General features: G+C 44.0%; 1 protein-coding gene and 1 non-coding gene across 2 annotated transcripts; both read right to left on the minus strand.

Moving 5' to 3' along the window:
- Positions 1 to 16,557: 16,557 nt before the first annotated feature.
- On the minus strand, positions 16,558 to 467,524 carry LOC126088242 (esterase E4-like). The gene is made up of 10 exons (XM_049906372.1): positions 467,339 to 467,524; positions 370,096 to 370,233; positions 342,610 to 342,769; positions 255,531 to 255,716; positions 192,098 to 192,297; positions 164,075 to 164,243; positions 102,275 to 102,447; positions 53,901 to 54,054; positions 49,768 to 49,903; positions 16,558 to 19,099 (listed from the first exon to the last, which is right to left on the minus strand). The coding sequence occupies exons 1-10, from the start codon at positions 467,522 to 467,524 to the stop codon at positions 18,853 to 18,855; spliced, it is 1,749 nt and encodes a 582-aa protein (XP_049762329.1). The 3' UTR covers positions 16,558 to 18,852.
- Positions 217,593 to 217,667, minus strand: Trnas-cga (transfer RNA serine (anticodon CGA)). Its single transcript has one exon. It is a non-coding gene; the product is annotated as a tRNA-Ser (tRNA).
- Positions 467,525 to 531,070: the final 63,546 nt, after the last annotated feature.

A 531,070-nucleotide genomic window follows, 5' to 3' on the forward strand; every position in this document is an offset into this window, starting at 1 on the left:
TTAGGTAGGTGTACCAGTTTCTTTGGTGTTCGGTATATGTACGTTATGTTTAGCAGTCAGTTGTAATGCTGTGGATACCTTGGTAGTTGTATTACTAATATTGAAACATCCCCTTAGAAAAATTTGTAAATGTCAGTGCTGGAAAACCTCTACGTTATTTGATATATATACACTCCTGGAAATTGAAATAAGAACACCGTGAATTCATTGTCCCAGGAAGGGGAAACTTTATTGACACATTCCTGGGGTCAGATACATCACATGATCACACTGACAGAACCACAGGCACATAGACACAGGCAACAGAGCATGCACAATGTCGGCACTAGTACAGTGTATATCCACCTTTCGCAGCAATGCAGGCTGCTATTCTCCCATGGAGACGATCGTAGAGATGCTGTGGAACGGCTTGCCATGCCATTTCCACCTGGCGCCTCAGTTGGACCAGCGTTCGTGCTGGACGTGCAGACCGCGTGAGACGACGCTTCATCCAGTCCCAAACATGCTCAATGGGGGACAGATCCGGAGATCTTGCTGGCCAGCGTAGTTGACTTACACCTTCTAGAGCACGTTGGGTGGCATGGGATACATGCGGACGTGCATTGTCCTGTTGGAACAGCAAGTTCCCTTGCCGGTCTAGGAATGGTAGAACGATGGGTTCGATGACGGTTTGGATGTACCGTGCACTATTCAGTGTCCCCTCGACGATCACCAGTGGTGTACGGTCAGTGTAGGAGATCGCTCCCCACACCATGATGCCGGGTGTTGGCCCTGTGTGCCTCAGTCGTATGCAGTCCTGATTGTGGCGCTCACCTGCACGGCGCCAAACACGCATACGACCATCATTGGCACCAAGGCAGAAGCGACTCTCATCGCTGAAGACGACACGTCTCCATTCGTCCCTCCATTCACGCCTGTCGCGACACCACTGGAAGCGGGCTGCACGATGTTGGGGCGTGAGCGGAAGACGGCCTAACGGTGTGCGGGACCGTAGCCCAGCTTCATGGAGACGGTTGCGAATGGTCCTCGCCGATACCCCAGGAGCAACAGTGTCCCTAATTTGCTGGGAAGTGGCGGTGCGGTCCCCTACGGCACTGCGTAGGATCCTACGGTCTTGGCGTGCATCCGTGCGTCGCTGCGGTCCGGTCCCAGGTCGACGGGTACGTGCACCTCCCGCCGACCACTGGCGACAACATCGATGTACTGTGGAGACCTCACGCCCCACGTGTTGAGCAATTCGGCGGTACGTCCACCCGGCCTCCCGCATGCCCACTATACGCCCTCGCTCAAAGTCCGTCAACTGCACATACGGTTCACGTCCACGCTGTCGCGGCATGCTACCAGTGTTAAAGACTGCGATGGAGCTCCGTATGCCACGGCAAACTGGCTGACACTGACGGCGGCGGTGCACAAATGCTGCGCAGCTAGCGCCATTCGACGGCCAACACCGCGGTTCCTGGTGTGTCCGCTGTGCCGTGCGTGTGATCATTGCTTGTACAGCCCTCTCGCAGTGTCCGGAGCAAGTATGGTGGGTCTGACACACCGGTGTCAATGTGTTCTTTTTTCCATTTCCAGGAGTGTATATATATATCAGTTCATGATATCCAGTTTTACAAATTTACTCTTTCTGATGGACACACGTCCAGATCGTCCGCTCTCAAAATTCTGCCATCTCTCTCCCCACATCCACCACTGCTGGCGGCTCACCTCCAACTGCGCAACGCTACGCGCTGATCACATCCAACTGCCTAACACTACAATAGCGAATATTGCAACAATGTCAACCAGCCACAGACTGCACACAGCACAGCCAGTGATTTTCATACAGAGCTCTACGTGGCGTTACCAACATAAAAACCTAAACAGCCTACTTACAATATATGTGGATTACAGTCTGATGATTTTATCTCTATTTTTTCATCCGATTGTTGTATTCTGTGGCATAACAACCGATGTTTACGATCCAGGATGCCATATGTACGTCGTCATATCAGCTAAGACGTGAGCATAAGGTGCTTTATACATTTAGTCTTTGTTAAACTTTCTCTTGAAACACGTTTTGCTTTTAGCATCAGATCCTTTGTTAGCAACTCTCGGGTCTTAATTTTACTTTTCAGCATTCCTTTCTTCCTCAGCGTCTGTCTTCTTGAATGTCGCTGTCCGTTTTTTGCCTCCATTAGGCTAATGCCACACTAGGCGATTTTCTCCGCTGAAGGTCACCGATTTTTGTCGCGCCAGAAATGGAACTCTATCTTGCAAACGGAAGGTGCCACACTGGGCTGTAATTGTCGCTCCGTTAAGTTACCGCGCGCCACTGTCGCTGTCGAATGGATCCGGCCCTATTTTTGGCGCGGCAGTTATCTTCGGCACCCCTGCCACACTGGACTGTTATCGCCAGTCGCGCAGCAGCCACAAGCCACAAGGATACTGCACTCAGTTCTGTTTCGTCTGTGTGTGGCAACGTCTGAAAACTCTGTAAATGTCGTTCCAAAGGATAATTTGGACAGTGAACTTATAATAATTGAGGTGGAGAAATATTCCTGTCTCTACAACATAAAATCTCAAGACTATGAAGATCGTCTGCTGAAGACAGAAGCATGGAAGAAGGTGTGTGCAGACGTTGGGGGTTGAGAAGTGGAACTCGTTATCATTGGATGCACAAAATGCAATAGGTAAGATGATATACGTACATACTTGTATATAGGTGAATGCAAAGTTTCATGACAATCGGCACAATGTCCGCCTAGACAACTACTAAAAAAGTAATTTAATTTTTATTTTTCCTTCTCCCTCTAATACTTTGACATGCTTACAAACCTGTTGCGCCAAAACAGTTTAATTAATTGTGTTGAAACTGTGCATGATTTAATATAATGTTTTTAGAGGTATTTTCAGACTATTTTCAATATTTTAAAAGAGTCAGAAAAATAAATACTCTGAATTTGTACAAATTTTTCTTACTAATATCTTAATGTAATATTTATTACCTAAGGTTAAAAAAATAACAGTTACGAGGATACAGTTGAAAAACATCGAAAACTTAAGGTTTTATGGAGTAAGTTATTTCAAAACTTAAAAGGGAAACTACAAAGAGTTATTTGAAAGAACGGTATTCTTGTGACCGTATTCGTAGTATTATGTATTTAAGTCATGAATCAAATAGTGTAACACGACAATGTGAACATGAAATGTATCAGCTATTAAGTACAGCTTACGACAACGATGACACCCTCATCTGCAGTCGTCTAGTTATCTTTGCCGACAATGTATGCATTTTGACAAGGAACTGATCTTTCCACAGAGCAGAAGTAGTTGCAAAACGTATCTCTAATCTCACAACCACGGTTGTCACCTCTTAGTCCCACGTATTCTATAGATTCCAGAGAACAACTTAGATCTTCAAACCGATAGCTATCATGCTTCTGCACAAAGTTATCCAGCACGCAATTAGTTTTATAATACTTTCTGCCAAGTTAATATTAATATCTATGGCCCAATGGAAAATTCGCCCCTTGTTAGCAAGGATGCCAAACGAACATTCTACTACTTGCCTTGCCCTATTCAGCCTATAATTAAACACTCTCCTCAAGAATGTGATTTCCTCGCAAAAGGCCACATCAAGTGTTCATCAAGAGCAAGACCTTCATCACCTATAACTACGAGAGGCACATTTTCATTGTTTGGTTCATTAGTCAAATGTTTGATGTCTGGAAAAGGTAACCTTCCATGATAAATTGCTCTTCCGAAGTTAGTTCCTTTTAAAATATTTGAATCACCATTGTGTCAATATCCTCCTATATCAATGTATCGAAAGCAATAGTTACAATTCGCAGCTGCCATAAGCACTACGGACTGAAATTGTTTATGACAAAAAAATTCACTTCCACTATTCCAGGGCTTCACCAACCGCAAGTTCTTGCCGTCAGTGGCACCTATGCAGTGAGGAAAATTTGTAGTTTTCCCAAAATTCAGAGCTATTTCTTGTAAGTCCTTTTTCGTTGGCATTGCCATGTACTTTGCTTGTAAGCAGTTCCAAATTTCTCTACATGTATCTTCAATTATAGATGCAATAGTTGAGCGTCATAGTAAAACCTCATGGTGCAGAGACTTCATCCAGCATCCCGTTCTAAGATACCTGTTATAAATAAGAATAGTATAAAACACAATATCAGGTTGATGGAAATTAATGAATTTCAACGAGCAGGTGTAAGAATAATTATTTTTAACGTTCCTACAGGAAACGAAGTACAAAAACGGAAAAATATGGGAGATGCATACAATGGCAGCCTGAAAGAGTTACAAAAAAATAGAAAGAGTGGCAGCGCATCGAGTAAAAAAAAAAACATGTGACTACTATAGACAGAAGTCTTTCCTGCAAGAATCCATGGAGGAATTGAAGCAGTAAGTAAAAACTTTCTTCTGCAGATTTGTAACATTTAACTGTATTTCCAATGGATAAGGTTGTTAATTACCTATTCAATACGAACTCACTATATCCGTATCACATCACATATATTTGCACAGTACAAAGCGGCATGTGGGTCTTTCCAAAAATGTTTCTTTTAATTTCAGAACCTCAGGAAATATGAATGATGCCTCTATTGTTGAGGATGATGAAGCGGAAAGGATCATGAAGACAATGCACCGCCACGTAACACTGCTGCTAAGCCTTCCACTGCTAAAGCAAATAAAAGGAAACTTCAGGACCCGTTTGAAAGAGAGTTCAACTTGTGCTGTACCACAAAAGGATCCTGATGACTTGTTTTTGACCTCTCTTTTACCTTACTTAAAAAAAATGACTACCGACGATAAACTAGACTTTCAAATAAAAACATTACAATTAATAAAATCTTGCAGCCGAAAGACTGCAGAGTGCAGCACTACTTCTGACTCCTTCATAAATACTGCGCCGTCAGGTACGTCGACGTCGACATCGACAAGCACACAAAGCCCTACACCTTAGAGTCCAATCACTTACTTTTCAACAGTTACAGGACTGCCGAATGAAGACTCGATCTTGTCATTTGAAAAATGTTAAAAGTGATTAGGCAGCAGGCATGAACGTTTATGTAAACTGTTTCATTCTAACCTAGTTTATATTAACGTCAGTTAAGTATATGTTCATGCCATAAATTACTTTCCCTATTTAATTAAAAACGTACCTCAATGTTACTGCAAATTTTTCTTCCGCACCAACACAGTCATGGAACTTGGTATCCTTCTTTTGTAAGTTAGTTCTTATAATCGAGAGCAGTAAGTCGAAAGTTGCTACGGACATGCGGTAATAACCAATGAATTTCTCCGGATAACTCCTAAGTTTCTTGTTTAACAACACAAACTTTCCTTCATTTGGACGATTCATAATAATTGGATGAATCTACCATTTTCGTTGCGGCTACGCGTTCTGCGATGTCGAACGACATATAATGCTACTGCAGCTAAATATTTCAGTTTTGAATGGCAGGTCATCATGGATGGTGTTTCTCGTGGCTGGCTGCAACACAACTGCAGAAGCCACAGATTTCTGTCGCTATTGCGGTATCCAGTTACGTCGGCGCGACTTCATCCTCCGCGATTCTAATCGCGTGAAGTGTGGCACCCTAGGCAACTATTTCAGCCGCGATTATTATCGACGGGAGAAAATCGCCTAGTGTGGCATTAACCATACGTCTTTAATGTTTGTTGCTTCCGTTTCTTCTGCGCCTCGTTGGTTCATATTACTCCCAGATGTCCTCCCTGCTTCGACTTTGTCCCCTGCCAACCTCCATACGATATTCTGTACTCTATGTGTTTGTGTCTGCTAACAAAACGATGAATAAGACACTGTATGCTGTACCTGTGTTTATTTTTTTCTAGGTTGTTCATTAACTAATAAAAATAGCGAAAAACTTGATTCCTGCCCACAGATAAACACTTCTTGAACTTTTGATCTATTTAAGATATTAATATTTATAGTGTATGTACATCTGGAATTAGTGAAAGAGATCTGAGTATGACTTCGTCAAGTAAATATGATCATTTTCTTGCCTCAGTCAAGGGAGTAGTATAACTTTTTTTGTTTTGTTTTAGGGCGAAAAACCAACTGCGGTCATAAGCGCCCATGTGAAAACCTTAGAACACTAATAACTTGTTGTGACTTGGCAAGACAGCCAAGCCACTATGATTGGTAGCCTAAAGACACGCGTTAAGCTCACGCCGGCTGGCGTGAGGTCTGGAACAGTTAAGGGAATTTATAGTATCAAGAAAAGTACGTAGCTTCTGGAATACTTAACTTTAATCCATAATTGGTGAACATCGGTCTGACGGTACATGCATCACAAGATAAATAGCAAATGATAATGGCGCCTTGCTAGCTCGTAGCAAATGACATAGCTGAAGACTATGCTAACTATCGTCTCGGCAAATGAGAGCGTAATTTGTCAGTGAACCATCGCTAGCAAAGTCGGCTGTACAACTGGGGCGAGTGCTAGGAAGTGTCTCTAGACCTGCCGTGTGGCGGCGCTCGGTCTGCAATCACTGACAGTGGCGACACGCGGGTCCGAGGTATACTAACGGACCGCGGCCGATTTAAAGGCTACCACCTAGTAAGTGTGGTGTCTGGCGGTGACACCACATAACTAAAAGGAGTTAAATACGCCTACACGATAAGACCAATGAACGACAGGGAAGGGAGCTAAAAACAAGGACCTCGCCTTGGAGAAAGGTCCAAAAAAAGGCCGTAGAGACGGCAAAGGTTCCGAACCAAAGATTAGGTGTCCATCGCCATATTGGTACAACAGTTAAAGAGTAAAACGCGGTCGACAGCCCGCGCATCGTTCGCTGAAACGGCCGATAAATCAGACGGCAAACTTACACTGGAACGTAAGCCTTAAAAAAAACGAGCATTCGGTCAGGAAATGGCGAACCGTCAGAGTTTGATGACAATGAGCATAAAGTGGTGGAGCAGCACCACACAACAAACGGCGATAGCTGAAAAGACAGTGGACAATACGCAAACTAGCTGAAATCATCTCGCAACGTGAGGGCCGAGAGGAGGTCGGCCAAGCCGCTGACAGGGGTTTAATTCACCGTAGCGTGTTCCAGTGGTGATGCCAAAGTGACACCACCTGGTGACAGACGGCAACACGAAGATCATTGGAAGGAATGGCTGTGGTAGGAGGACTGCAGTCTTGGCACCAGCCTTATTTCCCGTCATACCTACGTGACCAAGAACCCACATGAGCATCGCAGCGGCTCCCTCAACATGCGAGGAAGTGGAAGCTTTCTTAGACCCATTGAATTATGGGATGGTCTCTGTACAGCATACAGAGGCTCTGAAGGGCACTGAAAGAATCGGAGCATATGACACAGTTCAAAAGCCTGTATCGCCGGATATACTGAGTGGCCTGAGAGAGTGTGGGGCGGCGGGTGGAATTTATTTGTTAATATAAATAGAATGTTATGTAGAAAAGATGCATTTCCCGGCCGATTAACCATATGTGGGGCGGCTGGTGGAAATATTTGTTATAAAAATGTTCCTATTATTTATGCAGTCTTTTGCCGTTCTCAACACTGGCTCTCTAACTACAATATTGGCAACCAGAAAGTGATTAGCAAAACGTGAAGCCTGTAATTAGAATTCCTAGTGCCCACTTCATCTGAGAAATACACTTATAGCTACAGCTTATAGCTCTGAGGAATTAGGAGACTGTTTGGGATTCATAATCAAAAACGATTCTCTATAAAAGGTTCACTATATTCTGAAAGTCACAGACCAAAAAGAATCCACACAATCCAACTACCAGAGCAGTTCAGAGTCTAATGCGCTGATGCAACTATAACTGTTCAAACTAAATGTTTAAGTGAATGCTCGCCATAATCTGATGATAACGTTCATCAAACGCCACGCTAAATAATGGTAGAATGTCTGTCCCGCGACGGCACGTGAAAATACGACATACGCAAACTGAAGATAGATCATTAAAGTCATCCCCGAATTAACACTTCACTCGAAAACGATTTCATGGTTACACGTATCCCGAGTAACTTATTACGGCATCCGAGGCTGTTTATAGCAATGATACCGATGCGACGCGACTCCCGGCACAGGTGGTGTGCTATTCAGCGTCTGGAGAGAACTGGGGCCTTTTTCTGTCACGCAGCGTTCTTATATACAAAGCCGCGGTGCGGACGGCTAAGGGAACGCCTGATCAAATCGGCTCTCCCGACTAGCCGCTGGGCTAGTAATACACCACTTTAAGTTATCGAATAAATCATCGCTTCCTTAGCTGATGACCGATTAAGCTCTCAATTTAAATGTGCATTCAGCACACAGGTAAGTAATCATAATAAAAGTCTGACGTGGCTAAGTCAAATATTTTGGGCGAGAGAATTAATTTAATTACACTACACGCAGTAGACGAACTCTGAACTTGCCCTTTGGAGATACGCTATCGCTATAGTTTTATAGTTATTCAATTGAAACTTCTCACATCTTTATGATTATAGCGGATCTCCCTTCTACTTAAATTTAAACATCCTGGCCTTATTTATTCGCCTACTTAATCAACCTTGCTTCCTTAATTTCTAAGACAAAAACCAGAAAATAATGAATTTCAACTAAAGTTTTAATTTGTGAGATTCAGAATACTGTTTCTACTAAATTATTACGTAAAAGGACTCTAAATATAAATTTTTAAGTTTCTAGCTCTTTTCTGTTGCGCCAATGGTTTTTACAGAAAAACATCCAAATTTCGAAAATGGTTAAAGTTATTGAACTGATATTCAACACATATTGATTTAGTATTACTCCTGACATGCTAGAAACGTTTCAGGTTATTTACTTGATTTTTAAAGTATTGCGCAACATTTATGACGTCAGAGCTAGTTACAGCGGACTGGCTGGCTCACAATGGAAAGACTGATGTGAATTATATACGGCGTGAGTAGGCTGCTTCCCTACAAGAGGGCGACGATCTCTGCTATAAAAATCCAGCAATGTTCTGGAAACCGATACTGAAATTTGTTGGTGCCAATGGATAGGCACATTCCTAGCCATGGTCAGTCTTAGAGCTATCAGTGTACACGCAAGGTGTTATCGCCAAGTTGCGTGCAAAGGTCGAGATAGATCGAATCCAGAATAGTGTCCTTCGAGAAGCGAATGAAGTCCAAGATGAACTTGGCCCGCCGCACGTAGCCATGGCGGTGAAGGGTTCACACCCATCAGGAACGTGGTAGGTAGCGTGAAGTTAAGCTGCCGGATGAGTAGCCGAAAGCGAAGTCCAAGAGGTAATAGAGAAGAAGGGCGCGCTCCACACTGACAGTTAAGAAAGGCATCGTAAAAGAGGGCATAGGATGAGTGGCTGGGTAAGGCAGACAAATAACTTGCGTATCGGCTGAGGAAGACATCACGCCGGTATGACAGTGGTAGTTCAGCAGCTTCTGCATGGAGACTCTCGACCGAGCTAGCGTAAAAGGCGCCCGTGGCCAAACTTATTCCACGATGATGGATTGCGTTATGACAGTGTAAGATGGACAGACGTGCAGATGAATAAACGAAACACTCATAGCCTATTTTCGATGGACAAAGGATAGGTACAAATGGAGGAGGACCGTCCAATGCGCTACCCAGGAAGCACTGCTTAGGACACGTACCACACGGGGTAGCCGCGTGGTCTTAGGCGCCTTGTCACGGTTTGCGTGGCTGCCTCCGTCGGAGGTTCGAGTTCTCCCTCGAGCATAGGTGTGTGTGTGTGTGTGTGTGTGTGTGTGTGTGTGTGTGTGTGTGTGTGTGTGTGTGTGTTGCCCTTAGCGTGAGTTAGTTTAAGTTAGATTCAGCAGCGTGTAAGCCTAGGGACCGATGACCTCAGCAGTTTGCTCCCATAGGCGTTTACCACAAATTTACAAATTTAGAACACGTAGAACATTGATGGAGCAGGTAAAATGTGCGGCCATGTAAGATACGTGGGAGGACCAACAAAGTTTCCTATTAAGCATCAGCCCTAGGAACTTCGTAGTTTCAGCGGATGAAGAGCAACGGACCCAGATTGTAAAGGCGGTGGAAGAAACCCATTGCACCGCCAGAAATGCATACAAACGGTTCTGTCAGTGGAAAAGCGAAAGCTACAGTCGATGGTAAAGACCATCGAGACAGCGGCGAAGACGCCGCTCAAAGAGGCAAGTCCGTGGATAACTGCAATAGATCGCAAAGCCGTTGACGAAAAGACAGCCAGAGATGCCTGGTGGCATACAGTCCATAATAGGGTTAATGGCTATAGCAAAGTGGACGACGCTCAGGACAGAGCCTTCAGGCACCCCATTCCCCTGGTTAAAGGTGTCTGACAAGGCCGAACCCATATGTCTCTTGAAACTGTCTTTTAAAAATTTCTGAAGAAATGGGGCAGGCAGCCTCAGAGACCCTACATGTGTAGAGTACAGAGCATACTTGTCCTCCAACAGCTGTCATAGGCTTCCTCCAAATCAAAAACTACGGCGGCACTCTGGTATCTCCGCAGAAAACCGTTCATGAGATGGGTTGACAGAGTGACGAGATGGTCAACTGCGGAACGACCTGCTCTAAATCAACATTGTTCATTGGTTAGCAGATTGCGAGACTCTAGCCACCATACCAGCCGGCCATGAACCACACGTGAGAGAAATGGGGCAATAGCTAGAAGGAAAATGTCTGCCCTTACTGGGCTTAGATATGGGTATGACAGTAGCTACATGGGAGCATCAAGGAAACGTGTCATCTGCCCAAATGCGAATGTACTTACAAAGGAGAAAGTGCTTGCTCACAGGAGAAAAGTGCTGCAACATCTGAATGTGAACATCGTCTGACCCTGAGGCGGAAGATTGGTATTAAGTAAGACCGTGCTCTAGCTCCCTCATAGTAAAGGTGGCATTGTAGCAGTCACCATTCTGGAAGAGAAGGATATCACCCGAGCCTCCTTCCACTCTTCGCCAAGGGAGCAAGGTGGGGAGATAATGGGTGGAGCACGAAATCTTCGCAAAATCACGGCCTGAGCTGTTGGAGATAGCAATTGGGTCCGCAATGACATCATCTGTTACAGTCAGGCCGGAAATCGGAGACTGGAGCTTGGCCTCAGAATGCTGACGGAAGTTGCCCCATATGACGGGAGAGGGAGTGGAACTGTTAAAAGAACTGGGAAATGTTCGTCGAAGGTAGTCAGGGAGGAGTGAAGCCTTCAGTCAGCCTTAGAAAGCTACTAGTTGAGTTTAGACGTAGGTGGCGTAAGAGTCAGCAAAATGATAGTGTACAGGAAATGGTCGCTCGAGTACATGTCAGAGAGAACGGGCCACTCGAGACGACGGGCAAGTTGGGCAGAGCAGAACGAGTGGCCCAAATGGCAATAGGTGTGTGGAGTCGGAAACGAACATGGGTACTTCAGTAATAAGATAGGTGAGGTTGAGTTGATTGAAAATGTTAGCCAAGAGGGAACTTCTCGGACAGGTTCTCGAAGAACCCCAAAGGGGATGGTGGACGTTAAAGCAGCCGAGCAGCAAAAGGGGTGAGGGAGCTGACCAGAAAGCTGGAGTAAGTGTGCCCTGGTGACAACGAATGACGGAAGGCTGTAGACGTTACAAAGAGAAAAGGTGAAATGAGGAAGTAAAATGCAGACGGCTCTGGCTCTGAGCACTATGGGACTTAACTTCTGAGGTCATCAGTCCCCTAGAACTTAGAACTACTTAAACCTAACTAACCTAAGGACATCACACACATCCATGCCCGAGGCAGGATTCGAACCTGCTACCGTAGCGGTCACGCGGCAACACACATCCATGCCCGAGGCAGGACTCGAACCTGCGACCGTAGCGGTCACGCGGTTCCAGACTGTAGCGCCTAGAACCGCACGGCTACACCGGCCGGCCTAAAATGCAGACGGCAACAGCTTGCAGCAGTTTGTTTAGTGAGATGTTTTGGCTACGGGCAGAATTCCGGATGAACAGCAAGACTCCCCCAAGAGATGGAATGTCGTCCTTGGGGGGAGGGGGGGGGGGAGGTCAAAGCAGACCGAAAGGAAACGAGAGAGGTCACTGACTTAATTACAAAATTATAGTAATTACTGAGAACCTGCTTGTCATGTAATTCGAAAAGTCTGATTACCCAGTGTGAATAAAATTGGCGTTCTCGAGATATTCAAAGCTTTCACGGTCACGAAAATAAGAAACTAAGTCAGCCATCCCTAAACAGTAAAATTTTGTGTCTGACGAGAATTCAATCTGTAGACTTTTCGTCAGCTCGACTCACCCTCTGTGGGAGTTAAAATACCCAGCGGTTCCAGCAGACAGTCTCACGTTGACACCACAATCAAGGTCAAAACCGAAGGCACGGTCGTCAGTAAAGCACAAGTCTTAGAAGTGAAAGTACCTACAGCCAGAAAAGAACTGACGTCTTGGGCAGAGAGTGCATTTATTTATACAAGCATTGGATGTTCCAGAAGACTAGTATTAATACAACCATAGGATAAACCTGATACATAAAAATTACAAACGTAAGATATTTCAACAATCTTCCACAAATACAAAATAAAAAATAATTGCTGATTGTCAGGATTGAACCAGCGACCACATCATGACAGGCAGCAACGATCATTACTGCGCCATGCTGATGGCATCAGAGGTAGTTGCAACATTCGTTTTCCAGTTTGTCTGTAAATCTTTAATGCAGAATACACTTTAATTAGGCCATTCTGGCTATTAAAATTGTGATATACTCCCTCCTGTTCACCTACATTCTCTTCATAAGCTATAATTAATCAATGTTCAAAGTTACTACTTGATTCTCACCTGTAAGTAGTAACGAGTCAGATGTTTATAACAGTAGGCCTTCTTTAGATTTCACTTGTGTTGTGTACATAGTTCCGCATAGTCAGCGCGTACACAACTTTCCCACTACAGCTGGCCCCGCTAAGCACAACAGCGCAGGCGCAGCGCTCCTCCGTCTTAGCACTACGAGATGGCGCTGCCATAGAGACGGACCAAATTCTGCTTCCGCCGATCCGCGTATTAATATGTAACGCAGCCAATGAGATTGCTGCTAATGTAGAACCTTCTCTCCTCGCGGATGACACTCGCGCAGTGATACATGAATGCGCGAGGTATTATAATGAGTGTACAGACCTCCGATTAGTCAGTCTGCATTTATCTGCACCAGTCTGTACAAGTCTGCATTAGTCTGTACCAGTCCGTACGAGTTCTACATTTGTCTGTACCAGTCTATAGTCAAGTTTCAGTTTGCGCCTAATAAGATTACCATATTCCTGCACATAGCCATGAAGATAAATGTATAGACACTTTTGGCAAGTATCAGAGATACATGTGAGAATAAGAGTAACGTATCAATACCAAAGGAACTTCAGATTGTCAATTGTAAATAGCATCCAGAACCAAGTTACATAATATCTATGCTTTTTATTATTTTAATAAATGTGTGTGAAAATTAATCAAGTTCTGTTTAAAGTTGGTCACCGTCAATCTGCTACTCTAAGCGTGCAAGTGGCATTTCTATCGTCTGACCTAACGGCAGAAGATAAACACGCCACGATAAGACCACGAGACATATTGCTGACACTCACCTACTTCTCTAGAGCGACAAGTCAAATAATCTGATGGTGTGTGTACTGAAGGTCGTACAGTACGCACACCACAACTTGTTCGAGAAAACGATGGGCAGGCGAGGTGAAACGCATCAGTCTGCAGTGCCAATGAAGCAAAAGGAGAGAAACAAATGCGACAGCGCCACGCATTGTTCTCCCCTCATGTGAGAGACACTGGCTGCTGCACAGGCATTTCAAGGTTTGCAATTTGGCAAAAATACAAATTGAAAATACCCTTTTATCAGTAAATGTTACGCTCGCGGTGAACAATAGGTTGTAAATATTTTTTAAAAAGTTATATTCATCAAAATAAACTGCCAGTTCGGTAACAAAACATTTATTAACAGTTTTGACCATAAAGATCTTCCTCAATTTTCATAAACTGTCAAAGCAACATACTTAACATATACAATACTATGACATCAATAATAAAGTATAACCTGTAGGTTTCTATTATAGGTATAATCAAATTCAAAAATATCATACACTTCTTCAGCTACGATAAACATGTAGCATCAGTCACATTATTGCTTCGTTAAGTTCAAAATTTACATTCCTACCCTGTGGCACATCATACCTTATCTGCTCCATTAACTGAACCAGATTGTCGAATAGAATTCCGTTCGGTCAAACACATCGGCTCCAGCAGCGGCGACGACTCTGACCTGATGGAATATCATCCAAGATACAGAAACAGATCTAAAAATATGTCTCTTCTACACGAGCCAGAGAGCAGCAACAAGAAATGGTGGACCATATCTTCGGCGGCAAAAATTTAAGTAGGTCTTACAAAAATGCTGAATACTGTAAATCCAATCAAAATATGTAGTATGTTATTCAATAATGGGGGATACAGTCTAATTATTAAAACAAAGTAAAGTTTGCGTTATCGCCTGTTAGCGATGTTGAAAATATATGTAGTTTGTACCTGAGAGAAAATGAGTACTGTACAAGACTAACTTACGTTTTGTATGTTGCAAATGCACATCGTTATTTCAAGTGATGTTACGTGAACACGTACGAAGGTGACAATACTGAGAGTACTAGAAATCAAAATGACAAAGACTGCAAGTTTAACATGAATGATAGTTCCAGTTCCTCCCCTGCAATAAATTAACGGTCACCCATGTTTGAATATATGATCATATATTTCAACAGAAAGACCAGCTTCATTTTTTAAACTACAGTCAATTCTTCATGTGAAATATGTATGCAGCATCAACTTTGCATTAGTAAATGACACAACGTTTGTGCTACCTAATATCTCTCTCTGCCCTATAATACTTTTTCTGTTTTGTAAAAAAAAAAATCACCCAACGCCGGTTGGTACATGTACAAAAATATTGCACAACGTTAAAATAGGGCGTTTTTTTTCAGTTAGAGGTGACCGTGCCAGCTGTGCGCTGAAGCGGAAATGTACCAGAGCCAGCAAGAAAGTATTGCGAGTAATTTTTTTCTCCTTTATTATGTTGGTAATGTAGCAGCCATGAATTTGAGATTGGCCGACTCTGACGTGCTTGTAGCACGGCATTACGTGATTGAATTTCTTACTGCAGAAAGAGCAACGTGGAGGCGGTGTGTGGCAATGCTACAGTACATGTCAGCACCGTCAGACGATTGGTTCATCGCCGTTGGGAAGGTGGAGGGCGAACACAGATGGCTAATGACGCGCTCGTCCAGGGACTTGCAGTGATTTCCAATGTATCGACCAAACGATTTGCAATGACCGCTGGGTAACAACACTGAATTGTGTCGCCAGTTATCCACCTGGGAGGGCAATGTGATGGCCAGTTTGAAAAACTGGGTTACTCCTCGATTTATGCACGTTACGTACCGAAAATGTTGACAGACCAGAATATAGAAGCAAGAAAAACGGTTCAACCCAATCTGTAGCAGCTCTTCAGAGTGAAGGCAGAGGAGATTTTGTCAAAAACTGTGACTGGAGACGAGACTTGGGTTCATTTTCTTGAACCAGAGTTCAAGAGGCAGTCGATGAAATGACATCACACGACATCGCCGATAAGGAAAAAATTGAAACCACTACCTTCTGCTGTGAAGGTTATGGCGTCAATGTTTTGGGATTTAGAGGGTGTGAGCCAGTTGATTTTTTGCAGACAAGATGCATAATAAAACTTCCTGACGGATTAAAACTGTGTGCCGAACCGAGACTCGAACTCGGGACATTTGCCTTTCGCGGGCAAGTGCTCTACCAAATGAGCTGCTCGAGCACGACTCACGCCCCGTCCTCGCAGCTTTAGTTCTGCCAGTACCTCGTCTCCTACACTCCAAACTTTCTTTCAGGAGTGCTAGTTCTGCAAGGTTCACAGGAGAGCTTCTGTTAAGTTTGGAAGGTAGGAGACGAGGTACTGGCAGAAGTAAAGCTGTGAGGACGGGGCGTGAGTCGTGCTTGGGTAGCTCATTTCGTAGAGCACTTGCCCGCGAAAGGCAAAGGTCCCGAGTTCGAGTCTCGGTCCGGCAGACAGTTTTAATCTGTCAGGAAGTTTCATATCAGCGCACACTCCGCTGCAGAGTGAAAATCTCATTCAAGATGCATAATAAGTTCTAACCAATACGTGATAACCCTACCGAAGCTGAAAGGACGACTTCGTCCATCAAAAGTGAAGTCAGTTCTTATTTCACATGACAATGCAAGGTCACACACCAGTCACTTCACGACTGGCGAAATTTAAAATTTGTCTGAGACGTCTTGCCCTATGGACCATGTAGCCCTGAACTTGCACCATCTGACTTCCATCTGTTAGACCATTCAGAGGAGGTTATCGGACCCGTTTGGAGACTCTGAAAAATTCATTGCGCCAGTGTCTCAGGAAGCGAGACCACGATCTTTACTGCACAAGTATACATTCTCTTATTTGAAGATGAAAAACAAACTGTGAACAAATATGGTGATTATATTGAAAAGTAACGAATTAATAGTGAATGTTGTTGTTGTTATCCTATTTGCTTTCCTTGTAAGATAATAATAAAGAAAGGAGGTATCAGTTTCTGACTGACCTTCGTTTTTGAGTTGGTAGCATCACGGATACTGATGTGGAGCACTGAGCCGGCTCATAAGCGCACATCCTTTCCTTGTTTTCTTTGATTAGGGCAAGTCGCTAGTGCAGTGACCTTTTAATTTTTTGTCGTAGTTACGGTTAGTGCACATGTCACCTCGTAACGAAATGTGCCAATATTTCCAAAGGGGAAATTAGCCATTGCAGAACATTGTTTTCATCTTTTAAATGTACTGTTCAGCGTCCTCTTTTGTTCCTGATTGTCAGTCCTGGACTGGCAGTGCTCCAAAATGCCGCTTAACAAGGAGAACAAGTTTAAGTGGGAGGGTTTATATCAGGGTACATGACAGTTGGGGAAGTGATGTAAGGAAGGAGTTTGTCCATCGTTATGCAGGGGAAAGCAAAGAAAACAAATGAGGGGAGGTGGACCCTGTTTAAGGAAAGAACGAGAAGGCGTGAGTTGGATCTGGCAGGAGGGTTCAGTGTCCGGGCATATTTGATGGTCCAAGACTTGGGGTCCACAGAAATTGTTTTGCTTTGGAATGTATGTAGATGTAGGTTTGCTCAGGTGCTCTGGTATAGGCGCAGCGGTGTGCGCCGGTTGGAAACGTTATGGCTGTTGCTGTTGAGTTTATAGGATGTATGGACTACATGAGTGTGACGTCTCCCAAACAATACTAACTTTCGTTTGGTTCAGGTTCGGCCACTGCTTGCCGTATTATGTAAAGGAAAAAGGCAGTAGAACTGTAAAAGAAATGCTGAGAGTGCTTCGAGAGTACGTGTTAATATTAAGGACTGGGAGTCCTCACGTAAAAGGAGAAGTAGATAAAGGGATCCAGAAATTTATAATTGCCACATTAGACGACAGTATTTTCACGGATGAGACAACTGTCGCACGACATGGTGTAGTGGGACGCGAAATTGAAGCGTCACCCATCCACCAGTGTCAGCCCAGTTTGCAGGTGTATATAAGTTTAATTTAGTGTTTTGTTTATGTATTTTGTAATATTTGTAATGTTTGTAAATTATCTAAAGTTTTGTATTTATTTTTACGTTTCATGTACGGAGAAGGCGGCGCAACGAACGGAGACAGCATCTTCGCTGCCGCGACCAGAGAGAAAATTGCTGGCCACTATACGTCGCGGGTCGACAGCCAGAGAGCAACAGAAGATCCTGAAACCGAGTTGTTGCGTCGTGCTTCTAAAAACTGAAAAAATAAGAATTTGTAATGTTTCTACAACAATGACGTCATAGAAAGTTTAATCGTGTTGTAAATGTTCAGTCCTATCTTGTCAAGGCTCATGTTCACGTCTATATGTAGTATCTATGAAGATAATAAACTAGTGTATACTACAAAAGTTTAAATACGTGTTCCGAGAATTTATTTATGAAGAATTATATTAAGGAAGAAGTATTACTGATTTATTTGACAAGATTATTAATTTTTGACAACGTTCATCGCGATTTTGAGTCTTAAAAGTTTATTCAGTGTGGTTTTAATATTTATTAAAGCAGATAACTTGCATTAATATAATTTCTGAGAAGAAACAAACGACATCTAAATTGAAAATGGTTTGCGCAAACCAAATGGACTGAGTGACGTAATTCTGCGCATACGACACAAATGATGATGTTTTAATTACAGTTTCGTTCAAGAACCATTCAGAGACAACTTTAAAAAGAATTTAAATAATTTTTAAGTGTTTTGTAACTGACGTAGGTGACGAAGTCTGCACATGGTCATATGTCAAAATCATTTATACAAAACTTACGTCGTTACACTACAAGGGGGTACAAAGTTTTCACATCTATAGTATGGCAGCGTAGTTACATACCGATAAAGCATTCCAGACATCACACCAGCAGAGATTGTAAGTGAAATACGAGTTGGCAACATTTGTGACCACTTATTGAAACAACATCATACTTTTGTCTGTTGTCGGTTTATGCAACTCTTGCCTGTGACAGAAGCACGTCTTCTTTTGTGAGTTGTGTAAGTTACGTGACGCAGAACACACTCGTTACCACTGTACAAAAGATGAACTGTTTGTGAGAGAGGCGATAAATTCGAAAAATACAGTAAGAGACAGGTGTAACAGGGAGCTCTTTCAATGTCCATTCCATGCAGGAGAGTGTTATAAGCTGGAAAGAAGAGATTTCTGGGAGCACGTTGGCAGGAGCTTTGCCCTAGTTAACTCGCGTCATTCCCGACGCACTTTTCAGCTGGCAGGTGTGAGTTGTCAGTTGCCGCGCAGGAGTCGCGCCAGCGCGGCGCGGCAGCAGACGACGAACTCGACGACCTTGAGCACGGCGGGGCTGGCGGCCAGGCCGTCCCAGAAGGCGACGCGCCGCTGGTAGGCGGGGGGCAGCTCGGACAGCACGCGCAGCCCGCCCCCGCCGATGTCCAGGTAGCGCAGCCGGCCGCCGCCGCTGGACGGCCACGCCACGCCCCCCAGCACGGGGTCGCCGGCGTCCGGCGTCGGGTTCCTGCACACACCCACACCTGGCGTCAGCGAAAGTGGTGGAGGGTGAAGTCACTTTACACGGGGCACTGAAAGAACACATCAAAAGGCGTTGAACACTGTTCTGTGAGCGCTGCCACTGCATCTACTCTCTTGAGGGTGCGCCCCAAAGGAAAGAGGGTTACTCGCGTAGCGGAAGCGAGCGCGGGACAGCTGTGGTATTTTTGTTTTTGTTTTTTGTTTGTTTGTATGTTTATTTGGCCTTTGAGTGTGCACTCAATTTAGCCATCGGCAACACACAGTGGCAATGTACACACAATTGAATAAACAAATACAGAAATGCATATTTACAAGAATAAAAAGCTTAACTGTGACAGTTTTGTACATAATGTTTTAAAAATTGAATTGAATCGAATTGGAAAATAGTTAAAAGTGTCTTGGCTTACAATTCACACCAATTCTGAAATATCTTCATCAGCAAGACATATTTATAATTTACGTACACCATTAAAACCTACAGATTGTAACCAGTACTCTCGATGAAGTCAACTATCACTTTATATAAACGAACGTCTTTAGTATACAAAAGAGAAGAAGCTGATTGAGGAAGATGGTAGCCCATACTCAGCAATGTCTTCAGAAAAACCAACCGTTCACGGTCAAATTTGGGGCACATAAAGAAGACGTGGTTGACATCAGCTTCCGACTCAGGATCACACTCGCATGCTGGTGAACTGTAAACGTTGATCCGATGTAGATGTTGTGGGAAAGAGGCATGATTCAAGCGGAGTCTTATGATGGTAGAAATCGTGGATCGGTCCAGATGTGTCCTCATGAACCACGGCTGTTGAAGGAATCCGAGGTTGTAGCACTGCGTAATAACCGCCTTTTTCTGTTGAGAAACGTTCCACATTTCCTGCCATTGTTGTCTTGCGTGATCCTTGACTTCACGAAAGTACTCTGTATAAGGAAGATGCAGATCCAGGACGGTGCCTAGGATTGCCGCTTGTTTGGCTAATGCATCAACTTCATCATTATACAGGATACCAGAGTGGGAAGGTACCCACAACAAATGGATATCGAGAGGTTGTAACAATGGAAAATTGTACTGAAATGCAGGAGGATCTGCAACGAATTGACGCCTCCGCCACACACCGTCAGGTGGCTTGCGGAGTATGGATGTAGATGTAGATGTAGACGCATGGTGCAGGGAATGGCAATTGAATCTCAATGTACACATCTACATACATACTCCGCAATCCACCATACGGTGCATGGCGGAGGGTACCTCGTACCACAACTAGCATCTTCTCTCCCTGTTCCACTCCCAAACAGAACGAGAGAAAAATGACTGCCTATATGCCTCTGTACGAGCCCTAATCTCTCTTATCTTATCTTTGTGGTCTTTCCGCGAAATATAAGTTGGCAGCAATAAAATTGTACTGCAGTCAGCCTCAAATGCTGGTTCTCTAAATTTCCTCAGTAGCGATTCACGAACAGAACGCCTCCTTTCCTCCAGAGACTCCCACCCGAGTTCCTGAAGCATTTCCGTAACACTCGCGTGGTGATCAAACCTACCAGTAACAAATCTAGCAGCCCGCCTCTGAATTGCTTCTATGTCCTCCCTCAATCAGACCTGATAGGGATCCCAAACGCTCGAGCAGTACTCAAGAAAAGGTCGTATTAGTGTTTTATAAGCGGTCTCCTTTACAGAAGAACTACATCTTCCCAAAATTCTACCAATGAACCGAAGACGACTATCCGCCTTCCCCACAACTGCCATTACATGCTTGTCCCACTTCATATCGCTCTGCAATGTTACGCCCAAATATTTAATCGAGGTGACTGTGTCAAACGCTACACTACTAGTGGAATATTCAAACACTACAGGATTCTTTTTCCTATTCATCTGCATTAATTTACATTTATCTATATTTAGAGTTAGCATTCTTTACACCCATCACAAATCTTGTCCAAGTCATCTTGTATCCTCCTACAGTCACTCAACGACGAGACCTTACCGTACACCACAGCATCATTAGCAAACAGCCGCACATTGCTATCCACCCTATCCAAAAGATCATTTATGTAGACAGAAAACAAGAGCGGACCTACCACACTCCCCTGGGGCACTACAGATGATACCCTCACCTCCTATGAACACTCACCATCGAGGACAACGTACTTTCTATTACTTAAAAAGTCAAGTGTAATGTGCTGCGAATACAATTTATCAATTAGCTACAATATACCAAGTCAGCAACTGGAAGCAGTTAATTTCGTGAATTATCTGGTAGTAGGCATTAGGAGTGATTTAAAATGGAATGATCATATAAAGTTGATCGTCGGTAAAGCGGATGCCAGACTGACATTCATTGGAAGAATCCTAAGGAAATGCAATCCGAAAACAAAGGAAGTAGGTTACAGTACACTTGTTCGCCAACTGCTTGAATATTGCTCACCAGTGTGGGATCCGTACCAGATAGGGTTGATAGAAGAGAGAGAGAAGATTCAACGGAGAGCAGCGCGCTTCGTTACAGGATCATTTAGTAATCGCGAAAGCGTTACGGAGATGACAGATAAACTCCAGTGGAAGACTCTGCACGAGAGACGCTCAGTAGCTCTGTACGGGCTTTTGTTGAAGTTTCGGGAACATACCTTCACCGAGGAGTCAAGCAGTATATTGCTCCATCGTACGTATATCTCGCGAAGAGACCATGAGGCTAAAATGAAAGAGATAAGAGCCCACACAGAGGCATACCGACAATCTTTGTTTCCACGAACAATACGATACTGGAATAGAAGGGAGAAACAATAGAGGTACTCAAAGTACCCTCCGCCACACACCGTGAGGTGGCTCGCGGAGTATGGATGTAGATGTAGATGAAGCAGCTCGAAGAATATCCCCGTCTCATCTAACGCTGCAGCACACGATGGCCGCCACCTGTGAGCCGGTTTGTACGAGACACTGTTCGCCAGTGCAACCGGCACTCGTACGTGACGCAAAGCGCTCACAAATCAAGGCGAAGGCATCACAATCTTTCTCAAACGATTTTACAGAAACCATTGTTTAATTTTTTCTGATTTTTGCGTTACTTATAGTTTCATGGCTTGATGGTGAAGGGCACATTATTTCGTTAGTGATATACAGGGTGGTCCATCTGAAGTTCCGGATGAGATTATCTCGAAAACTATACATCGGGTAAAAATCGTTGGTGAGACAAGTACGTAAGCTCAAAGGGGGACATGAAGGGCTTATTTCAATAGTGGTACAAGTCCATTTTTGTTCATTTTGAGATACAGAGTCCTAAAGTTAAATGAGCGCTAAAAAATCTGCAGTTGAGATACCAGAAATATTCCATCATATGGCTTCTTGCTAGAGATGAACCTTTCTTTCTGTTTGTTTCGATCATTAATTTTAGAACCATTATAATCAGAAAAGTGGAGGTAATGGACTTGTACCACTACTGAAAGAAGCTCTTGAAATGATACTACGCGTGACCTCCAGCCCCCGCCACCTTTGGCGAGGCGGGGGGCAACTTTTAAATCTTAAATGGAAACCCCTATTTTTTATTGCAGATTCGGATTTTCCAAAAAAAAGTAATCAAGTTTTGTCTGAAAAAATTTTTAAACCATTGACAGATGGAGCTGAAATCGAGAAACATTAAAATTGGGGAAGAACTCCGATTTATTTAGAATGGTCCGAGAAGGACGCATCAAATCGATACAAAATGTGCACCAATCCTTTCATTACGCCAAATTAAGCTATTTTTGTACATAACTATTTTTGTACAAAATGTACAGTATCCTACTTTTAGCGTTACCCAGGAACAACGACATGGACGTAGTAGAATGATATACAGGGCTATTACAAGTGATTGAAGCGATTTCATAAATTCACTGTAGCTCCATTCATTGACATATGGTCACGACACACTACAGACACGTAGAAAAACTCATAAAGTTTTGTTCGGCTGAAGCCGCACTTCAGGTTTCTTCCGTCAGAGCGCTCGAGAGCGCAGTGAGACAAAATGGCGACAGGAGCCGAGAAAGCGTATGTCGTGCTTGAAATGCACTCACATCAGTCAGTCATAACAGTGCAACGACACTTCAGGACGAAGTTCAACAAAGATCCACCAACTGCTAACTCCATTCGGCGATGGTATGCGCAGTTTAAAGCTTCTGGATGCCTCTGTAAGGGGAAATCAACGGGTCGGCCTGCAGTGAGCGAAGAAACGGTTGAACGCGTGCGGGCAAGTTTCACGCGTAGCCCGCGGAAAATTGGCTCATGCCACAACTGGAGACCGACAGCGCCGACTTCATCTTTCAACAGGATGGTGCTCCACCGCACTTCCATCATGATGTTCGGCATTTCTTAAACAGGAGATTGGAAAACCGATGGATCGGTCGTGGTGGAGATCATGATCAGCAATTCATGTCATAGTCTCCACGCTCTCCCGACTTAACCCCATGCGATTTCTTTCTGTGGGGTTATGTGAAAGATTCAGTGTTTAAACCTCCTCTGCCAAGAAACGTGCCAGAACTGCGAGCTCGCATCAACGATGCTTTCGAATTCATTGATAGGGACATGCTGCGCCGAGTGTGCGAGGAACTTGATTATCGGCTTGATGTCTGCCGAATCACTAAAGGGGCGCATATCGAACATTTGTGAATGCCTAAAAAAACTTTTTGAGTTTCTGTATGTGTGTGCAAAGAATTGTGAAAATATCTCAAATAATAAAGTTATTGTAGAGCTGCGAAATCGCTTCAATCATTTGTAATAACCCTGTACTTATATGGATATGTTGTCTGTTTTTTCAGACATGTCCGAAAGAACAGACACCATATCCACATAAGAATATAGTTCTGGCAACACCGGCCATGACCTCCTTCTTCTGTGCAGATGCACACATATTCCCCGAACTCTTACGGGACTTGGCAAGAATGTCTTCCACGAGTAATGAGTGTGTTGGGGTGGGACACTACGAATGTAGTGTGTAGACATACAAGGTGAGAATGTGGGTCTCGCGGGAGGCTATACTCTGTGCCCTCGGAGGCTCAGATGGGTAGAGTGTCTGCCGTGTAAGCAGGAGATCCCGGGTTCGAGTCTCGGGCGGGGCTCACATTTTCACCTGTCCCCATTGATATATACCAACGCCAGTTAACAGCGGAAGGTATTAATCTAATTTTAATTTCGTAGTAGAATCACGTTCCCATGGGGTGCTTCATTAGTGTGAGTACCCTTGCCTCTCACAATTTGAGGTGCTTAATTAATGAAATTAGCCACGAAGAAATTGTTCAAAATTATCCCCATTTGGTCAATGGATAAAGTCAATCGTTTGCGAATGTTGTCCACAGTTTTGAGCAGCACATCCCGTGGTATGACTGCACACGCTCTTCGAATGCGTTGCTCCATATCGTTTCGGGTTATGGGCTGTCTTTCATAAACAGTATTTAAAAAAAAAAACCACAAGAAAAAATCAGAAGCTAGGTCTGGTGAACGTGGAGGCCACTGTATTGGCCCGCCGCGTCCTATCCACCGACCAGGGTACCGTAAATTTAAAACGTTCCGCACATTTTTAGCATAATGGGGAGCTGTTCCGTCCAGTTGGAACCACATTCGTTGCCTAGTTTCTAAATCAACATCTTATATTAGCTCCACAAAATCATCGCGGAGAAGTTGTAAATAAGATTCCCCAGTAACATTTCGGTCAAAAAAATACGGTCCTATCAAGTAATCCCTTAAAATTCCACACCAGACTATTAACGACCATTTGTGTTGATTGTCAACGGGTCTGTGCCAGTGTGGATTGACAGGGGACCAATAACGACAATCATGACGATTTAATTCACCATTGTTTTTGAATGTGGCTTCATCGGTGAACATAACGTATCTAAACATCTCATTGTCACCTCTTATCATTCTCAAGCCGCACTGGCAGAAATGCATGCGTATTTGCATATCTTTCGGCCTTAATGACTGTGTCAGTATGATATGATACGCATGATATTTATGTGCCTTCAAAATCCTCAAAACAGTTGATTACGGTGTTCCAGTTTGTCTCAATCGCACGACTACTAATTTTGGGATCCAGTTGAACACAAGCGAGCACGGTAAGGGTACGAGCCTCATTTTCATTGTGTTCTCGATGACGAGGTGGACGGTGCATGAATCCATTTCGAGCTCGTTGAGTGCAATTTCGAATAATGTTTTCGCTTGGATGTCGTCTGTTTGGGAAAAGATCCGCGTACAACAGCGCAGCTGCAGCGTAATTGTTATGGCATTCACCTAAAATTAACAGCGTATGAACAATCTCTGTCGGAGCATAGTGAGCCATGTTTCACTAAAGAATAATTTACTTTCGTCAGTTGATGTTTACAGTTCACAATCTTAAAGTGAAGTGACGTCTGATCCCATTGCACCAACCTTTATATTGAGCTATAGTTCGCCGTTTAGCCACGGTAGCGCCACAGTCGGGTGCGTAATGCTATTGTGAAGAGTTCCCTAACGAGATTAATACCATTCTACCTCCCTCCATCAAAAACTGTGGCGGGTAGGATACATTTTGTAAAACAATAGCTTAATTTGGCCTAATGAAAGAATTGATGCAGATTTTATGTCGATTTGATGCGTCCTTCTCGGATCATTCTAAATAAATCGGAGTTCTTCCCCAATTTTAATGTTTTTCGATTTCAGCGCCATCTGTCAATGGTTTAAAAAATTTTTCAGACAAAACTTGATTACTTTTTTTATGGAAAATCCGAATCTGCAATAGAAAATGGGGGTTTCCATTCAAGATTTTAAAGTTGTCCCCCACCCCACCCAAGGTGGGGGTCACGTGTAGTGTCATTTGATGTCCCCCTTTGTGCTTACGAACTTGTCTTACCCACTATTTTTAAACGATGTATAGTTTTCGACATAATCTCATCCGAAACTTCAGATGGACCATCCTGTAGGTGGTGAATTTAATTCCTTTGTGTATAGATTCATAGTGGCTGCAGGATCGGAATGGTGCCTGAAAGAGCAGACACCACGTATGTAATTAAGGTGATGACGGATAATGATTCCTTTGGTCCAGATGCACACCAAGCTCGAACCCTTACGGGAGTCGGCGAGATACCAGGAGTAACAAGGCTAACGAGCACGGGCACTACATCAGTACTGTATGGTATAGGTTGAGAATTTGAATCTGATAGGAAGCGTGGTTGATAATTTGAATCTGATAGGAAGCGTGCTAGCGTATTTCATGCAGGTACGGTGTGTCCGGATGGCATAGTGATCAGCACATCAGCCTAGCAAGCGGATGACCTGGGTCCAAATCTTGATATGGCACAAATTTTCAGCTTGCCGCATTGATATACACTACTGGCCATTAAAATTGCTACACCACTAAGATGACCTGCTACAGACGCGAAAAATTACCGACAGGAAGAAGATGCTGTCATATGCAAATGATTAGCTTTTCAGAGCATTCACACAAGGTTGGCGCCGGTGACGACACCTACAACGTGCTGACATGAGGAAAGTTCCCAACCGATTTCTCATTCACAAACAGCAGTTGACCGGCGTTGCCTGGTGAAACGTTGTTGTGATGCCTCGTGTAAGGACGAGAAATGCGTAACATCACGTTTCCGACTTTGATAAAGGTCGGATTGTAGCCTATCGCGATTGCGGTTTATCGTATCGCGACGTTGCTGCTCGCGTTGGTCGAGATCCAATGACTGTTAGCAGAATATGGAATCCGTGGGTTCTGGAGGGTAATACGGAACGCCGTGCTGGATCCCAACGGCCTCGTATCACTAACAGTCGAGATGACAGGCAACTTATCCGCATGGCTGTAACGGATCATGCAGCCACGTCGCGATCCCTGAGTCAACAGATGGGGACGTTTGCAAGACAACAACAATCTGCACGAACAGTTCGACGACGTTTGCAGCAGCATGGACTATCAGCTCGGAGACCGTGGCTACGGTTACCCTTGACGCTGCATCACAGCGTTACGACCCGTGGCTCTACTCTTCGTTCTATCCCTGCGAAACGCTACATTTCAGCAGGATAATGCTCGACCGCATGTTGCAGGTCCTGTACGGGTCTTTCTGGATACAGAAAATGTTCGACTGCTGCCCTGGCCAGCACATTCTCCAGATCTCTCACCAATTGAAAACGTCTGGTCAATGGTGGCCGAGCAACTGGCTCGTCACAACACGCCAGTCACTACTCATGATGAACTGTGGTATCTTGCTGAAGCTGCATGGGAACTGTACCTGTATACGCCATCGAAGTTCTGTTTCACTCAATGTCCAGGGGTATCAAGGCCGTTATTACGGCCAGAGGTGGTTGTTCTGGGTACTGATTTCTCAGGATATATGCACCCAAATTGCGTGAAAATGTAATCACATGTCAGTTCTAGTATAATATATTTGTCCAATGAATATCCGTTTATCATATGCATTTCCTCTTTGTGTAGCAATTTTAATGGCCAGTAGTGTATCTTCAAAAGAGAAGTTTGCAAACCATTCTCTTATTAATGCGGCGTGCTTCGAATAATTACTGCTGTCAATGTTAATAATTATTACTGTTAATGTCAATAATCATTGGTGTTAATGAAAAAGCGTCATCACCAACTGAAACCGCATTTTAGAGCATGCCGGGTGCTCTCGATTGTAATGCATGCAATGTGATATGTTATTTCAATTCTGGCGACAGTGCTTCATGCATTACAATATCTTTATTCCTTATCGTATAATTAACTGTATATAGAAGAAACGTTAACAGTTCTGGTGACATTGTAAGATAATTAAAAGAACTTCTTGGGTCCTCCATTACAAATTATTTCAGCAAGAATGCTGAACAATTGAGATGACGTCTTTTCTTCATCGAGTCACGAAACGAACACGTTTCTTTTTTTTTTTCCATATGCAGCGATTCCGCGCAACAAGCTTTAACTCCATCACAACTCGTGCGACGTGCAGCTGCCGAAACTTTCATTTCAGGCACGATTCAGGAACCCACGAAACGACGAAACTGAAGTGTACACTGGCGTCGCCGTGTCTACAGTCAAACATGAAAGCACTTGCGTGCAACTCATTCCACACAACGAGTGGCGCAACCCAGTGTCGTCGTGTATACTAGGCTGAATGCTAATGAAGCGCGTGCGACGTTCTGCTCGTAATGACACCGCTGCAGCTGCAGGGCAACCAACGTGCTCTGTGTGCACCCTTAAACGCTTATAACTGCACTGGACAGCGAGGCGAGTCGGCACGTAGACTTTTGGTTATCTTTATGTTCCTACACTTAGTGAATACTGTAAAAGTGTCAAAGCTGCATCAGAAATCACAACTCACACAACTAAATGGATGTGAACATCATCGTACCGTGGATAAAGAGGGTGCCGGTCGGTTCTTTTAAAGATGAGTCTATCGCGTCGGATGTGAGGTGTCGGTTTATTAACGCTGTTGGTGTCCGAAAGCTGGCCTTTGGCTGCACGGATGGCGCTGTGTAGGAGGGCACAACAGCAGTGGTGGGGGATCCGTTCTGAACGGCCACTCAAGAATATCCGCAAACGGACAACTCGCATAAATTGTAAACTGCGTGTAGCGTCCATGCAATTCATCGCATTAACATGCTATGTCACTACAACCAATAATTCGACATACCGGTATGAAGATTTTCAAAGTCAGAGATGCACGAACAACGACCAACCAGCAGCCGCGTTACTCGTCTTTAGATGCACGGGCACGAAAATGTACCATGGAATCTCAAGCTGAACATGTTCCAGGTTGTCTCTTATATATGACGATTGCCCTGTATCCGTAGGTGGTCAGGTACCATGCCATTTTGACTTGCCGAATAGCAGATCTGGGAACTTGTGAGACAGTGACCATTTTTTGGCAATCGTGCCTGTAATTTCAGCTTATAATTTAATTCGAGGCGTTACTTTGCTACAGATATTTTGAAATTTCCATCGGTTCTAGTGCCTAGCCCAGCATGAGCGAACAATACCTCACAAATATTATCGTCTCTGAGTCTAAATCTTAATTTTCTGTTATGTGATTTATCATTTTTTTTCACGCTCCCGCATTTTTCAACTTGATACAGACGGTATAACTAACGATCTACTGGTAGATTCCAATGGTTTCGTTATGTGTTAACCTGAGACTTCATCTACAGAGTGTCCCATGAGGAATGGTCAGTATTCAGGGATGTTACAGTAACGATCATTAGAAGCAAAAAAGTTTGTTAAGCATGGGCTCTACAATTCATACCTTAAGAACAGTGAGCAATTTTTCAGTATGACGTATGTGTTTCACAGTATAAGAGAGGTGTTTCATAGAGGTGAAGATGAACAAGTTCAAATGGTTCAAATGGTTCTGAGCACTATGGGACTTAACATCTGAGGTCATCAGTCCCCTAGAACGTAGAACTAGTTAAAACTAACTAACCTAAGGGCACCACACACATCCATGCCCGAGGCAGAATTCGAACCTGCGACCGTAGCGGCCACGCGGTTCCAGACTGAAGCGCCTAGAACCGCTCAGCCACACCGGTCGGCTGATGAACAAGTGCTCATAGCTCTTAAGGTATACATTTTAGAGCTCTTGTTTACGAGGCCTTTTGCTTCGGATTATCGTTCCTGTCGGGCCAACGGCCTTGCCGCAGTGGTAACAGCGGCTCCCGCCAGATCACCGAAGTTAAGCGCTGTCGGGCTGGGCTAGCACTTGGATGGGCGACCATCCGGTCTGCCGAGCGTCGTTTGCAAGCGGTGTGCACTCAGCCCTTGTGAGGCAAACTGTAGAACTACTTGACTGAGAGGTAGCGGCTCCGGTCTCGGAAAGTGACATACGACCGGGAGAGCGGTGTTGTGACCACATGCCCCTCCACACCAGCATCCAGTGACGCCTGTTGTCTGAGGATGACACGGCGGACTGTCGGTACCATTGGGCCTTCATGGCCTGTGCGGGAGGAGTTTAGTTTTTGATCGTTCCTGTAATATCCCTCAGTACAGTGTGTTTCTTTTGGGACGCACTGTGTAAGTAGTTCTAGGTCTGGGATGTACAGACTGCTGCCTTTGGGCCATTTGTGATGGCCACTGCTCTCATGTTGGCCTGCCCCTCACCGTACATTTCTGCAATTTCACTTTTAACCTCATGTTTCATTCCCTCTCGAAAAGGAGAGAGTGTTCCCTTGTAGTACTTTGTTCTTTCGAGCCCAGTCTCTCTGGCATTGGGGTAGTGGGATCCCATGTCAGAATAATAACTTGTCTAGCAACACGTTATTTTTGAACTTGCAGTGCTTCGCAGCTCGCCGTACTAGCCAGTCTGCAAACCTCTGCTGTAGGTCATGAGACGTTACTATCTAATGTGAATTTCGAAATATTTCTCGCTGGCTGAGCCCTATTAAAATCTAATCATCAGCAGGTATAGCGAGTTGTTATGCATGCAGCAACGGTGTATGACTGACCACAAGCTGCACCACTGGCCATAGCTGGCTGGGCACGTATGCACATTACGGGCATGTCCGCCCGCCATGAAAGCCACGTCGCAACTTCCACTATAGCGTGACCAGATACAGCACCACAACAGCTCGAGCAGAAGACAGCGCTCCCCCACTCCCCCTATAAACTTCCGAATCCTACAGTGTTGCCAGATCGTGCAGATGGTCGGACGTAGAATTCTGAGCGGTAGTCAGATTCATTGGTGTCTAAAGTGAACGAATCGAACTTAGTCTCTGCAGTGGCTGCCAAGCGGCCAAGTTTTACGTCAAAGGCTGTACACATTGGCTGTCCAATGCAGCTGCCAAACGGCGATGTGGACAAACAAGGAAATGAAAGCATTAAACAGGCCGTAATCCACCCGCAGAGAACATATTTCTCATCTACTGTGACACATCATACATGACGACAAAGTCATACATCTGTCATCTGTGGAGTTCGGTGGGGTGTTAGAATGAATACGTACGTGTAACGGCTCTGCTAGTTGCCACTCCAGGCGGTCATTTTTAACTGGCTCGAACAGAGCCTCTTCACTTCTGTTAGTGTAAAGTGTAGCATGTAGGGTTGCATTGTGGTTTTAAGCCCACATTAAACATGACGTCCTTTCGCAACTGACTGGCGGAGAGTCAGTTTATGTTGTGTCATGAGAGAGGCGGAAGTCGAGACAATTTGACGTTTGCCACCAGTAAGCTTCCTTACACTAGAAATTTTATTTTATTTAGTGATCTAACCATCAGATCAGGACGCGGGACACTTATTTCTTATTTTATTTGAAACTGAGATATTGAAAATTTTGGTACTGGACTGGGATCCGAACTCAAATCTCCGCTTTCGCGGGATTTGACCCATTCAAGACATTAAGGTCCTTCCATTTCATTGTTTCCCCAAAAGTCCAAACTCCATAACGTTTCCACAAAAGTGTATGACTGGATTGGGATACTGGTCCGGTGCAAAAATTTTCGTCGTATCATTTCAACCTTTAGCACACTCACATTATTTTAGGTTGAAATATGCCACTCCTAGATACTTGTGAAAAAAAAATACTTAACGTCTCTTTGCCTGTGATCATTAACGACGGTACGAGTGGGTTCCACTCACAGCCAGCGTAGAAATTTTCGTCACGTTCTTTCTAGTTGAAACACACGTACATCTCTTTACTGGTGAAAGAAGCCGATATTTAAGTTCTATTTGTGGCTAGAAAACAATGTCGATATGTGTCGGGTTCAAATGGCTCTGAGCACTATGGGACTTAACATCTGAGGTCATCAATCGCCTAGAACTTAGAACTAATTAAACCTAACTAACCTAAGGACATCACACACATCCATGCCCGAGGCAGGATTCGAATCTGCGACCGTAGCGGTCACGCGGTTCCAGACTGAAGTGCCTAGAACCGCACGGCCTCACCGGCCGGCCTGTCGGGTTCGAATCCCAGTAAGGCAAAAGGTTTTCGTATCGTCATTTCTTTTAAACATATTGCTAGAAGTGAAGGAACTCGATATCTAACTTAGTTAACGATCAGATTAGGTTCTGCTTCGAATCCCCGTCCAACGCAAAATTTTACGTCACAACATTTCAAGTTCAAACATGCACACAAATTATTTCTGAATGAAACCACGTTTAAGATGTTCCGTAGTTCGTTGTCAGAGACAGCTGCAGCTGGATAATAGCGCTGTTGAGTATAGAAATTTACTGCATGTTATTTCAAATAGAGACGTGCTAATTGACACTGGCCAAAAATAAGATATTTCACGTCACTTTATGCCAAGTCAGCAATGACGATAGGGGCTGTCAGGCACGAAATCTTTGGTTATAGTTGCTAGGGTGGAACAGTATCCAGTTCGGAATGTCAATTAAAGTCCAAATATATACATAGCTAGCTGCTTACCAACACCTTAGATACTTAATGTCACTTTGAGCGCCGCGCGGGATTAGCCGAGCGGTCTCAGGCGCTGCAGTCATGGACTATGCTGTGTGTTTGTTCTTAGGATAATTTAGGTTAAGTAGTGTGTAAGCTTAGGGACTGATGACCTTAGCAGTTAAGTCCCACAAGATTTCACACACATTTTCACTTTGTGCTAGATAACAAGAGCGATAGGTGACTTTCGAAGTGCACATAGATCCACGTGTCCTCATAATTATAGTGAAATTGCTAATGATACGTTGTTGATATTGGGGTTTCCATAGAGCACTTGACGCTGTTAATCATGCTTTTCTAACTAGTTAGTTTATTAATTAGTTTACGGAAACCACCCGCGAAGTGATCGATTGGTTGGAAAATCTTTTAGACAGTAAGAATGTTTCGAATTATCAGAGAACTTTGGGAGTCCAGATATTGTTGAAAGATGAAATATTCACAAAAAATCTGGATTTGACTAAGGTTTACAAAATGATTTTTGTGGTACAGTTACGAGTTATATTTGTATCAAGTGTTAATGCGAACTGTAATATTTTGAAATGTCAGTTATTGTAATATATTTAAACTTACAAGCGTTAAGGACTGTCTCATTCCTACTAATGTACTTCCTGATATTTGCAATATCGTGGTAGTCATTAACATCTAGACTGATTGACATACATAGAAGTGTTCTGTAGTAGTCACTTCCAGTTACAGTTTTGTGCAAACGACTGTACAGAAAATATATTAGAGGACCTGCAAGATAGGTACATTACGTGAGCTGCATGCAAATCAGGTAGGACACAGTTCCAGTCGTTCGGATACTTTTGAGCATGATAGTACCGTTAAACGTTTGTTGGCTGTAAGCACTATGGGACTTAACATTTGAGGTCATCAGTCCCCAAGACTTAGACCTACTTAAACCTAACTAACCTAAGGACATCACACACATCCATGCCCAAGGCAGGATTCGAACCTGTGACCGTAGCAGCAGCGCGGTTCCGGGCTGATGCACCTAGAACCGCTCGGCCACAGCGGCCGGCAAACGCTTGTTACTGCAGACAGGTTACCAACTCTTTTATCTGCTGAACTCGCACCCTAAGTCATGTTTCTCTAGTATTGGCTCAAGCATTTAATTAGGCTGCCACCTGACCCCCTCCACATTTGAGTCCATCCACGGCAATCTCAAGTAAAGGGTGGCCAAAATAAAACTGCTATGGAAAATATTTCATGCACCTCAAGATAGGCAACCCAACTTACTGCCTCAGTGTGGATGATGTAAGTTGGGTTACCTATCTTAAGGTGCATGAAATATTTTCCGTACAAGTTTTATTTTGCCTTCCTTATATAAGCCGGGCCTGCAGGAAGGCAAATAGTGCTGTCACTTACGCCATCTCCACCATTGACACTTTCTCCAGGTGTAATCTTGAGGCTTACGCAGACCATTTGTGAAACGCCAATTGATGGTAATGTACCTTCTGCCTGCCACTTCCCCCCATCCGGTGGACTAGGTTCAGAATGGACGGGCAGGGCGAGGGAATTTCTAACACTGGTGCTCTTGCGTTGGCAGGCATTTCGGACGATCCAAGTTAGCTCACACCGCACGATATGATAGCGGCCCTCCTGGAGTTATGCAGCCCCTGGCGAGAACGCTGCCATTACTGAGGACATGAACACCACCAAGAGCGCATCCTCCATCAAGGACGCAGCGACCACTGGTGCAGGCATTCCAACATCCACTCTCCATCCACATCACAAGAGATACCAGGATAGTACCAGTTTTCATTCCCATTTTGGGGAAGGAGGGGGGGGGAGGAGGAATAAAGTGTCTGGGAGAGATGAAGCAACGAGCAGTCTGAGGCAGAGGGTAGCATGGAGAGGGGAGCGTCCTGGCTCCCTGTCTCGTGGAACCGTTACCGTGGTCACACTGGAATGTCTATTGGAGCAAAATAATGTGAATAAATTATTGACCGCAGAGCTGGAGCGTCAGTTCTTTCGATTTCATCTCTGAAATACTGCTCTCCGCTGAATCCTGGGAATTGTTGGTGGGACAACTTCGTGATTCAGCAGTAATATTGCTTTCCAGGATTCATTGTATTTTTCCAGGATTGATTATATCTTCCTAACAGCAAAACATCTTGCCAGACGAGGTATACCTGCATATCTCAACGAAACTCGTCTATTATCAACATCCTACTCTCCCTCCAAGAGCTGTAATCCTTCTCCATCAGTACCGTAAATGGTATCGTTGCTTTCTGCAAACTGGTGGCCGAGACACAATCACACGCCGTGTTCAAAAACAGAAAACCTCAGAAACCTACTAAATGCAAAGAGAGGCCGGTACTGGCGGCAAACACACACTAACCTCATCGCTACAACTTAACCACAATCTTCTCTACGTACTAGACAGCGTCCCATTACGTCAGAATCCGACTCCCTAATACGCACCTTATAACCACTCTACGTACTACCTGTAAGTAGGCTGTTTAGGTTTTTATATTGGTAACGCCACGTAGCGCTCTGTATGAAAATCACTGGCTGTGCTGTGTGCAGCCTGTGGCTGGTTTGCATTGTTGTTCGCTATTGTAGTGTTGGGCAGTTGGCTGTCAACGACGAATAGCGTTGCGCAGTTGGAGGTGAGCTGCCAGCAGTGGTGGATGTGGGGAGAGAAATGGCGGAGTTTTTAGAGCGGATGATCTGGACGTGTGTCCATCAGAGACAGTACATTTCTAAGACTGGATGTCATGAACTGCTATATATACGTTATAACTTTTGTACACTTTTAAGGTAAATACATTGTTTGTTCTCTATCAAAATCTTTCATTTGCTAACTATGCCTATCAGTAGTTAGTGCCTTCAGTAGTTTGAATCTTTTATTCAGGTGGCAGTAGTGGCGCTCGCTGTATTGCAGTAGTTCGAGTAACGAAGATTTTTGTGAGGATTCTCCGCAAGACTCTTCGATGGTGATTGTGCACCTGCACAGGCGTAACGGATGGCTGCTAGCCATCTCTACAAGGACTACAGTGGGTTTACACCTTTGATGACTCACCAATACCATTATTTCTACAAGCACTGCAGTGGGTCTGCACCTCTGGTGGCCCACCAACACCATAATATCTACCAGGAATACAGTGGGTCTGCTCTGTGATGACCTACCGACCAATATTCTTCAAATCTTCGACTAACTCTGCTGTGGGTTTGCTCTGTTGTGGCCCATTACCTGTCTGCATGTCAAGAGTTAGCACTGTCTTTCCGTTGGAAGGACAACACTACTTCTTCAAGACTGCACGGAAATCCACTACTTCTGTGAGCATTCTCTTTTACTGCTCAGACTTTGAGAAAAAAAACTGAAATTTTACTGTGATGAATGATCAGGACTGTCTTTATGGACTGTGAGAAAATTTTACCTTTGACCAACATTGTATCAATAAGTGTGAGCATTTGATTTTGTTTGTTATTGTAATTATGAAAAATTTCTTCAAATCTGTATTGGCCACAGCCCAAAAAAATTTGTAATATCTTTTGTGGGGAGCATGGGGGCTATGTAAGTACGCTGTTTAGGTTTTTATATTGGTAACGCCACGTAGCGCTCTGTATGAAAATCACTGGCTGTGCTGTGTGCAGTCTGTGACTGGTTTGCATTGTTGTTCGCTATTGTAGTGTTGGGCAGTTGGCTGTTAACAGAGAGTAGCGTTGGGCAGTTGGAGGTGAGCTGCCAGCAGTGGTGGATGTGGGAAGAGAAATGACGGAGTTTTGAGAGCGGATGATCTGGATGTGTGTCCATCAGAGACAGAACATTTGTAAGACTGGACGTCACGAACTGCTATATATATATAATGACTTTTGAACACTTTTAAGGTAAATACATTGTTTGTTCTCTATCAAAATCTTTCATTTGCTAACTATATCTATCAGCAGTTAGTGCCTTCAGCAGTATGAATCTTTTATTTAGCTTGCAGTAGTGGCGCTCGCTGTATTGCAGTAGTTCGAGATTTTTGTGAGGTAAGTGATTTGTGAAAGGTATTGGTTAATGTTAGCCAGGGCCATTCTTTTGTAGGGATTATCGAAAGTCAGATTGCGTTGCGCTAAAAATATTGTGTGTCACTTTAGTGAATGCCTGAGTACGTTCAGTTTTGCTCAGCTGTTTGAAAAGCAAATAATGTAAGAGGTTTATCAGCACAGTAATTCATTAATTTTTCTAAGGGGACGTTTCATACCTCCAGATATTTTTACCGTGCCTCATAATGACACTCAATTAGATTATTCCTTATTCCTCATAATCAACAAACGAACTGACTATCTCACCTCTTGGCTCCAGTTTCCGGATATGGACCACATACCAACAAATCTTAATACGCCAACCATAGCAGAAGGCACAAAAACGAAACACAACTCCTGTTTGCTGGCCCGTGTGGCCGTGCGGTTCTAGGCGCTTCAGTCTGGAACCGCGTGACCGCTACGGTCGCAGGTTCGAATCCTGCCTCGGGCATGGCTGTGTGTGATGTCCTTAGGTTAGTTAGGTTTAAGTAGTTCTAAGTTCTAGGGGACTGATGACCACAGATGTTAAGTCCCTTAGTGCTCAGAGCCATTTTTGAACAACTCCTGTTTACCACTATATTATCATTTGATACTTGAAACAATGCATTCACTCATTTCTAGGAATTCTTGGCAACCTCTACAACGTGGTCATTCACAGAGGCTAAAATCCCGAACCGCAGAAATCTTCCCATATCCTACATTTCGTAATCCCAAGAAACCTGCCCATGACACCCGCTCCTGTTACCCATAAGCCTCACCGAGCGGGGTGGCGCAGTGGTTAGACACTGGACTGGCATTCGGGAGGACGACGGTTCAATCCCGCGTCCGGCCATCCTGATTTAGGTTTTCCGTGATTTCCCTAAATCACTCCAGGCAAATGCCGGGATGGTTCCTCTGAAAGGGCACGGCCGACTTCCTTCCCAATCCTTCCCTAATCCGATGAGACCGATGACCACTTTGTCAAACCAACCAACCAACCAACCATAAGCCTCACTTCAGTAATCGACACAGGCTTTGGATCAGTTCTCTCCAACACGTATATAAACACTTAAACCAGCATCTGCTCCTCCTCATAAGCAATCTCGATTCCGCCCCAGAGATTCCTCGGCGATCTCCTCCTATACCTCACCCAATTCGTTTAGCATCACTCAAGAGCTGTAATCTACCATGTCAGTGTTCTCCGACACAGACGAAGCTTGTGATCGTGAGTGGCATCTCATTCTCAAAATCCAGACATATGCAGTGTCAGTAAAGTGCATGAAGCTTGTTTCATCCTTTGTATCCAACCACTTATCCGATCTAATCAAAAGCAGCACTAATTTCCAGCATCTTACATCCCACAGCAGGTTTGCCTCGAGGCTGTGTCGTTTCTCAGTGTCTGCATATCCTCTGTACTACTGATTCCTCTAAACGACATACTCCTGTCTACTTTCTACATCTACATCTACACAGATACTCCGCAAGCCACCATACGGCGTGTGGCGGAGCGTTCTCTGTACCATTACTAATCTCCAGTATGTCGACGACACCGCCTTCTTAGCCCTGCACTACTCCCCAGAAATAACTACATCTCAGTTAGTTTACCTTCTGCTATAACCGGTGACGAAATAAACCACATCAAGACTCAGACAATAATTATAGGACAAAAAATTTGCAGCTTCCGTCTCAGTGATTCCTCTCTCACCATTTACAATCGTCCTACCCAATTAACTGACACTCTAAAATACACTCTAAGATGAAAAATACGACGCGTCACGAAGGAATTATTCGTGCTGGGACGGAAATCAGTAGATGTGATGTACATGGACAGACAAACTAATGTTTACAATTTCAGGAAAATTGGATGATTTACTCAAGAGAAACTGCTTCACAAACTGAGCAAGTCAGTATCCATTTGTCCAACTCTGGCTCCTACGCAAGCAGTTATTCGGTTTGGATATCCTCCTGTGGGATATCGTCCGAAACTCTGCCCAACTGCCGCGTTAGATCGACAAAATGCCGAACTTGTTGTAGGGTCCTGCTCGTAGTGCTGCAGACTTTCTCAGGAGAGAGACCCAGCGACATTGCTCGCCAAAGTAGGGTTTGGCAAGCACGAAGGCAAGCAGTAGAAACTCTCGCCGTGTGCGAGCGGACATTGTCTTGCGGAAATGTAAGCCCGGGTTGGCCTGACATGATCGGCAGCAAAATGGGGTGTATAAATATCGTGGAAGCTTTGTTATGCTGTAAGGGTACTGCGGATGACATCCAAAGTGCCCTGCAATGAAGAACTTGCCGTGGCGCGAACAGCCACGCAAATACAACGGGCGGCTACCGCTGCAGAATAAGCCGCACCTGCAACGTAGTTCCGGCGCGTTCCGCCAGCCGGCACTACAGGCGTTTCCCGCCAAACACGAAAGCAGCCGCGGAATACGCACGCTCCCGACCCCTTTTTCCGACGCGGATGGTACTACGATGACATCACCATCCGCCAACGGCCGCCAATCCTGACGACAGAATCAGCGGAGGGAGACTAGAGCCGCCGGGTTAAATAGCCGGCAGGAAAGCAAACAGGCGATCTCATCCCCTTCCCCCATCTCCTCCTTTTCCTTGAAAGGATACGGATCCTGTACACCTCCCGCAAACTCGATCCTCCTCATCCGCTTGTCTCACCCGTCGTCTCCCACCCCCGCCCGCTGCCGCGCCTGTATTCCCACGTCCCACCCGGTCTCCATCTCTCCACCCTCCTTACCCTCTCCCAAGGTGGCTTCCGCCAGCTCCCCCTCCCTGATGATGTCCTCCTCCCCTCCATCTACCCCTCCTACCAACTTTGATCCTCCCTCCCTCTTCCTGTATCTGTTCCTTTGGGCACTCTCCGTCCCTCCTCCCCTTCTCCCCACTCCTCCCCCGGGCCTCCCCTCCCCTGTCCTTCTACTCCTCCTCCCATCTCCTCAGCCATTGGCATCTTTGTTCTCCCATCTCCACCCCGCCTCCCCCTTCTTCTCCTCATGGCAGGTCCCCGGACTCGCACACGCTACGTGGACTTTCGCGCGCCGGAGATCATCGCCATCAGTGTCTCGTGTGTGTGACGTCGTTTTGTGTTTTTAGTGTCCGCCGTCACGCTTCTACGTTCACTTGTGCCATCAGATTCATCAGTGTTATGTGCGCCGTGTCAACGTGTTTTCAGTGTCGTTATCGTCGAGTGTGAACGGCTCCGTGTTTTTTGTGTATCTGTGACCACAATTTTTTGCCCGTCACTATGTTCATTTTAATTCTCCGTTATTGTACTGTTATTGTCAACACTATGGCTGAAGAACGGCGTAGCATGCCACTCCCAGCCTACCTGATTGTTCAAGTGTTAAAATAACAATAAAGAAGAAGAAAAAAAAAGCGAACAGGCGTCTTTCGACCCGCCGCGGACCGCCGCCAGGAGGAAACACCGTCGCAGCCTGATCGACCAGGTCTTCAATACGCCAGTCTTCGACCCGGAAGCGGCGCCCGTCTAACTCCTCGGCATCCGTTGGAGAGCGTCGAGGGAGCACTACCAAGGAACGTAAAATCAGTTCAGATATAAAAGTGAATTATTAAGGTTGTATATTCGTGTTTTGATACTAAATTTTTGGGCAGGAGACAAGCCTTTTTATTTTCCAAAGAAGGTTATCTGTTGTAAAATTAAGTGGTGTCCTGGCTACACCTAATAAAGCAAATTTCATTATCACGTGGGTGTTGATCAGTGTATATACCAGAACTAATGACACCCCAGATCATCAAACTTGGTTTGGCGGACGACAGGTAGGTTGGTATCCAAACGCTGTCTGGGACGTCTCCAGACATGTCTTCGATCTGGTATCTCATTGACTAGAGTAGAACTGATCCCTGACGACCAGCGAAGACGGCCAGTTTGTGAAGCTCTATCACTTGAATGAATCATCCAATTGTTTGTCTGTACATGTAAATCACATCTAATGATTTTCGTCCCATTCGGGCAAGTCCTTGATGGTGCGTCGTTTTTATTTTCCCCTTTGTCTTACAGTGCACCTTGGACTAAACCCCAACCGGTAAATCAGCATACAAATTACCCACTCTCCTTTCCCATACTGAACACTCGGGGATTTCCTTTACTTCCCATATACTTGAAGCCAAGCATCCTATCGTTTCAACCATGATTATTAACGTTTGTAACCCTGTCGCCTTTAGACCAACACGTGCCCTCTTTAACAGCTACACAGTCTGTACATGTGCATCCGAATGAAACTTGAACCACTTTTTCTGTGACCACGAAATTCACCCACAACCTACCCACCTTTCTAGCTCTAACAAAATACTCATCTTCCTCTCTTCCTTCCGCCCCCACACTCCTCTCCCCCCCCCCTACACACACATGTTCCCAGCCCTTTCCAAATGCATAGTTCATGGTCTTAGTTTTTCTGTTCTTCCACCCAACATTTTTTCCACAGCTTCCCTCCAGCAGCTCTCCTCTCCTATTGCTCTCTTTCAGTAACTCCAGTAAAATCAAGTACTCTAATTTTATGAAAACTATCATCAATCGACTATTTTAAAAAGACTGCATTATTATACTGAAAACTGTGACTGCACGACTAATAGTTTTAATAACTGAAAAAAAATCAGCTACGAGTTTATTTGTAACTTTTTAAAACTATGCTTGTATATTTCATAAATTCTTTCGACAGAAGAAAGAAATGAGTCATATTTTAAAAACTGCTTAAAGGAAGAAGGTGTTGACCGCCCTTTGTTAGGGTGGCGTTGTTCCGAAGAACTGGGGACCTGGATCTCTTGCTGTATGTGGGCAACCATCTGCTAGTCTGCCCTTCTGTTGTATACAACACTAAATATATGCATTTACGTAGTTATACGCTTGGTTATTTACCAGACGAGACCTACTGAACTTGAGCCCCCAACCAGATGGCCTGAACTGTTGACAATCCTGCAGCAGCTGCTGCCACCACCGTAAGAAACGTTGATGTCGCAAATGCAGCCCAGGATGTGCTGATGCAAAAAAAGACCATGCAGCCCATGGGGTCTACATCTACATCTACATCTACATTTATACTCCGCAAGCCACCCAACGGTGTGTGGCGGAGGGCACTTTACGTGCCACTGTCATTATCTCCCTTTCCTGTTCCAGTCGCGTATGGTTCGCGGGAAGAACGACTGTCTGAAAGCCTCTGTGCGCGCTCTAATCTCTCTAATTTTACATTCGTGATCTCCTCGGGAGGTATAAGTAGGGGGAAGCAATATATTCGATACCTCATCCAGAAACGCACCCTCTCGAAACCTGGCGAGCAAGCTACACCGCGATGCAGAGCGCCTCTCTTGCAGAGTCTGCCACTTGAGTTTGTTAAACATCTCCGTAACGCTATCACGGTTACCAAATAACCCTGTGACGAAACGCGCCGCTCTTCTTTGGATCTTCTCTATCTCCTCCGTCAACCCGATCTGGTACGGATCCCACACTGATGAGCAATACTCAAGTATAGGTCGAACGAGTGTTTTGTAAGCCACCTCCTTTGTTGATGGACTACATTTTCTAAGGACTCTCCCAATGAATCTCAACCTGGTACCCGCCTTACCAACAATTAATTTTATATGATCATTCCACTTCAAATCGTTCCGCACGCATACTCCCAGATATTTTACAGAAGTAACTGCTACCAGTGTTTGTTCCGCTATCATATAATCATACAATAAAGGATCCTTCTTTCTATGTATTCGCAATACATTACATTTGTCTATGTTAAGGGTCAGTTGCCACTCCCTGCACCAAGTGCCTATCCGCTGCAGATCTTCCTGCATTTCGCTACAATTTTCTAATGCTGCAACTTCTCTGTATACTACAGCATCATCCGCGAAAAGCCGCATGGAACTTCCGACACTATCTACTAGGTCATTTATATATATTGTGAAAAGCAATGGTCCCATAACACTCCCCTGTGGCACGCCAGAGGTTACTTTAACGTCTGTAGATGTCTCTCCATTGAGAACAACATGCTGTGTTCTGTTTGCTAAAAACTCTTCAATCCAGCCACACAGCTGGTCTGATATTCCGTAGGCTCTTACTTTGTTTATCAGGCGACAGTGCGGAACTGTATCGAACGCCTTCCGGAAGTCAAGGAAAATGGCATCTACCTGGGAGCCTGTATCTAATATTTTCTGGGTCTCATGAACAAATAAAGCGAGTTGGGTTTCACACGATCGCTGTTTCCGGAATCCATGTTGATTCCTACATAGTAGATTCTGAGTTTCCAAAAACGACATGATACTCGAGCAAAAGACATGTTCTAAAATTCTACAACAGATCGACGTCAGAGAGATAGGTCTATAGTTTTGCGCATCTGCTCGACGACCCTTCTTGAAGACTGGGACTACCTGTGCTCTTTTCCAATCATTTGGAACCTTCTGTTCCTCTAGAGACTTGCGGTACACGGCTGTTAGAAGGGGGGCAAGTTCTTTCGCGTACTCTGTGTAGAATCGAATTGGTATCCCGTCAGGTCCAGTGGACTTTCCTCTGTTGAGTGATTCCAGTTGCTTTTCTATTCCTTGGACACTTATTTCGATGTCAGCCATTTTTTCGTTGGTGCGAGGATTTAGAGAAGGAACTGCAGTGCGGTCTTCCTCTGTGAAACAGCTTTGGAAAAAGGTGTTTAGTATTTCAGCTTTACGCTTGTCATCCTCTGTTTCAATGCCATCATCATCCCGGAGTGTCTGGACATGATGTTTCGAGCCACTTACTGATTTAACGTAAGACCAGAACTTCCTAGGATTTTCTGTCAAGTCGGTACCTAGTATTTTACTTTCGAATTCACTGAACGCTTCACGCATAGCCCTCCTTACGCTAACTTTGACATCGTTTAGCTTCTGTTTGTCTGAGAGGTTTTGGCTGCGTTTAAACTTGGAGTGAAGCTCTCTTTGCTTTCGCAGTAGTTTCCTAACTTTGTTGTTGTACCACGGTGGGTTTTTCCCGTCCCTCACAGTTTTGCTCGGCACGTACCTGTCTAAAACGCATTTTACGATTGCCTTGAACTTTTTCCATAAACACTCAACATTGTCAGTGTCGGAACAGAAATTTTCGTTTTGATCTGTTAGGTAGTCTGAAATCTGCCTTCTATTACTCTTGCTAAACAGATAAACCTTCCTCCCTTTTTTTATATTCCTATTAACTTCCATATTCAGGGATGCTGCAACGGCCTTATGATCACTGATTCCCTGTTCTGTACTTACAGAGTCGAAAAGTTCGGGTCTGTTTGTTATCAGTAGGTCCAAGATGTTATCTCCACGAGTCGGTTCTCTGTTTAATTGCTCGAGGTAATTTTCGGATAGTGCACTCAGTATAATGTCACTCGATGCTCTGTCCCTACCACCCGTCCTAAACATCTGAGTGTCCCAGTCTATATCTGGTAAATTGAAATCTCCACCTAAGACCATAACATGCTGAGAAAATTTATGTGAAATGTATTCCAAATTTTCTCTCAGTTGTTCTGCCACTAATGCTGCTGAGTCGGGGGGTCGGTAAAAGGAGCCAATTATTAACCTAGCTCGGTTGTTGAGTGTAACCTCCACCCATAATAATTCACAGGAACTATCCACTTCTACTTCACTACAGGATAAACTACTACTAACAGCGACGAACACTCCACCACCGGTTGCATGCAATCTATCCTTTCTAAACACCGTCTGTGCCTTTGTAAAAATTTCGGCAGAATTTATCTCTGGCTTCAGCCAGCTTTCTGTACCTATAACGATTTCAGCTTCGGTGCTTTCTATCAGCGCTTGAAGTTCCGGTACTTTACCAACGCAGCTTCGACAGTTTACAGTTACAATACCGATTGCTGCTTGGTCCCCGCATGTCCTGACTTTGCCCCGCACCCGTTGAGGCTGTTGCCCTTTCTGCACTTGCCCGAGGCCATCTAACCTAAAAAACCGCCCAGCCCACGCCACACAACCCCTGCTACCCGTGTAGCCGCTTGTTGCGTGTAGTGGACTCCTGACCTATCCAGCGGAACCCGAAACCCCACCACCCTATGGCGCAAGTCGAGGAATCTGCAGCCCACATGGTCGCAGAACCGTCTCAACCTCTGATTCAGACCCTCCACTCGGCTCTGTACCAAAGGTCCGCAGTCAGTCCTGTCGACGATGCTGCAGATGGTGAGCTCTGCTTTCATCCCGCTAGCGAGACTGGCAGTCTTCACCAAATCAGATAGCCGCCGGAAGCCAGAGAGGATTTCCTCCGATCCATAGCGACACACATCATTGGTGCCGACATGAGCGACCACCTGCAGATGGGTGCACCCTGTACCCTTCATGGCATCCGGAAGGACCCTTTCCACATCTGGAATGACTCCCCCCGGTATGCACACGGAGTGCACTTTGGTTTTCTTCCCCTCACTTGCTGCCATATCCCTAAGGGGCCCCATTACGCGCCTGACGTTGGAGCTCCCAACTACCAGTAAGCCCACCCTCTGCGACTGCCCGGATCTTGCAGACTGAGGGGAAACCTCTGGAACAGGACAAGCAGCCATGTCAGGCTGAAGATCAGTATCAGCCTGAGACAGAGCCTGAAACCGGTTCGTCAGACAAACTGGAGAGGCCTTCCGTTCAGCCCTCCGGAATGTCTTTCGCCCCCTGCCACACCTTGAGACGACCTCCCACTCTACCACAGGTGAGGGATCAGCCTCAATGCGGGCAGTATCCCGGGCAACCACAGTCGTAGTCCGATCGGGGGATGCGTGGGACGAGCTGGCCGTCCCCGACAAACCCCCATCCGGACCCCCACAGTGATGCCCATTGGCAACAGCCTCAAGCTGTGTGACCGAAGCCAACACTGCCTGAAGCTGGGAGCGAAGGGATGCCAACTCAGCCTGCATCCGAACACAGCAGTTGCAGTCCCTATCCATGCTAAAAACTTGTGCAAAGAACGTCTGAACTAATCTACAGAGAGCGCAAACAAAACGACACAAAATTGAAGCGGTTATTAAAATACAAGATTGCCTAGTAAATGCAGTAATGCTGCCACTTGTGCACTGCTGACACACTGCTCGGCGGCGGAAGGAGACTACGCGATTTAACACTATTCGAGTACTAAAACGTGATGCTACAACTCTCAAATACTATAATACGCCCGAAATTTATGAATTAAACAATGCAAGTACCAAAAACACGCAAAGAAATTAAGAATTAAACTATGTAACAAATGAGTGAGCTAGGAGTATACGACTTGCTGCTGCAGCTGCTTATCCAACGGCGGCAGGGAGCACTAGTCTTGGCTGGCCATCCTGACATACATGTGCTATTCAGATTGCTTGCTAAAATGTATGGTGTGCTCAAATTGAAACTCTTCTGGTAATATTTCAGGCACCTTAAGATAGGCAACCCAACTGACACCATTGCACCTGGGGCAGAGGATGTAAGTTTGGCTGCCTGCCTTATGGTCCATGAAATATTTCCGGACTAGTTTCATTTTTTCCATCCAATATTATTCTTGATGTGCTGTTTGTGACTATTCTTATGTAATAACTTCTTCATGGGTTCAAGGGCGACGCATCCGATAATGTTCTGGAAGCCGTGCAATAATTCAACGAGAAAGCTGCTCCTCACGACGAGAAGCCGTCTCGTTGAAATATTGTGCAGTTTCCACAACATTACATGGCGCGACGCCCGTGAACCCATGAAGCAGTATTATTCTTGTTGTACGTCTTGTTGTTACTTGTTGATCTAAGAGAAGCTACATTGTTGGAAGAATAAGTATATTTAATCTTTAACAGGGAGATTCAATCAAATATCAGATTTGGATTTTTGAAGACTTGTGTCTGTTTTGTCAAGTCTGCAGATGAAGTAAACTGTCCAACTGCCTATTAAATCTCTTAAAGGATTAATTATGTCTTTGTATGGTTGAGCAATGACACCAATTAGTGCCAGAAGAAAATTTATTACTGCCAGATTGACGCCGAAATTTGGAAATATAAGCGTATATGGGGTTTGTATATTAGCAGATTATTCAGCCAATAAGGATTTTATTTAAAGCAGGATAAAATGACCACGTATTATTCTACAAGTTACAAGTACCGATCCCAGGTTCCATTTCTGGGAGTGGGGACTGGACGGCCTAATCTGTTACAGTCTCTCGTTACCCTCCCAATTCTAACTTGCCATCACCACAGCTTTGAACACACCACAGATTACTACTATTATAGTAATAATGACAATAAAATATTTCAGTATAATAATGTTTCGTTTTCACCAGTGAGTACATCGATTTAGAGCAACTTCCAAGGAATTGCATTTAAGAGAACTACAGCACTTGAAAAGCATCCATTCAAATATTTGTGAAGTGTAATTGTCACATAACTGACTTACTCAACCGTGGATTTGTCAGCAGCAGGTATAGTCAGGATTTGAGTGGTAGTATTTACCCGGACAGAGTGTTGTCCACTGATGGTCTGGACTCACACCCATTTACGTTGGCAAGAGGTAGCTTGTAATTTCATGCTGTTCCTCGCCCTTTTCGGGATTCTGAGTTTTTGTGCTGCTTTATCTCTGAAAGTTAGTTGGGTAGATTATATGTAAATATAAGCGATTGTATTAAAAAGTCTTTTGGCGGTTTTATGCAACACGCCTGCCCCCCCCCCCCCCAATTGGAGCTGCTCCTATTGTTGTATTTGTAATATGTGTCTGGCTACAACTTTTAAATGTTGTCATAAATAGTTGTAGTCTCAAGAAGCCCAGAGTATTCCTACATAATATGCAAGTCCAGCAAGGAGAATTCTAAAAGCAATGTGCCTAAAAAGCACACAGTAATGCCCGTATGTAGAAGGAGAAAAGCAAGTTTTGATCTCTCATTACAGGTGCTCAAATGGCAGCTGTTTGTGATGAGGCAAACTTCAATACGTGTGTGCAGTTCATTGAAGTCGCTAACACGAATTGCCGAGGAAGGTACGACAGCAGCCGGCTTTGGAATTCTGTTCACTGGGTTGCCTATCTGCAGGCGCGAGCTAATTTGGTACGATGCTATGGAGTAGATGATTTGTCTACATGCTCTGACACGCCTGCCCCTCAAGTGCATGTATGCCGTGACGTGTATTAAAAATTACTGATATGTGTTATTTTTCTGTATGTCATTTATTTCTTTCCCAGTCGTTTTCTGAAACTCCAGAGGTAGAGGGTGTCCTGGTAATAGGGACGAACATTAAAGTGCTAAAGAACATACAAAATATATTAAAAATGTAATGCTTTTTACGGCCACATTAACTTCTCCCATTTATGTATGAAAAATTATATCCTCCATATGAGCACCCAAGGCCGCGCGGCAACGAGCAATGCGTTCACTGAAGTTCTCGATGACGCGTTCACAAACATCTGGTGGGATGCCGTTAATAACCCTTTCAATTTGATCCTTCAACTGGTGTATTGTTTGTGGTTTGTTCACGTACTCTTTTGGTTTCACAAATCACCACAAAAATAGGTAACAAGGCGTACGATCGTATGATATGGCAGGCCATTCCCGGTTGCCACGCAAAGAGGTAATTTTTTGAGGAAACTTTCCATTCAACAGAGCAATTGTTTCACGGGATGTGTGACATGTTGCACCATCTTGTTGAAACCAAAAAGTTTTCATCAATAAGAGGGAAAAACTAATTAGAAGGCATATTTCCGTAGCGATCGCCGTTCACAGTGACGGCACTCGTCAACATTTTCAAAAAAATAAGGGCCGATCACTGCTCCTCCCCAACACCCACACTACACAGTCGTGCGTTGAGGATGCATCTCGTCTTCCACAGTCACGCGCGGATTTTCGTTACCCCAGATTTTGCAGTTCTGCTTATTGACGTTCCCACTGAGGTGGAAGTGCGCCTCATCTGAGAAAATTATTCTTCCTGTGAAGTTCTCGTTCTCCGCTTGTCGAGCCAAGACCCATTGAGAAAATCGATGTCTCTTTCCATGGTCTGAAGTCTTAAACTCTTGTGAAAGTTGTATCTTGTACCCATTCATTTCTAGATCTTTCGAAAGGAATTTATGCAATGAACTTGGTGATACATTCAATTGCTAAGCTCGTCGGCGAACCTATTTTCTGGGGCTTATAGTCACATTATCACGCACGACAGCAATGTTTTCTTGTGTTCAAACTGAACGCGGCCGTCATGTTTTCTTAACGTTTGAAACAGAACCGCTACGGTCGCAGGTTCGAATCCTGCCTCGGGCATGGATGTGTGTGATGTCCTTGGGTTAGTCAGGTTTAAGTAGTTCTAAGTTCTAGGGGACTGATGACCTCAGATGTTAAGTCCCATAGTGCTCACAGGCATTTGAACCATTTGAAACAGAACACGTGGTTTCAACTTCCGGATCAGTTTCCGAACTGATGTTTCAGTTGGAGCAGCATTGCGTCTGAGTGTCACACGCAATTCACGAACGGCTGCCGTGCGACTTTCACTGTTCTTGTAATAACTTTTTATAACTTGGATGTAAGTAGGCTGTTTATGTTTTCTTATTGGCAACGTTACGTAGCGCTCTGTATGAAAATCACTGGCTGTGCTGTGTGCAGTCTGTGGCTAGTTTGCATTGTTGTCTGCCATTGTAGTGTTGGGCAGCGGCAGCTGGATGTGAACAGCGCGTAGCGTTGCGCAGTTGGAGGTGAGCCGCCAGCAGTGGTGGATGTGGGGAGAGAGATGGCGGAGTTTTGAAATTTGTAAAACTGGATGTCATGAACTACTATATATATTATGATGTTAAGGTAAATACATTGTTTGTTCTCTATTAACATCTTTCATTTGCTAACTATGCCTATCAGTAGTTAGTGCCTTCTGTAGTTTGAATCTTTTATGTAGCTGGCAGTAGTGGCGCTCGCTGCATTGCAGTAGCTTGAGTAACGAAGATTTTTGTGAGGTAAGTGATTTGTGAAAGGTACAGGTTAATGTTAGTCAGGGCCATTCCTTTCTAGGGATATCTGAAAGTGAGATTGCGTTGCGCTAAAAAAATATTGTGTGTCAGTTTAAGCACAGTCATGAATAATTGTTCAAAGGGGACGTTTCATGGATACGTTGCTCAGTTGTCATTTGCTCCATGACGAAAATAAACATCAAACGACAATGTTCACCACACAAAGGCTATCAGGTTACTAATGGGAAGGGTCGCAGATAACAAACACGAAAAAACCACGGCTGCCAATCGTCATATGGCAAAATGGGGCACAATTCAAATTCGTTCTTACCTGCAGGACTCCCTTTACTTAGGAACAACACTGTACAGAAAGGTAGGGGGCCCCCGGCGGGCAGCACTTACCCCGTCTTGGCGAAGTTGGTCCACATGCGCGTCATGCGGGCGACGGTTCTGGCCTCCAGGCAGTCTGGCTCCAGCTGGACTTCGCGGCAGCAGTCGGCCGTGAACAGGTGCAGCACGTCGTCCCCGTGGCTCGCACCTGCCGACACGACACACCGCCGGCCCTGTACACTCTTTCTGCCACTAGTCTGTTCGTCAGAGCATCCAGCTCTGTGTCGCGTTTATGGAATACTGCAATGGTACTTGGAGAGACAGAGTCTTAATATTGCGAAATCATAATGATTTTATACAATGATGCGTCAAAGAAACTGGTATAGCCATGCCTATTCAAATACAGACAGGCAGAATACGGCATTGCGGTCAGCAACGCCTATACAGGGTGTTGCAAAAAGGTACGGACAAACTTTCAGGAAACATTCCTCACACACAACGAAAGAACATATGTTATGTGGACATGTGTCCGGAAACGCTTACTTCCCATGTTAGAGCTCATTTTATTACTTCTCTTCAAATCACATTAATTAAGGAATGGAAATACACAGCAACAGAACGTACCAGCGTGACTTCAAACACTTTGTTACAGGAAATGTTCAAAATGTCCTCCGTTAGGCGAGGATACATGCATCCACCCTCCGTCGCATGGAATCCCTGATGCGCTGATGCAGCCCTGGAGAATGGCGTATTGTATCACAGCCGTCCACAATACGAGCACGAAGAGTTTCTACATTTGGTGCCGGGGTTGCGTAGACAAGAGCTTTCAAATGCCCCCATAAATGAGTCAAGAGGGTTGAGGCAGGAGAGCGTGGAGGCCATGGAATTGGTCCGCCTTTACCAATCCATCGGTCACCGAATCTGTTGCTGAGAAGCGTACGAACACTTCGACTGAAATGTGCAGGAGCTCCATCGTCCATGAACCACACGTTGTGTCGTACTTGTAAAGGCACATGTTCTAGCAGCACAGGTAGAGTATCCCGTATGAAATCATGATAACGTGCTCCATTGAGCGTAGGTGGAAGAACATGGGGCCCAATCAAGACACCACCAACAATGCCTGCCCAAACGTTCACAGAAAATCTGTGTTGATGACGTGATTGCACAATTGCGTGCGGATTCTCGTCAGCCCACACATGTTTATTGTGAAAATTTACAATTTGATCACGTTGGAATGAAGCCCCATCCGTAAAGGGAACATTTGCACTGAAATGAGGATTGACATATTGTTGGATGAACTATTCGCAGAAGTGTACCCGTGGAGGCCAATCAGCTGCTGATAGTGCCTGCACACGCTGTACATGGTACGGAAACAAATGGTTCTCCCGTAGCACTCTCCATACAGTGACGTGGTCAACGTTACCTTGTACAGCAGCAACTTCTCTGACGCTGACATTAGGGTTATCGTCAACTGCACGAAGAATTGCTTCGTCCATTGCAGGTGTCCTCGTCGTTCTAGGTCTTCCCCAGTCGCGAGTCATAGGCTGGAATGTTCCGTGCTCCCTAAGCCGCCGATCAATTGCTTCGAACGTCTTCCTGTCGGGACACCTTCGTTCTGGAAATCTGTCTCGATACAAACGTACCGCGCCACGGCTATTGCCCCGTGCTAATCCATACATCAAATGGGCATCTGCCAACTCCGCATTTGTAAACATTGCACTGACTGCAAAACCACGTTCTTGATGAACACTAACCTGTTGATGCTACGTACTGATGTGCTTGATGCTAGTACTGTAGAGCAATGAGTCGTATGTCAACACAAGCACCGAAGTCAACGTTACCTTCCTTCAACTGGGCCAACTGGCGGTGAATCGAGGAAGTACAGTACATACTGACGAAACTAAAATGAGCTCTAACATGGAAATTCAGCGTTTCCGGACACATGTCCACATAACATCTTTTCTTTATTTGTGTGTGAAGAATGTTTTCTGAAAGTTTGGCCGTACCGTTTTGTAACACCCTGTATAAGGCAACAAGTGTGTGGAGTAGTTGTTAGATGGGTTACTGATACTACAATGGCAGATTATCAAGATTTAAGTGAGTTTCAACGTGGTGTTACGGTCGGTGCAGGAGCGATGGGACACAGCATCTCCAAGGTAGCGATGAAGTGGGGATTTTCCCGTACGACCATTTCATGGGTGTACCGTGAATATCAGGAATCCGTTAAAACATCAAATCTCCGACATCGCTGCGGCCTGCTAGAACGGGACGAATGACGACTGAAGAGAAGTGTTCAACGTGACAGAAGTGCAACCCTTCCCCAGATTTCAATGCTGGGCCATCAACAAGCCTCAGAGTGTGAACTATTCAACGAATCATCATCGATACGGGCTTTCGGAGCCGAAGGCTCACTCGTGTACTCTTTATAACCGCACGACTCAAGGTTTTACGCCTCGCCTGGGCCCGTGAACACCGACAATGGATTGCTGATGACGGGAAACATGTTGCCTGGTCGGACGAGTCTCGTTTCAAATTGTATCGAGCGGATGGACGTGTACGGGTTTGCGGACGACCTCATGAATCCATGCACCCTGCATGTCAGCAGGGGACTATTCAAGCTGGTAGAGGCTCTGTGCCGGCCGTTGTGGCCGAGCGGTTCTAGGCGCTTCAGTCCGGAACTGCGCTGCTGCTACGGTCGCAGGTTCGAATCCTGCCTCGGGTATGGCTGTATGTGATGTCCTTAGGTTAGTTCTGGGCGCTACAGTCTGGAACCGAGCGACCGCTACGGTCGCAGGTTCGAATCCTGCCTCGGGCATGGATGTGTGTGATGTCCTTAGGTTAGTTAGGTTTAATTAGTTCTGAGTTCTAGGCGACTAATGACCTCAGAAGTTGAGTCGCATAGTGCTCAGAGCCATTTGAACCTTAGGTTTAGTTAGTTCTAAGTCTAGGGGACTGATGACCTCAAATGTTAAGTCCCATAGTGCTTGGAGCCATTTTTTAGAGGCTCTGTAATGGTGTGGGGCATGTGCAGGTGGAGTGATATGGGACCCCTGATACGTCTAGACAGGACTCTGAACACGTACTTCCTGCGTGGTCACCTGCATCCATTCGTGTCCATTGTGCATTCCGACGGACTTGGGCAATTCTAACAGGGCAATGCGACACCCCAAACCTCCAGAATTGCGACAGAGTGGTTCCAGGACCTCTCTTCTGACTAAAAACACTTCCGCTGGCTACCAAACGTACCATACACGAAGACTATTGAGCATATCTGGAATACCTTGCAACGTGCTGTTCAGAAGAGATCTCCACCCCCTCTTACTCTCAAGGATTCATGGACAGCCATGCAGGATTCGTGGAGTCAATTCCCTCCAACACTACTTCAGACACTAGGGTACATGAGTGAGCCTTCGGCTCCAAAAGCCCGTATCGATGATGTTTCATTGAAGTCATGATGTGGCACTTCCGCGTGCTCGCGGTGGCCCTACACGATATTAGATAGATGTACTAGTTTCTTTGGCTCTTCAGTGTGATTCTCAAAGTCAACTAGATTATTCTTATAATTTTATAGACATATTCTACAGTGTAAGAGGTGGTAGCACTGACCAAGGAACAAGTTTAAAAAGCCTGATTCTTCTTTCCTTTCAGAAAATTTACTACCAGTGCTCAAATGACATATATATATATACTAAGATGGTATCTGTTCTTTCGGACATGTCCAAAAGAACAGATACCATCTTAGTATATATATAGTTACGGCTCAACGGCCACTTGACCATCTACTTCTTCTGTGCGGATGCACAAACAGTGCCGGAACTCTTACGGGAATCGGCAACGCGCCGCGAGTAATGAGTATAATGGGCGGGGACACTACGAATGTAGTGCGGGACAATACGTTGAGAATGTGGGTTTCGCGGGAGGCGTGCCAGAGATAAATCCCTGCAGTCGCACTAACCTCTGTGTCCTCGGTGGCTCAGATGGATAGAGCGTCTGCCATGCAAGCAGGAGATCCCGGGTTCGAGTCCCGGTCGGCGCACACATTTTCATCTCTCCCCGTTGCCGTATGTCAACGCCTGTAAGCAGCTGAGGGTGTTCATTTCATTGTAATTTCAAATGACATATGCCTGTAGCCTCAAGTGTACTTTTCAGGGTAACAACAGGTGACTGAATGCCTGTGAGTGTACCTACACGTCGGGTTGTCTCACCTGTGTAGGCGTCAGCGCCGAAGCGTTTCTTGAACATGTTGAGGCGGCCGTCGACGGCGAAGTGGTACAGGTAGAGTGGGGCGGCGTCACGGAGGCGGGCGTGGAGGCGGCCCGCCAGCACCGACGGGTAGAAGAACAGCATGTCGCCCCGCACCTGCAGCCCCACACGCAGTGAATTTATTTATTTATTTTTTTATCTTACACATGAACACTGAGGTGACAAAAGTCATGGGATAGCGATATGCACATATACAGATGGCGGCAGTATCACGTAAACAAGGAATAGAAAGACAGTTCTTTGGCGGAGCTGTCTTTTGTACTCAGGTGATTCATGTCAAAAGATATCCGAAATGATTATGGCCGCACCTCAGCAAGTAAGTGACTTTGAACACCGAATGGTCGTTGGAGCTGGACGCATGGGACGATACCAAATTTCAGGCATTACCTGTCACCATGTGCAACGCAGTGGCCGATGGCCTTCACTTGACGACCGAGAACGGCGGCGTTTGCACAGAGTTGTCAGTGCTAACAGACAAGCAACACTGTGTAAAATAACTGCAGAAATCAATCTGGAGAGTACGACGTATCTGTTAGGACAGTGTGTTAATGGGCTGTGGCAACAGACGACCGACGCGAGTGAGTTTGCTAACAACATGACATGGTATGCAGCGCCTCTCCTGGGCTCGTAACCGTATGTGTTGGATCCTAGACGACTGGAAAACGGTGGCCTGGTCAGGTGAGTCCCGATTTGAGATGTGAATAGCTGATAGTAGGGTTCGAGTGTGGCGCCGACCCTAGAAGGCCATGGACCCGTTAACAACACACTGTGCAACCTGGTGGTGGCTCCATAACAGTGTGGGCTGTCTCTGCATCGAATGGATTGCGTCCTCTGATCAAACTGAACTGATAATTGATTGGACAATGATTATGTTCAGCTGTTTGGAGACCATTTGCAGCCATTCATGGACTTCATGTAACTCCTCCTGAACAGGCCATGGAGGCCCAAAAGGTACCGACCGGCCGCCGTGTCATCCTCAGACCATAAGAGCCACTGGATGCGGATATGGAGGGACACGTGATCAGCACACCGCTCTCCCGGCCGTATGTCAGTTTCCGAGACCGGAGCCGATACTTCTCAGACAAGTAGCTCCTCAGTTTGCCTCGCACGGGCTGAGTGCCCCCCTTTTGTCAACAGCGCTCGTCAGACCGGATGGTCACGCGTCCAAGTGCTAGCCTAGCCCGACAGCGCTTTACTTCGGTGATCTGACGGGAACCGGTGTTACCACTGCGGCAAGGCCGTTGGTATGGACTTCATGTACCATGGACAATACTCCATGTCACCGGGCGACAATTGTTTCCGATTTGATTGAAGAATATTCTCGACAATTCGAACGAATGATTTGGCCACTCATATTACCCAAATGAAATGACATCCAGCATTTATGAGACGTAAGCGACAGGTTAGCTAGTGCACAAAATCCTACACCGGCAACAATTTGGTAGTTATGGCGAGCTCGACCCAAAATTTCTGCAGGGGACTTCCAACGACTTGAGTCCAAACCACGTTGAACTGCTGCACTAGACCGGGCGAAAGGGAGTCCGTTATTAGGAAGTATACCCTGACTTCTGTCAGCTCAGTGTTGTTCCGTGGGACCCAATTGAAGATGATGATGATGTTTGGTTTGTGGGGCGCTCAACTACCCGGTTACCAGCGCCCGTACAAATTCCCAATCATTGCTGAGTCCAATCTCGCCACTTTCATGAATGATGACAACACAAACACCCAGTCATCTCGAGGCAGGCGAAAATCCCTGACCCCGCCGGGAATCGAACCTGGGACCCCGTGCTCGCGAAGCGGGAACGCGACCGCGAGACCACGAGCTGGGGGCCCCAATTGAGGAGCAAATCTCCATAGTCCTGTTTCGAGTCAGTGCATGAAATTAACATCATAGACGCTAATAATAGATAAAATAAAATTTGTACGAATCCTATACAGATGATAAGTTGCGGAGTACATAGTACCAGCATTACCAGCAAAATAACAATGAAAGTAGCTTAATTTTTTCCGAGGAACTCCCCGAGATAGCGGGAGTGAGCCAAAGGAAAATTCATCTGTTTACTCTGAAATGTGCGATGATTACTGCTAATTTAAAAAAAAAAAATCTTGCTTATTGAAAATTGATGCTTGCGAATACTGCACATCTTTCTGCACAAGATTCTGCCTATTATTAACCGAGTGAAAGCTGTTAATTCTTGGGACTACGCACATATTGTTAAATATACGTTCAGAGGCAGATGTCAGAATTCCCAAACTCTTAACCAGGAGTCGAGAGGAGGTTCGCGAACTTACACCACATATTGCTCGAACTGCCCATTTCTGGGCCAGAAATACCCTTTGTGAATGGGAAGTTACTGCAGAATATAGCGCCGTACGTCGTGAGCAAATTAAAATAAGCAAAGCAGATTAATTTTCGTGTTCGACTGTCACTTATTGCAGCTTCTGTTCTAATGGCAAATATAGCAGCATTCCGTTTTTCAATAATATTCGGAACATAGGTTTTCCATGACAGAGCTTTCTATCTATCTGAACGCCAAGGAAGTCTGGTACTTCAGACTAACTAATCATATGCCTATTCTGCGTAATTAATATGTTAGTTTTAGTTGAACTGTGTGTTACAAACAGTAAAAACTGAGTCTTACTGCGTTTACTGCTATTTAGCATCAGTTTATTTTCTGCAAGTCCTCAACTTATGCCTTGAAACAGATCATTTGACCCACTGCATATGTTGCACTCAACATCCTTCAGTACTAAGCTACTGTCATCAGAAAACAGTTACCAGTTTTTACACCATATTTAGCGCTCCAAAGAAACCAGTGTTCTCTTTTAAGGCAGTGAATAATATTTTTCTCCGATGAGCTCAATTTTTCTTCATTTTTCTTTCTAGATACGTGAATGATTCACATCCGTATAACATTACTAATACGAAAGTTAACTGATTTCGGTGAATTTGTAAGTTACTGCTAGCGATCTTTTTTCAGAACTTGAGGCAACTGTAAACCATTTTGTTAGTTTCTGCTAGACGGGTATCCTTACATCTTTTGTGTTCTCTTTACTGAATAGACCCACTAGTTGCGTCAAGCACCCAACTGCTTTGAAAGTGAATCGAACGTGCATCACTTCGGATTTTCGTACTTGCTATCAGATATTCGGTCGTCTCATATTAACAGGTAAACCTATTTTTGCAGCCATTTTGTAATAGTCTTTTACATCATTATCATGAATTTTCTTCTGGAATTAGTTATTGATACTACATCATCCGCTTAGGAAAGTCTAGTATTGTTCATGCTTTGCAGTTGGATCCCTTGAATCTATCCACCTCCTCTAAGATGCAGGTATCTCAGTCCATTGTACACCTTAAAATTTTCTGTTTCTTCTGCCATTACCTTTATAAGACACAACTTTTCATCTATACATTTTAACAACCTAATTATGTTCGACAGTATTTCAGATTCCTTCATTGTGGTTAGAAGAGTCTAGAAGTATGCCCATAAAACTTCAAGCATCTCTTGCACACGGTCTTAGTGAACTTCCGTATTAGCGTGTCGTCGTCAATTGTTCTCCCCTTCCACAAAAGAAAAACATTTTACTGTGTGAGGTCATATATAATATTTCCTCAGAATTTTCCCCTTCTGTTTTTCAGTTTGTGCATGTCTACAGCAATCTCCAACAACCATGGTCTCTGATGCATATAGTGCTTCCAGTATAAATGAACAAATAAATAAAAAAATTAAAAAATGCCTTTTAATGTCCTAGTTAACCATTGTGTAGCATTACTTTTTTTATATTGGTTTCACTTGATTCTGAACGTCTTTGGAAGTTTAAATGGGCTCTTCTAAGTTTGCATTACTGACCAACACCGACTGCAGCGCGATCTCTGCAAAGTATTTGAACAGGGATACCTGTAAAACAGTAGACGAGAGTGTTGTACCTTGGTATACATTTCAAACTGTCTAGCTAGACCCGTAGCAGAAATTTAACGCATTCATCGCATTCACTTTGTATGGACTGCAGTCTTTACTGAAATTATAAAAATTACTCCGGAAATGTAAGGTTTCTCGAAATGTGAAAAACTGTTCCAAGGTACAACACGTATCTAGGAACAAATATTCCAATGAAATTTAAAAGCGTTTGAGTGGAGAAAATATTATCGATACTGTATTTAGTCGTCTGCCTGTTACATTATTATTCTACACACCAATAACCAGTAAGTGAAATCAACTTACACAGGAGCATTATAAAACCAGTTATAAGTTAAATATATTTTTATATAGAAGGTATTCGAAACCACAACAAAGACAAGTAAAGTTATTAAGCCGTTAAAGAAATGTTGTACAGTTGCAAGCGTGTTCCGCGGTGAAAGACCCCCTTCTGTTTCAAGGTACAAGATGGTGCACGACCGACGGACCATGGCTTAACTGTTAAAGTGTTATATAAATAGTTCTCGAAGTATATAACATTTTACTCACCATAACATTATGTACGTAAAGAATTAACAACATACAGGGTGAAAAGTATTTAAACTCTGGGAGGTTGTAGGGGACATCAAAACAAATATTTTTCCCTAATGTCATATTTTCCTATGAGGAGTATTTAAACCGGTAGAGGAAGATTTCTCTGGCGGCAAATTAATTACACCAACAAACACTTTTCCATTTTTTATGACCAAGAGACAACACATTAACACAACTCTATTTCAATTACAGTAGATTTTCAAAAATTCCTCCATTGACACATAAACAAAGGTTACACCGTCGGATCATGTTCTGTCTGACACGGGCAAAAACCCCAGGAGTATCCTGAATTCTTCCTGCTGGTGCTACTATCCGGGCAACAAGATCCTCTTCTGATGCAACAGGAGTTGTGTAAACAAGGTAGCGCATCTCTCCCCACACAAAAAAGTCCAGACGGGACATATCTGGGGATCGAGCAGGCCATGGTACAGGACCACCTCTGCCAATCCACGATTCTGGGAACCGTCGGTCCAGGAATCGACGCACACGACGACTGAAATGTGCCGGCGCCCCGTCATGCTGGAGCCACATGATTTGTCTTGTAGGGAGCGGGACGTCTTCCAGCAATTCTGGCAATGCTCTGGCGAGAAAATTGTAATAGTGTCCGCCATTTAATGGCCTAGGTAGGAGATACGGCCCAATTAAACAGTCCCAAACAACACCGACCCACACATTAACGAAGGACCGCATTTGATGAGCGCTAGTAACTGTGGCATGTGGGTTATCCTCACTCCAAACATGTAAATTGTGCATGTTGAAGACTCCATCTCGCCTGAACGTTGCTTCATCGGTAAAAACACAGAGGATGGAAATGTAGGATGCATTTCACACTGTTCCAGGTACCACCACGAAAACTGTGCTCTGGGTGGATAATCAATTGGTTCCAGGTTGTGGACACGCTGTAAGTGAAATGGACGTAACAAGTGCTCTCGATGGATTGTTCTTACATTCGTCTGATTCGTCCCCATGTTACGTGCAATTGCACGAGTGCTGATTGAAGGGTCCCGCTCCACATGCTGCAAGACAGCTTCCTCAAATCGCAGCGTTCTTACCGTGCGACGGCGTCCCTGTCCAAGTAATCTGCTAAATGACCCGTTCTCATGCAGTCGTTGGTACACAGCAGCAAAGGTGCGGGTACGGCGATTAGGATATTGTTGTTGATAAACCCGCAGTGCAGCTCGTCCGTTGTGGTGCGCTACGTAGTACGCACCAACCATATCAGTGTACTCACTCCAGGTGAATCGCTCCATTAGTAAACAGAGACAATGCCTACTACACTGGTGGACAGCAGTTGCCTACAGCCCTCTAACAACTGAAGACCGTAACACGACCTCTAACAACTGAAGAGCGTAATACGGCCTCCACCAGTTTAAATAATCCTCATAGGAAAAAATGACATTAGGGAAAAATACTTGTTTTGATGTCCCCTACAACCTCCCAGAGTTTGTCGGTTTAAATACTTTTCACCCTGTATTGGAAATAACTTTACTACAGGGATTGGACAAAAATATGGAAGCACTGCCAGAAATACATTCTTGAAGATAAATGCTGCTGCTAACCAAGTTCTGCAGGCTGAGCCGTTGTATTTGACACCAGCGGCAGCTGTGCAATGTCCTTAGAAATGTTGTAAGTGTCAGCTGTGGTCACAACAGTGTTCTGTGTAGCTGTGAGTGCATTATGTCTGAGGGAGGTCAATTCGAACTTGAGCAAATTGTTGGCGCCCGTGTGGTGGATGCTTTCTTAACGAAGGTAACCGAAATATTTGGTGTTTCAAGAGGCAACGTGTCGAAGATTTATACCGCATACAGGGAAAGCGGAATAATATAGTTCGCTGAGTCACAACGTGAACGAAAGTGTGTGTTGAGTAAACGTGACAGACGGACATCGAAGACGACTGTGACGAAAAATAAGACGACGGCAGCTGCACAAGTCACTACAGAACTAAACGTCGCACTCGCTAAACCTATCAGCACCAAAAGGACACGGAGTGAACTCCGGAAGCTGGGAAGTGCAGGGCTGGATGGAATTCCAAAACGACTCATCAATGATTGAAATGGCCGTATGAGGGGAAAATGACGCCGAAGCCACAAGACCTAGACTATGGAGCAAATGGAGAAAATCATTTGGTCGGAAGAGTCTAACTGCACATTAAATTACCAAATATGTACAAACCAGTCGCAAAATCATGTTTTATTTATTCACTTTTGCAAATCGATTTCAACTGATTAACCCCCATCATCGGTGCTTTCACCCAATATGTGTCCTGAATAGTAATACTGTCTTAAGCAGAGATCAAACATAACTTTATGTTTGACCTGTGCTTAGTATTACTACTCAGGGCACATATTGGTTGAAAGCACCGATGACGGCTGTTAATAAGTTGAAATCAATTTGCAAAAGTGAATAAATAAAACATGATTTTGCGACTGGTTGCTGCATATTTGATAATTTTATGGTTTACGGTCGTTGCACGACTTGGGAACCACATGGAGCCCACCATTCATTATTGCACATTGTTTCGAACTTCTGGCCAAGTTTACGTTCCAAGAGTAGAACATGACGGGAGTCGGTGACGATTTAGGGAACCGTGTCGTGTTATTCCAGCTGCCCCATTGTTACTGTGAAAGACTGCATTACTACCAAGCATTATGTGTCTGATGTGGCTGATCAGACCGATCCCACGGCTCAGAGTTTGTTCCCCAGTGGTGATGTCTTGTTGCAAGACGACAGGAGCACTGTCGGTGCAGTTCGCATAGTTCAGAACCGGTTTTGTTAGCACGGAGTTGAAACGTGTCGTGTCTACTCTGGCCACCGGAGTCAGCAGATCTCAATATTATTGGGCTTTCGTGGTCTACTTACGAGAGAAGGGCGTGTCATCGCCATCGAACTACATCGTCCTTACATGAACTTAACACTATTTTTCAGGAAGAATAGTATGATTTGCTTGAAAACCGTACTGGTCCTTTATTATCCATTCCGAAAAGACTGGAAGATGTTTTGAATGCCAATAGTTTCCACAGACCGTATTAGCCATGGTAATGTTGAAAGTTGGACGTCTACGATTCTGCTGTGTGCACACACAAAATCTGAATCTGAGATACGAGGCGTTTTTTTAAAGTAAGTACCGTTTTGAAATTTAAAAAAAAGATGCTATGATATCTCAATAATTTTATTTTTACATGGAAGCCTCTACCTTAATCTACGCACTGACGCCATTACAGTCTGATTCTTCCTTGTTTACGTTGTGTACTGAGTGTTTAAGATGCCTCCGATAACCGTGAGTCCCGCTGACTGTGAAGTATGGGCTGTTATAAGATTTCTTAGTGCTAAAGGCTTAAAAGCGATCGATATTGATCGTGAGGTCTGTGCAGTTTACGGAGAAAACATTATGAGTGATGGGATGGTAAGAAAGTGGGTGAGAGCATTTAAAGATGGCCGCACAAATGTGCATGATGAACAACGGAGTGGGCGTCCTTCGGTCGTTAATGAAAGTCTGGTGCAGGAAGTGGACAATAATGTGAGAGAAAACAGACGCTTTGCGATTTCCTCCTTGCGGGATGACTTTCCTAATGTTTCTCGTAGTGTTCTGAATGACATTGTGACCGAGCACTTGAGTTACCAAAAATTGTGCGCACGTTGGGTAACGAAAATGTTGATGGATGGGCACAAAACCAAACGTTTAGACAGTGCATTGACTTTCCTTGAGCGGTACCATACCGACGGTGATGATTTCTTAAGCCAGATCGTTACGGGCGATGAAACATGGGTGGCCTACGACACACCAGAATCAAAGCAACAGTCCGTGGAAGTTGAGCAAGACAATGCCCGTCAGTATGTGGCGAATCAGACCAAAGATCTCATCACATCTTTTCGATGGGAAACTCTAGATCATCCTCCGTACAGCCCCGATCTTGCTCCCAGTGACTACCATCTGCTCCTGCACTTGAAGAAACACCTGAGCGATCAGCGTCTTCAAGACGATGACGAAGTCAAAACAGTGGTGATGCAGTGGTAAACAAGTCGGGCGGTAGACTTCTATGAGGAGGGTATTCAGAAACTGGTACAACGTTATGACAAGTGCCTTAATATTGAAGGAAATTATGTACAAAAGTAGATTAAGATACAGGCTTTCATGTCAAAATAAAATTATTGAGATATCTTAGCACGTCTTTTTTTATTTCAAAACGGTACTTACTTAAAAAACAGGCCTCGTATTATTGTCACGACTAGTAGCGAGCGAGCAGTTGTCGATGGGAGTCGGAAATGGACGGACGCAGGGTGTGGTGCAGAGAAACCGCGCGACATGAGAGGTCGCAGTCTGCCGTGATCGTACTATTGGCGCCGGGGGAGACTGGTATTAATTGAGGATATTTTGGTAATTTGCCTTTTCGCCGCACGTAGTTGTTGGTTGTTTGCGCACTGAAAGGATTTTGTTAGATTTCTATATGAACACACTCAGAGTAATATTCGTATCTTTGTTGTGGCCAGAAATGTGTTTATTGAGTGGAATAATTACAAGTTCGTCAGCATTTAAATCATCAATTTTTCTGAATGTAGTAATTGAATAGTTTTTATTGGTTTCTTTCATTTTTTCTTTACATAATTTAATGTTAGTCGACGAAACCCCTCCTGATCATTTAGTTTCTATGTATAAAAATATGGTAGTAATGTCCGCCCGGTTATCCGAGCGGTCTAACGCACGGCTTTCCGGAGTGGGAAGGAGCGCCTGGTCCCGGGCACGAATCCGCCCGGAGGACTTGTGTCGAGGTCCGGTGAGCCGGCCAGTCTGTGGATGGTTTTTAGGCGGTTTTCCATCTGCCTCGGCGAATGCTGGCTGGTTCCCGTTATTCTGCCTCAGCTGCACTATGTCGGCGATTGGTGCGCAAACAAGTTCTCCACGTACGCGTACACCACCATTACTCTGCCACGCAAACATAGGGGTTACAGTCGTCTGGTATGAGACGTTCCCTGGGGGTTTCCACCGGGGGCCGAACCGCACAATAACCCTGGGTTCGGTGTGGGGCGGCGGAGGGGTGAAGTGGACTGCGGTAGTCGTCGTAGGGTTGTGGACCACTGCGGCTGCGGCGGGGACGGAACCTCTCCGTCGTTTTTAGGACTCCGGTTAACATACGATACAAATGGTAGCAATAGTTGGAACAAATATATGCATTGCACTCTGTATGGATCGCAGAATTGGTTTTTGAAATATTTTAGCATGTTGCTGATCACGCAGTCGCAGTGGCAAGACGAGGTAAGTTGTCTGTTGCGTACAGGCGCATTGCAGAGATTTTGTTAGGAGACGTTAGAGGATATTTTAAAAGTCGCAGTCAGATTGTTGAGAATTTCTGCTCAAATTTCTGTTTTATTTGTTCTCAATCTGAGTACTATCACTGACAAAGATGGAACGATACACACAAATTTCCGCATATGTTTTTTAAAATAATTTCGAACGCGTTTGAGTGTCTCATGTTTTTGGTGTTTCCATATTTTAGCCCAACCTCTGTATATTACAGAGCATTTAAATGTGTAGAAAGCGAAATATTTACAAATGCTATGCAAAACACAACCTCATGCCTAAAACAACAACAAAAACTGTAAAAAACTGCAGTCTCTAGTGCGCATTCTTTCGTGTGATTCCAAAATCATTCCGTAGACTGAACTCTCTTAAAAAGTCAATTAAAGATCTTACGTGACAGACGTCATAATCTCTGTGTCTCCTCCATGTATTTAAAAATACGTTGACGGAAAAGAAATCGCAACACGAATAAGGAGTTGTGCGACATAAAAGAAAGTTAGTAGGCGTGTTTCTGTATCCGAAAGATGATGTCTATTCAAATTTCGCACCAGTTGCCTAAAGCCTACTTTACACGAAGACACTAGCTTGCAGGCAACTCCGGTACCGGCCACTGCGCATGCGCGCCGCGCGTTTGCGCAACTCGTCGGTGAAACTAAACAGTTTCGGCGTGTTCCAGCTTTGGCGACACTAGTTACATGAGTTTTGAGATTATCTGTGTTCGCAGAGTGTAGACAAACTGAAATATGAAGTGAGGAACAGAGAATAATGTTCACTTTTTGGATATGTATGCTTTGCATAGGTGTCTGTGGGATTTCAGTGATGCTGATTACAAAAATGAGCAACATATTGCTGCTCCTGAGAGAGCCACGTGCGATTAGAACATAGATAGTTTGACAATATCAGCTGCAGCCATTCTTGGCGGCTGCAGTGTAACACGTGTTAAGTTCGGCTCGCGAAATTTAGTTGACTTCGAAGGTGTTCTCGCAGGTGGTGTTGTCTAGTACAAGTGGAAATCGTGTAAACAACAGTGTTCTGTGCAGTAGTGCTATTTTTTTCTGTGCTCCGCCAATATCTTCGAGAAAATGGTAAACAGAAGAGTCAACAGCAGCGCGTCCAGCAGCGGGGAAGCAGCAGGTGCGGCGTGCCTGCTCTTGGCGGAAGGTGCGGCCGCGGCTCCCGGTATAGCGGAGCTGGTCCGCTCTGAGGTAAACGCTGCGCTTCGCGATGAAAACAATCTCGATCTGATAGCAGGCACTATATCAGATACTGTAACGGCAGCAGTATTGGCCAAAATGCGTGAAACTGTTGAGGCCAATACTGCCGAAATTACAGCACTAAAAAAGTCTGTGTCTGAATACGAGAAAAAGGCACGAGAGTTGGAAGTGAAACTATCTGCCGCCACAGACGAGCTAGAACAGTACCAAAGGCGAAATAGTCTACGACTGTTTGGAGTAGAAGAAATTAAGGAAGAAGACACAGACAACCTGCTTATAGAGGTTGCGCGTGAAAAACTAGGTGTTGAAGTGACCAAGTCAGACATTGACAGGAGCCATCGGGTGCTACCAAACCTCGTCCAATAATAATTAAATTTCTCTCGTACCGAAAAAGGGCAGAGATCTTTACCCAGAAGAAGAAGTTAGCAAGGACAGGGCTTACAATAAGGGAAGATCTGACACACGAACGGCTAAAGATTTTAAACAGTGCCATATCCCATTTCGGTCTTCAGAATGTGTGGACTCAGGATGGCAGAGTAATCATTAAGACAGCAGCTGGAAAGAAGACAGTCACAAACATGACAGAACTGAATAGTATTAAGTGAAGCTACTCAAGCCAAAACTGCAAACTTAACACCATTTGCAAATTGTAACAGCCCTATACTCAGATATAGTCTTGTAATTGTATTAACTTTTCAATTATACCCATATTTGTACCTTCAACTTATTGTTTTTGTAACTGTATTAACTTTTCACTATTTTTTGAGTCTGTAGCTCTAACCATTACTTAATTTTAGTTACTGCTAATACTTTTTTTTCATTTTCTTAGTTTATTCTCTTCCATTCTGTAATAGTTCTATTGCAATTATTACTCTCTCCTTTAGTTCAGTAATCACTCATCTCTTCGGTTTTAATTGTTCATAACAAAAATCACCATCAGTATCACTTTTAATTGTAGCTTCCTACGATAATCACTACCAGTATCACTTTAGTAAATTTCAATTTAATTCTAGCTTCCTACGATAATCTATTAATTATTAAGCTTACTTTTCTCTGCTGGCAGCATCGGCCTCTTAAATCACTCCCCTTTCCCTTATTTCCACCCTAACCTGTTTCAAATACGCTAATTATATTTCTCCTCTTACGACATAGGATACACAGTGACACACAGCCGTCACTATTTTGGTCATATTCTCCTTGCACCGAATACCACTAATCCATTTTCTATACTTCCGCAACTCCAGGAAATCTCTTGCAGTCGCCTTTCTTTCGGCACTCGCGGAGCCACAAACAGGGCGCGCAAAATCTTGGACACCCCTGTGTTATGTCACTTGGCTGAAGCACCGGCCAGTGCCCCTCGCGGCAGGTAGTGCCCAACAAAAGGGCAAACCAGTCTGCCACCCTACTCAAGCGGCCGAAGTGGCCGTGCGGTTAAAGGCGCTGCAGTCTGGAACCGCAAGACCGCTACGGTCGCAGGTTCGAATCCTGCCTCGGGCATGGATGTTTGTGATGTCCTTAGGTTAGTTAGGTTTAACTAGTTCTAAGTTCTAGGGGACTAATGACCTCAGCAGTTGAGTCCCATAGTGCTCAGAGCCATTTGAACCCTACTCCAGCGGAACGCGTCAGAGCTTTTAGCAGCTCACTGCAACATCCAGTCTTTACCTGCACATTACGAAGAACTTAGCCTCCTCTTCAACCAACTAAACTACCACGTAATCCTCTTATCCGAAACGTGGTTGAAACCACACATATCCTCTGCATCTATTCATCTCCCAGGGTACACATTTCTTAGGGCAGACAGATCAAAAAAGCGAGGTGGCGGGGTCGGCGCGTATATACGAACAGATCTCAAAGCGAAAGTCTTATGTACGTCAAATCCTGCTGAAGAAAAAAGAGGCTGAATTCATGTTCATTGAAATAAATATACAAAGTCGGAAATTCTTGACTGGCGTCGTGTACAAGCCGCCAAAAATAAACTCAATGAGTTCCTTCCAGTCGGAATTACATTCACTTCGTGTCAATACGAACATGTCATCGTAATGGGTGACTTGAACATAGACCTGCTAAGAGACACTCCCTCCCCAATAAACCTAAGAAGACTGTTTAGTTGCAATAGCATGAACATTCTTTCATTACAACCTACACACCATACGGCGCACAGTCATACTCTTATAGACGTAATCGCAACGAAACAGACTGACAAAGTAAGAGATGTTGGTCAAACATCGGCCCCTGGCCTCTCAGCACATGATGTAATATTCCTGGCCTACTCTGTGCAGCCCCCAAGGATCAAATCGCGTTACATAACTTGTAGGAACATGAAACGTATTGACCTTGACGCTCTAACAGCCGACTGCTCAGAAATCTCATGGCATCAAATAATCAGAGAACCTACAATCGACGGCAAAATTAATGAACTTGGTGATAAACTCACTGCCCTCTATGACAAACATGCACCTGTGCGCACAATTCGTGTAAGAAAATCTCCTGCTCCATGGCTGACAGCTGAATTACGTCAAATGATGACTAATAGGGATGCTGCCCATAGGCGTTTCAAGGCAGATCCGAAACCCGAGCGTTTCGAAGAATACAGAAAGCTACGGAACAGAGTGGAACAATGCATTCGCAATGCTAAAATCAGGCACGCTCGCTCCCTTGTCTGCAGCGATCTGACGCCCACGACTCTATGGAAGAATCTCCGTAGCTTGGGGGTCGGAAAGGCAAAATCGGAAACTACTTTTCATGTGTCAGCTAACGAATTAAATGAATTCTTCTCTGCACCTCTGAATACCAGCACGGCTGATAATTACCGTCCACAAGAATCCCCAAACAGGATAACTAACAACGATACCTTCCATCTAAAACATGTAACAACAAATACGGCAAGAAAAGCAATAATGAGAATCTCTTCTGATGCAATAGGCAACGACAGTATCGGTATAACCATGATTAAGAATGTTGCCGATATCTTAGTACCTGTCTTAACTGACATATTTAATCTTTCCCTCGTGAACGGAATATACCCCACTGCATGGAAAAGAAGCATAATTCGACCCATCCCTAAGATCGCAAACCCGCAACTGCCTAGTGATTACCGACCAATTAGCACACTGCCTGCTGTTTCCAAAGCACTTGAATATATTGTTCATGACCAAATCACTGAACACTTGCATGAATTCAGCCTATATGACAAATTTCAATCCGGTTTCCGTAAACATCACAGCACAAACACTGCTCTAATTAAAGTAACTGATGACCTGAAATGTGCCATCGACAATCGAAAGGCAACAGTATTGACGCTACTGGACTTCAGCAAAGCTTTTGACACTGTTAACTTTGACATATTGCTCAGAAAAATGCAACAGCTTAATTTCTCTGATAGTGCAATGAGATGGTTTGAAAGCTACTTAAAAGACAGACAGCAATGTGTTGTCTGCGTAAATGAAAAATCTTCCTGGAAACATGTTTCCTCGGGAGTGCCACAAAGATCAGTCTTAGGACCACTTTTGTTTTCTTTATATGTCAACGATATTTCGTCGGTTCTGTCCTCCTGTAAATATCATTTCTATGCCGACGACCTCCAACTCTACCTAAGCGTCAGACCTGAAGACGTAAACACTGCAATCGCTCAGATGAATGATGATCTGTCTTCAGTAGTGACATGGGCGAAAAACCTGGGGCTTAAACTAAATGCAAAAAAGACGCAAGTAATCTTAATAGCCCATCAGAAATTAATAAGTTCAGATTTCCGCGAACGGCTACCTCCTATTCTGCTTGACGGTACTCCAATACCATATCAGAAAACAGTGAAGAACTTGGGTGTAACTTTGGATGAGCATCTCAACTGGGCGGAGAATACAGTCGCAGTGTGCCGAAAGACGTCTGCTTGTCTCTATGCACTCAAAAAGTTTCGGAACGTATTTCCACAGGACTTGAAACGCCAGCTCGTGCAAGCACTCGTTCTACCGAACCTCCACTATTGTGATGTAATTCAGCAAGGCACGAGTAGTGAAAACAAAAGACGGCTAGAGCTAACCATGAATGCCTGTGTGCGTTACACCTGCAACATTCGCCGATATGATCATGTTAGTGCTTCATACTCCGAGCTAGGGTGGCTGCGGCCGGACAAATTGCGTGACTACCACACTCTATGTCTACTTCACAGACTCCTCGTCGCGCAAGCACCCCAGTACCTTGCTTCAGAGATTAAAAACCTGTCATGCCATCAAAATCGAAACACGAGGTCACTCTTATTTGGTATCCTAACTGTGCCCACTCACAAAACAAAAACTTTTTCAAACTCCTTCTCAGTTGCCGATGTCCGCCTCTGGAACGAACTGCCCCTTACCTTGCGCAAAATTCAATCCCCTGCTGCTTTTAAGAAGAAGTTGAAGCATTTCCTACTATCATCCTCATAAAGTTCTCCACAAAATTAATGTACCAGGCCAATCCTCTCATCTGTCAAATAGGAAATCTAGCGTCTCCTATCTTGCTCCTGAGATGCCTTCCTCTTCGTCTATCTCTATTAGCCACGCAATCTTCTTTTCCTTTATACTTCCTTAATTATGTTTCATCATGTCTCTCTATTCTTCTCCTCCCTTCACCATAAGTCTCCCTCATACTCCCTGCTGCCAAAACTCCTATCTAAAATTTGTCTCTTCAATAATGTCTAATTATAACAGTACTTATGATCTACGAATATAAACTCTATATGTATGTATTTTTCCAGGTGTACCTTTCTAATTGTTTATTTCACTTTTTGTACTAGATGTAGTTTAACATGCCTACTAAAACGTATGAATGTAAAATAAGTAGAATGCCTGGTTAAATGTAAGAGAGGGCCTGATGGACCTAATCTTGCCAGGTTAAATCAATAAATAAATAAATAAATAAATAAATAAATACATAAATAAAATTTATTGAATTAGGAGTACATATACAACTGAATTAAGAAAAATACAACCAAATGTAATTGTAGCTGTACAAATGCTCTTGTCTACAAGACTAAAATCCCATCGTTCGAGTTGGTGGACTCTTTCTCTTTTTAAAGGAATTTTGTTGACAGGAGGGAAGGCTACACAAAATAAGGAAGCTGCATTCTTTATTCAGTATTCATCTATTTAAAACGTCGCAGCAGTGCTCCCCATTCATATATGTTTGGATTTTGAAATATTGCCACTGTACAGATCTACCTTCAAGAGAGTAGTTTGCAAACCGTTCTCTTCTTAATGCGGCCTGCTTCGAATAATCACTTCTGTTAATGTTAATAATTATTACTCTTAATAATTATTCATGTTAATGAAAAAGCGTCACCACCAACTAAAACCGCATCTTATAGCATGCTGAGTATTCTCGATTGTAATGCATACAATATGACATGTAATTTCAGTTCTGGCGACAGTGCTTCATGCATTACAATAACATTATTCCTCATCGCATAATTAACTCTATTTAGAAGAAACTTTAATAGTTCTGGTGGCATTCTAAGATAATTAAAAGAACATCTTGGGTCTTCCATTACAAATTATTTCAGCAAGGATGCTGAGCAACCCAGCTGACGTCTTTTCTTCATCCAGTCACGAATCGAAACACGTCTCTTATTTTATTCTAATGCAGTGATTCCACGCGACAAGCTGTAACTGCATTACAACTCGTGCGACGTGCAGCTGCCAAAACTTTCATTTCAGACACGACTAGGGGAACCCACAAAACGACGAACCTGAAGTATACAGAGTGTTACAAAAAGGTACGGCCAAACTTTCAGGAAACATTCCTCACACACAAATAAAGAAAATTTGTTATGTGGATATGAGTCCGGAAACGCTTAATTTCCATGTTAGAGCTCATTTTAGTTTCGTCAGTATGTACTGTACTTCCTCGATTCACCGCCAGTTGGCCCAATTGAAGGAAGGTACGAAGGAAGGTAATGTTGACTTCGGTGCTTGTGTTGACATGCGTCTCATTGCTCTACAGTACTAGCATCAAGCACATCAGTACGTAGCATCATCAGATTAGTGTTCATCAAGAACGTGGTTTTACGGTCAGTGCAATGTTTATAAATGCGGAGTTGGCAGATGCCCATTTGATGTATGGATTACCACGGGGCAATAGCCGTGGCGCGGTACGTTTGTATCGAGACAGATTTCCAGAACGAAGGTGTCCCGACAGGAAGACATTCGAAGCAATTGATCGGCGTCTTAGGGAGCACGGAACATTCCAGCCTATGACTCGCGACTGGGGAAGACGTAGAACGAGGACACCTGCAATGGACGAGGCAATTCTTCGTGGAGTTGACGATAACCCTAATGTCAGCGTCAGAGAAGTTGCTGCTGTACAAGGTAACGTTGACCACGTCACCGTATGGAGACTGTTACGGGAGAACCAGTTGTTTCCGTACCATGTACAGCGTGTGCAGGCACTATCAGCAGCAGATTGGAATCCACGGGTACACTTCTGCGAACGGTTCATCGAACAATATGTCAATCCTCATTTCAGTGCAAATGTTCCCTTTACGGATGAGGCTTCATTCCAACGTGATCAAATTGTAAATTTTCACAATAAACATGTGTGGGCTGACGAGAATCCGCACGCAATTGTGCCATCACGTCATCAACACAGATTTTCTGTGAACGTTTGGGCAGGCATTGTTGGTGGTGTCTTGATTGGGCCCCATGTTCTTCCACCTACGCTCAATGGAGCACGTTATCATGATTTCATACGGGATACTCTACCTGTGCTGCTAGAACATGTGCCTTTACAAGTACGACACAACGTGTGGTTCGTGCACGACAGAGCTCCTGCACATTTCAGTCGAAGTGTTCGTACGCTTCTCAACTACAGATTCGGTGACCAATTTATTGGTAAAGGCGGACCAATTCCATGGCCTCCACGCTCTCCTGACCTCAACCCTCTTGACTTTCATTTATGGGGGCATTTGAAAGCTCTTGTCTACGCAACTCCGGTACCAAATGTAGAGACTCTTCGTGCTCGTATTGTGGACGGCTGTGATACAATACGCCATTCTCCAGGGCTGCATCAGCGCATCAAGGATTCCATGCGACGGAGGGTGGAGGCATGTATCTTCGCTAACGGAGGACATTTTGAGCATTACCTGTAACAAAGTGTTTGAAGTCACGCTGGTACGTTCTGTTGCTGTGTGTTTCCATTCCATGATTAATGTGATTTGAAGAGAAGTAATAAAATGAGCTCTAACATGCGAAGTAAGCGTTTCCGGACACATGTCAACATAACATATTTTCTTTCTTTGTGTGTGAGGAATGTTTCCTGAAAGATTGGCCGTACCTTTTTGTAAGACCCTGTATACTGGTTTCGCCGTGTCTTCAAACATGAAAGCATTTGCGTGCAACTCATTCCACGCAACGAGTGGCGCAACCCAATGTCGTCGTGTAATTTAGGCTTAAGACTGGCGCTAGTAGCGCCACTATGATGATACAAATCAGGTTTGGTTTAAATAAACACAGAAACGGTCGTGAGCATTAGTTACCTTTGAGAATGGACATGGTGGCTTGATGTCAATCAAGAATGCCTTTAAGACGCGGTTATCAACGCCTCACTGGATACGAACGAGGTCGTGTACTAGGGCTATGAGAAGCTGGATGTTTTTTCTGTAGTACAGCAGAAGGACTTGGCAGGAATGTAGCGACTGTACATGAAAGCTGGCAGCGGTGGTCACGGGAATGTGTGGTCGGACGAAGTCCGGGCCCTGGACGGCCACGTGGTACTACTGACAAGGGAACCTCCCCATCGCACCACCCTCAGATTTAGTTATAAGTTGCACAGTGGATAGGCCTTGAAAAACTGAACACAGATCAATCAAGAAAACAGGAAGAAGTTGTGTGGAACTATGAAAAAATAAGCAAAATATACAAACTGAGTAGTCCATGCAGAAGATGGGCAACATCAGGGAAGGTGTGAGCGCAAGATAGGCAACATCAGGGAAGGTGTGAGCGTAGTAGATCCGTGGCCCCGTGGTTAGCATGAGCAGCTGAGGAACCAGAGGTCCTTGGTTCAAGTCTGTGCTATAGTGAAATATTTTAATTTTTTATTTTCAGACAATTATTATCTGTCCGTCCATTATGTTTACATCACTTTTTTGGGAGTGATTATCACATCCGCAAGAAATCCTAAATCGGGCACGGTAGAAGAATCTTTTTACCCATTCGACAACATATTCCTGTCATGTGACGCACATGTCGTATAGAATATTTCAGACGTGTTTTCCTGTGGAGGAATCGGTTGACCTACGACCTCGCGATCAAATGTTTTCGGTTCCCATTGGAGAGGCACGTCCTTTCGTCTACTGATCGCACGGTTTTGCGGTGCGGTCGCAAAACACAGACACTAAACTTATTACAGTGAACAGAGACGCCAATGAACGAACGGACAGATCATAACTTTGCGAAAATAAAGAATGTAAAATTTTCATTCCAGGGAAGACTTGAACCAAGGACCTCTCTTACCGCAGCTTCTCACGCTAACCACGGTACCACGCCGCGCATTCGCTGAGACTACCTTTCATGTTGCCTATCTTGCGCATGGGCTACTCAGTTTGTATATTTTGCTTATTTTTTTCATAGTTTCTACACAACTTCTTCCTGTTTTCTCGATTGATCTGCGTTCCGTTTTTCAAGGCCTATCCACTGTGCCAACTTATACCTAAATCTGAGGGGGGTGCGATGGGGAGCTTCCCTTGTGAGAGGGAAGACCATCGTGATCGGTGTATGGCTCTGCCGCGTCGCACTGCGTCTGCAGCAGCAATCTGAGCAGCAGTTGGCACCACAGTGGCACAACGAACTGTTACAAATTGGTAACTTTGAGGTCAACTCCGAGCCAGACGCTCTGTACCGTGCATTCCACTGTTTCCAAACAACCACCATTTGCGATCTCAGTGTTGTCAAGCGAGAGCTCGTTAGAGGGCAGGGGGGGAGGTCTGTTGTGTTTTCTGGTGAAGGCTGGTTCTGCCTCGGTGCCAGTGATGGCCGTGTGGTGGCTAGAAGGTGGGAAGTTGAGGACCTGTGACCAACACCTGCTGCGTGCTAGACACACCGGGCCTACACCTGGAGTTATTGTCTGGGCGGCGATTTTCACAGCAGGACCACTCTCGTGGTTATCCTACTCATCCTGACTGCAAATTTGTTCTTCAATCTGGCGATTGGATCCGTTGGTCTGCTGTTCATGAACAGCGTTTCAGAAGCGTTTTCGAAGAAGGGAATGTTCGCCCACTTATCGCTGTTGTATCTCAACATGCTCTACAGAGTGTCGACACGTTGCCTTGGAGCGCTCCATCACCAGATGTGTCTCCAATCGAATAAATATGGGGAATCATCGGACAACTCCAGCCCCCTCTACTGACCGACCAAGTGCTACCGGCATGCAACTTCATCGCACAAACTGAAATACGGCACTTGTAAAACACAATACATGCGCGTTTGCATCCTTGCATTCAACACTCTGGCGGTTACGCCGATGATTAATGTACTTCCATTCCACGTTTGCAGTGGCTTATCTCGCGCATATGTACAACCTGTGATTTTACAGTGTTAATCACTTAAGGGGGGACGTTGATGAATTTGACCAAAAATGTCAATTTTCATTTTTTATTTGTTAGTACAATTCATGGACAATAAGTTCCCAAAGCTTCAATGTTGAAATGGCATCCGAAGTGCCTGAAAATTAACTAAAAGTGTGACGCGGCCTCCCTGCCACGCCCACGTTATGAAACAGCACTTCAGTACCAGCTCAGTGAACAACAATTCTGTGTATTACTTCCAACCAAACGTGTGCGGGATGCATCTAGAAGGCCGTGATATATACTCTTTCGTTTTATAGATCATCTTTGGCCGATCCTGCACTTCTCAAAAAGTGTGTTCATGGCAAAACCCAAAATCCAAATGAGTCTCTAAATTCACTCATATGGAAACGATGCCATAAAAACACGTTTGCATCTGCTACAGTTGTCAGAATTGCAACTTACGATGCAGTTATTGTATTTAATGATGAGAACGTCGGGAGGATGAAGGTATTAGAAAGAATGGGCTTCAAGATAGGAAATTTTACTCAAGACATCCTGAGAAAAATAGATTTACAGCGCGTCTCTCCAGCTGAAAAGTCAGTTGAAGACCTGGTAAAGGAAAGAAGACAGACAACAAGAAACCAGAAGAGAAGCCTTGAAAGGAAAGAGGACCCAGAGTACAAATGTGGTGTCTTTTGAAGACGTGACATAAGGAAAAAAGTTAGGTTGAACTTTAAATTGCGTTTCTTGAAAAGTTTTTTAAAGTTTATGTATCTTTTCCTCAGCTTCTATGAATGCTACAACTATGAAATTTTGTACACACATTTCTGTAAACCTAATAAACGTTGTCTCAAGAGCAAATTTTGAAATTCTGATTACAAACTGAGATATGAAGCAAAGTGCTTGGAATTTTGCATGAATTGAAAATTTTACTGGTGGAATTATAATTAAAAAATTATGAAAATTCTCTTATTTGATCTATTCCAGAAACCTTATGAGAGAAGCTTACAACACATAAAGAGATAAAACAGAGAAATTTTTGTAGAAATCTCTTTAATACTTTCTGAGAAAAAGGAACGTACATTATTTTTTGAAAATAAAACTTCAGATTTCATTAAAAAAAGTTGATTATAAAGTTGATTATATATAATCGAGGGATTTTATATATAAATGTCTTACTTTCATGTAAACGTGATACATAATTTAATTGCCATATCTCCAAAACTGTGGATTTGGTGCATTTTTGAAATAGTGTGTGTTTTTCATCAACGTCCCCCTTAAATATGTTATATAGACAAATGTATTCCCAAAATTTCAATACTCTACAGTAATTATTTTTTGGTGTTTCGATTTTTTCCGTCAGTGTATGTTCTTATCTTTAATTACTTATATTTTAGGTACTTTTTATGGTAATAAATACCTTAACAAGAACGGAATACTGGGACAACTAGAATGTGAAGAACTGCGCACACTGGGCGACAAAAGAGCCTTCAAAGTAGGCATTCCATTTGAAAAGCTACAAGTCACACAAGAACCAGAATTCTGGCCAGAAAACATAAAAGTACGTCGATTTCGTTTCCCAAGACGATCAATGGAAGAGGGAGCAGAGCTCAACTAAACTAAGAAGAAAACCAGAAGAGCAAGAAATAAATGCAGTCTTGTGGAATACAGAGGGAGTAAAAAGTGCTCTTAACCTAACACCAACAGACATTCTGCAAAACTCGGACCTTGCAATTCTAACAGAAACCTTCCTGATAGACAGCTGGCAACATAAAGATTTCTATAATTATCACCTAATGGCAAAGAAGGGAGAAAGAGGACGACCCATGGGAGGAATATCTATCCTACTGAAACCCTGGATGACGCCCACCAAAAAAATCATAAAACAAGAAAATAGTATGCTAATAGAAGCGGCAAACATAAATATAATTGCAGCCTATTTTAAACCGCTCACAAATGCTGTAGAAATAATTGATGAAATAGTCACACTCATCAAACAATGCAACAGCAAACCCACCATTATTGCAGGCGATCTTAACTGCAGAATAGACACAGAAAACTATAAAACAAAACTAGTCGTGAAACCCTAGAAGAAGATGGTTTCACCCTACTTAACGATAGACAGATACCTACATACATATGCCACAATGGGAAGAGCACCATTGATATCGCATTAACAAGAGGAGACATAGAAGGAAGTATTCAACCAATATGGCATGACTCCATTACTCATATACGAAAGCACATTCCAATGAAGATAAAAATAAATATCGTCACGTCACCGCCAGCAAGAAAGACCCACCAAATCACACAAAAAAAAATTGATATAGAAAAATTAACAAACCAGCAAGAACAATTAACACAAATAGAAACTTTCATAGAGGAAGGAGACCTTGAAAAAGCAACAGACCAAATAGAAGACCTCCTAAAAAATTCAGTGATACAAACAATCCCCAAAACAAGGACGGCCAAAAGATGGTTCGATGCTGAATGCTACAGCAAAAGGAACACTGTTCTAAGAACCCTCCACAGACTAAGAAACCAGCATGATGAGGAAGCACAGAAACTGTACACAGAAGAGAGAAGAATCTACAAAAAACTAATAGAAGAGAAGAAAAAAGAATACATAGAAAGAGAGGCAAAAAGAGAAGCGGATGAAGCAGAGAAAGACCCATACATAGCAGTAAGACCAAGAAAAATGGCTCATACACCAAATATAGACCTGAAGGAATGGGAAGACCACTTCAGTAAGATACTGAACAAACGAGGACTCAAAACACCCCCAAAGGAAGAGAAACAACATCAAACTAAGGAAAAAGACAATACATGGGAACCCCTCAATGAAGATGACGTGAAAGAAGTAATAAAAGCACTGAAGAACAAGAAAGCAGCAGGACCTGATAATATATATAATGAACATATAAAAGATGCAAAAGAGGCCCTCCAACACATATGGACCAAACTGTTTAACAAATGCCTGGAACTTGGAAGAATTCCGACACAATGGAGACACTCGACAATAAAAGTTCTCTACAAAGGTAGAGGAGACCCAATAGACCCAAACAAGTACAGAGGTATAGCCCTGGAAAATACTCAATTCAAGACGTTTTCAAAGATAATAACACAAAAAATCCAAGCCTCTGTGGACAGTCATCTCCCAGAACGACAAATGGGTTTCAGATCTGGAAGATCAACACTTACGGCAGTCAGGCTTCTTCTAAACAACATCCATGATACGCTACAAAGGAAACAAATGTTCAACACGGTGTTCATAGACTTTACCAAAGCCTTTGACCTATTGGAAAGAGAGCTCATAGTCCGAAAACTGGAAAACACAATGGGAGAAGATAGCGTATGGGCAAGAATAGTCAAGTCAATCCTCGAATAAAACTTAATTACAATATCAGACAACCTCTCTTTTTCGAACCCCATTCTGCAATCGAATGGAGTCTTACAGGGTGACCCAATGAGCCCTTTGCTGTACATTCTTGCCACTGAAGAAGTACTCCGAATTGGAGAAAATGAAGAAGATGTGTATGTATATGCATACGCTGACGACATAGCCGTAGGATCAACAGATATACAGAAGCTGCAGAGAATCGTTGAGAAAATAGACAGATGGTGCAGTGAACACAAACTACACATAAACATAACAAAGACAGAAATGGTCATTTTCAGAAAAGGAGGCAAAACACCCAAGAATGCGGAAATCAGTATCAGAGGACAAAAAATAAAAATCTCATCAGACTTTAAATACCTAGGAGTGACATTGCAACCAACAGCCAAATGCTTCACAAAACATACAACAGAACGCGCAGCCCAAGCAATAATAGCAATACAGGACATCAAAAACATCCGCCTACTCAGTCTTGAAACAGCCATGAAATTATTCAACACAAAAATCTTACCAATCCTGGCCTATGGGATGGAGGTTATATGGGACCATCTGACAGAAAAAAATCTAGAAACACTAGAAAAGGTAAAATCGACCTATCTAAAAAGAGCACTAGGTCTCTCAAAGACAACAAGATCTAGACTAGTGTACCTGCTAGAGAGAGAGACATTCCTAATTGAAGACATCAGACTTCAATATATGATGCCACACACCAGGGCTTCCAGAAAGCAACTGAAGATCATGAAGGACAAACGAGAAAAAATATGGCCGGAGTTTTATGGCACCGAAGCAATGACGAACCGCTCATGGACAGCACCAAACTTCGAACAGCGACATGTCGTAACTAGACTTTCTATTCACGGCTTTCATCATCTAATCTGCAAAAACAAAACTTATCACGACCCAACCGCAACATGTGTATGTGAACTGTGTAACGAACCCTGTGAACGATATCACATAGAACTGTGCAGTAAAAGAGTGAAATCGATAAATGAATATGCAAAAATGTAAAATGTAAATGTAAAATGTTAAGCAAAGTAACTGTATATGGCTATTTGGCTGCAATTTTATTAAATAAAAAAAAATTTTGTGTCCAGGAAAATGTCTCATTTTGAGAACTGGATTGCACGCAGTGTCCTGCACTACGGAAACACCAGCAGAGTGGGTGCCGACAATGCCAGTAGTCTGAAGGTACTCCGACCCACTGATTGACAAAAGCCAGCCCATTTAAATCGGACTACAAACATCGCTGCAGAGCCGTGTTACGTGGTGGCGGCAATATTCCTAACATGACGCCACACTGGTTATAAGCTGAGGAATTCTCTCAGAGAGACCCTGCAGGAAGCCAACTCCGCTGGTAGAAATGTTTTTCTGTAGTGAAAATGTCAGCGGAGCACTAAAAACGGTCACCGCTCTGCTAGGCCTACGACATCCGATTGGGAGCCCGTGAAAAAAAAAAAAAAGAGGAAAATCGTACAAACCAGTTGCTGTATCACCTGGTCGGTGGCAGCAACTTGTTGGACGGGGTCTGGGAAAGTCTGTATTTACTATAATTTTTAAGCTAGACAGCTCCTTCTACTACCAGGGAAGTTACTGCCTGATGTCAACACATATTCTATCATCTTGTCCTTTCTCCTCGTCAATGTTTTTCATATATAATTCTTTGCCAATTCTGTAGAGGACGTTCTTATTCCTTATCCTATCATCTAGTTTTCAGCATTCTTCTAAAGCACCACATCTCAAACGCTTGACTCCTTTCCTGTTCTTCCTTCAGTCCATGATTCACTATCACACCATGCTGTGCACTGAACGTAAATTCTCAGAAATTCCTTCCTCAACTTATGGCCTATTCTCGATACTAGCAGACGTCTTGTGGCCAGGAATGCCATCTTTGCATGTGCCAATCTGCTTTTTACCTTCTCCTTCCCTCGTCCGTCATGGGTAGGTTTCCTTCCAAGGTGGCAGAACTCTTTTACTGCATCCACTTCGTCGTTTATTGCTAATCTAATTTCTGCTACTCTTCATTACTTTTGCTTTTTTCGGTTTATTTATTCATTTATTGCTTATTTAGCCTAACCAGATTAGGACCATACCGCTTCGTCTTACATCTGGTCAGTAACAACATATACAAAAAATACTTCATGAAAATTATAATAATAATAATTCACAATATTAATAAAAATAATAATTAGCAATAATAATAAGAATAGAAATAGTAACACTAGTATTGATGATAAAATAATGGAGGAACTAAGAAAGATAATTAGTTATTTCATAACAAACTCAATAATATAATCTGCATTATTAAGAACAAATAATTTTGCATTCATCCCCATTACGGTCGGAGGAAGGCAATGGCAAACCACATCCGCTAGGACCTTGCCTAGTACGCCGGTGCGGGTCTCTGGCATCGTCCCCTACGCACCTCGGAGTGTGGGACCTCATCATCATCAGTTTTGTAATATTAATAATAATAATAACCGTGGAGGCCCGGGAAAAGAATAGGCCTCCGGTATGTTCTGCCAGTCGTTAAAGGCGACGAAAAGAACAAACCACTAATAGGGCTAACCCCCCTTTTAGTGTGATTACTTGGTTCAGGACAGAACTAATGAAGCCTCGGACAAGCGCTGTCATGGTCGGGGACGACGCTTGAAACCTATGCCCGTCCACAATGGTAACGACACTGCTAGCCACACGGAAAATGAATTAAATCCAAATAGAAGTGTTTTGCAAGATACGCTTCCTGCAACCATTCTAGAAGGAAAACAAAGACAGAGGATGAGATGGTCAGATGAAGTTAACAGACACCTCATGTTCTGTTATTACCAAGCAACAAACTTAGGAACCAACACATCTGGATACAGATCACAAGTATACACAACATTTATTACCAGATACCCAGAATTAAAAATTTTAACAGATCAACGACTAGCTGATCACACCCGTGTAATAATCAAAAATAACAGGATACCCCAGTCAGAATTAGAAAACATCAAACAACAAGTACAACAAATACTGGAACAAAATAATGTGCAATCAGAGGAAGAAGAAAATACAGTAATGGACATCCCAGAGCAAACAAACAAAGAACAACACGCATCAATTAAACAATTAGAGGGAACCGAAATCTTAAGACAGCCACCAGAACAAGCACAAATAGAACTTGAAGTGACAAACATGTTAGATATAGAAGAAAAATTTCACCTCACATATATAGAATACAAAGACACAGACATTAGACCATTCTTGCATAGACCACCAAGTAACCCACAAGTCAAAACAACAATAACAACTATCAAGACAATCATAAACAACAAAATAAATGAAAATACAACTATGTAAGAGTTACAACTACTGGTTTATATAGGAGCACTCACTACACTAAATATACACACAGAAGAAACCCACAAAACCAGCATGGCAACACAGGCTACAGATAAGAATAGAAAAACTGAGAAAAGGCATCAGACAGCTAACACAATTTATAAGAAATGAAATATCAGACAAAAAACGAAAAAGGTTAGGTAAAATCTCACAACAAGAAGCGATAGAGCAATTAGATGAAAAGAAGCAGAAATTACAACCATTGGCCAAATGACTTAGCAGATACAAAAAAAAAGTGAAAATAGAAGGAAACAAAACCAAACATTCAACACAAACCAAAAGAAATTTTACCAGACAATAGATAACACACACATTAAAATCGACAATCCATCAAACATAACAGACATGGAACACTTCAGGAGCAACATATGGTCAAACCCGGTACAGCATAACAGGCATGCATGGTGGATACAAGCAGAAACAGACGCATACAAGATGATACCACAAATTCCTGAAGTGATAATTTTGCAACATGAAGTCACCCGAGCAATTAATTCTACTCACAATTGGAAAGCCTCTGGAAAAGATAAAATAGCAAATTTCTGGCTGAAGAAGTTCACCTCAACACATTCACATCTAACTAAATTATTTAACAGTTACATTGCAGACCCATACACATTCCCTGATACACTTACACATGGAATAACCTATCTGAAACCTAAAGATCAAGGAGACACAGCAAACCCAGCTAAATATCGCCCCATAACATGCCTACCAACAATATTCAAAATATTAACTTCAGTCATTACACAGAAATTAATGATTCATACAACACAGAACAAAATTATAAATGAAGAACAAAAAGGCTGCTGCAAAGGAGCACGAGGATGTAAAGAGCAACTGATAATAGATGCAGAGATGATATATAAAGCTAAAACTAAACAAAGGTCGCTACACTACGCATACATTGATTACCAAAAAGCTTTTGATAGTGTACCCCACTCATGGTTACTACAGATATAGGAAATATACAAAGTAGATCCTAAATTGATACAGTTTCTAAACATAGTAATGAAAAACTGGAAAACCACACTTAATATCCAAACAAATTCAGATAATATCACATCACAGCCAATACAGATTAAGCATGGAATATACCAAGGAGACTCATTAAGTCCTTTCTGGTTCTGTCTTGCTCTGAACCCACTATCCAACATGCTAAATAATACAAATTATGGATATAATATTACTGGAACATACCCACACAAAATCACACATTTGCTATACATGGATGATCTAAAACTACTGGCAGCAACCAATCAACAACTCAACCAATTACTAAAGATAACAGAAGTATTCAGCAATGATATAAATATGGCTTTTGGAACAGACAAATGTAAGAAAAATAGCATAGTCAAGGGAAAACACACTAAACAAGAAGATTACATATCGGATAACCACAGCGACTGCATAGAATCGATGGAAAAAACAGATGCCTATAAATATCTAGGATACAGACAAAAAATAGGAGTAGATAATACAAATATTAAAGAAGAACTAAAAGAAAAATATAGACAAAGACTAACAAAAATACTGAAAACAGAATTGACAGCAAGAAACAAGACAAAAGCTATAAATACTTATGCTATACCAATATTGACCTACTCATTTGGAGTAGTGAAATGGAGTAACATAGACCTAGAAGCACTCAATACACTTACATGATCACAATGCCACAAATATAGAATACATCACATACATTCAGCAACAGAAAGATTCACATTAAGCAGAAAGGAAGGAGGAAGGAGATTTATCGACATAAAAAACCTACATTATGGACAGCTAGACAATTTAAGAAAATTCTTTCTAGAAAGAGCAGAAACTAGCAAAATACACAAGGCAATCACTCATATAAATACATCGGCTACACCACTGCAATTTCAGAACCACTTCTACAACTCTTTAGATCACATAACATCAACAGATACGAAGAAAGTAAATTGGAAGGGGAAGGCACTACATGGCAAGCACCTGTATCATCTAACACAGCCACACATCGATCAAGACGCATCCAACACATGGCTAAGAAAAGTCAATATATACAGTGAGACGGAAGGATTCATGATTGCAATACAGGATGAAACAATAAACACCAGATATTACAGCAAGCATATTATTAAAGATCCCAATACCACAACAGATAAATGCAGACTTTGCAAATAACAAATAGAAACAGTAGATCACATCACAAGCGGATCTACAATACTAGCAAATACAGAATACCCCAGAAGACATGACGATGTAGCAAAAATAATACATCAACAATTTGCCATAAAACATAAACTAATAAAACAACACGTTCCCATATACAAGTATCCACCACAAAATGTACTGGAGAATGATGAATACAAATTATACTGGAACAGAACCATTATAACAGATAAAACAACACCACATAACAAACCTGACATCATACTCACCAATAAAAAGAAGAAATTAACACAACTAATCGAAATATCCATACCCAATACAACAAATATACAGAAGAAAACAGGAGAAAAAATTGAAAATACATCCAACTGGCTGAGGAAGTCAAGGACACGTGGCATCAGGATAAAGTTGACATTATACTGATTATACTGTCAACTGCAGGAGTCATACCACACAATATCCACCAGTACATCAACGCAATACAGCTACATCCAAACGTATATATACAACTACAGAAATCCGTAATTATTGATACGTGTTCAATAACCCGAATGTTCCTAAATGCAATGTAACATATACCGTACAGTTAAAAGGAAGTCACGCTTGATGAAGGTCCGCGTCACTTTCCATTTTTAACCAGGCCTAAGGTCTGAAAAAAATAGAAATAATAATAATAGCATAATGAAGACTTGAAGAATGATATTGATTAGATGAGCACTTTGGAAGCCTTGTTTGGTATCAGAAGAAGTGAGAGGGATGATGAAAGTAGATTGGATTGAATTGAAAATTACAATGGCTGCTGGGAAAGAAGAGAATTTCAATGGAGATCTCTGTAGACAAGGGAGGGGAAAAGTTGTGGGGGAGGAAGGGTTGAGAAGAGTGAGTTGCAAGAAGAGACAAAAAAATGGCTCTGAGCACTATGGGACTTAACATCTGAGGTCATCATTCCGCTAGAACTTAGAACTACTTAAACCTAACTAACCTAAGGACATCACACACATCCATGCTCGAGGCAGGATTGGAACCTGCGCCCGTAGCGGTCGCGCGGTTCCAGACTGTAGCGTCTAGAACCGCTCGGCCACCACAGCCGGCCAAGAAGAGACAGCTATTGTGATAGATCGTGGGCCATCAGCTGTCTTTCGAAGTTTGAAATGATTGTAATCTCTCTAATCTTTAGAGGAAATTGCTCTAACGTCGAGTTCCTGATACAGAAAATTATTTAGCGAACCTGGTAGTGTTTTGTAATGGTACAGAGTGCTTTTTACTTCGTTGAGATCGAGTATTTTTGCTGTGTTGTTGAGATAGTAGTGCAATGACGACGCAGCAAATACAGTGTATGACAAGCTTTACGCTTATCGGCACATAGCCGTGATAATTGTTCATAGGCAGGAGCGATATAGTCGAAATAGCGTACATTACAAATGTATCGCACACAAGCATTCATCGCCTGTTCCAGCAGACGTGAGCTCCCATACGAAACTCCTTGGAGAATAGAATCGCCATAATGAAGGATGAGGAGTATTAGTAGCTTTACGAGTAGTTTTTTAAGTTCGACAGGATTTTTTTTTATATTTCTGTACTGACTGAAGTGATACTGACACCTTCTACAGACTGCAGTTGTGGTCCAGAATTATCTCCGAATTATTTGTAGAAGAAGAAAAGATATAATTTCTGTACTGTTTAAGGGTGGAAGAGAGTCTCTGAACTGAGGAATAATGTCCTCTGGGATCGACTAAGACTGCCTCCGTTTTAGATGGCTTTTCTGATAAAGCAATTAAGTCAGCATTGAAGTTGTGGGTGGCTGTGCGCAATTTTGTTGGGCTTGCACTTAGGCATAACTGAAGGTCATCAGCATAAAAAATGGCTCTGAGCACTATGGGGTCATTAGCATATAAATGACAGTTGGAATACGAGATAATATGAGCAACATCATTAACATATAATAAGAAAATGTGGGCCGAGTACTGATCCTTGGGGGACTCATGATACTATAGTCTTCCATTGTGACCCTTTTGTCCCGATCATTACACACTACTGCCGCTAAGTGAGATATGGGAGGAGCCATTGTAAATCACCTGAAGAAAAGTTTTGACTACTGAATTTAGCAAGTAGAATATCAAAGTCGACAGTGTCGAAAACTTTGCTGAAATCCAACACACTGAATAGTCGTCTCTTGTTTGTTTATAGCTTGTTTCAGTTCGTCAGTCACTTTTACAAGAGTTGTCGTCGTGCTGCGATTTTTACCGGATTGGTATTCACCCAGAAGGTTATTTGACGTTATGTAACTGGTAACCTGATGGTGAACGCCTTAGATAATACTGCTCGGTAAGTCATGGAGCAGATTTTCTCCTCACTCTTGTTTTTATCGGAGAGTGATTATCATATAAATTATCGAGTCTTTCAAACAAATCAGATACTACATAATTTATGTCAAAGTTATTTCCTTTCATTCCCTGCCAAGAAACATCTTAGGAGTCAGCTACAAGTTCACACAAATTCAATTCATATTCTGTAGCTACTCATCCGACTGTCCATTTCATTAAAATGGTCCTGTAAGTGTTCCTCACTTTCATTGAGCGTAGCTATGTCATCACTCTTGCTGTTGATATCGTTTCACTCTGAATTTCAATTCCACTCTCGAATCATTCTTTTATTTCCGTAATTGCTTCTTCGATGTACAGACTGAAGAGCAAGGGTAAATGAGTGCGTCTCTGTCTTAGACCCTACCTAATCCGAGCACTTCCTTCTTGTGCTCCAAGTCTTGTTCCATTTTCGATCTTGTACATATTGTATATTTCTCACTATTTCCTATAGCTTGGCCGGCCGCTGTGGCCGAGCGGTTCTAGGCGCTACAGTCTGCAACCGCGCGACCGCTACGGTCGCAGGTTCGAATCCTGCCTCGGGCATGAATGTGTGTGATGTCCTTAGGTTGGTTCGGTTTAAGTAGTTCTAAGTTCTAGAGGACTGATGACCTCAGATGTTAAGTCCCATAGTGCTCAGAGCCATTTGTGCCTATAGCTTACTCCTATTTTTCAAACATTTTGCGCCATTTTAGATTGTCGAACGATTTTTTTAGGTGGGCAAATACTATGGAAGTGTCTGGATTTTTCTTAAGTATGGCATGCATTATGAAGAGTAATGTGAGAACTCCTCTCTGGTTCCTTTAGCTTTCCGAAGACGAAATTCATCGTTGTATAAAGCATCTTCAGTTTTTTTTTCATTCTTCTGTATATGTTGTTGTCAACTAGTTTGATGCATGAGCTGTTAAGCTACCCTAACTGTCTACTGGATTTTGTAAACGACATTTTTTCGAAAGTCTGATTGTATATCTCCAGTCTCATAGATTCTGCACGTCAAATATAACGAAGTTTGGTTGTAACATCTCCCCAAAGACTTTAGAAATTCCGAAGGAATCTTATTTACGCCTTCTGCCTCACAAGCGACTTAAATCAAGCTGCGGGCCTATGGGGTATCGTCTCAGTTGTGCGACTGGATTCGTGATTTCCTGTCACGAAGGTCGCAGTTCGTAGTAATAGACGGCAAATCATCGAGTAAAACTGAAGTGATATCAGGTATTCCCCAGGGAAGCGTCCTGGGACCTCTGCTGTTCCTGATCAATATAAATGACCTGGATGACAATCTGAGCAGTTTTTTTAGGTTGTTCGCAGATGATGCTGTAATTTACCGTCTAGTAAGGTCATCTGAAGACCAGTATCAGTTGCAAAGCGATTTACAAAACATTGCTGTATGGTGTGGCAGGTGGCAGTTGACGCTACATAACAAAAAGTGTGAGGTGATCCTCATGAGTTCCAAAAGAAATACGTTGGAATTCGATTACTCGATAAATAGTACAATTCTCAAGGCTGTCAATTCAACTAAGTACCTGGGTGTTAAAATTACGAACAACTTCAGTTGGAAAGACCACATAGATAATATTGTGGGGAAGGCGAGCCAAAGGTGTGTTTCATTGGCAGGACACTTAGAAGATGCAACAAGTTTACTAAAGAGACAGCTTACACTACACTCGTTCGTCCTCTGTTAGAATATTGCTGCGCGGTGTGGGATCCTTACCAGGTGGGATTGACGGAGGACATCGGAAGGGTGCAAAAAAGGGCAGCTCGTTTTGTATTATCACGTAATAGGGGAGAGAGTGTGGCAGATATGATACGCGAGTTGGGATGGAAGTCATTAAAGCAAAGACGTTTTTCGTCGCGGCGAGATCTATTTACGAAATTTCAGTCACCAACTTTCTCTTCCGAATGCGAAAATATTTTGTTGAGCCCAACCTACATGGGTAGGAATGATCATGAAAATAAAATAAATCAGAGCTCGAACAGAAAGGTTTAGGTGTTCGTTTTTCCCGCGCGCTGTTCGGGAGTGGAATTGTAGGGAGATAGTATGATTGTGGTTCGATGAACCCTCTGCCAAGCACTTGAGTGTGAATTGCAGAGTAATCATGTAGATGTAGATGTAAATGTAGAAGTAGATTTAAACGCAAATCTTCCAAATTCTGTTAACTTGGACTCTAAAACTGGATCTGCTATTTCTTCCATATCGACTCCCTTTCTTCTCCTGTTACGTCATCAGATGGTTCCTCCCCTTCGTAAAGGCCTTCGATGTATTCTTTCCACCTGCTCGCTTTCTCCACTGAGTGTAACAGTGAAGTTTCCATTGTACTCCTGATGGTGACGCCCTTGCTGTTAGTTTGACCGGAGGCTGATTGAACTTAGACCTTATGAATATGTAACAGAAATGCTCAAGGAACATAAATTTCAGTCTTTGGAAGGAAGAAGGTTCAAATGGTTCTGAGCACTATGGGACTTAACATCTGAGGTCATCAGTCCCCTATAACGTAGAACTACTTAAACCTAACTAACCTAAGGACATCACACACATCCATGCCCGAGGCAGGATTCGAACCTGCGACCGTAGCAGTCGCGCGGTTCGAGACTGAAGCGCCTAGAACCGCTCGGCTACATCGGCCGCCAAGGAAGAAGGCAATCATTGTGCCGACGCCACGGTATATCTCGCTTAAGAATCAGCAGTACAATTTCATTTCTCCTTAGCTCATTATGCGAATGAAATAGGAGAGAAACGTGCTGCTATTGGTACGTGGTGGCGTCTGCCGTCCACTGAAAAGCAGATGCAGCGCGGCCAGCGTCTGGTAGCAGGGAGCCGGCGCATGCCGCCACGGCCAGTTGACTTGTGACCCTGGCCCGCCCCCTGCCCCCAGCAGCCCAGCCCGGAATAGACGACGCCGGCCCCCCGCCTCCCGCAACACGCCTCACGGCTGTGGCAGCTCCAGTCAAACTGCTCAGTAACGCACGCTTTCTGACACGTACTTCAAGTGCACGCTGGACCTGATTTTCTCGTTCCCCTTGGAGTCACCGTCATCACCATCATCTTGTACAGTTTGCCATCACTGGCAGAGTCTCCTCTCTACCTTGTAGCGTCTACCCATCATCTGTTTCTCGCTACTCTCGCCCATTATTCTCTTCTCTTCTGCGTGCTTTCTTCCGACTGCTTTTTTTTATCCACTTGTGCTTTCATCTGTCCCTTGTTCTCTTCTCTTTCACGTTTATCTCTTGCATCAACCTGAGGGACATTCTCTTCTTATCCATTCTCTTCCCGTGCCCACACATTTTAATCTGTTTTCCTTAGTCTTTTCTTACAGGGATTCCTCGTCTGTTGTTTCTTATCTCTTGAAACGTTACAAGTATTTTCTCCTTCTTCGACTTCTTTTGTATCAATGACACAGATTTCAGAGATGCTAGATTTATACCGACAACCATGGTGGCCATTTTGTAGACACTGACAAACGATCCAAACAGCGAGGTAAAGCTGTAAGTAAATAGTCTTCTTTGAAATGGCCCAAAAATTTAAAAATTCCGGTGGCTTTATGCCACTCCCATCTGACCACAGAAGACGCGCGAGTCACAAGACTCAGTTCGTGATTTTATCTATCATCGCAAGAGCACAACTAGACAAAAAATTCTAAAAGAAACAAAATGGTAGACTTTTCATGGAAAAGTTTTAGTTGGTTTTCGTGTCTGCTATGCAATGGTAATACAATTCTCGACATTTTATTGGCGTTTGCCTTCCCGTCTTCGGTGCAGATAGTACATCTCGTTTCCTGACACCGCTTAAGTCCGCCTAAAATATCTCATTTCTACTTTCTAGTTTCCTTCATCTTCCCATGAATTATCTGTTTTGTTATTTATTTTTGAATCCTCTATTTAATCTCCAGCTGCTCCTTACGTCACATCAGAGTTTTACACATACAGTTTCTTTTTTACACCATTGTTATATAAGATAAGAACGATAATATTAATGCGATAAATAGTAAAAAATGGTGTTTACTGAATTAAAAATGATTTGAAAGTATCTAACGATAGTATCAGTAACAGTACTGACTAAGAACAAATAACGTTAATACGATAAACATACTATATAATAATAATAATGGTGGTGACAGCAGAAATACTGATAATAGTAGATACCAAATGTATTTTTAGGTGTAAAAATTAATAGTTCTGAGGTAGAGATAGATAGGTAGATTGAACCAGCTAAATTATTTCCAAAATCAGGGTGAAATGGTTGGAAAGAAGGATACTTCATTGCAAAGGGTTAACAAGTGTGTAAAGGAACAACGGAAGATTCACTGTTACTTTAGTAGATACGTCACTATTGGTCTTTTGAAGCTGGAAGTGTTATTGACTTCTCTTGTATAATCAGGAAGGTCAGTCCAGAGCCGTGTTCCTGCCACTGATGGCTTCGAGAAAGTGGCTGAGTGGTGGAGTGGGACAGACGGGATTTGACGAGTGTTTCTGCTGTGTTGTTCAGACAAGAGTGTTAGCGTCGACGAGAGATGTGAGTACAAGGCTCATCACGTGGAGGTAAGAGGCCCGCTCGCTCTGTAAAACAGGATAGGCGGCGATCCGTAGTAGATCTGAAGACAAAGAACACTGCTGGTGCGTTGCCAAGCACACCGTTGAACACTGGGTTCCGCAGCAGCTGACTTCCACGTGAGCCCATGTTGACCGGATGACACTGCAGTGGGGACACGATCATCGAGATTAGACTGTAGACCGATAGAAGCAGGTCGCCTGGACAGGTGAATCACACGTTTTTTGTTACAGATGGTCGATGGTCGTGTCTGAATACGCCGCTATCCCAGCGAACGGCTGCTAGAAACATGCACCGCGTCACCGACGCTGGCTGGGGGAGGTACAGGGTGTTTCAAAAATGACCGATATATTTGAAACGGCAATAAAAACTAAACGAGCAGCGATAGAAATACATCGTTTGTTGCAATATGCTTGGGACAACAGTACATTTTCAGGCAGACAAACTTTCGAAATTACCGTAGTTACAATTTTCAACAACAGATGGCGCTGCGGTCTGGGAAACTCTATAGTACGATATTTTCCACATATCCACCATGCGTAGCAATAATATGGCGTAGTCTCTGAATGAAATTACCCGAAACCTTTGACAACGTTTCTGGCGGAATGGCTTCACATGCAGATGAGATGTACTGCTTCAGGTGTTCAATTGTTTCTGGATTCTGGCGATACACCTGGTCTTTCACGTGTCACCACAGAAAGAAGTCACAGGGGTTCATGTCTGGCGAATAGGGAGGCCAATCCACGCCGCCTCCTGTATGTTTCGGATAGCCCAAAGCAATCACACGATCATCGAAATATTCATTCAGGAAATTAAAGACGTCGGCCGTGCAATGTGGCCGGGCACCATCTTGCATGAACCACGAGGTGTTCGCAGTGTCGTCTAAGGCAGTTTGTACCGCCACAAATTCACGAAGAATGTCCAGATAGCGTGATGCAGTAATCGTTTCGGATCTGAAAAATGGGCCAATGATTCCTTTGGAAGAAATGGCGGCCCAGACCAGTACTTTTTGAGGATGCAGGGACGATGGGACTGCAACATGGGGCTTTTCGGTTCCCCATATGCGCCAGTTCTGTTTATTGACGAAGCCATCCAGGTAAAAATAAGATTCGTCAGTAAACCAAATGCTGCCCACATGCATGTCGCCGTCATCAATCCTGTGCACTATATCGTTAGCGAATGTCTCTCGTGCAGCAATGGTAGCGGCGCTGAGGGGTTGCCGCGTTTGAATTTTGTACGGATAGAGGTGTAAACTCTGGCGCATGAGACGATACGTGGACGTTGGCGTCATTTGGACCGCAGCTGCAACACGGCGAACGGAAACCCGAGGCCGCTGTTGGATCACCTGCTGCACTAGCTGCGCGTTGCCCTCTGTGGTTGCCGTACGCGGTCGCCCTACCTTTCCAGCACGTTCATCCGTCACGTTCCCAGTCCGTTGAAATTTTTCAAACAGATCCTTTATTGTATCGCTTTTCGGTCCATTGGTTACATTAAACCGCCGTTGAAAACTTCGTCTTGTTGCAACAACACTGTGTTCTAGGCGGTGGAATTCCAACACCAGAAAAATCCTCTGTTCTAAGGAATAAACCATGTTGTCTACAGCACGTGCACGTTGTGAACAGCACACGCTTACAGCAGAAAGGCGACGTACAGAATGGCGCACCCACAGACTGCGTTGTCTTCTATATCTTTCACATCACTTGCAGCGCCATCTGTTGTTGAAAATTGTAACTACTGTAATTTCGAAAGTTTGTCCGCCTGAAAATGTACTGTTGTCCCAAGCATATTGCATATTGCAACAAACGGTGTATTTCTATCGCTGCTCGTTTAGTTGTTATTGCCGTTTCAAATATACCTGTCATTTTTGAAACACCCTGTAGTACCGTATTGCGCTAGGAGGGTCATTGGCCTGGGCTTACATGGGACCTGTGGCAGTAGCCAAAGGCACACAGAGCTGTGGACTGCATACAACTGAGCCGTGCGCGGCTCGTGTTCATGCCGTTTATTGCTTGGCATCTTGTCATTGCGGTTGTGGCATGTCGTCACTAAGTTGCTGGCTTGTCTACCCGTGAGTGGCAGCAGCAGCGCTTATCGATACTAGTACTGTGGTACTATCTTTCGAGCAACCGCTAGTATTTCCGGGTCGCGTTGTGTGGAGGGCAAGTTGCGAACGGACATCAGGTGGGTTGGGGACGCAGCAGCGAGCAGGTCCGTGCAGCGAGAGGGCAAATCGAGGCCACTGGCGGCTTGTTGCTACTATCGGATCGAGGAAGGTAGCTGTGAGAGCGACGACTTCGTTGCACACCGAACTCTGGTCGTCTAAGTTGAGTGAAGAGTTAACTGCTGACGCAACCTCGATTATTGTGAGATCTCGCCTTTGGTTGGCGGGTTGTTGCTTCCAGGGCCGCTGAGCCTGGCGGCAACGAGTGAAGTGTTTCGAGGCGGTGAAATATTGCAGCCGTCTTTCTCTATTTGTTATTTAGCACTGAATTTAGTATCATTCTTATTAGTGAATTGCAACCAGCGGTATTTTTCTGTCTTGTGGCCCCTAACGCCCCAGTTGCCTGCCCTGGAGGTTAGCATACTTTTCCGGCAGTGTACCTTTTCTCGTCGTGTTGATGCTGTCCGACACGGCGTGTACTTCGGCAGCCTCTTGTATTGTACTGTGCATATTTCTTTTTGGTAGGTCTACCTTGGTTCTAGTGTTCCCTTCGGCCTTGGGTGTTTTCTGAAGACGTAGTGTTGTCTGTCTCTTCGCCCTTGCCTAAAAGTATTCCATCGTTGTACTGGTGATCGGACGTTAGGCGGATTTGTTAGTCGGTCGGTCGGAGCTTAAGCTGCTCCTAGTTTGAGTTGCCATCCTGTTACGTGAGTACAACTCTTGGCTACCTGTCTCACCTTCCCTTATGTTTGAATTACCTTCCCAGGCCGACCCTTCGAGCACTTTCTCAGAACCGCTTGTCCTGATTCCTTAGATTGTGATGTTTGTTTTAAGTTTATTTGTATTTTCTATTATTGTTGGTGAGGCCTTCAGCCGTTTGTGAATTGAAGTTGTGTGTTGCCTTCAATCGAGCAATAATTTCACCTCTTTCATAATAAGGCCTTCAGCCGTGTTACAATAAGTTTTTTTAAAGCAAACTTGTTTTAAATACAAAGTATAGGTTGAAATGTGTGCTATTTGGAATTGTTTTCCTGACTTCTAATTCGGGCCTTCAGCCATTTGTTGTTTGAGGTTATTGTTGGTGGCCTTCGGCCCTAAAATTGTGGAATTTTGTTTTCTGTGATAAGGCCTTCAGCCGTCATAGAGTCAACTGCGTTTTTTTACGAGATTGTTTTAAAATTTTAATTTCTTTAAATAAAGTTTACGTATTTGTTGTGCAACCGAGAGTAACTGATTACGGCCCCATCCACAACCGTAACCTTGTCGTGCCTCATCCTGAGAATCCAGCTCTCAATAACCCTTCATGATACATGTATTCCCCGACGGCGACTGCTTCTTACAGACAGATAGATCTCCGTGCCACAAGTCCAGACTCGTGCTACAGTGCTTTCAGGAGCCTAATAATGAAGTCACATTGATGTCTCTGTCGCGCCGGCCGCTGTGGCCGAGCGGTTATAGGCGCTTCAGTCTGGAACCGTGCGACCGCTACGGTCGCATGTTCGAATCCTGCCTCGGGCATGGATGTGTGTGATGTCCTTAGGTTAGTTGGGTTTAAGTAGTTCTACGTTCTAGGGGACTGAGGTCCTCAGATGTTAAGTCCCATAGTGCTCAGAGCCATTTGAACCATTTTTTGATGTCTCCGTCACCAAGTCCGCCTGATGTAAACCCGATGGAACTCATCTGGGACGCTATCCGGCGCCAGCTCTACCCTAACAAACCACCGACCTGTAGTTTAGCGGAGTTGTGTGACGTTTGCATGAACATCTACATCTACATTTATACTCCGCAAGCCACCCAACGGTGTGTGGCGGAGGGCACTTTACGTGCCACTGTCATTACCTCCCTTTCCTGTTCCAGTCGCGTATGGTTCGCGGGAAGAACGACTGTCTGAAAGCCTCCGTGCGCGCTCTAATCTCTCTAATTTTACATTCGTGATCTCCTCGGGAGGTATAAGTAGTGGGAAGCAATATATTCGATACCTCATCCAGAAACGCACCCTCTCGAAACCTGGACAGCAAGCTACACCGCGATGCAGAGCGCCTCTCTTGCAGAGTCTGCCACCTGAGTTTGTTAAACATCTCCGTAACGCTATCACGGTTACCAAATAACCCTGTGACGAAACGCGCCGCTCTTCTTTGGATCTTCTCTATCTCCTCCGTCAACCCGATTTGGTACGGATCCCACACTGATGAGCAATACTCAAGTATAGGTCGAACGAGTGTTTTGTAAGCCACCTCCTTTGTTGATGGACTACATTTTCTAACGACTCTCCCAATGAATCTCAACCTGGTACCCGCCTTACCAACAATTAATTTTATATGATCCTTCCACTTCAAATCGTTCCGCACGCATACTCCCAGATATTTTACAGAAGTAACTGCTACCAGTGTTTGTTCCGCTATCATATAATCATACAATAAAGGATCCTTCTTTCTATGTATTCGCAATACATTACATTTGTCTATGTTAAGGGTCAGTTGCCACTCCCTGCACCAAGTGCCTATCCGCTGCAGATCTTCCTGCATTTCACTACAATTTTCTAATGCTGCAACTTCTCTGTATATTACAGCATCATCCGCGAAAAGCCGCATGGAACTTCCGACACTATCTACTAGGTCATTTATATATATTGTGAAAAGCAATGGTCCCATAACACTCCCCTGTGGCACGCCAGAGGTTACTTTAACGCCTGTAGACGTCTCTCCATTGAGAACAACATGCTGTGTTCTGTTTGCTAAAAATTCTTCAATCCAGCCACACAGCTGGTCTGATATTCCGTAGGCTCTTACTTTATTTATCAGGCGACAGTGCGGAACTATATCGAACGCCTTCCGGAAGTCAAGAAAAATAGCGTCTACCTGGGAGCCTGTATCTAATATTTTCTGGGTCTCATGAACAAATAAAGCGAGTTGGGTCTCACACAATCGCTGTTTCCGGAATCCATGTTGATTCCTACATAGTAGATTCTGGGTTTCCAAAAACGACATGATACTCGAGCATCTGGTGTCACATACTTCCGTAAGCTCTGCGACATAGAATCGCTGCTATATTTCACATCAAGCACGTGGTCGTAATATTCTGAGTCATCGGTGTGTATGGGAACTGTATTACCATTGCACAGCAGACACGAAAACCAACTAAAGCTTTTCCATGAAAAATCTCTGATTTTGTTTCTTTTCGAATTTTTGGTCTACTTGTGCTGCTGCGATGACAGTTAAAATCACGAACTGAGTCTGTGACATCTACATCTACATGGATACTCTGCAAATCACATTTAAGTGTCTGGCAGAGGATTCATCGAACCACCTTCACAGTTCTCTATTATTCTAATCTCGGTTAGCGCGCGGAAAGAATGAACAACTATATCTTTCCATACGAGCTCTGATTTCCCTTATTTTATAGTGGCGATCATTCCTCCCTATGTAGGTCGGTGTCAACAAAATATTTTCGCATTCGGAGGAGAAAGTTGGTGATTGGAATTTCGTGAGAAGATTCCGTCGCAAAAAAACGCCTCTCTTTTAATGATTTCCAGCTCAAATTCTGTATCATTTCTGTGACACTCTCTCCCATGTTTCGCGATAATACAAAACGTGCTGCCTTTCTTTGAACTTTTTCGATGTATTCCGTCAGTCATATCTGGTAAGGATCCCACACCGCGCAGTACTACTCTAAAAGAGGACGGACAAGCGTATTGTTGGCAGTCTCCTTAGTAGGTCTGTTACATTTTCTAAATGTCCTGGAAATAAAACGCAGTCTTTGGTTAGCCTTCCCCACAACATTTTCTATGTGTTCCTTCCAATTTCAGTTGTTCGTAATTGTAATACCTAGGTATCTACCTGAATTTACGGCTTTTAGATTGGACTGATTTATCGTGTAGCTGAAGTTTGAGTTCCTTTTAGCACTCATGGGGATGACCTGACACTTTTCGTTATTTAGGGTCAACTGCCACTTTTTGCACCATTCCGATATTTTTTAAAAATCGTTTTGCAGTTTGCTTTGATCTTCTGATGACTTTATTAGTCGATAAACGACAGCGTCATCTGCAAACAACCGAAAACGGCAGATCAGATTGTCTCCCAAATCGTTTATATACATATGGAACAGCAAAGGCCATATAACAGTACCTTGGGGAACGCCAGAAATCACTTCTATTTTACTCGATGACTTTCCGTCAATTACTACGAACTGAGACCTCTCTGACAGGAAATCACAAATCCAGTCACATAACTGAGACGATATTCCATAAGCACGCAATTTCGCTAGCAGCCGCTTGTGTGGTACAGTGTCAAAAGCCTTCCGGAAATCCAGAAATACGGAATCGGTCTGAAATCCCTTGTCAATAGCACTCAACACTTCATGTGAATAAAGAGCTAGTTGTGAATCACAGGAACGATGTTTTCTAAAACCATGTTGACTGTGTGTCAATAGACCGTTTTCTTCGAGGTAATTCATAATGTTTGAACACAATATATGTTCCAAAATCCTGCTGCATATCGACGTTAACGATATGGACCTGTAATTTAGTGGATTACTCCTACTAACTTTCTTGAATATTGGTGTGAGCTGTGCAACTTTCCAGTCTTTGGGTACGGATCTTTCGTCGAGCGAACGGTTGTATATGATTGTTAAGTGTGGAGCTAATGTACCAGCATACTCCGAAAGGAACCTAATTGGTATACAGTCTGGAGCAGAAGACTTGCTTTTATTAAGTGATTTAAGTTGCTTCACTACTCCGAGGATATTTACTTCTACGTTAGTCATGTTGGCAGCTGTTCTCGATTCGAATTCTGGAATATTTACTTCGTCTTCTTTTGTGAAGGCATTTCGGAAGGCTGTGTTTAGTAACTGCTTTGGCAGCACTGTCTTCGATAGTATCTCCATTGCTATCGCTCAGAGAAGGCATTGTTTCGTTCTTGCCGCTAACATATTTCACATACGACCAGAACCTCTTTGGATTTTCTGCCAGGTTTCGAGACAAAGTTTCGTTGTGCAAACTGTTATAGACATCTCGCATCGAAGTCCGCGCTAAATTTCGAGCTTCTGTAAAAGATCACCAATCTTGGGGATTTTGCGTCTGTTTGAATTTGGCATGTATGTTTCGTTGTTTCTGCGACAGTTTTGTAACCCGTTTTGTGTACCAAGGAGGATCAGCTTTACATCGCTGTTTGGATCGTTTGTCAGTGTCTACAAGATGGCCACCATGGTTGTCGGTAGATATCTAGTATCTCTGAAATCTGTGTCATTACACTGCTGCTTCGTAGGAAGCTTCGGATGGCTTGATCGCACCTAATGGGCAATGTGTGATAGCGGTATCTAGGTGCGCGTGTGCGTGGAGAAACGTGCCGAGAATCGTCATGTGGGATCAAATGTACTTTGCTGGAGCACGGTTGTCTACTTTGTAAAACCAAGTTGTGGTGGGTGTGACCACGCGTCTCGGAGCAGTGCTCGAACATCGCGTTCTGTTGCTTAAGAAGCATTCCAGCAAGCATCCACTACACCTTTAAAATGCAACATTCACTACCTCATCAGGAGCATCCGGACGCCAATTTGTGGACGTCAGTGGCGAGTGTCTCCACCTTCGCTTATATGACAGCCGTTCAGGCTGTTGCGAGCAAAGTGTCTCACTGCCTGTGGAGGAACGGGAGTCTATTCCTCCTCGAGAGCCCAGACCAGACGAGGTAGAGATGTTGGATGTCGGGGTCTGCAGCGAAGTCGACAATCTAACTCGTCCCAGAGGTGTTCCATTGGGTTCAGGTCGGGACCGTGGGCAGGCCAGTCAATTACACGTATGTTGTTGTCCACGAACCATTACCTGAGAGGTACTGAATTATGACATGGAGTACTGTCATGTTACCACAAACAGTCATCTACTCTCTACCTATGAGAATAGTCCATGCTTCTTCATATACACACAACCACACACACACACACACACACACACACACACACACACACACATACACACTCACACACATTTCGGAGCGCAATTTCTGCTCGTAAGGGGCAGATACGCTGTTTGTCTGGTCAGGGATGGCAAGGAAATCATAGACTCGCTTTTTTTAAATAAAAATAAAAAAGGAATACTATGCCGCCTTTATGGAAACCACGAAAGAGCCGAATCAGAATGAGTGGACGGCTTTTGGACCCTTTTGCTCCTGAGTATGGGTCCAGTGCCTCAACCACTTCGCCTTCGCCCACTTTAGCTCCCTAAATTTACTTCCATAGTCTCATGTTCTCCGAAAACTTGCCTTGAACCAATATCTACAGCATCCCTTCGACCAGCATGTCATGCGAAACCCAACCCGTACCGCCGGCCGGAGTGGCCGAGCGGTTCTAGGCGCTTCAGTCTGGAACCGCGAGACCACTACGTTCGCAGGTTCGAATCCTGCCTCGGGCATGGATGTGTGTGATGTCCTTAGGTTAGTTAGGTTTAAGTAGTTCTAAGTTCTAGGGGACTGATGACCTCGGCTGTTAAGTCCCACAGTGTTCAGAGCCATTTGAACCATTTGAACCCAACCCGTACTTTCCTCATACGTCTTCGGAAAGCCACGGGTCAAAGCAGACCGATAGTTGTAGTATTTTGTAACCTCAGACAAGATATGACTGATTACCGCACCAAATATTGTTTACGATTCTACGATAATATGGAATACCACATGAATTCTATCACTGGATTAAGGATTCCTTCGTAGGAAGGTCGCGACAGCTACATTGGAGGGAGAGTCATCGGCAGGTGTCAAAGTAAACTCAGGATTGCCCCAAGGAAACGTGTTGTGACCCCTGCTGTTCATGCTGTCTTTTACTGATCTCGCAGAAAATGTTACTATCAACCCCAAACTTTCCACACATGGCGCAGTTATCTTCAATGAAGTAGTTTGTGATAAAAGCTGCACAAATATCAGTTCAGATCTTGATAAAACTTCAAAGTGGTGCAAATATTGACAACTTGCTTAAAAAAACCTCTGCCAGGCACTTAAGTGTGACTTCCAGAATATCCATGTGGAAAAGTGAGATATCCTGTCGCATTTAGCTTTCCCTTAAGCGCAATACGGGGACGACACCCTGTTGTTGATGTTGTGGTCTTCAGTCCAGAGATTGGTTTGATGCAGATACTCTATCCTGCACAAGCTTCTTCATCTCGCAGTACCTACTGAACCCTACAACCTTCTGAATCTGTTTAGTGTATTCATCTCTTGGTCTCTCTCTTTGATTTTTTCCATCAACGCTGGCCTCGACTAAATTGGTGATCCTTTGATGTCTCAGAACATGTCCTACCAACCGATCCCTTCTTATAGTCAGGTTGTGCCACAAGTTTCTCTTCTCCCTAATTCTATTCAATACCTCCTCATTAGTTATGTGATCTACCCATCTAATCTTCAGCATTCTTCTGTAGCACCACATTTCGAAAGCTTCTATTCTCTTCTTTTCCAAACTATTTATCGTCTACGTTTCACTTCCATACGTGGCAACACTCAAACAAAAACATTCAGAAACGACTTTCTGACGCTTAAATCTATACTCGATGTTAACAAATTTCTCTTCTTCAGAAACGCTTTCCTTGCCATTGCCAGTCTACATTTTATATCTTCTCTACTTCGACCATCATCAGTTATTTTCCTCCCCAAATAGCAAAACTCGTTTACTACTTTAAGTGTCTCATTTCCTAATCTAATTCCCTCAGCATCAGCCGACTTTATTCGACTATATTCCATTATCCTCGTTTTGCTTTTGTTGATGTTCATCTTATATCCTCCTTTCAAGACACTGTCCATTCCGTTCAACTGCTCTTCCAGGTCCTTTGCTGTCTCTGATAGAATTACAATGTCATGGGCGAACCTCAAAGCTTTAATTTCTTCTCCATGGATTTTAAATCCTACTCCGAATTTTTTTCTTTTGTTTCCTTTACTGCTTGCCAAATAGCCCGCATCTCGTGGTCGTGCGGTAGCGTTCTCGCTTCCCACGCCAGGGTTCCCGGGTTCGATTCCCGGCGGGGTCAGAGATTTTCTCTGCCTCGTGATGGCTGGGTGTTGTGTGCTGTCCTTAGGTTAGTTAGGTTTAAGTAGTTCTAAGTTCTAGGGGACTGATGACCATAGATGTTAAGTCCCATAGTGCTCAGAGCCATTTGCTTGCCAAATATACAGATTGAATAACATCGGGGAGAGGCCACAACCCTGTCTCACTCCCTTCCCAACCACTGCTTCCATAACCACGCAAAAAAACGCCCATACCGTGAAATCTCCTCCACCGTACGTCAGTCTTGGCGCTGCACACGCTGGCAGGTGACGTTCTGCAGAGTCTCGTCAAACCCAAAGCTTTCCCTCAGATTGTCACAGGGTGTAACACGGTTAACCACTACAAACCACTCGTTTCGAGCCATCCACCGTCCAGCGGCAACACCCTTTACAACACCTCATGCATCGCTTAGCATTGAAAATGGTTCAAATGGCTCTGAGCACTATGGGACTTGTGATCATCAGTCCCCAAGAACTTAGAACTACTTAAACCTAACTAACCTAAGGACATCACACACAGCCATGCCCGAGACAGGATTCGAACCTGCACGGCACGCCTCGGCATTGGAGAACCGGTCCGGCACTCACGCCATCACCCCTATTTATACCGATTTGAGTAAACCTGACTGGCTGAACCGTTGTTTGGGCGATTTTACTCAAAATGTGAACGACAGTGTCAATAGCCTCATTTGGAGATAAGCTCCAAAAATAACATCCAACTGAAGCGAAATTGTCAACACTGCTTCAAACTTGGCTGTATGTCTACTCAGTGTAAGCCATACTGGACTAATGGAAGTGCAAATGCTCTTCAAATCAAAATCAGCGATGAAATGAGCCGATTCTGTGAAGTACGACGAAAAGGCCTTTCAGGATGAAAATTAGGGCCTATCAGGTCAAAGTAGCAGAAAGCGGCCATCCACTAGTCGGGGCGACAGTTATGGAGCAGGCATCGATGTTATCCCGTAGGTTTAGAGCTTTGTCCCCTTTTTTTATATGATAACTACTTGTCGAACTTTAAACGCGTTTTCTGAAGACCATGTTTTTCGGCATGTTTATCGCTGCGCACGCTACAGTTTGCATCCGATTTTAATGATTTTTGGTCTCCCTTGATGCAAACTGAATTTTCTTCAGTTCATCGGAGCCGATATTGTTTTTGTTCGTATTTAGAATCTTTTAGGCCAAAAATGAGGGACCCAAAATGAACATTTTTTCAAATACCTGTAATTTCGCCAAAAAATGTCTTTTTGCTAGTCCTTACGACGAACTAAAATTACATCCATAAGGATCAGGGTGATACGTTAATTTCATGTTTCAGATATACACAGCCGGAGTTACAGTGACAACCGTCAAAGCTGCCTCGGAAAAATCCCAATTTGACAGTGAAGATAGTAATATTTTTCAAAAAAATACCAATAAATATTTCAATGTATGCTTTATTCATTGCAGCAAACGCCATTTGCCTACTACATTCCAATACGGAGAAAACAAATTCTGAATTTGAGCATTGTTTTCGTCCGTCACCCTGTCATTTCCCCTTAAGCAGGGAGCGGCAACTCGGGTTGCAGAAGGGCGGTGCAGCCGAATCTTCTTCAAAGAAATTGTCCCACCCTCAGATGACCGAGGAAAACTACGGAAAACCTAAATCTGGAGGTGCGATCCTGTAAGACCACTGCGAGAAACATTGCGCTACCTCACGCGATGTATGGCGTGTGCAGCAATCTCTAAAGACGCTGACGGAACAGCTGTACTTACGTCACAGTACGTTCCGATGCTGGACTCGTCAAACGGCTGGCTGCCGAAGTAGAACTTCTTTATCTTCTTCCCCACGAAGACACGGAGAGGGTCCTTCATGGGCACGTTGGATGGGATGATCTTGTGGAAGTTTTTGTCCAGATCTGGTATCGCTGACTTGTTTTGGAGAATGTCTGTAAACATAAGAGAAAGAGTGCATATAGCAGCACGTCTGCTACTACCCTGACTGCTACTTTGATGGCGGCACCCAACAGAAGCCCGCAGCAGGTTGATGGAACGTGGGGTAGCTTGGTGGACGTATCCTGACCGATGACTAGCACCTGATATGGCAGCTGAGGGTAATTAATGCTTAGGAGCGATACATGGGACTACCTTATTGCCTCAGAGTCTTTCATTGTGGTGCATTTGGGAAGATTGCGGGAATATAGAGATGCAAATTGCAGCACTTTGTACAGAGTTATTTAAATCAAGTGTGCAAAAAGAAACTGCTTAAGCGTTTGTCGATATTACTTACCTGGACGGGCCAAACCATTATGACCTCTGCCACCGCGGAACTGAATTCCGTCTGGTAGGGTTGTGGATACGTGTAAGGAATGTATTTAAGTGGAACAGCAACGATAGCGGCTGCAAATGGAAAATTCCATTGAGCTGTATGGCTGGAACGGCAAAGGTGCCTGCTGCAATCTAGGGAGGCCAAACTTAGGTTCCAAAAGGAACTAAGAGCCGTAAGGACAAGAAGCTAGGAGAGCTTTGTTAGAATCAATTAGCATTAGACCCCTGGGGCACACCATATAAATTAGTCAGAGAAAAGATCGGCTCTCCTACGAAATTGTCAACAGTCAGGCATGGGGACAGGATAACGGAATCCTGGCAGGAGACTGTTGAGGCCCTCCGCCAGTCCCTGCTGCCTGACGATAGCGCGGATGGGGAATCTGAAGGACAGCGGCAGCTACGACATGATGACCTCGAAGAATACAACAATAACACGGCAGTCTCCCCTTTCTCAGAAGAGGAGGTGGCTGCCCACATAAGATCACTAAAGAAGGGTAAAACTCCCGGGCCAGACGGCATTGTGGCGGAGGTGGTGCAATTCCTAGCTCCCCAGCTAACTGCACCACTCACTCACCTGTATAACGAATGCCTCAGACAACGGAAGTTCCCGAAGATCTGGAAGACAGCGAATGTTGTGATCATCAGAAAAGGACCCGATAAAGACCCAACAGAAACAAAACCATATAGACCCATATGTTTGCTGGACATACTGGCTATCAGACTGGCTATCAGACTGGCTGCACACCGAGTGCTGTGTGGGATGAGCAGCAGGCAGAAACACATTGATACCGTAACCCAGAAAGCCTTTCAAACACTAAACAATCTCATCTCCATCGGACACAAAAGATTTCATCTTCCCCTTCATCTCATAAAACTATATCACAACAGTATTCTAACATCAATAGTGGGTTACGGCTCAGGAGTCTGGACACGCAGTCTTACGAGGGTTGTGCCCGCGATGACAGTGAGAAGGGTTCAGAGAAATATGATACTGAGATCTGTGGGGGCCTACAGAACATCACCGGGGAGGAGCCCTATTAGTCATAAAGGAACTCTGCCCCCTGGACATCAAAATTCGAGAACAGCCTGCCTGGTTTTGGGCTAAAAAGAGGAATACCGCGGAGATACAAGAAATATTAGGCATTGGGGTTGAGGATAAGGGTGAGATAAGGCGAAGAGGCGAGCAATTGTGGCAAGAATTATGGGAAGCAGAAGAAACAGGTCGCAGAACATTTGAACTTCTTCTTAACGTCAGGGAACGACTGGGCATAAGACACTTTGAACCTACTCGAGGACTGATCCATTTTCTCACTGGTCATGGGCCATACCCGACATATTTATGTCGGTACGGGAAAAGGGCCACACCCGCGTGTGAATGTGGTGTATCAGAGGGTACTCCCGGTCATGTGGTCCGCGAGTGCCCCCTTTTCAATGATGCAGCATCCACATTACGTGACCAATTACCTCACCATGACACATACCACTTACTAAGACAAGAAGACACTTTTCAAACTCTTAACCAATTGGCGGATGAGGTATCACGAAATGTGTTAAAAGAATACCCGAGGGAGATAAACTAACTTAACAATTTGTGACACACCAAATACTAATCTAACGACCTATTCCCAAACCGCCTGTGCGTGGACACGCCGACTTTCCTCATAGTCTGGAATCCGCCAGGTACAGGACTAAGGGGAGTGGGGTACGTTATCACCGATACAGGACAAAGCACCGGACATGACTTACATTAAAACTAGTTAGTAGGACTTAAATTAGGAAATTAGCTATTTAGGAACCTGCAGAGAATAACATCCTTGGCCTGCCAGTGTCAGGGGCACGCTCATCGGGATTAGGTCGATGGGGAAGGCTCCATAAGTAAGTTTGTATATTGCTGACACAACTGTGACGTTGCAGGCAGTAGAGTTCAGTTAAGCGTAGGTCATGTAAAGTTAACAGTAACAATAATAGATAAATTAGTTGCCCATTGTTATCTAGTTATAGCTGTAGCTCACTAATTAATCAAATTTGTATCTAGCTGCAATTAATGTTGGATAAAATTAGGACCCACTAATCATTTAAGGAAGTGGGTTAAGATTGTATAATTATTATAAATTTCCAATAAAGAATTTTAAAAAAGATTCTACTGAGATAAGTGACTTTAATAAAGGGGAGTTTGCTATGGCCCAGCATCTGGGAAAGAGCACCTCGGAACGAGGAAGCTGGTCGGCTATTAGCGTGCTACCGTTGTGAGCATCTGCAGAAAGCTGTTGAAAGACGGTGAAACCAAGAGTAGCAGACACGTCGTTGGACATACGCGACTCATCACAGGAGTTGGAGGTCGGAGTCCTGTCCGATCTGTGAAGTAAGACAGACAGCGGCCTGTGACACACCTGACAACAAAGCACAGTGCTGGAGCAGGCACAAGCGTTTCGGAGTACACTGGTCAGCGCACATAACTCAACATGGGGCTCTGCAGCACACGACCCCTACATGTTCCCATGTTGTCCCAACGACCTCCTCACTTACGATCGCCGTTGACAAGGCATCATCGAGACTGGACAGAGGATCAATGGAAACGTGTCGCTTGGTCGGGTGAACCACGTTCCTCGTTACGCGCACGGTCGGGTGCGAATGTGCCGGCATCCAGAGGAACTGCAGTTCGAAGCGTGGACCGCGCCACGGGACCGGCAGGTGGGGGCTTTGTTATGCTGTGGGGAACGTTCACCTGAGTTTTCATGGGACCTGTCCAGTAATCTATGGCCCCGTGACAGTTGTGGACCACGTGAACATAATTTCAGACCACAGTACAAACACACACAAGGAAGGAACAGTTCAATGGAAACGAGTCAGATGGGAAAAAAGTAGGTAAACTGTTTATTAACTCAAATGGAATCGTCATAACGGTTAACACATTTACCCCGCTGTGAGACAAGACAGTCAATGCCTGCATGGAAAGATTTTTCCAGTTGCCTACTGCATACACGTTGTAAAGGTTGTTTTGACTACACTGCACAAGTTTCGCTGGGAAACCCTTACACATCCTGCATACGGTCCCGATCACTCCGCAAGCGATCTCCATTTTTTTGTGCCCTGAAGAAAGATGTTCGTGTCCGTCGATTTGTTTCGGACGAAGAAATGCGCGCCGTAGGGAGCCGCAAACATATTTCCATGAAGGCACCGACTGTCTTATCTCTCAGTGGGACAAATGTATTAACAGTTACGGAGATTACTTTTGAAATAATAAACAGTTTACCTACTTTTTTTCATCAATCTCGTTTTCATTTGACTGCGTGTTACATACATGCTCTCACGTGGATTTACACTACTCGAAATTAAAATTGCTACACCACGAAGATGACGTGCTACAGACGCGAAATTTAAGTGACAGGAAGAAGATACTGTGATATGCAAAAGATTAGGTTTTCATAGTATTCACACAAGGTTGGCGCCGGTGGCGACACCTACAACGTGCTGACATGAGGAAAGTTTCCAATCGATTTCTCATACACAAACAGCAGTTGACCGGCGTTGCCTCGTGAAACTTTATTGTCATGCCTCGTGTAAGGAGGAGAAATGCGTACCATCGCGTTTCCGACTTTGATAAAGGTCGGATTATAGCGTATCGCGATTGCGGTTTATCGTATCGCGACATTGCTGCTCGTGTTGGTCGAGATCCAATGACTGTTAGCAGAATATGGAATCGGTGGGTTCAGCAGGATAATACGAAACGCCGTGCTCGATCCCAACGGCCTCGTATCACTAGCAGTCGAGATGACAGGCATCTTATCCGCATGGCTGTAACGGATCGTGCAGCCACGTCTCGATCCCCGAGTCAACAGATGGGGACGTTTGTAAGACAACAACCATCTGCACGAACAAATCCATGCCCGAGGCAGGATTCGAACCTGCGACCGTAGCGGTCGCTCGGCTCCAGACTGTAGCGCCTAGAACCCCACGGCCACACCGGCCGGCCGGCACGAACAGTTCGACGACGTTTGTAGCAGCATGGACTATCAGCTCGGAGACCATGGCTGCGGTTACCCTTGACGCTGCATCACAAACAGAAGCGTCTGCGATGCTGTACTCGACGACGAACCTGGGTGCACGAATGGCACAACGTCATTTTTTCGGATGAATCCAGGTTCTGTTTACAGCATCATGATGGTCGCATCCGTATTTGTCGACATCGTGGTGAGACCACATTGGAAGCGTGTATTCGTCAATGCCATACTGGCGTATCAGCCGGCGTGATGGTATGGTTTGACATTGGTTACACGTCTCGGTCACCTCTTGTTCGCACTGACGGCACTTTGAAGAGTGGACGTTACATTTCAGAAGTGTTACGACCCGTGGCTCTACCTTTCATTCGATCCCTGCGAAACCCTACACTTCAGCAGGATAATGCACGACCGCATGTTGCAGGTCCTGTAAGAGCCTTTCTGTATACAGAAAATGTTCGACTGTTGCCCTGGCCAGCACATTCTCCAGATCTCTCACCAATTGAAAACGTCTGGTCAATGCTGGCCGAGCAACTGGCTCGTCACTACTCTTGATGAACTGTGGTATCGTGTTGAAGCTGCATGGGTAGCTGTACCTATACACGTCATCCAAGCTCTGTTTGACTCAATGCCCAGGCGTATCAAGGCCGTTATTACGGCCAGAGGTGGTTGTTCTGGGTACGGATTTCTCAGGATCTATGCACCCAAATTGCGTGAAAATGTAATCACATGTCACTTCTAGTATAATATATTTGTGCAATGAATACCCGTTTATCATCTGCATTTCTTCTTGGTGTAGCAATTTTAATGTCCAGTAGTGTAATTTATTTATGCGTACCAAGCAAATAACTAACATGGAAAAATAAGCTTTGGGTGTGTACGAACATTATGCCACAAACCGCACCATTCTAACTATTCCCATTTCTGAAATATACTTGACAAACGCTGTAAAGGTCGTTTTGGAACATGCTGTATGTGTATAGCAGAACGTTTAAGCGTGCTTGGCGCTGGCTTCTTAATAGACTAAAACGAGAAACTACCTAAGGGCCCGTCCTCATTTAATGAATTTTAACTGAGATTTATCAATCGAATTTCCCTGGACATTTGTATAAAAATCTCTCTAGAGCGCTTCTGGACGCCTTTAAATCTATGTCTAACAGGGGGGAACCCGAACGTAATGCAACCCCAGTCAGGGCTGCAAAGGTGAGCGCAAAGGTTTCCTTAAGGATACAGGAAGAAGAAAGGAACGCTGCATCGTTTTAGCGACAGTTTGTATTCCGTTTTATAGAAAATGTGTGATGATGTCCTAAGATTAAAAATCATTTCAATCTAGCCCGGGGTAAACACTTATACAGCAATTAATTTGAGTGGAAAGTAAATATTTTGTACAGAAAATTACGTCACAGGCTACACACATACAAATTACACCCAGCACGCAATGCTGTTTACATTTGACAATCTGTGGAAAATAGCACGTGTAATATTTCATGGGTATGAAAGTACTGCTCACCTTTCATACGTTGGTACTTCAGTTTCACAGTTAGGCCTATCTGAAGGCACCATTGTAAACAGTCTGTAAAGCCTAGGTTGCACGACGACACTAGGTTGCAGGCAAATGCGCTACTGGCCACTGCGCATGCGCGCCGCGCGTTTGCGTAACACGGCGGTGAAATTAAACAGTTTCGGCGTGTTCCAACTTTGGCGACACTAGTTGCATGAGTTTTGAGGTTATCTGCGTTCGTAGAGTATAGACAAACTGAAATATTAAGTTGGAAACGGAGAATAGTGTTCGCCTTTTGGATATCTATGCTTTGCAGAGGTGTCTGTGGGATTTCAGTGAGGCTGATTACAAAAATAAACAACGTATTGCTGCTCCTGAGACTGTCATGTGCGATAAGAACATAGATAGTTTGACAATATTTGAGCTGCAGGGCTTATTGAATTAGGAGCACATATACAACTGAATTAAGAAAAATACAAGCAAATGTGATTCTAGCTGAAGAAATGCTCTCGTCTACAAGACTAAAATCCCATCGTTCGAGTTGGCTCACACTTTTTTTTAAAGGAATATTGTTGACAGGAGGGAAGGCTACACATATCAAGAAGCTGCATTCTTTATTCAGTATTCATCAATTTAAAACGTCGCAGCAGTGCTCTCCATTCACATATGTTTGAATTTTGGAATATTGCCACTGTACAGATGTATCTTCAAGAGAGTAGTTTGCAAACCATTCTCCTCTTAATGCGGCCTGCTTCGAATAATTACTGCTGTTAATGTTAATAATTATTACTCTTAATAATTATTCATGTTAATGAAAAAGCGTCACCACCAACTAAAACCGCATCTTATAGCATGCTGAGTATTCTCGATTGTAATGCATACAATATGACATGTAATTTCAGCTCTGGCGACAGTGCTTGATGCATTACAATAACTTTATTCCTCATCGCATAATTAACTCTATTTAGAAGAAACTTTAATAGTTCTGGTGGCATTCTAAGATAATTAAAAGAACTTCTTGGGTCTTCCACCACAAATTATTTCAGCAAGGATGCTGAGCAACCCGTCTGACGTCTTTTCTTCGTCCAGTCACGAATCTAAACACGTTTCTTATTTTTTTCTTATGCAGTGATTCCACGCAACAAGCTTTAACTCCATCACAACTCGTGCGACACGCAGCTGCCCAAACTTTCATTTCAGTCACGACTCAGGAACGCACAAAACGACGAAACTGCAGTATATACTAGTTTCGCCATGTCTACAGTCAAATATGAAACCATTTGCGTGCAACTCATTCCACGCAACGAGTGGCGCAACCCAATGTCGTCGTGTAAATTAGGCTTAACAGAGTAACCAAGTTTGCAACCTAGCAACCATGGGAGCGACAACTAGACTCGCCTGGCCACTAGTGTATTCAATTCCTAGCGGAAACAATAAACCGTTTTGGTGCTGTTAAATCATTATTCTTGACTGCACTCTCATCGCCTATCGTCAGTAACACAGTCGTTCCGGTATTTGTAATGGCGCAATTTCACTTTTCCTCCGTGTTTATTAATAGCGTGTTTACGTTACAGGAAGCGAGCTTTGTGTGTGTTGTGTGGGTCAAAATTCCGAAAACCTCAGCTGTGTGGGAAATTTACACAAAAACTGAAAGAGGTGTTACGTTCTGTACGACCTATGAGAAGGAAATACGTTTTCAAGTTTCAACCAGTAATTTAATGGACCACTTGAAAAGGAAGCACCATCAGTTGTTGAACATTGCGTCTATTGATAATGTCAGAAGATTCAATAGGCAGTCAACTCGCCCCATCCGCAGCTGGGACCGTGTCTACCGCCTCTTCCGTCTCTGACTGCACGATGTGCGCCGCCTCCTCCTCTGTTGACGGATGTAGCAGCCGTGTCAAGTATGCACCTGATTTAACAAGAACTATTATGATTGAAACAACAGTAGCAAACCAAACCTAATCATACAAGTACTGCAGTCCCACAAAAGTCGAGAAAAATACAAAACAAGTGACGATTTTCGGTACTATGAAGGTAAAAGAGCTACCTGGTAGCAAAAGGAAGACCCTGACAAACAAACTGTTAAATGATCGTTGTATCGAAATTAGTGATTGGCAATACACTGGCTAAAACCAAATATAGGCTGACAATTATTGAACTATATGAAATAAACGACTAACAAGAATTCTTTACAGAAGAAAGGAAAAATTGGTAGAAGCCGAACTCGGGGAAGGTCAGTTTGGATTCTGTAGAAATGTTGGAACACGTGAGGCAATACTGATCTTACGACTTCTCTTAGAAGAAAGATTAAGGAAAGGCAAACCTACGTTTCTAGCATTTGTAGACTTACAGAAAGCTTTTGACAATGTTGACTGGAATACCCTCTTTCAAATTCTAAAGGTGGCAGGAGTAAAATACAGGGAGCGAAAGGCTATTTACAAAATGGTTCAAATGGCTCTGAGCACTATCGGACTTAACATCTGAGGTCATCAGTCCCCTAGAATTTAGAACTACTTAAACCTAACTAACCTAAGGACATCACACACATCCATGCCCGAGGCACGATTCGAACCTGCGACCGTAGCGGTCGCGCGGTTCCAGACTGTAGCGCCTAGAACCGCCTAGAAGAATATGTACAGAAACGAGATGGCAGTTATAAGGGTCAAGGGGCATGAAAGGGAAGCAGTGGTTGGGAAGGGAGTGAGACAGGGTTCTAGCCTATCCCCGATGTTATTCAATCTGTATATTGAGCAAGCAGTAAAGGAAACAAAAGAAAAATTCGGAGTAGATATCAAAATCCATGGAGAAGAAATAAAAACTTTGTGGTTCGCCGATGACATTGTAAGTCTGTCAGAAACAGCAAAGGACTTGGAAGAGCAGTTGAACGGAATGGACAGTGTCTTGAAACGAGAATATAAGATGAACATCGACAAAAGCAAAACGAGGATAATGGAATGTAGTCAAATTAAATCTGGTGATGCTGAGGGAATTAGATTAGGAAATGAGACACTTAAAGTAGTAAACGAGTTTTGCTATTTGGGGAGGAAAATAACTGATGATGGTCGAAGTAGAGAAGATATAAAATGTAGACTGGCTATGAGAAGGAAAGCGTTTCTGAAGAAGAGAAATTTGTTAACATCGAGTATAGATTTAAGTGTCAGGAAGTCATTTCTGAAAGTATTTGTATGGAGTGTAGCCATGTATGGAAGTGAAACGTGGACGATAAATAGTTTAGACAAGAAGAGAATTGAAGCTTTCGAAATATGGTGCTACAGAAGAATGCTTAAAATTAGATGGGTAGATCACATAACTAATGAGGAGGCATTGAACAGAATTGGAGAGAAGAGAAATTTGTGGCACAACTTGACTAGACGAAGGAATCGGTTGGTAGGGCATATTCTGAGGCATCAAGGGATTACCAATTTAGTATTGGAGGGCAGCATGGAGGGTAAAAATCGTAGAGGGAGGCCAAGAGGTGAATACACTAAGCAGATTCAGAAGGATGTAGGTTTCAGTAGCTACTGGGAGATGAAGAAGCTTGCACAGGATAGAGTAGCATGGAGAGCTGCATCAAACCAGTCTCTGGACTGAAGACCACAACAACAACAACAACAACAATGAATTAAAACCGTCATACCTTCTGAACGGTTTGCGTTAGGACGTTCAAACTGCACGGTTGGCCGCGGGGCAGGACGGGAATTGTATGGGTCGGTTTAGCCGACTTTCATTTGGATGAGTTCGTCAATAAGTAAAATTGGCGCTTTTGAGGGACTGAGAATCCGCACTTAGCGATCGAGAAGTCTCTTCGTCGTCAACGGGTGACTATGTGGTGTGCAGTGTCCAGTCTGGAAGAACCGGTGCGATATTCCTTGATGGCACGGTAACTACCGCAAGGTATGCGGAGGTTTTGGAAGATGATTTCATGCCAAAGTGAGCCTGATGTCGACAGGATGTGATTCGTTCATGACGGAGTTCGACCTCATCGAAGCAGGGGAGTGTTTCATTTCCCGGAGGCGTACTTTGGGAACCGCATTGTGGCTCTGGGGTAGCCAGTGGCCACTGACATGGGCCTCGATTAGCCGCCATATTCTCCGGATGTGAACACATGTGATCCCTTTTTGTGGGGCTATATTAAAGAGAACGTGTACAGCAATAACTTCAAAACCATTGCTCAGCTCAAAATATCCACTCAGGAGGTCATCGACAGCATCGATGTTCAAACACTTCAGCAGGTCATTCAGAATTTCGCTATTCGTCTGCGCCACATGGTGGCCAATGATGGCAGGCATATCGAACATGTCATAACCTAAATCTGAACATCCGTAGTGACGTTTACATTTTGAATAAAGCGTGTGCACGCCGTAGTTTGTAGGTAATTTACGTTTTCTTTTCATATAGTTCACCAACATAAATACGCAAGGGTCTTTAACAGTGACAGCGTACTTTATTGAGCAGTACAAGCTGTAGTCTGCTGTTCTGGCCACTGTGCACATCGCTTATCGGCACACTTCCGAAAACATTACGAAGAACATTAAAGCGGTTGTTTCTGAGTGGGGAATAGAGATAAAGTGCTATTTTTTTGCCACTGACAACACAAGCACGTTATGGTGGATGTAGCGAGGAAAATGTGGGATGGCCTACTCGCGCAATGTAGTAGTGTTAGATGTTTTTAACCATTCTGAATCAGCAGTACTAAGCTTCTTGAGTCAGAAATTGCGCAAGGCCATCGGGTTTTTCAAAAGCAGACTGGTAGACTGCCAAGTTAAGCTGAACAATAAACAGTTAAAGCTGAAACACGAGACGAAAAATGGTTCAAATGGTTCTGAGCACTAAGGGACTTAACTTCTGAGGTCATCAGTCCCCTAGAACTTAGAACTACTTAAACCTAACGAACCTAAGGACATCACACACATCCATGCCCAAGGCAGGATTCGAACCTGCGACCGTAGCGGGCGCTCGGTTCCAGACTGTAGCGCCTAGAACCGCACGGCCACTCCGGCCGGCCACAGGAGACACCCAGCAGGTGTAACTCTACGTTCCTTATGATTGTCATATGTTAAATGCGAAGTTTTGAAGATAGATGGGTGGGGCATTTTGGGAGACTCTACGTTCCTTATGATTGTCATATGTTAATTTTGAAGTTGTGACGGTAGATGGGTGGGGCATTTTGGAAGACTGCCTTCCTCTACTGGAACCTCTGTTCGAGTTAACAGTAGAACTGTCTGGGGAAGTATTGACAACAACCTGCACTGAGTTCCATTAGCTCAAGGACGTCAAAGAGCAGTAACAGAGACAACTCCAGCGAGTGAGGGAGGCACCGGTTTGAGAAAACATCTACTGGAGACCCTGCCAAAAAGGATGACACCTTATGAAGGAGAGAGCTCCGGTGTCTATGCCAAAGCGACTATTTTGGGCCCTCGGTTCAAAAAGTGTGGTTTACGAGTAGCTGAAAATGCTGAAAACATCGTGAGTGAGCTCATAGCGGAGATTAGCCAAACTTCGAACAAAGGCAATGTTATAACTGATAATTTTGTGACTCAAGTACAAGATGGAGAAACACGAGTTAAGAAGAAGAAGATATAGACATTCTTCGAGGAACACGAAAACAAAAATGAATCAGTATCAACGGAACTTGCAAACGCGCAAGAGGACATGAGGCTCTGCTTTTTCTAAAAAAACTTCTAGACACAGTGGAGAAACCTAACCCAGTGATTTATTTTTATCTGGCGCTGCCTTAAACTATTTGTGTGGATCGCCTACTTCGACGAAACATCATCTATATGGGCTTCCGGAGCCGAAAGCCCACTCGTGTATCCTTATGACTGCACGACACAAAGCTTTACGCGTCACCTGGGACCGTCAACACCGGCATTGGACTGGAAACACGTTGCCTGGTCGGAGGAGTCTCGTTTCAAGTTATATCGCGCGTATGGACGTGAACGGGTGTGGAGACAACCTCATAAATCCTTGGACCCTGCTTGTCAGCAGGAACTGTTCAAGCTTGTGGAGGCTCTGTAATGGTATAGGGCGTGTGCAATTCAAGTGATACGGGACCCCTGATAGATCTATAAATGACTCTAACAGGTAGCACGTACGTAAGCATCCTGTCCGATCACCTTCATTCTTTCATGTCCATTGTGCATTCCGACGGACTTGGGAAATTCCAGCAGAACAATGCGATACCCCCACATATCTACACTTGCTACAGAGTGGCTCCAGGAACACTCTTCTGAGTTTAAACACTTCCGCTGGCCACCAAACTCCCCAGACATGAACATTATTGAGCATATCTGGGATGCCTTGCAACGTGCTGTTCGGAAGAGATCTCCACCCCCTCCTACTCTTATGGATTTACGGACAGCCCTGCAGGATTCATGGTGTCAGTTCCCTCCAGCACTACTTCAGACATTAGTCGAGTCCATGCGACGTCGTATGCAGCACTCCTGCGTGTTTGCATGGGCGCTTCACGACATCAGGTCGGTGTACCAGTTTCTTTGGCGCTTCAGTGTATATTGCAGAGTCGTCCTGTTGTGAGCTAAATTGGAAGTTTAAAGTCTTTAGGTTACCGGGAAGCTAGTTTAAAATCAATTGCAAAATCTGTATCGTAAAAACAGACAAGAAACGGAGCTAATAAAAACACTCTAGAAAGTTATTGTTCATTCTTAGATACATAAATTTATAATGCTGCACTGCAACATATGTTGTTGTTGTTGTGGTCTTCAGTCCTGAGACTGGTTTGATGCAGCTCTCCATGCTACTCTATCCTGTGCAAGCTTTTTCATCTCCCAGTACCTACTGCAACCTACATCCTTCTGAATCTGCTTAGTGTATTCATCTCTTGGTCTCCCCCTACGATTTTTACCCTCCACGCTGCCCTCCAATACTAAATTGGTGATCCCTTGATGCCTCAGAACATGTCCTACCAACCGATCCCTTCTTCTCGTCAAGTTGTGCCACAAACTTCTCTTCTCCCCAATCCTATTCAATACTTCCTCATTAGTTATGTGATCTACCCATCTAATCTTCAGCATTCTTCTGTAGCACCACATTTTGAAAGCTTCTATTCTCTTCTTGTCCAAACTATTTACCGTCCATGTTTCGCTTCCATACATGGCTACACTCCATACAAATACTTTCAGAAATGACTTCCTGACACTTAAATCTATACTCGATGTTAACAAATTTCTCTTCTTCAGAAACGCTTTCCTTGCCATTGCCAGTCTACATTTTATATCCTCTCTACTTCGACCATCATCAGTTATTTTGCCCCCCAAATAGCAAAACTCCTTTACTACTTTAAGTGTCTCATTTCCTAATCTAATACCCTCAACATCACCCGACTTAATTCGACTACATTCCATTATCCTCGTTTTGCTTTTGTTGATGTTCATCTTATATCCTCCCTTCAAGACACTATCCATTCCGTTCAACTGCTCTTCCAAGTCCTTTGCTGTCTCTGACAAAATTACAATGTCATCGGCGAACCTCAAAGTTTTTATTTCTTCTCCATGGGTTTTAATACCTACTCCGAATTTTTCTTTTGTTTCCTTTACTGCTTGCTCAATATACAGATTGAATAGCATCGGGGAGAGGCTACAACCCTGTCTTACTCCCTTCCCAACCACTGCTTCCCTTTCATGCCCCTCGACTCTTATAACTGCCATCTGGTTTCTATACAAATTGTAAATAGCCTTTCGCTCCCTGTATTTTATCCCTGCCACCTTTAGAATTTGAAAGAGAGTATTCCAGTCAACAATGCAACTGCAACATATATTAAACTTTTAAAACTAACCAAAATTTTATATTTAACACCGTAAGGACAAAACCCGTATTTAAGTTAGTATATATATTAAGTAAGTAAATATAATCTGAAAATATTGTATTTTTAGGAATATACCTTTTATTAACATGTCCTTCAAATAAGATACTTTGTCTCTAAATAATTGTGAACCCTAGTAATGGCTCATGTATAAGCGAAAAGGCTGAAAAAGTATTTAAATAAAACCACTCATAAACCGGATACTGAGTGAAAATATTCATATAATGGACGCAACCTAGAGAGACGTCAGTCAGTAGGTTGTCTGGCATTGAAAAAAAACCACTCAAACTCGGTGAGTGAGTGAAAACATACATATAGTTGACATGGCCGCAGAGACTAGTTACATTCGCTTGTTTCATTCGACTGAAAAAAACCGACTGAACGAAAAAACAATCGACTGACCAGACGATTTTTAAAAACATTCGGTTGTCTCATCACTATCACTAGTCATGGGAGATGCGGTAAGTCATCGTCGTGCTTAGAAGACCACTCCTGTGTGAACAAGAATCCTGTCATCTTGGAACGCCGCATCACCACTGGGGAACAAATAGTGTACCATAGGATGGACCTGATCGGCGAAAACTGTCACATAATCTTTGGCACTAATACGACATTGCAGAGTAACCGTGCGGCCCATTGAATACTAGGATATGGCTGTCCAAATCATTACGGAACCCCGAACATGTTTCACTCTTTGGGTGCAGACTCGGTGAGAAACTGGAAACTGTGTGAAAAAGGATCCACCCGATCGCATGACATTCTTCCATTGCTACACAGTCCAGGTTTTATGGCTTGGGCGGAATTTTTCTTGATTCAGGCATTTGCATCACTAATGAATGGTGTTGTGACTGAAATTCGCAATTTTTCACAAACACTACTTTTATTTATGTAAGTCACAAGGTTGATGACTGAACAACAAAAGAAAGGTAACAATAGTGATGTCAGTAAAATTATCCTAGTTGGGGCAAACAAAAGTTCACTTCTAATTTTCCACAAAGGTTCGTGGTACTACACAGACACACACTAGTAAAAGTCCAATTCAGAGACGAATACGTAATCTTCAGTGGTCAAAGTCCACGAGGTCGGCATCCGGAGTGAACTGAACTTCGGGGCTGGTTCTAGCCCCTAAACAGCTGTCTTCAGCCAGTCAGGTTTTGGCGTAGTGATACTTACTGCAGGGCGTGGCTCGAGTTCCCCCTGCAGGAAGTAGTGCTCGGATGGCCGTTTCCATTATCTTGTGTGTAAATAGCTGGTGTTTACCATGGTGCTTTTGGTACGCCTTGGACACAGACAACCCGGTCCTCTGTCGTGTAATATGGGTTGCCGACCCTCAGGCGCTACCTTGGCGTAACAAATGGTTTTTGAAATTCCAGCTCGTCCTGCAGTTCCCATCTTCGTGTTGTTTTGGTGCTGACAGGGTTCGCCAGTGTGACATTCAGTTATGCAGTCACTTTTGCACCTGTCGTCCTCTTATTTTTCGTCGCAATCCTCTTCAATGACCGTCTGTCACAAACACATAACACACACTTCCATCCGCGTGGTGACTTAGCGGAAGAAGTTTTTCCGCTTTCCTTGAATGCGATATAAATTTCCGATACGGTGCCTCTTGAAACACTAAACACTTCGGATACCTCTGGAGACGGAAGCACCCGTCGTAGGAGTACGACAATTTGCACACGTTCGAATTCACTTGCGCTTACAACTACACAGAAAGCTCTTCTGACAATTCAATCTTGCAACGACATTTCACAGGAGCTGTTAGTGGTCAAACATAATGGCGCCATCTGAAGGTTTAGCTAGCATCTACATTGATGTTCAAAAATGGTTCAAATGGCTCTGAGCACTATGGGACTTGACATCTGAGGTCGTCAGTCCCCTAAGAACTAATTAAACCTAACTAACCTAAGGACATCACACACATCCATGCCCGAGGCAGGATTCGAACTAGCGACCGTAGCGGTCACGCGGTTCCAAACTGAAGCGCCTAGAACCGCACGGCCACACCGGCCGACAACATTGATGTTCAACGACTCATTTAGTTAGTTTAGCATCTCACTTAGAAGGGAATGGCCATCACTCAGTTGCGGTAATATGGACGTTGAGGAATTATGGACGAAGTTTAAGCGGATTGTAAATCGTGGTCTGGAGAGTTATGTCCCTAGTAAGTGGATAAAGGACGGAAAAGACCAGCCGGCTAGTGTGGCCGAGCGTTTCTAGGCGCTTCAGTCTGGAACCGCGCGACCGCTACGGTCGCAGATTCGAATCCTGCCTCGGGCATGGATGTGTGTGATGTCCTTAAGTTAGTTAGGGGACTGATGACCTCAGATGTTAAGTCCCATAATGCTCAGAGCCATCTGAACCATTTAAACGGAAAAGACCCATCATGGTTTAATAACGAAATTTGGAGAACGCTGAGGAACCAGAGGCTGTTACACTCTCGGTTCAAAAGGGAACGCACAAATGAGAAGCGAAGGTTAGTAGAGATTCGTGCGTCTGTGAAAAGATCTCTGCGCGAAGCATGCAACTACCACCCTCACAACAGAAGATTTGGCAGAGAACCCGAGGAAATTCTGGTCGTATGTACAATCGCTAAGACTTCCATTCGGTCCGTTGTTGACCAGTCTGGTGTGGCAGTTGAAGATAGCAAAATGAAAGCCGAAGTTTTAAATTTCGCGCTCAAGAAATCGTTCACACAGGAGAATCGCACAGACATACCGTCATTTGACCTCCGGATAAACTCGCGTATGGACGACATAGTAATAAGCATCCCTGGTGTAGAAGAACAACAATGATTTCAAAGCAATGAGTCACCAGGTCTAGTTTATAAAGAATACTCAACGGAACTGACTCCTTACCTAGATTGCATTTATCGTGAGTCTCTCGCCAGCACAAAGTCCCAAGCGACTGGAAAAACTGACTCCAGTATATAAGAAGGGTAGAAGAACGGACGCGCAAAATTACAGACCAATATCACTGTCTCCTATTTACTGCAGAATCCTTGAACATATCTCTCTTGAGATTGAGATGCTTATGTCCACGAATCAGTGTGGTTTTAGAAAGCATCGCTCGTGCGAAACTCAGCTTGCCCTTTTCTCATACGATATACTGCGAATTATGGATGAAAGGCAGCAGGCAAATTCCATATTTCTAGATTTCCGGAAAGCATTTGACACGGTGCCCCATTGCAGGCTGTTAACGAAGGTATGACTATATGGAATAAGTTCACTATATGGAATAAGTTCACTAGTACGAGGGCAGTTCAATAAGTAATGCAACACATTTTTTTTCTCGGCCAATTTTGGTTGAAAAAACCGGAAATTTCTTGTGGAATATTTTCAAACATTCCCGCTTCGTCTCGTATAGTTTCATTGACTTCCGACAGGTGGCAGCGCTGTACGGAGCTGTTAAAATGGCGTCTGTAACGGATGTGCGTTGCAAACAACGGGCAGTGATCGAGTTTCTATTGGCGGAAAACCAGGGCATCTCAGATATTCATAGGCGCTTGCAGAATGTCTACGGTGATCTGGCAGTGGACAAAAGCACGGTGAGTCGTTGGGCAAAGCGTGTGTCATCATCGCCGCAAGGTCAAGCAAGACTGTCTGATCTCCCACGTGCGGGCCGGCCGTGCACAGCTGTGACTCCTGCAATAGCGGAGCGTGCGAACACACTCGTTCGAGATGATCGACGGATCACCATCAAACAACTCAGTGCTCAACTTGACATCTCTGTTGGTAGTGCTGTCACAATTGTTCACCAGTTGGGATATTCAAAGGTTTGTTCCCGTTGTCTAACCGAACACCATAAAGAGCAAAGGAGAACCATCTGTGCGGAATTGCTTGCTCGTCATGTGGCTGAGGGTGACAATTTCTTGTCCAAGATTGTTACAGGCGATGAAACATGGGTTCATCACTTCGAACCTGAAACAAAACGGCAATCAATGGAGTGGCGCCACACCCACTCCCCTACCAAGAAAAAGTTTAAAGCCATACCCTCAGCCGGTAAAGTCATGGTTACAGTCTTCTGGGACGCTGAAGGGTTTATTCTGTTCGATGTCCTTCCCCATGGTCAAACGATCAACTCTGAAGTGTATTGTGCTACTCTTCAGAAATTGAAGAAACGACCTCAGCGTGTTCGTAGGCACAAAAATCTGAACGAACTTCTCCTTCTTCATGACAACGCAAGACCACACACAAGTCTTCGCACCCGAGAGGAGCTCACAAAACTTCAGTGGACTGTTCTTCCTCATGCACCCTACAGCCCCGATCTCGCACCGTCGGATTTCCATATGTTTGGCCAAATGAAGGACGCAATCCGTGGGAGGCACTACGCGGATGATGAAGAAGTTATTGATGCAGTACGACGTTGGCTCCGACATCGACCAGTGGAATGGTACCGTGCAGGCATACAGGCCCTCATTTCAAGGTGGCGTAAGGCCGTAGCATTGAATGGAGATTACGTTGAAAAATAGTGTTGTGTAGCTAAAAGATTGGGGAATAACTTGGTGTATTTCAATGCTATATATAACAACCCCTGTTTCAGAAAAAAAATGTGTTGCATTACTTATTGAACTGCCCTCGTATGTGAGTGGCTCGAAGGCTTCTTAAGTGATAGAACCCAGTATGTTTCCTAGACGGCGAGTATTCATTGGAGACAAGAGTATCGTCAGGAGTGCCCCAGGAAAGTGTGACAGGATCGCTGTTGTTCTCTATACACGTAAATGATTTGGCGGATAGGGTGAGCAGCAATCTGCTGATGATGCCGTGGTGTATGGTGAAATATCGAAGCTGAGCTACTGTAGGAAGACTAAAGGCGACTTAGATAACATTTGCAGTTGGTTTGATGAATGACAGATAGTCCTAAATGCGGGGAAATGTAAGTTACTGTGGATGAGTAGGAATAACAAAGCTGATATGTTCGGATACGGTATTACTTAGAGTCCCGTTTGACACAGTCAAGTCGTTTAAATATCTGGGCATAACGATGCAAAGCGAAATGACGTCGAACGAGCGTGTGAGAACTGTGGTAGGGAAGGCGAATGGTCGACTTAGGTTTATTGGGAGAATTTTAGGAAAGAGTGGTTCACATGTAAAGGAGACCCATATAGGACACTGGCGCGAACTATTCTTAAGTACTGCTCGAGTGTTTGGGAGCCTTGTGTTACGGGGATGCTTCATGAACTCAAATGGGAATCCCTGGAGGAAAGGCGACGTTGTTTTCGAGCAACGCTGTTGAGAAAATTTAGAGAACCGGCATTTGAAGATGACTGCCGCGCAATTATACCGCCACCAACATACATTACGCGAAGGACCACGAATATAAGAGAAATTAGGGTTCATATGGAGGCATATAGACAGTCGTTTTTTCCTCGCTCTATTTGCGAGTGGAACATGGAAGGAAATAACTAGTAGTGGTACTCCGTGGGCGTATAGTGGCTTGCGAAGTATCAAAGTAGATGTAGATGTAGATTTCTCGCGGTGTTTCCGTATTTCCATCCAACCCCTGTAACTACACTCCTGGAAATTGAAATAAGAACACCGTGAATTCATTGTCCCAGGAAGGGGAAACTTTATTGACACATTCCTGGGGTCAGATACATCACATGATCACACTGACAGAACCACAGGCACATAGACACAGGCAACAGAGCATGCACAATGTCGGCACTAGTACAGTGTATATCCACCTTTCGCAGCAATGCAGGCTGCTATTCTCCCATGGAGACCATCGTAGAGATGCTGGATGTAGTCCCGTGGAACGGCTTGCCATGCCATTTCCACCTGGCGCCTCAGTTGGACCAGCGTTCGTGCTGGACGTGCAGACCGCGTGAGACGACGCTTCATCCAGTCCCAATCATGCTCAATGGGGGACAGATCCGGAGATCTTGCTGGCCAGGGTAGTTGACTTACACCTTCTAGAGCACGTTGGGTGGCACGTGATGCATGCGGACGTGCATTGTCCTGTTGGAACAGCAAGTTCCCTTGCCGGTCTAGGAATGGTAGAACGATGGGTTCGATGACGGTTTGGATGTACCGTGCACTATTCAGTGTCCCCTAGACGATCACCAGTGGTGTACGGCCAGTGTAGGAGATCGCTCCCCACACCATGATGCCGGGTGTTGGCCCTGTGTGCCTCGGTCGTATGCAGTCCTGATTGTGGCGCTCACCTGCACGGCGCCAAACACGCATACGACCATCATTGGCACCAAGGCAGAAGCGACTCTCATCGCTGAAGACGACACGTCTCCATTCGTCCCTCCATTCACGCCTGTCGCGACGCCACTGGAGGCGGGCTGCACGATGTTGGGGCGTGAGCGGAAGACGGCCTAACGGTGTGCGGGACCGTAGCCCAGCTTCATGGAGACGGTTGCGAATGGTCCTCGCCGATACCCCAGGAGCAACAGTGTCCCTAATTTGCTGGGAAGTGGCGGTGCGGTCCCCTACGGCACTGCGTAGGATCCTACGGTCTTGGCGTGCATCCGTGCGTCGCTGCGGTCAGGTCCCAGGTCGACGGGCACGTGCACCTTCCGCCGACCACTGGCGACAACATCGATGTACTGTGGAGACCTCACGCCCCACGTGTTGAGCAATTCGGCGGTACGTCCACCCGGCCTCCCGCATGCCCACTATACGCCCTCGCTCAAAGTCCGTCAACTGCACATACGGTTCACGTCCACGCTGTCGCGGCATGCTACCAGTGTTAAAGACTGCGATGGAGCTCCGTATGCTACGGCAAACTGGCTGACACTGACGGCGGCGGTGCACAAATGCTGCGCGGCTAGCGCCATTCGACGGCCAACACCGCGGTTCCTGGTGTGTCCGCTGTGCCGTGCGTGTGATCATTGCTTGTACAGCCCTCTCGCAGTGTCCGGAGCAAGTATGGTGGGTCTGACACACCGGTGTCAATGTGTTCTTTTTTCCATTTCCAGGAGTGTATTAGGCCCACCACCAATAGAAAAAAAACGCGGTACGAGTACGACTTATTTAGCTACGACACTCATCTTTCTAATCGTGGCACTCGTAGCGAAACAGAAGGTACCACTTTCCTGTGATGAGGAATTTCTGCAGGAGGTAAAAGATGCTACCTTTATAGTGAAAAATGTTATCTTTAATCAGTACTAGCAATTAGCTGCAATTGGTTTACTTTGCATACGAACTTTCGTGCGGTATAACATTTTGGGCAGTTCAGTTCGAACGTAAGGCTTATTCCCAGTCAATACGTAACCGCCAGGTCAGTAGGACACACACAGTGATCATTCACGCAGGTCTGTATTTCAGTGATGGGCGCTCTTGCAAGAACATAACAGATGAAGCTGGTGCTTGGTTGTCGAGGCCTTGTCTTGACTGTAGCTGTTTTAATACGTTGTTCTCTTGCACTGTGGCGTCATCGTGTGTGTGTGTACGTGATGTAAATCGCACGTAGTGTTGCCGGAGTATGCTAGCGCTTGTTTTGTTTTATTTTAATAACATCGCGACGAAGTTTCAGTTCAGTTATTATGCTCTGGTCACTTATAAGAACACAAGATTAAGAACTAACACTTCGTTTAAATTTAAGTAGTTTATAGCCACTGCGTGTGATACTAATGAACGACAGAAGAGGGTGCGATCTGGCCTGCACTATTGATTCTGATTTCTGATTATAGGCTTGCAAAGTTTATTGTCTTCCCTAGTTTTCTTTTGTTCTTTCCATAGACCAATAAATATTCATTAACAAGCTATAAAAATGTTCCAGCTAGGTCAAAGTTTACGTCCGACCAGAAATTCTAATACGAGTAGTCTGCAATACTGAAATTTTCAATGTCGATGTCGATACTGTTAGCTTTTGCAAATATTTATACTAGAAGTGCAGTTAATTCCAGCTTTTACTTTTCTTTGATAACTCCATTTAACGTCAAATATCACAAATCTTCCGTTCTAATAAGTAAATAATTTATTTTTATTTCTCTTTAAATAAATGCAAGTCTCTGAAATATATCTTTGGATGATGTAAATTACGCCGACTTGGCGAAGGTAATACTTTTGTAAAATGATCGGTGCACTTTTTAAAACAGCTTGGTATATTTTCAGTACTTCACTCTACACAACACCCAGTAGTAGCAGTCGCAGCAACAGCAATAACAGCAGTCACAGGACTGGACTCGTAATAGGAAGCGGAACAGGAATCGAAACAGAAATGAGCTAACAATGATGGTCATGTGCATGTATAGGGTGTCCCATTTATCTTGACCACCCTAAATAACTGTTTGTCCAGATGCAAATTACAAAATGTTTCAAGCAAATGTTCTTTAGCAGTCAGGGGGACATCAATCAACACGATTGCCTTCGTTGTAGCTTTGTTTTTTTACAGAGATTTGAGCAGCGGTATGACTTTTTTAAATGACACACTGTCTTTTTTATTCGGTAATTCATTTCCTCTCCTAAAGACCTATTCAAAAGTGTATCACAGTGTACCATTCACTGACACACAACGTTATTAATTACATAACACAAATTGTCGTTGACGCTCCCAGCGCTTAGTGCAGCTACTCGGGGTAATAGAGTACATCCACGTGCTAACGTTGACAGGGGACAAGTGTAAACATAAGTAGAATGCACACCTGTCATTCCGTCAACCATCGCCAGTTGAAGAGTTGTGTGAGTAGAATGTACACGAAAGAATAGAAGGTAGAAATGCTACTCATCTATGGGAAATGTAAGTTAGCAGAACAGTAATTGCAATACTGTTTTCTTATGTATGGGTACATTTAGTACAGTAGGTTAGTCCTTTTAACTACTGTTGCGTAGAATAGACATACAGTAAAGGCTGTTCTTTCTACAAACTGCATCGACATAACGTTTCTTTTATTGTTGTTGTTGAAGGTAGGCGAAATGCTACGCAGGCAGCGTAACTGTACACAGAGCGATATCCTGACAGGAACCCACCTTCCCGACGGATGTTTTCTCGTCTTGTTGCGAAGCTTCTGGAAACGGGAAGTTTTAACCCACAACAACGCAAGCTTGAACACGAGATTGGCATTCCTAAAACCAGTGTACACCGTATTCTGACACGTCACCGGTTTCATAGTTAGCATGTACACCTACATCAAAAATTGCAAGTGAATGATTTCCAGAATCGTGTACAGTTCTGTCAGTGGGCACAGCAGCAAATCCTCGCCAACCCGAACTTCTTGTCCAATGTTCTATTTACCGATGAATGTTCCTTCTCAAACAAAGGACAGATAAATACATGGAACGTGCTATTAGGGCTATTGCAAATTTTGATAATAAACATATCAGTAAATTAGCCTAGTATGCCTATTTTCATTCACTACTTTCATATGGCATCATATTTTGTGGCAATTCGTCATTAAGAGAGAAAGTATTCATTGCACAAAAGCGTGTAATCAGAATAATTGCTGTAGCCCACCCAAGATCACCTTGCAGACATTTATTTAAGGAACTCAGGATAGTCACAGTACCTTCGCAATACATATATTCACTTATGAAATTTGTCATTAATAACCCTTCCCAATTCAAAAATAACAGCGAAGTACATAGCTACAACACTAGAAGAAAGGATGATATTCACTACTCTGGATTAAATCTCACTTTGGTAGAGAAAGGTGTGAATTCTGCTGCCACAAAAATCTTTGGTCATTTGCCAAATAGCATTAAAAATCTGACAGACAGCCAACCAACATTTAAAAGCAAATTAAAAGACTTTACTAATGACAACTCCTTCTACTCAACAGATGAATTCTTAGATATGAAGTTGTTGTTGTTGTGGTCTTCAGTCCTGAGACTGGTTTGATGCAGCTCTCCATGCTACTCTATCCTGTGCAAGCTTCTTCATCTCCCAGTACTTACTGCAACCTACATCCTTCTGAATTTGCTTACTGTATTCATCTCTTGGTCTCCCTCTACGATTTTTACCCTCCACACTGCCCTCCAATGCTAAATTTGTGATCCGCTGATGCCTCAGAACATGTCCTACAAACCGGTCCCTTCTTCTTGTCAACTTGTGCCACTAACTCCTCTTCTCCCCAATTCTATTCAATACCTCCTCATTAGTTATGTGATCTACCCATCTAATCTTCAGCATTCTTCTGTAGCACCACATTTCGAAAGCTTCTATTCTCTTCTTGTCCAAACTATTTATCGTCCATGTTTCACTTCCATACATGGCTACACTCCATACAAATACTTTAAGAAACGACTTCCTGACACTTAAATCTATACTCGATGTTAACAAATTTCTCTTCTTCAGAAACGCTTTCCTTGCCACTGTCAGTCTACATTTTATATCCTCTCTACTTCGACCATCATCAGTTATTTTGCTCCCCAAATAGCAAAACTCCTTTACTACTTTAAGTGTCTCATTTCCTAATCTAATTCCCTCAGCATCACTCGACTTAATTCGACTACATTCCATTATCCTCGTTTTGCTTTTGTTGATGTTCATCTGATATCCTCCTTTCAAGACACTGTCCATTCCGTTCAACTGCTCTTCCAAGTCCTTTGCTCTCTCTGACAGAATTACAATGTCATCGGCAAACCTCAAAGTTTTTATTTCTTATCCATGGGTTTTAATACCTACACCAAATTTTTCTTTTGTTTCCTTTACTGCTCGCTCAATATACAGATTGAATAACATTGGGGAGAGGCTACAACCCTGTCTCACTCCCTTCCCAACCACTGCTTCCTTTTCATGTCCCTCGACTCTTATAACTGCCACCTGGTTTCTGTACAAATTGTAAATAGCCTTTCGCTCCCTGTATTTTACCCCTGCCACCTTTAGAATGTGAAAGAGATATGAAGTAGTAACTGTAAAAAAATTAATTAATTAATTAGTTTGTGTAAAGAAAACTTGCGTTAAAGTGACACGTTCCACATCATTACGAAATGTCATATTCATGATCTATGGAACAAGGATTAATGAATGAATGAATGCGACAACCCACGATGGCTTAGACAGGTGGAACATCAGCGTCAATGGAGAGTGAACGTCTGGTGTGGGATGTTTGGTACTACAATTATTGGCTTGGCTCTGAGCACTATGGGACTGAACTGCTGAGGTCATTAGTCCCCTAGAACTTAGAACTAGTTAAACCTAACTAACCTAAGGACATCACACACATCCATGCCCGAGGCAGGATTCGAACCTGCGACCGTAGCGGTCTCGCGGTTCCAGACTGCAGCGCCAGAACCGCGCGGCCGCTTCGGCCGGCACTACAGTTATTGGCCCTTATTTCACCAATGGGTAGTTTAAACGGCACAGCGTATGTCAACTTCCTCAGACGAATTCTTCCTCCTCTTCTGGATGTAGAGCCGGTAAGAACCAGAATGTTTATGTGGTATCAACACGATGGATGTAGAGCACATATTGCCTTGTGTGCACGTCGTGTTCTGAACCGAAGGTATCCTGCCGGGGATGCATTAAAGACGTTGTCTATCGCGATATTCCAACAACTCCAGAGGACATGCAGGAACGTATCGTGCTTGCTTGTAATTATCTTCAGCAGGCAACGCTGGAAGCAGTAAATAATTCTTTCATTCAACGATTGCACCAGTGTATCGGTGTCCAGGGTCACCACTTTGAGCGCCTGGGCAATAGTACAGGAGAGTCAAACACAATTTTGTGTTTTGTTTTAACTTGGTTTTCATTTGTTTTCTGACAACTCCAGCAAGTGACGAGTTTGTGATCCCGAGCTCAAAGCCAATGTTGTGCTATGTAATTAACAACGTTGTGTTTCAGTGAATGGTACACTGTGATATACAGTATATTTGAATAGGTCTTTAGGAGAGGAAATGAATTACCGAATACACAATACAGGGTGTCATTTAAAAAAAGTCATACCACTTTACATATCTTTGTAAAAAAGAAAGCTGCAGCGAAGGCAATCGTGCTGATTGATCTCCTCGTGACGGTTAAAGAACATTTGCTTGAAACAATTTGTAACTTGCATCTGGACAAACAGTTATTTAGTGTGGTCAAGATAAATGGGACACCCTGTACAGGCAAAAACAATGTATGTATTACAGCTTTGTTTCCTTGTAGCTTTATGTTCTTAGTCATTTTACTTTTTTTAATAAATTTTTTTTATTTGAATATTTCAAATAATAACGAGCGAAGCAGAAGAAATTATTTAAAATTTGTGCTGCGGCCGAATTCATTCATTTCTTCTGCTTCGATCATTATCGTAGGTAAAGAAGAGGCATCAGTGTCTCGGGGGAAAAGTTAATTATAAGGTCTATGTCAAATAATGCTAAATAAAAATTATTATGAAAGAAAAAACTCTTGAAATGTTTACGTAACACTGACGGAAATGCGAGAGTGATTACACAGCACATCTTCCCGCATGTAATAGGCCTATATGTACTTAACAATGTTAACGTGTTTATTAGGAAAGCAAGCATCCTGTCAGTGAATATAAGAAAAGGGAACAATCTCTTGGCAGCAGACTTATATAGTGTTCAAAACTTACGCACCATTTTAACAAGTTTTTCAAGTTTTAGTGTAAATAGCAGAAACGCTATATTAATTGTTCTCTAAAAGGCACGTTGATTACTTATGTCGGAGAAAATAAGTTGTCTAAATTCCACGTTATTCTAAAGCTCCAGACCAGCATATAACGTAAATTTTGTAAATATTGTGTAGATTTCTATAAAAAAACCGATGGCGGAAACAGCCGACCAGAAGGTTGCAAAGATGGAGTAACAGTGAAGTGGACTAGAGGGGTCCAGCTACGCTGTTAGCCGAAGACTATGAAGAGCTGCCCCAAGTCCGTGAGGTGAGGTACTCGCCGCGTGCCAGCAACGGCCACTCGCATACTAGGAGTTACGTGGAGAACGCACGTCGGCTTTCCTTAGCTAAGGTGAAAGTACGTGCCATGAGATGGAGACGCGCCGTAGGAGAAAACACGTATCACGCCACAACGGACCAGCAACTGTGGAGCGCGGCGGCAGGGTTATCATATACACTCCTGGAAATTGAAATAAGAACACCGTGAATTCATTGTCCCAGGAAGGGGAAACTTTATTGACACATTCCTGGGGTCAGATACATCACATGATCACACTGACAGAACCACAGGCACATAGACACAGGCAACAGAGCATGCACAATGTCGGCACTAGTACAGTGTATATCCACCTTTCGCAGCAATGCAGGCTGCTATTCTCCCATGGAGACGATCGTAGAGATGCTGGATGTAGTCCTGTGGAACGGCTTGCCATGCCATTTCCACCTGGCGCCTCAGTTGGACCAGCGTTCGTGCTGGACGTGCAGACCGCGTGAGACGACGCTTCATCCAGTCCCAAACATGCTCAATGGGGGACAGATCCGGAGATCTTGCTGGCCAGGGTAGTTGACTTACACCTTCTAGAGCACGTTGGGTGGCACGGGATACATGCGGACGTGCATTGTCCTGTTGGAACAGCAAGTTCCCTTGCCGGTCTAGGAATGGTAGAACGATGGGTTCGATGACGGTTTGGATGTACCGTGCACTATTCAGTGTCCCCTCAACGATCACCAGTGGTGTACGGCCAGTGTAGGAGATCGCTCCCCACACCATGATGCCGGGTGTTGGCCCTGTGTGCCTCGGTCGTATGCAGTCCTGATTGTGGCGCTCACCTGCACGGCGCCAAACACGCATACGACCATCATTGGCACCAAGGCAGAAGCGACTCTCATCGCTGAAGACGACACGTCTCCATTCGTCCCTCCATTCACGCCTGTCGCGACGGTTGTGAATGGTCCTCGCCGATACCCCAGGAGCAACAGTGTCCCTAATTTGCTGGGAAGTGGCGGTGCGGTCCCCTACGGCACTGCGTAGGATCCTACGGTCTTGGCGTGCATCCGTGCGTCGCTGCGGTCCGGTCCCAGGTCGACGGCCACGTGCACCTTCCGCCGACCACTGGCGACAACATCGATGTACTGTTGAGACCTCACGCCCCACGTGTTGAGCAATTCGGCGGTACGTCCACCCGGCCTCCCGCATGCCCACTATACGCCCTCGCTCAAAGTCCGTCAACTGCACATACGGTTCACGTCCACGCTGTCGCGGCATGCTACCAGTGTTAAAGACTGCGATGGAGCTCCGTATGCCACGGCAAACTGGCTGACACTGACGGCGGCGGTGCGCAAATGCTGCGCAGCTAGCACCATTCGACGGCCAACACCGCGGTTCCTGTTGTGTCCGCTGTGCCGTGCGTGTGATCATTGCTTGTACAGCCCTCTCGCAGTGTCCGGAGCAAGTATGGTGGGTCTGACACACCGGTGTCAATGTGTTCTTTTTTCCATTTCCAGGAGTGTATCTAATAACTAGAAATGGTAAAGTTCAATGCATTAAAGTACAATTTCATTTTTCTCTATTTTGATATTCATTTTTTAAATTTTTCTTCAGGCCGATTAAGCACCAGGTCAATATAACCATGCATTTCTCTTTATGATTTTGTTCACAGCTGCAGTTCAGCAGCTGCAGAATATTTCAACAAGATAAGTCAGTCGTCAGCCGCACAAGAAAACCTTTATTTGCTTCTCTTTACCGGTTTCTACAGTTTAAACTGTCATCTTTAGAAATGTAATTGGCTCAGATCATTGGTAAGCCAGCCTCAAAACAACAATCGAACGGCAGTGCCCTTCGCCACAGAATCAAGAAAACAGAACGGTATCGCTAAAAATGTATGATATATGCGACGAGTAGCAGTAATTGTTTGTTACTCACCGCACATATCATATTTTTAGCGATGCCACTCTATTTTATTGATTCCGTGGCGAAGGACACAGCCATCCTATTCTTGTTTTGAGGTTGGCTCACCAACTGTAACGTAGCAAATTATTACGAGATGTCGTCTTGTGTTGAGAACTTAGCTTGCGGTGAAGCCGGGAGGAGAGCAGATGTTTGGTTCTCACGCTGCCACGGCTGACGTTGGCTACTGGGCCGAGCGAGCGATGTACAGTGCTGCGTGCAATACATTACACATACTCTCTATGAATCTGAAGTTGTTGTTGTTGTGGTCTTCAGTCCTGAGAATGGTTTGATGCAGCTCTCCATGCTATCTTCATCTCCCTGTACCTACTGCACCCTACATCCTTCTGAATCTGTTTAGTGTATTCATCTCTTTGTCTCCCTCTATGATTTTTACCCTCCACGCTGCCCTCCAATGCTAAATTGGTATTCCCTTGATGCCTCAGAACATATCCTACAAACCGGTCCCTTCTTCTTGTCACCTTGTGCTACTAACTCCTCTTCTCCCCAATTCTATTCAGTACCTCCTCATTAGTTGTGTGATCTACCCATCTAATCTTCAGCATTCTTCTGTAGCACCACATTTCGATAGCTTCTATTCTCTTCTTGTCCTAACTATTTATCGTCCATGTTTCACTTCCATACATGGCTACACTCCATACAAGAAACGACTTCCTGACACTTAAATCTATACTCGATGTTAACAAATTTCTCTTCTTCGGAAACGCTTTCCTTGCCATTGCCAGTCTACATTTTATATCCTCTCTACTTCGACCATAATCAGTTATTTTGCTCCCCAAATAGCAAAACTCCTTTACAACTTTAAGTGTCTCATTTCCTAATCTAATTCCCTCAGCATCACTCGACTTAATTCGACTACATTCCATTATCCTCGTTTTGCTTTTGTTGATGTTCATCTTATATCCTCCTTTCAAGACACTGTCCATTCCGTTCAGCCGCTCTTCCAAGTCCTTTGCTGTCTCTGACAGAATTACAATGTCATCGGAGAACCTCAAAGTTTTTATTTCTTCTCCATGGATTTTAATACCTACTCCGAATTTTTCTTTTGTTTCCTTTACTGCTTGCTCACTCAATATACAGATTGAATAATATCGGGGAGAGTCTACAACCCTGTCTCACTCCCTTCCCAGCCACTGCTTCCCTTTCATGCCCCTCGACTCTTATAACTGCCATCTGGTATCTGTACAAATTGTAAATAGCCTTTCGCTCCCTGTATTTTACCCCTGCCACCTTTAGAATTTGAAAGAGAGTATTCCAGTCAACATTGTTAAAAGTTCTCTCTAAGTCTACAAATGCTAGAAACGTAGGTTTGCCTTTCCTTAATCTTTCTTCTAAGATAAGTCGTAAGGTCAGTATTGCCTCACGTGTTCCAGTATTTCTACGGAATCCAAACTGATCTTCCCCGAAGTCGGCTTCTACCAGTTTTTCCATTCGTCTGTAAAGAATTCGCGTTAGTATTTTGCAGCTGTGACTTATTAAACTGATAGTTCGGTAATTTTCACATCTGTCAACACCTGCTTTCTTTGGGATTGGAATTATTATATTCTTTTTGAAGTCTGAGGGTATTTCGCGTATCTCGTACATCTTGCTCGCCAGATGGTAGAGTTTTGTCAGGACTGGCTCTCCCAAGGCCGTCAGTAGTTCTAATGGAATGTTGTCTACTCTCGGGGCCTTGTTTCGACTCAGGTCTTTCAGTGCTCTGTCAAACTCTTCAGTAGTACTATTAAATACTAATAAATCTTGTTCATATTTAGTACACCAAATTCTATTGATAACAAAACTGTAATGTTAAAATTTCTAAACAATAACTTCAATAATTTCGAAGATACAAATTTTTACCTTAAACACACAATAACCGTGCTAGCATAGTGAAACCGAGTTAGGGCCTGTAATGTATTCATGTGTACCATCAATTAAAACTGCAGCCAAGAGGATAGGTTCATATAATCTAATTTTCTGGAATTTTCTTCAATTTCATTACCACAGAATTCTCATGTAATTCAAAAAACTTTGAAAAAATTATTATTTCGTTGTGTTTTGGTTGTATAAGTACTTTGGAGAAACAGAGAGTGAATGGAGGATATATGTAAAGTGAGAATGCGATATTTTATTAAAACTATCTAAATGTATGCGTGAGAACGTTGTTGTGCAATAGGGGAATTTGTGACGTATGTCCGAGTGAGCTTGATTTTGTAAAAGGCAGCCAGAACGGGCGTTGAATATTAAATTTATTAGTAATTTATTTTGTGGAAAGGGACCGTATTTTGTTTTGATTAAATTTTATTTAGTTTCGGAATTAAGAAATTTCTAGTCTAAATTGCTTGTGGTAATCTGGTTGCCTGACATTAGAAATGCCGCAGGTATAAAAGTGCTCGGGATGATCTGATTGGCTGCTTAACGTACTAGCCAATAGGAATTCAGCATTTCCCGCGGCGTTTGGGTAGAGCTTTGTGCCTCAGATCTAGCAGTCGAGGTAGTCGCTCGGGAGCCATCTTCTGGTAAACACTTAGGCTAGGCCCAAATTGAGGCGCGTATAGCACGTGTGACGTGACACGACACTACAGCGCGACACGCACGTGTCGCACGGGTCGCGCGGGTGCAGCGCATATTGCGACGCGTACACCAAACTTCGCACGCGCCGACTGGCGACGCTCTGCGCTGACTGAACCGAAGCGCGCGACCTCTTATCTTTCTCAAACGATTTTACAGAAACTATTCTCTGAAAACATATGATTTTTGGCTTACTTGTAGCGTTATATGTCAGCTTCGTGACGAAGTGCCGATCACCTCGATAATGACCATTCTTACTGTGATGTACACATTTTAGTAAGACACCACGCAAAACTCAAGAAGTTTGCAACGAAAATTAGGGGTCGCTATGATTTTGCGTTGGTTGCGTATCACACCATATGTTGCTGCGTATGAAATTTAGCTAACATGCTGAATTTTTGTTTAGCCTTGGGAGGAGATCTCTATCTGCCACCGATCTCGAGAAAATGGATCCCACGTAGCGCGCCCACTTCCGATCTCACGCCCTCGAGAATGAAATACTGGCAACACATCTCGTATCTCCTAAACCGCTAAAGACATGGAAACGAAAGTTTGGCGAATGATAGCACACAAGGAGGAGAGTGTTTTTCCAATTATTAAACACACGGAACTTTCTTATCTATGGCGATATATCACTACTTGTACTTCTTTTTTTATTTATTTCACTCCAGTGACTGTAATTTTTTAAGAGTTATCGACAGCTAGCGAAACAAGAGCTTCCTAGTATGAAAATAAAACCGATACTATGAGGTTTTTCGTAAGCTACTGAGCTCTGTGATTGCCAATTACTTGTTTAATGAGGCCCTTCGTTTCGGAATTCTGTCTCAATAGCTGCTGTGAGATGAGTTTGGCAAATTACACTGTGACAAAGGATGTACAATTAAACCAGTCACCAAGAGAGATGTGGCCGTTACTCATAAATGGTGATGCTTCTTCGAATGAGAAAAGGTTAACAACTCACACAAAAACAGATTGGCAATTCTGTTGGAATTTTGGTGGAATCCCCGTAACCCATCGCATTTTTAACACTGAGCGACTGGAATGGAAATTTACCAAAGGATTTTATTCCTTCTCTTGATCCGAGCAGTATTAAAATAATGACGAGCGTTCCTTCAGGCGGAATGATAGGCACATGCCAGATACTGTTTACTCACCTAGGGCTTGCCAAACTGACAATGCGTGATCGTGAATAAAATAGCTGTTACTGAGGAAAATAAACAATCGATCTGTCGCACAACACAATGGTAAGTGTATTGTCAGCAGCGAAGGATAATGCGCGCGACAGGATTCCACACGCTAGCCATGTGTGCCTTGTGAGATGGAGTTCGAAAAACATTGTCATGAAAGTAGATCTGCCTTTGTCAGCAGCACATTTCAACAAATTAAATATATCTAATCATAACACTCTTTTAGGATATTCCTACTTTCGTAATAATACCGACTATTTTCTTCATTTGTGTAGCCTGTTGTTGTATAATTAGTTTATTAATGCTGATAATGTCCATGCAACAATTGAAATGCTTTTTCTCATCAAGGCGAACCAATTAAAACATTGTTATTTGTGACTGCTTTTAGACTGTTTCTAGCTTGCAATGGAAATATGTTGTTCACATGCATGTAATACAGTGTGTCGTATTACATTATTACATCCATATCAGAGTAATCACAGTGAAACTTCTATACTTTAGATCTTGGACGCTTTTTACGACAAGCACAAAGGGATCACACCTGTGGAGATTATCCCTTTCTAAATTCTTGTAACAGATCGTACAGATACGCTAGCTTACTAGGCAGCGAGAATATAACCTTGCTTTGCTTTCCTGCCTTGATTCTTAACCACATGATTTTATAATACAGGGTGATTCAAAAAGAATACCACAACTTTAGGAATTTAAAACTCTGCAACGACAAAAGGCAGAGCTAAGCACTATCTGTCGGCGAATTAAGGGAGCTATAAAGTTTCATTTTAGTTGTACATTTGTTCGCTTGAGGCGCTGTTGACTAGGCGTCAGCGTCAGTTGATGCTAAGATGGCGACCGCTCAACAGAAAGCTTTTTGTGTTATTGAGTACGGCAGAAGTGAATCGACGACAGTTGTTCAGCGTGCATTTCGAACGAAGTATGGTGTTAAACCTGCTGATAGGTGGTGTATTAAACGTTGGTATAAACAGTTTACAGAGAATGGGTGTTTGTGCAAAGGGAAAAGTTCTGGACGGCCGAGAACGAGTGGTGAAAATGTAGCACGCATCCAGCAAGCATTTGTTCGCAGCCCAGGAAAATCGACTCGCAGAGCTAGCAGAGAGCTGCAAATTCCACAATCATGGATGGAGCGCCACCACATTGGCACTTATCTGTCCGTAACTACCTGAACGTCGACAACCCGAGGCGATGGATCGGCCGCCAGGCAGCCCGTGACAGAGCACTTCATCACTGGCCTCCAAGAAGCCCTGATCTTACCCCCTGCGATTTTTACTTATGGGGGTATGTTAAGGATATGGTGTTTCGGCCACCTCTCCCAGCCACCATTGATGATTTGAAACGAGAAATAACAGCAGCTATCCAAACTGTTACGCCTGATATGCTACAGAGAGTGTGGAACGAGTTGGAGTATCGGGTTGATATTGCTCGAGTGTCTGGAGGGGACCATATTGATCATCTCTGAACTGGTATTTGAGTGAAAAAAAACTTTTTTCAATACTCTTTGTAATGATGTATAACAGAAGGTTATATTATGTTTCTTTCATTAAATACACATTTTTAAAGTTGTGGTATTCTTTTTGAATCACCCTGTATTTCTTGCTTCCTTATTCACTACCCTCTGTCCCTTCTTGCGATCTGAAAACATCGCGGAGGCATATGGTGCAATTCCAGCGGCCAATGGCTCATCAGTTACTGAAGTATACATTTTTCTTGACAGAAGAAAAACAAAACAAAACTATGCAGATATAAATAACAGAAAAGTATAACGTGCTAACGAAGAAAGCTGGAGCGTTTAAATGGCGAAAAACGAAACACTACCCAAAGGCAATAAAATTCAGTACACAGTAAGGCAAAATTTATCGTATGGGTAATGCTACCACTGCTGATATGCGCCGTTCCGAAGTGAGCACATGGCCGGGCTACTTTTCCGCTCCCCGCCTCAAATTTCCCACGGTGCTAGCGAGGCACGCGCGACGCGCGGCGCGAGAAACTGTGCCTCAACCACTACGCCGCGCGACCTGGCGCAGGCGCGTGTCGCGTCCCAGTTGCGTCGCAATTTGTGCGGTCCCATTTGAACTTGCGATGTTACAAAAACGCGCGCTGCGCTACGTCGCGCCACACGCGCTATACGCGTCTCAATTTGCGCCTAGCCTAATGTTAAATCGCGCTGACCACATTTGTACCAAAATGAGGAAATTCGCGCGTTTCATCGGTTCTCGTATCGCTGACGAAAAGCGACTGCAGTGTTGAGTATTTTGTGAAAGTTTGAACTTTGCGAGTGGTTTATTTTAGGAGATATTCGCGTGTGAACATTTCAAGTCGTACATAAGCACCGCGTGGCGTGTTTCGAGCAGATTACGACACATTATCGCTAGAACTTCCTTGTAAGAAGCCGACTGAACGATTGAATGTGTTAATCGCAAGTGGTCGTGGGTCAGTGACTGTTTAGAACATTCAAAGTATCGGGTCGGACTAAATATCTGCTAGCTGCTTTTTGGTGTGAACTTGTTAAAGAGCCTTTCAGTGACATAGCATAATTGATGTCGGTACATTAAATACGGACTTGATAGCGATTTTACTTGTTTTAAGACAATAAACCAAGTAAAAGGAAATTTGTAATTTTTTCAAACGACTCATGCAATCCCGAACGTTCGATTGTTTAACTTACTTTCAGGTACTGCCCATGGACTGGAGTTACGTGGCCTTTGCGTGGTAGGTATTTAGTCGAATTTTCGTTAACGCTGTTTTTCTCAGCTAAACCAGTATCCACCATCGCAGAATGAAGGGGCAGACAACCTGACTCCTATCCAGGTAGGTGGACTGGTGGTTGTTGTTTTATGGACGGTGAGCGACCAAGACGCCCCGTTTCACAATGATCGGAGCCAATTTCATTTCTGAAGATTACAGTTTAAAGTGTCGAAACCGATAAAGAGAACCAAATAAAGGTGTTGTTGTGCAGCTGTTGACTCATTTTTTATCTTGGTTGAGGTATTTCTCTTTTCCTTCATCGTTTTCCAAACTCTTTAGTTTTCTTAGAATAAGCTCGTTTCCTCTCATCTGACCATTTGACTCCAGTTGTTTTTCTGTCCGTCTCACCTTCCTGAAACCCTATGAATTTCTTGACCTCCAGTCTGAATTTGTCTCTGTCGAGTAAGTCTTCTGTTCAATCTGCATTTCTTCTAAGTCCTTTTTTGTCTGGCCTTCACGCCCATTTTCTTCGTCTGTTTTCCTATTTAGAAGCAATATGTGGATTCTCTTTGGTAATACGTCGTTCTTCATTTTCTCTAGATGTCCGTACAGTGTAACACGTCTTTTTCAGATATTTGCTATTTTAGGGCAAAAAGAGTATTCTTCCTTATGTGGTCTCAAAATCTAACTTCCACCTATGTTCCTGATTGGACCTAATATTTTTCGCAGATTCTTTTGTCTGTCTTTTTTAAATCTTGTAAATCCATCTTGCATCCAGATAAAAGTAGTGTTTCTGACCATTGAGGACTTCTGGTTTCACAACTTAACCCCTTAATTCAAAATATTTAGAAAAAACATTTTTGTTGTGCAGATTTCTCACTTTCATCTATGCTCTTTTTTCATTTTTTTAGTTCTGATTTTATTTTTCACTTTTTATGTTTATATTTTCACCCAGATATTGAAAGTTGTCGGTTTTATTGATGTTTCCTATATTTTTGGGTCTTAAATTTCTTTGTGTGTATTCTGTCTTTTCAAATCATGTTTTTAGACTTGCCTTTTCAGCTGTCTCCTTTAGTGGTTCTAGTCTTTTATTTGCATTCTCTAAGGTTCCATCTATTATTACGATAGCGATTGCAAAGGCCAAACAATTTATTGTTCCTTCCATCGACCCAGGTTTGTGTAGTTGTTAACTTTTCGTTTTTCTTCCTTTATTTTCCATCTCTTACAACTTTTGCCAGCAGATTATTGAATAGTAGTGGTGACAGATTCTCTCCTTGTTTGACTCGTGATGCAGTTTGGAAGGGGCAAGAAGTTGTCCCAAGAAATTTAACTTTACATACTATGTCAAGCTGTTCCAAGAAACCTGACATTAGATAGTGTGTTTGTAAGAGCTCGTTCAGTCATTTCAAGAGTTTTCCTGTTTATTGCAAAGTCCTTCAAAGTTTTGAGGAGGGAGTCTGTCTATCGGACCATAAGCACTTTTAAAATCAACGAATATTATCACTATTTTTATCTGATATTTTCACACACCTAATTATTTGTTTGAGGTCTGGAGAGGACCTGTTTCTTCTACATCCAGTAATCGGTAAGATTTTGTATTCTAAGTATAGTAATGAAATTCCTCTTAATTTTTATCTGTTTTGTCCCCTTTTTTATGAATTGAGTGAATAAACGCAACCGTCCAGTTTTCTATATCTGTGTCCCTGTCGTTATCTAGTTTTCCTTGTACAATTGTGATACATAGATCTCCAATAGTTTTTAAACTTCTGCTTTGAGGCTATATTCGCGTGGGGCTTCCTTGTGTTTCAATTGTTTGATGTAACTTTTAATGACTACGATACTTGGTCGTTTTGAATTTTCATTTGGAATATTATCATGGAATTCTGTCGGTTTCTCACAGTTCAGTAGCGTTGCTAGATATACTGCCACTAGCTTACAGGTTTAATTGCTAAGTGTGAGTATCCTATTTTCTTCCCTGTAGCACAGCGATTGCAGAATGTACCCAGAAATATAGTTTTTTAATGTTTGTAATTGGATCTTATATTGTATTATATTACTTTCAGTTAAGTAATTTACTTTGAATTAATTCAGTATATGCACCAATATTGGTGAAAGTAGCTATCAGCGCCATCTGTTAGTGTCAGGTGGAAAAACTATTTCAAATTTTGTGTTGTCTGTGCAAAGTTATAGTTTTTTATTACGCTTCAACGATAAAATTTCAGTTACTGTATTAAATAATGTGAAAAGAGTAGAATGTGTAGCGTGACGCGAGTAGATTGCCGAGCGCGTTAAGGCGCCGCTTCCGGGATTCAGGGAATCGTGCCGACTCTACATCTAATCCATTCGCCGGTGTAACGACGAGGTTCGATGAAGCGGCCAGCGGGTACGCGGTTTTGAGGCGGTTTCTCCCACACCCAGCTAAGTAAGTATGGAGTTGGTGTACACGTAGCGCCTCAATACTCGATGGGCAAACAGAGTACGATCTTACGCTCGACCATGAGATCTACTCTAGGTGAAGGCAGGTAGGCTACACACATCCCGTCCCAGGAGGTCATCCGGCCACTGACTCACTAACACTGCCACAACCCCATATAACAATACCGACCCCACGGCTGAACTGGAGAAGACAATGACGAAGAAGAAAAGTACACTTCAGAGAGAGAGAGAGAGAGAGAGAGAGAGAGCTACACTACGTGGATCAAATATGTATATTTAACACGGAGACGAACAGTAAGAAGTTGTCATTCAGTAACCGGTAGCATGCGTGAGTCAGAATTCGTGAATGTCGGTGGACGGTTGAAAATAGTGATTTTATTAAGGTAGCCAATACGGTACACAGATTGCAGATACCCACGAAATGTTGCGAGAGAATTATCAGTAAATGTGACAGCAGCATAAACTTCCTTGTGGACCTCGACAATGCACTGAACTGCTCAACAGCGAAGTAACGTTCTGTAAAGTCAGCTCGATCTCAGGATTTCGGTTTGTCCACACATGAATAAATTACTAGCCTGCTGTACTGGCATCAATGACTGTTGTCTATCTAGCGTTTGACTCCTCTTGTTTCCATCTGTAATTTCACGGAAAATCCATACCAAAGGTACGAAATATACTGTCACAGAGTGAATTATACTGAACGACCTCATTACAGCTGGCTAACAATTTTATTAAAAGAATTTGAAGAATATCATAAGTGGTTATTGAAAATAAATTTACGAAAGACTGAATGCTTAAGCAGTGTAGGAAAATAATGGTATAGGGCCAGCACATCAAGGCAAAATAAATGTTAAATATTTGGGTAATAGCTTAACGGAAGACGAAACAATTAAGTGGGAAATACAGCAAAGAGTTGTCCATGAGAAGACAGCAATCAGGAAGCTGAACCTCCTGTTATGGTCTTCTTAAATCAGTTGGAAAGTATAGAAGACGCTCTATGCAAGTAGTGTAGAGCCTATAACGACCTATGGTTGCGAGTGCTAAGTGCTTATGGGAAAAAAATAAAAACAGAGTTGTAGAAATTGAGTATCATAGAAGATCGTGTAGAATACTTCGGCGAGGCAACATAACAAATACAAAGATTAAGAACATGATCCAGACTCAAGAAAGCAACACAGATAAAACAGAAAAACGGCAGTTCGCCTCCTATGGACATGCAATGCGAATGATACATGGCATATGGCCATAGAAGACCTTGGTGTGCCTTCCCCAGGGAAGAAGGAGAAGAGTAAGAACGATGGTTGCCTGGTTAGATGGGGCAAAGGACGCCATGAAAGAAAGAGAAATAGAAGAAGACAAGGGAGCATGGGTGGCGACCGAAATGTGGGATGTGGTGATAACTGTAGAGAACCTTCTTCCAGCAAAAGTGGCTAATACAGACTAATTTTGAGTGATTTCAGTGGAATTAATTACCAGATCAGCTGTTAACTGTGAAACTCAAACTGTTAGAAATTGTGAACAGATTTAGTACTAATTATGCAAGACAGTAAATACGAATTTTGAGTACACAGTTTTGTGTTCGTTACTAATTACTACTATTGACACTAAATTGATTTTAAAAATTTACTGATTTCGCATTATGTGATACATATGATACTAATCTGAAGACCAAAAATGGTTCAAATGGCTCTGAGCACTATGGGACTTAACTTCTGAGGTCACCAGTCCACTAGAACTTAGAACTACTTAAACCTAACTAACCTAAGGACATCACACACATCCATGCCCGAGGCAGGATTCGAACCTGCGACCATAGCAGTCCCGCGGTTCCGGACTGCAGCGCCAGAACCGCTAGACCACCGCGGCCGGCGAAGTACGATTAAGGACATGTAGGACATTGGGGGACCGTGTACAGTGGGCTGCCAGGTAAGGGACATCCTATTGAGCATGAGCCCCAGGAATTTCGTAATTTCAACGAACTGAAGGGCAACAGGCCCAAGACGTAAAGATGGTGGAAAAAACCACTTGCGTCGCCAAAAATTCATACAGGCCGTTTTGTCAGTGGAAAAGCGAAAGCCATTGTCGATGTCCAGAAGTGAAGACGATCAAGATACCGATGAAGACGCCGCTCAGTGAGACAGGTCTGTGGAGATCTGCAATAGATGGCAAATTTGCCAACAAAAAGGGAGCCGGAGATGCCCAGTGGGAGACAGGCCATTATAGGGTTAATGGCGATAGCAAAGAGGACGACGCTCGGGAAGGAATCCTGAGGCACACAGTGTTCCTGGATAAAGGTGTCCTACAAGGCAAAATCCACATGCACCCTGAAAATTCATTATTTTAAAAATTCCTGAAGGAAACAGGGATGTGGCCACAGAAGCCCCATTTGTAAAGAGGTGTAAAGAGTACGGAGAATGCCAGTTCTCCAGCAGGTGTTATAGGCCTTCTCCAAATCGATAGAAGCGGCCACAGTCTGGGATTTCTGCAGAAAACCATTGATGACATGGTGGACAAAGTAACGAGATGGTCAACTGCAGAACGCCGCACTCGAAATCCACACTGTGCATTTGTCAGTAAACTGCGTGACTCGAGCCACCATACCACCCGGGCATGAATCATGCATTCCATCACCTTGCAAACTCAGCTGGTAAGAGATCTGGGGTAGTAGCTAAAACGAAGGTTTTTGTCCTTATCGCAATTAGGTATGGGTATGACGGTGGCTTCACGCCAGCGTCCAGGAAATCGGCCCTCTGCCCAGATGCGGTTGTACGTGTTAAGCAGAAAGTGCTTTCCCGCAAGAGAAAGGTGCTGCAACACCTGAATGTGGATGGCGCCTGGTCCTGGGGCGGAGGATCTGGATGAACTGAGAGCATGATCGAGCTACCTCATAGGAAAGGCAGCATTGTAGCACCAAGCACGAACCCGCCAAAGGCAGGCGAGCCCGCTGGGGGGTTGCAAGTTTATTGTTGTCAGGCTTCACTGAAATTGTTGATTTCTCCTCAGTCAGCTCTGAGTAAATCATATTTCCTAATTTGAAACATTTCTTTGATAACACAAGTTAAAGCTGGGTACTCCTGCTACGTGTGATTGTTTTCGTGTTAGTTGTAAGAGGACGTTAAGGGTCTGATCGGCCTCCAATCCACATTCTGTAGCAAGAAATGCGATTCACATTACAAAACGCTACTGCCGCTTTACGAACTGTCGAAGCATTTAGAGCAAAGTCATAAACCTCACGGAGTGGCCGAGCCGTTCTAGGCTGGAACCGCGCGACCGCTACGGTCGCAGGTTCGAATCCTGCCTCGGGCATGGATATGTGTGATGTCCTTCGGTTATTTAGGTTTAAGTAGTTCTAAGTTCTAGGGGACTGATGACCTCAGAAGTTAAGTCCTATAGTGCTCAGAGCCATTTTCATAAACCTCACGTCACTCCCAGAATAAAGTACTTCGCCTGTCATAACAGGAACTGATGGAGGGTTCCAAACCTGGAGTGACAAGGAGGGTAATTTTCGAAAAACTAGGTGGCAATTGTATCAGAAAATTATATTTGGTTCTGCAGAGATGGTGCGCTAATAGAAACAAGACGTAAGATTAGATCCAGCGAGCTATAAAATGAATCTGACAGGAAACTCGTATGGAATGTTTCTATCGGCCATCAGGTCCAGAACCATAAGTTTTACAGTCATTCAAAGACACCCTCAACACGAAATGTTAGTCGTTACTTCATAAAATATCTACTGTTCACTTCTACATCTACATCTACGTGATTACTCTGCTATTCACAATAAACTGCTTGGCAGAGGGTTCGATGAACCACCTTCAAGCTGTCTCTCTCTACCATTTCACTCTCGAACGGGGTACGGGAAAACGAGCACTTAAATTTTTCTGTGCGAGTCCTGATTTATTTTATTATATCGTGATGATCATTTCTCCCTATGTAGGTGGGTGCCAACAGAATGTTTTCACATTCGGAGGAGAAAACTGGTGATTGAAATTTCATGAGAAGATCCCGTCGCAACAAAAAACGCCTTTGTTTTAATGATTGCCGCTCCTATTCACGTATCATGTCTGTGGTACACTCTCCCCTATTTCGCGATGATACAAAACGAGCTGTCCTTCTTTGAACTTTTCCGATGTCATCCGTCAGTCCCACCTGATGCAGATCCCACACCGCACAGAAATACTACTGAATAGGGCGGACAAGCGTGGTGTAAGCAGTCTCTTTAGTAGACCTGTTGTACCTTCTAAGTGTTCTGCCAATGAATCGCAGTCTTTGATTTGCTCTACCCACAATATTATCTATGTGATCGTTCTAATTTAGGTAATTTGTAGTTGTAATTCCTAAGTATTTAGTTGAATTTACGGCCCTCAGATTTGTGTGACTTATCGCGTAATCGAAATATAGGAGATTTCCTTTAGTACTCATGTGAACAACTTCACACTTTTCTTTATTCAGGGTCAATTGCCACTTTTCGCACCAGACAGATGTCTTACCTAAATCATTTTGCAATTCGTTTTGGTCATCTAATGACTTTAAGAGACGGTAAATGACAGCATGATCTACAAACAATCTAAGAGAGCTATTCAGATTGTCTCCTGTGTCGTTAATGTAGATCAGGAACAATAGAGGGCCTATAACACTTCCTTGGGGAACGCCGAATATTACTTCTGTGTTACTATATGACTTTCCGTCTATTACTACTAACTGTGACCGTTCTGACAGGAAATCACGAATTCAGTCGCACAACTGAGGCGATATACCATAGGCATGCAGTTTGGTTAGAAGATGCTTGTGAGGAACGGTGTCGAAAGCCTTCTGGAAATCTGCAATTATAGAATAAATCTGACATCTCATGTCGATAGCACTCATTACTTCATGAGTACGAGGTGCATTCAAGTTCTAAGGCCTCCGATTTTTTTTCTCTGGACTGGAAAGAGATAGAAACATGTGCATTGTTTTAAAATGAGGCCGCGTTCATTGTCAATACGTCCCAGAGATGGCAGCACCGTACGGCAGATGGAATTTTACCGCCAGCAGCGAGAATGAGAACTGTTTTAAATACTTAAAATGGCGACGTTTTCCTTACTTGAACAGCGTGCAATCATTCGTTTTCTGAATTTGCGTAGTGTGAAACCAATTGAAATTCATCGACAGTTGAAGGAGACATGTGGTGATGGAGTTATGGATGTGTCGAAAGTGCGTTCATGGGTGCAACAGTTTAATGAATGCAGAACATCGTGTGACAACAAACCGAAACAACCTCGAGCTCGCACAAGTCAGTCTGACGACATGATCGAGAAAGTGGAGACAATTGTTTTGGGGGATCGCCGAATGACTGTTGAACATATCGCCTCCAGAGTTGGCATTTCTGTGGGTTCTGTGCACACAATCCTGCATGACGACCTGAAAATGCGAAAAGTGTCATCCATGTGGGTGCCACGAATGCTGACGGACGACCACATGGCTGCCCGTGTGGCATGTTGCCAAGCAATGTTGACGCGCAACGACAGCACGAATGGGACTTTCTTTTCGTCGGTTGTGACAATGGATGAGACGTGGATGCCATTTTTCAATCCAGAAACAAAGCGCCAGTCAGCTCAATGGAAGCACACAGATTCACCGCCACCAAAAAAATTTCGGGTAACCGCCAGTGCTGAAAAAATGATGGTGTCCATGTTCTGGGACAGCGAGGGCGTAATCCTTACCCATTGCGTTCCAAAGGGCACTACGGTAACAGGTGCATTCTACGAAAATGTTTTGAAGAACAAATTCCTTCCTGCACTGCAACGAAAACGTCCGGGAAGGGCTGCGCGTGTGCTGTTTCACCGAGACAACGCACCCGCACATCGACCTAACGTTACGCAACAGTTTCTTCGTGATAACAACTTTGAAGTGATTCCTCATGCTCCCTACTCACCTGACCTGGCTCCTAGTGACTTTTGGCTTTTTCCAACAATAAAAGACACTCTCCGTGGCCGCACATTCACCAGCCGTGCTGCTATTGCCTCAGCGATTTTTCAGTGGTCAAAACAGACTCCTAAAGAAGCCTTCGCTGCTGCCATGGAATCATAGCGTCAGCGTTGTGAAAAATTTGTACGTCTGCAGGGCGATTACGTCGAGAAGTAACGCCAGTTTCATCGACTTCGGATGCGTAGTTAAATAGAAAAAAAATCGGAGCTCTTAGAACTTGAATGCACCTCATATAAAGAGCAAGTTGTGTTTCACAAGAACGATATCTTCTTAATCCGTGCTATGTGTCAATAAATCGTTTTCTTCGATGTAATTCTTAATGTTCGGTTAAAACAATGCTAGGAAAGTGATCTGTACGGGTAAGCTGCTGAAAGGGTCATCCGAGCCCAGTTGCAGTTTACTTGCAGGTACGACATAAATTTGGTTTACAATTTTTCATATAATTATTGATCGACTTTAAAAATTTAAATTCCTGCTTGTATCATTATGAGAAAGAATTGTATCTGGTAAAACAGGCTCTGCTTGAAACCAAATGAAATGAAATAAAAAGAAACCTCGGCCGTGAACTACTTCTGCGCCCGTCGAGAAGGGAGGGCGGGTAGGGGTGGGAAGGGGTGGGGGGAAGGGGCGGAAGCACTGAGGTATCTGAGCTCGCACCCAATATTCGGCGATCGCGTTCGCTCTGAACGCTCTTTTTGCAGGAACCAGATGAATATAATAGCAAGGTACACTGTCGATATGTTGTGTTTCGTGGACGACTGCATATGGCTGGACACTCGAGAGCGATACATACAGCTGATTCGCCGGGAACGCTTAAGATCACACAATGTACGACCCATTATGTGGAAGATGGGTATGCCATTTTGATTTTCGTAAGTTATCGATGTGCACGTCAGAGAGAGCGAGCAAGTTACGTTACTGGTAAACAATCTTTGGTCTTGTCGTGGCGCAGGCTTTGCCTCTGCGCAGCCTGATACATTCTTACTTGAAGTGTGGTATGTTCAAAATGTTCAAATGGGTGTGGAATCTTACTGGACTTAACTGCTAAAGTCATCAGCCCTAAGCTTACACACTACTTAACCAAAATTATTCTAAGGACACACACACACACACCCATCCCCGAGGGGGGACTCGAACCTCTGCCGGCACCAACTGCACAGCCCGTGACTGCAACACCCAAGACCGGTCGGTTAATCCCGCGCGGCGAAGTGTGGTAGGTGATGGACGTATTCAACATGCTGTATCTGTTAGATGAAGAAAGACTGATTCTGAAGCACAGCAAGGATGAATGTGATGTGTATATTGGAAGACGAAAAGTTTTGAATAATGTTATTATTTTTGAAGAGAAGAAGTTTAAGGTAAGACTGCGGCACTGCGCAGCTAGTTCGTCGGAATAATTAGTCTGCTAGTTAACTTACTCAGAGCTGAGAGAAAGACCACCCCACTTCCCTGACACATGCGTTAAGATATCAGCTGATCAAGCTGTTTGGTTTTTATAGAAATTCTCTGTTAACATTGTACTCTTTTCAAAACATTGTTCACTTTGTTAAGCATAGTATTGTTCAGACCAACTTTGTGTGTGAAGATCACGCGACAGTTTAGTCTGTATTTTTGAATACATACTTCATTCTAAAATCGTTGTCTTGGAATATCATTTCATAGGAATAGTTACTCCCCCGAGCCCACTGTTTGCAGGTGGTTTATCATTACGCATTGACACATTGCACCATATGATATGCAACAGTTTAAATATTGCTTGAAAGTTTTATTAAAAAATAGAAATCCACCTTAGTCGCTGCCTGCTTCCTGTTTCCTGTCGTGCTTTAGAGAAATCTGCAACAATGTTGTAAAGAAGTGAGGTAAGTGGAAATTTTTATTAGGGCCAGATAATTGTTTTACTTCAGTTGACTTATTGCACATTTAATATAAAGATAAGTTGTATTTAGACGAGTTATATTTCAATTTAAATTAGGATCTGTGTAGTCAAAGTTCAGCATACGAGTTTAAGTTTAATAACAGTTTGTGTGTACACAGATTTGGTAGTGGGTACATTTTTTGTAGAGTGGGAGGTAATTTTGGGTTTAATTTCGTACAGAAACATACAGTTGGAAGCTCACACATGCACCAAACAAACTCGTAGTGAGTTCTACACTACTGGCCATTAAAATTGCTACACCAAGAAGAAATTCAGATGATCAACGGGTATTCATTGGACAAATATATTATACTAGAACTGACATGTGATCACATTTTCACGCAATTTGGGTGCATAGATCCTAAGAAATCAGTACCCAGAACAACCTGCCCTGGACGTAATAACGGCCTTGATACGCCTGGGCATTGAGTCAAACAGAGCTTAGATGGCGTGTACAGGTACAGTTGCACATGCAGCTTCAACACGATACCACAGTTCATCGAGAGTAGTGACTGGCGTATTGTGACGAGTCAGTTGCTTGGCCACCATTGACCAGACGTTTTCAATTGGTGGGAGATATGGAAAATGTGCTGGCCAGGGCAGCAGTCGAACATTTTCTGTATCCAGAAACGCCCGTACCGTACCTGCAACATGCGGTCGTGCATTATCCTGCTGAAATGTAGGGTTTCGCAGGGATCGAAAAAGGGTAGAGCCACGGGTCGTTACACATCTGAAATATAACGTCCACTGTTGAAAGTGCCGTCAATCCGAACAAGAGGTGACCGAGACGTGTAACCAACGGTACCTCATACCATCACGCCGGGTGATACGCCAGTACGGCGAGGACGAATACACGCTTCCAATGTGCGTTCACCGCGATGTCGCCAAACACGGATGCGACTATCAAGATGCTGTAAACAGAACCTGGATTCATCCGAAAAAACCACGTTTCGCCATTCGTGCACACAGGTTCGTCGTTTAGTACACCATCGCAGGCGCTTCTGTCTGTGATGCAGCGTCAAGGGTAACCGCAGCCATGGTCTCCGAGCTGATAGTCCATGCTGCTGCAAACGTTGTCGAACAGTTCGTGCAGATGGTTGTTGTCTTGCAAACGTCCCCATCTGTTCACTCAGGGATCGAGACGTGGCTGCACGATCCGTTACAGCCGTGCGGATAAGATGCTTGTCATCTCGACTGCTAGTGATACGAGGCCGTTGGGATCCAGCACGGCGTTTCGTATTATCCTCCTGAACCCACCGATTCCATATTCTGCTAACAGTCATTGGATCTCGACCAACGCGAGCAGCAATGTCGCGATACGATAAACCGCAATCGCGATAGGCTACAATCCGACCTTTACCAAAGTCGGAAATGTGATGGTACGCATTTCTCGTCCTTACACGAGGCATCACAACAACGTTTCACCAGGCAACGCCGGTCAACTGCTGTTTGTGTATGAGAAATCGGTTGGAAACTTTCCTAATGTCCGCACGTTGTAGGTGTCGCCAACGGCGCCCACCTTGGGTGAATGCTCTGAAAAGCTAATCATTTGCATATCACAGCATCTTTTCCTATCGGTTAAACTTCGCGTCTGTAGCACGTCATCTTCGTGGTGTAGCAATTTTAATGGCCAGTAGTGTATTTTTCACTGCAACCTATCTTAACTTCGATATCTCACTATGACTGTGACCATTAACGAAAAGATCAGCAGTTAACCATTAAGGTGACGAATAATATTGTAAAGACTCAAAAAATTTTTTCCGCATAGTTTCTTCAAAATCGTTTGAGAAATATTGTCGGTACACAGTGTCGAAGCAGTCCACCATTTGCTCTAAGCTGGAATTCCCGACGCCACTTTTTTCATCGGAAAAGCCAAGCTGCGGTCACAGGGTCCCGTTATGCCTTCCGACCTCTGCTTCATGGCGTCGCTGCACGCCGTCGCGAGTGTAAAAAAGTAAGTCAGAAACGTAACATCTGGTTGCTTCAACTGAAATAAGCATAGATCTGGCAGATCATGCGGAACAAGTTCGCGTTTCGCTTCATGGTGAGTTAGGAGAGCCCTCGAGTAGTACTACTACCCTTACGGTACAAGGGGAGCCTAGGTTTGTTTGTGAGTAATTTAGAAACTAAGGAAGAAGTAACACATGCTTGGGAATATGATGACTCGGCTATAAGCAAGGGCAGAAATACCAGAATACTTGAAGATAAAACTTTAGAAAGTCTTCCCTCTCAGGTGTTTTCGAAGACAAAAACAATCGGATCCTATATTATCAGAGCGCATCGGATACCCAAATCGCTGCAGGAAATGATCAAGTCGAGTCGCATGTGGAATCTCTACGTTCTCAAATTGTTGCTGCTGCTTCAGAAATTGCTTGAATAAATTACTCATATAGAGTGACATACAATGCGGAATCTGAATGTACCCGAACTGTTACAGTATTTTCTAATATGAAATCAGTAAAGGGTGACGTAAAGGGTGAAGTGCCTCGGGAAATCAATACCTTGAATGACGATTTGACAAAACTCCAACATGGGATTTCTAGTGAGGCGGTTGATCTGAGAGCCGATGTACGACTTATTCTTCTGTTTAACAAATTCAACAGGGAGTTAAAGGCAACAATTTCGTTAATGAATGACAAAATCATTGCTGAAGAAAGGACTACTAGTGAACGCGAAGAAATGATTACTGATTCTAAGCCAGAAACATGAGGAAACGAGAAACAAAGATTTGATCGCTACGGCTTCTGGAAAATTAAATAAACGACAAGATAGTGTAGAAGGAGAAGTGGCTCCAACGAATGTCGCGATTGCCGTGTAACGCTTAGGTTCGTACAAGTGGCTGTAGTTGAAAAACTACCTCTTTAACGGTGAAACGAGTAAGTTGTCTCGTAAAATTGTCCACAATCTACTTTTTCTTTCAGCAGATAGTCCACTAATACGTTGCAGGAAATTCAAGTATTAAATCACGGGTAATACTATTATATACGTAGTAGTAGCAGCGACACTAAAATTGTCGTGAAATGTAGGAAGACCTGCACATGATCGACGCTTGGTGCAGCAATTGCGACACGTGTTGTGCATAAGTAGGTGGAAAGACTGTGTAATTGATCACACGACTGTGGGATAATCATTGGAGCATTCACATCCATTAAATATCTGGGACGATGGATAAGGAGCGATTTAAAGTGAACTCCGGCATAAAACTAATCTCAGGTAAGGCAGGTAGCTTGCAAAACCAATACCTAAATACTCCTCGTCAGCCTGCGATCTGCTGCAGATTGGAGTGGTAGAGGAAACAGAGAATATCCAAAGAGGAATTCTGGTGTTTTGATGGAAAACCTTATTTATTTTGATGGTTAATAAAATTTTTAAGAAACGAGGAAAATGAGGAAAAATGATTTAACCAGTCTTTACTTAAATTTTATCCATAACTAATAAGATAGAAATCACAATAGCATTAAAAAAGTTAGTACCGTCAAAATCTTGAAAACAGCCGTCATATTAGTAACAACTTTTCGCAGAGCACTTATCAACTTTTCATACAACACCACCAAATGGTGGAACCTTGGTCTGGTTCAAATGGCTCAGAGCACTATGGGACTTAACATCTGAGGCTATCAGTCCCCTAGAACTTAGAACTACTTAAAACTAACTAAACTAAGGACATCACACACATCCATGCCCGAGGCAGAATTCGAACCTGCGGTCGTAGCGGTCGCGCGGTTCCAGAATGTAGCGCCTAGAACCGCTCGGCCACAACGGCCGGCCGCTGGTCTGGAGTAGTACTAGTTGATACAGGTACGGATGTTAAGAATTTACTTTTATACTGTAGTGGGTTACGGTTTATGCGATGCTAGAAGCAGTGCTGCCAGCGGTGTGTGCCATATATGCAAACTACTTCTCTTACTAGAGTAAAGAAATTGCAGTGGCAGACAAGCAACGTCCAATGTCGGCAGTTGCCGTAAGAGCACTAGCGACAGGTGAATACTGTTTACTCGCTGTCTAACTGTTCAAATACGAGTCGCGACCTTCGTTGGCAACAGGCCGCGTGTAACTACATATAAGATGATTCTACACACAACCAAGCGGTCCCACGAATTCAGAGTCCGCGGCACGGGCTGAGATATTGCTTGGCTTAGAGGCCGCAACCGAATCACTTGGTGTGAACATCACGTCCGATTAGCAATTTGTATCTGGCAAGGATATTACGTCACAAAAGAGAGCTTATTTAAGAGGTGGATAGAACTGCGGCAAAGTTCATAAAATCTCAGAATTATTCATGGAACGACAGTTTGAAGAACAGATTAACACAGCTTCAGAAGAATACACAAGGTATACATAATGTCAGCCATGAGACGTGGAGCAATTGGGCTCCTAAAATCATTGCTTGTAAGAGAAAAATAAGATAAGTGCTGGTGGCAGCGTTGTAATTGGATGTACTAATAACGTTCCAGTAAGGAATTAGGAAGGAGTTTGCGAGTTTGTATCTAATAAAGAACTTTACACATCCAAAGGATTAATGATTCGAGAGGAGCTTCGACGATTAGATGCACAGAAAGCGTGGCGTCAGGTACGAAGCATGCACACTTCGCTTAACTATAGGTTCACGTAAATCTGGGTGGAAGGCGATTGCGGGAACTGGCCGCAAAGCACTAAGTAAGGGGTACAGTGTGGTGTCCATTGTTGAAAACACATCAGAGCCGGCATGGGATGCCTCGTCTGTTATGCCAGCGGCCGATTTTGCTGTCAAGTGTGGACAATCGCAGTAAAAGTAATTCATAACTTCGTTTCCTATAGTTGCAGCGTCAGTTGCTAACGGTAAGTCTGAATTGAAATATATGGAGATACAAAGGTTTACAATCCAGTCTTCCATACAACGACTATCCCGTAGCTGACGAGCCCTGACCGCTATGAAAGTCTGTAAATGTTACGAAATGGCAAACACACAAACTGGGCTCTGTGCATCCATGTTTGAACTTAAGTAGACCCGCCGCTGGATCTCCAGAGTTGGGATGCTTGCATATCATTCGCAGCGGCGTAAGGGTTCATGGTGGCTGTAGGGAACGAGACGGCGTGATTGGTGGAGCGCGTCCGTGAAAGTGCGACCGATACCGCAGGGGCAAGCATAGGTTACTATTTGCAACAGCGAGCTCAGACAAAAGCGTGATCCTCCGGTTCGGAGCCAAGTGACAGGTCTAAACAAGAGGCTTGGACGATTTCGGATGCGAATTTCTTGGCTTCCCATATCAGTTGGAGCGTTGAAAGTCCCTCCTCACAATGCACGCGAACACGACAAAAACGAAGCGGCTACTCGAGTAGAGTACCGGGATTTTTGAGTTTAGAGAGTCCATCCTTGGCGCCAATGACGAACTGCCTGCCGAAACCTAAGACAGACCAACTACATTACACTGACATCGATTTGTTGTAGAATCATGGAACATATTTTGTGTTCAGACATAATGACCTTTCTAGACTCTGAGAAGCTCATCTGCAGAAACCAGCACGGTTTTAGGAAACAGCGGTCATGCGAGACACAGCTGGCCCTCTTTGTGCATGATATACAACAGGCTCTAGATACCTGCTCCCAGGCTGACGCCATATTTCTCGACTTTCGAAAGGCGTTCGACTCAGTTCCGCACTGTCGCTTGCTACAAAAAGTGCGCGCTACGGTCTATCCAATGACGTGTGCTGTTGGATAGAAAGTTTTCTAACAGACAGGGAGCAGTATGTCGTCCTGAACGGGGTAACTTCAACAGAAACAAGAGTAACTTCAGGTGTGCCCCAGGGCAGCGTAGTAGGTCCGCTCCTTTTTACGATTTACATAAACGATCTGGTTGATGGTATTGATAGCGGCCTTGGACTGTTTGCCGATGATGCTGTAGTCTACAGGAAAATAGTATCACAGGAAAGTTGTGAACAAATCGATGAGGATTTGCAAAAAATAAATGCGTGGTGTAATGACTGGCAGTTATCTCTCAATATTAGTAAGTGTAACCTAATGCGTATAACAAGGCGAAAAGCCCCATTAATGTATGAGTACAAAATAAACGTCCAGTCTTTGGAAACGGTAACATCAGTCAAGTATCTGGGTGTGACTATTCGAAATGATCTCAAATGGAATGATCAGATTACACAAGTAAAGGGTAAGGCGAGCTCTAGACTGCGGTTTATTGGTAGAATCCTGAAGCGATGCAGTCCTTCAACAAAGGAAATAGCTTACAATACGTTAGTTCGTCCAATCTTAGAGTATTGTTCGTCTGTATGGGACCCTTACCAGTTGGGTCTCATTCAAGAGATTGAGAAAGTCCAAAGAAGAGCGGCAAGATTCGTGATTGGTACATTTAGTCATCGCGAGAGCGTTACAAATCTCATAGAAAGTTTGAAGTGGGACACACTTGCAGATAGACGACGCGCTAAACGGAAGGGGCTGCTCACAAAATTCCGAAATCCAGTCTTCACCAAGGATGTAGAGCATATATTATTACCACCAAATTTCAAATCGCGTAATGATCATCATTCAAAGATAAGGGAAATTAGAGCTCGTACTGAGGCGTTCAGACAGTCGTTTTTCCCTCGCGCGATAAGCGAGTGGAACAGAGGGGAGGGGAGGGGGGGATATGAATTTGGCGCGGATTGTGCCCTCCGCCACACACCGCTTGGTGGCTAACGGAGTATATATGTAGATGTAGATGTAGAAGACAACTTTTGTTCCTGTAGATCGGAAAGCTAAGACGTTAAATGTGATACTGGTAAACTGGAGGAGCATACATGGTTACAACCCAGAATTAGTATCGCCAATTTAAGGTAATGTGGTATAGAGATACCGTCTTTTACTACTAATCAAAACGCCTTGTGTACCAAGTTAGATTCCAGCCACTGCTTAAATTTTGAATAACAATCATAAGAACTGACGGCCGATGACTTCCGGTATAAGGAGTCACCTTCATTCTGCTAACGGCCTTATCAAAGAGGACGAAGGAGCGGACAAAATTTCAGGGCGATCTTTTGTGCCTGGACTGGGAATTTGCCCTAGAAGGCAACAATGATCAATGTCATGAGGGTACAGAAGACAATAAAAGCCGCTGCATTAAAGGTACTTCATGTCTGTCTGCAGGATATGTGGCTTGCTACAAGTAAATTTATTCTGATGATATGTGATCAAAAGGTTTCGGATTAGGTCCTCATTCAGATTTCCGATAGGGGACTGATAAGTGAGAGGTAAACATGAGAAAAAGATTGAATTACCAACGGGAGTACATTCTACTACTCGGAGCGTGTAACATCAGCAGTCTGAATGTGATAGGGAAGCTAGAAAATCTGAAAAAGGAAATGTAAAAACTTAATCGAGATGAGGGTCAGTGAGGTGAAATGGAAAAGAAGATACGAATTTCTGGTGAGACAGATATAGGACACTAACAGCAGCAGAAAATGATATAATGGGAACAGGATCCGATAGGAATAAGAAGTTAACGCAGATAGTTGCTGCAAACAGTTCAGTGACAGATTCGAAAGTAGAGCAACACTAACAATAATAGTTCAAGTACGCGTCCTAACGTCACAACCGCTCTGCAGAGACAGAGAAAACATATGAGAACGTTGAGCAGTAACTCAGTTTGTAAAGAGAGGCGATAATCCAAAAGTCATGAGGGACTGGAATGCTGTAGCAGGGGAACGAACAGAAAACAGAGAAACGGGAGGAGAAGGTACAGCTGGAAAAGGCCTAAAATTTCGGTAAGTATGCGTAACATACCCTGAGAAATCCTCATTAGCTGCAGATGACAAACTGGAGCAAAATATCAGCTATACTGGAAACGGCAGATAGCTACATAAACGTCAATAGATGATATTAGGATATATATTGTTTAATAATGTTACGAACTGCGAAGAACCAAAATAACTCTTACAAACCAACATAAATATTCCAATAAAAAGGAGACTTAATAAATTAGATTCTTCAAGATTTAAAAAAGTAGAAAAACCCAGAAAGCACAAAATAAATAAATGGCATGTAGAGGAGTTAGTTTTTTGTCTAAATGTGGAAATGCTCAAGAGATTCAGGCAAGACTTCATTACACATGACTAAAAAAAGATTTGGATAAAGGAACAATTGGCCGAACTTTGGACCACGGCTGTCATCCACCCACTACACAAGGAGGTGGATAAGAGAATTCCAGACAATATACAGGAATCTCTCCCATAGACTGCACATACAAGATTTTATCCAAGATGCTGTATGGAAGAATCAAGGAACAACTAAAACAGTCATGGGCGTACCCGGGAGATTGCAGACCACGGAGAAGATGTGCAGAGTAGATTATTAGTTTAAAATTGACTATGACTTATCACAGGAAACTGAACAAACCTCTGGCTATAACATTTTTAGACTTCGAGGAGGTATATGACTGTCTCCACAGACCTTCAGTATTAGGTGTGAGGAATCTCGGATTGCATTAAACTAATCTAACATACTCTGACCATCAACAATTCAAAAGTAATGTTTAGAGGAGAAATTTCTGAACTAATTCTCACATAAATAGGTTTAAGAGAAAGTGACTGCCTATCACCATTACTGTTCAACTGTGCACTGGAATGTATACAGTAATGAGAGAATGGTGCAAGGATAATCCAAAGAACAAAGGAATTAGAAGTGTGAAAAGTGAAATAAAATTAAACTGCTTGGGATTTGCTGATGATGTTGCACTTCTTGTCACCACTGTTTAAGAAACCAGACAAGAACTTAAATCACTACAAGACACAACACAGAAAATCGGCCTTAGAATAAAATGTGAAAAAAACAGTGATAGTGCTAACTGATCTACCACTTGCAAACAAAATTAGAGTAGAAGAACAGGAAATAAAAATTGTTGACACATTTAAAATTTAAATGTTGTTGTTGTTGTGGTCTTCAGTCCTGAGACTGGTTTGATGCAGCTCTCCATGCTACCCTATCCTGTGCAAGCTTCTTCATCTCCCAGTATCTACTGCAACCTACATCCTTCTGAATCTGCTTAGTGTATTCATCTCTTGGTCTCCCTCTACGATTTTTACCCTCCACACTGCCCTCCAATGCTAAATTTGTGATCCCTTGATGCCTCAAAACATGTCCTACCAACCGATCCCTTCTTCTAGTCAAGTTGTGCCACAAACTTCTCTTCTCCCCAATCCTATTCAATACCTCCTCATTAGTTACGTGATCTACCCACCTTATCTTCAGCATTCTTCTGTAGCACCACATTTCAAAAGCTTCTATTCTCTTCTTGTCCAAACTAGTTATCGTCCATGTTTCACTTCCATACATGGCTACACTCCATACAAATACTTTCAGAAACGACTTCCTGACACTTAAATCTATACTCGATGTTAACAAATTCCTCTTCTTGAGAAACGCTTTCCTTGCCATTGCCAGTCTACATTTTATATCCTCTCTACTTCGACCATCATCGGTTATTTTACTCCCTAAATAGCAAAACTTCTTTACTACTTTAAGTTTTTCATTTCCTAATCTAATTCCCTCAGCATCACCCGACTTAATTTGACTACATTCCATTATCCTCGTTTTACTTTTGTTTATGTTCATCTTATATCCTCCTTTCAAGACACTGTCCATTCCATTCAACTGCTCTTCCAAGTCCTTTGCTGTCTCTGACAGAATTACAATGTCATCGGCGAACCTCAAAGTTTTTACTTCTTCTCCATGAATTTTAATACCTACTCCGAATTTTTCTTTTGTTTCCTTTACTGCTTGCTCAATATACAGATTGAATAACATCGGGGAGAGGCTACAACCCTGTCTTACTCCTTTCCCAACCACTGCTTCCCTTTCATGCCCCTCGACTCTTATAACTGCCATCTGGTTTCTGTACAAACTGTAAATAGCCTTTCGCTCCCTGTATTTTACCCCTGCCACCTTCAGAATTTGAAAGAGAGTATTCCAGTTAACATTGTCAAAAGCTTTCTCTAAGTCTACAAATGCTAGAAACGTAGGTTTGCCTTTTCTTAATCTTTCTTCTAAGATAAGTCGTAAGGTCAGTATTGCCTCCCGTGTTCCAACATTTCTACGGAATCCAAACTGATCTTCCCCGAGGTCGGCTTCTACCAGTTTTTCCATTCGTCTGTAAAGAATTCGCGTTAGTATTTTGCAGCTGTGACTTATTAAACTAATAATTTAATATTTAACTGATAATTTAAATAGTTAGTTGAAATCATAACATTCAATCTAAATGAGAAACCAACATGGCAAAATAGAATACAAAAACGAACTAACCAAATTACATTACGGATACCACATACAACAAAAAAAAACTATCTGTAGCTGGAAAATGAAAACATTATAAAACAGTTACCCAAGCAGAAATATGATATGCAGCTGAAACCATTTTAAACAAAACTAGTAAGGCAGAAATTGACAAAATACTCAAGATAGAAAGAAGAATAATTGGGACATGCATAAATAAATAATATCAAGTAAATGGACATTAGAGAACAGCTTCAAATGAAACAAAATACAAGAAAACAGAACAAGTAATGAGCACTATCAAGAAGAATCGCATCTTCTTCTATGGACATCTGATAGAACACCAGAAAACAGAATTAGTACAAGAATAATAGAAAAATTGTGGAGTGGAAAGAGAAACATCAAATGGCTCACAAAATATAAGGAACATACCAGAGAATCCAAATCACAGTACATGATCTAAAAATAAAATAAAATAAAATTATGACAACAACTCCTTGTATAAACGTTTGTATAATTTTCTAGAGTAGTCCAATGAAGGCCACAAAATTATTATTTTAATAATAATAATAATAATAATAATAATAATAATAATAATAATGTTCCGAACATAAATACCATAATCCCAAAATTGTATATATTACCATGTAAAAATTTTATGTATTATTTGACAGAAAATAAAAAGAACCCACTGCAATTGTGAGACTTCACCGAAACATGCATGAGTGTTAGAAAAGTCTGTTGCAGACTTTATTTCCATAATTATGTACAGGATGACAAATATTGAACTATATGAAATAAAATGGTCAAAACTTCTGAACGGTTTGCGTTAGGACGTTCGAATTGCACCCTTGGTCGCAGGGAATTATGGAAACTAGTATGCGCACTTGGATGTGAATATGGTTTGGTTTAGCGACGATGCCCATTTTCTTATGGATAGGTTCGTCAATAAGCAAAACTGGCGCATTTGGGGTACTGAGAATCCGCTTTTCGCGACAGAAAAGTCTCTTCACCCTCAACGGGTGACTGTGTGGTGTGCAGTGTCCAGTCGCGGAATAATCGGTGCGATATTCCTTGCTGGCACGGTGTCTACCGAACGGTAGGTGAAGGTTTCGTAAGATGATTTCATCCCCATTACCCAAAGTGACCCTGATTTCGACAAAATGTGGTTGATGCAAGACGGAGCTCGGCCCCATCGAAGCAGGAGAGTGATGTCCTGAAGGAGCACTTTGGGGACCGCATTCTAGCTCTGGAGTACCCAGAGGTCACTGGCATGAGCCTCGATCGGCCGCCATATCTGAACACATGCGACTACTTTTTGTGGGGGCTATATTAAAGAGAAGGTGCGCAGCAGTAACCCCAAAACCATTGCTGAGCATTCAGGAGGTGATAGACAGCATCGATGTTCCGAGCTTCAGCGGTCATGTAGTCTCATGCAGAATGTCGCTATTCGTCTGCGCCACATCGTCGCCATTGATGGCAGCCATATGGAACATAACATACACTCCTGGAAATTGAAATAAGAACACCGTGAATTCATTGTCCCAGGAAGGGGAAACTTTATTGACACATTCCTGGGGTCAGATACATCACATGATCACACTGACAGAACCACAGGCACATAGACACAGGCAACAGAGCATGCACAATGTCGGCACTAGTACAGTGTATATCCACCTTTCGCAGCAATGCAGGCTGCTATTCTCCCATGGAGACGATCGTAGAGATGCTGGATGTAGTCCTGTGGAACGGCTTGCCATGCCATTTCCACCTGGCGCCTCAGTTGGACCAGCGTTCGTGCTGGACGTGCAGACCGCGTGAGACGACGCTTCATCCAGTCCCAAACATGCTCAATGGGGGACAGATCCGGAGATCTTGCTGGCCAGGGTAGTTGACTTACACCTTCTAGAGCACGTTGGGTGGCACGGGATACATGCGGACGTGCATTGTCCTGTTGGAACAGCAAGTTCCCTTGCCGGTCTAGGAATGGTAGAACGATGGGTTCGATGACGGTTTGGATGTGCCGTGCACTATTCAGTGTCCCCTCGACGATCACCAGTGGTGTACGGCCAGTGTAGGAGATCTCTCCCCACACCATGATGCCGGGTGTTGGCCCTGTGTGCCTCGGTCGTATGCAGTCCTGATTGTGGCGCTCACCTGCACGGCGCCAAACACGCATACGACCATCATTGGCACCAAGACAGAAGCGACTCTCATCGCTGAAGACGACACGTCTCCATTCGTCCCTCCATTCACGCCTGTCGCGACACCACTGGAGGCGGGCTGCACGATGTTGGGGCGTGAGCGGAAGACGGCCTAACGGTGTGCGGGACCGTAGCCCAGCTTCATGGAGACGGTTGCGAATGGTCCTCGCCGATACCCCAGGAGCAACAGTGTCCCTAATTTGCTGGGAAGTGGCGGTGCGGTCCCCTACGGCACTGCGTAGGATCCTACGGTCTTGGCGTGCATCCGTGCGTCGCTGCGGTCCGGTCCCAGATCGACGGGCACGTGCACCTTCCGCCGACCACTGGCGACAACATCGATGTACTGTGGAGACCTCACGCCCCACGTGTTGAGCAAATCGGCGGTACGTCCACCCGGCCTCCCGCATGCCCACTATACGCCCTCGCTCAAAGTCCGTCAACTGCACATACGGTTCACGTCCACGCTGTCGCGGCATGCTACCAGTGTTAAAGACTGCGATGGAGCTCCGTATGCCACGGCAAACTGGCTGACACTGACGGCGGCGGTGCACAAATGCTGCGCAGCTAGCGCCATTCGACGGCCAACACCGCGGTTCCTGGTGTGTCCGCTGTGCCGTGCGTGTGATCATTGCTTGTACAGCCCTCTCGCAGTGTCCGGAGCAAGTATGGTGGGTCTGACACACCGGTGTCAATGTGTTCTTTTTTCCATTTCCAGGAGTGTAGATCCGAATATCTGTGGTCACGTTTACATGTTGAATGAATAGTGCGCGAGCCGAAGTTTGTAACTAATTTACGTTATTTTTTTCCACGTACGAGGGTCGCTCAATAAGTAATGCCCCACATTTTCTTTTTCTGAACACATTTATTGTTAAGGGTCAGAATTTGGCGACAATATACATCATCTCTTGTCCATGTGCTATTTTTCTACGTAATCTCCATCGCGTTGCCGAGCGGTTCTAGGCGCTTCAGTCTGGAACCGCGCGACCGCTACGGTCGCATGTTCGAATCCTGCCTCGGGCATGGATGTGTGTGACGTTCTTAGGTTAGTTAGGTTTAAGCAGTTCTAAGTTCTAGAGGGCTGATGACCTCAGATGTTAAGTCCCATAGTGCTCAGAGCCATTTGAACCATTTACCATTGCGTTCTGTGGCGATACGCCAACGTTGTGGAAGAGCTTGTATTCCCCGCTGTTAAAAACTCTTGTCCTGTAGGCGTAGCCATGTTTTCATTGCATGACTGACACTCCCATCACCCTCAAAGTGTGTTCCCCGTAGAGAATCTTTAAGCGGCCCAAAGATATGGAAGTCCGAGGGTGTCAGATCTGGACTGTAGGGTGAATGAGGCAATGATGTCCAACCCAATTTGGCTATGTCTTCTCGGGTTCTCACACTTGTGTTTGGGAGCAAGATTTCTACTGGATTCTTGTCCGATCGAACATGTCGGAAACGATTCTTGAGTTTATTCAGAGTCTTCACGTATGCCTCTGAATTGATGGTTGACCCTCTTGACATCACATCCAAGCGAATGACGCCATCACAATCCCAGAAGACTGTCACCATGACTTTTCCGGCAGAGGAAGTTGTCTTGAATTTCTTTTTTGAGGTGAATGAGAATGATGCGACTCCGTGGACTGCATTTTTGTTTCCAGCTCAAAGTGGTGCAGCCAGCTTTCGTCCACCGTAACGATCCGTGATGGAAAGGCCTCTCCGTCGGTCTCAAAACGCTCCAACAATTTTTATGAAATGGCATTTCTCTGAATCTTGTGGTCCGCTCTGAGCATTCGTGGAACCCATCGTGAGCACCTCTTATCCGAGAGTCTCGATCATTGCAGACGCACTTCTAATGCTGACCGACAACTGTAGAGCCAATTTTCGAGTTGTGATGCGCCGGTCGGCACGAATAAGGGCATTTGCACGATTCAGCAGGTCTGGAGCAGTGGCTGTGACAGGACGTCCCGACCCGTGGCTGATCATGGAGCTCTGTTCCTGCATTTACAGAGGCTGCAACTTTTCTATACCCATCGCCCAACTGTACTCATATCAAGTGCAGCATCGCCATGCACTTCCCACACACGATTAAGGGTGTTCATCACGCTTTATTTTTCTGTACACAATAATTCAATAACAGCACGCTGTAATGTGAGTCGTATGTAGACGCTATTTTGACGCTGTACTACGGCTCTGCCATCTGTCAGAACGGTTCGAAACTTCACCGGTACACGGAACAGTACACAACTGGCCATTAAATTGCTACACATAGAAGAAATGCAGATGATAAACGGGTATTCATTGGACAAATATACTAGAACTGACACGTGATTACATTTTCACGCAATTTGGGTGCATAGATCCTGAGAAATCAGTACCCAGAACAACCACCTCTGGCCGTAATAACGTCCTTGATACACCTGGGCATTGAGTTAAACAGAGCTTGGATGGCGTGTACAGGTACAGCTACCCATGCAGCTTCAACACGATACCACAGTAGAGTAGTGACTGGCGTACTATGACGAGTCAGTTGCTCGGCCACCATTGACAAGACGTTTTCAATTGGTGAGAGATCTGGAGAATGTGCTCGCCAGGGCAGCAGTCGAAGATTTTCTGGCCAGTACTGGACCTGCAACATGCGGTCGTACATTATCCTGCTGAAATGTAGGGTTTCGCAGGGATCAAATGAAGGGTAGAGCCACGGGTCGTAACACATCTGAAATGCGAACAAGAGGTGACCGAGACGTGTAACCAATGGCACCCCATACCATGAGGCCGGATGATAAGCCAGTATGGCGATGACGAATACACGCTTCCAATGTGCGTTCACCGCGATGTCGCCAAACACGGATGCGACCATCATGATGATGTAAACAGAACCTGGATTCATCCGAAAAAATGACGTTTTGCCATTCGTGCACCCAGGTTCGTCGTAGAGTACACCATCGCAGGCGCTCCTGTCTGTGATGCAGCGTGAAGGGTAACCGCAACCACGGTCTCCGAGCTGATAGTCCATGCTGCTGCAAACATCGTCGAACTGTTCGTGCAGATGGTTGTTGTCTTGCAAACGTCCCCATCTGTTAACTCAGGGATCGAGACATGGCTGCACGATCCGTTACAGCCATGCGGATAAGATGCCTGTCATCTCGACTGCTAGTGATACGAGACCGTTGGGCCTCAGCACGGCGTTCCGTATTACCCACCTGAACCCATCGATTCCATATTCTGCTAACAGTCACTGGATCTCGACCAACGCGAGCAACAATGTCGCGATACGATAAACCGCAATCGCGATAGACTACAATCCGACCTTTATCAAAGTCGGAAACGTGATGGTACGCATTTCTCGTCCTTACACGAGGCATCACAACAACGTTTCACCAGGCAACGCCGGTCAACTGGTGATTGTGTATGAGACATCGGTTGGATGCTTTCCTCATGTTATGAAAAAATGGCTCTGAGCACTATGGGACTTAACTGCTGTGATCATCAGTCCCCTAGAACTTAGAACTACTTAAACCTAACTAACTTAAGGACATCACACACATCCATGCCCGAGGCAGGATTCGAACCTGCGACCGTAGCGGTCGCGCGGTTCCAGACTGTAGCGCCTAGAACCGCTCAGCTACTCCGGCCGGCTCATGTTAGCACGTTGTAGGTGTCGCCAACCTTGTGTGAATCTTCTGAAAAGGTAATGATTTGCATATCACAGCATCTTCTTCCTGTCGGTTAAATTTTGCGTCTGCAGCACGTCATCTTCGTGGTGTAGCGATTGTAATGGCCAGTAGTGCATATTAATGGTTTTTTTTTAATGTGGGGCATTACTTACTAAACGACCCTCTTAGTTGAGTAATTGTCACCCTGCATTTGCAAGCAAGCACGGAGAAAAGTGAACTTTATCCGCAACATGAGTTCCCCGTGTTTGTTGATCATCCTACATCAGTAACAACGTGTGTCGGTGGGCAGGTTAGGCAACGCCGGCCGGCAGAAGGAGAATACGCACCCTTGAAGAAGAGCAGGCCCTCCCTGGAGGTGAAGCCGATGATGAGCGGCCGCTGGCGGAAGGCGCCGCTGCGCAGCAGGTCCGCCGGCTCCCGGGTGATGAGCGCGCCCGGGCTGCCAGCCGCCTCCAGCACCGGCACGAACGGGAACTGCTCCAGCATGTCCACGTCCTGCACACAGGGCCCTGTGGCACACTCCCTCCACGTCTCTCTACAAAGCCAATACTGGTGACACGCTAAAACTGGCTCAGACTGGCAGCCGAGGCATCATACACTCCTGGAAATTGAAATAAGAACACCGTGAATTCATTGTCCCAGGAAGGGGAAACTTTATTGACACATTCCTGGGGTCAGATACATCACATGATCACACTGACAGAACCACAGGCACATAGACACAGGCAACAGAGCATGCACAATGTCGGCACTAGTACAGTGTATATCCACCTTTCGCAGCAATGCAGGCTGCTATTCTCCCATGGAGACGATCGTAGAGATGCTGGATGTAGTCCTGTGGAACGGCTTGCCATGCCATTTCCACCTGGCGCCTCAGTTGGACCAGCGTTCGTGCTGGACGTGCAGACCGCGTGAGACGACGCTTCATCCAGTCCCAAACATGCTCAATGGGGGACAGATCCGGAGATCTTGCTGGCCAGGGTAGTTGACTTACACCTTCTAGAGCACGTTGGGTGGCACGGGATACATGCGGACGTGCATTGTCCTGTTGGAACAGCAAGTTCCCTTGCCGGTCTAGGAATGGTAGAACGATGGGTTCGATGACGGTTTGGATGTACCGTGCACTATTCAGTGTCCCCTCGACGATCACCAGTGGTGTACGGCCAGTGTAGGAGATCGCTCCCCACACCATGATGCCGGGTGTTGGCTCCGTGTGCCTCGGTCGTATGCAGTCCTGATTGTGGCGCTTACCTGCACGGCGCCAAACACGCATACGACCATCATTGGCACCAAGACAGAAGCGACTCTCATCGCTGAAGACGACACGTCTCCATTCGTCCCTCCATTCACGCCTGTCGCGACACCACTGGAGGCGGGCTGCACGATGTTGGGGCATGAGCGGAAGACGGCCTAACGGTGTGCGGGACCGTAGCCCAGCTTCATGGAGACGGTTGCGAATGGTCTTCGCCGATACCCCAGGAGCAACAGTGTCCCTAATTTGCTGGGAAGTGGCGGTGCGGTCCCCTACGGCACTGCGTAGGATCCTACGGTCTTGGCGTGCATCCGTGCGTCGCTGCGGTCCGGTCCCAGGTCGACGGGCACGTGCACCTTCCACCGACCACTGGCGACAACATCGATGTACTGTGGAGACCTCACGCCCCACGTGTTGAGCAATTCGGCGGTACGTCCACCCGGCCTCCCGCATGCCCACTATATGCCCTCGCTCAAAGTCCGTCAACTGCACATACGGTTCACGTCTACGCTGTCGCGGCATGCTACCAGTGTTAAAGACTGCGATGGAGCTCCGTATGCCTCGGCAAACTGGCTGACACTGACGGCGGCGGTGCACAAATGCTGCGCAGCTAGCGCCATTCGACGGCCAACACCGCGGTTCCTGGTGTGTCCGCTGTCCCGTGCGTGTGATCATCGCTTGTACAGCCCTCTCGCAGTGTCCGGAGCAAGTATGGTGGGTCTGACACTCCGGTGTCAATGTGTTCTTTTTTCCATTTCCAGGAGTGTATATCGAGGATGGGAATATTTATCAGCCTGGTAAAGAAATGATACGTGATGCGGCCCCTGAAGCTCTGGGGGAGAACACAAGATTGGGAAAAGACAGGCGATAACCGTGAAGGATTGAGGAAGCAGAGAAATTGGTGAAGATGAAAAACGAGGCCTGTAAAATGGCTGAACACTCGGCTTGATGATGACCGTTTAATATACAGGGCCATCATTAAAGTTAAAATTGAGGCAAGGCAGAAAGTGACAGACGATATACACTAACGGAAAAAAATCAGAGTACCAAGAACGAGTTGTGCAACATAAACGAAAGTTTGTAGACGTGTTTCTACATCTGAAAGTATGATGACTATTCATATTTAGCGCCAGTCGCGTAAGAAATGTGTTAGTAGTGCCAATATGAGGATGTAAATCAGGATTTCTATAAATACGTAACAGCCGTCAGCATAAGTTACCTTTGAGATTGGACGTGGTGAGCTGATGTTGGTCTACATCTACATCTACATCCATACTCCGCAATCCACAATAGGGTGCGTGGCGGAGAGTACCTCGTACCACAACTAGCATCTTCTCTCCCTGTTCCACTCCCAAACAGAACAAGGGAAAAATGACTGCCTATATGCCTCTGTACGAGCCCTAATCTCTCTTATCTTATCTTATATTTGTGGTCTTTCCGCGAAATGTAAGTTGGCGGCAGTAAAATTGTAATGCAGTCAGCCTCAAATGCTGGTTCTCTAAATTTCCTCAGTAGCGATTCACGAAAAGAACGCCTCCTTTCCTCCAGAGACTCCCACCCGAGTTCCTGAAGCATTTCCGTAACACTCGCGTGATGATCAAACCTACCAGTAACAAATCTAGCTGCCCGCCTCTGAAATTCTTCTATGTCCTCCCTCAATCCGACCTGATAGGGATCCCAAACGCTCGAGCAGTACTCAAGAATAGGTCGTATTAGTGTTTTATAAGCGGTCTCCTTTACAAATGAACCACATCTTCCCAAAATTCTACCAATGAACCGAAGACGACTATCCGCCTTCCCCACAACTGCCATTACATGCTTGTCCCACTTCATATCGCTCTGCAATGTTACGCTCAAATATTTAATCGACGTGACTGTGTCAAGCGCTACACAACTAATGGAGTATTCAAACATTACGGGATTCTTTTTCCAATTCATCTGCATTAATTTACGTTTATCTATATTTAGAGTTAGCTGCCATTCTTTACACCAATCACAAATCCTGTCCAAGTCATCTTGTATCCTGCTATAGTCACTCAACGACGACACCTTCCCGTACACCACTGCATCATCAGCAAACAGCCACACATTGCTATCCACCCTATCCAAAAGATCATTTATGTAGACAGAAAACAACAGCGGACCTGCCACACTTCCCTGGGGCACTCCAGATGATACCCTCACCTTCGATAAACACTCACCATCGAGGACAACGTACTGGGTTCTATTACTTAAGAAGTCTTCAAGCCACTCACATACTTGGGAACCAATCCCATATGCTCGTACCTTAGTTAGGAGTCTGCAGTGGGGCACCGAGTCAAACGCTTTCCGGAAGTCAAGGAATATGGCATCCGTCTGATACCCTTCATCCATGGTTCGCAAGATATCATGTGAAAAAAGGGCGAGTTGCGTTTCGCAGAAGCGATGCTTTCTAAAGCCGTGCTGATGCGTGGACAGCAACTTCTCTGCCTCAAGGAAATTCATTATATTCGAACTGAGAATATGTTCGAGAATCCTGCAACAAACCGATGTTAAGGATATTGGTCTGCAATTTTGAGGATCCGTCCTTCTATCCTTCTTACACACAGGCGTCACCTGCGCTTCTTTCCAGTCACTCGGGAGTTTAAGTTGGGCAAGAGATACCCGATAAATGCAAGCTAAGTAAGGAGCCAATGCAGTTCAAATGGCTCTGAGCACTATGGGACTCAACTGCTGAGGTCATTAGTCCCCTAGAACTTAGAACTAGTTAAACCTAACTAACCTAAGGACATCACAAACATCCATGTCCGAGGCAGGATTCGAACCTGCGACCGTAGCGGTCTTGCGGTTCCAGACTGCAGCGCCTTTAACCGCACGGCCACTTCGGCCGGCAGCCAATGCAGTAGAGTACTCTCTGTAAAGCCGAATTGGAATCCCATCAGGACCTGGAGATCTGTTTATTTTCAACCCATTCAGCTGCTTCACAACCCCAGGGATATCTATCACTATGTCCTCCATACGGGAATCTGTACGAGACTCAAACGGTGGTATGTTTGTACGATCCTCCTGCGTGAAAGATTTCTCAAATGCTAAATTTAAAATTTCAGCTTTCGTTTTGCTGTCTTCCGTTGCCAGGCCACACTGATCAGTGGGTGACTGGATGGAAGCCTTCGACCCGCTTACCGATTTTACGTAAGACCAGAATTTCCTTGGGTTTTCAGCAAGATCTTTTGCTAAGGTATGACAGTGGTAGTGGTTGAATGCTTCGCGCATCGCTCTTTTTACAGCAGCACGGATCTCTACTAACTTTTGCCTGTCCTCATTCTCCCGATCTTTCTTGTACTGCGAATGCAACTGTCTTTGCTTCCTGAGCATTCTCCGAATTGCGCCGTTAAGCCACGGTGGGTCTTTTCCGTCCGTAACCCACTTTTTCGGCGCATACTTCTCCAATGCGTGATTTACAATGTGTTTAAAATTTGCCCATAATTCTTCCACATCCATCGTACCGGAAGTAAATGAAGTCGATTCATTTACTAAGTGGGATGCTAACAGCTGCTTATCTGCTCTTTCTAGTAAGAATACTCTCCTAGCCTTCTTGACCGGCTTTTTAACTTTCGTACTGATAGTCGTAATGACATCATGATCACTAATCCCTGTCTCAACACTGACACTGTCATTGAGGTCTGGTCTGTTCGTGGCTACCAGATCTAAAATACTTCCATTACGCGTTGGCTGTCGATTTAGCTGCTCAAGACAGTTTTCGGATAATGTGGTCAAGAATGCCTTTAATGCGACACAAGAGGCCGTTATCTGCACCTCACATGGCTCCAAGAAGGTGGTGTAATACGGTTACGAGAAGCTGGATGCTCCTTCTGCGATGCTGCAGAAATACTTGTCACGAATGTAGCCACTGTACATGACTGTTGGCAGCGGTGGTCACGAGCATGTACGATCTCGAGAAGACCGGGCAAGTGGCACTACCAAGGGGAAAGACTCTCATGTTCGGGGTATGCCTCTGGCGCATCAGCAATTTGAGCAACAGTCTGTACCACAGTGACGCTAACAATTATTACAAATCCGTTACTTCAGGGACAGCTCCGAGCCACCATTCCACTGTCTCCAAACTATCACCATATGCAACATCAGTGGCGTCAAGCGACAGCTCATTGGAGGGCAGAATTGAGGTCTGTTTTTTTCTGATGAAAGCTGGTTGTGCCTCGGTACCAGATGAGGGCCTGCCACCAACCTGTTTGTGTGTTAGACATTTTGCACCTACACCTGGAGCTATGGTCTGGGGTGAAATGACGTATGACAGTAGGAGCATTCTCGTCGTTAACTCACACATCCCGACTGCAGATTTCTACGTCAGTCTGGTGATTCGACCTGTTGAGCTGCCATTCGTGAACAGCATTCCAAGGGGTGTTTTCCAGCAGGATAACTTTCGCCCACACACCGCTGTTGTGACCCAACATGCCCTACAGGGTGTCGACATATTGTCTCGGCCTGCTCCATCAGCAGATATGTCTCCAATCGAGCACATATGGAACATCATCGGACGAAAAGTCCAACGTCAACTGTACTGACCGACCAAGCCCAACAGGCATTTAATTCCACCGCACAAACTCACATGCGGCACCTGTACAGAAAAGTACATGTGCGTTGCATGCTTGCATTCAACTTTCTGACGGTTACGCTGGTTACTGTACGAAGGTAATCCCAAAAGTAAAGTCTCCTATTTTTTTTTATAAGTACAGAACTCTGTTTGTGTGGCAGTTGGTCACACTGTTATGAAGAGTGCTTCACGCGCTATGTGTAAACATGCACACGCCGCGCTGAGGCGCTCAGTCTTGGCTTGACAGCCGTTGAGAATGGAGCTCCCGTTGGATGTTACCGCCAAGTGCGAATTGCGCGCAGTTATTCCGTTTTTGAACGCAAAGGGCACTGCGATGATTGAAATCAAATGGCTCAAATGGGTCTGAGCACTATGGGACTCAACTTCTGAGGTCATTAGTCCCCTAGAACTTAGAACTACTTAAACCTAACTAACCTAAGGACATCACACACATCCATGCCCGAAGCAGGATTCGAAGCTGCGACCGTAGCGGTCTCGCGGTTCCAGACTGCAGCGTCTAGAACCGCACGGCCACTTCGGCCGGCCTGATTGAAATCCATCGCCAATTGACGGAAGTGTATGGTGAATCGTGCATGGCTGTCAAAAATGTTCCTGAGTTGTGTAGAGAGTTTGCAGCTGGTCGGACCGAAATTCACGACGAACAAAGGAGCGAGAGACCGTCAATTTCTGAGGAGACAGTGTTGAAGGTTGAGCAAAGCATGCGGTGGGTCACCCTGGATGATCTCTGCACGATGGTTCCTGAGATTTCCCGAAGCACCGCTCACAAAATTTTAACGGAAACATTGAATTACCGAAAGGCGTGCGCAAGATGGCTGCCACGCATGCTGACTGAGGACTACACGAGGCAACGAGTTGGTGCTTCCCACGCGTTTCTTCACCGCCTTGCAGCCGGACAACTTTCTGGACTCAACTGTCACGGGTGACGAAACCTGGCCATACCACTTTACACCTGAGACCGAGCAACAATCACGCCAGTGGCGGCATCCTTCATCGCCAAAGCCGCGGAAATTCAAACAAACACAGTCTGCCGGTAAAGTCATGTTACCGTTTATTGGGGTCGGAAAGGGGTATTGTTGGTCGACTTTATGCCCACTGGGACCACAATTAATGCTGACAGGTAGTGTGAGACTCTGAAAAAACTCAAACGGGCAATTCAGAATCGGAGAAGAGGAATGTTGAGCAAGGGCGTACACATTCTCCATGACAACGCTCGTCCACACATCGCTCGGCAAACCGTTGCTCTCCTGCAACAGTTTCAGTGGAACATAATCACCCAACCACCCTATAGTCCTGACTTGGCGCCCGGTGACTATCACCTGTTCCCTAAGTTAAAAGAACATTTGGCCGGAAAGCGATTCAGCTCCGACGACGAGGCGAAAGAAGAGATTCATAACTTTCTGAACAGCATGGCGGCGAGCTGGTATGACATGGGCATCCAAAAACTGCCACAGCGTCTACAAAAATGCATCGATAGAAATGGTGATTATGTCGAAAAATAGCTAAATGTTCAAGCTGTAAACTGATGTAAACCATTGTAGAAATAAACAGGTATATGTACTTATAAAAAATAGGAGACCTTACTTTTGGGATTACCCTCGTACCAGCGTTCCACATTTTCAATGGCTTATTTCGCGCTTCCATTAACTTATGATCTTGTTGCAATGTTAATCACTTAAATATGTTTCCTAACAAAAATGTCTCCCCAGAAATTCATTACTGTACATTAATTATTTTGGAGTGTCGCGATTTTTTCTGTCATTATACAAGAAAACTTTGGTAGTGCTAGAGCAGACTGTGGAAAACAATCAAGACGAAAACAAAGATAGTGGTGGGATTACTCTAATTAACATCGAGGGGTGAGTAAAGTAGTACCAAGCCCCGCTCACGGAGATGAGAAAGGTATTTATACAAGGAATGTTAAATGTGGCAGAAGTAACCGAAAATCCGAGTGCACGATGTACAAAATAATTTATCTGCCCCTACCAATGTCGGTCGATTTATGCAACACGCAATGTATTACTGGTCTTCAAAAACCACGCGCAAGATTTTCATATTATTTCACCCTCGCTACGCGAAAACTATTAGTCTTACAGAAAAAAATGAACATGACATTTTTCTACGGAATTAAATTTTGTACTGCGGCACGTTTTCGCTAAAGGCCGTAGTTTTCGAGATATTCAAGAAAAACGTGCAAAAGTGACCTTTAGACGCACCTCTGCTCCCACACTCAGCCACGACCGGTCAGGATTTCTAGTATATTTGCGACAGCACGAAATATTTCCCATATTCGACATTTTTGATCTTCACTGACTGGCCATATTACCCCGCCGGCTTAGTCAACCAATTACACGTTGTAAAACTTTCGTTTGTGTAAATATTAGCTAGCAATTTAGTGAATTTTAACATCATAAAATAAACAATTACATCACTATATTCGTCAGTCCTTCTGACTACGAAGCTACTGTCCTCGTAAGGGTTAAGTTTGGATCGAATTGTCAACGTAATTAGTTCTGCGTGACTTTTAAGAAAGTCGTTTTCGTTTCATTAGCTTCACGGGCACGCTGACTATGCTGGTGGCGCAATAGTCCAATCAATCGAGACCACAGGTCGAATGTTGCGAATAGTTTGTGTAGATGGAAAGTTTTGTACGTTGGTAGGAGGGAGTGCCACGAACAACATACTAGAAATCTTGATTGGTGAGGGATGAGTGTGGGAGTGGAGATGCGTTTGAAGGAAACTTTTGTATGTTTTTCTTGAATAACTCGCAAACCGTGGCCTCCAGTGGAAACGTATGCCAGTACAAAATTTAACTACATTAAATTTCCTACAAAAAGATTCTGTTCATTTAGCGAGCGAGAGAATATGAAACTCTCATGCATTGTTTTTGAAGGCCTGGTATAACATTATGGATTGCATAAAACGACATCGGTAGGGGCAGCTAAATCACCGTGCGTAACGTCGCAAGTAATTTGTAAAACTTTGAGGCATATGACAATTAGGAAAAAACCGGTTTCAGGTGGAATAAACTTAGAATTAATAAAGCCAGGTCCTATAGTTTTGTGTGACATCTCGGTACAATTGTGTAACAAGTGTCTGTAAGGGGACCAGGAACCTAAGGAATGGAAGAGGTCCGTTACTGCTTCGTTCTGCAAAAACAGGAATAGGCAGGACTGTGGAAATTACCGGGGCCTACGTGTGATACCATCACTATCACTATTATACGAGACAACCTTAAAAGAAAGAAAACAGATGGAGACTACAATACGTGAAGAACAGAATGGTTTTAGATGAGGATGCTTACGTACTGATGGAATATTCACATTACGGAACCTAACAGAGGAGAGAACTGTCAGAGGGACAGAGGCCTATTTAATCTTCGTGGATTTGCAGAGGGCCTGTGATATGGTGCCATAAAACAGTCTGTGGACAATTAGTATGAAGAATAGTGGCGTGTCAACTATTCTCAACAGAGCAGTTAATAGTTCTATACGGACTGCGTGAGTGATAAAGTAGGAAAGTCAGTGTCACCGGAGTTCACTATTATAAAAGGGATACGCCAAGGGTGTTTTACAGCACAGGCGCTATTTAAAACCCATGGGAGGCCCTCTGTGGGGGCCGGCCGATGAGGCCGAGCGGTTCTAGGCGCTTTAGTCCGGAACCGCGCGATGCTACGGTCGCAGGTTCGAATCCTGCCTAGGGCATGGATGTGTGTGCTGTCCTTAGGTTAGTTAGGTTTAAGTAGTTCTAAGTTCTAGGGGACTGATGACCTCAGATGCTAAGTCCCATAGTGGTCAGAGCCATTTGAACCAACCCTCTGTGGGACGAAATCTTGTACACATTTCTCTACGCTGATGACCACGTCGTCCTAGCAGGACACCAGGATGATGCTGAGTACATGCTTCGACAATTAAAAGATGAGTTTGAAAGATGGAGCCTCACAATTAGCTTAACAAGAACCGAATATCTGAAGGTTGGCGATGATGCCTTAGAGGATTTGGAGATGGAGCCAGTAAGATCAGTGGATTTAAGTCTTAAGTTTCTCAGGGTCATGATATCATGAAAAGCAAAAAATGAAGATGACGTAAGTAACAAAACAGAGCAGGACAAGAGGCCCTTACGACAAGGTGGTCCTTTGGAATAACAAAATAACACAAAAGGACTAAACAGGTGATAACACCTCTACGTACGGAGAAGAAACGCGGGCAATAAACAAGTGTCAGAAGGAAGTTGCCTTCGCTAGAGATGGACTTTGGGAGCAAAGTTGCGGTATCTCTAAGCTGGACTGTGTACCAAACATCAACATAAGACAGTATATGTGAAGAACAGAATAGTTTTAGATCAGGGCTCTTATGTATTGATGGAATATTCACATTACGGAATCCAACAGAAAAGAGAACTGTCAGTGGGGCAGAGACCTATTTAGTCTTTTAGGATTTGCAGAAGGCCTATGATATGGTGCCACAAAACAGTCTGTGGTATTCCGATAAATCAAAAAACCAACTTCATAGAGCTGAAACGTCTGAAATGGTATGGGTATCCAGAAACGAAGGACGACTGCCGACGGCCAAAGAGAGAGTGGAAGTAAACCCAGCGCAAAGAAGAAACATGGACGACACTGGAGGATCCGTAGACGAGAGGTCCGGGACACGACGGATGCGAGAGGACTGCAAGAAGGAGACTGGCAGGATCGGAGGAAGTGGAGTTCGGGGAACGAGAAGAGGAGTCAGTCACAGAATATTCGCAAGATGATGATGATAAAAGTATGTGCCTTATTACAGTATCTGAATAATCTAAATCTACCCTAACTGACATCGTGTAAGACGCTGCTGTAGTAAAAGTCCCCCCCCCCCCGGTTGAATAAAAATATCTTTGGTACCCAGTCATACTTGCTTTCACTTATTCTCCCCTATGCCAGGCAATTCCAGCTTCCTCATCATCTGCCAGTTCTTCCAGTTCTTACTACTGCTAGCGACAGAGTTGATCCTCGAATCGCAGCAGAGAATATTAAGCGCGTATCTTGATTTTCGTCTCTCCTAAGCCTCCGATGTACGACAGCAAAAAATTTTCAAATGTGTGTGAAATTTTATGGGACTTAACTGCTAAGGTCATCAGTCCCTAAGCTTACACACTATCCTAAGGACAAACACAGACCCATGCCCGAGGGAGGACTCGAACCTCCGCCGGGACCAGCCACGTAGTCCATGACTGCTGCGCCTGAGACCGCTCGGCTAATCCCGCGCGGCTGGACGACAACTAAAGCACAATTCATTATCCGTATCTCTACATACTGGTGGGCAAAACTTACGGAAATAAGTAACTTTCGCATGACGTGCAACTGCCAAGTAAAACATCTCGATGATACTTGAACCATACATAGAAAGAACTACTTCAGTATAACACAGAAGATAATAGGCGGTAATACGTAAAAATACGAACAGAAATGACACTTTTATGCAGAAACAATGATTACACTGAAGTCAGTATAATTTATGAAGGTCTCCTGGACATTACAAAAAGTGTTCACCACTTAGGCAGTACATTCTCTGCAACAAGCTCCCACGCTGGCTGTAAAGTCAGTAAGGAGTTCTCGTGATAGGGCGTTCTATTTCTACACGAACGCGGTTGACTGTTACTGGATGATGATGACGATTACGTGTTTAAAGGGACTAAACTACTGGGTCAGCAGTCCCTCTATTTCAGAAGAGGAACAACGTAAAAAGGTAAAAACCGAAAAAAATAGGGGCTTAACCGCTCTAACTATATAAGCATGTTTGAAAAAGAGCGAAACAGTAGTTGTAACATGATAGGTAAAAGAAAGTAGAAATAACTCACGCATCATCTTACAGGAGAGTCTACAGGCACAACAAGCTGAGAGGGAAAGAAAGTAACCTGCAGTCGCATGGGGCTACCCGCCACAGGGGGAGGCAACCATCGCCCCCCCCCCCCTACAACCACCCATAGTGGAGGAGTATTATAGTTAAGTGCAAAATCCGCTCTCCCTCAGGAAATGCAACGCTTTGGTGGTGGCCCGAGTACGCAGCAAATTGGCCAGCAGGGCGCACTCGATAAGAACATGCGCTGTCGTCAGTAGCCTACGGCAGCTGCAGTGAGGAGAATCCTCCCAAGGCAGAACGAACTCGTGGCTGAGTCGTGTGTAGTTGATGTGTAGCCGGCACAACACAATGGAACGATTCCGAGAGTCCTGGTACGATATATGCCACACCTTAGTGGACCATTCAACCGCTCTCAACTTGTTTTGAGACGTTGTAGCCTGCCATTCCGGTTCCCAGAGCCTCAAAATGTTGCGTCGAAGTTATAATCGTAAGTCGATACCTGGCATTCCAACGTCAGTTCACTTTCTGTAACCGAGTCTTTAGCTAGAGGGTCGGAGAGTTTATTTCCTGGAGTGCCTATAAGTCTCGGTGTCCAGATGAGGTCACTGTCTTTCCATAGCTGCAGAGGTCAACCTGTTGGTCCTGGATGTTGGGGCGACAAAAAGATTTTTGGGATAGCACAGAGATATCCCTTTTAAACAAGTCATGGTGTCGCTACAGAAGGGAAAGTTCGTCATGGCCAAGGATTTGATGTAAAGCAAAGCCTGAGATATGGCAACCAACACCGCAGCGTATGCAAAAGCGGATTTTGCGTGTGGGAAAGCGTAACCAACCCTGTTGTTGACTTTCAATCCGGCCGTGTAGATGCATACCGAATTAGAATAATCGTGGAGGACTGAACGAAACAGGTGTCCGAGAAGGGTAGGATCAGTATCCTTCTTGGGGCCACAAAAGAGGTCCATCCATATCACAGGAAAGGGGAAAGATCAAGGGGGGTGAATTGTTGAGAGGAAGCTCTACGAACACTAATGGAGACTTTTGGAGGTCCTTTAGCAAAGTATCGAGTTGAATCATGTGGTCTACCCAGTTTTGGGCGATGCGCAAACAGCCTGAACTTCTGGTTGTGGAACAGAGTTGAGTGACGTGGGTGAGTAGGCATCTGACACATTGTGACTGTGTCATTTTCCAGAAACTGCTGCCCTGCACCGGTGGGACACTGCCTTCCACCAGCAGGCTTTCAACAGGGCTTGTACAGAAGGCCCCGATTACCAACTGAACGCCAGTGTGCTGAACAGATCCAGTAAGCTGGATCTTAGGCAACACATTCGTAATCCAAACGGGATGAAATCAGCACTTTGTAAAATCCCAGAAGAACTATGTGGTCCGCAACCCACAAGGAGTGACTAAGAAAACGGAGAGCATTCAGCTTCTTCATACAAGTTGCCTTGAGCTGGCAGACATGCAGCAGCCAAGTTACCTTCTGGTCAAATAAAATACCTGCGAATTGAAAAGTTTCAACAACTTCCAGTAACTGGTCACCTAGATAAATTTCTGCGTGCTGGTGCACAGTTCAGAGACGGCAAAAACGCACAAATCGGGATTTTGTAGGAGAAAATTGATGGCCGTTATTCGGGGCCTAGTACTCCCCAGCCAGCACCCTGAAGTTGGCCCTCAACGGTGAACAGCGATGCAGAGGCACATATCGGACAAAGATCATCCACATACAGAGATGGTGGGGTCCACCGCAATTTATTATACCATTGATGGCGATAGCGAACTGCGTCACACTCAGAAACAATCCTTGAGGGATCCAGTTCCCTGCATATATTGGTTGCTGACAGTCGAACCTATTTGGACCCGCAGAAATTGGAGGGATGGAAAAATGGATAAACTACCCCAGAGACACCACTCATGCAATATAGATAGGATGTGATGTCGCCAGATGGTATTGCATGCCTTTTGTAGGTCAAAGAATTCTGCAATCGAATGTTGGCGTCGGGCAAAAGCATTGTGCACTGCAGATTGCAGGCGAAACAGGTGATCCGTGGTGAACCAGAAAGTCCAAAACCTACTTTGGAATCGCGATGTATCCCCTCCAGCTTCAAGGCGCCAACAAATATGGCGGTTGACCATTCATTCGAATAGCTCATACAGCCCATTCGTCAGAGAGATTGTCCAGTAGTTGGTTAAAATATGTGGGTCCTTTCCCAGTTTCAGGACTTGAATAATAATACACTCCCGCCACTGGGAAGAAAATTCTGCTTCCCACCAAATACGATTAAAAAGCCCGACGATGTGTTTCATGCTGTCGACACGAAGATGTTTTTAGCATTTGGTTGTGGATTTTGTCAGCTCCAGGGGCCATATCTCGACACTCTGCGAAAGTACTGCAAAGCTCCCATTCCCCAAAAGGGACTTTGTATGGTAGAAAGGCATGTGCATGGAAGGAGAGTGGGAGGCGCTCAGTAAGGTATTTCCGGGTCAGGATATGAGGATGGTAATTACTGCAAGTGGACACTTCAGCGAAGAGTGCCGCAAAACATTCGGCAAGTACTGCAGGATCAGTGCAGAGATGCCAGGATGCCAGGAATCACCGTAGATGGTGGATGGCTGCAAATGCGATTTGTGCATTTTTGCCGGCTCTGGACTGTGCACCAGCACCCATAAATTTATCTAGGTGACCAGTTACTTGAAGATGTTGAAACTTTTCAGTTCGCAGGTATTTTATGTGACCAGAAGGTAACTTGGCTGCTGCATGTCTGCCAGCTCAAGGCAACTTGTATGAAGAAGCTGAATGCCCTCCGTTTTCTTAGTCACTCCTCGTGGGTCGCGGACCACACAGCTCTTCTGAGATGTTACAAAGCGCTGGTTTTATCCCGTTTGGACTATGGATGTGTTGCTTATGGGTCTGCACCACCGCCAATACTGAGCTTTCTGGATCCTGTTCACCACACTGGCGTTCAGTTGGCAATGGGGGCCTTCTGTACCAGCCCTGTCGAAAGCCTGCTGGTGAAAGCCAGTGTCCCGCTGGTGCAGGATAGACGACAGCAATTTCTGGCAAATTACACAGTCACAATGTGTCAGATGTCTACTCACGCATGTCACTATACTCTGTTCCACAACCAGCAGTTCAGGCTGTTTGCGCATCGACCAAAACTTGGTAGACCACCTGCTATCCAACGCCATACTCTACTGAAGGACCTCTAAAAGTCTCCATTTGTGTTCCTAGAGCTTCCTCTCAACAATTCATTCCCCTTGATCTTTCCCCTTTCCTGTGATATGGATGGACCTCTTTTGTGGCCCCAAGAAGGGTACTGATCCAACTCTTTTCCGACTCCTGTTTCGTTCAGTCCTCCACACTTGGGACGATAGGGTGTGGGGTCACATAGAGAATGCGTATTGCTCCCAACACTCCTGCTCCTTTTCTTTATTAAAAACCGCGTTTTCGCCCGGATCTCTTAAATGCTATCAAATTATCCATAGAGGGGTGGCACTTGCGCCGTTGAAGCGCCCTGTGACGCTCCCTGATAGCTGTGGCTACATCTTCAGACTACCATGGCACCGGTGGGAATCGAGATGAGCCAGAGGAGTGGAGTAACATTGCTGCTGCAGCTTGAATAATAGTATAAATAGTACCCTGTACCACTTTGTTGATATCTGTCGCATGACTGGCTGCAAAAAGTGGCTGTAAACGAGAAAGCCTGCCAGTCAGCTTTCTGAAGCGACCAGCGTGGAGCATATTCCAGTTGTCCGTGACTGGGGAGGGAGAGAACGATAGGAAAATGGTCGCTGTCACAAAGATTGCCATGGACGTGCCACTGAATCAGGGGTAAGATACTCAGGTTGCGAACTGTGAGATCAATAGCCGAGTATGTTCGTGGGTGCACTGAAATGTGTTGTAGTTCCAGTGATGAGCAGGCAGATGTCCAATTCCGAAAGGAGGCGTTCTATTACCCAGAGTCTATGAGACACAGTGTCGCCACCCCCCCCCCCCCCCCAGAGGATTAAGGGCATTAAAGTCCCCGATTATGACGAAGGGGGGAGATAGCTGTACCACTAACTCTAACAGCTCGTGATAATGGAAAGGTCCGTCTGGGGTAGATAAACATGAATTGTCGTATCTCCCCTCATCACCAGGTGTCACCAGATCTTAATATTAATGATCCTTTGTGGTCTACTTTGGAGAGACGGTTGCGTAATCGATCCATCTCCATCATCGTTACCAGAACGTACCACTGTACCCGTGGTCTACGGGTAGCGTCTTTGATTCATAATCAAAAACGGGTTCGATCCCCGCCACTGCCTAAATTTTGATAAATAATCAGCATTGGCGGCCGAAGACTTCCGACATAAGAAGTCAGCCTCATTCTGTCAACGGTCTTGTCAAAGAGGGCGGAGGAGCGGACAGAGGTTCAGGGCACTCTCTTGTCCTAGGGGTGGGAAATTGCCCCTAAAGGCGGAAGAATCAGCAATGATCAACATGAGGATGCAGAAGGCAATGGAAACCACTGCATTAAAGACCCGTAACGTGTATCCACGGGACATGTGGCCTGTATTTGAAGAAGTGTCATGATGATCTCTCCATTGGCAAAAGATTCCGGAATAGTCCCCCATTCGGATCTCCGCGAGGGGACTGCCAAGGGGGAGGTTACCATGAGAAAAAGATTGAATAATCAACGAAAGGATAACGTTCTACGAGTCGGGGCGTGGAATGTCAGAAGCTTGAACGTGGTAGGGAAACTAGAAAATCTGAAAAGGGAAATGCAAAGGCTCAATCTAGATATAGTAGGGGTCAGTGAAGTGAAGTGGAAGGAAGACAAGGATTTCTGGTCAGATGAGTATCGGGTAATATCAACAGCAGCAGAAAATGGTATAACAGGTGTAGGATTCGTTATGAATAGGAAGGTAGGGCAGAGGGTGTGTTACTGTGAACAGTTCAGTGACCGGGTTGTTCTAATCAGAATCGACAGCAGACCAACACCGACAACGATAGTTCAGGTATACATGCCGGCGTCGCAAGCTGAAGATGAACAGATAGAGAAAGTGTATGAGGATATTGAAAGCGTAATGCAGTATGTAAAGGGGGACGAAAATCTAATAGTCATGGGCGACTGGAATGCAGTTGTAGGGGAAGGAGTAGAAGAAAAGGTTACAGGAGAATATGGGCTTGGGACAAGGAATGAAAGAGGAGAAAGACTAATTGAGTTCTGTAACAAGTTTCAGCTAGTAATAGCGAATACCCTGTTCAAGAATCACAAGAGGAGGAGGTATACTTGGAAAAGGCCGGGAGATACGGGAAGATTTCAATTAGATTATATCATGGTCAGACAGAGATTCCGAAATCAGATACTGGATTGGAAGGCGTACCCAGGAGCAGATATAGACTCAGATCACAATATAGTAGTGATGAAGAGTAGGCTGTTGTTCAAGACATTAGTCAGGAAGAATCAATACGCAAAGAAGTGGGATACGGAAGTACTAAGGAATGACGAGTTACGTTTGAAGTTCTCTAACGCTATAGATACAGCAATAAGGAATAGCGCAGTAGGCAGTACAGTTGAAGAGGAATGGACATCTCTAAAAAGGGCCATCACAGAAGTTGGGAAGGAAAACATAGGTACAAAGAAGGTAGCTGCGAAGAAACCAAGGGTAACGAAAGAAATACTTCAGTTGATTGATGAAAGGAGGAAGTACAAACATGTTCCGGGAAAATCAGGAATACAGAAATACAAGTCGCTTAGGAATGAAATAAATAGGAAGTGCAGGGAAGCTAAGACGAAATGGCTGCAGGAAAAATGTGAAGACATCGAAAAAGATATGATTGTCGGAAGGACAGACTCAGCATACAGGAAAGTCAAAACAACCTTTGGTGACATTAAAAGCAACGGTGGTAACATAAAGAGTACAACGAGAATTCCACTGTTTAATGCAGAGGAGAGAGCAGATAGGTGGAAAGAATACATTGAAAGCCTCTATGAGGGTGAAGATTTGTTTGATGTGATAGAAGAAGAAACAGGAGTCGATTTAGAAGAGATAGGGGATCCAGTATTAGAATCGGAATTTAAAAGAGCTTTGGATGACTTACGGTCAAATAAGACAGAAGGGATAGATAACATTCCATCAGAATTTCTAAAATCATTGGGGGAAGTGGCTACAAAACGACTATTCACGTTGGTGTGTAGAATATATGAGTCTGGCGATATACCATCTGACTTTCGGAAAAGCATCATCCACACAATTCCGAAGACGGCAAGAGCTGACAAGTGCGAGAATTATCGCACAATCATCTTAACAGATCATGCATCGAAGCTGCTTACAAGAATAATATACAGAAGAATGGAAAAGAAAATTGAGAATGCGCTTGGTGACGATCAGTTTGGCTTTAGGAAAAGTAAAGAACGAAGTGCTAAGGGTGTAAGACAAGGCTGTAGCCTTTCGCCTCTACTATTCAATCTGTACATCGAGGAAGCAATGCTGGAAATAAAAGATAGGTTCAGGAGTGGAATTAAAATACAAGGTGAAAAGATATCAATGATACGTTTCGCTGATGACATTGCTATCCTGAGTGAAAGTGAAGAAGAATTAAATGATCTGCTGAACGGAATGAACAGTCTAATGAGTACACAGTATGGTTTGAGAGTAAATCGGAGAAAAACGAAGGTAATGAGAAGTAGTAGAAATGAGAACAACGAGAAAGTTAACATCAGGATTGATCGTCACGAAGTCAATGAAGTTAAAGAATTCTGCTACCTAGGCAGTAAAATAACCAATGACGGACGGAGCAAGGAGGACATCAAAAGCAGACTCGCTATGACAAAAAAGGCATTTCTGGGCAAGAGAAGTCTACTAATATCAAATACCGGCCTTAATTTGAGGAAAAAATTTCTGAGGATGTACGTCTGGAGTACAGCATTGTATGGTAGTGAAACATGACTGTGGGAAAATCGGAACAGAAGAGAATCGAAGCATTTGAGATGTGTTGCTACAGACGAATGTTGAAAATTAGGTGGACTGATAAGGTAAGGAATGAGGAGGTTCTACGCAGAATCAGAGAGGAAGAGAATGTGTGGAAAACACTGATAAGGAGAAGGGACAGGATGATAGGACATCTGCTAAGACATGAGGGAATGACTTCCATGGTACTAGAGGGAGCTGTAGAGGGCAAAAACTGTAGAGGAAGACAGAGATTGGAATACGTCAAGCTAATAATTGTGGACGTAGGTTGCAAGTGCTACTCTGAGATGAAGAGGTTAGCACAGGAAAGGAATTCGTGGCGGGTCGCATCAAACCAGTCAGTAGACAAAAAACCACTGTTTAGCAAGAAGAATGGTATTATATTCCTTTGAAAACCTTACGGAACCTGTATTAATCCATTCTGAGACAGCTGGAAGCTATTTTGAATGCCAGATGGTTTCCTACGCCGTATTGGGCATGGTAATACGTTTTTGGTTTTTTCACATTTCCGTTGAACGCCTGTATAATCCTCACTGCTGTCACGGCCCCAGACTATTTAACTATCACAAAGATATAATAAAACATATTGTATAGGTTCATCCAGTAATTCTCAGGCAGACCCAAACGGCCCAGCGACCTATATCTCTAACGTCGATCAGTTGTAGAATTTTGGAACACGTATTATGTTCGAGAACAATGACTTTTCTGGAGACTAGAAATCTACTCTGTAGGAATCAGCATGTGTTTCGAAAAAGACGATCGTGTGAAACTAAGCTCGCACTATTCGTCCACGAGACTCAGAGGGCCATAGACACGGGTTCACAGGTAGATGCCGTGTTTCTAGACTTCCGCAAGGCGTTCGATACAGTTCTCCACAGTTGTTTAATGAACAAAGTAAGAGCATACAGACTATCAGACCAATTGTGTGATTGGATTGAAGAGTTCCTAGATAAAAGATCGCAGCATGTCATTCTCAATGGAGAGAAGTCTTCCGAAGTAACAGTGATTTCAGGTGTGCCGCAGGGGAGTGTCGTAGGACCGTTGCTATTCACAATAAACATAAATAACCTTGTGGATGACATCGGAAGTTCACTGAGGCTTTTTGCGGATGATGCTGTGGTATATCGAGAGGTTGTAACAATGGAAAATTGTACTGAAATGCAGGAGGATCTGCAGCGAATTGACGCATGGTGCAGAGAATAGCAATTGAATCTCAATGTAGACAAGTGTAATGTGCTGCGAATACATAGAAAGAAAGACCCCTTATCATTTAGCTACAATATAGGTCAGCAACTGGAAGCAGTTAATGCCATAAATTATCTGGGAGTACGCATTAGGAGTGATTAAAAATTGAATGATCATATAAAGTTGATCGTCGGTAAAGCAGATGCCAGACTGAGATTCATTGGAAGAATCCTATGGAAATGCAATTCGAAAACAAAGGAAGTAGGTTACAGTACGCTTGTTCGCCCACTGCTTGAATACTGCTCAGCACTGTGGGATGCGTACCAGATAGGGTTGATAGAAGAGATAGAGAAGATCCAACGGAGAGCAGCGCTCTTCCTTACAGGATCATTTAGTAATCGCGAAAGCGTTACGGAGATGATAGATATACTCCAGTGGAAGACTCTGCAGGAGAGACGCTCAGTAGCTCGGTACGGGCTTTTGTTGAAGTTTCGAGAACATACCTTCACCGAGGAGTCAAGCAGTATATTGCTCCCTCCTACGTATATCTCGCGAAGAGACCACGAGGATAAAATCAGAGGGATTAGAGCCCACACAGAGGCATACCGACAATCCTTCTTTCCACGAGCAATACGAGACTGGAACAGAAGGGAGAACCGATAGAGGTACTCAAGGTACCCTCCGCCACACACCGTCAGGTGGCTTGCGGAGTATGGATGTAGATGTAGAGTGCACGGCAAGGGAAGGTGCAGCCAGCGATAAACAGCACGAACGGGTAAACACTAGCAGTGAAGCCCCAGGCCTTGTAGGGCGAGTAGGAATATTCCACTCCGGATCCTTACACGGGAGAGGAAACCGATGTAAGCCCAGACCGACAGAATGTTCTTGAAGACGGGAAAAGAAGCTAGGGGAAAGCGCGTGCAAGGTACTGTGTCCGAGCTGGACAGGCCTTCAGGAGCAGCGAAAGGCAGAGTCGGCACAGAAGTTGAAGAAAGCACAAGTGGGCGCAACACCGAGCTGCTTCGACAGGGTAGCAGCCGCTACGGATGGGACGACAAAGACTCCGGCCACGAGAAGACGGTGGTACTCGGGTGGATGCAATTGCAACTGTTAGATAATTAGCAACTTTACCTTTTCATCTGAATACAGGGTTATTACAAATGATTGAAGCGATTTCACAGCTCTACAATAACTTTATTATTTGAGATATTTTCACAATGCTTTGCACACACATACAAAAACTGAAAAAGTTTTTTTAGGCATTCACAAATGTTCGATATGTTTCCCTTTAGTGATTCGGCAGACATCAAGCCGATAATCAAGTTCCTCCCACACTCGGCGCAACATGTCCCCATCAATGAGTTCGAAAGCATCGTTGATGCGAGCTCGCAGTTCTGGCACGTTTCTAGGTAGAGGAGGTCTAAACACTGAATCTTTCACATAACCCCACAGAAAGGAATCGCATGGGGTTAAGTCGGGAGAGCGTGGAGGCCATGACATGAATTGCTGATCACCACCACGACCGATCCATCGGTTTTCCAATCTTCTGTTTAAGAAATGCCGAACATCATGATGGAAGTGCGGTGGAGCACCATCCTGTTGAAAGATGAAGTCGGCGCTGTCGGTCTCCAGTTGTGGCATGAGCCAATTTTCCGCGGGCTACGCGTGAAACTTGACCGCACGCGTTCAACCGTTTCTTCGCTCACTGCAGGCCGACCCGTTGGTTTCCCCTTACAGAGGCATCCAGAAGCTTTAAACTGCGCATACCATCGCCGAATGGAGTTAGCAGTTGGTGGATCTTTGTTGAACTTCGTCCTGAAGTGTCGTTGCACTGTTATGACTGACTGATGTGAGTGCATTTCAAGCACGACATACGCTTTCTCGGCTCCTGTCGCCATTTTGTCTCACTGCGCTCTCGAGCGCTCTGACGGCAGAAACCTGAAGTGCGGCTTCAGCCGAACAAAACTTTATGAGTTTTTCTACGTATCTGTAGTGTGTCGTGACCATATGTCAATGAATGGAGCTACAGTGAATTTATGAAATCGATTCAATCATTTGTAATAGCCCTGTAGTATTGAACAGAGACAGCCTGTCTCTGTCTAATGTAGTTGTCGTATAGAGTTTCACTTGTCAGTAGGAACAAGTCACTGTTCAGTACTTGTCTCCTAGTTAGTGCGAATTACGCTAAGGTGCCAGTGATTGAATAGTCAGGCCGAGGACCAGTGGTTCAGCAGTTAGCAGAACAAGTTGTAGCAAAGACACTTGTCCCTGTCGGCAGTGATAAAGTACGAGAAGAATCCTGGTTGAGCCTGTAGGAACTTGTAAGAAACTCTTTACAGAAGAAAGGGTAAAGGGCCTGACGTCCCAGATCTCTTTTACGTTAACAGTCAAATTAATTGGTTTAAGGGAGACCAGTGCTGCTTGCATCCCATCTTAATCCCTTTGTGATAAGAACTTGTCAGTTGGACCTAATTGCCTACACTGCCTTAAGGAGCCAAGGAGATTCTTCCTCTCTCATCTCCGTTATAAAGGTTCGCAGTGTCGTTAACGTCCTCACTGGGCCACACAGGCCACACCAACACTACATTGGAAACCTGGACCTCCTAACAACCCTACCACAACAAAGGTCAAAAACTAATTATGATTGTAGTGTTGCTCACGCTGCTAAATATTGCATTTTCGGTCAACAACAAAAATATTATGTGGCAGGTGTCATTAGAGCACAGTTAATAAAGTCATTTCATGAAATAATGAATAAACTAGGCACTCATCTTTCCGTGTTTCCCACGCTGGTCTCGTTGTGAACTCATGGCTCAATCGTGAAAAATCTAGGTAGTGATGATTCCAAGCTCGGATGCAAGGAGGCCTAAGTGTTATTCTGTGATATTTAAAAGTTTTATAGATGTGTTTCATAAACCATTCTTGAAGATTAAACTTTTGCAAGTTAGCACAATGGTGATGTAAAAAAGTAATCAGCACTCCGAATTTTTAAGTTACACTTCTTTTTTATTACTTTTGTTGCAATATCACGTAACTCACAAAACATCACTTCACAATATAAAACATACTTGAAAATATCTTCCTCACTGTTAAAGTTCACATTTTTTAAACTAACTACAATTTGCGTCTTTCCAACATGACGTCCAAGACTTGACTCTTCAATAACCGCTTACGCGCCCAAAAATCAGAGTTACAAGTACGTCAAAGATAATAGTGACAAAAGAAAGAATTCACATAAGAATGATATCATTGCAATATAAACATATCGATGTATCAAAGTACCCCTACATTAATGAAATAAAATCTGAATGTTGTCTCAGAAATATGTTAACTACTTTACAGAAATACAGTAGAATATTGCTGGTATCGAGAGGTTCAGGTGAGCTGCATCAAAGTACCTCTACATTAATGAAATCAAATCTGAATGTTGTCTCAGAAATATGTTAACTACACTCCTGGAAATGGAAAAAAGAACACATTGACACCGGTGTGTCAGACCCACCATACTTGCTCCGGACACTGCGAGAGGGCTGTACAAGCAATGATCACACGCACGGCACAGCGGACACACCAGGAACCGCGGTGTTGGCCGTCGAATGGCGCTAGCTGCGCAGCATTTGTGCACCGCCGCCGTCAGTGTCAGCCAGTTTGCCGTGGCATACGGAGCTCCATCGCAGTCTTTAACACTGGTAGCATGCCGCGACAGCGTGGACGTGAACCGTATGTGCAGTTGACGGACTTTGAGCGAGGGCGTATAGCGGGCATGCGGGAGGCCGGATGGACGTACCGCCGAATTGCTCAACACGTGGGGCGTGAGGTCTCCACAGTACATCGATGTTGTCGCCAGTGGCCGGCGGAAGGTGCACGTGCCCGTCGACCTGGGACCGGACCGCAGCGACGCACGGATGCACGCCAAGACCGTAGGATCCTACGCAGTGCCGTAGGGGACCTCACCGCCACTTCCCAGCAAATTAGGGACACTGTTGCTCCTGGGGTATCGGCGAGGACCCTGTCCCCCATTGAGCATGTTTGGGACTGGATGAAGCGTCGTCTCACGCGGTCTGCACGTCCAGCACGAACGCTGGTCCAACTGAGGCGCCAGGTGGAAATGGCATGGCAAGCCGTTCCACAGGACTACATCCAGCATCTCTACGATCGTCTCCATGGGAGAATAGCAGCCTGCATTGCTGCGAAAGGTGGATATACACTGTACTAGTGCCGACATTGTGCATGCTCTGTTGCCTGTGTCTATGTGCCTGTGGTTCTGTCAGTGTGATCCTGTGATGTATCTGACCCCAGGAATGTGTCAATAAAGTTTCCCCTTCCTGGGACAATGAATTCACGGTGTTCTTATTTCAATTTCCAGGAGTGTACTTTACAGAAATACAGCAGAATATTGCTGGTATCGAAAGGTTGAGGTGAGCTGCCGTAATGGTTACGTAATTCAAGTACCATTACAACCTGTGCCGGGACACGACACTGTGCAGTCTATCTCCTCACTTGAATATGCTACTATGGCTAATTTCGAGATCGTCGCAATTTCTTTTATTCTTCAGAATTTACTGATGAAGAGAAGGAACGAAGATCTGATAAGAGGGGATGCACACTTTAACAGATTGGCGTCTATTTAGTTACTTCCTCTTTTTCATTTTTCGCAGCGCATCCTCTAATTCCGTCATCTTTATTCTGTCTACAGATCTCCCTTCCCAAGTACTCAATATTCCGTTACAAAAGACAATTAGTTGGATTCAGATCCCGGCCAACATAATGTTTCGAACTGTCAAGAAGTATCGCAATTGGGCACAATTTGCTTATTCAGTATTGTACACTAATGGCCATAAATAATCGGTTGGCAGATAAGATACGCACCTGCGCAGAATCTCCTTCGCAGTTTGCACACACATACGGGGTTTGTCCATAAAATACGTATAAAAGTTGAATAATAACTTTATTTTACAATTATTCAGGTATCACAATATGGTCTCCTTCAAAGTACTCGCCCTGAGACGCGATACACTTCTGCCAACGCTGTTTCCACTGTTGATAACATTGCTGAAAGTCTTCAGTTGTGATGTTGTTCAGTTGCCATGTCGTTTACGCATTGATGGCTTCCAATACTCCCAAGTGCCGCCCCCGAAGCATCATTTTGCATTTAGGGAACATGAAGAAGTCACACGGGGCTAAATCTGGTGAATAAGGCGGGTGGTCTGTCACGGTGATTGAGCTTCGGGCCAAAAACTCGCGCACAACGAGCGACGTGTGAGCGGGCGCATTGTCGTGATGAAGGATCCACCTGCCCTCTTTTGCCAACTCCGGTCGAACTCGGGCCACACGAGCTCTGAGACGTGTCAGAACTTCAACGTTCACCCTGTGGCCGGGAGGGACAAATTCCTTGTGAACACTGCCCCTAGAATCAAAGAAAACAATCAACATTGTCTTCACATTGAACCTTGATTTTCGCGACTTTTTTGTTCTCGGTTCTCCTGCTAGTTTCCATTCCTTGAGATTTGAGCTCCACATCGTATTCGTAAAACCAGGACTCGTCTCCAGTGATGACTCGGTTGAGAAAGTCCCCTCGTTCCTCTGCTTCCAACCAATCCTCACAGCACTCAACCCTCTTTGCTTTCTGTTCTGGCGTCAAGAGCTTCGGTACGATTTTCGCACACAATTTCTTCATTTCAAATTTTGGTGTCAGGATTTCGTGAACGTATGTTTTGGGGATTGACAGCTCGTCAGCAATCATTCTGACTGTCAATCTACGGTCTTTAAGAAGACAAGGCCGAATTCGTTCAACATTTGCATCAGAACTCGATGTCGACGGGCGTCCTGGGCGAGGGTCATCGTTGACTTCTTCTCGGCCATCCCGGAACCTTTTTAACCACTTGTTCACGGTTCGTTCCTTCAGAGAATTGTCTCCGTAAACCTGTTTTAAATGGCTCTGAGCACTATGGGACTTAACATCTATGGTCATCAGTCCCCTAGAACTTAGAACTACTTAAACCTAACTAACCTAAGGACATCACACAACACCCAGTCATCACGAGGCAGAGAAAATCCCTGACCCCGCCGGGAATCGAACCCGGGAACCCGGGCGCGGGAAGCGAGAACGCTACCGCACGACCACGAGCTGCGGACTAAACCTGTTTCAAGCACTCAAAAATCTCACGGCCATTCTTGCCTAGCTTTGCAAGAAACTTGATGTTGACGCGCTGTTCCTCAATCAGAGAGAGCTCCATGCCGACTGCAGGTGAAAACGGGTAACTGTCAACAAGCTGCTGCACACTCCCACCTTCACGTAGAGTGCTCTGACTCGAACTGAGCGTTGATGGGATTGATTACAGCAGTAGTCCCACCTGGCGGTGACTGCAACTTGTAACATAAAGGCTTGAAATGTCCCCTTAGAAAAATTAATGAATTACTGTGCTTATAAACCCCTTACGTTATTTGATTTTCAAACAGCTGAGCAGAACTGAACGTATACAGACATTTCGCTCTTTACCTATTCTGATCAACACTAAACTGACACACAATATTTTTAGCGCAACGCAATCTGACTTTGAAAAATCCCTACAAAAGAATGGCCCTGACTAACAATAACCTATACCTTTCATGAATCACTTACCTCACAAAAATCTTCGTTACTCGAACTACTGCAATACAGCGAGCGTCACTAATGCCAGCTAAATAAAAGATTCTAACTACTGAAGGGACTAACTACTGATAGGCGTAGTTAACAAAATGAAAGATTTTGATAAAGAACAAATAATGTATTTACCTTAATACTGTTCAAAAGTCATAATATATATAGCAGTTCATGACATCCAGTCTTACAAGTTTACTGTCTCTGATGGACACACGTCCAGATCATCTGCTCTCAAAACTCCGGCATTTCTCTCCCCACATCCACCACTGCTGGCGGCTCACCTCCAACTGCGCAACGCTACGCGCTGTTAACAGCTAACAGCCCAACACTACAATAGCGAATATTACAACAATGCCACCCAGCCACAGACTGCACACAGTACAGCCAGTAGAGATGGGCAAACTAAAACACGCAACTGTTTCGAAACAAATGAAACAGTACAATGTAATGTTTCGATACGCTGTTTCGAAACAGTGAAACCTACACATTTTATCATCTTGAATGTCTACTGTATAAGTATGTCCATATAAATACAAATGAGATGCGAGAGTGCTAATCATATCGCAGAAAGTATGAATCTATCACTTAGGCGTCTTGGCAGTTTCGTATTTCATGCAGCTAATGCGCTGCTTTCGTCTCGTGTGACTTTCATAGTTTTCAATTGGCTGAGGACAGCCATAGCTGACGACAGAAGAACCACCACGAACGGAACTGGAGGTGGGAGGAAACTGCAGAAACAACGGATATGCTACTGGGATTCCCACATTCCGTTAGTATAGGTAATATACCCATCCTGATAATTTACATGCACACAAAGGGAATCGTTGTGGATAATAGGCACAGTGACTATAGACTCACAAATAATTCGAATAAATAACATAATATAACAGAAAAATTTTTGTGTTTCAAGGTGTTTGAACCGTTACTATAAATTCATCATGCTTCCCAGCCCTTCTCGTTCACCATTACACTATCAGTGATACGTCAAACAGATTGCTTGCAATTATACCTACATCAAATTTATGTATATGTTTAATAACTGTCACTCTACGCCTTTTTTTATTAAAAATGTTGTAGGCTTACTTGCGTTTCTTAATATGGTTACTGTACATGAACAGAAAAGCGTATGTTATAAAAAATTTTCACATATTTATTATTTTGAATGTGAATAGTATGCGTTGTTTTATTGTTTGGTTAGAGTTTATGAAGCAGATGTTACGCCATTTCGGAATAGGACAGTCAGCTAGAAACGAAGCTTTATTTTAGGATATCTTAAGTTTCATGCTATTGCTTCTCAAAAAGATTTCGACACTCTTGAAAGTGTTTCAGAAAGTGGTATGTTGTGTTTCAGTCCGACACAGAGCGGAATGAAACATCACTGTTTCGATACAATTAGTCCGTTCCAAGCACAGGTGGACTGAAACAACCTTATTTTGAAACAAAGATACAGTTTCTGTGTCTGGCTCGAGATCGAATCTGGTCCGGTTATACGAGACACCACTGTTTCGAAACAGTGAACCACAGCCGTTCCGAAACACTGAAACAGTTCCAGATATCAATACACTGTATCGAAACATAGAAACAGTGGCCAAGTCTAACAGCCAGTGATTTTCGTACAGAGCGCTACGTGGCGATGGCGTTACCAATATAAGAACCTATTAAACAGCTTACTTACAAGACATTATTCAACTTTTATACGTATTTTCCGGACAAACTTCGTATATTAGTGATCTTCCTCTTTGTTCGCAGTCGCCACCTCAGACCCTGGCCGCAGGGGGAGCGGTGTGACGACTTCGTCTCCACTATGCAGCACCCTTTCGTCAGCAGGACGAGGGAAGCAAGCGGCGGCGGCAGTAGCAGCTCGCTCACCTGCTGGGAGCGCGCGGCCATCTGGTTCTCGACCAGTGCCCTGGCGGGCTGGCCTCGCAGGAAGTCCAGCATCTCGCGGGAGGACGCCCCCGCCGGCAGGCCCATGTGGCGCGCCAGCCGCCACGAGCGGTCCGCCACCGGGCTGTTGAGCGCTGCCGCGAACGTCACGCCGCTCTGGCAGATCACCTTGTGGAACAGGCCTGCGCACACGCGCCAGATTTCAGCTCAGTGTGTCGGCGAAAAATTTTTTCTTTATTGTGATTTTAAACACCTTATACAAAGTCGGGCTGTCAGCAGCACAATACGCCGCTCTTCAGCCTTGAGTTTGACAACAAGTAGTACATAAAGGTGGCACAGAGAAGACAGTAAAAACGGTGGGCAAAAAATGTAGACACTAAAAATCGAAAAAACATGGAGCCGTTCACGCTGGACGAGAAACATCACTAACACTAGGCGACACGGTGCACAGAACATGGATGATGGCGACGGCATGTGAACGGTGGTGGCGTGACGGCGAACAACACTACACACAAACGAAGGCACACACACGAAACACTGACGGCGATGATCTCCGGTGCGCGAATGTTCACTGACCGTGTACGAGTCCGGGGACCTGCCAAGAGAGGAGGAGGAGGAGGAGGAGGAGGAGGAAGGGTAAGGGGAATGGGAGAGGGGAGAGCAGAGATGCCATGGGCAGAGGAGAGTGGGTGAGGGAGGAAGGGGGAGGGGAATCCCGGGGGAAGAGGGGAGGAGGGAGGGGGGAAAGGAAAGAGAAGGGAAGGGAAGGGAGGGAGGGAGGGTGCCTAAAGGAAAGGACACAGGAAGTGGGGGGGAGGATCAAAGTTGCTAGGAGGGGTAGATGGAGGGGAGGAGGACATCATCAGGGAGGGGGAGCTGGCGGAAGCCACCTTGGGAAAGGGTAAGGAGGGTGGAGAGATGGAGACCGGGTGGGACGTGGGAATACAGGCGCGGCAGCGGGCGGGGGTGGGAGAGGATCGGAGAGACTAGCGGGTGAGGAGGATCAAGTTTACAGGAGGTTCAACGATAATAGAGGAAAGGTGCCTAATATGAGACACACTTTTGTAAACCCATTTGAAAGACCTAAAAGTAAATGCAATTGTATTTTTTATGGTGGTAATAAGATCTTGCATTATTTAATTTTATCATACAATTATCGTATTTGCAATAATAAACAACCTTTCAGAGTAGTTATTAAATCTTCTCAAACAAGGCATTTCGTAGAAATGAGATCAAGGTTTCCAAATACGAGGGCTATCCACAAAGTACATTACGTTTTCGTTTGCGTCCGTTAGGGGCGGAGCTAGCGCGGCCATCATGGTGTCATGGCATTCCTCCGCTCAGTCGGCATCCTGCCGTGCTAGTGAGAGGTTCGTGCTGTACTCCGTTGAGTTACTGTGACAGTTTGAAATGTCAGCCTTAATTGAAAACGCTGCGAAGTGTGAAGTGCGTGCTGCAATAAGGTTTCTGACTGCAAAAAAGTGTACACCGATAGAAATCTATCGGCAGCTTTGTGAAGTGTATGGGGACAACATAATCACTGAAGGTGGAGTGCGTCAATGGGTCATAGAATTTAAAAATGGCCGAACTAACGTTCACGACGAAGAGCGAAGTGGAAGACCCGGCATAGTGACTGCCGAATTTGTCGAAAAAGTCGATGCCGCGGGCCGTGAAAACCGTAATTTCACAATAACGGAACTCTCTATGAGTTTTCCACAAATTTCACGAAGTTTGTTGCACGAAATGATTACCGAAAAGCTTGGTTACCACAAGTTTTGTGCAAGATGGATACCAAAAATCTTGACAGAGATTCACAAAAATCAGCGAATGGCTGCAGCGTTAACGTTTTTGGACGCTTACGAGAAAGATGGCGACTCATTACTCGATCGCATCGTTACTGGTGACGAAACATGGGTTAAGCATGTGAACTGCGAGACAAAAGTGCAGTCAATGCAGTGGGGGCACACAAATTCCCCCCAAAAACCCAAGAAATGCACGCAGACAATGTCAGCAAGGAAGGTGATGGCGACAGATGGGACAGAAAAGGTGTGATTTTTGTGGATTTTCTGGAAAGAGGCACTACAATAAACTCTCAAAGGTATTGCCAAACTCTGCACAACCTCAGAAGAGCAATACAAAACAAGCGCAGGGGAAAGTTGGGCTCAAAGATCTTACTGATTCACGACAATGCCCGGGCCCACACGGCAAAAGCCACTCGCGAAGTTCTCGAATCTTTTAAGTGGGAGTTGTTTCCTCATCCGCCGTACAGTCCCGACCTGGCACCGAGCGACTTCCACTTATTCCCAGCAATGAATGGCTATGCAGCGTTTTGATGACGACGCACAGCTTCAAGAAGAGGTAACCACGTGGTTGAAGGCGCAGGCGGCCGAATTTTACGACGAAGGAATTTCCAAGCTCGTCCATCGCTACGATAAGTGCCTTAATTTACATGGCAACTACGTTGAAAAGTAGTATTTAAGTGTGGCTTTCATCTGTATATAATAAAAAAAATTTCCAATACTTTATTTATTTTTAATTCAAAAGCGTAATGTACTTTGTGGATAGCCTTCGTATGAGACAGTAATAATATTTTGCTGTAATTATTTTATTACATAATAATGACACATGAAAATAAAATTTTTACATGTTCATTCATTTCTGTTATCCTTCACTCATTTCACACTACTTAGGTTTATATTTACGGCATCCGGGGCAAACAAAATTGTCTTCTGTGACACCGCAATCTTCGTGAGCCAAGCGATAACATTTCGTGCACTGGCCCATTTCTCCCCGTGTTTGCCTTCAGAAAAGCGCCCAGTACAGAACAGACACTCTGCATTATCGTCATCACTGCTGTCTGAATCCCCACTGCCATCAAGATGGACATCGGATGCCGAGTCACTAGGTGATTCTTCTGCTTTAGGTCTACGATTGGAAGATTTTTCACTCTTCCCCCCAAATAACTTTCTCGCTGCTTTCTCAGCCTCAGCCTCTGATTTCTTCTGTTTAGATTCTTGCAATTGCTTCACATAAGGAGTTGAAGTTAGTAACGCAGCAGACCACGAACGCGATGTTTGACCTATTTGACTAACTCCAGGTGGTTTTGGGATGTGTGGGAGAGGTCTCATGTCTGCCGGGCTGACAGCTTGACCATCACCATTAGTAGTTTCATTTTCGTTTTTGGCACCTCTTTCTTGAAGAGCGTTAGCATGGCGATGAATTGAAAATTCATGTTCCCTAAAGATGTTTCTGTTGCATGGGATGAGACCTGTTTTTCTGAAGGCACTCACAGATGCTTCCATTGTTGCTGCTCTGTTGTAAGCTGCCCAAATAACTTGGATATTAATAATGGGGTGATAACACAACCTGGGTTACTTGCCAACCACGTTTCTATCTCTTGGGAGTAGTAGGTTTTCAAAGGCCCCATAAATCCGACGTCAAGTGGCTGCATTTTATGCGTTGAGTGACAACATGAACATTGTTTTCACGTGCTTTATCTAACATATCGAGATTCTTTGTGTGGGAATAATGCCCATCAAGAATCAAAATGACAGGGTCATTAGAAGATGGCTTTACACTCACCAAATGATCAAACCACTGAGTAAAAATGTGAGTTTGTGTCCAGCCACTTGGATGACAAGCTGATATTGATCCTGCAGGTGCACCATCCATCAAGTTCCAGAAAACATTTCAATTGCTGATCATAAGACTAGTCAAAGTAATCCCTGTTTATCATAATTTAATCGAATTAAAATAAACGCAGTTGCCAAAATTTTACTACAATAAATGATAAAATATTGTTATCTCATGATAGCATTGCGTAAATTACATATAAAAAGTCGTGAGAGAACGAGTTCCCCCAATATGCGATAGGCATCGTAATATTCGACACTGTCGCGTATTTGGATCCCCATACTATCGCATATCAGGAATTTCGCCATATTACACAAAGAATCACGTACTTGCTAACAACGTTCGTTGGAAAATGAACCTAATTGTCAGTAATTATAGGTAATACCGTTACAAATAACAACAATAAAAGAGTGCAGTAATATCCACTCACCTCTAAGTTGAAACATTGTCTCAACACCGATGTCGCAAAAACTTCAAACACAAGAAATTTTGTATCAACCTCTACGTACTGTGTCCGGCTCAACTATGGCTTCCTACACTCTGTGTCGTCGTCTGGCACACAATAGACGTGTTTAAGGAACTCTCCACCAGAGTGCAACCCCTAACATGAGCACAGTTGTGGTGTCTCATATTAGGGAACTGTCGCATAATAGGCACCTTTCCTCAACTCTTTAGCAAGAAGGTCGCAGAAAAATAAATATTAAGAGAAGACAAAACATATCTATGTTCTTAAAATTAGCAACAAATGATTTAATATCTGTAAAATTATAATAAGAACTGTACAGAGTTATTCATACACTAAAGCGCCAAAGAAACTGGTATAGGTATGCTCATTCAAATTCAGAGATACGTAAACAGGCAAAATACGGCGCTGCGGTCGGAAATGTCTATATAAGACGACAAGTGTCTGGCGCAGTTGTTAGATCGGTTACTGCTGCTACAATAGCAGGTTATCAAGATTTACCTGAGTTTGAACGTGTTATGGTCGGCGCACGAGTGATGGGACACAGCATCTCCCAGCCAGCGATGAAGTGGGGATTTCCCCGGACGACCATTTCAAGAGTGTACCGTTAATATCAGGAATCCAGTGAAACATCAAATCACCGACATCGCTGCGGCCGGAAAAAAATCATGCAAGAATGGGACCAGCGACGACTGAAGAGAACCGTTCAACGTGACAAAAGTGCAATCCTTTCGCAAATTGCTGCAGATTTCAATGCTATGCCAGCAAAAAGTGTCAGCGTCCGAACCATTCATTGAAACATCATCGATATGGGATTTCGGAGTCGAAGGCCCTTGATGACTGCACGACACAAAGCTTTACGCCTCGCCTGGGCACGTCAATACCAACACTGGTTTGTCGATGCCTGGAAACATTTTCCTGGTCAGCGAATGTCGCTTCACATTGCATCGAGCTGATGGACGTGTACGTGTATGGAAATAGCTTCATGAATCCAGGGCCCCTGCATGTCAGCAGTGGACTGTTCAAGCTGGTGGAAGCTATGCACTGGTGTGGGGCGTGTGAAGTCGGAGTGATATAAGACCCGTCGTACGTCTAGGTACGACTCTGACAGGTGACATGTATGTAAGCATCCCATCTCACCATCTGCATCCATTCATGTTCATTGTGCATTCCGACGGACTTGGACAATTCCAGCAGGACAACGCGACACCCCACACAGAGTGGCTCCAGGAACACTCGTCTGGGTTTAAACACTTCCGCTGGCCGCCAAACTTCGCAGACATGAACATTATTGAGCATATCTGGGATACCTTGCAACATGCTGTACTCGTACTCTTGCGGATTTATGGACAGCCCTGCAGGATTCATGGTGTCAGTTCCCTCCAGCACTACTTCAGGCATTTGTCGAATTCATGCCACGTCATGTTGCGGCACGTCTGGTGCTCACGGGGGCCCTACATGATATTAGGCAGGAGTACCAGTTTCTTTGGCTCTTCAATGTAAGAATATTAATAATAATTTCTTCTGGGTCAATGGCCTGGTGCAAGTCTTCCTAGTGGACATCACTTAGGCGACTTGCTCATCCCTAACCTATCACATTTATCCAACTCGGGAAAGGGGACCTACAGTATACTGTGGGATCTTAACCACGACGTTTCTAGCGACTCCTCACATCGTTGACCAGAGAAGGCTAGGTTATAACGAAGGCTGAAGAACCTGTCGTCCAACCAAGATTCGATCCAACGTCTACAGGCATCCACTTTAAAGCTTTTTTTTATGCAGCTTGTAATGTTGTTGCTTAATTTGAGGTGTAAGCGGTGCTGATATTCAAGACAAGCGGATTAAAAGCTGTGAGCTATCTGGAGAAGTTAACCTTGCATTACTGAGCAACTGTTTCACCAGGTATCCAGTCTAGCTTACTAAATTCCCAACCAGACTAACATGAATAGGTTTGTCGATGCCTTTTAATCGTCATACGACAACCGGTGATATATATATAAAAGGCAATTTAAATAAAAAGAAATAAATCAGTTTATATTTGGAAATTTATTTTAACATTGATCATTGAAATTTCAGCATATTAAACTTGATTCATAACTAAACTGGTGCCTTATTTAGGATTGTGAAAATGTGAGTTTGTAATCTTACAGAACACATCAAATATGGAGCCAAGATTGGGAGACTGCATACAACACTGCATTCATAAAATAACACACGAAGAACGTTGAAACATATGCAAGGGGAAATTAACCACAACCAACCGATTCAATTTTCACCCAAAGAAGTTACGTTCGTAGCGCAATCCTATCTGTCATGTAATTACCACACACTGGTATACTAAATTCATACTATCTCCCTGTGAAATCTTCCCGAAAAGAATAGCTGAGGGCTACTTTGATGATTACGCCACATGCTTCACGTGGTCAACTTGGTTTACACAAAGAGTGTACTCCACAATAATTTTGATAATTAAAATAAATTAGATCGAAAAGCAATTTACAAAAGAAAAACCTCGAACTGGTTACTATCGTCTTACTATTAACCTGATGGGTAAAACAACTGTACAAGCACGTGGTACTGGTCTCACAAAGTACACCCCACGTGGGTTGAACATAAAGAAAAGTTGCTATATTGAAAAATATTGTCAAGGCGAGACATTATAATCTCACGCACATTCGCATTTAAGATTGATGATCTTAGTTAGAGTTACTGATCAACATGTGGTCCCACTTTACTCACAAAGTAGTGACAAAGCAACTACTGGAAGATATTCTGAACTTCTCACTCGAAATACACTGCGTTGCAATTTAAGATAACATTAGATATTTTAGAGCTAAACCTGAAATAAAGGTGATTAAATTTTCAGTTAGGCTGAACTTAAGAAATCCATTGTCCTACGGACTTAGCAGACACGCGCTTAGCCGGAGATCTTACCACTTCAGACGCTCGCCATGGACAGACTGACCTGGTCTCCTACCGAGCGTGCTAACAGACACAAACGGAAGTGAGAGGCAGCTTCCTATACCAACATGACAAGGGGCGGACAGGACCATACTAAGAATAGAAACCTCTCTGCTTTTAGAAAGCGTAGCTACCTGTTCCGACGTTGGTCCTACTGTTCTCTAGCAGACAGGCTTGTCTGCTACTCTCAAGCATGCAACTAGAAATACATTTGCTCATTCATCCTCTCACACAGACGGGAAGGGGGATGACAGTATCTTATCATATACAGTATATAAAAGGAAGCGGATGTAGGTTCCGTATGAGACTGTGTGACATGAATTACATATAAACTGTGTTTTAAAGTGTAGTAGTGTGACATAATCGTTCTTGTTTATGTGTAAAAGTAACACGTTCCATTGCTCAGTCTCCTCCCAGATAGTCAGAAACACGACAGTAAATTTAGAAGAGGAATTTATGCCGTAAATGACAACATATTTAAGAAATTAACATGAAAGGAATCCAACAGAGACCTTTCAAGCTTTCCATGAATCAGCCAATCTCTTATCTTCCTCACTGCTTACATTTCAGGACTTCGTCTTCAATGTGACGCTGCGTGAAAGGTCATGATGAGCGTGGGGAGGGGGAGAAGTTAACGAACACACTGCGTAAATACTTCGTGAAGAGCATATGGTACTTGGATGTCTGTTTGAGGGCGTTGTGAGCATTTTGTGGGTACCACCAGAAATCGAGCTCCTCTTTCTCCTCTTTATCGGAGACGTAGTCGATTGTCATTCCCTTGAGCCATGTCAGTACATGACGTTTTGCAGGGAGAAAGCAAGAGTCATTCGGACAGAGGAGAGTCCGAGGTTCAGTCACATCAGCTGTGAAGCAGAAGCAACAAGATAAAATCTTCTGTGACAGTCGCCAAACGCCAGACAACGACACACATTGAAACAAAGTTCATGAGTACCCAGAGGGCGATAGTCAGAGCGGAGGGGAAGTCCGTTAATCCAATAGTATGGAGCCGGCGTCTCATCACATATTTTTTCTTGGTCTCTTGATACCACATCGCGCGCCCGTTAGTGGGTAAAAAGTGGTGGTGTATCGTTCCCCACATGCGGCCAATGGGCTGTTGGGTACTTCGTTTCTACCACGTTATGCGAAGTCGCCCACAGAATGATGGTGTAAAAATCTGTTGTCTTTAGTGGGCGTGTTGCAGGGAGATCTGAGATCACATAACTGTGCTCAAGAATCAATGTCGATACATGGGAGTGCTCTGTTGCGATATGCATGACCGATTGCAGGGGGTTATCAGGGACCATCATCAGAAACTCCAATAGCCAACCTCTTAGAGAGGCATGTTGACTGTTCCATCGTTTCCACATATTGCTCCCATAGAGGGCAACTACCTACACCAAAACGTTAACCAGTCCCAGCCCTCGATCATGAAGGGGCAGGGTGAGAGTGTCATAATGTACTTTAAATAAGTGTCTTGTGGATAAGAAATAACGGAAGGTCACCTGATTCAGTTTTGGTGGCATGTACAGGTTCAGGTTGGTTGATTGTTGGAGTTAAAGGGAACAAACTGTGAAGTCACCAGCCCCTTCATCTTAAACATATCAAACCAGGAACAATCCTTAGAAGAGCGATACAAATGGCAAATCCTGGAATGCTCTATTGTAAGCAAACTACAATAAGACAGAGATAAAATCAAGGCAAAGTAGGAGGGCAATGAAAGAGTATAAGATGGGCAAGCTGCTCTGCCCAGAATGCACTTGGAGAACCCCACAGCATGGGATGCGATGGGATATGCACCTTATTCACTCAGCAGCACCACCTCATCGTCCGTTACCTAAGGAAATGAGAAGCACAGACAAGATGATAAAATTTTAGGAAAGATAAAACATTAAAAACGGCAGATACAAAAAATCAGAAGAAAAAGATGGGAAGGATGGGACCCAGGCCAGACTGCTGACAAGGGGCTGTCGTGGGTCCCCTGGGCCAGACCAGGCGAGGGGTGCCCTTCCAACCCCTCAGGCGGTCAATGAGGCCAAACTGCCCCACATCACAGAGACAAGTAGAAATCATCTTCATAGGTGAAATGGGTTTTGTACCCGTGGTCTAGGGGTAGCGTCTTTGATTCATAATCAAAAACGTCTTCGGTCCCGGGTTCGATCCCCGCCACTGCCTAAATTTTGATAAATAATCAGCATTGGCGGCCGAAGACTTCCGACATAAGAAGTCAGCCTCATTCTGCCAACGGCCTTATCAAAGAGGGCGGAGGAGCGGATAGAGGTTCAGGGAACTCTCTTGTCCTAGGGGTGAGAAATTGCCCCTAAAGGCGGAAGAATCACCAATGATCAACGACATGAGGATGCAGAAGGCAATGGAAACCACTGCATTAAAGACACGTAGCGTGTATCCACAGGACATGTGGCCTGTATTAGAAGAAGTGTCATGATCATCTATGCATTGGCAAAAGATTCCGGAATAGTCCCCCATTCGGATCTCCGGGAGGGGACTGCCAAGGGGGAGGTTACCATGAGAAAAAGATTGAATAATCAACGAAAGGATAACGTTCTACGAGTCGGGGCGTGGAATGTCAGAAGCTTGAACGTGGTAGGGAAACTAGAAAATCTGAAAAGGGAAATGCAAAGGCTCAATCTAGATATAGTAGGGGTCAGTGAAGTGAAGTGGAAGGAAGACAAGGATTTCTGGTCAGATGAGTATCGGGTAATATCAACAGCAGCAGAAAATGGTATAACAGGTGTAGGATTCGTTATGAATAGGAAGGTAGGGCAGAGGGTGTGTTACTGTGAACAGTTCAGTGACCGGGTTGTTCTAATCAGAATCGACAGCAGACCAACACCGACAACGATAGTTCAGGTATACATGCCGACGACGCAAGCTGAAGATTAACAGATAGAGAAAGTGTATGAGGATATTGAAAGGGTAATGCAGTATGTAAAGTGGGACGAAAATCTAATAGTCATGGGCGACTGGAATGCAGTTGTAGGGGAAGGAGTAGAAGAAAAGGTTACAGGAGAATATGGGCTTGGGACAAGGAATGAAAGAGGAGAAAGACTAATTGAGTTCTGTAATAAGTTTCAGCTACTAATAGCGAATACCCTGTTCAAGAATCACAAGAGGAGGAGGTATACTTGGAAAAGGCCGGGAGATACGGGAAGATTTCAATTAGATTACATCATGGTCAGACAGAGATTCCGAAATCAGATACTGGATTGGAAGGCGTACCTAGGAGCAGATATAGACTCAGATCACAATATAGTAGTGATGAAGAGTAGGCTGAAGTTCAAGACATTAGTCAGGAAGAATCAATACGCAAAGAAGTGGGATACGGAAGTACTAAGGAATGACGAGTTTCTTTTGAAGTTCTCTAACGCTATAGATACAGCAATAAGGAATAGCGCAGTAGGCAGTACAGTTGAAGAGGAATGGACATCTCTAAAAAGGGCCATCACTGAAGTTGGGAGGGAAAACATAGGTACAAAGAAGGTAGCTGCGAAGAAACCATGGGTAACAGAAGAAATACTTCAGTTGATTGATGAAAGGAGGAAGTGCAAACATGTTACGGGAAAATCAGGAATACAGAAATACAAGTCGCTGAGGAATGAAATAAATAGGAAGCGCAGGGAAGCTAAGACGAAATGGCTGCAGGAAAAATGTGAAGACATCGAAAAAGATATGATTGTCGGAAGGACAGACTCAGCATACAGGAAAGTCAAAACAACCTTTGGTGACATTAAAAGCAACGGTGGTAACATTAAGAGTGCAACGGGAATTCCACTGTTAATTGCAGAGGAGAGAGCAGATAGGTGGAAAGAATACATTGAAAGCCTCTATGAGGGTGAAGATTTGTCTGATGTGATAGAAGAAGAAACAGGAGTCGATTTAGAAAAGATAGGGAATCCAGTACTAGAATCGGAATTTAGAAGAGCTTTGGAGGACTTACGGTCAAATAAGGCAGAAGGGATAGATAACATTCCATCAGAATTTCTAAAATCATTGGGGGAAGTGGCAACAAAACGACTATTCACGTTGGTGCGTAGAATATATGAGTCTGGCGATATACCACCTGACTTTCGGAAAAGCATCATCCACACAATTCTGAAGACGGCAAGAGCTGACAAGTGCGAGAATTATCACACAATCAGCTTAACAGCTCATGCATCGAAGCTGCTTACAAGAATAATATACAGAAGAATGGGAAAAAAAATTGAGAATGCGCTAGGTGACGATCAGTTTGGCTTTAGGAAAAGTAAAGGGACGAGAGAGGCAATTCTGGCGTTACGGCTAATAATGGAAGCAAGGCTAAAGAAAAATCAAGACACTTTCATAGGATTTGTCGACCTGGAAAAAGCGTTCGACAATATAAAATGGTGCAAGCTGTTCGAGATTCTGAAAAAAGTAGGGGTAAGCTATAGGGAGAGACGGGTCATATACAATATGTACATCAACCAAGAGGGAATAATAAGAGTGGACGATCAAGAACGAAGTGCTCGTATTAAGAAGGGTGTAAGACAAGGCTGTAGCCTTTCGCCCCTACTATTCAATCTGTACATCGAGGAAGCAATGCTGGAAATAAAAGAAAGGTTCAGGAGTGGAATTAAAATACAAGGTGAAAGGATATCAATGATACGATTCGCTGATGACATTGCTATCCTGAGTGAAAGTGAAGAAGAATTAAATGATCTGCTGAACGGAATGAACGGTCTAATGAGTACACAGTATGGTTTGAGAGTAATTTGAGGAAGAAATTTCTGAGGATGTACGTCTGGAGTACAGCATTATATGGTAGTGGAACATGGACTGTGGGAAAACCGGAACAGAAGAGAATCGAAGCATTTGAGATGTGGTGCTACAGACGAATGTTGAAAATTAGGTGGACTGATAAGGTAAGGAATGAGGAGGTTCTACGCAGAATCAGAGAGGAAAAGAATATGTGGAAAACACTTATAAGGAGAAGGGACAGGATGATAGGACATCTGCTAAGACATGAGGGAATGACTTCCATGGTACTAGAGGGGGCTGTAGAGGGCAAAAACTGTAGAGGAAGACAGAGATTGGAATACGTCAAGCAAATAATTGAGGACGTAGGTTGCAAGTGCTACTCTGAGATGAAGAGGTTAGCACAGGAAAGGAATTCGTGGCGGGCCGCATCAAACCAGTCAGTAGACTGATCACAAAAAAAACTACTGTTTAGCAAGAAGAATGGTATTATATTCCTTTGAAAACCTTACGGAACCTGCATTTATCCATTCTGAGACAGCTGGAAGCTATTTTGAATGCCAGAGGGTTTCCTACGCCGTATTGGGCATGGTAATACGTTTTTGGTTTTTTCACATTTCCGTTGAACGCCTGTATAATCCTCACTGCTGTCACGGCCCCAGACTATTTAACTATGACAAAGATATAATAAAACATATTGTATAGGTTCATCCATTAATGCTCAGGCAGACCCAAACGGCCCAGCGACCTATATCTCTAACGTCGATCAGTTGTAGAATTTTGGAACACGTATTATGTTCGAGAACAATGACTTTTCTGGAGACTAGAAATCTACTCTGTAGGAATCAGCATGGGTTTCGAAAAAGACGATCGTGTGAAACTAAGCTCGCGCTATTCGTCCACGAGACTCAGAGGGCCATAGACACGGGTTCACAGGTAGATGCCGTGTTTCTAGACTTCCGCAAGGCGTTCGATACAGTTCCCCACAGTCGTTTAATGAACAAAGTAAGAGCATACAGACTATCAGACCAATTATGTGATTGGATTGAAGAGTTCCTAGATAACAGATCGCAGCATGTCATTCTCAATGGAGAGAAGTCTTCCGAAGTAAGAGTGATTTCAGGTGTGCCGCAGGGGAGTGTCGTAGGACCGTTGCTATTCACAATAAACATAAATAACCTTGTGGATGACATCGGAAGTTCACTGAGGCTTTTTGCGGATGATGCTGTGGTATATCGAGAGGTTGTAACAATGGAAAATTGTACTGAAATGCAGGAGGATCTGCAGCGAATTGACGCATGGTGCAGGGAATAGCAATTGAATCTCAATGTAGACAAGTGTAATGTGCTGCGAATACATAGAAAGAAAGATCCCTTATCATTTAGCTACAATATAGCAGGTCAGCAACTGGAAGCAGTTAATTCCATAAATTATCTGGGAGTACGCATTAGGAGTGATTTAAAATTGAAAGATCATATAAAGTTGATCGTCGGTAAAGCAGATGCCAGACTGAGATTCATTGGAAGAATCCTATGGAAATGCAATCCGAAATCAAAGGAAGTAGGTTACAGTACGCTTGTTTGCCCACTGCTTGGAATACGTCAAGCAAATAATTGAGGACGTAGGTTGCAAGTGCTACTCTGAGATAAAGAGATTAGCACAGGAAAGGAATTCGTGGTGGGCCGCATCAAACCAGTCAGTAGACTGATGACCAAAAAAAAAAAAAAAAGGTGAAATGTAAAACCATGTCAGCCGCTTTGGCGTTGTCCAATAGCACCAGAGGTAGGTACTTACGGATATGGCAGCAAGAGAGGGGAAGAAAACCAATGTGCACTCCGTGTGCATACCGGGGGGAGTCATTCCAGATGTGGAAAGGGTCCTTCCGGATGCCATGAATGGTACAGGGTGCACCCATCTGCAGGTGGTCGCTCATGTCGGCACCAATGATGTGTGTCGCTATGGATCGGAGGAAATCCTCTCTGGCTTCCGGCGGCTATCTGATTTGGTGAAGACTGCCAGTCTCGCTAGCGGGATGAAAGCAGAGCTCACCATTTGCAGCATCGTTGACAGGACTGACTGATGGCCTTGGCAAGTACAGAAAGGGCAACAGCCTCAAAGGGTGCGGGGCAAAGTCAGGACATGCGGGGACCAAGCAGCAATCGGTATTGTAATTGTAAACTGTCGAAGCGGCATTGGTAAAGTACCGGAACTTCAAGCGCTGATAGAAAGCACCGAAGCTGAAATCGTTATAGGTACGGAAAGCTGGCTGAAGCCAGAGATAAATTCTGCCGAAATTTTTACAAAGGCATAGACGGTGTTTAGAAAGGATAGATTGCATGCAACCGGTGGTGGCGTGTTTGTCGCTGTTAGTAGTAGTTTATCTTGTAGTGAAGTAGAAGTGGATAGTTTCTGTTAATTATTATGGGTGGAGGTTACACTCAACAACCGAGCTAGGTTAATAGTTGGCTCCTTTTACCGACCTCCCGACTCAGCAGCATTAGTGGCAGAACAACTGAGAGAAAATTTGGAATACATTTCACATAAATTTTCTCAGCATGTTATAGTCTTAGGTGGAGATTTCAATTTACCAGATATAGACTGGGACACTCAGATGTTTAGGACGGGTGGTAGGGACAGAGCATCGAGTGACATTATACTGAGTGCACTATCCGAAAATTACCTCGAGCAATTAAACAGAGAACCGACTCTTGGGGATAACATCTTGGAGCTACTGATTACAAACAGACCCGAACTTTTCGACTCTGTAAGTGCAGAACAGGGAATCAGTGATCATAAGGCCGTTTAGCATCCCTGAATATGGAAGTTAATAGGAATATAAAAAAAGGGAGGAAGGTAGAAGGCAGATTTCATACTACCTAACAGATCAAAACGCAAATTTCTGTTTCGACACTGACAATGTTGAGTGTTTATGGAAAAAGTTCAAGGCAATCGTAAAATGCGTTTTAGACAAATACGTGCCGAGTTAAACTGTGAGGGACGGGAAAAACCCACCGTGGTTCAACAACAAAGTTAGGAAACTACTGCGAAAGCAAAGAGAGCTTCACTCCAAGTGTAAACGCAGCAAAAACCTCTCAGACAAACAGAAGCTAAACGATGTCAAAATTAGCGTAAGGAGGGCTATGCGTGAAGCGTTCAGTGAATTCGAAAGTAAAATTCTATGTACCGACTGGGCAGAAAATCCTAGGAAATCCTGGTCTTACGTTAAATCAGTAAGTAGCTCGAAACAGCATATCCAGACACTCCGGGATGATGATGGCATTGAAACAGAGGATGACACGCATAAAGCTGAAATACTAAACACCTTTTTCCAAAGCTGTTTCACAGAGGAAGACCGCACTGCAGTTCCTTCTCTAAATCCTCGCACAAACGAAAAAATGGCTGACATCGAAATAAGTGTCCAAGGAATAGAAAAGCAACTGGAATCACTCTACAGAGGAAAGTCCACTGGACCTGACGGGATACCAATTCGATTCTGCACAGAGCACGCGAAAGAACTTGCCTCTCTTCTAACAGCCGTGTACCGCAAGTCTCTAGAGGAACGGAAGGTTCTAAATGATTGGAAAAGAGTCCCAGTCTCCAAGAAGGGTCGTCGAGCAGATGCGCAAAACTATAGACCTATATCTCTGACGTCGATCTGTTGTAGAATTTTAGAACATGGTTTTTGCTCGCGCATCATGTCTTTTTTGGAAACCCAGAATCTACTCTGCAGGAATCAACATGGATTCCGGAAACAGCGATCGTGTGAGACGCAACTCGCTTTATTTGTTCATGAGACCCAGAAAATATTAGATACAGGCTCCCAGGTAGATGCTATTTTCCTTGACTTCCGGAAGGAGTTCGATACAGTTCCGCACACTGTCGCCTGATAAACAAAGTAAGAGCCTACGGAATATCAGGGCAGCTGTGTGGCTGGATAGAAGAGTTTTTAGCAACCAGAACACAGCATGTTGTTATCAATGGAGAGACGTCTACAGACGTTAAAGTAACCTCTGGCGCGCCACAGGGGAGTGTTATGGGACCATTGCTTTCCACAATATATATAAATGACCTAGTAGACAATGTCGGAAGTTCCATGTGGCTTTTCGCGGATGGTGCTGTAGTATACAGGGAAGTTGCAGCATTAGAAAATTGTAGGGAAATGCAGGAAGATCTGCAGCGGATAGGCACTTGGTGCAGGGAGTGGCAACTGACCCTTAACATAGACAAATGTAATGTATTGCGAATACATAGAAAGAAGGATCCGTTATTGTATGATTATATGATAGCGGACAAACACTGGTAGCAGTTACTTCTGTAATATATCTGGCAGTATGCGTGCGGAACGATTTGAAGTGGAATGATCTTATAAAATTAATTGTTGGTAAGGCGGGTACCAGGTTGAGATTCATTGGGAGAGTCCTTAGAGAGCGTAGTCCATCAACAAAGGAGGTGGCTTACAAAACACTCGTTCGACCTATACTTGAGTATTGCTCATCAGTGAGGGATCCGTACCAGATCGGGTTGACGGATGAGATTGAGAAGATCCAAAGAAGAGCGGCGCATTTCGTCACAGGGTTATTTGGTAACCGTGATAGCATTACGGAGATGTTTAGCAAACTCAAGTGGCAGACTCTGCAAGAGAGGCGCTCTGCATCGCGGTGTAGCTTGCTGTCCAGGTTTCGAGAGGGTGCGTTTCTGGATGAGGTATCGAATATATTGCTTCCCCCTACTTATACCTCCCGAGGAGTTCACGAATGTAAAATTAGAGAGATTCGAGCGCGCACGGAGGCATTCAGACAGTCGTTCTTCCCGCGAACCATACGCGACTGGAACAGAAAAGGGAGATAATGACAGTGGCTTGCGGAGTATAAATGTAGATGTAGATGTAGATGTGAGGAAGCTTAAGAGATCGCCGCAAAATAGCCAATTTGAGCAATGTAGTAGTATGTGGGCCACTGTCAGGTGGGGTCCACATTTGTGGTAAGGTGGTTCCTCACATTAGAGAATGTGGCCATGGGTTTGCCAGGTGAGGCCAATGTATAGCCAACAATGAAGAGTGAATTCCCTGTGGGAGGCGCAAGGGGAAGACCGCCACGTGGTCAAAGTCTCTTTTATCGCCTTCAGTTTATGTGGGGAGTCCAGGGTGGGTCATACCGAGTTCCAGACCTCCAGCAACCGACGGCATAGAGTCGATCAAAGGTCCAGTTCTGGAACTCCCATTTCCAAAATCGGTAGCCAAATCTGACAAGCGATCAGCTTGTTCCTTTCTTGAAATCACAACATGTCCAGGAGTCCAAACAAAGATGTCTAGCTGTCTAACTTGATTGAGATCCTGGATATCCACTGCTGATCGGTGATGAAGGTAGCACTGGTCTATAACCAGAAGGCTCCTCAGGGAGTCGCTGCAGCTTAGAAGCAAAAACAAGCATGGCTAAGGGCTCGTTTAATGGCCACCAATTCAGCAGTGAAGACACTGCATCCATTCAGAAAGCAGCATAGTTTACTGCGCCTTGCTTGTGCATATGCAAAATGGGTTCACCCGTCAACCATTTGGCCATCAGTTTATACTACTTCTCAATGTGGAAGTGCATCCAGGACAGCCAGAAATACATGGCGAAACACCATGGGGTCAGCCAAACCTTTTGATCCAAAGGATAAATCGAGACACATCAGATGTCGGGGTACGTGCCATAGGGGTTGTCCCCAGACAAGAGGTGACAGTGGGAGAAGTTGGAATTCAGAACAGACACACTGTTGACTAACTGCAGTTGCGACCATAGTTCTGGATCTCTGTTGTGGGAGATGGATTTCACTATTAGGAAAAAGCACACAGTACTTTGGATGTGTAGGGGAGCTGTGATTGTGCATACCATAACTGTGTAGCTGTGTGCCTGATCCGTAGTGGACCGACTCCACCTCTGCGAGTAGGCCATTCTCAGGGCTAGTTTAAAAGGCTCCTGTTGCAAGTCGGACCCCACAGTGGTTTACTGCATCCAGCGATTACAATGCTGAGGGTGATGCCAAACAATATGCCAGGCTCCCATAATCAAGATGGGATGGTATCATCGCTTTGTTTGGTTGCAGAGGAGTAGAGCAGCCTGCACTTCAGCTCGTGGTACTGAGGCATCAAAGTGTATTAAGATGTAGCCAGCACCTTTGCTTAAGCGAAGATCGGGAACCCATGCCGCCAGGAATCAGAAACCAGTTCCAAAAAGAGATAAGTTTATACCACGTTGAGTGATTGGACGTCGACGTAAAGTTGTGGTTGTTGAAGAACAATATGATGGCAACAGAAGTGTATGACGCGAGTCTTGGCGGCAGAAAACTGCAAGCCAAGGACTAGGGCCCATGACTGCGCCTTTCAAATGGGTCCCCGCAGTTGATGTTCTACACTCACAGTAGAGGAGCAATAGTGCAAGCAATAGTCGTTAGCATACAAAGGGGGTGATACTGAAGACCCCACAGCTTCTGCTAGACTGTTGATTGACACTGGAAGGAGAGGGACACACAATACAGAGCCCTGGTCATTCTCTTGGGTATGGGGGTACTGTGGAAAGCAGCAACTCGAACTCGGAAAGTACAGTGTGACAAGACGTTCTGCATGAAGTTCTGGACAAAAATCGGAAGCTGGCCCTGGAATCACCACTCACGTAAGGTAGCGAAAATGTGGTGTCGCCATGTGCTGTCATAAACCTTCAGGATGTCGAAGAAGACAGCGATAAGGTGTTGACGTCGGTCAAAAACTGTTCTGATGGCAGACTCCAGCCAAACGTAATTATCGACAGTGGAACAGCCTTGGAGAAAACTGCCCTGGGACGGAGCCAGAAGGCCCCAAGGGTTAAGGAACCAACACAGCTGATGGCTCACCATGCATTTGAGCAACTTACACAAAACATTGGTCGGATTAATCGGACGATAGGCGTCCGTCTCTAGGGAATGCTTACCTAGTTTCAGTACCAGGGTGATGATAGTTTCCCACCATTGAAAAGGGAACTCACCTTCACTCCAGATACAGCTGAAGATGGTAAAGAGATAACGCTGACAACCCACTGATAGGCGTTTGAGCATTTTGTTGTGGATGTGGTCTGGCCATGGTGCTGTATCAGGGCAAAGGTATAGGGCACTGAAGAATTCCATTCACTTAATGGAGCATTATAGGACTCCAGGCAGTGTGTAATGAAAGATAAAGTACAATCACTCCATCCGCTATTTAAGGACATGAGAGGCAAGCTGATAACTCTCCAATGCAGAGACTCAAGCATAAAACAGAGCAAGCCGTTTGGCGACAGCATCTGGGACTGTGGAAACAGCACCGTTCAAGGAAAGGCCAACTTCACCTGTTGAAAACTCGTACCCATAGAGGCGTCGATCTTCATCCAGACCTGTGAAGGACGGTTATATTGTCCATTGGGTGAAAATACCATTCCCAGCATTCTTGCTTACGTCATTTTATTAATTGGTGGACTCAGGCATGAAGGTCAGCATTGTGATTTCTAAGGTCCACCAAGGGGATTCCAAAGAATAGTGGATTGCTAAGAAGGCTGCTGGAATAATGGCTGCTGTTGCAATTTAACGGCCTTCTCAATGTCTCCATTTAATGGGGAGCTCAGAACGACAATGGAGGTGAAAACATTACAACTGGCATTGTGGAGAACCCATCTACGCCGGCATTCATTCATGGGAGTGACACTGAGGGAGGTTACAGGAAGACTGGGAAGTGGTCGCTGCAGACAGGTCACAGGGGGCCCTCCAGGGGATGGACGGAAGAAGAAAAGGGCAGCAAATAGAAAGATCGATGGCTGAGTAAGTTTCATGTGCCACACTGAAGTGTGTGGAGGCACCAGTATTCAAGAGACAGAGGTCGAGATCTTGCAAGTATATTTTCGATGTTTTTACCATGGCCAGTGATCATGGTTCCGCCCTACAATGAGATATGGGCGCTGAAGTCGTACAAAATTAGCAAAGCTGAGGGGAGCTGAGAAACCAATGCAGACAATGTGTTATGAGTCACTCCACCATCAGGAGGGAGATAACACTACAGATGATAAAATCCTGAAATGTCCTTATCCAAACACCCACAGCCTCCAAAGTTTTATCTACAGGCACAAGTTCACTACATACAGAGTTCAGAACACACGTGCAACTGATACCCTATCATAATCGGTATGATTCTTACAGTAGTGATGAGGTGCAGAAATCCTTGTTGCTGGAAACTAGGTTTCCAGAAGAGCAATGCAGAAAGCAATCACTTGTAGCCAGTGGGTGAGAGGGTGTGGTATCAAGACACATAAGTTCTGAGACACGTTGCGTGGTACAGTCTGGAGCTTCAGGATTGCCACAGGAGCAAACATGTCCGATCTGGTGGCATGGGGGCCACCGGAATTGCCTTCGTCTTGGAAGACTTTTTTTGTCTTCTTTTTCATTAGGGGTTTTGGATGACTGACGGCTTCCCTGAATTAGTTTCAGGGAGTGAAGCCCTAGACCAGCAGTCTGTGGCTCCTTTCTGGTTGCAGACCAGCAGAAACCTTGGAGGGGAGTGTCCTGAGGGATCCTTTCCTGGCATGAGAAGCTGGGCAAGGATGAAAGGTCTGCACATGGGGGGTGGGAATCAGCATCCCTTGTGGGTGGGGAGCCACTGCTCCCAAACTAGGTGTGGGGGAGCAGCAGATGGAAAGTCCTCAATCATCAAGGGGCAGGCATGGTCGAAGTAGGATGCATAATGGAGGAGAGTGCCATCAGTAGCGAGGGCGACGTCGTCATAACCGTAGAATTTGTCATACATATAAGATTTAGATGCTCACACGTTTTCTTGTCCTCTTTGTATATCAGTCCATTCAGAATCTTATATTCCTGTATTTTTTCTCTGTCCAGAAGAAAGTGCACTCTAGTGACCAGGGAGAATGGTGCTCCCCACAGTTGATGCAGATGGGGGTAGGGGAGGAACACAAGGATCATTCGCATTCAATGGTCGTCCACAATCCCAACAGGCTGGGCTGGCTGGCATTGCAATGTGAAGACCTGTGCCTGAATTTCATACATTTGAAGCATCACATGCGTGGGGGGAATATACAGTTTCACATCACATCGGTATACCATCACCTTGACCTTTTCAGGCAACGAATCGCCATCAAAAACCAAGATGAAGGCCCTGGTAGCAACCTTGTTGTCCTTTGGTCTCCCATGAACATGACAGACAAAGTGTACACACCGTCACTCCAAGTTGGCGTGTAGCTCATTATCAGACTGCAAGGGGACGACTGTGAAAAATGATGCCTTGAACCATGTTCAGACTATTATGGCGAGTGTTAAGTCACTTGTCATAAACAACCAACGCCTGTGACTGGGCAGGAGAAGCTGTTTTCGTAAAAATTTGCCCACTCTTCATTTTGGAGACGGCTCCAACTTCCCCAAATTTGTCCTCTATAGTCTCTACAGAGAATAAAGGCTTTGTGGGCAAAAAAGAATCCCCATCTGTCCTTGTATGAACCAGGTATTAAGGGGAGTATTTTTCTGCTTGCCACTTAGCCCTATGTTCCTCGCACGTCATTGCCAGGAAGCAAACACTTTGAGGTTGTATCTGTCTGTGTTGAACAAGTTCTTTCCTTCTGTAGAGACTGCTGGTCCTTATGAACATCAGCAGGAGAAAGTTTCTAGCGTCTTCTACCCTTTTGGAAAGGAAAGGTGCTAAGATGGAAAAGCACAAAGATAGAACAGACACCACATTGGGTGACCTTCCCTGTGCGATCCACACTTCTGAAAAATTTGGGAAGCTGGAGGCAGGTCAAACCAACAATGAAACGATGTAGAGACTGTGGGAAATGAAATGGAAAATTAGGGTCTTAAATCATGTACCAGGTCCAAGCAGGGTCTGTATCACAAAGACCATCCAATGGAAAGGCAGAGGGGGGGAAGGGATTGTGCCAGTATAGGCCTGAACCACAGAAAGGGAAGTAGTGCTGCAAAGGCTGGGGTCCTATAGTGGCCAAGCACGTACCCACATAAGCCATCTGTGGGAAGAGGTTCAGGTATTCCTCAATTGCAGCTGGTTGAAGTTATAGAGCAGGTCTGACACACCATCACACGTACCATCTGTAATAACCATTGACAGTTTTCCGCAGCAGTTCCATGCACACTCTTCATGAACATGACTCCCAAATATCTCAGTTTAGTAAGTAGCAGGATGGTGTCGACAATGCCAGGCCTGAGACTGTGCCTGATATACAATGCTGCCAACTTCTTGATGTTCAAAAGATTATCCACAGCCTGTCCATATCACTTGATCCACTTTAGGATGTGGACTTCATCAGGGGAATGAACCAGCGGTAGTAGAAGGTGATGTCCTGCAGGGTGAAGCAGATACCCTGCATTCAGACCCCCTGATGAGAGACTCGAGTCTGATTGCATAAAGCTAGGCAAAAGTTGTTGTAGGGACCTCTTAATGGGTATTGGACCCACGCTCCATACATTGACATGAACCTTCTGCGAAAAGGAACTTCAGAATATCAATGAGGCTCGGGGGGGGGGGGGGGGGGAGGAATCCAATATGGTCCATCACCTGCAGGTGGAAGTTATGGTGTGGAGTGGAAGTGAAAGACACAATTGCCACTCTCAGGCAGCATGCTGAGGTGAGCACAATTTAGTCTCTGCAGTTGAAAGTGGCCATTTTTAGTCTGGCATCTCCCCCTCTGACGTCTGTTCCAGGTGATATCATCGTTGATGTCTTAATGTGTCTTGCCAACAGTCTGGTGAAGGTCTTGTAGCCGACGTTAAACAATGTAAATGGCCAATAATTGGCCTTCGTCTGGTTTGTACATGGGTATAAGAAGTTCTTCGACCAAAGTAGGTGGTACTGTGCAGTCTGGAAACTCAAATGGTAATCCATCTGACCCTGGAGACGAATTGTCCAAGGTGTCCTCCAGTTCTTTAGGCGAGACTTCCTCCATTCATATCATCACTGTTGCCATACTGACAGTGCACATCACCCGCTGTAACGTTTCTGCGGTGGTCTTGTCATCTGTGGTTATTTCCCGGTAAAAATGATGAAAATGATCCTCCATGGCTTGCACTATGCTTGCTTGGTCATGCAGGAGCGACCGTCTTGTGTCGTAAGGAGTGTGATTAACCGTCAGGAATGTTGGCACATGTCAGTTACAATGTTGTGCATGGTTAGGATCTCTGCGGCATTCGGTCGTGTAATCGTAAGCGATCTACAGCGCCTTCTAATCGGCACTTCGTCGATAATAGTATGTGAGCCTTGATTCAGTGTCTTACTCGTTGTCTGTCCGGCGATGGTGGTAGAGCACCGAGGTCCCTGAGCACTGCATAGTCTAGGAATCTGCTGGCGCCATGCAGCCATCTCCTTGTCAAACTTTGTGTATTGTTGGTTGGGCACAGAGGAGCCACCATGCCAAAGTCGAGGGGTATAGGGAGTGATGTGGTGCACAGTTGGTCCATGTTATGGCTAATTGGTGATGGCACACTTGTTCCTGGAAGGGAGGTACGTTCATATTCCAAACGCTGTTACTACGCCAGACTTATTGGGGTTGGAGATCCGTCATGCAGATGCAATGTGATCAGAGAAGGCCAGAGGATATTTTGGTGGCCACCACTCCCTGTTTATGACCTTGTGACACATATTTGTGAATCAGATGGTTTGCTGGGTAACTATTAAGATGTGTGTGTCCAGAGCTGTCACCATGTACCTTTTCACACAGGTCACGCGAGTGAAGATCATGAATCATCATACCCAGTTCCACACAAGGTGTTTGTTGTATGATTTAATCCTTGGGATGAAGGATGCAATTAAAATAGCTAGTGAAGATGCCATATTCGTACTATCCTAGGAAAAGTGAGCAATGTCCACGGAATAGAACCTGGCCCAGTCATGATATTTGGTGGTACCCAGTGGTGCACAAACATTAATGAATTGGATGTCAAGTGCCGTGAGTGCTAATCCTCGAATGGAGCTGGGATACATGATGTTGGTGGCTTCAATGGCCACTGTCACACCCTAAAATCGCCACGCTGGTGTGTGCGAGGCCACCGGGCATTATGTACGTTGCATAATATTTCAGAAGAGCATTGATTCGCACTTCTTGCAGGAATGCAAAGTCAACTCTTATGTCTCATATTGTTTCTCTCTGGAGTTGAATCTTGGCATCAGAGCTAACTGTGATGATGTTTACTGTGGTCAAGCAGTAAGTCAGGCAGTGCAATCATTGGGCACGTTATCCAGGGTGAAGAAAAGAGGATATCGCAAGGGATGTCACACCCTGTTGACTGCAGCACTCCCAGTGTTGTTCACACTAGATGCTCCAACAGCACCTCAGTGAGCCCCAGATCAGGGTCCTGCCTGGTCTTGATACCCTTAGCGTACAACGTGGTCGCAGAAATCTGTTCATGTTCTATAAGGTCATAGTTGTTGATAGGAAGGGAACGAGCAATTTCACAGCCTGCACTGGAACCTTCCTGCTGATCACTGTTCACCACAGAGGACTGCCAGATGGACGCTGCCCTCCCCACAGTCCATTCCACAGGGGTGGAGTCGGTGGCACTGGTGCTATCCTTGTGGTCGGCTTCCTGTGGGATCAGTTCTTTTTCATCGGTAGCTGCCGTGTTCAAACGTAGCATTGCTATTGGCTTTTTAGTTTACACTGTTTTCGTGCATAGCCTTCCGTGTCAGACAGTGGCATTGACTCGCACCTCGTCAGCACAAAGACATCGGTTGGTATGATAAATGAAGCGATTGTCATCCTGCAGTGCTCAGTGGTGCCGATGGCATTGTACAGAGTTCTGCCACTGGCTTGGCTGATTAATCTGCCAGGTGTCGGTCTACAGAGGGTTGTTCTGGTACATCAACATCCGTATGTTTTGTCTTAACAGGAGGAGACATCACGAGCGCTGCTGCCTATGTCACTTGGAGGCTGCTTAGATCACCTGGAGAATCGTCAGCGTCGGTGGAGACGCAACACCCTGCAGTGGAAGATGTGCGATCTGATTTTGGAGGCATTTGGAAAGTAGGTGACCTTCTTTGCCGCATCCATAACACGTTTTAGCCTGGCCGTCATAAATTCCTATGGCCCAGTAGTATATGTCGAGGTATGATAGGATGTGCTGGGTTTCAATGTGCGATTGGCGTAGCCTGTTGAGGACAGTATACATCTTACATTGGGTCCACTTTTCTGCCAAGTGTTCATCACCATGCCGTAGAGACGGAGCTACGCCACCAAGACCGACATGCATACAGGTAGTTTATCTATAGGTTTTGAAGAGTGTGTTCAAATCAAATGGCTCTGAGCACTATGGGACGTAATTTCTGAGGTCATCAGTCCCCTAGAACTTAGAACTACTTAAACGTAACTAACCTAAGGACATCACACACAGCCATGCCCGAGGCAGGATTCGAACCTGCGACCGTAGCGGTCGCGCGGCTCCAGACTGTAGCGCCTAGAACCGCTCGGCCACCCCGGCCGGCACTATGGTTCAGTTATGGACAGGAAACGAATAGAAGGAAGCTGTAATGTGGGAAGGGATGGAATGGGTGAGCTAAACCTGACAGCGAGATCTCATGGTCTGAGAATGGGAATCTGAAAAAACTGCAGTGAGAAAGGACACCGATTCTAGAATGAAATATTTCACTCTACAGCGGAGTGTGCGCTGATATGAAACTTCCTGGCAGATTAAAACTGTTTGCCGGACCGAGATTCGAACTCGGGACCTTTGCCTTTCGCGGGCAAGTGCTCTACCAACTGAGCTACCCAAGCACGACTCACGCCTCGTCCTCACAGCTTTAATTCCGCCAGGCAAAAGTCCCGAGTTCGAGTCTCGGTCTGGCACACAGTTTTAATCTGCCAGGAAGTTTCATATCAGCACACACTCCTCTGTAGAGTGAAATATTTCATTCTAGAAACATCTCCCAGGCTGTGGCTAAGCCATGTCTCCGCAATATCCTTTCTTCCAGGAGTGCTAGTTCTGCAAGGTTCGCAGGAGAGCTTCTGTGAAGTTTGGAAGGTAGGAGACGAGGTACTGGCGGAATTAAAGCTGTGAGGACTGGGCGTAAGTCGTGCTTGGGTAGCTCAGTTGGTAGAGCACTTGCCCGCGAAAGGCAAAGGTCCCGAGTTCGAGTCTCGGTCCACCACACAGTTTTAATCTGCCAGGAAGTTTCAGGACACAGATTGTTTATAAGTGTAGTATCTAATGCATGTTCTGGTACAGGCGAAGCTTTATACCCAGATTCAATCTGGAAAGTGTTGAGGTGTTTAGGCTTGTGTTTGCTGTGTGTGAGCAATTAGAGAAGGAATTTGATGAGCTTGTAAAGGATTTGTGTACTGTGGGAGCGCAATCAGATCCAGAAATCAATCGAAATGCATGGTGTACGAAGGTGAAGAGGTAGTTTTGGGAGAGTGGGAAACAAGAAGATGTAAGAATTTGTCAGTATGCAGCGTTGTAGAGACGTGTTAACTCTATGTTCGGCAACACAGTAATTATAATTTAATGGGCGCTTTCCATTACATTGTTATTAGGGAGCGTATTCATATTAGTTTAAGGGTTTTGGGTTGAGAGTTAACCAATCATATGTAGTGTCTTAGTTAATTGGTTGGACCTGTTTTGAATGGCTAAGTTGAAAGCATGGGCGTAGAAGCTGTGGGTGATTTATTTTAATTATTGCAGGGATTTCTGAAGCTTATTTATCGGACGAATCGATCACAGTGCTCACTGTTGCGCAATGCCAGTCCCGTCCACTGGCCGCTGACTAGAGTGACTATGCCATATACACTCCTGGAAATTGAAATAAGAACACCGTGAATTCATTGTCCAGGAAGGGGAAACTTTATTGACACATTCCTGGGGTCAGATACATCACATGATCACACTGACAGAACCACAGGCACATAGACACAGGCAACAGAGCATGCACAATGTCGGCACTAGTACAGTGTATATCCACCTTTCGCAGCAATGCAGGCTGCTATTCTCCCATGGAGACGATCGTAGAGATGCTGGATGTAGTCCTGTGGAACGGCTTGCCAAGCCATTTCCACTTGGCGCCTCAGTTGGACCAGCGTTCGTGCTGGACGTGCAGACCGCGTAAGACGACGCTTCATCCAGTCCCAAACATGCTCAATGGGGGACAGATCCGGAGATCTTGCTGGCCAGGGTAGTTGACTTACACCTTCTACAGCACGTTGGGTGGCACGGGATACATGCGGACGTGCATTGTCCTGTTGGAACAGCAAGTTCCCTTGCCGGTCTAGGAATGGTAGAACGATGGGTTCGATGACGGTTTGGATGTACCGTGCACTATTCAGTGTCCCCTCGACGATTACCAGTGGTGTACGGCCAGTGTAGGAGATCGCTCCCCACACCATGATGCCGGGTGTTGGCCCTGTGTGCTTCGGTCGTATGCAGTCCTGATTGTGGCGCTCACCTGCACGGCGCCAAACACGCATACGACCATCATTGGCACCAAGGCAGAAGCGACTCTCATCGCTGAAGACAACACGTCTCCATTCGTCCCTCCATTCACGCCTGTCGCGACACCACTGGAGGCGGGCTGCACGATGTTGGGGCGTGAGCGGAAGACGGCCTAACGGTGTGCGGGACCGTAGCCCAGCTTCATGGAGACGGTTGCGAATGGTCCTCGCCGATACCCCAGGAGCAACAGTGTCCCTAATTTGCTGGGAAGTGGCGGTGCGGTCCCCTACGGCACTGCGTAGGATCCTACGGTCTTGGCGTGCATCCGTGCGTCGCTGCGGTCCGGTCCCAGGTCGACGGGCACGTGCACCTTCCGCCGACCACTGGCGACAACATCGATGTACTGTGGAGACCTCACGCCCCACGTGTTGAGCAATTCGGCGGTACGTCCACCCGGCCTCCCGCATGCCCACTATACGCCCTCGCTCAAAGTCCGTCAACTGCACATACGGTTCACGTCCACGCTGTCGCGGCATGCTACCAGTGTTAAAGACTGCGATGGAGCTCCGTATGCCACGGCAAACTGGCTGACACTGACGGCGGCGTGCACAAATGCTGCGCAGCTAGCGCCATTCGACGGCCAACACCGCGGTTCCTGGTGTGTCCGCTGTGCCGTGCGTGTGACCATTGCTTGTACAGCCCTCTCGCAGTGTCCGGAGCAAGTATGGTGGGTCTGACACACCGGTGTCAATGTGTTCTTTTTTCCATTTCCAGGAGTGTATTAATACCACTCTCTTGCAGTGGCTAACATTACGGACACAGACCAATGCCGCATTATTTTCTTGCCTCATGTGATCTACGTATCTTTTGATTGCTATGACAGAACTTTCCTCACTGGAAACTATCCTAAACTGTAATAGGTTTGTTTACAAATAACTCATCTGCTACCAGTCACGATTTTCTTTATTTTATTTTTCGCACGACCCGTTTCGGGAAACGATTCCTATTTTCATGTGTGTTTTTTGTGTTTGTTATGCCATTTCTATGTGATGTTGTCGATGTGTGAGAGTCTGCTTCATTTCGTTGACTTTCTGCAATACATAAGAAAACACGCGATTTTTATTTGGTTGTCGATATTTTTGCGAAGTTAGTGGCGAAATTTAGAAGAATTTGTACTTAGAGTTTCCTTATGGCCCATTTGTGCAGTGTCACACACACTAAACATCACACACATCTTGTTGTACACATAAACAAAACAGTTACAAAGATGTTCCTACAAGCAGTCAACAGAGATGAGATTATAGGTCTTCCACCTTTCGTACAGAGGTTATTTACCTTGACTATTTGGATCATAATTTACTTATATCTATTTTACAATTGTGCTTACTTCTATGTGTTACTATTTTTATTTAAGTATGCTATCGAAACATCTGGAGAGATTCACTGATTCACTTTCAAGTTTTTCGTTTTTATATTTTATCTACATATTTTCTGTAATGTGAATATATCTCCAGTTCTTCTAGCAAATCCATTTTATGTCCTTTATTTAGACGGTGGAGTACTTAGACATTGTGCTCTATTTTTTTCAAATGGGTGTCCTGTATTATGTATATGTGTTGCTATGGCTGATGTAGTGTGCCTGTTGCGTGTGTAGGCTTTTATGTGCTCTGTGTACCTGGTGTTAAAATTTTGGCCTGTTTGTCCTAGGTACAACATGAAGCATTCCTGGCATGTTACCTTGTATATTCCAGAATCTGAGTATGGATCAAGCTTACACTTTAATTATGTATTCGTTTTTGTTGTAGTTTATTAGATGTAGAAAACCCAATTTTTACTTTGTGATTTTTGAAAATATTTGCAATCTTCTGTGATACATTGCCAATGTACGGGATACTAGATATACATGTTTTTTTCTTGATTTTTGAAAATATTTGCAATCTTCTGTGATACATTGCCAATGTACGGGATACTAGATATACATGTTTTTTCTTGATTTTTGAAAATATTTGCAATCTTCTGTGATACATTGCCAATGTATGGGATACTACATATACATTGTTTTTTCTTTTTCTTCTGTGGAGCAGTTTGTACCTGGGTCTTTCTTCACTTTGTCGAGGATTGTGTCAACCATTGAAGCATTGTAATCTTTGGCAACTGCAATCTTTTTCAATGTTTTTTTCTTGTTTCATGTGTTCTTGGTTCAATGGTATTTTAGTTGCCCTATGTAGCATTAACCTGTACGCTGCCTGTTTATGGATATTTGGGTGACATGAGGCTGCAGGGATTGTGGTGTCAGTAATTGTGTTTTTCCTATGAATTTTGAATGTGCATGTGTTGTTGTGTCTTGTAATATTTAGGTCTAGAAAGTTGATGCTCTTATTTTGCTCATGTTTCACTGTAGATTTGATTTACTCATGTAGATTATTGAAGTAACTTAGAATGTCTGTGATGTCTTCGGTATCCCCTTTCACTAAGAGTAGTGTGTCATCTACATATCAACTATAAAATTCAAATTTTCTTTAGGCAAGGTTCTTGCTGTTAAAATTTTTTTGTTCTTAGTAATTTATGTATATGTCAGCTATGGTACCAGCTATACATGATCCCATTGCTAGGCGATCTGGTTGTTTATAAATGTTGTCATTAAAAGTGAATTAGTTGTAACTTATGGTTAGCTGAAGGAGTTCCATAAATTCAACAATTTCTGTGTATGAAACTTTCTTGTGTTTCGTAAGGTTCTTTTGTATTTCTGTTACAGCTTCTTGCATGGGTATGTTCGAGTAAAGATTGGTGATGTCATGTGATATAAACTGGGCATCTTGGGGGGAGCTTTCTGGGTTTTAGTTCTTTAGCAAGTATCATGCTGTTTCTATGGAATAGGTTGCTTCATATGTATAATTTTTCATCAGTATGTTATTCAGTTTTTGTGACAGTTTGTAGACTGGGCTATTTATAGAGTTGACCACAGGACATATCGGATTTCCATCCTTGTGTATTTTTGGCTGTGCTCTTAGGCATGGTGCTTTGGATTCATGCATTTAAGGTATTTCTTTTCAGTTTCTGTCAGTAGGAAATGTGTATTCTTTAGTTGTTCCTTAATTTTATTTTGAAATTGTTTGGTTGGATCTTCTTCAATGTGCGTCAATTCAATTAGCGTCAAAAAATTCAGTGTTTTGTGTATGTATTCCTTTTCTTTCATCACAAATAATGTAGTACTTTTGTCTGACTTTACAACTATGGATTGGCTGCTTTGTTTATCCATTTATTATTTACGGATTTTACAGTTTTTTCATCATTTATTCTATATTTAGATCTAAATTTATCTTTATTCATTTCTTTCTCAAGAAGCTTGCTTACTTTGTGACCTATTGCTGCTTTTGTATTTTAATTTAATTTTGCAAGATCTGCTGCATTTTTAGTTGCAGCTAGAGGTTACGTTTTACATTGTATTTTAGTCCTTTTTGGAGCAGATCATTTTCTCTTTGGTCGAATTTTATGTCTGTGTTGTTCACCACTCTATTGTAAAATGTGTGTGTGTTTTTGTCAGTTATCTCAAGGTTTGATTTCTCATTTTGTTTGGATGTAAAGGTCTGTGGTTTCTTGTTATGTGTATTGCAAATGGTCAAGTACTCCTTGTCGACTATGTCTTGGATGTGCTTACATGTGCTGTTATAAACTGTGGGTTCCATGTTGTTTGCTGCTTCTATCTGCATGTTGAGTAGCTTTCTGTTTAGTAAGTCCTTCTTCTTGTGTAATTGCCTTATTTCGGTTTTCAGCTATAGTTTTTCTGCTTTGTGCTTTATAACTTTTGCTATGCTGCTTCTAGAACATATTTTCACTTTTACGTAATTCGGAATTATACCTAGTTGTTGGTAGTGCTTGTTGAATCTTATGTGTGCAACTGTTTTTAGTACTTTAATTTTGGGGTTTTTGTATTTATATGTAGCTTTCATTGCCTGTCTTGGCACTAATAACATATTCTCAACCGTCATGAATTAGTGGAATTATTAGCCTAGTACTTGGATCTGCTAGTATATGTGGTTTTTAGTTTTAAGGAAGAACCAAGCCACCAATTAGTACAATGGGCCACCAAATTGCAAGACACGGATCCACATTGCCATTTCATCTGGTCCAGCTCAGCTTCTCATCACTTGTATGCAGAGAGCCTCATCCTGGATCGCTTTATAGAACTTCTGCCAGACTCCCAGTTAGGTGCCGAAGCCCTCAATGTGGTCAATTGGCTACTTGAAATACTCCTGAAAACTTCTCAATCATTACAAATGTCACAGATTACTGAAAATCCCATATCCACAGGGCATCGCACTCGCTACGTCATCTGTCTGCTGAACTAGTCAATCGCTGTATTGTAAAACCTGTTGTGACAGTTTTAAGTGACATGAAGGAGCATAGCACTCCTCATGTAATACTTTTGCTCACACTGGTCACGTAAAATCAGTGTTTCACATTAGCAAATGGGAAGGATGTGGAGAAACTGTTACAGGTGCAAGACGGTGCAATACGTGCAGGCAGCGAGTGTGCTCAGAGAGCGACAGCTGTGATTCGTCCTCAACAACTCCTTTTTCAGTTGGAAATCGAAGCAACAGCAACACTAATTCCAGCAAAAACCAATCTACAGCTTGTGTCCTCGCAAAGGGTACAGTTCGCCACCAATCAATAAGCCACAAAGTGTCCAGTAAACTGCAGCCAGTGAAATTTGCACCCAGAAAAGGTCGACGAAGGGTCTGCTGATCCACCTGTTCCAACTTCACAACGTTACCAGCAGTTAGAAGAGTGGGGGCCCACCCCGTCCTGTCCTTAAAGCCCCTATACACAAGCTGTCCACCTAGCAGGTCTGCCCCGACAGGTTCACTGGGTGGGGAGATGGATCTGCTGTCGGAGTTGTGGTATGGGTCAGCCAGTTCGACTGGCTCACCTCTGCCTGCTAACTCCGACAGCTAACTGCCAGTCCACAATCCGTCAGTGCAGACAGGTAGGGTCTAGGGTCCGTCAAGCAGTCGTTGGTTTCCACACACAGTCGAACGGATCAGTGAGTGGGTCGGCGCATCATGTAGGCTGTGGGCGCCTTTATGTGGGGGAAGAAGCTCTAACAAGAAGTGTAATGCCCAATTTTGTACAATCGGAAGACATTATATATATATATATATATATATATATATATATATATATATATATATATTTAATTTCTGTCAGACCCAACATACTTTTGTTTTTTTGCTGAGGACCAGATCTTCAGAAAATACAACGGAAAACATTAAAAGCGAATTAAAAGCACAGATTTTAAAAAATTTTCTCTCTTCTACTCGACAAAGCATACCTTAAGAAATATGGTCTGTACCCATGGATCAGCATATGGTTCATGTAATTTGCATAAGATGTTTTGTCATTCTGACGAAAAGGCTATTTTGCTTGTATGCAGAATGAACCAGGACTCGGACAAAATTTTTAAGGTTGTCCAGGGATATTTTCCGAGTACTTTGGTGTAAGGGACCCGTGCCTCTGGTGGATTGTTAAAGAGTAATTGCATTTCGATTGATTTCTTACTCCAGAAAATATCTGCACATCAGTGAAAATATCGGCGGTAAGAGCTATGTGTTTTCCTTGGAAACTAACTTGTTACATACATTCACGGCATTTGCTGTTGTCAACAGTAAGGCCTGATTTACGCTCGGTTCTCAAGCTTTCATTCAGTATTGCGCGGTTCAGTCTCGGTGTAGTTACACGTTAACATTGATATACAACAGTGAAAAATCAGCCGATATGCATCTCGTCTGTGGGTTCACTGAATGCAATGAAAAAACGACACAAAGACGACATGCAGCGACGGGAACGCCATAACAGCAGTTTTGCGTCTGTACATAGGCGAGCACGAATAACCTGATCCTTTAGTGTTATTACGTCGTGGTACATCCTTTTTCAATATATTGTAACTATTTTCACAGAAACAAAAGATAATTCTCGTAAAAAACCCTACTAAGTCATAATTACGTTATTATTTTGTAACGAGCCACCAGAGACCACGGGTACGTCCATCAAAATACTCTGAAAATATCCCTCCCCCTGAACAAACTCTGAAATTTGGTCGTGCAATTATCGCTCATCCTGTATAGGGGACATGGGTTTTACGTAGCTTCTTCTCCCACACTTGTGCGCATACTCTGCTTGTGACAAAACATGAAAACAATTCCTTTATAACAATAATTACACATCTAACTGTAAAACGTTAACTTTCACATTCGGAAATGTCGCAAGTAATAAAATGTTCCGGGATATTAGGCCGTGGTCGGATGGATTTCACATTAAAACCCGACGTTTCGTCGCCTTCTGCGCAGCTACTTTGAGTGTCTGATTCGTAACCTGGCTCGCTACTCAGTAGCAGAAGGGGACGAAACGTTGAATTTTAATGTGAAATCCATCTGTACACGACATAATAACCCGGGATACTTTATTATACACTTGAGAGCCAAAGAAACTGGCACACCTGCCTAATATTGCGTAGGGCCCCCGCAAACACGCAGAAGTGCCGCAACACGACGTGACATGGACTCAACTAGTGTTTGAAGTAGAGCTGGAGGGAATTGCCACCTTGAGTCCAGCATGGCTGTCCATAAATACGTAAGATTACGTGGGGTAGAGATCTCTTCTGAACAGTAGGTTGCAAGGCATCCCAGATATGCTCAATAATATTCATGTCTGGGGAGTATGGTGGCCAGCGGGAGTGTTTAAACTCTGAAGAATGTTCCTGGAGCCACTCTGTAGAAATTTTGGGCGTGTGGGCTGTCTCATTGTCCTGCTGGAATTGCCAAAGTCCGTCGGAATGCACAATAGACATGAATGGATGCAGGTGATCAGACAGGATATGTACGTACATGTCACCTGTCAGAGTCGTATCTAGACTTATCTGGGGTCCCAAATCACTCCAACTGCACACGCCCCACATATTTCAGAACCTCCACCAGCTTCAACAGTTCCCTGGCGACTAACAAGGTCCATGGATTCATGAGCTTGTCTCCATACCAGTACACGTCCATCCGGTCGATGCAATTTGAAACGAGATTCGTCCGACCAGGCAACATGTTTCCAATCATCGACAGTTCAAAGTAGGTGTTGACGGGCCCAGGCGAGGCGTATAGCTTTATGTCGTGCAGTCATCACATGAGTGGGCCTTCGGCTCCGAAAGCCCATATCGATGACGTTTCGTTGAAAGGTTCGCACGCCGACACTTGTGATGGCCCAGCACTGAAATCTGCACCAATTTGCGGAAGTGGAGGTTTGATGTTTTACCGGATTCCCATGTTCACGGTACATTCGTGAAATGATCGTACGGGAAAGTTCCCGTTTCATGGTTACCTCGGAGATGCTGTGTGCCATCGCTTGTGCGTCGACTATGACACCACGTTCAAACTCACTTAAGTCTTGGTAACCTATCATTGTAGCAACAGTAACCGATCTAATTGCCGACCGCAGAGCCGTACTCTGCTTGTCTACATATCTCTGTATTTGAATACGCATGCCTATAGCAGTTTCTTTGGCGCTTCACTGTACATCTTCATCTACACTGTGAAACCACAGCAAAGTACGTGGGAGAGGCTACTTCCCATTGTACCAGTTGTTGGGGTTCTCATCGTTACATTCGCGTACGGAGCGCGAAAATTATGACTGCTTAAACGCCTCATCTGGCGCTGTGATCAGCTAAAGCGCTCTCGCTATCCCTACGGGACCAACAAGTGGGGAGTTATAGTCTATTCCCAGAGTAATCATTTATAACTGCTTCTTGAAATTTACGATCCAGGCTTCCTAAGGGTAGGAGTTTGCCTCAATCTTCAAGGATCTGGCACTTCAGTTTCATCAGCATCTCTGTGACACTCACTGGTCAAACAAAGCTGCGACCGTTAGTGCTTCATTTACCATTTTCGTTGAATATCTCCTGTTACACTTATTTGGTAAGGGTCCCATACATTTGAGCAATAGCCGGCCGGGGTGGCCGAGCGGTTCTAGGCTACAGTTTGGAACCGCGCGACCGCTACGGTCGCACGTTCGAATCCTGCCTCTGGCATTGATGTTTGTGATGTCCTTAGGTTAGTTAGGTTTAAGTAGTTCTACGTTATAGGGGACTGATGACCTCGGAAGTTAGGTCCCATAGTGCTCAGAGCCATTTGAACTTGATCAATATTCTAAGATGGGTCGCACGAGTGTTTTGTATGCAGTCTCCTTTGTATGCTGACTGCATTTGCCTAGTTTGCCTCAATCTTCAAGGATCTGGCACTTCAGTTTCATCAGCATCTCTGTGACACTCACTGGTCAAACAAAGTTGCGACCGTTAGTGCTTCATACACCATTTTCGTTGAATATCTCCTGTTACACTTATTTGGTAAGGGTCCCATACATTTGAGCAATAGCCGGCCGGGGTGGCCGAGCGGTTCTAGGCTACAGTTTGGAACCGCGCGACCGCTACGGTCGCACGTTCGAATCCTGCCTCTGGCATTGATGTTTGTGATGTCCTTAGGTTAGTTAGGTTTAAGTAGTTCTACGTTATAGGGGACTGATGACCTCGGAAGTTAGGTCCCATAGTGCTCAGAGCCATTTGAACTTGATCAATATTCTAAGATGGGTCGCACGAGTGTTTTGTATGCAGTCTCCTTTGTATGCTGACTGCATTTGCCTAGTTTGCCTCAATCTTCAAGGATCTGGCACTTCAGTTTCATCAGCATCTCTGTGACACTCACTGGTCAAACAAAGTTGCGACCGTTAGTGCTTCATTTACCATTTTCGTTGAATATCTCCTGTTACACTTATTTGGTAAGGGTCCCATACATTTGAGCAATAGCCGGCCGGGGTGGCCGAGCGGTTCTAGGCTACAGTTTGGAACCGCGCGACCGCTACGGTCGCACGTTCGAATCCTGCCTCTGGCATTGATGTTTGTGATGTCCTTAGGTTAGTTAGGTTTAAGTAGTTCTACGTTATAGGGGACTGATGACCTCGGAAGTTAGGTCCCATAGTGCTCAGAGCCATTTGAACTTGATCAATATTCTAAGATGGGTCGCACGAGTGTTTTGTATGCAGTCTCCTTTGTATGCTGACTGCATTTGCCTAGTTTGCCTCAATCTTCAAGGATCTGGCACTTCAGTTTCATCAGCATCTCTGTGACACTCACTGGTCAAACAAAGTTGCGACCGTTAGTGCTTCATTTACCATTTTCGTTGAATATCTCCTGTTACACTTATTTGGTAAGGGTCCCATACATTTGAGCAATAGCCGGCCGGGGTGGCCGAGCGGTTCTAGGCTACAGTTTGGAACCGCGCGACCGCTACGGTCGCACGTTCGAATCCTGCCTCTGGCATTGATGTTTGTGATGTCCTTAGGTTAGTTAGGTTTAAGTAGTTCTAAGTTACAGGGGACTGATGACCTCGGAAGTTAGGTCCCATAGTGCTCAGAGCCATTTGAACTTGATCAGTATTCTAAGATGGGTCGCACGAGTGTTTTGTATGCAGTCTCCTTTGTATGCTGACTGCATTTGCCAAGGATCCTGTCAATGAACCGAAGTATGGCGCCTGCTTTACCCACCACTGAGCCAACGTGATGGTTCCATTTCATGTCCCTACGAAGTGTTACACCCACGTATTCGTATGAGTTGATCGATTCCAACTGTGGCTCGTTGATATTGTTGTCATAGAATAACACGTTGTTTTCGTTGTGTGAAGAGCACAGTTTTACATTTCTGAACATTTAAAGCAAAGCTGTCAATCTCTTCACACTTTGAAATATTATGAAGATCTAACTGAATATGTGTGCAATTTTCCTCAGATAATACCTCATTATAGATAACTACATCATCTGCGAAAAGTCTGAGGTCTCTAAAATATTGTTTGCAGGATCATTACTTTACAATATTAACAACAAGGGTTCCAACACATTTCCCTGGGACACGTTCGAAATTACTTCTACATCTGTTGGTGACACTCATCCAAGGTAACTTGCTGGGTCCTCCGTAAAATAAATAAATAAATAAATAAAATCATTCCAGTAAAAAATTTAGCTTGATACCCCGTGCGATCGTACTTTCGATAGTAAGTGTAGATATGATACGGAGACAAACTCTTTTCGGAAATCAAGAAATACTGCATCTGACTGCCTCCATCCATGGATTTCAGGAAGTCAGGTGAAAAAACTGCGAGTTGCGTTTCACACGGTCGATGTTTTCGGATCCATGCTGTTCGGCATGGAGGAGATACAGAACCACGTTTGAGCTCAGAATACATTCTAAGTATAACAAATGATTTCAAGGATATTGGACGTTAGATTTATGATTCACATCTAATACGCTTTTAATATGTTGGGCACCGTTATTTGTTCGAGAGATTTATGATAGATTATGGTTAAAAAGCGGCTAACTCAGACAGAGGTCTGGTAGCGAATCTGACAGGAATTCCATCTGATGAAAAAGCTTTTTTAAGTTTTAGCGCTTTCAGCTGTTTCTGATGACACTAATATCTAATGGTGCGAGAATTATGTAGGAGCAATACCGCTGGATAACTCTGCTTATAAATGTCGTTATTGCCAAGTAACGTACACTTTAAAAGAACAAAATGTTCATCACAGCTTACGTAACATCACGACTTACGTAACAAAAGAACAAAATTTTTTAAGGTGACAAAGCACAACGATTTCTCATATTAGGATAGAGTATGCGTAGTAATGTTACCGATACAGTGCCACTAAAGGGGAGTTACTGAATCCCGTATCCGGAAATTATTTCACCAAAGATGAGGCAGTAAATAGTCCAGAATTTGAATCAAGAACTGCTGTCAACATGAATAACTTACAAGTAGATGACCACGATGTAGCAAAACAACTGCAATCACTTAATAAAGGCCAGTCTTTCGGTCCAGAATGTATACCATTTAGGTTCCTTTAAGAGTATGATAATGTAATAACTCGTATTTACCAATCATACTCGTATAGGCTACAACCTCTCGCTCCACGATACACCCGTACCAAAAAATAGAACGGTTGTACATGTCATACCAACTCTCAAGAAAGGAAGTAGCAGTAATCCGCTTTATTAAAGACCCATGCCATGGGCGTCCATTTGCAGTAGAATTTTGGAACATAATTATACTGTTTTCGATCATTATGTATTACCTCCAACAAAACGATCCATTGACGTATAATGAGCAAGGGTTCAGTATAATCGTTCTTGTAAAACAACTAGCTCTTTATTTTCACTAAGTAATGAGTGCTGCCGGCTGGTGTGGCCGAGCGGTTCTAGGCGCTTCAGTCTGGAACCGCGCGACCGCTACGGTCGCAGGTTCGAATCCTGCCTTGGGCATGGATGTGTGTGATGCCCTTAGGTTAGTTAGGTTTAAGTAGTTCTAAGTTATAGGGGACTGATGACCTCAGATGTTAAGTCCCATAGTCCTCAGAGCCATTTAATGAGTGCTATCAACAGGGGATCTCAAACTGATTCCATATTTCTAGATTTCCAGAAGTCTTTCTCTCACAAGCGAGTTCTAATCACATTGCGTGCCTGTGGAGTATCGTCTTTGATCTGCAACTGAGTTCACGATATCCTGTCAGAAAGGTCACAGTTCCTAGTAACTGACGGAGAATCCTCGAGTACAGCAGAAGTGATATCTGGTGTTCCCAAAGGAGGTATTGGAGACCCTCTGCTGTTCCTAGTCTATAGAAACGCTTTAGGACACAATCTGAGCTGGCCACGTAGATTATTTGCAGATGATGCTGTCATTTATCGTCTAATAGCAGTATCAGAATGTCAAAACCAATTTCAAAATTATGTAGACGAAACATCGGTGTGGTGCGACAAGTGGGAATTGTTACGATAAATAATGAAAAATGTCAGGTCGTTCACATAAGTACTAAAAGAAATCCGTTAAACAGGTTACAGGATAAACCATACAAATCGAAAGGCTGTCAATTCAACGATGTACCGGGAGGTTATAATTAAACTTTCCCTGTTTAACACGTTATAATAAGGAAACTACACTCCTGGAAATTGAAATAAGAACACCGTGAATTCATTGTCCCAGGAAGGGGAAACTTTATTGACACATTCCTGGGGTCAGATACATCACATGATCACACTGACAGAACCACAGGCACATAGACACAGGCAACAGAGCATGCACAATGTCGGCACTAGTACAGTGTATATCCACCTTTCGCAGCAATGCAGGCTGCTATTCTCCCATGGAGACGATCGTAGAGATGCTGGATGTAGTCCTGTGGAACGGCTTGCCATGCCATTTCCACCTGGCGCCTCAGTTGGACCAGCGTTCGTGCTGGACGTGCAGACCGCGTGAGACGACGCTTCATCCAGTCCCAAACATGCTCAATGGGGGACAGATCCGGAGATCTTGCTGGCCAGGGTAGTTGACTTACACCTTCTAGAGCACGTTGGGTGGCACGGGATACATGCGGACGTGCATTGTCCTGTTGGAACAGCAAGTTCCCTTGCCGGTCTAGGAACGGTAGAACGATGGGTTCGATGACGGTTTGGATGTACCGTGCACTATTCAGTGTCCCCTCGACGATCACCAGTGGTGTACGGCCAGTGTAGGAGATCGCTCCCCACACCATGAAGCCGGGTGTTGGCCCTGTGTGCCTCGGTCGTATGCAGTCCTGATTGTGGCGCTCACCTGCACGGCGCCAAACACGCATACGACCATCATTGGCACCAAGGCAGAAGCGACTCTCATCGCTGAAGACGACACGTCTCCATTCGTCCCTCCATTCACGCCTGTCGCGACACCACTGGAGGCGGGCTGCACGATGTTGGGGCGTGAGCGGAAGACGGCCTAACGGTGTGCGGGACCGTAGCCCAGCTTCATGGAGACGGTTGCGAATGGTCCTCGCCGATACCCCAGGAGCAACAGTGTCCCTGATTTGCTGGGAAGTGGCGGTGCGGTCTCCTACGGCACTGCGTAGGATCCTACGGCCTTGGCGTGCATCCGTGCGTCGCTGCGGTCCGGTCCCAGGTCGACGGGCACGTGCACCTTCCGCCGACCACTGGCGACAACATCGATGTACTGTGGAGACCTCACGCCCCACGTGTTGAGCAATTCGGCGGTACGTCCACCCGGCCTCCCGCATGCCCACTATACGCCCTCGCTCAAAGTCCGTCAACTGCACATACGGTTCACGTCCACGCTGTCGCGGCATGCTACCAGCGTTAAAGACTGCGATGGAGCTCCGTATGCCACGGCAAACTGGCTGACACTGACGGCGGCGGTGCACAAATGCTGCGCAGCTAGCGCCATTCGACGGCCAACACCGCGGTTCCTGGTGTGTCCGCTGTGCCGTGCGTGTGATCATTGCTTGTACAGCCCTCTCGCAGTGTCCGGAGCAAGTATGGTGGGTCTGACACACCGATGTCAATGTGTTCTTTTTTCCATTTCCAGGAGTGTAATTGCTGTTCGAGTACCAAACTTAGCAGCATTAATGTCCAGAGTATGAGGTGCATGATATCCATGCGTCACGGCGCCACCGTCCAGTTCCAACCATGGCCACCAGGTGCCGTGATCAGTCGTCGTGATTCACAGTCTCACACACCTGACCAGTCGCAGTGCACTTGTTGACTTGTCAACATGAGCTTGGACAAAAGGAGCAGGGCACTATTGGCGAAGCTCTGTTATCAAAACAACAGTAATGCTGCAACTGCACTTCGAGATTATCGCAGGCTGAAAGGAATACGGAACCGTCCTCTTTGTCCACCTGCTGTGCAGAGCAGCTTCAGGAAGAGGTCGACGACCGGTTGCACGACAGGTGGTTGATGAAATCGCTGTTGCTACGGCAGACAACGCTGCGCGCAATTACGGATCGTCAGGCAGTGCGCGTGCTCTCTCGCGACAGTCGAACGTCCCGTGGTCCACTGTACGGAAGGTGCTTCAAACCATTCTCAAATGGTATCCCTGCAAGATCCATATCGTACAGCAGCTTGCACCACAGGACGCATAACGACGTGTTGACTTCGCTCTCCACTTTCTCACAAGGATCGATGTTAACGAGGGCTGGCCCTGGACCATCTATGGACAGGCGGAGCTCATTTTTCTTTGACGGGCAAGATGAACACGCAGAAATGCCGAGTGTGGGGATCTCACCTCCAGTCACTGTGCATGAAGTTCCACTGTATGGTGAACGTATCACCGTATGCTGAGGCTTCGCGGCTACGTCCATCATTAGCCCATTCTTTTCCGAACGGGTTGGCGCTCAAGGACCAAAGACGTGCATCTACATCTACATCTACATTTATACTCCAAAAACCACCCAACGGTGTGTGGCGGAGGGCACTTTACGTGCCACTATCATTACCTCCCTTTCCTGTTCCAGTCGCGTATGGTTCGCGGGAAGAACGACTGTCTGAAAGCCTCCGTGCGCGCTCGAATCTCTCTGATTTTACATTCGTGATCTCCTCGGGAGGTATAAGTAGGGGGAAGCAATATATTCGACACCTCATCCAGAAACGCACCCTCTCGAAACCTGGACAGCAAGCTACACCGCGATGCAGACCGCCTCTCTTGCAGAGTCTGCCACTTGAGTTTGCTAAACATCTCCGTAACGCTATCACGGTTACCAAATAACCCTGTGATGAAACGCGCCGCTCTTCTTTGGATCTTCTCTATCTCCTCTGTTAACCCGACCTGGTACGGATCCCACACTAATGAGCAATACTCAAGTATAGGTCGAACGAGTGTTTTGTAAGCCACCTTCTTTGTTGATGGACTACATTTTCTAAGGACTCTACCAACGAATCTCAACCTGGTACCCGCCTTACCAACAATTAATTTTATATAATCATTCCACTTCAAATCTTTCCGCACGCACAATCCCAGATATTTTACAGAAGTAACTGCTACCAGTGTTTGTTCCGCTATCATATAATCATACAATTTATTTTATTTTATTTATTTATTTATTGTTCCGTGGGACCAAATTAAGGAGAAGTCTCCATGGTCATGGAAGGAGTCAATACATGAAATTATAACACGATATTAGAAACAGATAAAATGAAATATAAAAAAACATATTCAGGTGACAAGTCGTAAGTTTAAATAAAGAAAATCAACAATGTAACACTGGAATTCGCTTAATGTTTTAGCTCTTCCAGGAGCTCCTCGACGGAAAAGAAGGAGTGAGCCATGAGGAAACTCTTCAGTTTAGACTTAAAAGAGTTTGGGCTACTGCTAAAATTTTTGAGTTCTTGTGGTAGCTTATTGAAAATGGATGCAGCAGAATACTGCACTCCTTTCTGCACAAGAGCCAAGGAAGTGCATTCCACATGCCTAGTAGTAACTGAGTGAAAGTGGCTAACTCTTGGGAATAGGCTAATATTGCTAACAACAAACGACATTAAAGAAAATATATACTGTGAGGGCAATGTCAGAATTCCCAGACTATTGAATAGGGGTCGAGAAGAGGTTCTCGAACTTGCACCACATATAGCTCGAACAGCCCGTTTTTGAGCCAAAAATACCCTTTTTGAATCAGAAGAATTACCCCAAAAAATAATACCATACGACATAAGCGTATGAAAATATGCGAAGTAGACTACTTTTCGTGTTGAAGTGTCACTTATTTCAGATACTGTTCTAATGGCAAATAAAGCAGCATTTAGTTTCTGAACAAGATCCTGGACATGGGCTTTCCACAACAGCTTACTATCTATCCGAACGCCTAGGAACTTGAACTGTTCCGACTCGTTTATAATATGCCCATTCTGTCTGATCAAAATATCTGTTCTTGTTGAATTGTGAGTTAGAAAATGTAAAAACTGAGTCTTACTGTGATTTAGCATCAAATTCTTTTCCACAAGCCACGAACTTATTTCATGAACTACATTATTTGATACTGTTTCAATATTACACACAAGATCCGTCACTATCAAGCTGGTGTCATCAGCAAACAATAAAGGATCCTTCTTTCCTTTGCAGTGTGACTCACCAGCGTTACTCCGCTACCCTTCGCCAGCATGTCATATCCGCCCTACAGGAGAGAGACGCAATGAACTCAACAGTTTTCATGCAAGATGGGGCCCCACCGCACATCGCTCGTGAAGATCACCTGCTTCTGCGAAACACGTTTGGAAACGATCGAACTATCAGCCGATCGTTTCCAAATGCTTGGCCAGCGCGATCACCTGAACTCACTCCCTGTGATTTCTGGTTGTGGAGCTACCTGAAGGGCAGGGTTTACCAGGGGAACATTCACTCATGTATTGATCTGAAGCGCAGCATATCAAGAGTGGTAGCCAGCATACCTACTTCGTTCTGATAATGCAATCCTGCGCTTTCGGACTCTTCTGGACACTCATGGGCGCCATATTGAGCCCCTTTTATAGCAGTAATGGTACCGGTATGTAATGGTATGATGTACCATAGGAGCACATTCGAAGTACTCCAATTGAATTGATTCCGCATTATTTCTCTTCCTCGTGTCCTTGACATTAATGCTACCAAGTTTGGTAGTTATACGGTAATTAATTTCCATGTTGTAACGTGTTAAATAGGGAAAGTTTAATTATAACTGTCCAGTATATAAGGATAAGGGTTATAAACAACTTAAATTGTGAAACTTCCTGGCAGATTAAAACTGTGTGCCCGACCGAGACTCGAACTCGGGACCTTTGCCTTTCGCGGGCAAGTGCTCTACCATCTGAGCTACCGAAGCACGACTCACGCCCGGTACTCACAGCTTTACTCCTGCCAGTACCTCGTCTCCTACCTTCCAAACTCTCCTCGCAGGAGAGCTTCTGTAAAGTTTGGAAGGTAGGAGACGAGGTACTGGCAGGAGTAAAGCTGTGAGTACCGGGCGTGAGTCGTGCTTCGGTAGCTCAGATGGTAGAGCACTTGCCCGCGAAAGGCAAAGGTCCCGAGTTCGAGTCTCGGTCGGGCACACAGTTTTAATCTGCCAGGAAGTTTCATATCAGCGCACACTCCGCTGCAGAGTGAAAATCTCATTCTGGAAACTTAAATTGTAATTATCACGTAGATAATGTTGTGTACGAAGGCAAACTGCGTTTTATTGGCGGAACACTTAGAGGATGCAACAGAGACTGCTAAACGCAGAGTTTACAGTACGCTTTTCCGTCCTCTGCTAGAGTATGGGTGTGCATTATGGGATTCTTACCAGATAGTATTGACGGAGGACATCGAAAAAGTCCTAAGAAGGACAGCTCGTTTCGTATTATCGCGAAATAGGGGAGAGAGTGTCACGGTTATGAGCTGGGGTGACAGCCATTAAATCAAAGGCGTTCTTCGTCGCGGCAAGTTCTCTTCACGTAATTTTAATCTCAAAATTTCTACCCCAAATTAGAAAATGTTTTTGAGCTATGCACAGCTCGCGTTTATCCCATTTATTGTTTGTCATCTTCTGTTACGGTACTGCCGCCTAGTTTTCTTATTCCACTTACAGGCGTCACTAACTTCCTGCCTTAATTGCCCGTGAACCGGTCAGCTCGGGACGGACCAGCAGTGCAGTCAGGGATGGAGTGCTGATGAGGCGCGAACAGCCAGTGCTCGCCGACCGCTGGCGACACGCGTGAACTGTCCGACGGAGGGAGACTGGAGCGGGACGACAGTTGCTCGGTCGTTCGGTTGCTCGTCTTATCGCTGATGTATATTTGGTCCTTTCACCATTTCCGGGCCTGGGCGTGGAGCAGCGAGGAAATCTCCGCGGCGCGTGGTTTGGCCGGGCCTGCTGTCGGCCTCTATGCTGTGTCGGACTGTGGGGTGCTGTTCCCATTGCTATGAGGTCCGTGGCTCACCAACCCTGGACATGAAAGTTGAGTTTTGACTTAATCTACCAGCAATTCACGGCTGTGCACTCTGTGTCGTTTGGATTTCATTGTCGGCTGTTGGGATATTCCTGTGAGGCACAACGTGTGTTTTCAAGTTTGCAAATTTTAACCACCCTCTGGTGGAGTTTAACTGTGCTTGGTTATTTGAACTGAAGTGCACCAGAATGTTCTGCCTTGTTGCTGTTAACAAGCTGGCCATTGACGTAAATTCAGACAGTGTATTTTCCTCATCGTGTTGTCGCTGTCCGGCATGGTGCGTAGTTTGACAGCTCAATGTATATTAGGTTGTGGGCGCCAATACCTTCTACATTGTTCCATTGAACTCCCTGTTCTGTGCTGGTCGGGTGAAGCAGAGGTTATCTTGTCGGTGGGTCCGTTGATTATCTGTCGGTTGGGTTGTCGTCGGATCGACAATGGTTGGGCCGACTGCCTGTCTCACCTAAGCGAGCATTAATGTTTGAATTCCAGGCCGACCCTCAGAACTTCTGAGCGCCCTTGGGTGTACTGCCTTTTCTTGTTTGTTCTTGCTGTCTGCACTTGTACGGCTTCTAGCCGATTTTTAGATTAAGGTTGTTTTGCCCTTAAGGCGTCAGATGGTTTGGGCTTTCAGCCTAATGTAAGAACTGTTTTACATAAAGCCTTTGGAAATTTTAAAATTAATGTTTTTGAGTCTTAAGTGTTGGGCCTTCAGCCGATTTAGAATTTAAATTGTTTTGCTCTTAAAGTGTCAAATTCATGGGGTCTTCAGCCGATTTTGAATTAAAGTTGTTATGCTCTTAAGGTGTGAGATGGTTTGGGCCTTCAGCCTAATTTAAGAACTGTTTTGGGTTAAGCCTTTGGCATTTTTAAAATTAATGTTATTGAGTCTTAAGTGTTGAGCCTTCAGCCGATTTTTAATTTGTTTGCTCTTACAGCGTCAGATTCTTTGGGCCTTCAGCCTAATTAAGGAATTGTTTTAAGATAAGGCTTTGCCTTTTAAATTTCTGATTTTGGTTGAGCTTTAAGTTATTGGCGTTTAGCCGTTTTTAAATTAAAGTGGTCTTGCCCTTAAGGGGGTTAGAACGTGAAACGGGCCGACTTGGAGCAGGAGAGGCACCACATGACATTTTAATTTCCACTGTCTATACTTTAACAAATAAATTCATAAAACTTTGTCAACACGACCAGGAAGGATTCAGGATTCAAACTCATAGCAATTTAAGTTCAAAAGTATGACAATATAAATTTTTGTACGTGTGAAATTTCATCATTTTTTCACTTACTATTGGCTGCATTTGTTGCTATAGGTGCACTTTTCTTCACAAGTAAGAGAGATTCTTCAATGAATTTTGCACAGCATACAAACCATACTTACAGGTGTATGAAACTCTAGAATTTATTTAATTAATGAAAAATGAACGAGCTGTTACATTTTAAACTTCATGTTTAGAAAAGTCTCAAATTTTATGGTTTTTTATCTCAATTTTTAGCAGAGTTTTTAATAGATTTCGAAAATTCTAGAGTTTCATACACCTGTAAGTATGGTTTGTATGCTGTGCAAAATTCATCAAAGAATTTCCCTTACTTATGAAGAAAAGTGTACCTATAGCAACGAATGCAGCCAATAGTAAGTGAAAAAATAATGATATTTCACATGTAAAAAAAATATATTTTGTTATATTTTTGAACTTCCACTGCTATGAGCGTGAATCCTGAACCCTTCCTGGTCATGCTGACAAAGTTTTATGAATTTATTTGTAAAAGTATAGACAGTGAAAATTAAAATGTCCTGTGGTGCCTCTCCTGCTCCAAGTCGGCCAGTTTGACGTCCTACCCGCCTTAAGGGATGAGATTGTACGGTGAATTCAGCCGCTAATTAAGTTCCAAAACCAAAGCTTTGACTTTTTTTTTAATAAAAATGTTTTCTTGGCTCTTGTAGTGTTTGATCAAATAAAAGGTTGTATGTTCGAGTTTAACTGACAGCCACTTATTTTGGCCCCTTTCCACAACTTAAACTACCTGTCCTGCGGGTTTAGCAGGCCGCCTCACTTTTGTTGGCACCCACCTACATGGACAGAAATAATCATCGCAATAAAATCAATCACAGCTCGCACGGAAAGATTTGAATCACCGTTTCGCCCATGTGCAGTTAGAGAGTGGACCGATAGAGAATAGCGTGAAAGTGGTTCGATGAACCCTCTGCCAGGCACTTAAGTGTGAATTGCAGAGTAGTCATGTAGATGTAGGCTGTTGTTGTTGTGGTCTTCAGTCCTGAGACTGGTTTGATGCAGCTCTCCATGCTACTCTATCCTGTGCAAGCTTCTTCATCTCCCAGTACCTACTGCAGCCCACATCCTTCTGAATCTGCTTAGTGATTCATCTCTTGCTCTCCCTCTACATCCTGATACTTAAATCTATACTCGATGTTAACAAATTTCTCTTCTTCAGAAACGCTTTCCTTGCCATTTCCAGTCTACATTTTATATCCTCTCTACTTCGACCATCGTCAGTTATTTTGCTTCCCAAATAGCAAAACTCCTTTACTACTTTAAGTGTCTCATTTCCTAATCTAATTCCCTCAGCATCACCCGACTTAATTCGACTACATTGCGTTATCCTCGTTTTGCTTTTGTTGATGTTCATTATATTAAACAACGAATACTTCAAAATAATTTTCTGTAAATGTAGATATCTTTTATAACTTATAAAGTTCTATATCTATAATTCTTTGAAAAGGCAAAAAGGTATAAAAGTTGTTTTTTTATATAAATAACTGTACTATTCCAAGGATTTCAATAATGAGTTAGTTAAAATTAAACATGTTGCCGTGAGAGTCGAGGATTTTGAATGGACAATTGGTTTGGCTTGTTCTGTGTTGGCGTGTGCAGTACTAGCGGGAAGAAATATTAGTGAGGCTTTTAAGCGTTTGGGTACATTGCCAATGGCTGAGGATGTAAAATTAATATTGTGGTGAATTGTGCATTAAAACATTTTTAAACGTTTATTATAACACTACTAAATCGTCCCCGCAATTCTAAACAGCAGATGCAAGGATTTCCCGACTAATGACGCAGTGAAGTTATGTAAGCCCTGGCTGCCTCTGGAACAATGGCTCTGGAAAGCGTCACGTAACTCGGCATTTGAATATTTTGTTAGGTCGTGAGGGTTCGGTCACATGTGACATGCAGGGACATAGACATTGCAAAAGGGCATTTGAAAGCTGAGTCAGCTCAGGAAGACCTGACTGACATGAAAAAGTAATGAAATGAGTAGGTGGTGAACTATAGAAAATGGCCACTTTGTTCTTACATTTAATGGCACAACATTCCCAGAGCAAATAGGGGAACAGTACTTTCGAACGACAGTCAGGCCTTACGCCCAGTACAACGCACTTTTTCAAATATCAGCACTTTGGCTACACCAGTGCATTATCTGAAGACTACCTTGAGCAGTTAAACAGAGAACCGACTCGTGGCGATAACATTTTAGACCTTATGGTGACAAACAGACCAGAACTATTTGAAGCAGTTAACGCAGAACAGGGAATCATCGATCATAAAGCGGTTACAGCCTCGGTGATTTCAGCCATAAACAGAAATACTAAAAAGGGTAGGAAGATTTTTCTGTTCAGCAGAAGTGACAAAAAGCAGATTTCAGAGTACTTGATGACTCAACACAAAAGTTTTATCTACAGTACAGATAGTGTTGAGGATCAGTGGACAAAGTTCAAAACCATCGTACAATATGCGTTAGATGAGTATGTGCCAAGCCATATCGTAAGAGATGGAAAAGAGCCACCGTTGTACAACAGCCGAGTAAGAAAACTGCTACGGAAGCAAAGGGAACTTCACAACAAACATCAACATACACGAAGCGAAATGTAATGTGAGAAGGGCTATGCAAGAGGCATTCAACGAATTCGAAAGTAAAGTTCTATGTACTGACTTGGCAGAAAATCCTAAGAAATTTTGGTCTTATGTCAAAGCAGTAGAGGGATCAAAACAAAATGTCCAGACACTCTGTGACCAAAGTGGTACTGAAACACAGGATGACAGACTAAGGCCGAGTTCCTTCTCTAGATTGTCACACAGATAACAAAATGGTAGATATTAAAATAGATGACAGAGGGATAGAAAAACAATTAAAATCGCTCAAAAGAGGAAAGGCCGCAGGACCTGATGAGATACCAGTTCGATTTTACACAGAGTACGCGAAGGAACTTGCCCCCTTCTTGCAGCGGTGTACCGTAGGTCTTTAGAAGACCGTATCGTTCCAAAAGGTTGGAAAAGGGCACAGGTCATCCCCGTTTTCAAGAAGGGACGTCGAACAGATATGCAGAACTATATACCTATATCTCTAACGTCGATCAGTTGTAGAATTTTGGAACCCGTATTATGTTCGAGTATAATGACTTTTCCGGAGACTAGAAATCTACTCTGTAGGAATCAGCATGGGTTTCGAAAAAGATGATCGTGTGAAACCCAGCTCGCGCTATTCGTCCACGAGACTCAGAGGGCCATAGACACGGGTTCCCAGGTAGATGCCGTGTTTCTTGACATCCGCAAGGCGTTCGATACAGTTCCCCACAGTCGTTTAATGAACAAAGTAAGAGCATATGGACTATCAGACCAATTGTATGATTGGATTGAAGAGTTCCTAGATAACAGAACGCAGCATGTCATTCTCAGTGGAGAGAAGTCTTCCGAAATAAGAGTGATTTCGGGTATGCCGCAGAGGAGTGTCGTAGGACCGTTGCTATTCACAATATATATAAATGACCTTGTAGATAACATCGGAAGCTCACTGAGGCTTTTTGCGTATGATGCTGTAGTATATCGAGAGGTTGTAACAATGAAAAATTGTACCGAAATGCAGGAGGATCAGCAACGAATTGACGCATGGTGCAGGGAATGGCAATTGAATCTCAATGTAGACAAGTGTCATCAATTACCTACAATATAGCAGGTCAGCAACTGGAAGCAGTTAATTCCATAAATTATCTGGGAGTACGCATTAGAAGTGATGTAAAATGGAATGACCATATAAAATTAATCGTCGGTAAAGCAGATGCCAGACTGAAATGCATTGGAAGAATCCTAAGGAAATGCAGTCCGAAAACAAAGGAAATAGATTACAGTACACTTGTTCGACCACTGCTTGAATACTGCTCACCGGTGTGGGATCTGTACCAGATAGGGTTGATAGAAGAGATAGAGAACGGAGAGCTGCGCGCTTCGTTACAGGATCATTTAGTAATGGCGAAGGCGTTACGGAGATGACACACAAACTCCAGTGAAAGACTCTGCAGGAGAGTCGCTCTGTAGCTCGGTACGGGCTTTTGTTGAAGTTTCGAGAACATATCTTCACAGAGGAGTCACGCAGTATATTGCTCCCTACTACGTATATCTCGCGAAGAGACCATGAGGCTAAAATCTGAGAGATTAGAGCCCACACCACAGAGGCATACCGACAATCTTTCTTTCCACGAACGAGACTGGAATATAAGGGAGAACCGATAGAGGTACTCAAGGTACTCTCCGCCAAACACGGTCAGGTGGCTTGTGGAGTTTGGATATAAATGTAGATGCAGATTCTACCAGCTAAGCAAGAGCAGCAAATTTGGTAATGCTTTCTACGCTGGAATCATTTCTACGTCCCTTCAAAAGTGCATTCCTCGTTGTGGGCACCACCAGGCCTAGAGAAAAGGCGACATCTTACATTCGCTACTTCATTTGCTTCAGTTTTCAAACAGCGAATCCAGAAAGCCGACACCTCAGCAGAAACACAGTCAAATAACCCCCACCCTCATTTATAATTGCAGTTGCTTGCTGGTTCCTCCAGTCAGGTACGATTGATTGGAGATACCAACATTGTAGAGGTTCCTGCATATCAGCAGAAAGACACGAGAAAATAGTGCCATCCAACTTCCGCAGTCTCCTTCAAACGAAAAAAAAAAATTGTCAGTGCAAAAAAGAGTTGCAAATCGTGAAACCTTCCAGATCTATTTCACTTCACGGTTCTAATGACTGCGCTTCAGACAGCGGAAAACCATGTGAAATGGCTAAAAGAAAAGAACCTCAAGACGCTCACACTGAAAAGCCTACTAAAGCTCCACAAGAAGAATTTTCCGATTTTGCCCAGATGAAAATTTCAGTTCATCCACATATTACGTAGCCATAGAAATGCGCACATACCTACAGAAACATTATGTATACTCAAACAACATAAGCATACACAGCACTGAAGAGCTGATACAAAAACATCAAGGACATCTGCATCCCCAGAACAGCCATTTCTTGTCATATCCATGTACGTAAATATCCTCACCATTGGAACTATCAACATCATCAAACAACTATTAGAACAACAGAAAAACATTCCCAAATCCACACATATAAAAACTAATAACAGAGCAAAACTATCTCATTCGACGACCAGTTCTACTCACAAAAAGGTGGACTTCCCATGGGTCACCAATGAGTGAATTCCTAGCCAACTTCTTCCTCAATCACTTTAAAATCAAAATATTTAAAACAATATTAAGACCCAAACAATACACGCCAGTATTTGGTATTGCTATTCCCTCTATATTCAGAAAAGTCACACCCACCACCAGCACAGTCACACACAAATACTGTTATCGTTCGATTGGTGCAAACTAGTTGGTTTCCAATAATGCAGTACAGACTGAACAAAACTCCTCCCAGTAAAGACAACTACAAAAATTAATTACAGATAATCAAACAAACAGCTGTAGAGTAGGGATATAGTACAAACATTACAGAGAAACTGGATCACATAATGGAAACAAAAACAAAAGGTACACCTAGCACACAAAAAATAAACAGCTCATCACCCACAGACGCACTGAACACACATGAACAAGAAACACCCTTAGCAACAAGCAGACGGTACACTCTCAGTTTTTAGAGAACTGCTCAAGTATAAATGGTTATAAACAACCTGTTGTTGGTATAGTCCTTGACCAATCCAAAGCCTTTCATATGGTCGACCATAAGCTACTCCTCGTAAAACTTGAGAAATTTGGAATCTGGGGTACTGTCCACAGCTGCACCAATAGCTATCTACAAGAAAGGAGACAATATGTAGAAATCAGAAACCCAAGGATTCTACCTGTTGCAGATCAGATATCCTAAATACAACTTGTGGTGTCCCATAGCAATCTGTTCTTGGGCCAATCCTTTTCACATTGTTTATCAATGACTTCCCACAAAACATCCATAGTGCTAATGCTTTTATGTGCTGATGATACAAATATTTTAATTTCCAACACAGAAGATGTGCTTCCAGAAATCGTCAAAGAAACCACCTATTATATAAAATCTCGGTCTGATGCAAACAGACCGCTAATAAACACTCAGAAAAATGTAAGGAACTTTCACACAGGGCATAAAATTACACCCTTCAATGCAGACGTACATATTTGCCGTGTTCAAAGCACCAAATTCCTTCAACTAACCATCAGTAGTACGCTAAACTGGAAACTTCAGGTAGAAATAGTTGGAAAGAAGCTCAGTGAAATGTGTTACTGACTCAGATCAATAAAAAAGTCTCAGCCAAGATTGACATTTTGAAGCTCGTACACCATACTCTGTTTGAATCCATTATGACCTGCGGTCTAGTTTTATGGGGAAGTAGTTCTGAACACAATACAATTTTCTTTTACAATAACAAATGCTCAGATTAATGGCATTAAAAAACAGAACTGTAAACCATTGTTTAAAGCATTAAAATTCCTGCCATATAATGGAACTGGTTTGTTTTGTAGCACAATATTTAGGAACTCTATACAGAAATGTAGATTGCCACACAAATGATACTAGAAACTAACCTCAGTTAAAAATTATAGCACACAGCACCAAATTATATGCTGATAGTGTTAAATATGTGGGAATAAAAATTTACAACATCTCCCATCGGAGATCAAGACAATTAATAATCTGAAGGAAGTGAGAACAAAACAAAAACAAAGTTTATTAAATCACTGTATTTACTTTGTTCATAAGTTTCTTGACACAAAATTCTAATTTCCCGTTAAAGCTCGTGTTTTTATATATAATGTAACTCTGTATGAATTGCTACTTTTTCTGTCCATGCTCTATGCATTTGTATGCGAACCTAAACTTTGTAGTACAGAAGTGAGTTTTCCATTTGTAATGTATTTTTAATTTATTCTTTTGAATTTTCATGTTATTTGTTCTGCCCATGATCTGTACTTTGTATGCAAACTCGAACTCCTTAATACAGAAGTGTGGTACCTTTAATGTCTTTCTTTAGTAATGAATTTAAGTGTATGTGGTACTTTCGTATTTCCATGTTATTTGCTTTTTTATGTATAGTTTTCAATTTCCATGTTACTTCATCTGTCCTTGTTATATACTTCTTGTGTATACTTGAACACTTTAATACAGAAGTGTGTCACATTTACTGTTTTACTTTAGAAATGAATTTTAAATGTATATAGTACTCTTGTGTTTCCATGTTATTTGCTTATATGTTTCTCTCCCTTAATTATGTGAACTCATTTATAAATATTGGCCGGCCGGAGTGGCCGTGCGGTTCTAGGCGCTACAGTCTGGAACCGAGCGACCGCTACGGTCGCAGGTTCGAATCCTGCCTCGGGCATGGACGTGTGTGATGTCCTTGGGTTAGTTAGGTTTAATTAGTTCTAAGTTCTAGGCGACTGATGACTTCAGCAGTTAAGTAGCATAGTGCTCAGAGCCATTTGAACCATATTTTGATAAATATTGTACATTTATGAATTTTTTTTAGAAATATTGTGCATTTCTAAATTTTTTACAAGATATCCACCTACATGCTTTTTTGTTTCTTGGCATTACATATGTATTATATGAACATTTATATGATTATAATATCACTGTCATAATCATTTTAACCATGTATCACTTATATCCATCCTTGACTTGTCCTATATCATAATGTGCTTCTCTGTACACAGTTTATGATATACAGGATAAATAAAATTACAACTGCAGTTACAATTACAACAGCAACGACGATAATAAAGCAGCCCATAGGATAGACTACATACCCAAATACAAGGGCTTGAAAATAGCCTACAGGACATAATTCAACACAGAGAAAACTAAAGGCAATCAATACAAACACAGAAAATAATGTCTGGTATTAATCATCTGACATGCCAAGACTGTAAGTCTATTTATATAGGACAGACAAGCAGAAACCTTAATACCAGATACACAGAACGCAGAAGAGCATTAAAAAGTAAAAGCTGTCATTCTATATTTGCTGAATGCCTTATGGACGTGAGACACAGCCCAACAGACATCAAAACTGACTTGAAACATCTCGAATGCAACAACAGCCCCCACACAAAAGCCAATAATTGAAGAAAACTATCAAATACAAAAAGCCCCATCTGAAGCAGAACAAATAATAAATGAATACACAGCATTCTGCAACGTACGTCTGTTCCCTGACCTGAGAGAAATATCAGACACCACCAACCAATAATCACACCCACAAACCCTCACAAATACGCCCCCCCCCCACCAGACACGCATCAAAACTGAGTAATTAAACAAAACCCACAAACCTTCAGTTTCTTACACACACACACACACACACACACAAAATGGCAGATATGCCTCACAAAGATTCAAAACTCCCAGCCAGACACATTCAACTTGTTTTCGTAGTTTGTAAACAGTGACAGTGAAAGTTACATACTGCAGGCCTTCACAGTGAAGGTAGTGGAAAACCAGAAAAAGTGAAGCATATTGCCAACACACACACACACACACACACACACACACAGTCTTCCAGACAGAATTAGTTAATGTTAGGTCTAACCATAACATTCAGAGTCGTAAAATTTCCAAGTAACTAATTTTTCTACATTAGATTCGGTAAGTTGCAGATGACTAACTGTGAAACAAAACACGCGCAATGAAAAACATAAAACTCAGGAAAACCACAGCATGTGGTAACAAGGTACACATACAAAACTGTTTTAAAAATTTATAAATATTGTTTTAAGAACTCAAATTTATATGTATACAAGTAGTAAACAGCATTTTTCCTTTTTAGTAGAAAGAAAATAAAAGCTCATTGACGATGCTGAAACAACAGCAAAAGATGTCTGGGAAACAGAAGGAAAGATAAACTTGTGTTTCGCTCAAGATGGACCGCCTCAAAAAATAAACTGATTTTTAAGAAAAAAAGGACACTATGAAAATATGCTTTTTCATTATGGCGGCAGTGACTAATCATGCCTTGCGCAGGAGGATGAGAAGCGCTTTTCATTTCGTACAAATTGTACAGACAAAAAAATATCTATTACTTTAATACACTGTTTTCAAATTCCACAAGTTAATTTGCCTCAAGAATTCGAGACCATCAGTTGTTTTGCTGTACTGTTACAATGTTTTGTGGGAATATTGTATTACCAGATGCCAACAGTGGGGTGTTATAATATATAACTGAATCCACAAGTGTGGTACATTTCTTACCTAACTAGGCGTAATGTAGGTGATGATTATGGGATCCATGTTTAGATTGAGATGAGTTATTTGCTCTGTTAACAGTTATAAATCATTTCAGACAAAGAAGAATATCCGTTGTTATAAGTATGTATGTCAGCATCGAATCATAGATGATAGGCAGTCAGATCGCTTAACGGTATTAATTTTTGGGGCTTATTCATTCAGTAAAGGGGGTATCTGTTATCAAGGCAATTTTATGTGACTCTTAGTGACCGCTACTACAAGTAAAAATGCTGTTTTTAGAAACACCCCATAACAGGGTATATGATTGTTTCTGGAAATTGTCTTAAATGATTAATTATGTCATTTTATGCTCTTAACATGTTTTTATTCCTCTTGAATGTCAGTATTCTTTTGTAAAAAGGGGGAAATGAAATTCAAATAATTTGACAGCCCGCTAAAACGCTCCATTCGAGTCATGTGATGTCTGTGACTTCACTGGCTAGCTCGCTGCTCCTACCGTCATACTGCTAATTGAAAGTGATGTCTTGTTTTGGAATGAACGTTTCGAAAAATGAGTTAGAAATGGTGTGTAGTACCATATACAAATGCGTATATAAAACTCCTGAGAAATTGTTTTTGAGTGTTCCAGATAATGGGAAAGTGCATAAAATGTGGTTGCACTGCACTGGCAAATTGCCACCACTTCGACGCACAAGTTCACTAACTTCATGAAAAATGTGTTGTAATGTGAAGTTAATATTAAGTTACCACCAAGATATGGTCTCCCAGTGTTACAACGAAGGCTAGCGACATTCGTCGAAATTAAATCTACTAGCGAAAACTGTCGTCTTGTCCAACAACAACTCAATTATTTGGTAGCTCAGTTGTTAGAAGAGTAGATCGTCTAATTTTATAAGATGATGTCCATAGATCGCTGGTTTGAGTGTAATTCTAAAGAACGTTTTAATTTATCTGTAAAACGACTCGAAGGTCCTCTCATATTAAAAACAAATCACCATTACAAAACTTCACCACACCGATCAGAAACAGAATATTATTGTATTTTACTTGCTGTTTACATGCGCTTACGTTTTCAATCTTTGTTCACACACGTCACGTTCAAAAAGATATTTTTTAGTTTTACTTTATTAGAAACAATGTTTTTATCTTCGTGCTGTCCAGCTAGGATCCTTATTGTTTAAACTTTTGCAGTTTCATCATTTTACATAAAGATGAAGTAAGTCTGCTTCAGATGCTAACGTTAGTTTATACTCAGAAACATCACAGCCCTTACGTTTGTGTCAACTGCATGTTGTACACACATTATATACTCTATGTGATCAAAAATATCCGGACACCGGGCTGAAAATGACTTCAAGTTCGTGGCGCCCTCCTTCGGTAATGCTGGAATTCGTTGTGGTGTTGGCCCACCCGTAGCATTGATGACAGCTTCCGCTCTCGCAAGCATACGTTCAATCAGGTACTGGAAGGTTTCTTGGGAAACAGCAGCCCACTCTTCACAGAGTGCTGCACTGAGGAGAGGTATCGATGTCGGACGGCGTTGCCTGTCACGAAGTCGGCGTTCTGTGTAGGCCAGTCCATTACAGGGATGTTATTGTTGTGTAACCACTCCACCATCCCCGAATTGCTCTTCAACAGTGGGAAGCAAGAAGGAGCTTAAAACATCAGTGTAGGCCTGTGCTGTGACAGTACCACGCAAAACCACAAGGTGTGTAAGCCGCCTCCATGAAAAACACGACCACACCATAACAGCAGCGCCTTCGAATTTTACTGTTGGCACTACACTCGCTGGCAGATGACATCAGTGGGCATTCGCGATACCCACGCCCTGCCATCGGATCGCCACATTGTGTACCGTGATTCGTCACTCCACACAACGTTTTTCCACTGCTCAATCGGCCAATGTTTACACTCCTTACACCAAGCGAGGCGTCGTTTGGCATTTACTGGCGTGATGTGAGGCTTATGAGCAGCCGCTCGACCATGAAATCCCAGTTTTCTCACCTCCCGCCTAACTGTCATAGTACTTGCAGTGGATCCTGATGCAGTTTGGAATTCCTGTGTGATGGTCTGGATAGATGTCTGCGTATTACACATTCTGGCCCTCTTCAACAGTCGGCGGTCTCTGTCAGACAATAGACGAGGTCGGCCTATGCGCTTTTGTGCTGTACGTGTCTCTTCACGTTTCCACTTCATTATCACATCGGAAACAGTTATTTTCATTTTAGGAGTGTAGAAATCTCGTGTACAGACGTAGGACAAGTGACACCCAATCACCTGACCACGTTCGAAGTCCGTGAGTTCCGTGGAGCGTCCCATTCTGCTCTCTCACGATGTCTAATGGCTACTGAGGTCGCTGATATGGAGTACGTGGCAGTAGGTGGCAGCAAGCACAATGCACCTAATATGAAAAACGTATGTTTTTTGGGGGTGTCCGGATACTTTTGATCACTTAGTGTACCTCCGTATAGCCTCATCGTCCTACACCTCGTTGTACTGTGGGCGTATGGCAACGTCTTCACGACTAGCACTGCTTTCCAAAAAAAGTGAATTGTTTGTTCGAAAAGTTAATGCAATATTCACTGTTTTCCATTCCTCAGACTAAAACTAATGTGAAGCTACATACAATACATCCCACCATGGAAACAACTATTACAATCATTTCTTGCTAACGCTGTTTTCGTATTTCGACTAAAACTTTTAAAAACACATGACGAAGATTCGAACATGTGAGCTCCTTACCTACAGCCAGAACGCTATCCGTTGCGCTACCGAATGCCTGCTTGACGCATCACCCAGGAAATTAACAGTAATTTTTGCCAAGAATAATTTTATCGTACTTCTGATCGAAGCTCATGACTAATATTCGACTATCTAGTTATAATACACGGTCAAATTTGCAAAAGTTCTACAATTGCTTAGTATTGAGTGAGTTTAATGATTTACTATTAAAAACAATCTTGATAATTATTTATTTATTAAGGTGACCGGTTTCGACCACTACTGTGGTCATCTTCAGACCTACAAGTCGTATACAAAGCTTTAATTAGAGGGCTACATACATTAAAGAAAATACATAAAGTCATAAAGCTATAAAACGATGAATTACCATTGAGTAGGAACCTCTTTCTGCTGGAGAATCACTACTGGAGAAACCAGTGCACGCCTTACTGTATACGTATAATAGAGGCTCCGCCCACTTCTGGCGGCATGATGTCATTGCTAACCAATGAGGTATAAGTCGAATAACAATGTAAAATTTCTTAGTTAAAAGAACATTGCCAAGAAATAAAAATAAACACAAACTAAACTTAGCTTATTAAACAGATATTGTCAATTAAGAAGCGTTAAAAATATTTAAATATGTAGGATAAATGAACTTTGGTTAGAAAGAAGCCTGCTGCCACATCTTCGCACTTTCGTTCATACTCACCATGGCAACTACTAGTTTGCCTATCAACTTTACAACTTCAGTGGAAAGAAGCCTGCTGCCTCATCTTTGGAACGGCGTCCAACTTCACCATGGAAACCAGTGGTTCTAAATGGTTCCCTAACAGGCCTTGAGAGGGCAACCCATGTGCAGTCAAAACGTAGTTTGTTTATCCTACATGTTTACATATTTTTAACGCTTCTTAATTGACAATAGCTGTTAAATAAGCTAAGTTTAGTGAGTGTTTATTTCTCGACAATGTTCTTTTAACTAAGAAATTTTACATTGTTATTCGCCCTATAACCCATTGGTTAGTAATGACATCATTCCATCAGAAGTGGGCGGAGCCTCTATTATATATAGTAAGACGTACACTGGTTTCTCCAGTAGTGATTCTTCAGCAGAAGGAGGTTCTTACTCATTGGCAATTCATCGTTTTATAGTTTTATAACTTTATGTATTTTCTTTAATGTATGTAGCCCTCTAATTAAGGCTTTGTATACGACTTGTAGGTCTGAAGATGGCCACAGTAGTGGTCGAAACCAGTCACCGTAATAAAAAAAACCGTGATGAAGACTGTTTTAATAGTAAATATCTGTAACACATTGATCACTGTCACTCCCATAATGTATTCAAGAGTTAAATGATGTTGTAGGGAGTAAGAAAAGAGTGTCCGTCGGTGCACATATCGCCGCTCTAAGTGGGTGGAGCGTAAAACGCATCAAGTTTCGCAAGGCTTCCTCTATCAGCGAATGACGGAATTCCTTTCTAGTGTTACTTAAAAGTTGTAATTGCATTTTCCACCGCTAAATAACTGAACTGTTTGCAAAAAAAGAACGTAAAAACCTCGTACTTCGACTAGTGCTCCTGTAACACACATAGAGGTTCGTCCTACTAGTCTTTGACGTCACCAGAGCATCAGCCATAAACAGAGTGTTTATGATCACGTGACCAAACTTGAAATTTAATGGGTTTTAAGCCTTGATTGCATAAACATAACAGATATTTTGTGAGACTATTGACAGTATGTTGTTGTTGTTGCTGTTGTGATCTTCAGTCCTGAGAGTAGTTTGATGCAGCTCTCCATGGTACTCTATCCTGTGCAAGCTTCTTCATCTTCCAGTAATTACTGCAACCTACATCCTTCTGAATCTGCTTAGTGCATTCATCTCTTGGGCTCCCCCTACGATTTTTACCCTCCACGCTGCCCTCCAATGCTAAATTTGTGATCCCTTGATGCCTCAGAACATTTTCTACCAACCTGTCCCTTCTTCTTGTCAAGTTGTGCCACAAACTCCTCCCCAATTCTGTTCAATCCCTCCTCATTAGTTATGTGATCTACCCATCTAATCTTCAGCATTCTTCAGCAGCACCATATTTCGAGAGCTTCTATTCACTTCTTCTCCAAACTGTTTATCGTTCATGTTTCACTTCCATACATGGCTACACTCCATACAAATACGTTGAGAAACCACTTCCTGACACTTAAATCAATACTTGATGTTAACAAATTACTCTTCTTCAGAAACGCTTTCCTTGCCATTTCCAGTCTACATTTTATATCCTCTCTACTTCGACCGTCATCAATTATTTTGCTCCCCAAATAGCAAAACTCATTTACTACTTTAAGTGTCTCATTTCCTAATCTAATTACTTCAGCATCACCCGATTTAATTCGACTACATTCCATTATCCTCGTTTTGCATTCATTGGTGTTCATCTTATATCGTCCTTTCAAGACACTGTCCATTCTGTTCAACTGCTCTTCCAAGTCCTTTGCTGTCTCTTAGTGAATTAAAATGTCATCGGCTAACCTCAAAGTTTTTATTTCTTCTCCGTGGATTTTATTACCTACTCCGAATTTTTCTTTTGTTTCCTTTACTGCTTGCTCAATATAAGATTGAATAACATCGGGGAGAGGCTACAACCCTGTCTCACTCCCTTCCCAACCACTGCTTCCCTTTCATGTCCCTCGACTCTTATAACTGCCATCTGCTTTCTGTACAAATTGTAAATAGCCTTTCGCTCCCTGTATTTTACCCCTGCCACCTTCAGAATTTGAAAGAGGGTATTCCAGTCAACATTGTCAAAAGCTTCCTCTAAGTCTACTAATGCTAGAAACGTAGGTTTGCCTTTCCTTAATCTTTCTTCTAAGATAAGTCGTAAGGCCAATATTGCCTCACGTGTTCCAGTATTTCTACGGAATCCAAACTGATCTTCCCCGAGGTCGGCTTCTACCAGTATTTCCATTCGTCTGTAAAGAATTCGCGTTAGTATTTTGCAGCTGTGACTTATTAAACTGATAGTTCGGTAATTTTCACATCTGTCAACACCTGCTTTCTTTCGGATTGGAATTATTATACACTTCTTGAAGTGTGAGGGAATTTCGCCTGTCTCATACATCTTGCTCACCAGATGGTAGAGTTTTGTCAGGACTGGCTCTACGAAGGCCGTCAGTAGGTCTAATGGAATGTTGTCTACTCCCGGGGCCTTGTTTCGACTCAGGCCTTTCAGAGCTCTGTCAAACTCTTCACGCAGTATCGTATCTCCCATTTCATCTTCATCTACATCCTGTATTATTTCTATAATATTTTCCTCAAGTACATCGCCCTTGTATAGACTCTCTATATACTCCTTCCACCTTTCTGCTTTCCCTTCTTTGCTTAGAACTGGGTTTCCATCTGAGCTCTTGATATTCATACAAGTGGCTCTCTTTTCTCCAAAGGTCTCTTTGATTTTCCTGTAGGCAGTATCTATCTTACCCCTAATGAGATAAGCCACTACATCCTTACATTTGTCCTCTAGCCATCCCTGCTTAGCCATTTTGCATTTCCTGTCGCTCTCATTTTTGAGACGTTTGTATTCCTTTTTGCCTGCTTCATTTACTGCATTTTCATATTTTCTTCTTTCATCAATTAAATTCAATATTTCTTCTGTTACCCAAGGGTTTCTACTAGCCTTCGTCTTTTTACATACTTGATCCTCTGCTGCCTTCACTATTTCATCCCTCAAAGCTACCCATTCTTCTTCTACTGCATTTCTTTCCCCCATTCCTGTCAATTGTTCCCTTATGCTCTCCCTGAAACTCTGTACAACCTCTGGTTCTTTCAGTTTATCCAGGTCCCATCTTCTTAAATTCCCACCTTTTTGCAGTTTCTTCAGTTTTAATCTACAGTTCATAACCAATAGATTGTGGTCAGAGTCCACATCTGTCCCTGGAAATGTCACAATTTAAAACCTGGTTCCTAAATCTCTGTCTTACCATTATATAACCTATCTGATACCTTTTAGTATCTCCAGGGTTCTTCCACGTATACAACCTTCTTTCATGATTCTCGAACCAAGTGTTAGCTATGATTAAGTTATGTTCTGCGCAAAATTCTACCAGGCTGCGTCCTCTTTCATTTCTTAGCCCCAATCCATATTCACCTATTATGTTTCCTTCTCTCCCTTTTCCTACTCTCGAATTCCAGTCACCCATGATCATTAAATTTTCGTCTCCCTTCACCACCTGAATAATCTCTTTTATCTCATCATACATTTCACCAATTTCTTCGTCATCTGCAGAGTTAGTTGGCATATAAACTTGTACTACTGTAGTAGACGTGGGCTTCGTGTCTATCTTGGCCACAATAATGCGTTCACTATGCTGTTTGTAGCAGCTTACCCTTACTCCTATTTATTTATTCATTGTTAAACCTACTCCTGTATTACCCCTATTTGATTTTGTATTTATAACCCTGTATTTATCTGACCAAAAGCCTTGTTCCTCCTGCCACCGACCTTCAACAATTCCCACTATGTCTAACTTTAATCTATCCATTTTCCTTTTTAAATTTTCTAACCTACCAGCCCGATTAAGGGATCTGACATTCCACGCTCCGATCCGTAGAACGCCAGTTTTCTTTCTCCTGATAACGACATCCTTTGAGTAGTCCACGCCCGGAGATAGAATGGGGGACTATTTTACATCCGGAATATTTTACCCAAGAGGACGCCCTCATCATTTAATCATACAGTAAAGCTGCATGCCCTCGGGAAAAATTACGACTGTAGTTTCCCCTTGCTTTCAGCCGTTCGCAGTAGCAGAACAGCAAGACCATTTTGGTTAGTGTTACAAGGCCAGATCGTACTTGAAATTTAATGATTTTTAAGCCTTAATTGCATAAACATTACAGATATTTTGTGAGACTATTGACAGTATATGCTATTTAAATATTATAATCAATCAGTAACAACAATCCGAAGCACATTTTTATGAAAATAGGCTAATGTACAATGGGGATCGATCACAGCTAAAAAGAGATGGAGGGAGGGAGGGAGAGGGAGAGGGAGAGGGAGAGGGAGAGGGAGAGGGAGAGGGAGAGGGAGAGGGAGAGGGAGAGGGAGAGGGAGAGGGAGAGGGAGAGGGAGAGTGAGAGGGAGAGAGAGAGAGAGATAGAGGGAGAGAGAGAGAGAGTGCTCACCATCGGCGGCGGGTGAGAGCAGCAGCCCGTGGCAGATGATGGAGCCGGCGCTCTCGCCGAAAATGGTCACGTTGTCGGCGTCGCCCCCGAAGGCGGCGATGTTGCGACGCACCCATTGCAGCGCCGCCAGCACGTCGCGCAGGCCCATGTTGCCGGGACACGCTGCGTCGCCCGTCGTCAGGAAGCCTGCCGTGCAAACACACACGCGACACATCAACAGCGTCTTCTCAATGTGACGCATAAAAACTAACAATGGTGAACATATAGGAAGCTTTACAGTCTCTCGTGCGGGCTTCTAGAAGCTGTAGTTGGGACTTACGAGTGGATGGCACCTGCTCGTCATCACCGAGTTCGTCCATACTTATAATGCATTCAGGGCTCGGTCAGAAATGAAACTTACAGAACTGGGAATTTCAGATGGGCTAGTGTTCACAAAATATAGCATTTGGGTCACAGATCGGGTAAGGAAAGAGCACAGCGGAAGGAGCGCACACTGGTAACCGTAGGTCGTGGAGTCTAGTCCCTGGGAAGAACATTTTATTTTAAATTTTTGCGTTACTTACACTGCAGATAAACCGAAATACTGCTCAATGTACTGAGTTTTTTTAACATAAAAGACGTGAAAATAAAAAAAAACAAAGGAAAATTTGGCACTGCAAATAAATTTCCGATTAAGTATTATGCTTACATGCGCACGACGTAGGACTATTGTTATTTCTAAACTATCGGGAGTCCGATATTTCGATATTTAAAAAATATCATTATCGGCCCTCCATATATAGGAAATATAGACATGTCGACAGAAAAACTTTCAACGTAACTGCCTATAAAAATATCGGCTGCACATTGTAAATATATTTCCGGTTTTAGAGCTGTATATTTAAGTATTAAGTATGGGTTTATTATTAGATATTCAGTACAGCAACAAGCTAGCAGGCTGCCTATCCCCCTTCCAGCAAGAACTGGAAGGAAAACAATGCATGTTCACGCTTGACGTCGTATGACGTAAGAAAACGGCGAGTGACGCTGCAATCTCTGTGGTGTAGCGATTCTTCTTTCTTGAATACTTTGTAACTCGTCGTCGAAATTATCGGTGGAGCTAAATGACTAATGGATCGATATAGCAGTTTTTGGAAATCCAGTACCGGTATAAAAAATGGATCAAATGGCTCTGAGCACTATGGCACTCAACATCTAAGGTCATCAGTCCCCTAGAACGTAGAACTACTTAAATTTAACTAAGCTAAGGACACCACACACATCCACGCCCGAGGCAGGATTCGAACCTGCGACCGTAGCGGTCGTGCGGTTCCAGACTGAAGCGCCTAGAACCGCTCGGCCACACCGGCCGGCCAGTACCGGTATATGTAGAACCGTTTATGGTGGGGTGTTCAAATAAAATGTTTGCAGATAGTGCTTTCATTCATATAAGATAGCACACTCAATTTATATTTAAGCGAATGGGCAATCTTTTATAGGTCATCAACCAAATCGAATTACAGATACTACGCTCTCACACTGTCGTTTATTCATTTGTTCGTCCTCCCACAACACTATTTATATACAAGGCTTTCCAAATCTTAATTTTTTTCTCTGAATAATTGTAGAACATTCATATAAATTTCTCTGGACATAGCACTTATACAATAGACAATATACATATGCACTATCTATTCGTAAAAGCATCCTGCCGCGTTTTTCTGCCTGTGTGTGAAAGGGACATTGTTACGATTTTCATTAACACATACACTGATTCAGGAGAAAGATTTGTGTATATGACAACGTATAATAAAGTTGTCGCGTGGCCGCAGATACTTAGCGCTAGCCGTGCGAAACTGGACATGGTTGCTGGTTTTATGTGAGTTTACACAAGGCATTCAACATAGATGGCATAAATGTAAAGAAAACAATAAATAATTATCCAAAAAATCTCAATCACGGAAGCACTTCTGTTAATAATCATGATGCCTGTTTTCTTAATAATAAGAGAACTAACACTTTTAACAATAAGGCGATAAAATTTGTTCATAACTAGGAGATGAGGTTTCTTGATAATAAGGGGCAAATTTTCCTCGCTATAAAATGACCCAGTTCTATTAATAATGAGAAGACCATTTTTCTTACGGTAAGTTAGCCATTTCCTTGGTAGTATGGAGATCAGTTGTCTTAATAACAATTAAACTAGCTCTCTCAGTAACAAGGGGACAAGTTTTCTTAATAATAATATTAGTTCTCTTAACAATAAGAGGAAAATCTTTTCTACAAATAAGATGATCAGTTCCCTAACTAATAAAGGGACAAGCCCTCATAGTAATAGGGGAATATGTTCATTTAATAATTAAGGGAGTCATTTTTCTTAATATGGGAACTTGTGCTTTTGACAGTAATTGGACTAGCTCAGGTGGTTACTCAGACAAGGAACCTATCGTTATGCTTTGCAATCATTGGGACTTCGGATCTGAGGAGTGCCAACATTTGCTGCGAAGAAGAACTGAAACATGCTAAAACATCTTCTAAGTTCAAAAATAAGTGTTAAGCCGTCGGCACACGGACCGTGCATCCGAACGTTGAGCGTTGAGCGTGCCGAGTTTCTGACGTCATAGCGTGGAATAGCACTTGCAGGGCAATATCTAGCAAGTCAGGTATTCTGAGCGTGTGTCTGAGCGTTGACCAATGAGATGGCACAACGCCACCCACGTCACATGCACGCCATCCCCTTTCAGCACAGAGTTGTGAGGCGCCATATTGGCATTCATTTCAAGCCTATACGTATATATGCCGTTCCTGAGCATCAGCAAATTGAGAATCACTCGAAAACCCGTTGTTAACTGTGTGATTCGTTGCAGAAAAATAGTGAGAAACATCTTATTCGTGGCAAAAGTATTATTGTAACTTTCGTGTTGTGAGAGTATGCCATTTAAGGGAACGACACACTGAGGATCCACCAAAAACGCATTTTTCGTGGTACAATTTGAAGAATCCAGGGGAAAAACCTGGTAAGTCCAAAATTCCAAAATTTCTGATTTTTTTATAATTTAATAGACAAGCCAGTGCAGTTTTAGCTGGTTTTACAGAACTGGTAAAAAACCTGATGAGTCAAGAGATATTCTGATATCCTGTAAGCATGTGCAGGCGAAAGACATTATAAGTCCAAGAAAAACAGGGGAATATTCTGACAAGCAGATCTGTTTTCACTAATGTTATCGTTCTTTTATCATTGTTGCCACAGTCATTGTTGTGTATAAGTTGACCATTTTTGTTAGTTTTGTGGAATTTGTGAAGGAAGTTAGATCTAGTATTTATTCTGTCAGTGGAAAATGAATAAAGAAGACAGTGACTCATCTACTTGCGAAGAAAACTATAGAATGTCATCAAAGATGCTGAAAAGAAAAGGAAGAAGTATGGTCGCGTTAGAGATGCCTCCAAATGTTTAAGATTTCAGTCACATGAAACAGGAGAACCATGTAAGTGCAAGAACAATTGTTTTGACATTGCCAGTGATGAAAATAAAAGGAATATTATTAATGACATGAACCACTTTCAAAATCATGATGAAATAAACCTCTGTTTAAGTGGTTTAATCACAGTGGTCTCTGTACAGCGCATGCGTCCTAGAAGAGAAGAGAAGGAAGCAAAGTTTCGTGATCCATCATATAAATTCAGTGTTTGTATTACCATTAATGGAAGTGTCCAAGTAGTACATGTGTGCAAGCAAGCATTTATGTCGTTACATGGAATAAAGAAGGGTAAGGTAGATCATTTACTGAAGAAACTTAAATCTGGAAACCAACCTCTACGACACGGTCCAGGGAAACACAGATCCCGGCCACAGGGTTTGAAACACGTGCAATAATAAGAGGGCACATTAAATCATTTAAAGGTCGCAACAGCCACTACAGTTTAACGAAGTCAGAAAAAATTTACCTACCAGAGTCTTTGAATATTAAAAAAAATGTTCCATATGTTCAAGGAGAAGTTTCAGAATCAAAATGTGTCGTATGAAACATACCGCATTATATTCAATTCCGATTTCAATATAAGTTTTGGATATCCGCGATCTGATACTTGTGGCTCCTGTGATGAGTATGTAACCAAGAAGAAAAATTTGGAGAAGGAACTGACTTTAACATCATCTGTTGAAAATAAAGTAATGCTACATTCCGAACTTCGATGCAATGAAATAGCCCATGAATTGCATCTCAGAAAACAAAAAGTGTTCTACGGCAGGAAAAAAAGGCAAAGATGGAATATCAAAAAAGTCCATCGAAGGTTGCAATTACGATGGACTATAGCAAAAACTTTTCTTGTCCAAATATAAAGACAAATTAAGTTTATTATAAACGACAGCTTTCTGTATTTATATTCAATGTTCATGTTTTGGCAACAGGGGACAGCTTTTTTACATGTATCCCGATAGCACAGGCCGAAAAGGAGCAAACGGAGTTTCAACGTTTCTTCATCATTTTGCGCATAATTTTCTAAATACAGAAGTCAGACATCTGGAGATATTCTGCGACTCCTGCGGAGGGCAAAACAAGAACGCCACTGTGTTCAGATTCCTTCACCATCTGGTCCATACAGAAAAACGATTGGACTATGTAAAGATGACATTCCACATAAGAGGTCATTTTTACCTCGAATGTGATAAAAATATTGGTATGATAGAGCAAACTTTGGAATGTCAAATTCCAAAGGACTGGTGTCAGCTTTTTCAGAATTCACGCACACACCCTTCGCCTTTTGTCATCACTGATGTTGAGGAGCAACCAGAGATAATCAAATGCTAGACAGAGCATCTGGATAATACAATATACAAGAAGAAACTCCCTTTCCAGTCCAGGCCAATAAGAGAATTGGAAGTCACACGACACCATGTAGCAGTGTTTCGGTATAGAGGAAGCTACAATGGAGCATATAAGCAAGCTTCATTACGTCTTCGCCGAAAGAAAGGGCAAGATTCCAGCCTGAAAGAAGGCGAGTTCAGCCTAGCCTCTGCTAAATATGAAGGTATAGTAATTCTTTTACAGCAATATGATTTGAAAGTATTTTTTTATTTATTGAAATAAGTATTTTTTTAGTATTAGGCACATAGCTATTTAAATTAGGGATTCTGATTTTTTGCAGGTGATCTTAAAATATCTGCTGAGAAATAGAGATTTACAAGACTTGAAAAGATTTTGCCATAGTGAAGTGCACGTGTATTTTGATCGTCTTTTGCTTTAATCCACCATCGAAAAAGCTCAGGACCTTTTATAGAAAATTATTAAATGATTATATGAGATAATCTGTTGTAACATGAATTTGAAATCTTGTAGTTACTTGCATTATGTTATGGACTTGTCATATTTTTTCCTCTGTACGAACTGCCTTCGTAATAAAAGTGCATCATATTATTGTAAATCCTACTCAGACGTGTATAATTTCAGCAATACTCTTTCTCTGAAAGATATATTAAGGTCTAAAGCAAAAATGAAGAATATAACTTGAAAAATTAAAATTTTATGAGTCTTGGAACTTTAAATCTCGTCTCCTGAAAAAAATAAGAATTGTGACTTATCAGTTTTTTCCCCTGGACCCTTCATTTGTTATAAATAAATTTCAATTAGTAACATAGCTACAATTAAAGCTTATAGCAAGGGCCAATATATTAGGATTGGCTGCGCGAAGTATATTGTCAGTATATCGTAACCCGCACGGTAGCTCAACGTGCTCGATCAGAGGGTTATCTGCCCTCTGTAATAAAAAAAAAAACTAAGTCAACGGCTCAACACTGAACTTAAACGGGTGTCATGGTACATCCTGCACCGAACAAATGCAACGAGCAATATCGAACAAAATGAGACAAAAAAAAAGATCGTAGTGAATAGCGTTACCAACTTCTATCGAAATGCATGGAGCCGGCCGGTGTGGCCGTGCGGTTCTAGGCGCTTCAATCTGGAACCGCGCGATCGCTACGGTCGCAGGTTCGAATCCTGCCTCGGGCATGGATGTGTGTGATGTCCATAGGTTAGTTAGGTTTAATTAGTTCTAAGTTCTAGGCGACTGATGACCTCAGAAGTTAAGTCGCATAGTGCTCAGAACCATTTGAACCATTTTTTGAAATGCATGGAATGCCAGTATTTCGCGTCTCGCGACGTCTAAATTTTTTTCCTAACAGTCGCGTAATAGGTTCTGACGCATTATTATTAGTTTAATCTAAGTATATACTATAGTATTTGATGTTATGTAAATGTAAAGTCACCTTTTTTCAGGAATGAGTTTGTTCGATTGGCTTGCGCTACTTGTATAACGATATTTTGCTCCTTTTTCTTTTACGTTTCGTAATTCACATGTTGCAAAAATTCTGCTGCTGGGTAGGAACAGCGATCAAGTAAGAATGACCTTAGGGTTTTACTAAAATGTAGGAATGGTGAAATAATGCTTATCTTATGTGGAGAACTATTGCAAATTTGTATCGCACTGTTTGTAATAGAACTTTTATAAGCCTGTGACCTTACTTATTGTACATGGTACTTTCCTTTTTGTCTTAAAACATGTACATGGATATTGAAGTTTTTATTTGTGTATAATACATAGAGAAAAACGTGACTAGCCTATGGGCAATGAAAGAAATGTGCTTTTTGACAGAGTTAACGTGGGAATTTTACGCGCACCCGTTTAGTAAACAGTGTGATTTAAGAGCTAGAAACATCCCGCAACTGCCGCCCGAGTGTGTTGTGATCGCGTATTACACGTTGGGGCCCACGTACCGTATGCACAAGTCGAATCGTCCCTGAGCGTTCAGCAGCACGTTGAACTCGGCACGCTCAACGTTGATGTTCGACAGCACGGCCCGTGTGCCGACGGCTTTAATTCGAGACACTGAACTTGAGTTCTCCTTGGAAAAGTGAAAAACGGAAGAAACTAGAAATAACCTCCACAGAAGAACCATATACAAACTTTAGCCGTACAAGAAGCAATATTCTTAAATGAGCATGTAACTGATAGATAACGTTACGGACGTTATAAAGGGTAACCATCAGCAAGAATAAAGGAAAACATACGAATGTTTAGGCCAGCGTTTCGTACAGACAAGGAAATACAAAAAAAAAAAAAATCACAAAAAATAATTCTAGAAATATTTACGAAACTTTAGTTAAAGGGTATTCGTTTCAAAGATGAAAATGGCAAAACAGGGTTAAACAACAAGGAAAATTGTGAAGTATTAGCAATAATTTGAGATATTTTTGAAATGTCCAGGTACACCAGTTAAATTAGAATTTTCTGCAATGTCAGAAAATCTTGACGATTTCCCACCTACATGTAGTAACCCTAGGTTGGCCTATATGTAGGTTAATATTCATAGGTGTAATATAACACAGGAGATCATATTTATTTATATTAACAATGTTGGAAGGAATTGTGTCTGTGTCAACAATGCAGGAATATACTGGTGGAAAACTGGAGCTGGACGTCAGCGCCATTTCTATTCCAGTTCTCTTATGTGTACGTACTCTCGCCGTCTTTTGTCTTGACATGACATGCTCTTGTCTATACAGTTAGAATGACTCTCTTCAGAAAGCTCCTTATACAAGAACTACATCATCTTCCTGTGGCACCCTCAGAGTGGTTTACATATTTGATAGGCTAAAGGGGTTGAGCCGTGGATCGACTCGTGCTACACATTGTGTTTAGATTGCATTGGTCTTCCTTTTCTTCCCTTTGCAAGTTTGTTTGATATGCTGCCTGTCATTAAGTGGCTGCTTGGTTGTCTTTTCCATCTGCTATAAATATCTGCGTTTTTGCTTCCGGGAATCTGCTATGGAGGATGTGAGATCTTTGACTGGTTGTAACCTCGTGTGGTGGTGCGGAAGTAGGGGCGTGGCGCGCAGAGTGTGGTGGACACGGGAGTGCAGTGTGGCTCTCCAGCGCGAAGCAGGCGTGGTCGGTTTACCGAGTCGCCAAGTGATGTATGTTGGTTGTGTGTAACGAGCGGGTCGACTTGACGGAAGAGCTCCCCGCGTGTTGGTTGTATACAGAATCGCCCCACGAGTAGTTGCTGTTCATTTCACCTTGGTGGGACGTTAACAAGCTTCTTTAAATCCTCCGTTGTTCACTGGAGTTTAAAAGGAGACACCTAACATGAAGGAGCGGTCACTACCCGTCAACGTTGCAGGGAAGACGTGAACTCCGGTGACAGAGCGTGTTGTCGCGTGACCGTGGCGTGTTGGGTACGCTGGCGACGCGTGCGCGGTCGAATGTGTGGATCCTTGCCATCGGAGGTCGTGTACTGTCTGTTTGAGCATAATTGCAAGTTAAGTTCGTGGAAGGTTTAATCATTAAGTAATAATTTTGTGTAACCAGCGTCTCTTCTGCCTTGTGGCCTCCGGCGACCGGGTTTCCTGCCCTGGCACCGGTGTAATTGAAGACAGTGATCTTTCCTCCTCCTCTCGTTACTGTACGATGGGAAGTGTAGTTTTGGCAGTTTAATTATTTCGCTATTCTGTCGTGTGTTATGAGTAAATTCATGCTTCTTGTTGGTTGATCATGTGGTCGCTCATTCAGGACTGTGTGGTGTAATGTTTCCTTGCACGAGGTTAGCTCTAATTCTGTCATCAAGTTAAGCCATCTTATTACAAGTTTTCGCTGGCTAAAAGTCGGTGCAGTGACCAGCCTGAGAGTGGCAATTGTGTTTACGGGCGTATTTAAGTTGGTCAGTATTCTGTCTAGTCTGTGCATCCCTGAGTGGGTGATTTGTGGCCGCCTTACACGGGTCTGTCATATCTGTTATGTTCTAATGATATTGCAGGACACTTTTGTTTAAAATTTTTTTAAATTCCTCCAAGTTTGTAAATTCCTTGTATTGCCATTAACCGTGTGTTTGCTGAGACCTGTTTAATTTTTTTAATGGCGGTGTTGGTAGCTTCACTACCTCACTGTATCTTATTAGCGAAGTTCTGTATTTACTTTAGTAGCCTGTTTACTAATGTTCTTTAAATTTTTTAAATCGTTGTATTGCTATAAATTACTTTGATTGGCGTTAGCGGCGTGTTTTAAAAGGTAGTTTATTGCCGTATTGCTAGCTTCTGTGTTTTTTAAAAAAAATTTAAAACTGTTGTATTGCTATAAGTTACTTGATTGCCGTTAGCGGCGTGTTTTAAAAGGTTGTTTAATGCTGTACTGCTAGTTTCTGTAAGATACGAATAAAACATTTGTGAAAATCTCAACTCGACAGTAAACTACTAGAAATTTCGCCCCGTTTCCCAACTTGTGCTGTGGCTTGTAGTAACCGAAACCACTGTGTGTGTGTCAGGGGTATTACAAGAATAGGAATTCGTGAAGCCATTAGAACACTCAAAATTAACAAAGCAAGAGTGGACCAAAGATCATTGGCAACATATCATCTGATAGGCGGCATCACGTTTCTTGTTACGCGATGTCGGCGGTCGTGTCAGGATTCGCCATCATCTAGGCGTACGGTTGCTCAAAGCATGCAGTGCGCCGCCGACAGAGGCCTGCAGGGACAGTGTAATGCTATGGGGGTAATTCACCTTGGGTTCCATGGCTCCTGTGGTATTAATAGAAGACAACTGTGAACTGCGTGAACATTATTGCCTGCCACCTGCATCCCTTTATGCTCAATGTCTTCCGTGACGGCAATGACATCTTTTAGCAGGGTCAATGTCTACGTCACAAGGCCAGAATAGTAGTTTGGGGAAGATGATAGAGAACTGGCGTTGATGTCCTGACCACCAAATTCGCCTGAACTGTACTCCACGGAGCAGGTGGGGCGCCATCATCGCGGCCACGAACCAGCGGCCCGTAACTTACGGGAATTGTGTGACCAGTGCGCAGATATTTGGTGCCGTATTACTTCCGGACACCGACCAAGCACATATCGGATCCATGCCACACAGAATCTCTGCTGTTCTGCGTCTCAGAAGTGTACCAACACGATATTAAGCAGGTGGTCAAAATGTTTGTCTCATCAGTGTATTTGGAGCAGACAGACGAAATAGCCATGGAAGTGGAGGCAACCGTGTAGGTGGGGCAACCACAGCTACGACCAGTCATCTTGGGTATTAACAAACTGCTTCAGCTGTGTTTAGTACTTCATTACTGGATCACTACCAGTTTCGTGGTACTCAAATCCACATCTTCAGATGAACAGCTGTATTACAATAAATCCAGAAGCAATAACAACTCTTAGACCAAAAATGAGATCGACAGGAAGTGCAAAATGGCTAAGCAGGGATGGCTAGAGGACAAATGTAAGGATGTAGAGGCTTATCTCATTAGGGGTAAGATAGATACTGCCTACAGGAAAATTAAAGAGACCTTTGGAGAAAAGAGAACCACTTGCATGAATATCAAGAGCTCAGATGGAAACCCAGTTCTAAGCAAAGAAGGGAAAGCAGAAAGGTGGAAGGGGTATATAAAGGGTCTATACAAGGGCGACGTTCTTAAGGACAATATTTTAGAAATGGAAGAGGATCTAGATGAAGATGAAATGGGAGATATGATACTGCGTGAAGAGTATGACAGAGCTCTGAAAGACCTGAGTCGAAACAAAGCCACGGGAGTAGACAACATTCCATTAGAACTACTGACAGCCTTGGGAGAGCCAGTCCTGACAAAACTCTGCTACCTGGTGAGCAAAATGTATGAGACAGGCGAAATACCCTCAGACTTCAAGAAGAATATAATAATTCCAATCCCAAAGATAGCAGGTGTTGACAAATATGAAAATTACCGAACTATCAGTTTAATACGGCACTGCTGCAAAATACTAACGCGAATTCTTTACAGACGAATGGAAAAACTGGTAGAAGCCGACCTCGGGGAAGATCAGTTTGGATTCCGTAGAAATGATTGAACACGTGAGGCAATACTGACCCTACGACTTATCTTAGAAAATAGATTAACCTACGTTTCTAGCATTTGTAGACTCAGCAAAGCTTTTGACAATGTTGACTGGAATACTCTCTTTCAAATTCTGAAGGTGGCAGGGGTAAAATACAGGGAGCAAAAGGCTATTTACAATTTGTACAGAAAGCAGATGGCAGTTATAAGAGTCGAGGGGCATGAAAGGGAAGCAGTGGTTGGGAAGGGAGTGAGACAGGGTTGTAGCCTCTCCCCGATGTTATTCAATCTGTATATTGAGCAAGCAGTAAAGGAAACAAAAGAAAAATTTGGAGTAGGAATTAAAATCCATGGAGAAGAAATAAAAACTTTGAGGTTCGCCGATGACATTGTAATTCTGTCAGAGACCACAAAGGACCGCAGCTGAACGGAATGGACATGGTCTTGAAAGAAGGATATAAGATGAACATCAACAAAATCGAAACGAGGATAATGGAATGTAGTCGAATAAAATCGGGTGGTGCTGAGGGAATAAGATTAGGAAACGAGACACTTAAAGTAGTAAAGGAGTTTTGCTATTTGGGGAGCAAAATAACTGATGATTGTCGAAGTAAAAGGGATATAAAACGTAGACTGCCAATGGCAAGGAAAGCGTTTCTGAGGAAGAGAAATTTGTTAACATCGAGTATAGATTTAAGTGTCATGAAGTCATTTCTGAAAGTATTTGTATGGAGTGTAGCCATGTATGGAAGTGAAACATGGACGATAAATAGTTTAGACAAGAAGCGAATAGAAGCTTTCGAAATGTGGTGCTACAGAAGAATGCTGAAGATTAGATGGGTAGATCAGATAACTAATCAGGAGGTATTGAATAGAATTGGAGAGAAGAGAAATTTGTGGCACAACTTGACAAGAGGAACGGATCGGTTGGTAGGGCATTTCTGGGGCATCAAGGGATCACCAATTTAGTATTGCAGGGCAGCGTCGAGGGTGAAAATCGTAGAGGGAGACCAAGAGATGAATACACCAAGCAGATTCAGAAGGGTGTAGGTTGCAGTAGGTACTGGGAGATGAAGAACCTTGCACAGGATGGAGTAGCATGGAAAGCTGCATCAAACCAGTCTCTGGACTGAAGATCACAACAACAACAGATATGAATTAGTACGGTAAAATATTTTAAGACTTAAAAAAATGTTTCAAAATTTTTAAAAGCTTTTACATGAGAATGTCAAAGTGTTAGTACTCACGTAACTAAAACATTAGAGCGGAGAAGCTCGGAATCTTTTTGCCCAACACTCGTTGTCCGTGAGAGCAAAACACCGCTAAAAGGGGGATGTCACAGAATAAAACAGCCGGATTCCAATATAGTGGATGGGTCCTAATCGGATGAAACCATAGTGATCCATTGGTAAGGAGAAAATATAGATGAATACTATTACGACCTAATTTTGGGCCATAATGAAAAACCAAGAAGTAGTTGCCACAAAATGGAGGGATGTTCTCAAAATGTTTAACTGTGTGTGAAATGTTATGGGACGTAGCTGCTACGGTCATCAGTCCCTAAGCTTACACACTACTTAACCTAAATTATCCTAAGGACAAACACACACACACCCATGCCCGAGGGAGGACTCGAACCTCCGCCGCGACCAGCCAGACAGTCCATGACTGTAGCGCCCCGGACCGCTCGGCAAATCCCGCGCGGCCGGGATGGTCTACCTGGACCAAATCCGTCTAGTAAATAGCTATTGAAGGGAAATCAGAACCCGAAAACAGCACTTACCACTTTTTCCAATCTATACGGAATCGCGAACAGGGGACGAAGCCGCGTGCTGTGTCATAGTGCCGGCAAGAAAGTTGACAGCTTGCCTACAGACGCCTCGCGCATGCGCTGATGATGCGCGGGCTCGACCTAATGATTGGCGGTCTCTTGGGAGACCGCTGTGGATGAGCGGTTCTAGGCGCTTCAGTCTGGAACAGCGCTGCTGCTACGGTCACAGGTTCGAATCCTGCCCTATGGCATGGATGTGTGTGATGTCCTTAGGTTAGTTAGGTTTAAGTAGTTCTAAGTCTAGGGGACTGATGACCTCAGATGTTAAGTTCCATAGTGCTTAGAGTCATTTGAACTATTTTCTCTTGGGGGATTCACGAAAGGTGAATGAGAACAAGGAATATTGAGATAAAAAGTACAAAAACTTTTTTTGAAAAACAATCAGCAGAATAACAATATAGTAGTATGATTTGTTTAGGACCCTCTCACTATACTGAAATCCGGCTGTTTCATTCTGTACCTTTTGGCCGTGTTTTGTTTTGACCGAAACCGAATCTTGGATAAAAAAGTTCCGAGCTTTTTCGCTCTAATGCTCTAGTTATGTGAGCATTAGCGTTTTCATATTCTCATGTAAAAGATTTTAGGCAACGGTCTTGCCGCAGTAGATACACCGGTTCCCGTGAGATCACCGAAGTTAAGCGCTGTCGGGCGTGGTCGGCACTTGGATGGGTGACCATCCAGACCGCATTGCGCTGTTGCCATTTTTCGGGATGCACTCACCCTCGTGATGCCAATTGAGGTGCTACTCGACCGAACAGTAGCGACTTCGGTGTGCTGACCCCACACCCCTCCTATCCGCATCCTCCTCAAAGGATGACACGGCGGTCGGATGGTCCCGGTAGGCCATTCGTGGCCTGAAGACGGAGTGCTTTTTTTGAGTGCATGTAAAAGATTTTAAAAAATTTTAAACATTTTTGTTAAAATAATTTACCTTGCCAGTGTGTAGGGTTCTTATTCCTTCTGGATTTATTGTTATGCAGATGTTCACCTGAAGATGTAGTTTTTAGTGCCACGAAACCGGTAGTAATCCAACAATAAAGGACTAAACAAAACTGAAGCGGTGTATTAACACCCAAGACACAAAAGTGTTAGAAGATATGTGGTCTTCAGCAATAGAAAGCTGTATTCAATACTGCATACTATTCAGCCTGATGCCTACTGCCATAAAGTCTTCGGCGCGATTAATTGCAGTTACTCGAATAATCGTAATTATTCTGGTAATCGATTATGGCTACATTTCTTTGAAGCCAACGCATTTTGCATAATCAGTCATCGTTACGATTAGTGGTATCAACATTTCATTTTTGTGTATATGCAAAATGAAGCAATGAATGAAAATTTATACGAAGTCTGGGAATCGAACCCGAGTCTCCTGGTCACTGGGCAGATGCACTAACCACTACGCTACACTGGCACAATGGCTTTGTATAACTGCACGGACTAACCGAGCACGCCTCCCTCCTCAGTCCAAATTCCCATTCATGCTTCAGCATCGAGTTTATGGGGAATACGAAGTTGGATGAGTAAGAGACCGGGATCGGCTCCCGGCCTCGGTACAACTTTTCTTGCATTCCGTTAGTCTGTACATACATATCACAGATGTTTTAGACTTGAAAAGGTCTATGGATCCATATAGCTTCATTTCTTTTTTGTTATTGAACCTCTTTGAATGGTGACTTGCTTTCTATGGCTTGACAACGGAAAGAAGACCGACTCTCCCCTAGTATTTATCGTGAAACGCTGGCACAGTTCGGAACTTTTCGTGCCGACTGTGCCCCGTTTACGATTGCTGCTATTAGCGACCTAACACTAGTAGTTGTAACTTAGCGCGGCATTGTTGACTCTCGATCACAGATCTCCATGTTCTATTCCCATCTGAGTCAGGGACTTTTTTTCTCTTGTGACTGTGTGAGCAGCGGGCGGCTGCAGAGTGGCTTCGCTACAATTCGAATACTTTGTGGCGCGTGTGCGCTTTTGTGTGTGTATGTGTGTATATGTTACTGTAAAAATAAGGTGATTGGTGAATCCTTGAATTAACTGGTGAAATCTAAGTCTTACCATCGCGGTTTGGTAAAAGCAAATTTTCTTATTATATGCATAGATTTCGAACTTTTACCAACAGACGTTAAATCTTAGGATGTACGCATACCAAACGGTGAAACTGTGTTCATTAAAAAAAAAAGAAAAAAAAGCTTAACTTTTTACTGAAACAGTTTCTATTTATTGTAAATTTATGTATTTTAAACATTGTTGCATTCCAATGTGATTATAATGAGCAGTATTCCATATTAGTGAAAATGTTGAAAAAAATTTTACCTTGTGAACGTTAATTTTTGTTACAATAAGGCTGATTATTATGGCATTTCGAATTACGTAATATGGAAGACGATTTACACAAGCATTTTTTAGTTGAACACTTTTATAAGCAATGGCACTTTTTGAACCCTTGTCCTCCAACAAAAGATTGTTTGACAACCACTTCCCGTAGGCTAATTTCTTCTCTACTTCTTGGATGTTGATCAAATTTTCCTTACACAATGTAAGTTGGTACCTAATGTACAATGACTTTGTAAGGTAGTAGTAATTTGCACCTTACTGTAATATAATTATTGTTGCAAAGACGAGTTAGATATCGGTTATTATGTTATTTATCAGGCAATCAGCCTATTGAAATTAATATAGGGAGTATCAGACGACATAAGACACGTATTAACTTTAAGAAATTCGCATGTTGCATGAAGTCGGGATTCAGGTGATCTTTTCACGGAGTTTCGCTGGAGCGGACGAGTGGCACTGCTCAAAGGCAGGGCAGAGGGGTGCGGAAGTTTACCATCGACCATTACCATTCGACCATTCGGCATGCGAAAGCGTCCCACTGGGGGAGACGCGCCGCCGGAGCAGGTAGGCACCCATTGCGTGGGGCCTTTGTGGGGACGGCGTCTTGTTGGCGCTGGACGTTACGCCGACGCCACTATGTCGAGATGAGCTGGCGCCTAAGGGAGCCTTCCCACGAATCTTAACGTTTTCTGGGGCTTTCTAAGAAATGCGGTTAAGCTAGTGCACTGACCTTTTCCCGCGCGAGGGCGAACAGACAGACACGATTGGTGGGTTCAATTTTGAACGGAGTTTCAGTTTGTTCCAGAACATTCTAGGCGCAGTAAGGCGCATAATGTTTTAATTGGCTGGAAGAAGCCAGGAAATAATAGTGGGAGCGAACTGTGCTGGTCTAGAGCCACGGGACTGGCCAGCTCGAAAGCGTGGGGGGTGCTGATTTTTGCAGAGGGAAGCTTTTGGAGCTGTTATCGAGGAGAAGCGTCTTAGCTCCTGTAGCGAGCGGACGTAGTGCTTTCGGCTCTGCTGTAGGAGAGTAAATTTTTTTCAGTGTGCTGTGCAGAACTTTGAATAAGTCTGCCAGCTGCAACAGAAACTAGTATTCAGTTAGGGGTACTGTCATGTTTTACTGTTAGAGACAGGCTGATTCCGCTAATTAGGGTTGGGAATACTGTCTCACAGGAAGCAGACAGGAGCAGAGCAATTTCCTTGAGCCACACTTTATTAAAGACGTTACTGAATTCTGCCTTTGGGCTGGTGAGTCCCGTCTTAACGAGTGCGAGACGATTGGAAAGAAAGCAGGATTAGCTTTTGAATAGTAGTTTACGAACAGGAAGCCTGTTCGCGAAAATAAATTCATTTTTGTTGCAATTGAGGCTCATCGACGACGCAGACGCCATCGGCAGCTTGCTGACCTGTCCACGATGCTGCATTTGGTAACGTGATGCTCAGTTTCGGCATTTAATCCGATATTACGCACGCCTGTGATTACCAGAGCTCAGTTTTCCAGCCTCGCTCTTATTGAGAATTTGGTGATTGCAGTAGGTTTGTCTGACTATTTTATGCCGTCTGACAAGGGGCGAGAGTAGAAAATCACAAGTACAGATGCGTTATCCTACCTTAAGAGTTAGTTTTGGAATTTAAGGGCCATTGCCAATACTAACTTAATTTTATCACTTATAAATGTATGTCATTGTTCAATTTGATATTATGAAGACTGGTGTTCAATAAATGTGTTCAATGCTATCCTTGTTCGTTTAGTATTGATCAGTTCCCTGAACACTATTAAGTTATTAAATATTAATCAAAATTAGTGAAGGGGCAGTTTTAATTAACATGTTGGTCTTCAGCCAGAGCCAACGACCCGATCCAGTAGGCAAAGTGAACAAGTAAAAGTATTCTTGTTCAAACCCCCCGACATTTGGCTGACCCGCCAAGGGTCCCTAATTATCATTTATTGCAAGAAACCCCTTCCAACTTCAGTGTACTAGCTTTGGTACCAAGTTGATAAAATTCGTTTTCTGAATATTTATCATTACTGCTATTAAAGATTTTGCATCAATTTTTGCTCTGTCTACATCCGGTACTTTAATTCCCACATTCTGTCCAACTGAAGGTTTTGGAATTTTGTTACATGAGGCTGCTTTCATTTTCTTTGCGTGCGATTGAAGATCTACTTTGGCAGCTTCTCGGATCCGTTACACTTTATTAACACTGTTGGAAGTTATCAGCGTCTCGTCACAACCATCAGCTGGTGTCACCGTCTCGTTAACTGTCACCAAATCCTGTGTCTCTGGTGCTTCCCCACCTGCTGCAGCCGTACTTTCTACCTCTGTTCCTTTTGTTCCAGTACTTGATTCACTATCTTCAATTCCTTGGCTGTCATTTTCTATTTCCTGTGAGTCAGTGGAAGTGGTGTTTAACATTGTTTCCAAGTCATGTTCAGTATTTATATCTTTTATTAAATCACGTGGCACAACTGAGGTCGGAATGTCCATTTTCATTGGAACCCCAAACATGGCTTCGTATGGCGAACATCTGATCCCTTCATAATATGCCCTATTTTTCATTGCTTGCACAAACCTCAGCCATTCAGACCATTTTGAAGTTTCATTTGTTTCCATCCAAGTTGATAACATATTTTCGATATCTTGATTTGTTTGGTCTTTCGACTGATCCCTCAGACTGACTGTGCCTCGGCTTCTGTCGACTATCTTTATATCACTCCACAATCAACATAAACTTTGAATGGCTTGTTTACAAAACTCTCTTCTATTATCAGAATGAAGGATACTTTGGGCAACAAAGGTGGTAAAAATGTCCAAAAGATGATATGCTACTTCATCAGCCCTTTTCGAAGTTAGTGCACAGAGGATAACAAATTTTGTTAAATGATCTTAGTATACAAGAATGAACTTCGACTTACTGTCTGGATTTGCCTGCATGTCGATTAAGTCAATTTGGCATCGTGTATGAGAGGTTTTACTGCAACGCCCCTTTTCAATGTTTTTTGCTTTTTCTGATATGGTTCATATAATGTCAAATAATTAACGATTAATTCAACAGTCACATTCTTGTACTTACGATTTGGTTCCACAATTATTCGTGTTCGGCCGCCATGGTTGTAGCTATGTGGGTCTCTCGTAGTACGTTAAACAGTTCATCACAACTAACGCAATAACGAATTTCTTCTTTTCCAGCAGACACCAGCGCTATGAGTTTCTCTTCACGTCTGATGTTGAGAACATCAAATCGCTTGAAACGTCTGTAGTGAACAGATTTTTTATTAGGAACGATTTTTTCACTTCACTTAACACAATATTACATTGCTCAGCAGTTATATAAAAATTGTTGTCCTTCTTATTCACTGACTCACTTAAAAGTTCGTAAAATCTGTTATGCAAAACATCACTCATTCTAATGCAAAGCTGCAGAAGAACACCTCTAAAACGACTTGCAAAGATGACCGTATGCTCGATGCTCGACACTGACTGAAACCACGCAGCGGTGAGCGGACTGAGAACGCATAACTGCCAACAAAGAAATTTATCTGAACACAAAATTGGCAACAATGAAACTCGTATGAACCTGCACGACGGAGGAGGGAGTCTTCGATCCAGCTTTTACCAGTTTGCATTTGTAAATCCTAAGATTTACCAATGCCCCTTGGTAAAAGTTCGAAATCTGTGCATGTAATGAGACATTTCGGACTTCTACTACTTGGTAAATCTTAGGTTTCACTGCTTAATTCTAGGATTTACCAATTGTCTTACTTTTATGTGTGTGTGTGTGTGTGTGTGTGTGTGTGTGTGTGTGTGTGTGTTTGTGCGTGTGTGTGGCTGTATCATCGACGAGTAAGTCCCCAAAGTGGCAACAAATAAAGAGATTTGCACCAGGCAGCTGGACATACGCTCATTTCATATTATAACAATTAATCGAATTATTGATTATTAGAATACGATTAATCAATACAATTCATTTTAATATTTTTCATTTGAATAATCTAAAAGGCCAATTAATTAACTCCTGCTCATAATCGCACATCCCTAGTAGACTGGACTTCTGAGAATTTATTGTTTCTTATCGGATCTTATTGCTCGGTACGGCGACTGGCCGGATGGCTGAGTATTGGCTGCTAAAAGCTGTACATATTGTTTGTATGGGTAAGTGCAACAATGCGTTTAGCAAAAATCAAAGAGGATCACTTGATGTGGCCGCGATGATACAGCTCATGAAAACATGGAAACCCAGTGCCAGAATTTTCTGCCGTTATACCACTGGTATGGAATACGCCTCACGTAATGCTCTTTAATAAGTGATTATCTAGTTACTCGTATTTTAGTTGCCACGCACTCCTTAAGTAATAGCAATAATAACATTACAACTGATTTGAAATACCTGGGAAACTGCTTCAGTTGAAATAACTATCCGTTATTAATGAGAAAATCGTTCTTTGTACTCTTATTTTCTATTTCGACTTGCAAAAAACAGAGATCTAATCAAACTAGTCACATGACAAAGCATTTATTTTAAGTAAGGAGAGAGGATGTCTGTGGGATTTTACGTATTTCAGCTGTTTCTCAACAACATTAATAGTAATATCAATATCATCCGTACTTGCAGTGGTGTGAGAAACTGGGGAAGTACTCCTGTATCTAGCTTCGTAAAGGAACGTTTGAAAAGAAACTTGAGCATTTCTGCCTTTACATTAGTACTCGCAACTTCGGTTCCGGTGTCATCCGTGAGAGTCTGGAAATTAATGGTGGTGGTAGGCTACTAACAGCCTTGTCGTATTACCATAATTATTGTGGGTTTTGTGAGACATCTTCCGATAAGATGCTGCTACGGTAGCGACTGAAGTCTTTCCGTAGTGCTCCGTGGACAGTCAAAAGCGTTTCGATCAGTATATCAATCCAACACCAGAACCGGTCCCTGGATCAGCGTCTGTAGTCACTGATTCTTCAGAAGTTTGTTTACAGAGACTGTATACTATGGAGGGTCGCTTCCGTCTGAACTACTGTACTAGACACTCATCAACCCAGAATTTGGTCAAATGCTCATTCTAACCGCAAGCCATTATATTCTGCTTTCCCTATCTTCCATTACCTGCATTGTAAAAGCGTTCCAATCATCCCTGAAATCATCTATCAAATTTTCATCCCCCATCGCATGTTTCGACAATTCCTCAATTTCCTCAACGTCAGCTTCTGGTATGGGGCATGTAAACCTATATAATGCTGGTTTATTTTGGCTTCGTTCCAGTCTACAGAAGAATATTACAATCACTGTGCTGCCCACAGCAGCTCTGCCAGTTTTGCATCTTTGTATTCGTAACAAGGAAACCTGTTACACTATTCACTGACGCTGTTGTTCTTACCCCATTGTCATCTGACCAGAAATCACGGTTCACATCCCATTTCACTTTATAATCACTACAAACTCTTACTTAATCCTGCTCAGCTCTCTTTTCATATTCTTCGATTTCCATAGAACATTCATAATTTTAACATTTCACGCTCGCAGTCAACATGAAGAGGAAACCAGTTTATATATGCAGTGAGAGAAAATTTAATAAAATATCGTTTATACTGAAATATGACTACAACTTACATTTTTGTGTGTGTGTGCAGTAATCATTTTGTATTAGGAATTTGACAGACGATTAATGCAAAGTAAGTTCTAATGGCAAAAAGATATTTCTTATGTGATGTAATTACAATTTAACAATTTTCCGACTTTTTCCTCTACTCGTAGTATGAAACCGTACTTCTTGCCAAATTTCACGATTCTGCGTTAACAGGAAGTGCACTACAGGTTTTTATGAGTGAGTTTGCGAGTATCAAACCATCTTTTTATTGCACTGACTTAGAAGCTTAAATGTTTTACACCGCCAAGGGACCGACGACGTTGGTATGTGACAAATTTGGACTCGATACGCCAACCCGTTCCTGAGAAAAAGAGTTCTTAGCGGTCGGACAGACAGACGGACAGATGTACAATAAAGCGAACCTGTAGCGGTTCCGTTTTCACCGATTAACGTACGTAAACCTAGAACTGAATACTGCAAGTAAGTCGTTCAAGCACTTAACGTTGATTTGCTGAACCACTTTGGAAAATGTCTTTATACTGAACGGAGTAATAACAGTGTACTCAAAAAGTACGTTTTAGAAGACTGTCAATGTACAGACCCAGCTGCCCAGCAGAAGAAGGAAAGTAATCGATCACTGTGTCCATCACATTATTTGCTGAAAATGTTGATATCCTCACTCCAAGATACTGGAATAATTTCTCAGGATCCCTGTGGAGCTCTGGAAATAATCAAATGCCCTGCATTAGTTCCTTTTTAAATTAACGACGATAAACTGAAACCCACGCTAGCATTTGTTCACGTTCCATTTCACTGGGGCAGTGCTGAGTGACTGTGAAGGGATAAAATGAAGGGAGCTACGCGGCGTGCACAAAAGCAGCTGGATGAAATGACGTGAAACTGCAGCGGCGGCGTGTAGCGTAAACGGTGCCATTTAGACTGCTGTCGGACAAGTTTGAAACAGCCTAAAAGCCGGCTTCACGCGACCGACTTTCTGTCAAAGTCGACTTCCCGCTGTGGGTGCGCGAACGCGCGTGCGTGTAAATTAGCCGCCAATCAGGTCGCGACTGGGTCACGGATGTCAATGATCAATTGATTGCCGAGTGCGGAGTACGCTCAAGACTGCGCGTGCGCAGTAAAAGGGGGCTTGTGATGTCTGTCAACACCAGAATTACTCTCACCATATACAGTCCAAATATAGTTGTGGATTTTGTGCTTCTGTGCTTTCTGATCACTTGTTATGTGCTTCGGTTTCGTGAAATACTACAAACATTGCACGAGGACTAGCGTGTTTTGCTACTACTGTCCTTCCATAAGAGAGATGAAGTATCTGAAAGGTATTTACGTTTTCAGTACCTGCAAAATGGTAAGGCTGCACTGTAACAGAAACAAGAACGCTAATAGATAAACATTTTTAATGATAACTGTTTCAACAGGGAAAACGTCAGCTCTATCTAACGAGGAAAATAATACGTGAAGTCATTTGGCACTTGTATGTGTATATTCTATCAAACAAAAACAATATAGATGTTTCACGACACTTTTTCTACTCCTCCATTTCTCAGTTGTGTCGAGAAATACTTCTGTCAAGATCATCCACTATGAATACTGCTTGGGTCGGTAATACTCTCCACTGTTATTGTTACTTCCTCAGTTCTGTTAGTATATTTCGATACTTTTCGTAAAAGCGACTGTCACTCATAATCTTACTGTCACCAATCAGATGCCGAATTGCGCAGCAGAGGGCTCTTTCACAACACGCGCGATTTTAGCTTAGTCGTGTAAACAAGAACAACCACTCGACCACTCCTGACAAGCGAAACTCACTACTAGGATAAAACGCAAAAGGGTGCTGCAGTAGACACCCTTGCGTCGAGTAGACGGTTTGCACCAAAAAAAATTGCTCGCGTAAAAGGGAGTTAAGTGAGGCAGTGGGTGCTTCACACTCTGGTCTCGTGATCGGGAGGGCGGGCTTTCAAACTGTAAGTAGGCTGTTTAGGTTTTTATGTTGGTAACGCCACGTAGTGCTCTGTATGAAAATGGCTGACTGCGCTGTGTGCAGTCTGAGGCTGGTTGGACTCATTGTTGGGTTATTCGCTATTGTAGTGTTTGGCAGATGGATGCGCAACAGCGCATAGCGTTGAGCAGTTGGAGGTGAGCCGCCAGCAGTGGTGGATGTGGGGAGAGAGGAGCCACAGTTTTGAGAGGCTACTATGAGCGGACGATATGGACGTGTGTCTGTCAAAAAAAAGAAATTTGTTTAATAGGAGGTCATAAAATTTTATATTATGACTTTTGAAGGCTATTAAAGTAAATACATTGTTTTTTTCTCTATCAAAATTTTTTATTTGCTTACTATGCCTATAAGTAGTTAGTGCCTTCAGTAGTTAGAAACTTATATTCAGCTGGCAGTATTGGCGCTCGCTGTATTGCAGTAGTTCGAGTCACGAAGATTTTTGAGGTAAGTGATTCATGAAAGGTATAGGTTATTGTTAGTCTGGGCCATTCTTGCGCTAAAAACATTGTTTCAGTTTAGTGATGATCAGAATAAGTAAAGAGAGAACTGTCTGAGTACGTTCAGTTTTGCTCAGCTGTTTGAAAATCAAATACCGTAAGAGTTTTTCCAGCACTGTCATTCTTTACATACAAAGGAAAGTTTCAAAGCCTCCGCCTGGCATTCTAGGTTCAGCTTTTCCGCGATTTACATATATCTCTTGAAGGGAATGCCGGTACAGTTCCGTTCAGAACGAACACACACGCGATTTCCTACCCAATATTTACGCCATGCGGTCTTTTACTACGTCTCAAATGGCCAGTGCTTTCACCGCGTTTTGTCTTTCACACTCTCTGCGGGCCTGACATGGGTCACCCAGATGGTCGGAGCAGCCGATGCGTGGACGGCATTTTCCTTTGGAAGAGCTGTAAATGTATGAACGTTTGTGTGCTGTCACTAATGATCTCGCTGTAGTCCGTTGAGAACTTGGAATAACAGCGTCCTCTGGAAGACTCTCGTACTGCAGCTATACGAGCCATCCGACAGGTAAACAGAGTTGGACTCTTACAGGACAAGTTATATTGTCGCTTGGAAATGGAAAAAGTGATACATAAATACTTTCTTACATGTGAAAATACACGAAGTGACAAAAGCACTAAATCCAATAAACTAAGATAATAATATCTGCATAATAATACTGCAGATTGAAACTGAAGAAACTGCAAAAAGGTGGGAATTTAAGGAGATGGGACCTGGATAAACTGAAAGAACCAGAGGTTGTAGAGAGTTTCAGGGAGAGCATAAGGGAACAATTGACAGGAATGGGGGAAAGAAATACAGTAGAAGAAGAATGGGTAGCTCTGAGGGATGAAGTAGTGAAGGCAGCAGAGGATCAAGTAGGTAAAAAGACGAGGGCTAATAGAAATCCTTGGATAACAGAAGAAATATTGAATTTAATTGATGAAAGGAGAAAATACAAAAATGCAGTAAATGAAGCAGGAAAAAAGGAATACAGACGTCTCAAAAATGATATCGACAGGAAGTGCAAAATGGCTAGGCAGGGATGGCTAGAGGACAAATGTAAGGATGTAGAGGCTTGTCTCACTAGGGGTAAGATAGATACTGCCTACAGGAAAATTAAAGAGACCTTTGGAGAGAAGAGAACCACTTGTATGAATATCAAGAGCTCAGATGGCAACCCAGTTCTAAGCAAAGAAGGGAAGGCAGAAAGGTGGAAGGAGTATATAGAGGGTTTATACAAGGGCGATGTACTTGAGGACAATATTATGGAAATGGAAGAGGATGTAGATGAAGACGAAATGGGAGATAAGATACTGCGTGAAGAGTTTGACAGAGCACTGAAAGACCTGAGTCGAAACAAGGCCCCGGGAGTAGACAACATTCCATTTGAACTACTGATGGCCTCGGGAGAGCCAGTCATGACAAAACTCTACCATCTGGTGAGCACGATGTATGAGACAGGCGAAATACTCTCAGACTTCAAGAAGAATATAATAATTCCAATCCCAAAGAAAGCAGGTGTTCACAGATGTGAAAATTACCGAACTATCAGTTTAATAAGTCACAGCTGCAAAATACTAACGCGAATTCTTTACAGACGAATGGAAAAACTGGTAGAAGCCGACCTCGGGGAAGATCAGTTTGGATTCCGTAGAAATGTTGGAACACGTGAGGCAATACTGACCTTACGACTTATCTTAGAAGAAAGATTAAGAAAAGGCAAACCTACGTTTCTAGCATTTGTAGACTTAGAGAAAGCTTTTGACAATGTTAACTGGAATACTCTCTTTCAAATTCTGAAGGTGGCAGGGGTAAAATACAGGGAGCGAAAGGCTATTTACAGTTTGTACAGAAACCAGATGGCAGTTATAAGAGTCGAGGGGCATGAAAGGGAAGCAGTGGTTGGGAAAGGAGTAAGACAGGGTTGTAGCCTCTCCCCGATGTTATTCAATCTGTATATTGAGCAAGCAGTAAAGGAAACAAAAGAAAAATTCGGAGTAGGTATAAAAATTCATGGAGAAGAAGTAAAAACTTTGAGGTTCGCCGATGACATTGTAATTCTGTCAGAGACAGCAAAGGACTTGGAAGAGCAGTTGAACGGAATGGACAGTGTCTTGAAAGGAGGATATAAGATGAACATCAACAAAAGCAAAACGAGGATAATGGAATGTAGTCAAATTAAGTCGGGTGATGCTGAGGGAATTAGATTAGGAAATGAGACACTTAAAGTAGTAAAGGAGTTTTGCTATTTAGGGAGTAAAATAACCGATGATGGTCGACGTAGAGAGGATATAAAATGTAGACTGGCAATGGCAAGGAAAGCGTTTCTCAAGAAGAGGAATTTGTTAACATCGAGTATAGATTTAAGTGTCAGGAAGTCGTTTCTGAAAGTATTTGTATGGAGTGTAGCCATGTATGGAAGTGAAACATGGACGATAACTAGTTTGGACAAGAAGAGAATAGAAGCTTTCGAAATGTGGTGCTACAGAAGAATGCTGAAGATAAGGTGGGTAGATCACGTAACTAATGAGGAGGTATTGAATAGGATTGGGGAGAAGAGAAGTTTGTGGCACAACTTGACTAGAAGAAGGGATCGGTTGGTAGGACATGTTTTGAGGCATCAAGGGATCACAAATTTAGCATTGGAGGGCAGTGTGGAGGGTAAAAATCGTAGAGGGAGAACAAGAGATGAATACACTAAGCAGATTCAGAAGGATGTAGGTTGCGGTAGATACTGGGAGATGAAGAAGCTTGCACAGGATAGAGTAGCATGGAGAGCTGCATCAAACCAGTCTCAGGACTGAAGACCACAACAACAACAACAATAATATCTGTGATGCAACAAAATCAAAGAAAATACAACTTTCATTGTTAATACCGGTACTAATTGTGTAAAGACTGTGATACTATTAAAACTTACTTCTGTTTGAGTCCTTGGAAGAATAAGACGCAAACTAAACTTGTACGCAAACATTTTGATACGTGGTTGTAAAAGGATGTGATGTGATAATTTCTGCTTGTTATCTCAGAATATAATTATTGTTCGTTAACATAAAATAACCGATTTTATTCAGTGTTTGTATATGTGTAAAGCTCCTTTTCTCCGCGCTATTGCCATTTTGAGTGCAGCTGACGTTCGTTGATTGCTGGTCGCCATTGGTGCAACATTCTCTAAATTCACCTAAAGCTGGGCGCGGCGCCCACACATTCGCTAAAAACTGGCTTCGTTAATAAAGAGAAGTAAAATGTGGAGGCAGTGCAAGCGCATGTGGACAGAATTTTAAATTATTTGAGGTACACTAGGACGCAGGCATTAGCGTATGTTAAACAACGACGCAGCTCATCTTCTTTTACTATTTTCAGCTACTCATAAATGTTTTCTAGGCCATCAGCAGCTGTACACGCAGAAACGACATTTACCCTGAATGTAGCTCGTGTTCTCCTATTTAATCTGCTGTTAAACAGAAAAGTCGTCGTCACACTCTTATGAAGCTGGCCCCATCTTTAAGCAAATAGCAATTATCAACGGACGTTCGACTTTTAACTACGTGTACTATTACGTGAAATGAACATCATTCTCATGACAGTGTTGTATATATCCGACTTATATGAACGTCGTATGAAACTTACAAAACTTTATATTTTTCATCAAGTTTATGGAATTTACAATGCAACACTTTTTTGTTCCCCTATATTCATCGCAAATTTTTTTTAGGATATAAGAGGGGAGTTTGAAAAGTCCGTGCAAAAATAAAAACTACTTACGTGTTTGGTGTAAACCTTTTTTATTTTTCGACATAATCTCCTTTTATACTTATACACTTCGTCCAACGCTGTTCTAATTTGTTGATCCCTTCCGAATAATAGGAATTGACCAAGTCTGCAAAATAGCTATTACTTGCTGCAATCACCCCTTCGTTTGAATAAAATCTTTGTCCCGCCACCCATTTCTTCAAATTGGAGAACGAACAATAATCCGAGGGAGCCAAGTATGGAGAATAGGGAGGATGTGAAACGAGTTGGAATTCAATTTCCATTAATTTTGCGACCAGAACTGCTGAGGTGTGTGCTGGTGCATTATCGTGATGAAAAAGGACTTTTTTGCGGTCCAATCGCCGGTGTTTTTATTGCAGCTCGGTTTACAAACGGTCCAATAACGATGAATAATATGCACCTGTAATAGTTTTACCCTTTTCCAGATAGTCGATGAGGATTATCCCTTGCGAATCCCAAAAGACAGTCGCCCTAACCTTTCTGGCCGAAGGACTGGTCTTCACCTTTTTTGGTGCAGATTCTCCCTTGGTAACCCATTGTTTAGATTGTTGTTTGGTCTCAGGAGTATAATAATGTATCCATGCTTCATCCACAGTGACGAAACGACGCTTAAAGTCCTGCGGATTCTTCCTGAACAGCTGCAAACCATCCTTGCAACACTTCACACGATTCCGTTTTTGATCAAGCGTGAGAAATCGCGGAACCCATCTTGCGGATAGCTTTCTCATGTCCAAACATTTATGCAAAATATTATGTACCCGTTCATACGAGATGCCCACAGTAATCCCACGCACGTTAACTCTTCTGTCATCCATCACCATATCACGGGTCTTATCAGTGATTTCTGGAGTCGTAACCTCCACAAGGCGTCCAGAAGGTTCAGCATCACTTGTGCCCATATGGCCACTCCGAAAATTTTGAAACCACTTATAAACTGTTCTAATCGAAGGTGCAGAGACACCGTAATATTTATCAAGCTTCTCTTTAGTCTCCTTTTGAAAATAAAAGTGTTCCAAGTGAAGTCTTTCATTCTACAAGTTCAGTTAGGCGCCAAAGTTGATGATTATGTGGGGAAAGGTGGGGACAATAGATGGCGAGGAGGAGGGGAGAGGAGGGCGGGGGTACTAAATAATGTCAGATTGTACTCAGGGGTAATGGTCTAAGAAAGGTTGCGAACCACTGGATTAAAAGTATGGCGATTCGCAAGGGATAATCCTCTTCGACTGTCTGGAAAAGTGTAAAACTATTACAGGTGCATATTATTCAACGTTATTGTACCGTTTGAAAACAGAGCTGCATAAAAAACACCGGCGATTGGACCGCAAAAAAGTCCTTTTTCATCACGACAGTACACCAGCACACATCTCAGCAGTTCTGGTCTCAAAATTAATGGAAACAGGATTCCATTTCGTTTCCATCCTCCCTTTTCTCCAAATTTGTCTCCCTAAGACTATTGTTTGCTCCCCAATTTGAAGAAATGGCTGGCGGAACAAAGATTTTATTCAAACGAGGAGGCGATTGCAGCAACTAATAGCTATTTTGCAGACTTGGACGATTCCTATGGTTCGGAAAGCGTCCAACAGCGTTGGACGAAGTGTATAAGTCTAAAAGGAGACTACATCTAAAACTAAAAAAGGTTTACCCCAAAAAAGTAAGTAGTTTTTATTTTTGCACGGAATTTTCAAACGCCCCTCGTAGTTTGTGTGTGTGTGTGTGAATGAATGGCGAAGGAATTCGTCGTGCATCGTAAGTGCTACCCACAACTCCTTCTCAGACAGGAAAGCTAACTATCCACTGTGAGGGTAGACACTTGCTACAAAACATACTTTCCCTGCATTACTCCTCTTTATTTCAGCACTTGTGTGACCTGCATACTGCATCCCCATTAAAAATCAACAAAGTTAAAATGTTTGCACTATACTTACTATTCGTAAATCAGCACATTACTGCACTCCTTCCTTCTGAACTGGCAGAAATTGGGCGACTTCAGAGCGTTAATGCTCCGAGTCTAACCACTGTCATAACAATAATAATAATGTTTAGAGCGCTGTAGTAGCCCTTATGTAGTTACTGCTGCGTCGTGCTGTCAGCTAATTCATTTATCTGTTTTGAAGCGAGTAATGATGCAGTTTCTGGTCTACTGCAGGTATTATCTACAACTTGGATAAGACATTGTCTTGAGATATTTAGCATTTGTTACTTATATTTCTCCCTTTTATCATCAGCGATATACGGGACAAAGCGCAACATGTGTGTAGTCGGTGGACTATGTGAGGAACCGATAATCGCCAGCCGCATGAATGCTGCTAATTGAAAAATAGTAACTATAGATAAGTTACATAAGAAATACTAGAGTCTTACAAAATTGTGATAACAGTAATGATCTTTTGAAAATAATTTAGTTCCATCATTGAAACAGAATCGAATCGTTTGGATTTTACCCCTTAGAAAATTTCATTCTACCCCTCAGGGGATAATTATCATCAGGTCGGGTACCCTTGTTCTCATCAGATAGTTTATTTTTTTTAGAAGCTAACAACTCTGTGCTAGGCGTCCTGTTTCTCTACACTTGCAAATTCTTGAAACGTCAGGACACATAACCTGTTCGACATTCCTAAATCCGCTTCAGTATCTGTTCTAATTAGTTTTCGCGGAACACATTTAGTTTCGTTTCGTAGGAACGCACTTAACAAAACTGCAAATATCCAGTTGATTGTTGGATGATATAAGTGTGATAACAGTGTCATTCGGGACTGGAAGTAGAAGCTAGTGACGCGAGGTGTCCGACTGGCCTGCAGTCATTGACGTCCATCGAGCCACTTTTTTATTGTAATCCGTATTGGGAAATAGCCTGTATTAACTACTTCGCTTATGACAAAATACAGTTTTTTAGTGTCTTACAGGAGATATCATCAACTTCAGTCATTACGATGTTTTTCTTATTGCATGTGGGGAAGTGTGAGACATTTTCACCTGACAGTTTTTCCTCTGTTTTGTGATGTACTGTATTGCTTCCTCGTGTGAGCTTCTTGGACCAATTTTTTTTTAATTACGAAAAATATCGCTAGACATAAAATGTCTTACATGCTATTATTACCTTAACGTAAATAGTATTACATTTTATGGCCCCTTTTGCGCTGTCTTTTTTTTTAACAATATTCCCTACTAAATTGATTTTGTCTACTATGTCGATTTTTAACATGACACACATACTTCTGGACGTTTTTCAATTTGGCATAGTATGTTGTAGCGCTATTTATAATAAGTTAGTACTTTTGAATTCTTTCTTGTTTTCGCTTCTTAGTAAACATACATTTTTTCTTTTCCAAGATACTCTGTTACCGGTAGTGATCAGTACTTCCCAGTATTGCATGTAGTTCCTTCTATGCGTTCAAAAATGGATGCCTTGAATTTAGAGCTGGCGTTAGATTCGCCCTAAACTTCACCCACGTCACTTTTTTAAGCTTTCCGTAAAAACTCTTACTGTTTTGTCAGTTATCACCCTCATTATTTCTTTACGTATTTCTGGACTAACAAGAGCTAATTTGGAAAGGTGTACTGCGAAAAATGGGAGTACAGAAATGCAATTATCGCGAGAAGTATCAGTGTGTTCAGAACGTTTGCCACTACTAGAATCTCTGCATCTCTGCTGAGCGCCTTGATACATGACTGACTTTCTTTTTTTTATACCAGTGACTTGTGTTCAGAGCACAACTCAGTCGAGCAGTCGAGTTGCAGCTGTCGGCCAGAGAGCGACAGAGAGAGTGTTCTGTCACGCCAGAGTGAGGTGCTCGGATTGCGGAAGTGTCGCGTAGGAAAGAAATTTTCATTTGAGATGGACCAGGATATGCAATTGAGGATAGAGGATAACATGATATGATTTTATATAGAGTGGATAATCTGCATTTCGATAATCTACATTAAGCTTTATTTCCTACAAGAGTTAACTGAGTAATTACAGTAGTTCAAAGATTTCATTGTGTCTAACAGTAACTACGTGCTGGAATACAAAGTGAATTATCAGTGTTCAGTACTTTATCTTATTTTCTCCACTATCAGTTCAAAATGTTTCATTTGGAAGGCAAAAAGTAAATTATAGGTTTTCATGTGTTCAATAATATCTACACGTTGGTATCTAGGGAGAATTAACAGCCTTGAGTTCAGTAGTTTGCCCTACTAAGATTAACTTAAAATGTATTTGATTAGGAATGTAAAAGTGTAAAATTTGCGTGATTTAGAAAGTTTGTACATTAAACGTATTCCTCATAGTGTGTGACAATGATAGATGGTTCAAATGGCTCTGAGCACTATGGGACTTAACATCTATGGTCATCAGTCCCCTAGAACCTAGAACTACTTAAACCTAACTAACCTAAGGACAGCACGCAACACCCAGCCATCACGAGGCAGAGAAAATCCCTGACCCCGCCGGGAATCGAACCCGGGAACCCGGGCGTGGGAAGCGAGAACGCTACCGCACGACCACGAGATGCGGGCGACAATAATAGAAAGAAGTTATAGTTTTGTTAGTAAGAGTCATTTCTGAGTTAATAAAATACACTCCTGGAAATTGAAATAAGAACACCGTGAATTCATTGTCCCAGGAAGGGGAAACTTTATTGACACATTCCTGGGGTCAGATACATCACATGATCACACTGACAGAACCACAGGCACATAGACACAGGCAACAGAGCATGCACAATGTCGGCACTAGTACAGTGTATATCCACCTTTCGCAGCAATGCAGGCTGCTATTCTCCCAAGGAGACGATCGTAGAGATGCTGGATGTAGTCCTGTGGAACGGCTTGCCATGCCATTTCCACCTGGCGCCTCAGTTGGACCAGCGTTCGTGCTGGACGTGCAGACCGCGTGAGACGACGCTTCATCCAGTCCCAAACATGCTCAATGGGGGACAGATCCGGAGATCTTGCTGGCCAGGGTAGTTGACTTACACCTTCTAGAGCACGTTGGGTGGCACGGGATACATGCGGACGTGCATTGTCCTGTTGGAACAGCAAGTTCCCTTGCCGGTCTAGGAATGGTAGAACGATGGGTTCGATGACGGTTTGGATGTACCGTGCACTATTCAGTGTCCTCTCGACGATCACCAGTGGTGTACGGCCAGTGTAGGAGATCGCTCCCCACACCATGATGCCGGGTGTTGGCCCTGTGTGCCTCGGTCGTATGCAGTCCCGATTGTGGCGCTCACCTGCACGGCGCCAAACACGCATACGAACATCATTGGCACCAACGCAGAAGCGACTCTCATCGCTGAAGACGACACGTCTCCATTCGTCCCTCCATTCACGCCTGTCGCGACACCACTGGAGGCGGGCTGCACGATGTTGGGGCGTGAGCGGAAGACGGCCTAACGGTGTGCGGGACCGTAGCCCAGCTTCATGGAGACGGTTGCGAATGGTCCTCGCCGATACCCCAGGAGCAACAGTGTCCCTAATTTGCTGGGAAGTGGCGGTGCGGTCCCCTACAGCACTGCGTAGGATCCTACGGTCTTGGCGTGCATCCGTGCGTCGCTGCGGTCCGGTCCCAGGTCGACGGGCACGTGCACCTTCCGCCGACCACTGGCGACAACATCGATGTACTGTGGAGACCTCACGCCCCACGTGTTGAGCAATTCGGCGGTACGTCCACCCGGCCTCCCGCATGCCCACTATACGCCCTCGCTCAAAGTCCGTCAACTGCACATACGGTTCACGTCCACGCTGTCGCGGCATGCTACCAGTGTTAAAGACTGCGATGGAGCTCCGTATGCCACGGCAAACTGGCTGACACTGACGGCGGCGGTGCACAAATGCTGAGCAGCTAGCGCCATTCGACGGCTAACACCGCGGTTCCTGGTGTGTCGGCTGTGCCGTGCGTGTGATCATTGCTTGTACAGCCCTCTCGCAGTGTCCGGAGCAAGTATGGTGGGTCTGACACACCGGTGTCAATGTGTTCTTTTTTCCATTTCCAGGAGTGTATTTAACTTAATTGAAAAAATTCTTTTATTGATGTACAAAAATTTCTACTGAAGATTATCATCGCTGGTGTTTGGTAAAAGTTGTACTATCACGTCTTGAGTCATTGCGTGAACAACTATTAACATGAAACATGAAACAAATGTATTCATTTATTACAGCTCATCATTAAACTCATCATTTACCAGTGCAAATTTATCCGTTGCGAGGTACGAAACAATCGTAGGGCCTAAATGGACATTCTAAGAGAATTTTAAGAACAGTTTTCAAGACAAAATTTGGTATATATTCAATAGATGTTTTTTTATAACAGGGTTACGTAATAGTTAGTGTTTGAGTGCGTAATTGTTTCACGAAAAGCCTTTCTGCGTGTGCTTGTGATCCATTCTTTATTTTCAATCTAATTTATAGACAGTCAGATGCGTTTCACATTAACTAAAATCGTGTACCTATAAAGTAATTTGCACAGATAAGTTTGTGTTCAAAAGTAGAGTAGTAAAGGCGATTCTAGATCAGATACTAAACGGAATTTCAAATACACTCCTGGAAATTTAAATAAGAACACCGTGAATTCATTGTCCCAGGAAGGGGAAACTTTATTGACACATTCCTGGGGTCAGATACATCACATGATCACACTGACAGAACCACAGGCACATAGACACAGGCAACAGAGCATGCACAATGTCGGCACTAGTACAGTGTATATCCACCTTTCGCAGCAATGCAGGCTGCTATTCTCCCATGGAGACGATCGTAGAGATGCTGGATGTAGTCCTGTGGAATGGCTTGCCATGCCATTTCCACCTGGCGCCTCAGTTGGACCAGCGTTCGTGCTGGACGTGCAGACCGCGTGAGACGACGCTTCATCCAGTCCCAAACATGCTCAATGGGGGACAGATCTGGAGATCTTGCTGGCCAGGGTAGTTGACTTACACCTTCTAGAGCACGTTGGGTGGCACGGGATACATGCAGACGTGCATTGTCCTGTTGGAACAGCAAGTTCCCTTGCCGGTCTAGGAATGGTAGAACGATGGGTTCGATGACGGTTTGGATGTACCGTGCACTATTCAGTGTCCCCTCGACGATCACTAGTGGTGTACGGCCAGTGTAGGAGATCGCTCCCCACACCATGATGCCGGGTGTTGGCCCTGTGTGCCTCGGTCGTATGCAGTCCTGATTGTGGCGCTCACCTGCACGGCGCCAAACACGCATGTGACCATCATTGGCACCAAGGCAGAAGCGACTCTCATCGCTGAAGACGACACGTCTCCATTCTTCCCTCCATTAACGCCTGTCGCGACACCAATGGAGGTGGGCTGCACAATGTTGGGGCGTGAGCAAAAGACGGCCTAACGGTGTGTGGGACCATAGCCCAGCTTCATGGAGACGGTTGCGAATGGTCCTCGCCGATACCCCAGGAGCAACAGTGTCCCTAATTTGCTGGGAAGTGGCGGTGCGGTCCCCTACGGCACTGCGTAGGATCCTACAGTCTTGGCGTGCATCCGTGCGTCGCTGCGGTCCGGTCCCAGGTCGACGGGCACGTGCACCTTCCGCCGACCACTGGCGACAACATCGATGTACTGTGGAGACCTCACGCCCCACGTGTTGAGCAATTCGGCGGTACGTCCACCCGGCCTCCCGCATGCCCACTATACGCCCTCGCTCAAAGTCCGTCAGCTGCACATACGGTTCACGTCCACGCTGTCGTGGCATGCTACCAGTGTTAAAGACTGCGATGGAGCTCCGTATGCCACGGCAAACTGGCTGACACTGACGGCGGCGGTGCACAAATGCTGCGCAGCTAGCGCCATTCGACGGCCAACACCGCGGTTCCTGGTGTGTCCGCTGTGCCGTGCGTGTGATCATTGCTTGTACAGCCCTCTCGCAGTGTCCGGAGCAAGTATGGTGGGTCTGACACACCGGTGTCAATGTGTTCTTTTTTCCATTTCCAGGAGTGTATACTTGCTTTCACATTGCTAGCCAGAGGTTTAGTTACAAACACTGTTTCCCAGCAACCAACTAAAAGCATATTTGTTTCAAGTTATGCAAAGTGATTAACAGTGTATTCTGTCATGACAATCCATTATCAATATGTAGGCATTTATTTGTTGAACTACTTCTCTATAATTTAGCCTATAATTTAACCTATACGAGAAAGGGCATTCCTGCAGGATTGCAGTCGCATTCTTTAAGATATTTACCTTAAACTCGCCATATATCAAGAATGCTTTATTTCTGTTCATGTTCTGCCTTTCCTTGTTCCCACGTTAGTCGCACTCTGTCAGTCTCGTTCTTTCTGAGGTGACTGACTGTCCCTCATTCCAGTTCTGTCCTTCCTATACTCCTGAATTGTTCTCATTCGGTTGGACTCATTCGTTTTCGGGTGGTTGCTCATTCCCTGTTCCAGTCCCATCTTTCTCCTATTTGGTCACTCTAGAGCTTCTTCAGATGGTCACTCATTCTTTATTTTGATTCTGCCATTCCTCATTCTCATCTTCGTCTTACTCGGTTATTCTTTTTCAGTTGGTCATTCATTCCTTGTTAAACTTCCACCTTTCCTTGTTGTCCTCTTGGTCTTATTTGATCAGTCTCGTTCTTTTTCGGGTGATCACTCACTCCCCATTCCAGTTTCGTTTTTCCTTGTTCCTGCCTTGGTCTCATTTGGTCAGCCTCGTTCTTTTCTGGGTGATCAGTTGTTTCTCATTTCAGTTCTGCCTTTCCCCATTTACGCCTTGGTTTCATTTGGAAAGTCTAGTTCGTTTCTGGGTGGCCACTTGTTCCTCATTCCATTCCCAAATTTCCTCGTTCAAAAGGTGGTCTTCGCTGGTCAGTCTTAAAAAAGGTGGTTGAGCCGTGCGTGGCTCGTGTTCCCGCCGTAATGTGTTTTACATCCTGTTTTTAACGTACTTCCACCTCACTACGTTAATTTAAATTACTGCTGTCACTGAGTTGCTGCTTTGCCTGACCAAGAGCGGCGTTAGCAGCGCGCATCGCTATATCCCCTCTCATAGTATCTTTGCTCGACTGCTATGACTTCCTGGTGGTTGTCTGTCGTAAGCAGTTCGGGTCGCGAGTTCCAGCTGCCAGTCAGTTGGAACGTGTCTGGAGCGCAGTCCAGACCTGCCAGTCAGGGAGTTGGAATGCGGCACTAGTGCAGTCGGGTTGGAGCAGCAGTGAGGTCTGCGTCGACGTGGCTCGCCCGACCATTGCCGCCACGCATCACTTGAGCTGGACCACGGACTTGGTGGATCATCGGTCGGTCGTTCTACCGGACGATGCGTTTTGGCCGCTGATCGTTCATGAGTCGGCACGACAGTGTGGAACGTTCTCCATGACAATTGTTACTACCCTTATCACTTAATAGCGACAGACTTTCCACATCAGGAGCAGTTTTGTCACTGGTTTCTTCACAAGGCAACCACAATTTCAGGATTTGTGTCATCCATCCTATTCACAGATGAGGCCACCTTTACACACAGTGGTACTTTCAACTTTCAAAACAATCATCTGTGAGATTGTATGCAGAACTCCCATGGTATGGTGACAACAAATTATTAGCATCGGTGCAGCCAGAATGTGTGAGCCGGGATAATTGGCGACCGTATTTTGGAATCCATGTTGCCTAACCGGCCAGAACTATTGGCGTTTCTTGTGGGTGAATCGCCTCCCCTGCTGAGAGAAGTTCCATTGATGATTCGAAGGATTATGTGGCTGCTACAGATGGTGCTCCAGCCCACTTCGCCATTAATGTACGGATGCATTTCAGTCGTGTCTTTCACGGTCAATGGATTGGACAAGGGGGGCCAGTTGCATGACCTGCTCATTCACTGGATCTCAACCCGCGCCATTTCCAGTTATGGGGCCATCTCAAAAGTATCGTGTTTGCTGAGCTCATTCCAGATGTGGAGATACTGTAGCAGCGTACTCATGCTGCCTTTGACACTGTTCCGATGCTGTCTGGCTGATGTGAACGTGTGAGACAGAACATGCTACCGTACATACTCGCATGCATTGAGCACATGGAAACCATTTTTAACATATACTGTAACTGTGACTGCATGATACAGCAAGTATTAGACTGCAATCTCTGTAACAAAGTTTGATTAAATAAATGGTCTCTTGCATGGAAACCATGCATTTCCAGACATAAGTTCATTAGACATTTTTTGTTCCATATCCGCTCATCGATCAATCCCTAGAGTTTGTACACAGTGGAAAAAATCACCCTGTATATACACTCCTGGAAATTGAAATAAGAACACCGTGAATTCATTGTCCCAGGAAGGGGAAACTTTATTGACACATTCCTGGGGTCAGATACATCACATGATCACACTGACAGAACCACAGGCACATAGACACAGGCAACAGAGCATGCACAATGTCGGCACTAGTACAGTGTATATCCACCTTTCGCAGCAATGCAGGCTGCTATTCTCCCATGGAGACGATCGTAGAGATGCTGGATGTAGTCCTGTGGAACGGCTTGCCATGCCATTCCCACCTGGCGCCTCAGTTGGACCAGCGTTCGTGCTGGACGTGCAGACCGCGTGATACGACGCTTCATCCAGTCCCAAACATGCTCAATGGGGGACAGATCTGGAGATCTTGCTGGCCAGGGTAGTTGACTTACACCTTCTAGAGCACGTTGGGTGGCACGGGATACATGCGGACGTGCATTGTCCTGTTGGAACAGCAAGTTCCCTTGCCGGTCTAGGAATGGTAGAACGATGGGTTCGATGACGGTTTGGATGTACCGTGCACTATTCAGTGTCCCCTCGACGATCACCAGTGGTGTACGGCCAGTGTAGGAGATCGCTCCCCACACCATGCTGCCGGGTGTTGGCCCTGTGTGCCTCGGTCGTATGCAGTCCTGATTGTGGCGCTCACCTGCACGGCGCCAAACACGCATACGACCATCATTGGCACCAAGGCAGAAGCGACTCTCATCGCTGAAGACGACACGTCTCCATTCGTCCCTCCATTCACGCCTGTCGCGACACCACTGGAGGCGGGCTGCACGATGTTGGGGCGTGAGCGGAAGACGGCCTAACGGTGTGCGGGACCGTAGCCCAGCTTCATGGAGACGGTTGCGAATGGTCCTCGCCGATACCCCAGGAGCAACAGTGTCCCTAATTTGCTGGGAAGTGGCGGTGCGGTCCCCTACGGCACTGCGTAGGATCCTACGGTCTTGGCGTGCATCCGTGCGTCGCTGCGGTCCGGTCCCAGGTCGACGGGCACGTGCACCTTCCGCCGACCACTGGCGACAACATCGATGTACTGTGGAGACCTCACGCCCCACGTGTTGAGCAATTCGGCGGTACGTCCACCCGGCCTCCCGCATGCCCACTATACGCCCTCGCTCAAAGTCCGTCAACTGCACATACGGTTCACGTCCACGCTGTCGTGGCATGCTACCATCGCAGGATGGAGCTCCGTATGCCACGGCAAACTGGCTGACACTGACGGCGGCGGTGCACAAATGCTGCGCAGCTAGCGCCATTCGACGGCCAGCACCGCGGTTCCTGGTGTGTCCGCTGTGCCGTGCGTGTGATCATTGCTTGTACAGCCCTCTCGCAGTGTCCGGAGCAAGTATGGTGGGTCTGACACACCGGTGTCAATGTGTTCTTTTTTTCATTTCCAGAGTGTATTTGTTTTTATTGGTACGGTGTAGGTGTTACCCAAGAAAAAGTTTTCATCAGAGGCATTTAATAAGGTCTGATTTTAAAAAATATTTATTATAATTTATAAATAATGGAAAATCCAGGATGTAATAATGACAGTACATATTAAAAGGATAGATTGCTACTCACCATATAGTGGAGATGTTGAGTCGCAGACAGGCACAACGAAAATATTGTTAAACACATAAGCTATTGGTCAAAAAGATAACACACACACATTCACGCAAATGCAACACTCACACACTTGACTACTGTCTGTGGCTCCTGAGACTACACTGCGAGCAAATGCGCATGATGGAAGAAGCTATCTGGGGGGTGGGGCTAGGGAGAAGTTTGGGAGGGGCAGGGATAGCAGGGTGGTGATGGGGGATGGTAAAGTGCTGCTTGTGATAGCGTATGGAGATGAGATGCAGAGAAGGTAGGGCAGCTAGGTGCAGACAGGAGGTGGGGGAGCAGGAAAGGCGAAAAATAAAGACTCTCCACAGTTCCTGTTTCTTTACCACACAGTGTGCTGCTCATCACTGTTGATGGCACCTCCATTTACACTGACATCCTGAATGCCCTTCGCCTTGAAGCTATTGAACCCTACCTTTCCCAGTATCCGATAGATTCCAAACTTACAACCTCCTTCCTGGTCACCATGAACAACTTTGTCCTTATCCAAAATTCCTTCTAAGGGATCACCTACAGACAAATCTGGGTTGTGGTTATGGGCACATGCATGGCACCATTCTATTTCAACCTATTCATGGGCCACCTAGAGGAATTGTTCCTAACCACCCAGAATCATAAACCCCTCACCTGGCTCAGATTCACTGATGACATGATCTGGATCCAGGGTCAGGGCACACTGTCCACATTCCTCCAGAACCTCAACACGTTGTCCCTCATTCACCTGGTCTGTTGACTTCCAGCTGAAAGATGGCTACATTAGTACATCCGTCCATATCAAACCAACCACCGGTGATATCTCCACTTCGATAGCTGCCATCTATTCCATACCAAGATGTCCCTTCCATACATCCTAGCCACCTATGGCCATCTCATCTGTAGTGACAAGCAGTCCCTCATGAAGTATACTAAGTATCTCACTGAAGCCTTCACAAATTACCCTCCTAATCTTGCACAGAAACATATCTCCCATGCCTTATCCATCCCGTAACCCACCACCTCTCAAAGGCCCTCTGTCTGGCCGCAGAGGAGCATTCCCATCGTGACTCAGTTCCCTCCAGGACTGGAGCAACTGAATCATATTCTCTACCATGGTTTTGACTGCCTCTCATCATTCCCTGAAATGTGGAATGCCCTACCCATTGTCCTTCCCACTCTTCCCACAGTGCTATTCCGCCACCCACTGAACCTACACAATATCCTCATCCATACCTATACAATCCCTGCTTCAAACCCCTTGACTCATGACTCATATCCCTGTAATGGGATACACACAAGCATCACCTATCCTATCAAAGGCTGGGCTACCTGTGAAACCAGTCATGTGATCTACAATCTAAGCTGCAACCACTGCGCTGCATTCTATGCGGGCATGACAACCAACACACTGTCTGTCTGCATGAATGACCACTAAAAGACTATGACCAAGAAACAGATGGACCACCCAGTTGCTGAGCACACTGCCCAACATGATGTCCCTCATTTCAATGACTGCATCACAGTCTGTGCCATCTGGATCCATCCTAAAAACACAAGTTTTTTTGAATTGTGCAATATACCCTACTTTCCTGTAACCCACTTGGGCTCAACCTTCGTTAGTCATTGTCCTTTACCCACCTATTCCCTTCCCTGTTACAGCACTACAATGCTACACAGCCTTCTGTTCCACCATTGCACTACTATTCTAACATTTGGTTGTTGTAGGCATTTGTGTACCCTGTCTGGGGGAAAATATGGGGGGCGCCACTGCCACGTTTCTTTCCTGTGCCCACCCAGGAAAATTGATCTTTTCTTACTAAACTCACATAATGTCCAGCCACACAGACAGAGGTATGAAATAAGTATCAGTCAGATTAAACTATATCGTTCCAGAGACATTTTCAAGTCTGAAACATCTATGAAGTGTATATATGCAGAATGAAGTGACAAATGAAACTTTTTACCTAGACCAAGATTCAAATGCTCATCACTAGGCAGATGCAGTAACGACTACACCATCCTGGCACAGTGACTTTTCACAATTGCATTGACTACCCAAGTATGCCTCCCTCATCTACCCAAATTCCCGTTGACACCTCTGCCCACTTGATTCTCCCCCTAAACTCAGACAGCATTGCAGAGGCTCTCCAACTGTCTTCCTCTTGTTATTAGTTATTATATATCTAACTTTCCATTTTGATTTTTTGTAAAACACATACAGTTGGAAAGCCTCTGCAATTGTTTGAGGGAATACCAAGTGGGCTGAGGGGCGAATGGAAATTTGTATTGAGGAGGGAAGTATGCTAGGGTAGTCTGTGCAGTTGTGCAAAGTCACTGTGCCAGGGTGGCGTAGTGGTTAGCGCGTCTGCCTAGTGAGCAGGAGACTCAGGTTTGATTTACAGTCTTGGTGCAAATTCTCATTTGTCTCTTCACCATGTATATGCACACATCAAAATAACTTTTGCATTACCTCGGTTCCAAGAGTTCCAGAACCTGTACAGAAAATTGAAATAGAGATCAACATAGACATTTCCGCCCTTTTTATTGCTCATGAAAACCACACATTGCATATTGTAGCTCCATACAGCGAGACCTTCAGAGGTGGTGGTCCAGACTGCTGTACACTCTGGTTCCTCTAATGCCCAGTAGCACGTCCTCTTGCATTGATGCATGCCTGTATTCATCGTGGTGTATTATCCACAAGTTCATCAAGGCGCTGTTAGTCCAGATTGTCCCAGACCTGAACGGAGATTCGGTGTAGATCCTTCAGAGTGGTTGGTGGGTCACGTCGTCCATATGTTTATAACGTCGATAAAACTATATATATGTTTATGGACGACGACGTGACTCTTTCAATCTATCCCAGACATGTTCGATAGGGTTCATGTCTGGAGAACATGCTGGCCTCTCTAGTCGAGGGATGTCGTTATCCTGAAGGAAGTCATTCACAAGATGTGCACTATGGGGGCGCGAATTGTCGTCCATTAAGAAGATTGCCTCGCCAATATGCTGCCGATATGGTTACACTATCAGTCAGAGGATGGCATTCACGTATCGTACGCCGTTACAGCGCCTTCCATGACCACCACCAGCGTACGTCGGCCTCACATAATGGCACCCCAAAACAGCAGGGAACCTCCAACTTGCTGCACTCGCTGAACAGTATGTCTAAGGCGTTCAGCCTCACCAGGTTGCCTCCAAACACGTCCTCGACGATTGTCTGGTTGAAGGCATACACTCATTCGGCATGTTGTTGGGCCCATCTGTACCGCGCTGCATAGTGTCGTGGATGCAAAGATGGACCTCGCCATGGCTTCGGGAGTGAAGTTGCACATCATGCAGCCTATTGCGGATAGTATGAGTCGTAACACAACGCCCTGTGGCTGCACGAAAAGCATTATTCAACGTGGTGGCGTTGCTGTCAGGGTTCCGCCGAGCCATAATCCGTAGGTAGCGGTCATCCACTGCAGTAGTGGCCCTTGGGCGGTGTGAGCGAGGCATGTCATCGACAGTTCCTGTCTCTCTGTAACTCCTCCATGTCCGAACAACATCGCTTTGGTTCACTCCGAAACGCCTGGACACTTCCCTTGTTGAGAGCCCTTCCTGGCGCAAAGTGATAATGCGGACGAGATCGAACCGCAGTAGTGACCGTCTAGGCATGGTAGAACTAGAGACAACACGAGACGAGTACCTCCTTCCTGGTGGAATGACTGGAACTGATCGGCTGTCGGACGCCCATCGTCTAATAAGCGCTGCTCATGCATGTTTGTTTACATCTTTGGGTGGATTTAGTGACATCTCCGAATAGTGAAAGGGACTTTGTTTGTGGTACAATATCCACAGTCAACCTCTATCTTTGAGAGTTCTGGGAACCTTGGGTGATGGAAAACTTTTTTTGATGTGTGTATATATATACCAATCTGAAGAAAGGTGTGCGACGTATAATGGATACTGACTAATACCAAGTTGTGCCCAGAACCGTGAATGTACGTGTGTGTGTTGTGTCATTCAGAAGAAGGCTTTTTATCCGTTTATCGTGAAGTCTCCAAATCACTTCACTATTCTAAAGTGAGCTGTCACCTCTCTCCCCAACTTTCCTCCCCCATCTCCCCCCTTCCCCAGCTCACATGCAGGATGTCCTCTTGTTATTAGGTACTGTAAGTCTAATTTTCCATTTCGACTTTTAAACACCAATGCAGCATTCCACAATTAGATAAGAAAAGGGACGGCGAACGACGAATAATGAACGGGTTTTAAAGAGGACTGGCCACCAGTGGACTAGGTACCAGAGATGAACAAGTTGGCGCATCTCTAGTAAACAAGAGGCGCGACAGGCGTTATATGACTGGAAAGGAATACGTTGCGCCAATGAAGAGCCGTGGGAACGTGACACATAGCGCCAGGCGACGCGGCGCGGCAGCCATCCACGAGCGCGTTTACTGTGGCCAGCGTGTCCCTGTCCCCCCTCCATAGTACTACAACAGACGTGCGTGTATACTTCCAGTGTATGCGGAAGGCCTATACACGACGGGAGGGTACGGGAACACGATGGCAGGTTGTAAGAGACTAAACACTGTGAAAGATGTGTGCCACAAATACCAGCACTATCTTCGAATCAGAAAATGCACCATCTTGCAAAATAATTGTAGACTATTTAACAAAAGAAAAATGAGTATGGATTAACGTCCTGTCGGTGACAAGATAATTAGAAACGGATCACAATCTGTGAATTCGGAAGGATGCGGAAGCAAGTCGTCTGTGCCACTGGATACTCAAGGGCCACTGAGTAGCCTGTCGCAAATTGTGTACCAATTTCTGTTCTTCCGATTACAGCGGCATCTATGGCGAAACAAAGAAAATTCTTCAGACAAAATATTTGTAAATTTTGCCATAGAACCGTAATCGATAATAAAAAACGGGGGTTCCCACTGAAGATTTCAAAGTTGCACCCTTCCCTCCCCCCCCTCCCTCCCCCAACGCACGGAGAGGGGTTCAAATGTGTGTGAATTTCTAACGGACCAAACTGCTGAGGTCATCGGTCCATCGGTCCCTACTCTTACACACTACTTAAACTAGCTTATCCTAAGAACAAAACACACACACACACACACACACACACATGCCCGAGCGGCGAGTCGAACCTCCGGCGGGAGGGGCCGTGCAGTCGGTGACATGGCGCCTCGGACCGCTCGGCCTCTCCGCGCGGCCGGAGAGGGATGGCGAGTCGAGTTTGGTATCGTTGGATCTACATCTACATCCATACTCTGCAAATCACATTCAAGTGCCTGGCAGAGGGTTCATCGAACCACCTTCTCAATTCTCTATTATTCCAATCTCGTATAGCGCGCGGAAAGAATGAACACCTATATCTTTCAGTACGAGCTCTGGTTTCCCTTATTTTATCGTGGTGATCGTTCCTCCCTATGTACGTCGGTGTCAACAAAATATTTTCGCATTCGTTGGAGAAAGTTGGTGATTGGAATTTCGTGAGAACATTCCGTCGCAACGAAAAACGCCTTTCTTTTAATGATGTCCAGCCCACATCCTGTATCGCTTCAGTGACCTCTCTCCCATATTTCGCGATAATACAAAACGTGCTGGCTTTCTTTGAACTTTTTCGATGTACTCCGTCAGTCCTATCTGGTAAGGATCCCACACCGCGCAGCAATATTCTAAAAGAGGACGGACAAGCGTATTGTAGGCAGTCTCCTTAGTAGGTCTGTTACATTTTCTAAGTGTCCTGCCAATAAAACGCAGTCTTTGGTTAGCCTTCGCCACAACATTTTCTATGTGTTCCTTCCAATTTAAGTTGTTCGTATTTGTAATACCTAGGCATTTAGTTGAATGTACGGCGTTTAGATCAGACTGATTTATCGTATAACCGAAGTTTAACGAGTTCCTTTTAGCACTCATGTGGATGACCTCACACTTTTCGTTATTTAGGGTCAACTGCCACTTTTCGCACCATTCAGATATCTTTTCTAAATCGTTTTGCAGTTTCTTTTGATCTTCTGATGACTTTATTAGTCGATAAACGACAGCTTAATCTGCAAACAACCGAAGACGGCTGCTCAGATAGTCTCCAAAGTCGTTTACGTAGATAAGGAACAGCAAAGGGCCTATAACACTACCTTGGGGAACGCCAGAAATCTGTTTTACTCGATGATTTTCCGTCAATTACTACGAATTGTGACCTCTCTGACAGGAATTCATAAATCCAGTCACATAACTGAGACGATATTCCATGACCACACAATTTCACTACGAGCCGCTTGTGTGGTGTCAAAAACCTTCCAGAAATCAGTGTCCCTCGCAGAGACAAACAAATTGGAATTATAACTTTTTTTGATCCGATGTGTAGTGCTCGAGATTTTTCGATGTCCTCAGTTAAAATGAATATCTCATACAATAATTGGCGCTTTGAACTCTCTGACAACTACAACGAACTACATTCGTAGAAGTACCGCGGCGTACAACTAGATGCCTCTGTCTTGCCAGCATCGGTGGTTTCATGCGAAAGACACTCGTGCTTCTAAAATAAATAAATAAAATGGCGGTTTCAGGCGAACCATTGGTACTTAAAGGGTTAAGGTCCTCCTCCATAGTCCGCAGCCCGTGGTCGTGCGGTAGCGTTCTCGCATCCCGCGCCCGGGTTCCCGGGTTCGATTCCCGGCGGGATCAGGGATTTTCTCTGCCTCGTGATGACTGGGTGTTGTGTGATGTCCTTAGGTTAGTTAGGTTTAAGTCGTTCTAAGTTGTAAGGGACTGATGACCATAGATGTTAAGTCCCATAGTGCTCAGAGCCTTTTGAATCCTCCTCCATATCTTCAATCAACCTTTTCCTTGGTCTTTTTTATTTCCTTCTTCCCTCGGACTTTCCTATAAATACTTCAAGTTTCTGGCCTTCTCTTACACGATCAGCTCTTGTAATTGTTTGAGTTTCACTACAGTATTCACCTATCCAAAAAGTGTCTGTAGTTCTGCATTTGTCCCTATTCTCCAGCTTCCTCCCTCCCTCACTACCCAAGTTCTCAAAATATTCCATCTCAATAATCAGTCTTCATCCTTTGTAGTGATCATGCATACGTTACTATAGGTCTTAATACAGTCAAATTTATTCTGATTATTTGTTCCTACTGACATTTCTAACCTTAAATAAATTCTGCTAGGAATGATAGCATAGATTTCCACTTCCCATTTTCTCTTGACTTTCTACTGCTCACCTGTTAACTTCTGTTATGATGAACCTAGATATTTAAACTTTTCCATTCTTTGGCATTCTTCCCCATTTGCTTTCATTGCAGTATCTCCTCTATCCCCACCAGTGTCTCCTATCAAAATACAGTTTGTTTCATCTATATTCACATCCAGTCCTAACTTCCACGCTGCTTCCCCCAATGCAGCATAATTATCCTTCAATTTTCTGCCATTCCTTGCCGTTAATTCTTCCTTGCCGTTAATGCTTCATAATCAGCGTGTACCACCACCTGGACCTTCAGGTTAAATATTGTACCCCCTGGATTTGTTGCCATTTACCGAATTACCTTCTCTAGTGCTAAGTTAAAAGCAGTGCGGAGATCGCGTTTCCTCGCCGCACCCGCACCCTACGAAGAACTGACAACTTTTTCTATTCTGACCTTGCAACATGTTGTTCTCATTATCATGGCCGTCAGTGTCATTTTAGGGGGATTCTAAAATCTTTGACACAATGAAGGATCTCATTCCTGTTAAGTCTGCCGTATACGTGCTTAAAATCAATGTATAACTGATGCAGTCGCCTGCCATATTCATATTCTCTAGCACTTGTTTCGGTAAAAATATCTGGTCTACTGTAGATCTGTTTCGCTTAAATCCAGACTGATAATCTCCCAGTATCCTTTTCACGCGGTATTCTAGCCGAGCGGCTAAAATCTTACTAGACACTTTACGCGTTGTACCTCCTTATCACCTTTCTTATGTAATGAGGAGCTTATTCCCACTCTGCAATCCTTCTTCCTTTATCGATATGTCCTTTATTTATTCATTAACAGCCATCTCTTTTTTCCTCGAAATTTTGATAATTCGGCCTCTATGCCACTTTCTCCTGTGGCCCTGGAAGACTTAAATGTCACAAGAGATTCTTGAACACAGATAATGCCGAGTTTCAGGCGACTACACTCCGCTACAGGAACTACTCAGCGACGAGAACTTGAGACTGGAAATTTGGAGCCTGTAGTGTATCACAACGGACGTAGCCCCAGTGAAGGCAAAACTTGTAGATGAACATGACGACATACATGGAAGCGACGAATACCAGTATATGGATCATTACCTGACATGTCCTGACTGTCATAGTGAATGTACGCTCGATTAATTACGGCACGGGAACAAGGAGACATTGGACGTAGCTCCAATTTTGATCTGAAAAACTTTGATCTTCGGATAAGAAAAAGAAAAGCACTGCTTAATTTTTTTCCCCTTTTGGAAGCCATCGTATAACGAGCAGGCAGTGTCGCAACGTCAGTTCAAAACACACTAGTGTATTTGTACCGTTCTTTACTTATTTACTCTTATCGTGCGAAAATACCATTTAAGAGAACGTACAATGGTTTAGTGGGACTCGTAATAGGAAACTGTGAAAGAGAGCGTATTTTTATAGTCCAGAAACAATATAAATAAATGACATGCCAGTAAACAGTATAGGTGACGACTTATTGTCCACAAGTGGCAGAGTTGCAGCGTCCGCAGCGCCCATTCGAGTGGTGGCTGGGTGTTTACTGGTAGTCAGAGCGCAGGCTGTGGCAACCGATGACCGGACGCATCCGGTTTCCTCGTCGAATCACATGTGCGTAGTATCTCGGCCTTAGCAATGTCAATCAACTGGTGTCACACCAGATGGAATTAAGCTCGCCTTACATCCGATGACAGACATTATGACGTCAACTTCGAATGTTTTGTCACGGCGCGCCAGTATCGTGTATCAGGCATCGTACAACGATTCGAGATTCTTTCGAAGGGCGCCGTCTCAGACGAAAATATGTTTCCAGGAATGTAATACGTTGGAAACGAATGGTTGCTGTATAGTATACAACATTCACGTCCTTTTTGAATACGGGTGGCGAGAAGGGGAGGGGGGGAGGGGGAGGCGTCGGGGAGAGCGAGGAGGGATCTCGTAAATCTGCGAGCGTAAATTTTGCACAGGATACAATTGTAACTTTACCTCGCGTAAAGGGAAACCTAATTAGAGAACGTGTGTATCATTTATCTGTCCAAAGTTCAGAGACGATACTACACTCCTGGAAATTGAAATAAGAACACCGTGAATTCATTGTCCCAGGAAGGGGAAACTTTATTGACACATTCCTGGGGTCAGATACATCACATGATCACACTGGCAGAACCACAGGCACATAGACACAGGCAACAGAGCATGCACAATGTCGGCACTAGTACAGTGTATATCCACCTTTCGCAGCAATGAAGGCTGCTATTCTCCCATGGAGACGATCGTAGAGATGCTGGATGTAGTCCTGTGGAACGGCTTGCCATGCCATTTCCACCTGGCGCCTCAGTTGGACCAGCGTTCGTGCTGGACGTGCAGACCGCGTGAGACGACGCTTCATCCAGTCCCAAACATGCTCAATGGGGGACAGATCCGGAGATCTTGCTGGCCAGGGTAGTTGACTTACACCTTCTAGAGCACGTTGGGTGGCACGGGATACATGCGGACGTGCATTGTCCTGTTGGAACAGCAAGTACCCTTGCCGGTCTAGAAATGGTAGAACGATGGGTTCGATGACGGTTTGGATGTACCGTGCACTATTCAGTGTCCCCTCGACGATCACCAGTGGTGTACGGCCAGTGTAGGAGATCGCTCCCCACACCATGATGCCGGGTGTTGGCCCTGTGTGCCTCGGTCGTATGCAGTCCTGATTGTGGCGCTCACCTGCACGGCGCCAAACACGCATACGACCATCATTGGCACCAAGGCAGAAGCGACTCTCATCGCTGAAGACGACACGTCTCCATTCGTCCCTCCATTCACGCCTGTCGCGACACCACTGGAGGCGGGCTGCACGATGTTGGGGCGTGAGCGGAAGACGGCCTAACGGTGTGCGGGACCGTAGCCCAGCTTCATGGAGACGGTTGCGAATGGTCCTCGCCGATACCCCAGGACCAACAGTGTCCCTAATTTGCTGGGAAGTGGTGGTGCGGTCCCCTTCGGCACTGCATAGGATCCTACGGTCTTGGCGTGCATCCGTGCGTCGCTGCGGTCCGGTCCCAGGTCGACGGGCACGTGCACCTTCCGCCGACCACTGGCGACAACATCGATGTACTGTGGAGACCTCACGCCCCACGTGTTGAGCAATTCGGTGGTACGTCCACCCGGCCTCCCGCATGCCCACTATACGCCCTCGCTCAAAGTCCGTCAGCTGCACATACGGTTCACGTCCACGCTGTCGCGGCATGCTACCAGTGTTAAAGACTGCGATGGAGCTCCGTATGCCACGGCAAACTGGCTGACACTGACGGCGGCGGTGCACAAATGCTGCGCAGCTAGCGCCATTCGACGGCCAACACCGCGGTTCCTGGTGTGTCCGCTGTGCCGTGCGTGTGATCATTGCTTGTACAGCCCTCTCGCAGTGTCCGGAGCAAGTATGGTGGGTCTGACACACCGGTGTCAATGTGTTTTTTTTCCATTTCCAGGAGTGTAAATAGTAACAATAGTGAACAAATTAAAAAAATTACTGCACTTGTTTTGTAAATGTGTAGATTTATGTAATTTTGGGGTGCTGGATTCACCTGCAAAATTATTTTTTCTCTAGCACTTCACATTTTCTAGCCACACAGCAGGTTAATAAAACTGCACTGGCGAACATTGACAGAATAAAAACAAACAAGAAATACGTTTTCAGAACTTTAGAATTCGATACTACACACATCAAAAAAAGTTTTGCATCACCTCGGTTCCGAGACTTCCGGAACCTGTACAAATTGGTTCAAATGGCTCTGAGCACTATGGGACTGTACTTCGGTCATCGGTCCCCTAGAACTTAGAAATACTTAAACCTAACTAACCTAATGACATCACACACATCCATGCCCGAGGCAGGATTCGAACCTGCGACCGAAGCGGTCACGCGGTTCCAGACTGTAGCACCTAGAACTGCTCGGCCACTCCGGCCGGCGAATCTGTACAGAAAATTGGAATAGAGATCAACATAAACATCATTTCCGCCCTTTTTTATTGCTCATGCAAACCAGACGCTGCATGTTGTACCACCATACAGCGAGACCTTCAAAGCTGGTGGTGCAGATTGCGGTACACACCGGTGCCTCTAATACCCAGTAGCACGTTCTCTTGCACTGATGCATGCCTGTATTCGTCGTGGCATATTATCCGCAAGTTCAACAAGACACTGTTGGTCCGGATTCTCCCACTCCTCAATGGCGATTCGGCGTAGATCCCTCTGAATGGTTAGTGGGTCACGTCGTCCATAAACAGCCCTTTTCCTTCTAACCAAGGCATGTTCGATAGGGTTCATGTCTGGAGAATATGCTGGCCACTCTAGTCGAGCGATGTCGTTATCCAGAAGGAAGTCATTCACAAGACGTGCAAGATGGGGTCGCGAATTGTCGTCCATGAACACGAATGCTTCGGCAATATGCTGCCGATGTGATTGCACTATCGGATGGAGGATGGCATTCACGTATGGTACAGTCGTTACGGTGCCTTCCATGACCACCAGCGGCGTACGTCGTCCCCACATAATGCTACCCCAAAACAGGAGGGAACTTCCACTTTCCTGCACTCGCTGGACAATCTGTCTAAGGCGTTCAGCCTGATTGGGTTGCCTACAAACACATCTCCGATTATTGTGTTGTCGAAGGCATATGCGACACTCATCTGTGAAGAGAACGTGATGCCAATCCTGAGCAGTCCATCCCGCATGTTGTTAGGCCCATCTGTACCGCGCTACATGGTGTCGTGATTGCAAACATGGACCTCGCCATGGACGTCGGGAGTGAAGTTGCGCATCAAGCAGCCTATTGCCCACAGTATGAGTCGTAACACGACGTCCTGTGAGTGCACGAAAAGCATTATTCAACGTGGTGGCGTTGCTGTCAAGGTTCTTCAGAACCATAATCCGTAGGTAGCGGTCATCCACTGCAGTAGTAGCCCTTGGGCAGCCTGAGCGAGGCATGTCATCGACTGTTCCTGTCTGTCTGTATCTCCTCCATGTCCAAACAACATCGCTTTCGTTCACTCCGAGACGCCTGGACACTTCCCTTGTTGAGGACCCTTACTGGCACAAAGAAACAATGCGGACGCGATCGAACCGCGGTATTTACCGTCTAGGCATGGTAGAACTACAGACAACACGAGCCGTGTACGTCCTTCCTGGTGGAATGACTGGAACTGATTTGCTGTCGGACCCCCTCCGTCTAATAGGCGCTGCTCGTGGATGGTTGTTTACATCTTTGGGCGGGTTTAGTGACATCTCTGAACAGTCAAAGTGAATGTGTTTGTGATACAATATCCACAGTCAACGTCTATCTTCAGGAGTTCTGTGAACCGGGGTGATGCAAAACTTTTTTTGATGTGTGTGTTTAATTTGTATATATGGACGTGATCCCAATAGAAAGTCTAAATTACCTCACAGCACACGTTAATCTTCTTTGACATTCGAATAATGTGACATCAATGCCGTTCTTTTGTTTGCAGTTTCATCACTCCATCAAACAAGACCATAACAATAGTCGCCCAGCATCGAAGGGTTCCATTGATCTGGATAATGGTGTTCCATAGTACGTGTTCCTTGGTGAAAGCACTCTCACCCTGCTCATCGCTTACGCCTCCCAAATTTTCGGAAAGGAACACAACATGGGAACGAACAAAGTGAGCTGTAAGTGACGTTCTACACCTCAAGTTTTTGTTGCTGTCTAGATCATTCTTACCCGAAAGATACTTATCATCTCTTGTGCTGCCCAAAAAGCCCTTTACAACTCGTTTGAAAAAGAAGAAAGCAATTAATTCGATATTTGTGACTTTTGTATCAAAGGTTGAATTTTTCATCTGTTTTCTTATTTGTGGTCCAACAAATATAGCTTGTTTTTACTTCGTTCAAATGCAGCCGGGTGAGGTCGTCGACAACCGCCGATATTTCGACAGGAGCTCACCATACCATTTTCAAGGCACACACACACACACACACACACACACACACACACACACACACACTGTAAACACTAGCGCCACCATAGACCGACGTCAGACGTTATCGGTAGTGAAATTAACTGTCAACCGGCGAGGTAGCAGTAACTCTTTTGACAAGGCAGACAGCAGGACTCTATGGAGAATTTAAACACACACCACCATCTCTATTTATAAGATTACTTGCTAATTTCATCAGCTTCCTAAATAATACTATCACAATAGCTGGAAGTGCATGCCAGAATCTCCGTGTTGTTATATACCATAAGACGACCGGCGCCAAGCCAGTGTTCTGCAGTGGCGGATGTGCTCCGCTGTTGTAAGGGTCGCGTGGAGTGGCTGCGGCATTACACGGATTGCGCTGCCCCTCCCGCCAGAGGTTCGAGTCCTTTGTTCTTAGCATACGTTAGTTTAAGTAGTGTGTAAGTATAGGGACTGATGACCTCAGCAGTTTGGCCCCTTAGGAATCTACACTTTTTTTGTAATGGGCGTGTTCCGCTTATGCTCAGTACACCGGTCCTCCACAGTCCTAATAGTCTAACTACTATATGAAGTGCCACAACTGCAAGGAATACTGTAGACACCCACCTTATACAAACCTAGCTCACCCCCTTACGGAACCTAAAAGGGCTCTGATCTTAGATGGTGGTCGAAAAACACATTCACATCACATTTCGGCAAAATACGACCAATTCTGCTCGAAACGCTCCCTGCGTAAGGCAAAAACGCTATAGACTTTGGTCCCACCTCAGTATTATCCTGACTCACCCGGTGCAAAGTTGGTCGATAGTGCAATGCACGTCTGATCTGTCTTTCACTATAACCGTTCTCACGAAAGGTGACTTGGAGATGGGCTAACTTAGCTGACGAACTCTCAGGGTCCGAGATTACATGGGCCCTGTGAAACAAGGTGCGACATACCCCTTCACGCTGAGCAGTATGGTGACAACAATCAGCCTGCAGATCCAAGTTACTGTGCGTACGTTTCCTATAAACGTTCCAATGTACCATCCAACTTCCTGACCAACACATCAAGGAAGGGAAGACTGCCACCCATTTCCATCCCAATCGTGAAACAAACATTCGCGTGGAGTGAACTGCGGTGTTCTAAAAATTTGTTCAATTCTCACTGCTGTGAGGCCAAAAAAAAAAAGTATTATCTGCATATCTGGAAAAAATACACGGGTTCAAAGCCGGCTACTCCAAGGCATGTTTCTCGAAATCTTCCCTAAACAAATTGGCAGTAGTAGGTGACCCATTGCAACTCTGTCTGCTCGTAGTACTGGTCATTGAACGAAAAGTAAGTACAAGTCACTATATGTCGAAATAGGTTCGTTAATTCCGTACCAAACCTAAACTGAATCAGCTGTAACGAAACAGACGTAGAAACACGAGTGAATAGAGAGATCCCATCAAAACGTATTAGAATATCAGAGTCATTCTAAACGCATTCCCTCTGATCGACGTAAGAAATCCGCCGAGTTCTTAATGTGGTGCTCACACCAATCTACTACAGGACTGAACAGAGTAGCGGGTCGTAGGTTGTGTTCCAATAATGAACAGCATAGAGACAGAAGTGATGACACTTTCGGCAGGACCTGAACATCATTTTGCAGGAGAATGCTCAAGGACGTACAGTACAAGCTGTTACTGATTTGTTTGACTGATGAGGCTGCTAAGTGCTATACCACCTACTGCCCACCCTGACTTAAGCCCTCGTGAGTTCAACTCGACTTCTAAATGAACGAAACATTTCACGGTATTTGCTTCAGAACTACTACAAATTCGTCGGGCAGTAGACCGCGCCGCTCGAACTGTCAACACAACTGGCAGTGCTAAGAGTATCCTAAGACTTCCACATCGCTGGCAACGGGTTTTACACAATGCTGGTGACTACTTCGAAGGTCAGTAAAACTTCGAAACACATAACTATTTTGTACGAGCTGTAAATAAATAGTTGCCACTATTAAAGTCCAACCCTCGTATTATTGAGGAAGCTTTCGAAATTAAATTAGCAAGTAGCCTTATAAATAGAGATGGTGGTTTTTTCAATGAAATTTTCACTCTGCAGCGGAGTGTGTGCTGATATGAAACTTCCTGGGAGATTAAAACTGTGTGCCGGATCGAGACTCGAACTCGGGACCTTTGCATTTCGCGGGCAAGTGTTCTACACTTGCCTGCGAAAGGCACAGGTCCCAAGTTCGATTTTCGGTCCGGCACACAGTATCAATCTGGCAGGAAGTTTGATGACGGTTTTTGTTTAAATTATGCATAGAATCCTGCTCTCTCCCTTGTCAGAAACAGAGTGGCGAAGTTTACGCTACCTCGCCTGTTGACTATTAATTTCAGTATCGATAACGTCTGACCCCTGTCAACGTTGGTTTGTGATGGTGCTAGTGTTCACAGCGTTTGTGTGTGTGATCTTTTTTGGAGTTTCTCTGAAAACCGAGGTTTAAAAATTCGGCTGCACAGCGCTTACTTGCTGCAGTTTTGCCTTGAAAACGGTAGGGTGTGCTCCTGTCGAAATATCGGCGCTTGTCGACGACCTCACACGGCTGCATTCACGTAAGTTATTTGAACACAGTGTACGGCGTGAGAAACAAAGGTCCCACACTGTTTCAGCTTTGCTTCACCAAACTTAGGAAACTTTCCTTTCAAATGATTGAAGGGCCTATCTCCTTTATCCACAGCTTCCACAAAGTGCTTCATTTCGCCCAACTTGATATGAAGAGGAGGCAAAGATCATTATCGGGGTCAACCAACAGAGCGTTTTGCCCATTTTGTTTTCCAGAAATATTTGATTTCCTAACTGTATAATGGTTCCTGTTGTAACGACTGTCCAATAGGAACAAAAAACGACAGTATTTCATGAACCCACTCTGTAAACCTGTGGCTTGCCAGTTGCAGAGAGAGCTGGTAACCCTTCATCTCAAATCACAGGCAAATGCATTGGATACTTTATTTTGCGTATAGTTTTGCTTCAATGTTCTGCAATATTAGCGAGGCAAAAGTAACGCTCCACTAGAAAAGCGAATGGAATGATTCCGCGTTTTCCTTTCAACCATTCGGTTAAATTGATAGTACACGTTATGCAGGCACTATCTGGTGCAAAATTTTTACCTCGATTACCAGCAGGAAACCAAAATACAGTTGATACACCTTCTTAAGTAAATCACTGAGATTTTGGGGTAGTTTTCTTGCACAGACAGCAATAACTGTGGGGGTGATATGGACAACAACCGCGCTTACCAGTTGCCATGTTTACCAAGTGTAAGTTTTAAACACAACAATGTTCTACTGGCTCTCACAAGTAATACCCACTGAGCCAACAGAAACTCTCAGTACACCGTTGGGTCTAAGAAAGTATGCTGAGAATTGCACAATGTGTGTTTCAACATAACATTCACATATCATAAAGTCTCTTTCGCACTGTGAACTATATTGCCGTCAGGTGAGTAAAGGGGAGGGGGGGGTCCCCTTTCTACTTTCCACACTGTTACACCAGAACACCAAGTTATCCTTAATCCCTTAACACTTAGACACACTTAAACGCGGAAGGCATATTGAATATTCGTTTCTAATCCACTTCACTTGAGAATATGCGTAATTTTGTACCATTAAAACACTATTTTAGTAAGCGGCGATTTCTTCGTCCACTGCAACGCGTAAATTATTAGCCTAAGAGAAAAAATTAATATGACCGTGTAGGCTCATGATTTTTAGTACGTTGTACATTATACTCCCCCCTGCCACTGTAAATAATTTGCGACTACACGAGTTTTTCCTTCGGTCGACGTTTTTTGGTCTTCGTTGATCGGGCTGTAGTCTATGTAGCCTGGCAAAACCAACATACAGAGAAAATTAGAATGATATTAATACCTTCAGCTGCTAACGGGCGTTGATATATATCAACGGGGACAGGTGAAAATCTGTGCCCCGACTGGGACTCGAACCCGGGATCTCCTGCTTACATGGCAGATGCTCTAACCATCTGAGCCAATTTTTTTTCTTTTTTTTTTCTTCGTTATTGATCGTTGTGTTTGGTCGTTGCGGACGTCGCAAGACATCCTGTTCAAGTTCGGTGGTTGATCCTTCCACCCAGTTTTTTATCACAGAGGCCAACCGGCTCTCTGACCGAACACGCTGAGCTACCGTGCCGGCATCCCATCGAGGGCACAGAGGACAGTGCGACTGCAGGGACTATCTCACGCACGCCTCCCGCGAGACCCACATTCTCACCTTGCATGTGTGGTGTCACCGCCAGACACTGACGAAGCCTTTCTCTCATTTGCCGAGAGACAGTTAGAATAGCCTTCAGCCAAGTCCATGGCTACGACCTAGCAAGGCGCCATTAACCATTTCTAGAGAGAGTCTCACTTGTATCATCAAGAATGCTGTATACAAATGATGGATTAAAGTTAAGTATTCCAGCAGCTACGTACTTTTCTTTATAGCATTTATTAAGTATCCTGTTTCAGACTTAACGCAAGCCGGCGTGAGTTGACGCGTGCCCTTTCGGCTTCCTCGCCTTGTGTCTAGACTGTCTTGTCTATACACAACAGTATGTCCACACACTACATTCGTAGTGTACCACCCCAACACACCCATTACTCGTGGAAGACATTCTTACTAAGTACCGTAAGAGTTCGGGGAATATGTGTGCATCCGCACAGAAGGAGGTCATAGCCCGTATTGCCAGAACTATATACTTATATGGATATGGTGTCTGTTCTTTCGGACATATTCATGTAAGTATAAACATACAGAGAGGTCTGCTCGCATCAACAGATTGTTCACGGCCAACAGTGTGGCCCATATCGCTAACGCCCGTCTATTGCAGGATGCCAGAGCTTGTTCCAATCTCAATCATTACTTTCCTGGAACAATATGAGCTTATCTCAAAGAATCAGCAGTGACTCAGGAAAATCCACTCGCTAGAAACACAACTTGCCATATCCATACGAGGTGTGTTACAACAGTGACCGGAATTCTGTAATTTCACTCGTTACACTGGTCCGATTTGAGTGATTTAATATGGTGTGTTGGTAATCACTTATGAAAATTATTCGTATGGTGTCAGCCATGTCGGATATTTAGTCTGTTGTCAGCTCTGAAACAAATTACATGTGTTTTGAAAGTCTTGACGATTATTCTTACTGTATAAAAATAGAGTGATTAATTTGCATTAAATTTGACTATAAGAACGAAATAAACCGCAGAAAATGTTAAATATTACTTCTGGAAAGTCTGCTACGAGTAAAACAAGGGTTTACGACTGGTATAAGCGTTTCGAATACGGCCGTGTAGACTTTGAAATGCCCAGAGCTCTGAACGCCTCAGTACATCATACCACGAAATTGTGGTAAAAATGAAAGAAATGATTCACCCTTTGAGTCCCATAATATAAAATAAAATTTTTCACAAAACTCGTTTTTATCGTCATAGAAAGCAACGAATACGAGAAGAAATTGGCAAAAAGTAAACAATCAAATGTTTCAAGGAGGTGGTTTCAGTATGGAGCCAATGGGATATATAGTTTTCAACCACCCATCATTTCATGAGATACGCACTGAAGTGCCAAAGAAACTGGTACAGGCATGCGAATTCACATACAGAGATATGTAAAGAGGCAGAATACGGCGCTGCGGTCGGCAACGCTTATAAAAGACAAGTGTCTGCCGCAGTTGTTAGATCGGTTACTACATGAGCGATGGGACACAGCATCTCCGAGGTAGCGATGAAGTGCGGATTTTCCCGTGCGACCATTTCACGAGTGTACCGTGAATATCAGGAATCCGATAAAACATCGAATCTGCGTCATCGCTGCTGCCGGAAAAAGATTTTGCATGAACGGGACCAACGACGAATGAAGAGAATCGTTCAACGTGACAGAAGTGCAACCCTTCCGCAAACTGCTGCAGATTTCAGTGCCGGGCCATCAACAAATATCAGCTTGCGAACCATTCTGCGAAACATCATCCATATGGGCTTCGGAGCCTAAGGCCCACTCGTGAAGCCTTGATGTCTACATGACACAAAGCTTTACGCCTCGCCTGCTCGTCAACACCGACATTGGACTGTTGATGACTGGAAACATGCTGCCTGCTCGGAAGAGTCTCGTTTCAAATTGTAGCGAGCGGATGGACGTGTACGGGTATGGAGACAACCTCATGAATCCATGAACCTTGCAGGGGACTGTTCAAGCTGGTGGGGCTGGTAATGGTGTGGGGCTTGTGCAGTTGGAGTTTTATGGGACTCCTGATACGTCTAGATACGACTCTGATAGGTGACACGTACGTAAGCATCCTTTCTGATCACCTGCATCCATTCATGTCCATTGTGCATTCCGACGAACTTGGGCAATTCCAGCAGGACAAAGCGACACCCCACACGTCCAGAATTGCTACAGAGTGGCTCCAGGAACACTCTTCCAAGTTTAAACACTTCCGGTGGCCACCAAACTCCCCAGACATGAACATTATCGAGCCTATTTGGGATGCCTTGCAAAGTGCTGTTCAGAAGAGATCTCCACCCCCTCGTACTCTTACTGATTTGTGGGTAGCACTGCAGGATTCATGGTATCAGTTCCCTCCAGGACTACTTCAGACGTTTGTCAAGTACATGCCACGTTGTTTTGCGGCACTTCTACGTGCTCATGGAGACCCTACACGATATTAGCCAGGTGTAGTAGTTTCTTTGGCCCTTCAGTAGGTATGAATCTGTAGTCGTCTCGGATTAGCCAGTTAATATCCGTTTCACGTGTTCAAGTGGAACGTGATACCTTCCAGTGTGCCTGTGAGAGAAGAAACGCCTACTGAAATCCGCAGGGCGAGGTACTTACCTGATAAGCGGTAGGATTCCAGAAACTGGCCTCGCTATCTGCCGTTCTGAGCACACCGATGTTACAAAACGACGGGACAGGCAAAAACTGTCTGCGCCAGCACAGTTGCTTAAGGGGCTCCGGAAAGGCTCAAAATCATGAAAAGTTCAATTTTTACTTTTTTGCGTTTTCTGAATCTGCAGACTATTACCTTTTAATAGATATATAATTTATTCAATTCCGAAGACTACAACTATTTTAAATTTTTTTTTGAAATTTGTTCTACATGGGCGTGACCCACTGTGGCGCTGTTAAACTGCTGTCAAATGGTGTTATTATTAACGTCCGTGTTCATCAGGTACATTTTAGTGATGTGAGATAAAGTATGTGTTGTGGCTAACCTGTGATGGTCGAGAATCCCCAAGACTGTATTTGTTGGAATAGAAACACTTCACTTTGGTGTGTATAATGCTGTTGCGACTTTCAATGATGGTTCAATATATATCGCTGGTGTGATTGTCGATTGTTTCATGTTTATTTACTCTGTCGTTATCTCGAAAATATTCGTAATTAATTCTGTTTCTTGAGTCTCTGTTTTGTTGAAGTATAATAATGAGTAAAAGTAAAGTTATTAGAAATCCTCTGAAGGCTTTTAAGAAAAGGAGAAATGTTGGAAAGCCAAAGGTATGTGTTATTACTGTAAATAATAACATTCTAACATGGTACGAGCGATGCTTGCTTTAGACAAGGAACGCCTTCGGGCTGCAGACAGGGCTGTAAAGAGTCTAGAAATACAAGCAAGAGTAAACAGGAGGAGTAAACAAGAGGAAGCTGGAGGAGGAGTTTGCAGAGGATGAAGATAATCCATCCTATGGACCTGGAATGCACTGAAAAGTTAATCCAATCTTTGTCGCTCGATTCCCAAAACTTTTATTTTCTCATACTAATTACATGTTTTCTAAGGATCTTCCAAACATATTTGTTTCAAACTTTCAGTAAATGTTACACAGTACCTTCTGCATAATTTAACACAGCCTTTTTCCAAAAAACTGTATATTTTTGAATATATAAATAAAAAATTGCAAAAAATGTTGTGAATTTTAATTACAATTGAAAAAATCATTTTTAATAACTGAACTAAAATTTTGTAAAATCCCTGTGTTAAGTTGTAGCCCATATTCCAATAAAAAATCTGTAAAAAGTTCAACTTCCTACCTCAAATACTTTGTGAGAAAAGATGCAATTTATAAGCGTTATTTTAACATTGCAAGTATAGGGCGTTCCGGAGCCCCTTAAACAGGCTGCGCTCGCTACTTTGCTGATAAGGTCCGCATTGACTACTGAGAACTTGATAATTCTGCAGCAGACTGCTTTGCGGTCTCAACAACAAAAATTCGTTCGAGGGACATACTAAAAGCTTTCACAAGTAATGCCCGCAGAGTTACGTTTAGATACAAAGCCCTTAATGCATTCTACTAAAATGAAGATCTGCAGTGCCGTTATACGTCTCATCGGCCTCTATGATTCATGAGCTGTGGCGTGAGTGAAAGACGGGCTAGAGATGTGCGGGCCCGTAGTCCCGCTGCTAATAACTGGTCGGCAACAGTTCGTGGTCAAACATCTGGGCTCACAAGCCTTGTTATCTGTGCTGTGGTAGCTGTAGGATCTGCCACTTGTAATGGTCGCCTGGTCGTAGATATTGCTAATTGCTATAATCGCACTATTTCACTCCCATTTACGGAGCTTGTTAGCACTTGAGGTTAGGTTGGCGCCATTACAATGCATTGTAGTAATCACTGCTGCTTGCTGGATCGCTGCTGTGTCTCGATGTTGATGCTGGCTCTAAATCTGGTTGTCTAGGGTTAAAAACATGAGGTCCCGTGTTTTGTTTTATGTGCTTTTGATGATAAAGGATGAACGAAACCAACAAATATGTAAACTTCAAATATTTATTTCTCTGGTGGCCATCTTAATTCCACTGTCCACCAAAGACTATGACACAACACAACCTCCTTTACATGTTCTTTACATTGTCTATCCACCTCAAACAATAACACACAAACGCACTGTACCAAAGTGACATTCCGACTGCCTCCCGACCGTTCTTGCTGCTTGTATTTATAACATTGTCAAAGAACTACTAAAAAGAGATATAGTTTACAAGTCACATGTACATCTGTTATCATAATTTGTGCAGAAAAGTTATTAATTTGCATCGAGTGACATAATTTAACATGTTATTAAAATGACAGACAGATTTGTTGACTTGACAGAATAATTCTTTGTTACAAAAAGGCAGTTTTTTAGAAGTTTGTCAATTGACTTCTCTAATTTGCATAAATAAGTAATTAACACGAATTATTAAGAAATACGTTGGTTTTCGTCTAAAACAGGATTGATTTCGTGAATACTAAGTGAAACCGCTCCTAGTGAACAAATAGGTTTCACTGGGTGATTTTTATTTAAGGAGATCCAAAATACCTAAGTTGTACACTATTTTTCGTACTTCATATTAATTATTTAAGATGAACTCAGTGCTTTTACATGATGACGTTTGCTGTATCAGTGATCAAGTGATATTAACTTTTGTGTGGGTTAGTTATTCAGTATAATTTAATGGGTTGACTGTTTATGGAGACATGTTACGCAATCATTCTTAACATACACAATAACTTTTCTATAATCATAAATACTCGTTAAACTGGTTGAATTTGGAGGGTATCGCATACTTCGGTACAGTAAAGCCTTTAATATGTTCCGTTACACACTGCTGCCTTTATAATACGACGATCCTGGCGGACGTCTGTGCTGCGTGGACGTTCAGAACGGCGTCTACGGCTGTGAGAATGTTCACGTGACTATTGATACCAGCATCGTTGCACAACTGGCGCAGCGCGTCCAACTTGTGTGGCAGTTCTCCGAAAGGACTATCCTGCCAGTCTCAAGGCCGCAGTTTGACCCCTAAAACATTTTCTCAGTTGGCTGTAGGAAGGACGAGTGCGTCTCCGTGGCGAGGTTGCCTCTTTGCTTCACACGTTTGCGCCACAATGAGGATTCTGGCTGTGAACGTTCCTTTTCAACGGATAGACACAGATGGCGCTCTGGTAGCTATACCACTGCTCTATCTGTTGGCGGATTTACTTTATCAAGAGCTCAGATGGAAAGCCAGTTCTAAGCAAAGAAGGGAAAGCAGTAAGGTGGAAGGAGTTTATAGACGGTCTATACAGGGGCGATGTTGTTGAGGACAATATTATGGAAATGGAAGAGGAGGTAGATGAAGATGAAATGGGAGATACGATACTGCGTGAAGAGTTTGACAGAGCACTGAAAGACCTAAGTCGAAACAAGGCCCCGGGAGTAGACAACATTCCATTAGAACTACTGACAGCCTTCGGAGAGCCAGTCCTGATAAAACTCTACCATCTGGTGAGCAAGATGTATGAGACAGGCGAAATTCCCTCAGACTTCAAGAAGTGTATAATAATTCCAATCCGAAAGAAAGCAGGTGTTGACAGATGTGAAATTACCGAACTATCAGTTTAATAAGTCACAGCTGCAAAGTACTAACGCGAATTCTTTACAGACGAATGGAAAAACTGGTAGAAGCCGACCTCGGGGAAGATCAGTTTGGATTCCGTAGAAATGTTGGAACATGTGAAGCAATACTGACCCTACGACTTATCTCAGAAGAAAGATTAAGCAAAGGCAAATCTACGTTTCTAGCATTTGTAGACTTAGAGAAAGCTTTTGACAATGTTGACTGGAATACTCTCTTTCAAATTCTGAAGATGGCAGGGGTAAAAAACAGAGAGCGAAAGGCTATTTACAATTTGTACAGAAACCAGAGGGCAGTTATAAGAGTCGAGGGACATGAAAGGGCAGCAGTGGTTGGGAAGGGAGTGAGACAGGGTTGTAGCCTCTCCCCGATGCTATTCAATCTGTATATTGAGCAAGCAGTAAAGGAAACAAAAGAAAAGTTTGGAGTAGGTATTAAAATCCATGGAGAAGAAATAAAAACTTTGAGATCCGCCGATGACATTGTAATTCTGTCAGAGACAGCAAAGGATTTGGAAGAACAGTTGAACGGAATGGACAGTGTCTTGAAAGGAGGGTATAACATGAATATCAACAAAAGCAAAACGAGGATAATGGAATGTACTCGAATTAAGTCGGGTGATGCTGAGGGTATTAGATTAGGAAATGAGACGCTTAAAGTACTAAAGGAGTTTTCCTATTTGGGGAGCAAAATAACTGTTGATGGTCGAACTAGAGAGGATATAAAATGTAGACTGGCAATGCCAAGGAAAGCGTTTCTGAAGAAGAGAAATTTGTTAACATCGAGTATTGATTTAAGTGTCAGGAAGTCGTTACTGAAGGTATTCGTGTTGAGTGTAGCCATGTATGGAAGTGAAATATGGACGATAAACAGTTTAGACAAGAAGTGAATAGAATCTTTCGAAATGTGGTGCTACAGAAGAATGCTGAAGATTAGATGGGTAGATCACATAACTAATGAGGAGGTATTGAGTAGAATTGGGGAGAAGAGGAGTTTGTGGCACAACTTGACTAGAAGAAGGGATCGGTTGGTAGGACATGTTCTGAGGTATCAAGGGATCACCAATTTAGCACTGGAGGGCAGCGTGGAGGGTAAAAATCGTAGAGGGAGACCAAGAGATGAATGCACTAAGCAGATTCAGAAGGATGTAGGCTGCAGTAGGTACTGCGAGATGAAGAAGCTTGCACAGGATAGAGTAGAATGGAGAGCTGTATCAAACCAGTCTCAGGGCTGAAGACCACAACAACAACAACAACAGGTTATGAGGGCGCTAAATGACACAGGAAGGTAGCACGTGCAGAAGGGATTCTAACAAAATTAAGCTGAATACATAGAAGTGGAGCGACAAGACGTTCCTCAAGACAAAAGTGAAATTTATTTTATCAGTAAGGAACGATTTAAAGTGGCAGATATAACATCTTAATGCGATTTATTCGCTATGTTCTAAAACAAAGAGGAAATATGGTGTACAAAATGACTTTGAGTTGAAGCTATACTAAGCGAGAGGTCATTCGTAATAATGTGGAGTACACAGCAACCGAGCGAAGTGGCGCAGTGGTTAGCACACTGGACTCGCATTCGGGAGGACGACGGTTCAATCCCGCGTCCGGCCATCCTGATTTAGGTTTTCCGTGATTTCCCTAAATCGCTCCAGGCAAATGCCGGGATGGTTCCTTTGACAGGGCACGGCCGACTTCCTTCCCCGTCCTTCCCTAATCCGATGAGACCGATGACCTCGCTGTTTGGTCTCTTCCCCCAAACAACCCAAATACACAGCACTGTGCATCAGTGAAAGGAAGCAAACGACGTGTGTGTGTGTGTGTGTGTGTGTGTGTATGTGTGTGTGTGTGTGTCTGTGTCTGTGTCTGTGTCTGTGTGTGTGTGTGTGTGTGTGTGTGTTTGCGAATGTCACATCTTACATACAGCTAATTTAAGCAACCAGATGCTGTTATAGTATGCTGGCAGACTTGAGGGTAGAGTAGGATGTACGACAAATATAATGAAGTTATCTGAGTTTAGGCACTACCACACAACTCCACATCTGGCTATATTTGGTATTCATAGTAACGTGGTTCACGTAACTCAGTTAACGTATTTGTCAGTTTCCAGTAACTTTAACGTTATGGAATTAGTAAACTTTTCCAGTTTAGCAAACTTTTTCAGTTTCCTGTGAATTGAGCGTAATTGATTTCAACACAACTGCCACCTTGGTGCGTCGTGTCATGAGAAGATAATTAACAAAACTGAGAAACGTTTATAAAGTTGCCCATCCCAGGACTCGAAACCAGAACCTTTACCCAAAAATCGAAACCTAAAGGATAACCAAAAATTCCTCTTGCTCTCCTATCACTATTAAACTATGAGTTTTAGTTAACTGTTACTCGAGTTCTTTTTGTTGCGAGCTCTTTTCAAGTGCAATCTAAATGCTGACTTGTATTAACTCACCCATACATACATTTTCATTTGGCTTGAAACTATCACGTTTCTGAGCAACCGCTCGTTAATTAACGTTCACTGGTTCTGCATTAATATTATGTGTTCCTGTCGTAACTGCAATTACATTCACAACATGCAGATGTCTAACGTGTGTAATGAGCTGGACGCGACGGTGAATGTGAACTGGCGATAGTATCGCTGAGGGGACGGGCCGTGTGTTGTGCAGTTCGCCGCTTTACCTCCGAGGATGTCTCCCGCAGTCGGAGACGAAACGTCAGGAGAGAGTTTTATACTTCGACCACGGCCTATCAGTCCGGAAGTTTTAAGTAAAAACAATACCGGCCGTGAAAGCTTACATTGTATGATCCTGTATGGTGTTTTTTGTCAGTCCAGCAGAATGCGGGCGGATGTTACGTGGAGTAGCATCGCTGGACGCAGTGTTCCTGGTCGTTGTTCTTGGACTGCGTCTGTAAAACGTCGCAGTCGTTGACAATAAATATCAGCAGCGATGATTACACCTCGGGGAAGCAATGCGTAGTACACCACACCGTCGCTATATCAACAGATTCAAGACATTATCTTTATGCCTGCACGCTCTTCGTACGGGGAGTTGCATCTTTGTTTGGGCTCAATCATTCCTTTCTTCTCCTTACTTTAGCATAAATACATCATTTCTCGTCAGCAGTAGCGGTACAGGACAGGATTGGTCGGTGTTGTTCACGAACCATCTGATAACCAGTAAGCAGAGATGCAAATATGGTCACCCACTGATTTTTGTGATTTTGGCTTATAGCATGCGGTACCCATACACCCAATTTTTGACCCTTCCCCATCGCATGGAAGTGTCTCACGATGGTGGAATGATCACAGATCATCAAGTCTGCCAGTAGCCGAGTATACTGACGTGGATCACTGTGGATTAATGCCTTTAATCGATCTTCATCAAACCCCGAAGATCTTCCTGAACGAGGAGAGTCACTAATCTCAAAATGTTCATCCTTACAACGAGAAAACCATTTTCTTGCCGTTCTGTGTCCAGTGGCATTACCCCATAAATGGTGTAAATTTTTCTGGCTGCCTCCGCTGCTGTCACGCCTCTACTGAGTTGAAACAGAAGAATACACTAGCCGCACGGGGTAGCCGAGAAGTCTAGGCGTCTTCTGACGGTCCGCGCGGCTCCCTCCGTCGGAGGTTCGAGTCCCTCCTCGGGCATGGGTGTGTGTGTTGTCCATAGCGTAAGTTAGTTTAAGTTAGGTTAAGTAGTGTGTAAGCCTAGGGACCGATAGCCTCAGCAGTTTGGTCCCATAAGATCTTACCACAAATTTTACAAGAATACACTGAGGCGACAAAAGTCATGGGATACCTCTTAATATCGTGGTTGGTTGGTTGTTTGGGGGAAGAGACCAAACAGCGAGGTCATCGGTCTCATCGGATTAGGGAAGGATGGGGAAGGAAGTCGGCCGTGCCCTTTCAAAGGAACCATCCCAGCATTTGCCTGGAGTGATTTAGGGAAATCACTCGTGTCTGGCCCCTTCTACCCAGCATAATGCAGCAGTTCCATGTGGCATGGACTCAACAACTCGCTGGAAGTCCCCTGCAGAAATATTGAGCCATGCTGCCTTCTTTGTAGTCGTAATTGCGAAAGTGTTGATGGTGTAGGATTTTGTGCACGAATTGACGTTTCTATTATGTCCCACAAATGTGGGATTCGCGTCGGGCGATCTGGCTGGCCAAATCATTCATTCGAATTGTCTAGAATGTTCTTCAAATCAGTGGCGAACAACAGTGGCCCAGTTACGTGACAACATTGTTTGGGAACATGAAGTCCATGAACGGCTGCAACATGGTATTCAGATAGCCGAACTCAACCATTTCCACTCAATGATCAGTTCAGTTGGGCGATAGGACCTAGTCCGTTCCATGTATACATGGTCCACACCTCTGTGGAGCCTCCAGTAGCTTGCACAGTGCCTTGACGACAACTTGGGTCCATGGCTTCGTGGGGTCTGTGACACACTAGAACCCTACCATCAGCTTTTACCAACTGAAAATCGGGACTCGTCTCACCAGGCCACGGTTTTCCAGCTGTTTAGGGTCCAACCGAAACGGTCACGAGCCCAGAAGAGGCGCTGCAGGTGATGACTTGTGTCGGTCGTCTGCTGCCATAACCCATTAACGACATATTTCACCGCACTCTTCTAATGGATACGTTCTTCGTGCGTCCCACATTCATTTATGCGCTTATTTCAGCCAGTGTTACTTGTCTGTTAGCACTAACAACTTTACGCAAACGCCGCTGCTCTCGATCGTTAAGTGAAGGCCGTCGATCACTGCGTTGTCTGTGGTGAGAGGTAATGCCTCAGATCCGGTATTTTATCACACTCTTGACTCTGTAGGTTTCGGAATATTGAATTCCTTTTCCCGAAATGGAATGTCCCATGCGTCTAGCTCCAACAACCATTTCACATTCAAAGTCTATTAATTCCCGTCGTGTGGCCATAATAATGTTGAAAACCTTTTCAGATGAAACACCTGCCCTTTTATACCTTTCGTACGCGATACTACCGCCATCCGTATATGTGCATATCGCTATCCGCACTCCATTTTCTAACGTCCACAGATCAACCCACTATCTCCAAATGAAAAAATGACAATGTGTAAACTCAAATAGCAACAGTGAACTACAAATAGAAAATGACAATCGATAAATAAACCAGTAGTAACCGGAATACCAATATGCAAAACAAAAACGCTACGAACTTAGGCACCATCCTCACATTTTTAATTTTCCTGGAAGTTTCGTTAGCGCATGCTACGCTGCGGAGTGACAATTTCATTCTGAACGTATTACTGTTCAAGTTGTGTTATTTAGTTATCATTTTTACGCTGTATTGCTTTGATAAGCATTGTTCCCATTGTTCAGATTTCGTCTATGTGGTGAATAAATTAGTAAATCACCTCAGCTAAGTTCTCTTGATCACAGCTGTTCTGAAAGGGTTTTCCTTAGTGCATTTATGGCAAGTGTGGTGAGTGTTCACCCACGCAGCTATTAACTTCGTGCATAACAGTTAAAGAATTTCCTGAGTCTGATATTAGCTAAGCGGTAAATACTTTAATGTAATGAACATTATTAAGCACCATATGTATGATACCAACGTATCTACTGTTATATCTTTGTGCAAAAGAGCTATGAAAGAGATGGCTTTTACAATGTATACTGTAGTGTTGCATGTATGTTTAGCACCCTCGCGTGATCCAACAGAGGACAATCAGCATATCCAAATGAGCGACACAAATGGTCGCAAGTTTGTTGGGTGGTAAACACGTACAGTGAAAATTCCTAAAAAGTAGTCAACTGGCAGGGAGTAGAACCGAAATTGTTTATCTCCTCTTTAGGAAATCCAAAGAAACAACATTCAGAATGGAGTCTACGAAAATTCTTCTGTCCATTGCATGTCAGTCTTGTTAAGACCTTGACACTGAAGAGCCAAAGAGACTGGTACACCTGTCTAATATCGGGTAGGGCCCCCCGAGCACGCGGAAGTGCCCCAACACGACGTGGCATGGACTCGACTAATGTCGAAAGTAGTGTTGGAGGGAGTTAACATCATGAATCCTGCAGGGCTCTCCGTAAATACGTAAGAGTACGAGGGATGGAGGTCTCTTCTGAACAGCACGTTGCAAGGTAACGCAGATATGGTCAATAATGTTCATGTGTGGGGAATCTGGTGGCCAGGGGAAGTGTTTAAACTCAGTGTTCGTGGAGCCACTGTGTAGCAATTCTGGACGTGTAGAGTGTCGCATTGTCCTACTGGAACTGCCCAAGTCTGTCGGAATGCACAATGAACATGAATGAATGCAGGTGATCAGAGAGGATGCTTACGTACGTGTCACCTGTCAGATTCGTATCTAGACGTATCAGGGGTCTCATATCACTCCAACTGCACACGCCCCACACCATGACAGAGCCTCCACCAGCTTGTTAAGTCACCTCCTGACATGCAAGGTCCAGCGATTCATCAAGTTGTCTCCATACCCGAACATGTTCATCCGCTCGATACAATTTGATAGACTCATCCGACCAGGCAACATATTTCCAGTCATCAACAGTCCAATGTCGGTGCTGACGGTGCATGAGGGCTTAATTGAATAAAATGCAAATATTTTTAGTAGCTGTCTGTCCGATTACGCTAGTCTGGTAAACGGCTGGCCCTGACTAGTAATTGTACGCAATCTGACTGCATGGAACAACAACAAAGAATGAAATGAAAATTTTAGTTAATACAATTAATTAATTAAGTCCCCAGCAACTATAAAACCTACGAAACAACAAACACAAGTGTAGCTGTTCTGTGTGGAAGTGTCACTCAACGTACACATCTGGCACGGTTCTTCTCCAATAAGACAAGAAATTTCAAGTACCATTTATATTGAAGTAATTAAAAAAATTAGAAATACTATAATTGCGCAAGAAAACCAGAATTACACTCTAATACAAGAACACAAACCAGATGCTTTGTTGACTGAATCTGTAATGATGCATTATTTAAGACACAGAAATAATAAAAAGAAAATAGTGTTTTGTTACCTTCATATATATTGACGAAATGCACTCTGATCATTACAATATCTCCATTAGAATAACATCTGCTATCTCTCCCATCAAATAACTGCATAAAACATGGAACAAACACTCACTACTACCACATCTCAACAACTCTCCACTCCGACTTCACGACAACCACTCTCCACTACATCTGAACAAGAACCGCCGACCACCGCTTCTCGACAAGAACTGCCTGCCGCTACTTCTCAATAATCACTGCCAGTGGAGGCGGCGGAACAAAACTCTCTGGCGCGATCTCTGGCGCTGTGGCTCAGTGGGTGTTTTGTTACCTTCATATATATTGACGAAATGCACTCTGATCATTACAATATCTCCATTAGAATAACATCTGCTATCTCTCCCATCAAATAACTGCATAAAACATGGAACAAACACTCACTACTACCACATCTCAACAACTCTCCACTCCGACTTCACGACAACCACTCTCCACTACATCTGAACAAGAACCGCCGACCACCGCTTCTCGACAAGAACTGCCTGCCGCTACTTCTCAATAATCACTGCCAGTGGAGGCGGCGGAACAAAACTCTCTGGCGCGATCTCTGGCGCTGTGGCTGAGTGGGTGTTTTGTTACCTTCATATATATTGACGAAATGCACTCTGATCATTACAATATCTCCATTAGAATAACATCTGCTATCTCTCCCATCAAATAACTGCATAAAACATGGAACAAACACTCACTACTACCACATCTCAACAACTCTCCACTCCGACTTCACGACAACCACTCTCCACTACATCTGAACAAGAACCGCCGACCACCGCTTCTCGACAAGAACTGCCTGCCGCTACTTCTCAATAATCACTGCCAGTGGAGGCGGCGGAACAAAACTCTCTGGCGCGATCTCTGGCGCTGTGGCTCAGTGGGTGTTTTGTTACCTTCATATATATTGACGAAATGCACTCTGATCATTACAATATCTCCATTAGAATAACATCTGCTATCTCTCCCATCAAATAACTGCATAAAACATGGAACAAACACTCACTACTACCACATCTCAACAACTCTCCACTCCGACTTCACGACAACCACTCTCCACTACATCTGAACAAGAACCGCCGACCACCGCTTCTCGACAAGAACTGCCTGCCGCTACTTCTCAATAATCACTGCCAGTGGAGGCGGCGGAACAAAACTCTCTGGCGCGATCTCTGGCGCTGTGGCTCAGTGGGTGTTTTGTTACCTTCATATATATTGACGAAATGCACTCTGATCATTACAATATCTCCATTAGAATAACATCTGCTATCTCTCCCATCAAATAACTGCATAAAACATGGAACAAACACTCACTACTACCACATCTCAACAACTCTCCACTCCGACTTCACGACAACCACTCTCCACTACATCTGAACAAGAACCGCCGACCACCGCTTCTCGACAAGAACTGCCTGCCGCTACTTCTCAATAATCACTGCCAGTGGAGGCGGCGGAACAAAACTCTCTGGCGCGATCTCTGGCGCTGTGGCTCAGTGGGTGTTTTGTTACCTTCATATATATTGACGAAATGCACTCTGATCATTACAATATCTCCATTAGAATAACATCTGCTATCTCTCCCATCAAATAACTGCATAAAACATGGAACAAACACTCACTACTACCACATCTCAACAACTCTCCACTCCGACTTCACGACAACCACTCTCCACTACATCTGAACAAGAACCGCCTACCACCGCTTCTCGACAAGAACTGCCTGCCGCTACTTCTCAATAATCACTGCCAGTGGAGGCGGTGGAACAAAACTCTCTGGCGCGATCTCTGGCGCTGTGGCTCAGTGGGTGTTTTGTTACCTTCATATATATTGACGAAATGCACTCTGATCATTACAATATCTCCATTAGAATAACATCTGCTATCTCTCCCATCAAATAACTGCATAAAACATGGAACAAACACTCACTACTACCACATCTCAACAACTCTCCACTCCGACTTCACGACAACCACTCTCCACTACATCTGAACAAGAACCGCCGACCACCGCTTCTCGACAAGAACTGCCTGCCGCTACTTCTCAATAATCACTGCCAGTGGAGGCGGCGGAACAAAACTCTCTGGCGCGATCTCTGGCGCTGTGGCTCAGTGGGTGTTTTGTTACCTTCATATATATTGACGAAATGCACTCTGATCATTACAATATCTCCATTAGAATAACATCTGCTATCTCTCCCATCAAATAACTGCATAAAACATGGAACAAACACTCACTACTACCACATCTCAACAACTCTCCACTCCGACTTCACGACAACCACTCTCCACTACATCTGAACAAGAACCGCCGACCACCGCTTCTCGACAAGAACTGCCTGCCGCTACTTCTCAATAATCACTGCCAGTGGAGGCGGCGGAACAAAACTCTCTGGCGCGATCTCTGGCGCTGTGGCTCAGTGGGTGTTTTGTTACCTTCATATATATTGACGAAATGCACTCTGATCATTACAATATCTCCATTAGAATAACATCTGCTATCTCTCCCATCAAATAACTGCATAAAACATGGAACAAACACTCACTACTACCACATCTCAACAACTCTCCACTCCGACTTCACGACAACCACTCTCCACTACATCTGAACAAGAACCGCCGACCACCGCTTCTCGACAAGAACTGCCTGCCGCTACTTCTCAATAATCACTGCCAGTGGAGGCGGCGGAACAAAACTCTCTGGCGCGATCTCTGGCGCTGTGGCTCAGTGGGTGTTTTGTTACCTTCATATATATTGACGAAATGCACTCTGATCATTACAATATCTCCATTAGAATAACATCTGCTATCTCTCCCATCAAATAACTGCATAAAACATGGAACAAACACTCACTACTACCACATCTCAACAACTCTCCACTCCGACTTCACGACAACCACTCTCCACTACATCTGAACAAGAACCGCCGACCACCGCTTCTCGACAAGAACTGCCTGCCGCTACTTCTCAATAATCACTGCCAGTGGAGGCGGCGGAACAAAACTCTCTGGCGCGATCTCTGGCGCTGTGGCTCAGTGGGTGTTTTGTTACCTTCATATATATTGACGAAATGCACTCTGATCATTACAATATCTCCATTAGAATAACATCTGCTATCTCTCCCATCAAATAACTGCATAAAACATGGAACAAACACTCACTACTACCACATCTCAACAACTCTCCACTCCGACTTCACGACAACCACTCTCCACTACATCTGAACAAGAACCGCCGACCACCGCTTCTCGACAAGAACTGCCTGCCGCTACTTCTCAATAATCACTGCCAGTGGAGGCGGCGGAACAAAACTCTCTGGCGCGATCTCTGGCGCTGTGGCTCAGTGGGTGTTTTGTTACCTTCATATATATTGACGAAATGCACTCTGATCATTACAATATCTCCATTAGAATAACATCTGCTATCTCTCCCATCAAATAACTGCATAAAACATGGAACAAACACTCACTACTACCACATCTCAACAACTCTCCACTCCGACTTCACGACAACCACTCTCCACTACATCTGAACAAGAACCGCCGACCACCGCTTCTCGACAAGAACTGCCTGCCGCTACTTCTCAATAATCACTGCCAGTGGAGGCGGCGGAACAAAACTCTCTGGCGCGATCTCTGGCGCTGTGGCTCAATGGGTGTTTTGTTACCTTCATATATATTGACGAAATGCACTCTGATCATTACAATATCTCCATTAGAATAACATCTGCTATCTCTCCCATCAAATAACTGCATAAAACATGGAACAAACACTCACTACTACCACATCTCAACAACTCTCCACTCCGACTTCACGACAACCACTCTCCACTACATCTGAACAAGAACCGCCGACCACCGCTTCTCGACAAGAACTGCCTGCCGCTACTTCTCAATAATCACTGCCAGTGGAGGCGGCGGAACAAAACTCTCTGGCGCGATCTCTGGCGCTGTGGCTCAGTGGGTGTTTTGTTACCTTCATATATATTGACGAAATGCACTCTGATCATTACAATATCTCCATTAGAATAACATCTGCTATCTCTCCCATCAAATAACTGCATAAAACATGGAACAAACACTCACTACTACCACATCTCAACAACTCTCCACTCCGACTTCACGACAACCACTCTCCACTACATCTGAACAAGAACCGCCGACCACCGCTTCTCGACAAGAACTGCCTGCCGCTACTTCTCAATAATCACTGCCAGTGGAGGCGGCGGAACAAAACTCTCTGGCGCGATCTCTGGCGCTGTGGCTGAGTGGGTGTTTTGTTACCTTCATATATATTGACGAAATGCACTCTGATCATTACAATATCTCCATTAGAATAACATCTGCTATCTCTCCCATCAAATAACTGCATAAAACATGGAACAAACACTCACTACTACCACATCTCAACAACTCTCCACTCCGACTTCACGACAACCACTCTCCACTACATCTGAACAAGAACCGCCGACCACCGCTTCTCGACAAGAACTGCCTGCCGCTACTTCTCAATAATCACTGCCAGTGGAGGCGGCGGAACAAAACTCTCTGGCGCGATCTCTGGCGCTGTGGCTCAGTGGGTGTTTTGTTACCTTCATATATATTGACGAAATGCACTCTGATCATTACAATATCTCCATTAGAATAACATCTGCTATCTCTCCCATCAAATAACTGCATAAAACATGGAACAAACACTCACTACTACCACATCTCAACAACTCTCCACTCCGACTTCACGACAACCACTCTCCACTACATCTGAACAAGAACCGCCGACCACCGCTTCTCGACAAGAACTGCCTGCCGCTACTTCTCAATAATCACTGCCAGTGGAGGCGGCGGAACAAAACTCTCTGGCGCGATCTCTGGCGCTGTGGCTCAGTGGGTGTTTTGTTACCTTCATATATATTGACGAAATGCACTCTGATCATTACAATATCTCCATTAGAATAACATCTGCTATCTCTCCCATCAAATAACTGCATAAAACATGGAACAAACACTCACTACTACCACATCTCAACAACTCTCCACTCCGACTTCACGACAACCACTCTCCACTACATCTGAACAAGAACCGCCGACCACCGCTTCTCGACAAGAACTGCCTGCCGCTACTTCTCAATAATCACTGCCAGTGGAGGCGGCGGAACAAAACTCTCTGGCGCGATCTCTGGCGCTGTGGCTCAGTGGGTGTTTTGTTACCTTCATATATATAGACGAAATGCACTCTGATCATTACAATATCTCCATTAGAATAACATCTGCTATCTCTCCCATCAAATAACTGCATAAAACATGGAACAAACACTCACTACTACCACATCTCAACAACTCTCCACTCCGACTTCACGACAACCACTCTCCACTACATCTGAACAAGAACCGCCGACCACCGCTTCTCGACAAGAACTGCCTGCCGCTACTTCTCAATAATCACTGCCAGTGGAGGCGGCGGAACAAAACTCTCTGGCGCGATCTCTGGCGCTGTGGCTCAGTGGGTGTTTTGTTACCTTCATATATATTGACGAAATGCACTCTGATCATTACAATATCTCCATTAGAATAACATCTGCTATCTCTCCCATCAAATAACTGCATAAAACATGGAACAAACACTCACTACTACCACATCTCAACAACTCTCCACTCCGACTTCACGACAACCACTCTCCACTACATCTGAACAAGAACCGCCGACCACCGCTTCTCGACAAGAACTGCCTGCCGCTACTTCTCAATAATCACTGCCAGTGGAGGCGGCGGAACAAAACTCTCTGGCGCGATCTCTGGCGCTGTGGCTCAATGGGTGTTTTGTTACCTTCATATATATTGACGAAATGCACTCTGATCATTACAATATCTCCATTAGAATAACATCTGCTATCTCTCCCATCAAATAACTGCATAAAACATGGAACAAACACTCACTACTACCACATCTCAACAACTCTCCACTCCGACTTCACGACAACCACTCTCCACTACATCTGAACAAGAACCGCCGACCACCGCTTCTCGACAAGAACTGCCTGCCGCTACTTCTCAATAATCACTGCCAGTGGAGGCGGCGGAACAAAACTCTCTGGCGCGATCTCTGGCGCTGTGGCTCAGTGGGTGTTTTGTTACCTTCATATATATTGACGAAATGCACTCTGATCATTACAATATCTCCATTAGAATAACATCTGCTATCTCTCCCATCAAATAACTGCATAAAACATGGAACAAACACTCACTACTACCACATCTCAACAACTCTCCACTCCGACTTCACGACAACCACTCTCCACTACATCTGAACAAGAACCGCCGACCACCGCTTCTCGACAAGAACTGCCTGCCGCTACTTCTCAATAATCACTGCCAGTGGAGGCGGCGGAACAAAACTCTCTGGCGCGATCTCTGGCGCTGTGGCTCAGTGGGTGTTTTGTTACCTTCATATATATTGACGAAATGCACTCTGATCATTACAATATCTCCATTAGAATTACATCTGCTATCTCTCCCATCAAATAACTGCATAAAACATGGAACAAACACTCACTACTACCACATCTCAACAACTCTCCACTCCGACTTCACGACAACCACTCTCCACTACATCTGAACAAGAACCGCCGACCACCGCTTCTCGACAAGAACTGCCTGCCGCTACTTCTCAATAATCACTGCCAGTGGAGGCGGCGGAACAAAACTCTCTGGCGCGATCTCTGGCGCTGTGGCTCAGTGGGTGTTTTGTTACCTTCATATATATTGACGAAATGCACTCTGATCATTACAATATCTCCATTAGAATAACATCTGCTATCTCTCCCATCAAATAACTGCATAAAACATGGAACAAACACTCACTACTACCACATCTCAACAACTCTCCACTCCGACTTCACGACAACCACTCTCCACTACATCTGAACAAGAACCGCCGACCACCGCTTCTCGACAAGAACTGCCTGCCGCTACTTCTCAATAATCACTGCCAGTGGAGGCGGCGGAACAAAACTCTCTGGCGCGATCTCTGGCGCTGTGGCTCAGTGGGTGTTTTGTTACCTTCATATATATAGACGAAATGCACTCTGATCATTACAATATCTCCATTAGAATAACATCTGCTATCTCTCCCATCAAATAACTGCATAAAACATGGAACAAACACTCACTACTACCACATCTCAACAACTCTCCACTCCGACTTCACGACAACCACTCTCCACTACATCTGAACAAGAACCGCCGACCACCGCTTCTCGACAAGAACTGCCTGCCGCTACTTCTCAATAATCACTGCCAGTGGAGGCGGCGGAACAAAACTCTCTGGCGCGATCTCTGGCGCTGTGGCTCAGTGGGTGTTTTGTTACCTTCATATATATTGACGAAATGCACTCTGATCATTACAATATCTCCATTAGAATAACATCTGCTATCTCTCCCATCAAATAACTGCATAAAACATGGAACAAACACTCACTACTACCACATCTCAACAACTCTCCACTCCGACTTCACGACAACCACTCTCCACTACATCTGAACAAGAACCGCCGACCACCGCTTCTCGACAAGAACTGCCTGCCGCTACTTCTCAATAATCACTGCCAGTGGAGGCGGCGGAACAAAACTCTCTGGCGCGATCTCTGGCGCTGTGGCTCAATGGGTGTTTTGTTACCTTCATATATATTGACGAAATGCACTCTGATCATTACAATATCTCCATTAGAATAACATCTGCTATCTCTCCCATCAAATAACTGCATAAAACATGGAACAAACACTCACTACTACCACATCTCAACAACTCTCCACTCCGACTTCACGACAACCACTCTCCACTACATCTGAACAAGAACCGCCGACCACCGCTTCTCGACAAGAACTGCCTGCCGCTACTTCTCAATAATCACTGCCAGTGGAGGCGGCGGAACAAAACTCTCTGGCGCGATCTCTGGCGCTGTGGCTCAGTGGGTGTTTTGTTACCTTCATATATATTGACGAAATGCACTCTGATCATTACAATATCTCCATTAGAATAACATCTGCTATCTCTCCCATCAAATAACTGCATAAAACATGGAACAAACACTCACTACTACCACATCTCAACAACTCTCCACTCCGACTTCACGACAACCACTCTCCACTACATCTGAACAAGAACCGCCGACCACCGCTTCTCGACAAGAACTGCCTGCCGCTACTTCTCAATAATCACTGCCAGTGGAGGCGGCGGAACAAAACTCTCTGGCGCGATCTCTGGCGCTGTGGCTCAGTGGGTGTTTTGTTACCTTCATATATATTGACGAAATGCACTCTGATCATTACAATATCTCCATTAGAATAACATCTGCTATCTCTCCCATCAAATAACTGCATAAAACATGGAACAAACACTCACTACTACCACATCTCAACAACTCTCCACTCCGACTTCACGACAACCACTCTCCACTACATCTGAACAAGAACCGCCGACCACCGCTTCTCGACAAGAACTGCCTGCCGCTACTTCTCAATAATCACTGCCAGTGGAGGCGGCGGAACAAAACTCTCTGGCGCGATCTCTGGCGCTGTGGCTCAGTGGGTGTTTTGTTACCTTCATATATATTGACGAAATGCACTCTGATCATTACAATATCTCCATTAGAATAACATCTGCTATCTCTCCCATCAAATAACTGCATAAAACATGGAACAAACACTCACTACTACCACATCTCAACAACTCTCCACTCCGACTTCACGACAACCACTCTCCACTACATCTGAACAAGAACCGCCGACCACCGCTTCTCGACAAGAACTGCCTGCCGCTACTTCTCAATAATCACTGCCAGTGGAGGCGGCGGAACAAAACTCTCTGGCGCGATCTCTGGCGCTGTGGCTCAATGGGTGTTTTGTTACCTTCATATATATTGACGAAATGCACTCTGATCATTACAATATCTCCATTAGAATAACATCTGCTATCTCTCCCATCAAATAACTGCATAAAACATGGAACAAACACTCACTACTACCACATCTCAACAACTCTCCACTCCGACTTCACGACAACCACTCTCCACTACATCTGAACAAGAACCGCCGACCACCGCTTCTCGACAAGAACTGCCTGCCGCTACTTCTCAATAATCACTGCCAGTGGAGGCGGCGGAACAAAACTCTCTGGCGCGATCTCTGGCGCTGTGGCTCAGTGGGTGTTTTGTTACCTTCATATATATTGACGAAATGCACTCTGATCATTACAATATCTCCATTAGAATAACATCTGCTATCTCTCCCATCAAATAACTGCATAAAACATGGAACAAACACTCACTACTACCACATCTCAACAACTCTCCACTCCGACTTCACGACAACCACTCTCCACTACATCTGAACAAGAACCGCCGACCACCGCTTCTCGACAAGAACTGCCTGCCGCTACTTCTCAATAATCACTGCCAGTGGAGGCGGCGGAACAAAACTCTCTGGCGCGATCTCTGGCGCTGTGGCTCAGTGGGTGTTTTGTTACCTTCATATATATTGACGAAATGCACTCTGATCATTACAATATCTCCATTAGAATAACATCTGCTATCTCTCCCATCAAATAACTGCATAAAACATGGAACAAACACTCACTACTACCACATCTCAACAACTCTCCACTCCGACTTCACGACAACCACTCTCCACTACATCTGAACAAGAACCGCCGACCACCGCTTCTCGACAAGAACTGCCTGCCGCTACTTCTCAATAATCACTGCCAGTGGAGGCGGCGGAACAAAACTCTCTGGCGCGATCTCTGGCGCTGTGGCTCAGTGGGTGTTTTGTTACCTTCATATATATAGACGAAATGCACTCTGATCATTACAATATCTCCATTAGAATAACATCTGCTATCTCTCCCATCAAATAACTGCATAAAACATGGAACAAACACTCACTACTACCACATCTCAACAACTCTCCACTCCGACTTCACGACAACCACTCTCCACTACATCTGAACAAGAACCGCCGACCACCGCTTCTCGACAAGAACTGCCTGCCGCTACTTCTCAATAATCACTGCCAGTGGAGGCGGCGGAACAAAACTCTCTGGCGCGATCTCTGGCGCTGTGGCTCAGTGGGTGTTTTGTTACCTTCATATATATTGACGAAATGCACTCTGATCATTACAATATCTCCATTAGAATAACATCTGCTATCTCTCCCATCAAATAACTGCATAAAACATGGAACAAACACTCACTACTACCACATCTCAACAACTCTCCACTCCGACTTCACGACAACCACTCTCCACTACATCTGAACAAGAACCGCCGACCACCGCTTCTCGACAAGAACTGCCTGCCGCTACTTCTCAATAATCACTGCCAGTGGAGGCGGCGGAACAAAACTCTCTGGCGCGATCTCTGGCGCTGTGGCTCAGTGGGTGTTTTGTTACCTTCATATATATTGACGAAATGCACTCTGATCATTACAATATCTCCATTAGAATAACATCTGCTATCTCTCCCATCAAATAACTGCATAAAACATGGAACAAACACTCACTACTACCACATCTCAACAACTCTCCACTCCGACTTCACGACAACCACTCTCCACTACATCTGAACAAGAACCGCCGACCACCGCTTCTCGACAAGAACTGCCTGCCGCTACTTCTCAATAATCACTGCCAGTGGAGGCGGCGGAACAAAACTCTCTGGCGCGATCTCTGGCGCTGTGGCTCAGTGGGTGTTTTGTTACCTTCATATATATTGACGAAATGCACTCTGGTCATTACAATATCTCCATTAGAATAACATCTGCTATCTCTCCCATCAAATAACTGCATAAAACATGGAACAAACACTCACTACTACCACATCTCAACAACTCTCCACTCCGACTTCACGACAACCACTCTCCACTACATCTGAACAAGAACCGCCTACCACCGCTTCTCGACAAGAACTGCCTGCCGCTACTTCTCAATAATCACTGCCAGTGGAGGCGGCGGAACAAAACTCTCTGGCGCGATCTCTGGCGCTGTGGCTCAGTGGGTGTTTTGTTTATTCATATATATTGACGAAATGCACTCTGATCATTACAATATCTCCATTAGAATAACATCTGCTATCTCTCCCATCAAATAACTGCATAAAACATGGAACAAACACTCACTACTACCACATCTCAACAACTCTCCACTCCGACTTCACGACAACCACTCTCCACTACATCTGAACAAGAACCGCCTACCACCGCTTCTCGACAAGAACTGCCTGCCGCTACTTCTCAATAATCACTGCCAGTGGAGGCGGCGGAACAAAACTCTCTGGCGCGATCTCTGGCGCTGTGGCTCAGTGGGTGTTTTGTTACCTTCATATATATTGACGAAATGCACTCTGATCATTACAATATCTCCATTAGAATAACATCTGCTATCTCTCCCATCAAATAACTGCATAAAACATGGAACAAACACTCACTACTACCACATCTCAACAACTCTCCACTCCGACTTCACGACAACCACTCTCCACTACATCTGAACAAGAACCGCCGACCACCGCTTCTCGACAAGAACTGCCTGCCGCTACTTCTCAATAATCACTGCCAGTGGAGGCGGCGGAACAAAACTCTCTGGCGCGATCTCTGGCGCTGTGGCTCAGTGGGTGTTTTGTTACCTTCATATATATTGACGAAATGCACTCTGATCATTACAATATCTCCATTAGAATAACATCTGCTATCTCTCCCATCAAATAACTGCATAAAACATGGAACAAACACTCACTACTACCACATCTCAACAACTCTCCACTCCGACTTCACGACAACCACTCTCCACTACATCTGAACAAGAACCGCCGACCACCGCTTCTCGACAAGAACTGCCTGCCGCTACTTCTCAATAATCACTGCCAGTGGAGGCGGCGGAACAAAACTCTCTGGCGCGATCTCTGGCGCTGTGGCTCAGTGGGTGTTTTGTTACCTTCATATATATTGACGAAATGCACTCTGATCATTACAATATCTCCATTAGAATAACATCTGCTATCTCTCCCATCAAATAACTGCATAAAACATGGAACAAACACTCACTACTACCACATCTCAACAACTCTCCACTCCGACTTCACGACAACCACTCTCCACTACATCTGAACAAGAACCGCCGACCACCGCTTCTCGACAAGAACTGCCTGCCGCTACTTCTCAATAATCACTGCCAGTGGAGGCGGCGGAACAAAACTCTCTGGCGCGATCTCTGGCGCTGTGGCTCAGTGGGTGTTTTGTTACCTTCATATATATTGACGAAATGCACTCTGATCATTACAATATCTCCATTAGAATAACATCTGCTATCTCTCCCATCAAATAACTGCATAAAACATGGAACAAACACTCACTACTACCACATCTCAACAACTCTCCACTCCGACTTCACGACAACCACTCTCCACTACATCTGAACAAGAACCGCCTACCACCGCTTCTCGACAAGAACTGCCTGCCGCTACTTCTCAATAATCACTGCCAGTGGAGGCGGCGGAACAAAACTCTCTGGCGCGATCTCTGGCGCTGTGGCTCAGTGGGTGTTTTGTTACCTTCATATATATTGACGAAATGCACTCTGATCATTACAATATCTCCATTAGAATAACATCTGCTATCTCTCCCATCAAATAACTGCATAAAACATGGAACAAACACTCACTACTACCACATCTCAACAACTCTCCACTCCGACTTCACGACAACCACTCTCCACTACATCTGAACAAGAACCGCCGACCACCGCTTCTCGACAAGAACTGCCTGCCGCTACTTCTCAATAATCACTGCCAGTGGAGGCGGCGGAACAAAACTCTCTGGCGCGATCTCTGGCGCTGTGGCTCAGTGGGTGTTTTGTTACCTTCATATATATTGACGAAATGCACTCTGATCATTACAATATCTCCATTAGAATAACATCTGCTATCTCTCCCATCAAATAACTGCATAAAACATGGAACAAACACTCACTACTACCACATCTCAACAACTCTCCACTCCGACTTCACGACAACCACTCTCCACTACATCTGAACAAGAACCGCCGACCACCGCTTCTCGACAAGAACTGCCTGCCGCTACTTCTCAATAATCACTGCCAGTGGAGGCGGCGGAACAAAACTCTCTGGCGCGATCTCTGGCGCTGTGGCTCAGTGGGTGTTTTGTTACCTTCATATATATTGACGAAATGCACTCTGATCATTACAATATCTCCATTAGAATAACATCTGCTATCTCTCCCATCAAATAACTGCATAAAACATGGAACAAACACTCACTACTACCACATTTCAACAACTCTCCACTCCGACTTCACGACAACCACTCTCCACTACATCTGAACAAGAACCGCCGACCACCGCTTCTCGACAAGAACTGCCTGCCGCTACTTCTCAATAATCACTGCCAGTGGAGGCGGCGGAACAAAACTCTCTGGCGCGATCTCTGGCGCTGTGGCTCAGTGGGTGTTTTGTTACCTTCATATATATTGACGAAATGCACTCTGATCATTACAATATCTCCATTAGAATAACATCTGCTATCTCTCCCATCAAATAACTGCATAAAACATGGAACAAACACTCACTACTACCACATCTCAACAACTCTCCACTCCGACTTCACGACAACCACTCTCCACTACATCTGAACAAGAACCGCCTACCACCGCTTCTCGACAAGAACTGCCTGCCGCTACTTCTCAATAATCACTGCCAGTGGAGGCGGCGGAATAAAACTCTCTGGCGCGATCTCTGGCGCTGTGGCTCAGTGGGTGTTTTGTTACCTTCATATATATTGACGAAATGCACTCTGATCATTACAATATCTCCATTAGAATAACATCTGCTATCTCTCCCATCAAATAACTGCATAAAACATGGAACAAACACTCACTACTACCACATCTCAACAACTCTCCACTCCGACTTCACGACAACCACTCTCCACTACATCTGAACAAGAACCGCCTACCACCGCTTCTCGACAAGAACTGCCTGCCGCTACTTCTCAATAATCACTGCCAGTGGAGGCGGCAGAACAAAACTCTCTGGCGCGATCTCTGGCGCTGTGGCTCAGTGGGTGTTTTGTTACCTTCATATATATTGACGAAATGCACTCTGATCATTACAATATCTCCATTAGAATAACATCTGCTATCTCTCCCATCAAATAACTGCATAAAACATGGAACAAACACTCACTACTACCACATCTCAACAACTCTCCACTCCGACTTCACGACAACCACTCTCCACTACATCTGAACAAGAACCGCCGACCACCGCTTCTCGACAAGAACTGCCTGCCGCTACTTCTCAATAATCACTGCCAGTGGAGGCGGCGGAACAAAACTCTCTGGCGCGATCTCTGGCGCTGTGGCTCAGTGGGTGTTTTGTTACCTTCATATATATTGACGAAATGCACTCTGATCATTACAATATCTCCATTAGAATAACATCTGCTATCTCTCCCATCAAATAACTGCATAAAACATGGAACAAACACTCACTACTACCACATCTCAACAACTCTCCACTCCGACTTCACGACAACCACTCTCCACTACATCTGAACAAGAACCGCCGACCACCGCTTCTCGACAAGAACTGCCTGCCGCTACTTCTCAATAATCACTGCCAGTGGAGGCGGTGGAACAAAACTCTCTGGCGCGATCTCTGGCGCTGTGGCTCAGTGGGTGTTTTGTTACCTTCATATATATTGACGAAATGCACTCTGATCATTACAATATCTCCATTAGAATAACATCTGCTATCTCTCCCATCAAATAACTGCATAAAACATGGAACAAACACTCACTACTACCACATCTCAACAACTCTCCACTCCGACTTCACGACAACCACTCTCCACTACATCTGAACAAGAACCGCCGACCACCGCTTCTCGACAAGAACTGCCTGCCGCTACTTCTCAATAATCACTGCCAGTGGAGGCGGCGGAACAAAACTCTCTGGCGCGATCTCTGGCGCTGTGGCTCAGTGGGTGTTTTGTTACCTTCATATATATTGACGAAATGCACTCTGATCATTACAATATCTCCATTAGAATAACATCTGCTATCTCTCCCATCAAATAACTGCATAAAACATGGAACAAACACTCACTACTACCACATCTCAACAACTCTCCACTCCGACTTCACGACAACCACTCTCCACTACATCTGAACAAGAACCGCCGACCACCGCTTCTCGACAAGAACTGCCTGCCGCTACTTCTCAATAATCACTGCCAGTGGAGGCGGCGGAACAAAACTCTCTGGCGCGATCTCTGGCGCTGTGGCTCAGTGGGTGTTTTGTTACCTTCATATATATTGACGAAATGCACTCTGATCATTACAATATCTCCATTAGAATAACATCTGCTATCTCTCCCATCAAATAACTGCATAAAACATGGAACAAACACTCACTACTACCACATCTCAACAACTCTCCACTCCGACTTCACGACAACCACTCTCCACTACATCTGAACAAGAACCGCCGACCACCGCTTCTCGACAAGAACTGCCTGCCGCTACTTCTCAATAATCACTGCCAGTGGAGGCGGCGGAACAAAACTCTCTGGCGCGATCTCTGGCGCTGTGGCTCAGTGCAACCACCTTTCAACGGGCACAGGCGAGGCAAAAGCTTTGTGTCGTGCAGTCATCAAGTGTACACTACTGGGCCTTCGGTTTCGAAGCCCATATCAATGATGTTTCTTCGAATGATTCACAAGCTGACACTTGCTGATGGCCCAGCATTGAAATCTGCAGCAATTTGCGGAAGGGTTGCACTTTTGTCATGTTGAACGATTCTCTTAAGTCGTCGTTGGTCCTGCAGGATCTTTTCCGGCAGCAGCCATGCCAGAGATTTGATGTTTTACCAGATACCTGATATTCACGGCACACCCGTGAAATGGTCGTACGGGAAAATCCCCACTTCATCGCTACCTCGGAGATTCTGTGTCCCATCGCTCGTGCGCCGACTATAAAACTACGTTCAAATGCACTTAAATCTTGATAAGCTGTCACTGTAGCAACAGTAACCGATCTAACATCTGCGCCAGACACTTGTTGTCTTACATACGCGTTGCCGACCGCAGCGCCATATTCTGGCTGTTTACATATCTCTGTACTTGAATACGTATGCCTATACCAGATTCTTCGGCGCTTCAGTGTATTTACACACAGCTCTCACAGAGGTGCATGATTAGTCATTAGCCATAAGCTACAGTCGTGATCATTAAGAGAGAAAAACTTTAATTTACGGAACAAGAAAGTAGCTGCAGTCACGCACTTTGCAGAATGTAGAAAACTGAACACCTTAAGCCCTTGTCACTCAGAGTACGACGTGCTCTTAAGTGTACTTGATGATCCACGTGACGATTCCCAAGCTGGTACTAGGCTGTTTGCCTGTAGGAAGCTTTGCCATGTGTTCCTACGATAGCTCCAGTACTAACACGTTCTTTGAATGCTACCTGCACTTGCCAATCAGGAGTTTCGTCGGCTTGTGGCGTCAGAACCTGTAGCCTGCAGTTGGAACTTAACCTCACAGTGCATTTTAATTACTGCAGAGAAAGTGTTATTGATCAGTTAGTGCATCTAAGGAGGAGATGTACTTATACACTGAGAAAACACGCAATTAGTACAACAGACATCTTGCACAAAACAACTTGCTGCAGAACTCACACAGTGTGGTAGCTTTGGTTGGCAGGCTAGCATTGTAAGCTAGCGCTCCCCACTGTGTGCTATAGTGGTGTGCAAGTACGCATGTGGCTGCATCAACAGTTCTGTGCAGAGAGGGATGGGGCATACTTTGTGGCACCACCAGTGTGCTCTCTATTTCTTTCCATGTCACAAACTCCAGCTGTTGCCTATGGTGCTGGCGCCAGCACACCATGTGGTATAGAGGTTGTGAGAGTCTGTCACACCGAGTGAGTTCCAATCTGTCATCAGTCGCAGCCCTGTGGGAGTCGCAGTAGCAGTTAGCTCCTCCACTAGCTCAGAATCAGGTTGCACATAGCGATCAGAACACAGTACATAGCAGACTTGTACTTCACCAGCAGTGAGGCTAACGTGGACTATTACAGGGAGCTCATACCATAATGACTATCTGAAGTAGATTTCTTATTCTTAGGAATAAAGAACCCAGTTAATATATGCATCCAGTTTGTGTTATAGAAAGAGGATACCAGCCACTAAACCATATCCTCTCCTTGCCTCGCATGGTACAGCTGTACAGAGACAATGAGATGATGTAAAACCTTCTGTAGCAATTGGCGGTGCTTGATTAATCACCATAATTGGCCATTGTTTCTGCTTCTGACTCTCCATCGATACACTTACATGCTTGAGAAACTATTGCTGTCGCTTCTTAACATAATATTTGTCGTGTGTGCTCTGTGTCATCCATACTCAACACAGGAATGGCTATGTACCCTCACCAGACGTAAACTAACATGAAAAACTATGTAAAATGTTCTAAGTGCGCCCTAAACCACTCGCTACAGCCATAGGTGGCAGAACGATGCAATTCGCTGGCGCACCATGTGCTACACTGCTCCTCGGCACTGTCTACTGCCACACCACCCGCCTTCTCAATTGCACACCACTATAGCCAACAGTATCGTGCACCGTTGGGCAAGCTTATAGCAAAACGTGCTCCTTGTGACACAGTCTCTATAGTCAGAGAGAAATGTGAGACTCACCGAGCGGTCCCAGACGGTAGTTGAAGGTGACGAGGATGACCTGGTGTGCCACCAGGTAGTCTGGTCCATACTCGCGCGTTGTGCCCGAGCTGTGGGCGAAGCCGCCCCCATGCACCCACACCATAACAGGCCAGCCACCAGGGCTGGGGGCGGGTTCCACCTGTGGACATCATTACAGCTGTCAGCACAACGATTGTCCAGGTTTAAACAAGATGGTTCTCAACTGTAGCGACAAACTGAGGCACACCAATTTTCATAGGATAAGGTGCAATAGGTAGGTGTCTAGAAATGCCCGGTCTCCTTCACAGATCCCAGGGGCCACAAACTCTTACAGTGCCTGGTACTGCCGACTTCAGTCATCATAGGCGGAAATTTCTTCATAATCACATGATTATACGCAGTTACATCGAATTCTTGTCCAAGAGGTCAACAAGGAACCAAAGGTCTCATTAAAAACTACAGGGTGTTTCAAAAATGACCGGTATATTTGAAACGGCAATAAAAACTAAACGAGCAGCGATAGAAATACACCGTTTGTTGCAATATGCTTGGGACAACAGTACATTTTCAGGCAGACAAACTTTCGAAATTACAGTAGTTACAATTTTCAACAACAGATGGCGCTGCAAGTGATGTGAAAGATATAGAAGACAACGCAGTCTGTGGGTGCGCCATTCTGTACGTCGTCTTTCTGCTGTAAGCGAGTGCTGTTCACAACGTGCAAGTGTGCTGTAGACAACATGGTTTATTCCTTAGAACAGAGGATTTTTCTGGTGTTGGAATTCCACCGCCTAGAACACAGTGTTGTTGCAACAAGACGGAGTTTTCAACGGAGGTTTAATGTAACCAAAGGACCGAAAAGCGATACAATAAAGGATCTGTTTGAAAAATTTCAACGGACTGGGAACGTGACGGATGAACGTGCTGGAAAGGTAGGGCGACCGCGTACGGCAACCACAGAGGGCAACGCGCAGCTAGTGCAGCAGGTGATCCAACAGCAGCCTCGGGTTTCCGTTCGCCGTGTTGCAGCTGCGGTCCAAATGACGCCAACGTCCACGTATCGTCTCATGCGCCAGAGTTTACACCTCTATCCATACAAAATTCAAACGCGGCAACCCCTCAGCGCCGCTACCATTGCTGCACGAAGAGACATTCGCTAACGATATAGTGCACAGGATTGATGACGGCGATATGCATGTGGGCAGCATTTGGTTTACTGACGAAGCTTATTTTTACCTGGACAGCTTCGTCAATAAACAGAACTGGCGCATATGGGGAACCGAAAAGCCCCATGTTGCAGTCCCATCGTCCCTGCATCCTCAAAAAGTACTGGTCTGGGCCGCCATTTCTTCCAAAGGAATCATTGGCCCATTTTTCAGATCCGAAACGATTACTGCATCACGCTATCTGGACATTCTTCGTGAATTTGTGGCGGTACAAACTGCCTTAGACGACACTGCGAACACCTCGTGGTTTATGCAAGATGGTGCCCGGCCACATCGCACGGCCGACGTCTTTAATTTCCTGAATGAATATTTCGATGATCGTGTGATTGCTTTGGGCTATCCGAAACATACAGGAGGCGGCGTGGATTGGCCTCCCTATTCGCCAGACATGAACCCCTGTGACTTCTTTCTGTGGGGACACTTGAAAGACCAGGTGTACCGCCAGAATCCAGAAACAATTGAACAGCTGAAGCAGTACATCTCATCTGCATGTGAAGCCATTCCGCCAGACACGTTGTCAAAGGTTTCGGGTAATTTCATTCAGAGACTACGCCATATTATTGCTACGCATGGTGGATATGTGGAAAATATCGTACTATAGAGTTTCCCAGACCGCAGCGCCATCTGTTGTTGAAAATTGTAACTACTGTAATTTCGAAAGTTTGTCTGCCTGAAAATGTACTGTTGTCCCAAGCATATTGCAACAAACGGTGTATTCCTATCGCTGCTCGTTTAGTTTTTATTGCCGTTTCAAATATACTGGTCATTTTTGAAACATCCTGTATGTTTCAGAGTATTGCAAGGAACTGGTGGCCATTGCAACCGCTCAATAAAGAGAAAAAAGAAAGGGAGAGAGCATAGGTATAAGCACTTCCAAAGTCTTCACAACTTTGGAAAGCAGTGGAGGGTATATAATATTGCCAAACAGTTTCTCAAGAAACTGAGACATAAGTTTCATGTGATATATGCTCGTTATTTCACGTTCACAGCATAACAGTAAGTGATATTGTCTGCTATGCTACATTTTTCCCCATTTTTGTTTTATGACATTTCTGTATCGCAGCACACTGTTGGACTAGTTGTACTTTGCTTGATCCTTTGTTTATGCGACTATTTCTTTTTCGATATTCTAGCGAGAAAATGTTTACCTGGATCGTCTGTTTTTCCTTTCCCCAGAAGTCGCTATATCAGAAAACATCTATGTTGTACACCTATAATTTTTTTATATCTGCCACTATAACTACTGTTATTTTTGTCATTATTATTATAGTGACAATTATCATTATTATAGTGGCATAAGCTACAGTAATACAAGTACTGCCAATATTAACTTTATTAGTTCGTAGTCAGTAAAATTTACTCACACTGTCACTTCAGGTAGGCTTTCACGGCCGGCGTCTTCATTAGTCAAAACATCCGGGCAGAAAGGCCGTAGTGGATCTGTAAAACTTCTTCTTCCTGACGTTTTGTTGCCATCTGCGGGCAACATCTTCCCAGGTGAGTCAACGACTGACTGCCAGGCTGTGGATGTCCCGTTTATATTGAGCGCATAGAGGGCACCACGGTACGTTACGTGGGGCCGACTCTCAAGTCTATCTCTGACTAACGTCATTATTCACGATTGAAGGTAATCGATTGTCACATCGTTGGTGCAAAGTCGACTGCCGTGTCTTATCTAACTTTAAGCCTTCTTCTTTTTCATTAAAGTTATTGTGGTGTTTCTGAATCTCTATAGCTTCTCTATACATGCGTGCATAATACTGCGATGTCCTAGCTAGCAAGCTCGTCTCACAACGTTTTATTTCACGATCACCGTCTTTAACAACGTGTTCCGCTGCGGCTGATTTGTCGGTATGTCCCAGTCGACAATTCATTTTGTGTTCTGTTAAGCGGTTATTGACATTTCTTTTCGTTTGATGAGAATTTTTCCGGGTTCTATGGCTGTGGTCCATGGAATTCTTCAATCCCTGACGTTTCGTCCAAAGCTACGTTGGACATCTTCAGAGGTGCTCCTGGTTGTGCTGAGTCTTGCCGACTGACGAGTCGGACGTCGAAGAGCGGCCTAAATACTGTGGTAAGTGGGCGTGGTCTGGATTTCACGTGATAGCTGAGATAAACCTTGTCAGAGATAAAAAATTTTAACTATCGATTATAGTACGTCAAAGATAAAAACTTTTCACCGATTCTGTAGCGCCACAGTCCATATATCACTGAGTTTCATGGCTTCTTCTTTCCTGTTAAAATTATCCCCATGTTTATATATTTCGATGGTTTCTCTATATAGCAGTGGATAATAGTTCGTCATAGTACATGAAACTTCAGTTTCTGAAAATTTCACTACGTTATCACCTGATTAAAGAGCATGTTCCGTCACAGCTGATTTGTCTGTTTTCCCTAGTCGTATCGATACCATCGATATGTTTTCTTACTCGCTTTCTCCAGAGATAATTGGATGATACATTTGTTGTTTGGTCACATGGAAAAAAAGATTTAGAGGAATTCTTTTTTATTTAAATAGTATAAATCAAAAAATCCAGTTTACCATAGAAATGGAGAAAGACAATGCAATATCCTTCTTGGATGTCTTCGTCATGAGACAGACTGATGGCAGCTTGAAACATAAAAGTCTTTCGGAACGTTACACATACCGACAGATACTTGCATAAGGATCCCAATCATCATCCACAACAGAAAAGAGGTGTAATTAAAAGTCTAGTGGACAGAGCTAAAAGGATTTGTACGCCGGAACACCTGGACGGCGAGTTAAGAAGAATGGGTACTCTAGTAAAGAAATAAATAGAGCTTTGCGACCGAATAACAGGAGGTCTATGGACAACGATAGGACACGGCGATGGAAGAACACTGATTCTCTACCCTTCACCAAACAAGTAACGTATAAAATTCGCAAGATAATAAGGAAACATGACGTTCGACCGATTTTCAGACCAACTAAGAAAATAGGTCAAGCACTTCGTTCCGTTAAGGATAAACGTCCCTCTCTGTCTGTAAGTGGTGTATATAAGATTCCGTGTACGTGTGGCAAGGTCTACATTGGAACTACAAAGAGAAGTGTGAATGCGCGGTTGAAGGAACGTAAGTCTTTGTCGACTAGGGAAAACAGACAAATCAGCCGTGGCTGAACATGCTCTTCAATCAGGTGATCACGTAGTGAAATTTTCAGAAACTGAAGTTTGATGTACTATGACGAACTATTATCCACAGCTATATAGAGAAATCATCGAAATATATAAACAAGGGGACAATTTTAACAGAAAAAAGAAGCCATGAAACTCAGTGCTATATGGACTGTGGCGCTACCGAATCGATGAGAAATTTTTATCTTTGACGTACTATAATCGATAGTTAAAAATTTTTATCTCTGACAAGGCTTATCTCTGCTATCACGTGAAATCCAGACCACGCCCACTTTCCACGGTATTTAGGCCGCACTTCGACGTCCGACTCGTCAGTCGGCAAGAATCAGAACAACCAGGAGCACTTCCGAAGATGTCCAACGTAGCCTTGGACGAAACGTCAGGGACTGAAGAATTCCATGGACCACGGCCATACAACCCGGAAAAATTCTCATCAACTGAAACATCCGGTCGTGAAAGCCTTCACTGTACTTCTTTTCGTTGTTCCAATATAAACCTTCCCACAGCTACACGGAATTTTATACACCCCAGGAGTTGTTAAGGGGTGTCGAGTGTCTTCCGCCGATCTTAAACACTCAATAATCTTCTTGGTGGGTCTAAAGATTGTTTCAGCTTAAAACTTGGCCAGAACTTTCCCAATACGACCCGTTTATCTCGAATGAATGGAAGAAAAACTTTTCCAGGTGACAGTTGTTGTTGCTGCTTGTTGTCAGACAATTTTCGTCTGGTATGGAGCGCTCGATCTATCTCGTTGTCAGCGTATCCATTTTTCTTAAAAGCCGTTCGCAAATGATTTAGTTCATCTTGCAAATAAACTGGCTCACAGATCTTATTAGCTCTGTCCACCATTGTTTTAATGACACCTCTCTTCTGCCTGTGATGATGGTTGGAATCCTTATGGAGGTAATGGTCGGTGTGTGTATCTTTTCTATACACTTTATGTCCTAGAATCCCATCTGCTCTTTTAATTACTGATACATCCAAAAAATTAAGTTGTCTATTGTTCTCTTTCTCCATAGTAAACTGTATCTTTGGGTGAATACTATTTAGGTGCACCAAGAAACTATACAATTACTCTTCACTGTGACTCCATACCACAAAAGTGTCATCCACATACCGATTCCACTTCAAGGGGCTTTTACAGACAGAGTGCTGCGCCTGCCGTTCAAAAAATCCATGAATACGTTAGCAACAGCTGGACTCAGAGGCCTGCTCATGGCCACTCCTTCGGTTTGTTCGTAAAACTCTTTATCATAATTGAAATAAGTCGTGGACAGGCAATGTCGAAACAGGGCTACTATACCAGTGGTAAACATACCAGTATGTATGAAAGAGCTTCGTCAACAGGAACCATGGTAAACAGGGCTACCACATCAAAACTGACAAGGATATCACTTGGGCTGACAGTAATCTCCTTAATTTTTTCGATAAAATGCACAGAATTTTTAATGTGATAATTAGTTTTACTAATATGCGGTTGTAGCAAGGAGGCGAAATGTCTAGCCAACTCTTGAGTAGGTGATGCAATAGCAATGACTATCGGTCTCAGTGGGACATTAGGGTTATGTATCTTCAGTAGCCCATATAATCTAGGGGAGGGGGGGCGGTTAGCTTCCGTTTTGCATAGATATTTTTTATTCTATGTAGAAATGGAAGACTTTTTTATTAGTCGATTGGTAGCTCCTAGCACTTTCGTTGTAGGATCCTTTTCAAGCTTTTTATAAGTGTTAGAAACCGAAAGGTCACTGATATTCCTATAGTAGTCCTCACTCTTCATCACAACGGTAGCATTACTCTTATCAGCAGTTAAGTAAAACAATATTATTGTCCGCATTAATCTCTCGTGACGTCTTCTTATCTCCTTGAGACAAATTACTGCTAAGTGACTTAGCTTTACGTAGTATCCTGGCTGTTTCCATCCTGATTTAATCAGCAGAATGTGGTGATAACTGACGAATCGCCGCCACTACAGTATCCTCCACGGAACACTGTGTAAGTAGGCTGTTTAGGTTTATATGTTGGTAACGCCACAAGCGCACTGTATGAAAATCACTGACTATTTTGTGTGCAGTCTGTGGCTGGTTGGCATTGCTGGAATATTCGGTTGTGTAGTGTCGGGCAGTTGGATGTGAACAGCACGTAACGTTGGGCAGTTGGAGGTGAGCCGCCAGCAGAGGTGGATGTGGAGAGAGAAATGCCAGTGTTTTGAGAGGTGACTTTAAGCGGACGACCTGGGCGTGTGTCCGCCAGCAAAAGGAAATTTGTAAAGATAGATGTCATGAATTGATATATATAGGTATATGTATATACATTGTTTGTTCTCTATCAAAATCTTTCATTTGCTAATTATGCCTATCGGTAGTTAGTGCCTTCAGTAGTTAGAATCCTTTATTTAGCTGGCAATATTGGCGCTCGCTGTATTTCAGATTTCGAGTAACGAAGATTTTTGTGAGGTAAGGGAATCATGAAAGGTATATGTTATTCTTAGTCAGGGCCATTCTTTCGTAGGGATTTTTGAAAGTCAGATTGCGTTGCTCTAAACAAGAATATTGTGTGTCAGTTTAGTGATGATCAGAATAAGTAAAGAGAAAACTGTTTGAGTACGCTGAGTTTTGCTCAGCTGTTTGAAAATCAAATAACGTAAGAGGTTTACTAGCAGTCATTTTATAATTTTTCTAAGGGGACGTTGTAACTGCGGTGGACTAATTGCAAAAATTTCTCCGCTCGAGAGAACAGAAATTTTGTCCTTGGATAATTCCCTTCCCGACAAATCTATTACCCTCAATCGAGAATAATGACGTTAGTCAGGGATAGACTTACAGTCGGCCCCGCGTGTTTATGGTGGTGCCCTCTATGTGCTCTATATAAATGGGACCTCCACGGCCTGGCAGCCAGTCATTGGCTCACCTCGGAGGATGTTACCCGCAGTTGGCAACGAAACGTCAGGGAGAAGTTTTCCAGATCGACTACGGTCTCTCAGCCCAGGTAGTCGCACGATCAGAGGCGTCTTGTCACGGTCCGGCGACTCTCCCCGTCGGAGGTTCGAGGCCTCCCTCGGGCATGGGAGCGTGTGTTGTCCTTAGCAAGTTAGTTTAAGTTAGATTAAGTAGTGTGTAGGCTTAGGGAGCGATGACCTCAGCAGTTTGGTCCCATAAGACCTTACCACCAATTTCCAAAAATTTTCTCAGTCCGGAAGCTTTAACTAATGTCATTTTAATATTATTTGTCATATTAAAATTGTTATTTCTTAAGTAACTAAGATATAAGAAAGGTAATGCGCGCGCGCGCGCGCCCGCGCGCGCTTGTGTGTGTGTGTGTGTGTGTGTGTGTGTGTGTGTGTGTGTGTGCGCACGCGCGCAACGCCGGTCCGACGTAAGAGAGAGCCTGATGGTCGTCAACAGATCAGATTAAATAAATAGATAAAAAATTATTAGTCGTACTGGCAGAAGCTGCTAATACAATGGTTCGCAGGTTCACTAGCACCTACAGCTCAAGAAATATGAGGAAGTAGCTCATAGGATAATGGCACATTTTTGTAAGGGACATTCATTTCGTATAGAGATGAAGCAGCCTTATAGATTAAGGTAATTTGTGAACAAGTGGGACTAATGTGACGTCTTTTACTGAACGAGAGTGATGGATGAAATAGTCCCAGCAAAGAACTGTTAGGGCAAAGAATTTTTACATATAGCGAAAAGCGAAAGTTTTCATAATGCGCAATATGGACTGATAAACAGTTACAGGGACAAATTTGTGGCAAGGACGTAGTGGCAGCAAAGAGACATTTTTAACACGCTGAGAGTAACGAAAGGTCTGTAATTTAAATTGATCTCGTTCGTACCAACGAGGGTCAATAACATAGGGCGTGCTGAAGCAGCTACGATTTGGGGAAGCGGCTACGTACGCGTACAAAGGCAAAGCACCGTAGTAAAGACCTGCTGAAGTCGTCGCCACACTGGCCGCCAACGAGCGTGCCGAGTTTCTGACGTTACAGCGTGGAAAAAGTCCCGTTGGAGAGTCTTTCTGAGCGACCGAGCGAAGTGGCGCAGTGGTTAGCACACTGGACTCGCATTCGGAAGGACAACAGTTCAAACCCGTCTCCGGCCATCCTGCTTTAGGTTTTCCGTGATTTCCCTAAATCGTTTCAGGCAAATGCCGGGATGGTTCCTTTGAAAGGATACGGCCGGTTTCCTTCCCCATCCTTCCCAAATCCGAGCATGTGCGCCATCTCTAATGACCTCGTTGTCGAGGGGACGTTAAACACTAAACTTCTCCTTTCTGAGCGTGCAAGGTAATATCAACCATGACAGATATTCTGAAAGTGAGTTTGAACGTAGACGAATGAAATGGAAGAACGTCACCTTCGACACACGCACGATATCTCCTTTCAGTACAGAATCGGGAGATGCCACATTGACTTTCAGTTGAAGCGCATATTTGGTGGATTTCATTTTATAACCTACATCCTCTGAATATATACCGGTTTGAAGCACCAGCAAATACATCTCTCAAAACCCATCATTTACTGGAGCGATTTTTTGTCATAAAATGACGCGAAACGTCATGTTGACAGTTAAAGAAATTTATAATTGTAACTTGCATATTATGAAAGTATGCTATTTCAACGCAAAGCTACAAACACATTTTTTTGGTAGGATTTCTTATAATGAAATGTCAGTTAACAGAAGTTCTGCGATTAAAGCCATCAGAAGACAGTAACACACAAGGCAAGGTCACATATCACAGAAGTTCTGCTTAACGTAAAGAGCAGGAATGCAGAGTAATAATGTGTGATGTGTTGCAGTTTCGCGTCTCATTACATCTAATTGTTTTTATTCACTTTCGCGTTTTCTAATAGGTTCTGAGACTTTCTTATTAATTTAATACACGCATATTTTACAACATTCGATGTTATATAAATATAAGTGCGCTCTCTCTCATGAGTGATTTTTCGATTGGTATTATTTGCAGTAGAGTTTACACTACCTGCAGTAAGACATTTTGCAGTTTCTTGTTTAGTCATGTATCTCACATGTTCTAAAGGTTCTGCTAGTGAATAGAAACATCGATCAAGTATGAATGACCTAAGGATTTTACTAAAAACAGAACACGAGGAACATTTTTATCTCGTGAGGATGGCTATTGTAAATGCGTGTTGCACTATCTGTAATGGAACTTTTTATAAGCTGACGTCTTTACTGACTGTATAGGGAACTTCCCTTTTTGCCTCTCAACACGTTCACGGATACTGAAGTTTTTATTTATGTATACTGCAGACTGAACACCATGTTTGGCATATGGACAATGGGGGAAAGGTACATTTTATTAGAGCGAACGTAGGAATCTTACGCCCGTCCATTTTCGTCAACAAACTGTACGATTTGCGAGCCAGATACAGCCAACAACTGCCACTGGAGCACGTTACCATCGCGTATACCACGTTGAGGCACACACGTACGGTAGGCCTAAGCACAAACGGTTGTCCTTCCTGAGCGTTCAGCTGCACGGTGGAGGTCAAGGCAGCGCGCTGCACGCTCAACGCCACGGTTCGTGCGGCGGCGGCTTCACGGTGGGAATTTCCCGTCAAGCCCATGGACGTAATCGTGAGTACATTAATCTTCGCTACCAAACTGTCGTGTAACAAGGGGAAACACTTCAACTGGAATTTGCCGGTGACGTCCTTTGTACTTCGAATGACATTTAATTTGCTTTCACCAGCAAGCATTCTTTGAGAATGTACGAGGGGCGTTTGAAAAGTCCGTGCAAAGTCCGAGAGATGGCACCACCAGCGCATATCGAGGTCATGTATAGTTAGCAGCATCTTTGGAAAGAACGCACACCAAGCTTCAGCCATATTGGTCTATTTCTTTGTGTTTGGCATTCGTGTGAATCAAGGAAGTCGAGTGATTGTCAAAAAATGGACGAAAAAGAGTTTCGTGTGGTGATTAAACATTACTTTATGAAAGGCAAAATGCCTCAGGAGACTTAAGAGAAGTTTGATAAACATTACGGTGACTGCACCTTCGATTAGCACAGTTTACAGGGTGTTACAAAAAGGTGCGGCCAAACTTTCAGGAAACATTCCTCACACACAAATAAAGAAAAGATGTTATGTGGACATGTGTCCGGAAACGCTTAATTTCCATGTTAGAGCTCATTTTAGTTTCGTCAGTATGTACTGTACTTCCTCGATTCACCGCCAGTTGGCCCAATTGAAGGACGGTAATGTTGACTTCGGTGCTTGTGTTGACATGCGACTCATTGCTCTACAGTACTAGCATCAAGCACATCAGTACGTAGCATCAACAGGTTAGTCTTCATCACGAACGTGGTTTTCCAGTCAGTGCAATGTTTACAAATGCAGAGTTGGCAGATGCCCATTTGATGTATGGATTACCACGGGGCAATAGCCGTGGCGCGGTACGTTTGTATCGAGACAGATTTCCAGAACGAAGCTGTCCCGACACGAAGACGTTCGAAGCAATTGATCGGCGTCTTAGGGAGCACGGAACATTCCAGCCTATGACTCGCGACTGGGGAAGACCTAGAACGACGAGGACACCTGCAATGGACGAGTCAATTCTTCGTGCAGTTGACGATAACCCTAATGTCAGCGTCAGAGAAGTTGCTGCTGTACAAGGTAATGTTGACCACGTCGCTATATGGAGAGTGCTACGGGAGAACCAGTTGTTTCCGTACCATGTACAGCGTGTGCAGGCACTATCAGCAGCTGATTGGCCTCCACGGGTACACTTCTGCGAATGGTTCATCCAACAATGTGTCAATCCTCATTTCAGTGCAAATGTTCTCCTTACGGATGAGACTTCATTCCAACGTGAACAAATTGTGTGTGAGGAATGTTTCCTGAAAGTTTGGCCGTAACTTTTTGTAACACCCTGTATAAGTGGTTTCAGAATTTTCGGATGGGTACAAGTGATGCTGAACGTTCTGGACGCCCTGTGGAGGTTACGACTCCAGGAATCAGTGATGAAATCCCTGATATGCTGCTGGACGACACAAGAGTTAATGTGCGTGAGATTGCTAGTGCTGTGGGCATCTCGTTTGAACGAGTACATAATATTTTGCATAATCATTGGGACATGAGAAAGCTATTCGCAAGATGGGTTCCGCGATTACTCACACTTGACAAAAACGGAATCGTGTGAAGTGTTGCAAGGATGGTTTGCAGCTGTTCAGGAAGAGTCCGCGGGACTTTAAGCGTCGTTTCGTCACTGTGGATGAAACATGGATACATTACTATATTCCTGAGACCAAAGAACAAACCAAGGGAGAATCTGCACCAAAAAAGGCGAAGATCATGCCTTCGGCTGGAAAGGTTATGACGACTGTCTTTTGGGATTCGCAAGGAATAATCCTCATCGAATATCTGGAAAAGGGTGCATATCATTCATAGTTATTGAACCGTTTGAAAACCGAGCTGCATGAAAAGCGCCAGCGATTGGACCGCAAAAGAGTACTTTTCCATCACGACAATGCACCAGCACACACCTCAGCAGTTCTGGTCGCAAAATTAAAGGAAATAAGATTCCAACTCGTTTCACATCCCCCCTATTCTCCAGACTTGGCTCCCTCGGATTACTATTTGTTCCCCAATTTGAAGAAATGGCTGGTGGGATAAAGATTTTATTCAAACAAGGAGGTGATTGCAGCAACCAATTGCTATTTTGTAGACCTCGACAATTCCTATTATTCGGAAGAGATCAAGTAATTAGAACAGCGTTGGACGAAGTGTGTAAGTCTCAAAGGAGACTATGTCGAAAAATGAATAAGGTTTACCCCAAACATGTAAGTAGTTTTTATTTTTGCACGGACTTTTCAAACGCCCCTCGTATAGTTTGCGGGAAGATGGTATTACACAACACCTATGAAATTTTCTGTTGAATATTCCATTGGCAATAGATACGAGATTTGAAACTTAAACAGTGGCAACTATTTATTCACAACCGATACAAAAGAGTTTCATCTTTGAACCTGTTACTGTCCTTCAAAGTAGTCACCAGCGTTGTTAGAACCCATTGCCAGCGATGTGGAAGGTGTAGTATATAGTTAGCAGATTCTCATGTACGACTGTGGTGTTGTTATCCTAACGTATTATGTTCCTCCACGGCAGACCGTCAATGCACAGTACTACTGTTCGTTTTCGGAGCGTCATCTGCGACCAGCTTTGCGACAGAAGCGGCGACACTTTCTGCGTAACCCACTCATCATTTTGCACGACAATGTGCAGGCGCATACAGCGCAAGCTGTGGCTGCTCTGTTCGGTCGATGTGACTGGGAAGTACTGAACCATCCACCATACTCCCCGGACTTAAGTCCTTGTGACTTTGATTTGATTCCGAAGATGAAGGAACCACTTCGTGGCAATCGCTATAGAACTGTTCCAGAGATTCGACAGGCAGTAGACCGCTCCATTTGCACCATCAACAGAACAGGCTCTGCTAGCGGTATACTACGCCTTCCACATCGCTGGCAACGGGTTCTACACAACGCTGGTTACTACTTTGAAGGACCGTAACAGGTGCAAACATGTAACTCTTTTGTATTGGTTGTGAATAAGTAGTTGCCACTATGTAAGATCCAACACTCGTACATGAACGTGAAAAACTCTGCACAACGCTAGGTGAGAGAACTTCCTAGGTGAGGCTTATGTCAAGATTTGGATGTGAGTGGCACCTGCACTCTCGCTGCACCCGGAGATGCAGTAGACCAGTCCAGCAGCGGGGTAATGTTCGTTCTGGGGCGTTTTCTTAGTGAGGGTTACATATATTCAGGGGAAAACTTGATACATTGGGTTGTCTCCATGAATGCGTGTGTTGCATGTATTCTCCATAGAAAATTGAGCGATTCAATATTGATCTCTGCCAAGTGTTCACTCTAGTTGTAATGATAACATCCGAATTCGTGCCACTCTAGTCATCCCCAGACGACCTCCATGGCCAGGGTGGTGGACTCTGGCACACACACGTCCATGACTGCAGCTGTGGTTACGCCAGAAGTTTTCTCTGGTGTATGAACGTTGGTGCTGCCAATGTAGGAGGGGACGGGGCGCTATGTGTAAGACCTGGGAGGTGAATGATCTGTATATACGAGGACTGAATGAAAAGTAATGCCTTCACCTTCGTTAATTGGGTTTGGATGGGAATATTTTAATAAATCAAACGCAGAAATAATCCTTAAATGTGGTCTTTAATTACCAATATTCACTTTTCTACATAATCACCAGCCAATTGGGTACATTTCTGCCAACGATGTACAAGTTTTCTGAAGCCATCACTGAAGAAGTCGACACTCTCTTTCCGCAGCCACAGCCTCACAGTTCTCTCAATGTCTTCATCAGAAGCATAATGATATCCCCGCAGATCGTCTTTCACTATTGGAAACAGATGGAAGTCAGACGGTACTAAATCTGGACTGTATGGAGGGTGCCATATGGTGGTGAGTTCAGTCTCTGAAGTTCTGCTGTGGTGGTACGTGAAGTGTGTGGTTTGGCATTGTCATGCTGCAGGAAAACATTTCCCTTTTCCTTTGGGACCCTTGTTAGCTGTCGTTTCAGAGTTCGCAGCGTTGTGATGTAACGCTCTGAATTCATTGTTGTTCCAAGATCAAGGAAAATGAACATGGATAACTCCATCTGCGTCCCAGAACACTGTGGCCATGACTTTTCCAGCTGAGACTGCGCCTTGAATTTCTTTTTCTGTGGCGAGTCTTTGAGTTGATATTCCATAGACTGACGTTTCATCTCCGGGTCGTTATGGTGTACCCACGTTTCGTCTCCTGTCACAATCGATTGGAGAAAGGCGTCTCCTTCATTCTTGTAACATGAGAGGAATTCCTGGCAAATTTCAAGTCTGTGCGCTTTTATTTCAGGGGTCAGCATCAGGGTTACCCTTCATGCACAGATTTTCCGATAGCCAAACAAAGAAATAATGTGACCCACACATTCTTGTGAAATGCCGATTGTACTTGCAGTTTCTATCTGAGTGATACGACGATCGTCCTGAATCAATCTGTGGACATTTTTCTTGTGTAACTCGCTGGCTGCTGTCACAGGACGTCCAAATCTTTGTAACACAGGTCACATGTTCCCGCCTCAACATCTTTAAACTTACTCGCCCAACGACACACAGTACTCACATCAACACAATCACCATAAATTGCTTTCATTCTGGCCGGCCGGAGTAGCTGAGCGGTTCTAGGCACTTCAGTCTGGAACCGCGCGATCGCTACGGTTGCAGGTTCGAATCCTGCCTCGGGCATGGATGTGTGTGAATGTCCTTAGGTTAGTTAGGTTTAAGTATTTCTAAGTTCTAGGGGACTGATGACCTCAGATGTTAAGTCCCATAGAGCTCAGAGCCATTTTATGCTTTCATTCTCTGATGAACCTCCTTTTGGAGGGACACCTTCTGCTGTCAAGAACTCAAAGATTGCACGTTGCTTAAATCGCATTGACCGACCGTCTGCGCAGGGTACCATACTTTACACTGTGACAACATAGCCGTTCAATGCTAAGGTTTCCTGCCAGCTGGAGCTGTAGAGAAGAGGCTGCGGAAGAAGCCAGTAGCTGCCGCATAACAATGCTGCCAACTGTTGAAGAGTTACGAAGGTAGAGTCATTACTTTTCAGTCAACCCTCGTACAAGTGTTTTCAGTGATCTCAGGCATCTAGCCATAACAACTACTATGATCGTGGTTCAGTGCTTCTCAATACATTGCAGTGCACTCTGTCTTTTAGTGGTATTTCTTGTTGTTAGTATCCTATCACGTGGTAGACCCTTCCCTCCTCCTTCTCTGTTCTGGCTTAGCTGAGAGAACAAACTTACAAACTGTGTAGTGCTGTATAAAACACACTTAGCATTCGTGTAGTAGTTGGGAATTCATTCCACAATCGTGATGGTACAAATTCAATCCGAAATTTGAAATTCCAACTATCATTTTATACGGTACTGTTTCCAATCAAGATGTCAAATTCCTCACTGGTCAATTTATTGCTTCCAGTACTGGTACTGCGAGCTCATACGTCAATCCAATCAAGGACATAGTGTACAACTGAGCTGAAATTTGAAATTCTCAGCTACCTCCAACGTCACGGACTTCCTACCAAGCGATGTAACTGTGTTAGTATCCACCAATAGGAGGCAAGGGAAAAAACTCCTGAAGGGTTTGGAAACTGGGAGTTTGCGGGATCGAAACCACCAAATATACCAGTCCTAGTATCCACCAATAGGATGCAAGGAAAAACTGTCTCAGACAGAAGGCATCGATTTAATTAATTAATCAATCTGACAGAGTGAGGGAATATTTCAGAGAGACCCACAGCTGGTGATTTACCAGGTATCCACTACATTGTTCACGACAAAAGAGTTGCCACCACCTGATGCTTTTTTTGGTGTCACAGGATCAAAGGAGGCCGACATCTGGTGTGTGGTCAGTGCTATTTAGTATCATGATTTGTAATTAGGACGTTGTTGGTTTTTTGACCTCCTTTGCAACGCTCTGACGACTGAAACACACGTGGGAGACGCCAAATTGCGACTACTGTACCGCACTTCATTCCATTCCTCAGTGCATACAGTTATTATGTCATGGGAAGCGGAGGTGGGCATGTAGACGTGGGCTATACCCAAGTGGGGGAGCCCTGTCTCCTGCAAACTGATTAAGTAAAGAATATGCATCAATATATTATTAACACTGGTTTGAATTTTGTGTCATGAGAACCTTCCTCTTCAGTACAGAGTGGGTCGCCGGCCGCGGTGGTCTAGCGGTTCTAAGCGCTCAGTCCGGAACCGCGGGACAGCTACGGTCGCAGGTTCGAATCCTGCCTTGGGCATGGATGTGTGTGATGTCCTTAGGTTAGTTAGGTTTAATTAGTTCTAAGTTCTAGGCGACTGATGACCTCAGAAGTTAAGTCGCATAGTGCTCAGAGCCATATGAACCGTTTGAACAGAGTGGGTCTTTTACCACAAATTTTTCTGGGAGGAATGGGGATGGCTGGGGCGTACGGTGGGCGTGGCATATCCTCTGGTGATGGCAAAGTGCACTAGCTCAGTCGATCCCTGAATGTGAAGGTGGACATACATATGAAAATTTTTCGACAAGACAACCCCTCCTATCGGCAGCAGTGTAATTATGTAATTAGGACATGTAGTTGCTGGATGTGAGCTTTTGCTACGATATTCAACCCATGAAAACTGAATTTTATAGATAAACAATATATCCTCTGCTATGAAATTGAAATTGACTTCCCTCTCAAGCACAGACTGAGTCCTTTTCCTGTCAATTTCCAGATGTGGGAGGGGAGGTGGTGTGGGGATGGGAGGGAGGGCTGGGGGATTTCCCAGAGTGGACTTGGTTTTCATTTATCAATTTAATTAATTATCCAATTAATTTGATATCAAAAGTGTGTTTGTATTGGCAAAGGTGTTTCCCAGAGGGATGGGGAGAGGAGGAGAGGGGTGAGGGGTTTTTCAGAGGGGCAGGTTATCCCCAGGGGTCATAAATCAAACCCCAGGATGTCGTAAATCAATTAGCATAACAATAGGTTAAGGGGAGGGGTCATAAACCAATCAAATTCGCCCCTGAACATGTGCAACCCATACTAACAAAATGCCTCAGAATGAGCATTACCCTACTGCTCAGTCACTCCACACAGTCACCACAGCTACCAGATTGCTGACCAACTGGTAAATAACTTAAGCACTTGTCCACCCACCTACCCACGTTCCTTCGAGTACCAATAACCAACCCTCAAAAGTGACACTGAGAGTTTTCATTAGCATAAGAGGAATATTATTGTTTTGTTACTTCATTTGTAATGATGGCTAGCTCTTAATTATTTTGTGAAGGGTACCTGTAATCAATTAGCTGAGGTCCTGAACAGAACATCTGATGCAATGTTATGGTGTACTTTCTTTTAATACCTGGAGCATGCACCTCTAATTCCTTTATAATTACTAAGTTGTAAATATCACACACAACTGTAATTATCTTTCTATTAATAAATAAAATCATCTTTCAATAACTCTTGAACTTGAGGCCTTAACTTTGAGAAATTCATTTATTACATTGTTAAAGATTAAAGCATTCATCTGGCTGGGTTTGTATTCTTTAATGAAAAGTTACCTTTTAAAGGAATACTGTGAGAGAATAGTTTCAGCTTTAGATTACATTTTCAAGCCAAAACAGTAGTTGTTGTAATTTGGGAAAGGAGGACACAACATGTGTCTCGGATTTAAATTGCTGAATTGGTTAAAACCTGGTCTTCTGCTGTCCACTTTCTAAAGTGATGAAACAGCGTGGAGTTAAACTGACATTCTACCTGGATGTTTATGTATCTCTGGTTCAAATGGTTCAAATGGCTCTGAGCACTATGCGACTTAACTTCTGAGGTCATCAGTTGCCTAGAACTTAGAACTAATTAAACCTAACTAACCTAAGGACATCACACACATCCATGCCCGAGGCAGGATTCGAACCTGCGACCGTAGCGATCGCTCGGTTCCAGACTGTAGCGCCTAGAACCGCACGGCCACTCCGGCCGGCCTATGTATCTCTGCTAAAGCACAACTAAGTCTTTGGCTGTGATGGCTCAATATGCCCTGCTTACATGGAAGAACATTATTGTGTTTTCATGTATATAATATGGTTTCATATTGTTTTAGTTAAAGCAGATGGATAATACTAATGGAATAGGTAAATAAGGATATCATATATGACAAATATGTCCTGATGGAACACAGAAGTTCCACTCAACATTTGTAGATAAATTAAATGTACTACAATGTGCTATTGTTTGTAGTTGCCTTGGTAATATTCTCCGAAAATATTAAATCCTTTGGTACATTTTTTCATAGTTAGGATAGGAAAGGATTAAATAAATTGACATGATAACTGACGCAAATTTTTCCGAAATATGTAATTGGAAGATACGTAACTTGTTTCATTCTAATACCGTCCATCTTAAGCACTGAAGATTGCAGTTGTTACGATAACCGTTATAAATACTTTAAAATACAACCACTAATACTTGGAACACAATCCTCAGCAACGCATTTAGAGTGTCAAGCTCTCATCATCTGGCTGTCTAAATTAATCCTACAAAACATGTACAGAGTGGAGCACATGTATGGATTGGAAATGTTTAATGTTATTGTGTTGAAACAAGAACCAATATGAAAGGCAATCACGAAAATGAAACGACTCCCTAGTCCTAGCAGAAATTTTATTATCAGAAAAAGACACATAGAAGAAAGTAATAACACAGAAACGAATGTTCTTACGTACTTCTTAGACATTTCAAACTCTTTCTGCATGCTGACCATCAGTCTCGGCGCACAGTTGGACTCGCTGCCATTTGTGTGTGCTTGCCCATCGCAGCATATCGGGAGTGATCATTCTCAGGGTTGTCTTTCGCCTAGATATGAACATTTAGTGACTGGGAGCTAAGATACACAGCACATTCATCTGTCACCATAATCTTACGGCGAGACGCTAATGTTGTAAAAAGCTGGAAGTAGCTGTTTCCAGGAAACACGCCACGTATTCATATCGTGATCACTTACTTCACCGGAGCTGCCGCGTTAAAATGAACGGTAATCTTTTTTTTTCATTCGATGATGAATGAGGTTTCTGAGAATGCAGCCGCCGACCGCTTCCTTGTCGATTTTGCTGATGAAAGAGGCAATGGTGCTTTTATTATCGGTGCCATACTTCTTGGGTCTTCCACCACGAGGTGCATCTGTCACAGACCCTGTTGCAAAGGCCTTCCTTTCCAGTTCCCGAATATTAGCCTCCATTTGGGCTCCTATCTTGAAGAAATTAAAAAAGCTTTAGCTAATAGTATCGGCAGGAAACTTTACTTTCAACCTAGAATACATTTCCTGATCGATGTAACTGAAAAACCGTATGCTAAGTTACTTGAATACTTTCCGATTGTGACTTCTGGCCCACCCAGTATTTGAGAACCACACGAGGTCTATATGTATATATACAGCGAGGAGAAAAATTGGGTCACGAAATTTTAACCCTGCATAGCTGATGCCAGTAAGAACCAAAATTACTGATGACATCTTGGGTTGTCGAATGTTCTGCCGGATATCGGCGTCGTACTTGCACGATATTTCGGTCACGTTGCTCGTGACCTTCATCAGGTGCGACCTGAGACTGCTCCTCGAGTGGACCTGGTCCAGTATTTATGCCTATGGCCTTCCCCCTCCACCAACGGCTGCAGGCGCTTCCTCTGTGGTCCGCGCCCATTCCCTGCGACCTGCTGGAGCGTTGCAACTCCGTTTTCCGTCCGCTGCGGTTCTAGGTATTCCCTCTGCGGTCCGCGCCCACCAAACCCGCTCCTGGAGATTTCATCTACGGTCTGGGGTACCAAGCGTTCCCCCTGTGGTCCGCGCCCGCTCACCACGACCTGTTGCAGCGTTGCAGCGTTGCCGCTCCGTTTTTCGTCCGCTGCGGCTCTGGATGTTCCCTCTGCGGTCCACGTCCACCAGTCCCACTTCTGGGTGTTCCATCTTCGGTCTGGTGCGCCTGGCAGTCCGTCAGGGGCTCGTTTTCCATCTCCATGTCTCTGGTTCTTCTGTTTGTGTAGTGTTGCAGCTGGGCCCGTTGTTCCTGTAACAATTCCAGAGCCGGATCCCAGGCTCTGATTAGCTGGTACCCTGTGTCACGGTTCATAAGATCGTCAGCCATTTTAATTTCTATCGATTCTCTTATAACACTGTCCCAAAATCTGGGTGTTTGTGCTAGAATCTTGGTATCCTCATACTTCATGGCATGATCTAGTTCTAGACAGTGTTCAGCAATGGCTGACTTAGTCACCTGTCTTAATCTAGTGTGCCTCTGATGTTCTTTGTACCTGATCTCCACAGTTCTTGTCGTCTGGCCAATGTAGGACATGCCACATTGACAAGGTATATTGTAAATCCCTGGTTTTCGTAACCCCAGGTCGTCTTTGAGACTCCCCAGCAGTCCCCCAATCTTGTTGGATGGACAGAAAACACACTTGATATTGTGTTTACAGAGGATCCTAATGATTCTGGCAGAAATAGAGCCAGCATAGGGCAGATATGCCACCTTCTTTGCTTCATCTTGGTCTTCTTCAGGAACCTGTGGCATAGTGGCTGGTTGGAGTGCCCTCTCAATTTGTCCGTCCGTGTATCCATTCTTGGAGAAAACTGTTTTGAGACGTTCTATCTATATAGGTAGATTCTCTTGGTCTGACAGGGCACGTGCTCTGTGGACCAAAGTCTTCAGAACCCCATTCTTCTGTGCAGGGTGGTGACAGCTGCTGGCCTGCAGATATAAATCAGTGTGTGTTGGTTTTCGGTACACACTGTGGCCAATTGATCCATCTGCTTTCCTCTGGACTAGTACATCCAGAAATGGCAGCTGGCCATTCTTCTCCAGTTCCATGGTGAACTTGATATTAGGGTGGCATGAGTTAAGATGTTCAAGAAACTCATTGAGCCTGTCCATCCCATGTGGCCAGATCATGAAGGTGTCATCCACATACCTAAAGAAGCATGTGGGTTTAAATGTGGCTGTCTCCAATGCCCTCTCCTCAAAACTCTCCATAAACATGTTGGCAACCACAGGGGACAGTGGGCTGCCCATAGCTACATCTTCAGTTTGCTCGTAATATTGATTTCTGTACAGGAAATACGTGGATGTCAGTGTATGACTGAACAGGTCCAACAGAGCACCGTCAAATTTCTCTGCAATCAGTTCTAGTAAGTCCTTCAGTGGGACCCTGGTGAACAGCGATACCACATCAAAACTAACCATGATGTCTGAATCTGTGATGTGTAGTTGCTTGAGGCTATGCAGGAAATCTTCTGAGTTGCGGATGTGGTGATTACATTTCCCCACATATGGAGACAGGAGACCTTTCAAGTACTTGGCTGTTGTGTACGTAGGTGCCCAAATATTACTGACAATAGGACGTAGGGGCACAGACTCCTTGTGTATTTTAGGCAGACCATACAGTCTAGGTGGCACTGGCACTTTTTCCTGTAGTTGCCTGATGATCTTATCGGGCATCCCTGTTTCCTTCAAGAGAGCACTAGTCTTCTTGGCCACCTTGTCCGTGGGGTCACACTCCAGAATTCTGTATGCAGGGTCCTCCAGAAGTTGGCGTACTTTTTCATCATAATCCACCCGCAGCAAGATGACAGTGGAGTTCCCTTTGTCTGCTGGCATTACCACAATGCTGTTGTCTTCCCATAGTTTCTTGAGTGCAAGCCTCTCCTCGATTGTGATGTTCGATTTCGGTGGCCTGGCCTTGGTGAGGACCCTCTCGACGGACTTCCTCTGCCACATTAGGTGGAAGTGTGGCTGCAACTTGCTCTACTACACTGATGAAACCTGAAAACGGAGCGGCAACGCTCCTACAGGTCGTGGTGAGCGGGCGCGGACCGCAGGGGGAACGCTTGGTACCCCAGACCGTAGATGAAATCCCCAGGAGCGGGTTTGGTGGGCGCGGACCGCAGAGGGAATACCTAGAACCGCAGCGGAGGGAAAACGGTGCAGCAACGCTCCAGCAGGTCGCAGGGAATGGGCGCGGACCACAGAGGAAGCGCCTGCAGCTGTTGGTGGAGGGGGAAGGGCATAGGCATAAATACTGGACCAGGTCCACTCGAGGAGCAGTCTCAGGTCGCACCTGATGAAGGTCACAAGCTACGTGACTGAAATATCGTGCAAGTACGACGCTGATATCCGGCAGAACACCCGACAACCCAAGATGGCATTAGAACGCCAGAAAAGCCTGAAGAGTCTCTACGGGGAGTAGATGTATCAGAATATCAAGAAGCTGGACAAGCTACGGCAGAAGAAAGGGAAGATGCTGAGTTCTCTCAGTTTTTTGCTGAGGTGTCGAGATGGAGAAGTGGTACCAGTATTTGCCAGAATTAAACATCACATCAACTCCAGAGCGGCGAACAAGATAAAACGCAGAGCCAGCATGGCACTGGTGAGATAGAGGATTCGAGATATGCGCCACAGGTTAGATGTTGTGACCAGGGAGCTGATACACATTCATCTGTACGTGGCAGCCTTCTTAACAAGAGAAGATTGGGATTGGGTAGACCGTGCCTCCTGGTCTTTAGCTGAGTGTGCTAGAAGGAATGCCTCATCTTGCCAATCTGCAAAGTTTGATCGCATGAGTAAGAAAGCACAGCAGATGGAAGAGACACGCACTGTGACGAATCTGAGCGGCATACAGATTGATGATACAACCTTAAAGGTACTCAGCAAGGGTCTCAACTTTGGTATGACCCCTAGAAACGTACCCATTTCAGCTTTCGTCAGTGCAGTAGAGCAAGTTGCAGCCACACTTCCACCTAATGTGGCAGAGGAAGTCCGTCGAGAGGGTCCTCACCAAGGCCAGGCCACCGAAATCGAACATCACAATCGAGGAGAGGCTTGCACTCAAGAAACTATGGGAAGACAACAGCATTGTGGTAATGCCAGCAGACAAAGGGAACTCCACTGTCATCTTGCTGCGGGTGGATTATGATGAAAAAGTACGCTAACTTCTGGAGGACCCTGCATACAGAATTCTGGAGTGTGACCCCACGGACAAGGTGGCCAAGAAGACTAGTGCTCTCTTGAAGGAAACAGGGATGCCCGATAAGATCATCAGGCAACTACGGGAAAAAGTGCCAGTGCCACCTAGACTGTATGGTCTGCCTAAAATACACAAGGAGTCTGTGCCCCTACGTCCTATTGTCAGTAATATTTGGGCACCTACGTACACAACAGCCAAGTACTTGAAAGGTCTCCTGTCTCCATATGTGGGGAAATGTAATCACCACATCCGCAACTCAGAAGATTTCCTGCATAGCCTCAAGCAACTGCACATCACAGATTCAGACATCATGGTTAGTTTTGATGTGGTATCGCTGTTCACCAGGGTCCCACTGAAGGACTTACTAGAACTGATTGCAGAGAAATTTGACGGTGCTCTGTTGGACCTGTTCAGTCATACACTGACATCCACGTATTTCCTGTACAGAAACCAATATTACGAGCAAACTGAAGATGTAGCTATGGGCAGCCCACTGTCCCCTGTGGTTGCCAACATGTTTATGGAGAGTTTTGAGGAGAGGGCATTGGAGACAGCCACATTTAAACCCACATGCTTCTTTAGGTATGTGGATGACACCTTCATGATCTGGCCACATGGGATGGACAGGCTCAATGAGTTTCTTGAACATCTTAACTCATGCCACCCTAATATCAAGTTCACCATGGAACTGGAGAAGAATGGCCAGCTGCCATTTCTGGATGTACTAGTCCAGAGGAAAGCAGATGGATCAATTGGCCACAGTGTGTACCGAAAACCAACACACACTGATTTATATCTGCAGGCCAGCAGCTGTCACCACCCTGCACAGAAGAATGGGGTTCTGAAGACTTTGGTCCACAGAGCACGTGCCCTGTCAGACCAAGAGAATCTACCTATATAGATAGAACGTCTCAAAACAGTTTTCTCCAAGAATGGATACACGGACGGACAAATTGAGAGGGCACTCCAACCAGCCACTATGCCACAGGTTCCTGAAGAAGACCAAGATGAAGCAAAGAAGGTGGCATATCTGCCCTATGCTGGCTCTATTTCTGCCAGAATCATTAGGATCCTCTGTAAACACAATATCAAGTGTGTTTTCTGTCCATCCAACAAGATTGGGGGACTGCTGGGGAGTCTCAAAGACGACCTGGGGTTACGAAAACCAGGGATTTACAATATACCTTGTCAATGTGGCATGTCCTACATTGGCCAGACGACAAGAACTGTGGAGATCAGGTACAAAGAACATCAGAGGCACACTAGATTAAGACAGGTGACTAAGTCAGCCATTGCTGAACACTGTCTAGAACTAGATCATGCCATGAAGTATGAGGATACCAAGATTCTAGCACAAACACCCAGATTTTGGGACAGTGTTATAAGAGAATCGATAGAAATTAAAATGGCTGACGATCTTATGAACCGTGACACAGGGTACCAGCTAATCAGAGCCTGGGATCCGGCTCTGGAATTGTTACAGGAACAACGGGCCCAGCTGCAACACTACACAAACAGAAGAACCAGAGACATGGAGATGGAAAACGAGCCCCTGACGGACTGCCAGGCGCACCAGACCGAAGATGGAACACCCAGAAGTGGGACTGGTGGACGTGGACCGCAGAGGGAACATCCAGAGCCGCAGCGGACGAAAAACGGAGCGGCAACGCTGCAACGCTGCAACAGGTCGTGGTGAGCGGGCGCGGACCACAGGGGGAACGCTTGGTACCCCAGACCGTAGATGAAATCTCCAGGAGCGGGTTTGGTGGGCGCGGACCGCAGAGGGAATACCTAGAACCGCAGCGGACGGAAAACGGAGTTGCAACGCTCCAGCAGGTCGCAGGGAATGGGCGCGGACCACAGAGGAAGCGCCTGCAGCCGTTGGTGGAGGGGGAAGGCCATAGGCATAAATACTGGACCAGGTCCACTCGAGGAGCAGTCTCAGGTCGCACCTGATGAAGGTCACGAGCTACGTGACCGAAATATCGTGCAACTGCGACGCCGATATCCGGCAGAACACCCGACAACCCAAGATGTCATTAGATCGCCAGGAAAGCTTGAAGAGTTACAAAATTACTGATGTTGTGAATGTCGACAACGCACGATTTTTAAACTACGGAAACTAGGTGCCACGTCCTCCTATTGGCCGCGGGGTTGCCCTGTTGCCAGATGCTCTGGACAACACATAACCGCAAATGCTTTGGCTGCTGTAGACACGTGTGCATATCACGTGCGCGCAGTGATGAGGCGAGGGACGTTTGTATGCGTGATCCGACAACCAGAGCACTGCCCATCAATATATCTACACTAATGGCCATTAAAATTGCTACACCTCGAAGATGACGTGTTACAGACGCGAAATTTATTCGACAGGAAGAAGTAGCTGTGATATGCAAATGATTAGCTTTCAGAGCATTCACACAAGGTTGGCGCCGGTGGCGACACCTACAACGTGCTGACATGAGGAACGTTTCCAACCCATTTGTCAAGCACAAACAGCAATTGACTGGCGTTGCATGGTGAAACGTTGTTGCGATTCCTCGTGTAAGGAGGAGAAATGCGTACAATCACGTTTCCTACTTTTATAAAGGTCGGATTGTAGCCTATCGCGATTGCGGTTTATAGTATCGCGACATTGCTGCTCGTGTTGGTCGAGATCCAATGACTGTTAGCAGAATATGGAATCGGTGGAGCCAGGAGGGTAATACGGAACACCGTGCTGGATCCCAACGGCCTTGTATCACTAGCAGTAGAGATGACAGGCATCTTATCCGCATGGCTGTAACGGATCGTGCAGCCACGTCTCGATCCCTTAGTCAACAGATGGGAACGTTTGCAAGACAACAACCGTCTGCACGAACAGTTCGACGACGTTTGCAGCAGCATGGACTATCAGCTCGTACAGCATGGCTGCGGTTACCCTTGACGCTGCATCACAGACAGGAGCGCCTGCGAAGGTATACTCAACGACGAACCTGGGTGCACGAATGGCAGAACGTCATTTTTTCGGATGAATCCAGGTTCTGTTTACAGCATCATGATGGTCACATCCGTGTTTGGCGACATCGTGGTGAACGCACATTGGAAGCGTGTATTCGTCATCGCCATACTGGCGTATCACCCAGCGTGATGGTATGGAGTGCCATTGGTTACAGGTCTCGACCACCTCTTGTTCAGTCTGATGGCACTTTGAACAGTGGACGTTACATTTCAGATGTGTCACGACCCGTGGCTCTGCCCTTCATTAGATCGCTGCGAAACCCTACATTTCAGCAGGATAATGCATGACCACATGTTGCAGGTCCTGTACAGGCCTTTCTGGATACAGAAAATGTTCGACAGCTGCCCTGGCCAGCACATTCTCCAGATCTCTTACCAATTGAAAACGTCTGGTCAGTGGTGGCCGAGCAACAGGCTCATCACAATACGCCAGTCACTACTCTTGATGAACTGTGGTATCGTGTTGAAGGTGCACAGGCAGCTGTACCTGTACACGCCATCCAAGCTCTGTTTGACTGAATGCCCAGGCGTATCAAAAATGGTTCAAATGGCTCTGAGCACTATGGGACTTGACATCTATGGTCACCAGTCCCCCAGAACTTAGAACTACTTAAACCTAACTAACCTAAGGACGTCACACACATCCATGCCCGAGGCAGGATTCGAACCAGGCGTATCAAGGCCGTTATTATGGCCAGAGGTGGTTGTTCTGGGTACTGATTTCTCTGGATCTATACCCCCAAATTTCGTGAAAATGTAATCACGTGTCAGTTGTATTATAATATATTTGTCCAATGAATACCCGTTTATCATCTGCATGGCAAGTAGTGTATATAATTCGGACATGAAGTCCTACTCTTACTTTAAAAACGGCAATACTAGTTTCTCTGGTCCACTTATCCATGTTACCTACCAACCATAATACCACTAGTATGGTTCCTCTCCATGATGTAGCAACATTTTTGGAATGTTAATGGAACAGCTGACCCCTCAGTACAGTCTGTCAGAGTCGCAAACACGTTTTTGTTTGATTTGAACACAATGTAGACATTGAGACCTGCAATGTTCATCTGAAAAAAGAGGCATAGACGCCACTGTCTTGTCCCTTTGACAACAGTATGTTCACAACGCATAGCACGAACGACATCTATGCCGTCCTTTGTTTTGTTGTAGTACATTATTATACCTGTATTTTTTTTTCTTTTCGCCACTGTCATTCTTTTTAAAAATAATTTTAAGTGTTTCTATATTTGACCTTGTGTGCTTTTGAAATACTTGTTCAGGTAGAATTTAGCTTAGATAGCCAGATGGTGGGAGCCTGACTCTCGAAATGCATTGCTGAGGATTATGTTCTTAATATTAGTGGTTGTATGCTAAAGTATTTATAGTGAATAGCTTCTTTCAGCTGTTAACGTATTTCAGCTGATTCTCGTGACAGCAATGGCTAAGCCTAACCTAAAATGTACGTATGCACAAGGAGGTGTTTGCTTAAAACAGAGCAGCGCTGCGCGACTCACCAGCGGCGTGTAGACGTTGAGGTAGAGGCAGTCCTCGTCCCCCTTGTAGTGACGCTCCCAGAAGTCCAGCTGCGCGCACTCCGCCCCCTCGCAGATGGCGTCGCGCACGCCCACCCACGGCGCCACTGCTTCCGGGGGCTGTCGACAAAAATGGCCGCCTGCTAGAGCGCCACGTGGCCTATCCCAGTCTCTATCTGGCTCGCGAGCATCGAGCCATCTTCATACGGGGAGTAGAACACGGAGAGGTTACAGACATCGTAGTGTGGAACATCAGTTTGTGAAGCATTTGCAAGTGTGAGTAGGATTTTGTAAACTTGCTGCGTAACGTAAACTAATGCTATACAAGGAGTCCTTGCAGGTCGCGAGCAGAACCTGTCAGATGCCGTTATGAAGCGATTTTTGTATTAGCACTTACTTCCCACAAGAATATGCCGTATCAAGGCACTGGCACGATACGGAAAAAACAAAAACACGACGAGTTTTCACCGTTTGTTGCAATAAAATGTCGGGAAGCAGTATGTTTATAGACAATAATGATACCATGACCTTGAGTCCAAAGGTACTGATGGCAATATAGGGCTGCTGAGAAGTTTTATCGAACCAGTGGTTGCATATAGTTTAGCAACTCATGTAGATACAGGCTTGGGTCCAGGTGGCACAGTGGGAGGTGGGAGGGAAGAAATAAGATCAAGAATTTTTTTTGGAAGTATATAGTTTTAGACATCTATCACCTTCTAAGTTTCACAGGAAACATTTGGAGAATAAAGCAGCATGAAAACTGTTGGAAATGCCAAGGAGTTCTAGTAATTACAGCTACGTTTAGGACAGGTTTGTAGAGGTTCAGAATGTGGTGGCGACCTGTGTCAACGAAGCGTGAGCAGGCGCTCAAAGGGATGGCTGTTTGAGAAATTAATTGAATCTTGGATCTGTATTCTCGATGATGGGGTACAAGAGGACTCACACTAAGGAGTGGATGTTACAGGATGTCTGCCAGTCTACAATTGGGGCCCAACTACAGGAAAAGGAAGTGGGACAGGTGGGGGTTCACACCTGTGTGTCTAGTCGCCAGTCCTGGTGAACAGTGACCGTACCAAATGGTACTAGGGCGTGCACTCTCAAGTTTGAAAACTAAGAGAGGCACCTGCTCTGAGTCTGGATTACAAGAGAGCAAAACAACTGTGTTCTGCACTCCAGAAGCATCCAATGACCCCACACATGAACTACTTACCACAGTTGCTAATGGCTAAACTGATGGTATGGATTTGCTGACAGATTCAGCTGAGGGCTGAAGGTGTCTCATCCAATGACCCCCCACGTGTAACCTGCGTCGTACATGTGCTACTGGCTAAACTGACAGAGCGGATTCAACAACAAATACAGCAAAGGGCTGGAGAAGTCTCATCCAATGACCCCTCACACGACCCATCTCCCACATTTGCTAATGACTAAACTGATGGTACGCATTCACCAGCAAATTCAGCAGAGGGCTGAAGGCGTCCCTTATCAGCTGTTTTAACTGGTTTGAACTGCACCAGTTCTCAAAGGCACGGAGCTTGGGTCACATAAGCATGGTAAAGCCATATGGAGCGAAGCTGGGAAATGTCTGAACAATCAGCTAGCACCTCTAGAAAAAAATTTTTTAAACTGTAAGAAAGCAGGTGTTGACAGATGTGAAAATTACCGAACTATCAGTTTAATAAGTCACAGCTGCAAAATACTAACGCGAATTCTTTACAGACGAATGGAAATACTGGTAGAAGCCGACCTCGGAGAAGATCAGTTTGGATTCCGTAGAAATGTTGGAACACGTGAGGCAATACTGACCTTACGACTTATTTTAGAAGAAAGATTAAGAAAAGGCAAACCTACGTTTCTAGCATTTGTAGATTTAGAGAAAGCTTTTGACAATGTTAACTGGAATACTCTCTTTCAAATTCTGAAGGTGGCAGGGGTAAAATACAGGGAGCGAAAGACTATTTACAGTTTGTACAGAAACCAGATGGCAGTTATAAGAGTCGAGGGGCATGAAAGGGAAGCAGTGGTTGGGAAAGGAGTAAGACAGGGTTGTAGCCTCTCCCCGATGTTATCCAATCTGTATATTGAGCAAGCAGTAAAGGAAACAAAAGAAAAATTTGGAGTAGGTATTAAAATTCATGGAGAAGAAGTAAAAACTTTGAGGTTCGCCGATGATATTGTAATTCTGTCAGAGACAGCAAAGGATTTGGAAGAGCAGTTGAACGGAATGGACTGTGTCTTGAAAGGAGGATATAAGATGAACATCAACAAAAGCAAAACGAGGATAATGGAATGTAGTCAAATTAAGTCGGGTGATGCTGAGGGAATTAGATTAGGAAATGAGACACTTAAAGTAGTAAAGGAGTTTTGCTATTTAGGGAGTAAAATAACCGATGATGGTCGAAGTAGAGAGGATATAAAATGTAGACTGGCAATGGCAAGGAAAGCGTTTCTCAAGAAGAGGAATTTGTTAACATCGAGTATAGATTTAAGTGTCAGGAAGTCGTTTCTGAAAGTATTTGTATGGAGTGTAGCCATGTATGGAAGTGAAACATGGACGATAACTAGTTTGGACAAGAAGAGAATAGAAGCTTTCGAAATGTGGTGCTACAGAAGAATGCTGAAGATAAGGTGGGTAGATCACGTAACTAATGAGGAGGTATTGAATAGGATTGGGGAGAAGAGAAGTTTGTGGCACAACTTGACTAGAAGAAGGGATCGGTTGGTAGGACATGTTTTGAGGCATCAAGGGATCACAAATTTAGCATTGGAGGGCAGTGTGGAGGGTAAAAATCGTAGAGGGAGACCAAGAGATGAATACACTAAGCAGATTCAGAAGGATGTAGGTTGCAGTAGATACTGGGAGATGAAGAAGCTTGCACAGGATAGAGTAGCATGGAGAGCTGCATCACACCAGTCTCAGGACTGAAGACCACAACAACAACAACAACAACAACAACAACAAGAGGCAGTCAAATGAAAACAAGGGAAATGGAAAAAATAATAAAATTTTTATTATTTAAAAAGTAGCCACCATAACTGGCAATAAATTTATCCCACTGTGAGACAAAATAGTCAATGCCTTCAGAGAAAAATGTCTGCTGTTGCCTATAGAACCGCTATTGTACCCAGCTTTGCCCCTCTTCGTTCAAAGCAAATCTTTAGGGCAACGAAACTATGGAAATTGCTGGGGAGATATCAGGACTGTATGGAACATGTGTAAAGGTTTCCCAGAGAAACAACCGGGCCACACATATGACATGGTCTTTCTCGTTGAGAATAACAGAAAAATTTCTCATTAATGGATGCAACCAGGTGGATGATTTTCTCAGAATGCCGGGAACTTAAACGCTAACATAATAGAACGTCAAAAACACTTTTATATCATAAATGAAGATAACTTATAATAGTAAGTGGTAGGTCTATGTATCATCAGGTGAAGGTGAGTAGCGTACAATGCAGAGGTCAAGTGCAGCGGCAGTAGACTGACAGCTTTCGAAAAATAAATAGATCCTACCTTATGAAAGGGTGATTCTGGTTTTAAAATTAAGAGGGCGCAAGATAGATCCCAAGGTAAACACAATACAAAATGATAAGTTTAACTCTTAACTGGTTACACAAAATATTTTCGTTATTTAAGGTTCCCATTAACTAAAATCCGGTCTGCCAAATATCGTGGTTCTCTCTAAAAGTAAATATGAAACTTCTAGCAAAGGACTAAATTCATAACATAATCATATTCTAGATATTGAGATGCAAACACAGAGACGAAATGGAAACATTACAGGCTACGCGAAGAATATTAAGTTGAAGAAGTACAGATTAATGATGCTAAAAGGGCACAAGACGGAAACGATCATACTCTACGTCAAGACCTCGAGAGAAGGAGATTCCAATAAGAGAGGTGCAATACTTAAAAGTTGTGACTGGGAAGATAATATATAGAAAAATGGGACCATTTCGAGGGTTTAGTGGAAACTAGCCTTCGTCAACGAAAGAAAGAAGTACACGACAGCTTTCATAGCTTATCAGAGGGTATGAAACAAGAAAAGGGTTAGTAAAAATAAGCTAGGTCAGGCCAGAGATCACAGTCCACTGAAATCTACAGAAAGGACAATGTCTACCATACCGCCTGAGCAGCATGAGTAACTCTGCTACGAAAAACTTGTCTCCGGCTGCCGGGCGTAAGAGTGCATGTTCAAACGTGAAATTGTGAAATACTTAGGAATGTATAGCGAAAGACACGGAACTGCAACTTACATTTAGATCGAATTTACTTTGTAAAAAGAAAACGTCGACTATACTCTGTTCATCATAAGAATAAACCTGATGTAAATAAACACAAACGCGATGATCGGTCAGAAACCGTAGTACACGTACACCTGTGTTGTTACGCTCTTAGAAGTAGGTCCTACTTATGTATTAGATATCTTATTACTAAGTTACGTTAAATGATACTTTAAGATGTTCTAATATATTAATAGCTATCGACGTTTTTCTTAATCACACTGGAGCTACGAAATTTTTATTTCAAAAATCGTGTACAGTCACAGTCTCCGTACTGTTGTGCTCTGATTGTCGGACTGTTAATACGTAGTATGAAACTGGCTTGGGCTGCTTCCTCCTCCGTAGTGAAACACGCGTGTGGAACACGGTTAAAAAGTGCCGAGAAATACGCTGTTCTTAATGTTTTCATAAATTTACAGAAAAAATCGGCTTTGAAGCCTTCCAGGGGACTGTATTTGATATAGTCGATATACACATACACATGGGATGTACAGCGGAATCGGTAGCGTAGTAGACAGATAAATATGATGGAGTTTTGGGATCGGTGGTTCAAATTTCGCACCGTTCAACTTTTTTTTCCTTCAGTGAATTACTTACATCTCGTAATTGTAAAATTCATCATTATTTTTTATGACTAATTCACACTTTCTTGTTTCTAATTACACACTGCACGCGAAATTCCTGTTTTCATTTCAAATATAAATTCTTAATTGTCGATATTTTATGAAAGATTGTTGATAATGGTTGCTTAAATTAAGAAAACATAACAATTTAACTTTTTAGAATAAAAATGAAAAACCAAATTTGGACTATGTCCATTGTTTCGTACTACAGATTTAGTCTCACACGAACCAAGTGGTAAGTGTCGTAGAAACATGAAAAACAATAATTTTCACAGCATCGAGCACAGCATACAAATACAGCATTTTTACGTTTTCCACTGTACCATTATAATAAGAACCAAACAAAACTGATCTGGGGCCAAGTTAACGGATTTGTCGTGAGAAATAACAAGACTATTAAGCTGCCAGACGTACTGGAACTAACGCACGCAGCTTTCTCACGTTTCACTGTCGCACGCAGGCGAGATATACACTCATGCTCATAAATTAAGGATAACTGCAGAATATGGTGCCACTACATATAACTGGCGCTAATAGCATAGGCACATAGGAAACACACACGACACAGACCTGTAAGTCCACGGTATTAGTGATAAATTGTGAAAACCGTCCCGAAACACATGTGCTACAAAACCCCACTGCTTCTTGCGCATGAACGCCGACATCAATAAGGGATATGATCACCATGCACACGTACACAGGCCGCACTACGGGTTGGCATACCCTGGATCGGGTGGTCGAGCACTTGCTGGGGTATAGCCTCCCATTCTTGCACCCCTGCCTGTTGGAGCTCCTGAAGTGTCGTAGGGGTCTGAAGACACGCAGCGATACGTCGACCGAAAGCATCCCAGACGTGCTCGATGGGGTTTAGGTCTGGAGAACAGGCAGGCCACTCCGTTCACTTGATATCTTCTGCTTCAAGGTATTCCTCCACGATGGCAGCTCGGTGGGCCGTGCGTTATCATCCATCAGGAGGAAGATGGGACCCACTGCACCCCTGGAAAGGTGGAAATACTAGTGTAAAATGACGTCCAGATACACCTGACGTGTTACAGTTTCTCTGTCAAAGACATGCAGGGGTGTACGTGCGCCAATCATAATCCCACCCCACACCATCAAACCACTACCTCCATACACGTTCCTTTCAAGGACATTAAGGGGTTGGTATCTGGCTCCTGGTTCACGCCAGATGAAAACCGGGCGAGAATCACTGTTCAGACTATACCTGGACTCGTCCGTGAACATAACCAGGGACCATTGTTCCAATGACCATGTACTGTTCTCTTGACACCAGGCTTTACGGGCTCTCCTGTGACCAGAGGTCAGTGGAATGCACCTTGCAGGTCTCCGGGCGAGTAAACCATGTCTGTTCAGTCGTCTGTAGACTGTGTGTCTGGAGCCAACTGTTCCAGTGGCTGCGGTAAGGTCCCGGGCAAGGCTACCTGCAGTACTCCGTGGCCGTCTGCGTGTTGTATACTGTGGACGTCCCGTACTGTAGCGTCTGGACACATTTCCTGTCTACTGGAATCGTTGCCATAATCTTGAGATCACACTTTGTGGCACACGGAGGGCCCGTGCTTCGACCTGCTGTGTTTCACCAACCTCCTGTCGCCCTAGTATCCTACCCGTCATAATGTCATCAGTATGTGTTCTTTGAGCCATTTTCAACACACAGTCACCATTAGCACGTCTGAAAACGTCCGCACACTTACTCGCTGCACCGTACTCTGACATGCACCTAAACCTCTGCTTATGTGGACTGCTGCCAGCGCCACGTGCGACGACCGCAGGTCAAATGCACCGCATGGTCATACCACGAGGTGATTTAAACCCGCAAACCGCCCACCAGAGCGTTGTTTCACCATGTATCAGCATACCCTTAATTTATGAGACGTCAGAAAAGAAGAGGGGGAAATGCGGCCCGTGATTGGCTTCGTGTATTCTGTTGTTAATCGACTCCTTATCAACGTAACAGATGAGAGTTCCAGAACTGACATGTATTTCTCGGATTCGGATAACGGAGGAGATTACCAGACGACCGACTGTAATTAATACCTTCAATGGCTTTACTATTCATTAATACGATGTAATCTCTGCACTGTGCTTCTGCATCACACATAGCTCGCTAGGAAAAATTACTCTGTGTTTAAGTTAGGAATTTTCATCACTCTTGTTTGTAATTAGAATACAATGATAGGCGAGAACGAGAGCGTTTTATGCTTTCCGTCTGGTCAGAAGGCGCTTGCGGTAGTGTTGGAGTTTTGCCGAATATTTTTTCATTCTCTTTAAAAATTAAATGACATTGGAAGCTATACTGTTTCTCTGTTCGTCACCTTTTACGTCTTAACTGCGACTGCTCACATCATTGCAGGTTAGTTGGATCAGCTGGCTGGCCAATGCTGTCCAAGTTAAATGCGCCGGTAACGCTGTTGTCCCACATTAACCCTCATTTTATGTGCGTGTGACACAGCATAAAACGTATCCTTAAGATCGTACTTGGCTGTATTGGACACAACTTGGCTTCAGCTCCACGTGAAACGAAATCCAATGAGATTGAAGCACACGCGGAAGAATACATGGTGTAATGTTCACATCAGGTTTATTCTTATGATGAACACAATACAGCACTACATTACTCTAGTGAAAGAGTTTAACACAAAGCAGTTCCATCTCCATCAAATTCCTGTGCACATCATTTAGTTAAAATTAATTTGTCGTAATTGAGGCAAACTCGAGTAGGAATTGCACTCTGTGATGCGTGGCGCCATTTTATATAGTCCCGGATGGTGAAGCACAGATAGTGAAGCGTCGAAAAGCTTCGACACTGTTCGAGATGTTTGTGGATGAGGGAGACATGGAGAGAGCGTAGTGGAATGTTTGCGGCGTGTGTAGATGAGATAGTGTGGACAGAGTGGAGGGGAGAGAAAGGGAAAGAGGAGGGGGAGAGAGAGGGAGAGAGAGAGAGAGAGATAGAGAGAGAGAGAGTAGAGAGAGAGAAGGAGAAGGCGTCAGCATGGCTGTTACCTGCATGTTTATTGACGAGTATCGAGTCTCTGCAGACCTACTCACACAGGCTGAATTGTTTTACTCGTCGCCTTTGACAGTAGCACTATCACAGATTTATTGCGATGCTTGTCACCTATTACGCATTAGGAGAGAAAATAGCTTTTATAAAACCGACATTGATATGATATTTACAAGTATTTTTTCCTAGTATGTAAAAAGATTTGATGTGCTTTGTTCTTTAGGCGGAGCCCTCACTGAGGCGCAGGGCTCTGCAGAGCACAGTTTAGCTTAGAAAAAGACATTCGCAAAAACTCTGTAAGCCTGAAGGTACCACAAAAGCTCCCTTTGGCCAGTCATGAAGTGCTGTCGGAATCTGGTGGTATCTTGATTTCACGTCTAAAGTACTGAAAAATTTGCAGTTCCCTAATCTGTCCGATACATGGCGACGGGTAAGTGTCAGCCGCAATATCCTTGTTTACTACCCTCATATTTACACATAGGCGATTTATCTTCTGACGACTGATTAATTTTTTAGATACTGTCACGATTGGAGATTAACTGATGACTCGACAATTCCTGAATCATGTTGTTGCTGGACTGTTCCTTCCGCAACACACTGTCATTGACGCGGAATTCCGTATGCCTTTTGTGCTGTTGGCCTGGCATTCCTGGGATGGATTTCGTGGTAAAGGAGGCCAGCGGTGGGCACGTATTGTCTTTCCTCAAAAACAATGGATACCCCTCCAAAACTGGATACAGCAGACTCCACTCAAAGTCAGTCAGATGTAATAGCTTACTTTGTAACTGCTGTTTAGCGGTTCAAAATGGCTCTGTGCACTATGGGACTTAACTGCTGAGGTCATAAATCCCCTAGAACTTAGAACTACTTAAGCCTAACTAACCTAAGGACATCACACACATCCATCCCCGAGGCAGGATTCGAACCTGCTACCGTAGCGGTCGCGCGGATCCAGACTGTAGCGCCTAGAACCGCTCGGTCACAACGGCCGGCGCTGTTTAGCGGGTCAGGTGACAGTGTGTACTTCTCGGATAGGCAATGGCATCTGTCTGCCTCTACCTTCAATTCTCTCTTTAGAAATGGGTTCCTCATCCTCAATTATTTCTTGCATGTTGCTCAGTATGGTTCCAGGCAGTGTTACTACGAAGGAAAGCCAAAACGTACAGGGACTTTTGCAGTTTCTCGCCTTAGCGCTTGGTAACACTGTTAGTATCCAGGGCTGAAGTATTGTCGTGTGCAACAGCTCTATACAACGCGTTACTCGTAATACCGCGTTAGTCGTTGTATTGTAGTAGACTGTAAAACATGGCAGCTCCATTGCCGACCTGCACCAAGGAGGAAATGAGGGCAGTGATTCGCTTTTTGTTTGCGGAGGGTGTTAAACCTGCAAAAATTATTCGTCGAATGCAAGCACAGTATCGTGACAGCTGTTTATCGCGAAGGAAAATCTACGAATGGGTGGAGCGCTTCAATCAGAGACAAACTTATCTATATGATGAGGAAGGGCAGGCCATCGACGTCAACGCACGGTAGGTACCGAAGCAATTGTTAGCACAGCGTAAGGTGCAAAGGATGGACATCTCTCGTAAACATTTGGCCCGTTTTCATCCCGAAGGAGTTGGGTTTTTACGGAAAATCGATGCTGTAGACGAAACGTGGGTGCGTCATCACAAACCGGAAAGTAAGGTTGTGAGCATGGTTTGGAAACACCCATCATCACCAGAAGCATAGAAATTTTAACGACAACGTAAGATTATTATGTTAACCGTTCATTTCACCCCAAGAAGAGAAGCCGTGAACAGTGATAAATATTGGGATGTGTTGCGAACTAAACTGAAACCTGCAGTCAGGTCCACGTGTCTTGGAAAACTGCGAAAAGTGTCATCTTGCAGGAAGTTAGCGTTCGGCCACATTCTGCCAAAAGGAGGCCGAAATAATAAAGGAGATGGGATTCGAATTGCTGGAATACCCGGCGCACAGTCGAAACCTGGCTAAAAACGACTTCCATATGTTTGGACCACTGAAGGAAGCGCTCGGGGGAAGATGATTTGTAACCAATGCAGAAGTCATTGATGCAATGCAAAATTGGTTACAGATGCAACCAAAAAGCTTTTTTTCCGACGGAATCAAAAAAATTGTGAAACGTTGGACAATGTGCGTCGAAGTGCAGGGATGTTATGTAGAAAAATAATGCATGTTTCAGTTTTCTGTCATTATAATAGACAGTCAACCAGAGAATCCTTGTTATAATGTCTGCCTCTCTCATTGCTCACCGTGACCGGCCACCAGCTGCATAGACGTGAACCATATTTTTCAAAGCCATTCTACAGGCCGAACAAGCCATCGCACTTCTGACACCAAGTTTGTACAAGTCCACCCCCAGGACGTGGGGACGACCAGTGGCAGAGACGGGAGAGGGGGGGGGGGCGCCGGAAGGAATGGCTGTTGGGGGCGAAAGAAAGGAATTCGGTGCAGCTTGAATCTATATTCCCAATGAAAGGGCACTTGAGGCTACGCCATAGGACGTGGAAGTTACAGGATGACTGCCAGTCTATGGTTTGGGCCTAACTAAGGGAACAGGAAGCGGGAGAGTTGGCGGTTCACATCTGTGTGGCTGGTGGCTTGCCCTGGCAAGCGGTGACACAGATAGACGGCACTAGGTCACCTGCTCTGATTCTGGAAGCTAAGACAGATGTCTGCTCTGGCTGAAGTCTGGACTACAAGAGATAAAACAACTGCGTTCAGCACTCCAAAAAACTCCAACGATCACAAATATGACAGCCTGACTTCCTACTGGCTAAACCATATGCTGATTCGCCAATGAACAAAACAGAGGGCTCAAGGGCTCTTTTGTCAGCGGTTTCAACTGTGGAGAAGTGCATTGTTTCTGAAGGCAGGTAGCATGGGTCGTGCAGGCGCGGTAAAGGCATACAAAGTGAAGCTGGAAAACTGGTATACGCAACTGGTGTCTATGAAATAAAAATTTTTTACACTAAATTCCCAAATATTCCTAGACTGGCACCTTGTACAGTATAGATTTACATCTACATCTACATGGATACTCTGCAAATCACATTCAAGTGCCTGGCAGAGGGTTCATCGAACCACCTTCACAATTCTCTATTATTTTAATCTCCTATAGCGCGCGGAAAGAATGAACACCTATATCTTTTCGTACGAGATCTGATTTCCCTTATTTTATCGTGGTGATCGTTCTTCCCTATGTAGGTCGGTGTCAACAAAATATTTTCGCATTCAGAGGAGAAAGTTGGTGATTGGAATTTCGTGAGAAGATTCCGTCGCAACGAAAAACGCCTTTCTTTTAATGATTTCCAGCCCAAATTCTGTATCATTTCTGTGACACTCTCTCCCATATTTCGCGATAGTACAAAACGTGCTGCCTTTCTTTGAACTTTTTCGATGTACTCCGTCAGTCCAATCTGGTAAGGATCCCACACCGCGCAGCAGTACTCTTAAAGAGGACGGACAAGCGTAGTGTAGGCAGTCTCCTTAGTTGACTACATGACAGTCTGCCCACGTGGATAGAATGGTGAAACGTCCCCTTAGAAAAACTATACATGACTGTGCTTAAACTGACACACAGTACCTTTAGCGCAACTCAATCTGACTTTCAATAATCCCTACAAAAGAATGGCCCTGACTAACAATAACCTATACCTTTCATGAATCACTTACCTCACAAAACTCTTCGTTACTCAAACTACTGCAATACAGCAAGGGCCACTACTGCCAGCTAAATAAAAGATTCAAACTACTGAAGGCACTAACTACTGATAGGCATAGTTAGCAAATGAAAGATTTTGATAGAGAACAAACAATGTATTTACCTTAATAGTGTTCAAAAGTCATAATATATATAGCAGTTCATGACATCCAGTCTTACAAATTTACTGTCTCTGATGGACACACGTCCAGATCATCCGCTCTCAAAACTCCGCCATTTCTCTCCCCACATCCACCACTGCTGGCGGCTCACCTCCAACTACGCAACGCTACGCGCTGTTAACAGCCAACTGCCCAACGCTACAATAGCATATACTCCAACCATGCAAACCAATCACAGCCTTCACACAGCACAGTCAGTGATTTTCATATAGAGTACTACATGGCGTTACCAACATAAAAACCTAAACTACCTACTTACAATGGCGCGTAGGTCCATGTGTACAACTGGTAAATCGAGGAAACTTGAATGACGGAAAGCAGAAACACCCTCCACTATCCAAAAGGAAAAGACTGACTTACTGAGTGTAGACGGGTAGACGGAAACGACTGACGGAATCTGCATTCCTGTCATTTACATGCTCGCATCTCCATTGACTGCAGACCTTGTAACATCTCGTTCCCTGGCTGTGCCAGAGTATCCTTCCCCCAGGGACCCACCTCTGTCACAGACAGTAGTGCAGGAAGGAATCTTTCTTCAGCCCAGAGCTGATGGGCTGGTCTTTCCCTAGGCCCGCTAAATGGATTGTGGGCGGAACATACACGACTGACTTACAGGGTGAGTAATTCTCCCAAGACGACTAATGTTTCTACCATCCGTTGTAGAAAAAGTAATTGAAGTCCTTTGCAGAAGGAACCCGCATTCAAAAGTACTATAGGCAGGAGCACGAATTGGTCAGTGAGAATGTCGGCGGCCTGCTCTTGACTCTATCTGGAGTGCCTTGGTGTTGTTGTGGTCTTCAGTCCAAAGACTGGTTTGATGCAGCCCTCCATGCTACTCTATCTTGTGCAAGCCGCTTCATCCCCGAGTACCTACTACAAACTGCATCCTTCTGAATCTGCTTTGTGTACTCATCTCTTGGTCTCCCTCTACGATTTGTACCCTCCACGCTTCCCTCCAATACTAGACTGACCCCTTGATGCCTCAGAACGTGTCCTACCAACCGATCCCTTCTTCTAGTCAAATTGTGCAGCAAATTCCTCTTCTCTCCAATTCTATTCAGTACCTCCTCCTTCCTTATGTGATCTACCCATCTGATGTTCAGTATTCTTCCGTAGCACCACATTTCGAAAGATTCTATTCACTTCTTGTCTAAACTGTTAATCGTCCATGTTTCACTTCCATACACCAAGCTACATTCCATACAAATGCTTCCAAAAAAGACTTCCAGGCACTTAAATCTATACTCGACGTTAACGAATTTCTCTTTTTCAGAAACGCTTTCCTCGCCATCAACAGTCTACATTTTGTATTATCTCTACTTCGACCATCATCAGATATTTTGCTGCCCAAATAGCAAAACTCATCTACTACTTTGTATCGTTTCTCAATCTAATTTCCTGAGTATCACTTTGACTACATTCCATTATCCTCATTTTCCTTTTGTTAGTGTTCATCTTACATCCTGCTTTCAAGGCACTATCCATTGCGTTCAACTGCTCTTCCCAGACCTTTGCTGTCTCTCACAGAATTACAATGTCATCGGCAAACCTCAAAGATTTTATTTCTTCTCCTGTGATTTTATTTCCTACTCCAGATTCTTCTCACAGAATTACAATGTCATCGGCAAACCTCAAGGATTTTATTTCTTCTCCTGTGATTTTATTTCCTACTCCAGATTCTTCTTTTGTTTCCTTTACTGCTTGCTCAATGTACAGATAAAATAACATCGGGGATAGGCTACGACCCTATCTCACACCCTTCTTAACCGCTACTTCCTTTTCATGACGTTCGACTCTTATAACTGCCATCTGGTTTCTGTGCAAACTGTAAATAGCCTTTCGCTCCTTCTGCCTTCCGAATTTGAGAATATTCCAGTCAACATTGTCAAAATCTTTCTCTGAGTCTACAAACGCTATAAACGTAGGTTTGCCGTTCCTTAACTTACCTTCTAAGATAAGTCGTAGGGTATTGCCACGCATGTTCCAACATTTCTATGGAATCGAAACTGATTTCCTCGAGATCTGTTTCTACCAGTGTTTCCATTCGTCTGTAAAGAATGGTTAAATAGTTTTGTGAAGTGCTTTGGGAGTTCGCGGAGTCGTGCGATAGCCCGACACGTGTCGTGGGGTTGAGGTGGTAACTTGTGGGTCCTCTGGGGCAGAGTTTGTGTTTTAAAGTAGTTATCATTTCAAAATTTGGGAGTTAATGATCCTTCGTTATCAACGAGGTTTTTTCTGGTACATAAAGCTTACAAAACATTCTAAACTGTCTTTCCGTGTGCGTGTGTCAAGGCGAAACATTCATTTGGTCTGTTCGTCGAATCTTTCATGGATTACACACTCGCGGCCGCGGGCAAAATTCATTCACTCTTAGCGACATGTGGCGTGCGAGACAAACTAAACAACATACTGTTTCGCAAATTAATAGGAAATCTTTACCGCTGGAGATAGGATAATTCTAAGCACTGATACACAAGTAAAATCTGTATAAAATAGGGTCGCCAACCTTGTTCTGATCCGCGAAAGATTCAGAGATCTGACTGCTGAACTAGAATATGTTGACTGCTAACAGTTCAGTGCCCTGCCCTAAACTGGCTAATAGCAGGTCTCACCAAGAATCATCACAACCACAAAACAGGAATACAGTTCAAATTCAGTAGGTGAAAGAGTCACGCAAAAACATCACACTCATTAACAAATGAAAATTATTTTCACGAATGAACCCTGGCCAAGTATGTCTCGTACACTAAAACACTGCCAGCCAGGGTAGCTACCGACTCCATGATGTGCTCTGAGGTCTCAGTTTTTACCGAACAGGTCTATGCTCACTAATCCGCAAAACTCGCCTACAAAAACAAGAAACTGCCTGAGCAGAATTCCACGTTCGTGCACGGATAAGCATTTTAGAATGATTTGTAGCCTTCTGTACTAGAAAGTAGCCTCGCTTATCACGAAAGTTCACTGAATCCCGACGTCCCAAATAATAATCACTTCAAAACGCCGAGATTGCGTCAGAGGAGCTGCAATTTGTCACCTCAATCCCACAACTGTCGGTCGATCCCCTGACTCCGTGACGCTCAAAATGTTCCACAAAATTAATTCATCTTTAGGCATTCCAGCCAATCAGAAGTAGAATTCAGGCATCCACATTGGCCTTTTCCTGCTTACAGTTCTTCTCTACACATAAGCCGCTGCCTTCTGGCAAGATTTTAACAACTTTTTCTAGAATAAATGTTGGATACACTGGAAACCATGGGGAAAATTACTCTCCTTGTAAGCCAGCCATGTAGGCTCCAGACGCAACACATTTAGGAGGAATAGAGAAAGAACGACCCATCATTTCCAGGCTGAAAATATCCTACTTCCAGCACAGCCCGATTCTGTCGCAGTTAATAGCCTCAGGAAGAACACACTGCCGTGGCCAGGATTTAAGATAGTGATATATTGATACTGGTAAACACACGTTCCTATTTAATATTCTGTAACTTAATGAGGTCAAAGTTGTGAAGGTTTGTTCCTATTATTATTATTCTTAAACTGATTGCATTAAGACGTATTTCTCAAACTTTCGCATGATTGGTTTTCTCTAAAGTGCAATTTACACTACTGGCCATTAAAATTGCTACATCAAGAAGAAATGCAGATGATAAACGGGTATTCATTGGACAAATATACTTTACTAGAACTGACATGTGATTACATTTTCACGCAATTTGAGTGCATAGATCCTGAGAAATCAGTACTCAGAACAACCACCTCTCGCCGTAATAACGGCCTTCATACGCCTGGGCGTTAAGTCAAACAGAGCTTGGATGGTGTGTACAGGTACAGCTGCCCATGTAGCTTCAACACGATACCACAGTTCATCAAGAGTAGTGACTGGCGTATTGTGACGAGCCAGTTGCTCGGCCACCATTGACCAGACGTTTTCAATTGGTAAGAGATCTGGAGAATGTGCTGGTCAGGGCAGCAGCCGAACATCTCCTGTATCCAGAAAGGCCCGTACAGGACCTGCAACATGCGTTCGTGCATTATCCTGCTGAAATGTAGGGTTTCGCAGGGATCGAATGAAGGGTAGAGCGACGGGTCGTAACACATCTGAAATGTAACGTCCACTGTTCAAAGTACCGTCAATGCGAACAAGAGGTGACCGAGACGTGTAACCAATGGCACCCCATACCATCACGCCGGGTGATACGCCAGAATGGCGATGACGAATACACGCTTCCAATGTGCGTTCACCGCGATGTCGCCAAACACGGATGCGACCATCATGATGCTGTAAACAGAACCTGGATTCATCTGAAAAACTGACGTTTCGCCATTCGTGCACCCAGGTTCTTCGTTGAGTACACCATCGCAGGCGCTCCTGTCTATGGTGCAGCGTCAAGGGTAACCGCAGCCACGGTCTCCGAGCTGATAGTCCATGCTGCTGCAAACGTCGTCGAACTGTTCGTGCAGATGGTTGTTGTCTTGCAAACGTTCCCATCTGTTGACTCAGGGATCGAGACGTGGCTGCACGATCCGTTACAGTCATGCGGATAAGATGCCTGTCATCTCGACTGCTAGTGATACGAGGCCTTGGGGTCCAGCACGGCGTTCCGTATTACCCTCCTGAACCCACCGATTCCATATTCTGCTGACAGTTATTGGATCTCGACCAACGCGAGCAGCAATGTCGCGATAAGATAAACCGCAATCGCGATAGGCTAGGTACGCATTTCTCCTCCTTACACGAGGCATCACAACAACGTTTCACGAGGCAACGCCGGCCAACTGCTATTTGTGTATAAGAAATCGGTTGGAAACTTTCCTCATGTCAGCGTGTTGTATGTGTCACCACCGGCGCCAACCTTATGTGAATGCCCTGAAAAGCTAATCATTTGCATATCACAGCATCTTCTTCCTGTCGGTTAAATTTCGCGTCTGTAGTACGTCATCTTCGTGGCGTAGCAATTTTAATGGCCAGTAGTGTACTTGATATTGTAGCAAAGCAATTTACTAAGCACTGATATAAAAAAATCGATAAATTTAAAACTTTCCCAGTGTATCGATTGTTTCACGAAATTTCAAAGGGAATGCAAGATGTCAACTGGGTACGCCACGCTTGTATTGGCAGGATCTTGAATAGGGGAGCTCAGTCTACTATCACCTGTATACATCTCAAGATGGACGCAAGACACTGCGCCGCAATGTCGTAGCAACAAGTTATTGATAATTGGCAGTTCGCTCGAAATATCATGGAATGGCTCTTGTACTGAAACTTCTCACATATTTTATCGTTATTATTATTAAAATCTTAGACATGTGTGGCACATTGAAAGAGGGTACGATAGGTACTTATATTAGGAGGTGGTGGAGGTGGGGGTTATGATGGGGGAGGGGCAAGGCAGTAACATAGTGTGATCCCCTCAGAAATGAACCCTGGATCTGTGTCTGTGTGAAATTGATAACTTTGTCTCAGATAAACTTAGAAGGCACGAACCAGAACAAAACTGAGATGCAAACTATTGATAATGATAGTGGTATTTGCACAGATAGGTCAATTACATGAAAATTGCTTTTGCAAATGTTTGATACCTATCTGACCATTATCAGCGATGTTTGATCAAGGAGAAAATGGAAAAATTTTTAAGTACCTTTGAGCCAACTGACACTCCCATAATGTTCATCGGGATTTTCTCTATAGGTCTTGTAGAAACGCTAATTGACGAAGGTTGTTTCCTGAAGCTGATTCTGGTGCACCAGTTGTAGTTGACAAGTGCCACTGGAGATCGCTGTGGTTCCAGCTCCATTGACAAGCACTTCTTGTGTGGCCACTTCTTATCATGGATGCACATGTGAAAACTGCACTCCTCATCAACAACAGCAGTCGGTTTCACATTTCGAGATCAGTTACAGTGCAGTGTGCATACTTTTCCTTCTGTGTAATTCTATTTTGTAGCACAAGCCTAGCAAGAAATGAGTTTGTGTTAATGTCATCAGCTAGAGAGAAAAGACTGCAACTGGTATCGAGTGCTTAATTTTAAGGCTCCTGTTTCCATTACACAAAACTGAGTTTCTGAAGGGCGAATTCTTCTGAAGGTCAGAGCTACAGAATAAATAAAGTAACAGTTCATTCATTCATTCGTTCATCATGTTTTGTAAATGTCATAAAGAAGAACCTCCTGGGATATGGACTGAGACATGATATACACTAACAAAACACAAGCAAACCAGAGGACTTTAATCTGTACATTGTATCAACTGTAGTATATAAAGTAACATGTATGTATGTCCAAGATCTCCTCCCAACACTTGGATCAATTTCAGCCAACTTTGGCACACAAACAGCAACGTTCATGAGTATCAGCTATGTTGGGTTTTTTAACCTCCTGGCTCCAACAGGAGAGAAGATATGGGCAAAGGCGTGTTTTCCCATTTCCTTCTGTATAGGCTGCCCTGTGTGATAGGTGTGTTGTGCTGAAATAATATCAGCTTGCCGTATTCAGCTGCTTTGCAAGACAGCCTAAACGTCAGGGGCACATAATAATTTGCAAGCCCCTGACTGGGTGTGTTGTGTTGGAACAGTATCGGGCTGCTTTATCGACCTGATTTGCACAGCAACCTGTAAATCAGTGGCAGAAAAAATTTAAAGATTCTGACATGAAGGCTGCCCTGCACAACAGGCATGTTGTGAGAGTAGTATCAGCCTGCTTTATTGACTTGTTTTGTAGGTGCTACACATGCTGACAGGTAAACTGGTCGAAATTGAGATGGATAGAGAAGAGGATGAACGAAGAGTGAGGGCAGAAGGGGACAGGCATGGGGCATAGGTCGTTGGAGAAAGAGAGAGGGGGGAGAAGGTGTAGACAACAGAGAGTGGAGGGAAGAGGAGATGGGCAGAGGGGGAAGGAAGAGATGGACTAACAGAGGGATGGGAGTGGGAGATGGGCATACAAGCAGGTGGGGAGCAGGAGATGGACAGACAGAATGGGGAAGAGGAAATGGATAGACAATGGGCAGTAGGAGGATATGGACAGAGAGGGATGGAGATGAGATGGTCAAACAGATGATGAGGATTGGATGATTAGAAATAGGGGAAATGGACACAGAGAGATGAGGCAAAGAAAACAGACAGGACAGAAGGGAGGGGAGAGAAGATGTGTGTAATATACGAATATATGTGGAACGTGTACATGGGTGAAGCGGTGGCGAAAAGACTAGTGAATAATAAAATGTTTACTGCTATTCATGATTATGTTAGCTAAATTTAATAAAGTAAATCAGAAATAAAATTGCTACTTTGAAAGAAGCTGCTGCCTTCTCAATTGCTCTAAATTGCTTCTATTTGTCTCCTATCGATAAGTTAATTTTTATTTTAAAACATTGGTTTTTAAGAGACAGTGCACACACATTTAAGTACTGAGTCCTGCTCCCAGTACATTACCACCTGTCATGCAGATGGTGCACTGCAACTTGTAAAATAATTAAGAGAACTTTTCGATCCTTGAATCTATTTACATAAGTTGTAGAGAGAGTGTCTAACGATGCATGTTCTTAATTTTTTAATTAGCAGACAGACCCAGTTGTTTGCTTTATGTTAAACGGGAGCTTCTTGAATATCTTCGATGTATGTTCTTATTTTTTTAATTAGCACACATACACAATTATTTTCTTTATCTTAAACGGGAGCTTGTTGAATATCTTCACGCCAGAATACTAACTACACTTTGAACCTTAGACAAGGAGGAAAAGGCTACATTAAAATTATTACTGTGTCTTGTATTGCGGCTGTGTATATCACACTACAACTGAGACTGGTTGTTAATGTCAGCAACGAAACAAATTATGAAATTAGTGTAATGGGAACTAAGAGAAAATTTCCAGGATCTTTTAAAAGGCTTCTACAAAATTTACAGTTATATATGTTACACAACATTCTTACTACTCAAGTGAGCTGGGTCAACACTCTATTTACTTAAGGTGCACTTCTACTTGTTTATAGCAGAGTATAGTGTTCATTTCCCTCTGCGACGTTTCTCAGGACACACTACACCAGCTCTGTAGTGCTGCAGCCCGTTTTCTCGGCTTCTGAATTTTAGTTACTTACGATTAGCCACAGTTTGAATATCAGTAGGAATAGACTTAAAAAACGCAACGTTACCAGTGCTGAAACCCAAATAGAGATAACCAGCAGAAATCACTGTCGTTTCGCGTCCTTCCCCACCACATCTTCTCAAGATAAGTCGTTTTGAGATAAGTTGTGTGTTTACTTTGTGCGAAAGTTTCGTTGTCAGCACCACACACGTGAGACAAATTTCCACTGCCATCTCAAGTACGGCATTAAGCTTCGCAGAGTAGATGAGTGCGCCAACCGTCCATCAGTAGCGCTGACAGGACGTTTCTTTGTGCTAAACTGAATTAATCTGTAAGAAAACATACACGAATTCTAGAAAAAGTGGTCATGCTGCATCCTCGACGTTGCTTTGTAAGCGCTCTCTGTAAGCAATGATTCATGTAATTTATAATCTCATTATGTTTCAGTTAATCTTAAATTGCAGTAATTGACTGATAATATGGGTCATGACTTTAATTCTATGTTAAAATATTTAACTACTGTTAAATTCGGGTACCACACTAGAGGAAGCATTGTCATCCTACTGGACGATTTCATAGCTTGTTTATTTCAAGATACTGTCTAGAAAATCTGGCGGAACACCCCTCTTTGAATGATGAATTTGACAGTAACAAAAATTTGAGAAAAATCGGTCAAATAATTTGTGAAATGATTTGTCTAAAAGTAACAAAAAAAGTATAGATTAGACAAGCATTTGATGACCCTCATTTGCTTTTTTCCTTACTTTTAGACAAATCATTTTCACTTTGAACATCTGTTCTTATTAACATCTCATTTGCTTTCCTAGCATCTTCAGTTCTCTAAATGTCCTTAATTTAGTACTGATTCGAAGGAAACCATTTTGACAGTAAAATATCCTACCAATGTAACGTTTTATGCGCAAAGTAAACGTCTCATTTGCCGTGGTGTTAATATCCAGAGCGACTCAAGCAAATATGAAGCACCTAAACCATACAAAAATGTTACGTTTCATTAAGGCTTTCAATAAGAGGCAGTTCGTATCGACAGCTAGCTTGTTGCATATGTAATTCTTACAAAGATGACTAGCAGAGGAAAATAAATCAGAGCAGTGTGCGCTAGTACATTACAGACGACTTCCACCAATTTTGACTTTAATTTATTAAAATGAAATATTTCTTACACACACATCACTTTATACCAATTCACGTAACACAGTTCTTATGATAATTTTGGAATAATATATATTTTGTTACAATGAAACAGTTCGTTGTTTATATACCACAGTGGTCACAATGAAGCGATGTGTCACATGAGGATCGGAATGAAACCTTTTCGTTACACCAGGCACACCTGACGAAAGAAAATTTAATGCTTTGAGGCAGGTCACAGTAATTAGCAGTTTTATTTAAACAGAATTGTGGTGGAGTAAGAAAGGGTCCTGGCTGTCGCCCAGCTTACTGTGCTGTGTACCGAGCATACTTACAGCAACTCGTAAAATCTGCTAACCCACAGATGAATGAAATTGAAGAGTATTGTTCTCCTGATAAACCTCAAATGAATCGGAGCTATCGGTAATTATATTCTCCGACAATCGCAGTAAAAATACTTTCCACAGTCGAAGAATTTCCTTATCGAGACTCACATTTGTTGTTCCCGTTAGAATCTGAAATACACTCCTGGAAATTGAAATAAGAACACCGTGAATTCATTGTCCCAGGAAGGGGAAACTTTATTGACACATTCCTGGGGTCAGATACATCACATGATCACACTGACAGAACCACAGGCACATAGACACAGGCAACAGAGCATGCACAATGTCGGCACTAGTACAGTGTATATCCACCTTTCGCAGCAATGCAGGCTGCTATTCTCCCATGGAGACGATCGTAGAGATGCTGGATGTAGTCTTGTGGAACGGCTTGCCATGCCATTTCCACCTGGCGCCTCAGTTGGACCAGCGTTCGTGCTGGACGTGCAGACCGCGTGAGACGACGCTTCATCCAGTCCCAAACATGCTCAATGGGGGACAGATCCGGAAATCTTGCTGGCCAGGGTAGTTGACTTACACCTTCTAGTGCACGTTGGGTGGCACGGGATACATGCGGACGTGCATTGTCCTGTTGGAACACCAAGTTCCCTTGCCGGTCTAGGAATGGTAGAACGATGGGTTCGATGACGGTTTGGATGTACCGTGCACTATTCAGTGTCCCCTCGACGATCACCAGTGGTGTACGGCCAGTGTAGGAGATCGCTCCCCACACCATGATGCCGGGTGTTGGCCCTGTGTGCCTCAGTCGTATGCAGTCCTGATTGTGGCGCTCACCTGCACGGCGCCAAACACGCATACGACCATCATTGGCACCAAGGCAGAAGCGACTCTCATCGCTGAAGACGACACGTCTCCATTCGTCCCTCCATTCACGCCTGTCGCGACACCACTGGAGGCGGGCTGCACGATGTTGGGGCGTGAGTGGAAGACGGCCTAACGGTGTGCGGGACCGTAGCCCAGCTTCATGGAGACGGTTGCGAATGGTCCTCGCCGATACCCCAGGAGGAACAGTGTCCCTAATTTGCTGGGAAGTGGCGGTGCGGTCCCCTACGGCACTGCGTAGGATCCTACGGTCTTGGCGTGCATCCGTGCGTCGCTGCGGTCCGGTCCCAGGTCGACGGGCACGCGCACCTTCCGCCGACCACTGGCGACAACATCGATGTACGGTGGAGACCTCACGCCCCACGTGTTGAGCAATTCGGCGGTACGTCCACCCGGCCTCCCGCATGCCCACTATACGCCCTCGCTCAAAGTCCGTCAACTGCACATACGGTTCACGTCCACGCTGTCGCGGCATGCTACCAGTGTTAAAGACTGCGATGGAGCTCCGTATGCCACGGCAAACTGGCTGACACTGACGGCGGCGGTGCACAAATGCTGCGCAGCTAGCGCCATTCGACGGCCAACACCGCGGTTCCTGGTGTGTCCGCTGTGCCGTGCGTGTGATCATTGCTTGTACAGCCCTCTCGCAGTGTCCGGAGCAAGTATGGTGGGTCTGACACACCGGTGTCAATGTGTTCTTTTTTCCATTTCCAGGAGTGTATATCGATAGCCTTTTCGCTGAGAAAGACAGAGGAATCGTTATGTCCAGATCAAAAGCCCAACAAAAGCAATAAATTAATTTCCTGAAGACAGACATAAAGTTGCGGAAACACTGATCCACCAATACTTATCACTGTCATTTGTACTACATAAAGACAAGTCTTCGTTGTTACAAAAATTTAGAAAGGTTCTTGACCAATTTACCTCAGGCTTTTACACGATACTCTAATAATCGTTCGGATGGACATCGGACATGTATTTTTTTATGTATATGGCATACGAATATATATAAAATTAATACAACTATATAAAGATAAATAATCGTTTAAAGGTATTACCAAATATCTTGAAAAGTTGTTGACCAGCTTACTTCATATCTTTAGACAATGCCTCTATATACTCTAAAGAGCGAAAGAAGTTGGTACACCTGCCTAATATAGTGTAGGGCCCCCGCGAGCACGCAGAAGTGCCGTATCACGACGTGGCATGGACTCAACTTATGTCTGAAGTAGTGCTGGAGGGAACTGATGCCATCAATCCTCCAGGGCTGTCCAGAAATCAGTAAGAGTACGGGGGATCGGAGATCTCTTCTGAAGACACGTTGCAAGGCATCCCAGGTATGGTCAATAATGTTCATGTCTGGGGAGTTTGGTGGCCAGCAGAAGTGTTTAAACTCAGAAGAGTGTTTTTGGAACTACTCTGTAGCAATTCTGGAAGGGTGGGGTGTCACATTGTCCTACTGGAATCGCCCAAGTCCACCGGAATACACAATGGACATGAATGGATGCAGGTGATCAGACAGGATACTTACGTGTGTATCACCTGTCCGAGTCGTATCTAGACGTATCAGGTTTCCCATATCACTCCAACTGCACATACCCCACACCATTACAGAGCCTACATCAGCTTGATCAGTGTTCTGCTGACATGCAGGGTCCATGGATTCATGAGGTTGTCTCCATAACCGTACACGTCCTTCTGCTCCATAGAGTTTGAAACGAGACTCGTTCGCCCAGGCAACATGTTTCCAGTCATCAACAGTCCAGTGTCGGTGTTGTCGGGCCCAGGCGAGGCGAAAAGCTTTGTGTAGCGCAGTCATCAAGAGAACACGAGTGGGCCTTCGGCTCCGATAGGTCATATCGATGATGTTTTGTTGAATGGTTCTCACGCTGACTCTTGTTGATGGCCCAGCAATTTGCGGAAGGGTTGCACTTCTGTCACGTTGAACGATTCCCTTCGGTCGTCGGTGGTCCCGTTCTTGCAGGATCTTTTTCTGGCCGCAACGATGTTGGAGATTTGATGTTTTACCGAATTTCTGAAATTCACGGTACAGTCGTGAAATGGTGGCACATGAAAATCACCACTTCATCACTATCTCTTAGGTGCTGTGTACTATCGCTCGTGCGCCGACTATAACACCACGTTCAAATTGACTTAAATTTTGATAACCGGCCATCCGGCCATTGTAGCAGCAGTAGCAGATGTAACAACTGCGCCAGACACTTGCTGTCTTTAGGCGTTGCCGACGGCAGCTCCGTATTCTGCCTGTTTACATATCTCTGTCTTTGAATATGCATGCCTATGCCAGTTTCTTTGTCGCTTCAGTATATCTTCAATACATACAGGATATATGTGTCTTCACTGTATGGAAATCACATGTGAAATTTATTTCATTATCAATGAATAGTTGACAATGATTTCCTAACAGTAAAACATGAATTTCCATCATTGGAACATTGATTTAAATTATTTTAATGCTTAGGATATGCAGTTCACCAGTATAGTGTTCATGGCTAGTGCGTAGAGATATGACGTCATCGAAACGCACCCAGGACAGTATCTTTAGTCGGCCGGTGTCACGTGCTGTGACGTACGTGGCATGGCTTCACTCTCTCGTGGGCCTCGGCTTTGCCGTAGCTAACCGACAGAGCTGGCAGTTCTGAAATGTCAGGAGGTGGCGAGGAACTGCGTCAATCGCGCTTCCCCCTCCCCCCTCCTCACACACACAATAATAGATAGATGACGGTTAGTGCAGCTGCCTCGTGGTTGCATAAAATCTACATTCAATCGTCGTACCTACGCTGAAAACGCGATCTCGGCAACCATTAGGGCTCTATTCACTTTATATAGCTCAAAAGACGCGCCTCTGAAACACAAGTGCAAAGATATAAATCACTTAACTGTATGAATAAAACTATGAAAGTTACAAGTATCTAATCAGACCGACAACAGCCAGCAAGTTATTATGATCAACAGATTCTAAACATGTTAAAAGGCACCCACTGTTTCTTGACCATCCAAAACGTCTAAATATACATAGATGATTCTTTGGTGGAATGATGTTTTGCCCTTAGGTACTTTCCGCAGTGCGAGCTTGCTATTGACGAAATACCGTGCTTGACGTTCTCTACTTTACCTCTGCTGCCAAGTCGGCTGAAGTGCCAAAAATATTAACTGACTTTAGTCCCAGTTTCTGTCTCAAGGACAGAAACCTAACACAGCGGAAAACTAACTACCGGAGTTCAAATCGACCAAAGAGAGTACATGAAATCAGCGACCACAAGAGGAAGGATGGTGTGTTGGAACGCACATTGAGCCCACATTTATTTACAAAGTGGAGCGTACTCCTGAACTACATTAAACATGGAGGACGTATAAAATCCTAACACTATGGTTCCATAAGAGCGAATTGTAGTACTCATTATTGTTCAGCAGAGGTTAGGCTGGGTTAGGAGACGCAATACTGATACACACATGGAAAGTCTCAGACATTCATAAGATTACCAAAACAAATATTTACCATTCTCTAGACAAAGTCGAGTCGTCAAAACTGGCTTGTGTCTTGAAGTGGGAAGAAAACACGAAGTGATGTCAGAATCACAATGCGTGAAGTTAATCGTAAACTAGTTCAAATGGTTCAAATGGCTCTGAGCACTATGGGACTCAACATCTTAGGTCATAAGTCCCCTAGAACTTAGAACTACTTAAACCTAACTAACCTAAGGACATCACACACACCCATGCCCGAGGCAGGATTCGAACCTGCGACCGTAGCAGCCTCGCGGTTCCGGACTGCAGCGCCAGAACCGCACGGCCACCGCGGCCGGTCGTAAACTAGTAAAGAACAAGTTCTGCCCCATCTGAATTTCGTAAAATGATCCAAAATTTCACTCAAAAAAAAAAAAAAAAAACACCACCACAACGCTTCTAACAAATGACTTCAAAATTACAGAAAGTTCCCGACCGAAAAACCTGAGATGATTCTTCTCGTTGAAAATCACCACCAAAGTGAGCACACATGCGACGTATAATCGCCACATAGCAGCACAACGACTCGCCTGTGACTCGACTCTTCCGAAATTTACTAACTTCTGACCTAAATCCAATAACGTGCACATAACATCCATTGTAGTTATGGATATGTTTTGCCCAAGAAGCGCCTGTTAAAGTTGTAGGATCATAGTACATTCCACAGTATGGCTCAGAGAACTAGTTTCATCCTCAAGTTATGTAATGTTTGTTGGACCAGAGGGTGAACAAAACAACAACATAGGTTTCGAGCATAGCATTAAACCTAGACAGTAGGTTGCAGATGAGCTTTCCAGACTGATAGCAAGAAATTACTGCAGATCAGGGTTGCGTTGAAAGTATTCTGTAAGGTTTTTTGACAGTACACTCTATGAAATAAATAGGAAAATGATGATGTAGAGTCTCGGAGAAAACTATTTGATTAATACAGTGAGACGTGATTGCATTTTAACGGATAATTCATCCAAGTTCCGATCTTAATTGTGGAAATGGTGTCAGGTATCTTCTAATTTCAAAGTAGAGGCCAGCTTTAAGACTAGCTCACCGTGCTCGTTTATTTTTTACACATTACAGCAAAATACAGAAACATAATAGTTGCGCCGAGAAATTTCGAAAATTTGCATCAATTGTTGAACAGCTTGAGCCACGACAGTACTAGCATATATGACTGACTAATTAAACCCATCATTTATAGAGACCATATTCAAGTGCGATCACATAAAAGTTAGACGCGCGGGGTAGCCGAGCGGTCTTGGGCGCCTTGGATCAGCAGTTTGATCTCATAAGACTTTACCACAAATTTCCAATTTTCCATATAAGTGATCCAAGTTAACAGACGAAATCAAAAAATGTCATCATTATTATGATGGATCTTTCAAAATCAGTCCCACTGTGTATCCAAATTCAGTGGAAGCCGAATTTTGTTAATTCTATCAAGCGTTATGGTATTTGGAACGTAGAAATTTTTGAAAGTATCACAGAAGAGAGGACGCCAATGTATCTGAAGAAGAACAGTTAATTTGCATTTGGGTTGTCATGTTTTGAGTGGCTATAAATTCCTTCCACGTGTAAAGGAGACGAAGGAGAAATTTTGGGAGGAATTGAAGTTCAGAGAGAAGACATCAAAACTTTATGGTTTGCCGATGACACTTTAATTCTGTCAGAGACAGTACAGGAAGAGCAGTTGAACGGAATGGATTGTGTCTTTAATAGATGCTCTATGACGAACATCTACAAAAATAAATGAAGGGAAACGGAACTAGTCGAATTCAGTAGTGTGACGTTGAGGTATTTCTGTTAATAAATGAGACACTAAAATTGGTATATGAGTTTTATTAATTGAGCAGAAAGCTAGCTCACGATGGCTGAGATAGAGAAGATATAAAATGCAGACTGACAGTAGTAAGAAATTTGTTAAGACTGAATATAAATTTAAATATTCGAAAGACTTTTCTGACAGTATTTGTCTGGTGTGTAGTCTTGCACAGATGTGAAACGTGGACAATAGATACTTCATCTTTCAAAATGTGGTCCTAAAGAATGATGGTGAAGATTAGATGGTTGTATCTGACAACCAAAAAAGGGGTACTCAATTGAATTAGGCAGAAAAGAAATTTATGGCATGATTTGGCTCTGGGAAGACATCGGTTGATAGGAAAAATTGTGACGGATCACGGAATCATGTGTTTTGTAATGGATGAAATTATAGGCGGTGAAAACTGTAGGGGACACCAAGGTTTGAATACATTAACCAGGTTGAAATGCATATAGGCTGCAGTCGTTAATCGGAGATGAAGAGGCGTGCACAGGATAAAGTTGTGCGAAGAGCTGCATTAATCCAATCTTCGAACTGAACATAACAACAACAACATTAGAAAGCTATACCTCCAGAACTTAAAAAGTGTACAGAATGATTCTGTGCGTTTAAAATTTGAGTTTCTCTAAGATTGAACGAAGGTTAAAAATGTGATATCAAAAAGTAAAAACAGATGCCTTTTCTGCCTTAAAATATTTCAGCGTGTGCTCAGAACACTTCAGAGTAGCTTGTCTTGATAGCAAGAAATTTTTAGGCGTGTGGTTAAAAGATGTTTCCTCCATGAAAACTACAGCTACAGTGTGCGTGTATATATATATATATTCACCATTTGATGAATATTGATTAAATGTTGGTATATATTACTATGCCATCCAATTCATTCATGATTATCACTCTCCTTTGCTGCTGTCGCATTCACCTTTTCATCTAACACTGCAGGACTAGAACAAATTTTACGAGGCACAACTTTGAACAAATTTGTGCAACTTTCGTTTCTGTGTGAGAGTGTCTCTACAGGAAAACGATATATAGTCTTCTTAGAATTTGTTGAATTTATTGTACTGCGATTCAGTTCTCTGAATGCTGCCACATGTTGGACAATTTTTCGTAAAATGCGGCGAATAAATAAGATAAAGTGTTGAGTATTGTTATGTGGTTGCATGTAATGAAGACGAAAGAAAACAATAAAGAAACAAGGAAAAATAATTCTAGTTAGTTCATTATTTGCGTGCAATTTCCACGGATCACAGTTGCCGTTTAACGAAATGATGTGCAGTTTTACAATTAACAGTACACTTTGTCTGTGAAAAGCATGTCGACATGCTGACAGTTTACATGATTTTTCAAATTTTAATTTTTTTATTCACAGTATTCTCTCACGAATACGCACACTCACATCATATATCACTTAATTACACAACAGTGATTCCCATACATGAACAAAAGTTTGATATTAATCGGTAAATAACTGCTTGAAATGGATCCAAATTAGAACTTGAATGCTGAAGAGTGGACAATTTTTTCCTCTAAGAAGAAAGAAATCGACGTTTAAAAAGTGACAGTTGTCGCGAACAAGCGATATTCCCTTGCGATTTGCTCTTCGGACTGTTAAGCAACACTATTTCAAGATGTTGTTGTTGTTGTAGTCTTCAGTCCTGAGACTGGTTTGATGCAGCTCTCCATGCTAATCTATCCTGTGCAAGCTCCTTCATCTCCCAGTACCTACTACAACCTACATCCTTCTGAATCTGTTTAGTGTATTCATCTCTTGGTCTCCCTCTACGATTTTTACCCTCCACACTGCCCTCCAATGCTAAATTTGTGATCCCTTGATGCCTCAGAACATGTCCTACCAACCGGTCCCTTCTTCTCGTCAAGTTGTGCCACAAACTCCTCTTCTCCCCAATTCTCTCCAATACCTCCTCATTAGTTATGTGATCTACCCATCTAATCTTCAGCATTCTTCTGTAGCACCACATTTCGAAAGCTTCTATTCTCTTCCTGTCCAAACTATTTATTGTCCATGTTTCACTTCCATACATGGCTACACTCCATACAAACACTTTCACAAACGACTTACTGACACTTAAATCTATACTCGATGTTAACAAATTTCTCTTCTTCAGAAACGCTTTCCTTGCCATTGCCAGTCTACATTTTATACCCTCTCTACTTCGACCGTCATCAGTTATTTTGCTCCCCAAATAGCAAAACTCCTTTACTACTTTAAGTGTCTCATTTCCTAATCTAATTCCCTCAGCATCACCCGACTTAATTCGACTACATTCCATTATCCTCGTTTTGCTTTTGTTGATGTTCATCTTATATCCTTCTTTCAAGACACTGTCCATTCCGTTCAACTGCTCTTCCAGGTCCTTTGCTGTCTCTGACAGAATTACAATGTCATCGGCGAACCTCAACGTTTTTATTTCATCTCCCTGAATTATAATAGCTACCCCGAATTTTTCTTTTGTTTCCTTTACTGCTTGCTCAATATACAGATTGAATAATATCTGGGAGAGGCTACAACCCTGTCTCACCCCCTTCCCAACCACTGCTTCCCTTTCATGCCCCTCGACTCTTATAACTGCCATCTGGTTTCTGTACAAATTGTAAATAGCTTTTCGCTCCCTGTATTTTACCCCTGCCACCTTTAGAATTTCAAAGACAGTATTCCAGTTAACATTGCCAACGCTTTCTCTAAGTCTACAAATGCTAGAAACGTAGGTTTGCCTTTCCTTAATCTTTCTTCTAAGATAAGTCGTAAGGTCAGTATTGCCTCACGTGTTCCAACATTTCTACGGAATCCAAACTGATCTTCCCCGAGGTCGGCTTCTACCAGTTTTTCCATTCGTCTGTAAATAATTCGCATTAGTATTTTGCAGCTGTGACTTATTAAACTGATAGTTCGGTAATTTTCACATCTGTCAACACCTGTTTTCTTTCGGATTGGAATTATTATATTCTTCTTGAAGTGTGAGGGAATTTCGCCTGTCTCATACATCTTGCTCACCAGATGGTAGAGTTTTGTCGGGACTGGCTCTCCCAAGGCCGCCAGTAGTTCTAATGGAATGTTGTCTACTCCCGGGGCCTTGTTTCGACTCAGGTCTTTCAGTGCTCTGTCAAACTCTTCACGCAGTATCGTATCTCCCATTTCATCTTCATCTACATCCTCTTCCATTTCCATAATATTGTCCTCAAGTACATCGCCCTTGTATAGACCCTCTATATACTCCTTCCACCTTCCTGCTTTCCCTTCTTTGCTTAGAACTGGGTTTCCACCTGAGCTCTTGATATTCATACAAGTGGCTCTCTTTTCTCCAAAGGTCTCTTTAATTTTCCTGTACGCTGTATCTATCTTACCCCTAGTGAGATAAGCCTCTACATCCTTACATTTGTTCTCTAGCCATGCCTGCTTAGCCATTTTGCACTTCCTGTCGATCTCTTTTTTGAGACGTTTGTATTCCTTTTTGTCTGCTTCATTTACTGCATTTTTATATTTTCTCCTTTCATCAATTAAATTCAATATTTCTTCTGTTACCCAAGGATTTCTACTAGCCCTCGTCTTTTTACCTACTTGACCCTCTGCTGCCTTAAGTACTTCATCCCTCAAAGGTACCCATTCTTCTTATACTGTGTTTCTTTCCCCCATTCCTGTCAATTGTTCCCTTATGCTCTCCCTGAAACTCTCTACAATCTCTGGTTCTTTCAGTTTATCTCCTTAAATTCCCACATTTTTGCAATTTCTTCAGTTTTAATCTGCAGTTCATAACCAATAGATTGTGGTCAGAGTCCACATCTGCCCCTGGAAATGTCCTACAATTTAAAACCTGGTTCCTAAATCGCTGTCTTACCATTATATAATCTATCTGATACCTTTTAGTATCTCCAGGATTCTTCCATGTATACAACCTTCTTTTATGATTCTTGAACCAAGTGTTAGCAATGATTAAGTTATGCTCTGTGCAAAATTCTACTAGACGGCTTCCTCTTTCATCTCTTAGCCCCAAACCATATTCACCTACTACGTTTTCTTCTCTCCCTTTTCCTACTGTCGAATTCCAGTCACCCATGACTATTAAATTTTCGTTTCCCTTCACTACCTGAATAATTTCTTTTATCTCATCATACATTTCTTCAATTTCTTCGTCATCTGCAGAGCTAGTTGGCATATAAACTTGTACTACTGTAGTAGGCATGGGCTTCGTGTCTATCTTGGCCACAATAATGGGTTCACTATGCTGTTTGTAGTAGCTTACCTGCACTCCTTCATTACCTCTATTTGATTTTGTATATATAACCGGTATTCACCTGACCAGAAGTCTTGTTCCTCCTGACACCTAACATCACTAGTTCCCACTATATCTAACTTTAACCTATCCATTGCTCTTTTTAAATTTTCTAACCTACCTCTCCGATTAAGAGATCTGACATTCCACGCTCCGATACGTAGAACGCCAGTTTTCTTTCTCCTGATAACGACGTCCTCTTGAGTAGTCCCCGCCCTGAGATCCCAATGGGGGACTATTTTACCTCCGGAACATTTTACCCAAGAGGACGCCATCATCATTTAACCATACAGTAAAGCTGCATGCCCTCGGGAAAAATTACGGCTGTAGTTTCCCCTTGCTTTCACCCGTTCGCAGTACCAGCACAGCAAGGCCGTTTTGGTTAGTGTTACAAGGCCAGATCAGTCAATCATCCAGACTGTTGCCCCTGCAACTACTGAAAAGGCTGCTGCCCCTCTTCAGGAACCACACGTTTGTCTGGCCTCTCAACAGATACCCCTCCGTTGTGGTTGCACCTACGGTACGGCTATCTGTATCGCTGAGGCACGCAAGCCTCCCCACCAACGGCAAGGTCCATGGTTCATGGGGGGAGATATTTCAAGATATCGATTGCAAATTGTTAAGACATCTGTGAAACGTTCGTACAAAGTTTCGGACTGTGGACAAGCTTGTGAAACCAGCCGTCTATGACGTAGAAAGGGATACACCGAATTGCCAGCTACATATCTTTTAGACAGAACTAGAACACATAATGGCAACAGACTCCCAAATACGAAGATTATGCTAAAGTGAACCACGTGCTGGTTTATAACTTCTGGAGCGAGAATCATCGATGCTCCGGAAGGCTCGCCGGCCATTGTGGCCGGTCGGTTCTAGGCGCTACAGTCTGGAACCGCGTGACCGCTACGGGCGCAGGTTCGAATCCTGCCTCGGGCATGGATGTGTGTGATGTCCTTAGGTTAGTTCGGTTTAAGTAGTTCTAAGTTCTAGGGGACTGATGACCTCAGAAGTTAAGTCCCATAGTGCTCAGATCCATTTGAACCATTTTTTGAACCGGAAGGATCCGGAACACTGTATAGCGTCTCACACTCGAACAGTCTGTTAAAGGAAGCGTCTGCACCGTTTTGGTCAGGTCGAATCTCCACTGTGCGACTGTGGTCCGGAAGAGGATGTCAGTCACATATTTTGTTTTTGGCTGCGCGAACAGCCACAACTCTGCGATTTGTCTCCTACAACATCTAGTCACCATCTGTTGTGTTTGCCTACATGTTTCACAGAACTGATCTGCTTGACGGACCTATGAATACATAACGTTTTACATGCCGATTGTTAGAAGCGCATGTCAACTTTTAACATGATTCTACTGTAAATTTATATTATGTTTATGTACGAAGTATTAAATCCAGTGTGTACATTGCTTTCCTGTGATTTATGGGTAGAAATTTTTAACTTAATTTTTATGGACTTAAAATATTCCTTAGAGAGTCTACTCTGAAGACTCATTCATGCTAAGTCCACCACACATGTTAAAATATGTTAAAACCGCGAATTACTGCATGGTGGTCTTACGCATCCGAGCGGTCGAATGTAACCAATGTAATACTATAATATTTACCGACGGAGTAGATGTCCCCTTAGTTCTGGATAGTATCACAGAGGGCATTAGTATCAATTAAAATACTATTCTCAACAAGACTTCTCTGCGTGACGTGATTCGTTTATGGTAAACAGTCTGAAAGAACGTGCTTGTCTCGCGTCTACTTAACTTGTCATTTCGCTTTTTTTTCCGAATAAACGTGAGTTCTTGAAAACGATAAAAAACGTATTTATAGGGATAGAAAATATTATAAAAGTAATCCCAATTGTGCAAAGAACATTTTGATTTACAAGCTGAAGCCTGTTAATCGATATAATTTCGTCAAAATGAGAGTGTTTCGACAATGGCGAAAAAAAAAAGCCAAACTGTACGGTGTTGGGCATTCCTGAGTAAATGTTTGTGCAATTTGAACACTAAAAAACAAGATGAAACTTCAAACGCTTGTTTTGTCAAAAGAACATTTTTCAAGTTGGCGGAAACTCATGGCTTTACATTATACCTTTTTGTAACTTGTGAGTCGGGGTTTTTTCTACTCTAGTACGTAGGATTTTTGCGATATATTTTAATTTGGATTTTTGGTGCACTTTTTATAGCGACTTTTTTGTCGAAAACATTATCGTTTATCTTCACAGTGCTGCCATTTTGTTAAAAACCATTTTTAAATAACTTTATGTACTACGTTACACAGTATCATCAATCTCATAGCAGTTTTTTGAAATTTTGTTCCAGCTTCAAAATTATGGCGTTCAGAGCACCCACCGACCACCCTCGCACTCCGCAAAGGCTTTTCGTAGATGTGTAGTGTCCTCTGGGTACAAGATACTTAATACAAACTTAACGGTGTACGACAAAGGTCTAAAATCAATTTTTAATCTGTTTATTGTTTAATTGAAAAAATCATGAATATCGGCTCCAAAATTGAGCGTCACTCTGGTCTATTCACTTACATCTCATACGTATGATGATAGCCGTGTGAGTCCTGCTCGGATGCCAGAATAAAAATAAAATGTAAACATTTTGAATTGGATTTGTGTGTACTAGCAATGTAATGCAATGGAAAGTCTGCAGAGCGCTTCCGAGGGAAAACCTAGGCGAATTCACGTAATTTGAACGTAGCTTGACGTCAAAAATCGCGCTGCGCGCACCTGAGAGATCTCAGCTGTGACGTCGAGGTGGTTGGGTGGGCGGCCTTGGCTGGCGACCGCGCCAGGATCCGCCTCATGACTGCCGCCGCCGACCACGTGACCTCCAGCTAAAGATACTCTTCAGATTTACTCCAGTTTCGCCGACATCGGCATGGAACGACAAGCATCTGTAGTGGTTCCTCAAATGACCTACATACTTTAAATCACTAACGAAAGTAGATCTGCTAGAACGTTTAGGTGCAGTTGCTTTTGCCATAAGAACAATTGTCAGATTTGAGGCTATCGACGTCACTAAATTAATATATACAGATGGAAAAAATTGCAACAGCAAGAAACAAGTAATGAAACTTCGGGAATACATTTGTCTAGGTAATATACACTACTGGCCATTAAAATTGCTGCACCACGAAGATGACGTGCTACAGACGCGAAATTTAACCGACAGGAAGAAGATGCTGTGATATGCAAATGATTAGCTTTTCAGAGCATTCACACAAGGTTGGCGCCTGTGGCGACACCTACAACGTGCTGACATGAGGAAAGTTTCCAACCGATTTCTCATACAATACACAAACAGTAGTTGACCGGCGTTGCCTCGTCAAACGTTGTTGTGATGCCTCGTGTAAGGACTTTGATAAAGGTCGGATTGTAGCGTATCGCGATTGCGGTTTATCCTATCGCGACATTGCTGCTCGCGTTGGTCGAGATCCAATGACTGTTAGCAGAATATGGAATCGGTGGGTTCAGGAGGGTAATACGGAACGCCGTGCTGGATCCCAACGGCCTCGTATCACTATCAGTCGAAATGACAGGTATCTCATCCGCATGGCTGTAACGGATCGTGCAGCCAAGTCTCGATCCCTGAGTCAACAGATGGGGACGTTTGCAAGACAACAACCACCTGGACGAACAGTTCAACGACGTCTGCAGCAGCATGGACTATCAGCTCGGAGACCATGGCTGCGGTTACCCCTGACGCTGCATCACAGACAGGAGCGCCTGCGATGGTGTACTGAACGACGATACTGAGTGCACGAATGGCAAAACGTCATTTTTTCGGATGAATCCAGGTTCTGTTTACAGCATCATGATGGTCGCATCCGTGTTTGGCGACATCTCGAAGAACGCACATTACAAGCATGTATTCGTTATCGCCATACTGGCGTATCACCCGACGTGACGATATGGGGTGCCATTGGTTACACATCTAGGTCACCTCTTGTTCGCACTGACGGCACTTTGAACAGTGACGTTACATTTCAGATGTGTTACGACCCGTGCCTCTACCCTTCATCCCTGCGAAACCCTACATTTCAGTAGGATAATGTACGACCCCATGATGCAGGTCCTGTACGGGCCTTTCTGGATACAGGAAATGTTCGACTGCTGCCCTGGCCAGCACATTCTCCAGATCTCTCAGCAATTGAAAACGTCTGGTCAATGGTGGCCGAGCAATTGGCTCGTCACAATACGCCAGTCACTACTCTTGATGAACTGTGGTATCGTGTTGAAGCTGCATGGGCAGCTGTACCTGTACACGCCATCCAAGCTCTGTTCTACTCAATTCCCAGGCGTATCAAGGCCGTTATTGCGGCCAGAGGTGGTTGTTCTGGGTACTGATTTCTCAGGATCTATGCACCCAAATTGCGCGAAAATGTTATCACATGTCAGTTCTAGTAAAATATGTTTGTCCAATGAATACTCATTTATCATCTGCATTCCTTCATGGCGTAGCAGTTTTAATGACCAGTAGTGTATTTAAGTAACTAACACAGCAAGAAGCGGGTTGATGTAAACATGAGATAAGCCATTGAAAATGTGAAATGCTGGTAGTTTAATAACCGGTGTAACCACCAGAATGTTGAATGAAAGCATGCAAACGTGCATGCTTTGTGTCGTGCAGGTGCGTGAAGGCAGTTTGTGAGATGGAGTTCCACGCTTGTTGCACTTGCTCGATTAGTAGGACGGGTAATTAAAATGTAAATGTCGTGTGACAAGGGCCTCCCGTCGGGTGGACCTTTCGCCTGGTCCAAGTCTTTCGATTTGACGCCGCTTGGCGACTTTCGCGTCGATGGGGATGAAATGATGATGATTAGGACAACACAACACCCAGTCCCTGAGCGGAGAAAATCTCCGACCCAGCCGGGAATCGAAACCGGCCCTTAGGATTGACATTATGACGCTGGAGTTGCCGTCCGATGATGTCCCATATATCCTCGATTGGAGACAGATCTGGCCGTCGAACTGGCCACTATGTAGAGCATGTAGGGTTACAACAGCGGTACGTGAGCGAGCGTTATCCTATTTGAAACCATCCCATGGAATGCTGTTCACGAATGGCAGAAAAACAGGTCCAAAACACAAGACCAACGTACGTACAGTTATGCAGTAAAGGTGCCTGGGATAACCACGAAAGTGCTCCTGTTGTCATACAAAATCATATTTCAGGTGACGGTAGAGTGTGTCTGGGAAGTAGACAGGTTGGTTACAGACCCTTCACTGACGTCCTTCTAACCAGCACACGGCCATCACTGGCACCGAGGCAGAATCGGCTTTCATCAGAAAACCGAAGAGACCTTCACCCTGCCCTCCAATGAGCTCTCGCCTGACATCACTGAAGTCGCAAAAGGCTGTGGTTTGGGGTCAATGGACTGCACGCTGCAGGGCGTCTGAGTTGGAGCTGTCCTTGAAGCAACTCATTTGTAACTGTTGGTTGTATAACTGTGGTGCCAACCACGGTTAATATTTCTTTAAAGTCAGTACCGCCTTTAGACTGTTGTTTATTTGCAGTGTTACATTTACACTTACACAATCATGATTTCGGCTTCAAAGTGCCATTATCAAGTGTTTTAAGTGTTATAAATTGCCTAAGACGGCATACTGTCGTGTAATACTTAAAACACTTGGTAATGACACTTTGAAGCCGAAATCATTATTGTGTACGTGTAAATGTAACACTATAAATAAACATCAGTCTAATGGCGGTACTGGCTTTAAAGAAATATATTATGACTTGGAATAGCAGTTGAACAGAATGGACAGCGTCTTGAAAGGACATGAACATCAACAAACGCAAAACGAGGATAATGGAATGTGTCTTGAAAGGAGGATATAAGATGAACATCAACAAAAGCAAAACGAGGATAATGGAATGTAGTCGAATTAAGTCAGGTGATGCTGAGGGAATTAGATTACGAAATGAGACACTTAAAGTAATAAATGAGTTTTGCTATTTGGGGGGCAAAATAACTGATGATGGACGAAGTAGAGAGGATTTAAAATGTACACTGGTAATGGCAAGGAAAGCCTTTCTGAAGAAGAAAAATTTGTTAACATCGAGTATAGATTTAAGTGTCAGGAAGTCGTTTCGGAAAGTATTTGTGTGGAATGTAGCCATGTATGGAAGTGAAACATGGACGATAAATAGTTTGGACAAGAAGAGAATAGAAGCTTTCGGAATGTGGTGCTACAGAAGAATGCTGAAGTTAGGTGGGCAGATCACATAACTAACGAGGAGGTATTGAATAGAATTGTGGAGAAGAGAAATTTGTGTTACAACTTGACGAGAAAAAGGGATCGATTGGTAGGACATGTTCTGAGGCATCAAGGGATCACCAATTTAGTGCTGGAGGGCAGCGTTGGGGAAGGGGGGGGGGAAATCGAAGAGGGAGACCAAGAGATGAATACACTAAACAGATTCAGAAGGATGTAGGTTGCAGTAGGTACTGGGAGATGATGAAGCTTGCACAGGATAGAGTAGCATGGAGAGCTGCATCAAACCAGTCTCTGGACTGAAGACCACAACAACAACAATTATGACTGTGGCGCTGCATTATGAAAAAAATATTAGCTGCTAATGTTGCTGCTGCAGATGCAGTACGATGCAGCAGATCTGTACGCCGAACACGATGGTCTTCCCTCTAGGTAGCGACACGTGGCCGTCTGGAGCCCGGACGTCTTGCGACTATACATTCCCGTTATCATCGCTGCCAGCAAACATGTATCGTGACTACAAGTCAAGTGTTTCAGCAATACCGCAGAAAAAACATCCAGTTTCTCGTAGCCCAATTACAAGACCTCATTCATGCCCAGCGATGCGTTGATAATGGCGTTTTTGTCGCCTTAAACGCATTCCTGACTAACATCAACTCACCACGTCCAATCTTGAAGATTACTGTCGCTAACTATGGTTACAGCATGTACCCACAGAAAATCTGATTTGTATCGTCATAGTGGTGATACTGGTACCACTATTACGTGACCGGCGCGAAATTTGGATAGACATCATCTTTCAGATGTAGAAACATGTTTATCAACTTTCATTATGTCGCACAACTCCTTCTTCGTGCTGAGATTTTTTTTCGTTAGTGTATTTTTGGGATTTTCAGTGACTAGTGTTTAATGGGATAATATTCTAGTGTAACTTTTCACTTAGGCAAAAAGTATTCCTTGCGCAAAAGAACAAATTACGAGGGCATGCTGAAAAGGGACGCTTCCGATTTTTTTTATGTGAAAGCTCTCGAAGCTTTTTGAATAAAACAAACGTTATTAACATTAACTTTTTATACCTGGGATTTGCAGTCATGTAGAACTTTATGAAAGACATATTTACACCAGTGACTGTAACACTTTCTTTATTTCACGGTAGCAGTATCGGCCTTAGGCCGTTATCAAGTGAAGATGTTATGGCTATTAGGCCATGTCAACCTAAAATGAGCTGACACATTTATACAGGGCTATTACAAATGATTGAAGCGATTTCATAAATTCACTGTAGCTCCATTCATTGACATAAGGTCACGACACACTACAGATACGTAGAAAAACTCATAAAGTTTTGTTCGGCGGAGGCCGCACTTCAGGTTTCTGCCGTCAGAGCGCTCGAGAGCGCAGTGAGACAAAATAGCGATAGGAGCCGAGAAAGCGTATGTCGTGCTTGAAATGCACTCACATCAGTCAGTCATAACAGTGCAACGACACTTCAGGACGAAGTTCAACAAAGATCCACCATCTGCTAACTCCATTCGGCGATGGTATGCGCAGTTTAAAGCTTCTGGATGCGTCTGTAAGGGGAAATCAACAGGTCGGCCTGCAGTGAGCGAAGAAACGGTTGAACGCGTGCGGGCAAGTTTCACGCGTAGCCCGCGGAAAATTGGCTCATGCCACAGCTGGAGACCGACAGCGCCGACTTCATCTTTCAACAGGATGGTGCTCCACCGCACTTCCATCATGATGTTCGGCATTTCTTAAACAGGAGATTGGAAAACCGATGGATCGGTCGTGGTGGAGATCGTGATCAGCAATTCATGTCATGGCCTCCACGCTCTCCCGACTTAACCCCATGCGATTTCTTTCTGTGGGGTTATGTGAAAGATTCAGTGTTTAAACCTCCTCTACCAAGAAACGTGCCAGAACTGCGAGCTCGCATCAACGATGCTTTCGAACTCATTGATGGGGACATGCTGCGCCGAGTGTGGGAGGAACTTGATTATCGGCTTGATGTCTGCCGAATCACTAAAGGGGCACATATCGAACATTTGTGAATGCCTAAAAAAACTTTTTGAGTTTTTGTACGTGTGTGCAAAGCATTTTGAAAATATCTCAAATAATAAAGTTATTGTAGAGCTGTGAAATCGCTTCAATCATTTGTAATAACTCTGTATGTCGTTATCATTACTATTAAATACATTGGTGACGCTGTTACATAGTGCGAGAACACATATCATACAACAACATAGTCTGTAGATACTCATGTTCGTTGGCCCATCGCTAGTCATATATGCACTAAACTGCGGCGGCAGATTACTGTTGGGCTACCAGTAGCCTGGAAACAGTAATCTGCCGCTGCAGTTTAGTGCTTATATGACTAGTGATGAGCCAACTCACATGAGTGTCTACAGACTATGTTGTTGTATGAGATACGGATATGTGTACTTGCACTATGTAACAGCGTCACCAATGTATTTAATAGTAATGACAGCGACATATAAATGTGTCAGCTCATTTTAGGTTCACATGGCCTAGTAGCCATAACATCTTCACTTGATAACGGCCTAAGGCCGATACTGCTATCGTGAAATAAAGAAAGTGTTACAGTCACTGGTGCAAATATGTCTTTTATAAGGTTATTAACATTCTACATCTTTATTATTCATTTACACATACGCTGGTCAGCCGGAACGTTATCACCACCTACCTAATAGCCGGTATGCCCCCCTTTGGCACGGATAACAGTGGTGATGTGTCGAGGTATGGAAGCAATGAGGCCTTGGTAGGTCGCTGAGGAGAGTTGGCCCCACATCTGCCCACCCAAGTCACCTCATTTCTGTTAATTCCGGAGAGGTGGGCGATGAGCTATGACGCCACTTTCACTAACATCCCCGATGTGTTCGATCGGGTTCAGGTTCAGATCTGGCGAGTCTGGGAGCCAGCACATTAATTGGAGTTCGCCACTGTGTTCCTCGAACCACTCCTTCACACTCCTGGCCTTGTGACATGGCTCATTATCTTGTTCAAAAATGTCACTGCCGTCGGGAATCATGATCGTCATGATGGGGTGTACGTGGTCTGCAACCAGTGTACGATACTCCTCTGCCGGCGTAACGCTGTGTACGAGCTCCTCTGCACCTGTAGATGTCCAAGTGGTTGTTCCGCAGAGCACAGAGCAGCCGCTGCCAGCTTGTCTCCATCCCGCAGTACAGGTGTCAGGGTGCTTTTCCCCTGGAAGACGACGGATTCGCGCATCCCATCGGCATGATGAAGAAGGTATCAGCATTCATCAGACCATGTAACGCTCTGCCAGTGCGCCAACGTCCGGTGCACGTCGCCCATTTTAGCAGTAGTTGCCAATGTCGTGGTGTTAAAATTGGCACGTGCATGGGTCATCAGCCGCAGAGGTTGCGAGGTGCCGGGGCTAGCAGTGTATTTAATACTAAATTCTTCTAGAATCTCCATATGTAAATGATGCTCTAAGCCCCCCCTATTCTAACTCCGACTTTTGCTGTTGCACGTGGATTAAAAAATATACGCGAACTGACTGTAATCAAGCCTGCAAATGGAGTAGAAAAGAGTTTGGCACCTGCAATAATTTAATTTGATAAATAAGTTAAATAAAGGAAGGTTTCATCAACGTAGTGAGAAATGATGGGTTGCTCTACCGATTAACAGAATGAAAGTTCTGTCCAAAATAACAATATGATTTATTAAGACTAAACACAAAATAATAAACAAAAACACATGAAACATTTATAATACATCAAATTGGCTCAAATTGGATACTCAAACAAACACTAAGAAGGTGAAGTTGTACCTAAACTAGATTGTGAGGTTTAAGACGAAGCGGTATGTGGAGCCAATTCCTTGCCACTCAAATCTTAAGAGAGACACATAGCTAACCCAACATTAATTGCTGCTACTCAAGACAGAACAAAGTTAGAAAAAGACGAACAGGCGCGTTATACTGAGCTCTGATTATCACCTAGGAAAATCCCTATCTGCCGGTGCAGCGGACATATATTACCAAACTGTCTTCTTAACTGCCAGAACACGATCTGGCGTACCGGAGGCGATGGCTGGTTGCTCCGACGTCCTCGACCGAAAGGCGAGAGCCGACTATCCCGAGCACCCATACAGACCGAACACACAACATTCCCGCCCCCACGAAAGTGGCCGTGGTTAAACGTTCCAATCAGCAACTCGAAAACCGGCGGAAAATTCCACTCTATTGCCGGAGCACTACCATTCCACCAATGGAGATTCTAGGCGCCAATTTCTGCACTGATTTTGCTACGTCACGGAGCTATGCCCTGAGCAAGCCAATCACAGTTACTATTTTGCAGAAAGCGTGGGAATTTTCCCGCCACAACTGCCTGGGTACACAACTCCTTCCCACGCCTCGCTGGTAGCCCGCCAGAAAGTGTTTTCGCTAAGTTTCTGCGAAGTAATGGAACCTCTAGCCCAGCCGCTACTTCAGACCCCTCCGGGCGTGTCTTTTGACAATGTCGGCGTCTGCAAAGCATTCACTCGACTTCCTCACACCCGTCGGCTTAACCCTCTCCAGATCAGCAAAGCCCGCCTGTCACCGGACCACCCGGGTGACGAGAGACGCTGCATGGGAAGTCCGCGTGTGAAGGAATAGCGACTTTTCACTGCATGCAATTAGAGAGGAAAATCGTAAGATAGAAAATGAGAGGGGGCTCATGCCACCTCTCAAGGTCCATCGTTATGAGTGTTCGTTGCACTGTGTGATCAGACTCACTTGTACTATCCCCAACATTAAAGACCGATGTTAGTTCTACCACAGTTCGTCGCCTGTCCTGTTTTACATGCCCAGCCTACGACGTCCGATATTTGTGATGGAGGGTGGCCACTCAACCGCACGGCGTCTGGGCGTTGTTTCACCTTGGTGAGAGACACGACAGCACTCCTCGAACACACAACAAGTCGTGCAGTCTCCGAAACTCTCGTGCTGCGCCTCTGGGCCATCATAAGCTTCCCTCAGTCAAACTCAGATAGATCGCGCGCCTTCCCCATTCTATACACGGACAGCACGCTCTGATAATACATGCACCGTGCGTGTGTCTGACTAGCAGTCATTTCTCGCTATGTGACGCTGCTATCGCCTGGACGGCTTTATATCGATAGCGGGTCAGTGATCATAATGTTCTGGCTGATCACTGTATATGCAGCCCTGTCCTGCCAGAGGGCTCCAAATTGTAGCGCGTAACATGGCGGTGTGTCACGAGGCAATGTCGGTGGGTGAGAAACAGCGCGCTGTAATCTAATTTATAATTCGAAGAGTTCGTCCACACATGGAACACCCTCTCCGTCTATGACAATTTCAGACCACGCGAGAGTGCTGTGACACCTTTAACAATCTGCCGCCTTGGCTGGATTGTCATCGATCATCCACCATAGAATATCGACCTGGCTCCATCCTATTATCATCTGTATCGGAAGCTTAAAGGACACCTTCGAGTACTTCTCCTTGATAAGGACGAAGCGGCGCAAGCAGAAATGAGTTCGTGCCTCCGTAGTCAAACATTCAACAGCGACAGTATAAACAAACTGGTTTCTCGTCAGAGAAATGTGTTCGGCGCCAGAGTGACTATGTTGAGAAATAAATGTGTAGACATGAAGCATAAAGATTTTTATTTAAGTAACTTTAGGAGTTTTCACGTCAAATATACGCAGGTATTACTTCTGATTAAGCTATCGTAAAATTATGTGTGGGTTTCTTACACGTATCTTTTGCACGCGTCTTTTTAAGCAACTGGGAATATTCATAACATGTAAGCTTTCACGGCCGGCGTCTTCATTAATTAAAACTTCCGGGCTGAATTGCCGTGGTCCATATATAAAACCTCTTCTCCTTCCTGACGTTTCGTTGCCTACTGCGGGCAACATCTTCTGAGGTGAGTCGGCGACTGGCTGCTAGGCGCTGGAGGTCCCGCTTATATAGAGCGATTAGATGGCGCCACCAATCATCACGTGCATTCGACTTTAAAACTATCTCTGGCTAGAGCCATCTCTCTCGATTACAGGTAATCGATTGTCACTTCGTTGGTACTAAGTCGATCGCCATATCTTGTCTAGTTTTAATCCTTCTTCTTTTTTATTAAAATTATTTTCGTGCTTGTAGATCTCTATAGCTTCTCTATACATGCGGGTATAATAATGTGAGGTCATAGCTATCACGTTTGTCTCACTAAATTTTATTTCGTGATCACCATCTTTGAAAACGTGTTCTGCTACAGCTGATTTGTCAAATTGTCCCAATCTACAGTTCCTTTTATGTTCCGTTAGGCGGGTATTAACACTCCTTTTAGTTGTTCCAATATAAACCACGCCACAGCTACACGAAATTTCATAAACACCTGGGGTAGCTAAGGGGTGTCGTGCGTCTTTCACCGATCTTAAACTTTCACTAATTTTCTTGGTAGGTCGAAAGATTGTCTCTACTTGAAACTTGGCCAAAACTTTCCCAATACGGTCCGTGATGTTATGAATAAATGGGAGAAAAACTTTTCCCGCCGACGGTTGTTGTTGTCGTGTATTTGCGGACACTTTTCTTCTAGGGTGGAGTGCTCGATCTATTTCATTGTCACTGTACTCATTTCCCGTGAAAGCCGTTCGCAAATGGCTTAATTCATCCTGCAAATAAATTGCCTCACAGATGTTATTAGCCCTGTCCACTAAAGTTTTTTGACTCCTCTCTTCTGCCTAGGATGATGATTCGAATCCTTATGTAGGTAACAATCGGTGTGTGTGTCTTTCCTATATACCTTGTGCCCTATAGTACCATCTGCCCGTTTAATAACCAATAGTCCGCCGCTCGTGGTCTCGCGGTAGCGTTCTCGCTTCCCGAGCACGGGGTCCCGGGTTCGATTCCCGGCGGGGTCAGGGATTTTCACCTGCCTCGAGATGACTGGGTGTTTGTGTTGTCTTCATCATCATCCAGGAAAGTGGCGAAATTGGACTGAGCAAAGATTGGGTAATTGTATGGGCGCTGATAACCACGCAGTTGAGTGCCCCACAAACCAAACATCATCATCAATAACCAATACATCCAAAAACAATTAGTTGTCCAATACTCAATTTCTCCATGGTGAATTGTATTTTTGGATTGAAACTGTTTATATGCACCAGAAAATCACTCAGTTCCTCTTCAGCATGATTCCATATCACAAAGGTGTCATCCACGTATCGATACCATTTCAAAGGGCTTTTTTTTTTTGCCCGACTGCAGTACTTGTTGTTCGAAAAATTCCATAAATAGATTAGCAATAGCAGGGCTCAGAAGGCTACCCATGGCCACCCCATCAATTTGTTCATAAAACTCGTTGTTATATTGAAAATAAGTCGAGGATAGACAATGTCGAAACAAAGCTATTATATCAGTAGGAAACATATCAGCTATGTAAGAAATTGAGAGAGATGGCACTAGCCAGAGATAGTTTTAAAGTCGAAAGCACGTGATGAGTGGTGGCGCCATCTAAGCGCTCTATATAAGCGGGAACTCCAGCGCTTAGCAGCCAGTTGCCGACTCGCCTCAGAAGATGTTGCCCGCAGTAGGCAACGAAACGTCAGGAAGGAGAAGAAGTTTTATATATGGACCACGGCAATCCACCCAGGAAGTTTTAATTAATGAACTTGGAATATTAATCACAGCGCCACAGTACGTTTATTCACTCAGGGAATTTTTTAACAACAGTCTGTCTGAGTTTGAGAACAACAGAGGTAATCACAAATGTAACGCTACTAGGAAAAATTATTCATATCATCCTTTAATGAATCTTTGGCACAGAAATGAGTGCAATATGGCGCTATACTACTCTTTGATATTATACCCACAGTATTAAACGTTTGACAGAGAACAGAGGTGCTTTCAAATGTAGATTGCAGATGTTTCTCCTTCTATACCATGCACGGATACATTTACACTGAAGCGCCAAAGAAGCTGATATACGCATGCCATGCAAATACAGAGATATCCAAACAGGCAGAATACGGCGCTGCGGTCGGCAAGGCCTACACAAGACAACAAGTTGTTAGATCGGCTACTGTTTGCTATAATGGCACGTTATTAAGATGTAAGTGAGTTTGAAGGTGATGTTATAGTCGGCGCACGAGTGATAATACACAACATCTAAGACGTAGCGATGAAGTGGCGATTTTGCCCTGCTACCATCTCACGAATGTAACGCGAAATTCAGAAATCCAGTAAAATATCAAATCCCGGCCGCGGCCGGAAAAAGATCCTGCAACAACGGGACCAACGACGACTGAAGAGAATCGTTCAACGGGACAGAAGTGCAACCCCTCGGCAAATTGCTGAAGATTTCAGTGCTGGGCCATCAACAAGTGTCATAGTTGGTTGGTTGGTTGGTTGTTTTGGGGAAGGAGACCAGACAGCGTGGTCATCGGTCTCATCGGATTAGGGAAGGATGGGGAAGGAAGTCGGCCGTGCCCTTTCAGAGGAACCATCCCAGCATTTGCCTGGAGTGATTTAGGGAAATCACGGAAAACCTAAATCAGGATGGCCGGACGCGGGATTGAACCGTCGTCCTCCCGAATGCGAGTCCAGTGTGCTAACCACTGCGCCACCTCGCTCGGTAAGTGTCATAGTGTGAACCGTTCAAAGAAACATCATCGATATGGGCTTTCGGAGCCGAAGGCCCACTCGTGAACCCTTGATGACTGCACGACACCATGTATGGAGAGAACCTCATGAATCCATGGACCCTGTAGCTCAGCAGGGGCTGTTCAAGGTGGTAGAGGCTCTGTAATGGTGTGGGGCATGTGCAGTTGGAATGACAACGGACCCATGATACTTCTAGATATGACGCTGACTGCTGACACGTATCTACTCACGCTTTCTGATCACCTGCATCCATTCATGGTGCATTATGACGAACTTGGGCAATTCCAGCAGGACAATGCGACACCTCATACGTCCAGAATTGCTACAGAGTGGCTCCAGGAACACTCTTCTAAGTTTAAACACTCCGCTGGCCACCAAAAGTCCCCAGACATGAACATTATTGAGCATATCTGGGATGCTATGCATAGAGCTGTTCAGAGGAGATCTCTACCCGCTCGTACTGTTACGGATCTACGGACAGCCGTTCAAAATTCATTGTATCAGTTGACTCCAGCACTACTTCAGACGTTAGTCAGGTACAAGCCACGTTGTGTTGTGGAACTTCTGCGTGCTCATGGAGGACCTACACGATATTAGCCACGTGGACGTGTTCCTTTGGCTTTTCAGTGCAGAAACAGTCACTCAATTACAAGGGGAAAATAATGGCCACCAAGTAGCCAAATAAATATTTTTCCATTTTTATATATACATACTGCGTGAACATAAAAGTGTAGCAGCTGAAAGGGAAAGAGGAAACGAAGTGAAACTTCACGTGTCGAAAGGAACTGTGACGTTGTTTCAGAGATTACAAAAACACGTTGAATTTGCAAAGAACTTGGCAGTATGAGTCAACCAATCAGTATGACGTTGCGCTTGCCGTGGCTTGGGTGCATGAGCTGATACTGTTGGAAAGGGTGTCGAAGCATATTTTATCCTCTGCGGAGACAAACTGCTAATATGTATTGTACAAAACTAATCCTTGATATCCCAGATACTGGCATTGGGACGGACTTGACGTCCGAGCGGGTCCCGCACATGTTCTGTCGGAGACAAATCTGGGACACTGCTGGTCATGAGAGTACATCGGCATCGCGCAGACTATCCACAGAAACGCATGCCATGTGGGAATGAGCATTGTCCTGCTGAAAAATGGCAGCACAATACTGTCGCATGAGAGGTAACGCACGAAGGAACAGGATGCCCATAGCGTACACTTGTGTCGTCAGATTTCCCAGCCATGACTTGAAGTCATACCCGATGTCTCGCACGCCATGACGCCGGCAGTAATACCGCAGTGCCTGTCCAAATTATTGGAAGAATGGGGCCGCTGCCCAGGTCGCCGCCACGCTCAGCTGGGCTAGTGCAGAATCGCAGTTCATCGCTGAAAACAGGGCGTCGCTGTTCACCAGCGGTCCATGCTTCCCGCTCACAGCATCACCTCAGACTCAGTCCGGAACCGCGCGACTGCTACGGTCTCAGGTTCGAATCCTGCCTCGGGCATGGATGTGTGTGATGTCCTTAGGTTAGTTAGGTTTAAGTAGTTCTAAGTTCTAGGGGACTGATGACCTCAGATGTTAAGTCCCATAGTGCTCAGAGCCATTGTTAACGGCAGCGTACGCTCAGGACGGCAGTTTCCAAGGCAAATTTAACGGCTGACGATTCAGCTACACACTCCAGTGTCATTAATGTGAGCGCCGCCTATGTTCGACGTCAACCTGCAGTAACCACTCAGAGACGGCAGGTGGCAGCACTAGCAGTGGAGGGTACATAAAGCGTGTCGGGGGACGCGGAAAACAGTGCAGATGAGATGATGGCTCTGAGCACTATGGGACTTAATTTCTAAGGTCATTAGTCCCCTAGAACTTAGAACTACTTAAACCTAACTAACCTAAGGACATCCCATACATCCATGCCCGAGACAGGATTCGAACGTGCGACCGTAGCGGTCACGCGGTTCCGGACTGTAGCGCCTAGAACCGCTCGGTCACCACGGCAGGCAAAACACTGCAGTTGTCGTCGTAGCGCGGAAACGGAGCGATTCATCTGACGTTCATAAGAGCATTTTCACTGGCTTTCGGGCCAGGCTTGGAAGCATTTCCGAAACGGCTAAGTTTATAAAGTGTTCACGTGCCGCCGTGGTTAAAAAAACACCGTGCATGGCCAAATGGGGCTATCCAAAATCGGCGCCGAGGCAGCTGTTGGCCGCCGCGGGACGTAGATGACAGGTATGAATGGTGGCTGAGGAGATGTGTACGAGTGAGTAGACATGCAACTGTTGAGCAACTGACCGCCCAGATGAACCAAAGGGCTACCAGCGGTGTCTCCCCTACGACCGCTCGGCGAATGTTGGTGCTTACGGGTCTCAGCTGCAGGCACCTAGTCCATGCACGCGTGATCATTACTAGTCAACTGGGCTGCGACGAACGCTGGAATTGGCACGCCAGTACCTCAACTGCACGTCCACTGAGCAGTGACAAGTGGTCTTCTCGGACGAATCCCGATTTATGCTCCGTCGGACAGATAACCGTTGACGTGTACAGCGTGAAACGTCTGAAAGCAAACACCGTGCAACAGTCGTCGGAACTGTCAGAGCCAGAGTAGGGCGCATTACGGACCGGGAAATGTTTTATTGGAATTCCCTGGGTGATCTCGTCGTTCTTGAAGGCGTAATGGATCATCACAAGAATGCATCTCTCCTTGGGGACCATATTCAGGCTTTTGACTGGTAGCCACATTAATGTAGCTGGGCAGTGTAAATACCTAGAAATTACGATTGGAACGATCACATAGATAATGAGGGTACGAAGAAAGCGTCAACGAATAGCCACAGCATCTAACAATGACAACGAAATTGCTGTTCTGGCTGCTGCAGCGCATAATCCTGAGGTGAGTGTACGACAGATTGGACGCGGTTCTGGAATAAGCTGCAGTAGTGCGTGGAGAATTTTGCAATGGCATAAGTTTCATTCGCATCACATTTCTCTCCACCAAGGATTGTACAGAAATGACTTTGAATCCGGCACTTAATTCTGCCGTTTTGCACGTCAGCGGTTGCAAGGTCATTCTGATTTGTTCAAGAATCATGGTCATGTGAATCTGTGGAACATGCATTAGTGGTCCGTCCAAAACTCCACTTACTTCGTGCAGTTGCTCATCAACGACAGTGGGGTGTCAATGTTTGATTCAAATGGCTCTAAGCACTATGGGACTTAACATCTGAGGTCATCAGTCCCCTAGACTTAGAACTACCTACAACTAATTAACCTAAGGACATCACACACATCCATGCCCGAGGCAGGATTCGAACCTGCGACCGTAGCAGCAGTGCGGTTCCGGACTAAAGCGCCTAGAACCACTCGGCCACAACGACCGGCGTCAATGTTTGGTGCGGCATCATTGATACCAGTATTGTAAGTCCCTATTTTCACCAGGGAACAGTGCAGAAAGGTGTGCAGTATACTGCTGCATCGAAACAAGATTTTTCTCATAGATCACTTCTTCTGCTCTGTCAAGGAGCGGGGAGCTCCTTGAAAAATTAACCTGATTCCTATGTTATATTGTTGATTGCGTTTACTTAAGCTTAAGGCTTGACTTTTTTTGGGTTCATAAACATTTTATTTTATCTGTTATTACTTTTATGTTGTAATTTCAGGTACTCACACGTTCCATGACCTTGGTGATTTCCTCCTCAATTTGGTACTACGGAACTAGACGTGTAAATGAAAATAAATAACTGGATGACGATATACATCATTTCTGCAAGACACACTACACCTTCTCATGAAGGACGTGGGATTGGAAACGCGCCTGTCACTGTGATTCCAGCGTGATGAAAGCTCCGCATACATTGCACGTGTTTCCAAAGAAGTTGCGGATGCAGTGTTTGCAAGAAGTTGGACAGAGCACGGAGGTCCCGTGAGCTGGTCAACGCGATCCCCCCCACGTGACGCCGTTAGACTTCTTTTTGTAGAGTACAATGGAAGAGCGTGTGTACGAACTCCCAAAGACACCCAAGGATATGCAACAAAGGTATTAGTGCTGCGTGTGCGGAAATATCTGTTGAAACACTACAATTTCTGCAACGCACACTTCTTCATTTTCTCCACTAGTGTATTGACGCAATTGGTGGGCACTTCGAACGTCTACTGATGTGGCACAGGTTCATCGGACGTTAGGTTACCGGTTATTTTTGAGTGCGTTTTCTGTGCTGTACAAACTTGCCACTAGTTCAAAAATGTTCAAATGTGTGTGAAATCTTATGGGACTTAACTGCTAAGGTCATCAGTCCGTAAGCTTACACGCTACTTAACCTAAATTATCCTAAGGACAAACACACACATCCATGCCCGAGGGAGGACTCGAACCTCCGCCGGGACCAGCCGTGTCACTAGTAATTCTGTTTCTGGCACTAGAAACACGTCTTATAACGAAATTATGCCTCTAGTTTCCAGTTCTGAACAAAAATGATACATGTGTCACTTTAATAGATGTAACTTTGTGTTAAAATGCCACCTAAATAAACGTAACTTTCTTTGTGTTGCAAAGAGATGGATTGTGCATTCCTGCCCGTTGTACGAACCCCTCACAGCAGGCTGCAGGACAGTGCAGGCAACCCTTACCCTTCGCATTAACGCAAAAGCCGCCGTGCCGTTTCCTCGCTTTGAAGTCTGATATTTCAGAATAGGTGAGCTTTAGAACAGTGAAACCAAGTCTGCCATCAATAATTGTACCTCTACTATTCATTTCTGTAGGAAAAAAACATACATGTGCCATCTAAAAAAATGAACTTTGTGTTGACAGTGGTTTTCGTTGACCTTCATGGATTCCTGCCCACTGTGTAAGCCCCTGACATACGTGCATCCCTGACTAATTGCATTTTTCACACGTTGTTTCATTTCTAAATTACGGTATGTGCGGTAGCATGCTTAGGTGGTGAGACGTGTGTGTGTTATACATCGAAGCGCCAAAGAAACTGGTACAGCTGCCTAATATCGTGTAGGGCCCCTGCGAGCACGCAGAACTGCCGCAACACGACGTGGCATGGACTCGACTAATGTCTGAAGTAGTGGTGGAGGGAATTGACACCATCAATCCTGCAGGGCTGCCCAGAAATACGTAAGAGGGAGTGGAGATCTCTTCTGAACAGCACGTTGCCAGGCATCCCAGATATGCTCAATAATGTACATATCTGGGAAGTTTGGTGGCCAGCGGAACTGATTAAACTCATAAGAGCGTTCCTGGAGCCACTCTGTAGCAATTCCGGGCGTGTGGGGTGTCGTATTGTCCTGCTCGAAATGTCCAAGTGCGTCAGAATGCACAATGGACATGAATGGATGCAGGCGATCAGACAGGACGCTTACGTTCATGTCACTAGTCAAAGTCGTATCTAGACATATCAGGGGTCCCATATCACCCCAACTGCACATTCCCCACACCATTACAGAGTCTCCACCAGCTTGAAGTCCCCTGCTGGCACGCAGGGTACATGGATTCATGAGGTTGTCTCCATACCTGTACACGTCCATCCACTCGACTCAATTTGAAACTAGACTCGTTCGACCAGGCAACTTCTTTCCAGTCATCTACAGTCCAATGTCGGTGTTGAAGAGCCCAGCGAGGCGTAAAGCTTCGTGTCGCGCAGTCATCAAGGGTACACGAGTAGGACTTCGGCTCCAAAAACCCATATCATTGATGTTTCGTTAAATGATGCGCACGCTGACGTTTCTTGATGGCCCAGAATCTAAATCTGCACCAATTTGTGGAAGGGTTGCACTTCTGTCACGTTGTTCCCGTTCTTGCAGGATATTTTTCCCTTCCGCAGCGATGTCGGAGATTTGTTTTACCGGATTCCTGGTATTCACGGTACAGTCTTGAAATGGTCGTACGGGAAAATCCCCACTTCATCGCTACCTCGGAGGTGGTGTGTCCCACTGCAAGTGCGTCGACTATAACACCACGTTCACACTAACTTAAATCTTGATCACCTGCCATTGTAGCAGCAGTCACCGATGTAACAACTGCGCCAGACACTTGTCTTATATAGGCGTTGCCGACCGCAGGGCCGTATTCTGCTTGTTTAGATATCTCTGTATTTGAATACGCATGCTTATACTAGTTTCTTTGGCGCTTGAGTGTATTTTTGTCCTGCTGACAAGCCCCATACCACAATGTTTATCGTATGAGCTGTTGAAGGCTAACGTGGGTAGGCCACGACGTTGGTATCACAGATTTAGTTCAGACTTTGTACGTCTTTAGTAGTCAATTAACACTACATATTGTGCAAGTAGTAACGTGCATTACTCTGGCAGTTCGGAGAAAATCGGAAGATAAGTTTTACGCGTATGTTACGTGGCTTATGTATCTGTACGTAGGAACCAAACTTGAGAGTTCGCGGTGGTCAAGCGGACAGCGCTCGAAATTCGTGAGCTCGAACATGTATGAGGCAACGGTTCGCCTGCCGCTGAACCCTATTTATGAATCTATTTTTTTTTCATCACTGGTCATATTATTTAATTTATGACATTTGAGAGGTAATATAATGAAAAAAAACACTTGTATTTGCGTGAAGTTTCAATTTATATTTTCCATGTCTGTATGACAAATACCGTCCTGAAAAGTGTGATGTCGAGAGCACATCTGAGGAGTAATTGTACATTACTCTTGTGGTCTGGCACATTGTGACTTACTATATTACTGATTGTGAATAACATCATTCATATCATTATTTATCGAGGTTTGACTTGGGCTTTCCAAGGCCGACACTCATCCTTGAAAATTTAATTACAAGTAGTAAATAGTCAAATAACATATATGAAATGCACGTGGGTTTCTTTTTCATTATATTAACCTCTCAAATTTCATATAAAAATTAGTTTAAAAATTAAGTAATAACGGGACTCGAACCGTCGCTTCTTTCACGACCCGCTTGTTTAGGTCGGAAGCTAACCACTTGATCACAATGACTACTTGCTACTGGCACCTAGGCACATGTAGATCACTAACATAACAGACGCGCAAAACTTCTCTTGCGATTTTCTCGGAATAGCCAGAGTAGTGCCTACTTAAGGTGTATACAGATTGAAGTAAATCCGTAATCCCAACCTCGTGGCCTCATATTGTAAGTAAAAACCAAATTTATGTCTGAATTAGAGATTCACTGGTAGGAAGGACGCAGCATGTTACTCGTATACTACACGTAAAGTGGTCGACTGATGTGGAAGTAACTTCATGTGTACCACAGAGAAATGTGTCTCTTACATGTCGAATATTATAGAACTGACGGACAACATTAATAGTGACCGCAGACTTTTCAGATATCCAATGGGAGTGAATTCCTAAGGGACCAAACTGCTGAGGTCATCGGTCCCTAGACTTATACACTACTTAAACTAACTTATGCTAAGAGCAACGCACACGTCCATGCCCGAGGGAGGACTCGAACCTCCGGCGGGAGACACACTTTTCACAGGCGATTTAGTTGCGTATATTGAAGTAATTTTTAAAAATAAAAACTGTACAAATATACAATTGGATCTTTATTAGATCTCAGAGTGGTGCGAAGATTGACAACTTTCTTAAATCTTCAGAAATTAACTTCACAAAATGGAAAAAGAAACGTGGTATCCTACGACTACAGTCTCAGTGAGTCACAGTGGAATCAGTCAACTCTCACAAATATCTTGATGTAACAGTTTGCGCTGACAAGGAATTGAATGATAACACAGGCTCAGAATTGGTAAAGCAGGTGACAGACTACGGTTGGTTGATAGGTTACTGGGAAATATCAGTCCACAAAGAAGGCTCCTTACAAAACACTTGTGCGCTCCGTCCTACAATTTTGCCCATATGAACTAGGACTAACAGCGGATATGGAACGTTTATAAAGGATGGAAGTACAAAAGGTCAGAGATGTACTTCACACGCTGAAGTGCATCACGCAAGTTCTGAAGAACGAGAACTGACAATACTTTAGACATTTAAGTTGTTAACTTCCCCACGGCATCCCACTTACGTGGCTTCGAACACCGATTTTTAGGGAGGAATCTAGCAATATACTACAGTTCGCTCCGTAATGCTTCCGCAGGAGAGTAGAATGATTACAGCGGGCACAAAGAACTCTGAGTTCTCCCGCACAATGTACGTCAGTGCAACGGGAAGAAACCGCAATACAGTGTACAGTGTAAAGTACCCTCTGTAGTGCACTTCACAGAGGCATGCAGGATAGAGCTGTATATGTAGACTACGTTTCCCGATCCAGGTGATTCGCGTCGCTGAATGTCAGCTGAGACCACCGACCTGACGTGCCATTGCAGCGCGTTAGCTAAGGCAGCAGCGTTCACACAGCCTGCCAGCTGAGGTGCTGGTTGACGTGATCCGCCTGCTCCTCTCATCGCAGTTTTATTGCGCTCAGGCAGGCGTCCTGCACGTCATCGGGAAGCACCAAACACGCCAGCTCGGAGCGCTTCTCGGCGGCACGGGAGAAACATCCGAGAGCGTCTCGCTCACCGTCGAACAGTGGGAGAAAGGGTATGGAGGAAGGTCACTTCTCATATTCTCTCGAACAAATTTCCGAACTGTTTTGTTTCCTTTATATGTTGTTGTTGTTGTGGTCTTCAGTCCTGAGACTGGTTTGATGCAGCTCTCCATGCTACTCTATCCTGTGCAAGCTTCTCCATCTCCCAGTACTTACTGCAGCCTACATCCTTCTGAATCTGCTTAGTGTATTCATCTCTTGGTCTCCCTCTACGATTTTTACCCTCCACGCTGCTCCCCAATGGTAAATTTGTGATCCCCTGATGCCTCACAACATGTCCTACCAACCGGTCCCTTCTTCTTGTCAAGTTGTGCCATAAACTTCTCTCCTCCCCAATTCTATTCAATACCTCATTAGTTATGTGATCTACCCATCTAATCTTCAGCATTCTTCTGTAGCACCACATTTCGAAAGCTTCTAATCTATTCTTGTCCAAACTATTTATCGTCCATGTTTCACTTCCATACATGGCTACACTCCATGCAAATACATTGAGAAAGGACTTCCTGACACTTAAATCAATACTTGATGTTAACAAATTACTCTTCTTCAGAAACGCTTTCCTTGCCATTGCCAGTCTACGTTTTATATCCTCTCCACTTCGATCATCATCAGTTATTTTGCTCCCAAAATAGCAAAACTCATTTACTACTTCAAGTGTCTCATTTCTTAATCTAATTCCCTCAGCATCACCCGACTTAATTTGACTACATTCCATTATCCTCGTTTTGCGTTTGTTGATGTTCATCTTATACCTTCCTTTCAAGACACTGTCCATTCCATTCAACTGCTCTTCCAGGTCCTTTGCTGTCTCTGACAGAATTACAATGTCGTCGGCGAACCTCAAAGTTTTTACTTCTTCTCCATGAATTTTAATACCTACTCCGAATTTTTCTTTTGTTTCCTTTACTGCTTGCTCAATATACAGATTGAATAACATCGGGGAGAGGCTACAACCCTGTCTCACTCCTTTCCCAACCACTGCTTCCCTTTCATGCCCCTCGACTCTTATAACTGCCATCTGGTTTCTGTACAAATTGTAAATAGCCTTTCGCTCCCTGTATTTTACCCCTGCCACCTTCAGAATTTGAAAGAGAATATTCCAGTCAACATTGTCAAAAGCTTTCTCTAAGTCTACAAATGCTAGAAACGTAGGTTTGCCTTTTCTTAATCTTTCTTCCAAGATAAGTCGTAAGGTCAGTATTGCCTCACGTGTTCCAACATTTCTACGGAATCCAAACTGATCTTCCCCGAGGTCGGCTTCTACCAGTTTTTCCATTCGTCTGTAAAGAATTCGCGTTAGTATTTTGCAGCTGTGACTTATTAAACTGATAGTTCGGTAACTTTCACATCTGTCAACACCTGCTTTCTTTGGGATTGGAATTATTATATTCTTCTTAAAGTCTGAGGGTATTTCGCCTGTCTCATACATCGTGCTCACCAGATGGTAGAGTTTTGTCAGGACTGGCTCTCCTGAGGCCATCAGTAGTTCTAATGGAATGTTGTCTACTCCCGGGGCATTGTTTTGACTCAGGTCTTTCAGTGCTCTGTCAAACTCTTCACGCAGTATCGTATCTCCCATTTCATCTTCATCTACATCCTCTTCCATTTCCATAATATTGTCCTCAAGTACATCGCCCTTGTATAGACCATCTATATACTCCTTCCACCTTTCTGCTTACCCTTCTTTGCTTAGAACTGGGTTTCCATATGAGTTCTTGATATTCATACAAGTGTCTCTCTTTTCTCCAAAGGTTCTTTAATTTTCCTGTAGGCAGTATCTATCTTGCCCCTAGTGGGTTAAGTCTTAGCCATCCCTGCTTAGCCATTTTGCACTTCCTGTCGATCCCCTTTTTGAGACATTTGTATTCCTTTTTGCCTACCTCATCTACTGCATTTATATATTTTCTCCTTTCATCAATTAAATTCAATATTTCTTCTGTTACCCAATGATTTCTACTAGCCCTTGTCTTTTTACCTACTTGATCTTCTGCTGCCTTCACTACTTCATCCCTCAGAGCTACCCATTCTTCTTCTACTGTATTTCTTTCCCCCATTCCTGTCGATTGTTCCTTTATGCTCTCCCTTAAACTCTGTACTACCTCTGGTTTAGTCAGTTCATCCAGGTCTCATCTCCTTAAATTCCCACCTTTTTGCAGGTTCTTCAGTTTTAATCTACAGTTCATAACCAATAGATTGTGGTCAGATTCCACATCTGCCCCTGGAAATGTCTTCCAATTTAAAATCTGATTCCTAAATCTCTGTCTTACCATTATATAATCTATCTGATACCATTTAGTATCTCCAGGGTTCTTCCATGTACACAACCTTCTTTTATGATTCTTGAACCAAGTGTTAACTATGATTAATTTATGCTCTGTGCAAAATTCTACCTGACTGCTTCCTCTTTCATTTCTTACCCCCAATCCACATTCACCTACTATGTTTCCTTCTCTCCCTTTTCCTACTTTCGAATTCCAGTCACCCATGATCATTAAATTTTCGTCTTCCTTCACTACCTGAATAATTTCTTTTATCTCATCATACATTTCTTCAACTTCTTCATCATTTGCAGAGATAGTTGGCATATAAACTTGTACTACTGTAGTGGGCATGGGCTTCGTGTCTATCTTGGCCACAATAATGCGTTCACTATGCTGTTTGTAGTAGCTTACCTGCACTCCTGCATTACCTCTATTTGATTTTGTATATATAACCCGGTATTCACCTGACCAGAAGTCTTGTTCCTCCTGCCACCTAACTTCACTAGTTCCCACTATATCTAACGTTAACCTATCCATTTCCCTTTTAAAATTTTCTAACCTACCTCTCCGATTAAGGGATCTGGCATTCCACCCTCCGATACGTAGAACGCCAGTTTTCTTTCTCCTGATAACGACGTCCTCTTGAGTAGTCCCCTCCCGGTGATCCGAATGGGGGACTATTTTACCTCCGGAACATTTTACCCAAGAGGACGCCATCATCATTTAACCATACAGTAAAGCTGCATACCCTCGGGAAAAATTACGGCTGTAGTTTCCCCTTGCTTTCACCCGTTCGCAGTACCAGCACAGCAAGGCCGTTTTGGTTAGTGTTACAAGGCTAGATCAGTCAATCATCCAGACTGTTGCCCCTGCAACTACTGAAAAGGCTGCTGCCCCTCTTCAGGAACCACACGTTTGTCTGGCCTCTCAACAGATACCCCTCCGTTGTGGTTGCACCTACGGTACGGTCATCTGTATCGCTGAGGCACGCAAGCCTCCCTAACAACGGCAAGATCCATGATTGCTATTCCAGTCTTTTTATTTCTCTTTGACATTGTCGCAGTAAGATGCTTCCAATTGTAAACGATTCTGGCGAAATCTTGGTCATTTTAAGACATCGTTAGTTGTCGGATTTACGGGCTGGGACTACTCGGGAAGACGTTGTCATCAGGAGAAAAAACTGACATTCTACGAGACGAACGTGGAAGACTGGACCCCTTCCAGAACCAAATTTCTACTCTGCTGCGGAGTGCGCGCTGATATGAAACTTCCTGGTAGATTAAAACTGTATCCCTGACTGAGAATCGAACTCGAGACTTTTGCCTTTCGCGGGCAAGTGCTCTACCACCTGAGCTATCCAAGCACGACTCACAACCCGTCCTCACAGCCTCACTTCCGCCAGTACCTCGTCTCCTACCTTCCAAACTTCACAGAAGCTCTCCTGCGAAACTATCAGAACTATCACTCCTGGATGAAAGGATATTGCGGAGACATGGCTTCGCCACATCCTGGGGGATGTTTCCAGAATGAAATTTTCACTCTACAGCGGAGTGTGCGCTGATATGAAACATCCTGGCACATGGTAGAGCACTTGCCCCGCGAAAGGCAAGGATCCCGAGTTCGAGCCTCGGTCCGGCACACACGGCACACAGTTTTAATCTGCCAGGAGGTTTCATTGGACCCCTTCACTCGGTAGGTACCTCAGAGAACTTAAAAAAGAGAAATGTTTGGATTGAAATTAGATACAGTGGGTATTAAGGACGTACAATGACAGGCAGAACAGGATTTCTCGTCAGATGAGTGCAGGATCATAAACACAAAATGAAATATGGGTAATGTAAGAGAACTACTAATGAATAAGAAAATAGTACGCGTAAGAACTGACCCTTGTTCTAGCAGCAGTGTACCAAGGATCGCGTGAGGAGTGAAACGTACGTAGTGATTGGAAAAAAAGCTCAGGCCATTCCTCTTTTCAAGATATTTCATCGAACAGACGTGCAAAACTGTAGGCCTACATCTGACATCAGGCTGCTGTAGAATTTTAGAACATGTTTTATGCTCCCGTATTACGACATTTCTGGAGACTGAAAATCTGCTCCGCAGGAATCAACGCTGTTTCCGAAACAAAAATCGTCGTCCCCGACAACAACACAGCTTTAAATTCAGGCGCTCAGGTAGATGTGTTCCTTGTTTTCTGGGAGGATCCTGTTCCGCACTGCCGCCTAATGAACGAAATACGATCGTATTGAATATTAGACCAACTGTATGATTGGACTGAAGAGTTTCTAAAAAAAAAAAAAGAACAGAGCATTTTCAACTAGGAGAAATCTTCAGATGTAAAAGTGACTTACGGCTTACACCAGGGGAGGGTTATAGGTCCATTACTTTTCACAATGTATGTAAATGACCTAGTGCATAACATCGGAAGTTCAAAGAGCCCTTTCGGATATGATGGTATAAAACTGAAGCCAATGCAGAAAGGGCCGCAAAGGATTGACGCTAGCTGCAGGAACTGTCCGTTGACACTGAACGTAGACAAATGTAACGTACTGCGCACAAACAAACAGAAATACCCTTGTATGATTACAAATTGCATACAGTGGCTAGGAGTATGCATACGGAGCGATTTAAAGTGGAACGATCGTACAAAATTGATGGAACTTACGCCGTTGGGAGAATCTTCAGAAAATGCAGCCCATGCTCACAGGAGACAGCTTGAATATTTTTCGTGTCTGGAATCCGTGCCAAAGAGGACTCATAGAGGAAATAGATAAACTCCTAAGCAAAAACTTCACGGTGATGCTCAGCTATCTCATGTAGCAGAAGCTGCAAGAGAGGCGTTGTGCATCAAAGGGTGGTTCAGCACTGAAATACCCGCCTCATTAGCCAGGGCCACGCAGTGGCGTCGACTCCGGCATAAGCCCGTTCGAATCCTGTTGGTGGATGAAATTTACGCTGCTACTGTTTGGCGACAACGGAATGAGAGGTCGTGGTGTATAGCTCCTGATCACCGGACTTCGGGCCAGTGTCATAGATTATAATGAGAACCCTTCCGCTGTGTCTCACGGAGTGAGGGCACGTGACACTATTGATGGCAATCTGCCCGTCAGATGGGGACATGAAGCCCGGTGGTCCCCATGGTGCTATTCGAGAGAAGTAGGTTGTGTAGTAGCACCGGGTTCCACCCCCTCCTTTTTTTATCGTCATGCTACAACACGAACACAACACTACACTATGGACACATTCGTTACCATCACCTACACTAGCACAAAAATCCACATAAAATAAAACGTCGTGTGACTAGGGCCTCCCGTCGGGTAGATCGTTCGCTGGGTGCAAGTCTTTCGAATGGACGCCACTTCGGCGACTTGCGCGTCGATGGGGATGAAATGATGATGATGAGGACAACACAACACGCAGTCACTGAGCGGAGAAAATCTCCGACCGAGAGTCGAACGCGGGCTCTTAAGATTGACATTCTGTCGCACTGAGCACTCAGCTACTGGGGGCGGACAATCCACATAAAAGGGGTGGTTATAATATAACGCGACTATTCCTGAAAAAAAAATTTATTTCAATAACGTACATATTTAGTTATTGTGACCCTCAATATTCTCCCCTCCTCTATTCGTACTACGCTCCATGCGAATTCCTCATTGACGGAAACAGTGCTGAAAGGCTTTTGTAACATAACAGGTGAAACTGTGCACCTAAAAAAATGGCTCTGAGCACTATGGGACTCAACTGCTGTGGTCATAAGTCCCCTAGAACTTAGAACTACTTAAACCTAACTAAGCTAAGGACAGCACACAACACCCAGCCATCACGAGGCAGAGAAAATCCCTGACCCCGCCTGGAATCGAACCCGGGAACCCGGGCGTGGGAAGCGAGAACGCTACCGCACGACCACGAGATGCGGGCACTGTCCACCTAAAACGGAGTCATCCACAAATACACAAAGCTATTACCCTCTACGTGGATAATTTGTTCTCATATTTCATTTTCTATGATCATTTAGTTATAATTTTGTGTATTAATAATTGTAGAAGAATATGAATAATATAATTCGAAACGGGCAAGAAAGAATTAAGTAGTTGCTGTGACAACCGATTGCTGTTCCGGTTCGTGCAACATATTAAAATAAAAATAATTGTAATGACAAAATATAATACTATGTCATAGAATAAGTGTGTACACAACTGTGTAATGTATTTGGTTTAAGTATTTGTATGTTGTGAAAAGTGTTTGTAAACGAATGATGGTGAGATACATGTCACGTGACAAAACGCAAGCCAGAGACGCAAGACAGAGAGAAGGGTCTTCTGTGTGCTGGGAGCTGTGCGGGTAAGGTAGGCTGGAACAACGTGGAGACACGTGTTTTACACTGAAACACCAAAAAACCGGTATAGGCATGCGTACCCAAATACAGTGATATGTAAACAGGCAAAATACTGCGCTGCGATCGGCAACGCCTATAAATGACAACTAGTGTCTGGCGCAGTTGTTACATCGGTTAGTGCTGCTGCAATGGCAGGTTATCAGGATTTAAGGGAGGTTGGACGTGGTGTTATAGTCGGCTTACGAGCGATGGGACACAGCATCTCCGAGGTAGCGATGAAGTGGGGATTTTCCCGTACGACTGTTTCACGAGTGTACTGTCAATACCAGGAATCCGGTAAAACATCAAATCTCCAACATCACTGCGGTCGGAAAAAGATCCTGCAAGAACGGGACTGAAGAGAATCGTTCAACGTGACAGAAGTGCAACTCTTCCGCAAATTGCTGCATATTTTAAATCTGAGCCATCAACAAGTGTCAGCGTGCGAACCAATCAACGAAACATCATCGATATGGACTTTCGGAGCCGAAGGCCCACTCGTGTACCCTTGATGACTGCGCCACACAAAACGTTACACCTCGTCTGGGCCCGTCAACACCGACATTGGGCTGTTGATGACTGGAAACATGTTGCCTGGTTGGACGAGTCTAGTTTCAAATTGTACCGAGATGGTGGACACGTACGGGTACGGAGACACCCTCATGTATCCATGTTCCTGCATATCAGCAGGGAACTTTTGAAGCTGTTGGAGGCTCTCTAATGGTGTGGGACGTGTGCAGTTGGAGTGATATGGGACCCCTGATACCCCTGGCTATACGACTCTGACAGGTGACACGTACTTAAACATCCTGTCTGATCACCTGCATCCATTCCTGTCCATTGTGCATTCCGAAGGACTTTGGCAATTCCAGCAGGACAATGCGATGCCGGCAGGAGTGGCCGTGCGGTTCTAGGCGCTACAGTCTGGAGCCGAGGACCGCTACGGTCGCAGGTTCGAATCCTGCCTCGGGCATGGATGTGTGTGATGTCCTTAGGTTAGTTAGGTTTAATTAGTTCTAAGTTCTAGGCGACTGATGACCTCAGAAGTTAAGTCGCATAGTGCTCAGAGCCATTTGAACCATTTGACAATGGGATACCTCACACGTCCAGAATTGCTACAGAATGGCTCCAGGAACGTTTTTCTGAGTTTAAACACTTCCGCTGGCTACCAAAATCGCCAGATACGAACACTATTGAGCTAATTGGGATGCCTTGCAACGTGCTGTTTTGAAGAGATCTCCACACCCTCGTACTTGTATTTCTGGACAGCCCTGCGGGATTCATGGTGTCAATTCCCTCCAGCACTACTTCAGACATTAGTCAAGTACATGCAACGTCGTGTTGCGCCACTTCTGCGTGCTCGCGGTGGCCCTACACGGTATTAGGCAGGTGTACCAGTTTCTTTGGCTCTCCAGTGCAGTTCCTAGGCAGGATCACGCATATAGGATTATTCGAAAGCTAGTCTTCGGTTTATCAGTTTGCGAGCTGTGAACATTGTGGAATTACAGGGTGATGTGGTGCACTGTTTACAACCTGCCTCTGCTGTGCTAAGACTATTTACAGATTCGATCGGTCCATTATGTGTACGGCCATCATTTATAGCTAAGCAAGTTTCTATGAATGAAGCAACGATGTAAATCTAACGTGCGCCAAACATACATTAATATCCTTAATTCTCGATTTCACTGCTGGGTTTACTCACACACAGGATGTTCAAAAAGTCTCTCATCAGTGCCGTATGATTGTCAACCGCGCGTGCCGTGTTCCACAGCGAATATACTGAAATGAAACTCAGTGAAATACAAGTTATTAATTTATTGAATATTCATTTTTACTTACAAATTTTCACATTAAATGTTGAAAGTGTCCCTCCTGTTGTTGAATTCACAATTCAATTCGTCTAATCATGTTTCCAATCACTAGCTGTAACATTTCTTCTGCAATAGAAGCAGTGAAAGACGATATTGCAGATTTCAATTCATCGATGGTTTTTGGACGGTTTTTATAGACAGTTGCTTTCGCTGCACCACAGAAGAAAAGTAGCGTTAGGTCAGGTGATCGTGGAGGCCGAAGTCCCTGTGAAATTATGCGATCACCAAAAACATCAGCAAGCAGTGACATTGAAATGCGAGCTGTATGCGCGGTTGCACCATCTTGTTGAAAATAACCGTTCAGTATTTCACTTAACACAAGTTCTCCTATGAAGGGACACAGAATATCACTGCAGTATCGTTGTGCGTTTATTGTTTCATTGAAAAATATGGGACCTACAGTCCGACGTCTAGAAATTGCAATCCAAACTCCTATTTTCACAGAATGAAGTGGTTCCTCATAAATACAAAATGGATTTGAAGCACTCCACATACGAGAATTTTGCGAGTTCATGAAACCACGCCTCATCAGTGAAAAAAGTTTCACTAAGAATATCCCTTCCATTTTGTTGCATGAAATTTTTTAACCATTGACAATAATGCAGTCTCTTGCCATGATCAGTATTTTTCAATTCTTGCACTACTGTCACTTTGTATGGGAAAAGTTCTAATTTTTTCCTTACAGGTGTGTGGGCCTTTCCGGCACTAACATCGATTTCGTGAGCGAATTTTCTTACTGACTTGTTCGGACTCACGCATATTTTATCGGAAATATCGAGTAGTTTATCCTCAGACAAAACGCTAGGACGACCACTTCTCGGTTCGTCTGTCACTGAACCCGTACTTCGAAATCTGTTAGTCAAATCTCGCGCAGTATCGCGATGTGGGAGTGTTGTCTCCGGGAAAACTGAATTAAATGTTTGACGAACTGAAACTGTGTATTTACCGCCAGCTTTGAACACTTGTTCGACTAAAAATACACGTTCTTCAATGGTTAGCATTTTAACAGTGACAAAAACGAAACAAACGAACAAATGAATTAAACTTAAACGTTCACGTCAACACGTAGCGACACTCACCAGCGATACTGCAGACGAAACAGTGGAATGTTGGGAGAATCAACTTGAAGGAAAGTAACCCAGGCAGGCGAACAATCATACGGCACGCGCGGAGAGACTTCTTGAACACCCCGTATATCTGTATTTCACTGAGTGACCTCATAGGGCGCCTTAGTAATCGTTTATGTAAGGGCATAAAGCAACGAAACGCCTGTGCAGACGAGCCATTTATCAGGTTGTGCACTCACCCGCTGATCGCTAGCAGCAGTTACCACTAACCATGGGTAACGTTGCAGCTTCCTCTCTGAGCTTCTTCACGACACGTGCCTTTTTGCTTCCATTGACTGAAATCTTGTTCCCTTTCAATGCAGATTTAACCTCGGAGAAAGGATGAAAGTCAGGCGAATAACGTTTGTGGTCTAGCATTGGGACGCTGTACTTCACCTGACACATCCTAACAGACAACTCGTCATCAGCTGGTGCGTTGTCTTCATTCAGAACCCTTGACCTGTTCTTCCACGATTCGGATCTTTTCATCTTATTTACTCACGGAGTTGGGCAAGAACGTCAAGGTAGTAATGTTGATTAACAGTTCGACCTTTAGGAACTCAGTGAAGATACGCAATTCCATGAGTATCGGAAAATCAGTCGCTTTGAATCTTGATTTGCTGATTCGAGGTTTTTTTTCCGCGGGAGTTGGGCCCTTCCAGTCCATGGATTGACGCTTAATTTCTGGATCATAAATAAAAAACCATGTTTCGTCACATGTTATCATTCTTTCCAAGAAATTAGGATCACTGTCACTTGTATACAAAGTGTAAGTACAAACATTTTCACAATCTTCTTTTCGTTAGACCGGGGTTTCGCTAACACGTTTCTCGTGTTAAATTGGTTATGTAAACTTCACCTACAGTTTCAGCGATCGATCGACTGCCCTACCGACGATCAGATCGGATCAGATTACTTACCTTTCCAGCATATTCATCCGTTTTTAATGTTGAACGATGTCTTTTTAGCCATCTTGGAAACGCTTGAACCACTCAGACACTAGCTTACGCGACAAACAGTCTCTGTCATACACTTATCTTCGCAACAGGTAGGATTCAGTACCAGTTTTTCCAAGTTTCACGTGACATTCATGACAATTCGTTCCTCAGTTATTACAGCTACCATAATTCTAGCAAAGCGAGATAATAACACAAACAAAGGCCACGGCCACGCTAACGCGAGACATGCCGGATTGGTCGTACATCTTCGGCGCTTGCGTACTTACTAGAGATGGGGGATCCGCTCTTGAACTAATTCATAGAGTTCAATCTTTCAAAGGAGTGAACAATCAGTGATTCAGAAAAAAAGAACGGTAGCTCCAAACGTTTCCCACGGCAGAGAGAGAGAGAGAGAGAGAGAGAGAGAGAGAGAGAGAGAGAGACGGAGCATATCAGCAGCGCCTCTGCTGGTCACAGCACAGTGCACGCCACACAACACAGCCAGCGCCGGCCTCTGCCCTGCTTCTACCTTGGCTGCCTGCATTGTGCAGTGCCCCATTGGATTTTGTGTTTCACATATGCCGTGGCGTCTCTGTGCGTCGTCTGCCGCGCAGTGTCTGGCGCAGCGTAACTTCGCATCGCACTCTGTCGGCGATCGTTTCAGTCGCACGTCCTGCCCTCTGGGCAGTTGATGCGAGCAACAGGACAGAGAGCCACCTAGCGGATAACATAGGAGCTACTTGCAAAAACCCGCTCGCAAGGGAACGAACTATTTGTCTCGGAGCGGGTGAGTTCACCGCTACCCCCTCCCTCGGAACTCGCCCGCTCAACGCTCGCCCCACCGTCTCGACTCTAGCCAGAGCGTCGAGCAAAGCGACTCAGGTGTCACTGTGGTCTCTGCGGTCTCATCTCACGCAGTAATACAGCTCGCGGCTCGACCTGCTCGACTCAGCGCCTCTGCATCGGAGTTCGTCCCCACTGGATATTGTTCTTCATAGTAATGCCGCTATGTATATTACATTATTATGTTATGTATACATCAATTGTTTTTATTTCATTTTTATTTGTTTAAACTGATTAGTTTAGGTTCCTGATGACTCCTCTTACTATAGGATTTTTATTATAGACACTCGAATTTACGCTTTAATTACGAGCGAACCGATAAACGTATCGCAAAATGTGATACACCAATATTTTCCTTGTTTTATTCTGCGTAAGGCTATATGCAGCACTTTTGTTTTACAGTCAAATTTATATTTTTTTTTTCTTATTCTGGTACGGATTTTGCGATTTTAGGCGTCTTCGAAAGGAAACGTTCACTTTAAAAATATATGGCTTGCGATGTATTTGTATGAGGTTAATGAAATTTTAATACGTTATAGCCAAATATATTGTTAATGTAAATCTCAAGTTACAACATTTTCCGATCACCCAAAAAACCACGATAGTGCAAAATAAATCAATAATCAAAAACTTTGTAATATCGTGGAAATTTCAATAAACAATACAAAATTCTTACTCATTAACTGTGTTACTTCAAAATAAGATCAAATAAGATCAAAATACAGGTATAGTACTGGAATAAACCAAGTTTAAAGGGCAATGTGCCTTCCATTTATTTTATATTGTAAATGAGTGGTGAGTCATGAAAAAGAGCTAATTCATTTCAGGGAGTGAACAGTTCTGATCCAATCTCTGAAAAGAACAGTTTTGCCCATCTCTAGTACTTACTCTGCGACAGCAGAGTCCGCTTACTTTGCAGCTACACCTCATAAGACACAGTACACACACCCGGTCCGCAGTTCGTGGTCTCGCGGTCGCGTTTTCGCTTCCCGAGCACGGGGTCCCGGCTTCGATTCCCGGCGGGGTCAGGGATTTTCACCTGCCTCGAGATGACCGGGTGTTTCTGTTGACATCATCGTTCATGAAATGGCGCGATTGGACTGAGCAAATAACTGCGCTGATAACCGCGCAGTTGAGTGCCCCACAAACCATATCATCGCATTCGGGAGGACGACGGTTCAATCCCGCGTCCGGCCATCCTGATTTAGGTTTTCTGTGATTTCCCTAAATCGCTCCAGGCAAATGCTGGGATGGTTCCTTTGAAAGGGCACGGCCGAATTCCTTCCCCACCCTTCCCTAATCCGATGAGACCGATGACCTCGCTGTTTGGTCTTTCCCCCAAACAATCCAATCCACTCCAATCCATACATCATCATCACACACCCGAAGAAAAGGTGTCATAATGCGTGGAGGAAGAAAACCCTTTCCGACCATGCGGCAAGAATGCCACACTACTCTATTTTACTTTGCAGTTGGAACTGCGAATGTGTACGGTCCTAGACGAGTCAACCAATATATTGCGTCCTCCTAACCGTATTTCAGGAAAAGACCCTTGGGAACTCTGAGCCAAGAAAGCCACACTACTCTACTTTATTTCACTTTGCTGTTGGAATAGCGAATGTGTACGTTCCTAGACGAGTCAACCAATATATTGCGTCCTCCTAACCGTATTTAAGGAAAGGACCATGAACGTAAAATAAGAGATATTCGAATTCATGCGAGACACAGCTTTTTCCTACAAAAATAATTTATTAACACTTGCCGTACAAGTTTTCAACATAATACAGAAGGGTCCAAAAAAATGTATCCACTGTTTAAAAGGAGGTTCATGGTGTGGGTTCCTGTAGTTCATGAGCCACGGGCAACGTATGAGTGGCCAAGTAAGTGGTCCCGACAGTCGGGATACCAGTTACTTTGGAATAAGGCTGGGCATCTCGGACATAGAGTCGTGGTCACCTTTGTGCTCGTACGGCAAAGACTACCAAATCCACCGGTTAGTTCCTCAACCGTTAGGGGTAAAACTCAATGGGACTCGGGGCAAGTAAGGCTAGCAACCTGCTTCCCTGGTACTTTAAATATGATGCTGGCAACAATCAGAGCAAAATGCCTCGGACCTTTGGAGGTGACGGAGTTCCACCTCTAACTGACAAACCAGGGACTCCTAAGATACGACTTGGCAAACAAATGGTAATGATATGGGGAGCTATTAATATCAATGGGGGCTACTCTGGGAAGAAGGTAGAGCTGGCAGAGGCTGCAAGTAAGTTGGGGCTGGACGTTTTAGCTGTTAGTGACATTCGGGTAAGGGGTGAGAAAGAAGAGGAAGTGGGAGAATACAAGGTCTACCTGTCAGGAGTCAAAGCAGGAATAGCACAATGGGGTGTAGGGCTTTACACCAGGAAAGAAATGGAACCCAGCATAGTTGCAATTAAGGTATGTAAACGAACGAATGATGTGGATAGATTTGACAGTGTCTAGCAAGAAAATTAGGATTGTGTCAGTATATTCGCATTGTGAAGGGACAGATCAAGATAAGATGGATAGTTTTTATGAGGCACTCAGTGATGTAGTTGTTAGAGTAAAGGACAAGGACAGTGTTCTGCTCATGGGTGATTTTAATCCCAGGATTGAAAATCGAACAGAAGGGTATGAAAAGGTTATGGGTAAATTTGGAGAGAATATGGAGGCCAACAGGAACGGGAAACAACTCTTGGATTTCTGTGCCAGTATGGGCTTAGTAATCACAAACTTCTTTTTTAAACATAAGAACATTCACCGGTATACTTGGGAAGGCAGGGGAACCAGATCTGTCATTGACTATATAATAACAGATCAGGAATTCAGGAAGGCTGTGAGGGACACACGTGTATTCAGGGGATTCTTTGATGACACTGATCATTATTTAATCTGCAGTGAAACTGGGATTGTGAGGCCGAAAGTGCAGGAGGTCAGGTCCATAAGTAGGAGGATAAGAGTGGAGAAACTTCAGGATAAGGAAATCAGGCACAAGTACATAACAGTGATCTCAGAAAGGTACCAGTTAGTTGAATGTAGTCAATTACAGTCATTGGAAAAGGAATGGACAAGGTACAGGGACACAGTACTAGAAGTGGCTAAAGAATGTCTTGGAACGGTAGTGCGTAAAAGTAGGACGAAGCAAACAGCTTGGTGGAATGACACAGTCAAGGCAGCCTGTAAAAGGAAAAAGAAGGCGTATCAAAAATGGCTACATACTATAATTCAGGTAGACAGAGAAAGTTATGTTGAAGAAAGAAACAAAGCCAAACAGGTAATTGCAGCATCCAAGAAGAAATCTTGGGAAGACTTTGGAAACAGGTTGAAGACTATGGGTCAAGCTGCTGGAAAACCATTCTGGAGTGTAATTAGCAGTCTTCGAAAGGGAGGTAAGAAGGAAATGACAAGTATTTTGGACAGGTCAGGAAAACTGGTGGTGAATCCTGTGGATTCCTTGGGCAGATGGAGGGAATATTTTGAAGAGTTGCTCAATGTAGGTGAAAATACGATCAGTAATGTTTCAGATTTCGAGGTACAATGGGATAGGAATGACGACGGAAATAGGATCACATTTGAGGAAGTGGAGAAAATGGTCAATAGATTGCAGTGCAATAAAGCGGCTGGGGTGGATGAAATTAAGTCGGAACTCATCAAATACAGTGGAATGTCAGGTCTTAAATGGCTACACAGGATAACTGAAATGGCCTGGGAGTCGGGACAGGTTCCATTAGACTGGACAAAAGCAGTAATCACACCAATCTTTAAACATGGAAACAGAAAAGATTGTAACAACTACCGAGGTATCTCTGTAATCAGCGTTGTGGATAAAATCTTATCAGGTATTGTTGAAAGGAAAGTGCGAGTATTAGTTGAGGACCAATTGGATGAAAATCAGTGTGGGTTTAGGCCTCTTAGAGGTTGTCAGGACCAGATCTTTAGCTTACGGCAAATAATGGAGAAGTGTTATGAGTGGAACAGGGAATTGTATCTATGCTTTATAGATCTAGAAAAAGCATATGACCGGGTTCCTAGGAGGAAGTTATTGTCTGTTCTACGAGATTGTGGAATAGGAGGCAAACTTTTGCAAGCAATTAAAGGTCTTTACATGGATAGTCAGGCAGCAGTTAGAGTTGACGGTAAATTGAGTTCATGGTTCAGAGTAGTTTCAGGGGTAAGACAAGGCTGCAACCTGTTCCACTGTTGTTCATATTATTTATGGATCATATGTTGAAAACAATACACTGGCTGGGTGAGATTAAGATATGTGAACACAAAATAAGCAGTTTTGCATATGCGGGTGACTTAGTTGTGATGGCAGATTCGACTGAAAGTTTGCAAAGTAATATTTCAGAGCTAGATCAGAAATTTAAGGACTATGGTATGAAGATTAGCATCTCCAAAACGAAAGTAATGTCAATGGGAAAGAAACATAAACGGATTGAGTGCCAACTAGGAGGAACAAAGTTAGAACAGGTGGACGGTTTCAAGTACTTAGGATGCATATTCTCACAGGATGGCAACATAGTGAAAGAACTGGAAGCGAGGTGTAGCAAAGCTAATGCAGTGAGCGCTCAGCTACGATCTACTCTCTTCTGCAAGAAGGAAGTCAGTACCAAGACTAAGTTATCTGTGCACCGTTCAATCTTTCGACCAACTTTGTTGTATGGGAGCGAAAGCTGGGTGGATTCAGGTTACCTTATCAACAAGGTTGAGGTTACGGATATGAAAGTAGCTAGGATGATTGCAGGTACTAGTAGATGGGAACAATGGCAGGAGGGTGTCCACAATGAGGAAATCAAAGAAAAACTGAGAATGAACTCTCTAAATGTAGCAGTCAGGGCGAACAGGCTTAGATGGTGGGGTCATGTTACACGCATTGGAGAAGCAAGGTTACCCAAGAGACTCATGGGTTCAGCAGTAGAGGGTAGGAGGAGTCGGGGCAGACCAAGGAGAAGGTACCTGGATTCGGTTAAGAATGATTTTGAAGTAATAGGTTTAACATCAGAAGAGGCACCAATGTTAGCACTGAATAGGAGATAATGGAGGAATTTTATAAGGGGGCTATGCTCCAGACTGAACGCTGAAAGGCATAATCAGGCTTAAATGATGATGATGATGATGATGACTGTTTAAAAGTCCATAACTTGCAAACTAATTGACGGAGTTGTCTCATTTCTGGTGAAAGTGTAGCTTAAAGTCCAACTTAAAGATATCGCTGTAGGTGTTCGAAATGGTCACCATTAACATCCACACACAAACGATGCCGCCGAACTGCAGCACGAACTACTGACTGCAACGTGTTCAGTTGGATATTTTCACATGAATGTACGATGGATTCTCGAAGTTCATCCAATGTGAGTGGCTTCTGTCGATAAACGACGTCCTTTAGTGTTCCCACAGGTAAAAGTCCAGAGGAGTTAGGTCTGGGGAACGTGGTAGATACTCCACAGCACCTCTACGGCCTATTCATCTTACCTGGTAGATTTTCGTCGAGATACCCGATTTTGGTAGTGGGCTGGGGCACCATCTTGTTGAAAGTAAACACTTCCATCTCCATACAATCTCGGATGAGAGGCAAAATGGATGTCTGAAGCTTCTGAAGGTACACGTCGCCGGTAACTGTGCCGTCAAAGAAGACTGTCCCAATCATGCCCGGGTAAGACAACCCACACCACATATTTACTCCTGGCAAATTCACGGCTTTGTCTACAGTAGATGCAATTGTGGCGATATACTGTACCATTGAGTTTGAACTGTGCCTCATCAGACCACACAATCATCTCTGCAAACTCTTCATCGTTGCGCACCATGTTAGTAAACCACTCGCAGTACTCCATTCTACGAACTGGGTCGTCCTCGTTCATTGCGTGTAGCAATCGTGGGATGTAGCACTTCCACTTTGCTGTCTTCAAAATTCGCCGAACACTTGAGCGACTCACTCCAGTTTCACGGGCACACAGTCTCACAGACTTCTGTGGTGAGCGAGTGAATTGTTGTAACACACGATGAGAGTTAGCTGGACTTGGTACTGTTACAGGTCGTTCACATTGTTGTTTGTATACATCTTTAACACAGCCTTCGGCTTCAAATTTGTCTCGAATGCGACGAATCGTTAAACGTGTCGGTGGCTCTGTTTGATACTCATTTCGCCATTGCCCTTGAATCCCATTAATGTTTTCGTACTTAAAATACCACTTCAAAACAGACTTACTTTCATCGAATGTAAGCCTTGCGCCAGCCATGTTTACTCTAGTAACTAGGAACAACAAAGAACAAAACACTGACTGTATGGCGACTGTCATCTGACAAAACAAAACAAGGCAATACAATGCTTGTGTGGCGATTGCCGGAATTAAAAACTATTACACTACCAAAGATGAGACAACTCCGTCAATTAGTTTGCCAGTTATGGACTTTTAAACAGTGGATACATTTTTTGGACACCTCTGCACAGACGTATTCACATCAAATTGCAAACAGAACATTTCTCTGTAATTCGGCACATTAAAACTGTTCCAGGATCTTTAACGCAGTAATATTAGAATTTCTTTCTTTCCTAGGCTAGAGGTATAGCACCTTCACTATCAGCGCTGGATCATCTTCCTCTTCAGTGTATGACAGATAGTCGCAGTACGTTGCTGCTCGGTGACGTATTATATACATATGGTGCAGTATCCGCTAGCATCCAGACTACAGTCGGGCGCTGATGACCGCGCAGTTGAGCGCCCCTCAAACCAAACATCATCATCATCATCATCTTCCAGAGTTCAGTGTTGTTCCTTGTTCTCAGTTATCTGAGTCTTTCCAGCGATACCTATTCAGTTGTATCTACGACGGGCGTTCAATATCTAACGCAACACTTTCTTTTTCTCTGCCAGTTTAGGTTGAAAAAAATGCAGAATTTGTTGTACATCATCGTAGAACATTCCCGTTGCACCCTCTATAGTTTCAAGAAGTTCAGACATGTGGTGGCGTTACACGTATCTTTCAAAATGGTGTCTGTAACGGAGGTGTGTTCCACGCAGAGAGCTGTCATTGAGTTTCTTTTGACGGAGAAGCAGAACAGCGCAGATATTCATAGACTTTTGCAGAATGTCTACACAGACCTGGCAGTGAACAAAAGCACGTTGAGTCGTTGGGCGAGGTGTCTGTTATCATCGCAGCAAGGTCGTGCAAACCTGTCCGATCTCCCTCATGCCAGCCGGTCAAACACAGCTGTGACTCAAGTACGAGGGTCACTCCAAAAGAAATGCACTCAGTTTTTGAAAAATACAGTTTTCATTCTGCATGTGTGAAAGTTTTACAGTGTGTAGGTACATCCTTCCCGCTTGTTTTCAAACTTAGTTCAACCTGTTCCCGTGTGTGGTGCCGTCGCAGCATGTCTTCAAGATGGCTGCTACACTTGGCCGGCCGGTGTGGCCGTGAGGTTCAAGGCGCTACAGTCTGGAACCGCGCGACCGCTACAGTCGCAGGTTCGAATCCTGCCTCGCGCATGGATGTGTTTGATGTCCTTAGGTTAGTTAGGTTTAAGTAGTTCTAAGTTTTGGGGGACTGATGACCTTAGATGTTAAGTCCCATAGTGCTGAGAGCCATTTGAACCTTTTTTTTTTTTTTTTTTTGTTGCACTTGACGTTCGTCAGAAGCAATGTGCTGTCATAGAATTCCTGTGCCATGAAAACGGGACAGTGGGAAATATCCAAAAGAGTTTGAAACAGGTGTATGGAGATGCTGCTGTCGATCGCAGTACAGTTAGTCGGTGTGCAAGCAGGGTACGTCATGAAAGCGGGCACGGAAGTATTGAGGATTGTCCTCGCAGCGGCAGGCCTCGTACTGCACACACTCCACACAATGTGCAGAGAGTTAACGAATTGGTGACTGCTGACAGACGCATCACAGTGAACGAATTGTCACGCTACGTTGGGATAGGGGAGGGAAGTGTTCGCAAAATAGTGAAAGTGTTGGCGTTAAAAAAGGTTTGTGCCAGGTGGGTTCCCAGGATGTTGACAGTGGCTCACAAAGAAACAAGAAAAACGATATGCAGCGAGCGTTTGAAACAGCACGAGAATGGCGGAGATGAATTTCTTGCAAGAATTGTGACAGGTGATGAAACGTGGCTCCATCATTTTTCACCAGAGACGAAGAGGCAATCAATGGAGTGGCATCATGCAAATTCACCCAAGAAAAAAAAATTCAAAGCCACACCTTCTGCTGGAAAAGTTATGGCTACGGTGTTTTCCGATTCCGAAGGACTCTTGCTTGTGGACATCATAAATTCTGATGCATATGTGACGACACTGAGTCGTGTTCGACAATGCACAGCCACATGTCAGTCAAAAAACCGATCACAAAAAAGCGATCACAAAACTCGGATGGACAACACTGAAACACCCACCTTACAGTCCTGACCTGGCGCCATGTGACTATCATCTCTTTGGGAAACTGAAAGACTCTCTTCGTGGAACAAGGTTTGAAGATGATGACTCCCTTGTGCACGCTGCCAAACAGTGGCTCCAACAGGTTGGTCCAGAATTTTACCGTGCGGGTATACAGGCGTTGGTTCCAAGGTTGCGTAAGGCAGTTGAGAGGGATGGAAATTACGTGGAGAAATGAAAATATTGTTCCTAAATGATGTATCTACACACTGTAAAATTTCAAACAAGTAGAATAAAAGATGGATTAAAAAAAATAGTGTGCATTTCTTTTGGAGTGACCCTCGTATCTGCGGACACTCTCATTCGAGGCGATGGGCGGATGGATCTCAGACACCTCGCTGCACAACTGTACATCTCTGTTGGTAGCGCTGACACATTCGTCCACCAGTTGGAGCACGCAAGCGTGTGTGCCCGCTGAGCACCGCGCCGCCTAACAGGAGAGCATAAAGAGCAACGAAGGATCATTTGTGAAGAAGAGCTTGCGCTTTACGAGGCTGACCAAGACAATTTTTTTTTTTTTTTTGTCGAACGTCGCCACAGGCAATGAAACATGGGTTCACCACTTCGAACCGGAAACAAAACGGCAATCCATCGACTGGCGCCACACAACCTCTCATCCGAAGAAAAAGTTCAAATCCGCACCCTCAGCCGATAAAGTCATGACGACGTTCTTCTGGGACTCTGAAAGAGGCTATTCTGTTTGATATCTTCCTTCATGGCGCAACGATCAACCCCGAAGTGTATTGTGCCACCGTCGGATATTGAAGGAACGACTTCAGCGAGTTCGTCACCACGAAAATGCAAACTTATCCTTTTCCATGACAACGCAAGGCCTCACACAAGTCCCTACGACGAGCTCACAGAACTTCATTGGACCGTTCTTCCTCATCCACCCTACTGCCCGGATCTCGCACCTTCCATCTGTCTGGCCCAATGAAGGATGCACACGATTCCCTATCAAATGTACAGTTCGGCTTTAGAAGTCGTTTAACAGCTGAAAATGCTATAGTCTCTTTTCTTTGTGAGGTACTGGATGGGCTAAACAAAAGGTTTCGAACGCTTGGCATATTTTTTGATTTAACTAAGGCATTTGATTGTGTTGATCACAAAAAATTGCTCCAGGAGTTGGATCATTACGGAATACGGGGAGTGGCTCACAATTGGTTCACCTCTTACTTTAGCAACAGGCAGCAAAAGTTTATTATTCACACTGTTGATAACTGCTGTTATGTGGGGTCTGAGTGGGATACTGTGAAGTGGGGGGTGCCCCAGGGATCAGTGTTGGGGCACTCTATTCCTTACTTATATAAATGATATGCTCTCTAGTATTACAGGTAACTCTAAAATATTTTTGTCTGCTTGGTAGTAAAGAATGTTGTGTGCAACATTGGCTCGGTTTCAAATAGTGCAGTTCATGACCTAAGTTCATGACTTGTAGAAAATAAACTAACGCTAAATCACAGTAAGATTCAGCTTTTACAGTTTCTAACACACAATTCAACAAAACCTGACGTTTTAACTTCATAGAACAGGTATATCATTAGTGAAACTGAACAGGTCAAATTTCTAGGTATTCAGATAGATAGTAAACTGTCGTGCAAAGTCCACGTTCGGATCTTGCTCAAGGACTTAATGCTGCCATTTTTACTATTCGAACAGTATCTGAAGAGAATGATCGTTCGACACGAAAATTAGTCTACTTTGCTTATTTTCATTCGCTTATGCCGTATGGTATTACATTTTGGGGTAACTCTTCCCATTCTTCAAATGGTTCAAATGGCTCTGAGCACTATGGGACTTAACATCTGAGGTCATCAGTCCCCTAGAACTTAGAACTACTTAAACCTAACTAACTTGAGGACATCACACACATCGATGCCCGAAGCAGGATTCGAAACTGCGACCGTAGCGGTCGCGCGGTTCCAGACTGAAGCGCCTAGAACCGCTTGGCCACACCGACCGGCTCTTCCCATTCTAAAAGGATATTTTTGGCTCAGAAACGGGCGGTTAGGACAGTGGGTGGTATAAGGTCACGAACCTCTTGTCGACCCCTGTTCACGAGTCTGGGTATTTTGACATTGGCCTCTCAATATATATATATATTCCTTACTGTCATTTCTTGTTAACAATATTAGCTTGTTCCCAAGAATAAGCAGCTTTCACTCGGTTAATACTCGGCAGAAATCAAACCTGCATTCGGATCGGACTTCCTTAACTCTTGTGCAAAATGGTGTTCAGTATACTGCTACATCCATTTTCAATAAGCTACCACTCGAATTCAAAAATCTTAGCAGTAATCCACGCGCTTTCAAATGGAAACTGAAGAGTTTCCTCATGGGTCACTCCTTCTATTCTGTCGAGGAGTTCCTTGAAAAATTAAGCTGATTCTTGTATTGTTGATTGCGTTTACTTAAACTTATGGACTGACTTTTTTCGGGTTCATAAACATTTATTTTTATCTGTTATTACTTTTATGTTGTAATTTCATGTAGTGACACGTTCCATGACCTTGGATATTTGCTCCTCAATTTGGTCCTACGGAACATGACGTGTAAATAAAATAAAAAAAGGAAGCGGTACGCGGATGATGGGAACCATCAAGACGTTGGTTCCGACGTCGACGGCAGAATAGTACCGTGTGGGCATACGGGCCCGCCCAGTAAGGTGGCGTAAGGTCGCCGCATTGCCCGAAGTTTATGTTGAAAAACAGGGTTTTTTTAGACAAAAGAGTGGGAAACAATACGGTGTAAAATGGAATCCTGAATAAAATAACCCTGCTTTCAGAAAAGAGAACGTGTAGTGTTACGTATTGAACGTACCTCGTATATCTGCAGGGGTTGTTCTGTCGATCCCTACCAATTTCTGACGCAAGAAATTACACATATCAACTAGGAATAATGCATCAACATTTCTCCAAAGAACTTGCATCATACGAGGAACACCATTTAATTTTATTACTACACCGTCCAGAAAAAACTGAAGTTAACTCATTTCCAGGCCTTCCTTCGTTAATACTGCGCAACCACGACGGCTGTCTCCGACATTCTAGCTTAAGTTGTGAGTAAGTGAAACGCTGTGACATACTACTTCTCGCAAAACGTTTCAACGTCGTGTTCTTTCTCTTTAAGAATGGCATAAATAACTAGTGCCGTAATCTGAACGACTCTATCGACGTTCGTAAATGAAGATGAAGTAGTTTGCCGGATAATTATGGTTTTATTACCTCTTGTTTAAATTGATTTCTCTCTAGACACCGGGACACTGTTTAGAGTTGCGTTACGTTGCACGAAATGTGTGTGGTGTTCTGGTGGACTTACCTTCTTCTGCTTTTAATCACCATCACTTCCTGCCGCACAGCGTAAGGTGAGTCTGATATAGTGGGCTTGGTAAGTCATTTGCCCAGGAAACTGGATCCAGTTTCCCAGGCGGTTGCCGCGGCTCTTAGAATTCTATGCCGAGCCGTAACGTGATTAGCACGCTCTAGTCGTCCTTGATTTCCCTTTTACGTTCTTTCGTTTTAAGCTGGAGGTCAGAGAGTAGCTTTCAATACCTAGTTCTTTGCCGCTGATTTTGTCTGTTTTGAATGAGCGCTTACTGGAGTCCTGTACGTCATTTGGGAAGACGTGTGAGTCTGCCTCCGTATAACTGAAGCGCTGTCCACAGCTTTTCTTCCGGCGTTGTGTCGTCTTCTGTGCGAAATTCGTTGTCATAGATTGTGTCTTGTTCCGCAGTCTTACAGTGGCTCTCTGTTTACACTTACACTTGCCTCCACCTCTGTTCCACTTCCACTTCGACTACCAGTTGCAGTGCCAGGTGCACATTTTCACGCGCTACCTCCTGTGCTTACTGCTAAAATTTTCATGTTCGTCTTCTGTTGCGTTCCTCCTCGGTGCTAACATATACAGCTTTAACATTCGGCTCCACATTAAGACTAGATTCAACACGAGGGCTGAGTGTAGTAGCTTCGTTCAAACAAAACTGTTGGGTGTGTCATTGCTCTCGATTGTCTTCTTTCGGTGCTCACAACTTTCCCTTGGGTTTTCAGCTGAAATGCATCTGGAGCGCATGTCGGGTTACTTTTCATACACAACATATGTCGTATAGCTCCATACCGTTCCATAATATGCTTTTATGAATCTGCTTCTCCCGTTCGACACCCATTTAGCTTCCCTTTACAGAAGTTTCCCGAAAAGTAGGTAAATTAGAGATCGACGACCTTATCATGACATGGATCCAAGACCGATCCGTGAATATTTTTGTACACAAGCAAAATGTTATTTATCGCCCCCTATTCCTCAAACAGTTGCCTTTCCTAGGAAAGACCGTTAAAAATAAATCTGAAACTACAGATCGCGGAAATGGATTGTTTTCCTTTTCAAATACGTACTATACAGACATTCCCCTGTAACAAAATAAATTTATGGATCTTATTCTACTGCTATACACATCTACATCTACATCTACATCTACATACATACTGCGCAATCCACCATACGGTGCGTGGCGGAGGGTACCTCGTACCACAACTAGCATCTTCTCTCCCTGTTCCACTCCCAAACAGAACGAGGGAAAAATGACTGCCTATATGCCTCTGTACGAGCCCTAATCTCTCTTATCTTATCTTTGTGGTCTTTCGGCGAAATATAAGTTGGCGGCAGTAAAATAGTACTACAGACAGCCTCAAATGCTGGTTCTCTAAATTTCCTCAGTAGCGATTCACGAAAAGAACGCCTCCTTTCCTCCAGAGACTCCCACCCGAGTTCCTGAAGCATTTCTGTAACACTCGCGTGATTATCAAACCTACCAGTAACAAATCTAGCAGCCCGCCTCTGAATTGCTTCTATGTCCTCCCTCAATCCGACCTGATAGGGATCCCAAACGCTCGAGCAGTACTCAAGAATAGGTCGTATTAGTGTTTTATAAGCGGTCTCCTTTACAGATGAACCACATCTTCCCAAAAGTCTACCAATGAACCGAAGACGACTATCCGCCTTCCCCGCAACTGCCATTACATGCTTGCCCCACTTCATATCGCTCTGCAATGTTACGCTCAAATATTTAATCGACGTGACTGTGTCAAGCGCTACACTACTAATGGAGTATTCAAACATTACGGGATTCTTTTTCCAATTCATCTGCATTAATTTACATTTATCTATATTTAGAGTTAGCTGCCATTCTTTACACCAATCACAAATCCTGTCCAAGTCATCTTGTATCCTGCAACAGTCACTCAACGACGACACCTTCCCGTACACCACAGCATCATCAGCAAACAGCCACACATTGCTATCCACTCTATCCAAAAGATCATTTATGTAGACAGAAAACAACAGCGGACGTACCACACTTCCCTGGGGCACTCCAGCTGATACCCTCACCTTCGATAAACACTCACCATCGAGGACAACGTACTGGGTTCTATTACTTAAGAATTCTTCGAGCCACTCACATATTTGGGAACCAATCCCATATGCTCGTACCTTAGTTAGGAGTCTGCAGTGAGGCACCGAGTCAAACGCTTTCCGGAAGTCAAGGAATATGGCATCCGTCTGATACCCTTCATCCATGGTTCGTAAGATATCATGTGAAAAAAGGGCGAGTTGCGTTTCGCAGGAGCGATGCTTTCTAAAGCCGTGCTGATGCATGGACAGCAACCTCTCTGTCACAAGGAAATTCATTATATTTGAACTGAGAATATGTTCGAGAATCATGCAACAAACCGATGTTACGGATATTGGTCTGTAATTTTGAGGATCCGTCCTTCTACCCTTCTTATATACTCTAAGACAAAGAGAAAACGACGCACCATGAAAGAATTCTAAGAATGGGACGAAAATCGGTCGATGTGACGTACATGTACAGACGAACAAATGCAAATGAATGCAGTTTCACAAAAATTGGATGATTTGTTAAAGTTAAAGAGCCTCACAAATTGAGCAAGTCAGTAACGCATTAGTCCACCTCTGGCCCTTATGCAGGCAGCTAACCGGCTTGTCATTGATTGATAGAGTTGTTTATGTCCTCCTGGGGGATATCGTGCCAAATTCTGTCCAATTGGCGCGTTATATCGTCAAGCCCCCAGCTGGTTCGAGGGCTCTGCCGATAACGCTCCAAACGTTCCCCATTTGGGAAACATCCGGCGACCTTGCTGGCCACGGTAGGCTATTGCAAGCACAGCAAAAAGATCGGCGTGTGGGGGCGGGGATTATCTTGCTAAAATGTAAGCCCTGGATGGCTTGCCATGGACGCCAAAACAACAGGTCGTAGATTATCGTGTACGTACCACTGTAATGTAAGGGTGCCGACTATGATAATCGAAGGGGTCCTGATGGAAATGAAGGCTCCTTAGACCATCAGTCCCGATTGTCGGACGATATGGCGGGTGATAGATTGGTATCCCACCGCTGTCCGGGGAGTCTCCAGACACGTCTTCTACCTGGAATCTCATTGACCAGAGTAGTATAGTCTTCATTGATGAGTCACGCTTCGAAATGAGCTCCGATGACCAGAGGAAACTTGTCTGGAGACGCTCAGGACAGTGGCGGGATACCAACCTGACTGACTGTCGCGTGCCAATAATAGTTCAAATGGCTCTGAGCACTATGGGACTCAACTTCTGAGGTCATCAGTCCCCTAGAACTTAGAACTACTTAAACCTAACTAACCTCAGGACAACACACATATCCATGCCCGAGGCAGGATTCGAACCTGCGACCGTAGCAGTCTTGCGGTTCCAGACTGTAGCGCCTAGAACCGCACGGCCACTCCGGCCGGCTGCGTGCCAATAGCATGACCCCTTTGGTTGTGATCCGCGGCACCCTTACACCACAGCGGTACGTCTACGATACTATAGTTCCCATTTTCGTGCCCTTGAGAACAAGCCATACTGGTCTTACACTACTGGCCATTAAAAAATAACTACACCACGAAGTGACGTGCAACAGACGCGAAATTTAACCGACAGGAAGAAGATGCTGTGATATGCAAATGATTAGCTTTTCAGAGCATTCACACAAGGTTGGCGCCGGTGGCGACACATACAACGTGCTGACGCGAGGAAAGTTTCCAACCGATTTCTCATACACAAACAGCAGTTCACCGGCGTTGCCTGGTGAACGTTGTTGTGATGCCTCGTGTAAGGAGGAGAAGTGCGTACCATCACGTTTCCGACTTTGATAAAGGTCGGATTGTAGCCTATCGCGATTGCTGTTTATCGTATCGCGACATTGCTGCTCGCGTTGGTCGAGATCCAATGACTGTTAGCGGAATATGGAATCGGTGGGTTCAGGAGGGTAACACGGAACGCCGTGCTGGATCCCAACGGCCTCGTATCACTAGCAGTCGAGATGACAGGCATCTTATCTGCATGGCTGTAACGGATCGTGCAGCAACGTCTCGATCCCTGACTCAACAGATGGGAACGTTTGCAAGACAACAACCATCTGCACGAACAGTTCGACGACGTTTTGCAGCAGCATGGACTATCAGCTCGGAGACCGTGGCTGCCGTTATCCTTGACGCAGCATCACAGAAAGGAGCTCCTGCGACGGTGTACTCAACGACGAACCAGGGTGCACGAAAGGCAAAACATCATTTTTTTCGGATGAATCCAGGTTCTGTTTACAGCATCATGATGGTCACTTCCGTGTTTGGCAACATCGCGGTGAACGCACATTGGAAGCGTGTATTCGTCATTGCCATACTAGCGTATCACCCGACGTGATGGTATGGGGTGCCATTGGTTACACATCTCGGTCACCTCTTGTTCGCATTGACGGCACTTTGAACACGTTTCAGATGTGTTACGTCCCATGGCTCTACCCTTCATTCGATCCCTGCGAAACCCTACATTTCAGCAGGATAATGCACGACCGCATGTTGCAGGTCCTGTACGGGCCTTTCTAGATGCAAAAAATGTTCGACTGCCGCCCTGGCCAGCACATTCTCCAGATCTCTCACCAATTGACAACTTCTCGTCAATGGTGGCCGAGAAACTGACTCGTCACAATACGCCACTCACTACTCTTAATGAACTGTGGTATCGTGTTGAAGCTGCATGGGCAGCTCTACCTGTAGACGCCATCCAAGCTCTGTTTGACTCAATGCTCAGGCGTATCATGGCCGTAATTACGGCCAGAGGTGGTTGTTCTGGGTACTGATTTCTCAGGATGTATGCACCCAAATTGCTTGAAAATGTAATCACATGTCAGTTCTAGTACAATATATTTGTCCAATGAATACCCGTTTATCATCTGAATTTCTTCTTGGTGTAGCAATTTTAATGGCCAGTAGTGTACATTTCAGCGAGACAATGCCCGGCGTCCCATGGTGAGGGTCTGTGGTGCCTGTCTCGTGCTTGCCACTTTGCTACTTTGGCCAGCAAGGTCGCCGGATCTCTCCCCGGTTGAGAACGTTTGGAGCATTATAGGGAGACACTTTGACGATCTAACGCACCAATTGGGCAGAATTTTGGATGTATATCTGGAGTCGATTATCACCGGTGTTGAGACATGGCTGCATTATTATTATCCTGAGCGGAAACTAGCCAGCACAGTGTGGAAATCCCCAGGTTCTCCAATACCAAAAAAAGCAGAAGTTGTTCCATCTGCAGGGAAAGTGACTGTGATTACATTATTTCGCTGTCATGGAATGATTTACCAGCGTGCACATCCCTCTCACACTACTGTTACAGCAGGATACTACACTTCAGTTTTGGCTAAACTGAGGAAGCACATTGCAAGGAATTCCAGAATTTTCTAAGACTGGGTGGCGACTTCATCATGACAATGTGTGGCCCCGTGTTGCAAATCAAGTCATGCAGTTTCTAGTTCAATTCAACATTATTTGTGTACCGCATCCGTCTTATAGCTCCTATCTTGCTCCCTGTGATTTTTTTTAACTTCCATCACTAGAGGCAAAGCTTCGGGGCATTCGATTTGAGATCTCTGAAGCAATGCCCAAAGAACAATGAAGCGATTCTCAAGGACTCAACAAAGAATGACCTGCACGGTGTGTTCGAGGACTTAGAGATGCTGTAAAAAGTGCATTCAAGTAGGGGGCATGTGCTTTGAAAAAGATTCTGTAAAGCTGAAATTGGGTAATACACATCTGTGAAAATACCAATCTCAATTTTTGTTGATCAGCCCTCTTCTTAAGGGGCAGTACAGTGCCGTAGATTTTGATTTCTGGTTTGATTCTTGACGTTCTATTCTGTTGAATTGTAGTGATATCCGATGGCTTGACTGGAAAGTTCGTTTAATTAGTCAGTCTGTATATAGAATTGAAAGCTTTTTTTCGCAACTGACAGCTGATTTACTCTGTGTGAGTGAGTTATTGTTAGTGTGTGGTGTTTTTTTTTTATTTTGAGGGATCGTAATAACTCACGTTCGCCCTCTCCAATTTATCCAGCAGTCAGATAAAGTTATTAATTCAGGGCTGAATTTCTATCGTGAGATATCAGATGTAATGGGATTTGTTATTCAGGCCCCATATCCTTGTGGCATTTCCCTAGGCCGATAATTTTCACTCGGTGCTCCCAGGTTTCTGCGGCCCAATTGGTCGACAAACCACATCCTCTCAAGGTTCTCCATAACTTTAGCTATCAGGCATTTGTCTGTTACGCACCCCATCTTGTTTGGGCACTCACACTGCCGAAATCTCCCCTCGCCGTGTCACGGGCGCTGTGCACTGTGGGTCTGGCGGTGGGGGCTATGGCTGTCACCTCGCGACTTCCAGTCTTCTACATCTACAGGGTGGCGCACGAATTGTATTACCAATTGTTTCTTTCGCAATTTACAACGCACATTAGATATCCCGCTGGGATCTCTACAGCAGTACCAGCAGAGCTTGGAAAAACAAATGAGTTACGAAATGACGTGTAATTCACAATACTGCCGCTAGGAGACTAGTAAGCAGCAATGGCTGACAATGGAAGACTGACGACACAGCAAAGATCGGCAGCTGTGTTACTTTTTCATGAAACGAAAAGCCTCAGAGGCGTTTTCGACAACAGTTTAACACACGATGGGTCCCTTGCAAGAAGACCATCCACAGGTTGTACGATAAATTTGTACAGGAAGGAACAGTATTGGAAGCGAAGCGACCTCGGCCTAAGCTTGTTTGTTCGCCGGAGAATACTGAAGCAGTACGAGTTGCTGTACAGAGAGGTGCCGGGAAGTCGTGTAGAAAGGCAGCAGTGCAACTGGGAATATCCAGACGCTCCGTTCAACGCATTCTTAAAAGTGACCTCCATATGTACCCATACAAGATGACCTGTGCACAGAAGCTCACTGAAGAACACAAGCAGCAGAGACTACTGTTTGCTCAGTGGGCGGAGGGTAGGGAAGAAACTCTCAACAACGTTTGGTTTTCAGACGAAGCGATTTTCATTTAGACGGTGTGGTTAACAAACAAAATGTACGCTTTGGGCCACTGAAAACCAACAAGTGCTTCATGAACGACAACATTATGCTCCGAGGATTACAGCGTGGACAGCAATTTCCAGTCATGGACTTATTGGACCCTTTTTCTTTGAACAAACTATGAACAGCGAGCGTTATCTGAGCATGCTTCGCAATAGCTTCATTCCACAGCTTCTTGCTACTGCCTTGCCCTTCAACACGCAGTGGTTCATGCAAGATGGAGCAAGGCCACATACTGCAAACACTGTGCTGGAGTTTTTACACGAGCATTTTGACATGCGGATCATTTCACCCAGGTTTCCAGGTCGCTTCAATGACGGACAAAATTGCCCCCCCCCCCCTAATAGTCCAGACCTCAATCCATGTACACTTTTTTCTTTGGGGATACCTAAAGGAAAAAATTTTCCCGAAACGTCCACGTGATTTAATGGAGCTCAGAAGATTTATTCTTCAAGCTTGCAGTGAAATTACGGAAGACATGTGCCGTAGGGTAATCACTAACTTCAGTGTTTGTTTGAAGGAAGTTAGGAAACGAAATGGTGGACATATTGAGCATGTGCTGAGTTAGAACAAATCTCCATGGACGGCTCTTCATTGTAGTATATGTTCCTTTCAGATTGTATTGACAATAAAGTTTATATTCAAATACAAAATGGTAACACATTTCGAGCGCCACCCTGTACATCTACATGGATACTCCGCAAATCACATTTAAGTGCCTGGAAGAGGGTTCATCGAGTCACCTTCACAATTCTCTATTATTCCAATCTCGTATAGCGCGCGGCAAGAACGAACATTATGTCTTTCCGTAAGAGCTATGATTTCCCTTAATTTACCGTGGGGATCGTTTCTCCCTATGTAGGTCGGTGTCAGTAAAATATTTTCGCAGTCGGAGGAGAATGTTGGTGATTGGAATTTCGTGAGAAGATTCCTTCGCTTTTCTCTTAATGATGTCCAGCCCAAATCCTGCATCATTTCTGTGACACTCTCTCCCATAATTCGCGATAATACAAAACGTGCTGCACTTCTTTGAACTTTTTCGATGTACTCCGTCTGTCCTATCTGGTAAGGATCCCACAGCGCGCAGCAGTATTCTAAAAGAGGACGGACAAGCGTAGTGTAGGCAGTCTCCTTAGTAGATCTGTTACATTTTCTAAGTGTCCTGCCAATAAAACGCAGTCTTTGGTTAGCCTTTCCCACAACATTGTCTGTGTGTTCCTTCCAATTTAACTTGTTCGTAACTTGGCTGTTTACTGCCAGGCAACGGAGTGCCCCAGTTTCAAAGCGACAGTGATTCGCCTTTCACCCCCTCCCGTTAACTGTGTACCATTCTCAGCATATTGCCCGTGGGGCCAAGCGGCATTCGCCTTCGTGTACAAGGCAGCTGGATTTGCTGGCAGAGGTGCTCAGAAATCGCAGAGCCGTTTCCTGAGGTTTTGACGCTCTGAACACTCCGGAAGAGGCCAGAGTCCTCGGGGACATGCCAGCATACTGACTGCAAATATTGCAGATCAGAGACGTCAAAAGCTTGGTTTCGAAAATCCATTTATTTTTACCAGAAGTCCTCCATGGACATAAAAAACTCATTCTGCAGTTGATAGCTATGTCTACTATGTCTTTTCGATGTATTGATCTTACATCAATTAATAAAAAATCAATATATCTGATAGTCTTATAGTAATACACGTGAAGGTCCACTTTCAAATTTGATCTATTGTTCTTCTGTTAACTGCCGATTTTTTTTCCACGCTAGAGGCAAACAACGTAATGTCATCACTGAAAGGAAGGTACTTCACATACGTTACACTAACACACAGTTCTACTTTGTACACCCGGGAACATCGACAATGCCGCCCGGTGTGGCCGTGCGGTTCTAGGCACTTCAGTTTGGAACCGCGTGACCGCTACGGTCGCAGGTTCGAATCCTGCCGCGGGCATGGATGTGTGTGATGTCCTTAAGTTAGTTAGGTTTAAGTAGTTCTAAGTTCTAGGGGACTGATGACCTCAGAGGTTAAGTCCCATAGTGCTCAGAGCCATTTGAACATCGACAATAGTTTTGATGACAGTGCCTCTCATACTTGATTCCTCTATCGATTTAGAATTTCTCGCTTTTCAGACAAATTCTAACGGAATGTTGACTCATTGACTTGTCGCTCATGTGTTTATAGCACAGATATTGTCGAAACAGTGTACAGCTTCCATAATTATGAACGCCGGAGAAAGTAATAATCCACAAGTGTAGCTCTGTCCATACCTGCAATGAGTCTGATGTGCTGTCATCTTTTTAAAGCCTACTTGCTCCACGACTATGTTTATCTTCCTCTCTGCAGGCGGTTGTTAGTTAGGTGAATATCTTGTCCATTACGGAGAGGAATCTGAATAGTCTACAGTTTTCTTAAGTCTTGTTTGACTATTATGATGTGGAGGAAAACTGCTATTGCATTGTTCCAGTTTTTCGAATTGCCTTACTGTGGAGACATTCTGTAAATAATTTTGCTGGTTCCTACTATATTACTTTTCCTTCTAGTTTAATCATTTCCATTAAGCCGGCATCACGTGATGACACCTTTCCTTTCTTCGTACCTCGACATCTCAACTGGCATTATATCCAAAATGTCAGTATTTCTGTCATTGACAATTTGTGCTTCTGGTTAATGTTTTGAAATTTTGGAACGTTTTTACAGTGCCCTCCTTGTTATTAGTGACATTGTTATTTGCCATCTTAATAGTTATAATGTGATGTATTCGTAAAATAACTTTCCGTTTTATGTTCTTCATATTCTATTAGCACACTGGACTCGTTTTCGGGAGGAAGATGGTTCAAACCCGCGTCCGGCCATCCTGATTTAAGTTTTCCGTGATTACCCTAAATCGCGTCAGGCAAATGCCGGTATGGTTCCTTTGCCGCGTGGGATTAGCCGAGCTGTCTCAGGCGCTGCAGTCATGGACTGTGCGGCTGGTTCCGCGGAGGTTCGAGTCCTCTCTCGGGCATGGGTGTGTGTGTGTTTGTCCTTAGGATAATTTAGGTTAAGTAGTGTGTAAGCTTAGGGACTGATGACCTTAGCAGTTAAGTCTCATAAGATTTCACACACATTTGAACATTTTTTGATGGTTCCTTTGGAAGGGCACGGCCGATTTCGTTCCCCAAACACTAATCTCTCCTCCTTCTCTTCATATTCTTATCTCTCGTTTCTCTAAGTAAATGTTATTTATTTCTTCTCATATTCTCTCGAACAAATTTCCGAACTGTTTCCTTTGAGATACCGTGTCGTACTTCTGTTATCGTTAGTTTAATTCTCTCTTTTCTTTAATAGCCGTCTTATTCTATTTGATATTTTCTTTTCTTTTATTTACTTCATCTCTTCATACTTAACAAATTTTGCTCTTCGATTAATAATTACCCCTTTGGTTTCCGTCTCTGTGATTTTCATCTTCCACTATACCTAATTTTGTGTACCTCATGCCCAAAACACCCGCACTGAAAAACCGTTCTTTAGTTTTTGTATCACTTTTATTTAAAATTCCGCCATTATCGTTTCTAGTATAATTGCTTCGTTTATCTGTTTCTTTAACTTTTTGAGAAGTCTTTTACGTCTTCGTCATAATGTGAACTCCTTGACGCACTGATCCGAGTGGCATCCATTAAATATCTTTTGTTTATTTTGGTCAGCGAACCCGGACCAGGTGAGGATCCAGGTTTCGGCTTTTTGGGGGTGAGGGAGTGTCACGGTCTCTTGTCTTCCACTCACGACACTGTTTGCGTTCACCCCTACATTTAACGTGCCTCAAACGGCTAGGATTTTAACAATAAAATATGTAACATGTTAATGTAACTATAATAACTTGAGTACATCAGCGGTTAGTGCAATCCACGTTATTTTCTATTTCGCTATACTTTGTGTTGCACGTAAGTTGTTCGGCGTGGCCTATGATCTGAAGCTACTGCTTGAGTTTCACCGTGCTGCAGCTCTCATTATTGTTTGACCAGGGCAGGTACATTGACGTCCCAGGAAACTACACTCGGCGGAAGGGCCTCCAGTAAGCCATCCACGGTATGCTGACCTGCCAGTGCTGGGAGATGGCTGAGATGTGCCCACGACAGCCTCAGCTTGAGACTGGGGACTTCGGAATCTCGGGGTGCTTCGTAACAACACGACCAGCTGTCGTGCCGATCAGGTGCCAGCAAGCTGTCACTCAAGTCCCAGACCAGTGTTGCCATTTGGCAGTCTGTCAATCTCCGTGTGACTCATAAAGCATTACAGTCGAGAAGGTTGCAGGCTGTGACTCAACATGCTGTCTGCAGAGTGGGTCGATGGCCAGCATTTCCACGCTTTTAACCCCTGTAAAACTATCCACCGATATGGCTACACGGCTACTAACAGCCATAATGTGTGAATCTCTGCAGTGGATGTTGCTATTTGCTGTGGTTGATCCCCTGTAATTGTCACTAAAATGTAAATAATAGCGGAGCCACTCCTCGTTCTGTCAAAGATTCGCTTTGACCGTCTGACTCTTTATGTCACAGTAGAAAGTAACCCGTTATCAACACAGGTGCAAACGTCCCTAGTTTCCGCAATATTAGGCAATCAATTTTTGTTACTATCTAATTTACGATCGTTTCTCAACTGCTTATTGAAAGTTCGTAAAGTGCTGTAACCAGAGTGTATTTTGTGTGAGCTGTTCTAGTACGCCACAATTGAAGATCAACACCAAAATCTATACAGGCATGTCAGCGAACAAAAACAAACAAACAAACTAAAAATGGTCCAAATGGCTCTGAGTACTATGGGACTTAACATCTGAGGTCATCATTCCCCTAGAACTACTTGAACCACACAGCCATGCCCGAGGCAGGATTCGAACCTGCGACCGTAGCGGTCGCGCGGTTCCAGACTGATGCGCCTAGCACCGCTCGGCCACAACGGCCGGCATCAGCGAATACTTGCTCAGACCAGGCACAACGTTATACAAGAGTGCGTACGAACTTTGCTTGCCTAACGCGTTGACTCGGTACTAGCAATAGCTCAAGGAATTTGCTTAGTGTAAGAACGGTATAAGAGTCGAGGGGCATGGAAGGGTATCAGTAGTTGAGGATGGAGTGAGACAGGGTTGCAGCTTATCCCCGATCTTATCCTATATGTAACTGAAACAGACGAAAAATTTGGAGTAGGAATTAGTCCAGGGAGAGGAAAAAAATGAGCTTTCCCCATTATATTGTAATTCTGTCAGGAACAGCAAAGGACTTAGAAAACATGCTCAACGGAATGGGCAGTGTCTTGGAAGGGGGTTAAAAGATGAACGTCAACAAAAGCAAAGCGAGGATAATGGAATGTAGTCGAATAAAATCAGGTAATGCTAAGAGAATCTGATTAGGAAACGAGACACTTAAAGTAGTATATGAGTTTTGCTATTTGGAGAGGAAAATAACTGATGATGCCGAAGTAGAGAGCATATAAAACGTAGTCTGGTAATGGCAAGAAAAGCGTTTATGAATAAGAGAAATTTGTTAACATCTAGTATAGATTTAAGTGTCAGGAAGTCTTTTCTGAAAGTATTTGTATGGAGTGTAGCCATGTACGGAAGTGAAACGTGAATGATAAACAGTTTAGACAAGAAGAGAATGGAAGCTTTTGCAATGTGGTGCTACATAAGAATGCTGAAGATTAGGTGGGTAGATCACATAACTAATGAGGAGGAACTGATAGAATTGGGGAGAAAAGAAATTTATGGCGGAGCCTGACTAGAAGAAGGGATCGGTTGGTAGGACATGTTGTGAGATATCAAGGGATCATTAATTTAGTATTAGTGGGAAGTGTGTGTGTGTGTGGGGGGGGGGGGGGAGAGAGGGGGGGTGCGGTGGTAGAAATCGTTGAGGGAGATGTATACGAAAACAGCAAGCAGATTCAGAAGGATTGAGGTTGCGGTAGTTACTCGGAGATGAAGAGGCTTGCACAGGATAAAGAAGTATGGAGAGTTGCATCAAACCAGACCTCGGACTGAAGACCACAACAACGAGTGGACTCTGAAAAGTAAGTTACCCATTACTATGACAGGCCAAGTAAATTTTACTGAATGCTGCACTGAACTTCAAACACACACACACACACACACACATGACACTATTTTTCAACGTAATTACCAGGTCTCTGTAAACAGCTGGAACGTTTTTCCAGTCAGTCGTCCCTCGACGATAGAAATCCGCTGCTCGTTCACGGAGCCATAGGAGAACCGCTGGGTGGCCGTCCTCGTCGTTGGAAAATCTGCAACTGCTGGGAACCAGTTCCTCTATCGCCTTGACATTGTCGCCTGTGGTGGATATCGGTTGCCTTCCTTCCCGATCAGCACCAGCCACGCCTGTGTGGCTTTAGCCACCATAATTTCACGGTGAATCTGTGTGTAATTTAGGCGTTTCGCCCACAAGAATCGTACCATCCGGCGTACTTCGACTTTGGGCTATGTTTCCAGTTACTGCGCTACTTCACCCCCACACTGTGACGCAATCGTCATTCACATCGCAGAAGAACTGCCCACGCATGAAACCTGAAACAGGTACTTCCTTCTGACAATGCACCAATATTGCTGCGCAGTGGTACGACATGTGGCACTTACCTTTTGAAGTGCCGTCGTACAAAGTTACTGCTGCTTATTTCTGTGACTATTGATGCGCACTGCTCTGACCAGGGGGCGGATCGACTGGACGAGTTTTATGTCCTCCATGCTCACGTCACTTCAGGCCATCGACTTTTTCTACAGAGACTTGTCACCTCGAAGGTTTCCATTCAGTGATGAAGCATCTCTTCTTGTGAGGTTGCCGTTTGGCCCAGACTACGGAAGCCAAAAGCTGAACCCTGTATCCACGCGAAGTGGATACTGTGAGTACTTTGAGTGAGGCGTCATCAGCTTTCATAAAATGCAGTAATTTACAAGAATAACGTATAGTTACTTCAACTGACATTCTACGCATGGTAGTCCCCATGATTCGAAAATAATGTGTAACTGAACCTACGTTCATCCGGAGTTTTCGTCTCAGCTTCACCTAAAGTCCCTAATTTCTCAGGTATTGCACCCCATTTTCAGTGCTCTTACTATGTGATGAACTTATGGTGTATTTCAGAAAGTTTAAAACGAGCATTTTTAAAGTATCAAATATATCGTTAAAATATACCGATATTTTGTCGAGGCCGACCTACATAGGGAGAAATGATCATCATAATAAAATAATGGAAATCAGATCTCGTACGGAAGGATATAGGTGTTCGTTTCTACCGCTCGCTGATCTAGAGTGGAATAACAGATAATTATTGGTTCAAAAAGATTCAAATGGCTCTGAGCACTATAGGACTTAACTTCTGAGGTCATGAGTCCCCTAGAACTTAGAACTACTTAAACCTAACCAACCTAAGGACATCACAGACATCCATGCCCGAGGCAGGATTCGAACGTGCGACCGGAGCGGTCGCGCGGTTCCAGACCGTAGTGCCTAGAACCGCTCGGCCACTCCGGCCGGCAGATAATTATTATGAGGATGGTTCGATGAACCCTATGCCAGGCACTTAAGTGTAATTGGGAGAGTATCCATGTAGATGTAGGTGTAGATGTAGAAAACTGAAAAGAGAGAAAATAAAGAAGCCTGGGAGACACGACTGTTGATAAAATATCGATATATCGATACTTTTGCCAACAAATGTTGATATATGAAGCTGTACTTAAACATCGATATATCGTTATCGAAATATCTATATCGGATGCCGTTATTCTATTTTATATTATATTTTTTCGCAATTTTCGATAAATATTTGAAATTGTTCTTTTAAAATTGTTGTAGAGCACAATTTTACTTTCACTGTGTGAAGAAGTTTTACTACTTTTTGAGCTTTCGTCACGTACAGTCTTCCTCCATGACTGTGTGAAGCAAGTTTAGATGTCACAAAGAAGAAGTCCAGTTGCACTATGGAGTGGCGGTGTGCATGGAATAACAAGATCTCCATTGCGAAGAAGCAGCACACCCGTTGCGTTAAAAAACGATTTTTAACGCAGCTAGTGCTATTTCTTCACATCGCGATTCTTCAAACACAGTTGCTGAAACTGATGAACAAAACTCTAAATGACAAGATTGGTCGGCGGTGGACGGAGACGTGTGAGGGAAATGCTGACGTAATCGGCGCCAACAGACACTGCAACGTTTAACTTCACCACACAGTTTTGACACTACAGCTGCTAGTTTGCTGGCGTTCGCAGGAACGAAAAACAGGTAAGTCGACATGAAGCGATCCAGACAAGTCCGATATGTCACGAAACCGAACGACGGACCCGTCGGACACCTTTTATTGTGCCACTTACAAGCAGTTACCATTATAACTAGTGTTTACCGCCAAGCGTGAAAGTGAATATTTTTCCTTTCAACTCTTGCTCTAAGAGGGATAAGCAGGCTGCTAGTTTGTTGCTGTACAAAATATCTTACAATAATAAATCGGTACCTAAATATTGAGCTGTAAAACTGGCAGTATATTTACAGTGTGCATCCGTTTTTTTTCCAATTCGTCGATATTTCTCCCGACAAAGTATCGATAATTCTTTTGGATACATCGAGAGCCAGTAATGAGTTTTTAAATATCGATATATAGAACTCCCGGCATTTTTAAAAATATCAACAGTCTTACTGGCAACTGCGTTTTTATTGGTATTAGTACGACTTTTTCACTGGATGTATGGACATATCTACCCACAGACACCCCTCAATCTCTACTGCCATTTTATAATGATCTTATTGTATTCATTGACGAATTTAGAATAACTAATTTTTAGATGAACAGCTGACACATCACACTCTGGAGCTATTTCCTGCATGTAATCGACAGTTTATACAATGCTTGGCCTCACAAATTACGCAGTATACACGACTCGCTTCTTTTGTTGCGTATATTAAGTTTATTTATTCACCCAAAAATCTTTTGAGATGTAGGTCGTCATTGGTTTGCAAATATCCCCCCCCCCACACACACACACACACATACACACATTGCTGTACATCAGGGCTTCCCAACCTTTTCAGCTGGTGGACCCCTTCTTCAGTCGAAAATCCATGGCGGATCCCTAGTCTGTTCCCAATGATCCCCCCTCCCCCCCCCCCCCCCCCCCGAAGTATCAATAGTCTTTCGTTTAGAGATGAATGAAAACAACTTGAAGGTCAAAAATCGACTTACGAAATAGGTAGTGCACTGACGAAGCAAGTTTAACATTTAATGATGCCTGGAGCCGCATACGTGCCAGGGAGTACTGTGATTGGTCGACAAAGCTAGCTCCCCACATGCGTAAAAGGGTTCAGCGCATCTATCGCCGTGAGCCGGCGCACAAACGACCGCCGTATTGTTGCGAAACAGTCGATCAGAGAAGCCGCATTCTCCGGCACTAAACTGTGTGTGCGTTCTCACTTAGAAACCGCAAAGGCTGCTTGGGAATACGACCTGAAGTAAAACTACACATTTTTTTCACACGAAAAAAATAGTGATGAATTTGATTTTCACGTTTTTATTAAATAATTTTACTCATTATTTTACACGATTTGGTGAAAGGTGGCCGCGGACCCCCTAGAAAGAGCCGGCGGATCCCTAAGGGGTCCGCGGACCACACGTTGGGAAGCCCTGCGAAGTAGATCAAAAATGGTTTTCTGCTCTTGTAGTTCCATAAGCTGCGAAAATGTACGTGCCAAACACTGTTTTCACTTGAAAACACACTGAAACAGAATGGAGTACAGCAGCAATTAATTACTCCACGATAACTGTGACAGAATTCTCGTGTTTCGAAATACTGCGACCAGGGAGGAGTGGTGGAAGCAAAGTAGCGCAACACAGTACACTTTTTGTGGTATGACAAAAGTTGCGTCTCTTCAGTTGCGCCACTAAACATTGGGAGTTCACACATGGAACTGCAGTATGCCACTAGCTGTGGCGACACTTCTTGCGTGTTGTGTGAACACAGCTTTAGATTGTGCTATACACCGTCTCCCATCTCACAGAACTCGGAACGACCACCAAAGTCGACAGACATCCCCAACGGTCGAAACTGGGCAGGTACAGGCCATAGTGACGTCGCGGAGAGATGTCACCGGGGTGAACCAACACCGACTAAAAGGAAGGGCTCGGCGCTTGTTCGTGACGTCACGTCAGCTAGGCACGGCGAACGCCAGGTCCGTTGCAGGCACAAACACCTGGGCGTGCTTATCACTATAAATCTCTTATTTTTGGACAAAATCTTTGGTATTGTTTTGGATTCTGCAGTTTTATTTAGATGAAAGATTTTCTTACTATCGTAAAGCTACAAATGACGATCATAGTTCTGTATTACTGAATCCTGTCGAAACAAACGTAGATCAATATGAGAAGATGCTTTGCCCCATTGCAAGCTTCGGAAATTTTACATTCAAGTAACTATATTTACTTCATCCATTTTGTTGTCGAAACTTACCCCAACCCCCTTACAATGAACTCGTTTCTTTTATTTATTTATTTTCGTTTGACATCGTCACTGGGAATGTGAACGAATTTACACGTTTAAATGTCCAACTGTTGCCAGTCATTAGATTACAGTCGTTTTCAACGAAAGGAATTCTAAACAGGAAACAAAATAGCTTCATACATCGAAAATACTGCTGAGCTTAAACTTTTTTAAACATGCACATTAGAAAAGATAAACATTCCCCTCTTGCAACTGAAAGGAGAAACTTTATAAGATAAAAAACTTTTATTTGATGAAACAAGTATCTCTCTTTTGCCTCTTCTTCTGTCCCCCACCCCCTCCCCCAATGTGTACAATCGCAAGATATTTCATTAACATTCAGTGCTCCTCACCCCATAGTCAGCCAAGATACCTAAAGAAGAGCACAAATATGTTCACAGTTTCTTGTAAAAGCAACCCAGTACAAACGTAACTTCCTCAGATTTACAAATAAGGTAAAGGAGCACGAATTCTGTTGCTGCTGGACCATGAAGTTGTTTTTGTATGTCAATCCTTAAAACAGGCCGGCCGGTGTGGCCGTGCGGTTCTAAGCGCTTCAGTTTGGAACCGCGTGACCGCTACGGTCGCAGGTTCGAATCCTGCCTCGGCCATGGATGTGTGTGATGTCCTTAGGTTAGATAGGTTTAAGTAGTTCCAAGTTCTAGGGGACTGATGACCTCAGATGTTAAGTCCCATAGTGCTCAGAGCCATTTGAACCATTTTGAACCTTAAAACAGGTGGAAATTTAAGTTCAGGAGTACACTATTTGTTAAGAAGTGTAATGAATTGCACAATTAATTGATTGCAGAATTCTCCCAGAACAATGTGTGTTGGTCAACTACCGCCAATAGTTTCACATTTTCCTGTGTCAGAGAGGGAGACACCACCATTATGAGTATGCCTGCAACAGACCTGGCGTTCGCCGTGCCTAGCTGACGTGACGTCACGAACAAGCGCCGAGGCCTTCCTTTGAGTCGGTGTTGGGTGAACCTGTCGTCTCCCAATGCGATCGAGGTGCAGCCTCGCGTATTCGCCGCACGGAAGACGCGGCGCTGCTCGCCAAGTCCCGGCACGCGGAAGACAGCGGAGCGCGCTATTTTTACGGCAGCGGCACTGACCTTGAACCGCAGTTGGCCGACTGGCGGCCGTGCGTACGGGATGCCCTGGAAGCTGCGGTAGCGGTAGCGCCGGTGGCAGCCCGCCGCCCCCTCCGCCTCCGCGACGCGGCCGCGCACCGCCCCCGCCTCCACGCGGACTGTCAGCGAGGCCTCCGCGTGCCGGCCCTCTTCCTCCGGCGGCGACATCTCTCGCACTGGCCGCCAGCGCCGCCGCCTCGCAGTTATAAGAGGACACTTTCCCGGCATGCAACGCTGCCCGCGGCGGGTAATTAGGCCGCGAGCGTTTAGAGGCGCGTTCAGGAGCAGTTACGGCTGATTACGAGCGCAGCGTAACGCGGTTAGTGCTGCAGCCTCGAGCAGGTGTGTCAAGAGGACAGGACGGAATACTGCCTACTATTACTAACCACAGGCATCAATAGGATGGCCAAGACGCGCCAGTTGCCCCCTCCTGGAATGTGGTGTACAGAATTCCCACACAGGCTGCTCATAAGAAATTATGCTTCCTCTTTAGCGCGGCAGTGACTTCGGCTTCGTCCTGCATTCCAGGCTGATGCGGAAGTTTACAAAAATTTAGAAAATATTATCTCAAAACTATTTTCTTCCCTGCCTTATAGAATCATTATCTAGCTCCACAAAGGAATCATTCCAACACGCCGCCGCTGGAATTTACGCGCCTACTTTCAGTATAAAACAGCACGCTTAGGTAACACTGCCCAACATACAATGAAGAGCCAAAGAAATTGGTACACCTGCTTAATATCGTAAAGGGCTCCCGCGAGAACGAAAAAGTGCCGCAGTACGACATGGCATGGACTCAACTAATGTCTGAAGTACTGCTGGAGGGAACTGACACCATGAATCGTGCAGGACTGTCCATAAAACACTAAGAGTACAGAGGATGGAGATCTCTTCTGAACAGCAAGTTGCAATACATCCCAGACATGCTCAATAATGTTCATGTCTTGGGAGTTTGGTGGCCAGAGTGTTCCTGGAGCCACTCTGTAGCAATTCCTGACGTGTCGGGTGTCTCATTGTCCTGCTGGTATTGCCCAAGTCCGTCGGAATGCAGAACGGACATGAATGGATGCAGGTGATCAGCCAGGACACTTACTTACAAGTCACCTGTATTTAGACGTATAATGGGTCTCACAGCACCCCACACCATTACAGAGCCTCCACCAGCTTCAACAGTCCCCTGCTGACATGCAGGGTCCATGGGTTCAGTAGGTTGTCTCCATCTGCTCCATACAATTTGAAATGAGACTCGTCTGACTGGCAATGTGTTCCCAGTCGTCAACAGTCCAATGTCGGTGTTGACGAGACCAGGCTTTGTGACAAGCAGTCATCAAGGATACACGTGTGGGCCTTCGATTCCGAAAGCCTATAACATTGATGTTTCGTTGAATTTATCGCACACTGACACTTGTTGATGGCTCAGCACTGAAATCTACAGCAATTCGCGGAAACATTGCTCTTATGTCACGTTGAACGATTCTCTTCAACCGTTGTTAGTAGTAGGCCAAACTGCACATTACCCCACTCTGCATTTTGTCAAATTTATTCAATGTGGCGGATCCAAGATGGCGGCGATAGATATGGCAGTGTCGCAATGACATCATGTCGGGAAGTTCCGATTTTGGCGGGAAAATGGGTCAATTGGGCAACCTCTACTAATCTAACCCTTCTCCTCCCCCCCTCCCCCCTCCCTCCATAAAATGGCGGGACATTGAAATTCAAGCAGGACAATGCAACAGGCCACACTACCTCCACTAACCTAAGAAAATGGCAGGAAAATAGGTCACTTGGGCTACCTAAGTCATCTGACCACTACCTCTTCCTAGGAATTGGCAGGAAAAGGACTCAGCCTGTGCTGGTCTGCTGGATAGGATGGACATAAGTTTTTATTTTGCATGCAGTGTTTATTTAAACAATTTGAGACAGTAGCACCATCAAGTTTGTTCATGATGAGATCTGGAGTCGAACTGACCTAGTACACAGTACCGCCACCAGAGGGCACTGTCATCCCTCCCGTGATGTAATCCAAGATGGCGGTCTGGGATGGAGAATGGAGGGAATAGGACTCAGCCTGTTCTGGGCTGCTCGAGAGAGGAAGGAATGTACTTTATTTATTTTAGAACAAATTATGTAGCAATGGATTTCACATAGTTTATTTATTACAGTGATGCAAAACACTCTCTCTGACCTGCTTGGGGTCACAATACACAGCCTACAGACCTGCAAACCATTCGTAAATTATCTAAATAATGCAATACACTGATGCACAGAAACGCAAACAACTTGTAAATTATTGAAATAACGCAGTACACTGATCTACAGACACGCAAACAACTCGTAAATTACCGAAATAATGCATTACACAGCATACAGACACGCAAACCACTTGCAAATCACCGAAATAATGTGGTACACTGATCTGCAGACACGAAAACAACTCTTAAATTACCGAAATAATGCAGTACAAAGCATACAGACCTGCAAACTACTTGTAAATCACCGTAATTGCATATATAACTTTATGCCAACATGCTCACAACGCTTAAACAGCCGAAAATAATGTACTGCACAAACACTCAGTGCATGTAAAAGTGCTTTCGAACTATCATCAACCGCAACATATCAGAGACTCCAAAGCACGCACATGCCAACGCCACTGCGAGCTTCCACCAGACAGACGAGCACAGGGGGTGCGAGCCATTGCTCTCAGGCCACTATCACCTACAGCCAGCAGGTGATAGTCACATCTATTTTTGGGTATACAGTAAGAGTCCTTCAAGTGTTATGCTGACATCACCTGTCTATGTAAATAAGAGCCAAGTCATCCTCTGGGCTGCTCACGTGTGTTTACCATTGCTGGCACGATACCTTTCTACCTGTGGATACTGACGTCACAGGTTGCGCTATAGAAACCTGATCCAGTGCTTCCCAGAATAGCACAGGATACATTTTTCCTAGCAATCCTAATGGGACTTGTGAGATGCACCTGGTCACATACGTGTTTTCTGTGACTGACGTCTACCTGCAAGTCCAGCATCAAGTGAGAGATGTCTGTATAGCGGCTCACCTGCACAGGTGCATCTAAAAGGTTCTCAATGTTATACTGATGTCCCATGGCCATGTAAATAAGAGCCAAGTCGACCTCTTGGAAATTGTAAAATGCCCCAGAAATAGTTAACAGCCGCTTTTGTAGGAGCTTACGTGATGTCTCAGCTTGTCCGCAGGAAAATTCTTGCCCAAACAGGAGCTGTTTACAAAAATAGCTCAGAATAACACTGAATGCATTCTTTCTGATGGTACTAATGTGGCACCCTGTCCGTCATGTGTACCCTTCCTGGAAATTATTAATTTCTGCTTTCAACAAACATCTCCGAAACTGCAAATGTTCTCACCACTATGTAGAGGCTCCTATGTCCCAGCACAAAGAATGTCTTGTGAATGAATGAAGCATTCTGATTGGCTCTTACTGAATTTACCAGCCAACCTGCTGCTGCTGCTGCTGCTGCTGCCGGTGCAGGAGCACTACCTGCCTTTTATTCTGTAGATGAGGCTGTCAGCGGCAAAACTACTCTGTACAGATCGCCACATTGCACTGACAGTTAAACCCTGCAAAAGTGGCATACAGATCGTCAAATATGGAAAGACACTTGCTCAATTACTTTGCTCTGCGACTGAGAATGGAAGTTTGAATATTAGAGTGTGAAACTGATCTCCAACCCGGCAATATATCACCACATACTATGTCGATGTAGCAAGCATACAATTCGTATCCTGTGCCATACAAAATCGCCCCTTTTGCATCATGCAAATAGCTATCAACCACATATACCGCAAAGACAGACAGCAACATATATACTCCTTGCAGCACTAGATATTTTCCGTCACCTAGCGGTCACATGTGATCTGCTTCCAACACGTAACCACAGCGCCCTCAGCAGATCGAAGTCACTCCTCAAATTGTTGTACAAAGACGGACTCGTTTTCCCTCGGCACAAAGGTGTTACCGTTTCTGGTCCCGACCTGCTTGCTTGCTTGTTTTCTACACCAATCTCCAGACTCCAGAATTACAAGAACATATGGTCTGCCAGAATATCATGCCATTTACGCGATACTTCTCGATATCAGGCACATAGAAATATCGTTTGCATAGCGGTATCACTCACGCAACATAATTCCAAAGATATAGACTGGAAATTATTTCTCTAGAAACTCGAAACTTTAGCGAGGTGGAGTGTGCTGCAAACCACTGAGTAACTAGAAACTTATCGCATCTGCGAAGACCTTTACATGAAAACTCGAAAAAAAAAAATAGGGGAAACTGATATTTCCCCTCGCGAATACCAATGTCGGTGATGTAACAGATTCCAAATCATTTCTATAATTTACAAAGTCAAATAAGGTGTTTCTCATGTCTAGAGAACCAGCAAACCTGTCTTCCACCTATCTTTCACCAGGTAGATGCACACACCACAATCGATGTTCTCTCAGCTAAATAAAGACGGGAAATGTGAAGAAGCAGTCAGTTGGACAATTGACATGGTAGGGAATAATGGTCCAGTGCAAACACATGTCCATATTGAATCTTCTCAAATTTCCACACGATCACGAAAGGTGTCCAACACATACTAAGCATTAGTTCGTTATTCGGCCGACTAGAGGACGACACGGTTAAGTCAGCTACATTCATGCATCCCAACAGGCCTCTCCATTTGGGCACCTCCTACCATTAGCTGGAAACGTGAATCGTTCCCGCCACCGGTCACTGGTGCTGCACACCAAGCATGCATAGCCAGAATCATCCTAGGAAACCAGCTACATATATATTTTATTACTGTACTTACAATTAAATATTACGATCGCGGTCTCAATTTGACGACATTAGTCAATCAGCAAAGTATTGGAAATACAACTTTCTGACAACTGTGGCTCTGGAAATAGAAATATCTGTACCATTCTTATGACTTGACATACTCTTCCCTTTGCTGTCACAGTATTCCACCTCAAATTATACCTTCCTTACTACTGGACATAGTCATTTGCTTTGCACACGTCAGAATACACACACACACACACACACACACACATATATATATATATATATATATATATATATATATATATATATATATATATATATATATATATATATACGTGAGCGGCTCGAAAACTCGAGCCGCCCACGTGTGGTCCTTATTTCTGGCCGGCGTAGCTCCGTCTACTTTAGCCTTAATGGTTTTAATTTTGACTGACATAATCTTATGATTATGCGTCTTTATTGTTTTAATCTGTGACATGGCCAGTGTTTGGCTCTCAAAATAATTTAATTTTTTGTTCTGAAGAAGATTCCATTACTGGAATCGAAACCTAGGTAGACGAGTAAAATTACCTTGCAACTGAAGGCTGAAAAAATTGTTTATTTTCTATACATTTCACAGTTGCTGACACGCTGCAATATGTTAAAGATTTGTTCCAATTTAAGTTGGAACTGAGCAGAAGTTGGGGAGAGTTCCATCCGCCACCTTCTGCAACCCGTGTAGAAACAGAGTGAGCTGAGCTAGTGCAACAGCGCCGGGTTTTGACCATTCAGTGGAAATGGAAACATGTTGTTGTAGCTCCGCCAAGGGTGTACAATGTGTAAGGTCAGCGCCAAATGTAGCCTGCTCCTGCAACATGAGGTTGTATAAAAGACGGGACGGGAACTAGGGGAAGGACGAGGATTTTGCTACTGCATTGTGGTGCGTCCCCAACTACAGACAAGTACTGCCATCCAAAGAAGATCCGCGTACCTCAGGGCCCATTCACGTCTATCAGCCCAATATGCTATCTTTGTTATTCGGTACCATCCAACAGAGAAATATTGCGAACTATAAAAGCTCCACTGACTTCATTCAACAGAGAACTTGACAGGATTTTTACTGCATCTCGCTGCTCCCATAAATGGAAAACAAATACTATCTGTGTGCCGGCATTGAGAACATGTGACGATCCTATTAAATATACAACTATTGATCCATTGCACGGACCAGTGTAAAGTTGCATCGCCTGTACTCTAGGAGGATGACCGTATCCCACAAACTATACTATAAGTCGGAGAGACCCTCCCTGTGATACTGTGTCATTGTTTGAAGCATTGTTTTTTTCTGCTGTACCATGCTTTGTACGCTACCATACATTTTTTACACAACGACTTCGAGGCCTGTGTCAGGTTCTAAACTGATATTAACACGTTCTGATCCACCACACACAATGGATGATTATAAATAAAAGACAGTTACAACATAAGGTAACTGGAAGAGTTTGGCAGCGTTGTAGAGATTTTCCAAACTGCTGTCCGAAGGTGACTGATGACCTCTACATTTAAACTCATCTGTCAAAGTGATGGAATAGCTGATGGCTCTGCAATCGGTTTCGACTGATTCCTTATACTGCAGTCACGTACGTGATCACTGTTTCGGTGCCAACCATCCCCAGAAGGTGTTGCCCCTCCACCAAAACTCTTTCTCCATCTCAAACAAGCGATGTCAGTAATTCATTATGTTATTACCCACAGCGTACCAGTGGGCGAATGGGATGGAAAAGACGCCGTCGATTTAATGTAATAATAAGCATCACAGTTGATAGTATGAACAATTTTAGCCATTTTACAGTAATTTCAACACTGAACAATTATGCGATAGCATGTTTCCCAATTTCAGTATCATAGCTAAACTACCCCTTCTCTACTTTGCGAGTATCATTAGTTCAAAATGGGTTCAAATGGCTCGGAGCACTATGAGACTTAACATCTGTGGTCATCAGTCCCTCAGAACTTATAACTACTTAAACCTAACTAACCTAAGGACATCACACACATCCATGCCCGCGGCATGATTCGAACCTGCGACCGTAGCAGTCGCGCGGCTCCGGACTGAGCGCCTAGAACCGCGAGACAACCGCGGCCGGCGAGTATCATTGGGAATGCAGTACATCTACATCTACATACATACTCCGCAATCCACCATACGGTGCGTGGCGGAGGGTACCTCGTAACACAACTAGCATCTTCTCTCCCTGTTCCACTCCCAAACAGAACGAGGGAAAAATGACTGCCTATATGCCTCTGTACGAGCCCTAATCTCTCTTATCTTATCTTTGTGGTCTTTCCGCTAAATATAAGTTTGCGGCAGTAAAATTGTACTGCAGTCAGCCTCAAATGCTGGTTCTCTAAATTTCCTCAGTAGCGATTCACGAAAAGAACGCCTCCTTTCCTCTAGAGACTCCCACCCGAGTTCCCGAAACATTTCCGTAACACTCGCGTGGTGATCAAACCTACCAGCAAAAAATCTAGCAGCCCGCCTCTGAATTGCTTCTATGTCCTCTCTCAATCCGACCTGATAGGAATCCCAAATGCTCGAGCAGTACTCAAAAATAGGTCGTATTAGTGTTTTATAAGCGGTCTCCTTTACAGATGAACCACATCTTCCCAAAATTCTACCAATGAACCGAAGACGGCTATCCGCCTTCCCCACAACTGCCATTACATGCTTGTCCCACTCATATCGCTCTGCAATGTTACGCTCAAATATTTAACCGACGTGACTGTGTCAAGCGTTACACTACTACTGAAGTGTTCAAACATTACGGGATTCTTTTTCCTATTCATCTGCATTAATTTACATTTATCTATATTTAGAGTTAGCTGCCATTTTTTACAACAATCACAAATCCTGTCCAAGTCATCTTGTATCCTCCTACAGTCAGTTCCTGGAAGGTATTGGTAAGAGAGAACATTCATTCATTCATTGTTAATTCTCGGACACCTACATCATCAAAGTATACCAGACAGTGCTCTACATATTTCTAGCACGTCGAGCATAGTGCATAATTTACTATCTATCTCTATGCGGATGTAAGTCACAGAGCATTCTCGAAGTCTTAGAATAAAATTAGAAGCAGAAAGAGCCCCTCGCACTGCCTTTGACCAGCCCGCCCTGCAGCATCCAGACAGATGGAGTTCGAAACATTTTTACGTAAATCAACCATGCTATCAACTCTAAAGTATTGTTCTACATTCTGGAATCAGTACCTGGAAGATATTGGTAAGAGAGAACATAAACACACGCACTCCTAAGGCTACGAGGCTCCGCTCTTAAATCGGGCTATAACGTTAGATCGCTCCAGTTTCCGGCCCATTAGTCGTGTGGAATGTAACGTTGTTAATATTCCAGTGTAAGAAATATGTTTCCAGTGCATGATGCACATCCTTCTTGCCGGCTTCTCTACGATAAACTATGGTAACAAACCGTAAAATGAAAAAACTACTTCCTTAAAATATCGATTCTGTGTGATATGTGCACCATATAGCTTTCCAGAAATGTATACCGTCCACTGTTCACATCCGATCACGATTCAGAAAATATACTATGCCCGAATCGGAACTATATAAAATAATCGTTAGTAACGGAGAATACCTCTTAGAAGGAAACATAAATGCATAGCAGCGGCGTTTGACATGTGAAATTACACGTCTTTCCGCCACTAACTCTGTAAACAGGACATCTGTCAAGCAAATTTATGCACGGGGAGTGCAGTTCCTCAGAACATCTATCGCTGACTTAAAGTCATCTTAGTTATGAAACTGAAGTCTTGATTCTATACCCAAAATGCGACAGGGGAATGGAATACGTCGCATAAATCTTTGTTCGTGTAGAGGAATGTGTCACGTTTCGTCACACATCAGATGGAAGTCCTCTGATGACCGAGATGTTTACTGTTAATGATCGCAAGTAGACACTGCTCTAAGACCCACACAGAACAAGCGGTTGTACACGAGTCGAACGCAAGCTATGTCACACAACTGATGCATCCTGACAGAACATCGGGAAAAAATGGTCAAATGAGCTGCAGAAACTTATCCTTCTCTCTGTCTCTCTCTAGAATTCATCATAAGTCTACCATTAAATCGTACCTCATTGCAATTCCATCTCAACCGACCACTCCATCCACTCTATATCATCCTTTAACGCAAATTCAAGTAAGTTTATAAGCAAATGGTTCTCTGTTTTTCCAGGAAAGCATCAAAGGCAGCAGTCAACTCATGTGTATCACGATTACCTCAACAGACATACAGTAGAATGCTGCCTCGACGAAAAAAATGACTTCTCTGGTTCCTGTCAACGTTTTCTCGTATTCCTCCTGCTTTCGGAAACTCGTTCCCAACTATAAGAATTCTTCTGCACCAAACAGAAGACACACAAGTACATCCTCAATATCCCCACATTTCGGTGTAATTTATCTCAATTTATATGTATCCTTTCATCCCACCATCCCCCTGGACTGAACCTACGTTAACCAACCTCACTCCCGTTTACTCTTCAGTCCCCTCCTTTTTCCCTCTCCTCTTTAAAACATCCTTTCATCCCGCCATCCCCCTGGACTGAACCTACGTTAACCAACCTCACTCCCATTTACACTTCAGTCCTCTCCTTTTTCCCTCTCCTCTTTAAAACATCCTTTCATCCCGCCATCCCCCTGGACTGAACCTACGTTAACCAACCTCACTCCCATTTACACTTCAGTCCTCTCCTTTTTCCCTCTCCTCTTTAAAACATCGTTTCATCCCGCCATCCCCCTGGACTGAACATATGTTAACCAACATCACTCCCATTTACTCTTCAGTCCTCTCCTTTTTCCCTCTCCTCTTTAAAAAGGGAACTTACACTCCAACACATCCTTTCATCCCGCCATCCCCCTGGACTGAACCTACGTTAACCAACCTCACTCCCGTTTACTCTTCAGTCCTCTCCTTTTTCCCTCTCCCCTTTAAAACATCCTTTCATCCCGCCATCCCCCTGGACTGAACATATGTTAACCAACCTCACTCCCATTTACTCTTCAGTCCTCTCCTTTTTTCCTCTCCTCTTTGAAAAACATCCTTTCATCCCGCCATCCCCCTGGACTGAACCTACGTTAACCAACCTCACTCCCGTTTACTCTTCAGTCCTCTCCTTTTTCCCTCTCCTCTTTAAAACATCCTTTCATCCCGCCATCCCCCTGGACTGAACCTATGTTAACCAACATCACTCCCATTTACTCTTCAGTCCTCTCCTTTTTCCCTCTCCTCTTTAAAACATCCTTTCATCCCGCCATCCCCCTGGACTGAACCTACGTTAACCAACCTCACTCCCATTTACTCTTCAGTCCTCTCCTTTTTCCCTCTCCTCTTTAAAACATCCTTTCATCCCGCCATCCCCCTGGACTGAACCTACGTTAACCAACCTCACTCCCGTTTACTCTTCAGTCCTCTCCTTTTTCCCTCTCCTCTTTAAAACATCCTTTCATCCCGCCATCCCCCTGGACTGAACCTATGTTAACCAACCTCACTCCCATTTACTCTTCAGTCCTCTCCTTTTTCCCTCTCCTCTTTAAAACATCCTTTCATCCCGCCATCCCCCTGGACTGAACCTATGTTAACCAACATCACTCCCATTTACTCTTCAGTCCTCTCCTTTTTCCCTCTCCTCTTTAAAAAGGGAACTTACACTCCAACACATCCTTTCATCCCGCCATCCCCCTGGACTGAACCTACGTTAACCAACCTCACTCCCGTTTACTCTTCAGTCCTCTCCTTTTTCCCTCTCCCCTTTAAAACATCCTTTCATCCCGCCATCCCCCTGGACTGAACATATGTTAACCAACCTCACTCCCATTTACTCTTCAGTCCTCTCCTTTTTTCCTCTCCTCTTTGAAAAACATCCTTTCATCCCGCCATCCCCCTGGACTGAACCTACGTTAACCAACCTCACTCCCGTTTACTCTTCAGTCCTCTCCTTTTTCCCTCTCCTCTTTAAAACATCCTTTCATCCCGCCATCCCCCTGGACTGAACCTATGTTAACCAACATCACTCCCATTTACTCTTCAGTCCTCTCCTTTTTCCCTCTCCTCTTTAAAACATCCTTTCATCCCGCCATCCCCCTGGACTGAACCTACGTTAACCAACCTCACTCCCATTTACTCTTCAGTCCTCTCCTTTTTCCCTCTCCTCTTTAAAACATCCTTTCATCCCGCCATCCCCCTGGACTGAACCTACGTTAACCAACCTCACTCCCGTTTACTCTTCAGTCCTCTCCTTTTTCCCTCTCCTCTTTAAAAAGGGAACTTACACTCCAACACATCCTTTCATCCCGCCATCCCCCTGGACTGAACCTACGTTAACCAACCTCACTCCCGTTTACTCTTCAGTCCTCTCCTTTTTCCCTCTCCTCTTTAAAACATCCTTTCATCCCGCCATCCCCCTGGACTGAACCTATGTTAACCAACATCACTCCCATTTACTCTTCAGTCCTCTCCTTTTTCCCTCTCCTCTTTAAAACATCCTTTCATCCCGCCATCCCCCTGGACTGAACCTACGTTAACCAACCTCACTCCCATTTACTCTTCAGTCCTCTCCTTTTTCCCTCTCCTCTTTAAAACATCCTTTCATCCCGCCATCCCCCTGGACTGAACCTATGTTAACCAACATCACTCCCATTTACTCTTCAGTCCTCTCCTTTTTCCCTCTCCTCTTTAAAAAGGGAACTTACACATCCGATCATCCCGCCATCCCCCTGGACTGAACCTACGTTAACCAACCTCACTCCCATTTACTCTTCAGTCCTCTCCTTTTTAGCCATTCACGCATCTTTTCATCCTACGTAGTTGTGTTTATCTTTATATTATATACTTCTTTACTTCTGCATGCATCCTCTTTGGTTTTAAGCTGGCACAGTACTTAACAGTAGAATATCTTTGGCTTCCCTCTGACAACCATGCCTCCATCCTTACTACCCTCGCTGTTTACCTTTCCCTGTTGCTTCATAACCTGGGTTGTGAGTAACTGAATCCACTTTCCCTTCTTCTCTTTTTTCCCCTCTCTCCTCCATGATGAAGGAACAAAAATCCGAAAGCTAGGAATGTAAATTTTCTGTTCTGTTTTGTGTGTCTATCGGCTGTACTGAGCTGAGGTAAGTACTGGCCAGCACCCATATCTCTTTGTTAGTATTTGTTTCACATCTTTATATGTATTTTCCGTAATTCTATCGATTTTTTTATGTCACTTCTATGCATGCGATCATGACATGGCGTATCTTCCTGTGTTCTAAAATTGCCAACACCTAGCGCAAAGGCACTGATCGGGAGGCGTAATATAGCACTGTACTCGGCTGCATCCAGTCGCCTCCACCCCACATATTCCACATTTGCAGTGTGTTTGCTCTGTTTTCTGTATGTCTGTGTGTATGCATGTGTCGCGGATGTTTTACCAGATTCCTGATATTCACGGTACGCTCATGAAATTGTCGAACGGGAAAATCATCACTTCATCGTTACCTCGGAGACGCTGTGTCCCATCGCTCGTGCGCTGACTATAACACTACGTTCAAACTCACTCAGATCTCGATAACCTGCCATTGTAGCAGCAGTAACCCATATAAGAACTGAGCCAGAAATTTTTTGTCTTATTTAGGCGTTACCGACGGAGCGAGGTATTCTGCTTGTTTACATATCAGTGTATCTAAATACGCATACCTGTACCAGTTTCTTTGGTTCTTTCAGTGTATTTCCCCAATTTCCACAACGACTCACCGTCCTCCGGCTGGACGACATTAATCACAACATTAGCGCCCTATCTGTCTGCTCGAACAACATCGATCACGTCTCGCTGATACCACATTCACTTTTACAATTGCACTGTGAGTGTAGTAGGTTCTGAAGAACACAATCTTATTGTACAGTATGTGTTCATCTGTACTTCTTCTTTGGTTCCCAGTCCATCAATTGGAAAGAGAAAATACCTCTCTCCACGCTAGCAGCGAGGAAGAAAAGTGTGGAAGATCTCCACAACAGTAAATGGGATATTCTCAAACTTCATAGGGTGCAACACAGCACAAAATGCAGTCATAGAAATACAGATTCAGGTACCAGTTGGTAAGGCTGCAGAATAATTCTTCAGACCGTGGGGAGAAGGCCATTTTTATTTCAAGCCTAGGCTGTTAAGTGTCGATTATAGGGGAACTCGGGACAGAAGGGGATAGCGGGGCACAATGGGAAATTGCTCTTTTCTAGACTACAAATTGCTGCAACCTGTTGTATGGGCATGTAACTACTTATCCGAATGGAAGGGAAGTTAGGGCAGTCATTTTTATTTAGTTTGAAGTGCGAGATCTAAGTGAATTGTTGTCCGTCACGTTACCGCTTGCGTTGTTCTAACGTTTGATGAATTTCAACGCCAGGTAAGCTGTTAATTGTATCCCCTAAAATGACACATTCCCTTAAAGTGCATGGCATTTGTTATACTGTAGTTATTTAATGCGTTTAAAGACGTCAGTTACTATACTCCATAAAGGCTGTTAACCTCAGAAGTGCTCTTGGGGCGGAACGGGACGGGGCAGAATAGGATAGTGTCCCGTTCTGCCTCGTCATATTTTGATGCAGGTAGAAAGCAAACTATATTCTTTTTTCTTTCCCTCTTGCTGTTCCAGATGGTGCTTACATGAAAAAGACTGATAGACAGCATTGGGACGTAAAAGCGATGGAAATGGCAGCTTGAGCCGTTTCGTTTTCCCAAATGAGATTTTTAAAAGCATCTAAGCAATTCAACGTACCGAAATCAACATTTTAAAGATATGTGCCTAAAGCTACGAATAATCCTGGCTACATAACTGACAAATCAGATGGGAAATTTAAAAAGGAGTTCACTGCAGAATAAGAACAAAAGCTGGTAACATATCTCAAGTCAATGGAAAGTAGACTTTTTGGTCTAACAATGAAAGATCTCACATCACTAGCCTATCAACTAGCCGAAAGAAATGGCTTAACCCCACACAGATTTGACAAACAAACTTGTCTAGTTGGACAAGACTGGGTTAAAGGATTTATTACGAGGCATCCTACACTGTCTATTCGCAAGCCAGAAAATACTTCTGGTGCTCGAGCAATGGGATTCAACAAAGTAGCAGTTTCACAGTTTAACTCTCCCAACCAGCTATGTTCGTCGAATAACTCAGCTTTCCAGATATCGCTCGAGGCTGTCATTCCAATCCCACTAATCTGTCAAAATACTCGGCGTACTACAAGACGAAAAGGAAAAACCGTCGTATTAACAGATTCTCCTCATAAGAAGGAACTGCAGAATGCTGTCGCTCGTAAAGTGGGCCTACAGAAAGGAGGAGGGTGCACAAATATGAACAACGTCAGGACAGAGACGTCAGGTGCAATGCAACTTCAGGCAAAAATATCAAACTGTACACCCAAAAAAACCAAAACAGAGGACATCAGAGACCTTAAAAAAATTAAAGGAAGAAAATGATGGACAAGAGAGAATCAGAGAGAGAATGCTGAGTCTCTCTACTGTGGGGACTTCTACTCCGTTTCTAATGAGGGCTGGGTCGCATGCCAGAGTGGGCACACAATTCATGTGCTGGCATAGACAGTGAAGATGAAGAGTAAATACTGATCTGGGACTATTGTCGAAAGGACTAGTAGTTAGTGGTTTGGTGGTTATTAAGCATTGTACATTTTTCAGAATGCCTTTAAAATATTTTCTTATTTTGAAGAATGACGTTTTAATTGTTTAAATTACACATTCCTTAGTCTGAATTGTCTTTTATACAACATTTTGTCATAGTTTAATACGATATTCGTAATTCAAATTCAACGTTTATGCAATAATTTAACAAAAAATTACCTTATCCAATTCTGCCCCGTGGGTGGGGCGGAACAGGAAATATGCAAGATTTTCTTTGAAAAATTGTAAACAATGCAAAATGTATTGTTATAAGTGATTTTAAAATAAGGTACATCAGGTTACACTACAAGGTGTTTTTTTTATAACTTTAAGAAGTGTTTCCTTGTGTTCGCTTATTTTATACAAATTGTTAAACATTAAGTATCCCGTTCCGCCCCGAGTTCCCCTACCTGGAAGTTTGTGATTGTTTTGTATATGACACTCATTTCGTCCCGAGGCCAGATTATACTTTGCCCAAACAAACCAATAAACGTTAACTTTGAAAATACGTTTCATTAATCGTTAATTATGTCTGTCAACTTATAAAAAATGGAAATAATAGAATAAATTTATTCGCATGATCAGGTGTTACTTTCTATAAGAAAACAGTGTTATAGGTGCCGTAAGTTAAATAAGCGTTTTAAAAGTTTACCCACAACACTATTTATCCGTAGCATTTTTCCTTCTTAGTTTCGTTAGAAATCAATAGCAGTTTCTGAAGTTCTATGATATCAAAAATAGCAATTATAGAGTCTTGCTCCCTTTTGCATAAAATCCACATTATTACCCATGTCTCTGTTATTGAGATTAACATTATGACAGATTTCAGAGATTTTTCTGCTGATTTTGGCATTATCTACCAACAGCTTACAAGACGCCACGGTGGTATGGCAATGTGGGAACTATCTGTAGTTAATTACTGCACCGGAATGCATGGCCCTAGTAGTGAACCCTAAGCTGGCAAACTCATAATAAACCAATAAACGACTCGAAATATCCCATACAAAAAGATCAAAAATTGCCAAGTTAACAAGTATATTGTCTACTGAAATGAGATAGGTTACTCGTTAAAAGGATGGATTTACTGCAGAAGAAATATGCAGTTAAAAGGATGGATTTACTGCAGAAGAAATATGCATGGAGTATGGTGGTCAAACATAATAACGTAAGAAGCTGATCTATTTGAAACGCCTATACATCACAACTGTGTGCGTAGTAATAGTCGGCTGGCACAGTTGCTAGGAAGGGCTGGTATTCTCAACACGACGTCTCTCTCTTTGAGTACCTGACTGGACCTATTTTTAAGTGATAGTGATTGCAAACCACTAAACTGTAAGGCTGCACTGCACGCATTGATTGAATAACTGCTGCTGCAAGTTGGAAGAACACTCTGCAGACGGTGTAAAGCACAATGGAAAGTTCACTATATGCCAGAGACGCAGAGATGGAAGACAGACTCGTTGCAACTGAAACCAGTGCAGATCTGCAAGCCCACGGGCAGGGCATCCGTACTCAGAATCGAACGTTGAACTCTGCCTCGATCGCCACCCCTGGGTGAACTCTCCGATCTTCACACCACACTGTCGCCAGATGAACTCTCCAAACATATTCTCCTGAAAGCTTCCTCCTCCCAAAACGTTCTATGTGGAGCACTATGAAAAACTTGTAATTACCAACTGTACACGGCAGGATTTCTCCAAGTCAGTCATGTAATCGTATATCGGGACACAGTCTTGCTCCAGGAGACGGGCAAAAGTCACTTACCCGATAGAGTGGCTTGCCGCCAAAAATTTTATTTATTTATTTATTGTTCCGTGGGACCAAATTAAGGAGAAGTCTCCATGGTCATGGAACGAGTCAATACATGAAATTATAAAACGATAGTAGAAACAGATAAAATGAAATACATGAAACGTATTCAGGCGACAATTCGTAAGTTTAAATAAAGAAAATCAACAATGTAACACTGGAATTTGCTTAATTGTTCAGCTCTTCCAGGAGCTCATCGACAGAATAGAAGGAGTGAGCCATGAGGAAACTCATCAGTTTAGACTTAAAAGCGTTTGGGCTACTGCTAAGATTTTTGAGTTCTTGTGGTAGCTTATTGAAAATGGATGCGGCAGAACAGTGCACTCCTTTCTGCACAGGAGTCAAGGAAGTGCATTCCACATGCAGATTTGATTTCTGCCTAGTATTAACTCAGTGAAAGCTGCTAACTCTTGGGAATGAGCTAATATTGCTAACAACAAACGACAGTAAAGAAAATATATACTTGAGGGAAATGTCAGAATTCCCAGACTATTGAATAGGGGTCGACAAGAGGTTCTCGAACTTACACCACATAGCTCGAACAGCCCGTTTTTGAGCCAAAAATACCCTTTTTGAATCAGAAGAATTACCCCAAAACATAATACCATATGACATAAGCGTATGAAAATATGCGAAGTAGACTACTTTTCGTGTTGAAGTGTCACTTATTTCAGATTCTGTTCTAATGGTAAATAAAGCAGCATTTAGTTTCTGAACAAGATCCTGGACATGGGCTTTCCACAACAGCTTACTATCTATCCGAACGCCTAGGAACTTGAACTGTTCCGTCTCGCTTATAATATGCCAATTCCATCTGATCAAAATATCAGTTCTTGTTGAATTGTGAGTTAGAAACTGTAGAAACTGAGTCATTATTTTCCACAAGCCACGAACTTATTTCATGAACTACACTATTTGATAATGTTTCAATATTACACACAAGATCCTTCACTACCAAGCTGGTGCCATCAGGAAACAGAAATATTTTTGAATCACTGAAACCCTCGGTACATCTTCTGATGTCACTGTCTGATTCCCAATGGTGGCACTTATTTTCAGAGCACGCACGAAACTGCTTGATGTGGGAACCGAAACATTCTAAAATACACACCAGCTACTCTGGTGACAAACCTGCCATGCACCCAATACTGTGCGACTCTTAGACTCAGAGGAGAAATGTTTTACAATGCTAACAGATGGGATTCTTGTGGCATCATATGTCGATACCACCTCACTGGCATCCCACAGTTAGACACGGAATGGCAAGTTTCCGTCTGACGCCAGTTGCGGCCACGTGGAATCTGGCAGACCAGTTGTGCGCATCCAATGAGCCACACCTCCGGCTGCTCTGTACTTTGAGCGCCCTCTGCTACTGGCTGGCGGCGGCAACTCAGGTCACTTTCGCTCAGAGCCACTTTGCCACGGGGGGCTAGGCAGATGCAGTCTAGTTACGGCTCTAGTGCCATAGTCCGTTTCCAGTACAGTGAGACACTTCCTTGTTGACACTGAGATAGCTGGATTCTGTTTCGTGCTGCATTATTTGTAGAGAGTCTTCGTACGCTCGGAGAAATACACTCCTGCCCATTAAAATTGCTACACCATGAAGATGACGTGCTACAGACGCGAAATTTAACCGACAGGAAGAAGATGCTGTGATATGCAAATCATCAGCTTTTCAGAGCACTCACACAAGGTTGGTGCCGGTGGCGACACCTTCAACGTGCTGACATGAGGAAAGTTTCCAACCGACTTCTCATACACAAACAGCAGTTGACCTGCGTTGCCTGGTCAAAAGTTGTTGTGATGCCTCGTGTAAGGAGGAGAAATGCGTACCATCACGTTTCCGACTTTGATAAACGTCGAATTGTAGCCTATCGCGATTGCGGATTATCGTATCGCGACACTGCTGCTCGCGTTGGTCGAGATCCAATGACTGTTAGCAGAATATGGAATCGGCGGGTTCAGGAGGGTAATACGGAACGCCGTGCTGGATCCCAACGGCCTCGTATCACTAGCAGTCGAGATGACAGGCATCTTAACCTCATGGCTGTAAAGGATCGCGCAGCCACGTCTCGATCCCTGAGTCAACAGATGGGGACGTTTCCAAGACAACAACCATCTGCACTAACAGTTTGACGACGTTTGCAGCAGCATGGACTGTCAGCTCGGAGACCGTGGCTGCGGTTACCCTTGATACTGCATCACAGACAGGAACGCCTGCGATGGTGTACTCAACTACGAACCTCGTTGCACGAAGGGCAAAACGTTTTTTTTTTTCGGATGAATCCAGGTTCTGTTTACAGCATCATGATGGTCGCATCCGTGTTTGGCGACATCGCGGTGAACGCACATTGGAAGCATGTATTCGTTGTCGCCATACTGGCGTATCACCCGGCGTGATGTTATGGGGTGCCATTGGTTACACGTCTCGGTTACCTCTTGTTCGCGTTGACGGCACTTTGAAGAGAGGACGTTACATTTCAGATGTGTTACGACCCGTGGCTCTACCCTTCATTCGATCCCTGCGAAACCCTACATTTCAGCAGGATAATGCACGACCGCATGTTGCAGGTCCTGTACGGGCCTTTCTGGATACAGAAAATGTTCGACTGCTGCCCTGGCCAGCACATTCTCCAGATCTCTCACCAACTGAAAACGTCTGGTCAATGGTGGCCGAGCAACTGGATCGTCACAATATGCCAGTCACTACTCTTGATGAACTGTGGCATCGTGTTGAAGCTGCAAGGGCAGCTGTACCCTTACACGCCATCCAAGCTCTGTTTGACCCAATGCCCAGACGTATTAAGGCCGTTATTACGGCCAGAGGTGGTTGTTCTGGGTACTGATTTCTCAGGATCTATGCACCGAAATTGCGTGAAAATGTAATCACATGTCAGTTATAGTATAATATATGTGTCCAATGAATACCCGTTTATCATCTGCATTTCTTCTTGGTGTAGCAATTTTAATGGCCAGTAGTGTACAAGTTAAGTAAACCTTCTGTTTGATGTGTTATCTTATTCAGTAATCATTTCTGCCCCTGTCCAGCTTTCTTACGACGACAGTTACCACACCACTCTGTAGCACACCTCTCTTTACCATTTTCTGCAAAGTCGTACACAACATTTCTCTTAAAAAAGGGTCCTCTGAAAGCTGGCCTGCAAAATACCTGCAGATCCTGAAGTTTTTTCTCGCAACTGGGAACTATTTCCAGGATGCCAACGTGTCATACGATAAGGTCTGAAAGTTGTAAAAACCTCTATGGCTAACTGAAACGCCGGGTTAAATCCGCAGGACACAACAGGTAGTTGGAATTGTGGAAAAGGGGCCAAAAAAAGAGCGGCTGTCAGTTACACTCGAACACATATAACTTTATTTAGTTGCCCAAACGTTACAGCGCAAATTTGCTACCTTAACTATCGACTGAATATGTCACACAATCTTAAGGCTTAACGGTACAACCTCTTTAATTTTTAAAAAGGCTGAAGGCCCATGACTTCAAACACAACTACAATAAATTTTCAAAAGGGAGAAAGCGCAAGGCTTTATCCTTACATAATTTTTTTTAAACTGAGGCTGAAGGCCCAAATAATCTAAGATTTAACAAGTAAGGAAATTAAATTTTAAGACGGCTGAAGGCCCATGGTTGAAAAACACAATTAAAAAGGCAGAAGGCCCACTATTTATCAAAAAAAAATTTAAATGAGGCTGAAGGCACAAACAATGCAAGACTTGAAAAGTAAAGAATTTCCAATTTTAAAACGGCTGAAGGGCCATTATATAAAACCCAACTAAAAGCACACAAATTCAAACCATCGTCTATGTGCCATTAAAATACACAGTCAAACACCAATAAGAAAGGCAGTACAGCAAGCGGCGCTCAGAAGTTTCCGGGGGTCGGTCTGCACTTGAAATATTAACGTTCGCTTAGAGGAGACAGGTGGTCGGCCCAACTACACTCCTGGAAATTGAAATAAGAACACCGTGAATTCATTGTCCCAGGAAGGGGAAACTTTATTGACACATTCCTGGGGTCAGATACATCACATGATCACACTGACAGAACCACAGGCACATAGACACAGGCAACAGAGCATGCACAATGTCGGCACTAGTACAGTGTATATCCACCTTTCGCAGCAATGCAGGCTGCTATTCTCCCATGGAGACGATCGTAGAGATGCTGGATGTAGTCCTGTGGAACGGCTTGCCATGCCATTTCCACCTGGCGCCTCTGTTGGACCAGCGTTCGTGCTGGACGTGCAGACCGCGTGAGACGACGCTTCATCCAGTCCCAAACATGCTCAATGGGGGACAGATCCGGAGATCTTGCTGGTCAGGGTAGTTGACTTACACCTTCTAGAGCACGTTGGGTGGCACGGGATACATGCGGACGTGCATTGTCCTGTTGGAACAGCAAGTTTCCTTGCCGGTCTAGGAATGGTAGAACGATGGGTTCGATGACGGTTTGGATGTACCGTGCACTATTCAGTGTCCCCTCGACGATCACCAGTGGTGTACGGCCAATGTAGGAGATCGCTCCCCACACCATGATGCCGGGTATTGGCCCTGTGTGCCTCGGTCGTATGCAGTCCTGATTGTGGCGCTCACCTGCACGGCGCCAAACACGCATACGACCATCATTGGCACCAAGGCAGAAGCGACTCTCATCGCTGAAGACGACACGTCTCCATTCGTCCCTCCATTCACGCCTGTCGCGACACCACTGGAGGCGGGCTGCACGATGTTGGGGCGTGAGCGGAAGACGGCCTAACGGTGTGCGGGACCGTAGCCCAGCTTCATGGAGACGGTTGCGAATGGTCCTCGCCGATACCCCAGGAGCAACAGTGTCCCTAATTTGCTGGGAAGTGGCGGTGCGGTCCCCTACGGCACTGCGTAGGATCCTACGGTCTTGGCGTGCATCCGTGCGTCGCTGCGGTCCGGTCCCAGGTCGACGGGCACGTGCACCTTCCGCCGACCACTGGCGACAACATCGATGTACTGTGGAGACCTCACGCCCCACGTGTTGAGAAATTCGGCGGTACGTCCACCCGGCCTCCCGCATGCCCACTATACGCTCTCGCTCAAAGTCCGTCAGCTGCACATACGGTTCACGTCCACGCTGTCGCGGCATGCTACCAGTGTTAAAGACTGCGATGGAGCTCCGTATGCCACGGCAAACTGGCTGACACTGACGGCGGCGGTGCACAAATGCTGCGCAGCTAGCGCCATTCGACGGCCAACACCGCAGTTCCTGGTGTGTCCGCTGTGCCGTGCGTGTGATCATTGCTTGTACAGCCCTCTCGCAGTGTCCGGAGCAAGTATGGTGGGTCTGACACACCGGTGTCAATGTGTTCTTTTTTCCATTTCCAGGAGTGTATATCCGATCCGCCGACAACCCAACAGCGGACCCACCGAAAAGACGACTTGCTTTCAAGCCGGCCAGTACATAAGGAATTCCAAATTCAAAACTTAAAAGACGTAGCCGCCCACAACCAAGTATGCATAAGCTGTCAAAACTACACACACGTGATGGACAGCGGCAACACGTTGAGGAAAGGACAGTGCCTGAATTTTACGTCAGCTGCCAGGGCAGGTAGCTGGAACGCTAAAGGCCACACGGTGCACTTGGACTTCAAATAACCAAAATTCAGTTAGACTCCACCGTATGGTGGCCAAACTTTCGCCAACTCGAACATTCGCTGTTGCTCACGGGAATCCCCCCAACAGCCGGCCACGGAAACCAACGCACAAAATGAACAGACTGGCTTCGGTAATTAAATCACCACCTCATAGCAATCGGAGCAGCTCCCACACACTCCGACACTGTGTAGAGACCACCAGCGGCCCGGCCCACTGCGCCGCATGCAGATTTCCTGGCTGATCCACTCCAACTGCCCGACTGCCACACGGAGACAGCACTCAAATAACTGAGCACTCGACATCGCAAGCTACATACAGTTTCACGAACACTTGCACGAAGGACTAGACAATACTAATGGCAGCGACTGTGCAATAACAAGGACAAATCACGAGTCGGCACATGCAGGCAACCCATAAGCGATGGCCGGTCAACATATACAACGTCCGACAAGACGACCGACCGACGACCAACCAAGGTGGTCCGCACTCAAGTGATACGTATTGGCAACCGTCCAGACTTCACTGCAGCCGTGCCCAGACTGAACTCCTTCCGCGTCCTAAGTCAAACATTGCCAGGTCCGAACTGTACTGCTAGTGCCTCCCAACTCACTGGCAGATCCGAACTAGCTCGCAACCCACGACAACCGGGAAGTAATAGCAGTTAGCAAAGATAATACGCCAGGGCTTATATCGACAAGCGGCAAGACGCAGTCAATACCTTCGCTGCGCAGTGGCGATGGTACTGTTACCGACGATTGTGCCCCTAAAGCGGAGTTATTGAACGCAGTTTTCCGAAATTCCTTCACCAGGGAAGACGAATGGAATATTCCAGAATTTGAAACACGAACCGCTGCTAGCATGAGTTTCTTAGAAGTAGATACCTTAGGGGTTGCGAAGCAACTCATATCGCTTGATACGGGCAAGTCTTCAGGTCCAGATTGTATACCGATTAGGTTCCTTTCAGATTACGCTGATACAATAGCTCCCTACTTAGCAATCATATACAACCGCTCGCTCACCGATAGATCTGTACGTACAGACTGGAAAATTGCGCAGGTCGCACCAGTCTTTAAGAAGGGTAGTAGGAGTAATCCATCGAACTACAGACCTATATCATTGACGTCGGTTTGCAGTGGGTTTTGGAGCATATACTGTATTCAAACATTATGAATCACCTCGAGGGGAACGATCTATTGATACGTACTCAGCATGGTTTCAGAAAACATCGTTCTTGTGCAACGCAGCTAGCTCTTTATTCGCACGAAGTAGTGGCCGCTATCGACAGGGGATCTCAAGTTGATTCCGTATTTCTAGATTTCCGGAAAGCTTTTGACACCGTTCCTCACAAGCGACTTCTAATCAAGCTGCGGGCCTATGGGGTATCGTCTCAGTTGTGCGACTGGATTCGTGATTTCCTGTCAGGAAGGTCGCAGTTCTTAGTAATAGACGGCAAATCATCGAGTAAAACTGAAGTGATATCAGGTGTTCCCCAGGGAAGCGTCCTGGGACCTCTGCTGTTCCTGATCTATATAAATGACGTGGGTGACAATCTGAGCAGTTCTCTTAGGTTGTTCGCAGATGATGCTGTAATTTACCGTCTAGTAAGGTCATCCGAAGACCAGTATCAGTTGCAAAGCGATTTAGAAAACATTGCTGTATGGTGTGGCAGGTGGCAGTTGACGCTAAATAACGATAAGTGTGAGGTGATCCACGTGAGTTCCAAAATAAATCCGTTGGAATTCGATTACTCGATAAATAGTACAATTCTCAAGGCTGTCAATTCAACTAAGTACCTGGGTGTAAAAATTACGAACAACTTCAGTTGGAAAGACCACATAGATAATATTGTGGGGAAGGCGAGCCAAAGGTTGCGTTTCATTGGCAGGACACTTAGAAGATGCAAGAAGTCCACTAAAGAGATGGCTTACACTACACTCGTTCGTCCTCTGTTAGAATATTGCTGCGCGGTGTGGGATCCTTACCAGGTGGGATTGACCGAGGATATCGTGTTGTGAATTGGCAGGAGCCAATTCACGGAGTTTGGAGGAAGCCGAAAGGCACGCGTTTAAGCTGACGCAGGCTGGCGTGAGGTCTGGAAAATGACAAGGAATTATAGTAGCCAAACATAGTACATAGCTTCTGGAATACTTAACTTTAATCCATAATTGGAGAACATCGCTCTTGATGATACATAATTACAATCTCAATATAAACTGGTAATGGCGCCTTGCTAGGTCGTAGCAAATGACGTAGCTGAAGGCTATGCTAACTATCGTCTCGGCAAATGAGAGCGTATTTGTCAGTGTAGCTTCGCTAGCAAAGTCGGCTGTACAACTGGGGCGAGTGCTAGGAAGTGTCTCTAGACCTGCCGTGTGGCGGCGCTCGGTCTGCAATCACTGACAGTGGCGACACGCGGGTCCGACGTATACTAGCGGACCGCGGCCGATTTAAAGGCTACCACCTAGCAAGTGTGGTGTCTGGCGGTGACACCACACATCGAAAGGGTGCAAAAAAGGGCAGCTCGTTTTGTATTATCGCGTAATAGGGGAGAGAGTGTAGCAGATATGATACGCGAGTTGGGATGGAAGTCATTAAAGCAAAGACGTTTTTCGTCGCGGCGAGATCTATTTACGAAATTTCGGTCACCAACTTTCTCTTCCGAATGCGAAACTATTTTTTTGAGCCCAACCTACATAGGTAGGAATGATCATCAAAATAAAATAAGAGAAATCAGAGCTCGAACAGAAAGGTTTAGGTGTTCGTTTTTCCCACGCGCTGTTCGGGAGAGGAATGGTAGGGAGATAGTATGATTGTGGTTCGACGAACCCTCTGCCAAGCACCAAGCACTTAAATGTGAATTGCAGAGTAATCATATAGATGTAGATGTAGATAAGTGCCGCTGCTGCCGCTCACGGTCAGGCAAGGCGTCAACTCAGTGACACCAGTAATTGAAATTAACATAACGAGGTGGTAGTACAGTAAAAACAGGATGTCAAATGAGATATGGCATGAACACGAGTCACTCACGGCTCATTCGGAACAACAGCTTTAACAGCAGGACACTGCGGGTCCCTGGCCGGCTGTCCGGTGGCACTGACCGTCCGTTCACCTCCCTCGTGACACGAAAGCGGCGACCGAGCCCCACACCACCCATGGCATTGCACCTACAGCCCAGACCAGCGCTTCCACCTTCCCAGAACTATGGCCCTTAAGGCGAACCTGCGGTAACTCTCCGAGAAGCGTGTCTCTTCCCATACATCAGCAACACAAACAGTTCACAAGATTTTAGTCAACAGAAAGAAAGCCCAGTCACCTCTAGTTACCCAGTGCAACTAGATACCGAGGAATGCAGTACACAGTCACCGTTAATCCACTTTGTCAACCATCATAGCTGCCCTCGTGCCTTCATATTTAGATGACAGTGCAACACGGTAACTTGCCTCTGAACGACTGGACAAATACTAACAATTTTCATAAAGTTTACACGACTCTAACTGTAAAACGTGAACTCCTAGTAAGATGAAAATTGTAGGACAATAGGAGTGCTTCTTGCTGAACACTTTCATGTACAATTAATAATACACTCCTGGAAATTGAAATAAGAACACCGTGAATTCATTGTCCCAGGAAGGGGAAACTTTATTGACACATTCCTGGGGTCAGATACATCACATGATCACACTGACAGAACCACAGGCACATAGACACAGGCAACAGAGCATGCACAATGTCGGCACTAGTACAGTGTATATCCACCTATCGCAGCAATGCAGGCTGCTATTCTCCCATGGAGACGATCGTAGAGATGCTGGATGTAGTCCTGTGGAACGGCTTGCCATGCCATTTCCACCTGGCGCCTCAGTTGGACCAGCGTTCGTGCTGGACGTGCAGACCGCGTGAGACGACGCTTCATCCAGTCCCAAACATGCTCAATGGGGGACAGATCCGGAGATCTTGCTGGCCAGGGTAGTTGACTTACACCTTCTAGAGCACGTTGGGTGGCACGGGATACATGCGGACGTGCATTGTCCTGTCGGAACAGCAAGTTCCCTTGCCGGTCTAGGAATGGTAGAACGATGGGTTCGATGACGGTTTGGATGTACCGTGCACTATTCAGTGTCCCCTCGACGATCACCAGTAGTGTACGGCCAGTGTAGGAGATCGCTCCCCACACCATGATGCCGGGTGTTGGCCCTGTGTGCCTCGGTCGTATGCAGTCCTGATTGTGGCGCTCACCTGTACGGCGCCAAACACGCATACGACCATCATTGGCACCAAGGCAGAAGCGACTCTCATCGCTGAAGACGACACGTCTCCATTCGTCCCTCCATTCACGCCTGTCGCGACACCACTGGAGGCGGGCTGCACGATGTTGGGGCGTGAGCGGAAGACGGCCTAACGGTGTGCGGGACCGTAGCCCAGCTTCATGGAGACGGTTGCGAATGGTCCTCGCCGATACCCCAGGAGCAACAGTGTCCCTAATTTGCTGGGAAGTGGCGGTGCGGTCCCCTACGGCACTGCGTAGGATCCTACGGTCTTGGCGTGCATCCGTGCGTCGCTGCGGTCCGGTCCCAGGTCGACGGGCACGTGCACCTTCCGCCGACCACTGGCGACAACATCGATGTACTGTGGAGACCTCACGCCCCACGTGTTGAGCAATTCGGCGGTACGTCCACCCGGCCTCCCGCATGCCCACTATACGCCCTCGCTCAAAGTCCGTCAACTGCACATACGGTTCACGTCCACGCTGTCGCGGCATGCTACCAGTGTTAAAGACTGCGATGGAGCTCCGTATGCCACGGCAAACTGGCTGACACTGACGGCGGCGGTGCACAAATGCTGCGCAACTAGCGCCATTCGACGGCCAACACCGCTGTTCCTGGTGTGTCCGCTGTGCCGTGCGTGTGATCATTGCTTGTACAGCCCTCTCGCAGTGTCCGGAGCAAGTATGGTGGGTCTGACACACCGGTGTCAATGTGTTCTTTTTTCCATTTCCAGGAGTGTATTAGTTCTCACATTAACTCTATTAATAATTTTTTTTTATGAAGATCAGTGTATTACATTTTTGTATGCTGGTCCACACTTGGAGTCCAGCAGCAGTTGCACCACCACGATGCCAAGTCCATTCCACATGACGAGATGACTGGGCACCACCAGCTGCAGCCACGGGTTCGAGGCTGGTTAAGGCCAGCCACCGTCTGCACTTTGTCTCCTTGCCGAACTTGGTGTCACAGTGCCAGTGATGTGGTGACAGTGTCTGTCGGCGCCTGGGGCAGCAGGTCATTTCCTGTGCGCCGCAGTCTCCACTCGCCTCCACAGTGGATACGTGTGGAGCCTGAGTCTCCAAGAGTGGCCGTTCCACAGGAGAATACCATCGCAGCAGAAGTAGAGGAATGTCGCTGACGTCGAGGTTGTGGTGTACTACCAGGCCACCAGCTGTTGCTCAGCCTGATATCGGCACTGCAGGGCGCCTATTCGAGCACCTCTTCACCAAGGCAGAAGCAGTTGCCCCAAACTGATGCCGGTCAGGGTCACAAGAGTTAGGCCTGTTTGCCTCACGTTACAAAAAATGCGATGTGTAAATGTTGAATAAAACATTTCTCTCGCTCAGCAGTATATCTTTGGACTCACTGGCCCATCACCACCACCACTCACCATACTAAGTGTCATCTGCGATCTATAGAGTAGTGTCAAGAGAGCTGAAGCCGCCACCAGTGGACAGTGGAGGCTTACCACCATCTCTACGAAACACAGTCTGCAGTTTCTTCATTGTAGGGTGAGTGAGACTATTATTTATGTTCTGGTGACAATCGTGGTGTCAAGATTTAGGGGGATCATAACTGCAGAGTTACTTTTGTGAGGCCAGAAGAAGTACCGGATGTTTCTAAGTTTAAGAGTAGTTCTGAGGATGAATGGCTACAGCCCATGTGACGAACACAGTGCAGTTTACATGTGCGTTCTACCCCGTATGCTGAGTCTATGGCAATTGTTTGTTTTACGTGTCACTGTTTTGGCCATTTGTCGAGACAGTGTAGGAAGTCCAGATGGCTCATGATAAGACAGAAGAAATAAATGTGGTAGTCTCTATAGTTGCGGCGTGGTCTGTCCTTCTTGCTGTTCAGTTGTTATTGCTGAGTTCGTCAAAATGAGTAACAGTGACGCTATGGCGAAACAAGAAACATAATGTTACATCTGTGAGGAAGCTACACAATCATTGGTTAACCAGATAATGCAGTTTAGGATAGAAAATGTATTTGCGAATAATAAGCTGGCAGGGAAGGAGGAAGAGTCGGAACTGTTGAAACTGCAGAGCCTAGGGCTGGATCCAACTGTATGAACACTGTTTCTCCATTTTCCGGTAGGCCATCCGGGGATGTGATGTCGTTGGCTGAATTAGAGAGTTGGTCGGAAAAGCAGTTGCTGCAAATAGCAAGACTGCACCTGTCAGGGGAAGCGAAGCCATTTGTGTGTACAGAAGTGCTGGATAAGGTAGAAACTTTTGAACATCTCAGGCAAGGATTGGTACAGCAGTACAGAGAGCAAAATAGCATGTGGTTTTTTCGTGATTAGTTGAGTAGAATTTTAAAAGATATATTTAAACCATAGAAGACTTTGTGGATAGGACTGGGAAATTTAACCCTAGGACGCCTAAAGGGGGGGGGGGTTCGTTGAACCCACAATTTTTTTATGTCCCCTGCTTTTGCCCAAGTAACTTTCATACTACATATTCCCTTTCAGTTATTGTTTGTTGGCTATTTTATGAAACGTTAGTGTCAATATATTTTATAGGAAATTCCTGCTTTGAAAGAAAAAATAAATAAACTTATTATGGGTCCAACAAACCCCCCCCCCTCCCCCCCTTAGGCTTCCATGATATAGAAAATTTCCCTTAGTAGGATTTCGTATTTCTCATCTCTACAGCAATGCAAGTTAGTTTCTTGTTGGTTGGTATTCTTGATATTCACAACAATCCGTTTACTTTCAGAGGAAGTGGTTGTTGATGTCAGTAAGCTTTATTTATCTCGTAAACTTGTAGTGAGTTAGTGAAGTTCCCAACACGTAGGTCTCCAGTAACTTTGGTGTCCTACACAGCAAAAACGAAACCAAGTAAAAGCTTACTGATGTTTGGCAACAGTGCATCAAGATAAAGGCACTGTTGGAGGAGAGAAGAATAAAACCGAGATAAATGCATATTATAATTACACTAAAGGTGGAATTGATACCATTGATCAAATGGCGCGTATGTACACCTGCAAGAGGGGAACAAAGAGATGGCCTCTATCTGTATTTTACTCTCTCGTCGACATTTGTGCTATCAGTGCAACCACCATATACATCCAGCAACATCCCAGATGGACCGAAAAGAAACACAACAAACGGAAACTTTATCTTCTGAAAGCTGGGATGGAAGTAGTGAAATTGCAGGTAGAAGAAAGAAGTGCCAATGCAAGAGGGTTATTTAACCGAATTGTTCAATCAATGGAGACTATTCTACTAAAGAAAATCAAAGACGTGACAACAGAAGCACGTCAGCCTCCTGCAGGGAAAGGTCGGTGCCATATTTGTGTAAGAAAAGCTAAAACAAAGAAGCAGAAGTACAACAATCTAAGTAAACCAAAACAGTATTGTGGACGGTGTCATAAACATGTGTGTAACACACATTGTGAAGTGTGTCTCTTTCCTTGAAGTTGGGGACTCAGAGTAATCTATTGTATATGAACACATCTGTATTTTGTATTGCAATATGTCAATTTTTTATTCACTCAATCCAATATTTATAAAAATTAACAACATTTATAAACCGATGCCTTAGTTAAAATACATAAAGCATTTTGAAAGTTGTAATTTTTCGTCAATAAACTTATTTAATACCTGTGGGCTCGCCGAACCCCCCCTTAGGCATCCAAGTTAGAAAAAAAGGCTTGGGCGTCCTAGGGTTAATAGGGTACATACATCGAGAGATGAGGCAAACAAGGTGTTTCCACAGGAAGTCAAGCAACAGGCACTCCATGCTCTCCTGAGGGGTTTAGCACCAGAAATGTCTAGAGGAATGTGCACTGGTGCAACTAGGGATCTCCGTGTAGCAGTTAGGCTAACAATGGAATTAGAAACGATTGGTAGTGATACAACAGTGAGAGATTGGACAAATGTGTTAATAGCAAATGTAAAATGTTTCAGTTATGGACGGGGCATGTACAGAGGTGGTGTCACTAGCCACAGAATAATAAGGGTGATACCAACTACCAGCAGTTTTGTGGGCATAACAGTAGGGGTGGTGTCGACCAACAGCAGTATTAAAGGAATAATCATGCCACAACTGTCCTTCAATGATGTGTATTGGAACTTAATGGGAGGACATTCCAACTAAAGGATCTGTTGTGATGAACATCTGATGTACATGGCAGTCTTAGTTAAACCATAAACAATGACACTAAGGCTTGACTCGCATGATTTTATGCTGAAAGGCACCGGGAAGTTGCTGTGGGTGAATGTGGAGCTTGACTTATCAGTTGATACGTTGCATATAGGTGGAACTGCTGTATTAGATACAGAATGTTGTTTAGTGAGACACAGTGATGTATGCATACAGAAAAAGAATGGAGACAAGATGGTACCCATCAATGTGTATAATTTTGGCGCCGAGAAGGATAAGTTGTTACGGGAAATGTTAGTGGCAACGTTAAAAATTCCGGAAGAGGAAAATTGTTTGCAATGAAGGTGTAAGCTATGAAAGGGCACAGGATGCCATTAAGACTGCAGTGTGTGAGAAGATGAAGCATTAGAGAGGAATGGAGAGGACACATATGGCAGAACTGTTGCTGCAGTTAAAAGAATTGTTCTTATCAAAAGGGCCATTGCCTACATCACCCATGAAACAGGATTCTGACAGGAAACGAAGCATCAGTGTACCGGAGGCCATACACAGTACCACTGTCTCTGCCACCGATTTTGGAATTTATCAGTCAACTGTTGGCCAATGGCTAATAGAAGAGAATAACTAGCTCCTGAGTGGGGGGAGCAGGAACTGTAATTGCTACAAAGAAATCCATGATTGGATCAAGGGAAAAATATCGATTTTGCTGCAGCTACCGCGTTTTAACAGTCAGGCTACGACAGATGCTTAATCCATTGCAAACATCACGAAAACGATTGATATTCTGAGGTAGTACCGGTATTTCTCAATGAGTGGGTACCACAATTAGAGGTGGCTCCAGAGGAAAGTGAAAAGACTGCGTTTCCAGTTCTTTGCGGACATTATCAGTATATAGGGGTGCCGTCTGGTTTAAAGAATGCACCACCTACATTCCAGCCTTTGTTTGAGGGATCGTTGCAAGGACTGAAGTGTTGTCAGTGCTTAGTGTATCTGTATGACATAATTGTCTTTTCAAGGGATATGCAAGAACAAAGGCAACGACCGAGAGTAGTATTCAAGAGGTTACAGGTGGCTCATTTAACACTAAATAATGAAAAAGGTAATATTGATTTGGAAGAACTAAATTACTCATGCCAAGTAATTAGTAAGAAGGGTGCGAGAACTGATCTGAGATTTGTAAATAATAGATTTCAGCTATCAGTCGTCCTTTTGAAATTTTACTGGCATATCTAGACTTCAGCTAGAAACTAGCCATTCTCAATGCACTATCATTTTTGATCAATGCATGTAATTCCTGTTGGTCGGGCTTCATCCACAGTTCATTGAATGAACATTGAATGAAGCCGACCAACAGAAATTACATGCATTGATCAAAAATGATAGTGCATTGAGAATGGCTAGTTTCTAGCTGAAATCTAGATCTGCCAATAAAATTTCAAAAGGACGACTGATAGCTGAAATATATTATTTACAAGTCAATATAACAGTCGCTGCATGCAACAGCTTCTGAATGGAGGGTAACCTGATGATCTGAGATTGGTACAGACACTGCAGGATTTTCCAGCACCAGGAACAAGCAAGAAGTCACATACTTTCCTGGGCCTCGCAAATTATTATAGAAAATTCGTAAGGGGGTTTGCAGATAGAGCACAGCTGCTTAGACAATTACTAAGGAAAGGCGTCAAATTAGTGTGGTCTGAAGAGAGTCCGAAAACATTTGTCGAGTTAAAAGGAAATATTGGCATTGAGTCCAGTGTTGGTTTATCCAGACTTTTGGAAGGAATTTGAGTCAGGAGCTCAATGGAGCGGAACATCCTATTGCTTTTTGCATCAAGGCAGCTGAATGGAGCTGAGAGGAATTATTCTACTGTGGAGGATGGGAGAGAGAGAGAGATTGTTAACCTAGTGCACAGAGTAACAAAATTCATGTTACCTGTACAGGAAGAAGTTTTAAAGTAGTAACTCATCATGCAGCTTCGAAGTAGCTACTAAGTTTAAAAGATCCAACCCAGTAGGATGACGAGCTGGGCATTAAAACTCAATGAATTTGAGTGTGAGGTAATCCACAAACCAGAGAGGAAACACAGAAATGCAGATGCACTAACCACGAAGGTAGCAGTGATGCAAACACTAGGTCAAGACCTTGATGAGTGTCAAGAGCACAGAGCGTTGACAGAGAGTTTAAGCAGTACAGTAAGCAGAAGTAGTTCAGTGTGTGTGGGAGAGATTGTTGTGTAGGGAGACGAGGTTAGGGTCGCGAGTGGTTATACCACCAGGGAAGTTAAGACAAGAGGTGCTGAGGGAAATGCACGATCACATTCTGTCTGGGAACGCAGAGCGACGAATCGGAAGGTGGCAGAAAACCATTGGTGAAGATGAACGAAAAGTGATTTTGATTAGTATGTCATATATGGTTTACAGCGTTGTTATGCCCGCACACCCACCGTCGTCGCGACTGCACAGATATCGCTTCGTCGTTTCCAACCGCCCCCCCCCCCCCCCCCCATGGCAGTGGAGCTGATCTCAAAAGTTTGTGTATGTATTGTCCCGGCTAGTTAAGAACCATTCCCTGCTGTGTGGCTTGGACATAAAGAAAACTCTGAATCACATTGTGAATCTACTCGTGTGAACTAGCAGTTGAAAATTGATCGCGGTTTTTCCAGAGATATTTCATACACATTCAACCACGACGGATCCAAGGATAGTTTTTTTATTACTCTGAAGTAAGGTATCAATTGAGTTCCAGTCTATTTTTACTAATTTGTTTCCCTGAATAATTTTCTTTAATTACTTCAGCAGTCTGTATGCATTCGTTGAATCCTATTAAATCTGTTTGTAAAACGGTTTATCAACTTCCTTCAACAACCCTTGAACGTTTACAGATATTATTGTATTGTATTGTATACTAGCTGATTATGGAATTTTGTAAACAGTGGGAACGTATCGTATATTTTTGTTTTATTGACACAATGAAGTTCTTAAATTAATAAGAGATGGCACCGGGGGATCAATGAGAGGAGAGTTGATCCCAGTGTGTATTGTTTCAGTATGATAACAGTCAGTCAGTCAGTACTACTACATTCCTTCTTGTACCTATCACCAAATATATGCTTTTCCATGAAACTCTCCTTTGCCATTAATGTTCGGTAAATTATAAATATATCTCTGGTCCTTGCGATGTCTAAGCTTCTCAATTCTCACGACACCATATTAATTATGGATTCGAATCCTTTCAATATCTGTTCAGCACGAGTTTAATCTTTAAACGGGCACTATTTTTCACTTCTCGTTGATTAGCGAAATCACCTTGACAACGAGCGGCAAAGATACTAGTGTGATAAGGTCCTAACTATTTTCTGTCCCAATACGCATTAATAATTCACATACAGCGAAAAAGTCCTAAATCAACATAAAAGTTTCCGTATTGTCAATAAATCTCTTCATCATCGTAAGTATACAATCGTAACGTTTCGTTTAACACGTACAATCACCATTCACTTGAATATCAATGTTCGTACACCCAATCACCTCTAATTGACTCCGTCTCTGAATTTATCCCAAAATAATCTATTCTCTACCACTCCAATGTCTAATCCAGTTCTAAGAATGCAATTTAATTAGGCTTCTAATCCCAAAACTCCGACTACCACGGAAGAACTGCGAACACACTCACCACCGCTGAAAACAAAAACTCAAGAGACCTAACAATGTACTACTTTGCGTTACTCTATTTCGAATATCTGCTCTTTGTAAAATTTTAACTAGCTGTTACTTCGAAATACTACTACCGTTTTTTGACTCTTAAGTCATTTCGTATTACAGAATTTAATCTAATCCTCGTTTCTGTATAACCACTCTCTAAAGAGAGGTTGCATTGTGCAGCATGCCGATTTGAATCAGTAACAAGTACTGTTGCAGCGGTTGCTAGAAGCATTAGAACTGTTCAATTTTACCGGAGTGGCTGTGTTAGGACCTTTCAACCGAACGCCAACAGGGAATCGCTTCATGCCGAGTATAAAAGACCAGTTTCCTCATTACATCGAAATGGCGTTCATGTCAGATCAGTTTAATCCATTCACCAAGTGGTAGCTGCACAGGAGGGGCAGAGCAACTAATGCAGCACATAGAATGGTATCGGGATGGTAGGCTTTAGGTAACCATGACCTTGAGTGTGTCAATTACTAGCATAGTGACTCTTACTTTGCTCTGCATATCTTTTATTTGTCTGAGACTATGTGCCATTTAGAACCTGATCTGTGGATAGTCCATGCTCCAGTGGACTGCATTTCCTGAGCGAAAGATGGAAAATGGATCTATAGAGCTTGAGGAAGATGGAAAGCTACTGTAAAGTTTAATGACGTAAGTGTATACTGTTTAAGAATATCCAATCAAACAGCATGTACTTGCTTAATAGATCAAAGATGGAAGTAGTCACGGTGGAGAAGTGGTGCTGAGCAAGACACGGGCGGTGAGGTCTTCCCCATGGATGGGGGGTCAATGTAGTGTCTCTACCGTTTTTAGTGAGATTAGTCGACCATGAAGTGTTGAAGTAGCAACAGTGGGCCAGTATGTGCTGTGTGGGTAGAATAACATAAATGCAAAAGTTATGTCAGATGGTCTAGCCATACTCAGTGGATACATGCACTGTGCAGCAGTAATAGCTGAAGTTTGCAGGGCGATGTCACCACACTAGTGCAATACCCTTATCGTGAGCTACGTGATTGGGAGCTGGATAGTAATGGCAAGGGCACCTCCGAGCCATACAAGTAGGTATGAATTTTTAGACAGGTTCATTCACACTGCAGTAGCACCACCACAACACCACGTCCGTACCAGACAACAACTGGGCACAACCAGCTGCATCCATGGGTTCAAGATGGGGTTGGGCCAGCCACCGCCTGTGCTGTGCCTCTTTGCGAAACTTGGTGCTACAGCACTGCTGATCTGCCCTCTGAGCCTGTCGTGGCCAAACTCCTGGCTACGGACGGTGGATCGTGCCCTGTACACAGCACAGCTGAGGAACGCCATTCCAGCAGAAACAGGGGAATGCCACTGACGTGAAGGCCGCGGTCTACTGTCGTTCCGCCAGTTGTCGCTTGGCCTGATAGCATCACAGGGTTCCACCTATGCCAGCATCTCCTCGCCAAGGCAGAAGCCGTTGCCAGGAATCAATACCGGCCAGGATTTCCGAAGTGAGGCACGTCTACCCTGCATTATTAACGATGTAATGTTTACCTAAAGTTGAATAAAACGTTTCTCACGGTCAGTGGTGTGTCTCGCCGTCCCCTGACCACCACCAGTCACCCTACCGAGTGCTGTCAGCATTCTGTAATAGTCATGTCATCTGCATTCTTGCGATAGAGGGATTTGGTACTGAGGGTTTGTAAACTGTGTAGATTTTCGTGTAACATTTCCAGCAGTGGTTTTAATGAAACTGCACATAGAGACACAGAAAATTGACAACCATATCGGATAGCTTGTTTGACAGATATTGGTCAAATTGTTTGATCATTCATGTTGTATAATGAGTGAATATCAAAAATGTACTGCTGTATTACGCTAATGAGTTTAGCGTGCAGTTACATTCTATGCATTACATTGATTAAGAATTTGTGATTTGTCTCTTTCGTAGGCTTCGTCGAAGTCGATAAAAGCTAGTGCTAACTTCGATTTGCTGTACCATGTTAGTTGTGTTGATGGTCAGCCAAAATATTGAGCATGGAGCGTTCTTTTATCGTACATATTAAGTACTGAACGAGTGTCTTGAAGAGAATTCCCTTTATCTTACAGATGTGTCCATGTTTTAAAATAGGTCTTGGGCAATGTAATCAGTGGTAATCTCCTATTCTTTCTCAAAATGATTGTTTGATTCTCGAGAAGGTTTCTGTGTTATTTCGTGAATGGATCGCCAACGGTGAACATTGCATGTCTTGTTATCTGCACCCAGTCACTCTTTGCGTGATATTCTGGTCTCCCTTTACATGCTTGAATTCCTGTGATCTGTCTTATTTGGACGGTTTTTGATTTGTGTCGCTTGTCTCCATCGGTTAGCTCCCAACTCATTCCTATCGTTGTCTGCCAGGTTGCTTCCTCTATTGACTTCAATGGAAATATCCTAGAAATTTGGAATTTTGTGGTAGATCTGTTGGTCTTCCGATAGGTACAAATCATCTCGGTTTTCAGCCCTAGCCGGGCAAAGATAACAATTTTTGCATAATATTTCAGGTAACATCTCCTGTTCCGCACGTAATTCATAAAAATTGCATATTGCAATTCATTCGCGTCAGTGCAGAATAGGACCTTGGCTGCGATTTTCCGCCGCCACTTTTGTGCTGGTAAGTGTACACTGTTTTATTGATTGGGAAAACACGCTGAAACTTCTCTGTCGCATTTGCAACTTTGATTGCTGCGGTTATTTCATGTACTATTAACTCGCAAGTTCACCGTAAAGGTACATTCTGCACTAGTTACTGACAAGGAGGTTCAGTAACTAATTTCTACAAGCATAATACTCTTTGGCTCAGTCTGTTAACAGGTGTCTGCAGCCAACATCGGAAGGGACCCTCAAATACGAAGCAAACCGATGCTACCGTGATCGTTTGCGAGTCCAGGTCGTCTAGGGTGGCAATTTCCTCACGCTAGGACTGTGTTTGAACACGACACGAACTGTTCGGACAGTTTAGTCACAGTTCGGGAAATCTCTGGTTCTATTCCGTCCTTTGATTGGCCTACGGTCTAATGACTTTTGTTGGTACTATCAAACGACCTGCCTCAGTGTTTTTAATGCACTATTGTGAAACAGAGGCCCGAATACCTTTTAGTGTGCACGTCATGTGTAACAATGGCAATTAGTAAATAAATAAAAGGTTTGTATCACGACTCTGTCCATTTCTGGAGCCTTCGCCCGTCTTGCTATCTAGTGACATCTGATGGTACTATTTCCATGACGCTGTTATTGATTCTAGCGATTAAAAATACGATCACATTATTACGATATGTTTCGTTTGTTCGGAGTTTGATTCTTGATTAGTTTTCGTGGTTGTTTCATCTGAATGTTGGCGTCTTCTTTTCAAAGTGATTAAAACCTGCTAACGTTTTTATCTGTTGTTCTAATATGTGGACAAGGACTGAATTACTCATTTGCAACCTACTCCGCAAGTCATTAAACTATTGTACTCGGTTCAGTAACGTGTTATTTTTCTGGAGAATATTTTCATTTTTGTCTTTGTTATCTTTATATGAAAATCAGCATAAATGTTATTCATACATACTGGCACTGTAACACAACTTCTATTGCAAATTTGTTCAAACGTAGTAGGAGTTGATGCAGTGGTAGAAATTAATACTCCTCCCTCCAGTGTTGCACAAAATTATCGAATTTTAAATTGTAAGCAAAGCCATAGCTTATTGTTGTGGCTAGATCGTAGTTTCTTGCATATCCCTTGCACTCGCAACGTGCGAGTCAAATGTCACGTGATTCTTCAAACTAGTTCGATACTGTCTCGAATGCTGCCGTGTATCGGGAAATCTCGACCGCCATTCGAACACGAGTATCATTTATCCAGCCTTACCTCACGCTATCTTCGGCGATCTATCGTAGTAGTAGTATTAGCAGTAGTAGTAGTGGGTAAATACAACGAAGATGTTTATTATCCCACATCACAAGTATCAGTTGTTTAATTTCCCTGTTACAATTAAACCAGAGACTTAGATACACAGCTGTATTATCAAGATTATGGATTACAACATTCCCATTATATTATTGCGTTTGTATCTGTGAGGTAACAGGTGAGTTGTGGCGCCCTGAAAATATTCTAAGTTCGGAGCTGACGTGGCCGCACGGGCCCATCGGCGGGCGTAGTCCGCCCGGCAGGCCGACCACGTGGTGCCGGACGCTGGCCGAAGCAAGAGGGGTATAGCCGTGTGGCTGGGAATTCCATGGTGACGCTGTGTCGATGAAGGAGAAACGCCGGGAGTGCCAAAGATGGCGGACTTTGTGAAACCTTAATGGCAGACATTTCACAATTCGTATAGAAATTAATAGTAGCCAGATAAATCACGATACCTCAAAGAGCAACATGTACATTACGAGGTGCATTCAAGTTCTAAGGCCTCCGATTTTTTTTCTCCGGACTGGAAAGAGATAGAAACATGCGCATCGTTTTAAAATGAGGCCGCGTTCATTGTCAATACGTCCCAGAGATGGCAGCACCGTACGGCAGATGGAATTTTACCGCCAGCGGCGAGAATGAGAACTGTTTTAAATACTTAAAATGGCGACGTTTTCCTTACTTGAACAGCATGCAATCATTCGTTTTCTGAATTTGCGTGGTGTGAAACCAATTGAAATTCATCGACAGTTGAAGGAGACATGTGGTGATGGAGTTACGGATGTGTCGAAAGTGCGTTCGTGGGTGCGACAGTTTAATGAAGGCAGAACATCATGTGACAACAAACCGAAACAACCTCGGGCTCGCACTAGCCGGTCTGACGACACGATCGAGAAAGTGGAGAGAATTGTTTAGGCGGATCACCGAATGACTGTTGAACAGATCGCCTCCAGAGTTGGCATTTCTGTGGGTTCTGTGCACACAATCCTGCATGACGACCTGAAAATGCGAAAAGTGTCACCCAGGTGGGTGCCACAAATGCTGACGGACGACCACATGGCTGCCCGTGTGGCATGTTACCGAGCAGTGTTGACGCGCAACGACAGCATGAATGGGACTTCCTTTTCGTCGGTTGTGACAATGGATGAGATGTGGATGCCATTTTTCGATCCAGAAACAAAGCGCCAGTCAGCTCAATGGAAGCACACAGATTCACCGCCACCAAAAAAATTTCGGGTAGCTGCCAGTGCTGAAAAAATGATGGTGTCCATGTTCTGGGACAGCGAGGGCGTAATCCTTTCCCATTGCGTTCCAAAGGGCACTACAGTAACAGGTGCATCCTACGAAAATGTTTTGAAGAACAAATTCCTTCCTGCACTGCAACAAAAACGTCTGGGAAGGGCTGCACGTGTGCTGTTTCACCGAGACAACGCATCTGCACATCGAGCTAACCTTACGCAACAGTTTCTTTGCGATAACAACTTTGAAGTGATTCCTCATGCTCCCTACTCACCTGACCTGGCTCCTAGTGACTTTTGGCTTTTTCCAACAATGAAAGACACTCTCCGTGGCCGCACATTCACCAGCCGTGCTGCTATTGCCTCAGCGATTTTTCAGTGGTCAAAACAGACTCCTAAAGAAGCCTTCGCCGCTGCCATGGAATCATGGCGTCAGCGTTGTGAAAAATGTGTACGTCTGCAGGGCGATTACGTCGAGAAGTAACGCCAGTTTCATCGATTTCAGGTGAGTAGTTAATTAGAAAAAAAATCGGAGGCCTTGGAACTTGAATGCGCCTCGTACCATTATTTGCATGACGAATCTGATGGTGCAATCAGATTTTCAATATCTTTATTAGTTTAAAGTTGAGTATCTGACGGTAAACTATACAAGTAACACCCAGCAACGAATTTCCAAAATCTAAACGCTTCATTCGATTTCGTCGATCGACGTGTCTCCAGAAAGCTATTAGTGTAAACCTAAATTGGTACAAATTACAGGCATGTAACTTTAATAGTACACGAGTTATTGCAGGTCAAAGTGGGCGATTACTGTTGATCGCGTCAGGCCATAAGTACTCCACAGTTACATGAGAAAACGGTAGCAGCATGCTTATAAATATATTTATTCATCTGTGTCTTTGTTTATATCCGATATATACTATTCATGAAGAAATTGGTTAATATATAATGTGTGTTTTAGAAAGCACAGAGACATTAGGCTACTGGCCTACTTTTTGTTGCTATTCCTTTGATATATATTCATTTAATTTGTTTATGTATTTAATAATGAGTGTTAGAGTGTGTTTATGGTCCAGCCAAAGGAATATTTATTTAATTTCAAGTTATTTAAATGTAAATACAATATTTTGTAACTGTTTCATTATGTTTGTGAATGTGCGTTGGCTTGAAGATATGGCGGGAGCACTCTAGCCGATCACAGCGCTCGTGAATGGGGAGAATGGATGGAAGGGGGAGAAGAGCATCATTTCAAGAGAGGACAGGGCAGTTCGGGAGAGTCTCACGGGACACAGAGAGAGTACTGGACATGAAGGCCCGACATATGGTCGCAGTAAAGACTTGGAAAGTGTGGAGCGGTTTGCGCATGGTCGTGAGAGAGAGAAATACTTCGGAGTGCCAACTTGTGAGATTTCCATGGCTTCTGCAGTGAAGACGTAGTACACGTTTGGAAGTGAATATCTCACGAGCTATGTTGTTGTTCATAACTAATTACGTGAAGTAGGAATCTATTGTTTCCCTGTTATTCAACTTATATTTTATTTAATTGCTGGACCATCGGCACCTATAAGTGTTTTGCAGAAATATACCACATACTCAAAAGTACTTCTACTATCGTACTCATCATTTAAAGTTGTTAAGATAGTACCTGCAGATTTCATTTAATTGCAATCTTTCATTTATAAATTTCTACATTACATTTGCAATTGTCGGGTGATAGGAACCTTCGACCATTAGATTCATGTGTATATTCATATTGTATACTGTAGACTCGGCAGTATTTGGCTTGTAACGCGCCAACTACGTATCCCAGCCCCTAGACAACGAAACCAGCCAAAGCTTTTAAAATGTCAACTCTGAGTCGGAGGGTACAAAGTTGGGGGCCACACCACACACCATCACCACCTGATTTCCTTATTAGAAAGCCTACACATCTTAAATACTTTCTCTGACATAATTAAGCTGTGATGTGTTGCATATGTGTGCAAGTAGAATACAGACATTAGTTTTGAATCAGTATAATTTTCTGGTTATAGGTTTTCGCAGATACGAGGATCACTCCAAAAGAAATGTACACTACTTTTTTTTTAATCCACCTTTTATTCTACATGTTTGAAAGTTTTACAGTGTGTTGATACATCCTTTAGGAACAATATTTTCATTTCTCCACATAATTTCCATCCCTCTCAGCTGCCTTACATCATCTTGGAATCAGCACCTGTATACCTGCACGGTAAAATTCTGGACCAATCTGTTGGAGCCACTGTTTGGCAGCATGCACAAGGGAGTCATCATCTTCAAACCTTGTTCCACAAAGAGAGTCTTTCAGTTTCCCAAAGAGATGATAGTCACTAGCCACATGGAGCCAGGTCATTACTGTAAGGCATGTGTTTCAGTGTTGTCCATCCAAGTTTTGTGATCGCATCCATGGTACACTCCTGGAAATTGAAATAAGAACACCGTGAATTCATTGTCCCAGGAAGGGGAAACTTTATTGACACATTCCTGGGGTCAGATACATCACATGATCACACTGACAGAACCACAGGCACATAGACACAGGCAACAGAGCATGCACAATGTCGGCACTAGTACAGTGTATATGCACCTTTCGCAGCAATGCAGGCTGCTATTCTCCCATGGAGACGATCGTAGAGATGCTGGATGTAGTCCTGTGGAACGGCTTGCCATGCCATCTCCACCTGGCGCCTCAGTTGGACCAGTGTTCGTGCTGGACGTGCAGACCGCGTGAGACGACGCTTCATCCAGTCCCAAACATGCTCAATGGGGGACAGATCCGGAGATCTTGCTGGCCAGGGTAGTTGACTTACACCTTCTAGAGCACGTTGGGTGGCACGGGATACATGCGGACGTGCATTGTCCTGTTGGAACAGCAAGTTCCCTTGCCGGTCTAGGAATGGTAGATCGATGGGTTCGATGACGGTTTGGATGTACCGTGCACTATTCAGTGTCCCCTCAACGATCACCAGTGGTGTACGGCCAGTGTAGGAGATCGCTCCCCACACCATGATGCCGGGTGTTGGCCCTGTGTGCCTCGGTCGTATGCAGTCCTGATTGTGGCGCTCACCTGCACGGCGCCAAGCACGCATACGACCATCATTGGCACCAAGGCAGAAGCGACTCTCATCGCTGAAGACGACACGTCTCCATTCGTCCCTCCATTCACGCCTGTCGCGACACCACTGGAGGCGGGCTGCACGATGTTGGGGCGTGAGCGGAAGACGGCCTAACGGTGTGCGAGACCGTAGCCCAGCTTCATGGAGACGGTTGCGAATGGTCCTCGCCGATACCCCAGGAGCAACAGTGTCCCTAATTTGCTGGGAAGTGGCGGTGCGGTCCCCTACGGCACTGCGTAGGATCCTACGGTCTTGGCGTGCATCCGTGCGTCGCTGCGGTCCGGTCCCAGGTCGACGGGCACGTGCACCTTCCGCCGACCACTGGTGACAACATCGATGTACTGTGGAGACCACACACCCCACGTGTTGAGCAATTCGGCGGTACGTCCACCCGGCCTCCCGCATGCACACTATACGCCCTCGCTCAAAGTCCGTCAACTGCACATACGGTTCACGTCCACGCTGTCGCGGCATGCTACCAGTGTTAAAGACTGCGATGGAGCTCCGTATGCCACGGCAAACTAGCTGATACTGACGGTGGCGGTGCACAAATGCTGCGCAGCTAGCGCCATTCGACGGCCAACACCGCAGTTCCTGGTGTGTCCGCTGTGCCGTGCGTGTGATCATTGCTTGTACAGCCCTCTCGCAGTGTCCGGAGCAACCTGAAACATGTCTATGATCTAATACAGATCAGTCTGTCTGCACAACCAAAATTTAAGCAGGCGGCCCAACACGATCGATTCGCTAGCCCATTTTAATTCATCATAGTTTCGTTTGAATCGGGAAGCCTGTTTTTGTACGAATCGCATTCCAATGCCCTCCTTTCAGCAGCGGCATTCATTTAGAGTTCGAGCTTTTTGAGTGAATTTTCAAGCTGTGTGCAAATATATTCTACAGAAAAAGACATAGTTCGGCGACGTGAACGGCCTAACCTGTTTTCTTTGGCTGCATTCACAGTGGCACTGAAAACGGTCGTCCGACGCTGTCGCCAAAGGTTGCCCGATAACATCGGCCAACTACTTGATCACTATCCCTCCAACCTCATTCGTCAGATTTGGACGGGTTCGAGGAGGTTAGGGTAGGTTAGAATCTATTTTATATGTGAAGTAGGTTATATTTTAACCTCAAAGGACGGGACGGATACCATGACGTCTCTGTGCTTGGAGACGAGTGCTGTAGAGTGGTTTTTGCTATTGTAAGATGGATGTAAATGAGCTGTGTCTGTCTCGATACGAACGTGGTGAGCACTGTACGCTCTGTCCTCAGTTACTGGAATTACCAGGCACGCCTTACGAATATACGAGATGAAGGGAAAAACACCATGCCGCAAAAGTTTGACGCCACTTTCCTTCTGTCACCAGCGATTAGCGTAAGAAGCTTAGGAACTAACAGGCCGTAATTGATGCTTTTCATATCTATACTTGTGTATTACGAAAATATGCAGTTTCAGTGATTCACTGCACTAATGATCTCTCCAGAACACGTTGTTCACAGTGTGCTTTGTTATGCTACAGTGGCAGGATGTGCAAAGTTTTTGCCTGTGAAAGTACATGTTTATTTTATACACAAATAAAAAAAAATTGCATCACCACGGTTCCCAGAACTCTTGAAGATAGACGTTGACTGTGGATGTTGTATCACAGACACAGTCCCTTTGACTGTTCAGAGATGTCACTAAACCCGCCCAACGATATAAAGATGCATGAGCAGCACCTATTAGATGGAGGGGCTTCACAACCAAGCCGTTCCCATCATTCCACCAGGAAGGAGATACACGGCTCGAGTTGTCTTAGTACAACCATGTCTAGAAGGTCAATGACGCGGTTCGAACGCATCCGCATTGTTACTTTGCGCCAGGAAGGGCTCTCGGGGTGCACCAAAGCGATGTTGTTCGGACATGGGGGGGATACAGAAAGACAGGAACTGTTGATGAAATGCCTCGCTCAGGCCGCCCAAGGGCTACTACTGCAGTGGATGACAGCTACCTATGGATTATGGCTCGGAGGAACCCTGACAGCAACGCCAGCCACCATGTTGAATAATGCTTTTCGTACAGCCACAGGACGTCGTGTTACGACTCAAACTTTACGCAATAGGCTGCATGATGCGGAACTTCACTCCTGACGTCCATGGCGACCACGACACCATGCAGCGCGTTACAGATGGGCCCAACAACAAGCCGAATGGACCGCTCAGGATTGGAATCCTGTTCTCTTCACCGATGACAGTTGCATATGCCTTCAACCAGACAATCGTCGGAGACGTGTTTGAAGGCAACCCGGTCAAGCTGAGCACCTTAGACACACTGTCCAGTAAGTGCAGCAAGGTGGAGGTTACCTGCTGTTTTAAGGTGGCACTATGTGGGGCCGACGTACGCCGCTGGTGGTCATGGAAGGCGCGGTAACAGCTGTACGATACGTGAACGCCATCCTCTGACCGAGAGTGCAACCATATCGGCAGTATATTTGCGAGGCATTCGTCCTCTTGGACAACAATTCGCACCCCCGTTGTGCACATCTTGTGAATGACCTCCTACAAGACGACGACATCGGTCGACTAGAGTGGCCAGCATGTCCTCCAGACATGAACCCCATTGAACATGCCTCGGATAGATTGAAAAGGGCTGTTCATGCACGACGTGACCCACCAAACACTCTGAGGGATCTACGCCGAATCACCATTGAGGAGTGGTACCAACAGTGCCTTGATGAACTTGTGGATAGTATGCCACAGCGAATACAGGTACGCATCAATGCAAGAGGACGTGCTACTGGGTGTTAGAGTTACCGATGTGTACAGCAGTCTAGACCACTCGTTGTATGGTGGTATAACATGCAATGTGTGGTTTTTATGAGCAATAAAAAGGGTGGAAATGTTGTTTATATTGATCTCTATTCCAATTTTCTGTACAGGTTTCGGAACTCTCGGAACCGAGGTGATGCAAAACTTTTGATGCGTGTATGATGCACGTATAAAATTTTTTTGTAAGGAAGCGAGTATTATCTAAATAATGAAAGGTAGATTTGTGGTTTCACAGCTCACTTTATCCTAAAAATGGTGAAAATTAATGCAGTACTGACTGGATATTCAGATAATAAGATTCTAGTACACTTCACTGCTCTCTAATCATTTACCCAGTGGATTTGAGAAAGGAAATAACGATCTTCTTGGTGTCAGTTTCAGATTGAGTGTTTGTTTAATAAAGAAAATCAAGGGGACTGATGACCACACATGTTGAGTCCCATAGTGCTCAGAGCCAAAGAAAATCAATGTTATAGTGGCCTTTACTACACTTGTACAGCTTCAACATTCGGTTTAGAAAAAATTAAAAATTTCGTAGAACAAATGTTTGAGGTGCAAGAGTGAAAATATTAGATTTTAAATTAGTATTTACAGCCTCGTAAATAATATCTAACATATCACACAAAAACTTTGAAACTGTGCTTTTCTAACGTGGTATACGCCTAATTGTTGGAAAGATGTAATCGACACATGTCAAATATCAAAGTGTCACTTCCGGTTTTACTTGAACCAGCACTGCATCTGTTTTGCCAAATTTATCTGACATTGTGCAGGCATACGTCAATTAACCTTCGATGACTACCATTCAGTATATGTGTGAAAGGCAAACATACAATTTAGTGCAAGACACTCTGAACACCTAAAGCAGTGAAAAGAGGAAACACCTACGAACATCATGCTTGCAAATCACTTCGCGAAACAGAATCACCTCCCTACTGCCTTAAAAACAACGGCAGTAAGCAGTAATAATAATTTGTAGACAGATGATGTCCACGTACCACAAACCAAAAAGATCCACTACAGTAACTTCAAGCAAAAGAGAAGGCATATAATCCCACACCTAAAAAAGCTTTCCTCTTTCATAAAGAATGGTGTGAGTACTATACTCTCAGTCCTCAGTTATCGGAATAATCTTACGTATATGTGAGATGATGGGAGAAATGTTCTTTTACAAGTTGTTGTTGTGGACTTCATTCCAAAGACTGGTTTGATGCAGCTCTCAATGCTGCTCTGGCCTTTGCAAGCCTCTTCATCTCCAAGTAACTACTGCAACCTACATCCGTCTCAATCTGCTTAGTGTATTCATCTCTTGGTTTCTTTCTACGATTTTCACTCTCCACGCTTCCCTCCAGTACTAAATTTGTGATCCGTTGATGCCTCAGAACCATCCTACCAACCGATCCCTTCTTCTAGTCAAGTTCTGCCACAAATTTCTCTCCTCTCCAGTTCTATTCGGTATCTTCCCAAGAGTTATGGGATCTAACTATCTCATCTTCAGCATTCTTCTGTAGCACCACATTTCAAAAGCCTCTATTCTCTTCTTGTCTAAACTGTTTATCGTCCATGTTTCACATCCATACATAGCTAAGCCCCATATAAATACTTGCAGAAAAAACGTCCTGACGTTGAAATTCATACTTGATGTTAACAAATTTTTCTTGTTCAGAAACGCTTTACTTGCCATAGCCTGTCTACATTTTATATCCTGTCTACTTCGACCATCTTCACTTATTTGGCTGCCCAAATAGCAAAACTCATCTACTCCTGTGGCGCCATTTCCTAATCTAATTCCATCATCATCGCCCGATTTAATTCGACTGCATTCCATTATTCTCATTTTGCTTTTGTTAATCATCTTATATCCTCTTTTCAAGACACTGTCCATTCCGTACAACTATTCTTCCAAGTCCTTTGCTGTCTCTCACAGAATTACAATGTCATTGGCAAACCTCAAGGTTTTTATTTATTTCTTCTCCCTGGATTTTAATTAATCCAAATTTTTCTTTTGCTTCCTTTATTGCTTGTTCAATGTACAGATTAACACTGGGAATAGGCTACAACCCTGTCTCACTCCCTTCTTCAACCACTGCTTCCTTTTCGCGCCCCTCGACTCTTGTAACTGCATTCTGGTTTCTGTCAAAAATTGTAAGTAGCCTTTTGCTCCATGTATTTTACCACTGCCACCTTCAGAATTTGAAAGAGAGCATTCCAGTCAAGACAGTCAAAAGCTTTCTCTTTTGCATAATCGAGATATTCGTGGTGACATCAAAATGCAAGTTGTAAATGCTCTGTTTCGCTTTATTTATTTAAAGTTGTGCTGACATACATCAGTTAACCTCCAGTGACAGTCATTTAGCACATGACTGAAAGACAAGTATAAAGTGTAGGAAAGGTACCCTGAAAACCTAAAATACTTAAAAGTGGAAATACATACCGTATTCCACATTTGCAAACGACTGTATATTAAAAATATCGCTACCCTACTGTCATAAAACGCCAGTAAGCAGTAGTGATGATCTGTAGACAACTAAAGACAACTTACCACAAAAAAGATCCAGTACAGTAGCTATAAGCATATAACATACGCCACCTTCTTCACTTGAACAAATTAATTTTTGAGGTTATAATTTATGCATAATATTTCCAACAAAGATTTTGCCTTTTTTTAATCATTTTATCCAATATTGTTCGTTGCATTTGTTCGGGGTGGACGTCCCATGACACCCATTCAAGTTCGTTGTTCATCCATCCTCAGTTTTTTAAGTTTTTATTTATTTATTTTTTTACCCTCTGACCGAACACGCTGAGCTACCGTGCCAGCGGGTTTCGAATAAACTTGCGATTTCAGTCCACAGATTCGAAACTATATCACTATTATGATATGTTCATCCTCCAGATGCCACAAACTCATTCTTTCTTGGACTAAACTTATCAGTTTCTCACGCTCCTCGGGGTCAGGGATTTTCTCTGCCTTGTGATGACTGGGTGTTGTGTGATGTCCTTAGGTTAGTTAGGTTTAAGTAGTTCTAAGTTCTAGGGGACTGATGACCATAGATGTTAAGTCCCATAGTGCTCAGAGCCATTTGAACAATTTTTTTCTCATGCTCCATATTTTATGAAAGAGAACGTTGGGCGAGTAGGCAGATCAACATCACAAATTTTGAGTTGTTGTCTACAATGCCTAGCGAAGTGACTATGCAGGCAGCCCTCGCGAAATGTAATGCCACTTGATCAGGCTGGAAAGATAGAGTTTAGGATGTGTTGCAGCTTTACCCTGTCCTGTGAGGCACGATAACGGCTGTACCGCCTAAGCCGAATAGTAAGGCACGACCAGTGTCGAAACCTCGTTCAAATGGTTCAAATGGCTCTGAGCACTATGGGACTTAAAATCTGAGGTCATCAGTCCCCTAGAACTTAGAACTACTTAAACCTAACTAACCTAAGGACATCACACACATCCATGCCCGAGGCAGGATTCCAACCTGCAACCGTAGCGGTTCCAGACTGAAGCGCTTAGAACCGCTCGAAACCGTCGTTCACAGCATCGTTAAAGCTGGGAACATGGTGTCAACATCGCACAACGATTGGGGGTATGAGACAATTGCATCTAATGTCAGCAAATGCAGTATGGTAGACGTGGAAGACACTGTTGGCACCATATCAATTCACACGAAAACCAAACGTGAAATCTCCTCGAAGCTGTTCGGTATGGGGTCGGTATGTAAGTTCACTAATAAAGGCTCCAACGGCGACCATTGATGAGGCACATTCAGTGTGTCTTGTGAGGTGATGTCATGCAAGTTTCTTGTTCCATATTCCATACTGTTTGTTGATGAAAGCAATGAGAACACAGAAATGTAGCTGCTGTCGATGAGTTTGGAGCAGCAGATCTGGAAGGAATGTCGAATGAAGTAAACTTCGTGTCCATTGTTAATGCACAACAAAGTAATGCAAGAGAGTATTTCGTGAATACCTTGGCATCCACTGTAGTTGCGGTTACCAAAGTGGAAGTTTCCTACGTGTAACGAAGAGAAATACACCAATAACATCCACATAAGTATTACAGGTTATACATTTATTAGTAATTGCACAATACAGAAAGCCACCTCTCTCTCTCCTCACTCAACGTAAACTGTCTGTCCAACTCACAGATGCTCCACACCTCTGTCCAGCCATGTTGGTCAGCGATGGTCTTTGAGTTGACACCAATGTCCCCACAACAAGTCTAAACCTTTGAAAGTAGTGTCAGTAGATCCATTGGAGTCATGGAATAATGACAACAACAGTTGTAGTACAGCAATTATGCTCTACGAAAACTTGAAAGTAATTTCGGACTTCCAGTTTTTTTTCTGTACAGTGATTTCCTGTGTTACCTTTTTTTCTTTTCTGGGGTATACTTTACACTTCTGATAATAGTAGATGAACAAAATGGCAGTGAGTGAATAAGTGTCAATCAGGTAACAATTCAGTACTTGCTAATAATGAGGATTTACACAGGAAAGTAGGTAGAGTAAGGGAGGAGAGAAGAGAACAGTCAATTCCACCCCTTTCACTACCTGTTCTAGATCAAGCACCACCTCACTAGTGCCTTCATTATCAGGTAAATCTTATTTGATAATTTTCATTTGGCTGGGAAGTTATAGAATTGGAATGATGAGCAATTATTAAGTATGAAATTGGCAGGTGATGCCAGATTATATTTGATGTGTCTTGAAAAGTTGTGAATTAATCAGTCCTTCCAGGATTTGCAGTAAGCACTAGTGGAATGCTGTAGAAAACATCTACATACCCTAAGAACAACTTAACGGGGTAACTCAAGAGTCAGAGTCAGCAGAGAGTTTTGTGAACAGCAGAAGAAAGATAGATCTTGTGAAGTATGAACTGAAAGACGACAGTAGCACCAAAAAGCTTGTATAAGCCTATTTTACAGTAACAAGAACAAAGAGTGTTGGATGTGTTTGTGAGAGTTGCCAATTGGATGTCACGTAAAGTATGTATGGAGTTCCCTCAAACAGTCAACAAGCCTGTAAAGGTCACAACAGCATGATCAGAGATTGATGCAGTGATGAAGCCTAGAGAGAGGACACCATGTTTTCTAGATATGGTCAGCCAGACCACATTCAGCATTTATGTAGGAAGCCACAATGTAAGAAGTGCCAACATGTTGGACACTGAACTTGGTTACCAGTGCTAGGTAGTGCCTTTCAGCATGGATAGTTTCAGTTCACTAGAAGCGGAGCTATCATGAGGGGCTCTGACTGCAAACTTGGTAGTTTTCGAAGAGGAAGAATTGGCTAGAGATTTCAAGGAAGAATATTCGAAGTCAGGACAGTCTATCAACTTATCTATACTGTGGGTAAACGTTGTGCATTTGGTAGGATGTGACAAGGAGGAGATGGAAACGTTATTAGAAGAATATGAAGGTCACATGGTAGATCTCACACCCAAACATTAAATGAAAGAGGGAATGCTGCAGTCACTGTGAGGTGTTCCCAACGTATGTTACCATGAGGAACTCCTGTGTGGAAGCAATGACGGTGTGTTGTTTAACTGGCATTATACAAGGAAGAGTGTGCAAATTTTTGCAATGTTGTTTCTTTGGCTGCTCACCAGAGCATGCCAGGGGCCTGACACGGGGGGTTCTATAGGCAGGCCTGTGAACTATATGGATGGGCACTCTCTGAAACCGTGGATATCACGAGTGAAGGTACATCACACCTCCTTTCTAGGAGTGGGAAAATCACTTACATACTTAAGAAACACTAGGCACAGGGTACAGAAATAAAAGCACTGGTATCGTGCAAGAAGAAGAAGAAGAAGAAGAAGAAGAAGAAGAAGAAGAAGAAAAAGGCGCTGAGATTACTAGTCACAGAAAACAATAATGATGCTTCTGATGTCCATTTTATCACCAGATGGCGTGCCGTCCCCCCACTCATGAGAGGTTGTAGGGCAGGAATGGTGTCGGCATCTGCACAGTGATGTCCTTGTTGAGGTTTGTGGTGAGTGCTGAAGGCTTCAGCAGGGATGTCAGAGGTGATGGCCTCAGAGAATCCAGCAACAGAGGCAGCAGCACGTGCTGTGTCACAAGCAGCGGAGTTGCACTGTTGACAGCAGTTGAGAAGAAGTGGCAGAGGCAGTAACCTCAGACATCAATTTGCCAGCCAGCAACCCCCTTTGCAGTGCGAACTGAACTGTCTGTGGAACAGGAATAGGCATCGGTGGCAGAGTGGGCAGGGGACGCGATGAGCCCTCTGGAACAGGCCCCACCATGCATGGTCACAGCTGGTTGAAGTGATGGGACATCCACCCATCAGGAATGTAAATGACGCACAGGCACTGTCACTGGTGATGCTTGATGTTGGAAGGAATCCAGTTCGACCAGGGCAGTCAAAACCACAATCCCAAAGAGGTGCACCCAGTCTTATAGCCAGTGACATTGGTAGACACAGCGTCAGATGCAGCAGGTGAAGGAGGGTCTGTGGATAGCATCCATGCAGCAGCTCTGCCGAGCTCTTATGCACCACTGGAGTCAAATGGTATGAACTCTAAAAACTGTCTAAAGCAGCTTCAGAGGACCTGCCAGATACATACTTCTACATCTGAGTTTTAAATGTCCGAAACACGCATTCAGCCTCACCATTAGTTTGAGAATAAAACACTGGAGCTGCGAGATGATAAACACCATTAGCCCGACAAAAGGGTGCAAATTCTTGAGGGAAAAACTGGGGTCCTTCATCAGTAACCACGACATATGGAAGTCCGTCCCTCAATTGCAAAAATTTTAGACAGGACTGAAATGGTGGTGGCTGCAGACATGGACGGACAATGCACCATGTGAGAAATTTGGAATAGGCATCCACTACAATAAGCCAATACCGATTTAGGAAGAGACCAGTGAAATCAACAAGCAGACGCTCCCACAGGCACTGCAGCATCAGCCACGGGGGAAAAGAACACTGGCAGGGGCCACCTGTTGTGTGTGCAAGTGGCGATAAGCTGCATAATGACCCCATCTGTGCTTGGCCAATACACACAATGGCGAACCAAAGCTTTGGTGTGAGGCACCTCCAATGACTGACATGCGGAAGCCACAGTACATTACAACATAAGGAAGTGGGAATCACGACCTGGGGGAGCAGTGTCCTCCATAACTAATAAAAGAACCCCAACGAAGACAGAAAGGTGGTGCTGGAGGGAGAGCTAATTATTCAAGGGATCTGTGGCATATACCAGGGTTTTTCTGGCCAACAGTGCTGCACAAAAGAGAGGACCCTTCTACTTACAGGATCAGTGACAATGGCTGATGCTATAGTGGCACTAGTGGTGGGGAAACCATCAACCACATTATGGTTATAAGTATCTAAGTAGAAACAACACAAATTGTCTTGATAGAAATCTAGGTCCAGCCCAGTCGGAATGTGAGATAAAGCATTGACACTGGCGTGTTGCGCCATTGGCTGGTAATGGACCTGATAATGATAGAGGGAGAGGAACAGAGCCCACCAATGTGCTGCCTTCTCTGGCAAGAAAGCCCAAGGCTTAAAAAGAGCAACCAAGGGCTTGCGATCCTTGATTAAATGGAATTTAGAACCACACAAGAAGACGTGAAATTTCTTGAAGGCGAGCAAGGTTGCTGAAGCCTCCTTTTCAACCTGAGAATACCACTGTCGAGCAGGAATTCAAGTCTTAGAAATGTAAGCAGTGGGTCATTCAGACCCGTCCACACATTTGTACGGCAACACCACACTGGGGTAATGCTGGGAGGCATCTGTAGCCAACACGAGTTGCTCACCCTGATGAAAAGTGCCCACACCCAGAGCAGATTGAAGCTTAGATCTAAGCAAAGCAAATGCTTGGCCCAAGCTCGGGACCATGCAGTGGCTGAGCAACAGTGGACACGTCCTGTAAAAACTTATGGTAGTACACAACCTTACCTAGAAATGCTCGCAGTTTCTTAACAGAGATCAACCGTGGCAAAGCCGCAATTGCGTCACCATAGTGGCAACAGCTTGACCCCTGTCCGAGAAACCTCAAAACCTAGATACTCAACTGAGGGCTGAAAAAAGTTGAGATTTGGCAAGACTGCACTTGAGACTTGCAGACTGCAAAACAGAAAACAACAATCAGAGGCTGCTAAGAAGGTCTTTGGTGGAAGAACATGAAACAATGATATCGTTGAGGTAATTGATGCAGCTGGGTACAGAGGCTGTCAACTGTTCAAAAAACACTGAAAAATTACGGGCAAGCTAGTTATGTCAAAAGGCAAGCATTGATATTGGTATATGCCGAAAGGTCTATTGACAACGAGAAGGCGCCTAGTGGCCTCATCGAGGGGGAGCTGGAGGTAATCATCTAACAAATCAATCTTGGAAAAGTAGTGGCCACCTGATAATCAGGGTGGGGCAAAGGGTATGTATGTATCACAGACTGTGTATTAATCGTCACAATGAAGTTGCTGCAGATATGAAGTTTACCTGTCAGCTTCTTAATGATGACTAGTGGTGTAGCCCGTTCACTAGAAGAAATAAGCTCAACAACATTGAGTGATGTCAAATGGTCTAATTTGGCCTCAACAGAGTTGCGCAACATGACAGGCACCTGTCATGAAGGAAAAAAAAGGGGGGGGGGGGCAGGTGGACTCCTTCATGGTAATGCGGGCCTGAAAACTGGTAGCACAAACTCACAAACTAGCCCAGGGGAAAACAGAGATGAAAACTCAGAGCAGAGTGACTCCAATTACTGATACAGAACTTGATCTACACTAAATTTACCTCATCGATAATGGAAAAACTGAAAGGGTTAAACACTCGAAACGTCTGCAATAAGGGAATGATCCACAATAAGGAAGATCAGAGGGTAAACAACAGATTTGTAAGCTACAGGAGCAGAGATATGACCTAGGTTCGGAAACTGTTGTTTATTGTAGCTAACAAACTTCCATGAAACCTGTGTTAGGAGAGCGGAGACCAAGTCCACCTATGTTTGTGCGTTTACTAAAGTCACTGCAGCTCCTGTGTCCACTTGCATTTTTTGCAGTTTATTAAATTCACACAAGTCAATAAACAATTTTTTCAGGGAAACAATGATTGTAAAGATACAGTTTATGTCCACTGATGCTACTGTGTCTGCCACTTTTGAAGACGAGTTACACACTGATGCAATATGACCTTTCTTTTGATGCTCATTGCAAACTGCACAATGCTTAGGGCATGCAGCACGCTCGTGTTAGACGAAGCAGTATGAGCAAGACAAAAGGGGTGCATGCAGACGTTGCTGTGACACAGCCTGTTCCTGCTGTGGACTTTACCTACGATGCCCCCATGTGACACTGAGTTAAAGGTTGTACAGCTACAACAGTGTCCCCGTCATCGTAAACACTTGCAGCATGCCTAACAAGGGTCGACTGAGCAACTTCCAATACTTCCTCCCATGCAACAATCTGATCGTCTGCGGCCCACAATACTTCGAAGGACTGTGCTATATTGAGCACATCCATAAGCACTGGATTCTCACAATGAAGTGCTTTTTCACAGACTCCTCTATCCAGGGCCAGACAAACAACATCATACACCATGTGATCAGTGTAGGATTCATGGTGGGTACTAGTGATAAATTTACAATGCCAGATCAACACATGTAATTCTGCAGCCCAGGCTTTGTAAGACTGCTTTGGGAACTTCTGACAATGGTAAAATTCTACACACATTGCAATGACATTCATTTTGTCACAGTAACTTGTTAAGCTTGCATATTTCATCAAATAAGCTGGCCAGTTCGTGCAAAGGCGCAAGTTGGCACAACTGATATATGCACGACGAAAGCCAGGAAAGAAAGAAAGCCCTCCATAGGTTTGTATAGCACAGGCGAAAAACCTGGATATACTGGTGTAACAGTGTCTCATAGGAGTCCCAATCTTCAGCCAATTCATCATATTCCGAAAAAGGTAATAGTTGTGTTGACGAGAGCATAACCTGTTGTGAACACTCAGATGCCACTTCATCGAGAGCAGTGGCGAGAGCCTGCTGCTGTTCTGCGAAAACCTGCTGCTGGGTAATGAGACATTGGACTATATTTTGCGTCAAGATGTTTTTCAGGTGACTGAGCACTGACACTGACATGCAGAGAAAACATAACCCTCACTCACAGGTTGCGCATAGCACTGAACATATTCACTGGACAACAGTAACACAGTGTAAAGAATAGCCCGAGCACTTGTTTGCGACCTGTTAAATCATGCTGTTTCTTTGGCAGCTCACCAAAGCATGTCAGGGGGCCCAGCCATGTGGCCTCTATAAGCGGGCCTGTGAATTGTATGGACGCATGTGTCATGAGTGAAGGTACATCACTTCTGGTCCTTTTAAACCACCTTTCTCCCACCTTCTAGTTATACACACATCTGGACAGGACTTTGTTTCTCCTAGATCTTTTATCTTCAAAATACTGAAAGACATAAAAATTATCTACATACAAAGCAACAATTGAAATATTTTTACCTGCTCTTTTAATAAACACACAGTCTTCATGAGTATTTGCACTATAATCAATGTCTAAAAGCACACTTTTTGCCTTTCCAGTTGCAAGATCCCCTCACTTCTAAACTGATACTGTTATTACTCAGCTTAGCCGCGAGTCCGTAGAGGGTGGTATATGTGACATACAGTATGACTGGTCAGCATTTCCACCCGGAATTTGCGAGTGTAAATCGGACTTTCCTTGATCCGCCTTGGTGGGTCATGTCGTCAGATTTCCTCCTACCTGTGTGCGGTGCAGCTCTTGTAAATGTCATCCCGTGCGGATTCTTCATTGGCGCATTGGATGTCTCTATCGGTGGAAGCTAATTATCTGAAATTGCTGTCGGTCAACTTTGGGGTTTCTATTTACTCGAAATTAACATCCAGAATGGCGTAATATCACTTTTATTCCTATTAGATCAATAATGAAACACTCATGTCACAAACTACTCATAACCGAGAGCATGGCTACCATTGAACAAGACAGGAAGAGCTCTTAACGCCGACTTTGGCGCGCAGTCCGTATCTCTTACTGGTTTCGTCATAGTTCGTGGATTTCCGATCAAGTTCGTACTTACTAAGATATGCATTTGTTAATGAACGGGTGTGAATTTTAACGAGGCAAAATTATGATAAATAGTTTTAAACATCCAGAGGCTCCTCCTAGTATTCATGTTGTCATAAATGACTTTAATTATTAAATATAAATAAACAAAATCGGTGACTTTGGCACCAAGATGGTGGTACTTCCCGTCATGTATATTTCCCAGGCTAACGCTTGTTGCTACAGTCCAGCACCGAGCCCCACCCCACTACACACGGCATATGGTCGCTTCGTCACCTACCCGGCCAGCGTGGGAAATGCTCTCCGATTCATGGCCGGCTACGGATTACAGCACTTCCTAACTATCATGAATACGTCAATAAGAGACAATAATTTATTAAAACTGGTAAATATGTCTTCCTCACGTAAGAGACACCTTACACAGTCCACTGTTTAGTGGACCTTTTCAAACTGTAAATGGCCTTTGATAGTTTATAGACTTTACCTTCATTTCCTTTTGATACAAGTCCACAGGTGGAAAAGCAGTCCTAATATTGAAATAACAAATCTGAAGATCATACTGTTTGGTGAGTCCACAAATTCACTAACACCACTGTTCTGGAAACACTTTATTTTCTCTTTCATGACCTTAATCCAGTCTCATCTGTCACTCCTTGATGTAGCATCCTCCAAGTTCACAGGATCTTCTTTCAAACGAGGAACATCACTTACCATACAAGTGACGTATGTTTTTATGAATATAGGCCAGACTTTTTTTCATAAATTTTTGGCTTGAAAATTCATGGTTTGCCCTATAAGCAAGATTCTTGCCTCACATCATAAATTGTCAATATCAAAATGACTTGTACATATATCTTGTGGGATGAAATTAATACCACTATGGCAGTTACTTTTATAAACCATTAGAGACTTAAGAACAAAATAGCAGAAAACTTATACCTTGTTTGCAAATAAAGTAGCTGTTCTTGAGAAAAGAAACCACTGCACCACTGCTTTTAAGCACCACACAAACATATTTGCACACTACATTCTCCTACGTTATTTACTGTGGTGCTGTTTGGCACATCGAAATACCGTAGCTTGGTCTTAGGTCTGCATTCTCTGTTTGTGTATGTAAATAAAATTTTTTGCATTGAAGCTGGATTATATAATGCTGGAAAAATATCAAACTCTTTTTATAAGCTTAAGGCAGTTTTTGTGCAATTGCAGTTCCACGATGAACAGATGGATTATTTTGTTGCATAAATAACCTAACCTATTTTTTACCTACTATTTTGCAGCCTTCAGTCTGAATCATTTCAGTTGTAGTGGCATATCCACATTTCCTGTTTTGAACTACAAAATCAAGCAAGTCTTTTCCCGCATCTGGATATTTGCATTTTTGCCTTAGAAAAGGAGACCAAATTTTTGAACTATTTAAGAGTTTCTCTTCACATACACACTACCAATGCACTTTCTTTTCATATTCATGAAATCTGAGTCCTGCTTCCCACTTTCTGTGTTCCTTTGCATAAAGCATAGTTGATAATTTGCTCAATTATTATATACCATTGCCATCATAATTTAGTAGTGTGGCCTACATTTAAAATTTACTTTTTACTATAATCTCGTGTCAAAAGTTTAGATATGGCCTTTATTCACACACAGTCTGTATTTGTGCCAATACAGTAATACAGGTACTACCTGGGTTTAGATACATAGGCTGACCTCTTGACTGGCTGGTCCTCATTTGGAGCATCAGAGTCCATCAGCTGCATCTCAGTCTCTATTACATCTTCCACTGACTGAGCACCTGGGATGTAATCTCTCTTGGTCAGTGTCGGCAGTGTAACTCCCAGCACTGCTGACTTCCTCTGCCTCACCCCATTCAGCATACTGTTCATTTGCCCCGAACATCATTTACAGCTGATGTCCTGGTACTGCCAGTAATGCACTCATTCTCAAGAAAGACAATGCCCCTGCCTTTCACAATTTTCTTGGGGTTCTCTGGATCAGTTAGTTTGTCACCTTTAGTCATTTCACTGCAGGCTACAAAAACAAGTTCCTTAGCTCCAGCATTCCACTTTCTCCTATTTTGATCTAGTATATTGAGAAGGGCTTAACAACCAAATGCTTTTAAATGGTTCAAAGAAGAATCTTTTCCCTTTCGTAACTCCAGTGGTGCTGTGAGGAACACATTTTTATGGCCACAGCTGTATAGCATGGCTCTGCCCAATATTGCTTAGGGAGACTAGATTCAAATAACATGAACCATGCCATCTCACAAACTGATATGCTACTCCTTTCCACTACATCATTCTGTTCTGGACTATGAGGGCACACTGATCTGAGGCTCTATTCAGTTCTCTCTCAGAAATAAATCAGACTCAGAGTTCACAAATTATGAGTAACTGCCATTGTCTGACCTAACAACTTTGATTTTTGCACCAATCCCATTTTAGACATCTTATCAAGCACAAATAATTTACACTTGTCAGCAGGTTCAGTCACAACACTCCGACTCCATGCCTTCTTTCTGTGAACAAAACTGAAGTCCAATGCAAACTCTTACATGAACAAGTCCATGTACCATAAATCTTTCATATTACTTTTGCTAACAGCTAGAGCATGAACATCTTACAAAATAGGTTCAATATTTTTTAGTTCCAATTTACACTGGGTTGCAGGATCCTTATAGGGCTTCATTCAAAGGACGTTCTGATCTTTTGTCGCCTTGTGTCGGGGTCAAAATCTTCAACTTCATTAGTAACATTTGACTCTGACCCAGCACAAAGCAGCTCACTCTTGTTCAACATCTTTGTCAGGAACAATATTTGTGCCTTTCTTAAACAAAGAAGAAACTGACAACAAATTAGTGTCTAAGCCAGAGACAAGAATAACATTTGTGACTGAAGAGATATCTAGTAAATTGATAATAAAATCTCTGTTCCCTTCACTTACTAATTCAACATTATCAGCACATTTCACAGTTTTTGTTTGCAATTTTCTGTTACAAATTCTTGAAGTCATTTTTTTGGAAGACAGGTGTGATTATGCTCCAGAATCGATGATCCATTCTTTAAAGTTGAAATCTCACTTACCAAGTGCACAAAACAATGACTGCGTTTGTGTTCGTGTTTTTTGACAAATGCTTTACTGATTGAAAGCTTTATTTATTTGTGACAGTTTTTTGTTGTTGTGCCTATCTGCGACACAGCACCTCCATAGAAGACTGTGTAATTAGATGAATGATGAACACCAACTTCACTTAATGAAGGTTTATTCAGCACTTGCACATACAAGAGCACAGAGCAAACTGCCTCCGACCAGAACACATACAGTATATATACAGCTACAGAACATTCCAGTACAATGACTCTTGCCATTTGTGAATACTTCTAGAACGTACTCGAATCGAATATAGAAATTAAAATTGTACAGTCCAGGTGAGTTTTGAACTCACAAACTTTGATGCAACGGTTTAGTATCATATTCACTACACCACGGTGTTACTCAGCTTCTTCTGTGACATTGCTCCCTCAAGAGAACAGTGTCTCGGTGTTACATCCTCCTAATCCGAGAACGAGTCATCGGTCCAGCATAGTCCAACTCCCGAAGATTGATGTTCGCCCTGGCGGTGATGATCTTAGAACTTCCCTTGCCGCTACGTTCTTCATAACCTTTCTGCTTGTTGCCTGTCGCTGGAGCTTCAAATTTACACTGGGTTGCAGGATCCTTATAGGGCTTCATTCAAAGGACGTTCTGATCTTTCGTCGTCTTGTGTCGGGGTCAAAATCTTCAACTTCATTAGTAACATCAGAGAACTGTCTTACAACCTTATAAGGTCCAAAGTAGTGCCTGAGGAGCTTCTCAGAGAGACCAACCTTCTGAACAGGAGTGAAGATCCAGATGACGTCACCTGGCTGGTAGACAACAGGGCGGTGGCTCGCGTCATACCTTCGGCGATCATTTTCTTGAGCCTGCAGCGGGCGGAGTCGAGCTAACTGCCAAGCTTCCTCAGCTCTGGTTAACACCTGGCCGATGCAGTCGTCATCCACGTCATCAGGATGGAACAGAAACACAGTGTCCATCGTTGTCGTCGCCTCATGCCCATGCTCCAGGAAAAATGGTGCAAATCCTGTGGTGTCTTGTTTGGTGGTGTAGTAGGCACATGTCACGAAAGGTAGCACCTCATCCCAGTTGCTCTGCTCAACATTGATAGCATGTCAGCCAAGGTCTTATTAAGGCATTCAGTAAGCCTGCTAGTTTGTGGATGGTAGGCAGTCATCATATGATGAGTAATGTTGCACCGAAGGTTTATCTCCGTCACAAAATTCGATTGAAACACTCAATTTGTAATTAACGACCTTGGGGCACCGTGTTTTAATACAATGTCTTCCATGATGAATTTGGCTATCTCGAATGCTTCGGCTGTTTTCACGGCTTTTGTAATGGCATAGCCCATCAGAAAATCAGTGCAAACAATAATCCATCTATTGCCACTAGCAGATGTTGGAAATCATCCGAGGAGGTCAATTCCAACACACGGGAAAGGCGTTTCGGCTGGTGGAATTGGTATGAGTCGGCCAGGTGGTTTCTGAGGAACTGCCTTTCTCCTCTGGGACTCTCGACAGTGCGACACATAGTGACAGACACTGCTAAATAAAGCTGGCCAGAAAAATCTCTTGTGGATCCCGTCGTATGTTTTAATAAATCCTAAATGTCCGGCCTCAGGTGCGTCATGGAATTTCTGTAGAACATCTAAGCACATGTGTTTAGGAATCACTGGTAGCCACCTCTTTCCAAACGGATCAAAGTTTTTCTTGCAAAGTAATCCATTAACTACCTTAAATTGTCCTTTCACATCCTCTGACCGATCTAAGGCAAGCATAATTTGAGATATCTTGGCATCCTCCTGCTCAGAAGAGAAATCCTGGAGTACAGCGAGACACACACTATCTTCATCAAAATCTTGATGGTCTTGCACAGGGTTTCTTGAGACAGTCCGCATCTTGGCGTTTTCTTCCATTTTTGTACACTACAGTAATGTCATACTCTTGAAGACGTAGCGCCCACCTGGCAAGTCGTCCTGTTGGATCCTTAAGACCTGTCAACCAACAAAGTTAATGATGGTCTGTAACAACTGTGAATGGCCTTCCACAGAGATACTGTCGAAATTTGCACATGGCCCAGATCACAGCAAGACATTCTCTTTCTGTAGTTGAGTAGTTTCTCTCGACTTTTGTAAGTGTTCTACAAGCTCTTTTCCTTCCGAAATCTGCACCAGAACAGCATCGATTCCATACCTATGGCATCTGTGTGTAGTTCTGTAGGTGCTCTCTCATCATACAGACCAAGTACAGGGTCAGTCATCAGAACTTTTTGCAGCACATCGAAAGAATCTTGTTGAGCACCACCCCAGATAAATTTGGCATCGGCTTTTTAACAACTCTTGGAGTGGCCTGGCTTTGATACAAAAGTCTTTGATAAAATGACAGTAATAAGAACACAATCCAAGGAATACTTTTAGGAATACAAAATTCCATTATAGCCCTCACATTTTCTGGGTCTGGCTGCACATCTTCGTTTGACACAAGGTGCCCGAATATTTTGATTTCTTTTGTGCCAAAGAGGCACTTTCTTGGATTAAGTTTCAGTCCGGCTTGTTGGAGACACTTAAGAATGGCCCTCAGTCTTTTTATGTGTTCATCAAATGTCTCAGAACACTATAATGTCATCTAAATAACAAAGATACATCGTTGATTTCAGGTGCCTTAGAAGATTATCCATCATTCGTTCAAAAGTTGCTGGTGCATTATACAAACCAAATGGCATTACCTTAAACTCATGCAAGCCCTCAGAGGCGAAGAATGCAGTTTTCTCACGATCAGCCTCATCTACTACAAATTGCCAGTATCCCGAGTACATGTCCATGGTTGAGAAAAACTTAGCCCCCTTCAGACAATCTAGTGTATGGTAAATTCGTGGAATGGGGTAAATGGCATTTTTAGTTATCTTATTAAGCTTCCTGTAATCAACACAAAAGCGGCAACTGCCATCCTTCTTCCTGACGATAACCACTGGTGACGACCATGGGCCCTGCGAAGGCTGAATGATGTCATTCTTCATCATTTTCTCTACCTCGTCACGAATTATTTGACGTTCTGTTGCTGACACTCAGTATGCTCTCTGGCTTACTGATTGATGGTCTCCAGTTCTAATCCAGTGCTTCACCATTGATTCGTCTAATTTGTTCTTCACCTGTGGTTTGAAGCATTCAGAAAACTCTTGAAGAATGGCAAGTAGCTTCTTCTGTTGTTCCTTAGTGAGATCTGGTGATAGTCGAGCTAGAAAATCTTGTCTTGTAGTGGTAGCGCTAATTTCGCCCACAGACTTGGCATAGGTGGTTTCTATGACACCTAGCTGTTCTACAATTAACGGCTCAGTGTTTGCTACATACATGTGTCTTGGAAGGATCTGCGGTTCTCAGCGACAGTTAACTATCCCCAATTCACCGGATACGTTCTTAAACGCGACGACAGAGCCTGGGATGACCAAGTTATTCTTCAGTGGTATGTTCTCTTACGTTCCACTACAAGATCCATGGGCTGATGCATGGCATGACACATGACAGCTACCTTTCTAGCACTGACTGGAGGAATGATCACTTCGTACAGCACACACAGTCTTCACACACTCGGATGCACATCTTCCTGTCCACAGTATCTCATCTCGTCTAGCATAATCTTCGAGCGACCACAATCTATAATTGCTTGAGAGGCTTTCAAAAAGTCCCATCTGAGAATGACGTCATGACTACAGTCTTTTAAGACTATGAATTCTAAGAGCTGTGTATGGCCACTTATACCCACACGAATGACAAATCTTCCTGTAGGTTTTACATATTTCCCATTAGCCACCTTCAGCAGAGATGTTTTGTTGTCGATGAATACAGTTTTCTGCAACTGGCAACGGTACTTCTCTGAAATGACTGAATATGATGCTCCAGAGTCCACAAGAGCTTGGGCTGGTCGGCCATCCATGAGGATATCATTTTTGTAGTGATCGACGGCGGAGGATTTTTCTCTTCGGAGGCCTCATCTCCAATGAAGGTTGCACCCTTTAGTTTTCCAGGTTGCCGCGGCTAGGTCCCTTATGACCTCATAAGGCGTCTCGGGTTTTTGCTCGTCATGCAATCCAAGTGCCTTCTGAACTTCCTCTCTCACTATCTGACAAAGAACACTTGTGAAATCAGTTACTTCCTCCATCACAGACATCGAAACAACGTTTGGAAGCCGTTCAAACTTCTTGCGTATAATTCTTTTTTAACGCATTGTCTCGATATACTGGCACCATTTTATGAAGTTGTTTGTTATCGAAACCTCCTTCAGGAGTAGAGCTTGATACACGTCCTCAGCAACACCTTTCATGAGATACACAACCTTATCTTCCTCTTTCATTTGAGGAACCACTATTTTACACAGCCCCAGGATGTCTTGAATGTATGATGCTGTAGTTTCTCCAGGACGC

The sequence above is a fragment of the Schistocerca cancellata genome, chromosome 6 (genome assembly GCF_023864275.1).
Source record: "Schistocerca cancellata isolate TAMUIC-IGC-003103 chromosome 6, iqSchCanc2.1, whole genome shotgun sequence".
Classification (NCBI taxonomy): Eukaryota; Metazoa; Arthropoda; class Insecta; order Orthoptera; family Acrididae; genus Schistocerca; species Schistocerca cancellata.

What these genes read in the sequence shown, in the direction of transcription:
- LOC126088242 (XM_049906372.1), bottom strand. Translation starts at nt 467,524, where the DNA reads ATGTCGCCGCCGGAGGAAGAGGGCCGGCACGCGGAGGCCTCGCTGACA. An exon ending in TGGCCGCGCGCTCCCAGCAG is followed by an intron (nt 164,244 to 192,097) that starts GTGAGCGAGCTG and finishes CCCTGTGTGCAG; the next exon opens with GACGTGGACATGCTGGAGCA. An exon ending in GCATCGGAACGTACTGTGAC is followed by an intron (nt 54,055 to 102,274) that starts GTAAGTACAGCT and finishes GTGGGGCTGCAG; the next exon opens with GTGCGGGGCGACATGCTGTT.